This window comes from Oryctolagus cuniculus, chromosome 10 (genome assembly GCF_051225735.1).
Source record: "Oryctolagus cuniculus isolate XC-2025 breed Fujian yellow rabbit chromosome 10, ASM5122573v1, whole genome shotgun sequence".
Classification (NCBI taxonomy): Eukaryota; Metazoa; Chordata; class Mammalia; order Lagomorpha; family Leporidae; genus Oryctolagus; species Oryctolagus cuniculus.
In genome coordinates, this window is record NC_142876.1 from 636,492 (window position 1) to 1,206,919 (window position 570,428).

The window sequence follows — 570,428 nt, forward strand, 5'->3', positions numbered from 1 at the left end:
GGTTAAAAAAGCGGACTTTGAAACCAACAGCTTCTGGTGTCTCCTTCATGATACAAACCACAGGCCGGGATACCCAGGCAGGCAGCTCCAGCAGGGCCGGGGGTGGGGGTGCGGGACCTTCCTCTCATTCCGCCTGGGGTCGATGTCCCCGACGGGGTGCGGCCCGGACCAGACTGGGGCTGCACCAGTCTTCCTTACGCTCCAGCAGTGCAGACATTCTGAAAACGTGGACGCCCCGCCCCCAAACCTCCACGCGCAATCCCTTCCCAGCCCCTTGCCAGGCCCTGGCCGAGCCGTGCGGGCAGAGCTGCGCTGTTCTCTGCTGCTCGCACTCTGCCAGCCTCTCACAAGGAAACAGGGCCCGGTGCACGCTCTGGTCGGAGAGCAAAGCGCATCTCCGAGAGTCTTGAACTTGACACACTGGCTAGCAGCGTTTTCCCAGGAGACAGGGGTGCGGGCAGAAGGGCGGCGCAGGGAAGCGAGGGGGCCGGCACCCAGGCCAGCGTCTCCCGCCGCAGCGATGAGCAAAGTGCAGCGAGTATGTGTGTGGCCCACGCCTCACCCCGGACATTTCTGAGTGAAAATATTTGGCAGGAGCCAAAGTTCATCCCCACCTCGCCTGGTGGGCGTTTCTGAAGCTCTGCCTAGAGCGCCCGGGAATCGGGCCACGGCCCCACCGAGGCTGAGGGGTTCCCCCAGCTGAGCAGCGGGAAGGCGCTCGGCCAGAGCCACTCCCACGTCCCCGGGTCGTGGGCAGCACAGCTTTGCAGCCCTCACACGCGGCAGAAACACTGACGGACGACGTGGGACTTCCCACACCCAGAACGAACACTCGCAGACAGTCCAGCAAGAATACTGTTTTATTGGGTCTGTTCTAACTACAAAGACAGCTGAAACGCAAACCACACGTCTCCTTCCCATGTGACAGTCTACTGAGAAACGCTCATGCACGTCTTAGGACACCGGGAATGGGACAGGGCGGGCGGCCACGGCGCACACGCGTGGCCCACGCCAGCTCTCCAGGGTCCTGCGCGAACGCTACACTACAGCTTCAGCTTTAGTTTCTTTCTGTGAGCCAGAAACTGCAAGACAGAGCCACCCGAAAGACGTTTCGGAGGTCACTGGTCCTGGGGAGAGCTCTCCGCCCGCCCACCTGCAGGGACAGGGACGCCACCGCGGGTGCAGTTCAGGCTTGTTCCATAAGGGGGCATTAATTCCTAAGGCACAAGTATCAGTTAAACATGTTTTAACGAAACCATGCTTTTTGGTTATATGGAACAACAGGTCACTGCTAGTATTAGCGCGTAGTAAGCAGTTACTTGTACAAAACGCAGTAGTAAAACCTACACTAACCTACGCAGGACAGTAGCTAGTCTGAACTCACATGCATCTACGGACTGGAGCTCGTTTTTGGTTGCTGTTTTCTTGGGGGAAGCAGAGGGCTCTAAGGCTTCGTGGAACAACGTTACACTTGAACAAATATATTACACCCCTTGCGTCGTGCTATTTACAGTCACTTTCCAATTTTGCCGTTTGGCAGCCTGGGGCACCGGCTGTCTGCAGGGCTCCCGAACGTGCAGGAGCCCAGGCACGTGCCCGTCAGAGGGGTGGCGGTGGGGACAGACCCCCACTTTGGGTCTTAGCTCGCTTCCCAAGACGGATGCTGGTTATTGCTAACGCGGGCTCCCCACCTGGGCTACTCATCACTCATCCATAAATGCAAGCCTGTCTATGTACACACATGCAAATGCAAGGTCACCCTGGAGCACAGCGATTCCTTGTTTTGTCCAGTAACCTGTCTGTGCTATTCAGCTTCCTTGTGCTACGTTCGAAGCCAGATTAAAACAGAAGTCCTAGCATGCTGCTTGTAGCAACCCTGTGGCTTTGGGGACACGGAGGAGGAAGTACCTGTGACAGAGCAGAGGTGACAGCTTGGACGATCTCAACAGCACACGGGGTAAGGCAACCAGGTTGCATGCTACAGCCCAGGAGAAGCCGAGTCACGGGAGGGAACCCCCGCCAGGGCTCGCGCACAACCTCGAGCCCCCCTGTGTTCTCTTCACTGATGCGAAGGATCAAGCCTCACAACGCCATGTTTGATAACTGCTGCTCCTACAAACACTCTCGCGGTAGAATTCAGCGCTCAGTTCTGCTGCTGGAACGCGGCGGTCGGGGTAAATAAGGCACTTCCAGTGCTGAGTCCAGGGGCGCGGTGGGGCCAGGCGCCGCCGGCCCCCTCAGGGCGGCTGCACAGTCCTCCCTGGCTCGCCCTGCCGGCCCCGATGAGATGACTTCTGCAGGAGAGGCAGCAGCCACCGCCCGCCCGCCCGCCACGCCAGCAAGCGACTTCATTGTCCATACGACAAACGCCGCAGCTCCTAGCTTTCGGTAGGCTGGCAGTTCCGAGTGACACCAGCTGTGCTCAGTTCACTCAGGCAAGGACGCGGGAGCTGGGCTCAGCTGTCCCCACGAACCGGCACACAGCTGCTGCGTGACCTCCAACATGCGAGCTACGAGTGGGTGTTGGCGCTGGACAGGTCGTTCCGTATGATTTCATTTACTGTGAGAACAGAAACAGAGAAAGTGTCAGGGCAGCCGTCCCCACGCGGAGCCACGAGCAGACAAAAGGCACAAGGAGACGCTGGCGGCCAAGCTCGCCGTCGGCTGTGCTCGGCTCGGCTCGGCACGGCACAGGCCGGCGTTTGCTTGACCCCACCACAGCCGCGAGTGCCCGGGGCCTCCGAGCTCCTGCTCTGGCGGGGAGCGGGGTGGGAACGGCTCTCTGCCGGGACGGGCCCCCGCCCAGGACAGGCGCCAGGTGTGGACCTCGGTGCTCTGGTGCTGGGCGAGGGTGTCCCTGCCCGATGTGTTCACGGACTTGCAAAACAGGTGAGTCACCACGGAGGCCTCTGGGGCCTGCTCGGGCTGGGAGCAGGGTCCCAGTTGTGTCAGAGCCGGGACAAACACAGGGGCCCAGGCTTCCTTTTTCACTTCCCTCTAGGGGGTCAATCGCAGAGTCCCCGCACGCCCGCCACGCCCACTGCTGGCGTGTGATTTTTGGCAGATGGAGAGGAAATGACAGAAGCTGGCAAGAGCCTTAGTGAACGAGCGCACAACGTCCCCTCTGTCCACCGCGGCCACCTGATGGGCGCTGAGATAGGAAGTGTCACAGGCAGGCTGTCACCGGTCCCCTGTTCCCAGCAGCTCGCAGGGCGGGGGTGGGGGTTGTTGCTGGCGTCACGGAACTGCCCGGGCTTCCCTTGGCTGGGGCCCGGAGGCTGCGCCCAGATAAACCCCGTGTGCCTCTCGAGGGCCCAGGGCGGCTTCCTGGAGCCACCGGCAGGCGTGTGTTTCATCACCTCCCCTCCCCCAGCCGGCTTCTAACAATCACAACACTGACGCGCCCTTGGGGGAGCCAGGAGTCCTGTCAGGGCTGATGGCACAGCTCGCTCGCTGGCACCTGGGGCGGAGCCCTGGCTGCAAACACCCGGAGGGGAGTGTGTCCGCCCAGAGGGGCCCCCGCTGCAGCCCAGGCCTGCTGTCCCCGGGAGCGAGGGGCCTCTCAGACCCTGCCTGCCAACCATGCCAGCCTGAAGATGTACACCGGGCCCTGGACCACTGCACGCAAAGCCAGTCTCCAAGAGGGGCTCGGCCGCCAGCCCGGCAAACACGGACTCCTTCCATCCTGTGACTGCTCGGAGCTGCTAATGAGAAAGCAGGCCCAGGTGTGCCAGGTGCTCCCAGGAGCCAGCCTTCAGGACGCAACTTGTCCCCGAGTGCGCGGGCAGCTCCCGGGCTCCAGGCGCTTTCCATGACACAGAGTGCGCGGGGCCCACGAGGCCCTGGCGAGCGCGCAGCAGGCACAGGGGCAGGAGGCAGGCTCTTTCCTGTGCACACCCTGGCCTGGAAGCCACTTCCTGTGTTTGTCCCTCTTGCCCTCCTCGCTGGAGCCCTGACACCAGGGCTGGGGGCCTCATGATTCTCCCCCAGAGCTGGCTGGGCCTTTATTGAAGAGGCGCACATCTGATCTAACATGGCCACACCACAGCCGCATCAAAGAACATTTCAACAAAGAGAACTCACAAGTCTCAAGTTTGTTAGGGCACTTCCTTAGGAAAAAAGTCGGACAGGCAGCGGGGTTTCTCTGACAACTGCAGGAGGGCACAGAGCCCGGCGTGGGTGGGAGGCACCACACCAACACCCGCTGTGTGGCGTGGCACCCTACTCTTGGTGGATGGCTGACAAGCTCCTGTCCCAGGAAATGTCCCATTATCCAACCAGGCACAAAGACGGGGTCCTGAGGCCCCTCCCAGGGTTAGCTTTCCGTGGCAGGGCAGACAAGACAAGAAAAAGACGGGGTCCTGAGGCCCCTCCCAGGCTTAGCGTTCCGTGGCAGGGCAGACAAGACAAGAAAAAGACGGGGTCCTGAGGCCCCTCCCAGGGTTAGCGTTCCGTGGCAGGGCAGACAAGACAAGAAAAAGACGGGGTCCTGAGGCCCCTCCCAGGCTTAGCGTTCCGTGGCAGGGCAGACAAGACAAGAAAAAGACGGGGTCCTGAGGCCCCTCCCAGGCTTAGCGTTCCGTGGCAGGGCAGACAAGACAAGCAGCCCATGTTGAGTCCCGATCAGTGCTCTTGCACGGGCAGCAGGCAGGGAACCAGAAACTAAATGCCTGCAGCGCAGAACAACTGCTACGTGGGGCGAAGTCCACCCCCAAGGGCTACAGTTAGCTCTGAACTCGATCTCAGTGAGAGGAGAGGAGAGGGGAGGAGAGGAGAGGAGAGAGGAGGGGAGGGGAGGGGAGGGGAGGGGAGGGGAGGAGAGGGGGTCTAAACGCATGACACCAAGAGTCACCAAGGTTTCTCAAACCCAAGAACAAAGGAGCACCGGGCCCAAGCCAGTCTAGTGTAAACAGTGAGGGAGTGCGCGCGGGGACTCAGAAATAATATGATGTGAGGAAGGTCAATATCAACACCTATGGGAGGTGGGAGGGCCTGAGCGTAAAAATGAGGGAGGGAGGGAGGGCTGAGGGAGCCACGAGGGAGGACTGAGGGAGCCATGAGGGAGGACGGACTGAGGGAGCCATGAGGGAGGACGGACTGAGGGAGCCATGAGGGAGGGAGGACTGAGGGAGCCATGAGGGAGGGAGGACCGAGGAAGCCATGAGGGATGACTGAGGGAGCCATGAGGGAGGGAGGACTGAGGGAGCCATGAGGGAGGACTGAGGGAGCCATGAGGGAGGGAGGACTGAGGGAGCCATGAGGGAGGGAGGACCGAGGAAGCCATGAGGGAGGACAGACTGAGGAAGCCATGAGGGATGACTGAGGGAGCCATGAGGGAGGGAGGACTGAGGGAGCCATGAGGGAGGGATGACTGAGGGAGCCATGAGGGAGGGAGGACTGAGGGAGCCATGAGGGAGGGAGGACTGAGGAAGCCATGAGGGATGACTGAGGGAGCCATGAGGGAGGGAGGACTGAGGGAGCCATGAGGGAGGACGGACTGAGGGAGCCATGAGGGAGGGAGGACTGAGGAAGCCATGAGGGAGGACGGACTGAGGGAGCCATGAGGGAGGGAGGACTGAGGAAGCCATGAGGGAGGGAGGACTGAGGGAGCTACGAGGGAGGGAGGACTGAGGAAGCCATGAGGGAGGACGGACTGAGGGAGCTACGAGGGAGGGAGGACTGAGGGAATCATGAGGGAGGGAGGACTAAGGGAGCCATGAGGGAGGGAGGACTGAGGGAGTCATGAGGGAGGGAGGACTGAGGGAGTCATGAGGGAAGGAGGGAGGACTGAGGGAGCCATGAGGAATGGAGGACTGAGGAAATCATGATGGAGGGAGGACTGAGCGAGCCATGAGGGAGAGAGGGAGGACTGAGGGAGCTACAAGGGAGGGAGGACTGAGGGAGCCAGGAGGAGGGAGGACTGAGGGAACCATGAGGGAGGGAGGACTGCGGGAGCCAGGAGGAGGGAGGACTGAGGGATCCATGAGGGAGGATTGGGGGAGTCATGAGGAGGGAGGACTGAGGGAGCCAGGAGGAGGGAGGACTGAGGGAGCCATGAGGGAGGGAGGACTGCGGGAGCCAGGAGGAGGGAGGACTGAGGGATCCATGAGGGAGGACTTGGGGAGTCATGAGGAGGGAGGATTGAGGGAGCCATGAGGGAGGGAGGACTGGGGTAGTCATGAGGGAGGGAGGACTGAGGAAGCCATGTGGGAGGGAGGATTGAGGGAGCCATGAGGGAGGGAGGACTGAGGGAGCCATGAGGGAGGAGGGAGTACTGAGGGAGGGAGGGTAGTACTGAGGTAGGGAGGAAGGACTGAGGGTAGTACTGAGGTAGTGAGGAAGGACTGAGGGTAGTACTGAGGTAGTGAGGAAGGACTGAGGGTAGTACTGAGGTAGTGAGGGAGGACTAAGGGTAGTACTGAAGTAGTGAGGGAGGACTGAGGGTAGTACTGAGGTAGTGAGGAAGGACTGAGGGTAGTACTGAGGTAGTGAGGAAGGACTGAGGGTAGTACTGAGGTAGTGAGGGAGGACTAAGGGTAGTACTGAAGTAGTGAGGGAGGACTAAGGGTAGTACTGAAGTAGTGAGGGAGGACTGAGGGTAGTACTGAGGCAGTGAGGGAGTACTGGGGTAGTGGGGGAGGACTGAGAGTAGTACTGGGGTAGTGAGGGAGGTCTGAGGGTAGTACTGAGGCAGTGAGGGAGTACTGGGTAAGTGGGGGAGGACTGAGAGTAGTACTGGGGTAGTGAGGGAGGTCTGAGGGTAGTACTGAGGTAGTGAGGGAGGACTGAGGGAGGACTGAAGGTAGTAGAAATGGAGTTGAGAAGACGTAAAGGAATCAGTGTGCAGGTAGGGAGCCCTGAGGGCTGATAATGGCGTCGATTGGGGGCTTCTGAGGTGCAGTACTGAGGAGATTGGAGGTGGTCTGGACGGGGTGTGGCTTAGAGTGTGGTATGAGAGAGACTGGGAGGGAAGGCTGATAGGGACAGAAGCAGCTCTGAGGGTGACAGCTATAGGCATGTGGGCAGTCTGACAGATGAAAATGTTGGGAAAATGTGTGTGTGTGTGTGTGTGTGTGTGAGAGAGAGAGAGAGAGAGAGAGAGAGAAAGAGATCTCAGGCATCCCTCTAATGAGTTGACATGTGTCTGAGGGGTAATGTGTTGGGTGCAGGAGGGTCTCAGTGGTGGCACAGGAGAAGGGACTCAGGGTGACAGTGGTGACACAGGAAGGTCTCAGGGTGACAGTGGTGACACAGGAGGAGGGTCTCAGGGTGACAGTGGAGACACAGGAGAAGGGTCTCAGGGAGACAGTGGTGACACAGGAGGGTCTCAGGGTGACAGTGGTGATACAGGAGGAGGGTCTCAGGGTGACAGTGGTGGCACAGGAGGGTCTCAGGGTGACCGTGGTGATACAGGAGGAGGGTCTCAGGGTGACCGTGGTGATACAGGAGGAGGGTCTCAGGGTGACAGTGGTGGCACAGCAAGGTCTCAGGGAGACAGTGGTGACACAGGAGGAGGGTCTCAGGGTGACAGTGGTGGCACAGGAGGAGGGTCTCAGGGTGACAGTGGTGACACAGGAGGGTCTCAGGGTGACAGTGGTGGCACAGGAGGGTCTCAGGGTGACAGTGGTGACACAGGAGGAGGGTCTCAGGGTGACAGTGGTGACACAGGAGGAGGGTCTCAGGGTGACAGTGGTGGCACAGGAGGAGGGTCTCAGGGTGACAGTGGTGACACAGGAGAAGGGTCTCAGGTTGACAGTGGTGACACAGGAGGGTCTCAGCGTGACAGTGGTGACACAGGAGAAGGGTCTCAGGGTGACAGTGGAGACACAGGAGGGTCTCAGGGTGACACAGGAAGGACTCAGGGTGACAGTGGTGGCACAGGAAGGTCTCAGGGTGACAGTGGTGACACAGGAGGAGGGTCTCAGGGTGACAGTGGTGACACAGGAGGAGGGTCTCAGGGTGACAGTGGTGACACAGGAGGGTCTCAGGGTGACAGTGGTGACACAGGAGAAGGGTCTCAGGGAGACAGTGGTGACACAGGAGGAGGGTCTCAGGGTGACAGTGGTGGCACAGGAGGGTCTCAGGGTGACAGTGGTGACATAGGAGGAGGGTCTCAGGGTGACAGTGGTGGCACAGGAGGGTCTCAGGGTGACAGTGGTGACATAGGAGGAGGGTCTCAGGGTGACAGTGGTGGCACAGGAGGGTCTCAGGGTGACAGTGGTGACATAGGAGGAGGGTCTCAGGGTGACAGTGGTGACACAGGAGGAGGGTCTCAGGGTGACAGTGGTGGCACAGGAGGAGGGTCTCAGGGTGACAGTGGTGACACAGGAGGAGGGTCTCAGGGTGACAGTGGTGGCACAGGAGGGTCTCAGGGAGACAGTGGTGACACAGGAAGGTCTCAGGGTGACAGTGGTGGCACAGGAGGAAAGTCTCAGGGTGACAGTGGTGACACAGGAGGGTCTCAGGGTGACAGTGGTGACACAGGAGGAAAGTCTCAGGGTGACAGTGGTGACACAGGAGGAGGGTCTCAGGGTGACAGTGGTGACACAGGAGGATGGTCTCAGGGTGACAGTGGTGGCACAGGAGGAGGGTCTCAGGGTGACCGTGGTGACACAGGAGGGTCTCAGGGTGACAGCGGTGACACAGGAGGGTCTCAGGGTGACAGTGGAGACACAGGAGGGTCTCAGGGTGACAGTGGTGACACAGGAAGGTCTCAGGGTGACAGTGGTGGCACAGGAGGAGGGACTCAGGGTGACAGTGGTGACATGGAGGGTCTCAGGGTGACAGTAGTGACACAGGAGGAGGGTCTCAGGGTGACAGTGGTGGCACAGGAGGAGGGTCTCAGGGTGACAGTGGTGGCACAGGAAGGTCTCAGGGTGACAGTGTTGGCACAGGAGGGGCCTGGGGCACCAGCAGTCAGCTTGGTGTCCTGATTGGTGACTTCCATGGAGCAGGAGGGAAGCACCAAGCGACGCAGCTCAGTAGCTGAGACTCTCATAGCTCCTCAAGGTCACCCAGACCGCAGGAAAAACAACATCTGCTTGCAAAGGTAAAAGAGGAAGAGACCTGAGCAGTGGGCTTCCCCGTCTGCCCACTGGTGCACCTGATCGCCGAGGGAGAGCCTGGGGGGGGGGGTGGATGGGAAATCACTCAACGTGGCCCCCAGCTGTCCTGTTGGTGACAGGGGCCGTGAGCACTCTCACTCACTCTGCTTTCTCTGTCTGTGGGGTGAACCTGCCAAGCGAGCACCTGTTTCAGGTGGTTTCAGAAGAGCCAGCAGCCCCCCGCACCCCACACCACGCTGCGGGCTGCACACGAGGTGCCAGGAAGGAGGTGGATGGGGGATGGCGCTCTGGTCCCGGGCTCACGACGCTTCAGCATCAGCTGCCCCCCAGGACGGAAGCCGTGGGCCCCACAACCATGGACGGCACGACTCAGGCCGACTCAGCGCAACCCTGTGAGAAAAGGAGGGACCAAGACCCTCACTGAGCAGCAGGTGCGCTTGGGGCTGGCCCCCCCCTATCTCCCATGAGGTCATGGGTCAAAGTCCCCTGTGGGCTATTTCGGGGCGGCTTCTCCCTCGGCTGCGGTTGTGTCAGTGACACCCACGGGTTCCCACAGTGTCTTCTGCCCGCTGCTAATTTCCACCTCCTTATTCAGCTTTTCCACTGGTGCGCAGGGTTTTTTTCTTTATGGAAGGATTCTGAACTGCAGGTAACATGTGACCCGCACAACCTGTCAGAAACCTGAAAGAGGAAGTAGCGCGGGGCTGCAGCTTGGGCCCTGCAACAGGATGTGGGAGCTGCTACACCACAGCCGAATGTGATGGAGGGGCTTTCCCTTGCAGTCGACTTTTCTCTGAAACGCTCCCAGGGCGGAAACTGTTAATTTTTCTAAAACTGGTGTGCGACCATTTGGAGCCCTGCTGTCTCAGGGACACACGGAGGACAAGGGTACCCTTGCCCAGTCACTGAGCCTCTCACCCACACCGCCTGCACACACATCTTGAGGTATTTCAAATGCTTGACAGAAAAACAGGGTGGAAGGATGAGTTTATTTTGGTTCAAAAATCTTTGAAACCCATGCATTTTTAAAAAATACACATTTTTCATGAACTTCCTTAAGACCCCTTTTGTGCATGGATCTCAGATAATTTTGGAACCAAAATAAACCTATCTTTAAATTCCATTTTTCATAGACTATGTGAAGTATCTGGAATGGAATGGAATACTAAGCTAGTATTTAAAAAAAAATGTTTCCATTTTCTGGGAGAGACAGAGACAGATAGACAGTGAGACCTTCCATCTGCTGGTTCGCTTCCCAAATGTCCACACAGATGGGGCTGGGTCAGCCAAAGACAGGAGCCAGGAGCTCAATTCGGGCCCCTACAGAAGAGGCAGCGCCATCACCTGCTGCTTCCCAGGGCTCGCGTCAGCAGGAAGCAGGCTGGAGCCGGGACGGGAGCCCAGGCACAGCCGGGACAGGGCCTGTGGGTGTCCCCACGGCTGCTCCAGACACCCACCGCATTCAGTATTTGTAATACGAAAACTAAAACTACAGCTCTCACCAATGCTGCGCCTGGCTACCTGTCAGTATTGGATGTGTTCCTCCTCATGTGACACAAGAACCCCTCGCTGCTCACACGAGAGCTGCACAAAGCAGCCAGCAAGGGAGCTCCAAGGGAAACGCTCGGCCGCTCGTGCCATCAGCCTCTTCCTGGCCACCTCTCGGAAACAGGCTCACCAGGCCTGGCACCGAGGCACAACAGCTAAGCTACTGCCTGTGGTGCCAGCATCGCACGGGGCACCAGCTTCCTGCTATGGCCTGGGAAAGAAGAGGAAGATGGCCCAGGTTCTTAGGCCCCTGCCCCCACGTGGGAGACCTGGAGGAAGCTCCTGGCTTCTGCCTGGCCCAGCCCTGGCCGTTGTGGCCATCTGGGGAGTGAACCAGCAGATGGAAGACTCCCTCTCCGTCTCCCCCTCTTTCCCAGTAACTCTGACTCAAACAAGTAATTAAATCTTTTTTAAAAAATAAAATCTCACACTGCAGTGAAGCTTCCACAGTTCCCCTCTCTGGCTTCATCCGGGCTTTTGTGTGACTCCAGGACAGCGCGAGCTCAGCGGGACGGCAGGGGACGCTGCCCCCACATTCTGCCTGTCTCAATGCCTCGCTTTGCCCCCAGAGCTCCTGGTTCTGAAAGCAAGCGAGCTGCATCTCCAGGGACAAGTGGCAGCATCCATGCGCCCTTCGCCCTGCCGCCTGACAGCACTGCCACACACGCCACTTCCCATCCTGCAACAGTCCTGAGAGGACATACAGGTGGACGCCGTCTCTACCGCTTTGTCAACGGAGACCACCGAGAGCTCGGGACGTGGGAACGGCAGCCCGTGGCCCTTGAGCTGAGACCCTGGGTAGTGACTGAACCAGGGCAGCCCTCCCTGCCTTCACACACCACCAGCCTCTGGTCCTCGCAGGCTGTTGCCTCATAGGCCAATGTCCAACCCACTGGCTTTGATGCAAATTTTTACAAAACACTGACAAGGAAAGTCGAGGAAGCATGGGGAGACTGGGCCCCGGGTGGGTGCCTGGGAGCCCTGGTGGGTGCCGGGAGATGAGCATGGGCACACGTATGGAGGACCCCAGTGGCTGGGAGGTCCCCTCCTCCAAATCCACCGGCACTCTGAGGCCTCCGTGCTCAGGGGCCGGTGCCTCCAGACGTGGAGCTGGCTTGTGTCCCGCATTCTCTTTTCTGTGGCAGCAGACACGCGCATCCCCGCTGCCGCGGCTCACACACCACATCTGGGCTAAAAAGCCAGGCCTCTCAGTCATGTCTCCCACCCTAGCTTGGGGGGCAGTACCACGGGAGCCCCACGCAGCCTGAAACGCTGTGGGGTTTGTGGGCTGGGAGCTCAGAGGCCTCTGCTGAGCGCGCGGCGGAGGGTGGCGCCCCACCGTCTGCCCTGGGACCCGGCCTCGCTCTGGTCTGAGGAGAGTGGGGTGGTGGGGGGCCAGGGAGGCAGCGTGGCTCGGCACCCCCACTCCACCAGCTGCCTCGGTTTCCCCATGTGGCCTCCCAGCACCACCCGCCTCCCTCTCGGTTGGAGACCTCGCTCCATCCTGAGAGGGCCCAGTGCCACATATCGGCACGAAGGCATCGTCACCGGCCACCCAGCTTCTACTGGACACCCCGGAGTGACACGAAGGCACCGTCACCGGCCACCCAGCTTCTACTGGACACCCCGGAGTGACACGAAGGCATCGTCACCGGCCACCCAGCTTCTACTGGACACCCCGGAGTGACGGCGGGGCTCCTGCAGGACTCTGCGTTACGGGCTCCAAACACAGGGGTGCATGCCCTTCAACTGAACCAGCAGTGACCACGCGGGGGAAACCAGGCCCCTCAGTGAGCGCGCCCTAGGCCCGAGCACACCTCTGATCAGAACACAAGGAAGCCGAGAGGAAAAGCGGCTTCTAGAACACGGCACACTCATGCACACTCACAGCGCCACACGCACTCACTCACACACACACACGACCCAACACACGCCCACACACAGCGCCACACGCACCCACACATGACCCAACACACACACACAGCGCCACACGCACTCACACACGACCCAACACACACACAACCCAACACGCACCCACACACAGCGCCACACACACCCACACACAGCGCCACACACACGACCCAACACACGCCCACACACAGTGCCACACGCACTCACACACGACCCAACACACGCCCACACACAGCGTCACACGCACTCACACACAGCGCCACACGCACCCACACATGACCCAACACACACACACAGTGCCACACGCACTCACACACAGCGCCACACGCACACACACACGACCCAACACACGGCCGCAGGACACAGGGCGCACAAGCCCGTGTGCTCACACCGGACTACCACACGCTCATCCCTGGTACCAGCCCACCCTGCACACAACGGCGACGCAGGCGGGCCGCTGCAGCTCTTGCCGCCGCCTGCCCCCGCTGCGGCTCCCTGCAGCAAACGCCTGCCAACACCGGCTTCGGCTTCGTCTTTCCAGGGCCTGACAAGCGGGCTGGGCTCTCCTTCCTGCTTCCTCAGGAGCCGTGTTTGAGAATGAGGTCGGCTCAGGGTGCTCATCGCCGCGGTCCACGCACACAGCGGGCTGGGCGGGTGCGGGCGCGCCTCCTACACGCGTCTGTCCACGCGAGTACCGCTCACCACGCGGACCGTCTGCAAGCCTCCTCCTCACAGCGCAGACCGCTGCCGCCCGGCACGTGGCCGGCCGGGCGGGACCCGGACACCGCTCCCTTCCCGCGGTAGCACCCGCAGCCCTTCCGACCGCCCCGCCCCGCCCCGAGGGTGCCGTCGTCGTCAGCACCAGCAAGATGGACGCGGGGCCGGGATCCTGCGCACGCGCACAGCCGCCAGCGCGCCGCGCGCATGCTCACAGGCGCCGCCCGCCCGCCTCCTCCTCGCCGCCGTCCCGCGTGTCGGGGAGGCCGAAGGGCCAGGCTGGGCTGTGGAGCGGCCCGGGCGCGCCTGCCAGCTGCCGGGACACACGCCTGTGGCTGCCGTGGTATCGCGGACGCCCGGGGCCCGCACCCCGCGCGCCTGTGGCGGCGGCCGACGCGGGAGACCTCGGCCCCCGGTGGGAGCCGGACGCCCGGGCCTCTCGCACACGGAGGGGGCCTGGCCGGTTCTCGTCGGCGGTGCTGTGGTGGGATGAGCTCGTATGTGACCACACCGCGAGTGACGCCACAGACCGGACGCGGAAGCGGCCCCGCGCGGTCGCAGGCGTGGGAGTGGGTGCAGGGCGAGCCCCCCCCCCCCGACTCCACGGCATGACCCCCAGGCAGCCCCGCGTGGTCGCAGGCGTGGGAGTGGGCGTGGGGCGAGCCCCCCCCCCCGACTCCACGGCATGACCCCCAGGCAGCCCCGCGTGGTCGCAGGCGTGGGGCGAGCCCCCCCCCCGACTCCACGGCATGACCCCCAGGCAGCCCCGCGCGGTCGCAGGCGTGGGAGTGGGTGCGGGGCGAGCCCCCCGCCCCGACTCCACGGCATGACCCCCAGGCAGCCCTGCGCGGTCGCAGGCGTGGGAGTGGGTGCGGGGCGAGCCCCCCGCCCCGACTCCACGGCATGACCCCCCCAGGCAGCCCCGCGCGGTGGCAGGAGTGGGAGTGGGTGTGCGGACCCTGCCCACGTGGGAGCAGGGTCTGCCCAGCCCCACCGGAACGTGGCCTGCCTCAGCCCCTTATTTTTATCCCTCTCATCGGAATAAGCCAGCGCCACGGGGCCTGCTATTTTTAGAAGCAGAGAATGGGACAGTGGAGGGGCTGAGTGACAACAGTCACAGTTTAATAAAACATGACCCTGCTGTCACGCGGGACCGTCAGCCATTAAAACAGAATAATTTCCCTGCCGTAGCGCCTGCTTCCTTATTTAGCCCGAATACTCCGAATGATGCCAGCGCGCTGTGGGGAGACTCCCGCGGCCACAGTGGCCTGGGCTGGCTGGCCGCGAGTCCAACAGGTTTGTCCCTCCGGCCGCCAGCCACGCGTGCCTGGGGGTGTGAGCTTTCAGGGCCACTGGGTCCAGGTCAGCAGTCGGCACTGGTATCGTTACAACCCTGGCACGCGTCTCACCTGGCTCGCACAGGAAGATGCCCCCCGATTCATAAAACTGCATTCCAACAGAATCAGCCGCTGAGAAACCGAAAACGGAGGAAGTGGACCCGAGTGTGGGTCCTGTGGCTCGCAGCAGAGAAGCAGAGCTCTCCCCGCAGCTGCCTGCGTGGGAGCCCGGCGTCCCTGACAGAGGACAGCCAGCGGCCAGTGCTGCTGTCAGGGCTGAGCCCGTGGGGTCACTGGCGCCCCACAGGACACAGAGGCCCAGCTCCGACCAGGCTCCAGCCCAGGGTCCCACCACTGGGTGCCTGTTTCACTCACAGGTGTGGACGGCACCAGACACTGGGTTTCAGGCAAGATGCTGGCCATCCAGGAGGCCACAGCAATGCCAGAGACCACGGTTCTGTGTGCACGGGACATGAAGCTGCTTCTGCTTAGGGGCTCCTGGGGCTGGGACCTAGGGCTCCTGGGGCTGGGACCTAGGGCTCCTGGGGCTGGGACCTAGGGCTCCTGGGGCTGGGACTGACCAGCACTGCCTCAGGTGTGTCCACCCTGAAGCGTGAGAGTGAGAAAATGCAGGGGTGAGAGGGCGTGGGGTCACACAGCTCGGCAGCAGCCACACAGGGAGAGACCAGTGAGGCTGAGAGGGCAGAGTGCCTGGGCCCTGCACCCGTGTGGGAGACCCAGAGGAAGCTCCTGGCTCCTGGCTTCAGTCCAGCCCAGCCCCAGCCACTGCAGACATTCGGGGAGTGAACCAGTGAATGGAAGATACTCTTTCTCTCTGCTTTTCAAATGTAAATAAATCTTTAATAAACACTTGCAGAGGTATTTGTTGTCAGCAAGTGACACAGGCAGAGTTAGTGAGAGAGAGAGACAGAGGGGAAGGTCTTCCTTCCGTTGGTTCACTCCCCAAATGGCCGCTACAGCTGGCACTGTGCCGATCCGAAGCCAGGAGCCAGGTGCTTCTCCTGGTCTCCCATGGGGTGCAGGGCCCAAGCACTTGGGCCGTCCTCCACTGCCCTCCCGGGCCACAGCAGAGAGCTGGCCTGGAAGAGGAGCGACCGGGACAGAATCCAGCGCCCCAACTGGGACTAGAACCCGGGAGTGACACAGTTTTTTAAGTGCTCCAAAAAATTAGTGTAAAATGGAATTGGGCACAGCGCCGGCTTCCCATATGGGCGCAGGTTCTTGCCCCGGCTGCTCCACTTCCAATCCAGCTCTGTGCTATGGCCTGAGAAAGCAGCAGCAGATGGCCCTGCACCTGCATGGAGACCCTCCCCACACTCTCAGGAGGCCCCGTCCCCCCCTCGTCCCTGGTGCTGCTCCCCTCAAGCCCCTCCCCCGCCCCGGCCCGAGCCTGCTCGCTCGGCCAGGCCACCTCTCGCACCTGGTGCAGCCTCGCTCCCACTGTGCAGCTCAAGTGGTCCTGGCTGTGCCCCCAGCCCTGGGCTGAGGCCGCCCCGAGGTGCACACACTGACGGGCGGCAGAGCCTGCTGCTGTCCTCCACGGCGTCTGAGCACAGAGTCCCAGGAGGCCTGAAGCAAGTGCGTGCCTCGGCCTCTAAGTTATTGTCAGAAATTCCTGACTCGGGAAACAAAAGGACGGAGAGCGAGGCAGGGCTGGAGGAACGCAGGCCCCTGAGACAGGGCCGTACTGACCCTGGAGTGGAAAACAAACCCAGATTGAATTTTTTATTGATTATCCAATTATTAATCTACACGGAGGCTATTCCAACACCGCACATAATGAGCGATTCATCACAGTGTATTAGGGTGCCATGGAGGTTGCATTCGGTATAAATGGCCATTAAGTTCCTTGTAATTGCACATTACTGGAGCTTTCCTTAGTTCTAAATCAAATCACGGGGCCCAGCATGTGCGCGTGCTAACTGGCTTCACGTAATGACGACGGCCCCTGGTGACTGCCCAGCGAGGCCCGCGCAGCGACCCGGCCTCACAGATGCCGCCCCCAGCTGGCCACGGGGCAGCTGCTCCTGGCCACAGCGTCCCGGGCAGGGGGCACCACATGTGAAGGGGCCTCCAGTCTCACAAGCTCCTTCCTGGGGAAAATTCTCCCACCCACGGCTGCTCCCAAGCTGCAGGCAGGGAGGCCAGGCAGCAGGGGCACCCGTAGGTTGCCATGCAGAAACAGACGAGAAGGGAGTGGCCCGGAAGTTGTGTCGGGGACAAGCCGGGCTCCCTCGGGAGGACCACTTCCCCAGGCCACTGCTCAGCCCTCATCATTCACACTGAGGGGCCGGGGATCGGCTGTGTCTCGGGTTGCACAGGCCTCCCTCGCCCAGGACAAAGGAATCCTGAGTGTTAGCAGGCTTCTTGAGTCAGCACTAATAAAGATGCATATTTGGGGGGCACAGGGTCAGGGTAATCGGGGAGCCATCTTCCCTCCACCTCTCCCACGAGTTTCAACAGGACCTGGAGGCTGGGCACTGTCTGGGTCTCATGGGACGCCCTCCTGGGCGGCCCTGCACTCTCCGTTTGGAAAACGGGTTGCTAGTTCCTTCTCTGAAGAAGGCGTCAGGAAAGTCCCAGGTGCAGGGAACGCGGTGCTTAGTGACCGGTGTCCAGGGGAGAACACGGTGCTTAGTGACCGGTGTCCAGGGGAGAACACAGAGCTTAGTGACCGGTGTCCAGGGGAGAACACAGTGCTTAGTGACCGGTGTCCAGGGGAGAACACGGTGCTTAGTGACCGGTGTCCAGGGGAGAACATGGTGCTTAGTGACCAGTACCCAGGGGAGAACACGGTGCTTAGTGACCGGTGTCCAGGGGAGAACACAGAGCTTAGTGACCGGTGCCCAGGGGAGAAGGTGGTGCTTAGTGACCGGTGTCCAGGAGAGAACACAGAGTTTAGTGACCGGTGTCCAGAGGAGAAGGTGGTACTTAGTGACCGGTGCCCAGGGGAGAACATGGTGCTTAGTGACCAGTGTCCAGGGGAGAACACGGAGCTTAGTGACCGGTGTCCATGGAGAAGGCGGTGCTTAGTGACCGGTGTCCAGCGCAGGGGCCACTGCAGACTGAGGGCCGAGGCTGACCTCGGAGGGAAGCAGCGCAGGTCAGTGTTGTGGGGGTGCAGAGGGCTCCTTCCCTGCCCAGCTTCACACGGGGAAGAAAGGCGCCCTGGCCGGCGTTCTGGTGCCGTGGCTAAGCCACCCCCTGCAGCCCCCAGCAGCCCGTCTGGGCGTTGGGTGGGTCCCTGATGGCTGGGAAAGCAGTGGAAGATGGCACACGTGCTGGGGCCCCCGCACCCGTGTGGAGACCTGGATGAAGCTCCGGGCTCCTGGCTTTGGCCTGGCCCAGCCCCAGCCATCGTACCATGAGGAGTGAACCAGCAGATGGAAGACCCCTCCCTCCCTCTCTCTCTCTCTCTCTCTCTCTCTGCCGTTCGAATAAATACATATTTTATAAAATCAAGGGGAAAGTGCTCGCATGTGTGATGAAGACTGGACGTTGACGAGATTGTTCTGTGAACGCAGCTGCTGGGCCACCGGCACTGAGACCCCAGGATCGCTGAGGGCGGTGTCTGGGCCACAGAGGGAGACAGAGGCCCCTGTCCCTGCACCCCGGCAGGGAGGAGCCAGGTGCACCACGGGTCTCCGTGAACCGCGCCATCTCCGAGGGTTTGCGGGCAGCAACGCCCAGTCCCAAAGGTCGCAGAGAGAATGTGGGAGCTGGGGTCAAGTTACGATGTGTGGTGGACTCTGGCATATTCAGGAGCCAAAGGCCATGACCCCGCTGCCAGCCTGGCCTGACGGAGAATGAGGAACAGGAAGTGGCCTGTCCAGGCATCGAGCCCCGCGCACCCGTGGCATCAGTGAACCACGGTTTCCACGCGCCCCTGCTGCCCTCGGATCCTGCTGCTCGTGACAGGAAGCTGCGCCAGGACGGAGCTGGCCGAGCACAAAGGACACGCCCCTTGCATCCCAGTGAGAAGCATCGGAGCTGACATGCTGATGGGAGACAGCAAGGAGAGGGGAAACAGCGAGGCAGAGAGCGAGCAGCTCAGTACCACACCGGCGTCTGCACGCTGACACGATGGCAGGTTTGTGCTGGTAGCCTGGGCTGGCTGGCCGGCATTTCGGAGCTCTTTTCTTAACTAGAATGCACGAGCCCCCCCACCCCCCACCGGCCACCCTGTCCTTCCAGTGGGGCCTGTAGACGGCGGGCGAGGCCCTGCAGAACCCCAGGGACCCCGCTGCTTCCTCGCCGGCCGTGCCGGGTCTGCGTCTCGCTCCCTCCTACCACCAGCACCTCCTCTGCCAAGACGAAGTGACTGCCCCGCCGGGCGTCTGGGACTCCCTGGAGACAACCTGAAACCCACCAGAACCACGGACGCTCGCTTGCACGGAGCCGCTTACTACAGTGTCAACAGCAGTGCCATCTTGTACAGCCGAGCTTCCTAATCCGAGTGACACACGGCCGCCTACAGCTGCTGGCAGCGCTGCCGTGGACACAGAGGAAAGGGGGCAGAACTGCGGGGCAGAACGCCGAGAAAGCAGGGAGGCAGCCAAGAGCAGCAGACACGGCACAGCCGCCTCGCCACGCTCAGCCGGGCCGGTACCGAGGGCCTGGGCCAGAGTGTGTCCTCCCACCCTGACGCTCACTGGCTGGCTAGGCTGTGGGGAAGGAGAGTGCCCCGAGACGTCCTGTCCCTTGTCACTGGGGGAGCAGGCACCCGGTGGGGGCGGCGGCTCAGAGCTGAGCAGCTTCCCTGCCAGCACCTGGCACAGGATGCCCTCAGGCCCTAGGCTGCCACCAGCCTCCGACATGGCCGTGCTGGGGCAGCTCCCAGCTTCGTGAACCTCGCCTGACGTCACCCAGGCTAAGCTGAAACCAATCCTCTTAACCGGTGGGCACGGGGAGCAAGAGCCTCCGGCACACACCGGCCGTACCTGTAGGACGTCCACCCTGAGGTCGGCCCGGTCCCTCCAGGGCTGTGAGCCTTGCTGTTCTCCAGGCCCTGCGAATCTGGGAGGGCTGATAGGCCCGGCTGGGCGTGGGGACGGGCAGGGTCCCTGGGCACAGTGACCAGTGACGCATCCTGCTCTGCGGGGGCCCCGGGTTCCGGCAGATAACCCCGGGGAGGGGGCCTGGCAGCCTGGCCCATTGTCCTGCAAATCGGGCTGTGATTAGTTAGGGTCCCCAGGGCCTGATAAGGTTGAGTTCAAGGGAGGAATACAGCCCTTGGTCCCTTAATTCGTGTGAACCTCGAGGCTTTGATCTGGACGGAAGGAAGAGCCCTGCTCCAGAGTCAGTGCAGAGAGAAGGGGGCGGCGCTGCTCCCAGCTGAACAGGAACAGCCGGGCTGTGCAGACGTTACTCCCTTGGTTCTGCGCACAAATGCAATCAGAATTTTCTCCCGATGCCCATGCAGCAGCTGGCCCAAGGTGGGTGGACCACGCCCTGGCCTTGGAAGCCGCCCTCTCTGCTGACGTCCGTCCCCAGCGTGCGTCTGTGCAACTGCCAGCCGCCCTGCGCAGAGGCAAGATGGACGGTGACGGAGTGGTTCCCTCCGGCTGGGTGGGACCAGACCAGCGCCGTGTCCCTGGGGACCAGGGAGAGGTCTGCGCAGGAGACCTCGTGGACTTAGGTCTCTGCCGAGGGCCACGGCCGGTGTGGCTTCAAGCCTGGCTATGTTTACAGAAAGGGCCCAAAGCGTCCCACTGCTGACACATGTGCCCCAAAGCTGCCGCTCCTCCTGTAACTCAGCCCCCTGGAGGCGCGGCACACGACACAGGACCCACCACTCCCGGGCACGATCTAGGGACGCGCTGATAAGTTCCCCACCTGTGCAGCCACCACCAGACGGTTCCAGAACATTCTGGCACCTGGAAGCGCCCTGGTGCCCACTCGCAGCCGACGGTGCCCCTGCGTTCCACGTAAATGAGACACAGCGTCCGTGGCCCGTCTGCCCACACCGTGGGGCCCCAGTGCCCAGCCGTCGTGAGGCACGCACTCGCTGCTCCTGGGGAGGTGTCTGGGAGGGGAACTGACCGCTCGGGCAGCAAATCGGCGCGAGCTCGAGAGGCTGCGGAGGTGGTTGTGCCCGTGCCCGGCGCTGCCGGCCGCTGCCAGGGCCTCCGGGGCCTCCGGGGTCTCCCAGAGGCTGCCCCAGGGCACCGTGATTTCTTCTCGCAGTGCTGAGCGCCTCTCCACTGACTTTTCTTCCACTCAGGTTTTCTTTGGAGTTTTCTATTAAATCTTCTGCCTGTTTTTACACAAAAGTCAGGTTTGGAGTATGCTTCTTTATCTATTACTGAACGGCAAATGTTCTTTTTAAGAATGTATTCTGGGGGCCGGCGCTGTGGTGTAGCGGGTAAAGCCGCCGCCTACGGTGCCGGCATCCCACAGGGCGCCAGTACGAGTCCCGGCTGCCCCTCTTCCAGCCCAGCTCCCTGCTGTGGCCCGGGAGGGCAGTGGAGGATGGCCCAGAGCTTAGCCCTGCACCACGTGGGAGACCAGGAGAAGCTCCTGGCTTTGGATTGGTGCAGCTCTGGCCGTTGTAGCCATTTGGGGAGTGAACCAGCGGATGGAAGACCTTTCTCTCTCTGCCTCTATAACTCCGCCTTTCAAATAAATAAATAAATCTTAAAAAAAAGAGATTATGTTCTGGATACGCGCCCGTCATCAGATAGCTGTTCTACAATACACTCCTTCAGGTACTGTTTGCTGTTTCATTTTCTTAAAGGTATCTTTTGAAGCACAAAAAACTGAATTTTGATGATATTCAGTTTATCAAATTTTTATTTCATGGACTGTTTTCTTGGTGTCATATCTAAGAAATCTTTGTCTAGTCCAAGGTTTGATGATTTTCTCATTTACTGTAAAAAGTTTTATTAACTTTTACATTTAAGCCCGTGCTCAGTTGTGTGTGTCTGTACTGCTTCTGCTCCTGGATATACGCCGTCGTCTCAGCATCAGCTGTTAAATGGGCTATTCTGTACTTTGGTCAAGTGGCTTAGTACCTTTGTCAAAAATCAATTCACCGGGCAGGCGCTGTGGCGTAGTGGGTAAAGCCGCCACCTGCAGTGCTGGCATCCCATATGGGCGATGCTTCAAGACCCAGCTGCTCCAGTTCCAGTCCAGCTCTCTGCTGTGGCCTGGGAAGGCAGTGGAGGATGGCCCAAGTCCTTGCTCCCTGCACCCGTGTGGGAGACCAGGAAGAAGCCCCTGGCTCCTGGCTTCGGATCGGCGCAGCTCTGGCTGTGGCAGCCATTTGGGGAGTGAACCAGCAGATGGAAGATCTCTCTCTCTCTGTCTCTCCCTCTCTCTGTAGCTCTGTCTCTCAAATATTTTTTAAAAATCAGTTCACCATAAGCCCGGGGGTTTTCCTGGACTCTCCGGTGAGCTGCGTGTACTGTGCTGATTCCACACGGTGCTCCACGTAGCTTTCCCGTCGGGGAGTGCGAGTCCTCCAACTCTGTTCTTTGGTGGCAGGAACACTGTGGCTACTCTGGTCTTTGAATCTCCACGCCAAAGCCTGCTGGGGTTGCGCGGGGGCTGCAGTGACTGTAGACGAGGCTGGTGAAAATGAGCCGTGTGGCCTGGCTGATGCCTCTGTCCCCAACTGGGCCACTCCCCGGTGCTGAGTCCCGCACTTCTCAGTGACGTTCATTCGTATTTTACTCCTTTTAATGCTACGGAAATAGGATTTTTTCTTGACTTCATTTTTGGGTTATCCGTTGTACACAGAAAGACAGTTGGCTTCTATACTGAGCTCCTATCTCACAGCCTTGCTATACTTGTTGGTCTGTTGGTCTGTTTTAATAGTTTTTTTTTTTAACGTTTCCTGGGATTTTTTTAGGATTTTTGCGGCAAGCTCAGGCCGTGGGTCAACGAAAACAACGTTGCTCCTTCCTTTCCAACCCGGACACCTCTTTCTTGTGCCTGGCTGCGCTGGCCGGGGTGGAAGTGGACACCCCGCCCCGTGAGTGACCTGGGGAGGCCACAGGGCGACGCTCACGCCGTTCTGGTCACTGAGGAAGACGGCCTCCTCTGCCGAGATGCCCGCCAGAGGTGAGCGCGGCCCTGCAGGGCTGGGCTAAAGCCAACGGCTCTACGTCGGCTCAGCGCTGCCATTCCTTGCTGGGCTTCACGTGCAGTTTCCTGTTTTGTGCGTTTTCTGACTTCGCTGCCAGGGTCATGTGACCTCATGGGATTAGGCAGGGGGGCTCCTCTTCCTTGGCGCTCTCGGGGGCTTTGTGCAGCGCTCGGCGTGGCTCTTCTCCTTGCACTGGGTCAAGAGTCCAGAGAGCAGCTCTGCACCTGGGCTTTTCCCTTTGGGGAGACTTTAAATTATCCATCCACGGCATTGGCCTTGTGGCATAGCTGCAGCGCCGGCACCCCATATGGGGGCTGGTTCGAGTCCTGGCTGCTCCACTCCCCATCCGGCTTCCTGCTAATGGTCCAGGAAGGCAGTAGATGGTCCAAGTGCTTGGGCCCCTGCCACCCATGTGGGAGACCGGGAAGAAGCTCCTGGCTCCTGGCTGCACCCGGCCCAGCCCTAGCTGCTATGGCCACTTGTGGAGTGAAGCAGATGGAAGATCTCTCTCTCTCTCTGTCTCTCCCTGTCTCTAACTCTGCCTTTCAAATAAATGAATCTTTTAAAAAATTATAAATCCGGGCCGGCGCTGCGGCTCAATAGGCTAATCCTCCACCTGCGGTGCCAGCACCCTGGGTTCTAGTCCCGGTCACTCCTCTTCCTGTCCAGTTCTCTGCTGTGGCCTGGGAGTGCAGTGGAGGATGGCCCAAGTGCTTGGGCCCTGCACCCGCATGGGAGACCAGGAGAAGCACCTGGCTCCTGGCTTCGGATCAGCACGGTGCACCGGCCGCAGCAGCCGTTGGGGGTGGTGAACCAACGGCAAAGGAAGACCCTTCTCTCTCTCTCACTGTCTACTATGCCTGTCAAAAATAAATTAAAAAAATAAAAAATTATAAATTCTTCTCTCTGCTTGCTATGGGCCAGCGGTCCTTGTCACTCTCAGGTCAGTTTCGGTAAATGGCTCCTTCTAAGAACTTCCCGCTCTACTCTGCGTTGTCAGATCTTCCTTTCTAATCTCTTACGTTCTCTAGGAGTCCCTGTAATTCTCCTTTTCATGCCTTCTGTTGATCAAACTAATGAGAATTTTTAAGACTTGTTATTTGAAAGGCAGAACAGAAGAAAAGGAGAGACAGAGAGACAGAGGTCTCCTAGCTGCCGGCTCACTCCCCAGATGGCTGCCACAGGCCGACCTGAGCCTCGCGAAGCCGGGAGCGCCATGCTGGTCTCCCAGGGGGTGCAGGGCCCAAAGGTTCGGGCTGTCTCCTGCCGCTCTCCCAGCAGCAGTGGCAGGGAGCCGGGTCGGAAGTGGAGCAGCTGGGACTGTAACAGGCACTAGACGTTGGCTGCACCTGCCGCACCACACCACAGCCGGCGGCAGCTCTGCTGTTCCTTTCCAAGAATAATCTGCTGTTCACGGATTTTCTGCTGTTCAACTGCGTTGACTTCTGCTCTCGCCTCCTGCTTGGGTCTAGCTTCCTCCTCTTTTTCATCGTTTCTGGGGAAAACGTTGAGACGACTGATTCGAGCTTGCCCTCGTTTCTTGACAGAGAACTACGAATGCCCTAAAGCAGGGTCCTGCCCGCGCTGACCGGCCGCCGCCTCAGCTGCTTTCGGCTGGAACCTCTTGCCGCCTTCGTACGTTAAGCCATGGCTTATTTAAGAACACGGCGTTTAACTTCCAAATGTTTGTAAGTATCCTAATTTCTGTTGTTGACTCCCAATTTAATTCCATGTGATCAGAGTTGAAGTTCGCAAGCATTAAGGCCAGCTCTAGGGCAAAGCAGGAAGCGGGCCCTGGCCTCCACCCGCAAGGCCCCGCCCGTGCCCTGCCCTGCGCCCGGGATCCTCTGGGGGAGTGGGTGCTCCTCGCCCTTGCGGACTCCAGTTCTGCCCGCGCTGCGTGGTGCCTCGGGGATCCGCTATCTGCCAATCATTAGCTTTGGTTTCCCTGCCTCGCCTGAGCCGGCCACCTGGGGCCAGCACGCTCTGCTCTGCACCCCCGGCCCCGCCAGGCTCGTCCTCTGCCCGCAACAGCCCCTGCCTTTTCCTGCAGTCTCTCGTCCGCTTACACTTGGTGGATGACCGGGCTCACGCCGGGCACTCGGCTGTGTGTCGCCCACGTCCTGTGAGATTTTGTGCTGTTGCCACGCTGCCTTTGCTGCTGCATCCCTTGTGTTTCACGTACGTATTTTCTAATATAAATGCCTTATCCTTGTAGTGTCTTTACACGTTTCAGTTACACAGTATAAGTGCATACACGTGTATATGATTAATTTGAAAGTCAGAGAAAGAAAAACCTTGCATCTACTGACTCACTCCCCAGATGTCCCCAGTACCCCAGTTAGGGCTGGGTTGAAGCTTGGAGCCAGGAACTCAATCCAGGTTTCCCGCGTGGGTGACAGGAAGCTGAGCCGTCGCCTGCTGTTCCCCGGTCTGCATTGGCAGGAAGTGGGTGAGGAGCGAGAGCTGGGCTCAGCCCAGGCACTCTGCTGTGAACACAGGCAGCCCGAGGAGCACTGTGGCGGTCATGCCAGATGCCTGCTCCGCACACGCACACGCACAGATATGCTGTTTACGTTATTCCTGAAGGTTAACACACGCATCTTCCTCCGAATGATCTGTTTCATGTTGACCCTTCCCCTACCGGTGCCTGGGAGCACGGCTCTGACGCCCCCGCCCCCTCGGCGCTGCCCTCTTCGTGGGCAGTGAAGCTGGCAGCAGAGTTCTGTGGTCTTGTGCAGGTCTGGGCCTCCCTGCTGCGCTGCCTGGTCCCGCGGGGCTCCCGGGGTCTCTGGGCCAGCCCAGTAGCCCACTGTGCACCGGCCCGTCACACACGGGCTTTGTTTCTTCATCTCTCAAGGCCACCTCTGTTGGAGCCAGAACTCCGGTGCCGCCCCCAGCCCCCAGCATCGGCTTCCGACAAGAACGCAGCCACTGCGCTCACCCAGCCGTCGGGGCCGGGGTGCTTCTGCTGCTTCAACACGTGCCTGTCTGGGGTGACAGACACCTCTTCGAACTCATGCTGCCTGGAACTGGCTGACCTTTGTGTGTGCAGAGAATCATGGTTTCCACCAAATCTGCGAAGTTTTCCGACCACTATTTCTTCCAATATTCTCCTCCCTTTCTCCCCTCTCTCTAGGACTCTCCTTAATTATAGATTTTTTTTTTTTTGACAGGCAGAGTGGACAGTGAGAGAGAGAGACAGAGAGAAAGGTCTTCCTTTTGCCGTTGGTTCACCCTCCAATGGCCGCTGCGGCCGGCGTGCTGTGGCCAGCACACTGCGCTGATCTGATGGCAGGATCCAGGTGCTCCTCCTGGTCTCCCATGGGGTGCAGGGCCCAAGCACTTGGGCCATCCTCCACTGCAGTCCCGGGCCACAGCAGAGAGCTGGCCTGGAAGAGGGGCAACCGGGACAGAATCCGGTGCCCCAACCAGGACTAGAACCCGGTGTGCTGGCGCCGCAGGCGGAGGATTAGCCTAGTGAGCCGTGGCGCCGGCCTAAGTATAGATTTTTAAAAAAGATTTATTATTTGAAAGGCAGAGTTCGGGGGGGACAGGCAGAGAGGAGAGAGAGAGAGAGGGAATCTTCCATCTGCTGGTTCACTCCCCAGGTGCCTGCAATGGCAGGGGCTGAGCCAGATCAAAGCCCGGAGCCTGGAGCTTCCTCTGGGTCTCCTATGTGCGTGCAGGGGCCCAAGCACCTGAGCCATCCTCCTGTTTCCCGGGAGTATCAGCAGGGAGCTGGGCTGGAAGAGGGGCAGCCGGGGCTCGCGCTGGCGCCCGCGTGGATGCCGGCTCTGCAGGCGGCACCAGCCTCCCTACGCACTCACTCTTGTGCTCGAGACGGCGTCCCTGCTGTCCCCGCGGCTCTACTGTTTCTCTTCGCCCCCCGTTCCTCCTGTCCCACGGACTGCGTGACCCACTGAACGTCCTCTCCCCGTTCCTCCTGTCCCACGGGCTGCGTGACCCACTGAACGTCCTCTCCCTGTTCCTCCTGTCCCACGGGCTGCGTGACCCACTGAACGTCCTCTCCCCGTTCTTCTGTCCCACGGACTGCGTGACCCACTGAGCGTCCGCTCCCTGTTCCTCCTGTCCCACGGACTGCGTGACCCACTGAGCGTCCGCTCCCCGTTCCTCCTGTCCCACGGACTGCGTGACCCACTGAACGTCCGCTCCCCGTTCCTCCTGTCCCACGGACTGCGTGACCCACTGAGCGTCCTCTCCCCGTTCCTCCTGTCCCATGGACTGCGTGACCCACTGAACGTCCGCTCCCCGTTCCTCCTGTCCCACGGACTGCGTGACCCACTGAACGTCCTCTCCCCGTTCCTCCTGTCCCACGGACTGCGTGACCCACTGAACGTCCTCTCCCCGTTCCTCCTGTCCCACGGACTGCGTGACCCACTGAACGTCCGCTCCCTGTTCCTCCTGTCCCACGGACTGCGTGACCCACTGAACGTCCTCTCCCCGTTCCTCCTGTCCCACGGACTGCGTGACCCACTGAACGTCCTCTCCCCGTTCCTCCTGTCCCACGGACTGCGTGACCCACTGAACGTCCGCTCCCTGTTCCTCCTGTCCCACGGACTGCGTGACCCACTGAACGTCCTCTCCCCGTTCCTCCTGTCCCACGGACTGCGTGACCCACTGAACGTCCGCTCCCTGTTCCTCCTGTCCCACGGACTGCGTGACCCACTGAACGTCCGCTCCCCGTTCCTCCTGTCCCATGGACTGCGTGACCCACTGAGCGTCCTCTCCCCGTTCCTCCTGTCCCATGGACTGCGTGACCCACTGAACGTCCGCTCCCCGTTCCTCCTGTCCCACGGACTGCGTGACCCACTGAACGTCCTCTCCCCGTTCCTCCTGTCCCACGGACTGCGTGACCCACTGAACGTCCTCTCCCCGTTCCTCCTGTCCCACGGACTGCGTGACCCACTGAACGTCCGCTCCCTGTTCCTCCTGTCCCACGGACTGCGTGACCCACTGAACGTCCTCTCCCCGTTCCTCCTGTCCCACGGACTGCGTGACCCACTGAGCGTCCGCTCCCTGTTCCTCCTGTCCCACGGACTGCGTGACCCACTGAGCGTCCGCTCCCCGTTCCTCCTGTCCCACGGACTGCGTGACCCACTGAGCGTCCGCTCCCCGTTCTTCTGTCCCACGGACTGCGTGACCCACTGAACGTCCTCTCCCCGTTCTTCCTGTCCCAGGGGCTGCGTGACCCACTGAGCGTCCTTCAAGGCACCTGGCTCTCCTCCGCCAACTCTACTGCGCAGGCACACTTTCTGGCTGCAGAACTTCTATCTGGCTCTTCAAAAACACAGATTTCTACTTCTTCATGACGTTCTCCCTGGCGAGGGGTACGAGCTCTTTGGACGAGTGATGGCCGCTCTCAGGGACGCCTGTGTGGGGCCTTCTCACAGCTTGTTCAGAACGGGACAGCACACGCGGCGTCTGCACTGGGACCGACCCTCCTCAGCAGACAGCCGCCGCCGCCGCTGGTCTCCTGGCTCCCGGCTCCCCGCAGGGTGTGACCACCACGCTCCTCTTGCTGGGGCTCACCCTGGCTGGTCGGGCTTCGTGGCCCCTAATTACCAGCCGAAGGCTGCCTTACCTGCTGGAGCTGGGCGGGGAGCCCCCACGTTCCTTCAGGGAAGCCCGTGTGTCCCGGCCCGCTGGCCCTCGGCTGGTGTTGTAGGGTCTCAAGGTCAGCCAGAGGTGACTGACAGGGCCTCTTGTCCAGTCCTCAGCGGGAGCACTGCGTGTGGCCCAATCCCAGCTGCACTGAGGGCGGGGTCTTGGTGGAGCGGCTGCAGGGGCGTGGCGGGCAGGGGGCTGGGTCCACTGCGCGTCACAGAGCAGCTCCCCTCTGCCTGCCGTCCGTCTGGTCACTCTCCACATTCCAACTGGGCTGGTTTGGTGATTTCCCTGTGTTTCTGCTGCTTTCTGGGTGGTTCTCCCCCACAGTGGGCCCCAGAGTGCCCCTGGGGGGAGAACTGTTCATCAGCGGAGCCGCGACGCGGCTGCCACGGCACTGTGGAATGGAGCCGCAGGCCAGGCGGGGGTCCTGGCTGACCTTGGCATCAACGTCCTTCTGTGGAAGCCGATGCTGTGCGGGCAGATTGGCCTGGCCACGGGATTTTCCAGGGGTTGAATGTGGAAACGAGACATCGCACGTCAAAGCCACTTTGGGAAGCGGCCGCGTCAGCTGCTAACTGCTGCTCCCACTGGGTTCTCGGCTGCCGGCACGGATGTGTCAGGCTGCACTGGGCACAGCTTTCCCACCACTTCCAGCTGCCCCTGTCCCCGCCTGGGCACCACGTGCATCCACGAGTCAGGCACTCTGCTCCTCGGGACCCAGAGCCCCTGGAAGGGTCCATGCTCGGCACCGGGGCGGGCCGGCCGAGTGCTGGGTGGTGCCCAGGCCCTGGCTGCCCCTGTGGACAGAGCCCTCGCCATGTGGCCCCTCGCTGCAGGCGCCAGGCACGGAGGGCGGCCAGCAGTGGACCTGGTTTCCCACTTTCTGTCCAGGACACAGCTCAGGGAGGCGCTCCCGCGAGTGCGCATTCTCCAAGAGCAGAAGTGGGGGCGGAGGGCACAGAGCAAGCCTGCTCGCCGAGCTCCGGGAGGGAGCTGTGCCAGCCGCCGTGCAGCAGGCGAGCAGTGCTCACGGCACCCGGAGACGCAGGGCGCCGCGTGCCGCCACCTTCCACGCCTGCTCACAGGCAGCAGCAGACACGCCGCAGACCTCCACAGCAGCGCCTCTGCCGGGCCACGGAGCCCCAGCGCCTCCTCTCCAGCGCCTCTGCCAGGCCGCGGAGCCCCAGCGCCTCCTCTCCAGCGCCCGCGAGGGAGGGGACAGCTGAGGTGGCAGGCAGGTCAGCAGAGCTGAAGGCGACGCCACTGGATCCCCTTCCTTTTTTTTAAGATTTATTTATTTATTTGAAACAGAGTTACAGAGAGGCAGAGGCAGAGAGAGAGAGAGTCTTCCATCTATGGTTCACTCCCCACATGGCTGCAACGGCTGGAGCTGTGCTAATCCACAGCCAGGAGCCAGGAGCTTCTTCCGGGTCTCCCACGTGGGTGCAGGGCCCAAGGACCCGGGCCATCCTCCACAGCTTTCCCGGGCCACAGCAGAGAGCTGCACCGGAAGTGGAGCAGCCGGGACTTGAACTGGCGCCCACATGGGCTACCGGTGCTGGAATGCTCCTTCTGAATACACAAGGTTCTTGCACTCAGGGTGGGATCTGGATTAGAAATGCGAGGGCAGTTCAAGTTCATGGGGACACAGAACTAAACAGGTGAACCCAGGGCCAGCACTGCAGCCGCTAAGCTGCCGTCCGCGTGGTCGCTCTCCACGTTCCGGCTGCTCCACGCCCCGTGCCGCCCCCTGCAGGCCCAGCACCCACACTGGGCTGGATCCCAGAATCCTAGTCTTGGCCTGGCCCAGCCCCGGCCGCTGCAGCCATCTGGGGAGTGAACCAGCAGATGCAGAATCTGTCTCTCTCAATCTGTCTTTCCTTCTTTCTCTGTAATTTTTTCAAATAAAAATAAATACATCTTTTTAAACAAAGCAAGATAAGTTCATGTTGGTGCCCCTCAAAAACGAAATCCGTGCAGTTTCTTTCCTGACAGTTTCCCTTCCTCCTTGAAGGCCACTCGTGAGCGTGGACTTGGAAACCTTCTGCCCCAAAGCCGTCTTCTCTCCTTTCCCACGAGCTCCGCTAAGTGCTCGAAGCCGGTGCAGCTCCGATCACAGCTGCCGGTACTGACGACGGCCACGTGCGTGGCAGGGGCTCCGCACAGGAGCAGGGCGCTCCTGGCACACAGCCTTGCTCAGCGCCGCCTCCCAGCCCGCCCCGGCCACGATGCTCCTCTCGGGGACAGCCCCATGACTGCCGCTTGCCCTGGAGCCAGAGCCCTGCACGGGCTTTCAGCAGGTGCCCTGAGTGAGACCCTCGTGGGACCGCGTGTGGCTTTCCCACCAACACCCTCCCTGCACGGGGCCCACCCGACAGACAGCTACACAGGAGCTGGGCTGTGGCGGCCGGCGTGTGCCCGGGTGTCCCAGGGACGGGTCTGCAGCCTGCTGGTCTCCCTCGCCCACAGCCCCCCGCGTCCAGGCGGCACGCGTGGGATTTCAGGCTGATTCCCGGCCAGCCGTCGCAGCGCGGCCCTGAGGAACCACTGCACGGCTGAGCCGCCCGCCTCCCCGTCACTCGCAGCCTGTGTCGGCTACGTGAGGGCGCAGCCGCGCGTCGGCGGGGAGGCCCCGGCGTGGCGCCCTGCCAGCTCCCTAAGACTTTCCATGAGGAAACCCTTTTGTTCTCTCCCAGCGGCCTGGGCTCAGGAAAGCAGGGGCGGGCGGGAGAGCCGCGCACAGCACAGCCCAGACTGCAGCAGACGCTGCCCCCACCGCGTCTACCTGCTTGTTGTTTTAATGACATCAAAGACTGAGGGGTGCGGGGTGCTGGAGGGATCTGAAAGGCCCGATTGTGGCAGAGGCGGCGGGGGCGGGGAGGCGCCCGGGCCACGTCAGCAGCTGTGGCCATTCCCAGCACGTGCACACGGACGGGAGCCGAGCGCGCGCACGCGTGTGCGGGCTGCCAGGCCCACTGCACCCAAGTCAAGGAGCACAGTGGGCGCCCGGTCTGGTGCCCTCAGTGCGCGGCGCCTGGAAGTACCAGGGTCTTGGAAAAGAGTTCCCGCACAGCTTCCGGGCCCAGCTTCTAAAAAATCTACATTTCAAACAACCTGAGGTCCATTACACCAATGTGCTAAAAAGGTGCCTTTGTGGCTACTTCACGCTCGAGAACTCTACACGCTACCTTAGAAAGCCTACCTCTCACGAAGCAAAGCAGAGATTTTCATCCTTAAATGCATTTACAGACCAAACACTTTTTTTGAGACAGAGGGGGAGAGAGAGAGGGAGAGAGAGGGAGAGAGGGAGGGAGAGACCCAGCGAGAGAGAGGGAGGGAGGAAGAGAGAGAAAGAGGGAAGGAGAGAGGGAGGGAGGGAGGGAGAGAGGGAGAAAGGGAGGGAGTGAGAGAGGGAGAGAGGGGGAGAGAGAGGGAGAGAGTGAGAGAGGGAGAGAGGGAGGGAGAGAGGGAGGAGGGAAGGAGAGAGGGAGGGAGAGAGAGGGAGAGGGGGAGAGAGGGGGAGAGAGAGGGAGAGAGGGGGAGAGAGGGGGAGAGAGAGGGAGAGAGAGGGAGAGAGAGGGAGAGAGGGGGAGAGAGGGAGGGAGGGAGGGAGGGAGAGAGAGAGGGAGAGAGGGAAGGAGAGAGGGAGGGAGGGAGAAAGAGGGAGAGAGAGAGGGAGAGACAGGGAGAGAGAGAGAGGGAGAGAGGGAGGGAGAGAGGGAAGGAGAGAGGGAGGGAGGGAGAAAGAGGGAGAGAGGGAGGGAGAGAGGGAGAGACAGGGAGAGAGAGAGAGAGGGAGAGAGGGAGGGAGAGAGGGAAGGAGAGAGGGAGGGATAGAGAGGGAGAGAGGGAGAAAGGGAGGGAGGGAAGGAGAGAGGGAGGGAGAGAGAGGGAGAGAGAGAGAAAGGGAGGGAGAGAGCGAGACAGAGGGAGATAGAGAGATAGAGAGATAAGAGAGAGAGAGGGAGAGAGAGAGAGAGAGGGAGGGAGGGAGGGAGGGAGGGAGGGAGAGGGAGAGGGAGAGGTGCTAGAGACCCACCCACTGGCTGCCTCCCCAAATGCCCACAGCAGCCAGGCTGGGCCGGCTGGTGCTGGGAGCCGGGAGCTCCGCCCACGTGACTGACAGGGGCCCAGGCACTGGAGCCCCCTGCGCCTCCCGGCTCCGTGTCCGCAGGAGGCTGGAGTCAGGAGCCAGAGAGGAGGACGGCGCCGGGCGCTGGTGCTGGTGCGGGTGCGGGCACCTTAACCTGGGCAGGCCAGCCTGCAGACCCGGTGCTTCTGAAACCAAACCCGAGAGCACGCGTAACTGAGGAAACCAGGACATCTGAAAGCTGCCGGCGTGGGTTTTGAGATAACGGGAGTGTGGCTCAGTGCCCAGCAGCCGGAGGCAGCCTGTGGGCAGCCTGAGAGTGCACCCCACCGCGGGGGCGCCCGAGGCCGGCTGTGCGGAGCAGGACTAACCCCCTCCACCTGACTCCCAAAGCAGCACCCCCACGAGGGCCCTCAGACGCTCCTGGAACACGCGTGTGAGGAGACTGCACGGGGCAGCGGAAACCGAACTTTTCATAAGGTTTTCTGAAGAACTTTTCAAAGTTCTCTCGTGCAAACAAGTTCTTTCTCACTCCTGCTGGGCCTGGCTTTGCCCCCAAGCCCACCTCGCCGCCTGGGCCACAGGGGCAGGCCTGGCTGTCCACCTCAGCAGGCACGGCTGAGGGGCCGGGTAGGCTGCAGCACCGCCACCCTGTGTGCACCAGTCTGAGCCCCGCCCATTTCCGACCCAGCTCCCCGCTAATGCGCCTGGGACAGCAGTGGAACACGGCCAAATGCCTGGGCGCCTGCACCCCCGTGGGAGACCTGTTGGGGCTCCAGGCTCCTGCTTCAGCCTGGCCCAGCCCCGGGCGTTTGGAGAGAGAACCAGCAGATGGTGACTCTTTCAAATAAATAATTTTTAACAAAGAAAAGAAAGCACAGCTGGGAGCCACAGGGCGAGGCCAGCCGTCCACAGGGGCGCCGAGCCGCTTCTGGTCCCCGTGCACCCCCGCCTGTGGCTCTGCAGACCCCCGGTCCTGGCCAGCACCGCAGTGGGAGCGTGCAGGAGACGGCAGTGCGGTGGCGGGAGCGAGGCCCACGTTGCATCCGAGGCGCAGGGTCCGGGCCTGCACTGTCCAGGGGTGAATAAAGTCTGCCCTCCCAACGGGCACCTCGCTCCCTGCAGTGAAGGCCGGTGAGGGCGCTGACCTCGTCCCGTCTGATCCACTTGGAATGGACGCGTTTCCGGCTCCGCCTGCTGCTCCGCTTCTCTCTGGGCTCCCTCCCTGGGAGGCTGTAGCCTGGGTTCCCCGGAGCTCAGGATCTGCCCCCACCCCCCCACTGAGCTGCACCTCAGGCTACATCAATAAACAACCAGGGAGCCTGTGCGGTGGGTGGGGGTGCAGGAGGCCCCCACGGCCTCCACCTGCGTCCCGGCCGCCCTGGCCTCACCGGGACCCAGGCTGCCGAGTCATGGGCCATGGGCTTCTTGGCCACTTCTGCTCTGAGGGCGCGGGGCACACCTTACTTATTTGTGAGATGGGTGGGGCTATGGAGAGAGAGAGAGAGACACAGAGACAGAGAGAGCTCACTGGCTCCCTCCCCAAACTCCTGCCGCAGCTGGGCCCAGTGCCGGGTCTCCAGTGGCCCGGTGCCACGCGGAGTGCACAGCACAGCCAGTCTGGAGCTGGGGACTCCGCTGTGGGCTGCAGGCTTCCACGGGGTCCCACCCGGGGCTCTGTCCGGTGAATTTAAATCAACGGCAGCCACGCACAGCGCTGAAACTGGGCGCCAGCAGAGGACTGGCCACCCTTGGGCTCCTTGCCCGCCCCTCCCCCGTCAGACCTGGGTCCCCTGCCCGCAGTGCAGGTCTGTGTTCCATGCTGGGCCCTCAGGGACAGACCGGGGACCCACCTGCCCAGACGTGAGGATGGGCTCTGAGACCCGAGGACCCAGGGAGCCCAAGGTGGTCTGCAGGTGGAGGCTGCCCCCGACAAGTGCCCCCCGCAGCTCCTGCCCCTGCCCACCCCAGCAAGCCCTGCAGAGGCAGCGGCAAGGTTCACGAGCAGGGTCTCCTGCCACACGGCCCGGACGGAGCAAGAGCCAGCGGGGCTGCTGCTCGGGGGCCGGGAGGTGCACCCCACCCCTGCGGCCCGGACCCCGCGTCCCTCAGCCTCAGGTGCGCGCCCAGGAGGAGGTGGCTGCACACGGGTTTCAGCAGGCGCCCTTGTCCCCAGCCCAGCAGCGCCGAGGGTTGGGACCCCCTCAGGAACCGTCTGCCCCCGCCAGACCCGGGGAGCCCCACATCCACACGGAACTGTCAGCTGCTGCCAAGGGCCTCCACCACGACCCCAGCCCTCCACTCTGAGCGGGTGGCACAGCATTGTGACAGGAGAGCAGACGCGCAGAGGACGGCACAGACGGGTCGTTGGTCTGCCTGAGGGTCCCCAGGACCCAGCTGTGGCCCGAGGGGCCTGCGGGGCACGTGGGGCTGGGCCGAGGCTGGCCTCTCTGACCAGGGGTGTGGTGGAGCCCAGGCGGCGAGGGGTGCCGCCAGCTGAGGAGCGAAAAGCTACCCAGGAAGGGCCACCCGGTCAGCGGGGGCTCGGGCGGGGCCAGGGCGGGGTCCTGAAGGCCCCTACACTTGGGAGAGGAGCTTGCTCGTGGCAGGTGGCTCCAGGTGCCCAGGGCCTGAGGCAGTCGGGCTGCCACTGGGCCGGGCCTCAGCATTCCCGTGCACATGGACACTCCCCCACACACACCCCAGGGCACACATCTGTGCTCTCAGCCCCCGGGGACTGGCAGGCCTCGAGGCCAGCTCTCTCGCCCAGCCCTGACCTGTGGAACAAGGCCAGGTCCCTCCTTCAGCCACGTACCCACGACACTCCTGCTAGGACCGTGCCAGCGCCGCATTTACCACGTGGAACAGGCCCGCCCACACCGCACCTGTGACAACGCTGCGTCTGGCCTCCGCTGCCCAGGGTGGGAGTCCAGGGCCAGCTGCACGGCGCCTCTGCAAAGCTGTCCTGCCTCGGCACTGCCAAGGCCTGGGCAGGGGTGGACAGAGAGGACGTGCCCTGTCCTCTGCACCCCCAGCTGCAGCACGGTGACACCAGCATTTCTGGGGACAGCAGAGCCGCGGCCCTGGAGGCGCACGCACCGGTATCCTCCCCAAACCGAGAGCGCGCCCGGGCAGAGCGTCCGGCTGGGCAGACGCAGGATCTGTGTGTGCTAAGGAAGCTGCGCAGCATGACTGACAGGGTGGCTGTGGCCCAGTCTCCCGCTGGGCGGACACGTCCCATGAGAAGGGCACTCAGTGCGCCTGCACGCACAGGTTATGCCGCTGGCACTGCCCTGCGGTCACGGTGAGCCTGCCAAATGCTGCCGAGGCCATCAAGGGAGGCGCAGGCCTGGGACGGCCGGGGGTGGACAGAGGCGCGCTCACTCAAGGCCGGCACTGGGCGCTGGGCTCAGGGCTGAGCGGTTTCTGACACAAGCAATGCAGGAGCCCTGCTAGAAGCTGACAGCCTCACGTCGGGGTGCAGGCGCGGAGTGACCGGCGCTGAAGCAGATGGGAACGGAGACCGCGGTGCACGGGAGCCCCTGCCCACCCCGGCGCCAGGGCTCCTGCTGCCCGACCATGCAGGCTGGAGACGCTCGCCTGCTCCCAGGGGAGGCGCCTGTCGGGGAGTGGGCGGTGCTGAGCTCCCGTGGGGCCAGGGGCTCCTGCACACTCTTCCCTCTACGAGCCCTTGGAACAGTGGGAGCCGGGGGGGCACTGGACCTGGGCCCACAGCTCCCGCAGACCAGCCGCAGGGAGGGGGCTGGAGCCCCCACCTCAGAAGCTGGCAGGCCACGTGCATGGGCGTCCCGACACTGCCCCAGGCCCCCTGCTCCAGGCGTGCACCCTGGTCTGGTGCTCGTATCTGGGAAAACCGCCGGAGCCCCTGCAGACGCCCCCAACCTCGCACACGCATTCTGAGCAGGCCCCGGGAACACGGCACTGACTCCTACAGGACAGACGGCCCCGGCTGTGGGTCAGCTGCCAATCAGCACGGCACACGGGCCATGTGCGCGTCACAGTGCCTGCTTCCCTGGGCCACAGTGTGCCAGGACACGAGGGGAGTGACTCTAAAGTATGTGCACACACATGCACATGCAGACACACATGTACACAGGCGCACACACACGTGCATACTCACATATACACACACAGGCACACACATGTCGACACACACGCACACACAGATACAAACACATACACACAGGCACACACATGGAGACACATACACACAGAGATACACACACACACACGCACACACACATACACAGATACACACATACACAGGCACACACATGGAAACATACACACATACATGCAGCACACACACAGGCACACACAGGCACACACAGATACATACAGGCACACATACACAAAGACACACACAAACACACACGCACACAAGACACATAGACACACACATACACACAGGCACACACTTGGAGACACATACACACAGAGATACATGCACACACAGGCACACACACATACACACAGATACACACAGGCACACACATGGAGACACACACACATACATGCAACACACACAGGCACACACAGATACATACAGGCACACATACACAAAGGCACACATATGGAGACACACATACACAGAGGCACACACACAGACACAGACATACACACACACAGGCACAGGCACACACACAGACACACATATACACACATACACAGACACACATGGAGACACATACACACAGGCACACACACACACACAGGCACACATGGAGACACACATACACACAGGCACACATACACACACACACACACAACGCAAGGAGCAGGACGAGCCTGTGCTCATCAGCACTGCAGGACGCGGTGCTCACAGATCTCACTCACAGCCTGGCCTGGCCGTGGCAGGGGCTCCAGGCCCCGCCCTTCCCAGCAGTGTCCCCTGTGCGGTCAGCAGAGCTCTGTCGCTGTCCCCACCCACCAAGCTCCAGGCCCCTCGCAGTGAGGCCATCACGTAACGACGGATCACCGGGCACGGGCGCCCTCACGATGCCACGACCCAGGGCACCTGGCGGGAGCCACGTCCGGCAGGGGCCCCTCCCTCCAGCTCGAACGTCCTGGGCCGGCACCCATGGCCTCTGCTCTGCCCACCCCACCGCCGGTTCACCAGACGGAGCTGACGCGGCACAGCACCGAGCGCACGCGCTGGGGCCCACGCCGGTGTGGCCACGGCACTTACCATCGTCCAGGTACAACTGGTCCAACTCCTCAGGTTCACGCTTGACCGTTACAGGAATAGGGGCCAAATTACTACTGTCCTCACGCACCTCTGGCAGTGGCCGTGGCCCAGCGGCTGCAAACTCACGTCCTTGAACCTTCGGCAGGCGGTGCTGTGGGTGGCCGGTCACCGGAGGGAGGGCCTGGCCGTGGGGCTCGTGGGTGGCGGGCGGAGGTTGACAAGAGGGGCTGTTGGGACAGAGTGAGTGCTGGTGACCAAGGGAGCGGCTACTGCTTGGAGGAGGACTCACCTGCGGCTGCAGGACGGGGGCCGGCTGCTCGGGTGGCCCAGGGTGCACGGCCAGCGCTCCCGGCACCTCCTGGACGGGGGGCACCTCTCCGGCCGGCTGCTGCAGTCCCAGGTGGCCGAGGCCCTTGGTGTAGGCAGCGGAGGACAGGTCGTGGAGCTTCGGGCTGGTGAGGGGCGGCGCTGGCATCAGGGAGCCCCGCGGAGGGCAGGCGGGGAAGCCGGCCAGCAGGCAGGAGCCGGGGTCGGGCGGCGCGGGGAGCTGCTGGCTGTAGCAGGGCCTCGGGAGCGGGCTCAGGCCCTGGCTCGTTGGTCCACAGGTCAGCGCAGGCTCGTAGTCATCGGTGGGCTCCGTCTTTATAATGGGAACTGCTAGGACGAGAAAAAGTCCACTCAGCGCAGGCTGCAGACGGCTCACGGGACAAAGCGAACCCCGAAGGGGCCTCCGCCCCCAACAGTGCTGAGTCATGGGCCGTGGAGCCCGCACGGGAGCCACCCCGGGCCGACTGCGGCCGAAGCCCACACGGCACACGGCGGCAGACGTGGGGACCCGGAGGCACTGCTACTGCTGCTGCTGCCAGAGCCCAGTGACCCCGAGCACGCCACGGACGGCCGCCGGCCACCAGCGAGGCACACGGAGCCGGCCGTCATCACTAAGCAGGCCCCTCCCGTGCCGGGAGCGCCTCCTAGCCCTGTCTGCTCCTGGCAGCTCTGCCCCACAGCACCTGCCCCAGGGCCCTAATGAGCTCCGCCAGGCTGGGGCCTGGCACAGCCGCCCCAGGCTCCTGGCTCAGGGCCGGGGCCCTTGCACCCGGGGGTGTGACCACATGTGGCCCAGGTGCCCCACGTCCAGAGAAGAGAAGCCTCCCACGGAGCGCTCTGGCCAGCATGCCGACACATCTGTTCCCCATCAGGCTGGGTGCCTTGCGTCACCCACAGCTGTGAACAATACACACGGCGTCTTCCAGAAGCTCGGGTGCAGTGGGAAGGCCTGTGCTAACCAGAGACGCCCCTCACCGGGAAGTGCCGATGGGTCCCGGCGACAGAGGCTGCCGGGCACACCCGGCAGTAATGGCTGGGGCCCCGCCATGCTGTCCCCCGCACCCGCCTCCTGGTCCCTGCTCACCGGCCCTGCACTTGGACAGTGGGCAGCAGTGAGGCAGCAAGCGCTGGCCCCGGGCTGGGGGGGGGGGGCTTCCTGTGCCCCCAGGGACACGTGGAGCCACAGCTGGAGTGAGGATTGCCCATCAGCCTTGCTCACTGCTCAGAGGCTGTGGTGCTGTGGCCCACGGCCAGGCTGCCCTGTGTGCCAAGGCCCTGAAGACAGGCAGTGGTGCTGCGTCCAACCAGTGAGCCACTGGCCGCTCCCAGTGGGACCCTCAACTGGGGCCCCTCCCCATTCAGTCAGGGGAGCGGGCCGGCCCGCAGAGGCTGGACCTGGCGGACGGGGTGCCCGTGTGCTGGATGACGGCCTGTGTGCTGGCTCTGACACAGGTGGGAGGGTGTATCCTCAGTGGCCTGCGCCCCTGGACGCCTGCAGAGCCAGCTCTGGCTAGCAGAGGAGGGGTGGGGCGTGCTGGCCACACAGGGCAGGCAGGGGCTGCTCATGGCCGGGCCAGGCCGCCGCCCGTCGTGGAGACCCCCGTGGAGTCCCTGCTCCAGCCGTGCCCTCCAGGAGGCCTGATCGGTGGGGCCTCCACGGCTTCCCTCAGCCCAGCCTGGCCACGGGGCGGCGGGTGCCCCTCCTGGGCTGGGTCTCTTGCCAGGCAGACAGGGAGGGGCCGGCTCCCCGCGAGGCTCGCCAGACCGCTGTGCGAGGGGAGGGGCGGGGACGGCTGCCAAGAGCGAGATGGACGTCCTCACACTTAACAGGAAACAGCGTCGTAACCCAATTCATCTCCCAGCATGGGTAGGCGGCCGGCGCCCAGCCCTGGCTGGGGCCTCCCCTTCCCCAAGCAGGGCCTGTGAGCACTGGAAGGCCCTCTGTCTGGAACTCAGGGCTGCGTCGGCGGCGAGCCCGCCCCCAGCTCTGCGGCTCTGCAGGGGGCGCCCCAGGAGCCGCCCTGCGTCCAGGCTGGCGAGGCCTGCACGTGGTCAGCTAGCTGGTCACTGTGGGCACAGCTGTCGCTGAAAACAGCCCCAGGGACGTGAATACGGCAAAGGCCAGGCTCTAAGTACGGGATCGCCCTCCCGCTGGATTCCCAGCCGGGCCCAGACTCCGGCGCGCGACCACCGTCCCATCACAGGCAGTGAGGCCGGTCCAGGCCACCGACGCCGGAAGCCACAGAGGCTGGGCACCGCGCGGACCAGGCGCGTCCGCCTCGCAGTGAGAGCGGTCGCTTTGCCGCCTGTTCAAGGCCACCTGGCGCCCACGGCACTGGTGACGCAGAGGGTCCAGGGTGCCGGGGCACCAGCGACTCTTTCCACAGGAACAGCGCGTCCTGCGGTGCTGCCGGAGCCTGGCTTCCTACCTACAGGTGCAGAGCAAACCCAGGACCGGCACGCTGGGCTGCGCCCCGCGGTGGGCAGGGGCCCTGCGGCACAAGCACTGCCCCTCCCTGCCCGTCTCCAGGGCCTGTGCTGCCAGCCCTGGGGGGCGCCGTGTGACAGGAAGCCCCTGGGGCTGAGGCGGGGCAGCAGTGAGACCCTAGCCACACCCCTGCCCTGTCCTCTGGGACGGGCATCAGGCATGTGGTTACGGACGGAACACGCCCTGGGCTCTGAACGGCCAGTCCAGGGCTGGGCCCGGAGACAGTGCTGGCCCCCTGGGAGACACCTGGGGGCAGCACCCTGGGCTCCCGGGCCAGGTGCACACAGCATGACCCAGAGCCTGCAGCCAGAGCTTCCTGGGCACCCGACACCCCAAGCCTGGTCCTGTCCCCCACAGGGCAAGGGTGGGCACGGCGAGGCAGGCCAGCTGCCTCTCCCAGCCGTCGCCCCAGGCAATGCACCTCTCCCCGGGGCCTTCGTGGTGCACAGACGTAGGTCACGGCAAGTGCCCCACGCAGGTGTCAGCCCCCGCCTGTCCACGCCACGCCCGCCTCAGGCCCTTCTGAAACCTCCTGTGTGGCCACAGGCAGCTGGGGTTTCACAAACCATTGCTGAGGCCCCCAGCGCCGCAGGGCCACACCGCTGAGGCTGCCAGAGGGCAGGGCCAGCCCTCAGCGCTGCAGGGCCAGCCCCCAGCACCCCAGGGCCACAAGCGGAGCCTTCAGCTCCGCGGCTCGCCCAGCGGACGTCACAGACGGGCTCCTAGTGCCAGGCCCCTAGCGGAGACCAGGCGCCCGCCCTGTGCGAAAGGACAGCTGTCCCCACGTCTCCCTCAACCTCCCTGGGCCGCGTGGTGCAGAGGCAGCCGGCGCCTGGGCCCCTCTCGCCTACCCCCTCCCCAGCCCCAGGCCCTTGTTCCTGTGCACCGAGGACCCGGCTTGGCCGCAAGACCCTGGTCTGTGACCCGACGAGGAGGGGCCTGGGGCAATCCTGCGTCCATATGCGGTGGCCATGCGTGAGCCAGGCTCTGTCCATGGAGAAAGCAGGAAGGCTGCAGGTCAGCTCTCCCAGCAAACCTCGCTGGCCTGTGTCCCCGTCTGGGTCTGGCGGAGCCCCCAGGGCCGCCCCCAAAAGACTCAACAGGGACAGAAGAGCCCCAGGCCCCCGGCACACACGCAGCAGACGCCTCCCTGAGGGCACAGCCGCAGCTCAGGGCAGGGCAGCCGCAGGGCGCTGTCTGCCAGGCCATCTCCCTGGACATGAGACAGGCAGCTGGCCCCGCCCACCACGGACACAGCAGTGAGGCGTGTGGCACCCAGCAGCTCCCCGCTCCCGACCTGCGTGGTGTGGGCGGGGTCAGGCGAGCAGCAGCGCCGTGTCCTTCGGAAGCCTGGAGGCGCGGGGGCCCAGGTCTCAGGGTGCCAAGCGTGGTGGCGGGAGGCTGGGCCGGGCCTGCGACCTCCCTGCTCACCGCGCCGCTGAGCGACCCCAAACGCCTCAGCTTGAATTACTTCACCAGGTGCGTCCTGCGCGGGAACAAAAGCCGTCTGTTCCAGGCGGGGCCTGGGAAACAAAGGCGGGATTGTCCCGGCTCCCTGCCCGCACTGCGTCAGCGTCCACAGCCAGAGCCGTGACTGCAGCCTGGGGCTGTCCAAGGGCGGAGGGGCTGCAGCCACAGGCCGGGGCGCGGGGGACCCCGGCCCAGGGTGATCAGGCCAGAGGCGGGGCTGCGCGCTCCATCCGTCCTTGCGGGCACCTGCTCTAGGGTTCCTGGGGTCAGAGACTCAGGGCTGACTTCCCTAAGGCCCACACGGCCGACCCCGCCCCTCCTAGGAGCCTGACACCGGGCGGGAGCCAGGCCCCCACCCAGACGCCGGCCACGAACGAGGGGGCCGGTCTTGCTGTCTGTGGGGCACCAGCCCACGGCTCTCCTCCAGGGGACAGCTTCGGAGACTCCGCCGCTGACCCGGGCAGCTGGTGCAGAGCTGGTCAGCACAGGCCACACGGCCAGAACCGCACGACAGGGTCGCTCCCAGCAGCTGTCAGGCTGCCCATGGAGAGCAGTGTCCTTGCGAGCAGCTGCGTGTCCAGGGCTCACGCCTCTGGTAGCCCCCAAGGTGGGACACAGGGGTCGCCTCTCCCCGGGGTCTTTTTTTTTTTTTTTTTTACAGACGAGTACACAGTGAGAGACAGAGAGAAAGGTCTTCCTTTGCCGTTGGTTCACCCTCCAATGGCCGCCGCGGCCGGCCCGGTGCACCATGCTGGTCCGATGGCAGGAGCCAGGTGCTTCTCCAGGTCTCCCATGGGGTACAGGGCCCAAGCACCTGGGCCGTCCTCCACTGCACTCCCTGGCCACAGCAGAGAGCTGGCCTGGAAGAGGGGCAACCGGGACAGAATCCGGTGCCCCGACCGGGACTAGAACCTGGTGTGCCGGTGCCGCAAGGCAGAGGATTAGCCTAGTGAGCCACGGCGCCGGCCCCCGGGGTCTTCTGACCGCAGCTGCTTCAGAGCTGGGCGGCCCCCGACCCGCAGGTCCCCAGGCAGAGCCCCCAGCCCGCGTCCCGCTCGGCTGCAGCGTGCATGGTCCTTCCTGCCCTGGCTGACCACACCCCCGCTGTGGCTCCCAGACCCCTGCAGGACAACACGCCCAGCTCAGGGTCTGTCCTCGGGTCACACGGTGCACACGCCGGCGCCTGTCCCCTTGCTGTGCCCGCCCTCATATCCGAAGTCTGTGGGGCCATTTCCCCCTCACATCCTGTCCTGTGTCTGCACACGCAGGGCCCAAGGAAGCTCATGGTGAGTGTGCACACGTGTCCACACGGATGTGTGTGCATGTGTGCTAGTGTACACATGTACACACGTATGTGCCTGTGTGCTAGTGTGTGCATGTCCATGTGTCCACACATATGTGTGCTAGCATACGTGTCCAAGTGTATGTATGTCCACACATACACACATGTGTGTGCTAGTATGTGCACGTCCATGTGTCCACACATGTGTGCTAGTGTGTGCATGTCCACGTGTGCTAGCATATGCGTGTCCATGTGTATGTATGTATGTCCATGCGCACACACGTGTGTGCCTGTGTGCTAGTATGTGCATGTCCATGTGTCCACACATGTGTGTGCTAGTGTGTGCATGTCCATGTGTCCATACATATGTGTGCTAGCATATGTGTGTCCATGTGTATGTATGTCCACGCGTACACACATGTGTGTGCTAGTGTATGTGCATGTGTCCACACGTGTGCACATGTGTATGTCAGTGTGTCCGCATGTACGCACATGTATGTGCCTGTGTGCTAGTGTGTGCATGCCCATGTGTCCATACATGTGTGCTAGCATATGTGTGTCCGTGTGTATGTCCACGCGTACACACGTGTGCTAGTGTATGTGCATGTATCCACACGTGTGTGCATGTGTATGTCAGTGTGTCCGCATGTACACACATGTATGTGCCTGTGTGCTAGTGTGTGCATGTCCATGTGTCCATACATGTGTGCTAGCATATGCGTGTCCATGTGTATGTATGTCCACACGCACACACGTGTGTGGTGTGTGCATGTCCATGTGTCCACATGTAAACATGTGTGTGCACGTGTGTGCGTTTCCTGTGAGGTGGCTAGGATGCCTGCATTATCACTTAGCATTAGGGGTCCATGCCTCTCTGGTCATCTCAGTCTGAGTCCTTCTACCACAGGGACACCTGCTGGGAGCCGGGCTCCAGGCAGTGACCTGTGGCCTCTGCAGCGGGACCCTCACCGGTGAGCGCTGGTTCTCAGCGCCTCTGCAGCGTGAGGTTTAATATGTGGGAGCAGAACATGAAATACAGCCCAGTGGGCTGAGCCACTACTCGATACGCTGGCACCCCACAGCAGAGCTCTGGTTCGAGCCCCAGCTGCTCCACTTCCGATCCAATTCCTACTAATGCACCTGGGAAAGCAGCCAGTGACGGCTCAAGTGCTTGGGCCCTGCACCCACGCGGGAGACCCCGATGGAGTTCCTGGCTCCTGGCTTCAGTCCGGCCCAGCCCCAGCCGCTGTGGGTATTTGGGGAGTGAATCAGCGGACGGAAGATCTCTCTCCCTCTTGGTCACTCTGCCTTTCAAATAAATATGTAAAACTAAAAGAAAAGAGAAAATGGGCTCCTTACTTTCTGGCTGGAATGGCGCGCGCCCGGGGACCTGGGAGACCACAGCAGGAGCCTCGCCGGCCCAGCCAGGCCTGCAGGGGACGTGGGGCGCCAGGTCCCCTGCACACAGCAACGCGGCTGTCCTGTGGTCAGGTTGGCTTGGAAGAATGTCCACACGTCCAGAGGGCCAGCCACACTGCTGAGCGCAGGAGACGCCAGCAGCTGGAGTGGCCGGCTCACCTCTGAGCTGACCCAAGGCCACCATGGGCCCACTGCCCACTGTTTCCCACCATCACCACGGACTCAGTTTCTCATCAGAAGAGACCCTGGCTGGGAGCAGTGCCAGTCCCCTGCGGCGCCCTGGGCACTGACGGTGGGGCTGTGGGGGGAGCGGGCTGGAGGTCCCCCCACAGAAGTGAAGGCTTCTGTCTCCGAGAAGAGGTCAGGGAGGGCGGGATGTGGAGGTGGAGCGCAGGCCCCACTGCTCTCTCCGGGCACAGCCCCTCGGCCGCAGGCCGGTTCCACCAGACGGGGCTGGTTCGCTCCAAGCACAAACCGTCCCCTGGGAAGGTGGCAGCCGAGAGGCTGTGCCCAGCACACACAGAGAGATGTGCAAACCAGAGAACGGGTGCAGGCTCTGGGCTGAGCCAGCAGAAGCTGAGTGTGGGTCGGCGCTAGGCATCCGGAGGACTGCGGCTGGCCGGGCAGTGCACGCGCAGGCTGCTGGCCACAGTGCATCCACAGGACACTGCTGTTGCGGCCTTGGGCACACACACGCCAGCCAGGCCTCCTGAGATCAGAGCCTCAATCGACAAGCTGCCCGTTGGGGCTCAGGCCTGGGCCCCTGGCCTGGCTGCAGGCCCGCGGTGTCACCAGCACGCCCCCAGCAGCCCTGTGCTCCATCGAGCCTGAGCCCAGCACCCCTTCTGTGGGCCTCCCCTCTGGCACTATGATTTCCGGACCCAACGGCATGAACCACACTGAAACCCAGGCCCCTGCCTGCCCCTCCAGGTGGAGGCGGATTCCAGGCGCGGGGCTCACCGGCAGCCGCCGGGGGTGGAGTTGGCTCCTCTCCGTGAAGTTCGACTCCTGCCTCACTGCTGTTCAACCTGAGGGATCTGCAGGCCAGCACCCGCCTCTCTCCTGGCCCCTCAGGCACAGGTGGGTCTCATCACAGCAGGGCAGTGTGTCCTGCGGAGGGTCTGGCCATGCAGGGGACCTCCCAACACAGGCCACGCTCGCTCACACAGGGGCCAGGAGATACAGCGGCAGCACCCGAGCCCGCAGGGGGATGCAGCCCTTGCAGGCGGGCGACTGGCACCAGTCAGACAACAGAGCTGAGCCTGGCGGACCCAAGAGCATGCGGCACCCACGGCTCCGTCCTACGACCCAAGAGCATGCGGCACCCACTGCTCTGTCCTACGACCCAAGAGCGTGCGGCACCCACTGCTCCGTCCTGGGACCCAGAGCAAGCAGTACCCACGGCTCCGTCCTAGGACACAAAGCAAACAGCACCCACTGCTCCGTCCTGGGACCCAAGAGCGTGCAGCACCCACTGCTCTGTCCTACGACCCAAGAGCATGCGGCACCCACTGCTCTGTCCTATGACCCAAGAGCGTGCAGCACCCACTGCTCCGTCCTGGGACCCAAGAGCATGCGGCACCCACTGCTCTGTCCTACGACCCAAGAGCGTGCAGCACCCACAGCTCCGTCCTAGGACACAAAGCAAACAGCACCCACTGCTCCGTCCTGGGACCCAAGAGCGTGCAGCACCCACTGCTCTGTCCTACGACCCAAGAGCGTGCAGCACCCACGGCTCCGTCCTGGGACCCAAGAGCAAGCAGTACCCACGGCTCCGTCCTAGGACACAAAGCAAACAGCACCCACTGCTCCGTCCTAGGACCCAAGAGCAGGGCCGGTGCCGCGGCTCACTAGGCTAATCCTCCGCCTTGTGGCACCGGCACACCGGGTTCTAGTCCCGGTCGGGGCGCCAGAGTCTGTCCTGGTTGCCCCTCTTCCTGTCCAGCTCTCTGCTGTGGCCCGGGAGTGCAGTGGAGGATGGCCCAAGTGCTTGGGCCCTGCACCCCATGGGAGACCAGGAGAAGCACCTGGCTCCTGCCATTGGATCAGCGCAGTGAGCCGGCCGCGGTGGCCATTGGAGGGTGAACCAATGGCAAAAAGGAAGACCTTTCTCTCTGTCTCTCTCTCTCTCTCACTGTCCACTCTGCCTGTCAAAAAAAAAAAAAAAAAAAAAGACCCAAGAGCATGCGGCACCCACTGCTCCGTCCTGGGGAGCACTGGCTGCACGCCAAGCTCTGATCACAGCTGGGCTGCTTCTGTAAAGAGCCCCAGGCCCTGCCCGACTTGAGCCAGGGAGCAGCTGCCTCCAGGGGCCCCAGGCCACGTGGATGCCATCACCTAACCCAATGAGACTGGCGCACCCGAATCCTGACGCAGAGCCGGGCCTGGCTCTGGAGATCCTTACTTCAAGACAGGGCTCCTGGCCCCACACCACGGCCACACAGCTCCTTCTTCCTCCCAAGGACAATGCAGGCACAGGCACAAGGCATCCACCACCGAGAAGCCTAGACAGCTCTGGGGGGAGGAAGACACCCCTCCATGGCTGTGACCTGGGGCGCTGGGGGGGGTGGAGAGACCCCCCCACAGCTGTGCACCTGGGGCTCTGGGGGGAGAGGGAATCCCTTCCACAGCTGTGACCTGAGGCTCTGGTGGGGGTGGAGAGACCCCCCCACAGCTGTGCACCTGGGGCTCTGGGGGGAGAGGGAATCCCCCCCACAGCTGTGCACCTGAGGCTCTGGTGGGGGTGGAGAGACCCCCCCCACAGCTGTGCACCTGGGGCTCTGGGGGGGTGACTCCCCCACAGCTGTGTACCTGGGGCTCTGGGGGGTGACTCCCCCACAGCTGTGCACCTGGGGCTCTGGGGGGGTGACTCCCCCACAGCTGTGCACCTGGGACTCTGGGGGGGTAACTCCCCCACAGCTGTGCACCTGGGGCTCTGGGGGGGTGACTCCCCCACAGCTGTGCACCTGGGGCTCTCGGGGGGAGACTCCCCCACAGCTGTGCACCTGGGACTCTGGGGGGGTGATTCCCCCACAGCTGTGCACCTGGGGCTCTGGGGGGGTGACCCCCCACAGCTGTGCACCTGGAGCTCTGGGGGGGTGACTCCCCCACAGCTGTGCACCTGGGGCTCTGGGGGGGTGACCCCCCACAGCTGTGCACCTGGGACTCTGGGGGGGTGACCCCCCACAGCTGTGCACCTGGGACTCTGGGGGGGGAGACTCCCCCACAGCTGTGCACCGGTGCTCACCTCCACAGGTGCAGGGGCTGCACACACGCGTTTCTCTGGCCGCACATGCTCCCTGTAGGGGTCCCAGCAGCAGGGGTAGCTGCTCCCACTGAGCACCGGGCCCCTGGGACAGGCTGAATGGAAGCCCACTGACCTTCCAGGCCCATCACAGACCCCAGGCCACACAGCCTGCCCCGGGGAGTGTGCTGCCTTCAGAAGGAGGGGCTGGGCAGGGGCCCCGTGTCCCGGGGCGGGCTCCCTGCAGCCTCTGGCCTGGCCTTCAGTCACGCAGGTGCGAGAAGCTGCAGGCCAGCGCTGTCCCTGCCCCACGAGCAACCCAAGGCCGCCTGGTTTACGTGAGACGGGCAGGGAAGCTTCCTCACCCGGTCCCAAAGGAAAGCCTGAAGGAGACTTGATCGTGCCCGATGCTGAACCCCATGGGGGTTCGGGCGGGTTTGCCCCCCCCCCACTGCTGCCCTGGGCCGCCTGAGCCGTGGGAAGGGGCACAGGGGTGGCGCCCGCAGTGAGCAGACCCTGCAGCTGCCACAGGCTGGCCCCCTACAGAAGAGGGGTGCAGGTGCGTGCAGGTAAACTGTGCTGCCCCACGCCAAGGTCTGCGGAGAAGAACCACGCAGAACGCAGCAACGCTCTCCCAGCAAGCGTGGTCGGCTGTCCCGGCACAGCAGTCAGCTCTACCAAGGGCACAGCCAAGGGTCACCTCACCAGGGGCAGTGCCAAGCCCAGGCGCAAACGCTCCATTGGCAGTGCCCGGCCCTCGGCCCAGGCTGTGGGTGCACACCTCGGGTCCACTTGCCGGCCATTCCTGTATCCTCAAGATCACACTCGGACAGCCTGCAGGCAGTAGTGGGACGCAGTCCCACGAGGCCTGGGGTCACTGCCGGAGGAGCTCAGTGTCGTGAGGCAGGAAGGGGATCGCGGCTCCCGGGACCAAGCTGAGGCGGGGGACGTGCTGCTGTGTGGAGCAGGCTGGGGCCATGGGCAGCAGTGTGCCGGGGTACACGGGGCCTCGGGCCCTGGGCGTGCAACAGAGGGAGGGCGTGCTGGGGCAGACACAGGGGCGCTGAGCTGGCTCCCTGATCTGGGGCACCCCGGCCTCCTGCCTGCAAAGGGCACGCACGGGACATGCACAGGCCACGCCCGCCTCTGACGCTAAGGTTCAGTGCTGCGTAAAGCAGCGGCAGGGCAGGGGCCACAGAGTGCGAGCAGACGAGGACAACCATCGTCCGCGCTGCTCTCGGTGCTGCTTCACAAAATGCTTTTTCTTTAGAAAGTCTACGTTTTCCCTAAAATAGTCAATTCTTGGTCAACCACACTCCAAGTTTCATTAGGACACAACTATTCTATTTCCAAAACCTTGTTAGCTGCTCTGTTCCTCATTCCAAGAACCTCGGGGGTTCCTGAGACCACACGGCTGATGCCGCCGCGCCTCCCCCGGCAGCAGGTCCCTGCCCTGCACTCCTGCAACTCTGCAACAGAACCCGGCACGCGCCTAATTGGACAGTTAATCCTCAGAGTCTCATGCCAGCGTGGATATTCCAAGACGTTCTTATTAACTGGTCTACAGTAAATGAAAACTGAAACCTTCAAAATACAATCTTGATTTTATTGACATAACAACGTAGCTGATTTTGCAGTTAGCTTTGGTATAAAATTTCCCTCTTGACATGACACAGGTTGGGTTCTAGGACAGGCACGAGAACGGAGGAAGCACAGGAAACTAAGGATGGCGCCGACGCCTGTGCTCCGTACCTCCCCGGAAGCCAGGACCCTAGGGCCCCCCTTCCGTCTGAGCGAAAAGGACCTGCCCCGAGAGACGTGTGGCGGGCAGGGCAGGGAGGAGGGTGCTCAGCCCAACAGCACAGGGTCACGCTGATGGCACTGCAGAGGCCACGGCTGCCTGCCGTCCCCCCTTACCCTACAGACTCTACACCTGCACCAGGTCTCGGCCTCTGACAGTGCGACGGACAGGGCGCACCCCTGCGACCACGGCCCAGCAGGGGAGTGGAGGCCAGGGCAGGCCTCACAAGCTGGCCTCTCCCGAGGAGGCGGTCTTCCTCTCGGGACAACGTGCACCACACCCGTGCTGCCCACGGCCACACCACCCCGCAGAGCAAGCCCGCGCCTGGCTCACAGCCAGAAAGACGGAGTTACCCGAGGCGGGAAGGTAGGTGAAGTGCTGGAACTGGCTTCTCTTCCGCTTGCCGTTGCACACGTAGAAGCTGACCTGCACCGGGCTGGTGATTCTCTGGTTGCGGAAGGGCGGGATCTCCACCACCAAGGAGTGCTGGGGAGACACGGCAGACAGGAGGCAGTGAGCCCCCACCATCCCGGCCACAGCTGCGGCGGCCCCTGAAGGCGCTCGGGGCAGCCACCAGGCCACTGAGAAGGGCTGGGCCCCGCTGCCCTGAGCCCCGGAGACTCTGGGACCGAAGGCCGGGCTGCCTGGCGCCCCGGGGCGGGCTTTCACAGCAGACGGCTGCTGCCCTGGCACGAGGCTGGCTGTGCCGTCCACCGCGGCTCGGTGGCCAGCAGGAAATGCATGGAAAGCACGGCCGTGTGCTGGAGCACCTGTGAGGCCCCAGGGCAGCTGGGTACTGACACTGGCTCTAGCACGGGGGCTGTGACCTTGGCCCAACAGCCAGCGCAGACCCCAGCTCCACCGCAGCAGTGGCACCACACTCAGGCTGGGAGCGCGGGACGCGTGCGGCGGCCGCTGTGGCCTCATCGCATTGTAAAAGTGAAACCCCGCAGCGTTTTCACAGCAACCTTGCTCTCCCAAGTGCTCATCTGTGCCGGGCTGGCACCGCACGTGAAGATTGCGGGCGGGGGCGGGGCCGGGGGCGCCCAGGCCCCAGCTGCCTGTCTGCTCGAACCAGGCGCGAGGGGCGGGGCAGGTGTCCCTCACATGCCTGCAACCCGTGTGATTTCAGCCTAACAAGCAGGGAAAACATGTGAAGAGAATCCATTGTCTCACTTCTTTGTTAGTGTGATTAGCTGTAGCTTATTTCCCAGTTTCACAGTGAAATTGACTGAACGTGGTAATGAAATTTTAGAACATCAGACACAGATAACTGGAGAGAACTTTAGGTCCAAGCCGGTTCAGGAGGGGGAGGCACAGCTGGGCACCCACAGACCCCTGGACCCAGCACAAGCTCCACCCCCGGGGCCGCACCTGCTCCTGGCAAACTATTCTGTCATTAACCTCACTTCCTCTGGCGCCCTCCTCAGTGTCTCAGAAAGATCGGGGTGATCCGGAAGATTCAGAGCCAACGCACACATGGACACTGGAGGCCACAGTGCAGGACAGCCGGCCCCACGAAGGGGGGGGGCGGTGTCACTGGAGCTGCGTGCGTCTGACCCAGAGCACTGGCACCCTCTGAGCCAGTTCCACGGAAGGAGACGTGGCAGGCGGCGCTGGCCCCTGGCCGCCACTGTGGAGTTGGTCTTCACAGAGGAAATGAAGAGAGCAAGGACCTTGCTCAGGCTGACTGTGAACGTGAGTGAGTTAGGAAGGACAGCGGTGTGCGGTCGGGCCCCTGGGGCCAGGCTTGTGAATGCCAGGGACCCGAGGGCCACGCCCCGTGTGGGCACAGGCCGGGGCACATCAGCCTTCTCAGCACACAAAGGACACAAGTTCCGTCTCCGCTGGAGCCTGCTTCTCAGACACGCAGGGGAGGAAGGGCTACGGAAGGAGTGTGGCAGGAAATACAGGAAATGCTGGCCACAGAGCAGCGAGCTCCCAGGTGCACTGGCACAGCCCTGCAACACACCTCAGTGTCACTGTGAGAAAGTCCATTGTCTTAATTAAGCTCACACACTTAGTTACAGACCATTCGTAAGCTGCCTGCACACACAACCATCTTGTTTAAAAGCGTCTCCGGGGTGAGCACTGCGGGCAGCGGGCTGAGCCGCTGTTGCGACGCCAGCATGCCTCGTCAGAGCACTGGTTCGAACCCGATCCAGCTCCCTGCTACTGCTCCTGGGAAGGCAGTGGCGGGCCCACGCGGGAGTCCCACATGGCTTTCCTGGATCCAGGTTTCAGCCTGGCCCAGCCCTGGCCATTTAGGGAGTGAACCAGTGGATGAAGATCTCTCCCTTCCTTCCCCATCACTCTTTCAAGTAAATAAGTCAATCCTATTTAAAAAGAAAAAAATGACATCTGCAACATGGTGCACTTGTACCCACGTGTGTATCCTGCCCTGGGGCCACTCAGGGGGGGCAAGAAAGTCAGCTGAGTGGAAGCTGGGGGCTGCAGAGGACCCTGGGGGCAGGCAGGGGCTTGTGCACCTGCTGCTGTGGGGTGTGCATCACACAGCAGAGGACTCTGAGACAGAGCTGCAGCGAGAACAGGGAGGGTGGCAGGCCCGAGACCAGCGGGCAGATGCTGGGATGCCCGGAGAGCCTCCCCCACCAGGACACACAGACCGAGACGGCTCGGCAAGGCCAGCTCCCTGCCCTGTTCTGATGCCCCTCCCGCTGCGGAAGGGCAAGGTAAGAGCCCAGCCCTCTGTCCTTAGGAAGTCTTGGAACCACAGCACCTCCGCTTACGCTGTGTGGTGGCACGTGCAGACGATGTGACAGGCCACCCAGACACCTCCATGGTCGGCAGAGTGAGCATGGAGCTTGGGGAATTCTGAATTTCTTAAAACACCACTTGCTAGCCCTGATGTTATATTAACCTAAAGTTCCTATCACTTTTCTGAGACTCAAAGAATTAAACAGTGGATGGAAATGCGACTGTGACGACCCTTCACCCATCAGTGCTCTGAGCACAGCAAACACAGACAGAGACCCCGCTGTCGGCTGACTCCTGGAGACAGGAGGATACACCTCTGCGATGCCAGCTGGGGCGGCGGAGAGGCGACACTGACTTCAGACAAGCAGTCTCCAGGCCAGGCCTCCGGCTCGGCATCTCATGAGAGTGCCTGGTCAAGCCCCGGCTCTGGCTCCAGACTCCAGCCCTGGGAGGAAACAGGTGACGACCAGGGTGCTTGGGCCCCGGCATGGGGCCCAAAGAACATGTATGAGGATGTAGATGATTTAAACAGGCGCTATATGCTGTCCTGGTATGGGCACAGGTGCTTGTGAAACGGCAAGAAGATCTCCATAAAGAAGTAAATTTTGACCTGAAATCTGGAATATTTTTACTTTTTTTTTTTTTTTGACAGGCAGAGTTAGACAGTGAGAGAGAGAGAGAGACATAGAGAAAGGTCTTCCTTCCGTTGGTTCACCCCCCAAATGGCTGCTATGGTGGGCGCGCTGCGCCGATCCAAAGCCAGGAGCCAGGCTGGGAGACCAGGCGGAGTTCCTGGCTCCTGGCTTTGGCCTGGCCCAGCCCTGGTTGTGGCGGGCATCTGGGGAGTGGACCAGCGGATGGAAGAGCTCTGCCTGCACTGCTGTCTCTCCACCTTTCAGATAAAGATCTAAAAATAGTCTGTAAAATCAGCCAATGGTAGAAACGGTCATCACTGTCAGGCACTGGGATGCTGTGTGACGCGGCGTGTGCAGCACACCTTGTGACACACGCCACGTGCACACACGGAGCCGCAGCGCCTCAGCCTCTGGCTTCAGCGGCTCCAGTGGCCTCCCTGCCCTCGGCCCCGGGCTCCTGTAGGGGTGACGCTCGCTCACTGCCGGCCTCTCCAGCTGAAGTCTGCTCGTGGGCGGCCAGTGCTGGGCACCCATGTGGGAGGCTGGGAACACGTGGCCTCTGTGGGCAGCCACCATGGGGGACCAGGGATGGGAGCACAGCCGGCGCCACGTGCTCCCTGGCAGCAGAGGCTGAGGCCCTGCCCAGCATCCTCTCTGTCCTGAGTGCACAGTGCTCGGCTTCCCTGACCTCTGACCGGGGCCCGTGCACCATGGAGGGCAGGCAGGGTACTCACCGGCTGGCACAGGTCTCTGTCGGTTTTGGCTTCCATCTCCCAGACATGGTGGCCATCTGGAAGGCAGGGCAGGGCGAGGCTGTTACTTTGTGAGTGGAGGGCACCCCGACTCCTCCTCCGTGACCCAGGCCCAGGGCCCCAGACAGTGGGGAGGGGATGAACTCTCTCCGGAAAGACGGCTGGCCCTCCAGGCTGGGACAGCCACGGGCCCAGCCTGCAATGCTGGGCACTGCAAACCTGGTAGGGCCCAAAGACCTGTGCCGGGGGCTCCTTCCACCCCAACCCCACACACAGCGGGAGGTGTGCGGCCTCCGAGTGCAGCCCTGGCTCTAGGTCCCGTCCCCAGGATATGACAGAAGCAGCCAGAGCGACCCTAATAGGCCTCACTCAAGGCCCGGCCCCGGCCCCGCTCAGGGGAATGGCCTGGGGCACGAGGAAAGCCTTTCTTGACCACTCACTGCCGCATCAGGACCCAGAAGTGCAAAACTTGAGGGATTTTTAACCCTAGCCCAGTGGGCTCCCAGATGAAAGGCTGCCGCGGGCTCTGCGCCTTCGAGGCCCTCCCCGGCCAGCCGGCTCCTCGGGACTCGGGGACTCATCTGGGGGCCTCTTCCCTCCTCCAGCGTGCAGGAAGTGCCCAGGCGCAGCTGCGGGCCGCGCACGCGGGTCTGCATGCTCAGCCTGACTGCTGAGCCCGGCAGGACCCCCCTTCCTCTCCCTGCGCTGGGCGGGCAGCAGCCGGGGGTCACATGGGGGCTCCCAGTCTCAGCCGCACCAGACAAACCCACTTGGGGACAAAGCACGTCTCGACCAGAGGGGTGGCCCCGTCCCTCTTCCATGGAAAACAGCCGCTCACTCACGAGGCAGCACGCTTTCGGGCTCTGGGGAAGGAGCATGGGGAGTCCCGGGGCTCCCTTGTGCCTGCGGCCCCGCGGTGCAATCCGGACAGGTCCACACCACCGCCGGGCCCCTCCCTGCCCGTGTTTACAGACGTCAAACTGCCCTTCACATGACCAAGTCTCTATTTTCTTTCAAAGCAACTTGTGAGTTTTCCTAGGACAAGGCCTGACTCTGCCCCACCCCTGCGTGACCGGCTGTGGTGTCGCCACCTGCCTGGCCGGGCCCCGCCTGGCTGCAGTCACACTAGAGTCTCACTAAGAAAGCGACTGAGAAGGGGGGCCTCGGCCAGCACCCGGAAGCAGCTCACTTGCGAGTCACACGCTCCGGCAGGGGGCGCTGCTGTGTCCAGGTGCGGACTGGGGCTGGACAACAAGGCACGGAGCAGAGTGCGGGGCCCGGGGGAGGAGCTGCGAGCGCCGCCAGTCCTGGAGAGCCCACCGCCGCAGCCTGGCGTGGCGACCACAAAGCACACGGGCCTCTCGTGCCTGAGAAGCACAGAGAAGCGACAGAGACGTGAGGCAGAGGCGACCACGCAGCTCCCTGGACCCAGGGCACCTGCCAGCCGGGCGACGGGCGCCCTCGGACACCGGCCCTGTCCCCGCACACAGCCCAGGGCACAGGCCTTTCGCTCTTCCATTTCTGCTCAAGACCACGAACCAGCTGCTGTCCTTTACGTCAGAAACACATGGGGCGGGCACTGTGGCGTAGTGTGCGACGCCCCGGCCTGCTGCGTCGGCATCCCGTGTGGGTGCCGGCTTGAGCCCCGGGTGTTCCACTTCCGACCCAGCTCCCTGCTAACACGCCTAGGAAGGAAGTAGATGAAGGCCCAAGTCCTTGGGCTCCTGCACCTGTGTGGGAGACCTGGAAGAAGCTCCAGGCTCCTGGCTTCAGTCTGGCCCAGCCCCGGCCATTGTGGCCATTTGGGGAGTGAACCAGCGGATGGACGACTCCTGTCTCTCTGTGTCTGTATTTCTGCCTTTCAAACAGATAGTAAGAGAAGGAAGGGAGGAAGGCAGGCAGGCACAGCGGCTGCTCGCGCTCCTTGTTTTAGAAGTTGCAGGTGGTCCCCTGCCCTCGGGCGACCCTGGGGAGCAGCAACGCGCAGGCAGGCCGAGGCCTCTCCCCAGCGGAGCCCACGCGCAGGCCGAGGCCTCCAGCAGGAGGGAGCGGTCAGCGCTGAAAGGGCCTTTGTGCCTCAGCCTTATCAGCAGCTCCCAGGTTCTCAGTCCGGAGTAAAATGTTCCAAACCATCAGGGGATTCCCTGCGGCTGAGTCATCGGAAAGGCTTCCCCGCCACGCCCGCTGCCTGGCCCGCAGGCCCCGCAGGCGCGCTGGGCTGACACATTGTTTCCGAGCAGGAAGCAAGAGCCACCTCGGAGCCGCCAGCTTTCCTGAGACTGCTTCTAGTCCTGCTGGGGCCGGCCGCCAGGGCTCAGGGCTCAGCCCTCCCGGGTGCCTGAGTCCCTGTCGGGCTCTCCCACCGGGGGAGGGGCGGGCCCAGGCCCGCGAGGTCACTGGGTTAACGAGCGGGAGCTGCAGGGGCGGCACAGTCACACAGAGGGCACAGGGGACTGGGGGCCTGGCCCAGGCCCAGAGGCATGGCAGCCTTTGGGGCACGTTGTCCGCTGTGACCAGGAGGGCAGACGTGCAGGCACTGCGGAGCTGCCTGTCTGCGGTGCAGTGACCAGGGAGACCCTCAGGGTGTCAGCGAGGGAGGCTCCGCAGCGGGTGAGCAGGAGGCGGCAGCCCCTCGTTCGGGACAGCGAGCGGCCCTGTCCTCTCCGACTCCCGCACGGTGCTGCACTGCAAGGGAACCGGCCCTCTGGGATTAGCCCGGCTGGCACTTGGACACTGACACTGTGCCACCCCCTCCTGAACATGCCCACCAGAGATGGATCGAGGTGGCCGGCGCTATGGTGGAGCGGGGACACTGCTGCCTGCAGTGCCGGCATCCCATATGGGCACCGGTTCAAGTCCCGGCTGCTCCACTTCCAGTCCAGCTCTCTGCTATGGCCTGGAAAAGCAGTAGAAGATGGCCCAAGTGCTTGGACCCCCGTACCCACGTGGGAGACCCAGAAAGAAGCTCCAGGCTCCTGGCTTCAGATTGGTGCAGCTCCATCCACTGTAGCCATTTAGGGAGCAAAACAGCAGATGGAAGACCTCCCCTCACCCCCACCTGTAGGTAACTCTGCCTTTCAAATAAATAAATAAATCTTAAAAAAAAAAAAGAGAGATAGAATGGCCACCACATTGTTAAGGCAGCTAGGTGGAGATGAGACAAAGCGCTCCACCCAGCACTATCCCAAATAAGGGTGCCAGGAGAGGAGCGACAGAGGGACATGTGCAAGACACCACGACCACCCTGGGGGGCAGCAGCTCCCCTCCCGGCATGTGCCCACCAGAGGTGGACACTAATCCACCCAGAAACCCGTCAGGAGTGCCCACGGCAGTTGCACACACGACAGCAGCACCGGGGAGCTGCCCACGCCCAGCGCTGTCCAGTGGACAAAGGAATGTGGCCGGCACACAAGGGGACACTGCTCAGCTGTGGAAAGGACAGACACCTGCTCACAGAGGAACCTTGAGGAGGCTGTGTGAGGGACGGGCATGGCACACAGGGGCCAGTGCCCAGACCACAGCACGGGCTCGGCGGGCTGGGGAGGGGCTGCTCGCGGTGCAGGCTTCTGTGCGGAGGGGGTCCACGGCGCAGACACAGGGTGGTGGGCCACGTGCCTGCCGGGACTGTGGGTCAGCACTCAGTGCAGCTGCCGTGGGCCTAGCACACCTGTGGGGCAGGGGCACATGCCTGTGGGGCAGGGCCTAGCACGCCTGTGGGGCAGGGCCTAGCACGCCTGTGGGGCAGGGCCTAGCACGCCTGTGGGGCAGGGGCGCACGCCTAGCTCCTCTGTGCAGGAAGCCACTGCTGCTCCACCTAGAAGGGAGGCTGGTGTGTGCACGATGCCTTCGGCACGCCCACTCCTCAGCCCCAGGGCTGAGCTGGGAGGAGCTGGACCATCGCAGAGCGGCTCACAGGTGACACCTCTCTGGCCCTGGCCCCTGCCACACGTTGGGCCACTCCCCCTACGCAGGGGAAAGGCAAAGGCAACCCGGCAGGCCCTGCCTTGCTCCCACCCCACAGGTCCCCACGCCAGCGGAGAAGAGCTTCCAAGGGTCGCGGGGTCAATGTGCTCCCCCCACCCCAACACCTGACCAGCAGCTACAACCTGCGCTCTCTGCGGTGGGCTCTGAGTCCAGAGGCCAGTCCTCAGCCAGTCAGCACTGAGTTCCCCAGCACCTGGCTGTGGCCACGGCCCTGGGCGGCTCTGAGTCCAGAGGCCAGTCCTTAGCCAGTCAGCACTGAGTTCCCCAGCACCTGGCTGTGGCCACGGCCCTGGGCGGCTCTGAGTCCAGAGGCCAGTCCTCAGCCAGTCAGCACTGAGTTCCCCAGCACCTGGCTGTGGCCACGGCCCTGGGCACCGGGAGGTGTCAGGGTGGCACCTGCTGGCTCCGAGCCCTGTGCTGGCTGGGCAGCACCAGGGAAGGTCCCATGGGATGGGCTCCATCACAGCTAAAACTCCAAGTTCATCTCCTCCTGAGACACGTGCAACTTATAGTCTAAGCTGGGGACTGCGCACCAGTCCTTCACCCGGGGCCATTAAGAACACGGCCCCCTTGCCCACGGCTGTCCCCACACCAGAGTGAGCAGAGCTCCATCCAGCCCCACAGCCACGCGCTGCTGGCCCGGCCTGAGCCCCGCCTGACCAGATCAGCACCGTGGTATTTTTATTCCATGACGAATGCTGCCGTGTGTGAGCGAGGCTCATGGCACTGCAGCCCTGCTGAGCACCAGGGAAATGCAAGGAGGATGCTTTCCGACACACTAAGCCGTAGTTTCTGGCTGAGTGGCTCCACGTCCGTGGCACTGACACCTGGTGAGTGCACAGGAAGCGTCCAGAAACCCTCGAGGGAGCAGGTGACTGCGTGCAGGCCCCCCACGTGAGTGGCAGTCCCCCAGCAGAGCAGGTGAAACACAGCCCACTCTGGCTGCCTGGCCCCTGCTGGGACCGCCACGACAGTGGGAAGATCTCAGGGGACGCGAGAGCTCTGGTCACTGCTGGCACAGCACGGAGGGGCAGCAGGTGCCCTCTGCAAGGTCTCCAGAGGGTGCAAGCACACACACGCCCAGGACACACGTGTGCAAGCACACAGAAGCACTCGCACCCCCCACACTCCCACTCCCACGTGTGAACGTGTCTGTGCACAGCACACCGACCTCCCCTCCCAGCCGTCATGCTCTCTGGAGCCTGGGGACAGAGCTGCTCCCACAGGAGCTCTGGAGAGCTCCTGCCTACAAGGGACCGCCACTTGACGCCTGTGGGGTGTGGGGAGAGGCCCGGCGTGGCGGCACCCTCATCCCTGACAGCTCTGACATTGGGCGCTCTAGCAGCAGCGACAGCCACTCTGTTGGCCTCTGGGAGCCCTGCCGTGGGCACCCCGTTCTGTCAGACTGAAATGGGGTGAGCGCCTGGTGCCTTGGCTAAAATCCCTTCCAGCTCCTCTGCTTCCGACCCGGCGTCCTGGTAGCATGCACCCTGGGAGGCAGCAGGTGCTGGCTCAAGGACTCGGGCCCCTGCCGCCCACACGGGAGACTCACTGTGTGTTCCTGGTCCTGGCTTCTGCCTGGCCCAGTCCTGGCTCCCAAAGGCATTTGGAGATGGAAGCAGCAGATAGAAGATTTGTCTGTCTTTCAGATAAATCAAACTTAACGACTGACTTTCAAAACACAGGCTGAGTTCACAGTGAGCCCTCAGCCTGTCCTCAGGCCACACGCAGAACTCTCTTCAGTGCGGAAGGCTCTAGAACCTCCGGGGAAAGCCCTCGGTCAGCCATGCTTCCAGGAGCACCTGCATCAGTGCCCATCCTGCCCACCCTGCCCCTTCTTCTCCCCTGCAGCTTTGCCTCAGCTGTGCCCGCTGTGGCAGGGGCAGAGTGCGGCCTGTGTGCAGGGTTGAGGGCGGGGTCTGTTGTCTTGGGTTGGGCTCTGATCTGGTTTTGCCATTGGCTGTTGGACCCTCACCTGCACGCCCACCCTGCATGGCCTGACCCTGGGGTGGGGCTGGGGGGACACTTGCTGAGCCTGCAGAGGCCCGCACCTCCTGCTCTGGCTGCCCTGGTGGACATCGCAAAGCCTCGAGGAGCCCTTGTGGAGAAGGGGACCCCTGAGAGGCAGAAGCCATCCTGGCCCTGTCACACCGATGACCTCGCAGGACCGTCGGGAACCACTGAGTCCCCCAGCCTTGGACTTGGCAGTGAGTATGGCAGGGGCACCTTGGGGTTTCTTGCCCGGCAGAACCCACAACAGGCCTCCTTCACCTGTCCTGGACACCCCCACAGCCTGGCTCCTCCCTTCGGTTTCGTCTGGGCCTAGTCTCCAAGCAAGAGGGAGTTCACACCTCACGCGGTGTCCCCTCCCTGTCCACACTCACACTGGGCAGCCGAAAGGACACACACACCCCCGCCAGACTCACAGATCCGGGCGACTCAGCAACCACGTGGAGGGAAGGGAAGGGGGTGCTGCTTGTCGCTTCCTGCAGCTGACCACCCCCCGGCCCCAAGCCGGGGCCCCAGGAGGCCACAGAGCTCGCCTGGCCTGGGCCCTCAGGCCTGACTGTCCCCAGGTCTCACACTTCCCTGGGAACCCTCGGAAGCTGCGTCTGACATGGAGACCCCTGGGCCGAGGCTGGCAGAGAAAGGCTTAGCTCAACCGAGCGCTCTGGCGCGACACAGCGAGAGAAGCAAGAGACCCAGGAAGAGCCACGGGCTGCCGTGCGCGCTCCGTCGTGGGGTGGCCAGAGCCCTGTGCTGCCTGCTGGAGGCTCCCCAGAGGACTGGCCACATGCAGATGGGCCAGCATCCGGGACCCCGAGGGCGATGGGCCCGACTTGCCCAGTGCTGGCACCAAGGGCCAAGCACTCTCCCCGGCAAGGCCAGCGCCACCCTGCCCCCGACGCCCACCTGAGTCACTTCAGGGAGGAGGTGCCCGCCGAGGGCACAGCGCCCACTCCTGCCGGCCCGCCGGGGCAGAGGAGCTGCTGTCAGCAGCTTAAGCCCTGGAGGCCAAGCGCTGGGGCCAGGGGCGACTGAGAGAGCCCAGAGCGCCCAGCACAGTGGGGCTCACAGCAGGTAAAGAGCCGGGAGCCGCGGCACAGTCCCTCCGGCCCAGCTCACGCTGCCTCCCCCAGTGCTCGGCTCCGCCTGCAGGCAGCAGTTCAGAGAACCGGAACTGACAGTGCACCAGGCAACCTCACCAGGAGAGGAGAGGGCAGCTGTGGTCTTAATTTAACCCAAAGTCTCTACACACACATCTCCACACACACATCTCCACACACACACGCACACGCACACGCACATGGCTAGGAAAAGCTCAAGACCAGACCAAGGTGTCCAGGCTACCATGTGGAGGGTCACAGCTGACGGCTCTGCCTAAGAAGCCAGACGAGAAGGGAGAAACCACGCGGACGCTGGGTCTGCTCTGAGTGCGTGCTCTGCATACGCATACACCCGCGTGTCGACGCCCAAGTTCATCTAAACACGGAAGCACAGTGACCAGCGCTGGGCACCGCGCTGTGTGCCCGCCCCCAGTGCACTGTCTACACAGTATCTAGCGGTGTGCCTGCCTGCCCCCAGTGCACTGTGTCTACACAGCATCTACTCCTGTGCCCGCCCATCCCAGTGCACTGTGTCTACACAGCATCTACTCCTGTGCCTGCCCGCCCCAGTGCACTGTGTCTACACAGCATCTACTCCTGTGCCTGCCCGCCCCAGTGCACTGTGTCTACACAGCATCTACTCCTGTGCCCGCCCCAGTGCACTGTGTCTACACAGCATCTACCCGTGTGCCTGCCCCCAGTGCACTGTGTCTACACAGCATCTACCCGTGTGCCTGCCCCCAGTGTACTGTGTCTACACAGCATCTATCCGTGTGCCTGCCCGCCCCAGTGCACTGTCTACACAGCATCTACTCCTGTGCCTGCCCGCCCCAGTGCACTATCTACACAGCATCTACCCGTATGCCTGCCTGCCCCCAGTGCACTGTGTCTACACAGCATCTACTCCTGTGCCCGCCCCAGTGCACTGTGTCTACACAGCATCTACCCGTGTGCCTGCCCCCAGTGCACTGTGTCTACACAGCATCTACCCGTGTGCCTGCCCCCAGTGTACTGTGTCTACACAGCATCTATCCGTGTGCCTGCCCGCCCCAGTGCACTGTCTACACAGCATCTACTCCTGTGCCTGCCCGCCCCAGTGCACTATCTACACAGCATCTACCCGTATGCCTGCCTGCCCCCAGTGCACTGTGTCTACACAGCATCTACTCCTGTGCCCGCCCCCAGTGCACTGTGTCTACACAGCATCTACCCGTGTGCCTGCCCGCCCCAGTGCACTGTGTCTACACAGCATCTACTCCTGTGCCTGCCCGCCCCAGTGCACTGTGTCTACACAGCATCTACCCGTATGCCTGCCTGCCCCCAGTGCACTGTGTCTACACAGCATCTACTCCTGTGCCCGCCCCCAGTGCACTGTGTCTACACAGCATCTACCCGTGTGCCTGCCCGCCCCCAGTGCACTGTGTCTACACCGCATCTACCCGTGTGCCTGCCTGCCCCAGTGCACTGTGTCTACACAGCATCTACTCCTGTGCCTGCCCCCAGTGCACTGTGTCTACACAGCATCTACTCCTGTGCCTGCCCACCCCAGTGCACTGTGTCTACACAGCATCTACTCCTGTGCCCGCCCCAGTGCACTGTGTCTACACAGCATCTACCCGTGTGCCTGCCCCCAGTGCACTGTGTCTACACAGCATCTACTCGTGTGCCTGCCCGCCCCAGTGCACTGTCTACACAGCACCTACTCAGCACTTGCCCTCGGGCAGTTAAAGCCCTGACCTCCGGGGCAGGCGGGAAGAGGCTCGGGGCCGTGGTGGGGGTGTGTGTGTGTGTGGCTCTGGCGGGTCGGATCACAGAGACGGGCTGGGAGCAGAGCACGGGGAGGTGCTGCCCCCGAGCACGTGCACACGGGAACGCGCCTCCCTTCAGGGAGCAGTGGGACTCTGTCTCTGCCCACAAGGTCGGACACATTTTCCAATTACACACATGATTACACAGGCAGGCCCAGCTCTACGTGAGCCTGAACCACTCCAACTGAAGCACGTGAGCTTCCTGCAAGCCGCACAGAATCAAGCCGCGTTGTGAAGGCAGCGGCCTCTGCGGCCTCGCTGATTAGAGGGGCACTACACCGGCTGCCCACTGGGAAATGTGCACAGGGAAAATTCCACCCGATGCAGCCCTGGGTGGGAGGGGACGCGGCGCCCCACAGCGAGGAGCGAGCGGCGCCTGCGGGGAGGGGCGAGGCAGGAGCGAGGAGGGAGGGTACCCTTCTCGCCCACTCAAGACAGCCGTGCTCACCCACCTGCATGTGGAGCCGTGAGTCCGTGGCAGGCTCACCCTCTCCAGCCTGCAGGCTGAGTCCTGCTCCTGTCTGCCCAGGCCCTCTCCCTGGAGTCCACAGGGTCCCCACGTCCCTGGGGCTACTGTCTGCATGGGGCCACTGTCCTGGGGTGCACAGCTCACCCAGGCGCTGTGCTCCGTGCATAGGGCCCAGAGCCACAGACATGACGGCACCAGGAACTAATGGTTTAGGACACCCCCACCCCCAAACTCACAACAGCACCAGAGCCTTCCCGGCTGGCCCTACGTGAGCACAAGACCTTGGCTGAGACCCTGGGGCCCCTGGGGGAGCCAAGCCTACGGGCAGGAAGGTCCTTCCTCCTGTCTCAAACAGCCTGGCCTTAAAGGCCACCAACGACACAGAGAACAGCAGCACACCTGGCCTGTGGCATCCATGTCGTGGGCACCAAGGACAGACTAAAACCACAGGCAGGGGCTACAAAAGCTGCCAGGTGGGGGTGCACGTGCCCACTCACCTCCTGAAGGAGGGGTGTGGAGGGACCCCCCCGCACGCAGGGGCTCAGCAGAGCCGGCATAGGACCCCCAGTGGGAAAAACAAATGTCTCTCAGACCTTCCCTAAACACGGAGGGTAAGAGGTGTGAGGACAGCCCCGGTGACTCCACCGGGGAGCTCCGGTTCTTCCTCCCAGCAGCACATGGTCCACCCGCACGAGACGCAAACAGACGCACAGAGCCGCCCCCGAGACCAGCACACCGAGGCCAGAATGGGCAACGACGGCACCGAGGCTCTGCAGCCGGGAGCCAGCTCCACTGGCACCCCAACCAGCGGACCCTCGGGCGGTCTGTTTGAAGAACACACCTGGGGCTTTCTCCACAAAGATGACCTTGGAGTCCTGCAGGAAGTTGTGGCCGGACAGAACCATCTTCTTCCCGCCGCTGACTGGGTAGCTGTCCATGCTCTGCTTCTCCACAAGGGGCAGTTCCTGTGCTGAGCGCTGGGCTGCGGCAGATGGGAGAGGACGGTGACTGTGACCTCCCGGGCCTGCCTGCCCCACCCCGCACCTCTGAGGGCACGCGCATGCACCAGGAGATCCTGGCCAGCACGTCCATCCCTCGCGAGCAAGCGCAGTGAGATGAGGGCTTGTGTGTGCCCGTGCAGCGAGCGCTATGGCTGTGCCGCTCGTGTGAGGACAGGAAGTGCGGCCACACTCTGTCCTGATGGCCCCCAGCACCACGCGAAGACAGCCACGGCCTTCCACTGGACATGACTAGCCAGGCCACAGTGCTCACGCAAACAAGCGGGACCTGTCTGTGTTGGCGTCCAGTTCTCCGTGCACAGGCATGCGTCTCAGAGCAAACAGACTTGGAGAAGACTCAACCCACTGCCACTCGAGTGGGTGCGCACAGAGTGCGGGGCCCTGTGGGGACACCAGCAGAGGCCACCCCTGGGGCTGGGTCAGGGGTGGGGAAGGCAGGAGACCAAGGAGGATGACCGTCCGAGGGGAGGAGGAGGGGCCTGGCCGAGCTATGTGTGTTCCTTCCTGGGGGTCAGCTGGCGCCTTGGCTGTGCCCGACTCAGGGTGGCTACGAGGTGCCAAGTGCAGGGCCCGGACAGGGACCGAGGCGCTGCACAGGGCCTGACGTGCCAGCAGGGGATCCGTGAACTCGCACTGCTCCGGGAAGGTGTCGGCCAAGCCGTGGTGGCAGCACAGGGCCAGGCAGCCTCCACCGTGCTTGGTGGCCCACACGCTAATGAGAGAAACAGAACCGAGGCCACCGGGGAGGCTTTGGGAGTCCGGGCTTGTTCTGCGCACGCCCTGCAGCTGCACACACCCTCCTCCCAGCTCCCTGATCCACGCAAACAGCCCCGGCATCCAGCTCTTCCCGGGGGCTCCTGCAGGTGCTGAGAGCTGGGCGTGCCGGCTGGGGCAGGCTGGTCACCCACGCAGTGTGAACTGAAACCCGTGCACAGCCGCCCTCATCCTGACAAGCACACACCTCCCAGTCCTGACGCAAGTCCCATGTGCACCCAGGCAAGGTGTGGCCTGGGCGGCCCCTGCTGCCCAGGAGGGCGAGCTGCGTCTACTTACAGCACTCGATGGGGTTCGAGGCGACCTGGAGGGACAGCGTGCGGCCACTGGGCTGCGGGACGTGCACGCGGAACACCAGCCGCACCCGGGTGTTCTTCCTGCCGATGTCTGTCTCCCCCTTCCGCAGCTCGATGTCGGAGTTTCTGAGCTTTAAAATCCCGGCACAGTCAATGCTGCCGAAACAGAAGCCACAGCTCGTATTTAGCTGCTGATGTGAGAACGTGGAGCAGGTCCCGCCTCCCACACACGCCAGGCTCAGCCTGCGGACAAACCACGCACGGCGAGTGCCAGCAAGCCCTGGGCTCCCCACACAGCAGCCCTGAGCAGACGCAGCTCGGGGACGCCTGTGTCCTCCACCCCCGGCCTGAACAGCCCAGACACTGGCCCCGTGACCCCGGCCCCGCGCTGGCCTGGGGGACGTCCCAGAGCAGCTCGGGCAGCAGGGGTGGCCAGGGCTGCACCTCCTCTGTCCCGCAGCAGCTCCAGGAAAGCCCGGTTTATGGAAATAGCCGTCACTATTTCCATTACTCAGGTCAAGGTCGCTCACTTTCTCAGGAAGCCTTTTCTTCTGCAGTTCATGTAACTTCATCTAACTTAACAACTTCGGCTTCATGCAGGACAGGCTCCAGGAAAACGAGCCACGGGTCGGTTCTCCGTGCAACAAACACCCGCTTTTTCGTCTCTCTCAAGCTCGGCGGGAGCAGAGGCGCAGGGTGACCGCAGCAGCCCGGCTCTCCCCAGCCTCTGCTCACAGCCTGCTCCTCGGAAAACACAGCTCCCGAAGACAGCCCAGGCTCTGGATGGCGCCGGCTGGGCCTGAAGTCCACCAAGCTCACAAGCGCCAACAGAGGTGCTTCCCTTTGCTTTCCACTTACAGGGATTAAAAGTTGTCAACGACTTTTAAAACCCCATGCGGTTCCCACACACTGTGGCTCCCACCTGCCTTGTGTCCTGTGCTCTCTCCCTCAAATACTGGCAGCCGACAAACGCCCCAGGGCCTCTGCACCTGCAGCCCGAGGGCGGGCCCCTCCCGCACACCCTCTCTGCTGAACGTCTCCTTCCCAGAGACAGCTTCCTTGACGTCCAGCGGGGCAGCCCATGCACTCCCAGCCCACTCTGACCACACGTTTTCATGACTGCATCTCGGGGCTCACGCATCTGTGTGCCAGACCTGCCGCTGCCACACACACAGGGACAAAGAGCTCTCTCTTCTGCCGCATTCACAGTTTGGGGTGGACGGGCACATCACATAATAGCTGCTCAAGGGGGCCCGCATTGTGGCACAGTGCTGGCATCCTATATGGGTACCGATTCAAGTCCTGGATGCTCCACTTCCAACCCAGCTCCCTGCTAATGTGGCTGGGAAAGCTGCAGAAGATGGCCCAAGTCCTTGGGCCCCTGCTACCCGCATGGAAGACCAGGAAGAAGCTCCTGGCTTCAGCCTGGCCCTGGCCCTGCTGTTGCGGCCATTTGGGGATCTCTCTCTCTCTCCCCATCTCTCTGTAACTCCGCCTTTTAATCGATGCCCTGTGTTGTTAGCAGCCTGTTGATAAATCCACTTTTTAAGCTGATTGCAGTGGACTCCTGGGCTGACGGCAGTGCCAGATGTCAGGGTGGACTCTGCAAACCAGAACCGGCCACGTGGGTAACACTGAGGATGACCATTCTAGCCAGACATACGACCCGCTTAATTTGCTCAACGTTTGCATTTTAACCCTTCTCCTAATCTGCACTGCTGAATTCCGACACAAACAGATGTCCTGTTTAGAAGCCAGGCGCTCACAGCTGTGTGGCTGAGACCCTGGAAAGCAACAAGCCCGTCACGGTCGTTGTATCTGCTAAGTTTATTCAGGTGTCGGGCCTGGGGAGCCCCAGGAAGTCAGAACACAGAGAGCAAAGCCAGGAGCCCCCTGCCCGCCCGGGGCCCTGCCCAGGCTTACACGGCTCGCATGTTGTTCTCGGGCAGCAGCGGGATCTCCAGGACCTTGGTGTTGGAGAGAACGGCCTCGTGGCTGGTGGTGGAGACGGTCTTGCCCGTGATCCGGTGGACCTGGTAGAAGGCGTGGGGCCGCAGCAGGCGGTCGTCTGCCGTCCCGATGAACAGCTGTAGCGTGAGAGGCTCATCTTCTAAGTAGCCATGCAGCTGGAAGAGAACAACAAACGCCCACTAAGCACCATGCGCACAGACTGCTGGGAATCAGTTAAACTTCTACGAGAGCGATTCAACAGGAAACACGCACGGCCCTGTGAAGTGCCCGCCCCTGCCCCTGCACTGCTCGGTAACAGAACGCTGGTGCCTGCTTTAACAGCACACGTAGAGAGGGTCCCGAACACTGGGGTGAGGCTTCGAACGCGCCTGCAGCCCACACGGGACTCCCACCTACAGGTGCGCACACACGTGCAGGCAGACGTGTGCACTACACGCCCCTCCCGCAGGACCTGCACATGCACTGTGCACCCACGCACACACACACGCACGCACACGTATGCATGCACTCCCGCCTGGACGAGGAGCTGGTGAGAAAGAAAACACACTCCTGTCCCCGGGCATGGGAATGGGGCACTGTGTGGCCTCCTCTCCACGTGGCACAGGCCACAGCTGTGCTGTGCACTCGCAGGGCTCACTTCCCTGAGACCCAGAGGGGTCCTGCCACACTGACCCCATGCTCCCATTGCAGGTAAACCCAAGCCAAGCACAGCAACGCCCAATCCCAACTGGTAATACTACACACACTGCCCAATAAATACCAACTAGTGCCCCTCCTGCCATTTCTGCAGCCGCGTCCCCCAGGCTAGCTTTGAAACCTCTGTCACAGACAGCAACACCTGCCTGAGTGCGATAGGTGTCGCAAACGCTGCTTTCAAGGCCAGTGGCCCCAGTGTCACCTGTTCCAAGCCTGCACGGCCCACGGCAAACCCAGGAGCCAAACCCCAGGAGCCCTGTCCTTGACTCAGAGGGGCTGGCACCCCCCACTCCTCCCCAGGGAGGATTTGCAAAACTGCATCCAGGGAGTGAGACCTGCTGAGGCAGGGAGGGTGGGCCCTGCAGGTGTGGCCCAGGCCCCTCTGCTGGTTCCCAGCCCCTAGACTCCCACAAGTCACGCCCAGCCACGCCCCCAGGGCTCCACGGCTCAGCCTCTGCCTCCTCAGGTCACCACAGCCACAGAGGACAGACGGCCGAGAGGCAAGCGATGGCTGCTGTCGTCCTGAGGCCATGGGAACTGCTGAGATGGTGGGAGGTGACCTTGGGGCCCAAGGGCTGTTGGCGTCAGAAACGCTGACCAGGAGGCAGAAGGCTGGGGGGGGATACCCCAAGTCTTGGCGTAGAGAAGGGAACGCCCAGCCCTGAAAACGTGCTACAGGGGAGGGAGCTGAGCAAGGAGAGGGGGGCCGGGGCGCTGGGAGCCACAGCACAGCAGCTCGCGCGCTCCCAGCTCGCGGCGCTCCTTTTAACACGCCAATTTGGAAACGACAGGGACATGTTAACAAGGGAAGCAGAAAATCACACACTCAATTAGCGGCCGCTGGGTCTGATGTGGGCAGTGGACACCGCTTTTACAAGGCTGCTGGCCCCACACGTCCCTCGCGGGAAGATCGGCGGCCGGGACTCCGGTTTGATGCAGGCCCGGCCGCGGCACCGTGACGCTCATTAACTCCGCAGAGCCGCTGGCACCTGGCGGGCGGCCAGCAAGGACCCGCAAGATGAAAGGCCGCCGGCTGTGAGCCCACTTCAAACAGGCACTGCCCCACGACCACGGCGGCAGCCAAAGTGTGGAAGGCAACCCCAGCCACGCAGGAAGCAGTGCACGTGGGAGTGAGCACGCGGCTTTCCTCCCCCACGCAGGCGCGGGAGGCCCGGCGTCAACATTCAGTCGCAGCAGGGACCATCAAGTCCCAGCAGCTCTCAGTCCTGCCTGCCCGTGTCCACAAGAAACCAGTGCCAGACACTAGAAGCTGCAGCCGAGAGGCCAACACAGTGCCCGGCGCAGCCTCTGGTCATGGCGTGAACTGACAGGGCACGCAGGGCCCCCACGAACGCACCACACAGCCTGTGCTTGCGAGCTCTCTGCCAGGCTCACGGCAGGGGACACCAGTGTCACCTTCTGCCGGTGACGTGGTCCCAGACACCTGCAGACTCGACCACCTTGAAACTGACAGGCCGATTCCCGCAACCAGAGCAGAGTGTCCTCCCCGGCACACAGGAGTCTGACACCAGACGGGAAGGGTGCCGAGCCTGAGGGTGCGCGGCGGCCACACAGCCATCCCCGCAGACACCGGCAAGTCTGCCTGCGGCGAGGCCCCGCCCCCGAGGACGGCTGCTGATCACTCAGCTGCGGGAAGGCGCCATTCTCCTGTGAGCTGAGAGCAGGTGCCCCCACGGGGGTGTCCCCCACGGAAACACCACACAGGCAAGGGCATCTGCAACAGAGCCTCGGGGACCCCAGCCGTGGGGCCCTCTGGACTCCCTCGGAAACCCTCGCTCCGGCTGGGACTCAGGGTCCACTCGGTGAAACTGAGCGCAGGGACAGGCCAACGAGCCTCGGGCCAAGCCCCCCAGGAAACAGGAGGTGGCCTGTGGGAGCCGGCAGGGCCTGGCCAGGGCGGATGACTGTAAAATGGCAACTGAGTCCCCGAGGCCTCCCCTTGCCACCCCTGCCCCCCACACCAGCTCGGATGTGTGTGAACTGTGAATAGGAGGCAGAACTTTAGCCTTTAAAAAACATGCCGTTTCAGTGAAAATGGGATATTTAAGGCCTAACCTGGGAGGTAAACATCTATTATTTAAAACGCGAAGCTCATTTCAAGAAAAGAAATGTAAGATACCTCACGTGACCAGCACACGGGTTTTCTGCCTCCGGCACACACAGTGCCTGTCACGACGGCATCAGTACAGTCACCTGTCACAGCAACAACTTCTCTGCTCCCCCTAAGCTAAACAAAACGCATCACTCCCTCCACGGCCGGCGCTGGCCTCCTCACATTAGAATCACTCCCGGCCGGCGCCGCGGCTCACTAGGCTAATCCTCCACCTTGCAGCGCTGGCACACTGGGTTCTAGTCCCAGTCGGGGCGCCGGGTTCTGTCCCGGTTGCCCCTCTTCCAGGCCAGCTCTCTGCTGTGGCCAGGGAGTGCAGTGGAGGATGGCCCAGGTGCTTGGGCCCTGCACCCCACGGGAGACCAGGAAAAGCACCTGGCTCCTGGCTCCTGCCATCGGATCAGCGCGGTGCGCCGGCCGCGGCGGCCATTGGAGGGTGAACCATCGGCAAAGGAAGACCTTTCTCTCTGTCTCTCTCACTGTTCACTCTGCCTGTCAAAAAAAAAAAAAAAGAATCACTCCCCTCCACGGCCCGGCGCTGGCCTCCTCACATTAGAATCACTCCCCTCCACGGCCCGGCGCTGGCCTCCTCACATTAGAATGTTTGTTTTTAGCTCCTGTGCCGACCTCAGCACGTACACGGTGGATGACAGGCCGGGGACTGACTGGGCTGGAACGCAGGCAGGGGCCGCAGGGTGGAAGCAGTGCAGGGTTAGAGCCCGCTAATCGCCCACCTTTCAATGAGCACACACGAGAGCCTTCCCAGAACTCAGAGCAGAGCCGCAAGCACCGAGAGAAACGACTTGGTGCGGGCCCAGAAAGAGCGGTGTTCTCGACACCGCAAGAGGGGGCTCGGGGAGGCAGGAGCCCAGCCGGTTAACCGGCTTCTCTCCACTCTAACCGGCTCCACGCCCGCCAGGCCCGCTGCAGGGATGTGCGTGCTGCCCTGGGCCTCCGTCACGTCACGTCACGGCCGTGCCTCGGTCCCCTCATAACCAACCGCAGCAACGAGGGGTGCCCGGGGTGGCCCTGGGCTGCGGCCCGTCATGGTCTCCCTTCTACTTCAAAGGCACCATCCTAGAGTGGACTCCTACAGAGCAAGAGTGGGACCCTGGAGTCCCATGTGCCAGCTCTGTCCCACGTTCTGGACTTCTGTGCCATACACACACCAAGGGGTCCCTTTAAGCCTGGGCCAAGTGAATGCAACCTAAACACTAAGGCAGGCTGTCCTATGCACATCCTATTAAGAGAGCGCAAAGACTAAAAACACAAGCCAAACAGAGAAATCAGGGGAACAGCGAAAACACAAGTGACCCTCAGGCCCCCAGGACTGAGCACAGCACCCACTTGACCCCCAGGAACCACAGCATAGCACCTACCTAATCCCCAGGACTGAGCACAGCACCTACTTCATCCCCAGGACTGAGCACAGCACCTACCTCATCCCCAGGACTGAGCACTGCCCCCACCTGACCCCCAGGAACCACAGCATAGCACCTACCTAATCCCCAGGACTGAGCACAGCACCCACCTGAATCCCAGGACTGAGCACAGCACCCACCTAATCCCCAGGACTGAGCACAGCACCTACCTAATCCCCAGGACTGAGCACAGCACCTACCTCATCCCCAGGACTGAGCACTGCCCCCACCTGACTCCCAGGACTGGCAGCACAGCATGTACCTAATCCCCAGGACTGAGCACAGCACCCACCTGACCCCCAGGACTGAGCACAGCACCCACCTGACCCCTAGGAACCACAGCATAGCACCTACCTAATCCCCAGGACTGAGCACAGCACCCACCTAATCCCCAGGACTGAGCACAGCACCCACCTGACTCCCAGGACTGGCAGCACAGCACTCACCCGTGTCTCACTTCCCCCTCAGCCAGACCACCTCTGGCATTGCTGGTTGGGGGGTACCTTCCCTGGGGGGTGTGGAGGAGCCCCTGGCTGTCCTGGAACCTGCTGTTTGGGGGGTGCCTTCCCTGGGGGGTGTGGAGGAGCCCCTGGCTGTCCTGGCACCGGGAGCCTGAGCAGAGCAGGGCGTACCTGAGCCACTGTGGCCTCACCTCCGTGCAACGTCAGAGGACAAGGGAGGCCTGGGGTGGTGTCTGGAACTGCCACTTGGCCCAACACTGTCTCAGAGCAGAGAGAAAACGCCTGGGGTTCCCACTCTCCCGGCCACGGGCAGAGCCGGGCAAGCAGCTGTGACGGTGTCCCTGGCGCCGTGAAATGTGCCCACTTTCCACAGACAGCTGGAGGCCAGGAGTCTGCCTTATAGTTGTGAGAGTAAGCTTCCTTCCAGGTGGCCGTTAGTCCCCATATCACAAATCATTTCTGTGACATTTGTGTACCTGTCCCATGCTCACCACGGGGTGAGAGGAAACGTGGCAGCCACGCCCCCCAGCCTCCAATGCCCACCTCTGGCCTGCTCTCCCTGCCACACCCACCCGGGGCCAAACCCCAAAGTAGCCTGCTCAAGGGTGACTGGGGGCTAGGTCCCTTAGCTGAAGTCCCAGCCCGGTGGCCTGAGCAGCCCCACCACTTGGGGACAGCCCCGTGTCAGGTGACTGACAACAGCTGCCACCTGGCCTCCTTGGGGCAATGAGACCACTGGACGCTGAAAACCCCTCAGCCAGTGGGACCCTCAGACAGCCCACAGCTGGACAGACTGGACCCAAATTATGGGCAGAGCAGGCCTGGCCTCAGACCCCAAATGTAAAACCAAAGCAGGCGGCCGGTGTCGCGGCTCACCTGGCTAATCCTCCACCTGCGTTCTAGTCCCGGTTGGGGTGCCGGGTTCTGTCCTGGTTGCCCCTCTTCCAGGCCAGCTCTCTGCTGTGGCCCGGGAGGGCAGTGGAGGATAGCCCAAGTGCTTGGGCCCTGCACCCCATGGGAGACCAGGGGGAAGCACCTGGCTCCTGGCTTTGGATCAGCGCAGCGCGCAGGCCACAGCGGCCATTTCGGGGGGTGAACCAAGAGAAGGAAGACCTTTCTCTCTGTCTCTCTCACTGTCTAACTCTGCCTGTCAAAACAAACAAACAAAAAAACCAAAGCGGGCAACACAACTCCACCAGAAAGTGAGGCAGAACTGTGGTGGAGTCGGGGTACACAGCAGCCACCCCGGCCCCAGGAGAGAAGACCCCAGCCTGGAGGGCCAGCGCAGAGGGCAGGCCAGCTCTGCCCGCCCGCTGCGCCCCTGTCTGTCTCGGCTCTGCTGGGCTCCTGGACCAGAGGCAGCCGTGTGGCCGCGATCCAGAGCCAGCTGCCGGCCCTCCTCGCAGGGTGGGGGTGGGGGTGTCTGTGTGCTTCCCTCCCTCGCTCAGGAGACAGCCCCGGGAAGTGTGGACTGCAGAGCGCATCTGGAAGCTCCTGGGGCCCAGGGGAGAGCGCGCGGCAGCACGGCCACACCCCCACCCAAGGACACTCTGAACAGGCAAGGCCCAGCCAGCCGCCCTCCACCTGGGAGCCCCTGCGTGGTACCCTTGGGGCGGCGCGGGCAGGAGTCACACGGGTCCCTGGAGGAGGAGGCTTCCCGCAGCCCTGGAGGGCACGGCTCCTGACACGTGCAGGGCACCAGCTCCGAACTCGTGTGCAGCGTCCGTGTCCTCACACAGGCACCTCCGTGAGAATCCTGACTCACGGGCCCCAGCTACTGTTCTCTGCAGGACCAGAGGACACATTTTTATTTATTTATTTATTTATTTATTTTTATTTTTATTTTTTTGACAGGTAGAGTTATAGACAGAGAGAGAAAGACAGAGAGAAAGGTCTTCCTGGACTGGACTGGAAGAGGAGCAACCAGGACTAGAACCGGCGCCCCTGTGGGATGCCGGCGCCGCAGGTGGAGGATTAACCTAGTGCACCACGGTGCCGGCCCCACGTTTTTGTTTTAGTTCAAGTTTTATTTCCACCTTTTCCAGCAGTGGCAACACACTGGCCTCCTATAGACACAGAGACCCAGGCAGTCCCCAAGCCCTCGGGGCAGGGCCTGGCCTGACCCACCTTCCTGACCCTATTAGCTGCTGGAGCCCCCTGGGTGGGAGGAGGCCAAGTGTGCCAGGCAAGACAGTTCCAGACGGGGGACGCTCACACCACAAAGCTTTTACCGAGGACCCTGAACTTCACAGAGTGGACGCTTCTCAGCGAGGCCGGCAGACCAGATATGCCAGACTGGGGCTGGGACCAGCGTCTGCAGCTGGTCTCTGCCTCGGACGCCACGGGGTGTCTGTGGAGGGAAGAGAGCCAGGCAGGGGACAACACCTTCCACAAGCGCCTCACTGGAGGGCAGAAGGAGCGCCGCCACGAGGCAGGCAGACATCGGCTCCTGCTGTGTCTCGCTCTCACTCCGCCCTGTGGGTCAGGCTCTGTGCCCACCAAGCGAATCCTGCCAGCCCAGGCAGACCCCAGGTCCTGTAAGCAGTCTCTAGGTGGCAGGAGGCTCCAGGCACTGGGCTAAGGCACAGCAGTGAGGACAGGGCTCCCTGCACGTGGGGCCTCCTGCCACAGCAAGGCACCTGGGGCAAAGGACACCTGCAGGTCTTCCCTCATCTGTGCGTGTGAGGACACATCTGTGCGTGTGCATGTGTGGGAGTGCATGTGTGTGAGGACACATCTGTGTATGTGTGGGACTGTGTGTGTGTGAGGGCACATCTGTGCATATGTGTGTACACACCTGTGTATGTGTGGGACTGTGTGTGTGTGTGCATGAGGACACATCTGTGCATGTGTGTGTACACACCTGTGCATGTGTGGGACTGTGTGTGTGTACACACCTGTGCATGTGTGGGACTGTGTGTGTGCGTGAGGACACATCTGTGCATGTGTGTGTACACACCTGTGCATGTGTGGGAGTGTGTGTGCTTGTACACACCTGTGCATGTGTGGGACTGTGCGTGTGTGTGTGTGCATCTGTACACTTATGCTGAGCCTGCAGCACTGAGTGTCACCTAACCCGGAGGGTTCTCCGACGAGTAAAACTCTCACAGTGATTTATGCCGTGTTTATTCTCGCAGAGAGCAGCAGCTCACGGCTGGAGGCCGGTTCTCCAGTGGTGTCCCCGGCCGTGATTTAAAGCTGCCCTCGCTGCAGGCCTGCCAGGAGGGGCGTGCTCTCACGGTTGTGTGGGCGGGGCTTGTCCACCTCTCTGAGGAAGCAGGAAATAAAGACCGTGAGGACCGAGAGGAGCGCTGGTGCGGGGGGGGGGGGGGGTCCAAAAGTCTGTGCAAAATGCCTGTGAAGAAAAAACTGTGTGGATTTCAAAAACCTTCTGCACTACAAAACTGATCTTTCCATTCCACTTGCAAGGGTTTTCTGCAGTCTGCTAGCCTAAGCATTGCGCATGCACTGAGTGCCCAGGTGTGGAGCCACACGCGGGATCCTGCTCCTGGGGCGTGACTGCGTGGCCACTTCCTGCTGGGCCATTGGGCCACTGTGCTTACTACATCCGTGAGGCCTCCCAAGGCCTCTAACCATCAGCAGCTCCTCCACAGCAGGGGCAAAGGCGCCAGACGTGTTCTGCGTGAGGAGGGGCCGTGAGCAGTCCCCCACCCCGCCCCGTCCCCGCCCGTCCTCTGTGGCCACCTTCAGGACCAGGCCAGCGGGCTGCGTGAGGAGGGGCCGTGAGCACAGTCCCCCACCCCGCCCCGTCCCCGCCTGGCCTCTGCGGCCACCTTCAGGACCAGGCCAGCGGGCTGCGGGAGGAGGGGCCGTGAGCACAGTCCCCCACCCCGCCCTGTCCCCGCCCGGCCTCTGCGGCCACCTTCAGGACCAGGCCAGCGGGCTGCGTGAGGAGGGGCCGTGAGCAGTCCCCCAGCCCGCCCCGTCCCCGCCCGGCCTCTGCGGCCACCTTCAGGACCAGGCCAGCGGGCTGCGGAGCGGGAAGCATGCTGTGTCTCGGGAGTGCTCCCCTCCCAGCACCAGGCCGGGGCTGGCCCGCGTCTGCACGCGTGGGACAGGACCGCAGTCGGGTCTGTGGGAGGCGGCAGGCTGTGCAGTTTCCAGAAGGGACGGGGCGGGCTCACGGCTCTGCACCTTCACGGCGCTACTGCAGACGCCGCGTGGTCAGGGTTCGAGAGTCCGGGCTGACCTGCTCGCAGGTGCCGGCCACTCCGATCTGGCAGCTGCCCCAAGACGCAGGTTACCTGGCACTCCTGGTGCCCTGCGGTGTGGGCACTGAAGTAAGAGGTGGCCGAGGTGCGTGGGCAGGCAGGAGCTGGGGAAAACCCAGCCCTCCCGAGCCTGCCACGGAGGCCAGCAGGGGGACGGCGCCGCTGCCAGCAGCAGCAGGGCTGACAGGAGCGGCAGGCGCAGGAACACGGCCGGGCGGGAGCTGCCCTCGCGCACCGCGCCCAGCGGCAGCCTGCCAGCTCTGCGCCTCCATGCTCTCTCCCCGCAGAGAGCCCCAGAACAAGGAGCCCCGGAACCGCCGGGGGGTGGTGTGGATGGCGGCCCCTCCTGGGACGAGGGCATGGGGCGCACCCTGAACCCTGCCGCCAGCCCCACCTCACCACCCACGCGCAGCCCGAGTGACAGAGCAGTCACAACTGCCTGGAGAGCCCATGGGGGCTGCAGACACCCCACGAGCACGGGCCCCGCTCACCTCCGAAGCGCCGCGTTTGGCATTTCCAATTACAACATGCTGAGAAGCCCGACCGCGCTCAGCGAGAACACAGCTAGGAACGCAGCCCCAGAGCCCCACGGTCCTCACGACCTGTCGGGGCTCATTAACCGCACGTGACAGACATGGCTCAGGGGAGCTGGGCCTGGAGCGTGCTAAAACCCGCGCGCCTGCCCCCAGAAGACACCGCAGCCTTCCGGAAGCAGCGTGTTTCTAAGAGCCTCGCTGTCCGACACCAGGTGCTGGGAGGGGTCAGGGCCGTGGAGGGCAGCGGCCCCACCAGCACACCCCGCCAGGGAGCCTGCAGGAGGAAGGCCACTGTCGGGGAGCACCGCGCCCACCTGTGCCCAACCGGGAAGCCCACCAGGCTCTGAGTGACGCAGCGGGGGAGGGGCGGCTGGGCTCACACGGGGAGCTGCCGGAGGAGTGCCTGGCCCACGCAGCACTCTTCCCCACAACTCAGTCCACTCAGCACGACCGGCCTGCACCCTGCCGAGCAGGCGCCTTGCCCCGGGCACGGCCCCTCTCAGAGCTCTCGGGGGGCATCTGGTCAATGCAACTGTGCGCTGTGCTGAGCGCACTATGGGGAGGACCAAGGAGAACCTTCTGGAAGTCGCACCTTGGCACTGGATCATTAGCGACCCAAGCATGGCTGAGGCAAGGCCAGAACAAGGTATGGAGGCTGTGGGATCTGCGACTCGGAGAGGCCCTCCCAGCAACCCCACCCCACACCAGGCGCCCGCACCACGGACACGCCCACCTCCAGGTTGCCCCCTCCAGCCCCCCAGTGCTCCAAGGCGACTGCATGTCCACCTGGGCAGGGCGCTCTGACCACACACAGGAGCCGGGGAGCACGCCCTGCGTGTTAGGTGGTTCTCGTGAAAGGCGCCTGTCTCAGCTGACAGGTAAACCGTGCCCATGCCCTTCCTGCATCACCGGGTTTTGAGGGTGAGGGAGCCACAGCAGGTGTTCCTGCGTGCACAGAGGCCCGGGGCCTGCTCGGCCTCTGGGGGCACTGGGAGCCTCCTGAGGCAGCGAGGAGACGCGGCGTGAGTGACCCTGACCGCAGGCTGCTCCTGCTGAGAGGGTGTCCCCTGCCCGGCACCCACAGACTGCTCTGGGTGGACAGATGAGCCACGAGGAAGCGGCCTCCGTCTCTTGTGCTGACGAAAAAAGCTCTGAATGGCGCTGAGACCAGCGAGAGCCGGCCGCAGGGTACTGCGTCCACCGCACGGGGCAGACCTCAGCCAAACTCCCCCGCTTCCCCAGCTGGGAGCAGCTCCTGGTGGCCAGCCCCCAACCCTGGCAGGAAACCGACCCTGGGGCACCTGTTCCCCCGCACCTTCCTGCAGCCCGTGCGTCGCCCTGCACCACCTGAGGGAGGACAGTGCACGGCAGACCCGCGTCTGCATGAAACCTGACCCTGACACGCATCCCAGGGACCCGGCCCCTGCTGGCCACCCGCTGGTCACTCTGTGACTGTCCGTGTGTGTCCGGGCAGGCCTGGCTTGTGTGTGCCGAGGGGAGAGGGCCCAGCACCTGTGCCTGTAGCTGGGGAAAGCGTGCCGATTTGCCTGGACGTGGCGCTGAAAGGGGAGAGGGCGCTTGTCGTGCCGCTGAGGCAGAGCCATAAAAAACGAACCTACAGCTTGTGCAGGGCAGCCAGCACCTGGCGGCAGGGCCGCGGGGCATCCGGCTGGGGGTCAGGCCGCCTTTTAGTTCCCACCTCGTGCGGCTTCGGTTCCATCTCCCGGCGCTGCACGGGCTCCTGGCTTCTCATGGGGCCCACGCCATTTCTCCCAAGCACTAATTTATTCCAGGAGCACCTCCGGCCTGCTACGGCGTGGCACACACGGCAGAGGGAGTGCCCTGGGAAGAACACGCAGCCTGCCCTTGCCAGCCTGGACTGCAAAGGGGCTGCAGCCCCTCGGGACGGCGTTCAGGGAGCCTGGTCCGCAGCAGTCACTCTGCTCACGAGATGCAAACGGTGCTGGCGGTGCCTGCGGGCAAGGTCAACCTACAAGCCAGGTCGTCCACGGAGCGCCCCGCAGTGGCCTCGAGGCCCCTCACACCCTCCCCTGGGCCCCGGCCTCTGCCCCAGCTCCCTGCTGATCCAGGCGGCGGCCTCACAGAGCCACCACAAACCTCCAAGCTGCTGGGGTTGGGCAGGGCTCCTTGGGCTCACGTTTCTGTGGCCGTTAATTATTCACGTGGACCCGGCTGAGAGATGGGCCAGATGCTATCAGGCGCGTTGTTTTGGTGACTCAGTAAACGGAGCTGAATTCTCTGACCCCTGGGTCAGAGGTCAGGCTACACCCTCAGGAGCTCCTGTGCTCCTGGATGTCCCAGAGGCCACAGGGAAATTGTCGACGCCCTGAGGCCGGCACCTCACACCTGCGGGCCCTGCGGACCAGGCGCTGGGACGCAGGGCTGTACAGCAGGCAGGGACAGCTGCGACTGGAGCAAGGCCTGGGCCCCGGGAGCCGCAGGCGCCCACAGGCGTGTGGGGCTGGAGCTCCAGCTCTCCTCCAGGCACAACATCCCGGATGGCGCAAGAAGACACCAGGATGGGAAAGCCTTCCCGCACCCAGAAAAGGCAACCCTGCAGCTGAGGCCTCTGGGCTGCCCCTCTCCCCCAGACCATTCTGGTAGGAACCGGCCAAAGCTGGCTGTGGCCTCACTGATGAGGTCTGTGGGGCACAGGGGCAGACCAGTGAGTGAGCGGGGAGCGAGATGGGAAAGGAGGCAGCAGTGCCCAGAACCCAAGAACCCTGGGAACCCCCAGTCCTGACCCATGCCGGGAGCAGGACCCATCCACAGACTCACCAGGGGCAGAGAACAACTGGGAGGGTGGCCATGCCACCTGCCAGGGACGTCCCTTCTGAAGAGACCTGGGTGGACTGGGAGCACAGGGACCAACGCTGTCCCCCCGGGTCCTTGCGCGTAACCGAGCAAGACTGCTGCCAACGCCCAGACCCAGAACAGGCTCTGCGTCTCCTACCTCCTCGGCCCCTCTGCCAATTGCAGGCCCACACACAGAGCTGTGGCCTGGCTGGGCCAGGCAGAAGCTCTGCCCTTGAGTGGACTCGGGGGCATCCGTGCCACTGAGAAGGTCAAGTCCAGGTGACCCACAATCCTTTGTCTTTGCTTCAACTACATAAAGGAAGCGAGGCCAGCCCCCCACCCTAGAGACGGACACAAGAGCCCTGTTTCTCACTAAGTCATGGAGTGGGTGCTTGTGGGGGGCACCCCTCGGTGGGCTGGGGCCCGCATAGCCCACATGCGCCTGGAGCGTGGCCAGGCCTGTGCGGGGTCACTTGCCAGATCTCACAGCTGAGAACCTCCCGTGGCCGTGCCACACTGGCTCATTCTCTGCACGCTCGCATCTGCAGAACTGTGGCAGAGCAGGAGGCACCAGTCTCCACGCGTGGGAGGACACGGCCTCGGGACGAGCAGGCGTGTGAGAAGGGTCAGGTCCTGGAGGGAGGGAGGGACCCCAGGCCTGCACCCACCACGGCAGGTGAGTGACGCTCAGCCAGCCCCCAAGAGTCTTTACCCCCATGAGGCTGGGCCAGGGTGAGGCTCAAGTACTGTCCCGAGTTCGAGTCCCACTGCTCCACTTCCCATCCAGCTCCCCGTTCCTGTGTCTGGGAAGGCAGCGGAGAATGGCCCAAGTGCTTCTGGGCCTGCACCCATGTTGGAGTTCCAGGCTCCTGGCTCCAGTCTGGTCCAGCCTGGCTATTGAGGCTATTTGGGGAGTGAACCAGTGAATGGACTATATCTGCCTGCCCCTCTCTGTCACTCTACCTTCCAAATAAAATAATAATAAATCTTTAAAGAAATAAAACTGTGTGTACTGGAGAGAGGGTGGCGGCTCTGGTTCTGGGGTCTCGGGGCCCAGGCTGCGTTGCACTGCAGGCCGCCCGCGGCAGAGCCCGGCCCTCCTCCCGCCGCCTTCCCTCTGGGGCACTGCTGTGGCTTTGCCACTCTGCGCAAGGTCCTGGCTCTGGTCTCATGGAGACTTGTGGGAATGTGGAGGAAAGTGGGCCCAGCTGCAGAGCAGCACAGTCTGCACACAGGAGAAACCACGCGCCTACAGACGGGGCTTTGAAGCCAAGGCCCAGCGGCAGGTCCACCGCGAGACGGCTCCCGCACAGGTAGACTCTGTGGCCTGCCTCATACCCCCCAGGCGCCATAGAAGGGAGCCCAGGCTCAGGTGCCGGGGCTGCGGCAGCCACGGCCGGCACAGACGTGGGAGTGGTGGCACTGCGCTGACGGTGGCTGTGGGATCCTCCTGTTTCCCTTCGTTCTGCAAGAGCGAGCGTACCGACGTGTGCTCAGTCTGCCCTCCATCAGCCGACAGCCAGATGGACTCCCACACCCCTCCTGCAACTGCTCACGTCATACCTGCACCGCCACGCATCCCAGCAGATCAGCAAAAGACCGTGCAAACGGTTAATTCCCCCACACGAGAATGCTACGGGTTCCGTAGGGACCAAGCCCCCCCCCCCCCCCCCAGCACCCACCAGTTAGTACAGTTCTCCTCGGCATCCTACAGATGTCTGAGTTGTAAAATTCCTCCCGAAGCCTCTGCTCTCTCTGTGTGGACAGACAGCACTGCTGTGCCCACAGTGTCAGGACTCTCAGTGTAAACAGACAGCACTGCTGTGCCCACAGTGTGAGGACTCTCAGTGTAGACAGACCAGCACTGCTGTGCCCACAATGTCAGGACTCTCAGTGTAGACAGACCAGCATTGCTGTGCCCATGGTGTCAGGACTCTCAGTGTAGACAGACAGCACTGCTGTGCCCACAGTGTCAGGACTCTCAGTGTAGACAGACAGCACTGCTGTGCCCACAGTGTCAGGACTCTCAGTGTAAACAGACAGCACTGCTGTGCCCACAGTGTGAGGACTCTCAGTGTAGACAGACCAGCACTGCTGTGCCCACAGTGTCAGGACACTCAGTGTAGACAGACCAGCATTGCTGTGCCCATGGTGTCAGGACTCTCAGTGTAGACAGACAGCACTGCTGTGCCCACAGTGTCAGGACTCTCAGTGTAGACAGACCAGCATTGCTGTGCCCATGGTGTCAGGACTCTCAGTGTAGACAGACAGCACTGCTGTGCCCACAGTGTCAGGACTCTCAGTGTAGACAGACAGCACTACTGTGCCCACAGTGTCAGGACTCTCAGTGTAGACAGACAGCACTGCTGTGCCCATGGTGTCAGGACTCTCAGTGTAGACAGACCAGCACCGCTGTGCCCACGGTGTCAGGACTCTCAGTGTAGACAGACAGCACTGCTGTGCCCACGGTGTCAGGACTCTCAGTGTAGACAGACAGCACTGCTGTGCCCACAGTGTCAGGACACTCAGTGTAGACAGACAGCACTGCTGTGCCCACAGTGTCAGGACACTCAGTGTAGACAGACAGCACTGCTGTGCCCACACGTGCAGACACAGACAGAGACGACCAGAGGAGCTGCGGCAGCCTCGAGCAGCTGCTGCGTGGCCGTGGCTGTGACACACTCTCTGCTGTAATTCTCACCACCCCCCCCCATCAGCACCAGGAAGATTCAGACCCAGCCCAGCCTGCGGCCCCGCCCCGGCTGTTATGGACGTGGGGAGGGGCTGCAGCCCTCACTGCCCGCTGCTCCCCTCTGGCTGCTCTGCGCTGGCCTGCCTCCTCATCGCAATAATGCACTTCCACTCTCAGAACCCCAGCAAGAAGGGCAGGTAATGACTGTGGTTACCGAGGGCCACGGAACGCGGGCTCGGCCTGACCTTTTCCACCTGGGCAGGCAGAGACTTGAAATGGCCAACTGCCCTCCCACCTGGCAGGGCTCTCGACCCAGGTCATAATTAGCATCAAACACAGGGCCACAAGCACCACCTTAACATTCCCACAAGTGCTGCTGAAGTGTGCCGCCGGCTGCTTGCCATCTGCGTCCAGGCCCTGCCCACACAGCCCTTCATGTCCCCAAACAGTCAAACACAAGTCCAGGCCCCTGCTGCGTGCCCCTTCCAGCTGGCACCATTATCTAAACAACAGGGCTGTGGGCCCGGGTCGCCACACTGGGGGTACACGGAGGAGAGTCTGTCTCCCCTCCCGGCAGGGGCCCGCCCCCACACCCTGACGGCATGGCCCGCTCACCTCCCAGAGATGCAGACTGAGCAGGCCTGGAATGGGCCTGGAGATCTGCCTTTCTGATGACCTCGGAGTGGGTGGTGAGGGACCACACGTGGGAAGCAGCGCCACAAACGTGCAAGGCCGTGAGTGAAGAATGTAATCTAACAGGAAGCGCTCACAGCACCCCAGTCACCCCTGCACATGGCCTCTATGACAGACACCATACGCGCCCTCTCCTCGCCTGCTCAATCGAGCACAGAACCAGGACCCGTCTAGCTAAACCGGCTGGGGGAGGCGGCGTGGGAGGCAGAAGACGAGCCCCCAGGCCGCCCAAGGACTGAGAGCACCAGCTCCTGCTGGAGGCAGCAAGTGGTGGCAGTGCGATACCTGCACGATGGGGTGTCCTCCGGCCGACGCCTTCACGGCCCCCCGGCTGCCCTCCGTCTCGTAGTGAGCTCTGTGGTGGGACTTGGGCTGTACCTCGATGCGAAGCTCATACGGGCCCGAGTGGGACGGCAGCTGCCAGTCGAGGGCTGGCAGAGACGGGCTGGAATGGAACAGACGGGCATTAGAGACGCATGAGGACCCCAGCACAGCACAGCCCTGGTCCTCTCGCTGGCCCTCACCATCTTAGATAATGTCCTTACTGAAGTGGCTTAAAAAAATCTCAGCACGTGGGGCCGGTGCTGTGGTGAGGTGGGCTAAGCCTCCACCTGCAGCACCGGCATCCCATATGGGCGCCAGTTCACAACCCAGATGCTCCTCTTCTGATCCAGCTCTCTGCCATGTCCTGGGAAAGCAGTGGAAAATGGCCCAGGTGCTTGGGCCCCTGCACCCGCATGGGAGACCAGGAAGAAGCTCCTGGCTTCGGATCGGCACAGCTCCAGCCATTGTAGCATTTGGGGAGTGAACCAGTGGATGGAAGATCTCTCTCTGTCAAACAAATAAGTAAATCCTTTAAAAAAAAAAAAAAAAAAAAAAAAAAAAGGTCTGGGCATAGCCAATGGCTGTCTTGTCGCTGTGTGGTCATGGGCCTGCCGGTACTTCTGGAGTGGCGTGGAGGCCCTCTCCAGTGTGGTCCCATGCCACCGTCACTGGCAGATGGACTGCTGTAAGCCACGCGCTCTCCCCAGAGAGGCCCCAGGACTCACTGGCAAGCTCTTGCCCATCAAACAGCCACGGTCCTGGGTGAAGTGCTGGGAGCCCAGTTCTCGGCCCCTCCCCATCCTAGAGTGCATGACTCCCGCAGCACACACCCAAGGGCGGAGAAGAAACGGGAACACCACGCTGACCCTGGCTTGTCCCTGGACACTAAGGGGCTGCATGACCAGCTCCTGGCAGCCAAGGCTCCCAGACGCCAGGGCTCTGTCCTTTACACCAGCACAGCCTCCGGGGAAAAGCGGCCGTGAGACCCTGCGCAGCCCGGGCTCCCTCCGTGGAGGGCCGGGCCTGGCTCTCTGCAGCATTTCAGGCACCCTGAGCTCTCTGTGGCTCCTCTGGCCTGGGGAGATGGCTGTGCTCAGTGGGGGGCGCTGGTCCCTGCAGCCTGGAAGTCCCGGCCACCTGCTGTGCAGTGACCAGGGCACACAGCACCAGCCTTCCTGCCAGCAGGCCCACATCTCTGCGGCCAGAGGTCCCTTCAGTCTGCGCCCCACAGCTCCGCACAGCAACTCGGCAGGCAGTAGACAATGTGCGGGGCTCCGCTGGGCCCTGCTGGTCAGATGCAGCTAACGGCCCCAGGCGTGCAGAGCCTGTGGACGTCCCTTCAGTCTGCGCCCCACAGCTCCGCACAGCAACTCGGCAGGCAGTGGACAATGTGCGGGGCTCCGCTGGGCCCTGCCGGTCAGATGCAGCTAACGGCCCCAGGCGTGCAGAGCCTGTGGACCCCCAGGCCCACCGACACGCGCGGCGCACAGCAGCTGCCAAGGACATATTAGCAGGTACCCAAGCTCAAGACAGCCACGAGGGCCAGCGTCTCTCCTTCCTTGTGGCCCTGTGCACCTCTCCATTTGCACTCGGCACTGCCCCATGGAGGCCCTGCCGTCCGGCACCTGGCAGCTTCCCACCCACTCCCACTCCAGGTTCAGTCTCAGGTCCACTCAGCAGCAGCTGGGGGTGGAGGGTGGGGCGGTGACCTTTTGTGGGGGCACCAGGGATCCACAGGCTCATGGCATCGCCAACGCCGAGGGATCCCATCCCTGCTTCTCCAGACCTGCCTTAGCCCCAAGGCAATTTGAAAACCAAGATGGGTGAGAATAAAGGTTTGTTTAAAAAGACCCAGCCCGGGGCCAGCGCCGTGGCACCAGCACCCACATCAGAGCAGCCGCGTGAGTCTCGGCTACTCTCTCCCCATCCATTTTCCTGCTGTGTGCCTGGGAAGGCAGCGATGAGATTCCAAGCGTTTGACCCCTGCGACCCCTGTGGAAGACGCAGATGAAGTTCCTGCTCCTGGCTTTGGCCTGGCCCAGCCCTGGCTGTTGCAGCCTTTTGGGGAGTGAACCAGCAGATGGAAGAGTCTCTTTGTTTCTCTCTGTGTGGCCCTGCCTTTCAAATAAATCAATCTTAAGGAAAAAAAAGCAGAAATCAGCCCATGGATCAATCTGAATTGGAATCAAATGTGATTTCTAACAATGCACAATATCTGAGATGCCCTTTGAAAGGACAACCTACTTCACGACCCTCACACACATGGATGCAAAGGCTGCCTGTGTATACGGACCCTTCAAGAGGGGCCAGGGGCTCTGGCCTGTGGCAGGGGACCCAAGATGGGCAGGCAAGGGCTGAGGGGGTGGGAGCAACTGTCCACTGGATGGCCGTGTGGCCCCTGGCTCAGGTCAGAGCACCTCCCGGCTCCGGGGCCATGGTGTATGAAGGTCGCACCTAGGACGTCCAATGAGACACCTGCCAGGGAGGGGCCAGGGGCAAGGCCCTGTTTGCATGGCCACAGCCTTGGGACACAGCTCCCTGAGTGCCCCTCATGCTAGCCCTGGGGTGGGGGTTCCTGAGGCTCGCCACACGGAGCGGATTTCTCCAGCAGGTAGGGGAGCGCCGGGCACTGCTCCCAAGCCCCCGCCCTGTTGGCCTTGGAAGCCCGCATCTCTGTGAACCTGCCTGCCCAGAACAAAGAGCCATGCGGACGCCCCATAGCCCGCAGAGGTCAGCAGGGTGGGGGAGCCCCCGCGGCTTTGGGGCCACATGAAATAGCAATCAGGTGACAGTTTTCCTGAGAGGAAGCGCGCCATGCGGCTAGCAGTTCCAGAGCTGCTTCCTATGTGAGGTTATCAGCACCGCTGGCCGGCTTCCGGCAGCACTGCCGGGCACAGAAAACAACTGTGCAGGGGCCAGGCCGCAAGAGTGCCGGGAGGGGCCCGTGCGGGGCTCAGCGCAGACGGTGGGTCTGGGACGAGCTGGCGAAGTCCGCGGAGGCACCCACGGCCCCACGCCCAGCCCCAAGCAGGCTCGGCCCCCCTCTGCCCTGTGATCTCACACAGGGCTGAGCCAGGAGGAAGACCACCAGATAAACACCAAGTACGCAACGAAAGGTGGGCTCATCCACCTCCCGGAACACTGAGGGAGAGAGAGAAAGAGAAAGCGACCTGAGCGAGGCAGACGGACGGAGAGCGCAAGGCCGCCCGTGCGACAAAGGCACACACGCCTCCCAAGGCAGAGGCGCCCCCCCGGCGAGGCCTTTCCCGCGCTCCGCAGCCGCTCAGACAACGCACAGGGAGAACAGTCACGCAGTGGACGCGGTCACACAGACCTGGGAGGACGTCCGGGCTGCAAGTTTTCAGTGGGAACGTGGCAGCGCCGCAAGCAGCTCAGCCGGAGGACGTGGGACGGCGCAGCACTGCCCTGTGCCCACAGCCCTCCCTGGCCGACTCCTCTGGGAAGCCCGATCTACCTGCTGAAATCCTGCGCTCAGAGCTGGCACAGCTGTACTGCTCAAACTCACCTCCAGCTTCTTCCTACCTAAAAACAAGTGCAAAGAGACCCAGGAAGTCGGACACACGGAAGCATCCAGAGACAGGGCCTCAACACCCGGGGTCTGGCAGAGGCTGCACCTATCGAGACGCCAGACGGGACCTGCTGCCCCTCCTCGCCTCAAGGGAAAGGTCACGCTGCGTGCGTCTCAGCGCCTGGCTGACAAGTGGCTCAGGCACTGCCTCTCCCGCCCTCTGCTGTGGACGGAGGAGCGGGTCCCAGCCCCGTGCTGGGACGAGCACAGGGCTGAGTGCCGAGCTGAGACTGGCCGCTCCTCACACGGGCCGTCGTGAGCCCTGGTGTGCTGCTAGCGTCTGCCGGCACCACGCCCCCGCGCGTTTCCTGTGCTGCCTGCTTCTTCACACGGCACTGGAACAGTGAGGCTGGAAACCACACGCTGCGTGAAGAACAAACAGCTCACAGCGTCACCGGAGCCACTGCGGCACCTCGGCCTCTGCCCGAACTCTGTCCTTTGCTGTCTCGCTGAACACACCCTGGGAGCCGGCCACCTCTGGGAGAGGCCACCCCGTGCTGCCCACTCCGTAACACCGTGCGGCACGGGAGGCATCTGCCCGGGACGGTCACTCACAGAGCACAATCTAGAGACTGCACAGGCCTCGGGCCAAGCACGGCCCCATTCCCGTCCCAGTGTGGGGCACACGGCAGCTAGACACTCCAGACGGAGAAGGGGGACACCTTTCCTCCCAGGCAGCCTCTGTGCTGAGCTCGGCCCGGGCTGCCCCCTGAGCTTGGGTGGCTTCAAAATTCCCGTGCAGCGGGGCCTGCCCAGTGCGGAGCTGCCTGGGATCACGGAGGCAGGGGAAGCGGGCGCGAGCAGGGAGGAGTCTTGTCTCTGCAGAATGCCCGCAGTCCACGTCTGGCTGTAGTGAACCGCAGTGGGACATGGAGCTCTTGGAGGCCTTCTGTGACTGTCACTATCACAAAATAAACAATAAACCTTCTGAGATGCCCGTTCCGGTGCTGGAACACAGACGCCAAATCCTGTGACCAGCACAGCCCCGGCGCCTGCTGGCGGCTTCATCGGGGTGAACTCTCGGGGAGGTGGCTCAGGGGGGCACCTGGGTGCCTACTGGGACCATGATGGGATACAGGTCACAGAGCAGGGGGCTTCAGGAACCTGAGCACACCTGCAGCGCGTGGCCAACGCCGTCCTCCCCATGGGGTGGGGGAGGGGCACCGCGTCCTCCTGCGAGAGGGCGGTGCGTGGGCACTGTGCAGGAAGAGGCCTCCCTGTTTGAATCACCATGTTCTCAGCCACCACCGGCTGTTTCCCGTGAGAAAAACCCCACTCCCTGTCAAACCTGTGTCCCCTCACACGGAGGGTGTGAGGGGTTTTCAGAGTGTTGCTCCCTGCGGGGAGACCACCCACACACTGGATCCAAAGCCAGGGGACTGCAGCTGCGCTGCCCTTCTGTCCACCCACGTGTGGGTGCAGCTGCTGCGTGGGTGAGCACAGGAGACCCTGCCGACCGGCAGCACGCACCTCACAGAGGCGCCCTGCACAAGCCATGGAGAAGCCGGAGCGGGGAGGGCTGGAGTGACAGCCCAGCCTCCACCCAGGTCCCCGCAGGGCCAAAGCCTCCCCCGCCAGGAGCAGCGCCCATCTGGGTCCCACTCAGACGCCCGACAGTGCGGTGGGAGAGGACATGTGGCCTTCAGCCTGCTCCCTGAGCTCTGCTCCAGGAGGCCCAGGACACACCCACGCCATCCAGATGAGAGCCAGCCTTAAAGAGGTGTGGCCGGTGCCTTAGCGAGGCTCCGAGGAGGGACGGAGCCGTCACGGCACCCTGAGGACCCCACGAAACCCCCGGCACTCGTTGCTCGGTGGAGAGACAGCTCGGCGGAACCCGAGCTCATTACAGGCCTGCTTTGTCAGTGACCACCCGTGCCGAGAGGGACACTGATATCCGCTGCCCACGGGCCCATGGGAGCCAGTGTCCCCGTGAGGCCCCAGGGGCCGTGCCAATGCAAGGAAGAAGCAAGGGCTGCTGGAGAGAAAGGCGGCAAATGACACCACGAGGAAGGGGCGTTCCCACACCAAGGCCACACGGGAGGAAGAGGGAGGCACAGCGGAGAGCCGGCCGTGACCGTCGGCACAGTCTAGGGAAATGATGGGTCAGGGAGCTCCGAACACTGCCCACATGATATTAAGGGATTACTTTAAATTATTTATTTGATGAGTTAACCGTATCATAACTGACTTCTGAAAACGAGCTCCTACCTTTGCAAAAAGCACATGGAAGCATTTAGAGAAAATTATCTGAAGCCAGGGATTGGGCAGAGTGACGGGGTTACCCAGTGGACAGGCGGGGACCCACGGGCTGCAGTCCCTGGACGAGGGCTGCACAGGACTCAGGCACGCACCTCTCTCAGTCTGCGGGCTTAAAACTGTCTGCAGAGGAGGACGGTGCTGTGACAGAGCTACCACCTGCAGCGCCGGCACCCATATGGGCGCAGGCTTGACTCTTGGCTGCTCTACTTCCGATCCAGCTTCCTGCTAATGTGCCTGGGAGAGCAGTGGAAAATGGCCCAAGTGCTTGGGCCCTGCACCCACGTGGGAGACCCAGAGGAAGCTCCTGGCTCCACACCAGTCCAGCTATGACTGTTGTGGCCGTTTGAGGTGTGAACCAGCTGATGGAAGCTCGCCCTCTTTCTGTAACTCTGCCTTTCAGATAAATAAATACATCTTAAAAAAAAAAAAAACAAAAACTTGTGCAGTAAAAGTAAAAGACCAAACATTTTCCTGATCAATTTTACAAAGTACTGAAACCATCACTGTGATATTCCAAGTCAGGAGTATCAAGGATTCACTCCCCCTTTAAAAACACGGCACAGCAGGTACAGATGTTGTGCACGGCAGGGTAAGCCAAGTTTACAACAGCAGTATCCCATATGCGAATGCCAGTCTGAGTCCCAGCTGCTCTGCTTCCCATCCAGCTTCCTGCTAATGTGCCTGGGAAAGCAGCGGAAGATGATCCAAGTGCATGGGTCCCTGCACCCACGTGGGAGACTGGATGGAGCTCCGGGGTCCTGGCCTCAGCCTGGCTCAGCCCTGACTACGGTGGGCATTTGGGGGAGAACCAGATGATGGAAGGCTGTCTCCTTCTTTCTCTTTCTCTCTCTATCCCTCTCCTCATCTCTCCCTCTGTCACTCCGCACTCTGCCTTTTAGGTGAGTACATAGAATCTTTTTAAAAATTCCACAGTAAAGATACTATTTTTATAACCAAAAAAATCCACCAAACTTCCTTTTAAGTTTCAAGTTTAACCTCTGCCATTTCCCTGTGGGGGGTGTAGCACCTCCCCCCACCCTGGGGCTTCTGCCCACCAGGAGCACCTCCGAGCGGCTGGTGGCAAGTCTCGGGCCATGCTCAGCACCGGTGCTCCTGGCAGACACGCAAGCCCTTCCACGCTGAACTTCCCGGGAGTTAAACTTTGTGTGCCTGCCCCTTGAAAGAAAGGTGTGAAGTCTATGTATGATCTCTGACTCTGAGACAGATGAAGAAACAGGTCAGCTCGCAGGAGTGACATCTGCCCGAAGGAGAGACAGTGACAGCACACTTCAGCAAGCTAAGGCACATTTTCTCAAGGTCAGCCACCAGAGGCATCCTAACTGTTGTCTGTGGGCCCCTCCCCCAACTTAAAAAAGGATGAGGGAGGAGGAGGAGGGTGAGGCAGAAAGGGGGGAAGGGAGGAAGTGGGGGTGGGGAAGGGGGTGTCAGCCCTGGCAGCCTCCAGTCCAGGCTGAGCCCAGGATCACACAGCAGGTCCCACACAGGCCCAAGGAGTCAGGCAGCCTCTGGCCCCGTCAGCTCCTCCCACCCAGAGAGGTCGGCCTTCCTGGGGATGGCCCAGCACTGGGTCAAAGCCTCATTCCTGGCAGAGCCTGATGGGTGTAGGGTGTGGACGACGCCTTGCCCACTCTGCCCATCTCTGTGATCAGCCTGGGACGTGACACCCAACTGTGCAGGGTCCCAGTGCCTCACCCCACCAAGCCTTGCCTCTCACCTTCCAGAGACCCCAGGCAGACTCACAGATGGCCCAGCTGTGATCCATGACCCAAGAACAGACCGTTCACAAAACCCTTAAGTGTGCCTCTCGTTGCCACCACGAGCAGGGTAGTGCCAAGTTGGGGAGAGGTCTCGATGCCCTGGGAACCTACAGACCTCTGCGCCTGCGCCGGGAGAAGCTGCCTGGCACCTGCCTGCCGCAGTCCACTCTCAGAGCCTGGAAGCATCCAGGCTGAGCCTCGTCCTCCGCAGACCAGGGCGGAGGACGCTCCACCCACGGGGGGACGGGTGCTGCGACTGACACACAGGGACACCAGCCAGCCAGGAGCTGGACAGTGGAAGACCAGGTGTCTGTGGAGGGACTGAGGACAGAGGAGCTGCCCCCACCCCAGCTGTCACTGACTCTAGTCCTGGGCGGCACAGCTGGCCCCAGCAGGAACTCTGCCTCTCTCCCCAGCATATGCTGTGCCCTGTGCTGGGGAGAGCCCAGATGACCTTCACAGGAGAGCGGCCAGGAAACCTGACCCAGGCGGGCAGCCTCCGTCCCCAGCCCCAGCGGGCAGTTTTATGCAGGTCAGGCGCACCTGGCTCAGGAATTCAAAGCCAGCTGCAAATCTGAACCCTGTAACACAGGCCATGCGGCACCTGCAGGGGGCGTCTGCTCCAAGTGGCGCAGTCAGGACTTTCTGGGGAAAGCTTCCAAGGACACAGACTTCCTCCCGGTCACTCCTGCTCTACACACCCCAGCCCTACCCCCAGGAAACTCCACAAGCTGTGGGCAGCAGGGCCCTGCCACCCACCTCTGCCCTCCCTCTCCGGCTGCAGGTCCTGGGCCAGGGGAGCCTCAGAGCTGCAGCAGATCTGCCCCTCCTCCCAGCCCAGAGCTGACAGCTCCCTGGGGCGTCTCCTCCACTCAGGTCAGCCCAGTCTCCTGCCTCCCAGGGGAGGACAGAACCAGCCTCCGAATGCTACAACTCACGGTAGGGAGCGGTGGGGGGGGGGGGTCCTTCAGGGCTGCACCCCTGAGCAGAGACCACAGGACAGGGGCACCTGTGCCTCCCAACCCCAGTGACAGGAAAGCGGGGGCAGAGGGGGACTTTCTCCCACTGCAGAATAGCGAGGGATACAGAAAGAGGAAGGCCCAACTGAATGGAGGTGGATGGACGGACAGTGGGGCGACAGGAATGTCTCCTGGGGGGACTTCCCATGGAAGACTGCCATTCCGTGTCCTGGAAGTCACTGCACAGGGAGGCTCTGCCCAGGCCCCATGCACCTTCCTAGCCGTGTCCACAGTCACAGCTAACCTGCTGTGACTTAGGTTAAGCTTTAGTAATGAGACCTGGAACACATCAGACCACACCTGTCCGGGTTGCTCGTAGTAACTAAAAAATCAAAAACGGAAGTGCGGCGTCACATGGGTTCTCGCGGAAGTCGGGAGCAGACTGCACCAACAGCGAAGCGGCACAGGCCGGCTTCGCGCTCTCGGCGCTCCCTGCACGGACCAGCTTTGGGTGCGATCGACAGAAACCTGGGGTTTTGCTAAAGAGCAGCGATTGCTGCTAAAGACGAGTTTACAGCAAATTCTCCCAGATGTGCTGGCAGGCTTTGCACTGCGGTGAGGACAACTGCTTCTGGAATCATCCACAGGGGTGTATCAAAGAAGCACGTTACTCCCCCAGCACCAGAGAGACTAGAAAGCTAAGAGTGCTGGGTGTTGCTAAGGCACAGGGTGCCCCCGTCTGGCCTCGACACCCCCAGGAACCCCAGGATCTGGAAACACTGGCCCCAATCACCTGAGGGAAAACTACTCCAAGTGACCACACGCTCCCACGGGCCACGTGCAGGCACTGCCCTGGGGCTGGGGCAGGCCACCCCACTCCAGAAACAGCAGCCCATGCGGCCAGGAGCAGGGTGGCCCTTCCAGCCGGTGAGCCTCAGAAGCAGAGCAGGGTGGCAGGGACCAGGATCCCAGCCGCTGCTACCTTGGACACGTGGACTCTGTTCTCCGTGTGCCTCGTGGCTTCTGGAGTGTGGCCTGCACGTCCCTCCAGCGAGACTGGACACTGTGCCTGGGTGGAGCCACATGTCAGGCAGGCAGGGCTGCCGGCAGCTCTGATGCAGGAGCCCAGGCAGAGCGCAACCTTGGCTGACGAAGCCTGGGGGCCCGGCGCTCCCGCCTCCTCTCTGCAGCGTCCTCGCCCAGGAGACGGGTCAACAGCAGGGCTCAGGGACAGGCAGCAACCGTGCTGTGAGGAAGCTCAGGCGGAGCACGCCACACGCAGCGGAGGCCCCCCGCCGCTCCCTCTGAGACTGCGTGACGCCTGTCACTCAGGGCAAGCCCTCAGCACGTGAGACGCTGCTGCTCCAGGACCCAGGAAACACTGGCAGCTGAACTCCCTGGTGGCACTGAGAGTCGGGAGCGGCTGTCACCCTAGCCCAGGACACGCAGGCTGCTGTGCCGCTCCCAGCCCCAGGGGCCCGGCCGGTCCCACCTCGCAGCCACGACAGCCCCATTCCATCCGTGGGCACGGGAGCCACCCGCACAAGGGCCCAATGTGTGCAGGGCCAGGCAGGAGCCCACTGCCCTCCCCAGGGCGCCAGCCAGCATTCCAGCCCCAGGGGTGCGACTTTAGAATCCACCATAAAGCTACCAGACTCCGCCATCCTCGCCAGGAACACGGAAGCACCCAAGTTCCCTTTCTCCCTTCCTGGCTAATAATCAACGTTCACAGGAAAACGCAAGGGGAGCAAGCAGGAACCAGAGCCACGTTCTTCCACACACGCCTCGGGAGAGCGCGGCGGCGCAGGCGGAACCCATCGGGCCCAGCTCTCAGGGCGGGAACCGGGACTGCCGGCGCACCCTCCAAGTGCCAGCTGTGAACTCCATGTAAACACAGACAACCAGGCAACGCGGCTCGGCTCGGAAAGCCGTGAGCTGCCCGGACACTCCCAGCTCAGAGGGTGGCTCAGCAAGGAAGCACCGTCCTCTCCACGTCCCTGGCACACGGCGGCTCCTCTGGGTCCCCGTCTTCAGCTCTGAGCTCCTTCCCAGGGGAGCCTGGAGAGGCTGGGCGGGCAGCCCCTCTCCACAGGAGCTGTGGCCACTGGCAGGTCTCCCTCTCCTGTCCCACCCAGAGGGACGCTCCAGCGCTGGTGACAGGAAACAAAGCTCAGGCCAGGGCTGCAGCCCCCACTACCTGCTGCGACTTGCCCGGGACTCGGGATGACGGTGCTGAGCCTGCCAGGGCTTCTGCAGGCAGGGGTGAGGAAGGGGCTGGGTGCCAGCTGGGGCTGTGCTTGTCACAGCCTGAATCCCAGCGCCACTCGATGCTGCCCAAGTCTGACAGCGTCCCTGTCCACACAGCACCAGTCGGCGAGGCACGGACTGGAGGATGTGAGGACTGTTCCCTGCTGGCCAGGGCCACAGGGGCTGCTTGCAAAACCAGGAGGCAGCACCGGGCTGGGGGCTTCCCAGGAGCGCAGTGAGAAACGCACATGCACAGAGCCCAGCTTCACGGCCCACCTCCCCCGGCTGGTCAGGACTCCACTGCACCTTCCTCTGGGGTCCCAGCGAACAAAACGACACAGCCACCGTCACGGCCGTGAACACACGGGACCCCTGGGCGGGAGCACTCTGACAGGAGCTGAGGGAGAGCGACGAGGACCCAGCCTCCACGCCCGGAGCCAGGCGGTGTGACTGGCAGGGCCTGTCCTAGGCCTCGCCCTGGGAGCAGCCGCCCGCCGGCAGTGGGAGACCAGGGCTGGGCAGCGGCAGTCTGAGGCTGAGCCTGGGGCTGGCTCCCCCTCGGGTGGGAGGGCTCACAGGGACCGCGAGCAAAGCAAGCACAGCTTCTGGAGATGCCTCGGGCCCAGCCCGTGAAAGTGTCCTCTCCTCCCCACCCCCCTCAACTCCGTAGCCATCACAGCCAAACTCCTGCAGCAGAAGCTGGACACGGGCAAGGTCCTCATCGTGGACTGGGTAGGCCGTGGGCCGGGACCAGGGTCGGCCTCAGGAGTCCCTCCCGCATCCCGGTGACTGACTAACCCGGCACCCCTCCTCTGGGGTCATCAGTCCAGTCCTGGCCTCCGGGAGGCCTGCCTCCTCACCACGCAGACCCCCGAGTCCTGCCAGCCCTGTGCCACCTCGCCCCCTCCACCTTGACTCTCCCAGGATGCAACGCACACGCTCAGTGCGCAGCAGGAAGCCCCTCGCCTGCGCTTACCTGGCCTGCTCTGCTGGGCTCGCCTACAGCACCCAGGGACACCCCTAGGGCTGCAGCCCTCACAGGCCACAGAGCCCCAAGGGCCGAGCTGAGTGGGAGAGAAACCTCACAGTCCTTCAGGCTGCCAGGGAGCGGGGGACTCAGGAATACCTCCTGGGCCCTCAGCCTCTGTCCTGCATGACACAAAGCAGCGCCCCAAATCCAGAAGAGGCACAGACAGCCTCATTCCAACTGAGAGCCTGGCACGTGCAGGCAACTGCAGAACACGGCGGAGGTCACCAGAACTCCCGCAGCTACCGCCGACTGACAGAGCATCAGAGCCACCGTGTCTGCAATGCTCAACGCAGCCCAACCCTGAAACACCGCGCAATGCATGGCTCCTGGTCCCCGATCCCAGCAGACGCCGAGGCGAAGCTCCAGGAAAGCCCACACCCCAGACATTCTCCTTCTTCAGGCAGCCATTGCAGCACAGTGGATGCCGGTTCGAGTCCCCGCTGCTCCACTTCCAATGCAGCTCCTTGCAAAGTGCCGGGAAAGCAGAGGAAGTCAGCCCAAGTGTCTGGGCCCCTGCAGCCATGTCGGGGAACCAGATGGAGTTCCTGGTTGCTGGATTTCACCTGGCCTAGCTGTGGCCATTCCAGCTATTTGGGGAGCAAACCAGCGATGGAGGATCTCTCTCTCTCTCTCTGCCTTTCAAATACACCAAAACAAAAAAAGAAATTCTACTTCTTTCTACAAACTCAATTCACAACAGCAATGTGTCCTGTAATGAATTCAACTCATCAACACAGCAATCAATGTTGCAAGCAGACTCGATCAAAATCCTCCTGCCTCTCCAAAACTACTGTCCCTTTTTAAGTACAAATCCTCGTGTAACTACCCCTTAAAGGCAACCTCCAGAGTACTGGGTGCAGACATCAAAAGTTGGAACTTTCCATTAAAAAGGACTCCCCCACACACACACACAGACAGCTGCTGGACACTGGTGAGCTCTGTCCCTCACAGGACCTGAGGACACTGGTGTGCTCCGTCCTCACAGGACCTGAGGACACTGGTGTGCTCTGTCCTCACAGGACCTGAGGACACTGGTGTGCTCTGTCCCTCACAGGCCTGGTGGACACTGGTGTGCTCTGTCCTCACAGGACCTGAGGACACTGGTGTGCTCCGTCCTCACAGGACCTGAGGACACTGGTGTGCTCTGTCCCTCACAGGACCTGAGGACACTGGTGTGCTCCGTTCCTCACAGGACCTGAGGACACTGGTGTGCTCTGTCCCTCACAGGACCTCAGGACACTGGTGTGCTCCGTCCTCACAGGACCTGAGGACACTGGTGTGCTCCGTCCTCACAGGACCTGAGGACACTGGTGTGCTCCGTCCTCACAGGACCTGAGGACACTGGTGTGCTCCGTCCTCACAGGACCTGAGGACACTGGTGTGCTCTGTCCCTCACAGGACCTGAGGACACTGGTGTGCTCTGTCCTCACAGGACCTGAGGACACTGGTGTGCTCTGTCCCTCACAGGACCTGAGGACACTGGTGTGCTCCGTCCTCACAGGCCTGGTGGACACTGGTGTGCTCTGTCCCTCACAGGCCTGGTGGACACTGGTGTGCTCTGTCCTCACAGGACCTGAGGACACTGGTGTGCTCTGTCCTCACAGGCCAGCTGGACACTGGTGTGCTCTGTCCTCACAGGACCTGAGGACACTGGTGTGCTCCGTCCCTCACAGGACCTGAGGACACTGGTGTGCTCTGTCCCTCACAGGACCTGAGGACACTGGTGTGCTCTGTCCCTCACAGGACCTGAGGACACTGGTGTGCTCCGTCCTCACAGGACCTGAGGACACTGGTGTGCTCCGTCCTCACAGGACCTGAGGACACTGGTGTGCTCCGTCCTCACAGGACCTGAGGACACTGGTGTACTCTGTCCCCACAGGCCTGGTGGACACTGGTGTGCTCTGTCCTCACAGGACCTGAGGACACTGGTGTGCTCCGTCCCTCACAGGACCTGAGGACACTGGTGTGCTCTGTCCTCACAGGCCTGGTGGACACTGGTGTGCTCCGTCCTCACAGGACCTGAGGACACTGGTGTGCTCCGTCCTCACAGGACCTGAGGACACTGGTGTGCTCCGTCCTCACAGGACCTGAGGACACTGGTGTGCTCCGTCCCCACAGGCCTGGCGGACACTGGTGTGCTCTGTCCTCACAGGACCTGAGGACACTGGTGTGCTCTGTCCCTCACAGGACCTGATGACACTGGTGTGCTCTGTCCTCACAGGACCTGAGGACACTGGTGTGCTCCGTCCTCACAGGACCTGAGGACACTGGTGTGCTCTGTCCTCACAGGACCTGAGGACACTGGTGTGCTCCGTCCTCACAGGACCTGAGGACACTGGTGTGCTCCGTCCTCACAGGACCTGAGGACACTGGTGTGCTCTGTCCTCACAGGCCTGCTGGACACTGGTGTGCTCTGTCCCTCACAGGACCTGAGGACACTGGTGTGCTCCGTCCCTCACAGGACCTGAGGACACTGGTGTGCTCCGTCCTCACAGGACCTGAGGACACTGGTGTGCTCCGTCCTCACAGGACCTGAGGACACTGGTGTGCTCCGTCCTCACAGGACCTGAGGACACTGGTGTGCTCCGTTCTCACAGGACCTGAGGACACTGGTGTGCTCTGTCCCTCACAAGACCTGAGGACACTGGTGTGCTCTGTCCCCACAGGCCTGCTGGACACTGGTGTGCTCTGTCCCTCACAGGCCTGCTGGACACTGGTGTGCTCCGTCCTCACAGGACCTGAGGACACTGGTGTGCTCTGTCCTCACAGGCCTGGTGGACACTGGTGTGCTCTGTCCCTCACAGGACCTGATGACACTGGTGTGCTCCGTCCTCACAGGCCTGGTGGACACTGGTGTGCTCTGTCCTCACAGGACCTGAGGACACTGGTGTGCTCCGTCCTCACAGGACCTGAGGACACTGGTGTGCTCTGTCCCTCACAGGACCTGAGGACACTGGTGTGCTCCGTCCTCACAGGACCTGAGGACACTGGTGTGCTCTGTCCCTCACAGGACCTGAGGACACTGGTGTGCTCCGTCCTCACAGGACCTGAGGACACTGGTGTGCTCTGTCCCTCACAGGACCTGAGGACACTGGTGTGCTCCGTCCTCACAGGACCTGAGGACACTGGTGTGCTCCGTCCTCACAGGACCTGAGGACACTGGTGTGCTCTGTCCTCACAGGCCTGGTGGACACTGGTGTGCTCTGTCCCTCACAGGACCTGAGGACACTGGTGTGCTCCGTCCTCACAGGACCTGAGGACACTGGTGTGCTCCATCCTCACAGGACCTGAGGACACTGGTGTGCTCCGTCCTCACAGGACCTGAGGACACTGGTGTGCTCCGTCCTCACAGGACCTGAGGACACTGGTGTGCTCTGTCCTCACAGGCCTGCTGGACACTGGTGTGCTCTGTCCCTCACAGGACCTGAGGACACTGGTGTGCTCTGTCCTCACAGGACCTGAGGACACTGGTGTGCTCTGTCCTCACAGGACCTGAGGACACTGGTGTGCTCCGTCCTCACAGGACCTGAGGACACTGGTGTGCTCTGTCCCTCACAGGACCTGAGGACACTGGTGTGCTCCGTCCTCACAGGACCTGAGGACACTGGTGTGCTCTGTCCCTCACAGGACCTGAGGACACTGGTGTGCTCTGTCCCTTACAGGCCTGGTGGACACTGGTGTGCTCTGTCCTCACAGGACCTGAGGACACTGGTGTGCTCCGTCCTCACAGGACCTGAGGACACTGGTGTGCTCCGTCCTCACAGGACCTGAGGACACTGGTGTGCTCCGTCCTCACAGGACCTGAGGACACTGGTGTGCTCCATCCTCACAGGACCTGAGGACACTGGTGTGCTCCTTCCTCACAGGACCTGAGGACACCGGTGTGCTCCGTCCCTCACAGGACCTGAGGACACTGGTGTGCTCCGTCCTCACAGGACCTCAGGACACCGGTGTGCTCCGTCCCTCACAGAACCTCAGGACACCGGTGTGCTCCGTCATTCACAGGATCCGGGTGAACTCTGGCTGGCTGGAGTGGGGGGCGCTCCCTGAAGCTGGTGCCTGGCATTCACACAACATATAAGCTGTCATGTGGGCAAGACTCCCATCAAGCTGGCCCAAGGGGCGCTCAGACACACTTCCCATGGACACAGGGCTCGCGCGGCACACACAGCCCTGACCACATCGAGAGCTGTTTGCAGGAAGAAGTGAGTCACTATAAAGTGGCCACACGGGGGCTACTGCTGTGGCCCGGCAGGTTAAGCTGCCACCTGCAGTGCTGGCCTCCCCTGTGGCTGCTTGTTCAAGTCCCGGCTGCTCCACTTCCCATCCAGCTCCCTGCTAAGGCACCTGGGAGAGCAGTGGAGATGGCCCAGGGCCTGGGCTCTTGCCCCAACATGGGAGACCTGGAAGAAGCTCCGGCTCCTGGCTTTGGCCTGGTCCAGCCCTGGCTGTTGCAGCCATTTGGAGAATGAACCAGCAGATGAAGTTTTTTTTTTCTATTTCTCTATGTAATTCTGCCTTTCAAATAAAATAAATCTTAGAGAGAGAGTGCACAGCCACAGGTTGGTACTAGAAGAGGGAACCAAAAAGTCTGGTATTTGGAGCGGAATCCAGCAGGTCAGGAACCCAAGCCTGAGGGACAGAAGTAACCAAAATTGAAGTCCTGGCAGGTGCTCACCCAGTTCACAAACCATCACCTCCCCAACCGCGGCAAGAGCGCCGTGTCGTCCCCTGAGCCCCCGTGGGCCTGCCAACACGCCAGGCGTGGACAGGGCGCCACGGACGCTGCACGGCACGCCTTCACTACAGAGCGCCTTTCGGCACCAGGACACGAGCGACAGGGTAGCGGCACTGCGCCCAGGAAAGGGGAAGACGGGCGAGCTGGGACAAACCGTCCAGTCCAAACTTTGGAGATAATTGGAAATACAGCAGTTCATCGCGCTGTCCAAGATCCTGCTGACGTCAACCAGCGCCTGGCCGCGAGGCCTGCTGCTCACCCGCTGAGCACGGCCAGGGAAGGAAGTGTGGTCACTCCATCTCGCCGGCAGAGCGACCCGGGGCCCCGGGCCTGAGGTCACCTGGAAACACATCGCCAGCCGCCAGGAAACACCTTTTGATGTGGAATCAAAACAGTGGGAAAAGGTGACCCTGCGCCCCTTCACGTGTGTGTGTGCATTAACACACAGGAACCCCACGGGCTCACATCTGACGAGGAGCCCTGTGGCCGTGAGATAAAGAGAACAGACCCCTGGCCTACGACTGCTGCCAATACCCCAAAGCCAAGGAAAAAACCAGCAGCCCAGGCCTGCCAGCCACCCAGCGACGAGGGCAGTCCTACATGGGGGCTCCCGAGGACGCCCCGCCCGCCGCTGAGCACACAGCGAAAGCCAGGGACCAGCTCATTCTTTTCTTTGTGTTTTTAAGATTTATTTATTTGAAAGACCGTTAGAGAGAGAGAGAGAGACAGAGAGAGAGAGAGATCTTCCAACTGCTGGCTTAACCCCCCAGGTGGCTGCAATGGCCGGATCTGGGCCAGGCTGAGCCAGGAGCCTCAACCAGGTCTCCGACGAGGGCGACAGGGCCTAAGCACATGGGCCACCTTCCACTGCTTTCCCAGGCCATCAGCAAGGAGCTGGACAGGACACTAAGCAGAGCCCATGGGATGCTGGCATTGTAGGCAGCGGGTTTACCTGCTACACAACACACACCGCCCCCAGCTCATTCCCCCACTACTGCTGGGATGGGCTGGGCTGTGGGGGTACTCTGTCCCTATCCCACACTGTCGGGGAGGGCTCAATTACATGCCATTAAGATGGGGTCACAAGAGTGGGTCCCAGTCCTCTGGATGAGGGCCATCTGGACACTGCACAATTTGCCCCACAAAGGACAGGCTGCGCAACCCTCCCTCTCTCCCTCCCACGCCTCAGGCCTCCAGAGAGTCCTGGGGAAGCCACTTGTCTCTGACGCTTTGCAACAGAAGCCGGGGGACAGTAACCAGGGTGACCTGAATCCTCACCAGCTCTCCGAGGCTCCTCAGGGTGCAGTCACTGCCACGCACACCGACAGCTGGGCTCTACGTGACGAAGGTGCGAGGGCACAGGTGCCAGGTGTGTGACTGCTGGGGAGCACTGGTGCTGGCCGGTGTGGTGGCTCCTACACAGCAGCCACGCCACAGACACGAGGAGTTTTTCACTTTTAAATGCCTTCAAATGTGATTTTTAAATTCCCACACTTAAGGCCGGCGCCACGGCTCACTAGGCTAATCCTCCGCCTGCGGCGCCGGCACACCGGGTTCTAGTCCCAGTCGGGGCGCCGGATTCGGTCCCGGTTACCCCTCTTCCAGGCCAGCTCTCTGCTGTGGCCAGGGAGTGCAGTGGAGGATGGCCCAAGTGCTTGGGCCCTGCACCCCATGGGAGACCAGGAGAAGTACCTGGCTCCTGCCATCGGATCAGCGCGGTGCACTGGCCACAGCATGCCGGTCGCGGCGGGCCATTGGAGGGTGAACCAACGGCAAAAGGAAGACCTTTCTCTCTCTCTCTCTCTCTCTCTCACTGTCCACTCTGCCTGTCGAAAAAAAAAATTCCCACATTTATGCATGAAACACAGTTTCCAAGGTACACTTCCTGTGATGCCAACGCTAAGCACACCAGCCTTTTAAACCTCACGGTATGGAGGCAAGACCATGGCACAGCGGTGTTGCCTGCAACGCTGGCGTATCATACTGGAGTGTGGATTTGAGTCCCAGCTGCTCCACTTCCGATCCAGCTCCCTGCTAATGTACCTCAGAAAGCAGTGGAAGACGGCCCAAGCGCTTGGGTCCCTGCATCTGCATGGGAGACCAGGAGGGAGTCGCGGGCTCCCAGCTTCAGCCTGGGCTGTTGTAGGCATTTTGGAAGTGAACCAGCAGATGGAAAATTCTCCCCCTCTGTCACTCTGCCTTTCAAATACACTGAAAACAAATAAACAAGTAAACCTCACAGCACTGAGAGGAAACCGGGGAGGGCAGGAGGAGCCTACCCCATGATCTGAACTGACTCCAACCCTCGACGGCAGGCCAGCCGGCGGGTGGAGTGAGCCTGCTGCAGGATGGGAGTGGCACCGTCCCCTCCCCAGAGAGGACTCAGCTGGGCGCATTCCTGTCTGGAACCCACGGAGCCACAGGCAGCTCCAGCCGCAAATCCCCCAGGAGCGGAGATGGCGCCCGTGTGCAGCAGCCTTGCCACGTGCCTGCTTCAGCCGTCCCGGCCTGGTCTCCCACCCCGCCTGGAACGTGGCCGGCTGCGTGCAGAGCCGGGTGCCTGTCTCAAGGGCTCCTGGGGACGAGGTCAGAGCCTGCGGACGTCTTTGCCTCCAATAAAACCCTGAAGCAGAAGGCGCTGCCAGTGTCATCGAGGCCCACCTGTTGGGGAAGCCGTTTAGTTAAAAATAAAAACACTGGGCAGGGCAAGGAGGCCCCAAGGAGCACGAGCAGCCCTCGCCCCATTAACAAGAGAAACCAACAACCCGAGACCTGCGCCTGCAGCAGACGGCCAGCGAGCAGGCGCCGTCTCCAGGGACGGAGGCCGTGTTGCTCTCCGAGCGCTGTGGGCCCAGCGGCAGCTCTGGGGACTTGTGGAGCCGAGGCCCCATCTGCACCAGGAGGCACACGAGGGCTGGCTGTGCGCAGGCAGCCCTCGCCTGCAAACGTGACCTCCAAGAGGAGGCGAGCGGGTGGCCCCTCGGCCACAGGTCTCACTCACAGACCCCCGGGGCCCATCCTCGGCCACTGCTCCCTCGGGTAGGGCGTGGGCACTCACCTCATGTAGGGTGTGGGCGACAGGGACTTGGGCCTGGCCCACTGGTAGGGGTGCTGCGGCACAGACAGGTACTGGTCGCAGAAGGCGCCCTTCCGGAGGTGCTGGAAGGGGAACTCGTCGGGCGGGAAGTCGGACGCGGGTGGGGTGCTCCCCAGGTCCTCCCCAGCCGGCTCCACCTTGAGCGCCAACGAGGGGGAGTGCTCCAGGGCGGTCTTGCGGGCTTTGACGGGGATGCCCTCGGCCAGGTCCAGGCTGCTGTCCGTCGTCAGCGCGTTGATGGCCGCCACGATGGCCGAACTGGTGTACTGGGTGGTGTTCCCGAGCCAGCTGTCGTCTGTCACGCTGACCCGCGGGGAGCCGTGCGGGGACGGCGTGGGCGAGTGGTGGGGCGAGCAGGAGGGCTGGCGGCCGTTGAGGCTGTACTTGCGCTTGTTGCAGGGCGAGGCGGGCCTGGAGCCACGCGCCCCCAGCCAGCTCTCCTCGGTGACACTGGCACGGGGCGAGGTGCAGGGCGAGTGCCGGGGGGAGCCCAGGTTGCAGGCCCCCAGGCCCCGGGGAAAGCCTTCCTCGGGGTCCGTGGTCTTGGGGGACACGCAGGGAGACTGCCATGGCGACGTCTGAGGGGACGCGTATGGGAACGAGTAGTTGGACTCGTAGGAGGAGGCCTCCGAGTTGCAGCTCCGCGAGGACAGGCTGCTGGCCGGGCTCAGGCACGAGGGGTCTCGGTAGGCCTCCAGGTTGGGCAGGTTCAGCGTGGCCGTGGAAGGGGGCCGTTTGGAGCTGGGGATGACGTCTTCCACCTCCACGTCGTGGAAAAACTGGCTGTTGTTGTGGTGCAGGCCCAGGTACGAGGTGATCTCAATCCGCGGGCTCTCGAGGGCCGGGGCACCGTTGGGCCTGACGGTGCTGGAAGACAGAAAGTAGCCCGGGGGCCCACTGTCCACGGCTCCTCCGTACCCCGAGGGGTGAGTCCCGGAGGGGACGGCGGAGACGCCTGGGGTGGGGGTCTGCAGGTCATGGCACGGGGCCGGCACCGAGGCATGGGCCGCGGGCAGAGGCAAGCCGGAGCCGACGGTGGAGGATGCGTAGCCGTAGTGTTCTGGAAGGGAGACAAGAAAGAGCGGCATGAAGTAGGTCCCCAAGAAGCACACACCCGCCCGAGCCAGCAAGCCCAGGCCGCCCAGCCGCCAGCAGGCCAGGCCCGAGCCCCAGAGCCCCTGAGGTCAGCCGGCGGCAGCGGCCGCACCTGACCCAGCGCGAAGCCTGGGTCCGCTCTGGCCAAGGGCCCCGCCCCTCCTCTCTGCCCGGTGTGGCTGCCCCCAGCACCCTGCGTGGACCTCAGGCCCCCGACCACACACTCGCACACTGTGTCTGGCTTACGTTCTGACGCACATCACACGCGACGTCACTTTCTCACCCCTCGCCTCCCCGCCACCTCTGACAGGGTGGTTTCCGCTGCACGGCGCCCTCAGCGGGGGCCTCTGGGTTCGCCCCACGGCTCCAGTGCGGCAGGGAAGCGGGGAAGGGGCGAAGGCAGCGCGAGCTCTACAGCCCGAGCGCCCTCACGGCAGCCCGATGACGCCATGGAGCTCTAGTCGCGTCCCACGCCCTAACCCTCATCACGCCGCAGAGCCCTCGTCTCGTCATGGCGCCCGAGCCGCGTCCTGGCGCGGTAATGACGTCACAGCGCCCTAGACCCAATCACGTGGCGGCACCCGAGCCGCGTCCCGGCGCGGTAATGACGTCACAGCGCCCTAGACCCAATCACGTGGCGGCACCTGAGCCGCGTCCCGGCGCGGTAATGACGTCACAGCGCCCTAGACCCAGTCACGTGGCGGCACCCGAGTCACGGCCTGGTGCCCTAACCGCTGGCTGCGAACAGCGCGGGCGCCTCCGGCGTGGGATAAAACAGACTCCGAGTCCTCTCACGGAGGCTCTGGGACTGGCTTCGGCCCAGGGACGCACCTTGTGTAAGGGCTGACTGGGCCAAAGGGCGGACTGAAGGAGGCAGGGAGCGTGGGAGACGGCCCTCCCGCCGTCCACTCCCGGAGAGAGACGGCCCTCCCGCCGTCCACTCCCCAGAGAGACGGCCTTAACACCGTCCACTCCCTGGAGAGAGACGGCCCTCCCGCCGTCCACTCCCGGAGAGAGAAAGATGGCCCTCCCGCCGTCCACTCCCCAGAGAGAGATGGCCCTCCCGCCATCCACTCCCGGAGAGACGGCCCTCCCGCCGTCCACTCCCGTAGAGACGCCCCTCCCACCGTCCACTCCCGGAGAGAGACGGCCCTAACACCGTCCACTCCCCGGAGAGAGAGACGGCCCTCCCGCCGTCCACTCCCCAGAGAGACGGCCTTAACACCGTCCACTCCCCAGAGAGAGAGACGGCCCTCCCGCCGTCCACTCCCCAGAGAGAGATGGCCCTCCCGCCGTCCACTCCCGGAGAGACGCCCCTCCCACCGTCCACTCCCGGAGAGAGACGGCCCTAACACCGTCCACTCCCGGAGAGATGGCCCTTCCGCCGTCCACTCCCCGGATGCCCTCAATAGGCAGGGCTGGAGCCCGGAGCCTGAGCAGGGGCCACCGCCCTCCCAGATGCAGTAGCGGGGAGCTGGATGGCCAGGGCTGGAACCCAGGCAATGGGGTACGAGGTGCGGGGGTCCCCAGTGCCGGCGACTCCCCCAGGAGCGCATCTCCTGGACGCTAGGATTCTGTGCACGGCTGCGCCTCGGACTCCCCGGGGGCTGGCTGTGCCTCGGTGCCACAGCTCCGAAGCCATGACTGCTGCCCACGGAATTCCACAGACGCCGTGCTGGGGGCGGGGGGGGGCCGACCTGGGGGCCTTTCTGTGACACTGCAGCAGACGCACGCCTGGCTCTCTCAGCCACGGAAACTGCACCACGGGAAGCCCGGGGTGGGGCCTGCACAGGGCTGATCCAGGGCGCCTTCCATGGAGCCCCGGTTCAGAGCCAGCACTTGCGGGCCACCCCCCCCCACCCGCAGGCCTCCATGACTGCCTGCCCCAAACCTGGGCCCACTGTCCCCGGTTTCCAGAAGGGGCACCCGGACAGCCAGTCTGGAAGCCAGTCTGTGACTCTTACCAGCTAAGAGCTCCCTGGCCAAAAGCACCCTTCACGGTCCCCAAACGGCACGGCACTGCGCCCTCACCCCTCAGCCTCCCAGAAGTCCAGGCACGCTGGGCAGAACCCCTGCAGGTGGTAGAGCCGCACCCGCACAGGACACCTGCGCCCTGCCGGCCCCGCCCGCCAGGCCTGGAGACCTGGGTTCAGCGCTGGCCATTCCTGGACAAGCCACAGCCACACCTGCTGGGGCCAGGGAGATGGCCAGAGCCCGGCCTGACTCTGATACCTGCTTGCAGCCTGCCTCCTGGTTGGGACCCGAAATCACACACTCACTGGGTACTGTACACGGAACACCGTGATCTAGCGCTAAACACAAATTGCACTCTTACTAAAAACTGCCTGGTGGCTGACTGCGTCTGGAGGCTCCGGCCAGGCTGGGAGCCCCTTGAAGTCTGTACAAAGCACGTCTGGTCACCACTCGACATCAGCTCCAGCCCTCCCTGGGGGCCTCAGTGGGTCAAACCAGCCCCCTCCTCCATCAAACCCATGGCCCCTGGGCACCCCTGAGCCCCGCCAACAGGGCGCCCAGGGCTTCCACGGAGCTGCATGAGGTTGACCGAGGGTGCAAGACGGGGTGGGGGGCACTGTGATGGGGCACGGGGAGGGAAGGTGCTGAGGGGCCTCTCCCTGCTCAGGCGGCCCCCCCATGCACCGTGGCTGCAGCAGGGCCTTGGGGGCTGCCCAGCACTGCATCGGCTCCTCAGCGCCACTCCTTGTTGACCAATGACACACCCAGGAGGCCGCGCAGTGGTGTAGCAGGTAGTGGGGGCGGGGGGAGGAGAGAACCCGCAGGCACTGTGCCTGGCAGACCCACGGTGGGCAGCAGTGGCTGGGGCGGGGGGAGGTGGAGAGAACCCGCAGGCGCTGTGCCTGGCAGACCCACGGTGGGCAACAGTGGCTGGGGTGGGGGAAGGTGGAGACCCACGGTGGGCAGCAGTGGCTGGGGCGGGGGGAGGCGGAGAGAACCCGCAGGTGCTGCGCCCCACACAGGCTCCCTGCCCCCCCCCCCGGGATGCAGGGACAGAGCCCAGGTGCAGGAGACGCTGGCTGCAGTGGGGGCACGGGGAGGAGGGCCCCGCAGGTTTCAGGGTAGCAGTACCGACTGTCCCCAGGTGTGGGAAGGGGCTGGGAGACGAGGGGCCCAGCCAAGGAGAACGGAAGTGCCTGGGGCCGGCCACGGGCCCCCAACATCCCAAGAGGGGCCTTTATTTAAACCAAAGTATTTCAGCGAGGAAAAGGGGAAAAGCATAAAGCCCCTATTTAAAAAGATTCACCTACGCCTGGGCTTTCCTTCATTAAGCAAATTGCAAAATGAAAGCTTACATGCCCAGACCTCATTAGGAGCCCAGAGCCCTGGGAGGCAGGGGCCGCTCCGCCAGTCGGGGCCCACCCCCCTGGGAGGCAGAGGCAGGCCCCACCCCCACCGACTTGGGTTTTATTTTCCACCTAAACCGGATGCAAATCTGACTATTTCGCTGTTCAAAGGGACCGCGCCTGCATGGAACAAAACTATTCCCAGCGACTTTCCTACAACCCTGGGGCCGGGGCGGGCTGCTGTCACACCAGGTGACACCACGAGTGAGGCGGCGCGGCCAGGGCGGGCTGCTGTCACACCAGGTGACACCACGAGTGAGGCGGCGCGGCCAGGGCCGCAGTGCAGGTGAGCAGCCAGTGGAGCGCACAGGGCACACGGGGCGATGTAACACAGACCAGGGAGGGTGCGGCCTGCCCTCCCGATACGGCTCTGTCCCTGCTGGGCACGTGACGGTCTGGGGGTGCGGGAGTGGACGCCAGCGCGCGGGGCGGCGGGTCTTCAGCCAGCTCCCACCGAGTCTGTCTGTAGCCTGGCCTCGTCATTTCATCAGGAGGGAAGACTGCCACACCGGCCACCCCTGGGCTCAGAGGGTACTGCCCTCCACTCGCTCTGTCCAGGGACCGGCCGCCCACGCCTGCCACGGGTGCCCCCGCAGTGCCCCCCACAGCCCCTGCCACCACCCCTCGCCCGTCCCACACGCCGAGCCAGGGCTCTCACGCTCAGCTTTTACTTTTCACTTTAAGGAACACCCCCTTGAGCCTCCGCACGGCTGAGCTGCCGGACACCAGGCTAGAAATAGAACAGGGGCCGCCGGCAGCCAGGGCCTTCCTCCAGCTGCCCACACCGCCTCTGGCCGCAGCAGTGGAGGCCGTGACGGGCACAAGTGCGCTGATGGTCGGGCAGGTGTTGGAAACGCAACGGGAGGGGCTCGCTCAGCTCCCAGCACGGCACCTGGCTCTCGGTGCCCAGGGCACCTGGCAGGCCACGCCCCACGGCAGGAGAGGCTCACGAAAGCAGGAGCACACCCTGCCACAGCAAACCAGGCGCAGGGGAGCAGGCTGTCACCTGCAGAGGCCTCCGTCCAGCCCGGGCCCGCAGCCCTCGGGCGGCAGCTCCGGCTCTCTGTTGTCGGGAGCTGTGTGAGTGCAAGCTAGCCCTCGCCTCCTGTGGCCCCGGGAAGTCTCCCGGTCACACAGCCAAGCCCGCCCCTTACCCAAACTCGGTGCTCCCCCTCGGCCCGGCCTGCCCCACGCTCAGCAGCCGTGGGCTCCCCGGCATTTGCTGCAAATAAAGCTGCCAGCCCCTCCCTGCAGGCGCCCACCGCTGACCCCACAGCCACCAGCAGCGCCTGGAGGGCGGTGCCACCGCTGTCCCTGCAGAGCCAGGGAGGTGCCGGCCGCCCGGAGGCTCCAGCCCGAGGCCCAGAGGCCCTGGCCAGTTTCCTCCTGAGTTGCCACGGAGACACAGTGCTGGCAGCCTTCAGGCCAAAATAACTTAGAAAACAGGAGCCCCGGGGCGGGCGTCAGGACACACCCGCCTCCCAGCTGGCGGCCGAGCAGCCACACGCATTTCCTGAGCCTCGGAGGGAGCGGGGCCTCCTCCCGCGGGAGCCCACGGCCCTGCCTTCTGCTCGCCTGTCCTGCCCGGGGCAGGCTGTTTTTACAGCTCTGCCCTGCTCCCAGCACAGGGTGACTGAGACTCCATCACCGGCACGAGTACTGGAGACCCTCGTGCCCAGTGCAATGTGGAGGGCGGGGGTCCTGACCGCCCCACCCCGCCGAGCCCACCGCCTGCAAGGCAGCACGTGGCCAGCAGGCAGCCCCGGGCGCAGGGATTTCAGTGCTTAGTGCAAACCCTCAAAGCATCCTGCTTTGCTGTCCATCTCAGAACTATTCCCCCACTCACTGATTTATGTCCAGGCTCAATCCAGAAGCAGTTTCTATCACCCATTAGGGGCTGGAGACCTTCAGGTCTTAATTTAATATCAGAGCGTGATGTGAATAACCGGCGTAATTGAATCATTAATGACCAAAATGTAACTCGGGGATGCTAACACGGAGAAAAACACCCGCACCCTCACACCATCTGCGCCCAAGGGTCTAGCAGCTTCCTCCAACACCACAAAGCGGAAGGGCTCTTCCCGGCCCTGGCTGCCCCCGCCCCAGCCGCTCCACTCCGCTCAGGCACCCTGGCCCCACAGCGGGGACACTGGGCCCTGCCTGGCGCCGCCTCCTGGAGTTCTCGCGTGCGTGGCGTGGCCCAGACACCGCCAACGCTGCCGGGGAACCGCCCAGCCCCGCAAAAGGAGGCTCTGAACAGGGCACCGCGGCCATCCAGGTGGTCTGACTCCTGGTTCTACCAGGGCACCTGGCATGTGCCGGGAGGACTGTCCTGAGACCCTGTGGCCCGGCTCGGGAGGCCACCCCACCCCAGGGTGTCGGAGTGACAACCCCCTCAGAGTGGGCCGTAGTCTGGGGCAGCCCCCAGAGCTGTCACCCCACTGATGCCCAGCGTTTCTGCTCTGAGAAGCCCACACGACCCCTCCCTGAGCACCCCAAGGCCCAGCCCTGCTGGGGGACCACCGCCCTCCCTCGGGGAGGCCAAGCTGAGATCACAGCTGTGCCCCTGGGGCAGCCCTGAGCCCTCGCTGGGCGCCTGGGCCATACACAGGCCACGCATGGACGTCACCCAGACAGGGCAAGGCCCGACCACTGCGGACCACCACAGAAGCGCCAGGAGCTGTGCCCAGGCTTCATCCCTCGGGACAGGCTCTGCCCACGGCCCGCAGAAGGGCGGGGGTTCCCAGTGCGGGACCTGCTGGGACCAACTCGCACAGCAGGGGAGGTCAGGCTGCCGCTGAGGGGATGGAAAGAGGCGGAAGTGGAGGCGGAACTGGCTCAGGAAACCAGCACCCTCCACTGCCCAGGCACGGGGTCCACGCCAGCCCCACGTCGGCCCGCAGCTGCCGCCCTGTCCCTCCACGGCTCCTGCCGGGCACCCGCAGCCGCGGGACAAGATGCCAGAGAGGCTGCCCGGGGACCGGCAGGGAACAAACCACCGCCAGCCCGCTCGGAACAGTTCTCTAAAGGAACACGACGCTGGAAGTTTGTAAGGAGGCCACTGGGTGACAAGTGAGCGGACCAGTGTCCCCGGCCACCCGGGACCAAGGGAAACCTGAGGAAGGTGAGGAAAGCGCCCAGGGCGCGGTGTGTGCGGGGCGGCCAGGGGGTGTTTGCTTAACCAGAGTCTTTAGTTTCCACAGGGACCGGAGCAATGGAAGGAAGGGGCGGGTCCCGAGTGGGCGGCTGGGGAGAAGCAGGGCGCTGGCACCGGCGCCTCAGGCTCCGGACAGCGCAGGTGCGCGGGCCTTCCCGGGCCTGTGCGCCCACGGCCCGCAGGGCAGGGCCAGGCGCTCGGAAGGCGGCGTCCCGCTGCCCTCTGGCAGCGCCACTGACCATCTGTCCCCGGCCCGCAACGTCCAAGTCCTGCGCCGCACGCAGGCCACCCGGGAAGGGGGCGCCCTCCGCCGCCGCGCGGCCCCGCGGCGGCCGGAGCCAGGAAGTCCGCGGAGGGGGGCCGGGCCACCACCTGCGCGCTGGCGCAGCTCGCCCCGCGCGCGGCCTCCGAGCCCACCCCGCGCTCGCCACCGACGTCCGGGCCTGCGCCTGTGCTGCGGCGCCCGGGAGCAGGGGCGCGGGCCCCGGGCCCTCGCGCGGGAGGGGGTGCGCCACCGGGGCCCCCAGGTCTCCGCCCCGGCTCCTTCCCGGCCCGACCCACCTGCGGCTGCGGCGCGCTCGGCGCTCTGGTCGAACTCGAATAGGAACTCGAAGTCGAACTCCGGCTCCTCCAGCCCCGTCATGTCGGCCCCGCGGCTCCGCGCCCGCCCGGCCTCGCGTCCTGCGCGCGCCGTGACCCCCGCCGGGCCCTCCGCGTCCCCTCCCCGTCCCCTCCCTGGTCCCTCCCCGTCCCCTCCCCGGGCCTCCTGTCCCCGCCCCGCCGAGTTTCCGGGTTTACATAAACAAGCGGCTCACGGCCGCCTGCTCCGAGTTTTAAATAAACTGCCCGCGCGCGAGCGCACGCCTCGGCCTCGTGCCCGGCTGCGGGCGGGGAACCCCCCGGGCGGGGACCCCCCCCAGGCCGCCCCTCGGGCCAGCCCTGGCGGCTGGGAGGGGGCTTGGGCGGGCCTCGCCTGCACCCGGCTCCCCGGGCCGCTTGGAGCGCCCGATGTGACGTCCCTCCCCCGGGGGGACCGGAGCGCGGCGACCAAATGCACCGCGTGTTTCTAAAAAGTTCCCAGAAAAGCCGCGGGGGCCCTCGAGCCCCCTGTTCCGAGCGAGCCTGGCGGCCTCCGACGATGACCTCGGGGGCGGCGGTCCCAGGACCCTCGCCCAGGTTTTCCCTGAAGGTGCCCTGGACACGAAGGCGCTCCGAAGCGGCTCCCTGCGCCCGGATCCGGCTCCCAGTGCCCGCCGAGCAGCGGCTACCCGGCCATGTGGCTGCCCGGCCGCGAGGGGCCTGCGGCACAAGCAGTCACAGGGGGCAGCGGGCAGTCAGGAAGCCCTGGGCCCCTTCTGACCCTGCCGCCCTGGGCCTGCGCCTCCGGGGCTCCTCCTTCCGCCTCTGCCGCCGCACCAGGAAAGCCAGCACCCAGAGGGGGTCCCCTTCCAGCACCGGCTGGGCCCAGACCCCCTCCCGTGACCGGCGCTCCCCTGTCACAGGCTAAGGCGCTAGGTGCGGCCTAATTCGGTTTCTAATTCAGTCCTCACTTTGAGACCGGCCGCAGGGCCGGTTGGGTCTGGAGCGCTGTTTTTGCTGACCCTGGGCAAAGTCAAGTTCTGGCCGCAGCCGAGACGCCCCAGCTTCGTTTTCCTTTCTCCGTCCTTTTTAATAACTCCAGCCACCTTGTCACTGCTACACCCAGACACTTTTGCTGCACTGCGAATCACACCCAAACAGCAGCCTTCCGTCCTGTCCAGATGACGACTTCCGGCTCACCTGCCCGGCCAGCGCGGGCTCCCAGGTTCCCTGTGCACCCGGCCCCCAGGTCCGGGGCGGGGGTGAGGGCCTGGCCGGGCCCCCTCCTTACCGGGGGCAGCCACAGGATACTCGCCCTGCACCTCTGCCCCCCACCGGCGCCTGGCTGTGGCTGAGGCTGCTTTACTGGTCTGGACTTCCACCCAGCTCCCGGCTCCCCCCGGGGCTGCTCCCGCGGGGCTGCGGCGGGCTCGTGGGCCCCGAGCTCCAGCCCTGGGCATGGCAGAGCAGGCTGCAAACTATCCCGGTCTTCCGATCCAGACTAGGGAACAATGCCTCCAAGCTGAGAGGCTGGGCCCAGGGCAGCTTCTTTCCACTCTGCGGGGCCATGGGCTTCTGGTCCAGGCTGGGTGGCGACCTGCGGGCCTGCCATGCTCTGTGTCCCTCTGGGAGGAGAGGCAGAGGTATGGGAAAGGGCACCCAGCGAGCTTCCGGAGCGCTGGAACATCTGGCGGGCAGTGCGGGGGTGCTGAGGCCCTCCGCGGGCAGAGCCGCCGGGCCTGCTCGCAATGGAGGGGGCTTCGCGCTTCCTCCCAACCACCGCCCCCTGCGCATCCTGCGTGGTCCAGCTCCGCACTCCTGTGAAGCTAGGGACACTGAGCAGTCCTCGGCGCCACCCGTTAGCAGCAGCGTTTCAAACTCGCTTTTCTAGGGTAGCAACCATGAAAAAGGCCACCGCCTGCGCCAGGGGCCTTCCCGCTGGTGCGAGAGCAGCCCCCTCGCTAGAGGGCGGAGCGCAGACGCCCCAGAGGCTGGGCTCCAGGAGACCCGCAACTTGCACGCGGTGGCGGGTCTGCATCTGCGGGCATTGAAAACCAGGCCCCCAGCAGTGCGGGCCGGCAGAGCCGGTCCTAAGACGGACATGAGACGGTCCGGCCCGAGGCCGCCCCTCCCGCCCTTGCTCCCAAGCGCACGGTGGGACGGCGCGGGGGACCGTGCGGGGTCTGAGTGAGCGGGTCTGGGGGCCTCCAGACCCGGGAGCCGCCGCACGTGTGCCGGCGCCGGGCAGGAAACCACAGCGCCTGTCGGAGGCTGGCGGCCTGTCTCCGACTCCAGAGCGCTCGCCACGCGTTGGCACGCTTGCCAGCTTTAAAAAAGTTAACTTCAGCGAAACGCTCCCGGCCGGACGGGATTCCGAGCAGGGTCTCTCGCCTGGACCCCCCCCCACCCCCACACACACACCGGGAGCCACCCGCGGGCGCACGGGGCCAGGGCTGCAAGGCTGCTCCGCAGCGGGGCGCCGAGCGCAGGTCGCCACCGCCGAGTCTTCTCGCGCCAAGCCGGCAGCTCGGCACCGGCGGTCCGCTTTCAAACTTTCGGAGACGTTCCGACCTCGGCCGCACGCCCTGATCCGGCCCAGGCCCGGAGGCTGGAATCGGGGGTCGTGTTCGGACCCCGGGCGCCCGGCGGCTGCGCCCGGAGCTGCGCAAGAGCGCGGGGGCGCGGGACGCCAGGACCCCGGCCGCGCGGCTGCTCGAAGCAGCGGGGCAGCCTTCCCATCCTAGGAAGCCCCCCCCCCCCCGCGCGCGCGCGGCTTCCCCTGCGGTGCTGACGGCGCTAACCTCGCCCCGTCCCCAAGTCGCTCGCGCTGCAGCTGGGTTTCCGCCGCCGGGATCCGCGGCGAGGTCGCCCCAGAGGAGGCCAAGTCGGCGCACTCAGAGCCAGCCAGAGGAGACAAGAAGGCGCGCTCCGGGAAACACCAGGGGACCCGGCCTCCGGCCCGGGCAACTCCACGGGAGCTCAACGCCGCCGGCCCGGCTGCCCCGGGGGCCGGGACCCGCGCAGCGGGCGGGCGGGGCGCGGGGGCCCGGGGAGCTGCGACGGGGGCGGGGGCCCGGCTCGAGGGGAGTCCCGGGGCGCGCAGGGGGCGGCGGCCGCGCGGGGCTTACCTTCCTCTGCCGACTTCATGGTGCCGCGGGCGGGCAGCGCGAGCCCCAAAGTTTCCCCGCTGCCGCAGACCGCAGCCGGAGGGCCGAGTGGAAACTTGGAAGGCACTGGGAAGCTGGTACTTGGCATCCACGCGGCGGCGGCGAGAGCGGCCGAGGGGAGCAGGGGCGGGCGCCCCGCGCCCCCCGGGCCGGCGCCGGGGAAGCGGGACCTGGGCCCCGGCGGACGCGCGCGAGGGCGCCCCGCACCGCGCGCCACGGAAAGACGTGGCGGTTTGCGCGCGGCAGGCCGGCCGCGGCCGGGGAACCCGAGCGCGGTGGCGGGGCTCGGAGGCGTGCGCCGCGCCCGGTGCGCGCTCGGCGGGTGCAGCGCCCGCGAGTCCGAGGCTGGGAGGCTCCTCTGACGCAGGGCCGCGCTCTGCCTCCTGCCTTTTTAAAGCTGGAAAACACCTCCCCCGCCTCCCCGCCGCTCCCGCGCCCCCTCCCTGCCGTGACATCACGCCCCTGCCCGCCCGAGCCGGCGCGGGGCCCGGGGGACGAGTCGCCAGCGCCGCCCTCCCCGCGCGGCGGCCGCAGCTCGCCGGCCCGCGACGGGGGCGCCCGGGAGAGGCCAGGGGCGCGCGACTGGGGGCTCCGGGGGGCGGCGGGCGGGCGAGCGCCGAGCCGCGCGGTGGAGCGAGCGCGGGGGCAGGGGTGCCCCGGCGGCGGAGGGGAGCGAGGGGAACCCGGGCCGCGCCGGACGCCGGGGTCCTCTCCGGGGACCTGGGAGAGCCACGCTGGGCTCCCGGGAGGGGGCGGGGGCGGGGCGGGCGGGAGCGAGCCCCGCATGCTGAAGTCATTATGTAAAATCGCAGGCTTCCCCCGCTGTGGAAATTTGGAAAAGCGCTTCCCCTGGCAGGCTCGGGAAGGAAATTCCCGTCCCGCTAAATTACTAACAGATTGCGCGGCGTCCCGGGACGTGGGGCGGTGTCGCCGCGTCCTGAGCGCCGGCCGCGTTTCGGGGGAGGTCGAGGCAGCGGCGTCCCCGGCCGCGGCCCCCAGGCTGCCCTCGCCTCCCCGGGGGCCGAGGGGTGTCTGGGCAGCGGCCGGCGGGCGGGCGGAGCCCGGAGACCTCCGCGCGCGCCTCCCGTTGCGCTCTGCGCTCTGCGCGCCGCTGCCTGGCGGCCAGGACGGGGCCGCGGTCTCTCGCCGGCCGGAGGAGGGCGGGCGGCGGGGTGGGGGCGGGTGGGTGAGAGTCGCGGCGGCTGCGACGTCGGGATCCCGGGGTCATAAATCTGCCGCCCCACACCCGTGTGCGATAAAAATAACCCCCAAGCGGACCGAGTGTGCGCCGCGGGGCCCTGGAACTGCAGAAGGCGCGCGGGGGTCTTGTGCCCGGGGACGCCCCCAGGCTCCGCTCCCCGGACCTCGGGAAATGCGAAAGGCGACCGGCGCGACGTTCAGCCCCAGCGGTGGCGGCGCTCGCCGACCGGGTGCGGACCCGAGTGACACCAGGGTACACGGAGCTGCGGGTCAGAGCTGGCGCCTGTCCGGCAGTGCGGGCCCCCGGCGGAACCACGGCCGCTTCTTTTCCAACCGGGTCGCAGCCCAGTTGCGGCGGGCAACCCGCCGCCCCGGGGACCGCCGAGCCTGGGCCGTGCCGGGCGCTCTCCGGGCGCCGTCACCTGCAGACCCTGCGCGTCCCCTGGAGAGGAGGGTGCGTGGGGAGGGGGGAGGACCCGGGGGTGCACAGGTGGGGGGTGGGGGCAGGCTGAGGTGCGGAGGGGGCAGGACCCCCGAGGGCGCATGGGTGGGAGGGGAGGCACGGGACCGCCGAGGTGTGCGTGGGGGGGCAGGACCCCCATGGGTGCCGAGGTGCGGGAGGGGGCAGGACCCCCATGGGTACCGAGGTGCGGGGGGGGCAGGACTCCCGAGGGTGCATGGGTGGGAGTGGAGGCACGGGACCGCCGAGGTGTGCGTGGGGGGGGCAGGACCCCCGAGGGTGCACGAGTAGAGGGTGGGCGGGCGGGATCCCCGAGAATGCCGAGGTTTGCGGGGTGGGGGACGAGACCCCCGAGGGTGCCGAGGCCCCGAGGGGGGGGAGTTCCGGGCCCCCGAGGGGGCGGAGGCCGCGGGCTGCTGCCAGCCCGAGAGGCCGCCGCTAGGGGGGGCCAGGGCCGCGTCGGCCGCGCCCCTCGCTGCTCGCGGAGGACCCTCCTCTCGCCCGGCGCCGGCTTCCCCGCCCAGGCTGCCAGGACGCCGCCCGCAGCTTCCGTCCGCCCCGCCCCGCCCCGCCGACGGGGCCAGCGCGGCCCAGGGACGCGCGCGGGAGGGGGCTCCGGGCGAGCGTCCGGGGCACCGGGGAGGCGGAGTGGGGTCCGGGCGAGTCTCCGGGGACAGCTCCGCCCGGTGCCTGCGCCTTCACGCGAGCCACGCCCGGCCCGGCACTACCGTGAGCGCGCGGGACAGCGTGGGCCGCGGTGCCCTTGGCCTGGGCGGGGCCGGAGTGGGGCGGGGGGGGCAGCTGCTGCTCCTCCCCCTGCTGCCCCCTCCCCTCCCCTTCTCCCTCCCCCTCCGCCTTCTCTCCCTCCCCTTCCTCCTCCTCCCGCCCTCCCTCCACTCCACTCCCCCCATAAATAATTTTTCGCCCCGGCCAGAAAAGCTCTTTTCCTGCCGGTCTGCATGCCCTGCTGTCCCGCCGGGTGACGGAATCCCGGGTCTGTTTCCCTCTGTTTAATGCCGTTGCCGGGGCCACGGTGGCCGCTCGCCAGGGCGCAGGGCGCTCGGGAGGCGGCGGCGCGCGGGGCCCGAGCCGGCGGCGGCGCCCGGGCCGCGCTCCCCGCGCTGCCGCGCGCCGCGGTCCGCCGGCTCCTCCGGGGTTTGTTTATCGCCGCTACCAGGAGAGACGCTGCGCGGGTTTTATTTTAGGAGTCGGTGATGACTAACGAAGTTAAAAGGAGCGGAGGACAGAAAACAAGGCTATTTTTAGGCCCCCGTTGTTTCTGGGGACTGCTGGGGCGCGCACACCCCGACGCTGACCGTTTCGAAGGCTCTGTGGACGCGGAACCTTCGCGCGGGGCGCACTGGGCAGCTCGTCCGCCCGTCCGAAACACTCGCGCGGGGCATCGGCCTGGCCACGCTGCCTCCCCAGCCCCGCCCCGCACTGGGGCCTGGGGCGGAGAGGGCCGCGGGTGCGCCGGTGGCGGGGCTGGAGGACAGGGGCCCACCCGCGCTGCCTGCGCCCGGTGGGCATGCCTTCCTTGCCCGGCGGCCTCAGCCAAGGCGCCCGCGGTGCCATGGCGGTGTCTGTCCCAGGAGAGCCACGTCTGCCGGACAGGCGCCCCGCGTGGCAGGAGCGTGTCCACCGTGGGAGCCTCGGAAGTTGCTTGGGGCGCAGCGTGCAGCCAGAGCTGGAGATGAGGGTCGAAGAAGCGGCCACAGAGGGGACAGGGCTGTCCACTTACTGGTCCGCAAGCTTGAGGCGCACAGCGGGGGTCAGCGTCTGGGGACTCTTCTGTCGCTGTTCTTGGCGATGCATGGAGAAGGCATGGGGAGACCCCGCACGCAGCCCGCCCTTGCCGAACACCCCTGCAGTTTGCCTCCTGTCTGGCTCTGCCCGAACCCCGCCCAGCTGCTGGTCAGATCCCCACGCTGCAGCACAGGTCAGGGCCCATCAGGCTGCTCACAAGGCCCCTGCTGTCCCGGGCTCTCCCCAGCCCTGCCAGGAAGGACCCCAAGAGCCGCTCGCCCCAGGCCTTCCCTCACACCTGCCTGGAGGCTCGCCCTGTCCCAGCTCTCTGCTGTCCACCTGCTCTCGGGGAGCCTCGGCCTGCCTCCCCGTCTCCGCCTGCCGGCTGTGGTGGCCAACACCGGCCCGGTCCCCGAAGAAGACCAGGGCTGTAGAGCTGTAGGATCCGGCAGGGCTCCGGGGTTCACAGCGCAGCCGCCTGCTGGAGTCTGCGGTTTGCTGGCTGTGCGTCCACGCGCGCCCTGGGGAAGAACTCGGTGTTGCTTCGCGGGTGTTGGGGCTGTGCTGTGAGGTGCGCACCTGTTCACGATCGCTGTCTTCCTGGAGCCGCCCTCGGATGGCGACGGGCATGCCCCGTGTCTGGCAGCGGCTCCCTGCGCTGCGGCCCTCCGATGGCGACGGGCATGCCCCGTGTCTGGCAGCGGCTCCCTGCACTGCGCCGCCTGGCACTAGGAGCGGTCCCTTCCATCCCCCGCTCTGCGCACCTCCCACGGGCTCCGTGGAGCTGACCCAGTCTGACGGGCTCTGCCTTTTGATTCAAGGGTCCAGTCCGCCTGCCCTGGTGTGTGTGGCCGCAGTGGGGACAGGGCTGTCCACTTGGAGCAAGTTTGCCTGACGCGCCTGTGCCAGCGCAATCCCAGGGCACGAGGTGGCATCCCCCGTGCCTCCGTTCCCTCCCCCACAACCCACAGCAGGGATCACCGCTCTGCCATCTGCAGTCGGTTCCCGTGGCTCCTACACTCCGCTCCCGCCCGTTTCCTTTGTGTTCGTACTGGCAGACATCACACACATACGTGTCACGTGTCCACAATTCCCGGCCTAACGCTGCATCGTTTGCATGCTGCTTTGCGTAATCACTTCTAACGTGGGTTACGAGAAGGACACACGCGTGTATGCTCCTAGAAAATCACCCGACAGGAGCCCACGCCATCGGTGTGTCTGCCTGCACCTGGAACCTTTGCCTCCACCACGACTTGCAGGGTGGACCTGCCAGCAACCAGTGCTGCTGAGAAAATACTTCTCCTCCACTCTGCTTTCCAGAATTCTTAAATTTGTAAAGAAGATTTTTGTTTATGTATTTGAAAGGCAGAGTTACAGAGAGGCAGAGAGGGAGGGAGGGAGAGAGAGAGAGAGAGAGAGGGAGAGATCCTCCATCCGCTGGTTCACTCCCCAAATGGTCACAAAGGCTGGAGCTGGCTCAATCTGAAGCCAGGAGCCAGGAGCTTCTTCCGGGTCTCCCACGTGGGTGCAGGGCCCAAGCACTTGGGCCATCTTCCACTGCCTTCCCAGGCCACAGCAGAGAGCGGGACAGGAAGTGGAGCAGCCGGGTCTCGAACCGGCGCCCACATGGGATGCCAGCACTGCAGCCCAGGGCGTTAACCCGCTGTGCCACAGCGCCAGTCCCTCTCCGCTCTTGGAAGGACGCGTCTTCTCTGAGCACTGGGACATCGTCCCACTGCCTTCTGGCCGCTGTAGTTACGCGCAGGAGTCAGGTGTGAGCCTTGGGGAGACGCCCGTGCGAGGGACACATTGTTTTTCTGCCTTGGAAACTGCCGTGACTTTCCACGCTTGTTCTGGGAGTCTCCCTCGCGGTCTCACCGGGAGTTGGGCCGGCTTCCTGGGTGTGCGCATCACGGATTCCAGGGGATCTGCACCGTTTCCCGCCGCCCGCTCGGGTCGGGTCTCACCCTCTCCCCTGGTGCCGTCCGGTGAGCTTGCTGGCGCCCTTCCCGGCGCCCGCGTTCTCGGCAGTCTGCCTGCTCTCTGTCCCGGGCCCCGGCACCCCGCACCCCTACTGCTGCGTCTTCAGGCTGCTGGTTCTTGTGCTGCCGATCAACCAAGCCAGCTGTCTGCTTGTGCCTCCGACGCCGAGGGTCTCCTCGGCTCCCTTCGCAGGCACTGGCTCTGCTGACGGTCTTCCCTCGGCGTGAGCAGCCTCCACGCGTTCAGGCCAGCTTTGCTTCTCTGGGTTGGAAGCGGCGCTTTGAGGTCCGGCCTGCGTCACGCTCACAGGCAGGCCCTGTTGTGCACGTGTGTCCGTGAATGGAGCACACCCTCTGTTCTCCACGAGCCCCGGGCTGTTCTCTGGACACTGGCCCCTTCGGTGAGCAGGTGTGTGGTGGCCGCTCTGGGCTCCTGTTCCGCCGGGTGGGGCTGCCACTGCCACCTGCTTCCCTGTTTGTTTAGTGGAGCTCAGGCCCTGCGAGGCGCGGGGAGGGCCGGGCTGCTCCCCTACCCTGGCCACACCCAGCTGTCCACTGCACGCGGAGCCGCCGGCGCTCGGGTGGTTTCGGCAGTGTCCCGGGCCTTGGGTTTCTCTACAAACCGGCTGTGGAGTGGCTCCGCCTCCGTGGTTTCAGGGTCTGTGCCTGAGGCCTGTCCCCCAGCTCCGAGTCCCAGGCTGCCTGTGGCCGGGGCAGGGCTGCGTCAGCTCCACAGGTGGCCCGTTCCCTGCGCTGCCTGAGTGGCCTGCTGTCAGCTCTCCTGCCCTGCTGCAGCGGAGTCTGTCCCCGCGGAGAGCTCGTTCGCTCTCTCTTGCTCGCTCTCGCTCACTCGCTCGCTCTCTGCTTGTTCTCTCACTTCTTGTCCCCCGCACCAGAGCACAGGCTCTGAGACAGTGGCAGCATCACTCTGACTGCCCCCTGCCCCCGGGGACTGCTGGGCATGGGGTGACAGCCCCTGAGACCCCAGGGCCTGGCCCCTCCTGGCCCGAATCACTCAGCACCCATCTTCTCCCTGTCCTGCCCAGGAGTGGGGCTGGGCGGGAGAGGGCCCCACGCCGGGGTCGCCGGGGCGGCCTCAGTGCTGGCGTCGGCCCTTGCTGCAGGCCAGAGCCCTGGAAGGGAGCTGTGGCTGGGGGGGGGGCGCTCTGATGGACGGACGGACCTGCCCTGGCTGCCCGCCCTCACGGCCGTGGCCGCAGGCTTCCATGGTGGGGCTAGCACAGTCGCCAGGAGCAGGTCCGCTGAGCACATCAGCTCTCGTGCTGGAAGCCGGTGCCGACAGCCTGAGCGTGAAGTCCAGTGTCCCCCGCCCCCCCGCTGGGGCTGTCGTGGGGTCAGGGACGTGGGCCGACTCTTGCCCTCCCTCCCAACACCTGTGAGGTGGCCGCAGATGCAGCCGCGATTCTACGGTTGTGTCGCCCCCAGCGGAGGAGGGGGGGGAGGGGAGGCCGTGGCCTGCGGTGCCTGCGCCCTTCCTCTGGGGCCCCGCGCCTCTCCTGCCACACCGGCAGCAGCCGCGGCCGGTGGAGGCCCGGTGTTGTGCACCGATGTCCCCTCCAGGACCACACCCCCGCCCTTCCTCCCCTGGCAGCCCTCACCCTGGTGGGGGGCACCACAGAGCTGCCTGTGCCCCCCACCGCCCCTGGGAACTCAGCGCCCAGCTTTGGAGACAGTAACCTGAGTGACCCTGGGCCCTCTCTGGAGGCAGCAGCGGGGCTGAGCCAGCGGGCACGGGGCTGCGGCCTCTGTGCGCCCAGCAGGCTGCCCTGGGGGCCCCGCGACCTGACCGCCCTGTGCCCGCTGTGCCCTCACGAGAGGCCCAGAACTCGTTCGCCTTGAGTCAGCTCTGCCAAGCACAGGAGGTGGCCGTGAGCGTGCAGCCCACTCCCCATACCGCACCCCCACCTCCAGGCCCCCAGAGCCCCCACCCCTGAAAGACCCAGCTCCCCGCACGCTGCCGCGCCCCACACGCCTCCTCACTCGAACCCCTGCACCTCCCCAGCCACCCATGTGCCCTGGAGCCCCAGCCCAGCAGGTTGGGAAGGGCCAGGCGCCAAGGCTGGCCCAGGCGCGGCGAGCAGTGAGTCTGCCCGTCTCACGGCAGTCAGAGCCACGGTGGCCTCTCGTGGGCCCTGGGCACCTGCAGCAGCCGGACGCAGGGCCGCGGGGGCATCATCCACGGTGCCTGGGGTCTCTGCTTCCCCGGCTCTTTTTCAAGTGTTCTGCTTCAATAAAGCACTGGGCAGGCTTGCCAGGCCCTTTTCCATTAATTTTACACGGGAGTGACCTTCGAGGGATTTAATCCATGTGTTTCAGACTCGTTTCCATTCAACTGCAGGAGACGCCCTTTGATGTCCCAGAAGATGGGGGGGGGGCTCTGCAGGGGCCTGGCTCTCAGAGTTGGGGTCGGGGTCCTCCCAGAGTGGGAAGGCTCCACATCCCAGACCTACCCCAGCTGCCTCCGCACCTGTGGGCGCCTTTCTGAGGGGGTGACCGGGTCTGGGTGGGGGTGCCCAGTGCGCCCTTACCTGTGGCTGCACCTGCTCCACACTCAGTTCTGTGGGGGTTTCCTCTCTCTCTCTCGCTCTCTTTTTAAAGATTTTTTATTTATTTGAAAGACAGAGTGAGAGATAGAGGCAGAGAGAGAGGTCTTCCATCCCCTGGTTCACTCCCCAAATGGCCCCAATGACCAGAGCTGAGCTGATCTGAAGCCAGGAGCCAGGAGCTTCTTCTGAGCCTCCCGCAGGGGTGCAGGGGCCCAAGCACTTGGCCCATCTTCCATGGCTTTCCCAGGCCATAGCAGAGAGCCAGATTGGAAGTGGAGCAGGTGGGACTCGAACCAGTGTCCATATGGGATGCCGGCACTGCAGGCCGGGGCTTTAACCCACCGCGCCATAGCGTGGGCCCCAAGGGGTTTTCTTTTCTTGAAGCTGTGGTCAGACATCTTAGTCCTGCCCCGTGCACAGTCCAGGGCCACTAGGCACAGGTGCAGTGCCCCACAGCCGTCACCACCATCCGCCTCCAGCCAAAACTTGGTCTCCATTCAGCAGTGCCCCGGGCGTTTGGCTCTGTGAGGGCCGGGCTGGTCCCTCGCGGCAAGGCCTCCCCGGGCTCCTGCTCGTGGCAGCAGGGGGCAGTGACCCCCCCCCCCGTGACGCTGGGATGGTCTGCCGCAGGCACAGCCACGCCGGCGCAGCTCTCGCCTGCCCCTGGGCGTGCAGCGGCTGCGGGGGCTCCTGCTCTCGCACCCTCGGTGTCTGCCTGTTCTCCAGGCTCCGGGGACAGCGCTGCGCCGGGGCCTGGGGGTGAGCCCTGCCACCGAGATGCCCAATGCCGCTCCCCTCCCAGGGCCATCAGGTGCGGTGCACCGGCCAGGTCGGGATGCAGGGTGACCGGGGTGCGCGGGTGGCCGCTGGGCCTGGGTTCCTGACCGAGGGCCTGCTCCCGGGCACCTCCTGAGGACCCACGTGGTGCCGTGAGCTGCGAGGGGGCCAGGGCCGTCCTGAAGCCCACAGGGCAGCAGGGGGTGGACACGCACGCGGCTGGGCGGCAGTCACCCCGTGGGACGGGGTTCTCAGGCAGGGCTTCAATGCTGGCCGTGTCAGTCCCCCGCTCGCCGCGGCCCTATCCCCTCCCACTCGGGGTCCCTCAAGTGTGCGTGACGGGGTTCTAAGGCACCGCCCGTTTCCTAGCCGAGGACTCTGGTCAGCCGCCTCCTCCCACCGTGGCCTGTGACGTGGCTCTGGGCCCAGGCCAGGGAGAATGGCGGAGTGAGCTGTGTTCTCTTGCCACCCCCACCCCCGCTGCCTCTCTGTTTTTGGCCACGTCCCTGTCCTCGTCCCATGGGCTATGCTTCTGTGTCACAGACCCCTCACTCCCACCTGGACAGCCCCACCCAGAGCGTCTCTGTTGGCCCAGGACGCAGGCCAGTTGGGGCAGGTGGGGCGCTGGCCCTCAGACTGGTCACCTCCTGGCCCAGGTCCTCACCCTGAGCTGACCCGGCTGCCTGCTCTTCCCGCCAGGCCTGTCGGGGGGCGAGGGCCACAGCACTGAGCCCTGCAGACCTCCACTGGCCTGCAGAGCTGGGCGCGGGGACGGGGGTGGCCCCGGTCTCCAGAAACTGTCCTGGCTGAGCCCCGCGCTGCGGTGCAGTCAGGGAGCTGGGGCGGCCTCAGGGGAGGGCCCCTGGCCGCAAGTGGACATTTCGGAGCCAGAAAGGCCGTCGGAGCACAGCTGCAGGACAGAGGTGATGGCCACGCCCGCCACAGCCCCAGGTTCACGTCACGGACGCCTGGGCAGGCCGCCGGGCGCCCTGGAAGGCTGTCCCTGGGGTCTGCCCAGGAGAGCCCGGCCCAGCTGCAGTAGGAGTCAGGGTGCTGTTCCCCGGGACGAGCCCACAGCTGGCCCCGAGGACAGCCACCGCAGGTGCTGAGCTGTCTGCTCAGGGGGAACCGAGTCAGGGCGAGGCTGCGCCACGAGGGGTGGCAGGGACAGGCGGCTGCGCCAGGCCCCGTCAGGGGTACAGGTGCTGAGACGGGCGGGAGGCCGACTGGCCCTGGGCTGCCCTGGAGCCCCAGCGGCAGAATTTCCCCAGCCAGGGGCCTGGGCTGCACGTGCCCGGCTTCCCTTCCAGGCCTAAAAGCACCCTCCGGTGCGTTCTGGAAGACCCTGTCCACAGGGAGGGCTTGTGTCGCCCCCACCAAGACCTGGGGGATCCCCGAGGCCTTTGTGAGGGGTGGCCGTGCCCGCCCCGGGGCTCTGCAGTGATGGATGCTGTCGGCACACAGGTGCGTTCAGGGACCCTTGTGTCTCTGGGGCGGCCAGGTGGCTTCGAGGGCGCGGTTTCTGGGCCTGCAGCGCCGCCTTCTGGAAACTCCTGAGACTGCAGCCGTTTTGCTGCCAGCGTGGCGAGAACACCACTGCCAGGGAATGAGCCGTGCATGGGTGGGCGCGGGGCATGCGCCGACTCCCAGCGTGCCCCACGCTGCAGACTCCCGGGGACGCAGCGTCAGGCCCCGCCCACGGCACTCGGCAGCATCCTGTGAGGGGCCCGGGGTTCCCGCCCCGGCCGGGGCTGGGGGTGACGGTGGGCACAGGGGGTGGGCCTTGCGCCTCACGCACCCCTGGGCTGTTGTCCCAGGGCAGCACAGCCCGCTGGTGGCCACATTGAGATGGGTGGGGGACGGCGACACCGGGGAGCAGTGCCTCCCTCAGGTGCTCCCTGGGGTGCCGGGTGCAGCAGGGACAGTGACTGTCAGGGGAGCTCCCCCAGGACCTCGCCTCTGTCCCCCTCCGGCCAGCCCTTTGTCCTCACTGTCACTGTGCAGGGAGCGTCTCCTGAGAGCCGTGGGGGGGGGGGGTGCCAGGGAGCACAGCTGTGTGGCTTTGGTGCTGCTACGGGCCCCTGGGCTGGCTGTGTGGGCATCGCCAACAGCCAGGCCCTGCCCGTGCCTCTCCCGGCCAGGGTGAGAGTCTTGGCCAGCAGCCGGGGGTGCTGGGTCCCGAGCCCAGGACCCTGGGGGCAGCCGTCAGCCCCTTGCCAATGGCCCTGGGAGGACCCAGGGTGCAGAGCCAGAGGGGTCCCTCAGGTCACCGGGAGCACAACACAGGGCAGGTGCCCCCTGCTCCAGGCGGGAGTGACAGGGACAGGCAGCCCAAGGCAGAGCTGGGGCACGAGCGTCCTCCTGGCCTCAGCCTGCCCAGCAGGTTCATGAAGCACCTGGACCCTGGGTGTGTGCCAGATCACCAGTCAACACCAGGACATGTGACGCGGCCTGCAGCGCCCCGAATCCCTGCGGGCGGCTCTCCCTGAGGTCCTCAAGGCTCAGGGGGGCTCCCCAGGGGCTTGGGACTGTGCACAGCCCACGTGCCCCACGCTGAGGGCCCAGAGGAAGCCAGCCCAGGTGCCCGCCCTGCCGCCTGGTGGTCCACCCCCGTCTTGGTGTGCTGCCCGGGTCTGCAGTGACTGCCCGGGTCTGCAGTGACTGTGGCCCAGGGGCTGTGCCTCCCCCACCCCCCGCCCCCCTGGCCATGTCCCTTCTGCCCTGCCCTCGGCGTGCAGACTGCCGTGTCCACAGGAAGTTGTGTGGGGTCCTCAGACCTGGGCTGCCCTCCCCACTGGTGTCCCCAGTCGCGGCCGGGAGCCGGACCTGTGGACGGCCCTGTGCACGGCGGTGCAAGGGACACCAGGCTGGCCTGCAGGGCGGCCCCCGCTCTGCACGGCCCCGGGGCCCGCGGCGGGTTGCACAGCGCGGCGCGGCCTGCGTTTGGCTGCGCTGTGTGCGGCTTTGCTGACTGCCCTGCTCACTGGAGTTTCTGCGGGGCGTCCCTGGACCTCAGTGCGCTGTCCCTTGGGCGGCAGCCACTCGATGGCCCAGGCCTTTGCCCCAGGACCACCTTCACTGGCCCCCGGGGGGCCCACCCTGCGGACCACCGCACTGCACCGTGCCCTGGCTTCTGCGTAGCTGCTGCCAACCACGGCGGACGCGCGTTGGAACACCGCGGGGACGGGGCCGTAGCCGGTCTGTCTCCCCGACGCCTCGTCCCTCCCGTTACCACCCATGCTCCTCCGGGCTCCTCCGGGCTCCCCCAGCCACCGGCAGAGCAGCTGAGTCCCGGCTGGGCTGCTTCCAACCCAGCTTCCTGCTCAGGCACCCGGGAAGGCCGAAGACGACCCACGTGCTTGGGCCCTGCACCCAGGTGGGAGACCAGGACGGGGCTCGGGGCTCCTGGCTCCAGCCTGGCTCAGCCCTGGCTGTTGGGGCATTTGGGGAGTGATCAGCACATCTCGGTCACTCTGCCTTTCAAATAACTGTCTCTTATCAAAGCATCAGAAAAGCCCTCCATCCACCCACCGGGTGCCCACTCACCCTTCCATGCACCTGTCCATCCACCCGCCCACCGCACCCCCCCTGCATCCGCCCACCCACCGCCCCTGCCTCCCCAGCGGCTGCGCCTGCACCTCCACCCTCACTGTCCCCTCAGGTCACTAGGCCCCACCTCAGGGCCACCCCAGCACTGCTGGTCACGGAGCCCCCCCTCAGTGCTCCTGGTCATGGAGCTCCCCCCGCCCTAGTGCTGGTCATGGAGCCCCCCCTCAGTGCTCCTGGTCATGGAGCCCCCCCCGCAGTGCTCCTGGTCACGGAATCCTCCCCCCTGTTCCTGGTCATGGAGCCCCCCCCAATGCTCCTGGTCATGGACCCCCCAGTGCTCCTGGTCATGGAGCCCCCCCCAATGCTCCTGGTCACGGAGCCCCCTCCCAGTGCTCCTGGTCACGGAGCCCCCTCCCAGTGCTCCTGGTCATGGAGCCCCCCCTGCAGTGCTCCTGGTCATGGACCCCCCTGCCCCGTGCTCCTGGTCACGGAATCCTCCCCCATGTTCCTGGAGCCCCCCCCCCAATGCTCCTGGTCATGGACCCCCCAGTGCTCCTGGTCATGGAGCCCCCCCCAATGCTCCTGGTCACGGAGCCCCCCCAACCCTGTGCTCCTGGTCACAGACCCCCTCCCCCGTGCTCTTGGTCATGGAGCCCCCCACTGTGCTTCTGGTCATGGAGCTCCCCCCCTGCAGTGCTCCTGGTCATGGAGCCCCCCCAACCCCGTGCTCCTGGTCACTGACCCCCCCCAGTGCTCCTGGTCACGGAGCCCCCTCCCAGTGCTCCTGGTCATGGAGCCCCCCCTGCAGTGCTCCTGGTCATGGACCCCCCTGCCCCGTGCTCCTGGTCACGGAATCCTCCCCCATGTTCCTGGAGCCCCCCCCAATGCTCCTGGTCATGGACCCCCCAGTGCTCCTGGTCACGGAGCCCCCCCAACCCTGTGCTCCTGGTCACAGACCCCCTCCCCCGTGCTCTTGGTCATGGAGCCCCCCCACTGTGCTTCTGGTCATGGAGCTCCCCCCCTGCAGTGCTCCTGGTCATGGAGCCCCCCCAACCCCGTGCTCCTGGTCACGGACCCCCCTCCCCTGTGCTCCTGGTCATGGAGCTCCCCCCCTGCAGTGTTCCTGGTCACGGACCCCCCCTCCCCCGTGCTCCTGGTCACGGAACCCTCCCCCATGTTCCTGGTCACAGAGCCCCCCCTCTCCGTGGTCTTGGTCACTGACCCCCCCCAGTGCTCCTGGTCACTGACCCCCCCCCAGTGCTCCTGGTCACGGAGCCCCCCCAACCCCGTGCTCCTGGTCACTGACCCCCCTCCCCTGTGCTCTTGGTCACGGAGCCCCCCACTGTGCTCCTGGTCATGGAGCTCCCCCCCCTGCAGTGTTCCTGGTCACGGACCCCCCTCCCCCGTGCTCCTGGTCACGGAACCCTCCCCCATGTTCCTGGTCACAGAGCCCCCCCTCTCCGTGGTCTTGGTCATGGACCCTCCGCAATGGCCGCCCGCTGGCTCTGGCTCTGCTCAGCTTCCTCACCCCTCTGAGGAGTGTCCGCGGGTCGCTCGGCCCCGGGTTCTAGCTCCTCAGAGCACCCATCTCCGGGTCACTTAGCTGCTCTCCAAGGGTGCTGCCCACGTGGCAGACGCTTGCAAACCACGTGCCCAGTGGAACAGTAGCTCCCGGTCCTGCAGCTCCCAGCAGACGGAGACCCAGGCCGGCCCACCCGGTCACTTCCCTGCACGTGGGCAGCGAGGCCGCCCTGCCGAAGCCCGGCCCTGGCTGCACGGCCTCCCCAGGCAGGCAGCCGGGACAGACGTCCGAGCCCACGCTGCGCGCGCCGCGGCAGCCCTGCTCCCCACCTGACTTCAGGGAGCCCCAGGCCCGGCCTGCAGCCAGTGTCACAGCCCCTCCCTCCGCAGCCGTCTCTGGTCACAGCCAGCGTCCCCGACGCCCACGCCCGTCCTGCCCGGGGTCGCCTCGCTCCCGCACAGGGACGCGGGCCCCAAACGCGCTCCTGGGACCTGCACGGCCACCTCTGCCGGCTCGTGCCTCTCGGGCGCGGTGTCCAGTGTGGCTCACGACGTCCGCTGCCGAGCTCGCCCACCCCGTGCTGTGGCCGTGCCTGCCAACAGCACAGCCCGCTCGTTCCTGTGCAGAGCGAAAGGCAGGGAACCGGGCCCACACCCGAGGCCTGGCTGCAGAGGGCCCCAGAGCTCTAGAACCCAGGCCCTAATTCAAGTGATGCTGCAGAAAGAGAACAAAGAGGAGGAGAGTGTGAAGTCCAGAGCAGTCGGTCAGCGGCTTTGGGGCTCCAGAGGGACTACCGAGCACGCAGCGACCCCTGGTGGTGGACGCGAGGAACGGCGTCCTCTCAGACCGCGTCTCACAGTGGTAGGGGCCAGGTTCCTGCACAGCTGCCGCAGGCGGCCCGGGGCGGGTGGGGCAGCTCCACTCGCAGCCGGGCCCTCCCCAGCGACGTCGGGGTGGTGGGGGCCCACAGTCACGGGAAAATCACGTGGAAGACCCCCAACACACCGGAACAGTGGGCACACAGATGCCCACGACGCCCGGCTCCAGAAAACCCCAGCAGGCTGGGGCTGGACACGCTGACTCGCTCCTGAAACAGCCGCAGCTGACACAGGCACAGGGTCAGGGGGCACACAGAGACAGACACAGACACACACAGACACAGACACACACACACAGACACAGGCACACAGGCCGGCTCGCTCCTGAAACAGCCGCAGCTGACACAGGCACAGGGTCAGGGGGCACACAGAGACAGACACAGACACAGACACACACAGAGACACATACACACACACACAGGCACACACAGACACAGGCACACAGGCCGGCTCGCTCCTGAAACAGCCGCAGCTGACACAGGCACAGGGTCAGGGGGCACACAGAGACAGACACAGACACAGACACACACAGAGACACATACACACACACACAGGCACACACAGACACAGGCACACAGGCCGGCTCGCTCCTGAAACAACCACAGCTGACACAGGCACAGGGTCAGGGGGCACACAGAGACAGACACAGACACACACAGACACAGAGACACACACACACAGGCACACACAGACACACACAGACACAGGCACACAGGCCAGCTCGCTCCTGAAACAGCCGCAGCTGACACAGGCACAGGGTCAGGGGGCACACAGAGACAGACACAGAGACAGACACACACAGAGACACATACACACACACACAGGCACACACAGATATAGACACAGGCAGACACACACACAGACACACACAGACACACATACACATACACACACAGATACAGGCACAGGCAGAGAGACACACACAGACACAGGCACAGACACAGACACAGAGAGACACACACACACAGGCACAGACACAGAGACAGACACACACAGATACAGACACAGGCACAGGGTCAGGGGGCACACAGAGACAGACACAGAGACAGACACACACAGAGACACATACACACACACACAGGCACACACAGATATAGACACAGGCAGACACACACACAGACACACACAGACACACATACACATACACACACAGATACAGGCACAGGCAGAGAGACACACACAGACACAGGCACAGACACAGACACAGAGAGACACACACACACAGGCACAGACACAGAGACAGACACACACAGATACAGACACAGGCACAGGGTCAGGGGGCACACAGAGACAGACACAGACACAGACACACAGACACAGAGACACGCACACACAGGCACACACAGACACAGACACACAGACACAGACACACACAGACACAGGCACATAGGCTGGCTCGCTCCTGAAACAGCCACAGCTGACACAGGCACAGGGTCAGGGGCCTACACACACAGACAGACACACAGACACAGAGACACACAGACACACAGGCACACACACAGGTGCACACACACACACAGGTACAGGGTCAGGGGCAGAGGCAGGCACACACACAGACACACAGACACAGGGTCCACGGTGTGCACCGGGGCGCACCGGCTGGCAGAGCTCAGACACCGCCCCCGACACCTGATGGGCGGGCGGCACCGACGCTGGCCTCCACGGGTCTGGGTTTTATTTCTCTCAGGCAGGAGTGACTCTGTATTGTAACATCGAAGAAGGAATTCGTTAGCAAGTCGTGGGTTCGGCTTCAGTTCGCCCGGGGAGAAGCCCTCTGCGGAGCGCAGCGGCGGGGCTCCCTGCGCACTGAGCAGCTCCCGTGGAGTTCAATGTCGGCCACGCGAGGAAGGCAGAGCTGCCGCGCGGCCGCAGGGGCCCTGCCCCTCCCGGCAAGGGCTCCCCGCGCCCTCAGGAGGTGAGCTTGGAGTAGCGCGGCGGCGACAGCTTGCGCCTCAGGTACTTGAGGACGTAGAGCGGGAGGCAGCTGACCACGGTGACGGCCGACACTTTCCACAGGAAGGTGGCGCTGGTGATGAAGGCCACATCTGTAGGGAGAGGCAGGCGGGCGTGAGAGAGCCCCAGCCCTGGGATCCCCCCAGGCAGCCCCGGGCCTCCCAGGCTTCCCTCTGGGGCTCCACGCCCACCGCACGCATTGCCGGGGCACCCACACAGCCCGAGTGTCTTCCCTGGGCCGGCGCCAGCCTCTCCTTGTGCTAGGAGGGACGAGAGCAGCGTAGGAGAAACTGCACACCAGCAGCACTGGCAAACGCCTCGTCCCCGACACGAGGGGCCTCGCAGCGTCAGTCTCGGCGGCGGCAGGAACCAGGGCTGCCGGGTGACTGCCCATTCTGCCTCCAGACCGGCCGCTCCCTTCTTTACCAACAACGAGATTTTCAGGCTTGGAGGGCAGCTGGCAGCACCTTTTCTGGACTTGGGTGCAAACACTGTCCTCCCCGGGTGCACACACTGTCCTCCCCGGGTACACACACTGCCTGCCCCGGGGTACACACACTGCCCGCCCCGGGTACACACTGCCCGCCCCGGGTACACACACTGCCCGCCCCGGGGTACACACACTGTCCTCCCCGGGTACACACACTGTCCTCCCCGGGTACACACACTGCCTGCCCCGGGGTACACACACTGTCCTCCCCGGGTACACACACTGTCCTCCCCGGGTACACACTGCCCGCCCCGGGTACACACTGTCCTCCCCGGGTACACACACTGCCCGCCCCGGGTACACACACTGTCCTCCCCGGGTGCACACACTGTCCTCCCCGGGTACACACACTGCCCGCCCCGGGTACACACACTGTCCTCCCCGGGTACACACTGCCCGCCCCGGGTGTACACACTGTCCTCCCCGGGTACACACACTGTCCTCCCCGGGTACACACACTGCCCGCCCCGGGTACACACACTGTCCTCCCCGGGTACACACACTGCCCGCCCCGGGTACACACACTGTCCTCCCCGGGTGTACACACTGTCCTCCCCGGGTGCACACACTGCCCGCCCCGGGTACACACACTGCCCGCCCTGGGGTGTACACACTGTCCTCCCCGGGTACACACTGCCCACCCCGGGTACACACGCTGTCCTCCCCGGGTGCACACACTGTCCTCCCCGGGTGCACACGCTGTCCTCCCCGGGTGCACGCACTGTCCTCCCCGGGTGCACACGCTGTCCTCCCCGGGTGCACACACTGTCCTCTCCGGGTGCACACGCTGTCCTCCCCGGGTGCACACGCTGTCCTCCCCGGGTACACACACTGTCCTCCCCGGGTGCACACACTGTCCTCCCCGGGTGCACGCACTGTCCTCCCCGGGTGCACACGCTGTCCTCCCCGGGTGCACACACTGTCCTCTCCGGGTGCACACGCTGTCCTCCCCGGGTACACACGCTGCCCGCCCCGGGGTGCACACGCTGTCCTCCCCGGGGTACACACACTGTCCTCCCCGGGTGTACACGCTGTCCTCCCCGGGTGCACACACTGTCCTCTCCGGGTGCACACACTGTCCTCCCCGGGTGTACACACTGTCCTCCCCGGGGTACACACACTGTCCTCCCCGGGTGTACACGCTGTCCTCCCCGGGGTACACACACTGTCCTCCCCGGGTGTACACACTGTCCTCCCCGGGTGCACACGCTGTCCTCTCCGGGTGCACACACTGTCCTCCCCGGGTGCACACGCTGTCCTCCCCGGGTGCACACACTGTCCTCTCCGGGTGCACACGCTGTCCTCCCCGGGTACACACGCTGCCCGCCCCGGGGTGCACACGCTGTCCTCCCCGGGGTACACACACTGTCCTCCCCGGGTGTACACGCTGTCCTCCCCGGGTGCACACACTGTCCTCTCCGGGTGCACACACTGTCCTCCCCGGGTGTACACACTGTCCTCCCCGGGGTACACACACTGTCCTCCCCGGGTGTACACGCTGTCCTCCCCGGGGTACACACACTGTCCTCCCCGGGTGTACACACTGTCCTCCCCGGGTGCACACGCTGTCCTCTCCGGGTGCACACACTGTCCTCCCCGGGTGCACACGCTGTCCTCCCCGGGTGCACACACTGTCCTCCCCGGGTGCACACGCTGTCCTCTCCGGGTGCACACGCTGTCCTCCCCGGGTGCACACGCTGTCCTCCCCGGGTGCACACGCTGTCCTCTCCGGGTACACACACTGTCCTCTCTGGGTGCACACGCTGTCCTCCCCGGGTACACACACTGTCCTCCCCGGGTACACACACTGTCCTCCCCGGGTGTACACGCTGTCCTCTCCGGGTGCACACACTGCCCGACCTCAGATGCTCTCGGCCGCCACCCTGGCTCCACCCTGGCTCCCGGGGCAAAACCGGCAGAAAGCGCTAGGTCATTCTTCACGGGAAAGGCCTGTGAACCCTGCTACGGATGCAGCTCAGCTGGGCAGGGAGGCAGGGGCCCTCAGACCGAAGTCGGGATGGGGGACAAGATGTGGGGGCCACATCCTCCGTGTCCCTCACAGAGCACCCAGCCTTTGAGAGTCCCAGAGCTTGCCCACCAACCCCTCAAAGGCAACTGAGGCCCAGGGCGGGCTAACAGTCGGGATGCACTCCTAAGCACGCTGTGGAATGTTCCGGAAGTGAGAGGCAAGCCGGCGGCCGCCTCGGCCTGTGCCCACGCAGGGCAGCACGTGCTTCCGGCGTCAGCGTTCGTGAGAGGCAGCACTGAGCAGGATTTTCTCTCCATCAGTGAAGAATCTTCATCACTCAGCTTCGCTAAGTTGCTCACACCCTTGAGACAGACGGCACCTTCCCTGTGAGGGCCCCGGAATCTGGGTACCACAAAGTCTGCCTACCGCTGGCCCGAGACAGAACTGGAACGAAACCAAGGACACAGCAGAGACGCCGGCCTTCACGCGGCTGCCGCACAGACCCGCTGCAAACGAGAAGGCAAACAGAGCCCCCGCAGAAAAGCGAAAGCGACTGCAGCACACCCATCGCCGTGGTTCCAACGCCGCTGCCACGCGGCTCTTCAGACACCTGACGGGGCGACTGCCTCACGGAACCACTCGGCGGCGGCCCAGGCTGTCTCGGCACGTACACACCTCGGCGCCCTGCCAGCCTGGTTCTCGGAGAGGCCCGGGACCACAGAGCCTAGGTGCCCTGGTCGTGGTGACGACTCCCGGTACAGAGTGGCACGTGAGCTGGCTTTTCCAGCGTCCGTGTCTTGCTTTGTGTTCTGCACCTGTGTTTCGCCAGGATGGGAGACCTGGTACCCAAAGCAGTGGCGATCCACGGGAAACGTGTCGAGGGCTCCTTCCTGACACACAAGGCCGCAGGATGACTGAGCAGCCGTAGCTGGTGGGGCACGTGCACTGCCTGGCAGCGTCTGGACCCGTCCGATGTGGCTCAGTCCCTGAGGTCGGAGATGCAGATTCCAGCGCCCGGGAGCCCTGCCTGGCGGGGCCTCCTCACACGGTCCCATGCTTCCCTGTCACCACCACACGGGGCCCGGAGCTGCTGCTGAACGTGGCTGGTGCCAGCAGGGTGTGCTGGGGTCTCCTCTGTGAACACCAGACCAGCAGTGGCACGGACGCAGTCCTGGGCAGCTCGGGACGACGTTCCTGAAGTGTGAGGCGACGCAGGGACCCCGCCTGCCCCCATGACCCTGGCGCGGACGCCCGAGGGCCCTGAAGGCCACCTTCCCCCAGGCCCGCCCAAACATCCCTCTCCTCTCAGCGCAGACTGTAAAACCTAAAGGCAGGCGTGAAGACGGGGCCATCGGGGCCACCTTGGGTAGGGGTGTGGGCAACGTACCCAGGACTGAGGCCACAGGCCCGGGGGGTGCGTGAGGGCCGCCCCAGCGCCACCCTGATGCTCTGTCAACCCTTGAGCCAGGGAGGAGGGAGGGGCGTGGCCTCCCACAGCACAAGCTCTGCCCAGCATTAGGGACAAGGGGTGGACTCCTGGAAGCAGACACAACGCCTGACCACTTAGAAGCCGACATGGTGAAAATCCTAACCACTGAATATTGCAAAGAACTTTATCTTTTCACAAAAATAAGCTTTTGGGTTGTGAAACTTTTTGATGCAGGTTTTATTGGGACCTGCAATTTAAGACAATATATCAAGAAGTAACAATAAAAAACATAAGATGCCACATCGCTAGCAATGATTCAGGAAGGGACTTACCGAAGTACTCGTTGAGAAAGGCCAGGGAGGCCACGTAGCAGCCCAGGCTGAGGAGCTCGGCCACGACCATGAGCCAGTGCCACGTCCTGACGGTCAGCGCCACCATCAGCAGCTCGGTCAGGATCAGCGCCGTGAAGGAGATGGCCACCACGTGGACGAACTCGGACTCGAAGAGGACCAGCGCCCCGTACATGAGGATGGCACCTGGGACACGGCAAGGCAGGGCACGAGGCCGCATCAGGACAACCCACACGTGCCCCAGAGCGGCCACCCACTGACGGCCACAGGGTCAAATGTCTGTGCTGCCCACGCCCCGTGTCAGAGTGGAGTGAGTCCCAGCTCTGCTCCTGACCCAGCCTCCCGCCAATGCACACCCTGGGAGGCAGCACTGGCGGCCAAGTCCTTGGGTCCCGGCCACCCGCGTGGGAGACCTGGGCGGAGGTCCTGGCTCCCAGCGCTCTCGGGTTCAGTCCCGGATGCCGCGGGAGGAACGCCCTTCCTGTCTCCGCCTCCCACACACCAAGGCCGAGGACGGGGTCGGGCACACCTCGTCCTCACGCTGAGGAGCGACTTCTTTAAACTCTGGGTTGCGGACAGAGTAAGACGTGGCTCTGGTCAGACCACTCAGGGCACAGAGAGGCCTCTGCAGCCTAGCACCACACGGCGCGGCCACCGGCCAGCGGGACCCTCAGCCTCTCTCCCTGCTCCGGGGCGCTGGGCACCCACAGGCTGCTGACTTCTCAGGACAGAATTCCGACTTCAAATCTTGGAAGAAAACCATCGTGCAGGGAGTTCCACTGGGATAAATGCTCATTAAAGCTATTCTGAATTAACTCTTAACTAGTTTTTAAGTGACACACAGCATGGTTTCCTGTGCAATGACAATCCTGTTTCTGAGGGTGATGTGGGAGGGGCAGACTGAGGGACCTGGGTCCTTGGTCTCACGTCTGACCACACTCCCAGGCACTGGGGTCAGCCACGTTGCTGGAACGTTGATTGCAGACAAACAGGAAGCAATGTTTGCCCCAGGAAGCAGTCTGCAGCTGCTGACGCTGCCCTGGGCGTGGAGCACCCGGCTCCCGGGCCGGCTCACCTTGGTAGATGCTGATGAGAACCCAGATGAGGAAGGTCTTGAAAGACAGGGCTCTTCCCTAGGACACACAGAGGAGTTGGGTCAGCGCAGAGAGCAACAGGCCCGGCACGCGTGCGCTCGAACTGTTGCAGGCCCCAGGCGCCCAGGCCCCGCCCCTCCGAGCTGCTGCCTGCCTGGCCGGTGGGAGCAAGCGAGGGGCGTGGCGGGCTCTCCCTCTGGTCCCTGGTTTCTTAGTGACTGAGAGCTGACGTCAGGCACCTATAGGAACCAGGGGACAGACGACTTTCCCTAACTCGTTTATCTCGTGGGAACAAATACTCCTATATGTATTTTAGTTTCTTTAGTTGAAAAAAACAGAAAAGGAAAAAGCTCTTCCGTAAGAAAAAGTCCCAAAGTACAAATTTACATCCTTTAAATCCCTGCCGGGAACGACGCTCGGTTAGTACCCCCTCCCCCAGCCCCCGCACGGTTTCCTGTGCGATGACATCCCTGTTTCTGAGGGTGATATGGGAGGGGCAGAGACGGGGTCATGGGCTCTTGGTCTCTCGTCTGACCACACTCCCAGGCACTGGGGTCAGCCACGGGCTCCCTGAGGGCGATGCGTGTGGGAAGTCGCGCTCGTGGGGGCGTGGGACACGCTCAGGTTTCTTGGCACCCGCCCATCTGTTCTCTCAGCCGCGCAGCCCCGTGTAGGCCTGGCGATGCCGCAGGCTCCTGCCGCAGGACAGGCGTCCAGAGCTCCTGTAGGGACCGTGGGCTCGCACTCGGCCTCAGGACAGGGGCACGGCGCCCAGCAGTCTGGATGGGCCCTGGCTGTCTGAGGAGGACCTGCCAAGACAGACCGCGCCATCCTAACAGCAGACGCCAGTGCGACGGGAGCCGTGCCGGAGCCCTGGCAGAGACGGCGCCACGGGAGCCGCCTGGTGCTCTCCTCGCTGTCGGCACCGCCTGCGCCCACTGCACGAGCGTGGGCAGGAAGCTCAGCACCCCAAGGCTTATGGAGACGCAGGTTCTAAGTTTTTGGTACCTATCTCCCGAGTCCGTTTCTCTGGCCTCCCCGTAGGTGAGTTCGTGCCTTTTTTATCGAAGGACTGGAAACACAGGACATGCTTTGAGTTTTGGGAGGACGAGGCTCCCTCTGGCGGGGTGCGCGGATCACCAGCCCGCAGGAGGAGCGTGGGGCGCTGGCGCCCCTCCCTCACCTGGTCACGTGAGCAAGCCCCTGCTCCTCAACCTGGACTCTCACAGGCACCGCATTCCCGGAAGCAGCCGACGTCCCACGCCTTGTGTGTGCTAACTCGCTCTGCCAGGGCCCACGCACCTTTCCCTTGGTTTTCCGTGGAGGCAGGTGTCACTGATTGACAGACCTGATCACTCACTCTTTGATGCAGTAAACACTGATTCAACAGGGACCTCTGCCCAGGCGTGGCGTGTGCACAGCAGGGCTGCCTGGGGTCACGCCAGCCGCCACACCCCTCCTCCGCGTCTCCACGCTCCTAATGAACCCGGCTGACTCAGGTCCCACTTCTGGGAACCAGAAAGGAGAACGGTGCGCACTTCGCAGATTTCAGTACTTGGAAACGTGTACTTGGTACACGTCTGAACAGGATCCAGTCGGGACTGCGGGCGGTGAGCAATGTGAGTCCTGCTGAAGTGGACGTGACAGGTGGGTCCCGGGGAGACCGCTGATGCTGTCCAAGGCCCAGGGGGACGGGGACCCAAGGACACCAGCACTCCCCAAGTGCACACTTGTGTGGAGGAGGGGTGGGTTGTGGTGGAATGAGAAGGCCATGCCAAGACGGCTGGAGTGGTGGGGCAGCGCGTTAAGCCGCTGTTTGTGATGCCGGCATCCCGAGGGTGCTGGTTCTAGTCATGGCCGCTCCCTTCCAATCCAGCTCCCTGCTAACGTGCCTGGGGAGGCAGCAGTTGGACCAAATACTTGGGCCACTGCCACTCATGTGGGAGATCTGGAAGGAGCTCCTGGCTCTGGCTTGGGCCTGGCCGGCGCTGGCTGTCGTGACCATCTGAGGAGTGAGTCTGGGAGAGCTCTCCTCCTTTCAGACAGTAAACCTTTAGAAGTAAGAATCGTGAGAGGATGTGGAAGATCAAACCCCATCAGTTCTGAGGGACAAATCAAGCTTGTGTGTGCTGACCAGGGGGACGGATGCCAGCGGCAGACGACAGCCGACCCCACGGGCAGCTCAGCCGGCTCAGCACACACAGTTCTGAGGGCACGGAAATCAAAGCGGAGCACACTCTGCTCTGTGGGTGCGTTCACACTGTCACAGCTTCAGGGAGGGCGCAGTCATCCGCGGGGACGCAGGGAAGTGTCTTGGGAGAACAGGAACAAAAGATGGAGCAGGGTTTCCCCAGTACCACCCCAAAGACCAGGCACCATCCACGCAAAGGGGGTGTGGTCCAGGCACAGCTGGGACGCTGGCGGGCTGTGGGAGCCAAAGACCACAACATGCGCCTATCAGAACGTTTCCAGAAAGTCAGCCGAAGTTGCACCGGACGCACACCCCGGGAAGCGCCCACAGAGCCCCATCCCCCCAGCAACGCTGTCCCTCTTGTCAGCTGGCCGATGGGGGCAGTGTGGCTGGGGAACACTAGGCACCCACCCTACAGTGCTGAATGTCTCTTCCTTTTTGTCTCCTAATCTTGGGGAATCTTTAAAGGGCACCCATTTGTCTTTAACAGAACACAGACGTCATGGACAAGGCTACATTGCAGGACCCCCAGGGCCATAGAGAAGGGCCACATGGTGGTGTCATGACTTCTAAAAGGGTCTTAACTTGATGGAGCTCCTGATGACAAAATGTTAATACTTTTATGTTTTAACTTCATTTTCCATAAAATTATTTGAAAGGCAGATGACAGAGGGAGGGAGAGACAGAGATGTCATGCGTCTGCTGGATCATTCCCCAAATGCCCGCCACAGCCAGGGCTGGCCTGGGCTGGAGCCAGGAAGCCCACCCAGGTCCACCCTAGGGGTGCAGGGGCCCGAGCCCTTGGGCTGTCCTCTGCTGCCTCCCCAGGTGCATGAGCAGGGAGCTGAGCCTCGAGCTCCTACTCCCATACGGCATGTGGGCGTCCTGTGTGGCAGCTCAACCTGCTGTCCCTCTGTGCTTTCCCAGGTCTCCCCTGGGCCACACGAGCTGTGCGGGCAAGGCTGTGAGGCCCCCGTCCACGCCTCGCCCCCTTAGCAGAGAGCACGGAGGGATGAGCAGAGGGCTCCGGGCGTCCGCTCCCTGCGGCCCACTCCACTGGCACTTACATCTCTCCACTAATGGTGACTTCCTAAAGGTCTCATTGCTCGTTCTTCAGCAATGGGTTCAATTTCACAATGTCACACAGTTAAATGCAGCTCAGAGCACACAGGGCCTGGGAATGTTCAGCACAAACTGGAGGAGAGCTGGGGCCCGGACAAACTGAGGTCTGCCACAGGAGCTTCCTGCCCCGAGTGGATCTGCACCCAGGTCGGCCAGGGGAGACACCTGCTGCGTATGAAGGACACAACAGCAGTTCTGCAAGTGGGTTCTAGTCATCTCTCCAGGGAGACTGCAACGGCCTCCTTGCCTCTGACTACTCGTGGAATCCTACTGTTCGGGGCCACTGCAGATCCGCGGGATCGGGAGCAGAGCAGGCTGTCCACACAGACCCAGCACCGGCCTTGCCTCAGCTGAGCAGTCAACATGGCCACAATGCGACTCAGCTACCTGGATGTGACCACTTCCCACAATGCCCTTTTCTGTCCTGGGACCCCACCAGGCCCATCTGGTCAGTTCCTGGCTCTTGCCTGCTCTTTTATGATCAGTGGCTTCATACAAAGACCCTCAGTTGAGGTCTGATGTCTCCTGATGCCTAGACAGCCAGGAAGGCCACTGCTGAGGGCATGCCTGCCCACAAAGGGTTCCACACCAACAGGCCACGTGTTCACTTTTCACAACCGTGAGGTCAAGGTGGCACCTGATGGGTGTGTGAGGGTACACTCGGTCCAGCCACCACTTGGGACGCCTGCATTGCCTATCGGAGCGCCTGGTTCTAGTCTCGGCTACTCCACCTCTGATCTAGCTTCTTGCTGATGCACATCTCGGGAGGCACAGATGATGGCCCTAGTATGTGCAGGGGCCCTACCACCCATGTGGGAGCCCCAGATGGAGCTCCAGGCTCCTGGCTTCCGCCTGGTCCAGCCCCAGCTGTGGGGGGCATTTGCGGAGTGAACCAGTGGACGGAAGACCTCCCTCCGTTTCTCTTAAAAAAAAAAAAAAAAAAAAGATGGTACCTACTGGGTGTCTGCACTTTCACTTGTTTGTCCCTCTGTAATTAACCGATTTCTTGAAGAAGATACTGTTGTTGTTTTTTTTAATATTTATTTATTTATATGAAAGTCTGAGTTACAGAGAGGAGAGGCAGAGAGAGAGAAAAACAGAGGTCTTCCATTCACTGGTTCACTCCCCAATTGGCCACAATGGCCAGAGCTGCGCCATCTGAAGCCAGGAGCCAAGAGCTTCTTCCAGGTCTCCCATGTGGTTGCAGGAGCCCAAGCACTTGGGCTATCTTCTACTGCTCTCCCAGGCCATAGCAGAGAGCTGGATTGGAAGTGGGGCAGCCAGGACTTGAACTGGCGCCCACACGGGATGCCGGCGCTGCAGGTGACAGCTTTACCCACTACACCACAGCGCCGGCCCCCAGAAGACACTTTCAGACAGCACGAACGTCCTGCTTCTTCAACACTCTGCCCACCAAGTGCAGACTCTCGCCAACAGCACTGCAGGGGCGGAGCTGGGCTGGCACCTTCCTGCCCCCTGGGTCCTTCACGTCCATCGCTGGGATTCTCCCCAAAGGGGCTTTCCCTCTGTGTGTCAGTACAGACTGGGTGGACAGTTCCTTTATTCTTTAGTTATAACATGATTGTTAGGTGTTTTGCTCAATTTCTGTCAATTCTGGCCACTGGGAGCTCGCTCAGGATGATTCCCGGTTCATCTTATGTAGGAGCCCCTGATTTCCTCGCCTCGCCAGGGCTCCAGACACATCCGGGGAGGGAGGAGATGGCCACCCTCTCCATCCCCAGCCTTTCACAGCAGCTGACCTGTTCCCCGCCCTGTGGGTTCATGGCTCCCAGCTCTCAGGTAAGCAGAATCAGGGAGCCCCTGAGCTGGCCTCTGCACAGCCAGGTGCACTTCTACCTCCCCCAGCTCCCTGGGGTACGTGTGCTGGAAGCCAACCCAATTCCCGCAGAAGGACACTGGCTGTTTCTGGTTTGCGGCAGTACGACAGGGATGCCATAAACATCTGTGGGCAGGCATCTGGTTAGCTTTGTGAGAAACGGCCATGCTGCGCTCTGTGTGACGTCTGCACCGGGTTTCTGCATGGCCGTGTTCTGGACGTGGGCCACTGAACAGGCATGTCGGGAGTGTCACCGTGGCTGCCGCTGCAGTCCCCTAAGGAAGAGGGTGTCTTCATACGCTTCCGTGACAGCTGCACGTCTCTGGTGCTGTCAGTTCAGAAGCTGGGTTGTTTTCCTGCTGGATTTGAGGGGTGCTCAGGCATCACGGAAACCAGTCCTACAGCTGCGGTGTGACCTGCAAATTTCTTCTCCCAGTGGCTGGCCTTCCAATGTCTTTGCAGCATTTTTCACAGAGCAAACCTTCAGAGACTGTTAACTCCCAATGGCCGCTTCCTGTCCTCACGGATCATGCCTTTGACCCCTGGTCCACCCAACCCAAGGCCACGCATGCTCCCTCCCGCGCCCTGCTCTACGAGGCCACGCGTGCTCCCTCCCGCGCCCTGCTCTACGAGGCCACATGTGCTCCCTCCCGCGCCCTGCTCTACGAGGCCACGCGTGCTCCCTCCCGCGCCCTGCTCTACGAGGCCACGCGTGCTCCCTCCCGCGTCCTGCTCTACGAGGCCACGCGTGCTCCCTCCCGCGCCCTGCTCTACGAGGCCACGCGTGCTCCCTCCCGCGCCCTGCTCTACAAGGCCACGCGTGCTCCCTCCCGCGTCCTGCTCTACAAGGCCACACGTGCTCCCTCCCGCGCCCTGCTCTACGAGGCCACGCGTGCTCCCTCCCGCGCCCTGCTCTACGAGGCCACGCGTGCTCCCTCCCGCGCCCTGCTCTACGAGGCCACGCGTGCTCCCTCCCGCGCCCTGCTCTACGAGGCCACGCGTGCTCCCTCCCGCGCCCTGCTCTACGAGGCCACGCGTGCTCCCTCCCGCGTCCTGCTCTACGAGGCCACGCGTGCTCCCTCCCGCGTCCTGCTCTACGAGGCCACGCGTGCTCCCTCCCGCGCCCTGCTCTACGAGGCCACGCGTGCTCCCTCCCGCGTCCTGCTCTACGAGGCCACACGTGCTCCCTCCTGCGCCCTGCTCTACGAGGCCACGTGTGCTCCTTCCCATGTTTGACTTGCTTTACAAGCTGACAGTTCTCCATGCAGGTTGATGACTGGTCTTTACAAGCGGTGAGGGCTGAGCTGCTGCTGCTGCTGCTGGGTGCCCCGTTGTAGGACCTCCCTGGAAAAGGCGGGGGCCCTGTGGCTCCTGTTCTGGGCTCCGTGTCCGCCTTTGACAACGACACACGTCACAGTTATTGTTTTACTCTAAGAAGTCTTGAAATTGGCAATGTGCTTTTCAACTTTGTTTTTTTCGAAACTGCTGTCAGTTCTAGTTCCCTTGCCTCCTTACGTAAGCTTTAGGATCAGCTTCTCACTGTTCAGCACCACCACGTCTCTCCGTCTGTTACCCGTTTGTGTCTTCAAGTTTCTCCATGAGCGCCCCCCACTTCCCAGCACACAGACTCTGCGTCTATCTTTCCTCAGAGGCATACTCAAGTATTTCACTCTTCCTGGTTATTGTGAGTGGTGTTTCACATCTTTTCGTATCCAATTATTCAGTGCTAGTGTATTGGATTAGAAGTGACTTGGACCTTTTTCCCCTTTTAATAAGGTTTTATTAAACCTTCTTGAACTTACCAGAGGAGGGTTTTGTTTTGTTTTGGTGGACTCCTTGTGGATTTTCTGTATGCACAATTATGTCACCTGCCGAGATATTTCTATCTCCTCCTAATTTCCAAGGCTTTAATTTCCATTTCTTGCCTTAATAACTGTTGTTTTTAAAGTTATACAGACACACATTTCAAAAGATAACATAATTTTGAGAACATTCTAGAGAAAACAGAAGATGCTACAGTAGTCCTGGAAGTCCGTGCCCACCAGTCCCAAGGCTGCGTGAATGATCTGACATCCCAGAGACGTGCTCTCTTCAAGCAGCAGAGCCACAGCCACTGCCTCTGTAACCACAGCACAGTCAAGCCTATGGACCGGAAACCAATTCCTGCCACGGTCTACGACACGCCAGGACCATGTGTGCTGCTGGCCAGGCCAGCCCGGAGCGCAGACACACAGTGCTGTAAGGCCAGGGAGACACCTGCAGCCAGGAGAGGTGAGTGTGTTGGCTCCGCCCCACGTGACTGAGCTCATCGTGGGCCGGGGACAGTGACTCAGAGCAGAAGCTGAGCTCCCGACGAGGAACGTCAACACAGCTGCCGACGCACAGCTTTCCGTGAGAAGAAGGAAATGCCGCTTCGGAAATGGATCACTCCCTCCTCGTCCTTCTGTCCAACACTGACCCGACACAGGCTGTGTGCAGGCGCGGTGTGTTAGAGTACTGAACAGTGGTGTGAGCTCAGGATGGCTGACCCCAGGCATGACGTCCACAAGGACTCGCGGACCACACAGACGCATGGCAAGACGCACACTGAAGACGGGACACTACATGCCACGTGCTCCCTGCCATTCAGAGCCTCCGGCACACAGCAGCAGTGCAGTTCTGACCACGTCCGTGCCGTGTGCTCTACCACGGCCAGTCACCACGAAGGCCATGGTTTCTTCTCCTGCCCAGAAGGCAGACTTGCTGAGAGCAGCTAAACTTCTGCCTTTACTCGCCTGGACAGAACCTTCCAGAGACAGATGAGGGTCTCGGCACCCGAGCCTGGGCTGAGCCTAGGCAGGACGCACAGGGCTGGGTCCCCAGGGCCTTGGCCCAGTGCTCAGCGGGACGGCAGAGCTTCACTCAGTGAAGACAACTCCACTCTATCAGCTTTAGAGTCTGAGTACGTCACAGCTCCTTTGTTTTCAAAGGGCCTGAAGCATGCTGGACTTTTTATAAAAGAGATACTAAAAAGGTACAAGGCATAGGGTTTGGGGTATTGAAGAGGAACTTAGAGAAAATGAGCTACTGAGTTCTTGTCAAAAAATTGAGAAACAGTGTCCCGCCCTCAGGCGGCTGAGTCTCCACCGTCACCCCTTCAACGGAGACAGCAACTCGGTGGCTCTGACGAGGGGCCGGGCCCGCCTGCCTTGCTGCCTCTGTGGCCACAAACACCTGCTCATTGCTACAGTAACTCAGACAGGCGGGAAGATGAGTACAACCTAAACCCTTAACCCCCACACCCACCGTCTGTGTCTGCCGTGTGGCTGCTGCTGCGCCAGCCCTAACACCTGCGTCCGTCCCCTGGGCCAGGACAGCTCGTCTGGTCTCACGTTCCTATAGGAGAACGGATCCCCCGCAGTGGCGATGCGGCCTTCGAGAGCGCTTGTCTCTGGATGTGAGGTGTGTGCGAGCTGTCACGACGGTGCCTCGCTTTGGGTGTCTGGTGCACTCTGCTTCACGCTATCACAATGGTTTAGCACCGAAGGCTATTAAACGGAAAAGCCTGTTTTCCTCTTGTAATACATGTAATGTATGGTGACTTCTCCTGGTAGTCATAGGATATTATCACCATGACAACAATGTTTATGTCTTATTTTATACTACAAGGTAAAACAGATTAAAAGGCAGTATGGCTTTCTGCATTTTCTCCAGGAACTTTGACATCTGTATTCCACCAGGCCCCGAAGTCATCGAGTGGTGACTGTCAGGGGACTTCAACGCCTGAGCCCTCTCTTCCCGGTGCCACACTGGGCGGCTCTGGGCATGGAGCCGACACCCTCCGAGCAGCAGGCGTGACCCTAACTGCAGCGGAGGTGGTGGGGTTTGTGCTCCGAGTGGGCTCGGGAACGCTGGCCTGTGCGAAGTCCCACAGTCTGCCTCTGGACACATGACCTCTCGTCCGCTTGTGGTCTTGTACTTCCTGTCCCAAAATAGGCTTCCATAGAGACGGTGATAAACCAAGGCCTCCTTCAGGAACACTTCAGTCTTCAGAGTTTCATGCTGACCGACTGAATCTTCTGCAGGTCTGGGTTCATGGGACTCCCTGGGGCAGGTGTTCTCAGGGCTCTCAGGAACAGAAATGCACTGTCCACTGAGCGAAGACCCCGGCAGTGGGTCCTCAGGTCCTGCTGCGGGGCGTGCTGGGCATGCAGCCCAGGCACCAGGGGTCCCTCTACGTAGTTCACTGAAGCCCACCGACGCCTGCAGCCCACTTTATTCTGATCTGAGCACAGCACCAGGGCGTCACTGCTGGCGCTAGAGAGCCGTTTTTCTCCCGGGGGGAAGGCCCTTTAGAAATTTAACGCGAAAGGAAATCGCCAAAAGTAATGAGGATAAACAGAAAGCATCTGGATGCAGACAATAATTGTCCAAAAACCCACCAAAGCCCAGCACGCGCAGGGTGCTCCCCGCCGGCGGCTGTGGCAGAACACGGCGCCTGCTGGGTGCCTACCTTGGTGAGGTCCTTGTACAGCTCCGGGTACAGCATGGCCATTTCCGGCTTCACGTCCTGGTCCAGCACCAAGGAGAACACGGGGAACATGGTGTACACAGTGGCGTACCTTACAGACCAGGCAGAAAGTACGTGAGTCAGCAGCGCACAGCGAGGGTGACGCCCCTCCAGAAGTGCAGGTCAGAGCGTCAGAACCAGAGCAGAACGGAACCGCTGTCAATCGAGCACGGCCTCCCTCGAAGCCAGCACGCCGGGGCCTCCACAGGACAGACCCTGCACCGCACCCACGAGCCCCTCTACAGCCTGCTCCATGGATGTGTCCCACGGCCCAGCAACAGAGAAGCACAAACACTCCCAGGTGAAAACGTTTTTGAAGACTCACACAGAACGAGGCCCTGGCCCCTGCCCCAGTCCTGAGGGACGCACCCTGCAGCCTCTCAGGGCACCCGAGCCCCTGTCCCTTTGCTCCCTCCCACCTGCACTCTTTCTCTGCCATCTTGAGTCAGCCACCTGTACCTTTCGGGGCAGGCTGCTTCCACCCTGTTCTGCTGTCCTCCCGCAGGGGCCGCTCTGTGGGGCTGGGAAACTGCGGCCTGCTGGGCCATGTGTTCACCCTGACGGACATCTGGGCTGCCCGCGGGTTTTAGTTATTTCAAATAAAACTGCTGCGGAGCATGCACTGCCCATATTTTTGGGTGAACACAAGTATTCATTTCCTTTGCATAGTAGTGCCAACCGGGACGACACCCGGGTTATGACTGCCGGCTGACACGGGAGAGACGCGTCAGCACCGGTGACGGTGGAGCCCCTGCTCGGCACCTGGCAGACTGCTCCCGTGCCACACCTCAGCTCTGTCCTCGGGTCCCACCGCCTGCCACCCCAGCACCAGGGGACAGTGAAGGCAGGACATGGGCGGATGTGCACGGGTCTCAGGGGAGTCCTCCCTAGGCGGTGGAGATGGCTGTGGAGGAGTGGCCACGGAGACACCGGCTGTCTTGTCCTCTGCTTCGCTGAGTCCCTCCAGGGTCGCCTCCCGTCCACTGCACTCTGTTTCCTCCACTCCTGCCGGCTCTGCTCCAGTCCGAGTGCGCCCCACCCGTGTCCTGTGCATCCCACGTGGCTGCCTGAGGACTTCCATCAGAGGACGCCACCCCTGCCCTAGGGCGGCCTCGGAGGCCTGTCCTTTGCTTCCACGTGTAGAGCTCCCTGGCTCTTGGCTCGCTGGGATTTCTGGGTTGAACCTGGCGCATTCTGAGCACTGCGTCCACACCTCTCGCTCCACTGCTGCTGCAGCGGGAAGGTGGGCTCATGCTGCCGGGCGCTCCTTGTTGGTGCTGCCTACTCGCCATCGACCACCCCAGGGTGCCAGGGCTTCTCCTGTCTCATCAGGTGGGAGTCTGGGCTCCTGAGGAGGTGAGGAGGTTGGCTGTAGCAGAGCACTCGCTGCTCAAACGCTGTTGGCTGAGGCCTGGGATTGTGCTGGGATCACGCCTGCCGGTGTTCCCAGGTCGCTGGCTCCAGGAGCTGAGTGTGCCAGAGCCCAGCAGGCTCCTGGTGGCCCTGGCGATGCTGCTTCCCCCTGCCCTCTGCAGCTCACTCTGTGTGCAGTGTGCCCCCTAGAGGACCAGGGAGAAGCACATCCATGCCTTCTTCCTAGAAGTGCAACTGGGCTTTAAAAATCTCATTTTCACGCACCCAGTGCAGAGAACCAGGACAGATCAACCGTGACGTCGGGTTGTCCTCCAGCCCTGGGACACCTGGAAACCAAAGGCCACACTGCAGTGGAGAAGTCCACGGTCACAATGTAGACACTCTCTACTTCGTGTCAGTGTAACTCCTGCAGGGTTATTACTGGCCAGAAATCTTAAACGAAACATGTTTGCTTCTGAGTGCTTTATAAATTCAGCCTTTATCTTCTTCATTAGGTTAAACTTATATAAAACTTTCAAAGTTTCCTCCAAATCTTTAGTTGCTTTTTTTCTCCCTGAGAATTTAGGAACTTAACAAGGCCAAGCAATTCAAGAAGTACCCAGCTACTGGGAAGTCAGCAAGGCCATCCCTCGTGACGCTGCTGGAGCCTTGCGCCCCACGGGAGGGCACCCACTCACCCGGCTGGTCACTCGAGGTCACCAGGAGGGATCACGTGGCACCACTGTTCTGCAGAATGCAGAACTCTCTTTATCTGTGCAAGAAATCCCTCCAGGTTTTCGGGCTCCGAGAAACACGGCTGCACGAAGACAGCCTCCAGGGTGCAGCCTGCTGAGCTCTGCCAAATGCTCTGTGGCCTCCTGCAGCACCAGGACACAGAGTGCCGCCGTCGCCCAGAAGGCCCCGTGGGGCTCCGCGGTCTCTCCTACTGCTACTGGGACCATATAAATGGGGTCCCATAGCACGAACTCCAGACGCCCGGCTCTCGGGGCGTGGGGTTTCCAAGTGGCATTTTGCAGTAGATGTAAGCAGCTTGCTCTTTGTCCACTCACTGGTGGTCATTTGGGTTTTCCTAGTTTTTGGTTATCAGAAACACAGCTACGACACTGATGTACGGCTCTGTACAGATGTCAGTGTCTTCACATCCGGGTAAACACTGGATCCAGGCTGGTTTCTGAAGAATTCCAGCACTCGGCACTCCTGCAGCAGCACAGAGCCAGGCTCCACACTGTTGCTGTGGATTCGTTCTGAGAGAAGGAGCGTAGTGGGGGTAAGAAGCACAGAGTGACCACATAGACCCTGGAGTTGGGGGAAAGTGGGCCTGAGGTGAGCAGCCTGCAGACTCTTTTATTTCAGTTGGTACAGCAGCTTATATAGCCAAGGCAGCCAATCCGGTCAAGGGGCGGTTTATGCCGTAACCCATCACTGCTTGTTGCCAGGCAGGCTCCGTTGCCAGGTGGGTTCCGAAGCCATTCCTGAGTAACTGACGCTTGCCAGCGGCCATCTTGGTATGGCCTTCTCATTCCACCACATTTCCCCCTTTTTGTTTGTTTTTGAGCAAAGGGAGGCAGGATCCTTGGCCACACCTGCCTGGCAACACACACCCCACCAACACCTGCACACTGGCAGTGTGGCTTCTGCAGTGGCCTGCAGCTGCGTCACGCTGACATCTCCTGATGACTGATGACATCGTACTCTCTAGCCATCCGCTTATCTTCTGCGTGATGTGTTCAGACTTTTAACCTTTTAAAAAAAATTGAGCTGTCTTATCACTGACTTGAAGGTCATTAAAATTTCCAGATAGAAGCGAAGCCTTTTGTCAGATATTTGCACTTTGAATATTACCTATCTGTATGCTTTTAAAATCATATACTGGGGCTGGTGCTGTGATGTAGCAGATAAAGCTTCTGCCTGCAGTACCAGTATCCCATGTGGACGCCGGTTCAAGACCTGGCTGCTCCACTTCTAATCCATCTCTCTTTATGGCCTGGGAAAGCAGTGGAGGATGGCCCAAGTCCTTGGGTTCCTGCACTCATGTGGGAGACCTGGAAGAAGCTCCTGGCTCCTGGTTTTGGATGGGCACAGCTTTGGCAATTGCAGCCAATTGGGGAGTGAACCAGTGGATGCAGGACCTCTCTCTCTCTCTCTCTCTCTCTCTGCCTCTGCCTCTGCCTCTCTGTAACTCTGCCTTTCAAATCAATCAATCTTTAAAAAATCGTATTTGTTTATTTGGGAGGCAGAGAGACAGACAGGAAGAGAGAACTTCCAACCACTGGTTCACTTGTAGGGCTTGGCCAGGGTGGATGCCAGGAGTCAGGAGCTCAATCCAGGTCTCCCACATGGTTGGCAGGGAGCTGCTACCAGAGCCATCACCGGTTGCCTGGGACTTGAACCCAGGCACCCTGAACGTGGGCATCCTACGTGGCAGCCTGGCCACTGTGCCAATTGCCGGTCGCTGGTCTTTAGGACAAAATCTTTAATTCTGATGAAGTTCACGTTGCCAATTTTTCTTTCATCTTTCATGCTTTCGGTGCCTAAGAAACCTTGTCTTCCCAGGGCTCCCGGATCTCTGCTGTTTCTGCCAGCAGTTCTAGAATCACTTCTCTTCTCTGAGGCATCGCATCCTTGCAGCCGCGGCCACTCATTCCCACACTGGATCACATTCTCCAGCTGAGTGGGCTGGAAGTCTACAGCCGTCCCCTCTGCTCCACGCACACTGGAAGCAGGAGCCCCCACAGCTCTGTTCAGCTGTGGAGCTCAGGCCTCCCGTAGGCCACAAGGGGGCTGGCATTCTGAAGCCACCCATCTCCATGGGCTCCAGGAAGAAACCATCTAGCAATGCTAACTCACAGTCACGGGCTCCTTGTGTCACTAGCAAGGATATACGGCCTGCACACACCAGGGCAGCTGTTGCCGTGGCCATGATTCGTGTCTCCCAGCGACATCACCTGCACAGCCTCCAACTGCCTGAGATGGGTGATTCCCAAGCACACTGGACAGGGTGTGAGCTACGGCAGGTGGAGCCCTAGTGTGTTATGTAGTGTGGCCATGGCATGTGGCCCCTGACTGAGGCATGAGCCAGAGAGTGTGGCCCCTGACTGAGGTGTGACCACGGCGTGTGGCCCGACTGAGGTGTGAGCCAGGGAGTGTGGCCCCTGACTGAGGTGTGAGCCACAGTGTGTGGTCCCTGACTGAGGTGTGACCATGGCATGTGGCCCCTGACTGAGGTGTGACCACGGTGTGTGGTCCCTGACTGAGGTGTGACTATGGCGTGTGGTCCCTGACTGAGGTGTGACCACAGCGTGTGGTCCCTGACTGAGGTGTGACAATAGCGTGTGGCCCCTGACTGAGGCATGACCATGGTGTGTGGCCCCTGACTGAGGCGTGACCACGGTGTGTGGTCCCTGACTGATGTGTGAGTCATGGCGTGTGGTCCCTGACTGAGGTGTAACCACGGCAGGCAGTCCTTGAACATGTCACATGGGACATGAGCAGTGGCAGGAAGTCCCTGAGCTTTCATGAACTGCAGCTCTGACACAGTTCCTGAAAACAAAACCTTGTGAGAAACCTAACGGCACGGTCACCAAGGGGAGCAAGTGTCCGGAGTTGTCCTGAAAGCCCAAGCGGAACAGCAGTTCTCCTATCTGTGCCACCCACTCCCAACATGGACCGCGGGAGGACTGCCCAGAAAACTCGGTACCGTACACACAACTTTCAGTATAAAAGCTGCTTCATGAATGATTTCACGGGTACAGTAAATACTGAACGTAACTCACCCGACCATGAGGAACCCCTGGTACAACGGCACCGACGCGAAGTAGAAGACGGAAGAAAACACAGCCTTAAAGAGAGAACACCGGGAATTAGGACGGCAGCCGTCAGGGCCACGGGTCCCCATCAGCCTCGCTAACACCGGGAATCAGGACAGCAGTTGTCAGGGCCACGGGTCCCCGTCAGCCTTGCTAACACCGGGAACCAGGGTGGTCCCCGGTCAGCCTCGCTAACACCGGGAATCAGGATGGCAGTCGTCAGGGCCATGGGTCCCAGTCAGTCTCGCTAACACCGGGAACCAGGGTGGTCCCTGGTCACCCCTGCTAACACTGGGAACCAGGACAACAGTCGTCAGGCCCACGGGTCCCAGTCAGCCTCGCTAACACCGGGAACCAGGGTGGTCCCTGGTCAGCCTCGGTAAGACCAGGAACCAGGGTGGTCCCCGGTCAGCCTCGGTAACACCGGGAACCAGGACGGCAGCCGTCAGGGCCACAGGTCCCAGTCAGCCTCGCTAACACCGGGAACCAGGGTGGTCCCTGGTCAGCCTCGGTAAGACCAGGAACCAGGGTGGTCCCCAGTCAGCCTCGGTAACACCAGGAATCAGGACAGCAGCCGTCAGAGTCACGGGTCCCCGTTCAGCCTCGCTATGCGCATCCCCCCAAGCATAAGCCCCGCAGCCCCACGGAACCCAGGAGCGGACGCACCTGCATGGTGGAGATAATGAGGCCCCGGTGCATGACGAACTGGCCGAGTGCGGCGGACCTCTTGTAGCTGTTCCTCCCGTGCACCACGAGCAGCCTGCCGATGTGCCTGAACTGAGTGATGGAGAAGTCTGCCGCCAGCGAGGCCTGCCTGCCTTCCTGCAGAGAGAGTGGAGAGCATGCGGGCATCAGGGCGCACGCCCCATCCACTGCAGGCCACGTGAGCTCTCTGCACAGCTGTGACAGCACAGGGCCCACGGCCCTAGGGTGGATGCACTGAAGAGGTGCTTCACACGAATTTGGTGTAAGGAATCTCTTGGTAGCACAGAAATCAGGCAGAGGCAGGCATGGCACCAGGGACAGGCACAGCACCCCCGTCCTGGGCCTCCTCAGCCAGCTGCCCAAACCTCAGTTATCTCAAATTTTAAAAAACGATCTCGCCCACTGCAGCCTCCTCCCTGCCGATCGGGACACGCCCACTGCACGCCTCCTCCCTGCCGACCGGGACACGCCCACTGCATGCCTCCTCCCTGCTGACCGGGACGCGCTGACCACGTGCTGACCACGTGCTGCGTCCTGACCGTGAGCTGTGAGTCCGTGCCGGGAAAGAGCAGACCCACCTTTCCTTCTATTCCAATCCCGCAGTCCGCCGCCTGGATCATGCTCACGTCGTTCCCGCCATCACCTGAGGAGCACAGAAGCGCCTGTCCATCATCACATCTTCCTTGTAGGACTTATTGTTTGAAAGACAGAATGCCAGACAGATAGACAGAGATCTTCCACCTGCTGATTCACTTCCCAAATGCTTCAGTAGCTGGGGCTGGGCCAGGCTGAAGCCAGGAGCCATGAACTCCATCCGGGTCTCCCACAGGGCTGGCAGGGGCCCAAGCACTGGGCCCTCTGCTGCTACCTTCCCAGCTGCACTAGCAGGAAGCTGGATCACCAGGACTTGCCCCGGCCTCCAGTACCGAGTGTGGGCATCCCACCTGCGGCTTAACCTCTTAGCCTGCTACACAGCACTGGACCCCATGTCTTCCGCTGTAGCACCAGAAGCCGTTTTAAACGTTGCCAGGAACGCAGATGACATCAATCTAGTTTCAGAGCTGGCACACAATTTTGCCCGTCAACGCTAGAGCATCAGCCTTTGCGTGTCACTCACGCAGGCTCTCCTGTTGCGTGCGCCGACCCCCGGGGCTGAGCCTGCTCACCGACCGCGCACGTGCGCCTCCCGGTGTGCTGCTGCAGCAGCTTCACGACGTGGGCCTTCTGGGTGGGCGAGCAGCGGCAGCAGACCACGGCGGGGCACTGGCAGGCCAGCTCCACGAGCTCGTGCTGGTAGTACTTCAGGCACACCTGCAACACCGACCGCGTCAGCTCTGCCCGCATGTGGCTGCTGACCACCCCACTGCTGGGCATGGCCTGGCCCAGCAGTTCAAACCGCGTGCCGGTGACTGACACGCACGCACACACGCACAGGAGCACACTGACCACAGCTGCACACGCACACGCATGTGCACACACACACTGACCACGGCTGCACATGCACACGCATGTGCACATGCACACACTGACCATGGCTGCGCATGCACATCATGGCACATGCACACACACAGGAGCACACTAACCACGGCTGCAAGTGCATGTGGCACATGCACACGCACCTGTACACGCTCACATTAACCACGGCTGCACATGCACACACACACGCACAGGAGCACACTAACCACGGCTGCACATGCACATGCACACGCACACGCTGACCACGGCTGCACACGGCACACGCACATGCACACGCACACACTGACCACAGCGGTACATGCACACGGCACAGTGCCCTTCACCCAGGGAAGACCCCACGGCTGACGGGGAGTTGGCAGGGCCACGCGACCTGGCTCCACGCAGAGACTGGGGAGACGGCAGGGCCACGCGACCTGGCTCCACGCAGAGACCAGGACTGCTGCAAAGGGAGCAGGCGTCCCCACTGCCCTCCGTGGAAGGTGAGGATGGTGAGCACCTCTCCAAGCCCTGGTGCAGGTGCCGCTGTCCACCTTCCTACTGTGAGGACGTAATTCACCAGACACGGACAGGCGGGAAAACAAAACCATCTCGGCACAGAATTCAGTGACGTGGACCCAGCCTGCCCCTGCCGAGGCAGCTCACTTCCTCCCGGCAGACTGCGCCATGGCCCGAGCCGGGCTGCGAACCCCAGGACCACAGGGCTTAAGGAGAGCACTGACAACTCTGCTACTTCACCTCCCTTGACCCCCACCAGGCCTTGTGGACCTGCAGGACAGCCTGCTGCCGGGCAGGAAAGGCCTGGAGTGACCAGCCGCCTCTGCCCAGGCCAGACCCACAAAGGAAACAGGGAGCACAGGGTGGACGTGGCCATCTGCTGTGCAGTCTCCTGGGGCCCTCAGGACCTTCTCCCACTTGAAGTGCCCGCCCCCTATACCCCACGGGCACACATGCACATGCTGGCTTCACAGACGGAGGCCATGAACCTGGGTCCCACAGGCAAGACGGCGAGGTGGGTGGGGCGGGGAGCAAGGAGCACGAGGCCCACCACCTGACAGGCTCTGCAATCGGCCTGCACCAGCCCACCTCGAACCCCGGGGATGCGGCCCGGAGCGGGAGGGCGGGGCAGCGGGCCAGTCTCACCTCCAGCGAGTCCCCTGAGATGACCAGCGCGCAGTCATGCTTCCTCCTGAGCGCGTTCAGCTCCAGATGCGCCTCTCCCCGACTGGAGACCTTTCCAGGGAAGCAGTGCCGGTTAACGTGCTACCTGGATTAGCACTGACAAATACAGGGCACTCCAGAGTCTCAGAACGGGGTAAACGGTGAGCTGGTTTGGGAGGGGCCCTCATAAAGCTCATGGAAAACTTGCATTATGAAGAACTGTGTGTAGATTTCAAAATGTTTTTCCATCACGCAATTTTTCTTTTGGAGAGGCAGAGAGTTCCATCTATTGATAGAGATCGCCCACCTGCCAGCTCCCTCTGCAAATGGCTGCAACGACCAGAACTGGGCCAGGCTGGAGCCAGGAGCTGGGCACTGAGTCCAGGTGACGGGCCGGCGTGGGGGTGGGGATGAGCTGACTTTCCCAAGTCTGAAGGATGCGTTTCAACAAATCAGGCCCCAGCAAGGTGGCCTCCTCATCGCTAGATATCAGGTCAGAGACAGGATTATCTAAATCAAGCTTTTGTTGAAAGACGTCTCTTTGTAACATGCTGAGGATGCTAGGTATATTTAAACACTGTTTCTGTTACCTCTGCTGTGAGTTTCAAGCTATTCCACTAATTCTTGGTTGCTGTCTGATGGATTAAATAATCTGAAAGAGTAAAATTGGGGCTGGCGTTGTCCCGCAGAGCCATGGCTGCAACACTGGCACCCTGTATCCGAGTGCCAGTTTCAGTCTCAGCTGCTGCACGTCTGATCCAGCTCCCTGACACTGCACCTGGGAAGGCAGCAGGTGATGGCCCAGTACTTGGGCCCCTGCACCCACATGGGAACCCTGAATGGAGTCCCAGGCTCCTGGCTTCGACCTGGCCCAGCCCCAGCTATGACCAGTTCCCGCAGTCATTTGGGAAGTGAACCAGTGAATGGAAGATCGCTCGCTCTCTCTCTCTCTCTCTCTCTCTGTCTTTCAAACAAATAAATAAATCTTAAAGAAAGAGTAAGCCATACTCCTGAGCTATCACTCCATTTGGAATGTAGACGTTTCAGAACCACAGGTGCGGCCTGGACGTCCTCTCCAGGTGGGAACAAACACAAATCCCAGGTGGCCCGCATTTATCTAGACCCATCTCTGACCAGGTAGGTTATACTGTGAAAAAATAACTTCAACTGTGTTTTTTTTTAAAGATTGATTATTTATTTGGATTGCAGAGTCACAGAGAGAGGGAGAGACAAGAGAGAGCTCTTCCATCCACTGGTTCACTCCTAGAAGGCCATGGCAGAGAGCCAGGAGCTTCATCTGCATCTCCCACGTGGGTGCAGGCGCCTAAATACTCAGGCCATCTTCACTGCTTTCCCAAGCGCGTCAGCAGGGAGCTGGGTCAGAAGTGGAGCAGCTGCGACCCCAGCTGGTGTCACCTGGAAGGCTGGCCCTGCAGGAGGCAGCTCGGCCCACTGCTCCACGCCGGCCCTGTGGTGCTGTCACACTGAAAGGTCAACCACAACGGGTCTGAGGTTTCACCAGAAGCATTCGCAGTTCAGCCGTCAGCTGCAGCCTGCGATTCTGGTGCTGCAGCACGAACCACGCTCACACGCGAATGGCAGGCAAAGCTTTCCGCAGCCGCAGGGGCTTCCTAGACTCCGCACGGACCACGGACTCGCCGGCGGTCAGCACCGTGCATCTTTGTCTGAATTAAGTTTAGTCCTATGATGCAGGCAGCAAATGTGGGAGCTGAGCTGAGGGAGATGTGTCACGGCACTGGCAGCCGCTGGGCCAGCGGTCCTGGACACCCCGCTGACACCCACGGTGTCCTGCACACCTGTGTCCACAAGTCGGACAGAGCAGCACTGCGTGCGCACAGTGATAGACACACAACAGCACTCGTCAGTCCAGAGCTCTCTTGGCCTGTGGATCAAACTGACTGTCCCTCGCTACAAGAAATCCATCTTTAACATGTTTTTAGAAGCTGAGTAAGGGGGCTGGTACTGTGGCATAGGGGGCTAAGCCTCTACCTGAGGCGCTGGCATCCCTTATGGGTGCTGGATCGCGTCCTGCCTGCTCCACTTCCGATCCAGCTCTCTGCTGTGGCCTGGGAAAGCAGTGGAGGATGGCCCGAGTGCTTGGGCCTCTGCACTCGCGTGGGAGACCCGGAAGAAGCTCCTGGCTCCTGGCTTTGGAAAGGTGCAGTTCTGGCCGTCGCGGCCATTTGGGGAGTGAACCAGCAGATAGAAGACCTCGCTCTCTCTGCCTCTCTGTAATTCTGCCTTTCAAATACATACACTGATCTTAAAAACAAAAACAAAGTGGTTTAGATACAAACTTACTGGTCTGAAAACATGAATGTCTTGTGTTCTAGACACCAAATGTGAACTTTTGGCAATACAGGTCGCGGTCTCAAGTTTATCGCCGGTGAGCATCCATATCTGTGAGCGACACAATTCACACAGGTGAACTTCAACAACATAGCCCCACGTGCAGCCCTCCACACACGGTCACAGCATCACTCACACCAGCCCAGACGTGGACGCAACGTGAGTGTCCACGCGTGACACGGCTCCCTTCAGCTCTCTCTACCCGAGTGTCAGAGTTTTTCTTTTAAAGCCAGCTGACACTTTGCAGCCTCAAAAGCTGAGCCCCAAGTCCCGGAGGCTGAGCGGAAAGCTTGTCCTCAGCACAGACGAGCCCAGCCGTCGGTGGTGTGACACTTACACCACAGAGTGCCATCCCGCCTCCTCCCCCGGCCACTGAGCATCACCGCGAGAAAGGCAATGGCACAGCTGGTGGCCGGCACACAAGCATGGGCCCACCATTCCCAGGAAAAACCACCAGCTGCAAGAGCAACGTCGGTGGCACGACAACGTGCTCCAGTTGCCCAAAACACCCGAGCCGGATGCGGGTGGGGGGCAGGCGTGGCAGCCTCCGGTTTGCAAGCAGCCGGGGTGGGGGCAGGGCCAGTGCTCCGCACGCTCGTGCTCCGACGGTCAGACTGCTGACTGGGGGGTGCAGGGTGGGCAGGAGAGGGTGTGGGGCTCTGGGCCTGCTGACTGGGGGGTGCAGGGTGCGCAGGAGAGGGTGTGGGGCTCTGGGCCTGCTGACTGGGGGGTGCAGGGTGGGCAGGAGAGGGTGTGGGGCTCTGGGCCTGCTGACTGGGGGGTGCAGGGTGCGCAGGAGAGGGTGTGGGGCTCTGGGCCTGTGTGCCGCTCGCACTCCTCGGAAGCACTCAACAGGCGGGCTTGTGACAACCCCAAGCCCCAACACCCAGCTTCTGTCAACGCGAGGTGCCGAGAACCCAGAGCCAGCCCAAGACCTGGATTCCCACACTAACACCCAACGAGCACGGCCTGCTACGAGCTTCACCCTGGCTGTGTGCAGACACTGAATGGAGGGGGTGGGGGGAGCACACGGCTCCGGCAGGAAGCACACGGACGCTCGGCCTGGGATGACACAGCAAGGGATGCGTGAGGAGCCCCAGGGGTGGCTGGCAGCACGTGTGGCTCGGCTGGGGGCAGCTGACACGTGTGTTGCTGGGAAACACAGGAGAGGGGGAGGGATTCCAGCAGTGAGCTGGCAGCCACGTCCCAGGCATGAGGGGCGGGGTGTGGCCCGTGCACCAAAGACTCCCACCCCCGCTGCTCTGCAAGGCTTGCCTGAGCTCCGACAGCCAGAGGCGCGTGCCGTACCTTGATGCCCGCGTTCCGCAACATCTCCAGGGTGGGCCGCACGTCGGCCTGCAGCTGGTCCTCCACGCCGGTCAGGCACAGCAGCTCCATTTCCCGCTCCAGGCTCTCCACTACCGCAGCCACCTTCAGCGTCCTGTCATGGACGCTCAGCTTGGCCTGGCTGTATCTGCTCTGTGGACAGACGCACACATACTCTGAACATCTCGCAGAGCCGCGGACACGCGGAGACACACGCGTGCACAGTTGACGGGGACGTGATGAACCCAGCTTCAGAGACAGCCACGGGCCATGGAGGCCAGTGATGGGCTCACCTCAAAGTCCTGGTACTGCTCCTCCGTTAGCGCCCTCCTCGCCACCACCAGGGTGCGCAGCCCTTCGCGCGCCATGTTCCCGCACTGCAGAGAGACCACAGTCACTGGCAGCCTCTCGGCCCCTCTGGCAAAGCTGGGTCCTGCCCTGCTTTCCCTGACAGTGCACCTGTGGCTCGCCCCGGGGTGGGAGGGGGTGGAGGGCCCGGATGTCACAGCTGCACCTTTGACCTTTGCTCCAGGAAGAGACCGGCCACACTTGCACAAAAGAGGCACAGCTCTCTTTTCTGTCTTAAGATTGATTTATCTCTTTGAAAGACAGTGACATGGTGCATGAGCAGGAAGCTGGATCAGAACCAGAGCATCTGGGACTGGAACCGACACTCTGATATGAGATGCCTGTGGCGCAGAGATTAACCCACCATGCCATAATGCTGGCTCCAGAAGAGTGCTCATTTACCTAAGTGACCATTTCTGCTCCCCACCTACGTGACACCCACACTCCGGCTGCTCCCGGGAGATGGCAGGTCAAGAGATGGACACCTCGGGGCACCCTGAGCTCAGCAGAATTCCTCACAGTCACAGCAGGGGTTCTCTGCATGCTGGACATTGGCACCAGGCTGTCTGCAGCCAGCAGAGGAGGAGGTGACAGCGGTGGGATGGGGACACACCTGGTGGGGAGGCCTCACGTGGTGCAGCAGCTGAGACCTGGGGTCTGGGTCTGAAAGCTGTTTCTGCCCCGTGCTATGATGCCCTATGCCGACTCTCCCTGCGGCTCTGCTGTAACGCCTCCTCACTGGCCTTGCTGGCCACCCCAACTGCAGACACAGGCAAAGGCAGTGTCACCAGCTGAGCCTGGCGGGATAAGGGCCAGAATCCAGAGCTACAGGGCCTCCCTTCCTTCTGTGCAGAGGGGAGCATGGGACCTGACACATGTCATGGACAAGAAGCCTCTAGAAGCACAGAGCACCAGACAAAAAACCCAGCACTTCCCCTCTTAGATGCACAAATTCAAGACACAGGCTGGAGGTGAGCATGCCGACAGTCAACTGCACGTTCAGGGAGAGAAACCCACTGCTGGCACGTCACACACGCTCCCTGCACGCCACACACACTCCCCACATGTTACATGCTCCTTGCACGCCACCCACTCTCCACGTCACACACTCCCTGCATGCCACTCACACTCCCAACATGTTACACGCTCCTTGCACGCCACCCACATGCCCTGCATGCCACACATGCTTCCTGCACACCACCCACACTCCGAACACGTCACACACTCCCTGCATGCCACTCACACTCCCACCATGTAACACATGCTCCCTGCGCGCCACCCATATTCCCAATAGTCACACACGCTCCCTGCACGCCACCCACTCTCAAAATGTCACACACACTTCCTGCACGCCACCCACACGCCCTGCACACCGCCCATACTCCCAACACGTCACATATACTCCCTGCACATCACCCACCTCTTGACATGCTACCCACACCCCCAACCTAACCCACCGTCCCTGCACGTCCCTCAAACCCCCCACACGTCCCCCACACTCCCCACATCTGACCCATGCTCCTGGCACATTGCCTGCACTTCCAAGTGTGCACCTGGCTGATGGCTGTGTGGACAGGGGCCGGGTCTCAATCTCCAGGTAGCACACGCCAGGAACACCACCTTCCTAACTCCTGTGGGCCCAGCCCTGCCTCCTGGCCAGGGAAACCCCGAGCAGCCCTGCTCAGAGAGGTGCTGGGACTCACCAGGGCTGCCACCGCCCCCTGGGCATGAGGCAGTGCTGGCCATCTTGGGGGTGGGGCCTGGCCTGGGATGGAGGCCAGAGCCTGGGGAGCAGGACCGCTGCACCCCTTCAGGGACAGGGGCCCTCTTCCACCAGGAAGACACCAGTGAGCGCTCATGACTGAGGGCCACCTGAGCTATGCAGGCCTAAGCTTTAAACCTCAAAGCTAGCATTTCATGGAGGGAAGTTTGCTTTATAAAAACTAAATTTACCAGCACCGCGGCTCACTAGGCTAGTCTTCCACCTGCAGAGCTGGTACCCCAAGTTCTAGTCCTGGTCAGGGGGCTGGATTCTGTCCTGGTTGCTCCTCTTCCAGTCCAGCTCTCTGCTGTGGCCCAGGAGTGCAGTGCAGGATGGCCCAAGTCCTTGGGCCCTGCACCCGCATGGGAGACCAGGAGAAGCAGCTGGCTCCTGGCTTCGGATCAGCGCAGTGTCACCTGTAGCGGCCACTTTGGGGGTGAACCAATGGAAGGAAGACCTTTCTCTCTCTCTCTCTCACTGTCTAATTCTGCTTGTTAAAAAAAGAAAAGTCATTTATTAAAAAAAACAAAACAAAACTAAATTTAAAGAAGAAGGGCAGGGTCAGGTGCTGTGGCATAGTGGGTTCAGCTGCCACATGCAGTGCCTGGCTTCAGCGTGACCCAGCCCTGGCCACTGCAGCCATCTGTGGAGTGACCCGGCAGGTGGAAGAAGATCTCTCTCTCTCTCTCTCTCTGTCTGTCTCTCCCTTTCCCTCTGTAACTCTGCCTTTCAAACAAATGAATAAATCTTTATAAAAAAGAAACAGGCAGCACAATGAACTCCATGCTCTCGGAGCGCCTGGACCGCTGATACTGTGGCTGGCCGAGTCTCCCCAGCCAGAGCGAGTGCCCGGGCACTGGGGTGGGGACAGCACCCGCACACGGCGCACCTGCTCATCCCCTGTGCTGGGCACCCTCTCAAATTTCAGCTTTGAGGACGCATTTCAAGTTATGACGATGCTTTCAAAGCCCTACCCCCAGCACACGTCGCGAGCTTTGGGCATGTGTTGCTAACGTACAGAATAGCAGGTTCTCCACAGCACATGAAGCGGCCACTTTTTGAGATGGGGCAACTTTTGCAGCCCAGGCTGGTGGACGCAGCTCAGGCCCTCAGGCCGTGTGATGGATGGGACTGGCGGAGGCGGGACCAGGAGGCAACATGCTACTGGGGACAATCCCCTCCAACCCGAGGAGCTAAGAGGAGCCGAGTGACAACATCCACATGAAAATGAGCGTGAACAATGTGAGCATGCACGTCGACAAACACGTCCCCAAGAAATGAACCCACGACACCGTTCTGAACGAGAAGGAAAGCAAACGCCAGCAGCCCGGCCACGAGACTGCACGGCGGGAGGAGCAAAAGCACAGCCTGATAAAGCTCACGGCAACCCGTGACCTCGTCACACACGTGTGCGGGGGCCTGGCGGCGGGTCTGGGGCAGCAACGGGAAGTGACGGTGAAGCGTGGGAACGGCCTCTGACCTTCGTGCGCTCGGCACTGGGGACAGGAGCACTGCTCCGGGAGCACGCACGCTGGCCCCCCGACCACAGCGGTCACTCGTCACCTCCGACACGCGTGTTCCCAAGGCCACTTTCAGTGGTCAGATGTCAGTCGGTAAACAGAAGCCTGCAGCTACTCAGGGGTGTCTGGCGATTCCCTGTGAAGCCGGCCAGCTCTGAGGGTCTGCTGAGCACTGTGAGATCGGGCACAGCAGTCCCTCCTGGGCCGCGCACCAGCCGAGACCCCCACCCTGCTCATGGATGGCCGAGGCCCCGGGCAGACGACCCGGCGCCCTGGCGAGGCGGGGCCGTGCTGTCTCCCGTCAGGGCTGGGGGAAGCAGGCCCATCGCAGCGACCCCTCAGCCGACCCAGGGCAACCTCGTGGCAAGCCTGCTGCAGGCTTTCGAAAGCTGGCCTGGCTGAGACGCAGAGCACAGGTGCGGGGGCAGAGCCTCTGTGCATGCAGGCTCCGAGGGCTGCTCAGCTTTGTCTTCTCACAAAGCCACGGCCTGCCAGACCCCAGTGCTTTCATGACAGACACTGATGAAGGTCATGAGATCTTTGGAAGGAAAATGCAAGTTGAAAAAAATGAACGTACAGAGTGTTTTTAATAAAGTTATCTTTGTGAAAATCAATCTGACATTATCTGTCTGTTGCAAGACATTTATTGATTTGACCTCATAAAGCTAAATAAATTAAACAAGTATTTTACAATTAATTGCACGTCATTATGACCAAAAGTAATTTTTATGGCATTTTACTAGGTCTTCAGGGAGCTTAATGTATTCACGTCCCTGATTAAATCAAAGCGCCCTGAAGGAGGTATTGATTCGTGCTGCCAATACCACTGCGAACATCGGGGCGTGGCAGGTGTATCGACAGGTCATCTGTGAGGGCTGACAGCGGGACACAGCTACGTGAGCACCTGCACAGCTGCGCGCGTGGCACAAAGGGTCCTGTTGACAACAGCGATGGCTCTCGTCCCCTCTGAAACCCAGCCCCTGGTTCACACATGCACTTCACAGCAAGGGATGCAACCACATGGGGCCGCCTGCAAGTCACAGCTGTTTAGGGCAAATCTAATGCCCTGTGGGATAGTATCTGAAACTAATTTTCTATTTTTAGGTAAATCCTATACACAAATTAGCACTAGATTAAAATTCCAATTAAAGTCTCCTTGCAAATATTTAGCTTACAAAATAAATGTATAAAAATATAACCTTGGTTACATACACAATGTTACGAGTATTCAGAACTCTGCAGTGAGCGTCTGTTTCTGCTATCGTAAATAAATTTGCTTCCTGGAGGATGTACTTGAACACACCCGCGGTGTTTACCCACACAAGAAAGCACTGCTTATTTATATGGACACAAACACAAAATTCACAGGTGCGTATGGCTTCTACCCTGCATGCTTTATGCAACTGAGAACTCGAAGTATTTAAAATAATTTAGCGGAAACGTGATACTATCTTGGGCAACCTATTGTGTGTGGTTTGAGATTTCAGTGCCTGATTTATTACAGCGGTACCAGTGTCTGCTGGTTGGGATACACATTTTCTGCCCCTGCTCACTGACCGTGCTAAAACACTCACCTCCTCTTCCAGCCAGTCGTTGTACTGGACGATGGCCGCCATGGCCGTGTCGGCGCCTTTCATGTAGAACGTGATTTCCGCTGTCGACTCGTCCTGCAACACAGTGAGCACAGGCACGCCTGGGTGGCGCTGGTTCTTGCAGGTAATGCTGGTCTCACAGAAAAGGCACCAGAAAAATAATCCTTGGTGAAGGTGCTCCTTTGTGGGGAGCCGTCCATGTATTTTTCCACGCAGAGCACAATGACCAGAGAACGTAACCTCGCTCTCTGTGAGGCAGCGTTGGAAGCTTTTGAATTGTAATTTGTTAGCATATAAACTAGGGTTGCAATGCAAGCATTAATTCTCTAAAAATTTTGATTTGACTGAATGCTTCACAGATTAGCCAAAGTCCAAAATAAGTTTTTGCTATTTGTTAAAAAAAAAACCAGTTTAGTAGCAGTATATTGTAGCAATTTCATGGTCATAAATCACTCAGTGAAACTTTCTGGACTGCTACTTCAGTTGAAAATGAAACAAAACATTTTCAGTTGATCAGAAGTTGGTAACAACACAATTTACTTGCTCTTCCTGCAGAAGTCTTAGGAGAGTTACTTTCTATCACTAGGTGTCTACCTTAGCTTCTCAGTTATGAGTTACTGGATTTTCCTTTAAAACAAAATATAAGCATATTGCATTTATGAAGATATTTAACTGTTATTTTGGGAAAATTTTGGATCTTAAAATACTGAAAAATGGCTCACATACTGCCACCCATGTAGGAGACCCAGATGGAGTTCCTGGCTCCAGGCTTTGGCCAGGTCTGGCCCCAGATGTTGCAGACATGCTGGGAGTGAATCAGCAGATGGAAGCTCTCTGTCTCTCTCTCTCTCCCTCTCTCTGTCTCTCTCTCTCTCCCTCTCTCTGTCTCTCTCTCTCTGTCTCTGTCTCTGTCTCTCTGTCACTTAGCCTTTCAAACAAACTGGGGCTGGCATTGTGGTACAGAGGAAAAGCTGCTGCCTGCAAACCTGGCAGCACATGGGCGCTGGTTCAAGTCTCTGCTGCTCCTCTTCCTATCCAGCTCCCTGTTAATGGTCTGGGGAAGCAGTGGAGGATGACCCAAGTGCTTGGGCCCCTGCACCCACGTGGGAGACCTGGAAGGAAGTGCAGGTTCCTGGCTTCAGCCTGACAGCTGTGGCTATCTAAGGAGTCAATCAGCAGATAGAAGATCTCTGTCTCTCCCTTTCTCTGTAACGTTCAAATAAAATAAATCTTTATTTTAAACAATAAACAAACGTTCAAAAGGCGTGGCTGAAAGAATGGATGTGGCACGCTCCAGCCATCCCCGTGAGTGACGTCAGCAAGCCATGCCTACCCTGACGATGACTCCCATGCGCTTGCTCTCCGACGTGAAAGGGAACATTTGCAGGACGCAGAAGGTCAGGATCTGGCCGCCTGGCGTCCTCAGCTGCATGGAGGTGAGATCCCTGCTGACCAGAGTGAGCCCCACGCTCTCTGTCCACTGCACCAGCGCAACCTGTGGGAACAGCAAGATAGCAGGCCACTGAGTTTCGTGGAAGCCACACCAGCAAGCGGGAGCCCCTTGTGAGACACGGCAAAGTCAGGTCTGGTTCTGCAGCCACCTCAGGCTGTACCTTGGACAGTGTTTCACAGGCGAGCAGCAGGACACAAGGTCCCTTGGTCTTACTTCTCACGAGGCCTCCAAGGTCACAAAGACGCACTTGCAGTGCTGGTCTTGCAGCTCTGGAGAGCCAGACGGTTTCGAAATCTGGAGGGGGCCCCGGCCACTTAGTCCTGGAGTGTGAGCTGCTGAGGCCCCTGCCTCTGGTTCTCAGGGGACTCCAGGAAAAGGCAGTCCCTCACGTGCTCGGCAGTGCCGACACCTGCCAACAACCCTCGCTTGCATCCTGGGGCCCAGGCCGGTCTCTTCTGACGCTGCTCGCCACCTAAGCAGGAGGAGCTTGTTCCGGCCTTAGGCTTTGAACACTCAAATCCCATCAAGAACATTCTAAATCCTGTCCTGTGTCAGTGTATTCCTGACCCCATGTCTGTCCTCTGGGCTCTCACACTGATTCTGCAGGAAAATGATAAGACTGCTCTGGTCTGGGGCAGCTGTGTAGCTCAGGATTCAGGACTCTGAGCAGAGCCCAGCACTCTCTCAATCCCAGTTTCCTCATCAATAATGTGGCTGCGACGGAGGCCGCCCACGGGGTCCCCGAGGGCTGGTTCTGGGTGCTCATGTCATCAGCAAAACGTGAGGATTTTGCACTCAACTCTTGCTCACAGAAGCCATCTACACGCGGGCAGACGGAACTGCAAGCCTCTGCAGAACAACGTAGGAAGGTCTTCCCGCGTCGGAGGGCTCACGGCTGGCTCTACTGCTGTTAGTGCTGAGTCCACGGTGCAGAGAGGGGGCGCCTGGGCCGGAGCAGCAGAGGCACGTGGGACTCAACACGTCCCTGCCTGCAGAGCTGCAGCAGGGCTGTGTGGGCAGCGTGGTGGGCCGCTCCCCGCCCCTCAGGCAGGCAGCCGGGGCTGCAGGCAGACAGACACAGACACACCAGTGTGGATAAGCAATTTTTGGATACTTTAAGTGGAACAGGACAGTCCCAGGAAAGCAGGCGGTGAAATACTAAGGGAGGTCTGGCACTCTCGTTCTCAGTTACTGATTTTCCCTGTATTTTACTAAAAAGGTCTTTTTTATTTTTTATTTATTTTATTTTTATTTTTATTTTTTTGACAGGCAGAGTGGACAGTGAGAGAGAGAGAGACAGAGAGAAAGGTCTTCCTTTTGCCGTTGGTTCACCCTCCAATGGCTGCCGCGGTCGGCGCACCATGCTGATCCGATGGCAGGAGCCAGGTACTTATCCTGGTCTCCCATGGGGTGCAGGGCCCAAGCACTTGGGCCATCCTCCACTGCACTCCCTGGCCACAGCAGAGAGCTGGCCTGGAAGAGGGGCAACCGGGACAGAATCCGGCGCCCCGACCGGGACTAGAACCCGGTGTGCTGGCACCGCAAGGCGGAGGATTAGCCTAGTGAGCCGCGGTGCCGGCCAAAAAGGTCTCAAAATGAACACAAAATTGTGCATATTTATGGGATACTATGAGGTCCTTTTACAGGTATACACTGTGAACATCCAATCAAGGCAAATATATTTTAGCTGTCCAAGCATGTAACACGTGTGCACAGTGAAAACATCCCCAGTCCTAGCTTCTGTTTTTTTAAATGGACATGTACGTGGCACATTGACATTATGGTCACCCCACTGTGCCACAGAACCCGAAAACTTCCTGCTCCTCTCTAGCTGTAGCCCCACAGCCGCGAATCAACCTTTACATCAGAAACACATTCTATCAAGGAGGCACATAAGAGCGGAAGCAAACCTCCCTCCCTCATCCGCACCCCAGAAGGCAACTGGAGGTGCCTTTTCTCCTCCAGCACAGTCCACAACCAGTGCCCGCCACACCAACAGAGGGCAATGCACTGCACACCACGCTGCACACTGCACACCGACTGCCCCTTCGAGCCTCAGGACTCCTCCCCGGCCCTGCCCAGGGGTAGCTCAGACACCCTGGGCTCCAGCCTCTCGTCTGGCCATTCCCATGGCTCATTCCACAGCTCCAGCCGCTGGACACAACTCCACAACCTGCTTTCTGCAGTAGGAATAGCTACACACGTCTGAATTTCTCCTTGGCCCAAACTTATCATTTAGAAATACACATTTCATTTAAATTAATAGAATCATACAGTCAGCTCACCATTCAGGGACAGCAAAATGTTAGATATTAGCTTGCCAAGGAGAGACTTAACTGCAGAATTACTGCTATTATCAGGCTATGACAACACTATGCAGTTAATGAGTTTTCCCATGGAGGAGAAACACAGCATCCAGTCTCCAGGGCAACCCGCCAGGGTCCTACCCAGCCCCGCACAGATGCGCCAGGCCCAGGGAGGCGGGCGTCACCTGCCCCTGCCCACAGCCCTGGCCGGGAGGGACACGCAAGGAACAAGCCTGGCCTGGCCCGTTCTGCTTAATGTGGTGGCTGTGAATGGCTGTGGCCGTGCCTACACGGCATCAAGGGAGAAACGCACCACAGCAGGAGCACCCACGTTCTGGAGACAAACCCGAAACACGAGCTGGTGACACCCCGGGTCTCAGGTGGCATCTGGGGGACAGCGTCTGTTCCAGCAGACGCCCGATGTCACCCTGACAAGCCCGAGGCTCCCCGCTCCTGATACGAAGCTGGTGCTCTTTCCTTAAAGGAGCGAAAGAGACACTAGCGGATTCTGACTCTGGTCTAAGTACGATCCCTGTCTTGGCCTCCTAGAAGATAATTCACAAAGAGCAACACGCTGGGTGTTTAATGCTCGTCAAATGCCACAGAAATGCTGCCGAGCGTCCTTCCTCGTCTCCGTGGGTCTTAGAAAGATGGTGACTCCCACCCCCGATGACTCCGCCAGGCTGCAGGCCTCTCTCCTGACTCCCCAGAAGGCTTCACCAGGAGAAGCCAAAATGGCTTCTGCTCCCCAGGTTTCGGGAGGGCTGTCACCCAACGGCAGCTGCAGCAGCATGGGCCGTGTCACAGGGCGAGAGCGGGGCTGGCCCGCCCCTGCCTCCCAGGCACAGCTGTGCTGAGCCGCCGGCTCCCGACCTCCCGGCGCGTTACCAGGACACAGGGGCCCAGGGCGCAGGACTGTAATTCACAGCATGGCAACGTGCCCTGACTCACAGTGCTAAAAAAAGGCACGTGGGCGACGACAGGAACCACAGCACCTCCAGAGCGGGGGCGCGGCCGCCACCCTGCAGCACCACTGCAAACGTAAAATCAACGTGGTACTGCACGTTTTTTTCCCAACAAAATTCTTCTATAAGCTGTTAACGACCCAATACTCTCAAGGTTAATTTTCAGTTTACATGGCAAAAGGTGACGCCGCCCTTGTGACCCACAAGCCGCACCCTTCCGAGAGCACCTGCACACCTCACGGTGTCCCGCCGCATTTGGTGACTGTTCACTGTGTAAGCTCGGCTTCACAACCCCCCTGAGGCAGCAGCTTGCAACAGAAACCACGCAGCTGCTTCTACCCAGCCCGCGCTCCAAGGGTCGGTCAGCACTCAGCCTGGGGGCAACTCTAATACCAACCCAGGAAAAACGAACGCTGGACTTTTTCCTAAGATGTCGGTTCTTTAATCACTGCCCCTGGTGCAGGGCAGCGTTCTTTGGAGAACATAAATTAGCCACTTCTGGATTAGGCCTACAGGCGAATGCCAGCGAAGGAAACCACTCTGGATGAGGGTATGCGGAACCTCCAGCTCATCTGCTGCAGAGCCCACACCATGTGCTCAGCCCCCCAGAGACGCTCACTGCCCTGGACACCGGCAGACGCTCCAGCCTGACGGGGCTGTGGCCCGGAAACGGGGACCACCCTCACGTGTTCTTCCCACAGGGGCGGGGTGCTTAGACAGAAACCTAAAACCTGGTGACACTGAATGCAGACATGAAAGCAAACTGGACACACAGCACATCCTTGCCTGAGAGAAGCTGAGTCAGCGATTCCACGGCGTGCCAGGCCCTGTGCATCCTGAAACGGCACACTGTTTGCCTTTGCATTTTATCTCCACTTAACAGAACACCACACCAGTGCACCAAATCCATAACCAACTTAATATCCAAATAACTCACACCTAACGCTGGCAACACAGCAAACTGAAGGGCTGTCCCCAGTCTAGGCACGCTCTCTCCCACTCTCGGAGTGGCCTGGGTGTCAGAACAGAGGGCAAGGGTCAGGTGGGGGGGGGTGGGGAGTCGGTTTGTCTTTTACTTCTGCAAGGGAGGGAGCTGCAGCAAGACACAGTGTCCCGCAGCGTCAAGTGGCCACTACCTGCATCGTGGGCCTCAGCACTGAGAGAAGAGCAACCACGCTTTTTCTGAAGAGGAAAAGACACGTGTTGGGTGGAACTCAACAGCAGTGGAAGGTGCACCTGGCTGCTGCCCCTCTCCACTGGGTGCTGCGTCGCCCCACAGAGACGAGACCCCGCCTCCAGGCCATCAGCGCCTTGGGTCTGTGGTAACTACGAGCAGCCACGTCTGACCCCTCCCCTTCCACCTTCTAGTCTCCGACACTAATCTTCGTCTTTCCTGGAAGCAAACCAAAACGGTTCTCCCCTGGCCCTTTGCAGAGCGGCCATGGGACCTGGGGAACAGGCTGGGCAGGGGCAGGGCAGCTGTGCCCTGAGAGGTGCTGTCCTCTCCCCTAACACATCTCAGTCTCACAAGACCAGGTACAGGGGTCAGCGGGAACCTGCCCCTCACGCGTCAGAGACCAGTGAGGTCAGAAGCCACACGCCCGTCGGCAGCCTCCCTGGTGTCTTCCACGGAAGCCAATCGCAAGAAAACTCTAAATTAAATGCCAAAGATGAAGAGGAATTTTTAATCAATTACTGTAAAATATCATGAAAAAGGCCAAAGAACTTTTTTAAAAGTTTGAAATCTGGTGGTTTTCTCTAAGGTGTACATGGAGGAGGGGGCTCCTGTAGCATTTGCAAGCCAACAGTGATGTGCCAGCACACAGGCCATGCCTCCTGAGCGTGCACCCACCCCAACTCAGAAGGTCATGGGCCACACCTCCTCAGCATGCACCCACCCTGACTCAGAAGGTCATGGGCCACACCTCCTGCGTGTGCACCCACCCTGACCAGGACACCGTCACATACCTCCTGACCCTGCACTTGACACTGTCACACACCTCCTGAGCATGCACTCACCCCAACTCAGGTCACAGGCCACACCTCCTGAACGTCTGTATCCTCCACACATGCACTGATCCAGCGGTATCTGTATTGCCCACACGTGCACTGGCTCAGCCGTGTCTGTATCGCCCACACCGCACTGGCTCAGCTGTGTCTGTATCGTCCACACATGCACTGACCCAGCCGTGTCTGTATCGTCCACACGTGCACTGGCCCAGCCGTGTCTGTATCACCCATGCTGCACTGGCTCAGCTGTGTCTGTATCGTCCACACGTGCACTGGCTCAGCCGTGTCTGTATCGTCCACGCGTGCACCGACCCAGCCATGTCTATATCGTCCACGCGTGCACCGGCCCAGCTGTGTCTGTATCGCCCACACGTGCACCGGCCCAGCCGTGTCTGTATCGCCCACGCGTGCACCGGCCCAGCCGTGTCTGTATCGTCCATGCGTGCACTGACCCAGTTGTGTGCCTGTGCCATGTGGACTGCCGCACCTCAGTTCACACTCTGGACCGTAACCCACTCTGCTCTATTCACCCTGCTGCTGGAGCAGTGCGGGCTCCGGTGCCCCCTGCCGTGTCTCCATCAACGCGCTGGGTCCTGACCTCCTGCCGTCACAAGATGCTGGCGGCTGTGTCTGACTCCTCACAACCTATCAGAAACAGGCCCTTTGCTCCCCCAGGGCACACAACTCCACCTACCATGATTGTTGTGTCTGGATCCCTGCACGTGGTTGCCTTGGATCTCACACTTTTACATAAACCCCATCAGTTGTTTTTATAGCACTATACAGTCAAGGTTCACATCTCTTTTTGGTGAAATAATTCTTCAAACCCTTTGCCAAGGTTTAAATTGGGCTCTTCTTTTCTTGAGCTTTGAGAATTCTTTATATATTTGGTCCATCATTTGTCAGATGTACATTTTGCATGAATTTCCCACGAGTCTGTGGCCTGCTGCCATGTTCTTATCCATGTCTTTTCAAGAACACAGTATTTTTACTCGTCATCAATGTTTTTTATTTGTGCTTTTTGTGTGTCAAGAAAACGTTCCCTAACTCAAGGCTACCAAGATTTCTCCTGTGTTTTTTGATAGAAATGGTCTAACTTCAGGCTTCCCACCTGGGTACAGCCTGGTTGGAGTCACTTTTCACGTGTGGTGAGGCCCCCGAGCAGGGCCCTTAGCCTGCAGCAAGCCCCTGGCATCTCACAAACACACCTGTGAAGTCTCCCGGCCTGTGAGCACGACACACTCCACTCTTCTTCCTGCTGTTTCCAGTATTTGAATACTGCACATTTTGTTAGAGCTTATAAATACTTCATGACGTTTTGGTGCTTTGTAAATGATATATTATAAATTTTCAATTTCCAGTTGCTTGTTGCTACTACATAAAAACATGAGTAACTTTTGTATAAGGACATCATAATGCGCAATTTTGCTAAAGTTCACTGTTAGATTTTAGTGGCTTTTTGGCAAAGTCTTTGGCGATAATCATGAGGAACAAGACAGTCTTCTCTGTCCCGCCTCGCCTTCCTGCTCTGGGAATGCCGTGGTGCGGTCCTGAGTGGCTGTGGGGTGACAGGAGGCCTAGGCTCTTGGCGGGTTCCTCACTGACGCTCTCTGGGACACAGAAGACGCTGTCTTCTATCCCCAGTCCACTGAGGGCTTCGTTGGGGCAGGTGCCTGATTGCCTAAGCGCTTCCCTGTCCTCTGCATCTACGACACGATCCATGACTCCTCTCTGCTGCTCTACTGGTGAAGTGCACACACTGAGGGACTGGGGCTGGGAGCCAAGCCTGCGTTCCTCGGAGAAGATGCACGCCAGGGACTGTGACCGCTCTCCTGCGTTGCTGGCCTCGATCCTTGTATATTCTGTCATAGATTTTTGCAACCTTCTTAGGTGATACTGGTCTGACTGTGGGGTCGAGTTAACAGGCACCAGAAAACAAACTGAGAAGTGCTCTTTCCCATTTTATTTTTTGGAAGAGTCTAGAGAAAGCATCATTTTTCATTACATGTTTTGGTAGAGGTTACCACAGCCACCTCAGCTCTTACTTTAAAATAAAATTTCTGTAGTTGACACAGAACCTGAGACACCTCTGGGGTATTTCAGAGAGGACTACAGGCTGCCTGGGGTGGGGGGAGCCGAGGTCACTGGCTCCTCTGATGGGAAAACTGACCCACCACACAAAGTGGCTGCTCTTGGATCCAGGCCAGGCCAGGAGGAGAGTTTGGTTATGTTCTTAGAATTGTATCTATGAAATACAGGAAACTGGTTCTCTATCAACAATTTTTTTTTTAGAGTGGCTTCTCTAAAATCACCTGCAATTAGAGATTCCTGCTCACTGGCCAGGCTCTCAGCACGGTGTGCAGATTCCCAGGATGTCCCAATGTGAAGATCTTGGATTAATATCCTAATATAGAGACAGATTACTGGGGCTGCTATTGTGGTGTGGTGGGTAAAGCAGCTGCCTGCTGTGCCAGCATCCCATGTGGGTGCCGGTTCGAGTCCTGGCTGCTCCACTCCTGATCCAGCTCTCTGCTGTGGCCTGGGAAAGCAGAAGATGGCCCAAGTGCTTGGGCCCCTGCACCCACGTGGGAGACCCAGAAAAAGCTCCTGGCTTCAGCCTGACCTGGTTGTTGTGGCCATTTGGGGAGTGAACCAGCGGATGCAATCTCAGTCTCCCACTTTCTCTGTAACTTAAAAAAAAACAACAAAACACCTTTTTTTAAAAAAGATAAAGAGCCTCCCTCCGTGTCAAGTTTTGACTCAAAATCTCTACAGTGCAGATGAGCAATACTCTATAATGTAAAAGTGTGCATCTACTTCTTGATTTATTAAGCAATGCTCAGTAGACTTGAGGAAGACCCACAGACCAGCAGTCTAAAAACTCGCCAGCGTTTCTGCTGGGGAGCCAGGATTGACACTCAACACAATCATCCTGGGATTTAAATGAAACCAAACTGTCCCTGTCCTCTGTTATTCAATAGGACGAAGGTGCCTCTCTCAGCAGCTGTTCGAAGACTTAGTGTGGGAGCAGAAGTGCACCCGTGGCTCTGCGGCTGGGCGCCGTGGTGGACACAGCAGGCTGGCTCCAGCGTGACTGTGGGCCTGCAGATGGCGCCCTGCGTAGGTGGTGATAGTTGTTACTGCTCCAGGACAGTGCTGCACGGTGCCGGTGACAACAGACACCCTTGTCTTACTCTGTGCCCTCATGACGATGGCTGACGGCTTCACCTGGTGTGAGGGTGAGGCCGGGATCCTGGGTCACGCAAAGTGTCTTGCATTCTGCATGTGTATGATCAGGTATTTTGCAACAGCTTGCTTGTTTTGGTCAGGAATGTGTCGTGAATTTTAACTCAAATGCCTTTTTTCCCCAAAGTCTACCAGAGTCAAAAGTCTCATCAGTGTGTGTTTTATATTGAATTATTTACATTATTAATATATTTATATTTTATTATATTTTTTGGTATTGAGTCATCTTTGTATCCTAGCATAAAGGCTACTTGGGCATGGCATATTATTCTTTTAGGAGACTGTAAAGTTTGACACTATTTTTTAGGATTTCTGTATCTCCATTCATAAAACTTGTCTGAAAATCCCTTTTTTCTTGCGTAAGTGGTTACGGTATCTTTTGTCAGAGTTGGGATTCAGATGAAACTGCCTTCGGAGGGTGAAGCAGAGGGTTTTAAAGTTTTTCCTTGCTCTAGAAAAGTTTTCATAGTGTGGGACTTATTTGTGGCTGTCACTGAACTATAAAAGTGTTCTTGGTGATTATTTTTAAAGATTTATTTACTTACTTGAAAGGAAGAAATAGAGAGAAGGGAGGAGGGGGGGGAGAGAGAGAGAGAGAGGAGAGAGGAGAGAGAGAGAGAGAGAGAGAGAGAGAGAGAGGGAGAGGTCTTCAATCCACTGGTTCACTCCCCAGGTGGCTGCAATGGCCAGCGCTAGGCCAATCTGAAGCCAGGAGCCAGGAGCCAGGAGCCAGGAGCTTTTTCTGGTTCTCCCACATGGGTGCAGGGGCCCAAGGACTTGGTCCATCTTCTACCGTGTTCTCAAGTGCGTCAGCATGGAGATGGATCAGGAGTGGAGAAGCTGGGACTTAAAACGGTGCCCGTGTGGGATGCCGGCACTGCAGGCAGAGGCTTAACCTTCTATGCCACAGCGCCAGCCTCTGTTTTGTTTTTTTAAAAATTATTTTCTGGCCAATTAAAGTTTCATTATACTTAATTTTGCTTATTTATATTTTTCCAGGACACAGTTATTTTACTGAGATCTTCAAAAAATATTAGCCTTGAGGCTATGTTTAACACTGTCTTAAACATTTGAGTCTATTTATTACATATTTTTTCACATGCATAATTTCACATGTATTCACTATTTTGCAGACTATTTCTTACCAGTAACATAACCACTCAATAGAATCTCAAAAAATGGGCTTCTGAATGTACTGCTTTTGCAATATTACGTTTATGTTTTCACCTTTCTTCCCATTTCTCTCAGGACGTTTTTAGTCTAATGCCACACTCCCGGCTTCACTCTTCATTCTGACACACGGGCCTGAGCGCAGTGCGCCGTGGCACACCTGCCCCAAGCTCGCCTGGGGGTGGGGCCTGTGAAGCAGCTGCTGTGCCTCTTCCCACAGTGTCTTTCAGGTGTCCACAGCACACCCAAGGGCCCTTCAAAAGTTCAAGAAAAAAAGGGGATTAAAAGGTATGTGTATTCTGATGCAAAAAAATTGGAAAGCCATGCAGCTTCTTCAGCTTGCACCTTACAACACACATTTCCTAGCACCTCTGGAGATGCCCAGCAGGAAATGCATGCGAAAGCTGAGGGTGCAGCGCCCCGTTCCTGAGGGTGAGGGTGAGCAGGTGCGAATGCCCTTCTCTGTTTCCTCTGGATGCTCTCAAGGACAGCCAGGCAGCCAAACGTGGCGCTGGCCACACTGTCAGGTCGTATTCACAGCTCTCCAAGAGGACCGGGCACTTTCCTCGGTCTCCAAGGAAAAACAGATTGGGAGAGCGCGTGCTTCTGTTAATACGGTGTTAGCTGCTGCCCATCACCACAGGAAATGGCCCCAGAGAAGTTCCCACAACCTGCGGAAAGACAGGCCGGGACTCAACGCCGGGGTGCATTTCACATGACTGCTTCTGATTACTGAGCTCTCAGGATTTCAAATATGCAATGTGGTATCAGTAAAAAATACAAACGTACAAAATAATTAAAATGTGCAATGCAAAAAGCATGTTCAAGTGGGAGCCTGAGCCGAATCTCCTCCACAGGCCACTCGGCAGCTCACCTAAGCCATCTCTGTCGTAGGTAATCTGCTTACCCAGCTGTGCCTCTCCAGGCCGAGCGCCCGGGACGGCAGGGTTCAGCCAGCCCCACCGCAGGAGGAGACGCAGTGTGGTGCAAGGTGCTACAGCTGCTTTTTCTCTTCAGTTCTGTTACCCAGAAATTTCTGTGCTATTATTCTTGGAAAACTTGGGAGAAATTTCCTTCTTTCATATTAGCAATAACATGCATGTAGCCGCCAGCTAAACGCCAAGCATACATTTTTACTAGGTACTTTATAAATTATAATTAAATTATTGACATTTTGCCATTTTTGATCATGGTTATTACAGTGATTGTTATAATTTAATAGAATTATTAATGTAAAATGCAGTTTGATCATTTGGAAAAACTGCTGATCAATAGTCACCGACAGGCTACGCAGTATTTACTCTCCATTGGTCCTGAAGGTCACCGAGTGAAGGCTTCGTGTCACTGGCAATGACTTGCCCTCGCACATGTATTGACAAACACCACAATTAGTCTTGCTTCGATAGGCACACACAATAAAATGAATTTACAAACAGAGCACACCACATACACCCGCGCTTCCCTCTGTGAGCCCGTGAGCAAGGCTATTAGGGATGCACTGCCCCTCTGCTTCTGAATAACCCACTTGTGGCTTGTGATTCATTCTTACTGATTTTTGCACAGAAAGCTAGGAGTGAGGTCATGGCAGCTGCACCTTGAAATAACATTTACCTATGGAACTCAGGACGTGAGAGAAGGCAGCCATGGGGGCAGAGAATTCTAACAGGCAGCTCCTTCACAGGAGAAGGCAGTCTCTAGAAATCACAGCCAACCAACCATTCAGGACCAGAACACAGGTCTTTACAGAACCTGTCCCCCACGTCCTGATCCCCGTGCTGCTGACCGCTGAGGCCCAGGGCCTGCTCCTGAGCTCACCACGCCTGCCCAGGACTTCTGGCCACTGCAGCAGAGCAGGTGAGAACAGCCGAGGAGGGGGCGGTGGAGCTGTGAAGGAATCCCAGGGAGCACCGAGTCTGCCGGTGCAGTGACAAGGGAGGCAGCTCTCTGGGAGAAAATGGGATATTGATCCCCAGCATAAGAAAATCACCAGGACACAGGCAGGCTCCCCACGCTGAACACAGATCAGGTGCACACGCTTGGACTCCAGCACTGTCCAGACCTCCTGCGCCTGATCCCACCCAGGAAGACACGTGCCGCAAGCACTCGGCACCTCTGCCGCCCGGGACCCTCTGTAGAGGGAGTTCCCCCGGGACTCCATCACTTGTGTCATCAAAACGCAGCTGTGCACCTTTCTTTCAGACAAAGGCCCTTTCTGACTCCAGCAATGAAAATGAAGACAGCGTCTCTTGTGAGGAACCGTGCGCGCGCGTGGTCTGCCAGACTTGAGGACCAGGGCCCGGCGAATAGATGGCACGGTTCTGAGATTCACCGCAGAGCAGAGCCCCCGCACCGGGGTCCCAGGGCGTGTGCCTGCGCGAGGCCTCGGAAGAGGCAAGGCTGCTCGCTAACCGCATAGTTGTGGCAGGTCAGAGCCGAGCTTCCAGGGAAAGCACCCACCGACCCAGCCCCTAGACAGAGCTCCAGGCTGCAAGGTTCTGAGCACTCCACTCAATAAACAACGCGCCCAGAGCGGCGCTGTGGCGGCTGGGAAGCGTGGCTACCACCCGTCGGCCTGACCACAGCGGAGCTCAGGAAGCGGAATGATGGCCCGTTTAGATGATTCCCTGGGCCTTCAGGGACCAAACACTGCATCGATGGAGCTCTTTAAAAATCAGGATGGGCCCTGTTTCCATTTTCAGACTCAAAATATGTGTGAGGCATTTTCCCAGGTTATTTAAGGCTCTGCTACTTTTAATCACTGTCCAGTTTTCAAAGTGCAAAGAAATTTTAAACAAGTAACAAATTTAAATGTAAAATGAGCAGTTTTGTATATCTCTCTAAATTCTTAGTAATCTTGGAATCAATGGATTGCTCTATACTGTGAATTCTGAATTTAAGATTTTAAAAATGTAAAGACACATAAAAACTCAAAGATAAAAGAATCTCATGAGGCCGGCACTGTGGTGTAGCAGGTAAAGCTGCCGCCTGCAGTGCTGGCATCCCATGTGGGTGCCAGTTCAAGACCTGGCTGCTCCACTTCTGGTCCAGCTCTCGGCTCTGGCCTGACAAAGCAGTAGAGGATGGCCCAAGGCCTTGGGCCCCTGCACCTGTGTGGGAGACGCAGAAAAATCTCCTGGCTCCTGGCTTTGGATTGGTGTAGCTCTGGCCATTGTAGCCAAATGAGGAGTGAACCAGCAGATGAAAGGCCTCTCTCTCTCTGCTTCTCTTTTATTTGACTTTCAAATAAATATTTTTGTTTTAAAAAGAATCTCATGCCTTTTTTTTTAAACAGAATCTGTATTTTGTGGTAGGTAAATAAGGTAAATACATAGTACAGTTAAAAAAAAAAAGATTTAAGCCGGCGCCGTGGCTCAATAGGCTAATCCTCCACCTTGCGGCGCCGGCACACCGGGTTCTAGTCCCGGTTGGGGCGCCGGATTCTGTCCCGGTTGCCCCTCTTCCAGGCCAGCTCTCTGCTATGGCCAGGGAGTGCAGTGGAGGATGGCCCAGGTGCTTGGGCCCTGCACCCCATGGGAGACCAGGAAAAAGCACCTGGCTCCTGGCTCCTGCCAGGATCAGTGCGGTGCGCCGGCTGCAGCGGCGGCCATTGGAGGGTGAACCAGCGGCAAAGGAAGACCTTTCTCTCTCTGTCTCTCTCTCTCACTGTCCACTCTGCCTGTCAAAAAAAAAAAAAAAAAAAAAAAAAAAGATTTATTTTATTTACTTGAAAGACAGAGTTACAGAGAGAGGTAGAGACAGAGAGAGAGAGGTCTTTTATCCGCTGGTTCACTCCCCAGATGGTCGCAATGGCCAAAGCTATGCTGATCCGAAGCCAGAGCCAGGGGCTTCTTCTGGGTCTCCCACGTGGGTGCAGGAGCCCAAGGACTTGGCCCATCTTCTACTGCTTTTCCAGGCCATGGCAGAGAGCTGGATCTGAAGAGGAGCAGCTGGGACTAGAACCGGCACCCATATGGGATGTTGGTGCTTCAGACCAGGGCTTTAACCCGCTGTGCCACAGCGCTGGCCCCAATACAGTACTCTTTATACTTTCAATGAGATATTCCCTGTGAAAAACAATTGTGTTTGCCATGCTTCTGGCTTGGAATAATTTATTTTCAGTTCAATCACATGAAATTCCTGGGAATGCCTCTAGAATGCTATAACAAAGCCGAGTGTTCGGCCCTGCTTGGTGAGAAGGTGGCTCGCTGCTTTCAGAGCGGTGACCACAGCCTGCCCTGGGGTGCCAGAGGATGACATTCATGAACCTTAAACGTGCTGAGACCTGCCCGGATGGATTTTCTTAGGTTTCCTATGGTCCAGCGTAAACACGGAGACACACAGACTCCAGATGTCAGACGGAGGATGGTGAGAAGAGAACTGTGCGCGTGCGCTGGCTGACAGGATCTGAAGACAGAACCTGGGGGAGGACCAGGCAACGCTGAAAGGACTCAGGACGCAGACACTGGTGACCGCTGCGGGACAGCGTGGGGCTCTCATCTCCCCGCATGAAACTTACAACATCCAACTCATCCCCATCCACAAACTACGCACCTCTGAGGGAGAGAGCCAGCAGTGGGCCTCCCAAGAGGGAGCCCAAGTTCTTACCATCATTCCATTCCACCCCCGAAGGCAAACTGCTCCGCAGCTCTGGGCCACAGCATGCTGCTACAGGCACTTCTGCTAACTTGGTCTGAAGGCCCACTGTGCGCTAAACAAGACTGCTTCCAGAGAGCCACTGCCCTCATGTCCCTCAGTCAGCTAACGCTTGTGGACCCTCGCCAGGAAGATGAGCATGACACAACACGGCATGAGAGTGTGCGCCTCTTCTCAAAGGACTTGTGACATGAATGGAGAGAGAAGCCCTACACAGAGCACAACTGGACAGCCACGTGCCCCAAGGACATCTGAGGACAGAGCGGAGACAAGCCCAAGAATCCCAGGACAGAACGGCCACCATCAAGGACCACAGCACCACACCTACCCACTGCATCCATCCTTCTCTGCTGAATACAACAACTCCGGGGGTTGGATGTTTGGCCCAGCAGTTAAGAAGCTACTGACTATGCACATGTCCCCCCCTGGAGCATGTGGGTTCAATACCAGCTCCAGCTCCTGCAGACCTGGGGAGGCAGCGCCGGTGGCTGCCATCCTCACAGGAGGCCTGAACGCAGTGCCCGGTTCCCAGCTGTGGCCTTGGGAGCAGCAGGGGAGTCAGTCAGCAGATGCAAGATTCTCTCTCTCTCCTCTCTCTCCTCTCTCTCTCCCTCTCCTCTCTCCCCCTCTCCTCTCCCTCTCCTCTCTCTCTCTATCCTCTCTGTCTACTCTCTGTCTCCTCTCCTCTCCCTCTCCCTCTCCTCTCTCTCCCCTCTCCTCTCTCTCTCCTCTCTCTCTTCCCTCTCTCCTCTCCTCTCTCTCCCCTCTCTCTCTCTCTCTCCCTCTCCTCTTTCTCTCGCTGTCTCTTCCTCTTTCTCTATAACTCTGCCTTTCAAATGAATGAACACATTTTGTTTTATTAAAAGTGCTTAAAAAACCCCACTTCATCTTTTTGACTGTTTTCCCACCTCCATATAAAAACCTCTTAGCTGGCTGATGACACTGCCATCATTTCTAAACTGTATTAGCTACACAGAGGAAGATAATACCTTGACTAAGCAACAAAACAGGAAACGTCCAGGTAGCTAAAGCTTTAAAAATAAACATTTTTTTCAACAATCCTGCCCTGCACTTGGTGAAATGTGCGGCTACGTTCAGGACGCCCTTCCCTGCTCCTTCTCACTGCAACTCTCGACGTCCCCTCGGTCACCGCTTCCAAGAGTGCAGATGCGAGGGGCTTGGGGGTCCTCAGCGCAGTGTTGCTTTGGCCTACCCCAGACCTGCGACCCTGGGCTTCGAGAAGACACCCCCCGGTGGCGACCTCCAGAACCATGCCCAGTTCCCCAGCTTCAGGTCTCCAACTGCAGTGACAGCCACAGACTGCAAAGGCTTCTGCTTCCCAACATTCTCAACTCACAGCTCCCACAGGTGAGGACGGCTCACCTGCACGTCCACACCTGGACGGCCAGGGTGCTGTTCTCCACTGCAGAGTCTGTGACCAGCACGCAGGTCAGCCCTGTGTTAGACGACAGGATACCTGGGCAAGTGGCCCAGCAAAGAAAGAGAGGTGCAGAGGCTGAGGGTGCACTCTGGGGGCGCCATGGCGGGTCTGGGGCTGAGGGTGCACTCTGGGGGGGGGGGCCACGGCGGGTGCTGGGGCAGGTGCAGAGGAAGGCTCACACGCCTGGCAGGAAGCAGAGTCGGGGGTCCAAACTCAGGCTTCCAAGGTAACCCATTGGGAGAATTCCCCTCCAGGGACTCCCCAGATTGGCTTGAGCAACTCCCACTAGGCCCCACCTCCCAAGAGTGCCACCTGGAGGCACGCACAGTGGAGCACAGGGACGAGGGCTCCCCCGCCCCTCTGCCTCTGTTCCTCTCAGCCCGTGTGCCCTATGTGCTCATCAGGAGTGCAGGGGTTTGTGCCTGGATTCCCACTGTGGGAGGCATCAGAAGTTAGTAGCTGAGCAACTCAGCTAGCACAGTCAGCTTTTTAATCTGAGAATTTGTTTAATCTTTGTCATGCATCTTAACATTTCTACTCTTTCTACGTTCAAACAATCTAAACTCACTTTACACCTTCTCTTAAAATAGTCTTAATATACCTTTTTCTTTTTTTTGACCAAGAGAGAGAGACAGAGAGAAAGGTCTTCCTTTACCATTGGTTCACCCTCCAATGGCTGTGGCGGCCGGCGCATCGCACTGATCTGAAGCCAGGAGCCAGGTGCTTCTCCTGGTCTCCCATGCAGGTGCAGGGCCCAAGCACTTGGGCCATCCTCCACTGCACTCCCGGGCCACAGCAGAGAGCTAGACTGGAAAAGGGGCAACCGGGACAGAATCCGGTGCCCCAACTGGGACTAGAACCCGTGTGCCCGCGCCGGGAGGATTAGCCTAGTGAGCCGCAGCGCCAGCCAATATACCTTTCGTGTAGCATAACATGAGCACTTGTAGTGTACAACATGGTGGATTTCAGTATACCCACAGTGTGTGTAACCAACACGCCACCAACTGAAACACTCTCACCTCCCCAGAAAGAAACCCCTGGCAACCACAATGCACTTCCTGTCCCAGGGATGCGTGTGCCCTGGGTACCTGATACGCAGGTGTGTGACAGCCTGTGTGGGAAACACGCCATGGCTGGCATCCTTTCTCCAAGGTCCACCCACACCGTCCTGTGTGATACTGCTTCATTCCTTTTCATGACTGGGAGGGACGAGTTTTGTCTACCCACGTATCGAGTGCCTGCTGGCTGTCCTGCTATGATGGTAGTGTGCACAGATGTTCTCCCGTCTCTGGGTACACATCTGGGAGCTGCTGGGTCACCTGCTATCTCCACGTTTCTTTGTTTGAGGACCTTCCAAATGGTTGTCCAAAGTGGCTGGGCGTGCAGGTTCCAGTTCTTCAGCCTCTCCTCACAGGCTCCTGCCTGGCTCTGCATACTGCCACGCTGGTGGGCGTGGGCTGCACCAGCTTCTCACCTGCACTGCCGTCTTGGGGAAGCGGTCTATCCTCCAACAAACCGCTCGGCAGAGCGCCAGACTCCTCCCTTTGAAACACTAGGTGCCTTTGCTTAAATTGACTGAAATGACACCGTTCACAAAGTCTACGAGAAGCCAGTTTGCACTGCTTCATGGCAGGTCTGGCTCCTTCGCAGAGGGCAGAGTGAGCGTGAAACTGCGCGAAGGATTCTGCACACACATGGATCAAGACTGCAGCAGCCGGCCAGGTGGGCAGTGGGCACTCCACCGAGCAGTAACACGCCTGGGGTCCCTCTGAGTGCCTGGCTGATTCTGCACACACGTAGACCAAGACTGCAGCAGCCGGCCAGGTGGGCAGTGGGCACTTCACCGAGCAGTAACATGCCTGGGGTCCCTCTCAGAGTGCCTGCTTGAGTGCTGGTTCCGGTCTTGATTTTATCTTCCTGCTAATGCAGACCCTGGGAGCCAGCAGTGAGGACCCGGTACGGGGCTATTGCCACCCACGTGGGAGACCTGCATTGAGTCCCTGGTTCCTGGCTTCAGCCCTGGCCAACCCCAACTGTTACAGGCATTCTCTTAAAAATAAATAAATAAAAGACTAATTTTCCATAGCTAAGACTTTACAAATTTCTGTACATTTTTGAAAGCATTTACAACCCATTTCTCTTTTGGAAGAGGCTTGCTGCATGCAAACTCTGGCAAAATACCTGGAAATCTAAGATGCTTCACTTGGAGTGAGACGCAGCCTGAGTAACAGCGGCTGTGTCAGGCCCGGCCTTGTACAAGCACCTGGAAAGCTCCCTGACTGTCCTCAGCTTATTTCCTGTAACCAAGCTGCAGGTGCTCGGAGAGGTGTTTGTGCGGGCCGTGTCGAGGTGGCCCACAGACAGCTGGCGGTCTCAGCGCCATGGCTACAGCATGCCCCTGGCTGCTCCCCACTCCAAACCAGACCAGTTCCTGTGCCTCTGCAGTGGCCGTGGGAGGGCTCGGGGCAGGGGTACTCTGTGGGTAGGGTTCCCTGAGACACGCAGACTGACCTCGTCGGGGCTGGAGGCCTGGTAGGTGCGGTTCTCGTCGCTGAAGTCTTGGTCCGCCTCGGCAAACTCGGTCTCCCCAGTGACGCCAGCCCGAGACTCGTACACAGGGGTCACGTTGTGACACAGGGCGAGGGCTTTCACCGCCTCGTGGATCCGACTGCTGACGCTTTTCCTGATCTTGGGGGCGGAAGACGGCGCTCTCCTCAGCGGAGCTGACCCGGGCGTGTTCCCAGCAGCCTGAGAATGCACCTGTAAGACACGGGCGCCCACAAGAGCCGCTGCGTGATTCTCCTGCACTATTTCTGCACGCGGAGGGCTGATTTTATTCTGACCTCTCCTACACCGTGTCGATTCATGAGTCATCTCCTTACCTTAGCACTGCCCAGCACTTCGACATTCCAAGCTGTCAGATGTGCCGAAGTATCTGCTGCAATACTGCAGCTCGCATCATTTCCTTTGTTTTATTCACTCTCCCCACACTCGCTCACAATTACTTCTAAACACAGAGCTACAAAGAACGAGCTGCAGTGGATACTCGTACTTTTCAGTTTTCTGTAAAAAATGCTGTTCAAGGGGCCGGTGTTGTGGCGTGGCAGGCAGAGCCACTGCCTGCCACGCCGGGATCCCATCCGGGCGCAGGTTAGGTCCCAGCTGCTCTACTTCCAGTTCCCTGTGGAAGCTCTGGGAAAGCATGAGGAGATGGTCTAAGTGCTTGGGTCCTTGCCACCCACATGGGGGACCGGCATGAAGCTCCTGGCTCCTGGCTTTGGTCTGGCTCAGCGCTGGCCGCTACAGCCACGTGGGGAGTGGACAGTGGATGGAAGGTCCACTTCTGTCTCTCCCTATTTCAAAAATAAATAAATAAATTTTAAAAAAATGCTGTACAAAAACAGTATAAAGCTGAAGCAGGCAAAGCATCCCCGCGTGGCCCCTCACCACCATCCGCCACCCTGTGAATCCGCATGGCCCGCTCTGTAAGGGACAGTCCCACCCGAAGGGAAGGGGTCCCGGGTCTTGTCTCCGTGCTGGTGAGCACCAGGGCCCGTCAGGTGCCGCCTGCTCTGGCGAGGCATGACTGTCACCACCTTCTCCTTGGTGACGGTGTGGGAGGACGCTCCCTGACCCAACAGTGAACTTCAGAGTGGTACCCAACATCCTCCTTAGACACCAGGGTGCTGGCGCCTGGCCTGGGTGTGCAGAGTCACTGAACCGCAAGCTTCTGCTATCAAATTACAGAGCTGTCGAGTGAGGGGCTGGCTTGGCACCCGGCCGCATCACCTCACAGCGAGCCCCCTTTCCCCACCGCACCTGCTCCCTGCTCACGGCATGTCTCTGCAGCACACACCCAGCTCGCCACCTCCCTCTGAACTATGCCATGCCTGCTGGTGCTGGTGTCACTGAATTCCACAAATTCCATGAAAGACTATGTCCTCTCCCACACCAAGGGCTTCCAGCGGGAGTAGAGACCAGGCTACAAAAGATTGGTGTTATGTTACAGTGGACCTACTAGACTACTGCCATCTTTCTAAAAAAGCTTGTATTTATTGTTAATTTAAAGCATAGAAAGGGAGAGTAAAACAGAGACACAGAAATTGAGACAGACAGACATCTTCCAACCCCTGGTTTACTCCAAGACGCCCACAACAGGCAGGGTTGGGTCAGTCCAAAACCAGGAGGGTGGCCCTCGGTCCAGGTCTCCCCCACGGGTGGCAGGGGCTCAAGTACATGAGCCATCCACCTGCTGCCTCTCAGGGTGCTCATTACCGGAAACCTGGATTGGAAGCGGAGCCAGGGCTCCGACATGGGACGAGGGTACCCTGAACTGCCTCAGTGCTGTGCCAATGCCCACCCTTGTCATCTTCATAGCAAAACAGCACAGAAAAAAGAAACAGGATCGGTGTTACAGAGAAAGCACTGTGTAACTATCTAACAGACTGCTTTTATTAGTAAAAATGATTTTTAAAAGTCCTCTTACAAATAAACAGCAAAAAAATTAAAAAGTAAATGTTGATTGCTTCTGCCATCAATGTTGATTATAATGTTTCTTCTTCTTTCCTGCTTTTAATTTTTTTCCTAATAAAATACTTATTGAGAGCTATTAAAATAACATTCACAGGTAATATAAATTAATTTTTTAAAAAACAGATGTTACATGGTACCATTTTAATCTAGACATAGATTCCTGGGAGAAGGCCGGTTCAAGCGTCTGCGTGAATCAGAGCTAGACGACAAAGTGCGTGGCTGTGTGTGCAGCATCACACCTAAGAGTGCGCCTCATCCGGCCACATCTCGGGGTAAAGTGTGCGCCAGTCTGGCAGCTATCTCAGGGGAGAGACGGCTTTCAGAAGCCTGAACACAGGCCTCACGACTCAATTTCCACTCCTGAATTCTGTCAAAGGGACAAAAACTGCAAGGGGAAAGTATCATTAGCCCATGCTACCCAAAATTAAGCCTGACACAAATTACTGGCCATGTGACGATCTACAGACCAGGCAGCTTACGACATGCGTGGCGCCCTCAGAGTCGGGCAGCAGCACTGGGCTGTGATGGCCCGGGGAGGCTCTCCACGCGTGTGACCAGGGAGGCCTGGGCACACTGTCGTGGACCCCTGTGTTCAAACTTAGCCGCAGACAGGCTGACCAGAAGCCCGAGAGTGCTGGTTCCTGACACAGACCACATTTTAAGTAGGTTCCCTAGAATCCTGACTTCCACTTGTGACAGAACCCCCAATGAATGGGCCAGAACACGACGTGGGGCCAGGCCTACACTCACCCTCAGTGATCTAAGTGTGACCGAGGCTCACACAAGAGCCACTTGGCCAGGGACTGGGCCAGGGACACTGTTTCGCAAACCTCTGGCAGGGGTGTGACCTCCAGGCTAATTCCTGTTCTTGTAACCTTGGACAGCTCCTGCAAAGCCCCATGAAAAGATCAGATTTAGGAAAAGAGTCCTTATCAGTTCTGATGCAGTTGAGTGTCACCTTTTCAAAATGATTTGGTGAGTCAGACCCCACCCTACACCCAGGGCTGAGGAGCTGAGACGCGCATGCTCAGAGCACTCTGAGGTCGGCCTCAGACGGAAAGACGCAGAGGGCTGGCCAGGAGACGAGCTGCCAGGGCAGTCTCTCGAACGCTGTGCAGGGCAGCACGTTTGTGGAGCGGCTCTGGCCAGAAGATTCACCAAGAAAACTTACTCTGGGCAAATGACTCCAGCCCGCATGTCCTCTATGCTTACCCTAAGGGGGAGCCTCCACTTGCTGGGACTGACGAGGAAAGATCACAGTAATAAAAAACCCAACCATCACGAAGCTTCCTAATGTGCAGGTTAGCACGCCCCAGGCTCAGCCTAACAGCCGTGCGCCCTTTCGAGGGCACGTGGCACGCAGAAGTCACTCACCTGTGAGTAGGAGTTCATGAGGTGGCTCTGGATCTCGTCCATCGTGTCCGTGCCGTAGGATACCGTGCCCAGGTGCAGCCGCTTAAACACCATTTCATTCTGGGTGAGGGTTCCTGTGACAAAGGTGACCGCAATGGACATTAACAGAGGCAGGCCCCAGAGGAGGCCGGGACCACACCCACACTCTTCCCTCCATGAGAGCATCCATGCCCGCCTGGGACTGGAGAGCGCTCTCTGCGGCCACTCTGATCCCAGCAGCGAGGGGAGAAGTTTCTTCCTAGTGTGTCCAACTTGGAATAACGGAAAGGGCCTAGATGTGAGGCACCTGGTCATTGCCAGTCTGTGAAGATCTATTTGGCACAAATGCAATTTTTGTCTCCTGAAAGAGACAGGCATGAAACTGGAAAACGGAGTCACTGTCTTTCTAATTGCAACACAGAGCACTGCCTGCAAAGGACATCAAGTAGCCCCAAATTAAAGTGTCTGTCACTTGTAAAAAGACCTATTTTGAAAAACCCAGTACTTTTAGTTGAAAGGAGTCAGACACTCGAGACGTGTTTCACCCTCACCATCTGTTTCTTCTCTCAGGCTCCTGAGAGAAGCCGGGCCAGGCAGGAGGACGGAGGAGAAGCAGGCCACATGTTCAGGGAGAAGCGTGACTGCATCTCACCTGCTGGAAACACACACACACTGGGCAGGAAGACGCGTGGGCTTGACTGGCTCCAGAGCCCAACTCCAAAAGCAGCAGTGATGGTACCAGGAACCCAGTTTCCATGAGCCAGCTGGGAGACCTGCCTTGAACTCCTGGATCCCAGCTTTAGCCCCTCAGCTGTTGTGGGCATTAGGGAAGGCAGCCTGGGGATGGAGCTTGCTCTCTCACCCTGTCTCTAAAATATCAGACATACATGCAAAAACACATATAACATGGGCATGTGCAGGAGGCGCAGAGGAAGCCAGAGTTCAGGCACAGTTCCTGCAGCACAGCCTGCACGTGCTCATAGTGGAAAGTGTTAGGAAAACGGCACAGTCTTACCTGTGGCGCGATCTGTACCCTGACACCATCCTAGGCCCTAGCCCCCGCCGCGACTGCTGGAAGCCAGGTGGCCACATGGCCCAACCACTGGTGCCAAGCTCCACCCCCATCCTAATGGGATTCACTGCTCCTGCTTCCCTGCCCGCCCTCCGGCAAAGTTTTAAAAGGACCTGTTCCTGAACACGTGGCTCAAGCTCTCTCTGTGTCTCCTGATCTCTGTCTGTCTCTGTGTCTCTCTCTTATGCTCTCCTTCTCCCTCTCTTCCTTCTTTGCCCTTCCCCTTCAGTCTGTCGAGTTTCCCCCAATAAACTCTTTCCCTTACTCCGGCGTTTGGTGTGTTTTGTGGCGGCCTTACAGAAAGGAGGGGTCATCAAAGAAGGATGTACTTTTCTCCAGAGAGGAAAGAACTTCCACTTTGTTTATGGCCTTGCCTGAATACTGACCGAGTCTATGGATTCAAAAGGCTTCCACAGCCTTGGCAGCTCATGTCAAGAGCCTCGGGAGATCACTGACACCACACAGAAGCGTGTTAATTGTTAAATTAACAAACAGGAGTCACTGTGTACTAACTTCCCATGCAGTTCTCAAACAGCTACAGTATTAGCATTAATGGTAAAACTTGATCCCAAAGATTTACCTTGTTCTAGTGTGTGATATTCTTATGCATCATAAGTTCTAGTTATGTCGAAGTGTCACACTCCATTGCCTGTATTCTCAGGTGTTTGTTTAAAGTTAATTGTCTCAAACGTGGAATCTTGGATACACGTCTCTGTGAGACCCCTATCTCGTATGTTTTAACATAAGGTCAGATATTTAGAAGGCAGCTGAGGCGATTTCTGGGAACAGCAAAACTCTGTGGAATTTGGGTTCCAAGCTTTGATACAGCTTTGAAAGGCCCTGTTGCAGACTCTGTACTGAAAAGGGTGGCTCCAAAAGCTGTTCCAGAGAACTAAGGAGCTTCTAACTAAAGCTCCAACATTGGGAATTGCTGCTGACAGCAATCCACGAATATGGGTTCTAGGATTTGGATTCTAAGCCCTATATTTGCTTAAAAAGCCCCTGATGCAGACACACTGTGCTGAACAGGGAGCTTCAGAAGGTGTTCCAAGGAATTAAGGAGTTCTGACAGAAACTCCAACGTTAGGAGTTCCTGAGCAAGCCATTCATAAGACGATCCTCTTCAGAGCAGCTGCAGCTTAAATGAAAGGGGCCTCACCAGGTGCTACTGCGCACGACCCCCTCCGTGCAACTGGGACTAAACGTCGACCTCTCAGGTCTTCACAGGTGAACGCGAAAGGCAGGCCTGGCTGTTCTGCAAGCCAGCGAGACCTCGTCAAAGTCAAGGATAAGCAAAGCTCTTGCCTTTGCTCCTTGAGGCAAGCATGCTGCTCCTGCCTCTCTCGATTCTCTCTGGGAACTGTTACTGATGACAAAGCTACCTAATGGGTTCTTCTATTCTAAGTCTCTATGTTCAAACTAAATGGGTTTAGAATCTACTTAAGGGTAGCCTATCACCACCCACTATCTGGGAGTCTGTAAGGTAAGCTCTTCCCATCTTTTGGGATATTCTACTTGCAACTGGTTTTGTTCCAGTTCTGCATTTGCTAATTCACAAACTTGTACATTTCAAAACTCCACTTCTGGGAGTAGCTGACCATGCAGGGGACACAGACATTGACAGTGACCGAGACTGCTCCAGCTCACAAAGCAAGTTTGTTAGATGAGACAGACAGAGACTTCCAGACCCTGGACAGGCAGGGCCTGCACTGTGCCCCTCATAAGCAGGAAGCAGCTACAGCAGAGATGATGATTCAACATCCCTCAACATCCCTTAGGATTAAGGGAACGGAGTCTCTGAGGGGAGAATGATGTAGGCAGGCATACAGGATAAAACTGATTAGGTTTGTGAGCTGGAAGACCTCAGCTGTGTAACCCCATGCCCTGACCTGGCCACACCTGTGCACCCACTGGCCAATCAGGTTAATTAACCACTCCCCTTTGAAAGTGGATAAAAAGCCCAGGACACGGTGTGCCCGCCCCTTCCTTCCTTCGGCCTTTTGCCAGCGTGGACCAGTGTGGCCCTGTGCCTCAGGGTATGTGGCCTTTGGGCAACCCGCCCCATGCTTCCTGGCCTAGATGCTCCTCCATGTGGCTGGTTCCTGGTACTGGGTGTGAACCAATTTACCTCTCTCCTATAGACAGGGGTCTCACTCTCCCATGTATTTCTCTCAATGAATGAAAGCTTAAAAATATATTTAAAAAAAAAAAGAAAAAAGAGATTAGCTATTTCTAGAAAGATCTTTTGGGACCATGTCCAATATATGTTATTTTATATTTCAGAAAGTTTTAAAATAATCACAGTATGGAAGCTGTTTGCATTAAAAATAAATGTTAACAATATGGCACTGGTCATTCCAAAGCTAAACTTTGAAGACACTTTACTTGTGAGACAGGAGTGAAGTAAACCACCGCCAGCCCAGCCAAGGCAGCACAGGCGAGGTCTGGGACGCACGGTGCTGCTGCACTCACTACACAGCTCACGTACCCCAGCCTGGGCAGGATCGCGTGTCTCACCTGCCCAGTGTGGGTGGGTGCCTGAATGACCACACACTTCCAGCTATGGCATTCTATAAACTGTCATGTAGTCCTAAGAACTGGCACGCTGGTGTGCGTATCTACTTTAGCCATTAAGACACCAGTTGAGACCGCTGCATCCAGGTCTGATTCTCAGCTCTGGTATCTGACTCTGGCTTCCTGCTATGCAGACCACGGAAAGCAAGGACAGTGACACAAAGAACTGAGTTCCTGCCAGCCATGTGGGAGACCCGTGCTGAGCTCCCAGGCTCAGCTGCAAGAAGTGGGCATTTGAGGCGTGAGCGATTGGGAGGGTTCTCTGGGGCAGATAAAAGAGTAAAGATTAAAGTTAGCATGCTTACAATGAAGGCTGTTATCAGCTGTTTTCACATAGATTATCTCCCTTCCTGGCTGGGTACTGCACCTGGGGCCAGGACTCAGGCCCGTGAGGGCACCTGCTTGGACCTCGCTCTGTGGTAGCGGGCAGCTGGGAGGGGACGTACATGTGTTCTCAGAGGATATGACAGGATGCAGAATCATGTAATTACAGTTCTCTGGTTTAAACAATAACTATCAGACATATTGGTGAAACCATGGCCAAAAGTTAAATGGGGTTTTATGTGAGCCTTGTTCTAGTTAAGAGAAGATACTGCAATGAATAGAAATTTGAGTACTTTCCCTTTAACCAGAACTGCTACCCAAGTCCTTTTTCATAATTTTCTATTTGAGAGCAGTCTTTAGATTCACAGAAAGTAACCAAGTCAGCAAACAGCCCTCTTAGGTTCTCTCTCCCCAGCTTCTCCCAGCGGTTACTGTAACTGTAGCTAAGCTGACACTGGTATTTTACCACAGGTGTAGACTAGTGTCTCCACCTCTGCCATCAAAACACAGCCATTCCATCTCCGCCAAGGTCTCCCTGGGTTGCCCTCTGTGGTCATATCCACACCCTTCCCTGACCCAGAAACCGGCAATCATTCTCTGGTTCTCCATCTGAGCAATTTTCACATCCTGAGTGTTCTGGGACAGGCATCGTGGCATGGTGGGTTTAAGCTGCTACCTGCTAACATCCCATATTAGGGAGCCGGTTCACGTCTCAGCTCTCTTCTGATCCAGCTCTCTCCAAATGTACCTGGGAAGGCAGTGGAAGATGGCCCAGGTGCTTGGGCCCCTGCCACCCACGTGGGAGACCCGGCTGGAATTCTGGGGTCCTGGCTTTGGCCTGGCCCAGCCCTGGCCATTGTGGCCATTTGTGGAATAAACCAGCAGATGGAAGATCTCTCTGTCTCTCCCTATTACTCTGCCTTTCAAATAAACAAATAAATAAAAGAATCATCAGCCTGGTTGATTTTTAAAAAGTGTTTTCTATAACTGAAGTCACTCACAACACGACCCTTGGAGGTTGTTTTCTTTTTTTCCATTGAGTTTCACACCTTTGACATCTACCCAAGTACTTGTGAGTTTCACTCATTCTTTCCTTTCCATTGCATAGTAGTATTCCACAGTACAGTCAAGTATAATTTGTTTAACCATCACTCATTAAGTAACACTGTAGTATCTAGGTTTTGGTTGTTGCAAATAATGCTACATAAATTATCATGTATAGGTATTTGTGGACCTAAGGTTTTTTTTTTTTATTTAAAGATTTATTTTATTTGAAAGTCAGAGTTACGGGGAGGGGGATGGAGGGGGGGTGAGAGAGGGTGAGAGAGGGTGAGAGGGTGAGAGGGTGAGAGAGAGAGAGAGAGAGAGGTCTTACATCCACTGGATCACTCCCCAAAAGGCTGCAATGGCTGGAGCTGGGCAGGTTGAAGCCAAGGGCTTCCTCCAGGTCTCCCATGCAGGTGCAAGGGCCCAGTCACTTGGGCTCATTGTCTATTGCTTTCCCCGGTGTTAGCAGGGAGCTGGATCAGAAGTGGAGTAGCCAGGACATGAATCAGTGCCCCCATGGGATAGCGCTAGCTTGGACCCAAGCTTTTACATCCCTGGGGTAAGTTCCTGGAGTGTGAATGTGGGGACATGCAGCCACTTCATGTCCCCACAAGAAAAGCACAAGACATCCTGAGTCGCCCCATTTCTACGTCAACATTTGGCACTGTCCTGTTTTCACTTCTTAAAAAAATTACTTTATTCATAGAGTTAGAAAGGGAGGGAGGGAGACAGGTCTTCCATCAGCTCACTCCCCAGTGGCTGCAATGGCCGGGGATTACCAGGTTGAAGCCAGGAGCCTGGCACCCTGGGCGAGTCTCTCACATGGGTGGCAAAGGCCCAAGAACTTGGGCCACCTTCCGCTGCTTTTCTAGGTGCCTTGGCAGGGAACTGGATTGGAAGTGGAGCAGCTGGGACTCACAGGATGCTGGCGTGGCAGGCAGTGGTGTCACCTGCAGTGCTGCACAACGCCCCCGGCCTGTCACTGTAACTGTTCCAGTGGTGCAGAGGCATCTGCTGGGTCTTCATGTGAGTCCCCCACTGGTCAGTGACGGGCAGGGTCTTCTCCCTGTCCAGTGTTCTCTCGAGCTGCACAGTCCAAGAGCAGCAGCCCCAGAGATCTGGTGGAGGCTGGCCATGGAGGGGGGAGGGGCCTTTGCAGAGGACCCGGCACGAGCCTGGCAGCAGAGGGCCACAGGGAAAAGTTCCTGCCCACCGTCTGCCTCTCCTGTTAACACCACTGTGACTCCACGGCAAGGCAGCTCCACACCTGCTCACTGGATCAAACCCTCATCCGATCTATCGGCCGTGAGCATCAACCCATTAGGTGTTGGTGAGCCAAATCCTATTCAATCACAATAGGAATCTCCTCTACTCATTTACATCGACTTTGACCTCTTTCATGAATTTTGTAGTTTCAACATGCAAGTCCTGTGCATTTTCTATCAGACTAATGAGCATTTTTCCTCAATAGTGTGTACTTCCGTTTCCCCATATTCATTGCATGAAGGGTAAACAGTTACCTTTCTTGGGGTTGGCGCTGTGGTGCAGGTTAATCTTCCGCCATATGGGCGTGGTTCTAGTCCCAGCTGCCCCTCTTCCAACCCAGCTCTCTGCTGTGGCCTGGGAAGCAGTGGCGGATGGCCCAGGTGCTTGGGCCCTGCACCCGCGTGGGGGACAAACACACAAAAAAGCTGAGCAGTGTGGGCTCTAACTTTACCCAGCTGCTCCCAAACTTATCTCTACGCTCTCACACCAGATTCTAAGAACTATACTTATCAGTGGTATCAGTATATTCATTTTTCCACTTATGTAGGAAATAAAGGGCAAAAGAACTGAAATACATGGATGCTGTTACCAAAGCACGTGAACAAATATGTTTGACCAGCAGGTGATTCAAAGTAACACAAAGTAATAAAAGCAACAGCTCAGCATGTCCTTCAGATGATATGAACATCCTGACTTTATACAACTCAGGCAAACAGCTGTGCAGAAATATACCCACGTTTTTACCACACCTACATATACAATTTACATAACTTAAACATTAAAGACTGTGCTTAAAAGTAAATAATGGGGCCAGAGTTGTGGCACAGTGGGGAAATCTTAGCCTGTGATGCTGGCATTCCACATGGGTCCTGATTCAGGTCCCAGCTGCTCCAATCCAGCTAGCTCCCTGCTAACCCACCGAGGAAAGCAGTGGAAGACGGCTCAAGGGATTGGACCCCTGCACCCACGTGGGAGACCAGATGGAAATCTACACTCCTGGCTTTGGGCTGGGCCAATCCTGGCCACTGAGGCTATTTGGAGAGTGAACCCGTGGATGGAAGATCTCTTCCTCTGTCTTTCTCCCTCTTTCTCTTTGTAACTCGGCCTTTCAAATAAACAAATCTTTTTAAAAAATTATGAGAAGACGATCAAAATCTCTTGAGGTACATAAATACCACATGCAGCATACCTTGGAGTCCTAGTTTATTTTGAATGCCCAACACACATGACCAGAAATACACGGGAGGACTCAGTCAATAGGAGTGAGACTCGGAAGGCCACGGCAAAGGAACCAGGCACAAGGCTGCCGTGGCTGTCCTCTGTCCGACGGGGTGGGAAGCTTTTCCTGCCAAGGGCCATGTGCACACTGATGACATCATTCTCAGGCCACACAGAATGACCTCCACAGACTTACTGGGTTTCAAGTCCCACCTGTGGCTGCCTAGGCAGGGCCAGACCAGAGATTTCATGGGCCTCGTCTGGCCCGTGCGTGAGCTGGACATCCACCACCCTGGCAGGTGTTCTTCCTCTCACTAAATGTTTTAAAAAGCAGTGTTGTGGGAGATGACTGACTCATTCAAGGGCAATGTTGAGAAGCCATTTTACGCCACTCCCATTCTGTCAAGGCCATCAAGATTAGGTTAAGATTAGACACAGTTACTACAAGAGAGCTTGCAGAGTCTCTTAAGGTAATACATGAAACCCTACGTCAGGTTAGCCACACTTTGTCTTCTTAAAAATAAGTATAATACAACATGCTTTAAAGTATAACAAACTGTTCTCTTAAGAGCAATTACAGAGGGTGGCATTGTGATGTAGGAGGTATAGCCACTGCCTATGATGCTGGCATCCCATGGGTGCCAGTCTGTGTTCCAGCTGCTGCACTTCCAATCCAGCTCCCTGCTAATGACCTGGGAAAAGCACTGGAAGATGGCCCAAGTTCTTGGGCCCCGGCTACCCACGCAGGAGACCTGAATGAAGCTCCTGGCTCCTGACTTTGGCTTGAGTCAGCCCTGGCTGTTGCAGCTATCTGAGGAGTGAACCAGTGGATGGAAGATCTGTCTCTCCCTCTCTCTCTCTGTAACCCTCTCAGATATTAAACTCATAACACTTGCTCTTAGCCAAAACGCTGAGAAGTGATTACACTCTCAGATAAATAACTCTTTTTCAAAAAAAGAACAATTACAATGCTATGAAAAATTAAATGAAGAAAATTTCTGACTGGCAGAGCCAAATTCCTAGTTATAGATGATGAAATTGATGTTCAATTAAGTAGCTAAGGTCCCAATAAAGGCACAGGAAGCTATGTGTAAGATTCCATACACTATTTATCTCATTACAAAGTCTGTGCTCACAACACACCCACATGCACATGCACACACATACACACATGCACTTGCACACACACACACGCACACACATATGACAGGATGCCAGTACAAGGCGCTGCAGGGCAGAACCACACTCTGCTGGACACTGTGGCATTCCCATCCTTGTCTCTGTACAGGGCCACCCTGCCTGTGCCACCTCTCTGTTGGTCTCCTTGTGGGACCAGAACCTTCATGAGCCGGTGTCCATTTTATCGCCAACTCTATCACCAGAAGCTGACTCACACACAGGAGCCATAAAGTAGTGATTAAAAGAATAAAGAATGAAAAGACGTGTAATTAAGGGGAAAAAGGATGGCAGAAGGCACATATGATGTTGTTGTAGACAGCCAGCCACTGGGTCACAACCTGATGAAGCCACTGTCATGCGACTCCACGGCTGGCAAGACCGTGCCAAAACAGCAGAAGGACTTTCTACACAAAATCATTTGCTACCATGAAAAGTCATTCAGATTTGTTACAAAATCTGTATTTTGTTACTGTGTAATGTTAACATAGACTTAGCAACATACAAATATTTTCAAAAGCAACACAGCATCTTCAGAGAAAACACACGGGTATTTGTGCCAGGACGTCCTTCGGAGCTGTCCTCACAGGCAGGGCACAGGCAGCCAACACTGCTTCTGACAGCCCTGGAGGCTGCGTGTGCTGAGGGCCCACTCCTGACGGAGTCTGCAGGGGCACACAGGGCCCCTGGCTCCCCCGAGCGCTGTTACAAGTGCACTGGCCCCGTTCTTGAGGCCTCCGCCCTATCAGGGGTCACCTCCCGGAGGGCTCACCTCTTCGCCAGCGCCATCGCTCTCGGTGAATACACACTGAGACCCCAGAGCTGAGAGTGACCACCTGCTCTCAGAAACACAGCAGACTCCGCGCACTGCCAGCAGAGCTGTGCTAAGGACGTGCACATTTAAAAAGGAATGAGGAGGGGCAGGAGGGACAGCTGCTCTCTGTGTGTTTAGACCCCGCCCCTGGATGTGACATTCCCTTCATATTCCACTGGGCCTAAAAGGAGTAAGAAAAACTTCAGAAAACAAAAGCTTACATTTTTTTTTGGATGGGAAATTTTACAGACTTAGTATACAACTATCTTGCAAGAAATGAATGGGCAAGATGGTCATAAGCATACTTATGTGCCAATTCCACGCTGCAGGCCAACATATTCATGAGGCTTTAGTAAGAGAACATGTTGAAAGAGAAAAATGTGGATTTTGGGGTGTCCAATGGTCAAATTTCCCACTTTCCCGGTTAAAAACAACTGGAATACACACTGGAAATAGCCCATGGCATGCAGGTGTCAGTCTCATGTTTGTGTCTGTCTACAGATGGAATAAACAAATCAAACAGGAAATCGCATCTCAGTGTGTCTGTGAGAACTGCCAAAAAGCAAGAGCTGACGACAGGAGCAAATGCGTGTTCACTCCACCCCTTCCATCCTTCAGAGAGGTTGACGGCCCAACAGGAGCAAACGCGTGCTCACTCCACCTTCCACCTTCAGAGAGGCTGATGGCCCAGACTGGGCAGAACATCACCCTGAGAGCCCGGGTCCACCAGTGCCCTTGGGCAAGGACCGCGGGGTGGGGGCCTCTCCCCTGAGCCTGGGCCCTGCTGCCCTGAGACGTCTGTTCACCCACAAGCACGACAGGATCATTACCACAGGACAGGCTCTTTAACGTAAAGAGAACCCCAATATTATCACACCCAAACAACCAACAACTACCCTCCAGATCAAACAGCAAGTCAGACTTCCAATTTCCAACCATCTCACACACGTCCGAAGTTTTTATACTGTTTGTGTGGCTTTGGGCCCAGGTAAGGTTTGTTGGCCTTGTTTCCCTACTCTACAACTCCCTCCTTGACCACTTTTTACCCTGTAACTGCCTCAATACAAATCCTGGCCCCAAAGCAAAGCCGCACCATTGTAACTGCTGCATTCTATCTCTAGGTAGACGATACTGGGTTTTAAAGTGACCTCTATTTTATCACATCACTTTGGTGAGCTGTCCTTTGTTCAGCTTGTGACACAGTTCCAAGCTCAGTGACGCTGGAGTACTTTGCTCCTTAACCATGCTGTGCAGCCATTTGGAGAGTAATTCTACACAGGCACAAAGGTCCCCTAAAAACACAGGAGACCACAGAGTTACTATGGTTACATACAGATGCCAAAATATTGATAAATGGAACTGTTTTCTTAGTTCTATTTTTGGATACTTCATTGCTAGTACAATTTTACAGAAATAAAATTCATTTTTACATATTGATCTTGTATCCTACAACCTGACTAAATTTTTTATTAACAGATTCTTGAGGATTTCTTAAGACCCTGGATGCGAGCCCATGGCACATACAAACTGATGGCTCTGCTCTCCCTTACAGCACCGATGCCTCTTCCTCTCGCCTAATTGCCTTGGCAAAAAGAGGCAACAACCAAAATGCCCATCAGTTGATGAATGAATGAACAACAAAGAAGAGTGGAGCACTGACACATGCGGCAACATGATGAACCTTGGATCCTCACACTCAGGGAGACGCCAGCCACGGGGCACTGCATATTGTGTGGCTTCATTTGCAGAAAATGCTCATGTCAGGCAAGTGCCCAGAGACAGAAAGTAGATGAGGGGTTCCCTGGGCTGTGGGACAGGGGCTTGCGAATGGAGAGTGGCTGCGAATGTGCGAGGGGCTGCCTTCTGAGGTGATAAGAATGTTTTAAACTCAAGAGTGGGACGAGAGTTTTATAGTGGTCATGCCATGTACTGTCTAGCACAGCAACAGATCCTAAGGGTTTCTCGTGAAGCAAACAAGTTTGTAACAATAACTCTGCATTTTCTAAAATTTCGAAGTTGCTAATAAATCATGTTGTAAGTAGCTTAAAACTGATATATCCAAACAAATCACTAGCACTTCTCATTGAATCAACAGTGAAGTTCTCAAACTTTTCCATTTGAATAAATACATCTACAACATGCTGGGTTAAAGGAACGGGGATATGCGTGCAGAGATTCCCATGGGGAGTGGGGCTCACTTCCATAATCTCCTCACATATTAACAGGAGTCTTGGAAGCCCTTTACACTTTTCATAATTTCAACACCTTCGTCCTCTTAATACACAAGAAATTACGGGCCCCACACCGGGACCTCTGAGAAAGGAGGAATGGACTCAGCCGCCAGAAGCCGAGCCCACCAGCACGGCACAGGGGGCTGGGGCTGTGCTGCGCACATCTGTGCACAGAGGTTTGTGGGTGATTTCTGAAAGCCCTTTAACCAGGCTGAGAGTCGCGCTGTTCCGTGGGTGGCAGCAGCCGCCAGCCACAGCTGGGAAGAGACAGGGCTCGAGAGGCAGATCAGTGCTGCGGGTGGTGCTGTGGCCTCACGCCCAAACCCTGCCAGGTCACAACAAGAGACAGGGGGTGCCCGCCTGCAGTTCAGAGACACTGGCTACAGGAGCAACAGGACGCCTGTGAAGATCTGGGGAAGTCAAGGGATCGAAGCACAAACCTCCTGAGATCCTACCAGGAAGGAACGTGAGGAGACCGATGCCTCAAACCTCAGTTAGCGCTCATTTCTGAAATTATTTGCCATGACTGTGATACACGCGGTGCGTCAGGGCTCCTGAGGACTCCCAGGACTGGACGCCTGTGTTGCATGGCTGCACGTGCTAAGTTGTCCAAGCAGCCCCAGCAGGCCCCACGCAGCACACACAGCAGTGCGCTGCTCCACTGACCACCACAGTGAGCTTCGTCACACAGGGAGCGGCAGCTGTCCTGACACACAGGAGATTAAGACACATTCCTAAACCTTCCTTGTGACTCTGGCAAGCACGCAGGCCCTTACCAACTGTGAGAGTGGAACCTCCCCTTCATGACGACACACCCCTGACACTGAAACGGGATTCAAGTCTGAAAAACATGGCATTCTGGGTAATGGATGCTATAATTAAAATGTGAATCCCCCCAAAACCTGTTGTTTTAGTGGGTGTTTCTAGTAATGGCTTTATTCTACATGAAGATAAAAACTCCCTAACAAAGGAATTAATGTATTGCTTTAACAGGCTGCAGCCTGAGTTAAGCTTTAAAATTTATGAGTTCTCTGCAGCATTGTTCTTTAAACAACGGCACTGTCAAATACAACCGTGGGAAGATTAAAGTTCTCCCAGCAGATTAAGAGCAAACCGCCCGTCCTCCCGCTACAGCATCGTTTGTTCATTTACTGCCTTCCGCCTAGGTTCTGGTCAGTGTCCACACACTGTGCAGCGTGCGGCTAACAGCTGTCTGCTCTCATCCAGTGAATTACTTTATGTTTCACGCACTGGTGGCCGCAGATGTGTCACTATAGCAACATCATTAATTTCAGATCTTACCGGAAACGTGCACTCCAATCAAACCTAATTATACCGCACTGCTTTCTTGTCCACAAGAAGGAAACTATAATGCAATTATTGGGATACTTCATTTTCTATTCTGTTGCAGCAGATGAGAGAGCCAGGGTGATAGACGCTTCCTGTCAAAAAGCTTATTGACAAAGCACAAACCCAGTTTACAATCACACGGAGGACCACCTTACAATTATGCTGGCAATGGGTGGCTCTTAGGAAAACAACTCGCGCCGAAGCCTCTCAGTTAAGCTCAGGCCACTCAGAAGGCATCCACAGCCTGCCTCAGGTCCTCCACTCGGCCTCTGACGCCCAACTTCCCGTTCCTCCTGCACACTGCCAGAACCTCTGCAGTGAGCAGCAAGACCTGACCTACGCCAAACCCCGGGCACAAGGGGACAGTGACCAACGCCGAACCCCGGGCACGAGAGGACGGTGACCTACGCCGAGCCCCGGGCATGAGAGGACGGTGACCTACGCCGAGCCCCGGGCACGAGGGGACGGTGACCTACGCCGAGCCCCGGGCACGAGAGGACGGTGACCAACGCCAAACCCCGGGCACGAGGGGACGGTGACCTACGCCGAGCCCCGGGCACGAGAGGACGGTGACCTACGCCGAGCCCCGGGCACGAGGGGACGGTGACCTACGCCGAGCCCCGGGCACGAGGGGACGGTGACCTACGCCGAGCCCCGGGCACGAGGGGACGGTGACCTACGCCGAGCCCCGGGCACGAGAGGACGGTGACCTACGCCGAGCCCCGGGCACGAGGGGACGGTGACCTACGCCGAGCCCCGGGCACGAGGGGACGGTGACCTACGCCGAGCCCCGGGCACGAGGGGACGGTGACCAACGCCGAAACCCCGGGCACGAGGGGAGAGCAGAGGACAGGACCTGCTCAGGAAACCAAAAGAAGGCATAAGAGAAAGAACCTAATTATCCATGCTCCTGGAACCAAATAGCCGAGCAGTCCATACAGACGGGTGCCGGTCTCACCAGACGCAGCAACCTTCATGTAGGCAAGGTGGGGCAGCCATTCTGGGTTCACTCTGATATGCATTTCAGAGGCCCTGGCAACAATGAACCCTCCACACACTCCTGGGACCTGGGGAAGGATGCGGGGCCACTTGACGGGGACTGGCAAGAGTGACAGTGATGGGAGTGGCAGGTGTGGCTGAAGTGTCAGGGCCACACCCAGGCCAGGCCATGGATCAGGAGTCTCCAGAGACGCTGTAACTGCTGAGGTGGCCGGTACAGAGATAAAACTTGTAATTTACTGAGAAAGGTTAGAAAAAAATTCCAGATTTGAATATTTAAGCCGCTTGCAGCTTCAGTCCTTCACCGAATTCTGGTATGAAAAGGCCTTTTTAGAAAAGCAACAAAATGCCTGGGAGTCTCTCTGATTAATATAAAACCTAGTGAGCTGAGATGATTATCAGGCTACAGTCTGCGAAGCAGCATGGGGAGAACAAGATGGGAGCAGAGCTCGGCACCAACACTGATCCTGACACGACTCCAACTCACACTGCAACAGGGGAGCCAAACCCCGGTCCCTGTCACTGCTCCTGCTGCAAAGCGGCACCCCCAGCCCTCCACGCAGAACCCCGACTTCCAGCAGGCGCGGGGGGAGCCGGCGCTCCGCAGCTGCGGCGTGCTCTCAGGCGTAGGCTGCCCGTGTGCAAACTGAGGCAGAACGGAGGGCTGCTGGGAAACACCTCTCGCTGACCTGAGGGATCAAGGGACCGCAGGCCCTGCCCCCAGGTCCAGAGAGGCAGCACCAGCGACCAGGAAGTGCTGCAAGAGGGGCCCACGGCGGGGCCCGGGGCGAGGAGGGCGCCTGAGGGACCCTGGGTCCCCACCAGCAGAGCACGGCCCTGACCCTGTGCTCCCGCGACACTCAGGGTAGGTCTGGCCTCATCGGAACTGCCAGGAGTCATCAGAAAGCTGCTCTACAATCAACCCCAGAAACTGCCGGCAACCAAGCAAGGGATACAGAAAAGAAGCAGGTAGACAGACAGCCCTGAAAATACAAGCACACAGACCGCACCGCACCGCCCAAGCTCAGCCAAGGATCACACAGGACACGTGGGCACCTGACGCAGTTCTCAGAGCAGAGCGAGGAGACGGAACCGGGAGCGGGGAGAAGGTGGGGTCTGAGGCGGGAAGATGGCGGAGCTGCAAGAAGTCAAGCCTAAGCGCACTCAGCAGAGGTGACTCCACCGGCAGACCCAGCACTCTGTGCTTCCTGCAAACAGCACAAAGCCCGAGGGCCATGCCAAGCTCAGCACAGTCACATTCTGGAACCAAACATCAAGAAAAACTCCTGAAGCCACCAGAAAGAAACGGGGCAGCAACCAGAAAGGCAACGTGTTCTCAGTAGAATGAGCATCGCACACACAGGAGCCCGGGTGGGCACAGGAATGCGGGCCAGGGGACGGTGGACAGCCCAGGTGGGCATGGGGAGCGTGGGCCAGGGGAGGGTGGACAGCCTGGGCAGGCACAGGGAGCGCGGGCCAGGGGATGGTGGACAGCCTGCGTGGGCATGGGGAATACGGACAGCCTGGGTGGGCACAGGAAGAGAGGGCCAGGGGACGGTGGACAGCCCGGGTGGGCATGGGGAATGCGGACAGCCCGGGTGGGCACAGGGAGAGGGCCAGGGGACGGTGGACAGCCCGGGTGGGCATCGGGAGAGAGGGCCAGGGGACAGTGGACAGCCCGGGTGGGCACGGGAAATGCGGACAGCCCGGGTGGGCACAGGGAGAGAGGGCCAGGGGATGGTGGACAGCCTGGGTGGGCGTGGGGAGCGTGGGCCAGGGGAGGGTGGACAGCCCGGGTGGGCATGGGGAATGCAGACAGCCCAGGTGGGCACAGGGAGAGGGCCAGGGGACGGTGGACATCCCGGGTGGGCACAGGGAGTGTGGACAGCCTGGGTGGGCATAGGGAGAGTGGGCCAGGGAACAGTGGACAGCCTGGGCAGGCACGGGGAGTGCAGGCCAGGGGAGGGTGGACAGCCTGGGTGGGATAATCCATAGTTTTCTGTGTGGGTCTTGCTAAACTGGCTTAACTAATTCTAACAATACTTATATGTCCACTTACGCAGGTTTTGTATAAATACGTCTGCTAACAGGTGTTCCCTCCCTTTCTAAACCTTCTACCATTTTCTTACTTTATGGCGTGCACTGGTGAGTCAAATCCTCCACTATTCTAACTGCATTCAATACTCCAACTTCCCTAGAACCTGCACCCTGGAAGGCAGCAGGTAACAGCTCAAGTGCTTGGGTTCCTGCCTCCTAAGTGGGAGACCCAGGTTGGTTCTGGGTCCCCAGCTTTGGCCTGGCTTGGCCTGGCCCGGTCCTGGCCACTGTGGGCATCTGGGGAGTAAACCAATGGATGGAAGATCGATCTCCGTCTCTCCCTTCCTCTCCCTCTCTTTCACTGCCTTTAAAAAAAGAAAAAGAAAAAAAGAAAGAAAGAAGTTGAATTTTTAAAGACAACATTTTCTTCAGCATGTTATAAGTTTTACTTCTAATTCACTAAGAATTACCTGAAATTTAAATCATGACTCAAGGAGGAATTTTAACTCTCAGATAAAGCTTTTATTATAGTTCTAGGTTCTATCTGTTTGCCTCTTATTTAGTACAGTATGGATTGACAAGAGTTCTTTGGGGCCTGCACTGTGGTGCAGCGGGTTAACGCCCTGGCCTGAAGTGCTGGCATCCCATATGGGCACCGGTTCGAGACCCAGCTGCTCCACTTCCAATCCAGCTCTCTGCTATGGCCTGGGAAAGCAGGAGATGGCCCAAGTCCTTGGGCCCTTGCACCCACGTGAGACCTGGAAGAGGCTCCTGGCTTCGGATCGGTGCAGCTCCAGCCATTGTGGCCAATTGGGGAGTGAACCACTGGATGGAAAACCTCTCTCTCTCTCTCCTCTGTGTAATTCTTTCAAATAAAATAAATAAATCTCAGAGTTCTTGGATGTAAAAAGGAAAAAACAACAAAATAAGGACAAACAGAGCATGAGGCCTAGAGCTGTGAGGTGTACTTTTTGGTAAAGTTCTGCCGGAGAACTGTGTTGCCGAAATACCAAATTCACATATTCGAACATTATTTTCTTACTACAGCTCACACACATTAATTCTAGGATACAGAAATGTGTGGTGTTTGCTCTTAAGACGCCACTAAAAAGGTATCCCAAAGGCAGTTAAAGCCGGCATGACTGTGGAAAGTTCTAGATGCAGGAATGTGTCAGTTAAAACTCCATAATTTTGACATTTTGGTAATCTGATAACACTATGTAAACTAGAAGATGAAACTCTATGACAGTCTTCAAAGGCAAAGTGTGAGTGAGAACTCCTTATGCTGTCACAAGGTGAGCGCACATGTGCACACACATGTGCGCACAGACTGCAGGAGTCTCGTTCATTCCAAGGTGGACAGTGAGCACGAGCGGTACCTGTTTTGTCTGTCAGTAAATACACCAGGCGCCCTAGCTCCTCGGGGATGGTGCTGGTCCGAACGACTGTCCCGGGAATGTTCTCGTCTTTCATCATCATCCATCCGTATGCTGCTTTGCCCATGTCCAAGTTCACACGCAAACTGCCAAGGAGAAGTGGTGGCAATCATAAGAGGGACTCAGGGCTTCACATCACACTTATTCATACGCATCATCTCTGATCTTTGTGGGGACCCAGGTGACCTAAACAACCCTGCTCCGTCCTTCCACAAGGGCTCCCACAGACACAGCAGGAAGAGGGAGCCGATACAAAGGCCCCAGCAAGACTCTGACACGGAGATTCCCACGCTGCCAGACAGCATCCGTGTCTGAAGGCCTATCTGCTCCTTCTGTGAACATTAATTGAAGGACTCCTATGTTTCAGGTGCTAACCAAGAAACTCAAGAACAGGTACGATGCAGGAAATGCAAAGACACTGGTCACTCTGCTCTGGACTGTTTGTAACACTGTCATTTAAGGCTGTCTGGGGAGACTGCCGCCTGAGACGCCTGCTGCACTGTCGCCCTGTCTGGGACCACTCGGCTGTCACGGTCCTGCAGAGATGGCTGTCCAGGCCTGCGACTCCACAAAGTGACCATGGAAGAATGTCCACTAAGGCTGCTCCACCGTGGGCATAGTGGCTCTTTGCAGCGCAGGTCTCCCTACATGTCACTCAGTAGCAAGGGTGCACTTACGCTGTGGGGTCAGAGACCGGGTATTCTACCCAGATGGCTCAACCAGCCAGTGCACCCACACTTGGAAATCATCTTGAGTTGTAGCCTGTGTCACTGAAGACTACCTAGGTCAAAGAGTGCTAAATGATCGCAAGTCAGCGTAGCTGTGCCCGTTGTGGGCTGTTCATGACCCTGTTAGGAGAACAAACCGAGGGAAAACCCCGCTCAGAACTGCTCTGCGGGACGACGCTCCAGGCAGCACACAGGCAGCCCGGAGGGGCTGGCGTGCAAGGTGGCGAACTAGGTCCCACGCACAGCTGGAACGCGTGAAACCTGCCCCTCGGCCGCGGGGAAGGGGGAACGAGGGGCTTCCCAGGTGGAGTCTGGAGGGCGCCCGATGTGGGGCAAGGCTTGAGGAACACGAGGGACATCCTTGCCAGCCAGTACCTGAGAGCAGAACTGCTCAGCCTGGGTTTGGAGTGACCACAAGTTTTGAGGACAGGAAAGGAGAGCCAATTCTACAGGAACTCTGATTTGGGTTTGGAGAAGGATTCTCTATGAATGAGACACACAAAGTGACAGGCACAGGACACCTGGCTAAAGTAAACACAGACGGAAGCTGGGAGGCAGCCAGGCTGCCAAGGTGCTCGGTGCTCGGTGTGCGGCCGTGCTCGGCACGGCACAGGGTAAGGAGTTTGGCATGGAAAGGGCTGTGGGCCCCTCGACAAACTTCCCACAGCTCAACTGCCCAGACCAGAGGTCTGCACTCTGGAAAAGCAAGACTTTCTGCTGTGTGTGGTGCTCTTTTGGGTTCTGGTTAAGTGAATTTGGAAGGGTCGGCCTGACTTAGCTGTTCTAACAAGTGGGCTTTTGTCTTTAGCTGGGCCACATTTCTGAAGAGCTTCATCAGCCAATGGGCTAGAGCAGCAGAAACCAAAGCAGCACCTTCAAGGCTCTTCTGGGACTTGTTTTCTTCAAATCACAATTGACTGGTAGTTTAATAAAATAACTCCTGGGGCCGGCGCCATGGCTCACTTGGTTAATCCTCCGTGTGCGGCGCCGGCATCCCACATGGGCGCAGGGTTCTAGTCCCGTTTCTTCCTCTTCCAGGCCAGCTCTCTGCTGTGGCCCGGAAGGGCAGTGGAGGATGGCCCAAGTGCTTGGGCCCTGCACCCCATGGGAGACCAGGAGGAAGTACCTGGCTCCTGGCTTCGGATGGGCGCAGCACCAGCCGTGGAGGCCATTTGGGGGGTGAACCAACGGATGGAAAACCTTTCTCTCTGTCTCTCTCACTGTCTAACTCTGTCAAATAAAATGAAATAATTCCTGTTGTTGCAGCAGAGTTGTAAACACTTATTATTTCATGGAGTATCATATGAGGGGGTTTGCAAACTTCATGGAAAATCTGTACTATTTTTGAATTCTGCTTTCTCAGAAAGTGTGAAGGCTTGCCATCTCACAACAGTCACCGCTGGGACATTCAGGATGAGCAGACGCCTTTCAAGGCTGTGTGCAGCAGCAGTCACTCGTGAAGAAAAGGGTGGAGATCATCTTGGGGTGATGAAAGTTAAGTAGACTCTGCATGACGCCTGGCCTACGGCTTAGATGTGCACTGAGACAACTGCGCCCCATAAGAGAGTTCCTGGGTTTGAACCTTGGCTCTGGCCCCCGGCTCCAGCTTCCTGCGAATGCAGGCCCCGGGAGGCAGGGTGCGGCTCAGTGGCTGGGCTCCTGCACAGAGGTGGTAGACCCGGGCGGAGTTCCTGGACTTGTGAGGAGGAATCAGCAGGGGTGCCCGTCTTCCCCCCACACCCTGCCCACCTTTCAAATAAATAAATATTTTAAAAAGTAAAACAACCACAGAATGCAAGTTTATGGTTTACTAGCAAAAACTACTAAGTAAAATGTATCTTTCTTCCATTAAGGCAGTAGTATTGTACAGGGGGCACTATGATTCTTGTATATTTTGATCAAATGCTAATTTGCTTTTTTTAGATAACTAGTCATTCATAATTTCTTTCAATGAAATACAATCAATGACAATGTAACATCTGATTTCCCGTGTGGTTAGAAAATAATAATTAAGTTCATTTAGACTTTACACCATTTCCTCTCAATAGTTTATGCACAATAATTTTATGCAGATTGCAATGCAAATAATTATACATTACATTTTTAATGTACTCTATAAGTTACCACAGATCAGGGAAAACATACGGTATTTGTCCTTTTGGGACAGTCAGATTGAAAAAGAGAAATTAGAAAAATTAAAAACAGTGTTTGAGATTTATGGGATACTATCCAACAACCCAATACATGGCTCTTAGGAGTTCCTGAGGGTATGGAAAGAGAGAATGGACTAGAAGGCCTAGTTAGTGAAATAATTACAGAAACTTCCCTAATCTGGAGAAAGAAATGGACGTCCAGGTACAGAAGGCACACAGAACTCCTAATAGACATGACCAGAAAAGATCTTCACCACGACACACTGTAGTCAAACTCTCCACAGTAAAACATAAAGAAAAGATTCTAAACTGCATGAGAGAAATGTCAGATTACCTTCAGAGAGGACCTCCAATTAGACTGATGGCTGATTTCCTATCAGAAACCCTACAGGCTAAGAGAGAATGAAGAGACATAGTCCAAGTCTTAAAAGAAAGAAAGAAAGAAAAGAAACAAAAAAAGGTCAGCCCAGAACACTGAACCCTGCAAAGCTCTCACTTATGAATGAAGGTAAAATAAAAATCTTCCATAACAAACAGAAACGCAAAGAATTTGTCACCACTCATCTAGTCTTACAAATGATGCTTAAGGATGTGCTACCACAGAAACACGGTCACCGTTAGGAAAGAAGGTGAAGGCAGAAAATCTAGTAAAAGGACAAAGGAAATCCAAAGCAGACGATACGAGTATTTACAGAAAAACGGCAGGGCCAAGCAGGCTGTTACTTATCAAGGAACCCTGAATGCAACGGCATAAACTCTCTAACAAAAGACGCAGCCTGGCTGAATGGATTAAAATCACGACCCATCTAGTTGCTGCCTACAAGAGACACACCTCACCAACAAAGACACGTGCAGACTCAAAGTGAGAGGACGGGAAAAGGTATTCCACGCTAACGCAAGATCTGACTGTAATAAATGTATGTGCACTCAATTACAGGTGATTGCTTATTTAAAAGAAATGTTAATGGATCTAAAGGGAGATACAGACTCCAGTACAATAGTACTGAGGGATTTCAAATGGACAGATCAATTAGAATATCTACACAGAAACAACAGAGCTGATCTACAGTATGGACCAAATGGATCTAACTGATATCTACAGAACATTTCACCCCACAGCAGAAGAATACACACTCTCTTCATCAGTGCATAGGACTTTCTCTAGGACAGACCATATGGTAGGCCACAGAGCAAGACTCAGCAAATTCAAAAAAACTGAAATCATGCCATGCCCACAGTGGAATACAGCTGGAAATGAACAACTCAAGAATCTCTAGAACAACTCAAGAATCTCTGGAAAACAGGCAAACACATGGAAACTGAACAGCCTGCTCCTGAATCAACAGTGACTCATGGAAGAAATCGAATGGGAAATAAAAAAATTCCTGGAAGCAAATGAAGACGGTAACATAACCTATCAAAACTTAGGAGGGCGGCGCTGTAGCACAGCAGGTTAACACCCTGGTCAGAAGCGCTGGCATCCCATATGGGCGCTGGTTTGAGTCCTGGCTGCTCCTCTTCAGATCCAGCTCTCTGCTATGGCCTGGGAAAGCAGTGGAGGATGGCCCAAGTCCTTGGGCCCCTGCACCTGTGTGGGAGACCCAGAAGTTCCTGGCTCCTGGCTTCGGATCAGCGCAGCTCTGGCCATTGCGGCCAACTGGGGAGTGAACTATTGGATGAAGACCTCTCTCACTCTGCCTCTCCTCTCTCTGTATAACTCTGATTTTAAAATAAATAAATAAATAAATCTTTAAAAAAACTTACAGGATACAGCAAAAGCAGTGTTTAGAGGGAAGTTTATAGTAATTGGTGCCTATATCAAGAAATTGGAAAGGCATCAAATAAATGAGCTAGAAAAATAAAGGACCTAGAAAAATAACAGCAAACTAAATCCAAAATTAGTAAGAGTAAAGAAATAATTGCAGAATAAACAAAATTGAAACAAAAAATGTAAAAGATCAGAGAAATGGAGAGCTGTCTTTTTGAAAAAATAAACAAAACTGATACACCATTGGCCCAATTAACCAAAAAGAAAAAAAAAAAAAAAAAAGAAGAGGGAGATGACCCAAATCAGTAAAATCAGAGATGAAAAAGGAGATGTAACAACAGATATCATAGAAATAAAAAATCATCAGGAATTACTACAAACAGCTATATGCCAAGAAATTGGGAAATCTAGAAGGAATTCCAGATTCCAGGAAATCCAGATTCCTGGATACATACCAACTACCAAAATTGAGGCACAAAGACAATGAAAACCTAAACAGACCAATCACCAAGACAGAGATTGAATCAGTAATAAAGACCCTCCTAACAAAAAAAAGCCCAGGACCAGATGGCTTCACTGCTGAATTCCACCAGATTTTTAAAGAACTAATTCCAATTCTTCTCAAACTACTCAAACAATTGAAAGGGAGGGAATCCTCCCAAACTCTTTCTATGAGGCCAGCATCACCTTAATTCCCAAATCTAAAAAAGATACAACAAAAAAAGAGAACTATAGATCAATATCATTGATAAACACAGATGCAAAAATCCTTAACAAAATACCAGCTAATCAAATGTGACAACACAACATAAATCTATGAACTGATACCATCAGATTACTTAGACCAAGTGGGATTTATCCCTGGTATGCAGGGATGATTCAACATATGCAAATCAATAACTGTGACATATCACATTAACAAACTTAAGAATAAAAACCATATTATTATCACAATAGATGCATAGAAAGCATTTGATAAAATACAACATCATTTCATGATAAAAACCTTAAGCAGATTTGGTATAGAAGGAACATTTCTGAACACAATCAAGGCAATATACAATAAACCAACAGCCAGCATCATATTAAATGGGGAAAAGTGGAAGGCAGTGTCACTAAGATCTGGAACCAGGTAAGGAAGCCCACTCTACCACTGTTATTCAGTACAGTCCTGGAAGTTTTAGCCAGAGCCATTAGGCAAGGAAAAGAAATCAAAGGGATAAAAAATGTAAAGGAGGAAGTCAAATTATCTCTGTTGGCAGATGACAAGATCCTATATAAAGGGAAACCAAACGACTCCACTAAGAGATTACTGAAACTCCAAAAAAAGTTTGGTAAAGATGTAGGATATAAAATTAACACACAAAAATCACTAGCTTTGGGGCAGCAGGTTAAGCCGCAAACTGCAGTGCCGGCATCCCATATGGGTACCAGTTTGAGTCCCTACTGCCCCACTTTTGATCCAGCTCCCTGCTAATGTATCTGGGAAAGAAACGGAGGATGGCCCAGGGTCTTGGGCCCCTGCACCCACATGGAAGACTAGGATGAAGTGCCTGGCTCCTGGTTTAGGTCTGGCCCAACCCTGCCCATCTGCAGCCATTTGGGGAGTGAGCCTGCAGATGGAAGACTTTTCTCTCTCTCTCTCTCTCTCTCTCTGCCTCTATCTGTAACTCTACCTTTCAAATAAATAAATAAATCGTATAAAAAGTCAATAGCTTTTGTATTCACAGACAATGCCATGGCTGAGAAAGAACTTGTAAGATCAATCCCCTACACAATAGCTACAAAAACATTTTAAATACCTTGAAATAAATTTTACCAAGGAGGTAGAAGATCTCTATGATGAAAATTTTTTTAAAAAATTAAATAAAGAAATAGAAGACGACATAAAAAATGGAAAAATCTTCCATGTTCATGGATTGGAAGAACAATATCATCAAAATGTCCACACTATTGAAATCAATTTAGAGATTGAATGTGATCCCAATCAAAACACCAACAACATTCTTCTCAGATGTAGAAGAAAAATGATGCCAAAATTCATATGGAAACACAAGAGACCCCGAATAGCTAAGGCAATCTTAAACAAGAACAAAAGAAGCTGAAGGCATCGTAACACCAGATTTCAAGACTTACACAGGACAGTTGTAATAGAGAAAGTCTGGTACTGGCACAAAACAATCACAAAAACAGAATGTAGACCAACGGAACGAAACAGAATCCCCAGAAACCAATCTACACATCTACAACCAACGAATCTTTGACAAGGAGCACAAAGCAATCCCTGGAGTGAGGATGGTCTCTTCAACAAAAAGTTGAAAACTGGATCTGGGAAAACTGGATCTCTGCTTGCAGAAGCACGAAACTAGATCCCTACCTTACACTTCACACAAACATCAACTCCAAATGGATCAAGGACCTAAATCTATGAACTCATACCATCAGATTACTAGAGGTGAACTCTACAAGACATTGGCATAAGCAAAGACTTCTTGGAAAGACCCCAGAAACACAAGAAATCAAAGTAAAATAGACAAACGAGATTCCATGAGGCTAAGAAGCTCCTGCACTGCAAAGGAAACACCAATTTGCCTTCTGATGTTAAAAACCTCAAAGAATGCTCAAACTTCAGGCATGACGCTGGCAGAGCAAATACCCTCACTGCACGTACTCTGAGTTCTAATTTCGCAGAATGTTTAAGCCCAGACCTTTGTCCAGCTGTGACACACTGCAGGTGACAGGATGTGGGACCCCTTCAGATGCACACGGCATGCTATTTTGGAAAGAATCACGGAAACAGACTGCAAGGTCAAAGATACCAGATGTACTCTGAGCTCCTTGGAAGGGACACCAAGAGACCGTTCTGGAGGAGCCTGAGCCTGAGCTGCCTGAGCCTGCAGGTGGCTGGCTGAGGGGCAGGCATGACCTGGACTGTTGCAGTCAGAAGGGTGAAATGAAGCAGCTCGAGGGAACAGTATCCAGGGAGAGCAGGAACGGGAACAGGAATGCGCGTGTTCTGTGCCACAGCGAGAAAGCACAGGCCATGTTTGGGGAATGAGATCACCCTACGAGTTCTCCAGGCCTTTCCCTCCCGAAGGACGCACGAGCTCCTGCTCCATGGGAGGCGGCATGGGCACCCAGGCCTCTCAGGTTCCTGTCAGGCGTGGGCAGTACACATCTCTCATGACCACGCCCACTAGTTCCAGGATCCTAGCCCAGTGACGGACGTGCTGCTTCTGAGCTCAGCGATAGCATCCATAAAATGCCACGCACTGCAGGGACCCCGTGAGCAACTAGAGTAATGGCCAGGTCTCAGAAGGACCAGAAAAGGTGGACCTGGAGCTGCATGGGCGGGGAGCAGGCCCCTGCAGCTGTGGCCAGGTGCATTACCCATACCTGCATTCCTGCCAGGACTGCATGCTAAGACCATCCATGGCCACAGACACAGGGCTAATCCAGTGTGGTCTCAGCACAGGAGATCCCGGGCCATGAAGAACAGGTTCAGAAGGAATGAGGAGGACCCTCACCTGCCTCAGGACACCCCTGAGTGGGTGTGGGAGACCTAGGTCCCAGGGTTCCTGATGATGAAGATGAGAGGAGTGGAGGTGACAGGAGGCACGCAAGGCCCTGCACACAGTGACCTGTGCCAAGGACGGCCAGGACATGGTCTCCAGGCAGCCCCTCTGGCCCTCTGCTTGGATGGATGCCAACCTATGCTCTCAGGACCCAGGCGCCAACTCTCGACGACCACATTGCTAAAAGAACCTAAGGGCACACACCAAGATGTGCAGAACCAGACTGGGCAGACACATGCAGGACCACCCGGGGAAGGAGCCAGCATGAAACTCTTGGCAGCCCTTGGTCTGCAGACACATCACTCCAGTCTCTGCCTGTCCTCACACCGCCTCCCTGGAGAGCTCCTGCGCCTCCCAAGAGGACACTGAGCACTGAACTCAGGGCTCACTCTGATCCTGAAATACACCTGCAAAGACTACTTCCAGGTAAGGTCACATCTGGATCTCAGGTGGGCACTGCCCACGGGGGACATCACTGAGCCCACTAGAGTCACCTGACCTTCCCCAGATTTCCACAACACGTTCACCCCATCCAAATAACCCAGTAAAAATCCTATCAGTTCCGATGCCTCGCATCTCCTAATAGAAACATCTGTATCAGATGTGGGCAAGTCCTGGGGGACGGCCTGTCCTGAGCAAAGCTGCTCTCCACCTGTGGATCGGTCAAAGTAGAAAGGACGTCATCTGCTTCCAAAACCCAACAGTGGGGTAAGCAGAGACTGGCAGGCACGCAGGCGCCACCGGGACCAAGCTCGTGTCGCACCAGAATAACCCCTGTGGCTCACTGCGCTGCCCTCTGAGAAGCCCACAGCCCTGCAAACTGCCCCGGCCAACGCTGCCCTAGAGCCATTCCTCCCTTTTCCCGAGAAGCTGTCTCCTGCCTATCGACTCCTGAGAGTCTCACAGGCTTCTCTCGCCTTGCTTCTGTTCTGTGCAGTCCAATCTCTGCCTGCACACGTCCTGGACTGATGAAGTGAGCCCTCCTCCAGGGAGCCCATCTGTGTCCCTGGCTTCCGCCCAGAGGCTGAGGTGCTCCTGCACTGCCACCGCATCCATCCCTTCAGCAGAGGCATCCAGACACACCCCTGGCCTTCTCTTCAGTGCATCCTTTCCAAACACCGAATCCCCCCACACGAGCATCTTTACAACCCGAAACGTGCAAATTCCCCAGATCACCAATGCTGAATGTCACACCTGGGTCTCTTCCCACTAGGCGTCCTACCTAGAAAATGAGGTCTTACTAAAGATGCCTGTCAGAGTGGCAGAGACCTAGGAACTGTCTCACAAGGGAACCTAAACTGACAGAGCTCCCCAACTGCAGAAGTCTGTCAACTTCAGGCTTTGCAGGAAGACGCTGTATCTATCGGGTTCTCGAGTGTTTTCTTGGAGGGGCCTCCTTCCTACTCCAGCCAGCACCGTCCATCTGTCACTCACAGCTCTGGAACACGGCTGTGTTCCCAACATCACAGAGCACCTTGCAGCACACACAGAGAGGTAAGGACTAAGTGACCAGGAGCTGTGGGCCCACCCACGTACCGAACTCTGACGGCTCTTGGTCATGGAAGGTACACGGGGCTAAGGCAGCACCTGCTCACTTCAGAACTGCAGAAGTAAAAGTGAAACCTGGTAATATTTTCCTTTGAAAGGCAATGTAAGTAATATTCAGTAACTGCACATATTTTATTCTATTCAGAGGAATTTCAATAAGGTTTAAACTTCTTAAATCTAAAAGCCCCTTAAGATATCAGGACTTGGGCCGGCACTGTGGCACAGCAGCACAAGGGATACAAACCGTGGCCTGTGAGGCCAGCATCCCCTATGGGTCACGGTTTGTGTCCTGACTGCAGCTCCCTGCTGATGTGCCTGAGATAGCAGCAGACAACGGCCAGGGTCCTTGGGCTCCTGCCCATATGTGGGAAACCAGGAGGAGGCTCCTGGCTCCTGGCTTTGGCCTGGCTCAGCCCCAGTCACTGTGGCCATTTAGGGACTGAACCAATGGATGGAAGATCTGCCCCCCGCCCTGCCTCTCTGTAACTCTGCCTTTCAAATAAATAAATCTTAAAAAAAAAAACAAAAAACAAAAACCAAAAACCAAAAAAAAAAACCGTGAGCCCTAACGCTCTGACTCAGGACCCTGTGTGAGGTAGCTTCAGCGAGTTCACGGGAGGATGGGAGTCAAGCACCGCATAAGTAGTGCTGCACTGAGCATGGAGACACAGGTGCCCTTTCTCCTCCCGACCTGCACCCACAGGGCGGGCGGCTGGGCCATGGTGTCAGCCTCAGCTGTGGGAGGAGCCTCCACCAGCGCTGCGCTGACATGCATTCCTGCCAGAGGTGTGAAGCCTCCTCTTCCCCACACCCTTGCCAGCGTCTGCTCTTTCTTCTTTTTGACCGCAGCACTCGGACTGGAGTGAGACGACACCGCCTTGCAGTTGTGACCTGTATTTCTGATACTGAGCACTCCGGTGATAGTGCGGGTTTTTTCTTCAAAAATGTCTATCCAGATCCTTCACCCATTTTTTTTTTTTTTTTTTGGACAGGCAGAGTTAGAGAGAGAGAGAGAGAGATAGAGAGAGAAAGATCTTCTTTTTTTCTGTTGGTTCACCACCCAAGTGGCCATTATGGCCAGCACGTTGTGGCTGGTGCGCTGCGCAGATCCGAAGCCAGGAGCCAGGTGCTTCTCCTGGTCTCCCATGCGGGTGCAGGACCCAAGCACTTGGGCCATTCTCCACTGCACTCCCTGGCCACAGCAGAGAGCTGGCCTGGAAGAGGGGCAACCGGGACAGAATCCGGCGCCCCCCCGACCGGGACTAGAACCCGGGGTGCCGGCGCCGCAAGGCAGAGGATTAGCCTAGTGAGCCGCGGCGCCGGCCCTCGCCCATTTCTTAATAGGATTGTTAGCTTTGAGCTTTCTGAGTTGCTTGTATATTCTGGATGTTAATCCTTCGTCAGATGCACACTCGACAGCTTCTCCCATTCTGTCGTCTCCTCCCTCTGCTGACTGATTTGCCTTTGCAGAGCAGAAGCTTGGTTCGATGAACGCCGTTTGTTCAGTTTTGCTTCTGCTGCTGAAACAGACCCATATGTCCATCAATGCGCGAATGGATAAAGAAAAGGTGGTGTGCTTATACAATGGAATAGTATTCAATCACGCCAAAGAACGAAATCCTGACATCTGCAGCAAACAGGATCTGGGTGACATGAACTAAGCCAGACCCAGAACAATGAATACTGCACGCTCGCTCTCGTGTGTGGAAGTTAACTTGGACAGTGAGCTAGAGGTTGGGAAGGGTGAGGAAGGGGGGATAGAGGGAGGCTGGGTGAAGGACACCCAAACACAGTCAGATGGAAGTACGAGCCCAAGAGCTGCACAGCCTGGCGCAGGGTGGGGGCACACCTGGCAGTGATGGGTGCTGTGCTGCTGGGTCAAGGACTCGGAGGGGCCGGTCGGCTCCAATCATGAACTCGTGGGTGCTGTGCTGGGATTTGCACTGTACTGTGTGTTTGCTTCACCCGCCTTACAGTTTACAGTCGTCCTCGCCTGTAAAATCTGTGTCGCTGCATTCTCGGGCTGTGAAAGGGAAGGGACCGTGTCATGTTGAAGAAGCAGGCGTGAGACACTGGGGAGCTAGAGGTGAGCTCAGAGTTCTGTCTAGGAAGTCTCTCCACGCGTGCGGGAAGACTGGGACTTCTGCGCTCTGCATGGATGTAAAAAAGGACACACAGACTCACATAGGCACTGCCCTCACTGGTGCACACGCTCACAGCTACAGACGCACACAGGCGCTGCCCCTCACTGGTGCACACGCTCACAGCTACAGACGCACACAGGCGCCGCCCTCACTGGTGCACACGCTCACAGCTACAGACGCACACAGGCGCCACCCCTCACTGGTGCACACGCTCACAGCTACAGACGCACACAGGCGCCGCCCTCACTGGTGCACACGCTCACAGCTACAGAAGCACACAGGCGCCACCCCTCACTGGTGCACACGCTCACAGCTACAGACGCACACAGGCGCCGCCCCTCACTGGTGCACACGCTCACAGCTACAGACGCACACAGGCGCCGCCCTCACTGGTGCACACGCTCACAGCTACAGACGCACACAGGCGCCGCCCTCACTGGTGCACACGCTCACAGCTACAGACGCACACAGGCGCCGCCCTCACTGGTGCACACGCTCACAGCTACAGACGCACACAGGCGCCGCCCCTCACTGGTGCACACGCTCACACAGCCGCCTCGAAAGCTGGCGCACACATACCTGAGGTTTCACAGAATTCATCCAGAGACAGTTCACTAATAGTATATCTTTTCTTTTCTTACTATAATGTGTTTTCTATATTTTACTACAAATACATGTATTTATTTAAATTTGAAAATTAGCTTTAGTTCCAACATGCTTACAGCACGTACACACTCTTGAACTGTAACTCGTTTTCCCTGTTGACTGGTTAAAGGAAGATCTTGTCTCACGTATACTGCTGCTGTACTAAAGGAAGAAAGAGAGTTCAGAGAAATAAAACTCCTATTAGAAACCTGCAACAGAAACCTCAGTGCTGTTCAACGGTTTCTGTCAATCAACGACAGAGGTGCTCTAGCCATAAGAAGGGAGCTCTCATTCGGCCTTCCATGGCCTAAAACAGGAGTCTTGGAGCTCGCATGAGGTTCCAGAACTGTGAAACGCGGAAATACATCGTAAACGTAGTGGGAGCAAAGAAGACACACTCAGGAATGCTCGACAGCATCCCGTGTTTGCCTCAGAGATGGGAGCTGTGGTGAAGTCTGCAGCGCAGGCGGGCGCTGTCTCGGGCGCTCGCTCGCCCTCCTTCTGCTCTGAACACGGCCCTGCGCCTTCCCAACAGCCACAGCTCACGGTCACCAGGCTGCACGGTGCCCTCTGTCCCCACGCCCTGCTTCACTCCACGGCAGTGGCCATTGCTACGCCATGTGTCCGCCTCTCACCCCACGGCAGCAGTGTCTGCTCTGCTACCGGCTGGGCCCCAAACACGGCACTCGCCACCGCTGCCTTGAGTTGTGTCTCCTCTTTTTAGATGTGAGTGAAAAGCAGAGATCAATGGAAACAGTAAGAATTATATTTTTCAGGTTTTATTTCAAACACCATCACTAAGGTGGTTGCTGTATAAATGATTTTACATTGGTTAAAGCCACATGAAGTCAGAGACCAGGGCAGTGCACACAGGGACTCAGGGGAGGGCAGTGTTGGTGTGCACAAGGTGAAGAGGGCCCTGGGACACACACAGGGCCCTGCGGTCCACATTGATGTAGACGACCTGGGAACTGCATGGAGGACCCCTATCTGAACACACAGCCTCTGAAGTGCTGGCCTGTCACAGAAACAGACCTGGTGTTCTGTAGCCACACTTTGCTCGTCGCCACACATCCAAGGCTTCTTTTGGGCACAGAGGTACTGTCCCCAGAGCCGACTGTGGCACTCAGGACACCTCTGGTGATCTACACAGGCTCGGACCCTGAGGGCAGCACAGGACCCTGGAATGGGTTCCCTCAACCATCACTGAAGGAGTTCCCACCAACACCACACACTGTTCTGGCCACAGGACTCAGCCAAATGAAGCCCCTGGTGCCTGGAGCTCAGCGGATGGAGAGGGGCCGTCAACAGCAAGAGCAACAGCAGAACAAAACAGAGGAAGGTGTGTGCAGTGGGGTCTGAGTGACAAGAAGGGGCCGGCCAGTGGACGGTACAGCTACAACTGGAACAGCCTGACGTACACGACGGCTGCAGTGTCCTGGAGAGGAGACAGCAGCGAGGCTGCCCCTACTGTGCAAAAGGCGACGCTGCAGCTACTCAGCCCAGCACCCTCTGCTGCTTTGTTCCATTCTGGTACAAAAAGTGGCCACTGTGGACTCATACTTTACCCTAAGTGTTTGGTTTAATTATCTTTTAAAAAATACCATTTCTTTAAACACTTTAAAATGCACTTACTAACATTTATATTGTAAATATCAGTCTTTAAATTAGAGACATCTGATATTAACTATTTATATGCCAGTCTCTGGATACACGGGTTATCATTTTGAAAAATTATTCATATTAAAAGACTGCCTTACTCAAGACATTATCAAACTTGACAGATATATTAGACGCTTTTTAAAATATAGATAACTCTGCAGTGTCAGCCACGGCCGCAGCTCCAAGGGCACTGAGACGAGAAAGCCGACGAGCAGCCAACAAAATTATTTTGTCAGATTCAGATTTATGTTTTATCAAGAAAAACCTCCCAATTTTGAAGCTTCCATCACCAACAGGCTCCTAAAGAGCAGAGTGTCAGATCCCCAGATTATTCTAACAAAAAAGTATTTCCACGGAAAGGCCCCTCAAGGCTCGGGAGCGTTCCCGGCCCCTTCCTCTTTAGCCTGCCTGGGTAATTTACTTTTTCACTCAGAAAGATAAATTTCATTTCAGTAACATCATGTTCATGTGAAGCCAGACATTTAATCCTTTAAACCTACCTTATGGGAATGATGTAGGAAAAGAGAAGAAGGAACCGAAAAAGATTGCGGTACCAAGGGCCCACGAAGCCTTGCAGGGTTACCATGACAACGGACAGGGCCACCAGAGCCAAGAACAGTGCCTTTGTCAGCTGGTTGAGTTCCAGGTCCAACAAGCCAACCTGAAAGAGAACCACAGGAGTCATGCACCACTGTGATTGAGAGGACGCGAGAACGGTGATGTGCGGGTATTGGCCTTCATCGTCACGAAACACAAAACGCACCCACTTCCCTTTTCTCCAGGGGAACCTCTTACAGACTCGGGCAGGATCTCTGAAGCGGAGTCGTGACGCTCAGAGCACTGCTGACAGAGCCCAAGGCCAGAGAAGGCGCCACAGCACACTCAGACGCGCTCTCCCTAATGGAGGACGGGGGCCCTGCACCCAGCACGGCAGGTGCACGCTCTCCAGGTGAGGTTCCACTGAGGGGAGGCCCTGTCTGTGGGCCCGACCTGACCACTGGCTCTCTGATGCAGCAGAGCCGTCAGCCTGCGATGAGACCGTCTTCACGCCAACCAGGTACAGGAAGCTCAGGTTCACTCTGTGCACCATTTATTCGCTGAGCCAAACGCGAGCGGGAAGGCTGTTGGCTGTGTTGTGTTCTGTACGGTTCTTGGACACAGTGAGAACCAGCAGCCCAACAGCTCACGTTCTACAAGCTACAGAGAATGCCACTTCTGGGAGGCGTGCAACAGTAATTTCAAGCTCTAGCAATCTGTGCCAACAGTTTTTTCTTGCTTAGTTCCACCCCTGAAAGACCATGACACACACTGGGGGGTGGGCCCAGCAAGGCGTGAGTGCTGCAGGATGGCTTCAGAATCAGAGTGAGCAGAAGTGCCACGGCACAGCCTCGAAGATTCCTCACCATGGGGCAGGTGCCACGGCACAGCCTCGAAGATTCCTCACCGTGGGGCAGGCGCCACGGCACAGCCACGAAGATTCCTCACCGTGGGGCAGGCGCCACGGCACAGCCTCGAAGATTCCTCACCGTGGGGCAGGCGCCACGGCACAGCCACGAAGATTCCTCACCGTGGGGCAGGCGCCACGGCACAGCCACGAAGATTCCTCACCGTGGGGCAGGCGCCACGGCACAGCAGTTTGAACTCCTGCGTCCCATATGCGAGTGCTGGTTTAAGTCCCAGCTGCTCTGCTTCCAAACCAGCTCCCTGCTAATGACCTGAGAAGCACTGGATGATGGCTCAAGTACTTGGGTCCCTGCCGCCCATGTGAGAGCCCAGATGGAGTTCCAGGCTCCTGGCTTCAGCCTGAGCCAGGCCTGGCTGTTGCAGCCATTTGGGTAGTGAACCAGCAGATAGAAGATCTCTCTCTCTCACCCCATTCAAATAAGTAAATTAAAAAAAATACATTTTTTTAAAAAAAGATTCCTCATGACGCAGAACTTAGGCCAGTACAAACGATGGATGTGCCACTGAGCTACAGTTTTCTGTAACACAGGAAAGACACCTGTGTCCTCCTACAGGGTTCAGGATGGCAGGAGATAAAGCATGGGTCCCAGGGCACAGCAGGCCCCACCCACTTCCTGTTCCTACAAGAACTTGGATTTGAACCCAGCTTCTCAGCCTCCTAACAGTGTGAATGTGGGAAACCTCCTTCAACATTTCAGCCTCACTGTTGTCTTCTGTATGTGGTTCCACCAGGTGGCACGGGTGCCTGGGAGGCGACCAGGGTGAGGTACTGCTGTGGTCAGGAAAGTGTGCCTTTAACTTAACTACTGATTTGCAGGACAGTATGGAAGACTAAACCCCACAGGTGAGGCGTCTCGCTGCCACCTGAACTTCTCTACCTGGTACAACTTCTGAGAAAGAGTAAATAAAACAACGTGCTTGCAAAAGCCTAGGAAACAGCAGCAGGATGCTGAGGATCGCTGAGCCCACGAAGAACTTACTTTTCAGTGCCTTGTGAGAGCGTGTAACTCTAGCGACAAAGCCAGCCTTTCCCACAGCCACTTTGGTTTTCATGAATACATGCCATGAACTCTCACCACTCCACTGGAATCCGGTAGAAAGAAAACCAAAACCAAAACTTTTGTCAGGAGGTCCCTTAAGTGCAGCTGTGAGAAAAACTCAGGAGAGAGGTAAGTTCTGTGCCCAACTCCAGCGTCATGAACACCAGATAACTGTGACACTTCATCGGCAAGCAGCAGCCAGCATCACAGGCGACACAAGACGGAGCCAGCAACGCACGTCACGACGGGGAACTGACACAGAAGGCGTGCTCCTCCCACCAGGCCCCCGCCACCTCTTCACGCCGCACTTGGCGGGCACGGAAGCCAGGCGCAGCACGACTGACCGGTCTGGAGCCTGGGCTGGGTCGGAATCTAGAGTGGTGGGTACCGACGGCCTGACAAGGTGGGCTGTGCGTCCGGCCATCCGTCCCGGCGCTTTCCCACTTCCCCAGCTGCGGAGTCTAGGAAAAGGCGGTCTCATCTCCACCTGAGACTCCCAAGGAAACGCTAAACTAAGACTGTTAGCCATTTTGTATCGGATGCATCTGCTCCACTGCAGTGGGCCTTGAACCAGGGGCTCGGCCGCCCCCAGAAACCCCTCTCTGCGCTGCCAGCAACACAGGCAGCGGTCAGCTCGCCGCGCACCCCGGGAAGCCTGCGGCCTCTGGCTCACAGCAGGGCAGCACCCTGCCGCCCAGTAAAGTGGCCGGGGCGCCGCGCCCGCAGCAGCGCCCAGCCTCCTCCATCTCGAGCTCTCGCACCAAACCAGTAAGACACACATTTTGCCAGCGGCCGGCCAGTCTGGACAGGGCCCCGCTCTGCCAGGTTCCGAGCATTCCCAGTGCCGTCCCCGCGCCTGAGAAGGCGCCGCGGGGGACCAGGGCGCTGATTTATCAGCTCCATTTAGAAAGCAGACCAACGAGGACAAATATCGTGCAATTTCCGCTACCCCAACTACTACATAGTTTATGCTTGAATTATTGAGAAAAATAGGTTTTTGGATTAAAATGAAGAAAAATTAAGCCAGGGAAGTAGAGCATGTTTCAAAGCCCGGATCCTTTCGCTGTGACAAAGGCGGCCTAAGTTTCAGGCCTCGCTGGGGATCAGATGAAGTCATTATTCATTCAGTCAGGGAAAAAAGGCTCAATTACCTCAACCTAAAGATGCTATCAATGAATGCAAAGTGCATATTTTACTCTATTCATCCAAATCCCATTAAAAAGTGAAAGGAATGATTTAATCTGGCCTTCCAGAGTTGGTCTTTTTTTGTAATAAAATAAAGAATCACTGTCTTGCAAAATGCATAACCACCACCTCACACTTTCCCCGGCATCATGGCCGTGAAAGACTAAAAGCCCGGACAAAACACTCTGAAATGAATACAAAGTTTCCTTTGAACAAGCCAGCATATAGGATGGAAACAGTGAGAGCAGCCCACTGCAGCTGACGGGGCGATGTCCAGCCTTAATACCTTTCTAATTGACGGAGACAGATGTGGGCAACGCCGCACCAGTGAGCGTAACAGTTTTAAAGCCAACTGTATGTTGTCTTCCCGTTAACTTAAAGAAAAGCCGTCCCCACTGCGGCTGAGGAAAATACGACTTTTCTACCGTGGGCGCTGCTGGCGCTCAGGTAGCCTTCGCATGGCGCACGCCTCCTCCTCGAACACAGCTGCAGCAGGGCTCTCCTGTGGCCGCACCGTGGGGGAAACGCACCCCTCAACCCGGCCGCCTCACGGAACGCACCCCCAACACGGCCACCTCACAGAAACGCACCCCTCAACCCGGCCGCCTCATGGAACGCACCCCCAACACGGCCAACTCACAGAAACGCACCCCTCAACCTGGCCGCCTCACAAAATGCACCCCTGAACACGGCCACCTCACAGAAACGCACCCCTAAACCTGGCCGCCTCACAAAATGCACCCCTCAACACGGCCGCCTCACGGAACGCACCCCTCAACACGGCCGCCTCACGGAACGCACCCCTCAACACACTACCTCACGGAACGCACCCCTCAACACGGCCACCTCACGGAACGCACCCCTCAACACACTACCTCACGGAACGCACCCCCAACACGGCCGCCTCACGGAACGCACCCCTCAACACGGCTGCCTCACGGAACGCACCCCTCAACACACTACCTCACGGAACGCACCCCTCAACACGGCCACCTCACGGAACGCACCCCTCAACACGGCCGCCTCACGGAACGCACCCCTCAACACAGCCGCCTCATGGAACGCACCCCTCAACACACTACCTCACGGAACGCACCCCTCAACACGGCCGCCTCACGGAACGCACCCCTCAACACACTACCTCACAGAACACACTCCTCAACACGGCCGCCTCATGGAATGCACCCCTCAACACACTACCTCACAGAACGCACCCCTCAACACACACCTCACGGAACGCACCCCTCAACACGGCCACCTCACGGAACGCACCCCCCAACATGGCTGTGTCACAGAAAAGGAACCCACTTCCAGTTAATCTCTCCATACTCAGTTGCTCTGAAATATCCTTAAAAGTATCTCCAGCTCATCTAAAACTAACTCAAGTTATTTACAAACAAAAACTGGTTAACTTACAAAGCATGAATCCTATGAAGAAGATGGTACCTAGAGTCTGGGTGTAAATTTCTTCTTCTTTAGAGAATTTCTTAGATACATGAACAGAACAAATACCTTTCGCCATGACTGCAAAACCTTTTCACCTATAAAATATATTATTAATCACTTGAAGTAATTATGACAGCGTAAGAAAAGGTAAATTAAAAAAAGGAAAAAAAGTAAATTAGGTATAGCAGGAGGCAATTTTCAAGATTTATTGTAATTTCCCATATTAGTAAAGCAAATTTTCTTCTACTTGTCATAATATTTGTTTTATTTGAATCAACTGTGATAACAAAATTAAATACGCGACTGGAAATTTTAATCTCCAAGGGAAAATTTGTACGTAATGTCTAAGACAACCACGACGGCAGTGCAAAGGGGCCGCTGTAGGATAATGAACACAATAATTGCCTGCATAATCTAAAAGGCTCCTAATGGCAACGATCACAAACCCATTTAGCGCCTCTTTAATTTATGTACCAAGTTTTAAATAGCTAATGGTTCTCAGTAAAATAATGGTTTATACCAACAACAGAGGGTAAGACGGTATTCTGTTTAATCAAGAAAAGATCAGTCAGGTTATTTTCTTTTAAGGGAATGCGTGGACAAATGAGAACCCAACCTTATCTCCGTAACACAGCACCACTCCAATCCATCTCAAAGTTAAAACTCCTACCACAGCAGAGTTCCTGAGAAGCCCATGTACACCCACACAGGAACAAAAGTCTGCTGTCACAAAACCACAGACCCCATCAGTGACTGAAGGAGTGCCAGACACACCACCAACTGACGGTGACCTCAGCCCTGGGTTTGCAGGATGTGAACACTGAAGTCGTACTCCTATCACTCTGACACGCGTGTGAACTTATTCATTACACAGCAGTGGTTTAGAACAGCACAATAAAAAGCAGAATTTCAAAGAGCCAAGTTAAACCTTTACAGGAGACGAAATATTATTTCAATTTGTCCAATATTTTCCATGTGAATACAGCAAAATTTGACAAAGAGGAAACCCCCAGTCTATGGCCCAATTCATTCAAGACAACTCTACATGAGCAGAAGTAGAGTTTTATACATGAAAGACTCCATAAGGAAGAAAACTGTCAATGGCATTCATCTTCTACGGGCTAAACCATTCACTGGACAACCTATCAGTTCTTTATCATTCAGAATGTGGCTTGTGAACCAAAATCGAGACAGGGCTAAGCTCTGACCTAATTAAAATTGTTATAAAGAGTGCACTACTTTTAATTCTCTTTGAAACAAACCAGCCCCGTATTTTCCACTTCTAGTACAATCTTAAGAAGAAAAAAATAAGTAATTTTCTGACCTCCATTTATATTTCTGTGTTTCAAATAAATGAAATGCACATACTAAATCTAACCACTGAATCTTACAGAAGTAGCTTTTTCCTTATGGAGTGTAAATGAAAAGTATCTGTTTTTAAGAAGTGATGCTACATAGCCTTTTTTCCTCCTGTCCTTAGGCTTGTTTTATTTATCCGTCTTTCACAGGAACTGAGTCTTCAGCGCAGCACACGCAGGCTGCCACGCACCACAGCCGCGCCTGAGCTGTGCTGTTTATCGCCCCAGTGAGCTGCGAAATAGGAAGCGTTTCTCTCGGCCATTCTAGCCTCGTGGCTCGATACTCTGCGCTTCAAAATTCCTGAAAACAGCAGCAGTAAGACAATTTCTCATGGTACAATATTTTGATTAATTCTTCAGGATCAAAATCTGTATTTACACAAGACTTCTTAAAGCCTCTGTAAGAGAACATTTCATAACCTACATTTTCACTAACATCTTTTGCTTGACTATTCCTTACACTGAATTCAAGTTTCTCTCTTGTTCACTATACAGTACTTACACAGAATGCTTTTCCTTGAGTATTTAAGAACCAATCAGGTCATTGTATTTTTCATATATAAACAAGAAATATTGTGTGAGGATAATTACCAAACAAGGAAATAAAACCACTTTCAATACCAGCATAAAAAATACAGTCAGGAGATGACGGGATGCAAACTGAGACCCTCTGCAGACATCACACACGCTGGGGCCGCACACTGCACAGCACACTGCCAGGCCCCAGTGTCAGCTGGCTACAATCCGCACGCCACGCAGCACATCTGCGAGCCCAGTCCTCTCAAGGTGGGCCTTGCAGACCACGTGGCCCTCGCACTGCCTGCGTCACAGCCCACTCACCAGGTCATGCTAGAAAGCAGCACACTCACAGCCCCAAGGCTCAGATGCACTCTGCAAGCTCATGCTCTCCTCACGGGTTCATGCGGGACAGCTACGTCCCGTCGGGAGCCACCTGACAGCTGTTACTGACACCAGAATCTTCATGAAAGTACAATCAATACAGCAAGTCAGTCAGGTGGAAAGCAATATCATGGCTTAAAAATAAACGGTAAATTAAAATTTTTAATTATTATAAATTGTTTCAAATATTCTCAACTTGCGACACATCAAAACCATACTTAAAACAAATATGAGTCTGTGAAAACCATCTAGAAACTATTTGGAAATTTAACTTCTACTCTACATACTACATACACAAAGGACAGAACCCATGACTCCAAGTCAAGACACACCTGTACATTTTTTTTTTTTTATTTTTTGACAGGCAGAGTGGACAGAGAGAGAGAGAGACAGAGAGAAAGGTCTTCCTTTGCTGTTGGTTCGCCCTCCAATGGCCGCCGCGGCTGGTGCACTGCAGCCGGTGCACCGCGCTGATCCGAAGGCAGGAGCCAGGTGCTTCTCCTGGTCTCCCATGGGGTGCAGGGCCCAAGCACTTGGGCCATCCTCCACTGCACTCCCTGGCCATAGCAGAGCTGGCCTGGAAGAGGGGCAACCGGGACAGAATCAGGCGCCCCGACCGGGACTAGAACCCGGGGTGCCGGCGCCACAGGCAGAGGATTAGTGAGCCGCGGCGCTGGCACACCTGTACATTTTCCAAAGGACGTGGCTCCTGCTCTTATTTCACAGTAATGTCCATGGTTTGTCTGAGAACCTGGGGCACGAGGAAACTCTCTCAACCTCATTCTCAGTCCAGCACTACTCTGAAAACAGTTTGCGTGGGCTGCTGCAAGATGCCTTCCAGGGGCACTCCTGGCTGCCTCTGCAAACGTCAAGATGGCCAGCAGGGGGCGCTCAAGGCCGACATGTGTTCTCCCTGAACGCTGAAGGCCTGCTCTGGGGGTAGGCCTAGTAAGTCTAATTGCATCTCTAATTCAACCAACTCCACACGTTACCAGCGTTTGGTGTACTCTTGACAAAGCATTACCCTCTGTAACTCCAGGTTCTGCCTAATTCAGGGCAGATGTCATCAACTTTAACATCCTGATGGCAGAGGGGCTGGATCCCTGAATAAAAATCTGGGTGCGTGCCCCCAGTACCGCTTACATGGCTGCAGACTCGGCTCAGGGACTGTAAAGCGCTCTGAAGATTTACGCTTGCAAACTGATGACGCATCATGTATTACTTTATTTTTTTGGACAAGGTAGAAAGCTATCAGTTTTAAGTGGTTTTGCCAAGACCACCCAGTAATTTGAAATAATCAGTTCAATAACTGAGGCTATCCACTGACACCAGAGACCGAGACAATTCAACATCATTCACATAAGTGCAATCTGAGGTCAGGCATTTGGTTTCCAACTTAGTCTAATTAAACAGGCAGTTTACTTTGGTAATTTTATATTTACTGTAACAGATATTCAATAAATAGTATTAAGCTACTCTCAAGTCCTCCCTGTTATAAGTGGGGTGGGGCATGCTGGACAAACCCGGGACAGGCGACACAGCCACCTGGGCCACTGGACCTCAGTGCGCCTGGACAGGGATCTCTGCTGAGTTCTTTACGACATGATGAGGCCACACAGCATGGGAGTGCCCCATCTTGCCCCACCCCCAACCCCACCCCAACCCAAGAGGTACAAAATAGATTTTTCTAGTAACAACACTGATAGCAACAACATAAAAGAAAGGCTCTTACCCGCAGTTTGAAACTGACAGCAAGGAAGGGAAGACCAGGACTTCCCGCACAGCCTAAGGAGCTGACACTGTTCAGCACAAAGTCCCTTCTGGGAAGCGTGCCCAAGGGAGGCTTTTTCCTCTCAGGGTGAGGGTGGGGCTGGGTGGGAGGGCAGAAAACACTTAAATATTTGCTTAATTTACACAATTTATTACTGAATAGAGAGCAGATTAATGTTAAAAGGTTGGGCTCCACTTAAAACTGTGAAGGAGGGGCTGGTGCTGTGGCATAACAGGTAAAGCCACGGCCTTCAGTGCTGGCATCCCATATATGGATGCTGGTTCGTACCCGGGCTGCTCCACTTCCGATCCAACTCTCTGCTGTGGCCTGGGAAAGCAGTAGAAGATGACCCAAGTCCTTGAGCCCCTGCAACCGCATGGGAGACCCATAAGAAGCTCCTGGCTCCTGGCTTCGGATTGGCACAGCTCTAGCCGTTGCGGCCAATTGGGGAATGAACCAGTGGATGGAAGACCTCTCCTTCTCTCTGTGTGTAACTCTGACTTTCAAGTAAATCAACAAATCTTTAAAAAAAAAAAAAACAAAAACAAACAAAAAAAAACACACACACACACAACTGTGAAGGAAATTTCCAAATCATATATAATAAGTGAATGGCCAGGGCTTCCGCTCTCATGCCTTCTGAAATTCCCAAGCACAGTGAACTCTTCAAAAAGCTAAAAACAATTATTCAATGCCTTTTTGGCATTCAGCATGCGAGGTGCCAAAGGCATGACTCCTGCACGTGGCTTGGAAATGCTGCACCAGAGAGGAGAGGGACCGATCGGATCACTTCTCCTCCAAAGTTCTCTGGCAATCTGCACGCAGAGAGCGAGTGACAGCTAAGCAGCCCCACTGTGCAGAAGCACCCAGGGCACAGCTTCCCACCTGCTTATCTTTCTTAAGAAATTTCAGGAGGCCGGCGCCGCGGCTCAATAGGCTAATCCTCCGCCTAGCGGCGCCGGCACACCAGGTTCTAGTCCCGGTCGGGGCGCCGGATTCTGTCCCGGTTGCCCCTCTTCCAGGCCAGCCCTCTGCTGTGGCCAGGGAGTGCAGTGGAGGATGGCCCAGGTGCTTGGGCCCTGCACCCCATGGGAGACCAGGAAAAGCACCTGGCTCCTGGCTCCTGCCATCGGATCAGCGCGGTGCGCCGGCCGCAGCGCGCCGGCCGCGGCGGCCATTGGAGGGTGAACCAACGGCAAAGGAAGACCTTTCTCTCTGTCTCTCTCTCTCACTGTCCACTCTGCCTGTCAAAAAAAAAAAAAAAAAAAAAAAAAAAAGAAATTTCAGGAAAGCGAATGGTTAAATTTCTATGAGTCAACGAAGTCATTGATTTACCAGTGAAACTTTAATCTCTGGCCCCAGCATTTCTTCCTAAGAGGTAATGGGACATGGGTTTCTGTAATAAAGCCAGACATTTGCACAGTGATTAATTTCAGAGTGTTGTCATCTAAATCTGCTCTTTGGCACATCACTAAGTATAAGACACTTGGTGCAAGAGCATTCATGAAACACCGTTAGTTTAAAATTTTTGTTGACAGTGAGATTCTGTGCAGCCCTGTCCACTGAGGACTAGAGAGACTAGCCAACAGCATTTGACGTTGCTAATTCAAGGTACCAGCATCTGTGGAGCAGCAACAAAAAATGCCAATGAATGGGAAAATTCCTCAATTTCTATCTGCTCAATTCTTGTGGAGTTCCGTTTAGCCTGTCTGAAACATCCTGGTAGCACGCGTAGCACTGTACCACAAAGCGTGGCACAGGACACAAAAGCTGCATTTGTCTCGGGATGGTGCCCCTGCCTCCAGCACCCTTGGCTTACTGTGTACACACGCAGGACCCAGCAGCCATTCTCCAGCTCTCTGGCACCTGTCACTGCATAAAACCACTCCTGAGTATTTTTCAATTGAGAGTCATTTTCCAACTCGATATGTGACTGAGGTATTTGCTGGAAACCAAACTGTGGTTACTGTTTCATTTACTTCATTAGATTCCCTGGTAATGAAATCCTATCACCTACTTACATTAAAAACATAGGTGAAGATATAAAAATGCCAACCAGTGTTCCAACGCGAGAATTACAACATCTCCAGGTCCTGCACCTTTTGCACCCCACGCACACATCTGCCTAACTAGCTATTAACCACCCGCGAGTGTGGGTGATGTGAGGTTCCTACGGCAGCACAGCACACGCAGACGCAACCGCAAAGAGAGTGAACACACATGAGGGGAGCCTCACTGGGTCTTACCTGACCCCGAGTCACCGACTTAGTCCTTAAAAGCCACAGAGCTCATCACTTGCATTCTTTTTCTGTTTTGTAGAGAAGATGGAATTTCACAGATTTGCTGAAAATTTTTATCGTAAGGGTGAAATGGTTAAATAAACTTTTCACATTGCCTCGTCACCCTTTTATTACTGGAACTGTCTATTAAGAGGTTTATTGCTGGTATCCTGGCAAAATGTAATGCTATTTCAAACCACCTAAAATTTTTGTGCTACTTTATGTCTTCAGAGACATTGTATGAGCCATTTCATACTTAATGGCTTGTAAGCAACCCCGAGAGTTGGGAATTGTCTGAAAAGTTGCTCAGATTGACAGATAAAGTGAAAAGGTCTGTATTAATTTCCAAATAAAGAAATGCATGGCGTGGTATCTCACGATGATTATACTCTAAAGTACCAATTAGAACGCATCAGAAACTAGAGCAAGTTGACACTCTACAATAAAGCAAATAATTTCCAGTTGGAGGGGCAGAAAATGTTAATATGCAACGTTCAAGACTACAAGAATCTCTGTAAAGGAAGTGGCTAATAAGGTTTAATGATGCATGTCAGGAAGCCCGGGGTGTAGGGAAACACAGCTGCTGCATCTTGCAAACTGTTTGATACACACATCTTCCTCGCACAGGACGTCAGCTGTGCGGGTGCCACAGGGGACAGTGTAGACTGCAGACCAGGACAAGCAAAATACATTAATATAATACGGTGCTACAGGCTCGCACCCTGAGTAAGCTCAGCTCAGGCAAGAGGGTTACAGCATTTTCCCTAAGACGTCCTGGAAACAGTCTCGCAAGCCTAAGCACCAGGACCATTAAAACCATCATAAAACAGACAAAGCTCTTGGATTTAGGGAGTTGATAACCTTCACAAAATGTCACCCTTCTAGCTACCTGAGGTGCTGGAGCACAAACGAGCCTGGAGCGCCTCTGCTGCAGGCCTGTCCAGGGCGCACGGAGGAGCCGCGGCAGGCTGAGCCCTGCTCACAGAGCCTGGTTACAAGGGATGGTGGCATGCAGGTGCCAGCAGACAAGCGGACGGCAGCAAACTCGCAACTGCACCAGATGGTAGCCAGGGTCACTGGAAACAGCAGACCTTCCACAAGGAGGCCCTTGTGCGAGGCCCCATCAGACTCAAAAGCTCTCAGGAGCAAGTTAATTATTCAGCCACCAGAAGACAACTGCTAGGTCACAACACCGATATCAAGATGCTGTGGAAGCACTTGGAGCGCACTCATTTTAAATGTAATTACACATGTTAGCTGTGAAAAACAAGCACGCCACACAGTGACAAAAAGGTGGCCCTGAGCTGAAAGACCTAAAATCCAAGTAATCAGTGAATCGTCTTATGGCAAAACAGAGTCAACAAGTGCCAGCTCTGGGCAAACATGGCTTATAGGAAGGCCTCCCACAGCCACCTTCCCAGGGAGGGACTGGGAGGCTGGAGGAGGACAGACAGCGACAGGGACGCTGTTGGGGCTGGAGCAGCACAGGGCAGGCAGCTGCCACGGTGCAGGCCTTGGGGATCCAAGCTCAGCCTTCGCTCTCACGGCCCCTCACAGCAAAGCGACCGGGACAGGAGTGCACAGGCATCCTGGACCGCAGCTTCCGCTGGGGCAGGCCGGCCGGGCGCGGTGGGGGGTTCACTTTTCATTTGTCTATGTTCTGTGTGCAGAGAAATGCAGGCAGAAATGCTCAAGATGAACAGAAAATAAATGCATTCATGGCTATACTTTGAGGAGATTACTCCCATACTAATAATTAACACACAAAATGGCCTACTTTTTGATCCAAATTTTCAGCAAATTAATTGATAATGGATTGATTTCTTTCCCCAATGACCACAGTGAGTTGGGGCCCGCGGCCCTCCATGGCGAGCTCCTGCCCCAAGCACCGCCCTCGGCATTTCACTCCTAAGGCAAGGTGCTGGCCGACAAGCACGCAGTGTGTGCACCCCCCAAACAGCTTTTCCGTGGGTTCTGCCTCCTTGGCCTGACACTGCCAACTGCTGTGGTTTGATGAGCCCGCTGGTCCAAAATGGAAATGAAACCATTTTCATTTCTTAGTGTGATGTCTTTGGTTGGACTGTCTATTAACTACTCAAGCTTCCATCCGGCTCATGCAATAAACACTGCTCAAATGTGCTTCATCAAAACGCTTTCTTTTGCTCTCTTTATTTAAATGTGAAACTTGCTGAACTGACATCAATGACTACATTTCAAGAAAAGAACAGACTAAATAAAATGATTAAATGTTGTAACCCACATGGCCCACCGCGAGGCCAGCACTTCACCGGGGACATCCTGCAAAGCAGCTGAAGGGCAGATGCCCTGGTCTCCCTCCAGGCTGGCCCGCAGGCCCGTGCGTGGCACAGCCCTGAGGATGTAGCTGGCTGTAGGAACCCTCCAGGAGCGTGGCCCCGTGGTGCTGAAAGCGTGATGGGCCACCCTCCCCTGCACCACCCTCAAGAGCACGCAGAGGTGGGAGAGTGTCCCTCAGGGAATCACACTGCTTCCAGACTGCAACAGGGGTGCACTGCAGGGGGCTCACGTGTCTCCCACTTCCTCTCAGCTTACACATGACAAGACAGTAGAATTTAAAGGAACTCATTCTTCAAAGAGGATGTTAAATCCCTATTAACAGCCAGAAGCACACCCCATCTTCCTGTTTGCCAATAATGGCCTGAGCAGTGTGCACAGAGTCTGGGCCAGCATAGGGGGTAAAGCCGCCGCCTGCAGTGCCAGCATTCCATATGGGCACCAGTTCAAGACAGTCCCAGCTGCTCCACTTCTGATCCAGCTCTCTGCTATGGCCTGAAAAAGCAGTGGAAGATGGCCCAAGCCCTTGGGCCCTTGCACCCTCATGGGAGACCCAGAAGAACATCCTGTCTCCTGGCCTCGCATCGGCACAGCTCTGGCCGTTGCAGCTACCTGGGGAGTGAACCAGGGGATGGAAGACCTCTCTCCCTCCCTCTCTCTCTGCCTCTCCTCTCTCTAACTTTCAAGTAAATAAATAAATCCTTAAAAAAAAAAAAAACAAAACAGTAGAGCAGCCTAGACTTGAACCAGTGCCCACACGGGACACCAGCATCACAGTGGAGGCTTAACCTGCTGTGCCACAAAGCCAGTCCCCAGGAGACTTGATCTTTTAGAAATTTCTCTCTCCAGAGACATGCAGAGATTAAATGTAGTCCTAATCTAAAACAGCATTAGCACAGAGAGAAACCGTGGTGCACAAACTGTGGCTCCCAGGTTAACTACAACTGCAGGGCAACGGTCAAACTGTCCACGATTAGCGGGAGTGAGCTGCACACAGACACAGGAAAAATGGAAACCTAGTCATCATGTCACACCATCCACAAAAAACGAACCCAGGTGTTCAAAGGCTGAGAAAGGCAAACACTACGATTCAGAACATAATGCAGTATCTTCACAACCTAAGTTAGAAAAGAATTCTTTCACCAAAAGAGAAAGAACTGGTAAATTAGATTACACAAGAACTAAGAATTGCTATTTATCAAAACACCACAAAGAGAGAAGGTAAGCAACAGAGTAGGGGACAAGAGCATACACACAACCAGCAAGGACTCCCACCCATCAGCCACATACAGCAACCACCCATCAGGAGAAAGTAACACACACACAACCAGCAAGGACTCCCACCCATCAGCTACATACAGCAACCACCCATCAGGAGAAAGTAACACACACACAACCAGCAAGGGCTCCCACCCATCAGCCACATACAGCAACCACCCAAAAAGACAGACAGACACACACAACCAGCAAGCACTCCTGCCCAACAGGCTGACAGGAAACCCCCTAGCAGTACAGGTAAGAACTGGCCTGGGGATTCTCATACCAAGATGCTGGACAACTATGCCAACATTTGCACCAAGGAAACTCAACCTCCTCAGACATCACTGAATGAAAACTGAACACTGCACACACGGGGAGGGCAGTCACTTGGCAGAGCAGTTAGGACGCTGGCTGGGAAACCCTCGTCCTGCTGCAGCTCCTGGTCGGAGTCCTGGATCTGCGCTGACGAGCACACCAGGGAAGCAGCAGGTGATGGACTCCTGACACCAGCTTGGGAGACTCAGACTGAATTCTGGACTCCCGGTTTTAGCCTGACTCAGTCCCAGCTGGGGAGGGCATTTGGGGAAGTGAACTAGCAGACAGAAGATCCATCTGTCTCCATCCCTCTTTCTGAGTCTTTCCGCCTTTCACATATACAAAAATGAAAATACATTTTAGAAACCACTAAGTATCCACTAGAATGCTAAAATCTAACAGTAGAATAAAGCAGGCACTGTGCACACGGCTGAAGAGAAACTTTGCTCTCCAGCTCAGCTGAGAAGAGAAAAACCTTCTGCAATCACCCTGGGAAACTGGAGCTGTGCGAAACATATATGGACACGTGACGTGATCCAGCGACACTACTCCCCAGAGCGTGCAGGAACATGAGGAGACACAGTACACAGTGCTGGAGCAGAGCAGCTCCTAACAGCAGATCGGAGCAGTGACGGGTTATTCACACATGGTGCACAGCCCCTGGGGAATGTCTCACCTGCATACCACCACACAAGAAATCAAACAGGAAGGATGCACGTTGCTTAATTCCATGAAATGGAATTCCACTTCTAAATGATTTGAACGTGTTAAACCTAGAAGTGTTGAAATTTAAACTCCCATTTTTTTTTGAAGACTTATTTACTTATTTACTTGAAAGGCAAACTGACAGAGAGGAAGGGAGGGACAGAGAGAGTCCACTTCCCCAGCGGCCACACCAGGCAGACCTGAAGCAGGAGCTCCATTAGGGTCTCCCACACGTGTGGCAGGGACCGAGTACGTGAGCCTCATCTGCTGCCCTCCCAGGCACATCAGCAGGAAGCCGGATGGCAAGAAGAGCAGCCAGGACCCAAGCGGGTGCTCCAACATGGCTGCAGTAGCGTGTCACACGCCGTGGCTTAAGCGGCTATGCTGCAATGCCACGCCGCAGCCCTCAGGTTTTAAAAAACTAGCCCATTAACTTCTGGATTCTGGACTCCGCCAGCCTGGTCCGATCAGAACCTCCCCTGTGCTCCCCTTCACTCCCCAGCACCCCTCCCGCTCCAAGATGATCTCAGCCTCCTGTGTGCACTACGGCTTCAGGTGGTCAACAACCGTTCTCCCCCTCCCGGCACTGGAGAGCCACAGCCAGCCTGTGGCCAGCACACCACGTCACGTGGCGCCAGGCGCCTTCTGCAGGCCCCTGCTCTTACTTCCTCTGGCTTCCTTCAAGATTCCTCCTCCTGATGTTTTCTCAAGTCTGCGGGCCACACGTGTGCAGACAGGCTCTGGTGTCTCCCGAGCTTCCTCTGCCTGTGGATGGTGTCCGTCACACTCATCACTCCAAGGACTGCCCGCACTCCTCTCCCTTCCTGCCCCCGCCCTGCTCGGACTGCACCTGCAGCGCACGCCTTTCAGAGCTGGCGCTCTCGACAGCCTGCTCGTCCCTTCCCTGCCCTGCCTCCAGCTCCGTTTTCTTTCTGCTTTTCAGTTTGGGAAGTTTCTAGTATCTTCTAGCTCATGGTTCTGGTCTAGCAGTAAGCCCATCAAGGGCCTTTCTCATTTCTGCTCCGTGCTGCTGAATTCCAGCACCTCCTCATGCTCTTACAGTCTGCAATGCCTGTCTGTTCTTGCAGGATCTCTACTTGAAAGGCAAAGTTACAGAGAGAGGGAGGGGAAGAGGCAGAGGGAGAGGGAGAGGGATCCCATCTGCTAGGTCACTCCCCAGATGGCCACGATGGCTGGGTGTCTCACGTGGGTGCAGGATCCCAAGCACTTGGGCCATCATCTGCTGCCTTCTCAGGCCACTAGCAGGGAGCTGGATCGCAGGCAGAGCAGCCAAGACTGGCGCCAGCGCTCTGGCACAGCATGCCAGCATCACTTGCAGCAACGGAACACGCTGCACCTCAGCACCAGGCCCAGAACGTTTTTAACAAACTATTCAGAAACTCAAAAGCTGAGTATCAGACTACACAGTTTCCTTGCAATAACAATTTAAACACAGAAATTCAGATTCAACAGTAAGTCAAAGAAGTCTGAACCACTGACAAATGAAGGCTCCAACCCTCAAATGGTGACAAAAGAGCAAGTGTGGCACAGCAGGTCACATGCCGCAGGGACACCCACACCCGCATCGGAGTGCCAGCTTCAAGAACCGGCTTCTCTGCACTTCCCGCTAATGTGTCTGCAAAGGTGGCCCAAGGACTTAGGTTCCTGCCCCCGCCCCCCCATAAAACCTGAATGGAATTCCTGTCTCCAGGACACGTGGGGAGGGAACCAGCAAACTGAAGATCTTTCTCTCCCCTCTCACTCTCTCTGTCGCTCTGCCTTTCAAGTAAATATTTTCTTTAAATGACAAAACACTGGCCAAGGAAAATTTATCAACTAATATTGTAGCATTAATCAAACATCAAATCGACACATTTTATACTCAGACTACTTACATTCATTTTAATGGGGAAAACAAACTACTCTTAAAACTTACAGGCCGGCGCCGCAGCTCACTAGGCTAATCCTCCACCTAGCGGCGCTGGCACACCGGGTTCTAGTCCCGGTCGGGGCGCCAGATTCTGTCCCGGTTGCCCCTCTTCCAGTCTAGCTCTCTGCTGTGGCCCGGGAGTGCAGTGGAGGATGGCCCTGCACCCCATGGGAGACCAGGATAAGCACCTGGCTCCTGCCATTGGATCAGTGTGGTGCACCGGCTGCAGCATGCTGGCTGCGGCGGCCATTGGAGGGTGAACCAACGGCAAAGGAAGACCTTTCTCTCTGTCTCTCTCTGTCCACTCTGCCTGTCAAAAAAAAAAAAAACCAAAAAGAAAAAAAAAAAAACACAAAAAACAAAAAAACAAAAACAAAAAAAAACAACCCTTACAATACTACACAGATATATCTCGCCTGTACAATGCAAAATGTACTTTATATATAAAATATATTCAGATCTTGAGGTTTTTTTAGTCATTAATATGCTAAACTTGGTCTTAAAATAAAAATGGGACATATATTACAATATGGCATGTTATATACCTTAAAATGATTTAAAGTAAGGAAAATTAAATCATGAAAATAACACAAATAGCATGGACATTTAACAATGTCAGGGAATTCATTCATTTTTCAGTGGGCTAGCACCCATAAAGTACCCTTAAGAAGGCTACAACCCTTTATCCAGAACACAGTTTCAGAAAATGTCTCCCAACAGGAAACTGCTGCCTGCTTTCTCCTTGCGTCTGAGCCCACACTCCGCCCACGTGATGCGGTGCCAGCCTCCTCCGGAGGATGGGCAACCGCATCATCACAGGATGCAACTGAGCCTTGGAACTAGTAATTTTTCTTTATACTGTTTGAAATTAAAAACATATTAAATTGATCCATTATGAAAATTCTGCTCTCTAAATTGCACATTTCAGACCATGTCTGTATCTTAAGGCGATGAAACAATTTTTGTAACAAAACAAATTATTGACTTTAACTTAAGGAAATTGATGCTTGAATGACTAAATATTCAATGAAAACAAATCTCTCAATTATAACACGCAGAACTTGCTCATTTTCACAGGTTAATGAACTTTATGTTTTCCATTTCTAATCTCTGTGTATTTATTTTGTGGGGGTGGAAAAGTGTCCACGACACACACAATTCTGCAATCACGTGACTCCGTGCCGCACAGCACGAGCCGGCATGACGAGCGCAGCGAAGAAACACTGCACCACCAGAGTCAACAGGAATCTGCCTGTGCGCTTCAGAATTAGAAACTCGAGTTCTAGGCCAAACTTCTCAATCTTTTCACTGTGAGGCTGTTTACCTTGAAACATTAATTAAAAAAAATCTAGTATCAGCATAGCTAAAATAAGTCATTTTATTAAGTGTTTACTCTAGGGGCCAGCACTGTGGTGTGGTGGGCTAAAGCCTTGGCCAGCAGTGTTGGCAACCCATAGGGACACCAGTTCGAGTCCCAGCTGCTCCACTTCCAATCCAGCTCTCTGCTATAGCCTGGGAAAGCAGTGGAAGTTGGCCTAACTGCTTGGGCCCTGCACTCATATGGGAGACCCAGAAGCAGCTCCTGGCTCCTGGCTTCAGATCGGCCCAGATCCGCCCATCGCAGCCATTTGGAGAATGAACCAGCAGATGGAAGACCTTTCTCTCTGTCTCTCCCTCTTTCTAACTATATCTCAAATAAATAATTTAAAAATCTTAAAAAAAAGAGTTTATGAAAAACACTGAGGTAATTCACAGGATGAATTCCCTCTTGACTATAAATATCTTCAGGACAGATCTGTCTCTGATGCAGACAAGGACAGATAGCACAGATGTTGCCACTTAGAAAGGGGATAGGAAAAGCTTTCAGTAAGCTCCTTGCTAGGAACCCGCGGTCTGGAGGCTGTGGTAGACCAGGGATGGAGTCCACAGTTACAATCTCCCAGCGCCTGCATGCAGCCAGGGTTTCTCTGGAAAGCAAAGGGTCTCTGATGGTGAATCATGGATCCAAACCTTCCAGGGGAGGGTAGCCTGTGAGACTGGCAGACACCTGCCAAACACAGGGTAAAATAATACTGCTCATCAAGCAATTGTATTAGAACACAAGGTGAGAATGCTATACACATTGATGCTTTAAGTCAATTGAGGACAAATAATATTCCACACCTTCTGAAAGGTTATCTTCAGAGCTGAGGATTCCAGCAGCTCGAATATGTCCTCCTTTGATTCACTCAATGGTGAATTTATTCGTTCAGCCAATCAGCAGTTACTGAACACCCAACATGTTTGCCTGAACATACTGCAAGGTCTGTTAAAGCATACCAAGTGAACAAAGAAGTGGTTTAGCTCTCAAGAAGTGAAGCAGAGACAACACTGCTAGAACAGGTGTAAGAACACTCCTTCCGAAACACAGCTCCCCTGCACGTGCCGTGGCAGGAAGGTCCAGGGAGTGCTGAGAAGGCACAGCCCCAGGTGGGTGCCGGAGCCCGCACAAATGGACGAAGGAGGAACGGCAAGTGGGGGTCTGGGGAAGGATGCTGGAGCCCAGACAGAGAAAGGAGAGACACCCGCTAGTCCCAGAGAAGGGAGTGCTCCTAGGGAGAGACACCTGCTAGTCCCAGAGAAGGGGGTGCTCCTAGAGAGAGACACCCGCTAGTCCCAGAGAAGGGGGTGCTCCTAGGGAGAGACACCTGCTAGTCCCAGAGAAGGGGGTGCTCCTAGGGAGAGAGCCCGCTAGTCCCGGAGAAGGGGGTGCTCCTAGGGAGAGAGCCCGCTAGTCCCGGAGAAGGGGTGCTCAGGTAACAACACGCTAGCCCACCAAGGACTGACACACGGTTCTCACTGTCAGGGAAAGGAGCTGCAACGTGGGAAGAGAACTACACAAAAGCACGTGAACCTGAATTGGAACTGAAGTGTCTGAACTCCTGGTGCTCAACATCACAATTAAAATAAGTACAGCTTTAAATCTCTGTATGCACATTCATCCATCCACCTGCTCACACACTCACCTATCCGCCCGGCCCACCCACCCATATCCCCACCCATAAACCTTGCCTGCCACTCACCCACACGCCCCACTGCCCGTGTGTCCATGTGTCCCATTGCATATGCACTGCGAGGGCAGGACGACCACACGCTCACATCAACGAGCATGCCCAGCTCCCAGAACCCCACTCCTGAATACCATTCTTGGCCAAAAGGAGCCCTGGGCTGATCCCAGGACAAGGGCAAAAAAGGACCAAATGAGCCTGACATATCTTTCTGGGGAAAGAGAGCACACACACAGAATGATGAGTACATAACAGCTCACAGAAAACCAGCTCAAAGGGGCTCCCAGAGGCCAACGAGGGAACAGCATGAGCATCAACTGAAGAAAGTAACCGACTTGAACCCCTGGACAGAGACGATGCAGGAGAGATGCCCAGAAAACAGCGGACGTCGGCTCAGCAGCGGGCACTCCCTGCCCTCTCTACACACTGCAGCGCTCACATCGCTCTGCAGAGCACTTCTAACTGTCACCTCCTCCACACACCATATCCACGTCTCCTGCTCCTCCTCTGGGCTGGCCTACACTCACTCTGTGTGAGGGGCCTGTGACACAGGACCAGGGAGCTAAAACCTCGCAGGAGCAGAGACGGACACCCAGCCATCCTGAGCTGACTCAGCTTGTCCCCCAGGGTTCACTGAGCACCACTCAGAACAGGAGTCCAGACTCAAGAACTGGGAGCACAGTGGGAGAGGCAGGAGGAAGACTCCCAAAGATAGGCAAGGGTCCTCACTGACCACACATGTCTCAGGCCAAGCAGAGCAAGCCGAGCAGCATGATGGATGCAGGACAGAGAGAGGGCCTGGTGGGGTGCAGGGAGGATACTGGGGCCCATGTAAGAGCAGCAGACGGGGCCGGCATTGTGGCACAGCAGGGAAAGCACTGTCTACGACAGTGGCATCCCACAAGGGTGCCGGTTCGAGTACCAGCTCTCTACCAATGGCCTGTGAAAAGCAGCAGAAGACAGCCCAAGTGCTAGGGTCCCTTCACCCACATAAGAACTGGATGAAGCTTCTAGCCCTTGTGGCCATCTGGGAAGTGAACCAGTGAATGGAAGATCTCTGTCTTTGCCTCTAACGCTTTCAAAATGAATCTCTCTCTCTCTCTCTCTCTCTCTCTCTATATATATATATATATATTTTTTTTTTTTTTTTAAAAGAGCAGCACAGTTCCTTCGACCAGTGTCTGTACCAATTGCACACTGCATAAGCAAGACTCTGTGTGGCTGGGTGTGGTGGGATCTGGGAGAGCAGCTGCTGAGCTATCTGGTGGAGAGTCGGGGGCAGCCTGAATCTACAACTTGACCCTTGACAGAAGCAGAAGAAAAGGACGCGGGTGAATGGGAGACCTGGGAGGATTTCTGTTGCCACCACAGGAAACACTGGTTACCATGATGGACTGAAGGTAGCGGGCCAGAGTGTGTGACGCTCAGGCACAGAGTTCTGGTGGTGACAACACCCAGGAAGGGGTCTCATGGGGCTCAGGGCTGGGTAGGAGCAATGAAGGGACACAGATTATTGCATTTTGTTCCACATTTCAAGGCTGGTAGGAGGGAGGAAGGAGCTAGCAGCCCCCAGCACGGGGTGGGGCAGCTCACTGCAGTGACATCGTGGAGAGATCTTCTCCTGGGTGTGAGGTGTGGTGGGAGGACAGACACACACCAGCCTGCTCTCCTGGTGTGAGGTGTGGTGGGGGCAGACACACATCAGCCTGCTCTCCTGGGTGTGAGGTGTGGTGGGAGGACAGACACACACCAGCCTGCTCTCCTGGGTGTGAGGTGTGGTGGGGACAGACACACACCAGCCTGCTCTCCTGGTATGAGGTGTGGTCAGGGAGACACACACCAGCCTGCTCTCCTGGTGTGAGGTGTGGTGGGGGCAGACACACACCAGCCTGCTCTCCTGGGTGTGAGGTGTGGTGGGAGGACAGACACACACCAGCCTGCTCTCCTGGGTGTGAGGTGTGGTGGGGACAGACACACACCAGCCTGCTCTCCTGGTGTGAGGTGTGGTGGGAGGACAGACACACACCAGCCTGCTCTCCTGGTGTGAGGTGTGGTGGGAGGACAGACACACACCAGCCTGCTCTCCTGGGTGTGAGGTGTGGTGGGGACAGACACACACCAGCCTGCTCTCCTGGTGTGAGGTGTGGTGGGGGCAGACACACACCAGCCTGCTCTCCTGGTGTGAGGTGTGGTGGGAGGACAGACACACACCAGCCTGCTCTCCTGGTGTGAGGTGTGGTGGGAGGACAGACACACACCAGCCTGCTCTCCTGGTGTGAGGTGTGGTGGGGGCAGACACACACCAGCCTGCTCTCCTGGGTGTGAGGTGTGGTGGGAGGACAGACACACACCAGCCTGCTCTCCTGGGTGTGAGGTGTGGTGGGGACAGACACACACCAGCCTGCTCTCCTGGTGTGAGGTGTGGTGGGGGCAGACACACACCAGCCTGCTCTCCTGGTGTGAGGTGTGGTGGGGGCAGACACACACCAGCCTGCTCTCCTGGTGTGAGGTGTGGTGGGAGGACAGACACACACCAGCCTGCTCTCCTGGTGTGAGGTGTAGTGGGAGGACAGACACACACCAGCCTGCTCTCCTGGTGTGAGGTGTGGTGGGAGGACAGACACACACCAGCCTGCTCTCCTGGTGTGAGGTGTGGTGGGGACAGACACACACCAGCCTGCTCTCCTGGTGTGAGGTGTGGTGGGGACAGACACACACCAGCCTGCTCTCCTGGTGTGAGGTGTGGTGGGAGGACAGACACACACCAGCCTGCTCTCCTGGTGTGAGGTGTGGTGGGGACAGACACACACCAGCCTGCTCTCCTGGTGTGAGGTGTGGTGGGAGGACAGACACACACCAGCCTGCTCTCCTGGTGTGAGGTGTGGTGGGAGGACAGACACACACCAGCCTGCTCTCCTGGTGTGAGGTGTGGTGGGAGGACAGACACACACCAGCCTGCTCTCCTGGTGTGAGGTGTGGTGGGAGGACAGACACACACCAGCCTGCTCTCCTGGGTGTGAGGTGTGGTGGGGACAGACACACACCAGCCTGCTCTCCTGGTGTGAGGTGTGGTGGGAGGACAGACACACACCAGCCTGCTCTCCTGGTGTGAGGTGTGGTGGGAGGACAGACACACACCAGCCTGCTCTCCTGGGTGTGAGGTGTGGTGGGAGGACAGACACACACCAGCCTGCTCTCCTGGTGTGAGGTGTGGTGGGAGGACAGACACACACCAGCCTGCTCTCCTGGTGTGAGGTGTGGTGGGAGGACAGACACACACCAGCCTGCTCTCCTGGTGTGAGGTGTGGTGGGAGGACAGACACACACCAGCCTGCTCTCCTGGTGTGAGGTGTGGTAGGGGCAGACACACACCAGCCTGCTCTCCTGGGTGTGAGGTGTGGTGGGAGGACAGACACACACCAGCCTGCTCTCCTGGGTGTGAGGTGTGGTGGGAGGACAGACACACACCAGCCTGCTCTCCTGGGTGTGAGGTGTGGTGGGGACAGACACACACCAGCCTGCTCTCCTGGTGTGAGGTGTGGTGGGGACGGATGGGAATGAGGAGTTCCAAGTCAACAGGTACCAGGTATGTGGGGCATTTTCGAGATGCACGCATTTAGAAAGAGGTAAGCTGGCATGTAAATTTACCTAAGTTTTTAACATTCTACCTCTCACCAAAGAAACCATTACCAAAAAGGAGTGAAAAGACATATTTGCATTGTCAAAGTTCTATAAACAACAATAAAAAAAGTTATATGAACAAGTATCTGTGTATCTATATACCTAAATCATTTTAAATTCTTCAAGTGTTAGGGGGAAAACTTTTTATACAAATTTGTTAGCTTTCTTTTAAAGTTTTATTCATCTATTCAAAAGACAAAAGAGATATCTTCCATCTGCTGGCTCATTCCCCAAATACCTCCAACAGTCAGCTTTGGACTAGGCTGAAGCCAGGAGCCAGGCAGACTCCCAGGTCTCCCACACGCACGGCAGGAACCAAAGCACTCGGGCCATCACTCACTGCCACCCCAGGTGCACCAGCGGGCATCCAGACGAGAAGCGGAGCGGCCAGGACTCCAGCTGGCCCTCCCATACGGCATGCCAGTGTGCGGACTTACCTCACTGAATGACAATGCCAACCCCAGCGCCATTAACTTGTACTTTATTTCTTTTTTAAAGATCTATTTATTTCAAAGGCTGAGTGACAGAGAAAGACATAAGAAAAAAATCTTCCATCTGCTGGTTCGCTCTCCACATTGCCACCAACTGACAGGGCTGGGCCAGGACAAAGACAAGAGCCAGGAACGCCATCTTGGTCCCCCACAGAGGTGACAGGGGTCATGCACTTTGGCCACCGTCTGCTGCCTTCCTACGAGCATTAGTAGGGAGCTGGATGGGAAGTGGATCAGTCAGAACTCAAGCCAGATATGGGATGTGACCATGATGCCCACCCGTTATTAACTGTTAATGTCACTTGTTTCAAAATTATGGTTTTTTCTGTACTATATTAGCTTCAAAAAATAAGAACTAAAAAAGAATATTCCCAAACTGTCTGTAACAGCACTTCAGAAACCAGAGCCGATTCACACAAGTGCCTTGGTCACCCCACTGTGCAGACCTCACTCTCACCAGCACTCAGGCCTCGTCCAGGAGTAGGAAACAGCTCGGCGAGTCTTCACTGAGGGTCGTCACCTGCCAGCATTCTGATAAGCACTCTCGACCTCTGCCTCATCAACCAAACAGGCCACTGGCTCCAGCCTGCTGACCCAACCAGCCCACCCCCGGTAAGACACCTGACACTACCACTCAGCTACACTGCCTCCCTGGGTAGGCTGCAGCTGTCAAGAACCAGCGACACCTGCAGCAGTTCTGCAGCACCTGCCGTCCTGAATTCCTCACACTCACCTGCAGCACCACCGTGGCCCAGCTGCAGCAGGCGCCTGACGGCAGAGGCTCAGGACCAGACAGCTGCGCAGTGGGCGGGGCCAGACTTGGGGCTTTCCATGATGCCAACACACATGAAGGTTTCAAGGATATTAAGCAGTTGATATTTCAACTAACACTCGCCAACACTTTTGGGACTGGGAGGGTCTGTGCCCTGGAGGAGGCACTGGTGGGCCCCCACTCACATGCCCTGTGTTCTTTAACCTTCTCTGTTGCCTTCTGAAAATCTTAGAAAAAAATATACCAGCCAGACCATCAACTCCAACTTACACTGCAGTTCTAACAGAGGAATGTCTAACCCTTGATAGTTTTTGTGTTCTAATTTGTTCAAACAGCAGAGTTCCAAGAATTTCATTCTAACATACATGCCTCAAAAACGTCATTTCAATTTGATGAGGGTGTTCAGCAGTTTAAACACAGACCTCTCAGAAACATTTCGGGTGCAGCACTGGCCCTTAACATCTCACTACAGGGGAAACCCAGACCCCAGGATCTGCTTCACAGTTTTACAACAAGTAATTATTAGCTATCAACAACGCTGACTGCACAGAACAACTGATTTAACTCATGCCAAGTTTATCATACACGTTTTAATTTGGTATAGTTGCTACTCAAATGTCAAAAAAAATCAAAGTAAACAAAACTCTAGAATCTAGAATCTACTTTCAGATATATGAATGAGTAAGCGGAAACCAGATGCAAGATTTGTTTTTGAGGAATATTTTAAAAATATATTGCAGTGCCAGGACCACGTTGCCTGCTCCTGTGTGCTCCCCTCAGTCCTGAGTTCCTCGTGCACCTCTCCCCGCAGGCTGCACACAACCATGACAGGGGCGCAGGGGGCAGCACGTGCCATCCTGCTCCACAGACCTTGCAGGGCCGTAAGGGAACCACAGGGCCTTCTTCCCCACCCACAGCGCACAAGGCGGCTGGTACCGCGAGACCACCAGGACCCATCTGCACAACCATGTGGCGCATCTCTGATGGGGGTCCTTCCAAGGTTGCTGGCCCTGACCCTGACCCTAATGCTCCCGGGCAGGGCACCGACTCAGGACTGAAAAGTGACAGCGAAGCTCACAGCCTCCCTCTCTATCCTCACTTTGCCCAAAGGAGCCTGGCTTTCCTGTTCACCGGGGTTCTCAGTGTTTCAGAAACACTGCCCGATGACTGAGGAAGATGTCAGGATACGTAAGCCATTAGCACAGGCACAAAGCTCCATAAATCTTTAAGTGTTTATGGTCTTAGGGTAAGGGATCATGGAGTCCAAAAAGTAGTTATCAAAACACTCACCTGCGCTGACCGTTGTGGCCATTTGGGGAGTGAACCAACAGAAGGAAGAGCTTGCTCTCTCTGTCTCTGTCTCTCTCTCACTGTCTAACTCTATCCGTCAAATACAAAAAAAAAAAAAAAAAAAAAAAAAAACCTCACCTGCTTATTGAATGTATCATACTTTTTGTTAAGAATTTTGATTATACAGAGCTTAGCTGCAGTGCTTAGAAGTGAGGAACAATGTCAAATATAATTATTTAACATGCAACAAATTATTAGTAAGCTCTTCTTATTTAGGACTTTATGTAAAACTAAGTCTTATTGGGGCTGGCACTGTGGTGTAGCAGGTTAAAGCCCTGGCGTGCAGTGCTGACATCCCATATGGGCACCGGTTCGAGTCCTGGTGGCTCCACTTCTGATCCAGCTCTCTGCTATGGCCTGGGAAAGCAGTGGAAGATGTCCCAAGTGCTAGGGGTCCTGCACCCACATGGGAGACCCGGAAGAAGCTCCTGGCTCCTGGCTTTGGATCAGCGTACTCCGGCCATCGTGGCCATCTGGGGAGTGAACCAGCAGATGGAGGACCTCTCTGTCTCTACCTCTCTCTGTAACTTTTTCAAATAAAGAAAATAAATCTTAAAAAAAAAAGTCTTACTAGTGATACAAAGTTCTTACAGTAAACCATAAATATGCTTGTGCTTCCAACTGAGAATTCCTGCTTTTTAAACAAATTCATATTTAAAAGGCTTTTCCAGACAGAATTCCCAGTTTTCTAGTCCAGATACCTGCTGTATATGGATAGAGCATTATGGCCCAGATGCTATCATCAGGCTTGCTTTCTCAACATTTACCATTTTGCTTCTTTACTGCTTCCTTGAAATTACAAGTTTATTTATGCTCGCACTGCCGATGAAGACATACAGCCTTGAATTGTGAGCAGCTACAATAGCAAAGTGGGCTGGCTAGCAAGTGGGGGGTGAGGCTCGCGTCCCCACTGCCGAGGCCACGCACGCAGGCTGGCCCTCCTCTCGTCTTACACCATCGTCTGTCCAGTCATGGCAGCTGCCTAAAAAGGCATCCCAGGAGTATTTTTAACTCTGTGGATTGACTGTAACACTATATTCTACAGCACATAGCTCTGTGGAAAGCCTACGAGCCCATCTTTAAACAAGTATTTAAACCCAAAATATTTTTATTATTCAAGAAGTCAACTGTTAGAGAAATTTCATGGGTGTGCAATCATAAGAGGAAAGTATTTAGTTCTTCTATTGTAATATTTTAATACCAACCATCAGAACTTTTAAAATATTAATAAACTGTCCCTTTTATAAATAAGAAAGCTATTCTCCAAAACTGCCTTGATATTTCAACTTGCAAAGAACACTAGAGTGGATTCTATTTTGTTCTATTATCTGGAAATGCCTCTGCAACAATTCAGACGACGACAAGTGGCTCTAATTCACGTAATGGCACCTGTCACCTGTCTCCCTGTCAATGAGACATTTGAAAGCACACAAATCAATACACCCAAGGGATCACAATAACCACTGGGAGCAGTCTGCATTATCATCCTATCCTTGATGTTCTGGTGCTAAGCAGCTTATTATTATGAATGGCGTGAAAATGGCAACCTGTCATGATTGATTTTTCTTAACCTGCAAGAAATTTTTCCCTCTTAAATGTAATCAAGTATCATCTTATTCAATATGTCTCAGGCTAGGTTTTATAAAGCAGTCCATTACTCAAGTTGTAGTCCTTGTCATTTAAACTTTCGCCAAATATTATTATAAAAGTAACTGCTGAGAAATTAGAACTTTTGGTCAGTTTTAAAACACAAACTTCAATCTAGGAGTAGAGCTTATCTCCTTTTAGATCCACCCTCAGCAAGCACTGTCAGGAGGAATACTCTTCATCTGGCTTTAGAATTTGTTTACTGGGACTGGCACTGCGGTGCAGGCTAAGACTCAGCCTGGGCACCGCCATCCCACATGGGCACTGGTTCATGTCCCGGCTGCTTCTCTTCTGATCCAGCTCTCTGCTAATGGCCTAGGAAAGCAGTGGAGGATGGCCCAAGAGCTTGGGCCTCTGCATCCATGTGGGGGGCCTGGAAAAAGCTCCTGGCTCCTGATTTTGGATCAGTCCAGCTCTAGCCATTGTGGCCATCTGGGAACTGAACCAGCAGGTGCAAGACCTTTCTTTTTTGCCCTTTTTTTTTTTTAAAGATTTATGTATTTATTTGAAAGTCAGAGTTACAAGGAGAAGAGAGGCAGAGAGAGAGGTCAGTCTTCCATCCACTGATTCACTCCCCAATTGGCCACAATTCCCAGGCCATAGCAGAGAGCTGGATTGGAAGTGGAGCAGTCAGGACTCAAACTGGTGCCTGCATGGGATGCTGGTACTGCAGGCAGTGGCTTTACCTGCTATGCCACAGTGCCGGCCCCTCGAAGACCTTTCTCTCTGTCTCTCCCTCTCTGTGTAACTCTACCTCTCAAGGAAATAAATTGTTTAAAAAATAAAGATTTTGATTATCTTTGAAATTTCCTCCATTTCACAAAATTACAGGATTTATTCTTAATCTCCATTTTGGCAAAAAAACATGTTTTATATACACACAAACATCTAATACGTTTCTACAACAGACACAAAGCTGTACGTTCCAGCTATTTAAACTTGATAATTGGATTTCAAGCGCCAATGTCATGGCCAAATCCAAAATGAATTAAGGCATTTTTCAGAGTCTTTGAATTTAATTAAATCTTGATTTACATAAATTTATTTTTAAATATTCATTTATTTATTTGAAAGGCAGTTTTAGAGAACAGAAGAAGAAAGAGAAAGAGAGAAAGAGAGAAAGAGAAAGAGAGAAAGAGAGAGAGAGAAAGAGAGAGAGAGAGAGAGAGAGAGAAGGAGAGATCTTCCATCCGCTGGTTCACCCCTCAAATGGCTGCAATGGCCAGAGCTGGGCCGATCTGAAGCCAGGAGCCAAGAGCTTCTTCTGGGTCTCCCACATTGGTGCAGAGGCCCAGGGACTTGCCCCATCTTCTGCTAGTTTCCCAGGTCATAGCAGAGGGCTGGATTGAAATAGAACAGCCAGGACTCGAACCAGCATCCATATGGGATGCTGGCACTGCAGGTGGCAACTTTACCTGCCATGCCACAGCACCAGCCCCCGTAAGATTCATTTTTTTTTTTTTTTAATTTTTGCAGAGTTAGACAGTGAGAGAGAAAGACAGAGAGAAAGGTCTTCCTTTTTCCGTTGGTTCACCCCCCAAATGGCCACTACAGCGGGCGCTGCACCGATCCGAAGCCAGGAGCCAGGTACTTCCTCCTGGTCTCCCATGCGGGTGCTGGGCCCAAGGACCTGGGCCATTCTCCACTGCACTCCTGGGCCACAGCAGAGAGCTGGACTGGAAGAAGAGCAACCGGGACAGAATCCGGCGCCCCGACCAGGACTAGAACCCGGGGTGCCGGTGCCGCAGGTGGAGGATTAGCCTAGTGAGCCACAGCGCCGGCCAAGATTTATTTTTAATCTCTGATTTTAGTGACTGCTAGGGAAACAATAGAATTGGAGACAAGAGACATCCTCATCTTGCAGGAGGGGGTTTGGGGATCAAGCGTCTGCATGTGCAGGTCCTGCTCCAGGGCGGAGCAGCGCAGGGAGATGGCATGCTGGCGTGGCCGACTCTGGGGCCTCACTTCACACCTCCACTAGCTGCAGCATGGTGACAGCCCAGTGCCACAGAAAGAATGAAGCATGTCAGAGCAGCAGCTAATCAAAGTCCCCTAATTGTTTTTGTTTTTAGAACCTACTCAGGGACACAGTGGCATGCCATCTGAGCAGAAGAGAGGGTGAATGTGCACAGGTCTGTCAGACTGAGGCCCTGGGCGGGCGGACGAAGGGGTCACACCACCTCCCCAGTGTTCTGTATGTCTGAGATCTTTCATGAGGTTTTTTTTTCTTTTTAAGAAGTAGCTAGAACAGAACACACAAGGTCAAAACAAAGATAAAAAGGAGAATCAGCCAAAAGACTTCTGAGGCTATAAGCCAAGGCAGACAGCAAGTTGAACACAAATGTTGTGGGGTATGCGTTTGGCCTAGCCATTATGACTCAGGCCACCTGCAAACCCCGTTGGAAAGTCTGGGTTCAACACCCAGCTCCAGCTCCCAACTGCAGCCTCCTGCTAGCGCTGATCCTGGGAGGCAGTGGTGATGGCTGAAGTGACTAACTGGGTCCCTGCCACCCACACGGGACACCTGCACTGGCCTGCGCTCTGGCTACTGCAGGCATTCGGGGAATGAACCTGCAGCTGGAAGCTATGGAAGTTCACTATATCTGGTTATCTCTGAGACAGGAATTTTTTAAAAAATTAAAGATAGGCCGGCGCCGCGGCTCACTAGGCTAATCCTCCGCCTGCGGCACCGGCACACCGGGTTCTAGTCCCGGTCGGGGCGCCGGATTCTGTCCCGGTTGCCCCTCTTCCAGGCCAGCCCTCTGCTGTGGCCAGGGAGTGCAGTGGAGGATGGCCCAGGTGCTTGGGCCCTGCACCCCATGGGAGACCAGGAAAAGCACCTGGCTCCTGGCTCCTGCCATCGGATCAGCGCGGTGCGCCGGCCGCAGCGCGCTGGCCGCGGCGGCCATTGGAGGGTGAACCAACGGCAAAGGAAGACCTTTCTCTCTGTCTCTCTCTCTCACTGTCCACTCTGCCTGTCAAAAAAAAAAAAAAAAAATTAAAGATATACATTATGAAGTAGATAACAAAACTGATTAAGTAGCTACCACCTGCTCAATTGTGGGAGGCTATTTCTCAAAGTACAAGCATTGTTCCTCAAGGAAGTCTAGCCTGATGGGGAGACCACCCCAAGGCCTAGAACAGTGGGAGTGGCAGTGAGGGGCCTGGGGGGCTCTTCCAGGGGAAAAGAGGATGGGCTGAGGCAGCCTCACTGCAGACACGAACCTCTGCTGGCGCTAAGATGTGTGGTTGGGGTCTGCTGGTAAGGTGTGAGCTCAGGGGTCCAGCAGGAGCCCCCAGGGGCTGACAGACAGGGAGCAGGTGCTCTGCCAGGGCTGTCCTGTGGTGGACAGGGAGCAGGGGCTGTGCCGGGGCTGTCCTGTGGGGGACAGGGAGCAGGGGCTGTGCCGGGGCTGTCCTGTGGGGGACAGGGAGCAGGGGCTGTGCCGGGGCTGTCCTGTGGTGGACAGGGAGCAGGTGCTCTGCTGGGGCTGTCCTGTGGGGGACAGGGAGCAGGGGCTGTGCCGGGGCTGTCCTGTGGGGGACAGGGAGCAGGGGCTGTGCCGGGGCTGTCCTGTGGTGGACAGGGAGCAGGTGCTGTGCTGGGGCTGTCCTGTGGGGGACAGGGAGCAGGTGCTGTGCTGGGCTGTCCTGTGGGGGACAGGGTGTGGTATGGACCTGACTTGGTGACAGTCGCTGTGCACCAGGACTGGGGCCGGGCAGAAATATCTACCTTGTTTTATGTCTCTGCCAGAGTCTCAGCAGCCCCTTATGAAGGTTTTAATTTTTATTTTTTAAAAATTGATTTATTTTATTTGAAAGCCAGAGTTACAGAGACAGAGGGAGAAATCTTCAATCCATTAGTTCACCTCCCCAGATGGCCACAATGGCCAGGACTGAGTCAGGCTGAAGCCAGGAGCTTCATCTGTGTCTCTCATGTGGATTAGGGGCCCAAGGACTTGGGCCATCTTCTGCTGCTTTACCAGGCCAGTAGCAGGGAGTTGGATTGGAAGTGGAGTAGCCAGGACTCGAACCGGCGCCCACGTAGGATGCCGGTATCCAGGTGGCAGCTTTACCCGCGACACCATAGCGCTGGCCCCTCAATCAGCCTTTCTATGTGGCAGGGATTATTTAGATAATTTCGTTTTACTTCTAAGGCAAAGACACCCAGGACCACGCCTTCAGGGAGGGGCAATATGTGAGGAAGCAGCAGAGGCGGCTCAGAGTAAGAGCTCCAGGGCAGATTTCCCGTCCTCACGGCTGCACCTGCGCTGGGGAGCAGGAAGTCAACGTCCGGCCACAGCACTTGGGAAGGTGAACTCACACCAGCTGAGCCCCACAGCAACAGCGGGCTCTAAGGCCCTCAACACGGCTCCTGGAACGACAACACTGTGGGAGCCGGGGCTGTGGTGCCTGCAGCGCCTGCATCCCGCGTGCTCCCTGGACTGCCTCTCAGCTGCTCCCCTTCTGATCCAGCTCTCTGCTGTGGCCTGGGATGCGCTTGGGCCCCTGCATCCTGTGGGAAGACCCAGAGGACGCTCCTGGCTCCTGATCGGCTCAACTCTGGCCATTTAGGGAATGAACTAGCGGATGGAAGACTTTTCTGTCTTTGCCTCTGTCTGTAACTGTGCCTCATAAATAAATTAAATCTTAAAAAAAAAAAAAAAAAGACACAGTGCTGGGAAGACTAGGACATGTGGGATCACACTCAATCTGCCTTCCTACCTGCTCTGTAGTGTGGCCAAGAGAAGCAACGGCCACCCTCCCCAGCAGCACGCGTGGTATCTAAGGGAGGGCCACCCTCCCCAGCAGCACACGTGATATCTAAGGGAGGGCCACCCTCCCAGCAGCACGCGTGGTATCTAAGGGAGGGCCACCCTCCCCAGCAGCACGCGTGGTATCTAAGGGAGGGCCACCCTCCCCAGCAGCACGCGTGGTATCTAAGGGAGGGCCACCCTCCCCAGCAGCACATGTGGTATCTAAGGGAGGGCCACCCTCCCCAGCAGCACACGTGATATCTAAGGGAGGGCCACCCTCCCAGCAGCACGCGTGGTATCTAAGGGAGGGCCACCCTCCCCAGCAGCACGTGTGGTATCTGTAAGGGAGGGCCACCCTCCCAGCAGCACGCGTGGTATCTGTAAGGGAGGGCCACCCTCCCAGCAGCACGCATGGTATCTGGAAGGGAAGGCCACTCTCCCAGCAGCACATGTGGAATCTGTGAACCCGTAGGCTCGGCACGCAGCCATCCAGCTGCTCATTCTCACTGCCACACTCGACAAAGTCACTGGCCAGCGTCCCCCGGTCTCCTCACAAGCTCCAGCGCTCCCTCTAGCTCAGACTGGCTCTGTGGTCACTTTGATGTGGTGGTCATGTGGGCCAGGCCTGCACTGCTCTCCAGCCTCATCTCCCGATGCAACCCTGCCAACCTGGGCCCACCGCTGGGCTGCTTCCCTGTGGCTCAGCAACAGCCTGAGGACAGCCATCCTCGTGACCCCACAGCAGCTGGCCAGCCTGGACTGGCGCTGGAATCCTCACTGGTGCTTTCAGCACCTGCCTCACACCCAGACCTGCAGTCTGCAAATCGATTTCACTCCCTCAGCTGTTATCAGGACTTTTTCTAAAGTCAGCATTGACTTTACTGCAGCATCTTTTAATCTTAAGAACTTAAAGCACTTTGCACAGGCCTTTTCTCACACTCTAATGGAGGCAGATATTAAGTATAAGAGAGGAGGAAGGAGGGAAGTAAAGAAAAGAGATGAGGCAGGGCTAGTGCTGTGGCGTAGTGGGCTAAGCCTCAGACTGCGCTGCAGGCATCCCTTATGGACACCAGTTCGAATCCTAGCTGCTCTTCTTCCGATCTAGATCTCTGTTATGGCTGGGAAAGCAGTAGAAGATGGCCCAAGTGTTTGGGACCCTGTACCCGTGTGGGAGACGCGGAGGAAGCTCCTGGCTTCAGATCAGCCCAGCTCTGGTCATTTTGGCCCTGTGAGGAGTGAACTAGAAGATGGGAGACTTCTCCCCTTCTCCCTCTCTCTGTGTGTAGCTCTACCTCTCAAATAAACAAAATCTTAAAAAAAAAAAAAAGAGGGAGGGGAGAGGGAGACACAGATGTAAATTGACTATAAATATTTTCTACAAATCAAAGAAGTCATGTGGGCAGTATTTTTTTTTTTTTTTATTTGACAGAGTTAGACAGTAAGAGAGAGAGAGAGACAGAGAGAAAGGTCTTCCTTTTTCTGTTGGTTCACCCCCAAGTGGCTGCTACGGTCGGTGCGTGTGGCCTGTGTGCTGCGCCGATCCGAAGCCAGAAGCCAGGTGCTTCCTCCTGGTCTCCCATGTGGGTGCAGGGCCCAAGCACTTGGGGCATTCTCCACTGCACTCCCGGGCCACAGCAGAGAGCTGGACTGGAAGAGGAGCAGCCGGTTCTAGAACCCAGTGCCCATATGGGATGCTGGCGCCGCAGGTGGAGGATTAGCCAAGTGAGCCATGGCGCCAGCCCCATGTAGCATTTTATTTTTGTAAAGACTTATTTATTTCTCCTTCATTTTTCTGGAAAAAAAAAAGTATTTATTTATTTAGTTGAAAAGCAGAGCACAAAGAGAAAAGTAGAGAAAGAGAGAGAGAGACACATATAGATATAGATCTCCCATCCTCTGGTTCATTCCCCAAATGCCCGCCAAAAATGGCTGGAACTGGGCCACACCAAAGCCAGGAGCCTGGAACTCCATCCACGAAAGTGGCAGAGACCAAGACCTTGGGATATCTGCTCTTTCCAGGCACATTACTAGGAAGCTGGATCAGAAGTAGAGCGACTGGGACCTGAACTGGCACTCGGATATGGGACGCTTGACCCACTGTGCCATGACGGCCCACCAGGTAAGCCACATAAGGCTCCGTCATCTCCTCTGAGATAACCTCACCTTCACAGGGTGTGGTAGGATTGGACAGCCATTAAACGTTTTCTTCTACAGAACCAACACTTTTCTTCCTTATAAAGCAAGACCATCTATTCTTTTTAATGAAAGCAGTACGAGCTGTGTGATACTGATTGTCCCCCGTGGCTGGGGCAATCTGCCCACAGAAACACTTCCATACGCCCTTCCCTGGCCCGTGACCCCAGCTCTCACCTCCTCACTCTCTCTGCCTCCGAACTCCTTACACAGTCTCCACTGCTACCCTGCACCTCAATTCCACCCTAAAAACCCACTGCAAAGGCTTTTATTTTATGAGTATTTTCCTTTTGGCCGAATGTACCAATGGCACTTCTTCTCCCACTGCAATAGCCCCCACTGTGCCTGCACACTGCTCACCAACTACCTCCCGAGACACCCCTCCACCCCCTGCCTCTCCCTGCGCTTCTGCTGCTGCACTCCTCACACGCTGGCTCTCGTCTTCACACTGCAGAAGACCCCGGAGACCAAGTGCTCACGGAGGCTGCTCATTAACTATGTCCAATTCTCCCTCCTCCAGTGCCAGGCGCGGGGCTGTACCCTGATTCCTTGAGCTTGGCTTTAGTCAATGGAATGTTCCCAGTATCTTGCTGGCTGGCAGAAGCCATGCATCAGTCTATGTACTCTTCCAAGCCAGTCTCCCTACGTCAGGGGTCCACAGGGGGCCAGGCAGGGGCAGTACAAGCCAGCCCGTGTCTCCCCTGGGCAAAAGGCAAAGACTGCTGTCGCGAACTCCACTGTGGTTCAGAGCAGTTCATCACCACACCACGGCCCAGCTTCTCCTGAATGGGCGCCAGTACTCACTCTGAAGTATGCATTTCCATGTCAAACCACACGGTGGACTCCGAAACAGAACTGCAGCCGGCTGCAGTAGGATAGTGCCCCCCCCAATAGTCTATGTACCAGCTGTCCACGCCAAGTGCTAGGAACATTTGCGTCACCCCGAAGAAAGCCAATGAAATGCAGGTCAATAATTAGATTTCCCTTTAAATACTGGCTGCACAGCACTCCAGAGCATGCTGGGACACGCAGCTGCCGGAGAGCCCTGAGACACGACTCACAGCAAGCAGCGCCGTCCCCCTCAGCGGGAGGCACACGCCACGGCCTCTCTGGTCACCACGGGGCCAAATCGGTGTTGTCCTGGATGCTGTCTGCCCATCGCAGCTCGCCTCAAACCTTGTTCAAAGTTTATTCTTATAAAACTAGCATTCAGCACTCTTAAACATTTAATGAGATATGCACATTTATCTATCAGTTCTCTCAGATCACTCCTTCATTTGCAGCAATATCTGGTCACCGAGGGTAAGAAAAATGGCCATGGAGCTGCCCGGCAGCAGGGCTGTCACGGACACTCACGCCCCAGGCCGGCTCTTCTGGACGAGCTCAGCCCCACAACCACGCCTTGCCCGTGCTGCAGGCAGGGCTGCAGTGCTCCCGCTGGGGCCGGGGTACAGACTCACAGCGTAACCTCCAGCGACCACGGCTGCCACGAGTACACAGGAAGGGGAGCCCCACACGCAGATGACGGGCAGCACGTCAGCTGTAGTAAAGCCTTGTATGCCAGGCCCGGAAGCTGGCGAGAGCACAGCAGGGTTCAAATGCAACCCAGTAAGTCCAGCGATGGTCTCTTTACTGCAAGACACACTGTGCTGCGCTAACGCCGAGGAATCTAGACATCTATCACACACTCTCTCACACACACACACACACACACACACACTCGAGCAGACAGCAAGAGGAAGGGAAGGACACAGCGCCACCCAGAGTCCGTCTGGCTATGCAGGAGCACCCACAGAACTTCGTCCACACTCGGTATGCAGCAAGGATTCTCAACTGGCCACGAGGGATGCATGAGGTGAAAATCCGTGGCACTGAAAACATTTCATTTTATAGAAAAGAATCATGCTAACAGCTATGAAGAATCTGCCACGCGGCAAGGTCTTTTCTAAGAGCAATGCATGTGTAATGGCACCGCCAACAGTCACATACGGGCATCATTCCCATTCACACAAGAGGAGACTAAGGTGCAGAACGGAACCACCTGCCCAAGGCCAAGCAGCCTCAGTCAAACAGTGGCAAAGCCTGGGTGCCCACCCAGCAAGCAGAACTCCAGCATCAGAATCCTTACCTGTGGTCCCACACGCCACAAGTCGCTCAAATAACTCAAAATGAAAACTGTGTCGGGCATTGTGGCGTAACAGGTACAGCTATCACCTGCGGTGCCAGCACCCTATACGGGTGCGGGTTTGAGTGCTGACTGCTCCACTTCTGATCCAGCTCCTTTCTAAGCAGCTGGGAAAGCAGCAGAAGATGGCCCAAGTGCTTGGGCCTCTGCACCCATGTGGGAGACCTGGAAGAAGCTCCTGGCTTCAGCCAGGCCCAGTGCTGGCCATTGCAACCATCTGGGGGAAGTGAACCAGTGGATAGAAGATGTCTCTGTCTCTGTCTCTCTCTGTAATTCTTTCAAATAAAATAAATCTTGGAAAAAAAAAAAAAAAGCAAAACCCTATGTAAAGAGTGCAGTGAGCCAAGATGTAAGGAAGCAGAAAGAAAAGTGAGAAGGCAAAGAATGAATCAAAGAAAAAAAAGAAGAAATTGAAGTGAAAAATAAGATGAAATAAAAAAGAGCCACATTAAAAGTCAGTATGCATTTCTCTCTCTCTCCGCCTGTCTCTCTGTACCTCTACCTTTCAAATAAATAAATAACTCTATAAAAAAAAAAAAAGAGAAACAAAAAAACAGGGCTAGCGCCATGGTGTTGCAGCAGGTAAAGCTGCCACCTGCAGGGCCGGCCCCCTTATGGCTGCCGGTTCCAGTCCCGGCTGTTCCACTTCAGATCCAGCTCCCTGCTGTGGCCTCGGAAAGCAGTGGAGGATGGCCCAATCCTTTAGCCCCTGCACCTGCACGGGAGACCCGGAAGAAGCTCCAGGCTCCTGGCTTTAGATCGGCCCAGCTCCAGCTGTTGCAGCCATTTGGGGAGTGAACCAGCGGATGGAAGAAGTTTCTCTCTTTCTCTGCCTCTTTGTAACTCTGCCTTTCAAATAAATAAATCTTTAAAAAAAAAAAAAAAGCCTCAGTATTAGTTTTTAATATTTTAAATTTAATACTTAAAATTAAATTTATTCACAAATATAACATAATTGTAAATATAAAAAGATCAAGAAAAAACACTTAGAACTTGTACATTCTGTAGAACATTCTAGTTTGCTCGCTTAAGGGAAAAAAAGGTCACTGTACTTCTGAGAAAACATACATTAATACAGATAAGATTCTAACTAGGTTAATACTCAGTATTAGTTCAATAATTTCCCTATAATAATTTTAACTTTAGTGACAGGTACAGCTGATATTCAAGCAAGAGGAAGGTACAACAGCATTCTAGAGACAGGTCTCCCCATGAGTGCAATCAGTATTTGTACCGAGGTGACAAGAGCATTTTCCCCTGGGTGTAGCGAACACGGGTCACACACGGACATGCACAGGGAGCTGTGCTGAGCACAGGACTCACCGGTGGCCCCGTGTGCGGCAGCACCCTCCGCCGAGCCCACGCCTGCGGGAAGGCGGGCCAGAGGCCCAGGCAGGGGCTCACCCGCTGCAGATGCTTTCCCAACTGTGAAGATTAACTGTTTTCAAATGGTATTCAGCCTAACAAAGAATGGGTACATCTTGTCCTAGATGTAACTTCTTGAAGAATTAGTTCACTCCTGCTTTGTAGTAAAATTTCCAGCCAAAGGCAACCCTTACTATCAATCATTCACAGAGTCAGGGCGTGAATCCGCACGAGGATTTTTGTTCTGCTTAAATACACATAAATTATATTTCAAATAAAAATGAGGAAAATTAATGGTCAAGAGAAGCACACTGGCACATACTGAGCTTCATCATGTGAAATGTGCCATTGAACAGTGACTCTGGAGAACACCCAGTGGCTTTCTGCTGACTCAGGTTACAGACACACACACTGACTGCGTCAGTAACCATCGCAGGGGTATAAAAAAGCCATCTTTAAAACTAAAACTTGGTTTTTAATATGCTTCTTCTGAAATGGAAATAAATAAAGCTGGTTTAACATTATAACTAACATCCAATTAAATACTATAAAACACTAATAATGATTACTTTATTTTAAAAATGAACCATCAACATAAAAATAAAGAGTGCAAATTGTAAAATAAGTAGATTGAAGATAAGAAATCAGAGACCCACAATTAACTGTCAAATTATGTATCTAACAATGCAAATTTAAGACACATAAAACTCTGATTAGACAAGACAATTAGGAGAATGTTGCTGTATAAATACAGAGAATCCCCATCTTACATCACATTATGTTTGAAAGTCACTTTATTTTACGTTTGTGTTATGCCAGAGTGGGAGAGCTAGTCAGGGCTACATGGACTTTCTTTCAGGAAGGAAAAGCAGTTCATCGGAGCAGTCACCCCTTCATCTAGCCTACCTTATTTTTTGGATTGGATGTGTTCATTACACTTCGAGTCTCTTTTCCAGTATAAATGACAACACCTATTACAGTACCTGCAAAGATACGAAAGTGGTCCTTATAGAAATACTTTAAAAGTAAGCAAAGAGATAACACTTTCCAGTTAACTGTTTTATGGAAAATATTATACTATCTGATTTTACATAAATTTACCCAACAGTGTATTCAATTTAGCTACTTCAAGAAAATCTAATGATTTACTAAGCAAATACAAAACTACCAACACAGAACTTCACAACCTGTGCTAGTATCCTTTACGCTGAGAACACAGCAGTGACGGGGCACTCCTTGATGTCTCCTGAAACGGTGACCTCACCACTGACGGTGACTTAAGAGACCACGTTATCATGTGACCTTCACCCAAGGCAGCAGCAAGTGCATCAGTCATGTGCACAGGTGTCCACTTCCTCCGTGAGGACCCAGGTGTCCCTCGGGATCCTAAGGTTGCTGGCACTTCAGGATGTATGCAAGAAAACCAGTAATAAAGATACTAAAAAATACCTGATTTTGCATCTAAGAGTGTTAATCTCTTTCATGTGTGCCTGTGAAAGATGGGTTTTCTAGCCATACATGCTAACAAGGCAGACTATGAAGTGCAGAAAGTTCATAGAAAATCTGTATTCTGTAAAAACTGAGCATGTTCCAAAAAACATTACACCAAAATTAACTTATCTTTTAGTTCCATTTTTCATGAACTTTTTAAAAACTTGAGACAGCAAGAGAGAGGGAGTGTGTTAGGTGTGTGTGCGTGTGCGTGCGTGAAAAAGTGTTCTGTCTTCTAGTTCACTTTCCTAATGGCCACAATGGCTGGGATTGGGCCAGGAACTCAACCCAGGTGTGCCAGATGGGTGGAAGAAACCTAATCACTGGCTGCCTCCCAGGGCCACACTGGCAGTGAGCTGGAGCTGGGAGTCAGCACCAGGCACCAAACCTCACCACTCCATTACTGGACGTGGGCTTGCTACGTGGCATCTTCACCACCAGGCCAAGTGCCCACCCCACCGTGAGCTTTCTGAAGCGTGCCTGGTATCTCCCGGCTTCCTGTGGAGACCACCTGCACACACTGTGTATGTCACGTGACATACAGCTTCCTCTCTAGAAAGCTGAGGAAGATGGAAGCAGCTCAGGTGCTAGTGAAATCTAGAGGATCCATGTTTTTCTTCTCAACCCGCCCTGGCAGAGGCTGTGAGCTTTGGTTTACCACATTCTTGAGAGGTGTGGTCAGCCCACATTTGGCATATAAGCACATCGAAGTGCATGAACACTGCCTTTATGTATTATCATCCACAGACACTTGCTACATGGGATCACTACCCTTAGCATTCAAAACTAGTACAAAAAGCAGTCATACTATAAAGGTTTCAAAAAGCTCAGATTGTAAAATTCTTTTACATCCATGCAGCAAAATTTTAAATATGTACTGATCAACAGTTTCTTCCTATTTTTCCAAGGGAGTTTAACTTAGTCAAACACAAAACCACCATGAATGCTGAACCATCCCAGTAACATAACAAGGCGGACTGGAAAATAAATTCATGTTTTAATATCAGCAGAATGAACAAGTCTCAGAGAAGCCTTCACAGTGATGCATCAGGCTGCAGACCGTCGTCCTCAACGCTGAGGCAGACTGCAGTCAGCAGGGTCCAAGCTGCCATTTCCAGCACCCACACAGCCAGCAGGAGACGCAGCACACGGGAGGGGCACTGAGCAGAGCTCCTGAGGCCCAGGACGCGAAGGCTCCCACACACTCTCTCCCGCTGGCTCTTGCTGGCGGCGAGCACGGCAGGCACTGAGCGCACAGGCGCGCTCTTCCACAGCCCGCAAGGGCAGTGCAGGGACACCTGGGGCACTCTGCCCTCCCGGACAAAGACTACGTGCTTGTGGGCGAGCAGGGGCTGGAGGACTGCCCCACAGAGTAGCCAGGGCAGAAACAGGAGAGGAGCACCTGTTGATTCTGAGCCATAGGAGGGAACAAGACGTAACACCCTCTAGTGTGCACCAGTTCAGAAGGCAGCACAGGACAAACATGGGTGTTACTAAATATTTCCCAGCAAATGAAATACTTGAATGGGATAATTAGAAACTTTATCTATATTTTAAATATAAAACTAAGCTCCCCTCCCACTAGGTCCAACATGGGAAGCTTCCGTATCGGGAAAGACACAAATTCTGGAATATGTTTGTGTATTAAAACCACAAGCACAGACAGACAGATACCCTTTCACAGAATCCCCAAGGATGATGGGGACCTAATATTCCTAATTAAATAAGCACTTTAGTTCACTTTATACCAAGACAACATTGTGAGTTTTGTGAGCACTGGATCTGTACAGTCAGTCACTTCGCCTGACCCGCACGCGCATGTCACACTGGCTAAAAACCAAAAGCAATAGTCAGACGCTTCATGTCCACAACAGGGGGCCTGGACAGGATCTGATCTGCCCACAGCTCTGCTGATTCCAGCTCATGAACCTGAGGCCCGCACACTCTGAGCAGAGCAGTGGGATAGGTGCAGTGGGACACTCATGCCTTTGCCCAATTCAAAGTCAGCATTTGTCCATTTCTGCACTTCCAACTCCCTTTCGATCACAATTTTGCTCTTGTGAAAGACTAATCTGTTAGCTACTGTGACTTCCTACTACCAAATCCTATCAACACCTAACAAACAGTATGGCTGCATTTTAAGCAAACGATGATCCTAATGCAAAATAGCAAAAAAATGCAAATAAGGTCAAATTCAGAGGACAAAGGTATTCTCCGTTCTCTTTTATATAAATATTTCGGACTTAGAAAGCATAACAGAGCAAGGCAGACTAAGCTCACATAGTTCAAATGAGCCACACAGGGCAACACTTTCCAACCCTCTTTAATCAATGAGATGTCTCGTTTAATTGCAGATTATCAACCAGTTTCCACAAATTCAAAATAATTAAAATGATTCCTCCAAAATTATACACACACACAAAATACAAAACCTATAACATTTTACCAAAATCATTAATGTCTTTAAGCTATTAAATCAAAGAGACAATGAAATGCTGATTTAAAATTAACTAAAATAAATAAATACATAGTCTACATGTATATGCGACAGACGAGAAGCCAAACAAAATACTTAACAACTACAAGTTCTGCACCCAGAACCCACGAGACCACGGGACAGAAAGATGCTAGTGGCCCACGCATACCAGCCTGGGAACCGACACAACTCCCAGCTCAGCAAACCTCAGTGTATACGCCGCACCCACGTTGCCAGAGCACATCCTGGGCCCAGGAGTAAAACACACAGGCAGCACAGAGACAAGGCAGAGTACCACACGCTAACCACCAACCCAGTACCAGGCCTACAACAGTCTGATGAAGACGGAAAGTCAACAACTAGATGAGACCAGAGACACAGGGAGAGATGGGAGCCCTGCAGCCAGTCTGCACTGCACACGAGGGGCACACGAGGGGCACGGGGGGTCTGCGCCCAGCTCTGGGCCCACTAAGTGCTCATATCAAAGTCGTCACGAGGCGAACAGCAGGTCTGGAGTGAGCTCCTATCTGTTCCTCCTGCCCAGCCCCAGGGCCTCTCTGGGAGTCGAGGTGTTGGAGGAGACCCCCACCCAGGCTGACTGGGACGCTGCTCCAAGACTCTGTCCTGGACTCTAACTTTCTCAGCACTGCCTGTCTGCCCAGCCCCCGACTGCACTGCCCGTTCCTAAGCCCGGCGTGGCTGGCAGTGACCCCTCAGGTGACCACCAGACCGAATGCTTTCTGACCTCTGTCCAGAGGGGAGCTCCTCAGACGGAGCACCTGGACAAGGGCTTGCTCCCACTGCTGTATTGCCCAGGAGCAGGCTCAGCTCCGGGCTCTCCGCAGCGACCTGCGCTGAGCCAGGCACCGCAGGGGCTCTCCCCTTGCCTGAATGTCCCCTGGGTTTAGCTCAAGTCCTCACTCCGGAAGGAAGGCCCGAGTTCATGCTACCCGGGCAGCCAATCTGACTTCAGCTGAGGTCACTTTCAAACCACAAAAGAAAGATCTCAACTTATCCGCAGAGACGTCGGCAGCCTGTGCTGCCCCGGGACACCTCAGAGGTCTCTCAGGCCTCACAGGACACGACAGCCTGGAAGTGTGCTCGCTCGCAACAGTGTCTTCAAATCAAGACAGACACAACTGAAAAGGTCTGAAGACAGAGAACAGTCTGCATTGAAGACACCTGACATTTCACAGCCGCGCTGGCTACCCTCCAGAGCAGATGCCCTGAGGCACTCCCAGCGTGCATGGCAGCGCCCAGGCCCTCGCACCCCAGAAGTCCCGTGGCATTAAGACGGAGCAAGGGCCACCACACGGCACACGGCTGTTAGGAGGCCAGGAGCGGATCTGTGCATCGCCAACAGACACAAGCAGCAGCTTCCACAGAATGGAAGTCAGGACGTCCAGGAAGCCTTCGGCTCAGCTGCTTCTGTGTCCTTCGAGAGAAAGGCCACAGAATGAGTGCTACTGGGGACAGAGGCCAATATGCTCATGGGCTTCAAAGATCCCAGGAACAGAAAAAAAGTAGTTAAAACACAGCATCCTCCAGTATCTTAGTCACGGGTCATCAGTTAGAAACACTAAATATCAATAGTTAGAAACAAAACAGAACACAAGGCCGACAGAAAAACATCAGCTTTCTAATGGGAGATGAACCACGCACCCCAGAGTGCAGGCACCGCCGGGCTCTGCCATCGCCCACGGACACGAGCATCTGAGTGCATCCTTCATGGGGGCAGGGCTGGCCACTGCCCATCTCCCTGACCGGCTGTCGGGCTGGATGCTCCACGGCCTCCGGGGTGGGAAGAGAAGGGGGCCTGAGTCTGAGGCTTCCTGGGCACGATGAGCCCCCTCGAGGGTGTGAGTGGGAAGACTTTCCCCCAGAACCCTGAACCAAGGACCTGGCCTGCCCACCTCTGAGGACACAGAGCTGTCAACTAACTTCCAGCAGGCATCTTGCTCAGTATCAGACCAGGCTCAGCCAAATTCCGCTGACGGTCTATCCTACTGTCAGGCTGGCATTGGCCTACTTCTCCCAAAGCCCTTCCTAGTGTCATCACCAGCAGGGGATACCCACCAGGTGTCACTCCTGTCTCACCAGCGCCAACCAACTTCCACCAAGAACCCGTCCTAGTGTCATCAACAGCATCGAGTAATCTCCGATAAGGTGGTAACCACCAGAGAAATTTACCTCTGAATCTGCCAGTTTAAGAGACCTTCCTTTTGAACTGCTGGGTCACTCCAGCGTCTTCCAGTAACACTCCCCTAACCTTCAGGATGCCCATCCTTGCCCCGGCTGGACGTGACCTCTCAATCCTGCCGGCCTGCTCTTCCCCTGGTCACCCCAAACACACTGTCCTCTTTCAGTCCCTCCGGGGGTATGAACAGGGGAGAAAAGCCATCGTAGTTACCACCGGATTCCCCAGTGCTGCTGTGCCACATCTCATTAAGGTACACAGACAAGCCTGTCAAAGAATCAGCCAAATGCACCCGTGTCCATCGGAGGCTCCACCATCCCTGCCTGCTCCCAACGCCAGCAAGTGACCCGCAGCACAGCCTCTCTGCTGTCCCTCTCTGCTGAATGGCAGTCTGGTTTAACGAGGTCCTTAAGGAAGTGATTCAGGGCACTCTGAGAAACACCAAGTGTTGCGTACGTAGGAGAATCCACTCACGGGAGAAACTCTTACCTGAGGCTACGACAGTGCTTGCCCACAATGTATTTTCTATGCTGAGACTTTCATGAATAGGTGGGTCACAGTCTTCCTGTTCAGAGAAAAAAAAAACTTCAAATCAGCTATTTTTAAAATTATATACACTTAAGATACCTACAGTGTTAGAGACATGGCCACAAATTAGATCCAACTGAACAGCAATGAAAATGCAATGCAAAATCAGAGCTTAAGAGGGAAGGATGAAAAACACACTGCTGACGTCGGGCACAGCGGTGGAGCCGCCCCTTGTGATGGCAGCACCTCACGTGGGCACCAGTGTGCATCCTGGCTGCCTGCTACTGCGCCTGCGGAGGCAGCAGATGATGGCTCAGGCACCTGGGCCCCTGCCACCCATGTGAAAGACCATGATGGAGTTCTTGGCCTCTGCCTTCAGCTTGACCCCGCCCAAGCTGTGGCAACCATTTGGGAAGTGAACCAGCAGAAGGAAGATACCTTTCTCTCTGTGTCTCTCTCTCCCTGTCACTAGGTCTTTCAAATAAATAAATACATCTTTAAATTTTTTTAAAAAAGTAAAGATATTATAAGTATGAACATGTTCTTACTCAGCTGTTTCAGTATTTAACTTTAATGATTTTCAAATTTTCATAAAAGCACTCCTGGCAAAGTGGAAAACACCAGTACAGCTGAGGCTGAACCAGTGCCTCACACTGCATCCCAGGCATGGTGGACTCTCCTCCTGGCCCTTGGTTTAGGACACGCTGTGCTCTCGAAACAAAGGAACATGCTAGTGTAGTTAGCACTACAAAACACACACACACACATGCATTAAGTATGTCAAGAGAGATGTAATTCTTCTCAAATTCCTGTTACGAAATGTTATTTGGGGCTGGCATTGTGGCATAGCGAGTTAAGCTGCCACCTGTGATGCGGGCATCCCTTATGGGCACCAATTCAAGTCCTGGCTGCTCCACTTCTGGGCCAGCTTCCTGCTCATGTCCCTGGGAAAGCAGTGGAAGACGGCCCCAGTGTCTGCGTCCCTGTCACCCAGGTGGGAGACGCAGATGAAGCTCCTCACTCCTGGCTTCAGCCTGGCCCAGTCCCAGCTGTTGTGGCCACTTGGGGAGTGAACCAGCAGATGGAAGATCTCTCTCTTCTCTCTCCCTCTCTCTTGCTCTTTGTATCCCTAACTCCACCTTTCAAATAAAATAAATCAATCTTTTGTAAAAAGTATTGCTTTGAATACTATCCACTAAGCAAAATGCAAATACAAACTGCATGTTGCTCATTACATGCACAGACAAAACACACACACATTTTTAATGTTCAAATTCAGGTACAAAAATTGTCATGTAAAATCCGAGAATTTTTGATGTCTCTACTTTGGCTCTGGAAATCTTGGTAGAATGAAGATACCAGCTGGCGCCGCGGCTCACTAGGCTAATCCTCTGCCTTGTGGCGCCAGCACACCGGGTTCTAGTCCTGGTCGGGGCGCCGGATTCTGTCCCGGTTGCCCCTCTTCCAGGCCAGCTCTCTGCTGTGGCCAGGGAGTGCAGTGGAGGATGGCCCAAGTGCTTGGGCCCTGCACCCCATAGGAAACCAGGAGAAGCACCTGGCTCCTGCCATCGGATCAGCGCCGTGCGCCGGCCGCGGCGGCCACTGGAGAGTGAACCAACGGCAAAGGAAGACCTTTCTCTCTCTCTCTCTGTCCACTCTGCCTGTCAAAAAAAAGAGAAGATACCACAGATCATGACCTTGCATACAAAAGCACCACTAAAAAGAGGGACAGCAACGTGGCAAACAACTGCTCTGTCTGTGAGAAAGAGCTGTGTGTCATCACTAACCAGCAGTTCACTACCCAGGGTAACAGCTCTGTGTCATCACTAACCAGCAGTTCACTACCCAGGGTAACAGCTCTGTGTCATCACTAACCAGCAGTTCACTACCCAGGGTAAGAGCTGTGTGTCATCACTAACCAGCAGTTCACTACCCAGGGAAAGAGCTCTGTGTCATCACTAACCAGCAGTTCACTACCCAGGGTAACAGCTCTGTGTCATCACTAACCAGCAGTTCACTACCCAGGGTAACAGCTCTGTGTCATCACTAACCAGCAGTTCACTACCCAGGGTAACAGCTCTGTGTCATCACTAACCAGCAGTTCACTACCCAGGGTAAGAGCTGTGTGTCATCACTAACCAGCAGTCACTACCCAGGGTAAGAGCTGTGTGTCATCACTAACCAGCAGTTCACTACCCAGGGTAACAGCTCTGTGTCATCACTAACTGGTAGTTCACTACCCAGATGTATCCTAAGATAATAAAGAAATCAAATTTGGGAAGGAAAGGACAGAAGACCCTAAAAACGCATTTTCCACAGTAACCTGCGTGTCAGAAACAGCGGTTCATGTCCCTCACTCCTTACGCCATCTGCAAAAGATCTGAGTCCAGTGCAAGCTGCTAACTACTAGGAAGACACCTGCTGACACTGAGTCCTGACTCACCTTGAGGCACAGAATCTAAACCAATTCCAACAGCTTTCAACCTCTCTCTACTGCGACTGCCAAGAATTATGAAGGTCATGGTTTCCGAAAGGGGTGCGGTGCACAGCCGCCCTGTCTGCAGCAGTCACTCTACGGCCCAGGGACCGTACTCAGATCAGTCACTTAGCACTGCAGAGATCCTAACCCCTGTGCAAAGACAGCAGGACCAGCGGCCACGAGAAGCCCCGGGGACTCTGTTCAGATCACTCAGCCCTGCAGAGATCCCTACCTTGCCACAGCATCACCTGAGCTTCCCGGAACTGGTGGGCATGAAGACTGGGACGCCAGCTAGTGTTTGAGATGCGGGTGGAGTACTGCTGCTTTTACAAACAAAAACAAAAGAATCCTTTCAAGAACCTACACTAGATGTAATTTCACAATGCCCGGGTCCTATTACCTGGGAACAAGGGAGTTCATTCAACTCATCAAACACGTGTTCAGGACCTTGACTGACAGCCCACCCTACGCTAGAAACCGTGGTGATAAAGAGTTAAGACACAGGTTCCAGGTGGGAGCTCGGTGTGTACGGAAGCCAGCACAGCAGGGCACTGACGGTGCACGTCAAGGCAGGCAGAAGTGCAGGGAGCCCACAAGCAATTCAAACAAGTGTTCTGTACGAGGGAAGTGGACCGAGGCCAGAGAAGGTAGGAACGGTGTACACACAGCGTGATTAGCACAGCTCGCCCTCCGGCACGCTGAACCCAGGGTGCGAGCAGCGTCAGTGTCTGCAGATTCACAACACTTTCAACCAAATCGTCCCTTTGGAATCACTCTGTTCAGTTACATGTTACATACTTTCATGCATTTCAGTCGTTTTAGTTTTCTAAATCTATTGAAAATTAACAGCCTATCAATATGAAAAATTCTAAAGGAAATATACTTTTATGTGGAAAAAAAAAACTGAGGCTTACAGATCCCAACACAAATGTCTGTTTATGAGGAAAAACACTTGAATAGGAAATGCAAAAGAAAAATAGGGACCGGTGCTGTGGCATAGTGAATAAAACTGCCCTGTGACGCCAGCATCCCATATGGGTGCCAGTTTGAGTCCTGGCTGCTCCAGGACTCCGATCCAGCTTCCTGCTAATCAGCCTGGGAAAACAGCAGAAGAGGGCCAAATACTTGGGCCCCTGCACCCATGTAGGAGACCCAGAAGAGGCTCCTGGCTCCTGGCTCCAGCCTGGTTCAGCCCTGGCCGTTGCAGCCATCTGGAGAGTGACCCAGCAGATGGAGGAAATCTCTCTCTCTCTCGGTTGCTCTGCCTTTCAAATCATAATAATAATAGTGTTTATATTAGGATGACGGAGCTCTAACCACTTTATTTTTATATAATTTTATACTTAGGGTGATAACGTATCTACAAATTTCTAAGTCTGTCTGAATCCAATGAAGCTCAGACACAGCAGCTGCCTTTATAAACACACAAGCATCTGTGCGTACTCTTGAGAAAAAACTGCCTAATCCAGAAAAAGTAATCCAGAAAAAGCAGGCGTTCTCCTTGACTTCTGTGGTTCACAGGACAAAAACATCAGCTATTAGCAGAGAGAAACGAGCAGCTTCTGTGGCTTAGATGCCGGTGTGCTTGGATGGCAGGACCCAGTGGAAGCATCGAAGTCGGATGCTTTCACACAGATGGCCTTAGAGTCTAATTCTGACAACTGCTGGCCAGAAAACTCTACACAACCTCACTCCTGCTTCCCAGACACAGTGCTTCTGCCCCTTGGCCTGGTCAGTGTAGCACAGTGTGAAGCACCTGGGCACGACGCACAGGTGTTTGTGTGTTTGAAGACAGCTACCGTGCCAGAGCGTCAATGGATTCCAGATAGACCTAGAGAACTATGATGCATCCTATGTTGTCTGGAAGTTCCAGCCAACTGCATACACCAGGGGCCCAGATAGGCTAACCGCTGACTCGGGCATGTAAGGTGTGAGGTATGGAGCACGCGGAATTCTTGTCCACAACGTGCTCTGAGTTACTTGCGCTGTATCTCAGCAGTTTCTGTACTCTTCAACCCCTAAGATCATAAGCTATGTACTCAGGGGACTGACTTTACCTTCTAGTACCCAGCACAGAACAGGCATGCAGATTTGCCCAGTAAATCAAGAAATAAAGGAACAAGCTTGCAACTCTGCCTCCACCTACCACAGGCGCCCCGCTGAGTCGCAGTGCCCAGGGCAGAGGCCAGGCCCTTTCGAGAACTCTGCCTGAGGTTCAGGGTCTGCTGTTCTGGGGAGCCAGCCCGTGACCCGCGTGCCTCCTCTAGTTCTCTCTGTAGCCCTACCTGCGGCCGCCCGCTACCAGGTTACCACAGAGGCACACATGGTAGCATCTTACTAGTTCCACACCTTTCCTGTGGTTCCCCTTAAAAACTGATGAGCACGTCCATCCTTGATTCTAGGATTTCCCCCTTGTCGAGCCGCAAGCAACCTCCAACTGAAATCGAGGCATTAGCAATACAAGCACTGCGTACCACTCTAGAACTGCCCGAACAGATTCCCACAACTCAGCTTCAGAGATGCAAGCCGGTTCCCGTCGCCTTGCTGCGGCTGCTGAATCCTGGGAACGTGTTCGCGCCGCACACGGAGCTTGAAGAATGCACTGCACGCATGCTTTTCCTGCTCAGTTCTGCAGTGGCCACGGCAGAGTAACCACGCGACATTCTTCCAGTGTTGACAGCTACCCAGAAAGGTAGCCCTTTACCAACCCAGGGCGTACAGAATAGGAAGTCTCTAAATAACTTCCTCTTTGGGCTTCCTTCTCCCTTGAACAGAGAAAATCAGGATAAGTTGCTGTCTGTGATGCCAGCATCCCATAAAGGTGCCAGTTTGGGTCCCTGCTGCTCCACTTCTGATCCAGCCCCCTGCTAACGTCCCTGGGAAAGCAGTGGAAGATGGCCCAAGTGCTAGGGGCCCTGCACCCCCATGGGAGACCTGGAGGAAGCTCCTGGCTCCTGGCTTCAGCCTGGCCCAGCCCCAGCTGTGGTAGCTATCTGGGGATTGAACCAACAGGTGGACAATCAATCAATTTCTCTCTCTCTCTCTGCCTTTCAAATAAATTAAAAAGAAAGAAAAGATAAAATCTGCTTTGTAGGGAGAACACAAAATGTCACAACTTCAAGTTGTTTTCTTGAAAGTGTATACTTTTATAAATAAAGTTTAATAAATAAGAGTTGTACTTTAAGAGAATTTTGATTGGAAACTCATGAACAATGAGGCGTGTCCTACGATTTGCAAAAGCAATCACAGCAGAAAACACACAACAGCGAGTGGGATGTGATGAAGACTACCAACACCACCAAGTGTCAAACCTGCTACAGCCTCAGACTCCAGACGCCCAGAGAGCACCGGCTGAGGTCTTCAACAGTGAGTTTAACAAGAATAGGAATCTTCACAACGCTGAACCATGAGACAGTCAGTACCTGGGATTGCCCCGACCTCAGGAGGCAAACAAGAGCAGACATCACCCCTGGTGCGTGTGTCTGTACTGGATTCTGCACACTGCCATAGGAACTTTGAATTCATTTCCTGAGTTTTATTTAGTATTTAAGCTGACATGAAAAGATATACTTTCTCTTTTCCCTATTATAACATAAAAACGGAAAATAAAGATACCATTTTGGGGGCTGGTGCTACAGCGTAGGAGGTAAAGCTGCTGCCTGCAGTGCTGGCATCCCATATGGTGTCTGTTCGAGTCCTGGCTGCGGCACTTCTGATTTGGCTCCCTGCTAATGCACCTGGGAAAGCAGAAGACGGCCCAAGTCCTTAGGCCCCTGAACCCATATCGGAGACCCAGATGAAGCTTCTGGCTCTTGGCTGCAGATTGGACCATCTCTAGCCATTGCAGTTATTTGGGGACTGAACCAGCAAATGGAAGGTTCTCTCTCTGTAACTCTACCTTTCAAATAAACAAATAAATCTTAAAAAATAAAGATACCATTTTATAAGAAAGTTGTTGATAAATTTTAATAACTGAGTTCCATTTCCTAGTTATGAAACTAACTATTTAACATGTCTTTTTCTCCCTTTTTCATAAATGCACAAAGATGAAGATTTTGCATCTTAAATAATCCAGACCTACAGACTGACTTATTTAAGAAAACAAAAACAAAACTGTAACAAGCCATCAAATGAAGGCAACAAAAGGCTATTCATTTGAATTTCAGTCATTAAGAACTTGCAGTAACTCCTAGTGTTATTAAACTAAGAGCCCGAAGCAAGTCTCTCTCCCCGTTCCAGTTACCAAATCCCCACCACCAGGCAGGCCTAGTGTCTGCACCCCGCAGGTCAGGTCAGTGCAGGAGCCGCTGCTGCTCCCAGGGTTGCATCGGGAGCAGGGGGCACCACGCCTCCCCGAGATTCCTTCTACACTGGGGCCTGGGAGGTCACTGCGCACCCTCCCCCGCATCTCGCTTCTGATGCAGAGGCTCCCCTCTGTGGAAACAGCGCAGCCATGCCCTAGGTTAAGGCGCCACCTTCTCCCTCTGTGGCAAGATTCGGGCCTGCGTGGCCACCATATGAGGGAACCCTTGCTTCAGCCTGAAGCAGCCAGTGCCTAGCACTCAAAAGTAGAAGCCTGCTCATCCTCAGGGGATGCTCACACACTCTAAAGCACGGGAAAAGGAAAAATCAGACACGCAGGTAGGCGCAAAAGTAAAACTACAAGATGAGCTTGGGTTTCTGGCTTTTTTGAGCTGGGAAAAGACAAATGAAAGGACCAGCCACGGAAGGCTGCCCACTGTGTGTGGGTGGTACCCTACCCTGGGAGGGGCTGCGAGAGCTCCTCACAGACCTCAACCCACCCTGGGCCGGTGCCAGTCCCACTCACAGCCAGTTACGCCTGCACACCTCGCCCAAGCCTCACAGCGGGCCCACATATGAAAAAGGGAAGCACAAGCAATACGGGGCACTGGGTGACCCCTGACGAGCAAGGTCGAGGGGAGGCGGCACTGCACCTGACTCCCCTGAAGAGCAAGGCTGAGGAGGAGGCTGCACTGCACCAGGGCCACCCACCCAACGGACCGTGAGGCTGTCATTCAAATCCCGAGTGAAGGCGGCTGCGCGTGCGGTGCTCCCGCCTGCTGGTGCCACTGAACACAAGCGCTGCAGCTAAGTCCAGGATCAAGGGGCAAACCCAGTTGAGGGTCCAAACATGGCAGAAAGCGTCACAGGGTGGGAACTCAGGAGAGGGGAGAAGCGGTGAGGACCAAAGTCACCGTTATCAGGAACCCACTCTCACAAGGACAGACCCCTGCCGGTCCGTGTGCCACCTCCCAACACTGCAGCCTCAGGATCAAGTTCCCACACACGGACCCCAGGGGACACAGTCACACCCCAGCACCAAGGGAACTACATGTGGCCAGGGCCCAGCAGTTCCCACGCCCACTGAGGAACACAGCAGGGCTCGCCAGAGCACCCTCCACTCAGAGGAGATGCGGAGTGCACACAGTCTGGGGCTCCCACAGAGACTGAGCAGTCCTCCTCCTCGCGAGGATGATCAGGTCAGAAAGCTGGCCGAGACCCAGGCGACTGTGCCCACTGTGCAAAATCACAATGCACACACCCAGCCCTCGTACCTATACCACCCAAGCCAGAAACGTTCAGAAAAACACATTCCAGGAAGCTCCAGAAAGCCAAACTGGCGTTTACCTGTGCTGCCCCTGCCCTCTGACTCCACCCCCAGGGTTCCTGCTGCAGCCCCTGCCCTCTGACTCCACCCCCAGGGCTCCTGCTGCAGTACCACTGCCACAGCACCGTCACCTCCTGTCTCCTTCAAAGGCTATGGTTACGGCGGTACTGAACCTATGCAGTTTATTTTCTTGACGTTATTCCCTAAACAACAGACTATTTGTCCAGAATTTACTTTGTTAGCCATTACACGCAATCCAGAGACGAACGATCCCAACATGCAGGCATAAGCAAACAGGACGCCGTCTCACAGGGCCTGGAGCGTGTGCAGACTCTGATGTCTCCAGGCCCCACACGCACCAAGGGGCGGCTGCACAGTAAGGGGCTCCCCTCCCTCCCCTGCCAAGACAAGCACAGGGATGGCAACGGCTTCGCAGGTTTATCTCGGCACTTCTGCAACTTTCCAGGAAATGGCATGGTTACCATCACCTTCAAGAAAGCCTCACAGAAGTCCACTTGTTCGTGGAGTTGAGGTGGTCACAGGGGTGCGTATGTGAGAGAATACCGGGCCATCACACGCTGAGGGACCACCACTGGGGACACAATGCCAAAGGCCGTGGGGAGGATGCCTTGGAAGACTCAGCCCTGGCCCTAGAAAGCCAGCGGCACAGCTGACACCCTTCCAAAACCCACCAACCGAGGGGCCGGCACTGTGGCATGTGGGTGGAGCCACCACCTGCAGGGACAGCACCCACTATGGGTGCTCTAGCTCTGACCCAGCTCCCTACCCATGGCCTGGGAAAGCAGAGGATGGCACACGTGTGGGCCCTGCACCCACATGGGAGACCCAGAAGCTCTTGGCTCTGGCCTGGCCCAGACCAGCTACTGCGGCCATGTGGGGAGTGAACCAGAGATGGAAGATCTCAATCTCTCTCTCTCCTTCTCTCCATACTCTCTCAGATAAATAAATATTTAGGAAAAAAAAAAAAAAGGGCCGGCGCCACGGCTCACTAGGCTAATCCTCTGCCTTGCAGCGCTGGCACACTGGGTTCTAGTCCCGGTCGGGGCGCCGGATTCTGTCCCAGTTGCCCCTCTTCCAGGCCAGCTCTCTGCTGTGGCCAGGGAGTGCAGTGGAGGATGGCCCAAGTGCTTGGGCCCTGCACACCATGGGAGACCAGGAGAAGCACCTGACTCCTGCCATCGGATCAGCGCGGTGCGCCGGCCGTAGCAGCCATTGGAGGGTGAACCAACGGCAAAGGAAGACCTTTCTCTCTGTCTCTCTCTCTCACTGTCCACTCTGCCTGTCAAAAAATAAAATTAAAAAGAAAAAAAAAATGGACCTTCAGCAACCACTCCAGACACAGTATGAAAACGGCTTTAGAGACAACATGGCTCAAATATCTTTATGAGATAATAAGTAGCTTCAGTAATAAATAAATGCAGTTTCAGTAAAGTTAAAAAAAGAGAGCAAAGAAAGGCAGAACAGAGTAGAAGAGAGTGGAAGCAGGAAAAGCAGACAGAAGCTCTAGGAACAGAGGCCTGTTGCAGCAGGGAGAGCCGCAGCGCCAGTGAGCACCCCCATGCTCTCCTGCGTACGAGCAGGCGGACTCAACCGTGCAGCCTTTGCTTTCCTGGTTGTGCTGCATCGCTGTCCAGAGTGCGGTGCTGCTTGCACATGGAATCCGTGGCTTTCTGAGTACACAGCGCACAATCCATGTTTTCTGGTGTCCCATTCACACCGAGAAACGAACGTCAACAGAAGTTGAAAGAAAAAAGCAATTTCCTGACTGCGGCTCAGATCCACCCGCACCTTCCTCAGCAGATCGGCAGATCCACCCGCACCTTCCTCAGCTTGTCTGCCTACCTGACCACTTCCAACCAACAGATTTTCAAGTCTCCTTCTAACGGCTCTCATTTCCACAGCATCTCTGTCTCATTCCAAATTCCACCGAGATTCTGTTCTGTTAAATACCAAGGCTGTAACTCGTGTTTTCTCTCTGCTTTTTCTTGTGGTATCTCTGCCTTTCTTTAATTTAGCTTTCTGAGAGAATTAGTTTTAGATACAATGGAGACTACGTGAAAACATTTCTTAAACGCAGAAACAACTGCGTGTGCTGCCGCTCTCACTGCACACGCTGATCAGCTTGAACTGAGGGCTGGAAAGTTCACTTTGGGGCTTGCGTTGTGGCAGTCAGTTAAGTCGCCACCTACAATGCCGACATCCCATATGGGGGCTGGTTCGTGTCCCGGCTGCTCTACTTGCAATCCAGCTCCCTAATGGCCTGGGAAGGCAGTGGAAGATGGCCCAAGTGCTTAGACCCCTGTGCCCAAGTGGAGACTCAGTAGAAGCTCCTGGCTCCAGCCTGGTCCAGGCCTGGTCACTGGGGCCCTTGGGGAGTGAACCAGCTGATGGAAGACCTCTCTCTGACTCTACCTTTCAAATAAATAAAATAAATCTCTTTTTTAAAAAGTTCATTTTGGTTCCTAGTAAGGTCTGTACATGTTACTGCCAGCACTGGGGTCTCCTGGCCTGCCCCCACCTTCTTTCCGCTCCCACCACTGAACTCATCAGATGTGGACCAAGGCTCTGACTACCCTGAACCAAGCCAACAGCCGGTGAGGTGCTTCTGTTGCTTCTTGGACATTCAGGCACTGCCTTCGATGCAGTCTCCTACCTCTGCCAACTCTCAGACTAGATGACCACTTGCAGTGCTGGCCAGGAAACCTCCCTGGAAGTCCCATCTTGTCTGCTGGCCAAGCACAGCCGCCCTGAACTGTGTGTGTTGAAAACCATTCTCTGTTGACCTGCAGAAGCAGCTTCCGTGGAGGCTGAGGGTTTCTTCCCTTGCAGCGCCCGAGAACATGGCCTTGTTCTCTTCTTGCTGCTTGTGCTGAGTGTGAGCGTCTGCTGCCAACTGACTTCCTCCCAACAGCGAGGGGGTCAGCCCTCAAGTGCCAGTTTGAGTCTCAGATGCCTCGCCTCTGATGTGCTTCCTGCTGATGTTGTCTACAAAGACAGTGGATAATGGCCCAAGTACATGGGTGCCTGCCACCCATGGAAGACCAAGATGGAGCTCCTGGCTCCTGGCTTTGATGTGGCCCAACCTCAGCTATTTACAGCATTTGGGGAGTGAACCACCAGAGGGAAGATCCGTTTCTCCCTATCGTTCTGCCTTTCAGATAAATACAGCTTTAAAAAGAAAGATTCCGGGGCCAATGCTGTAGCGCACCAGGTTAAGCCGTGGCCTGTAATGCCAGCATCCCATATGGGTGTCAGTTCCAGTCCCAGCTGCTCTACTTCAGATCCAGCTCTCTGCTTATGTCCCTGGAAAAGCAGTGGAAGACGGCCTGAGTACTTGGGTCCTTGCACCCACGAGGGAGATATGGATGAAGCTCCTAGCTCCTGGCTTCGGTTGGCCCAGCCCCAGCTCCAGGTGTCACGTGCATTTGGGGAGTGAAGCAGTAGATGGAAGATGGTTCTCTCTGTTTCCCTCTCATTATACTTTTCAAATGAAATAAATAAATCTCTTAAAATTAAAAAAAATTAAGCAGCTTCTGACTGCATCACTCTTACTGTCTCCAGAGCAGGCGGGGAGACAGGCATTGGGCCCGAAGGGCCTTCTGTGATGCCTGCACCCCATTTGGGGTGCCTGGGTTCAAGCCCTGGCTCTGAACCAGCTTCCTGCGAGTGTGCACCCTGGAGAGCAGTAGGTGGTGATGGTACTTGGATCCCTGATGCCCACAAGGGAGAACTGAGTGAGCTCCTGGCTCGGCCCTGGCCCAGCCCTGGTGGTTGCAGGTATTTAAGGAGTGAATCGGCAGATGGGGTATCACTTTTTCTCTTTTCTGTTCTCTACCTTGTGAGTAAAATAAAAATAAATTAATAAAAAAAAGGTTCAGTAATTTCAACTTATACATACAGCAAATGTGTTTGCAGCGCACAACAGCTGTGACTTACCCTGGTAAAAGTCCCTTCAAAGCTGTGAATGTCCAGTTGTGGCTTCTGGGCATAAACGTAAGCACTGATAGAAAAAAGGTCCTGCAATACAGAACGCTGGAGTTAATCACAACGTCACCACACATTACACTTCCAGTTGCAAATTAATGTTAATTAATATTTCTCGGCTGGCGCCGCAGCTCACTAGGCTAATCCTCCGCCTGTGGCGCTGGCACCCCAGGTTCTAGTCCCAGTTGGGGCGCTGGATTCTGTCCCGGTTGCTCCTCTTCCAGTCCAGCTCTCTGCTGTGGCCCAGGAGTGCAGTGGAGGATGACCCAGGTCCTTGGGCCCTGCACCCCATGGGAGACCAGGAGAAGCACCTGGCTCCTGGCTTCGGATCAGCACGGTGCGCCAGCTGCAGCGCGCCGGCTGCAGTGGCCATTGGGGGTGAACCAACGGAAAAAGGAAGACCTTTCTCTCTGTGTCTCTCTCTCACTATCCACTTGACTGTCAAAAAAAAATATTTCTCATACCCATATAACATTTACCAAAAGTGACCCCTGATTTTCTTAGATTTTGTGTGCCAACACTCTGACTTAGGCCAGAAGATAACTAAAGAAAGCGTTTTTTAGTTCAGCAGAGTGTGGCGCCTTCTCCTGGTTCTGGCAGCGCCTTGCACCAACCACTGGGGAGGTGCTCTGCAAGCGCCCGTTACCGGGCTTCCACGTGGTTCTCACTCTGGAGGTGCAACCAAGACAGACGAGGCTGGAGTCATGTGCACACCAAGTGCTCAGTGACCTGATTCAGGGGGGGTCTTGTCTGCCAGAGGCCGTCTCAGTCTTGGCTTGTGGTGGCCACGCTGAGAGCAGACAGATTCCCACGCATGGCTCAGAGAGCAGGGTGGCTGTAGTGTCAGACCCCTGAGCAGCCAGGAACCAGAACATACCACAGACACAGGGCTTTTCTCTGCGGGGCCAGGCACCTGAAACTGAGCTGTTGTCAGTCACAGAGCCCAGGGTCCTAACTGCGGCCCTGGCCAAAGCAGCCAGCTGAGAAGGCACATGGCAGGGATGGGAGCCCCACATGTCCCAGGGGAGTCTCAGTGCTGGGAACGGGGTGCATGGCCACCCAGAGCAGCTGCAGTTGGCAGCAGCAGTGGCCAAACTTCCACCTTCACTTCCCAGAGAGGCAGCCTGAGGGCTGGGTGCTAGGACCCAGAAAGCAGAGGGCCTTTCCCAGGAAAAACCATTAGGACGAAAGGGGTGGAGATTATATAGGCATTTTGAAAATGTTTGAACATTCAGAATTTCTTCTTGAATGATTCTTAAACATGATGTGTCAGTGCTGGTTAAGGTGTATAAAAAATGTTTTCCTTTAAAAAAGAAAAAAGAAATTTTGTACTTCCTGCATACAGAATCCTTTCAGATGAAAGAAACATCTGGGGAAAGAAGGGGTGTGAAGGCACATGGCTGCCAAGCAGAGCAGCAGATTCTGTCACACAGAGAAGAAACGGACCCGACACTTGGTCACAGACGCGGGGCATGTGGGGTTAAGCTACAGTGTGGGATCCCACGTTCCGTCCTGGGGGCCTGGGTGGAGCTCTACCTCTGCTTCCGATTCAGCTCCCTGTTCCTGGGCCTGCGCTACCCATGGGAGAGACCTGGACAGAGTCCCTGGCTCCTGGCTTCAGCCCAACCAAGCCCAAGCCCTGGCTGCTGGGGGCACCTGAGCAGTGAGTGACTCAGTATACAGGAGACTTATCTATCCACGTCACTTTACCTTTCCAATAATTTTTTTTTTAAAACATTTTGGGGCCAGCACTGTGGCGCAGTGGGTTAACGCCCTGGCATCCCATATGGGTACTGGTTCTAGTCCCGGCTGCTCTTCTTCCAATCCAGCTCTCTGCTATGGCCTGGGAAAGCAGTAGAAGATGGCCCAAGTCCTTGGGCCCCTGCACCCGTGTGGGAGACCCGGAAGAAGCTCCTGGCTTCGGATTGGCGCAGTTCCGGCCGTTGTGGCCATCTGGGGAGTGAGCCAGCGGATGGAAGACCTCTCTCTCTGCCTCTCCTCTCTGTGTAACTCTGACTTTCAAAAAATAAATAAATCTTTAAAAAAAAATTTTGATACAGGGCAGTTTGAAGAAGGGAGCCTAAATGACTTTTGTCCCTCAGAACTGTTCTAGAAGCTCCCCTTGCTGCCACTGTGCGCACATCCACTCAGACGGGCAGCGGGCTCTCTGTGCTCGCACGCCACAGCACCAGTCTCAGTGAACTGCTGGTGCACGGGCCCTGCTCCACCTGCCAGTCGGGTGCTCCTGAGACCAGCACTACAGGGCAGGCTCGCTCGGTGCCGTGAGGTCCCACAAGCAACAATACCACTCACAACTGGGCTGCAGACACACAGGCCAGCGTGACAGGCCACGCAGAGACAACTTCCCGCCGCAGGTCCAGGGCCCTGGCCTTCAGAAGGGCCTGCACAAGGTGGCCCTTGAGGAGGAGGCTCGGTAATGGGGGTTCAGGAAGGGCTCCCAGCCTTCTGAGAGGAGGCAGGCTCACTGTGCTACAGCCGTGCACAGCAATGTGGTTCATCCTCAAAGCTGCTTTCCTCCTGGGATCCTGAAATCTTGGTTGGTGCTTTTGTGACCAGCCCCCAGCAACGCTCCCAAGGGATAAAGCTCTAAGTAGTTCCCCCAGCAGAAGGAGAAAATGTCACCCACTGGTCTTGACCTGGCGCCTCTGTGACTCCACTGGAGAGCAGCCCTGGACACTGGCGCTGGCTTCCTCTGGACTCCACACCCAGCCCTTCTGCTGTGACACATCACAGCCCAGAGGAGGGACTCTGAGACCTGCACGTCCTAGGACAAGTCCTCACATCTGGACCACAGCCACAGCGGCTTGCCACCTGCAGGGTCACGGCTCCCTTTCTGTGGGGAAGCATGTGGGAATGTGCCAGTGTGACTGCCGCGCTTCAGGTGGAAACCCACAGATCCCAGACATGAAGAAGCAGAGGTCAGAGGTTAGGGTGGCCTCAGGAGCAGGAACGCGAGAATGGAACTGAACTCTCTGAAGGCCGGCACCGGACAAGGGCCTTCCCCTGCGAGTGTAATCTCAGTCTGAGCATGAAGCACTCCTGGTCAGGGCGGATTTCAGGCAGCACAGCTCAGCTACATCAACAAAGTTTCCATCCAAGTAACAACCTGTTACAACAAAGTCAAACGCACAAAAAGCCAACATTCTTCAAAAAACCTAACAGAATCCAGTATCCATGCGTCATTAATAAAGTTGAAGATAAAATCCAAATTTAAGTTCCAGCTGCTCCACTTCCAATCCAGCTCCCTACTAAGGTGCCTGTGAGGGCAGCAAATGATGGCCCAAGTGTGTCCCTGCCACCCACGTGAGAACCTGGTTTCAACCTGGCCCAGACTTGCTGTTGTAACCACCTGGTGAGTGAAACAGCAGGTGAAAAGCCGTATCTCTGTCTCTGTTTTGGTTTCACTCTTTCTTTCTCTCTCCTTCCTCAGTACCCCTCCATCCTCTATGTCGTTCAGTCTTTCAATCAATCAATCAAACCACAAGTTCCAAAGTCTAGAAATAAAGTCAATGAAACCAGTCATGAGAGGATCAGAGATCCAAGGTAAGGGATGAGAATGTCAAAGCAGCTTCATGACACCCTGAAGACTGAAATTCTCAAAAATATGCCCTGAAAGTATGAACAAGAAATCACAGCAGAGAAGGAGAAAGTACGCTTAAAAGAAAAAAAAACAAAAGAATCACATGCAAATTGTAGACTTGCAAAAGCTAAGTATGTGAAATGAATCGTGCAGATGGATCCAACAGCAGAGTGGAGCCAGCAGAGTAGAGGTGGTGAACCGAAGACAGGTGCAGAGGGGGTTTGCCAGAGCACAGGAAGAACGATCTCTAGATGGACATGGAGGCAGAGCCAGGGAGGGAATCTCAAGACACCCAGCAGGCTCATAATTGGGCTTAAAAGGGGGTGGGAGAGTAGGAAAGGGGAGCTCTCTGGGGTTGGTGCGGTGGCCTGGCAGGGAGACCAACGCCTACGATGCCAGCATCCCAAATGGGCATTGTTGGTTCAAGTCTCCATTGCTCCACTACAGATCCAGCTCCCTGCTATGGCCTGGGAAAGGAACAGAAGATGGCCCAAGTGCTTGGGCCCCTGCACCCATGTGGGAGACCTGGATGGAGCTCCAGGCTCCTGGTGTTAACGGGGCCCCGCCCCAGCAGCCATTTGGGCAGTGAACCAGAGGATGGAAGGTCTCTTTCTCTGCTTCCTTCTCTTTCTGTGATTCTTCCTGCAGGCGGGAAGGTAGGCTACCTGAAGAAATAGTGACTGGAAATACGCCAACTCTGCAGACAGCCAAAAATGCACAGACTCAGGCAGCTCAGAAAAACCTCAGACAGAGTAAGATTTTGAAAACTCCAGAAATACCTAGAGAAAAATGACAGGTTACATACAGCAGAGCAACTATCAAAATACCACTAACTTCTCATGAAAAGAAGCAGGAAACAGTAGAATAAACATTTTTTTAAAGATTTATTTATTAACTTGAAAGAGCCACACAGAGAAGGAGAGGCAGAGAGAGGCGGGGGGGGGGGGGGGGTCCTTCCATCCACTGGCTCATTCCCCAGATGGCTGCAATGGCCAGAGCTGTGCCAATCCCAAGCCAGGAGCCAGGAGTCTCCCCGGGCTCTCCCACATGGCCACAGGGGCCCAAGGACCTGGGCCATCCTCCACTACCCTCCCAGGCCACAGCAGAGAGCTGGATCGGAAGTGGAGCAGCTGGGACTCGAACCGGTGCCCACATGGGATACCGGCACCGAAAGAGGTGGCCCCACCTGCTATGCCACAGCACTAGCCCCAGAATAAACATTTAAAGTGTTACAGAGGCAGAGAAAGCTTGGCCATAAAGAAGTCAATGTTGAGCAAAACTATCCTTGAGAACACAGGCGAGACGCGGTCTCACTTCCAGCAGACATGCATGACGCAGATGCTCAGGGACGTGCTGGGCTAAGGGAGAAGCAGCTCAGCTCTTCAAAAAGCAATGAGGGGAACAGAAATGGGTAAATATCAGGAGGGAAATTAAAATTCTATTTTTCCTCTGATTTCTTTAAAATGCAGATGAACCTGTGATGCAGCACTTTATAACACAGACAAATACAGGAGATATTTAGAAGTATAGCACATAGGAGATGCAGGATACAGTAGATCTATTCAGTGACAAGGTTCTTACACTGTATGTGAAGTGATACAATTTTAACTTTTCACAAAACACTTAAAATTGAAAGCAAATTACAACCTGTGGAAACTACAGAAAAAGGTAGAGCTACAAAGTCAACAGCTAAATTAAAACAGAACTCCAAAAATATTCAGTTAAGCCAAAGCTGAAGTAACAGCTAGCTGAAGGAAGACTTGAGGAACGCAGTAGGCTCCAAGCCTTAGGGGACGACGGGAAGCGACCAGGTGGAAGAGAAGGTCAGGGAAGGGGGAGGGACTGAAGAGCTATCAGGGTCTCCGGAAAGCTCGGAGGGACAGGACCAGCCCAGGCTTTGGAAGAAAAAGTGGAAAGCAGTCACTAGTAGAGGTGGTGGGAAATGGAAGGGCTTTCCATTTGCTACAATCTCTCCAGCGTAAGTGTCCGGAACACACAAATGTATCCAGAGCTCAGTGTCCTGAAGAACTAGCCTAGAGTAAATGACGTCACCAGAACGGAAACCCCGAGGGCAACCGCCAGGAGAGCCACGTATTCTCAGGGCAAGAAGACCCAGCAGCTTCAGTGCAGCCTGCTCAGTAGGCAATGTAGGAGGCAGGGCAACGGAGGGCCTGCTGGGGCACAGTCCACCTGTCTCCCCGGCTCCCCGCCAATGAGAACTTCTAAGCTGCAGACGGGCAGGGGTCTTCACACCAGAACACCTTCTTCAACATGTACCACAGCTGGCCACAACCACATGACCAACTAGGGAAAACGGAGTGGACGGGCTTGGGGGGAGGCCACACCTGGCTGCAGCACTCACTGTGTCCTCCTCCCCCTCTGCTGCTGGCCAGCACAGAGGCAGAGCAGCCACTGGGCCTGCTGTGCAAAGTCACACACTGAAGAGGACATGTCTGGGACATCCACCTCTGGCTGACGAGCGGAGGAGGAAAACTTCTGCTTGACTTGGGGTGTATCAATCAAGTTTCAGTAAAGAGGATCACTCTAGTCTTTATTCAACTCCATTTTATTTGAAATGCAAACACACACACACACACACACAGATCTTCCATCTACTGGTTTATTTCCAAATGCCCACAACAGCCAGGGCTGGGCCAACCTGAAGCCAGCAGCTAGGAACACAATTTGGGTTTCCTGCTCTTCCCAGTGTGCACATTAGCAGGAAGTTGGATTCAAAGAGAGTAGCCATGGCTGGCGCTGTAGCGTAGCGGGTAAAGCCGCTGCCTGCGGTGCCAGCATCCCATATAGGTGCCAGTTCAAGTCCTGGCTGCTCCACTTCTGATCCAGCTCTCTGCTATAGCCTGGGAAAGCAGTAGAAGATGGCACAAGTCCTTGGGCTCCTGCACCCATGTGGGAGACCAAGAAGAAGCTCCTGGCTCCTGGCTTCGGATCAGCACAGTTTCGGCCATTGCAGCCAATTGGGGAGTGAACCAGCAGATGGAAGACCTCTCTCTGTGTAACTTTGACTTTCAAATAAAAAAGAGAGTAGCCACAACTCAAACCAGGCACTCCAATACACAATGCTGGTCACCCAGGGGTGACTCAACTGCTACGCCACGCAATCCCTCCCATTCTAGTCTTTGACAGTAAAGAGAAAAAACATAGAACATGATGCTTCCAACATCAGAGGAAGGAACGAGGTGCAGTGCTGAGTCCCCCCAGATTACTCTCGTCCACGGAAGATGCTGATGCAAGATGGAGCTCAAGACGCCGGCGGAGCTGTCCTGTGGGTGTAGAGACCACTGTTCGTGAGATTCTCGCTCAAGCCTCCTCAAAGACCCTGCTGCTGGGAAGGAAACTCCCCTGCCCCTGCCCCACCACCTGCCAGAGGACCCGTGCTTAAGAAAGCTAAGCCACACCCCCCAAGAACAGGGCAGGGAGCACACTAGCCCCTCCCTGGCACTGGTGCTGCTCAGACTCGGGAGGAGGCCACAACCACGGACTTCCAAGTTAACTGAGTCAGGCTCATTTACACCAGTGGAGATACGTCTGAGACTTACGAAAATACTGTTAGCACGTTATTAAGGAGCCAAAGGGACCCCACGGACAAGGCACGTTTGAGAATCACCTAGCAAGTACGCACTTCACTGCCACAGTGATTTTCAAAGCAAGAAAGTTTCACCTAGCAGCTGCCTTTTGACACATGCAAATGAAGCAAAGCCAGCAAGCCCTCAGGTCTGCGCACAGGGGCACTGAGAGGGAAACATTTCATCTAGCATATTAGACATCAAATGCCAGAATAATGGCACAATAATGAGAATGTCATTCGGAGCTTTTCATGATAATTTAGAAATCATTCTGAAGTTTTCAATAAGGCAGAAAAGCTTGTGCTATTAGGTCAAGGGCAACATTTGTTTGCATTACTTAAAGGTCATTAAAATACACCCTTAATCATAACATGTGGTTCATTACCAATAAAATGGCCTTTCGTTCAATAAAACTAATTAAATGTAAATGGTATTGTTTACTGCTATATGGATCTTTTGAAATAAATCAGCAAGTCATGATTTATTGAAAATTACTGTGGCCTCCTGGTTGTTAATAAATTTGCTTGATCACAAAAGACAGAAACCCGTTTCCCAAACGTCCACATGCTCTCGCCAGCAGCAAAGCAGCAAGAAGACAACTCTTCCTTCTCTGACCACCAAGTGCCAAGAGTGGTGACCTCACAGCTTCAGGATGCCTTCTGGAGGCACAAGGCCACAACTGAATGGACCACGCTGTGACGACACATAGTGCTGGACACAGAACATGCTCCGCATCTATCACATCAAGACACAGAAGAAAAAGGAGGGACAACTACACAACTTCAGGCACATGGCTGAAACAGGACAAACCAAACAGTAAAACTAGTTTCCTGTCTATGAAAAAAAGATCAATATCAAATAAACAAAATGATATAAAGTCACAAATTTGAATTGAGTAATGAATCAGAATACTTTTAAATTTCCTTTTTTTTCTAGGATACACTGCTTTTTGATTTTATGCTCATATAAAAATTAAAGTGCTAAATAAATATACTGGATTACAATGTCAGAGTAGGGAGACAGCGTACCACTCTAGTCTAGGAAAAGATAGTTTAAAAAAGTGGAGAGAGTACAGTCCCAGGGAAGAGTTGGGGGAAAACGGCAGAGGAAAGTCCATGCAGGTTGGAGGGACACAGTAGACCTACGTGGAGGGTGTGGACACGCACAATCAGGATCCCAGTAGCTGAGAGCCTCCGCACCAGCTTAGGAGAGTGAGGTGAGACCACACTGCAGCAGCCCAGGCCACTGGCGATAAAGCTGCAGTAAATGCCAGGAGGAAATCTGCCTTGGAGCCCTGTGGGGGATACTGTACCTGACAAACTAGAGGAGAAGGGGGAGGGCGTTTCTCTCTCTCTGATCACCCTGCAACAGTGTCCTGTAACAAGCCGAGAGAGTGGGAGCCGTTGCTGACATACGAACATCCGCACCAGCTGCTTGCGTCCATGCTCAGCAACCAGCCAGGCAGAGGCTCCGAGTCTGGCAGGGAGAACAGACGGGGGCTGGGTGCTTGTGATGTGGGAGGCTCGTGTGCCTGACCTGGGTGCTTGTGATGTGGGAGGCTCGTGTGCCTGACCTGTGAGAATGCCGAGACTGTAAGAGCACTGAGGCTGTGTGGGAAGGCTCAGGCTGTGGCTAGACTTTGGGCAGTCACTGTGGAGGCTCGACAAGCTCAGGGCTCCCTGATTTCCTGGTGAGGGACGCTGCTGGGGAACGACAGCATGGAGTCCCTCAGAAATCTGAATATAGACCTACCATTCGACCCAGCCATCCCACTCCTGGGAATCTACCCACGAGAAACGAAATCAGCATATGAAAGAGTTATCTGCACCCCCATGTTTACAGCAGCTCAACTCACAACAGCTAGGACATGGGATCAACCCAAATGCTCATCAACTGAAAACTAGATAAAGAAATTATGGGATATGTACATTATGGAATACTACACAGTGGTTAAAAAAATGAAATCTGGTCATTTGCAACAAAATGCATGAAACTGGAAAATATTATACTTAGTGAAATAAGCCATTCCCAAAGGGACAAATACCACATGTTCTCCCTGACCTGTGATAACAGAGCACCTAAAAGGTGATCTGTAGTCTTGGAACGGACTTTGAGAAGCAATGACTTGAACAGCCCTTGTCTCTACTGTCGAGGAACAGCATTGTTATATATATAGTCTATTTGCTGAATTATTAACATAGAGCCAAACATATGTATATAAAGTTAATTGAAAATAGATCTCAGTAAAAAAAAAAAAAATACTAAGAGTGGGAAGGAGGAAAAGTGGTAGGAGTATGATTGGGAGGGCAGGCATGGTGGGAAGAATCACCATGTCCCTAAAGTTGTAATTATGAAGTGTATAAAGCCTGTAACTGTGAAGCTGTACAGTTCTGCATACATTCCTATGGATTTACTTCTAAGGGTACAGTTTAAAAACTTGCCATGGGACCCCAAATCCCCTTAAGCTAGGTTGTAAAAATACCATCTTAAGTGTTAAAGTGACCATCTGGCTAGAATTAAAGGTCTGGTAATAGTAATAGATAGAATCAAAAATGATTGAATGCACCAACATGGAAGCAGTCCACACAGTGGACTCATAGAATGACAATCACTTTAAGTAGCATTCTGACCTAAGAATCAGCCTTTAAGGCATTCTGGTCTGGCTGAAAAGCCCACAAGAACATTTTAGACATGGAAAGCCAAGACACTGTGGCAAAAAATGTCCTACATGAAAGACCTCAGTGGGTGAGACACCAGTGGAAAAAAGTGGTCATCAAAGAAGGATATATTTTTGTCTGAAGGGAGAGGAGAGAACTTCCACTTTGCTTATGGCCTTGTCTAAACACTGAGGGAATTTGTGGATTCAAAGGGCTTCCATAGCTTAAGCAGCTCATGCCAAGTGCCTCTGGTGATCACTGACATCATACATAAGAGTGTTAATTGTTAATTAACAACAAGAATTATTGTGCGTTAACTTTCCATGCAGGACCTCTGTCCTCAAAGAGTTGTACTATAATTATGTCTAAGTAACTGCAAAAGTTCTTGAGTGCTTCCTTAATTAAGATTCTAAAAAAAAAAAAAAATGAAGAAGTGAAATTAACTTCAAGATGCAATGACTTTGAACAGCCCTTGTCTCGACTGTTGAGCAACAGTTTTTTGTTTTGTTTTGTTTTCCATGCAAATTGTTGGACCTTCCACTTGGTATAGAGTTGGACTTCTGTGTATAAAGTTAATTAAAATGGATCTTAATGGAAAATCGGACTGAGAATGGGAGAGGGAGGAGAAGGAGAGGTGTGAGAGTGGATGGGAGGGTGGGTATGCTGGGAAGAATCACTGTTTTCCTAAAGTAGTACTTATGAAATGCAAATAAATAAATAAATCTTATAAAAATTAAAAGGCTTAGGGCCGGCGCTGTGTCGCAGCGGATTAACACCCTGGTCTGAAGCACCAGCATTCCATGTGGGCACCAGTTCTAGCCCTGGCTGCTCCTCTTCCCTTCCAGCTCTCTGCTATGGCCTGGGATAGCAAGTCCTTAGGCCCCTGCAACCACATGGGAGACCCAGAAGAAGCTCCTGGCTTTGGATCGGCACAGCTCCAGCCGTTGCGGCCATCTGGGGAGTGAACCAGCAGATGGAAAACCTCTCTCTCTGTCTCTACCTCTCTCTGTAACTCTTTCAAATAAATAAAATAAATCTTGAAAAAAAATTAAAATGTTTTCATTAAGCATAGTTATTTTACTCAAATGGTTAGTCATATTTCATAACAAAGTGTACCAGCCAGTGGTGGGAGTCGTGGTGTGCTGCGCTGGATTCGCTTGCCAGCGGCCATCTTGGCATGACCTTCTCATTCCACCACAGTAGTGCAGCGGGTTAGGTTGCCACTTATGACACTGGCATCCCAATGCCCACAGGAGTGCTAATTTGAGCCCCAGCTGCTCCACTTCCAATCCAGATCTCTGCTAATGCACCTGGGAAAGTAAAAGACAGTTCAAGTACTTGGGCCCCTGTCACCTATGTGGGAGATCTGGATAGAGTTCCTGGCTCCTACCTTTGGGTTGGCCTTGTACTGGCTGCTGTGGCCATTTGTGGAGTGAACCAACAGATGGAAGACCTTTTACTCTGTCTCTATCAGTCCGTCTTTCAAATAAATAATTAAATCTTTAACAAAACCCAGGTGGTTAAAGGTGAATCTGTCCAACATAAAACAGAAATAACAACAATCTTAGGCCAACTATTTAAAAAATACAAGAGGCAAAAAGATCTTCCACTCCTTTTATGAGGGAAACACAACCCTGGGTATCACACCAAGACACAAACAAAAGCCACACCACACCCATAACACCTTTCATGGACATCAGCCTAAAACATGCTTAATGGAACAACAGCAAACTCAATCCTGAGTACGACATGAAAACATGGGGCTCGTCCCGAGAACATGAGGTGGGTGTAACACTGCATCAGTCCCCATAGCACGTCGCACACTCAGAGATATGGGGGGAACAACAGGGTCCTCTCAGTGAATGCAGAAAACATCTGAAACCCATTACCCAGGCATGACCAACGCACTCCTCGATGCAGTGCCAGAAAAGCCTTCCTCAACTTGTGCAGGGGACTGTGAAAGGCCACCACTGCTGGCCTACAGGAACACTGAGTGCTTCCCTGATGTAAACCAGAGAGTGTCACTTCCATTCCAACTGCATCAGAGGTGTCAGCCAGTGCAGCACTGCAGGTGAGAAACAGACAGGGCCCACGCAAACTGCAGCTTCACAGCCCAAGCGTGTTCTCAGCTCACGACATTAGCATGGGGATCCTACCTGGCAGCCACCAAGAAGACACGAGCAAACCTTTTGGCCCAGAGGTCATGCAGGTGGCAGATGAGCACACAAAACAGTATTCAGCATTAGCAGACATTACAGAAACTCAAAACCACAACTGTCAGAATGACAATGGCAACAGTGAATGTCGGCCAGGATAGACAGCATGAAGCACTTTTTCATGGCTGAGGGATTGTTTCACAGCTCTGCCATCCTGGAAAACTGCCCTGTGGTTCAGCAGCGGCCGCCTGCACCCGCCCCATGTGCCCCAAGGTGGGCGAGCGCTGCACCAGGCTCACAACACCACGATTTAGGAGCTGCCCATTATCCCCATCATGGGCACGAGTGAGGCCACTGTCAACAAGGAGTCAACACCACGCCCGATTCTCCTTGTCCCACATCGGCTGATCCAGGAAAACCTGCCTTTCTGCACTTGCCAACCACTCAAATGTTACAGCAACACAGAGCATATAAACCATACGGAGCATCCTACAGATTTTTAATGAACAGTCAGAAGACATGAAGACATAATAGACCAAGAGAACAAAGAAACTGGCTGGGACGCTACGTGCTACATGCCTTGATGAGAAACCCTGCTCCACAACGGCAGTCTGCCTGCTTAAGAAAAAAACCACTTCTGGCCGGGGACTGAAGGAGACCGCATGGTGTACAGAGTAGAAGTGGAAGAAAGAACAAGGAAGGAAAAGCTGCAAACACACACAGGCTTGCAAGGTCAGGTTCTACTGACTTGGAAGACACCACGGTCATGCACGTGGCACCTCCAGCCGGCGAGCTCCCGTACACAGGTGAAGTGAATGGTGAGCTGCAGGGCAGGAGTCCCGCCTCTCCGCCTCTGCCTGACCATGTGGTGGGGACCGCAACCCCACCAGCAGTCAGAGGACAGCAAAGCAGACCAGCACGGCGCACTGCTCCTCTAAATGAGGGCATGTCCTTTTTTTTTTTTTTTAAGATATATTTATTTATGTGAAAGTCAGAGTTACACAGAGAGAGGAGAGGCAGAGAGAGAGAGAGAGAGAGAGAGAGTTCTTTCATCCACTGGTTCACTCCCCAATTGGCTGCAACACCCAGAGCTGTGCCAATCCGAAGCCAGGAGCCAGGAGCTTCCTCGGGGTCTCCCACGTAGATGCAGGGGCCAAGGAGTTGGGCCATCTTCTACTGCTTTCCCAGGCCATGGCAGAGAGCTGGATCGGAAGTGGAGCAGCCAGGTCTCGAACCAATGCCCATACGGGATGCCAGTGCTTCAGGGCAGGGGGTTAACGTGATGAACCACAGCGCCAACCCCAACTGGGGGTATGTTCTTCAGTATCTATACCAAATATTTTACACGACAAGGGTTAGCAATCATACACTGCTAGTGATAAAATATTTGTCACAACTCCTCCCTGAAACTGTGGCATCCAGTTACCGAACAACGGCACTTCCGAGAAGCTGTGTGAAGGAAGACATCGTGCTACATCCTCTGTCGACCAAGGAGAACCTGCTTGCTGTCCCCCCATAAAAGGGGCTGGAGGGGGCTGGTGGCCTCAGAGGAGTCACTCTCTAGCTCAGGTTAGAGAACTGTGACATGTGGTCCAAAGCCTGTACTCATTTTGCACAATCTGAGAGGCAAGAACTTTACTTTTTTTTTGGTCAAAGTTAGACAGTGAGAGAAAGAAGAGACACAGAAAGAAAGGTCTTCCTTCTGTTGGTTCACCCCCGAAATGGCCGCCACTGCACTGATCCGAAGCCAGGAGCCAGGTGCTTCTCCTGGTCTCCCATGGGGTGCAGGGCCCAAGCACTTGGGCCATCCTCCACTGCCCTCCCGGGCCACAGCAGAGAGCTGGACTGGAAGAGGGGCAACCGGGACAGAATCTGGCGCCCCAACTGGGACTAGAACCTGGTGTGCCAGCGCCACAGGCGGAGGATTAGCCTAGTGAACCAAGGCACCGGCCAGAACTTTACATTTTTAAAGGGTTCCAAAAACCAGGAGGAAGAGAAGAGGACACTGACTGCATGACAGCACCCACATGGCCCATGCTGCGTGTGAGGATGAATAAGTGGACAAGTAAAGACCGAAGTCTCATTAGTCTCCAATGGGCTTTAGAAAAGGTGCACACTGGGCCAGCGCTGTGGCGAAGTGGATAAGCCGCCGCCAGGCGCCGCTTCAAATCCCGGCTGCTCCACTTCCAATCCAGCTCTCTGCTATGGCTTCGGAAAGCAGTAGAACATGGCCCAAGTCCTTGGGATCCTGCAAGCACGTGTGAGACTCGGAAGAAGCTCCTGACTCCTGGCTTCAGGTCAGCGCAGCTCTGGCCGTTGCGGCCAATTGGGGAGTGAACCAGGGGATGGAAGACCTCTCCCTCTCTCCCTCTCTCCCTCTGTCTCTCTCTCTCTCTGCCTCTCCTTCTCTGTGTAACTCTTTCAAATAAATAAATAAATCTTCAAAAAAAAAAAAAAAAGGTACACATTGGGCCGGCGCTATGGTGAAGTGGGTAAAGCCACAACATGTAGTGCCAGCATCCTATCTGGGCGCTGGTTTGAGTCCGGGCTGCTCCACTTCCAATCCAGCTCTCTGCTACGCCTGGGAAAGCAGTGGAAGATGACCCAGTCCTTGGGTCCCTGCATGCATCTGAGAGACCTGGAGGAAGCTCCTGGCTCCTGGCTTTAGATGGGCATAGCTCCGGCTGTTATGGCCATTTGGGGAGTGAACCAGTGGATGGAAGACCTCCCTCAACTCCTCTCTCTGCCTCTGCCTCTCTGTAACTCTGCCTTTCAAATAAATAAGTAAATCTTAAAAAAAAAACCAGAAAAGGTACATACAACACATAAAAGAATGAATTAGACCTATAGATATACAAGCATCGCTGAAATGCATGAATAATCAAAATATGTCTGAGTCTTACACATGAACAAGGAGGCTCCTGCTGTGACGGCAGTTAATCGTCTGCTATATGCACACAGGAGGCCATGTCTACCAATTCAACCAAACTAAAGAGAGTAACTTAGTCTAGAGAACCAATTTCCCTTTCCTTGACCAACAACTGCTTGGATCCAAGTGCCTAATCTCAGTGTTTCTTTTCTCTCCATTAAATATGCAAGACAAAGCTCTCACATTCAGAGCAGTGCTATGTATGAACTAACACAAGATAACACCAAATGGCTTCAACTATGGCTTTCTTAAAAAAAAAAAAAAAAAAACATGTCCCAGTTGAGGGGATTCTATCACTGGGGAGAGATTCTCGAGAGCCCTGTAAGTTCAGGAACCGTCAGCCTCTCCTTCCTCCCCAGCTCAGAGGCTTGGTGACACATTCCTCCCTATCCTGCCCAAGAGAACGCAGTGAACGTCCCAGGCCAGGCTGAGCCAGTGTCGATTCTACAGCCTCCACGGTAACATCCCATCTCAGTCACCAGATCCCCACCCAAAATTCTCCATTTAAACGTTACTCATCAGTGGGAGAGAGGGTGGAAGGAGAGGAAGGGAAGGAAAGAAACCCAAGTATCAAGCCAACAGGAACATTCAGAGCCACCTACCACGGGCTGTGTACTCAGGCACCTTGGAAATGACTTTGGCACCATCTGTGACGATGCTCACTAGGAATCAAGAAATCACAAAGCAAATTCTCCAGGTCTCACTGGTGGGCACAAACCGCGCTGCGCTCACCGCCTAGGAGCCACCACCGAGAGGGCAGATGGGTACCAGAGAGCTGCTCACCCCCAGCGCAGGCAGCCGCTGCGTGCAGCTCACTGCCACCTTCAGCTTCCAGTCGGTCTCGCCATCCAGTTGATCAGTCCGAATAAAGCACGAACCTTGGGGGCAGAAAAGAAGAAGTGACCATTTTGCTCTGTCACAGAGGCTCTTCCTGAGCCACAGGCACCCCCAAAGCACAAGCAGGACACAGTGAGACACGGAATGAAACCCTGGAAGTCTTTATTTTAGGTGATATTAGTCACTCACAGAACAATTAGCTGAAAAGAAAAAGGTCATGTGATTTTTAAGTTGATCACTTATTTCTTATTTGGTGTTCTTGTCTATTAAAATTTAATATCAACTCATAGTTTATTTTACAATGACTAAATAGGCGATTTTCACCTCTAATATGTATGTTGGTAAAGTTAAAAAGTATACACATAAAATATCCACGAGCACATGATATTAGCTTGCTAATCATGAATTAGTCTTTCCACTACACACCACACATTCCAGGACAAAAGTTCAGCCCTACTCACACCCCTATCAAGTTTAAAACAGGTGAAAATGTTAAATTAAAAGATTCCATCTACCCTGTGTCCACACTGTCTCCCCCTGCTTCTCAGCGCCCATCTGAAGGACAAGAGTAAAGCACACGGGGACATGGTGCCAGACACTCACGGCAGCACTAAAGAACCAGCGAGGAAAACATGGCACAGGCAGCAGCCTTCTAAAAAGGAAATCGAGGAAACCAGAGCGATCCCAGCGCACTACAGTGGGACAGTCTCCGGGACACACACTGTTCAAGGGAGAAATTCAGGTGAGCAGTATTATGTGCAGCATGATACCTAACCATTACAGAGGATGCATGTGTGTGCACGCACGTGTGTGACTGCATATCTCTGGGTCTGTGTGTGCATGTTTATCTGTGTATGGGTGTGTACGTGTACGGGTGTACGTGCATCTGTATGCATGTGCATCCGCATGTCTGTACTGTGTATCTGCATGTACATGTGTTTCCACGGGCACATATCTCTGTATATGTGTGGGTGTGTGCATCTGGGTGCACGTGTACAGAGCTACGCACGTGCATAACACCTACAGAGAAAACACTGGAAGCAGAGGGATAGGAATAGAAGCTAGATATTTCTGAATATAACTTATTTTATATTGTTCACTTGGAAATCACACTTATTTCACAACATTTAGAAAGCCAAATTATAACAATTTTAAAAAAAGCAATTCCTAAAAAACAAAAGGAGTGATTAGAGCATAAAAAATTCAAAGTTTAAACATAGAGAGAACTCATTCAACCTACTTTGGTGTTTTTGAAAAAAGTTTAATTGTAAAATAAAATAGGTACAGGGTTGATGCTGTGATGTAGTGAGTAAAGCTGCCGCCTGCAGTGCCAGCATCCCATACGGGCACCGGTTCAAGTCCCGGCTGCTCCACTTCCAATCCAGCTCTGCCATGACCTGGGAAAACAGCAGAAGATGGCCCAAGCCCTTGAGCCGCTGCACCCATGTGGGAGACATGGAGGAAGCTCCTGGCTCCTGGCTTTGGATCGGCGCAGCTCTGGCCATTGTGGCCACTTGGGGAGTGAACCAGCTGATAGAAGAGCTCTCTCTCTCTGTCTCTACTGCTCTGTAACTCTTTCAAATAAATAAAATAATCTTTAAAAAATAAAACAGGTACAAAAAGCCACACGAACACACACTCACAACATGAATTATCCCAAGGCAGACACTGTGAATGACTGGGATTCCTTACACACCCACACGGTCACGGCCTCTTCCTGACCAACGCCAGGGCACCACCACCGCCGGCTAGGCTTCAGCTGATCGCCCATGCCCTACACTACCTCTCTGCACCGTCCACCTGCAGGACTCCTGCACCCCCGACCCTGCCACTGTCTGCACGGAGGCCCGGCTCTGCGCCTCAGACTGCGGCTCCTGGAGCCCAGCGTCCCCAAGTGGCGCCTGGGCAGGTTCTGCTCTCCTGGAGAGCCATGTGTACACATGTGTACAGCAGTTCCTGGACCTGTCGTTTCACAGAGGGTGCAGAGGGTGGTCGCTCAGCTTTCTGCCCACCTTCAGCTGGGATAAAACATAAGCAGAGAACCATCTCCCCTCTGGCCTGGTGGAAAAGCTCCTGAGAGAGAGAGAGAGAAAAAAAAAAAAAAAACCCACTTGGACATTTACAAAATTACGATCTTGCTTCTCTGAAGGTGCTGGCAGAAGACAGAATGGTCAGTGACAAAGCTCAAATCAGAAAAGCATTTGCAGGTCGTGTATCTGACTAAGGACTCATGCAGAACTCTTGTAACTCAACAGTGAAAAAACAAAAAACAATCCAATTAGAAAATGGGCAAAACACACAGAGAGACATTTCATGAAAGAGAAATACACACATAAAACACTCAACAACACTAGCCATGAGGGCAACACAGACTTGCTGAAATATTCACACAGCATTCCAGAAATGACAGTGTTACAGAGATGGACAATAAATTAATAGTGGCCAAGGACAAGAGACAAGGGATGGACAAGACCCTCGGGCTTAACACAGGGCAGTTGCTGTGTTACCAGCGACTGAGCCAGGCAGGGCACGTGGGGCCAGGGCCAGGCCATTCTATTGTGGGCCTTGGGGGAGGGCACACACATGTCCACACACAATCTGTGCAGATTCCAAGAAGTCAATAATTATTTCAAAATAAGAGCATTTTTAAAAGCTATTGTTCAATCTTTTTTTAATATTTTATTTATTTGGGAGGTAGAGTTATAGACAGAGGGAGGGAGAGAAAAGGCCTTTCACCCGCTGGTTCTCTCCCCAAATGGCTACCAAAGCCAGAGCAGGCCCATCTGAAGCCAGGAGCCAGGAGCCAGGAGCTTCCACCAGGCCTCCCACGCAGGTGCAGGGGCTCAAGCACTGGAGCGCCTCCCACTGCCTTCCCAGGCCATAGCAGAGCTGGATTAGAAGAGGAGCAGGGGCCAGCACTGTGGCCTAGTTGGTAAAGCTGTGGTGCAGGACTCCCATATGGGCACCAGTTCAAGTTCCAGCTGGTCCACGTCCGATCCAACTCCCTGCTATGGCCTGGGAAAGCAGCAGAAGATGGCCCAAGTCCTTGGGCCCTGCACCCACGTGGGAGACCCAGAAGAAGCTCCTGGCTCCTGGTTTTGGATCAGCCCAGCTCTGGCCATTACAGTCATTTGGGGAGTGAACCAGAACACCTTTCGCTCTGTCTCTCCCTCTGTCTGTAACTCTACCTCTCAATCAAATACATAAAATAATAATAATAAAAAAAAGTAAATGAAGACTTGAGGAAGATTTTACAAGAATTATGGGAGACATTCAGTAAGAACTCTGGGAATATGCACTTCAGACAGATGGCTGTGCTCTGTAGCACACTTACACTAGCACTGCTTCTGCACGTGTGTCAGTGCGTACTGAACACCTTGGAACCTTCCAGGTTCCAAGGCTCCTGCTAATCTTAATGGGGTAACTGAATACACAGAGAGAGAACAATAAATGGGGAAAAGAGGTTCTGGAAGAAGCGTGGAGAATGGAGCTGATTATCCCATTCACCCATAACCCTTATATGTAACTCTATGTCACTGGGAGCATTCCAGAGAGGGCAGAGACGCATCCTGACATCCTGATGGAGGACTACGTGAGAAACACCAATAACACAGACAAAGAGCGCACCATCTCCCAGGTCTCCTGGGCAAGGCCGAGGACCGCCTCCGCGACCTCCTCGCTCTCACCTGCCCTTGAACCTCCAGGGCAGGGCCCAGGGGAAACAGATGAGGGAGAGAAGGACTGGGATAAGTGACAAGGAGAAGCCTGAGGGACAAGGAGGAATTTAACACACGGGTACTTCCTGGGAGCCTGGCCCATTCAGAAAGAAACCCTAGAAGTCCCAGAAGGAGAAACCAACATCAGACTCCACATCCGGGAAGTGGTCATCACAGACTCAGCATGCAAACGCTTGCCCAGAGAGTTACTGCTGCTCCTGAGCACCTTCTACCCGAGGGCCAGTCACAGTCTACCCAGGAGACACCAGGTCCCTGGAGGTGCTAACGTCCTAGCACACGCTCTGCAGCTGGAACACCATGACGAAGTCCACTGCACTGCAAAGCCATGTGCTTGACAGCAACAACTCAGGTCTGCCTCTGCCTGACTGTCAGGGTGGACTGAGGAGCTGGAATTACAATACAAAAATGTTGCAAAGTGGGGGTAGCAGAAGCCTTTTAAGACTCATTTATGGGGCAGGCACTGTGGCGTAAGTGAGTAAAGCCGCAGCCTGCAGTGCTGGCATCCCATATGGGCGATGGTTCGAGTCCTGCCTACTCCACTTCTGATCCAGTTCTCTGCTGTGGCCTGGGAAAGCAGTAGAAGATGGCCCAGGTCCTTGGGCCCCTGCACCTGCATGGGAGATCTAGAAGAAGCTCCTGGCTCCTGGCTTCAGATCGGCTCAGCTCTGGCCGCTGCGGCCAAAAGGGGAGTGAATCAGTGGATGGAAGACTTTCTCTCTCTCTCTCTCTGCCTCTCTGTAACTCTGTCTTCAAGTAAATAAATAAATCTTAAAAAAAAAAAAAAAAGTCCTCTCCTGGTTTTCAACCAGGAACAATTCACACTTGACAACTTCCGGAGTCACTGTTGGTTTTCCCAAGAGGAAGGACGGGGATGCTTCTGTTGTACAGCTGGGTGAGGACAAGGCCAGAGCTCACAGGGGGCTCACCTGCAAAGGGGCTAAGTGAGGACCCTGCCCCACAATGAGCTCGCAGTTCTGCACACTGCGGAGTGTTCCCTCGCTCTCACTCTCCCAGAACAGAACACGAATCATTTCTCTCCTGACTGATGCACTGTCAGCAAATTGCCATCAGCAATTCAGTGCCCAAAATGTGGCCTACCCACATAATCTAACCTTACCAATTCTTGCAATTTATCTTAGACATGAGCATTACCACTACAAAAACAGGCCTGGGAAATTCAGAAAGATGAACTAATAGTAACAGGGAGAACTATGAAGACTTTTTAATCATCTGCATTATCAATTAAAGATACATCCGAAAGACTTTTGTCTGGTTACACACACTATGAAAAACACACCTAATTACAGCTAAACAAATAGCTCTGTATTATTTGTCAAAAGAATGGGAATGAGTGGGGCCAGCACTGTGGCGTAGTGGGTAAAGCCACAGCCTGCAGAGCCAGCATCTCATATGGGCACCGGTTCATATCCCAGCTGCTCCAATTCTAATCCAGCTCTCTGCTCTGGCCTGGAGAAGCAGTAGAGGATGGCCCCAGTCCTTGGGCCCCTGCACCCACATGGGAGACCTGGAAGAACTTCCAGGCTCCTAGCTTTGGATTGGCACAGCTTTGGCTGTTGCAGCCAATTGGGGAGTGAGCCAGTGGATGGAAGACCCCTCACCCCGCCCCACCTCTCCTTCTCTCTCTGTGTGTAACTCAGACTTTCAATTAAATAAATAAATCTTTAAAAGAAAAAAAAGAATGGGAATGTGAACAATCTGCAAGGGCTGATGGTGTAAGAAGCAGCACGAGACAATCTGCAGCACACACTCATTTAAAGGTGAATCTTCTTTTTTTTTTTTTTTTTTTGGACAGGCAGAGTAGTCAGTGAGAGAGAGAGACAGAGAGAAAGGTCTTCCTTTCCTTTGCTGTTGGTTCACCCTCCAATGGCTGCCGCGGCCGGCACGCAGCGGCCGGCGCACCGCGCTGATCCGATGGCAGGAGCCAGGTGCTTCTCCTGGTCTCCCATGGGGTGCAGGGCCCAAGCACTTGGGCCATCCTCCACTGCACTCCCTGGCCACAGCAGAGAGCTGGCCTGGAAGAGGGGCAACCGGGACAGAATCCGGCGCCCCGACCGGGACTAGAACTCGGTGTGCCGGCGCCGCAAGGCGGAGGATTAGCCTAGTGAGCCGCGGCGCCAGCCCTGAATCTTCTTTCAAGACTGACTTTTTCACTTAAGTACGTGTGCATGTACAGGCCAGTGCTGTGTGTGCAGAGTAAGTGACCGCCTGTGATGCCAGCATTCCATGAGTGCTGGTTGCAGTCCTGGCTGCTCCCCTTCTAGTCCAGCCCCCTGCTAATGGCCTGGGAAAGCAGAAGATGGCCCAAGTGCTCAAGCCCCTGCACCCACGTGGGAGACGCAGAGTTCTAGGCTCCTGGCTTCAGCCTAGCTGGCTGTTGTGGTCAGTTGGGGAGTAAACCAGTGGATGGAAGATTTCTCTGTCTTTCCTTCTCTCTAATTCTGCCTTTCAAATAAATAAATCTTTTGGAAAAAAAAATGTGTGTATGTATTCTAACAGAGAATACAAAGGGAGCTGAAAACGGGCTAGTCTGCAGTTTCTGCATGCTGCATGCTGACACGCCCAGGGCCTGGCTTGCCGCTACCTACTCGGGAACACACAAGATAGCAACAGGTGAGACCTCACAGTGTCTCAGAAGGGTCAGACTAACTAGCTCTGGAAACAATGAAGTTTATTTCCTTTACCAAAAAAAGACATGCTTCAGGTTAAATAATTATATGCTACTTTGACACATGGGGGAATGATCCGGTATTATTTTTCCTCAAGCACAGTTAAAATTACTACCTTCACTTTAACCAGTATAGAGAGGAAAGACGACTGCAGCAACATCAGGCTGGCAAACCTGACCGTCGGATGGGACTCTGGTGATCCGTAACAGAGCGCCGCTACAACCGATGCCAGTCATTCTCGCCAAGAGTGAATTATTCAATGGCCTGCTCAGATCCCATTACAGACTTCTTATGAATATTTCATCTTATTTTGTGTAACTGACAAGAGTTTGTGGGGAAGGACAGGTTTATGGCGGGTAAATGAAGATCAGCCAGTGTCTACACCACGCCGGCAGTGCTGAAGACGGGGCGGACGCCACCAGGGGACAGCGCCCCGCCCGCCTGCACTGTCAGCCCCAACAGCACTGGAAGATGGGCCACAGCGCACGCTCCAGAAACATCGACTTGGCCTCAATCATACCACATCATTTCCTGTTAAACTCAATTTTTAAAGCATTTATATGACTTAGTAACTTCTTCATGAAATTTTTAAGCTGGCGGCAAGATGAACAGTGCAACAGAGATGATGTGGATGAGATGAGCAGAATGCCATTTACCTACGGTTCATCCCACTAACCAGTGACAGCTACGCTACTATAAAATGTCCCAACACTTAAACCTTTATGTCATCACTTAGCAGACAAGCGAAAAAGATATTGGCATTTATAAAAGATTGATGAAAATTAGTTCCAAAGCATTAATTTCTCTTAATACCTCTAAAAGAACTGTGTGCACTCAGGAAATATTTGATCTGAATTAAGAAACTGATGAAGAAATTGATTAATTGGAATTTAAGCCATCAGTCACCAGAGTCTTCAGCAGCTTCATTTACATTCTAAACAGTCAGCTCCTGGCCCAGAACACTCTGTATGGATGCAGTCAATACGATGCCGCAGACCAACCACTCCAACACAGCCGGCCACGGCCCGCACGCGAACACTGCACGCACTTAGGACTTCCACGCTGCCTACAGTGTGAAGATTTCCATGATGATAAACACGGTACTGTGAGGTTTTTAAACCTGACAGTGGAAAGCAATCCACAACAGTCAGAGTGCCAGTCGAGAACACCCACAGATGCTGAACACGGTGCAGCACTCTGGAAAACACAAAGCTAGGCAGTAAGAAAATCTGAAATCATTAAATCACAAAAAAACAGTTTTGAAAGCTAACAAACCTTGACTGAAAGTAATATTATGACGCATCATGTACAGCTTGGGTGCTACTTAGAGCATTTCTTAAAGAGAAGAGAAACAGGGACCAATGTTTTGGCACAGTAGGCTAAGTTGTCGCCAGCAAAGCCAGCAGCCACAATGGAACTCCGACTGAGCCCTCGCTGCTCCCCTTCCAATCCAGGCCCTGAATGCACTGGGAAGGCAGTGGGGGATGGCCCAGCACTCGTCTCCCTGCCACGCACGTGGGGCACCAGCATGGAGCTCTTGGCTCCCGGCCTCAGCCTGGCCCAGCCCCAGCCGTTGCAGCCATTTGAGGAGTGAACCAGTAGATGAAAGATCTCTCTCTGCCTTTCAAGTAATAAATAAATGAATAAATCTTTTTTAAAAAAGATGAAGAATGGTATGAAATAGTAATCTGATTTCATAATATCTAATATGATCAATTAGTAATTACTTTAACAACTTAAATTTGATAGAAAAAATAATACGAAGGACTATAAGAGAACTATAAGTTAAAACAGACAATTAAGCCCACAATCCATAAATTACTTTCTAGAATATTAAAACAATCCACAATTGAGCATATGTGCATTTAAAGTCCATTTTTCTGGGGAACAAGGTGGTAATTCTTATGACTCTCAAAGGAATCCATGACCCTCAAAATAGTGAATGACCATTACTCTCACTACAGAGAGTAATTCTCACTATTAAGTGGACTGCAAGGCATAATTAGAGATTATTTACGACATGCTCAACTGGGATATTATCTTAATTATCTGAGGTTAGCACCATGGAGAGCATCCCACTGGCCTACTGCGCTAATATTCCATTTATGCTGTGCTGTCCCACTCTTCCACAGCAAGGACACAGTGAGAAGACTACTGAGCAGACAAGTTTCCAAAACGGCTGTCAGTCATAAAATCGTACACCAGGCCACTGAGCTCACCAATGCGCAGACTGCTCCCTGTAAAATGCACACTTCTCAGCATCTCCACCTGCGGCAGGCTGGGCCCTGTCCATAACTCACCTCTAACACACCATATAGAAGGTTGTCCATTTAAGCCAGTTACCCAAAACCATTTCCATGTTTGGAATAGTGATTGTAATCTCACATATATTTCTCCCAAAATCATTAAAAGGGCACTTCTCAAATGCAAATATTTTGTTGTAAAGACAGCACAAACAAGCAAACAGCTGACGTCAGCAGGGAGGGTGGAACAAAGCCTCTGAAAATCCACTTCCCCACGACTGCAGGAGAAGACCACCAGAACCCCAGCAAATATGAAAATCCACTTCTCCACAACTGCACGAGAAGACCACCAGAACCCCAGCAAATATGAAAATCCACTTCCCCACAACTGCACGAGAAGATCACCAGAACCCCAGCAAATATGAAAATCCACTTCTCCACGACTGCAGGAGAAGATCACCAGAACCCCAGCAAATATGAAAATCCACTTCCCCACAACTGCACGAGAAGATCACCAGAACCCCAGCAAATATGAAAATCCACTTCTCCACGACTGCAGGAGAAGATCACCAGAACCCCAGCAAATATGAAAATCCACTTCTCCACAACTGCAGGAGAAGATCACCAGAACCCCAGCAAATATGAAAATCCACTTCCCCACGACTGCAGGAGATCACCAGAACCCCAGCAAATATGAAAATCCACTTCCCCACAACTGCACGAGAAGATCACCAGAACCCCAGCAAATATGAAAATCCACTTCCCCACAACTGCAGGAGAAGATCACCAGAACCCCAGCAAATATGAAAATCCACTTCCCCACGACTGCAGGAGAAGATCACCAGAACCCCAGCAAACAACCACAGAACTCTAGCAGTCTCTGGAGCACGTACTCAAGAAAAACATTAAATTTAGCTAAGAATAGGCTGTGTTATTTATAATCCTGGGGGCAACTATAACTATATATAGTGATAAAACGATGAGAATTAAAACAGTACCTTAGAAAGTATTTATTTAAAACAAAATAAGGCAGTGCTGAAGTAACAAGAGAAAACACAACAGGGGCCACGGCTGTGCGTAGTGTAAAGCCGGCGCCTGTGACACTGGCTTCCCATACGGGCACTGGCCCATGTCCCAGCTGCTCCACTTCCAATCCAGTTCTCTGCTAATGAGCTGGAAAAAGCAGAAGATGGCCCAAGTGTTTGCACCCACGTGGGAGACCCAAATGAAGCTCCTGGCTTCTGGCTTTGGCCTGGCTGAGTCCTGGCCGTTGCAGCTATCTGGGGAATGAGTCAGCGAATGGAAGATTCTGTGTGTGTGTGTGTGTGCGCACACGTGTGCATGTGTGTGTCTGTCTCTGTCTTTCCCTCTCTATAACTTACTATAACAGTGAGAGAGAGAGACAGAGAGAAAGGTCTTCCTTTGCCGTTGGTTCACTTTCCAGTGGCCGCCGCGGCCGGTGCGCTGCGGCCGGTGCACCACACTGATCCGAAGCCAGGAGCCAGGGGCTTCTCCTGGTCTCCCATGGGGTGCAGGGCCCAAGGACTTGGGCCATCCTCTACTGCACTCCTGGGCCACAGCAGAGAGCTGGCCTGGAAGAGGAGCAACAGGGACAGAATCTGGTGCCCCGACTGGGACTAGAACCCAGTGTGCCGGCGCCGCAGAGAGAGGATTAGCCTAGTGAGCCGCGGCGCCGGCCCCTCTCTGTAACTTTCAAATAAATAAATGAATCTTTAAAAAAATATATTCTAAGATATGTAGAAAACAAAGAGAGATAAATCCCATTCACACTGATTATGTTAAGTAGAAATGGATTAAAGACTCCAATAAAAGGCAGCAACTGAACTGCTGAGTGTGCCACAGATCCCCAGCAGGTCCCAAAGGATGATTAGCACACAATGACAACGAAAGCCAAGACCATTCAAATTTCACACCGACCGACACAGAGGACTATGGTGAAATCACGGACAAACCACTTGTTCTAGAGGGGTGGGATGGCAGCCAGAGAGCTGCAAGGAGTCCCCAGGGGTGGGGAGGGTGGTGTGTAAACGCCTCTAGCCAGACGACAATGGAGCTGGAGGAGCTGGGGCCCCCTCAGCGGCACAGGCTCTGGGGGCAGAAAGGACGCTCTCTGTCTGAGGGAAGCCATTCAAGTATACTGCTTAAAAACGGAGAAACAGTAAAGCAATGTCCCATAGATCTCACGCACAACTCTCCAGGGTCTTCATACTAGAAATAACCATGTACCAGCGCAGGCTAGCTTCCTGTAGAACATGGCTCATCTACTCGTCAAAGCCGGAGCTGCGGTGGGCAGGGAGCTGCGGCCACGCCTCGGCTTGCAGCCTTCCTCTCAGCAGCGTCGCCCGCCCGGGGCCTGAGACCTGTGCAGACCTGATCCGAGGGCTCCGGCTTCCCAGCACAGCTCCGCCAGACCGCACGGGATTCCAGCTCGGCACTCCCTTCTGGAGCCCCGCGACTCTGGGGAGCTCACAGAAGCGTCGTTTTCCTATGAAGCTCTCAGCAGTCGCCCCTCCCACGGGGCCCTGACATTTCTCCTTACTATAGAACCTATGTACTCTAAAAGTGGCAACCAAGTCTCCCTCCCTCTTGCAGCCCAGCAACCCCAGGTGGATGCAGAGAGAGCAAATGGTGAGCCACACTGCTACTTATTTGGTCATGTGTCACTGTTAATATTGAGTGGATGCTCTCACCGGATGGACAGGTTGACAGGATTATTTTTAAGTACACATTATATGGTAAAGTCATCTTTTCAAATATCAGCGATTAAAAGTCATTTAGAAACCAATACTTCAATGAAAGAAATTTCAGTAAGTTTAAATTTTACTTTTACCTTTTAAAATGAAAATTAAATTGTCAAATTACTAAATCATCAGCAATGTAAAATAGTAAATAAGTAAAAAAATACCTGCTTTTTCTGAAGTTCTAAGAAACACCATATCTGATGGAATTCTCTGGTTCTGCAAACAACAATATAAAATGTTAATTATGTGCAGGCCTACATATTAACTCTATTCCATTCCAGAGTAGAAATAGCTAGCAAAAACTAAGGTTACAATAAAACTTTTAATGAAATAACTACAATTTATAATTTATATATAAAAATTAGTATACTAAATCACACTTTAATGGAAATCCTATGAATTTTCCCATATATAAGCCATGTAAATAGCACTCACTTATGACTTTAAGAATACTTCCTGGGGGAGTGCAGTGGAAGATGGCACAAGTCCTTGGGCCTCTGCACCTGCATGGGAGACCAGGAAGAAACTCCTGGCTCCTGGCTTCAGATTGGCTCAGCTCCTGCCACTGCAGCCAAAACTGGGGAGTGAACCAGCAGATAGAAGACCTCTCTCTCTGCCTCTTTATAACTCTTTCAAATAAATAAATATATTTAAAAAAAAAAAAAGACTAAAGAATACTCAAACCAAGGAAGAAACCACCAAGGAAGTTAGTGAACATTTCATTGAATGGTAATACAGATGTGACATACAAAAATGAGTGGAACAGCCAAAGTCAGGAAAACACACACAATTCAATGCATACAACAGGACAGAACAGATACACAAACATTTGAACACAAAAGGAAAAAAGCCACTGAACCCACCAGAAAGTACACTATGGAAGCAGATGTGAAGGCAGAACTAAATGACACAGAAAACACACACGCACGTATGTACACAATACACAACAAAACACACACGCAAAGACGCACACAATCACGTGCATATATATATATACATACATATACATATATATATATATACATACATATACATATATATATATACACACCAGAAACAAAAAGCAATACAATAAGTCTCTTCTTGAATATGCCTATTTCAGGGGCTAGCACTGTGGTGTAACATGCTAGTCACCACCTGCAGCACAGGCATCCCATATGGGCACCAGTTCAAGTCCCCGCTACTTCACTTCCAATTCAGCTCCCCACTAATGTGCCTGGGAAGGCAGCAGCAGATGGCCCGAATACTTGGGTCCCTGTACCCACATGGGAAACACAGATGGAGCTCCTGGCTCCTGGCTTCCGTCTGGCCCAGCCCTGGCTATTGTGGCCATTTGGGGAGTGAGGCAGCAGATGGAAGGTTTCCATCACTCCCTTTCGTTCTCTGTAACTCTGCCTTTCATAGAAAATAAATCTTTAAAAAATAAGTAAATAAATAACTATGCCTATTTCAGTAAACAGAAAAAAGTAACATTGGAATAAGCCTAACAAAAGATGTGCATCATCTCTATTTTAAAAAATACATCAGGTGCCAACATTGTTGTGTAGCAGATAAAGCTGCTACCTGTGATGCCAACTTCCCATATGGGATCCAGTTCACGTCCTGGCCTCTCTACTTCTGATCCAGCTCCTGCTGATGGCCTGGGAAAAGCAGCGGAAGATGGCCCAAGTGCTTGGGCCCCTGCTACCCACGTGGGAGACCCGGGTGAAGCTCTTGGCTCTTAGCTTTGGCCTGGCTTAGCCCTGGCCATTGTGAATCAGCAGATGGAAGACCTCTTTCTCTCCGTCTAACTCTTTCAAATAGTAAAATAAATATTTAAAAGAATACATACTACATAAAACATTGCTGGCAAATAAAACTTAAATAGAACACATTTACAGTTCAGGAATTAGAATGTGCAGTATAGTGATGTCAAATGCCCATAAATTAATCAATATATTTAACTCTTGGCATGTGTTTTGACGGAAAGGACAAAGTTTTCCTCATGCATATAGGGAAACACAAAGGCTAAGAATGACCAAGATTGACCTCACAACCTATCAGAACTGTTAGACTAAACGAGTGTGATTTAGACACGATAGGCTGATAACAATGCAAAGCTAGAGAATCTAATCATAGGCCCACAGGTATACGGACACAGATTTGTGGGAAGACGGCTCTGCAGATCAGTGAGATGAAGGTCTTTGTAATAAACACTGCTAAGAAAATGGGGTCCACGGAGGCCTAGATCTACTCAATCGAAAGATGAAAACCATCTGAATTACAGCTCCAAGTGTAAATCTTAAAACAACAACTGCCTGACAGGTAATACGGACCTTTTCTTATTCAAGGACTTGTCCTGTCACTCATCAAACACTGTAAGAATATTTTTAGACTTTTGAGTAGGGACAAATTTTTGAACCAACACCAACAACTGAAAAAAAACAAAATTAACCATAAACAAGAAGGTGAATGAAGCAGATTCCATCAAAATTCATTTCTGCTCAACAGAGCCTCCCAGGAAGCAAGGGGAAAGACAACTGCAACACACAAAAAGCTACCAATTAACAAGAAGAAAAACAGGCTCCACACACACACAATCATGTGGTAAATGCCCCAATTATTGGAATTTATAGAAATATACACCGAAGGGCTGGCGCTGTGGCATAGTGGGTAAAGATGCCACCTGCAGTGCTGGCATCTCATATGGGTGCCAGTTCGAATCCTGGCTGCTCAACTTCCAATCCAGCTCTCTGCTATGGCCTGGGAAAGCAGTAGAAGATGGCTCAAATCCTTGGGCCCTGCACTCATGTGGGAGACCCAGAGGAGGGTCCAGGCTCCTGGCTCCCAGCTCCAGATTGGCACAGCTCTGGCTGCTACGGCCAATTAGGGTGTGAACCAGCGGATGGAAGTCCTCTCTCTGTCTCTCCTCTGTGTAACTCAGACTTTCCAATAAATAAATGTCTTATAAAAAGAAATATTCACTGAAATTGCACTTACTACATACACACTAGAAATGCCACATTGAAACGACAGAGAACGCAGTGTGTGGCAAACATGTGAAGGTAGGTACTGCTACATACGGCACAGTGTGCACTACAGTGACATGTGCTCCTACACCCCGCATCCAACAGTCACTGTGTGCAAAGGGCACAGTCAGTGACACCCAGAGATCCTTCCGAAGAGGCAAGGGTCAGACCAACCCAAATCACATCGACAGCGGGATGGGTCAAAGGCAGAAAACCAGCAGCAAGAGGGATGAACCTCAGAAACAGTATCTGGCCAGGTGTCTAGGCATTCTTATCAAAACGCCATTAACCCTAGATTTCTGGCTTCATTCAGGGACCCTCAGCTGGCCCCAGCTCCACGCCATCCTGACGGCTGCATCTCTGCACTGCGGTCTGAGACGCAGGCACCTGTGTATTCGCAGACCTGCTCTGGCTGTTCTGGGTCCTTCCGTCTGGGTAGGAGGCTCCTGCTCAGCCCATCAGTGGCTGCAGGCCCCAGCTGCCCGGGCTGCCTTGCCGGGGAAGAGCCTCTGATGTCCTCAGCTACTCAGGCCTCCCAGGGGCCCACAGCGTGCTCACAGCATCCAGAGGACAAGGGTCACTCTTCTTTTGCTAAATTTACTCAAATATTTTTTTCTTCCTGATGAGGTTATACATGGGATTTTTTCCTGGGTTTCACTGTAAGACCATATTCGTTATTCTCTTACTCCGCCTGATCTTCCATGAGGCAGTCCCACGTGAACAAGAGAATTTCTATTAGTACTGGCTACTCTCCGTTCTTCCTTCCTTGAGGTGGCACGGAGCAGCCTGCGCTGTCCTGCTGGTACCACGGCATGGATATACAGCAGTTCCGTTGTCACCCACTCAGGGAATCTGCACTGCTTCTGGCTTCTGGGAATAATGCAGAGGTACCAAAACAAATGAACATGTCCGCAGTAAGCAGGCAGGAGCACACTGATGGGCCATGTGACAGCTACACACTTACTTTCTTTGAGAAACGTAGCAAGGGGCTGGCCTTGTGGTGCAGCAGGTGAAGCACCTGCAACACTGACAGCCCACACTGGAGCACTGGTTCCAGTGCCAGCTGCTCCACTTCTGATCCAGCTCCCTGCTAATGCCCTGGGAAATCAGAAGAGGATGGCTCAAATGCTTGGGCCCCTGGCACCAATGTGGGAGACCTGGAGAGAGTTCCTGGATCCTGGCTTCAGCCCAGCCATCTGGGGGCAAACCAGCGGGTGGAAGACCTTGATCTCTCTTTCTCTCACTCTTTCTTTCAAATAAACATAAAAAATGTTTTTTTAAAAAAAGTGTCAAATACTTATCTGGAATAACTACACCAACTGATCTTCCCACAAGAAATGCGCTGCAAACACTGGATGTTGGCCCCATTTTTAAACATTCTGATACATGTGTAATGATACTTCAGGGTTTTAATCTGCATTTCCATGATGAACAATGATGATTTTCTTCTCTTGTGTTTATTTTCTATCTATACATTTCTGTGGCAAAAAGTCTTTTTGAAATCTTGTGCCCATTTTCTAATTTTCTTCAACTGTTGAGTTCTGATAAGTTACATACTCTCAGTAGGCATCTGACAGATACATAGCTTGCAAATGCTTTCTCCCAATCTGTAGCTTGCTTTTTCATCATTTTACATGGTTTTCCACAAAGTACACATTTTTATTTTAATGAGATGAAATGCATCAATTTTTCTTGTATGTGTTATTCTCTGTATCAAGTCTAAGAACTATTTTCCTAGACCTATGCTCTGAATATCCATTCTTTTTTTCTTCACCAAACTGGTTAGGGTTTCACATTTTTCATTAATTCCATGATTTTTTTTTTAACCTATGGATCCTCCAGCCCCATTTGTGGAAAAAATAAATACATAAATAAATCTTTTCTCCGAGAAGAACTTTGCAACTTTGTCAAAAGTCATGCGTGTATACTTGGGGGGGTCAACTTCTGGGTTCTGTGGCGCTGAGTCCTTGCTCCTCTTTTTCCATGCACACTATGCTGTCGGGAAGGACCGACGGGTCGCGTGCCCTTCCAGCCACACTGCCTTGATGGGAAGTGGGGATGTGTGAGAGCTTCAGCACAGCAGGGGGAACCCTTTTTATTTAACTGTCAAGCTCACCTCAGCTGTTCTACAGCCTGTATCTTTCAAATTAGCTTTAGAAAAAAAACTATCTGTCTTTAAAAAAAAATACTTGCTGAGACTTTACAGAAATTTAGTTAAGCCTAGGATCAACTGTTGGAGAACTGTGGACTATGGGTCATCTACCAGGATTAGATTCTTTCCCTCCACACACTGCAACTACAGCCCCCAGAAGATCCCATGTCCACAGGAAGACTGAGCACTGTACGCCTACCTTACACCTCCACACGCACTGCTCTCAGACACAGCGCAGTCACTACCCAGGGAGGGGGAGGGCGAGGAGGAGGGAGGTCTTCCATCTGATGGTTCACTCTCCAAATGTCTGCAATGGCTGGACCCAAGATGTCTGTACACAAGCGGGAAGCTAACTCTGATGTTTTAAAAAATAAAAGAGGTGTAATTATTGTTACCTCTCGTCAGAATCACACCTACAGCAAGTGTGCAGAGATCTGTGTCGAGGCATGCTAACCGTGTGTCCTGTGACAGTAACAGGAAGGAGCCACCAGAAACCTGATGGTGAAAGGGTTACTGACTTCTGGTCCCCATACATGGGAACACTATGTACACGAGTGGAAAAACTGTTCCCATCCAGCTCTCTGATGTGGCCTGGGAAAGCAGTAGAAGATGGCCCAGGTCCTTGGGCCCCTGCACCCACATGAGAGACCTGGAAGAAGCTCCTGGCTCCTGGCTTTGGATCAGCACAGCTCTGGCAGATGCAGCCAATTAGGGAGTGAACCAGTGGATGATAAACCTCTTTCTCTCGCTCTACATAACTCAAACTTTCAAATAAATAAATAAATCTTAAAAAAAAAAAAAAAAAAAAAGCTCTGACCATTGTGGTCACAGAGGGAGTGAACCAACAGATGGAAGACCCCTCACTCTCTCTGGCTTCACCTCTCTCTGTAATTCTGTCTTTCAAATAAATAATGTAACACTTAAAAAAAAGACATTAAATAGTACACAAATAAGGTCATTTCAGGAAGAGATATCAACAGCACATACACTCAAGAAAAGCACACGTGCATTAGAATGACCGTCTCACCCACAGACACACGTGCAGTGTGCACAGCACTCACATCACTCACAGGGGGAGGCAGAAGAGCACACATTAGAGTGCATTCTCTCCGTGCAGGCGTGTGTGCAGCACGTATGATGGTCTCATGTCACAACAGGTGGAGGAGCTCACATTAGAAGAAAGCCTCTCAGCCGGCGCCGCGGCTCAATAGGCTAATCCTCTGCCTGCAGCGCCAGAACCCCGGGTTCTAGTCCTGGTCGGGGCGCCGGATTCTGTCCCGTTGCTCCTCTTCCAGTCCAGCTCTCTGCTGTGGCCTGGGAAGGCAGTGGAGGATGGCCCAAGTGCTTGGGCACTGCACCCGCATGGGAGACCAGGAGAAGCACCTGGCTCCTGGCTTCGGATCAGCGTAGCGCGCCGGCCGCAACGCACCGGCCGTAGCGGCCATTTGGGGGGGGTTTGTGAATCAACGGAAAAAGGAAGACCTTTCTCTCAGTCTCTCTCTCACTGTCTAACTCTGCCTGTCAAAAAAAAAAAAAAAAAAAAAAAAGAAGAAGAAGAAAGCCTCTCCTGCGTCCACAGGCGTGCGGCGTGCACAGCACTGGTCATCAGCGGTAGGAGGCGGCAGGCGCTCGCACACATCCAGTGGCCGCAGCCCTGGAGCACCCAGCCCACCCCTGCCCTGCTGTTTCCTCAGTGGCCTCCCAGGCTGACTTGAACTCCTTTCTTGTTCTCTAGAACTCCTTTCCTTCCATCCACCTTCCCATCTTTAAATGTAAGCTCTAAGAATCACATCCAAGAACTACGCCCAGTAAAACTATCTGTAAACAAAATTCTGAACACTGTAGCAGTATAAATAGGTTCTAACCCAACCGCTTGGTCAAACGAAGCAATGCTGACGTGGCACCATTAGGCAGTCACCAAGTCCTTTGTCAGACAACACTGGGCTTTACCTGCGTGCACCGAAACAGGCGCCAGCAACAGAGAGGACACGCACAACTCTGGTTTTCTTCATGTGCATCAAGTCTTACATGAGGACATTAGGATTTCAAATACCTTCTCAATTTCCTTCAGATTCAAGGTACTTGCATTCAGGCTAAATGTGAGTAACTGGTATATAAAGGTCTAAAATATATTAAAAATGCATCAACCTTTTCCACTATGATGAGGTCTCCAACTTGTATGTCTGAACTCTTAACTTGCACTTTACCTTAAAAAGAAGAAGAAGGATAATCAACAACAACAAACAACAGCACAGCAGATTTCAACTTTCACAGGCAAATACTGACTTTAAAAACAACTTTCAGGAAAAAAATCAGAAATTTCTCTACACATATGATTTCAAGTAGATACAGTCACTAATAATTAATTTCTTTAGTAAACTACCAAACACAAGTAATCTATTCTCCCCTGGTGGAACCTCAGAGAGAATGTCTTCATGGAAGTTAGAAGGGGACCCTCATTTGGAGCCCCTGCTTTCTCAAAATTCCAGTTTTCAATAAATTAGCAGTAATCAGAAATATCAGGTATAAGAATCTAATAACTGAATAACTTGAAGATGTAACAATACATGCATTACTATTTCTGAATGGCACTGACTGGCACATAACTCACAGAAAACAGCAATTAAGAAAATTATAAACTCATGTAAAAATCACCCTCCACTGGTAGCATTACCAACACAGAATAGGACTAAAAACTAAAGCTTTACTACTGAAAGTAATTCTTCAATTATTATACTGAGAAAAAACTTAAGTTATGCACACCTAGCATCTAATGTAGAACAGTAACTTATAATATACTAAATCTATGAAACGCAGAGTAAGTAGATGAGTTTTAGGATACAACCTGAGACCTCGGCCTCAGAGAGTGAAAGGGCCCACAGTTCACCCAGCCCCTCTGTCTCTGCCCCTCTCCTCCAGGGCTCGCTCCCGGCCCCCTACTCCCTCTCAGGACCGGCTGCTTCACATTCCTGTAACTCCTGTTCTAACAAGGGGAAAGGTTCATCTGTTTTACATTCAGATTACTCTGACAGCTAACACAGAAGAGTTCAAATCACTTTATCAAAACCCTACACTACCAGTCATCATACTGACTTTTATACCCATATTCAACTGATTATAAAACCTTTCCAAAATACCTCTTGAAGTTGAGTTGCAGTGGTATCATATTGCTCATAAAGTTACGTTCTGAGGATTCCAAACTTTTGTATGTTATGTTATTTTCTGTGTTCCCCAAACACAAGCCTATAAGGGCTGGAATCTTTTTATTCAGAAAATCACACAGCCCTCCTCTTTAGAGCCAAGTTTGTGGTACTAAATATACATCTACATTCAGCCACACAGGGAACTGACAAAAGGATATCTTTCAATTACCTGTCACTTCTAGCTGTGCGCCTACACTGTCCCTATCATGAGGCTGGTACCTAAGCCCCAACAGTAGAGATACGCCACTGATCAGATCCCTGCTCTATCACTACTCTCTCTCCTAGCTATCTGATAATGCTTCCTTTACATTCTTTGTTATAGAACAGCTGACAAAGAGAAGAAAAACACCTACTGTCATACGATGTAATGTGGTTAGAAGTGTTTAAATATTTTGCAATACAGAAAACCAATCTTCTTTCTCTGATTCCTGTATCAAGAATTAGATTCCTAAGAGAGTTACTATTCTGTCACATGGTACAGACATAATGTACCTGAGGGTACTTAAAAGAGTTCATAGAAAATGTGTGTCATGGAAAAACTGCATGAATTTCAAAAGCTTTTGTGCCAAAATGAACTTTTCTTTTCGTTTATTTTTATTTATTTGAAAGGGAAGGACAGACAGAGCTCTCCCATCTGCTAGTTCACTCCACCAACGCTGGCAACAGGCAGGCCAGGTGAGGCCAAAAGCTGAAGCTGGGATTCAATTCACGTCCTGTACATGGGCAGGGACCCAGCTGCGTGAGCAGTCACCTGCCGCCCCCTAGGGCGCACAGCAGCAGGAAGCTGCAGTGAGCAGCAGAGCTGGGATCAGCACTCAGACGCTCTGCCACGGGACGCGGTGTCCTGAGTGGCATCCTGAATGAACACTAGATGCCTACCCCTACGCTCATCTTCAATTCCATTCTTTTTTGAAGCACCCTCATGTAGTGATCGCTAATTCCATTTTTATAGAACTTACTTGTGTTTAAGAAAAGAAGATTTATGGTAAAATGCAGGAGCAAAAGTTCTCAAAACTTTAATATCATGCTACAAACGAGACTAAACACAGTATGGTAACAAGGCAGTGAGACCACGGGCCTCACGCATGTGAGCAGGACAGCACACGTTTTTAAATGCTGAGGACTTGGTCGAACGTTCCACAGCGCCTGACTTCTTGAGCAAGCTCAGCACTGCACGCAGGACGCTGCTGTTCCTCCTCGGCCCAAGCACCTGCAGGGCAGCAAGCAGAGAAGACAGAGAAGCCCTGCCCCCACAAACCTGACTTCTGGGAAGGCTCCCATCCAGCGACCTTCTCCTCACGTGAACAGCCTAAGCCTAAACCAAAAGATGGATCTGGGCTGAGAGCCAACCCAAGGTGCACACTGCAGGCAGAGCTGTGAGACCACAGAAAGACACAACAGAGCCACTCTGCAAGTCACAGCACACAACCAACACACCATGCCACCTGCCCTCACAAAAGACAGAGCTCAGCAACACGCATGTGGGGTGACACTGCAACAGTGAGAAAGACGCAGGACATGCATTTGATGCCATCCTTCTCTTGCAACATTCGGCAGCCGGCCTGTGGGACAGCACGTGACGCTTCCCGTATCAGAGCGTGGCTGGAGTCTCGGCTATTCCACTTCTGATTCACGCCCCAGGAGGCAGCAGATGATGGCCCAAATACTTGGGCTCCTGCCACCCATGTCAGAGACCACGAGGAGTTCCGGGTAACTGCCGTGGCCATTTGGGGCCTAAACCAGCAGCTGAAAGACCTTTTTCTCTCTCTGTGTATTGTCTGTATGTGTCACTCTATCTTTCAAGTAGACGAAAATAAACTTAAAAACAAAACCCATTCCATTTGCTGTCAGGTACTCACTCAGAATCATATATTGGCATTTTACTTTTTAAAAAAAATTATTTATTTATCTGAAAGGTACAGCAACGAGAGTGGATGGAGAGAGGGAGAGAGGGAGAGAGGGAGAGAGAGAGGGAGAGAGGGAGAGAGGGAGAGAGGGAGAGAGAGAGGGAGAGAGAGAGGGAGAGAGGGAGAGAGGGAGAGAGGGAGAGAGGGAGAGAGGGAGAGAGGGAGAAAAGGAGAGAGGGAGAGAGGGAGAGAGATCCATCTAGCCACTGGTTCACTCCCCAGATGGCCACAGTGGCCAGGACTGGGCCAGGCTGAAGCCAGGACCCCGTAACTCCATGTAGGCCTCCCACATGGGTGGCAGGAGCCCAGGTGTCTGGACAGCCTCAGCTGCTTTCCTAGGCACGTCGGCAAAGAGCTGGGTCAGAAGCAGAGCGCTGGGACTCAAACCAGTGCTCTGACAGGGATGCTGGTGTCCATGTGGTTGTTACACAACCACGGCCCCAGCTTTTTCCTTTCTAACGAAATAGTGAATATTACCAAGTAAGGGAACAACAGTACTTACCGCTAAGCTACTCCAATTAAATCTTTCCCTTATGCCCTTCTTCTGGCAATAAATAACCCTTGGCTCAAATGCATAAGAACACGGGTGTTTCCCCTCTCAGTGAAAGAAAGCAAGCACTGATGTGTTCTCCTGAGCTCTCCTGAAGTCATCCACAAGCAACTCACAGCATCTCACACACACTCCTGCCCACCAACCCAGCTGCCACTCTCCTCTCCACTGAATCTGTGACGATCATGTCCCTCATTCAATCCAAATGAACTAACAGGGGAAAAAAAGAACCAAGGATCATTGCTCATCCCCATCCAAAACTCTCCATTATTTGATAATTACTTGGGAAATAATTCAGGGCCTGCATTGTGGCACAGAGGGTTAAGCCCCCCCCCCACCCCCGCAATGCTGGCTTCCCATGAGTGCTGGTCAGAGTCAGCTGCTCCACTTCCCACCTCTGCCACCCACATGGGAGACACAGATGGAGTTGCAGCCTCCTGACCTCAGGCTGGCCCGCCACAGGCACTGCAGCCACTTGGGGAATGAACGAGTGGACAGAACATCAATCTCTCTCCCTTCCTCTCTTTCCCTGTCTCTGTAACTCTGCCTTTCAAATAAATAAATAAATCTAAAACAAAATAGGATAACTCAAATCTGTATCATACACAAGTTCTTCAGCACTGACCCCGAACTGCCTGCCAGGCATCCTCTCGTGCCCACCATTCCCCGATCTGCCCTACCCCTACCAGCTCACAACACCCCACACCTGCAGGACACCCTGGCTGCTCAGGAGCTCTAACGAAACCCTCCCTTTGAAGACCTCCTTGACTACACATGGAAGCAGCCTCCAGCCGCTTACAACACTAAAATATTCAAGTATCCAAATCTGAGTATCTTCTAAATATCAGATCCCATGACACGTTCAAAGCATAACTGAAATAGCTTTCATGACACTTAGTGTGTACTCTGAAAAACACCTAAAATTAACCCATGTCACGACACACAGGGAATGCACGCCTGCCACTCTAATCAGTTAGAATGAGACAGCATCACAGTGGTTTAAAGAGTACAAGCACAGAAGACACACCCACGAGCACAGACATTACCAGCTAGGGATAGAGATGTGGTCGCTACTTACATCCCAACCGAGCACACAGAGTGTAAGAGGAGGAAGCAGGTAAGCCGTGGTGCAAAGGAAGTGAGCACCTCTGGAGGGCCCACTGAACGCACGGGCTCTGGGCTGCGGCACGGGACCTGCTGTCGCTTCTCACTGGCATGAAGTGAGCTTAGCGGGGAGAGGCGAGCGTGTCCTCCCCACCAGAATACGCTGTGGGAGTAGTCTCCAGCCCACTGGAGAGCTGAGCACAAAGAAGACTCATGACCTGAACCCCAAAAGCAGGGCAGGCCTCCCCAGAGATGACAAGGGGAAACGAAGACAGCCGGACGCAGGCCTTGACGAGAAGATCTGCACTGGCCCAGCGGCTCTTCCCCCAACAGCCTTCAGCAGGGGCTCAAACTCTAGGTTCCAGGCAGGGAAGCGCACAGGCCTGGGGTCACTTCTCAGCCGGGCAGGGCCGTGCCTCTCAACAGCACTGCATCGGAAGCCTCACTCCCGCCTGCAATGCAAGACTTAATCACCTACAGAGAAACTGGTGAAGATCTATCAAGAAACTACATACCTGAGTAAAAAACATGGTTTTGGAATGTCACAGGAAACAAAGATGACCATGACAATCAAATGCAGCTGTGTGAACAAACTTCAAAAACTTCACAGATGGGGCCGGCACTATAGCACCATTGGTTAATGCCCTGGCCTGAAGCGCCGGCATCCCATATGAGTACTGGTTCGAGACCCAGCTGCTCCACTTCTGATCCAGCTCTCTGCTATGGCCTGGGAAAGCAGTAGAAGATGGCCCAACTCCTTGGCCCCTGCATCTACGTGGGAGACCCTGAGGAAGCTCCTGGCTCCTGGCTTCGGATTGGCACAGCTCTGGGTGTTGCAGCCAATTGGGGAGTGAACCAGTGGATTAAAGACCTCTCTCTCTCTCTGCCTCTCCTCTCTTTGTGTAACTCTGACTTTCAACTAAATAAATACATCTTTAAAAAAAAGTTCATGTAAAATGCAATTAAAAGATAAGTTTATTTAGGCGCATAAATTTTTGAAATTCATGGAGCTTTTCATAACATACCTTTTCCATGGACTTTCTGTGAACTCCTTGCATGCATGAGCTTCAGATTTTTGCACCAAAATAAACTCATAATTTCATTTTCCACAAACTTTTGGATATACCCTCATACTAGCAATGAACAGCCAGAAAGTGTAACTAATACACAATACCAGTTAAAATATCATTAGAAAATATTACTTAGGAGGAATGCACCGAAAAACATGAAATATTTTTATGCAGAAAAATATAAAACACTGCAGAAATTAAGGAATATTCTCCCAAAACTGATCCACAAATTCAATAAAATCTCCATCAAAATCCAAGCAGGATTTCTTGTAGAAACTGACATGCTGATTCAAACATTTACAGAAATATGAAGGACTTCACATAACCAAAATATTAAACTCAAGGTGGAGAATCGAAGACGTACTATAAAAGTTCAAGGAGTCCAGACAGTGTGGCGTTGGTGAACACAGAAAACAGATCAGCAGACAGAATACGCCAACACATCTGACAAGGGACTTGCGCCTAGAACATGTAATGTGAAGTCTCATAGCACAGTATGAAAGCAGCAAAACACAATTAAGACGGGAACACAGTGCATTTAAACACGCACTCCACGTGCAGTGGAAGATGGCCCAAGTGCTTGGGCCCTGCACCCCATGGGAGACCAGGAAAAGCACCTGGCTCCTGCCATCGGATCAGCGTGGTGCGCCGGCCGCAGCGCGCCGGCCGTAGCGGCCATTGGAGGGTGAACCAACGGCAAAGGAAGACCTTTCTCTCTGTCTCTCTCTCTCACTGTCCACTCTGCCTGTCAAAAAACAAACAAACAAACAAACAAAAAAAAAAACACGCACTCCACAGAGTTAAAGCACACTCCACTAAGCCATGAGGGCATATACTATGTCTTTCCACAGAGATTTTTAAATATTACTATGAGGGTTTTCTTTTATCATGAATTAAAAAAGCTCAGAACTCTTCAACTATTACAGATTTACATTTATCTCACTATTCCTGTTCAAGATGTTTTGGAGAACTGTTAAATACAAAATCACCTTAGCCAAGAATTTTGAATGGGTAGTATTATCTCATGTCGGCAAGATCTGCCTGTTGACATTACAAAGACACTGTATACTTTTCTGAGGTTATAAAAGTGTACCCTCAGTAGCTCTCAATGGGAAATTACCATTTCTTGAAAAGTTCTGAATGTCATGATAGTAAGTAGTTAAGCAAAAATTCCCAAAACCCCACTTACAGAAGACAATTGCAACAGAAGACCTTTACATGCCCGATATACTAAACAAAAACAAGTTCACAGATACTCACACTGTCTGTCTTTCCTATCTGTAACATAGCTTAACCACAGCAAGAGTAACAATAGCCAATAAAGAAAAAGTTCACTGTGCTAGTATCCAGCATTCAGCTTCCATCATGCCTCACAGTTTTCGAGGGCATACTCACACATGCTCTGAGGGCAGCATGACAGCTCCCGTCTCAGCGAGGACCAGACGTGGGAGACACAACAGTCACCGTGACCCACTGCTGCAGCGGTCAGAGTGCTGGGACCACTCAGGAAGCTCTCAAGAAATTAACTGTCGGCCGGCACTGCGGCTCACTAGGCTAATCTTCCACCTAGCGGCGCCGGCACACCAGGTTCTAGTCCCGGTCGGGGCGCCAGATTCTTTCCCGGTTGCCCCTCTTCCAGGCCAGCTCTCTGCTGTGGCCCGGGAAGGCAGTGGAGGATGGCCCAAGTGCTTGGGCCCTGCACCCCATGGGAGACCAGGAGAAACACCTGGCTCCTGCCTTTGGATCAGCACGGTGCGCTGGCCACAGCACGCCAGCCGTGGTGGCCATTGAAGGGTGAACCAACAGCAAAAGGAAGACCTTTCTCTGTCTCTCTCTCCCACTATCCACTCTGCCTGTCAAAAAAAAAAAAAAAAAAAAAAAAAAAGAAAAAGAAAAAAGAAAAGACATTAACTGTCACCCTGCCTGGGACCAGGCAGTTCCATCTCTAGGCATTTGTCCAACAGAAATAAAAACCTGGGGCAGGTGTATGATGCTGTAACTCGAGCTGCCACGTGGGAACACACCCATCCCACACTGGGGTGATGGTTTGAGTCCTGGCCATCTATTTCAATCCAGCTTCCTGCAAATGCATTCTGGGAGGAGGCAGCAGTGACTGCCCAATTACTTGGGTTCCTGCCACCCATGTGGGAGACCCAGACAGAGTTCTGGGTTCCTGGCTTTGGCGAGGCGCAGCCCTAGTTGTTGCAGCCAACTGGGAAGTTGCTGCAACCAGTAGAAGGAAATTTCTCTCTCTCACTCTCTCTCACGCTCTCACGCGCATTCTCTCTCTCTCTCTCTCTCAACCTTTCAAGAAAATGGGGGAAAAAACTTCCTAAAAAGAATCCCTTATGTCTACAAAAGACCATGGATGACAAATTCCAAGCAGCTGAGCTCCCATCGCCAGGAGCAGAGGGAACCGAGGACACTGGAATCAAGAGTGCAACAGAAGCCACCCGGCACCAAAGCAGAGGCGCCTGGGTGTGAAGCCCGAGCGTGCTGAAGGAAGAGTGCACACTCCCCTGGCAAAGCATGGCCGCTGCTGTGGTACAGCATCTCATATGGGTACAAGTTCGAGTCCTGACTGTCCACTTCCTATCCAGCTCCCTGCTAACGTGCCTGGGAAGCTTGGGCCCTTGCACCCACATTTGAGACCCAGAAGAAGCTCCTGGCTCCTGGCAGCTGTTGTGGCCATTTGGGTAGTGAGCCAATGGACGGAATACCTCTCTCTTTCTCTTTCTCTCTCCCTCCCTCTCTGTAACTCTTTCAAATAAATAAATAAATTTATGGGGGGAAAAAGCATAGCCAATCTGCAGTGAAGAAGTCAAAGCAGCAAGGGCTCAGATACGGGGAGGAGCCTGAGAAAGGGAGGCAGAGCAGCCCCGGGAAGACGCAAGCGCTCCCCACCTTGTCTGGTGCAAGCGCATCACAGGAGGCATGTGCTTAGACACACTGATTAGACTGTAACTTTAAACAACGCACTCCACTATCTGAAAACTACACCCTTGAAAATAAGGAAAAACTGAATTCCTCAAGAGAAACACTGTCCCTCTCTAGTTAATAATATCTCAACAAAAAATCCCTTTACAGCTAAAGTTTCTACATTACCTGCTGATCCACCACATGTGGAAATGTGATAATGATTAGAATAATCTCAACCTACTTAAAAAAAAATACATTACACATGGCCAGCGCCGCGGCTCACTAGGCTAATCCTCCGCCTGCAGCGCTGGCACACCGGGTTCTAGTCCCGGTCGGGGCGCTGGATTCTGTCCCGGTTGCCCCCCTTCCAGGCCAGCTCTCTGCTATGGCCCGGGAGTGCAGTGGAGGATGGCCCAAGTGCTTGGGCAGTGCACCCCATGGGAGACCAGGAGAAGCACCTGGCTCCTGCCTTTGGATCAGCGCGGTGCGCTGGCCACAACACGCCGGCCGCGGCGGCCATTGGAGGGTGAACCAATGGCAAAAGGAAGACCTTTCTCTCTGTCTCTCTCTCTCACTGTCCAGTCTGCCTGTCCAAAAAAAAAAAAAAAATTTACACACAAAACAGCTTTTTGTTATTCTCTGTATTATACATGAAATAAACTCAGAGATGTTAATTTCTCCTAACTCACACATTACAAAACTCCAGGGGCCAAACAAATGATAAATGAATAAACAAACTATGGTCTACCCATACAACAGAATGTTATTCAGACAAAAAAGCAAACCAAGCATAATGTATGCCATAACAGGAAGGAATCCAGGAACAAAAATACTATACTAAGACACAAAAAACCTTATATTGTGTGATCCCACATAAATAAAATGTCCAAAAAAGGCACCTCCACAGAGATAAGAGCTGTGGCTGCCTGGACAGAGGGAAAAGTAGGAAAGAACAAACAAGGATTCAGTACTCACGGCATGCAGGATCCCATTCATCTACAGTGATGACTGCACAACTATGCATTTCTTTTTAATTTCAATGAATTATACACTCTTAGGGGTGAATTCTGAGGGTGGGTGTTTGGCATATAGTTACGATGCCAGTTGCGGGGGGAGGAGATGAAACTGTGGAGTAGCAAGTGAAGCCACTGCCGGTGGCACTGGCATCCCATACGGGCTCCAGGTCAAGTCCTGATTGCTCCACTTCTAATCCAGCCCCTGCTAATGAGCAAGCGAATGCAGCAGATGATGGCTCAAATACTTGGGCCCCTGCACCCACATGGGAGACCAGGAAGAAGCTCCTGGCTTCGGATTAGCTCAGCTCCGACCATTACAGCCATTTGGGACATGAACCAGCAGACGGAAGATCTCTCTCTCCCCCCTCCTCCCTTTCTCTCTCTATTCTGCCTTTCAAATAAAAAAATAAATCTTAAAAAAAGAAATGCTGTTTAGGACACCTCAACCCTACCTGGGGCACGTGGGTCTGAGTCCCAGCCCTGACCGATTCCAGTTCCCTGCCAATCCACATGCTCAGAGGCTGCGGGTGGTGGACGGCTAACGTGCCTGCATCCCTGCCACCCACTGGGAGCACACACTGGGGCCCTGGCTCCTGGCTGCCCCAGAGCCAGCAGGTGCAGGCACCTGAGGAATAAACCAGCTGGTAACTGACTAAGCAACCACCTCTTCCTCTGGCACCATGCATACATACATATGTATCTGTCTCCTGGCCTCTCAAATAAATTTTAAAATAATTAAGAGCAGAATCGAAACTATTTTTTAAACACCAAGCATGCAAAGAAGCAGGGATGCAGGACCCCTCTGAGGAGAACCATGGTTCAAGTGAACCTGACACAAATGCTACAATTAGTAAACAAAGATGAGAACAGGCATACAAACTACAGTGCTCCGAAAGTCACAAGTGGAGTCAACAGACCAGAAGGAAAGAACAGGGGAGCTCACACAGGAGCAACAGACCAGAATTGGAAAGAAAAATGAAAAAATATTAGTAAGCTGTGTGACAACCACAAGCAGCCCAGTAGCTGCTATAACTGAAACCCCTAAAATTGGAGAGGGCAGAAAACTATTGGAATAAATAAAAGCTAAAAAATTTCCATATTTAATAAAATTAGAACCCAAAGGTTCAAGATGTAAAATTGATTCCAACTATTAGAAATATGAATAAAATTATACTAAGCTAAGGCATGTGATAATCAAATTGTTTAAAACCATTGATAGGCCGGCGCCGTGGCTCACTAGGCTAATCCTCCGCCTTGCGGCGCTGGCACACGGGGTTCTGGTCCCGGTCGGGGCACCGGATTCTGTCCCGGTTGCCCCTCTTCCAGGCCAGCTCTCTGCTGTGGCCAGGGAGTGCAGTGGAGGATGGCCCAAGTGCTTGGGCCCTGCACCCCATGGGAGACCAGGAGAAGCACCTGGTTCCTGCCATCGGATCAGCGTGGTTTGCTGGTCGTGGCAACCATTGGAGAGTGAACCAACGGCAAAAGGAAGACCTTTCCCTCTCTCTCTCTCACTGTCCACTCTGCCTGTCAAAAAAAAAAAAAAACATTGACAAAAAGAAAATCTTAAAAGCAGACATAAAGAAGGCAGCTAACGCTGAAAGAGTAGCGAAGTGTGCCAAATAAAGAAATTTTATAAGACCTTTAAAAAAAGAGCTCCACATGGCTCGTTGGAGGACTGAAAGCTATGAAGATGTCAGGATGCCCCAGACGGGCACCTGGGCTCAGCACAACCCTATCAAGATCTCATGAGGCTTTTTGTAGTAACTGACAAGCTGATTCGACAGCCACACAGAAATACCCTTAACCTGGTCAAAACAATCCTAGAAGTGAAGAACGCAGCTGGAATGTGGATACTACCTGATGTCCAGAATGTTATACAGCAACAGTCACCAGGAAAGCATGGCATTATCTTCAAGGTACATGAGCAGACTGAATGGAGAGGAAGCAGACTCCAGAGAGGAACACACATGGGACAAAGGCAGCGAACCAGCAAGCGAGCGTTTTCTCAAGCCACGTGCTGAGAGCAGCTCCACATCCACACGCAGGAGAGGGACTCACACCCTCATCTTGTACCAAACTCACAATGGAACATGTAAGTGCAAAACCTAAAACTGCGCAACCTCGAGGAAGCAGCATGGGAGAAGCAGCAGAAGAGCCTGTGCACTTGGGTCGGGCAGAGTCTTCACAGCACCAAAAGCACAAAAAAACAAAAACTGAAACCGGACTTCATCAAATTGAAGATCAGCAGGACAAGGGACAGCCCAATGACTGGACGTGGAAAAGCAGTTGACGGAGCAGATGCAGAAGGGAACAGGCCGTAGGAACAGCCACGGCAGGTGCACTGGCACCACGGCAACGGGAGTAAAGAGGCTGTGGAGGACGGGCACCTGCAAGAGCCACGTTCAAGGGAAGCAAGGAGTCTGCAGACACAAAGGCAACCAGTTCTGCAGACCCGGGAACAAAGCGAGGGGCAGGCACAAGACGCCTCCTTCCGTCACCGACACATGGACTCTGAGGCTGGGGCTTTGCACGTGAGGCGACATGAGCACAGAGCAACGTCACCGTGAGACTTGTCAGGCTGACGCTGTGCTCATGGAGCCTGAGAGGGCTCAGAAGTCACGTACTAGATTACAACTCACAGCTAACACCACACCAGCGAGAAAAACACTGCGAGGTCTTCCTCGAAGAAGTGGAATAAGAGCCGGCGCCACGGCTCACTAGGCTAATCCTCCGCCTAGCGGCGCCGGCACACCGGGTTCTAGTCCCGGTCGGGGCGCCGGATTCTGTCCCGGTTGCCCCTCTTCCAGGCCAGCTCTCTGCTGTGGCCCGGGAGTGCAGTGGAGGATGGCCCAAGTGCTTGGGCCCTGCACCCCATGGGAGACCAGGAGAAGCACCTGGCTCCTGCCATCGGATCAGCGCGGTGCACCAGCTGCAGCGCGCCAGCCGCGGCGGCCATTGGAGGGTGAACCAACGGCAAAGGAAGACCTTTCTCTCTGTCTCTCTCTCTCACTGTCCACTCTGCCTGTCAAAAAAAAAAAAAAAAAAAAAAGAAGTGGAATAAGACAAGGAAGTCCATTCTCATCACCTCCATCGAATATAAGGCCAGAAGCCCATGCCAGAGCAATCAGGCAGCAAACAAAAATAAAAGACCTCCAAACTGGAAAAGCAGCGGAGTTGTTCCTGCTTACAGGTGACATGGTTTGGTATGTGGAAAACCCTCAAGAGTCCACTAAAAACTGTCAGAACTAAGAAATCAGTAAAACTGCAGGATACAAAATCAACACACAAAACTCCATAGCATTTCCATGTACTAATAACACACTAGCTGAAAAGAAATCAACAAAACAAGTGCATTCACAATAGCTACAAACTAAACCACCAGGGAGATGAGAGGTTACTACCCTGAAAATGTAGAAACACTGATGAAAGGAACTGAACACGGCACACTGACTGGCAGGGTGTTGTGTGTCCATGGCAACACGTGCTGCCGGTGGGCAGAGGCACAGGTGGAGCTCCAGCCCCGGCTCCCTCTGGACTGCTGGTGACAGCTGAAGAAGTCTGGAATGCAGGATTTGCTCAGAGGGTGTGAGCTAACACATGCTGGGAGATGGAAGTGGGCACAAAACCTACAGGACCCCGACACTCACGAAACTCACCTTCTAGTGACATCAATGAGACAGAATGAAACAGTATCAACAAACTGATTGTAAAAAATAAGAGAAACACTGAAACCTGGGGGAGTGGGAGGTTATAAAGCAACTGCCAGAAAATACGAAATTTTATGCCTTAAACATTCAGTAGCACCAACCACAATAATTTACAATACTCAAATCAAACACAATCAATTCTTCTAAACCCTATCAGGAAAAATGAATTAGAGGGGCTGGCACTGTGGCGCAGATTAAGCCACCACCTGCAGTGCTGACACCTCATACGGACGCCTGTTCTAGTCCTGCCTGCTCCACTTCCGATCCAGCTCTCTGCTATGGCCTGGGAAAGCAGTAGAAGATGGCCCAAGTGCTTGGGCCCCTGCACCCACATGGGAGACCTGGAAGAAACTCCTGGCTCCTGGCTTTGGATCAGCGAAGCTCCGGCCATTGCAGTCACCTGGGAAGTGAACCAGTGGATGGAAGACCTCCCCCCTCTGTGTAACAATTTCAAATAAATAAATAAATCTTTTAAAAAAAAAAAAAAAAAAAAAGGAAGATAGCCTAAGTCCTTGGGCCCCTGCACCCACATGAGAGACCCAGAAGAAACTCCTGGTTCCTGGCTTTGGATCAGCTCAGCTCTGGCCATTGTGGCCACCTGGAGAGTGAACCAGCAGATGGAAGACTCTCTCTCTGCCTCTGCCTCTGTGTAGCTCTGCCTTTCAAATAAATAAATCAATCTTTTAAAGAAAATGAACTAGACAGTTTTAAAAGAACACTGAAATAATGAAATATTACACCATGATAAGAAACAATTAAAGATAAAATACAGCAATGTTATTCACTGGATAAATTATATTATCAACTAACAGATACAAATGAAAAGCAGTGTTACAAGAGACAGGTGACACTTCAAAGATTTGGTTAAGTCTCTTGTAGTACCATATAAATTTCAGTAACTTTTCTCTCTAGTTCTGTTAAAAAAAAAAAAAAAAAAAAAAGAGGAGAGGAGAGGAGAGGAGGGGAGGGGAGGAGAGGAGAGAAGAGGGGAAGGGAGTGGAGGGGAGTGGAGCAGAAGAGAGGACTGGAGAGGGGAGAGGACAGGAAAGGGAAGGGGAGAGGAGGGGAGGGGAGGGGAGGGGAGGGGAGGAGAGGGGAGGGGAGGGGAGGAGAGGGGAGGGGAGGGGAGGAGAGGGGAGGGGAGCAGGAGAGACAGAGAAACAGGTGTCCAGGTCCGGGATGAAGGCCCCTCAGGCGCATGTGTCAGCTGCCACACTGGGTCAAGGCATGCACTTTCAATGCTCAAACATCACCCCCACTTTACTAAATACTTATTTATTTGAAAGGCAGAGTTACAGAGATAGAGGAGAGAGACAGAGAGAGATTTTCCATCTGCTGGTTCACTCCCCAAATGGCCAGAACTTGGGCCAGGCCCAAGCCAGGAGACAGGAGCTTCATCTGTGTCTCCCATGTGGGTGCAGGGCCCAAACAACAGGGCCATCCTCTACTGCTTTCCCAGGCCATTAGCAGGGAGCTGGGTTAGAAGTGGAGCCCACATGAGATGCTGGCATTGCAGGTGGCAGCTTAGCCCACTGCACCACAATGCTGGCCCCAAAGATCTCTTTATGTAGGTACGGTAAGTCATGGTGCAGGACTGTGACATCAAGAATGTGTTTGACATAAAGCACTACTCTGCCTCACAGAAAATGTGGAGCCATCAGTGAGGGTCCACAGGTCTCTAAGCAGTGTAACAGTGTGTGTTAGTTGTTAATATCGATTCATATTCAGGTGTGTCCCTGTGTATGCATGTGGATAAAAAGATATACATGCATAACTATATAAATGTGAGTATTCACACACATATATCCAAGTATCTAGAGAATGAATAAAAATCTACCCTGAGGGCCAGTCCACTGCAGTGGCTTTCCACACTGAAAGCCACATTGGGCTTCAGCAGAAGTCAGCTTATGAAGAGCCCTGGCAGCTCTGCCACCAAAAGTTGGGTCACTGGAAATGGACCTGCCCTGGAGTCAAAGGACGCTCAGGTCAGAGCCACAGAGCTTGTTTGCTCTAAGCTGAAAAGCCCTTCATCTGGCCCAGTTTCCAAAGACGGCCACGTAGGGTCAGCAACATCGCAGGCAGAACTGTGAGTTTCCTGTTAGAAATGCCACCTGCCTTTACCTGGCCAGCTCTCCTCCCAGGCCAGGTAGGTAACGGAAGTCAACCAGGTGCCTTCCCAAGGAGGTTCACACCTCCCTTATGTACCCCATGTGAAAAGAGAAACAGGTCTGGGCCTCGTAACTGGCAAGGCCTTAAAGCCCCCTGATAATTATCAAGCCTCTCTGTCTGTTTCTATTTGCCTCTCAACTGGAAAACTTATTCGTCGTCTAGACAGCAGCTTTCTTAGGTCCTCAATAATGACTCTGTCCTCTGTTCTAGACCCTGTCTAGCCCACTCAGGGCCTCATTCCTTTGTAATCATAGCCTTTACTCTCACATCAATGGCTTGCTCCCGACACCTGTGTACTGATGGTCCTCTCCCCCACTTACCACTGTGGGACTGCTCAGAATTTTGCTGCAGACCAACCCCTCTGCGCACAGGACGCGCGCGGCCTTTCTCCCAGTCTTGGCTGGGACCAGCTCTGCAGCTTCGGTCTCCTCAGTGGCGATCTCAGGAACAGCTCTGGGCCTCAATGTTCTCTCAACCAACTCCAAAACAACTCAACAGTTCAAGAGGAGGTCACTAGGTCCCCTGAGACCCCAGCTGATGCCATCTGAGTTCTCCAAAACCATATCACCTCACTAAGAGGCGTGGTACTATGGGATAGATGGCCCTTAACAGTGTTGTTATGTTAACCAATCAGGCCATCAGACAGTCTTCACTTCCTCTCCTCCATGAACTCCTCTCCTCACTTGGTTAATGACACTCCTAGGACCACTGGCTGCTATTCTCACCCTGGCCTTTACACTACCTTGTCTGTTTAAGTGTTTACAGGAGGTGATAACGGAACAATCCAGAGCCTTCACCAACCAGGCAGTCAACCAAATGCTGCTCCAGGGATACACGCAGCTCCCCACCCAGGAGATCGCAGCTTGAGACATCGCCCCGTGGCAGCAGAGAGTAACTCGTCGCCCCATGGCAGCAGGAAGTAGCTCTAAAGACAGATCATCGTCCTGCCGCCCCTCCTGGACTTTTGGGCCAATGTAATCCTATACAACGCCTGCTTCATAAAAACACAAAAAGGGGAATGTTGGTACCATGGCTCAGTCTTATCAGTGGCACCATCTGTGGCCTATTGCCACTGCTACAAGTCAGGTGACCAGATGGCCCAACCACAGGTGCCAGCTCTACCCCCACCCTAATGAGATTCGCTGCTCCTGTTTCCCTGCCCCTGCAAAGGTATAACAGGACCTGCTTCCCAAACGTGTCCTCATTCCTCTCTCTCTTATTACTCTTTCGCCCCCCACCCCACTCGGGCTTTCCCCACCCGACAATAAACCTTTCCCTTAAAAAAGAAAACAACCTGAATTGCATGCATATGCTGCTGCATAGTGTTTTCATAACAGGATTCTGATGTTCACCTGTTAACTCTAAAACGACCATCGCATTAAGCAGGGCTGCAAAGGCGTGCTAACCTCTCACTGTAAGCTTGCTGTAGAGCTGGGAATTCACGTCCTTGTCACGCTGAAAACGGCGGAATTCATCAATGGCTTCCCGCACGACAGTGACAGCCAAGACAAATCCCTGCAAAACAAACAAGGGATTTTAGAAAACCACAAGGAAATTTCTGTTACTTAGCTTTACTCTGTTCTTTCAAATTGTATTACTATCTAAAACAAAATGAAAAAAAGAGTAACAATTAAAGATTACAAAAGGAATATGATACATTGTGAAAGATTTACAACTCTTAGTTACCTAAGAAAACTTTGTGAGTTCACACCAAAATATGTACATCAAGGGACCTATCAGAAGATACTTAGTAACCCAAAGAAAAGGAAATTAACAGTCTTCAATAAACCCTGAATTATATTTAGAACACTGAGGCACTCAAGTATCAAATTAGCCATGACTGACATAAAAATATTACACTTAATTGCTCCATTTAAATCCGATAGAATAAAAGCACTCAGGAACAGAACAATCCGCAGGTACGATCCTCGCTCACAAACCGCTAGGAGGGACAGCTGAGTGCAGAGCGCTCCATCTCACTTTCAAGTCAAAATCTTCACAACTTGATGCTTTCTTCTGCGCATCTGCAATCTACTGTGAAGCCAGTGACAGCACTCACGCCTGGCTAACGCCCATGTCTCTCAGGGTACGCGTGTATTTCCTGACATGTCCCAGCAATGTGCCACGACCCATCACAATGGCCTGCTCCATCCAGTCTGCTTCCAGGGAAACGATGACCACCTTTTATCTCAGCCCCTTTTCTGGAATTCAGTGGGCCAGTGGAGAGGGCGTGTCACGTTTTACTAGAACAGTATTCTCACTAATTAAAAGCCCCTTGAATGCTATCTCATCCATTCCGCGGTCTCAGAGGGTACAGTTCCTTTTCCCATCCAAGATCAGCCTCACAGCCTGTGTCATCGTCCCGACCCGGCCCCGGACGTCTCCTCAGCCCCAAGCCCTCATGAACGGCCCCCCATTACTGTGACTGCCCTCACTACACCGCCCAGCTCTCCTCAGCACCCCCCACCTCCTCCTGGCTCTGCAGCACTGCTCACCTCCCTCTTCTGCTCAATGCTCTGCCCCGAGGCCTCCAGGATCACCCCTTCTGGCTGCTTCCTTTTCTCTAGTCATCCCCAGACTGCCAGGATGGGGCTCAAACCTCGGGCCTGTGGCCCAGGTCCCCACACATCCCACTGCTACTGCCATCATGGCAATGCCCGAGGCAGCAGCTCCTTCCCACAGCCTCCAGGATGCAGGCCCGCCTCAGCTCTCCCATCACCACTGTGCCAGCATGCTACACTCCAACCTCAGTCCTCCAGGGATCGGTGTCCTCCCCCAGGGAGTCCTCCAGGGATCGGTATCCTCCCCCGAGGCCCCCTGGGTTACACTCTTTATTGAGGCACAATGCTACCGGACCCTCAGCAGACAAACGGGGCTGTGCCTCCCACTCCAGCAGTCTCCTTAACCACCAGGGTGCAGCTGATCTGAATTTAACCCATGGATTCCTGTGTTTCCTGGAAGCATGGCTGTAAGAAGGACCCTAAGCCATTCTTGGGCTCACTAAGAAGCCTAGAAATGGGTGATGTGCCCCATTATTTGCCAGAGGCCCTTTGGAAGGTAACCAATCGCTCACGGGCAGAGTCTGACGCTCACTTAGATCCTTGGGCACACATTTTGTTTTTCCAACGGATGCTTTACTGATAGATAAGGCACTAGCCACAGAATTAACCCTTTGAATGTGCACAATTCCGGTTCTGCAGTCTTTCACACAGCTGTACAACTGGCACCACATGCAATTCCGGAATATTTTCACACTCAAAAGGAAATTTCCATGCTCACTGGCAGTCACTGTGCATTCCCTCCCCTCCCAGGACCCAGCAATGAGGGACCCACTTTCTGTGTCTGGGTTTGCTCTGTGTTTAACACTTTGAGGAACTGCCACATGGGGTTCCCCAAAATGGTTGTACCACTTTACAATCCCATCAGCAACCCATGAAGGTTCTAATTTACCCACAACCTTGCCAACACTTGAATGTGCTCTCTCTATTAAAGCAGCCTAGTGGGTGTGATGTAGTATCTGGTGGTTTTAATTTGCATTTCCCTAATGACAAGCAAGGCTGAGCATCTTCTCACGTGCTTGTGGGTCATCTGTCCATCTTCATTCAGAGCCTCCACCCACATTTTACTGGGCTTTTTTGACACTGAGACAGGAAAGCTATTTATTCTGGAACAAACAGCTTGTTAGCTATGTGAATTTTAAGTACAACATTACAAATATTTTCTCCCATTTGGTTCTCTTTTTACTTTCTTGATGGTGTCCTCAGACGCATAAGTTTTTTATTTTATAAAATCTCATTTACTTATTTTTTCTTTTCTCACTGGGCTTTTGACGTTCAAGGTCAGGAAGATCTGTCTCCCAGGCCTTCCCCAGCTGCAGTCCTCAGAGGAGCGTGTACAGTCCACTCTGTTACTCCGTATGCATGTGTGTAGGAAGCTCCAACGCTGTTCTTTTCTAAGTGGGTTTCCAGTTGTTCAGTATCATGAATTGAAAAGACTGTTCTTTTGTCACCTTGATGTCCTCATCAAAAATCTATCTGCCAGGGGCTGGTGCTGTGGCATAGTTGGTTAAGCCTCCTGCTGTGAAACCAGCATCCCATATGGCCGCCAGTTTGTGTCCCGGCTGCTCCTCTTCCAATCCAGCTCTCTGCTAATGGCCTCGGAAAGCAGTGGAGGATGGCCCACGGGTTTGGGCCCCTGCATCCAGAAGAAGCTCCTGGCTTTGGACTGGCCCAGCTCCAACCATTGCAGTCATTTGGGGAGTAACCAGCAGTTGGAAAACCTCTCTGTCTTTCCCTCTCCCTCTCCGTAACTTTGTCTCTCAAAGTTTCTAAAGAAAAATCTATTTGCCATAAAACTTTATTTTATTTTTATTTATTTATTTGACAGAGTTAGACAGTGAAAGACAGAGAAAAAGGTCTTCTTTCTGTTGGTTCACCCCTCAAATGGCCGCTATGGCCAGAGCTACGCCAATCTGAAGCCAGGAGCCGGGTGCTTCCTCTTGGTCTCCCATGTGGGCGCAGCGGCCCAAACACTTGGTCCATCTTCTACTGCCCTCCCAGGCCGCAGCAGGGAGCTGGACTGGAAGAGGAGCAACCGGGACAGAATCCAGTGCCCATATAGGATGCCGGCGCCGCAGGCGGAGGATTAACCAAGTGAGCCACAGCGCCGGCACCAGTTTTTTTTAAAGACTCTTTCATTATATTCCACTGGTCTACATCTTCTTCTTTGTGTCATTATTGTGCTGTCTTGATTACTACAGTAAGTATGTGTATTAGAACTTTGATTTATTTTTTCTGGATGTATTTACTACTCTGGGTACCTTTTATTTTCATATCAATTTTGGGATCAGCTTGTCCATTTCCGGGGGGACAAAAAGCCTGCTGACACTTGATAAGGATTAGACTGAGCCACACATCAGCCTGGAGAGCCCTGCCATCCTAACAATACTGTCTTTCCACTCATGAGTATGGGATGATTTTCCATTTCTTCAGATTTCATTTTTCAAAACATTCTGTGTTTCCAGTCTATAACTATGCAGTTTAGCTATTATATCCCTACGTATTTTTTTCTTTCTGATGCATCTGTAAATGGACTGCTGTCCTAACTTCACTTTCAGAGGGTCACTGCAAGTGTACAAAACACAAATAACCATGTAAGATTTATCTTGTGTCCCACATACTTGCTAACCCAGTTTTCAGCCTGTCTATCGGGGGGCGTGGCGGGGAACTCCTTGGGTTTTCCTGTGTACAGGGCCTACATATCTTCTGCTTCTCTTGCTTGCCTTACTGTCCTATTTATTTTGTCTTGAGTTCAACATTGAATACAAATGGCGGGAGCAGCCCGTCGGTTCCTGGTGTTGGGGGAAGGCATCGCCAGGAAGGGTGATGAGAGTTGAGAGAAGCACACAACTTTAAGGACAAAGCAAATCTCTGCACTATGACCAGGACACAGGGAAGAGCACACTCTGGGGAATCATGGGGGCTCCCCCACTGGGAGACCGCTGAGACACAAAGAAACTACTGGAGATAAGGAAGACCCTGAGCATGTCTCATCACTCTATCACAACTAGAGCTAGTGCAAGAGAAACAAACAAAATCAATGTTAAAAGACGAAGTAACAGATACTCCAAAAACAGCTTTAAGAAATTCAGTATTCTCCGAACACTTAAAATTCACACACATTTAATCAAGCAGCTTGAAATATCCTAAAGGAAAAGAATCAAAGATCCCAGCATAAATATGAAGAACTAGGAACTGTGTTCCCTTGACTCAATAGCCCACTGGTTTTCAAGATGCTCCATTATTTTATATTACTGTAATGGTCTTGGGTCGGCAGACAACACCACTGTGTATATACAAATTGTTTATAAATCACAAGTCCACTTCAGCCACATGAAAAACACGCATCTTCACATCCAGAAAACACAGCCATTCCCATGGATTAGAATATTACAGACTATGTTCATGAAGAGGAAGTAATCACCAGCTCACCTAGCAACAAGAGAATGAGTACAACGGCCAAGACTATTTTATCTATATATCGTACATAGTACATTAAATGAGCTTTTAATCAGTTAAGTATATCATAACCAGTTGGGAAGATTTGCTACAACCCAGATCTGCTCAGGTCTTACCTGGAATGTATACCTTTATCCCTAATCTCCAGAGAACAGGCCACAGATATAAATGTTATTTAAACTCTCTAGGTGAGTCAAGTTTTCACCCCTTCAAGCCAATGACTTAAAGATAGCAAGTGTTAAACTCTGCATTCATTAATTACAAAGCACAAAAATGTGCTATTTTGTAGTGTTTCTTGGAACTCAAAGAGTCCATGAAAATAAGCTCCTGCTTCTAAAAGAGTATTATCATCGAAGACGGAATTCAGGGGCAGGTGTCAACTTCTGAACACCAGAGTGAAACACTCTGCACTCGTGCACTCGGCATGGTCAAGGACTGCTGGAGTGGAGGAGCTGTTTTAGCACACAGTTCCAAGTCCAAGGTTTATCTGAATAAGTAACTCACACGTAGGATCAACAGCAGCCAAGAGATGTCACTACCATCACACCCATTCCCAGCTCATGTACCCCCAGGAACAACCTACAGGCAACCTCTGAGCACAAGAGACTGGAGGGGAAGGAAGCTGATGTCACATTTCCTTGCTCACCCCCAGAGTCCACAATGAGGGTCTCCTCCTCAGGTGTCTGCAACTCCTGAATCCTTCATGGGATCACAGCAGCTCTTAGGCAGAGGCAGTTACCGCCAGTTACCGGTTGCCATGGATACCTCAGTACCAACAAGGTTAGAGATCTAAGCAAGCGGTAGCACTGCTCCCTAGAAAAACCAACTCTGGAAACAAAAGGCCACAGTGAAACACGGCTACCCTGAGGCTGCTGGTCAGACTGGCTGGTCCGGGCTGTGCCACAGCCGTTCTCCAGGGTCTGCACACACCCCAGCAGCCACGTGGGGCAAGTGCCAAAGCCATACACATTTCTGTGAAAGGAGAAGAAAGCCTATCGGTACGCTATCAGTTCATCTTTGAGTGTGTATCATACACTGCACACTGTCCCAAGCACTTTAAACAAGTTACTTCCCCTAAACATCACAAAAACCTGAGGAGATGCAGGCCTGCCCCTCTCCCTGAGGAATGAGGAAGCTCTGCACAGCCGCGGACAGCACTGGCTCTGGACAGCAGGCTCAAGTAATCGGACTCACTTGTCCTTTCACACCTTACCCACTCCCCTCCCCCAAAGCAGAGACACCCACAAAACGGGTGGTTATAGGGAAGATTTCACCATCAGATTGGAAATCTGAGAGTGTTTATGTGCCAACTGTGTATGAACAAAGTCTCACGCTCTGTATGGAAGACAGTGTTAAAAAAACCACAATCAGATTTTCCTTTATGTAAAAATCTTCTGCATGGATAGATCTATTCCACCTTATTAATGTTGAGAAAGCATTAGACCTGTAATTCCAAATACAACTGCCTTTCTTGCAAGAACTGTTCTGAAAGCTGAACAATATGAAAAGTAATCTTCATTCAGACATGATGACAATGTGAAGAAACACTTCCTTTTCAATTTTTCTATTATGAGAAAGTTTAACAGAAGTTAGTTGAGAGCTAAGGGTAGTCAACAATATTGCCCAGAGGAACAGAGATTAAATAAACCATTGTTTTTTAAAAAAAAAAATCTCAATTTTAGTTAACAGAATAAGTTTGAAGTAACCTTGAAAAAATTAACAGACAACAGACATGATTTTACATCAGCTGTAAGGTGGGGTTTTTTGTGTTTTTTTTTTTTTCTTTTGCTTCAATGGCAGGTTTTTGGCTAAAATACATCTGGAAATGTCAACTGATCCCTTTTTCATGAACAACTTTATAGACTCGAAGAAGCAGCAAAGAAAAGATGTCAAAAACATAACCGCATGTAGCAACATTGCACGCTGTTACATAACTGTGCTTCAGAACCACTACAGGCCAGCACTGTGGTGCAGCAGGTTAACGCCCTGGCCTGAAGCGCCAGCCTCCTATATGGGCACCGGTTCTAGTCCCAGCTGCTCCACTTCCGATGCAGTCTCTGCTATAGCCTGGGAAAGCAGCAAAAGATGGCCCAAGTCCTTGGGCCCCTGCACCCATGTGGGAGACGTGGAAGAAGCTCCTGGCTCCTGATCGGCACAGCTCTGGCCATTGCAGCCATCTGGGGAGTGAACCATCAGATGGAAGGCCTCTCTCTCTCTTTCTGCCTCTCCTTTCTCTGTGTAACTCTTTCAAATAAATATTAAAAAATAAAGAAAAAAGAGCCACAACAGAGAGCAAGAACTCAAGAGCTTGTGAAAAAAGAAATCCTTGAAAAATATTTCCTTCCATTAACAGACTTAAACACAGATTCTAAAACTGTTTAAGTTTTAGATTCTGCATCCTTTTAAATAGTCTTCCTTAAAGACATTTCTTCAGACTCAATGTATGTGGAGAAGTCCTTTCACTGTGCCTAGATTAATAAAAACATCTTCTGTACTAGATGCCTGTAGGTTTGTGAAGCTTAAAAATACCCTGGATCAAAGGGCCAAATAACCTAAGCTTGGTTCTGGGATGTGAAGGCAAGTTTGATGCGCACACCAACTTTTTAACAGTGTTGTTCAATCCAACGTTTAAAGGCTTATTAACAGTGCAAGCATACAGACTAACAACACTCAGCATTTGTTATCTGAGAGAAGGCATAAATTGGGGGCTGTTTTTAAACCAAGGAACAAAAGAAAATTCTTCTTAAAAGTAAACCAGTTCTGAAATCTAACAGGATGACACGTGGTGTATGAGAACTCAGCCTTGTAAGTCACAAGGCACCAGGAGGCACTCTAAAATGGTAAGAGGAGAGAGGATCTTTCACTTGTCTTAGTAACAATAACAGTATTCTTTATGTGAATACTGAAATAGTTTCTTATTGAGGTGCTTAAGCAAAAAATACAATAAGAGCAATTCTTACATTTAAAAAACAAAAAATGATCAAATACTTCCAAAAAATCTGACACATGGGGTGAACATTTGATGTGGTAGTTAAGATACCACTTCAGATGCTGGCAACCTCATTATCAGAGTGCCTGGGCTTCAGTCCCAGCCCAGGTGCCAATTCCAGCTTCCTGGGATGTGGCTGGCGATGGCATGGGTCCTTGTCACCCAGGTGGAAGACCTGGACGGCAATCCTGGCTCCTGGCTTTGGCCTAGCTTAGCTCCTGCTGCTGAAGCACTTGGAGAATGAATCAGCGGAAAGGAATTCTGCGTGTGCGTGTGTGCATGTGTGTGTGTATGCATGCCATGTGTGTACCTGCCCTTCAGATACACAAATAATTTTTGTTTTCAATTTTGAGGTTGGGGCCACCCAAATGCCACAATGAGGTAAGCCGCCACCTACATCCTGGTTCAAGTCCTGGCTGTCCCACTTTTGATTCAGCTCCCTGCTAATACGTCTGGGAGAGCAGCAAAGATGCCAGCCACGTGGGAGACTCGGACAGAGTTCTGGGTTCCTGGCTTCAGCCTGGCCCAGCCCAGCCACTGCAGACATTTGGGGAGTGAAACAGAGGATGCAAATTCTCTCTTGTGCTCTCTCTTCCCCCTCCCTCTCTGTTAACCCTGTCCTTCAAATAAGTAAGTACATCTTTAAAAATAAAATCTGAGGTTGAAAACTTAAGCTAAAGAACGTAAAACTGAAGCTAGAGCTGGAAATGTGTGCTCATATGAAAATGGAGAAAGCAGAGAAATGTTTTATTGCCTTGGTGTAAAGACCTTGTGTGTGACTGCATACATGAACAGAGACACTCACACTTCAATCCAAGTATAGCCAGATAATTCATCTGGTAAGCAAATCAAATAAAATTCATGAAGACTCCATCTGAAGTACTCTTTGGTCAAAAGCTAGTTAAATCAGAACTAATGAGGACAAAAGACAAAATCAAAAGGCAAATGAAATTAATTTTCCTTTAGATTTTTAAGAATCTGTTCTCAGACTATCAGTAAGTTAAATTTTAATGCAATTTGCAGATAATATTTAAGTGGTAAGTAACAACTGGGTGAAGCTATGGATATAAAAAAGGGGCTAAAATATGCACATAAAAATCAAATATAGTTGTATTTTTAGTACAAGTAAATATCGTCTTGTTCTATAATTTCTTTTTTCCCTCTTTGGGATAGGCTTTTACCCTTCCTTCTTTTTTCTCCCCCAGAAACCTTCTATTTAAGGTATACAAACTTCATGTATTTCATAAATATAACTTTAGGAACATAGTGATTCTTCCCACCCACATTCTCACCCTTCTTCCTTTGTTCTACAATTTCTACAAACTAAAAATCAACACTTTTTAAATTTTTTAAACACTTTTTATTTATTTTATTTATTTGAAAGGCAGAGAGACAGATTCCCACCTGCTAGCTTGTTTCCCAAATGCCCACAGCAGCCAGGACATGGCTAGGCTAAATCCAGGAGCTGGGAACTCAACCCAGGTCTTCCCCATGGGTAACAAGGACACAAGTATTTGAGCCACCATGGTTGTCGCCCAAAGGTGCATGTCATTAGGAACGTGGAAGCTGGAGCAGAGCCTGGACCCAATCCCAGGCTCTCTGATATGGGACGAAGCTGTCTCTAGCAACGTCTTAACCCTACACATAGCACTTTGCAAATCAGACTTCCATGGAGGATACAACATGCAGAATTTCTTCCACACAGGCGAAGGAATCATCTACAAGCAAATTATTCTTTACAAGAAGTTTGTAATAGTGAAAAATTAGAAACAATTTAAATGTCCGCTTTCCCAGGATGAGGAAAAATCGGTTGTGAACATTCATACAACAGAATACTGGAGCAAAGCGAAAAATGAACAAAGTAGATCATGTGTCAACATGGATCAATTTAAAAGCCAAAACGCATGCTGCAATAGGACACACAGAGCACTTTAACTACTGGAAAAATTTTCAAACGTGTAAGACAATATTGCATATTGTTTTAATGGCACATAAATAACTAGTAAAATTATTGACCGATAGACAGCAATTATCATCTCACATTCAGCAGAGAAGTAACCTTTAGCAGGCTGGAACGTGAGAGAGAAGACAGCCTATCTCCATACTGACCCAGCTGTAACAGCAATTGCAAGCTCTGCTGTCTACACTGCAAGGTATCTTTATCTGTGTCAACACAAACACACGGCTTCCTATCCCAACCAGAATAAAGTCCAAGAGCCTTCCAGGGACCGATCCCCGATCCCCTGACCTCCTTCCAACCAAAGCTCCTGTACCCAGCACCCCAGAGGGACAACGCCAGCTCTCCTGGAACACGCCAACATGCTTTCCCCGTGCTGAACCTGCCAGCTCTGTCTCATTCAGACGTCCTTCAACATCACCCCCATGGAGAGCTTTTCTTGATCACCCCCTACACCCCGACCCCATTTTACCCACTTTCTAAGTTCTTCAAGGCCACAGTGGGCTCCTCCGCATGTGACTCTGTTTATTGACTGTCTTCTCCCTCAGAACACAAATCCGAGCGTCCTGGTCTCTGTCCACTAACACTGGCAGGCCACAGAGTGCGTGTTTCATTCCACACTTATTTTAACCCACTTGTTTCACTGACTCTAGTATAAAAGTCTTTAGTATTAATACTTTTTCTAAATATTTATAAAGATACAGATTTCCACCATGTGCATCAAACACAGCAGAGCTTAAAAAAATGTGTTGTTAGACATTTGACTTTTTAAATAATTTCATCATCAAAAGACATAATGGACATTCTTTGTCCTTTTGATCAGTCCCTATTTTGAAATAAATCCCTCAAAGAAAAATGTTGACTCTGCTTTGAAGGACCTGGAATGCATCGCCAAAGACCCTCCAGATCTGTGCTGGGACACGTTCTCCCAGACTCAGCAACAGCGTCTCCTTCCGTCTCACAGACTTAGTGACACACACACTCATTTATTCAGTAACTCTGTACTGAAATTACACATACAGTTATCTTCATTCCTCAAATGTACCCTCTGAAGTGAGAAGTCACGAGACAGTCCTCAGCATGGCCTGTTTTCCTGTTTATCTGGGAAAGCAATGGGCATGCAGAGGACACACAGCGAGGCCAGCAGCTCAGAGCCAGTTCTGAGGGGGACCCTGAGCACTGCACTCAGAGTTGCCTCAGCCACTATTTCCCACCCAGACTCTTCAGTACATTTTCTACAGTCTAGACAAGCTGAAAATCAATGAAAACCACCAACACACAGCATAAAACCATCAATGGAGGGTGTTTTAAATGGAAACACTCATCCGTCAGAATCACTGGCCTTTCAGAGAGAAATTTTCTGAACTGCATTCCAATACTTTCAGGTTTACATCTCCATGCACGGCGGTCTAGAGCCCATCCCAACAGACCCTTCGACCCCCGCACCACCCCCAAACAGCTCCGTCAATACAAAAGGGAGCTGGCCAGTGTGGATGACCTGGGACCCTAGGACAGGGACAAGATGGCCAATGATGACTGTCCTCCCTAGCCAGCACACCTGCAGCCTCTTGGGCAAAGGAGACCCCCAGATCCTAGAGGCACACAAGGCAGCAGCTGCCCGCTGCAGGGCTCACGGGCACTCGGCAGAATGCAGCCACAAGGTCCAGTGACCTACAGCTACAACACCACATATTGGTCAATTCACCCTTTAACCATTTCAAAGCTTAAAATCATATTCTACATACTTAAAACATTTAATTTAATTTTAAGTCTTGTCTTTTACCAGAGGAGCCCAGTAGGTGTAGAGATAGCCTATTTTCAATGCTGGTACAAACTGGGAGCAGGATACTACCAGAAAATAGAGATTCAAGAAAAACTTGAATTGTTCATATAAAACCTAAAAAGAAAAAAGAGAAAATCAACATGAGCCTTTCAATCAAAAAATTAGCATCACAATAATTAGAATCAGCACAGTATACAACTACATTTCCATCAGACAGGGGGGGATATGCTCTGACCAGTTTTGAAGGTGGCTTTCCAGCAGCTATCCCACATAGAAAGAAAAGTAAGGCACTCCCCAATGGTATTCAAAATAAACTGAACTATGTCAAACATGTTCTCCTGGGCCAGCACTGTGGCACAGTGGGCTGAGCCTCTGCCTGTGGCACCGGCACCCGGTATAGGAGCTGGCTTGAGTCCCAGCTGCTCCTCTTCCAATCCAGCTCCCTGCTAATGCACCTGGGAGAGCAGCACAGGATGGCACAAGTGCTTGGGCCCCTGCACCCACGTGGGAGACCTCGAGAAAGCTCCTGGTTCCTGGCTTCAGATCAGCTCAGCTCTGGCTGTTGCAGCTATTTGGGGAATGAACCAGCGGATCAAAGACCTTTCTCTCTGTTTCTCCCTCTCTGTCTGTAAGTCTACCTCTCAAATAAATAAATGAAAATCTTTTAAAACTCTTTTAAAGTCTTTTAAAGAAAAAAAAGTGTCCTCTTGTAAAACTATTTTTCTTTAATGACATTTTCATAAATTTCAGCTATAAATCATTACATGCACATCAAAGCCACTAACAGCAAAACCTTCCCAAGGTTAGCAAGTCAGTAAGTACACAAACATCTTCATAACTTAGAAAAATCTGACAATCAAAAAGTCATATAAATCATATTTACATTACATATATGAAATGGTAAAAAAAAAAAAAGTCAGCTATACTAGTCACATTTTTAAGATGGATGCCCAGGTTTTACAAAGCCTGAGTGTGCAAGCCAAATACACAGATGTGCTATCACAGGACAAGCTGCTTTAACCTCCTGAGAGTGTGTATCTACCTGGAAACATGTAAAATGGTAAGATAAAAACATGTAAAGTCACAGACCAACATCCAGGAAGACAGCTACCTATCAGGTTCTTTAGTCTTCTGGCAGCTGTCTTCAAAGTATTTTCAAGTCTCATCATTCAATAAAAATCTTACGAATACCAACACTGAAAGTTTTTCTTTGACTTTTAATTCAAAGAGTCATCTTTAAAGACTAAAACCCAAAATCTAGTATATTAACAGACTTCTACTTACAAATGCCTCAAATTAGGAAATTTTAATTGAAAACCAAGGGAATAAACTCATGTTTACAGACATCAATAATTCAAACAGCACACTGCAATCATAATCAGACCTGCAAACCTGCAGCCTGAAATCAGAATCCCCTTGGACGGCCTATCGATGTGCTTGGCAAGCACGGAGGTCCTACAGAGCATGGGGATTTACTGCTGACTGAGAGTCTGGAACCAGTTTTTTCCATAACAAAGTTATACACACCATCATATAGTTACGTGTGAAGCTAAAAAATCAGTTACGTTGATAACATGTTTATATTCATAAACATGTTCAATTGCTGTCTAAAAATGTTTTGTATTATTTCATAAATTAATCTCAGCAGGAAAGAAGGCTCCCTTTTTCCTCAGTGATTTCTTTAAAATCTCAGCATAAATTATATCTATTAGCAATTCAGAAACTGCCATTCGTGCTAAAAATGGCTAGAATTCCTACTGTGTAATTACCAAATGTTTCTAAAATACTACATTTTAGATGAAAAGACTAATTTCAGAGACAATCTAAGGAAAAAAATGTGCACACGGGGATCAGTGCACAGAAACATCAACAGGTATTTCCAAGGCGCAGCTGGTCTGCAGGCTGTGTGGATTTATGCTGACCAAAGTTAAGCTGCACTTCTGGCTTTAAACTATGTAATCAATACTCTACTATCTACTGAACGAACCCGGCGACCTTCATGAAACTGTATACTGCTTAGCCAACCTGTGAGTATTTAATAATTTAAACCAAAGGAGAAAACAGGGACTTCATTCAACAGAGAGGAGAATATTTATCTGCCTTGAAAGACAGTTTACATCTTTATTATCCTGACAAAAGATCTGTCTTTTAATTATGGGGCTGTTAGTTTTCTGTGTTTTAATAAAAAAGCACATTAGATACCAAGCATTTGCCAACCAATGAATGGGCAGGGATTAGGGGTAGGGAGAACAGGACCAATGCCCAATATAAAGTCAGCATGATGCTTAAATTAAAATATGCAAGATAAAAACCACCCCATTCCACATAACCAGAAGTTTTTCCTGCACAACAGAATAAAAGTCAACACCTAGAACACAGAAAAAAAACCTGATATAGAAATAGCAGTATGAGCTTTCTTGCCTTCAGCAAGAGAAATAAATGTATTAAAACAGCTGACATACAGAATGCAAAACTATTCAACTATTCCAAACATATAAAAGGTCAATTTTATAATCTGAGCCAGAACCATCAGTAATAACAAAAAGGCAATAAAATATTTAAACTTCAGTATTCAAACTTTGCCTAACATCTAACTAAAGTTAACTAGTGATCTAATTTATAATGTGAAGTAACACAGACATCTATATTTAAATACTTATATGATAAATACTTAATTACTGTGTTATTTTAAAAAACAATTATTTAACTTTCTTTGTGAACTTGATTAGAAGGCCCTAACATTACATTCCACTTTTCCCTCTAAATAAATTCCCAGCCAGACAAAATTTATGCCTTATTTTCTGATGGCTTCATTTGGCTTTTCTTCATGAGCTCTATAGGATTATACTCATGCTTCAATAATATAAACGATGCTCATCAAGAACTGAAGGCAGTAGCTTAACTGCAGGTTTTCCCGAGTCAGGCTCTATGCCCCAGCCATTCAAAGCAGCAACGGTGGGAAAGCAAGGACACTGAGGTGGACACAGGTGGGGTCTGCCCAGGACACAGGAACCCAGCAACCTCTGATATAAAACCCGTCAAGAACAGGATGGTCTTACCCCAGGGATAAAGGTAAATACATTGTATTTTTGATTTTTTATAGAATTCCTGGGATGTTTCTCTTCACACTTTTCAGGACATCCAAGCCACACTGTGCGAGCTTTCAGTTCTTTCTTTCTTTGACAAATATTTATCAGCCAATCACAGCAACTGCATAAAACAAAAGATACATATTGGGTATGCTTTCTCAAAAAGTTTAAAACAATTCCACTATTGATTACTTACCAGAAACTAGCAGTATCTGATGCTAATCATTAGAGGCTCTCTGTAGACAGATCAGTTACACAAACCTCATAACATAATTGTGCTGACAGAGCGCTGTGTAAACATGCAATGGCTTTGGAAGGCCAGAGCACTATCTTCCCAGGTGAGAAACGCACACCTGGGGGTGACGGGTGATTCTCCACACACCACCCAGGGACGCGTGGACAAGGTCTGCAGACGTCAGGTCATCTAGGCAGTGGCTCTCTCTCTCTCCTTTAAGAATCATTTTTCTCCACTCTTAAGATTAACGTCTCTTCTGGAGCATTACCTATGGCGATTAAGACTCGTGGCTCAATTCCGTGTTGAACAAGGACACTGGTGTCCAGTGGCCATGAGAGCTGCGCCCCGTTTCCACACAGCAGTGCTCATCTAGTCCACAAATGTGCCGGTTCTAAGTCTGCTTGGTTCCAACAGTGCCAGGGTCAGAAGCAGACTCTTCCCTCTGCTGGCCGTGCAGCTCTTTATTCTGGGGTGGTGAATATAAAGGTTCTGGTGGGAAACTTCTTAAAAAAATCTCAGAAAATAATGAAAAGGTAAAAAATTCATCTACATTAGCCACAAAATAACCATCAACTAAACTTCAGAATTAGGAATCTGGATTAATTCAAATTCCCAAAATGCAGAGAAAGACTCAGAGTGGTTTACAAGGGAAGCTGGTGACCCTGCTCTACCAGTGCATGCAGTCCAGCCAGCTCTGGAAGACAGAAATCCTCCACCTTTGTGACAAGGCAAGCTGAAAAGTCAACATGCAAGCAAGTGACAGCAGAGAGCTCTGGCTGGAAGACGGGGCTGCCATGCAGGAACTCCCACCCGCAACGCTGCCTTCCATGCTGATGTCATTCTGCACAAGTGACTTCACAGGCACGAAAAACAGCATCCCCACAAGAGCACTCCCAACGGGCAGCGAGTGTGTGAAGGGACACCAGGACTGTCACCACAGCGTACCCACCTGACTCCTAGCTACGCTCCAATCCCATCTGAGAAACTGGGCAGGGGGCAGCCCGTCTGCACACTGTCACAAGACTAGCCTGAGAGACCTTCCTTGGGATGGCATGAAAGACAGCTACAGGGACAGCCCAGCGAGCCGGTGACACCCCTACCCACACCACCTCCCTGACATAATTGGGGTAGACAAAGACGACCAAACTCTGTAAGAATGGAACTTCCTCAGCACTGCCTACCATCGCTTGTTAAGCCACAAACCCAAACACTTCTCACTAAAGTGCTTTCAAGGACCCAACAGCTGCAAGCCAGGGAGGGCATGGATGAAGTTAGTGGAGACGGCCAGAGAATCTCCATCATGGCTGCTCTTGGTGGGGGAGGGGAGCAGAGTGGTCAAACACATACCAATGAAGACTGAACATTGATCTTGCTTATGCTTAAATGGAGCAAACATTAAATAAGGCTTCAAACAAACAGGACAAGATGCCCAGCTTCCCTTGCTGTTGCTCCCACTGTGAAACCTGGACCTCCACACAAGCCCTCTCCCTCCTGTGCCCATGCAGACTGTAGCTGAGGGCTCTCCTGGGCTCCTCCGTGCCGTACCCCTCACCACACACCTCAGCCCTAAATTATCAACCCTTATCTGCTTACAGCATACACTCCTAGTGTCATGTGCTACAAGTATCTGGGGATTCTTTAAAAAAAAAAAAAAAAAAAAGATTTTTTTTTTTTTTTTTTTTTTATTTGAAAGACAGAGTTACAGAGAGAGGGGTCTTCCACCCAATGGTTCACTCCCCAGATGGCTGCAATGGCTGGAGCTATGCCACTCTGAAGCCAGGAGCTTCTTCCAGGTCTCCCACATGGGTGCCAGGGACCAAGGATTTTGGGCCATCTAGCACTGCTATCCCAGGCCATAGCAGAGAGCTGGATCGGAAGTGGAGCAGCCGGGACTCAAACCGACGCCCATAGGGGATGCCGGCACTTCAGGCCAAGGCATTTAACCCACTGCACCACAGTGCCGGCCCCCCAGGGTATTCGTTCTTAAACTTCAGACTTAATCACCATCTCAGACACCCCCAACTGCACCATCCCCACGCCAACCCCCACATGTGATAGAGAAAACTGGAGGCCAGACAAGAAAGGGACTTTTCTAAGACTGAACAACTTAACTGTCCATGGCACAGTTCGGTGTAGAGCCTGGATCCTGGGTGCCACGGCACTCCTCCGGCCACATTAGCAGTGGCCAGCTCTCGCTGTGTGCAAGGCCTTTGTCAGCCGTGTGCACAGCACAGTGCCTGGCCATCTAACAGCTCATGCAGATACACAATTTATCAGCAGGCAACATGACTCCATGGGAAACACACGGACTTGACGTCCTTTCCAGACATAAGTGCAGGGAGGTGGCCTTTGTTGCCACTTCTGTGCACAGCGTGAGAGCCAGCATGGCACCTGGCACAGAGCAGGCCTTCCCTGCTCCCAGCATCCCATCCTACCCACTCAGCACTCAGCACCACTCGGCACACAGCAGCCACTCCCAGACATCGCACAGAGCAGCCGCTGCACCCGTGGCTATGAACTTTCAGCAATTAAGATGACTGGAGTCCTGGCTCCTCCACCACACTAGTGCATCTCAGGCTCCGAGGCAGGCTATTCCCATCACTCGTAGCTGGCTCGGAACAGCCCTGCCACATGCAGAACTCACCACGAGCAGGTCCCACAGGGGAAACCCCTGCTCCCTGTGTACACACCCCTCCTCAGCATACCAAAGACAGCAACGACTCCTCAGGGATGTACCCAGACATGAACTGTGGTTTTGTGATATGTACTTATCTAACCTGATGTTTTAATTCACAAAAGTCAAACAAGTTTAAGACACAATAGTGGACAGGCGAGGCTAAGTATCTGAAAAAAACAAAAACAAAAACAAAAACAAAAACACATAAAATCCAGGACATGGGGAACTTAGAGTGTACCTGACAGCAACACGTACTTTCACAGCAAGACACTGTAAGTGCAGCACCACTGCACCGGCGGGGCCCGGGCACCGCGATCACAGCGCAACACGCCCGAGCAGCACTCAGCAGCTGCAGGGACCCAGGCCTCCCTGGGATCAGCCTCACGCCAACGAAATACTAACACTCTGCATCTTGTTCCTGCTTTCTCCAGAGCCTTACACACACATCAATGAGAGTCTTAGACTTTCAAGGTATAATAAAGCTATTCACATTACTTTGATACCAACACCTTTTAACAAATGAGAGTTTTCTGGCTACAGACAGAGTCAAGCGGCAGTGAGGGAGCCACCAACAAGCCGCAGGCAGCTTCCCAAGTGAGTGGATGGAGACACTCACGACGGGCTGGAGGTCTGAAAGGCTGGGGCTCCCCTGGATCTGGCACTGGATTATGCAGACATGGAATCCTGTGAGAGGGGAACAGAGACAGCTTTCATGCTAACATTGAAGGACAGAAAACCCAGAGATAAAAAAATACTGCAGGGGCCCCAGAATTGTGGCGCAGGGGGTTAAGCCTCTGCCAGTGATAAGACATCCCAAATGAGCACCGATCCAAGTCCCAGCTGCTCCATATGGATCCAGCTCCCTGCTAACGCACCTAGGAAAGCAGTGGGAGATAGCCCAAGTGCCTGGGCCCCTGGCACTCATGTGGGAGACGTGGATGGAGTTCCAGACTCCTGGTTTTGTCCGGCACAGTCCCAGTCCCTGTGGCCATTTGGGGAGTGAACCAGCAGATGGAGGATCTCTTCGTCTCTCTGTAATACTGTCTTTCAAATAAAATAAAATAAACCTTAAAAGGAAGGAAGGGAGAGAGGGAGGGAGGGAGCTGGGAGTGAGGGGGGATGGATGGATGGATGGATGGATGGAAAGATGGAAGGATGGAAGGATGGAAGGAAGGAAGGAAGGGAGAAAACACTGTAACATAAGAAGCATGCATATTCCTGATTGAAGTAGCGCTAATGAGGAAAACAGAAGGAGTTGTTGAGAGCAAAGTAACCTGTAAAACACTGGCAAAACTGAAAAACCAGAGCGGGAACCAAAGGAAGGTCCTTGGAAGAAAATAACAAAGTTCTATTTTTTTTTTTTTTTTTTGACAGGCAGAGTGGACAATGAGAGAGAGACAGAAAGAAAGGTCTTCCTTCTGTAGGTTCACCCCCCAAGATGACCACCGTCTCACTCCCAAGATGGCTGCCTCCCGGGCCACAGCAGAGTTAGACAGTGAGAGAGAGAGAGGGAAAGGTCTTCCTTTTTTTTCCGTTGGTTTGCCCCGCAATGGTTGCCGCGGCCAGCGCGCTGCGCTGATCCGAAGCCAGGAGCCAGGTGCTTCTCCTGGTCTCCCATGGGGTGCAGGGCCCAAGCACTTGGGCCATCCTCCACTGCCTTCTCTGGCCACAGCAGAGAGCTGGCCTGGAAGAGGAGCAACCGGGACAGAATCCAGTGCCCCGACCGGGACTAGAACCCAGGGTGCCGGCGCCGCAGGTGGAGGATTAGCCTATTGAGGCGTAGTGCCAGCTAACAAAGTTTTACTTAATAACACTTTCATGTGTGCTGAACATTTTCTAAACTAATGATTGTTCAGAAAACCACATCCCTTCTCTTCTTACATATAAATTGTCTGACACTGTCAGGTTCAACTGAAACTAAATCCAATCGTGCACAAATTATCCTTTTTCTCAAAATGTTTTAGATTAGTAGCTTTTCACAAATGTCTGTATAAGCAAAGTAGTACTCTGAAGTAAATAAAGCATTTTCCTATGTCAAGATCCTGTCTTCTAAAATTTTAACCAGCCTTAATTAATAGCTCCTAAAATTTAGATAGCCTCCTTCTCCTGCCTCCCAAAACTAGACAATTTTTCTACCACATAATCGTGTCTCTGCTTCCTCCTGCTGCCACCCCCCAGTGCTCTAAAGGACCCTGTTACAAGCACAGGGCAAGGGGCACGAGGGACAATCCCATCTGATCTCGCATATGGAAGTGCTATGCTAAGCTTCCACCTTCCTGGAGACAAAATGCCTTTTGATAAGAAGTAACATGAGCCCAGATCAGAGAATTACACACCAATGTGACTCACAACTTACAGAAAGGTAGATTCGGCTCTGTATGAAAGGGGCTAAAAGTTTAAAAAGATACATTCCAGAACATTTTTCCAAAGTGCCCAAGCTGGAGCTGGCGCTATGGCCTAGCAGGTAAAGCTGCCGCCTGCAGTGCTGACATCCCATATGTGTGCTGGTTCGAGTCCCGGCTGCTCCACTTCCAATCCAGCTCTCTGCTATGGCCTGGGAAAGCTGTAAAAGATGGCCCAAGTGCTTGGGCCCCTGCACCCACGTGGGAGACCCAGAAGAAGTTCCTGGCTTTGAATTGGCTTAGCTCTGGCCATTGCGACCATCTATGGTGTAAACCAGTGGATGGAGACCCTTTCTCTCTCTCTCTGTCTCTCTGCCTCTGCCTCTCTGTAACTCTGCCATTCAAATAAGGGGAAAAAAAAAAAAGTGCCCAAGCTGGAACTTTTACCAAGTAATAAAAATTAGAAAGTCTTAAGGTATAAAGAAATTAAAGCCTATTCAGTCTACGAAGTTCCGCACAGTGACACTGGAGGCGGGCTCTGGCACAGCAGTCAGGACACACTGGGACACTCACATCCTGTCTCAGTGCCCAGGTGTGCGTCCCCTGTCTGCTTCAGATCCCAGCTTCCTGATTACGTGCACCCTGGGAGGCAGCACAGGCTGACTCAAGCAGCTGGGCCCCTGCCACTCCCATGGGAGACCTGGATTAGGCTCTGGGCTCCTGGCTTTGGCCTGACCCACGGCCAGCGCTTGCACACATTCTAGGACTGAATCAGCAGGTGGAAGATCTGTCAGTCTCTTCCATCTCTGTCTTTCAAGAAGATAACAATATTTTTTGGCAAAAATAATTTTCAAATAACTCTTACCACTCACAGAATCTACAAACAGAAATGCATCGAAATCTTTACAACTCAGTTACAATCGACACTTACTGCAACATTCACAAACACTTCCTTCCTATAATTAAACTATTTTTACGTATTTTCTAATCTTTCAACTACCATCCAATGTCATTAACACAGAATTTTATAATGATTGGTATTTAGGAAATAAAAAAGTGGCAAACCTCAAAACTGAAAATTCATAAACACAGACCGATCTAGCTGCTAAATAGATAGTGCGATTCCCTAAGGTGCACTGTTTAAACTCTGCAACAACGTCCCCCTGTCTCAGACACCACCTGAATGAGGAGAGTGAAAGGTGTGGCAGGAAGTCATTCACAGACTGACCAAGGCCTGCCAGGCACAGCTCGCGCAGATGAAGACAAGGACACACCCAGGTGTGCCCCATGAGCTTCACCAATGTCCCCAAACACAGAGGTTGTGCTAACAGGTAAAGAAACACTACCCAAAAAGCCTCTGCCCACCACAATCTTGTTAACTCACCCTCAACCATGACTCCCCACCCACATGTCTGCTCAGGCTCTTCCCTGGGGTAAGAGTCGTAAGGCTATGCCAAGTTCACTACAAATTCAGGACTGTCGAGCAGTCTTTGCTGATCATGGATGATCTTTACCAAGAAAGACCAAATTTCCCCATTTTCTTCCGTCCACCTCTGTGTGCTAACCACGTCTTCACTCGAATGACCCACGTTCTCATAAGAGGCAAAGTCGTCTTCTTGATCACTATTCCACACTTCCTCCACTAAAAAGAATGCTACTTTTTCTCCCCAAAACCATTCTCTTTCAAAGGCTTTCTTTTAATATCTTCACAGTCCTGCACACACACCTCCTGACAGAGCTGACACACCATCCTCTATGAGTGTTCACAGACCTGCACACACACCTCCTGACAGAGCTGACACACCATCCTCTATGAGCGTTCACAGACCTGCACTCGCACCTCCTGACAGAGCTGACACACCATCCTGAGTCTTCAGTTATAGCAGCGTCGTTGTTATCTCACCAACCCTACCACCAACGTCTTTTGAATACAAGATACATTCAGATGCGGAACCCCACATGCCGCAGTGAAATATCAAGAGCTTTCCTACCGGAAGACAGACAAGGGGAGGTACCCGTCACTCCTTTTTCCACACAGCACTGTGTTCCAGACAGCTCCATGAGGCCAGAGGAGAAAAGGCAGGCAAAGCAAAAAGGAGGATTTGAAACCACCGCTGCTTGCAGGGGACATGATTGTGCAGCAAATGCCAAAGAATCTATAAAACACTCAGCACTGAGGCCAGACCTGTGGCACAGCAGGCTAAGCTGCCACCTGCAATGATGCCATCCCAATCTGAGTGCCAGTTCAAGCCTTGGCTGCTCCACTTCCAATCCAGTCCCTGCTAATCTGCCTAGGAAAGCAATGAAAGATGGCCCAAGTACATTGGCCCCTGTCACTTACATGGGAGACCCAGTTGGGAGTTCCAGGTTCCTGACTTCAGCCTGGCCCAGCCTCAGCTGTTGAAGTCATTTGAGGGAATGAAACAGAGGATGGAAGATCTCTGTCTTTCCCTGTCTATCATGCTGCCTTTCAAACACCTAAAATAAGTCTTTAAAAAAAGAAAACAGAACTTGAGTTCACAAAATTACAGGATAAAAGATACACAAAAACTAACAGTATTTTTATGCACTGGACAAAAACTGAAAATGTCATACTACCTACAACCACTCAAAACAATGAAATACTTAGAAGCAGAAAGAACATTTGCATACGGACACCTACAAAATGCTGATAAAAGAGATCAAAACTTATCTAAAAGGAGGAGGAGGCCCTAGATCATGATGAAGACGACAACTTAACCTCGTAAAGAACCAATTCCCACACACAGTAACAGACAGTATCAACAATTCCAGTGAAAATCTCACCAGGAATCTGGTGGATATGGACAAAATTATTCTAAACTTTCTATGGAAAGGCAAAGGAACTAGAATGGCTAAGGCAATTTTGGAAAAGAAGAGTAAGTAGGAGAGCTCAGTCCACCCCATTTAAGACTTACGATGAAGACACAACAGCCCAGGCTGTGTGGTACTGGCAGGGAAGAGACACACAGACCACAAGGAGAGGACAGAAAGGAGACCCAGAGAGGTTCCGCTCACATACAGCCCACGGCTGGCACAGGCACAGAACAATTCAGTGGCGGAAGGAGTCTTCACAAAAAACAGGCCTGGAACATTTGGACACACATTGTCAAAAATGAACCTCAACCTCAACCTCCTACCTTATATAAAAATTAATCTTTAAAAATCCTAATGTAACATTTACAACTGTAAAACTTTTTGAAGAAATCTTTGATACTTTGAACTTAGTAAAATTCTTAGAGGTGGGGCTGGTGTTATGGCAAGGCGGGCTGAGCTGCTGCTGCGACACCAGCATTCCATATGGGCACCAGTGCGAATACCATTGCTCTACTTACAATCCAGCTCCCTGCTAACGGCCTGGAAATGCAAAAGAAAACAGCCAAGTACATGGGATCCTGCATCCACATGGGAGACCAGGATGCAGCTCTTGGCTCCTGGCTTTGGCCATTTGGGGAGTGAATCAGTGGATGGAAGAGCTCTCTCTTTCTCTTTTTTCTCTCTCTGTCACTCTGCCTTTTAAATAAACAAATAAAAAAATCTTCAATAAAAAAGGAAAAAGGAATGTATAGATTTTTAAAAAATTCTTAGATGTGACACCATAAGCATAATCCTCAAATGTAGCCACAAATTGCACCTCACAATTTAAAACCTTTGGATCTACCATGGACACTTTCAAAGGACGAAAGGCAAGTGACAGAAGAGAACAACTGCAAACCACACACAGGAAACATTCTATGGCATGTTGTCAATAATGTGGCTTTACAAAGTGAAGGTTCGTGGCAACGAAGTTACGATTGCAACAGACAAGTTCTTGAAGGAAAGTAAAAGTGCTACTCCAGCACATGCAAGAATGATCAGAAAACAGCCTTCGTGCACATAGGAAGAAAGTCTAGTGGTCCGGACAAAAGACCAAACCAGCCACAAGAGTCCCTCAAGCCAAAGCCTAACCCAGGACAGGACCCTACCTGTCTTCAGTTCTCTGCAGCTGAGAAAGGAGAGGAAGCTGTAGAAGTCTGTGGAGGCAGCAGAGGCTGCTTCATGCGTTTTAAGGAAAGAAGCCATCTCCGTGATTCACAGTGCAAGGGAGACGCAGCGAGTACTGACACAGAAGCTACCGGAAGCTCTGCGGAAGGTCCTGCTAGGATAACGGGTGAAGAGGCAACACAACACAACAACAGACTTTCAGTGTACACACAACAGCTCTCCGCTGGAAGAAAACCATCTAGGGCTCTCCTAGCTAAAGGGAGACACAATGGCTGCCTTCCATGCTGCGAAGGACAGCCTGGCCCTCATCAGGGCTAACGCAGCGGGCGACTGAGGAGACGCCAGTGCTCACTCACCACTTCAGAAGCTCAGGGCACTGAAGAACTCAACCAGACCTGCCCCGCCTGCACGCACAGTGGCACCCAAAGCCTGACGACAGCACACGTCTGCACCACGAGGTCTGCCGGAGCGGTGAAGCTCGCTGTTGAGACCACTGCTCACAAAACGAGCTGCCTCTCACAACACCACTGCCCTCCAGAAGGCAGGAGATGCCGAAGGCAGGGTCATGCCTGCTAGCACACCTGCTCCATAGTGTGGGCATCCAAGAGTGGTTTTGACTTTCAAGTCTCAGTATTTAAGAAGAGACTGTGTAACACAAAGATGGTGATTTCTCTATAGGATCCAGGCAAAGGAAGCTGCAACACCTGGAGAGGACGCGCCATCATAGATACCATTAAGAACTTCATGATTCATGGGAGGCCGTCAACATCAACAGGAGTTTCAAAGAAACTGACTCCAGTCCTCACATGGACTCTGAGGGACTCAAGACTTGAGAGGAGGAAGTCACACAAACGTAGCGTGAATACCAAGACAACAAGAACGAGAAGTGGAGCTTGAAGATGTGACTGGTTTGCTGCAATCTCACAATAAAACTTAAAACAGATGAAGAGCACAGGTGAGCAAGAAAGGGGTCTCTCTGAGATGGGGATGTTTCCTGGTGAAAATGACGTAAACACTGCTCAAACAACCGTCAAGGATTCAGGATATTATCTAAACTTAGTTGACAAAGCACGGTAGCATTTGAGAGAACTGATTCCAACTCTGAGAGAAGTTCTGCTGGAGGTAAAATGAGATCAAACAATATGGCAGGCCACAGAGAAATCTTTCCTAAAAGGAGGAGTCAGCTGATGTGGTGAGCTTCACTGCTGTCTTCGTTTTAGAAATTGCCACAGCCACCCCAACCTTCAGCAACCAGCACCCTAACCAGTCAGCAGCCATCAACCAAGGCAAGACCTTCCAACAAGCAACATTATGACATTCTGTTGGCCTCTTTTAGCTATCAAGTATTTTTAAATTAAGGCATGTACTGCATACCTAGTAGCCAACATGTACTATAAGCATAACTTTTATATGCACGGGAAAAAAATTCATGTGTTTATTATAATATGTGCTTTCAACAATGGTCTCACACAAAGACATTTAGTGATAAGGATCTCTGAATAGCAAGTTAGGATGTTCATCCTCACCCGTCATTAGGAAAATGCAAATTATAAATAAAATGGACTATTACTACACATGTATTAAAATAGCTAAAATAAAAAATTGTCCCATAAACATGTAAAATTATTGCTAATAAAAATTTTTTTTAAAGAGAACATGTAGGAAACCTGGATGGAGCTCTGGGCTCCTGGTTTTGCCCTGGCCCAGGTCCAGCTGTTGCAAGCATTTAAAGAATGAACCAGTAGATGAAAGATAGCTCGATCAATTCTCTCTCTGCCTTTCAAATAAAGTGAAAATTAATTTTAAATATATACATACATCTCTTGAAAACTGACAAAATCAAAGAAAGTAGACACATTCATAATGATGCTCAGAAATGAACCCAAATCTGGTAAACAAGCAAACTATGAATATAATTAACAAATGTGACTTCAGTAACATGCTGGGCAATGCACTCAACAATCAAAAACCCCAATTATTTTTAGATGTGGAAAATTTTCTGCAAGTTGTCCATAAAGCAAACCTTAACACACTACAAAGATGAAAGAAAATTTTTCTCTTAAGTTGTAAGTACAGTCATCTTTCAGTATCCACAGGGGATAGGTTCCAGCACACACACATTCGACACTCCTTCCATCCCTGGGGATACAAAAATAGGCAGGTCAAGTCCCCCACACAAAGCACTGTATGTGCCATAACCTACATACATCCTCTTATAGACTTTAAGTCATCTCTGCATTACCTACAATCCTCATACAATGAATACACTATGCAAATAGTTGTTAACACTATATTGCTTTAGAAATAAGGGCAAGAAAAATCTGTACTTTTTTCCTGAATATTTTCAATCCACATTGGTAGAATCTGGACAGAGAGGGCCAATTGTGTTGTCCGGCCATAATAGAATTAAAACAGAAATCAACTGTAAAAAGGTAACTAAAAAATCAAAACTGGAAACTAAGCAATATAATGGTAAGTTGAACATGTTGAAGCAGGATGTCATGTAAATTAGAAAATATTTTTAACTGAATGATAATAAAATACTGTTTGAAGAGTTTCAAAAGTTCATGGAGGTAACTACATGAAAAAATGCATGGATTCCCAATTATTTTGTACCAAAATAAATGTATCTTTTAACTCCATTTTCCACAAACGTTTTGACATACGCTCATTTGTTGAAACTTAATTACATCGTTACTTATTTGAGAGGCAGAATAAAAGACAGAGATAAACAGAGAGAGTTCACATCTGGTGGTTCACTGTGCAAATGCCTACAGCAGCCAGAACTGAGCCAAGATGAGGCTGGGAGGAACTCGGCCAACTCAGCAATCCCATGCAGACGTCAGTGACTCAAGTATTTCACCCATCACTGCTGCTTCCCAGGGTCTGCATTAGCAGGAAGCTGGAATTGGGAGCCAGAGCTGAGTACCAAACATAGGTACTCCAATACGGGAAGCAGGCAGCTTAACCAGTAAGCTAAATGCCCACCCCTGTTTTTTTTTTTTTTTTTTTTTTTTAGCTGTTTTTAGAAAAGAAAATGGGAGAAAAGTTGGTATATTAATCACTTCTTGTACGTTAACTAAAATACCCAACAAATACTTCTTGAGAAAGAAAAGCTTTTTTGAGTTTACAGTTCAGAGGTCACAGTTCAGGATCCAACAGCTCGAGTCCTAAGGTCTCGCGGAGACTGGTCATGGCAGGTGCAAAGGACCTAGTCCAAACTTGAACTCCAAAGATCAACTTCTTGCAGGAACCACCCCCAGTGACCTCCACTGGCCCTCCCTCCCAGACGTATGGTTAGATCAAGTCTCCAACCTTAGTCTACCAGCTGTTAATATCAAGGCATCAGAGTTTTTTTTTTTTTAAAGATCTATTTATTTATTTTAAAGTCAGAGTTACACAGAGAGGAGAGGCAGAGAAAGAGAGAAAGTGGTCTTCCATCTGATGGTTCACTCCCCAGATGGCCACAACGGCCGGAGCTGCACCAATCCAAAGCCAGGAGCCAGGAGCTTCTTCCGAGTCTCCCACGTGGGTACAGGGGCCCAAGGACTTGGGCCATCTTCTACTGCTTTCCCAGGCCACAGCAGAGAGCTGGATCGGAAGAAGAGCAGCCGGGACTAGAACCGGCGTCCATATGGGATGAAAGCACTTCAGGCCAGGGCGTTAACCCGTTGCACCACAGTGCCAGCCCCAAGGCATCAGTTTCAACGTCCACTTGAGCTGGAGGCAAACAAGCCCTACTAAACCTCTAACAACTGGTGATCTTAACATTCACCTCAGCAAGCTACAAAAAGCACTGGAAATTAAACTCAAAGGAAATATGAGTAAGAAAATAAAGGTAAGATCAGAAGTTAGAGCCAGAGTGCTATGGCAGGGCGGGTAACACCACCGCCTGTGACACCAGCACCCCTGGTAGGCACTGGTTCATGATCTGGCTGCTCCACTTCTAACCCAGTTCCTTGCCGATGGCCCAAGTGTTTGGGCCCCTGCCACCCACATGGAAGCTCCCGGCTTCTGCCTGGCCCAGCTGTGGCTGTTGCAGCCATCTGGGCAGTGAACCAGTGGATGGAAGACCCGTCTCTCTCTCTGTCTTTCCCTCTCTCTCAGTAACTCTGCCTTTCAAACAAATAAATAAATCTTTCAAAAAAATTTCCTAGAAAGAACACTCTGGGTATTTTGGCTACGTAACCTAGAAAATCCTTTCAATAAATCAAAACACTTAGCAATTAATATCACTATCAGAAATTTCTCAGACATTGCTTAGCCATGAAACGTTTGCTTCATATGAAGCTTACACCAGATAAAGGTTGCTATTTGATTAAAAGCTGAGCAGGACAAGAACTCAACCTTGCTCAGTCTCAGCCCCTTATTCCTGTGCAGCCAGTTTCCACCTGATTCCTCAGAACTCCTCCAGTTCCACAGACGGCTTGAATGCCCCGCTGTGAGAGGACCAGAAATCAGATCAGGTATAAGGCCATCTTTTTGTAGCTTCTAAACTGATAACGCAAAGGATGATGGAGAAGCTACTTTTCTGTAGGTATTTACTTTGCTTATATGGACAAAGGGATATAAATTCACATTAGCAACAAAGGTACGACCATCAGTCTCGAGACATTGTTTCGATATCCTCTGCCCAAGTCCGCGGCCTGGCTCCACTGCCTGTCTCCATGCCTGTCACTGGGGAGGCACCTAGGGGCACAATGAGCCTTCTTGGGCAGAATGGAATCAAAGCAGACCACACCAGTGTACCTCAACCGCCAGAGAATTTGTCTCAAGCATGAGGAATTCTTACCTTGATATCCAGCTAGTTACATTAACAGAAGAGGCTTATTCCATGTCACATACACATAATTACAGTGTTATTAAACTGCATCTTATAGGTCCAAAATCTACCATTTTGAGTAACAAGGGAACATCATCTGTAAATATTGAAACAGTGGCCAGAATTCTACTAGGCACTAACTAGAAAATCACTAATTTTCTCCAGCTTTTTACCACTTAAAACTTCCCATAAAATAAAGACTCTGGCTTCCCCTTCCTCTTGGACTAGCACCGTCTGATTCTGACTAACCACTTAATGCCCTCCGTGACATCGTTTACGGCCTCCTTGGCTTTACACCAGCCTTGCTGACAAACGCCCTGGGAACTAAGCTGTGTAGGAAATGGGGTAGCAACGGTGACCAACCTGCTACAGAGGAACTTCCATCCGCCACAGACAAACCACTCCAGGCCTCCTCTTCTCCGCGTCAGCCTAGCTCGTGGTAACGTGTGGTAATCACCTTCCTCGTTCTCGAAGCCTTCTTCAGACATCATTAGAGGCATTTCGTCCAAGTGGGCAGACTCATCTTCGAGCTGGTACCTAGTCAGAGGCAGAAACAGCACTGAGACAGGTCAGCCAGTCTTGTGTCACAGTAGATGTTTCATTGAGAACATAGCAGGTCTAATTTTACTAATTACATATTTTTTTTCCTCAAACTAAGCTGCCTGAATTCAGCTGAAGCAAACAACTATGAATAACACTTCAGAGTGACCACACTGCAGTTAGCTCAGGTAAATAGTTGGGAAATGCTGCCAAAGAAAGCCTGCATTACAAGTGCTGTGAACATAATCCTGGAGGCAGCTCTGGGACGCAGGCCCAGACGGCAAAACACCGTGCACCGTATTCAACAACAGAAACAAACAACCACCTTGCTGTGGTCTGGATGTGGCTTTGAGTCCCCCGGCGTTCATGTGTTGGGACCCTGAAGGTGGGGTCTGGGGGAACTCATCAGGTCACCGAGGGCACTGCCCCTAGGAGGAACCGTGAGCTCTTCTGGCCCCCTGCCTCCCAGGTGAGCTCTCCCGCAAACGCTCCTGCCAGGATGCCTGCGACTGGGATGCGACAGCCCGGCGCCCTCGCCACAGCCAGCACCATGGCATTTGCAGCTTCAGCCTCTGAAACTGTGAACTAAACAAATCTCTTTATAAATCCCCCAGCCCTGGACAACAGGCCAGTATACAACTGGAATTTAATACTAGAAAAAAGTAACACCTTCAAGTAACATCTAAATGCCCTGCGATATACAACTTTACAGTTATCAGTCAAAATGCACAAGGGACTTTGATAAAACACAGTTGAATTTATACTGAAAAGTATGAACCTGTCCTGTGGTTTGTATTCAGAGTTGATATAATGATTCATATAGGAAATGATCTTAAGTTCTGTTAATTGTCTGTTACTCCCTTACTTTCTATTCAGTGAAAAACTTCTCAAAAACCACCATACCATTCAGAGTTCAACAATCCTCTTGTAATTCCAAGAAACAGGCAGCCCACCAACAACACTGCTTCCAAAGGAACAGGCAGCCCACCACCAACACAGCTTCCAAGGAACAGGCATCACCATCCACACTGCTTCCAAGGAACAGGCATCACCAACAACACTGCTTCAAAGGAACAGGCAGCCCACCAACAACACTGCTTCCAAGGAACAGGCATCACCATCCACACTGCTTCCAAGGAACAGGCATCACCATCCACACTGCTTCCAAGGAACAGGCAGCCCACCAACAACACTGCTTCCAAGGAACAGGCATCACCATCCACACAGCTTCCAAGGAACAGGCAGCCCACCAACAACACTGCTTCCAAGGAACAGGCATCACCATCCACACAGCTTCCAAGGAACAGGCATCACCATCCACACAGCTTCCAAGGAACAGGCAGCCCACCAACAACAGTGCTTCCAAAGGAACAGGCATCACCATCCACACAGCTTCCAAGGAACAGGCATCACCATCCACACTGCTTCCAAGGAACAGGCAGCCCACCAACAACACTGCTTCCAAAGGAACAGGCAGCCCACCAACAACACTGCTTCCAAGGAACAGGCATCACCATCCACACTGCTTCCAAGGAACAGGCATCACCAACAACACTGCTTCCAAGGAACAGGCAGCCCACCAACAACACTGCTTCCAAGGAACAGGCATCACCATCCACACAGCTTCCAAGGAACAGGCATCACCAACAAAACTGCTTCAAAGGAACAGGCAGCCCACCAACAACACTGCTTCCAAGGAACAGGCATCACCATCCACACAGCTTCCAAGGAACAGGCAGCCCACCAACAACACTGCTTCCAAGAAACAGGCATCACCATCCACACTGCTTCCAAAGGAACAGGCATCACCATCCACACTGCTTCCAAGGAACAGGCATCACCATCCACACAGCTTCCAAGGAACAGGCATACCATCCACACTGCTTCCAAGGAACAGGCATCACCAACAACACTGCTTCCAAGGAACAGGCAGCCCACCAACAACACTGCTTCCAAAGGAACAGGCATCACCATCCACACAGCTTCCAAGGAACAGGCATCACCATCCACACAGCTTCCAAGGAACAGGCATCACCATCCACACTGCTTCCAAGGAACAGGTGTCATCATCTACACTGCTTCTAAGAAACAGGCATCACCATCTTCACTGTTTCCAACAAACGCAGTCACCATCAATCCTGCTTCCCAAGAAACAGGTGGCAAGGCACCACCAATATTTTGCCATATAATTCCTTTATTTTGGGGGGCGGGGGATTCGCACTATGCATGGAAAATTCTCCTCAGCATCTGTAGCCTCTACCCACCTGATGACAGCAGCTTGTTTTACTATCAAAAATGTCTCCACTGGAATATAAAAATCACTCTCTAACTATCATGGCACATAATACTAAAGATTAAAAGTAAAAGCATAGAAAAAGAATGCAAACTTAATAAAAAGAAAACTTAGTAGTTTAAGACAAAGGTAACATTAAAAAATAATTTCTTAGGATAAAAGACACTAAATAATAATAATAAATAAATTATGAGTAAGATCTCAAAGCCCTCAGTGTGTCTGTACCTACTACCAGAGCTTCTAAAACTGACACAAATGGAAGGAAAAATACACAAATCCACAATAGTGCTTGAATACTTCAAAACTCTCCCCTGAATAACCGATAGAAAAAAGACAAAAACTGAAAGATATAAACCAACACTGTCAGCTAACTTAAACTTCTTGAGATCCACAGAACATTCTATTCAACAACACCAGAAAATACTCTTCAAGTACACCCCACAGACCACATCATGGACCACAGTGCTACCCTAACAAATATACAAGAACTACAACCACAGGAAGTGTGGATTAAAAAAAAAAAAAAAAAAAAAAAGGAGCAGTAACAAAAGGATTTCTTGAAAATCCACAAATACTTTGGGTAAAGAAATCTCACTTTTAAATAATCTGAGCACCAAAGAGGAAGTCTCAGGGAAACCTGAAACTATTTCTAAGTGAATTAAAATAAAAATAGCACATATCAAACTTGGATGGATTAAGTTAAAAAAGAGTACCTGCCGGGAGAACTGCTCTGCCTCTCAAATACACATTTTTTAAAAAACCATACATAACTGGATAAACATACAAAGGAATATTATTTTGCCTTAAAAATGAAAATCGGACAGTCTACATCCCGCAACATAACCCTTTAAAACATCATGCTGAGTGAAATTAGACACAACATAGAAAGACACAGATAACTGCTGGATGGATCCACCTGTGTGAGGTGCCCAAAACGCCAAACCCACGGAGAGCAGAGGAGGTACCAGGCGCTGGATGGGGCGGATAGTGGGGAGTCTGCAGATGGACGGCAGTGTTTGTCGGTTCAGTGTAAACTCATTTAATGCTGTTGAACTTCACACTGACACGTGCTAAGTGCTGTTACGTATACTTTACCACAATCTTTTGAATAAAAAAATGGAAAACACGGAGTAAAGGCTGTTTATATTCCGCTCCCTGGTGTGCACCTGGAGGAATCACGACCGCTTCCGTTCCCCCTGACTCTGACCCACCAGGCAACTCCAGGAGTGCTGTCACCATGCGAGTCCCCGCCCCTCCTCCCACTGGCTGCAAGCGATGGGACAAGCTCGGTATCGTTCAGGGGACATACCTGTCACTAGGACCAAAGCCAGAACAAGAGCTGCTGAGGAAGCCTCCACTTGGAGACCACGGGGAAGGACGCCGTGGAAGGGATGCTGAGACAGACAGAGCCTGCCCTCTGATGCCTGCATGCTGGGCACCGTCCAGAAAGAGTGAAGAGAAACACACACAGCAGGACAGGAAAGCACATCAATAAACAAGCGCTTTTGGTTCATTTCTTTCACAAATGAGCAAAGATAATTTACAATGAAGAAATAAAAATTGCATGATCTATGAAGTAACATGCCTAAAAACAAATATTTTCCCTTAAAAAGTTATTTTTCCTTATATCTCTGTATAAAATCACTTTTAAAATAGCCAGTGAGAAAATGAATATTTACAGAAGACACAATTAAAATTCAAAATATATTCTAATATAATAAACAAGATGAGATTCGTAGTCCTTCTCATTAGGCTGGCGACAGTGTCACACTTTAGCAGAAGTCACATTCTCATCAAGCTCCAGGCTGGACGAGCACACAATGAGCTCTGGAAGATAATGAGAGCAGCAGCACCATGTTTAGTCACCTCCACTTCAGAAACGCAGCCTTTCAACTGGCAAGCAATTTATTCCATTCCCAAAGCAATTTTCCTATTGTATTGAAAATTTTACCTCAGTATTTAAAAACAATAAGATGATGAATAATGGATTTTTCAGAGACAGGATAAGCACAGAATCCTAAGTGTCTTTGTTGCCTGGTGTCACATACACTTAATTGGTTTGTCACTCAAGAAAAATCAACGTTTCCAGCAATTAAGTATAATTCTGGAAACATATTTCTGAACCGAGTAAAAACAATGTGAACAAAGACGACAGAACAGATGATACCAAAGCCAGGAGTGCCATCTTGAGAGGAGCAGGGACAGCCAGCTACCTGCCTGCTGCCAGAGACTCCGAACACCAGCAACTTCCCACAGCACACTCAAGTTCCAGCAGCCCTGTGATTCACTTGTATCTAAGGAAGAGGAGGTCAATACAGCAGCTAGCTTAAATTCACACTTTGTCTTAAGTATCCAACAGCTACATTGTTTCCATTCTGATGAGAGACATTTCTGAGCAGCCACTGATTTTAAAGAGAGAAATAAGTTTAAAATATGCCTAATACTCAAACCTTAAGAAAATAAAAACATTTCCCCTTTGCCTGCATATTAATAAAATAAAAAATAAAGCAACAGGAAGAAGTGCTATAAACAAACCTGCACACCCCTCATCAAACACACCTTGCCCTTCTGCCTTCTGCCATGTGAGCACTTGCAAACAAGGCCTCCCAGACACTAGCACCTGTATCTTGGAATTCCAACATCCACAAAGTTAGTCTGTTCCTTTTAAATTACCAACTCTCAGGTAATGTGCCAGCAGGACAAAACAAACAATAAAACAGTAAAGAAAAACAAAGCAACTAAATTACAGAAATGTTGCCTGCATAACATGCCTTGCCCAGAGTTGCAAAAACAAGCAAAAGGCACAAGGAGGAGTCCGTCCTTGGGCTGAGAAGTGATTTCCTCTATGTGAACTATGCATACTGTAAGGTTGGAGCTAGATGTTTCTAAAATGTTCTATAAAATACATCAATTGATGAAACAAGAAGTCACACCAATGCCACATATAAACTGAGAAATTTTTAAATCAGAGTTCAGGGTACAACAGTCAACACCACGTTAGCACAAATCCAGGAATCTGAAGCTGCTCCGCTAGTTAGCTCAGGACACACTCTCAAGTTGCCTAAAATTGAGATTCCTTATTAACAACTCTCTTCATGCTCATACTGTTAGCTGCAGAAATCTGAAGTAAAACATTTCCATTCTTGCAAGTGTACAGAATTTCTTACACTCAAATGGCTACAGATTCCTTTTAAAGGAAATGCTTATAGATCCCTCAGAAAATGTCTGATTTCAAGAAATTGTGGGCCTGAGCATTCAGATGAATCTCGAAGGATCATAACGTTGTGAGCTGCACTGTGGTGCAGCAGGTTGTGAGCGCCACCTGTGACACTGGCATCCTGTATCCGAGTGCTGGTTACGAGTCCTGGAAGCTCCACTTCTCAGCCAGCTCCCTGCTTATGTTTCTGGAAGGACAGAAGATGATGGCCCAAGTGCTTGGATTCCTATTATCCATTTGGGAGACCCAGACGGAGTTCCTGGCTCCCGCCTTCAGCCTGCCCCAGCCCTGGCTGTTGTGGCCATTTGAGGAGTCAACCAGTCAACAGAGCTCTCTCTCCCCCTGCCGCCCCTCCCCACCGATTCTCTGTCACTCCGCCTTTCAAATAAATAAATAAGACTTTTTCTTTTTAAAGATTCATTTTATTTGAAATGCAGAGTCACAAAGAGGAGAGGAGACAGAATAAGAGATATTCCATCTGGCCAGGAGCCAGTAGCTTCATCCAGGTCTCCTACATAGGGCTCAGGGACCCAAGCATTTGGGCCATCCTCTGCTGCTTCCCTAGGCACATTAGCAGGGCGCTGGATCGCAAGTGGAACAGCCAAGACTCAAACTGGCACGTACATGGGATGCCAGCATCACAGGTGGCAGCTATGCCACAGTGCCAACGCCATAAATAAAGCTTATTGTTTTAAAAAGGCTTCAAGCATCATTTACTCCTTCAACAGGTATGTAATTAATATGTATTAGTTCTTTAGTGCTTTTATTTTTAAGATTTATTTATTTGAAAGGCAGCATTACAGAGAGGCAGAAGCAGAGAGAAGTCTTCCATCCACTGGTTCATTCCCCAAATGGTTGCAATGGCCGGTGCTAGGCGGATCCAAAGCCAAGAGCCAGGAGCTTCTTCTGGGTCTCCCACATGGGTGCAGGGGCACAAGCACTTGAACCATCTTCTACTGCTTTCCCAAGCCATAGCAGAGAGCTGGATCAGAAGTGGAGCAGCTGAGACTCAAACCAGCGACCATATGGAATTCCGGCACTGCGGGTGGTGGATTTACCCACTTTGCCACAGCTCTGGTCCCATAAATAAAGCTTTTTAAAAACCATTTCTAGGGGGCCAGCACTGTGGAATAGCAGGTTAAGCAGCTGCCCGTGGCACCAGCATCCTGTAAGGGTACCAGTTTGAGTCCCAGCTGCTCCACTTCCAATCCAGCTCCCTGCTAATGCACCTGGGAAAGCAGCAGAAGATGGCCCAAGAACTTGGACCCCTGCATCCACGTGGGAGAACCGGAAGAAGCCCCTGGCTCCTGGCTTCAGATCGGCCCATCTCCAGCCGTTGCTGCCATATGATCCAGTGTGTGGGATGAACGATATCTCTTTATCTTTAAAAAAAAATTTAAACCTTTAAAAAATAAAAAGCTTTTCAGGCCAAATGTTTGAGAAGCCACATTTATAGAAAGTGCCTGGGTTCAAGTCCTAGCTATGCTCCTAATTTCAGCTTCTGGTTAATGCACACCTTGGGAAGTGGACTCAGTCAGATGGGTCCCTGCCACCCATGTGGGAGACTTAAGAGTTGAGTTCTTGGCTCCAATTTCAGCCTCACCCAGCCCTAGCTGATGCAGCCATCTGGGGAGTTAACCTGAAGAGCTGGTTAACGCCTGGGAGCTAACTCTCCATCTCTCCCTCTCAAATAAAAAAAAATTAAAATAAATTAAAAAATAAAAATTTAATCAATTGTGAACCATCACAGCAAAGAGAAAGCTGCATTTTTACAACTAATAAAGTATTGTTAGGTCGTCACTATAATTGTAAATGTTTAAGAATCAGAGAAAACTGTGTATAGACTCTCAGAGCGAACAAACTAGCATTTAAAAAATTTGTGTTGCTTCTACTAAGAAACACTAATATTTTACAGATAATGAGACAATAGCCATCTGCTCTCAGCATGAGTGGCTTTTTAAACACTATAGTTTAACTAATGATAACACTGAAAATGGCTCCAGGCAGGGCCAACAGCCACACTGCTGGAAAAAGGAAAGAAAAGGCAGGGACATGGATAAACACAGTGAGATGGCCAATGGCTCTCATCCTTCATTCATCTGCAAAGGTAATGTTAAACGCAGAAATGAAGCATGCCACACTAACAAATACTTTCATACAGCTATCCACATGTGAAATAGCAATCAATGTCACGCGACTTTGGGAAACCAGTCCCACTGAGCGTGAACTGCCAGGGAGCTGTGAGCTGTGTGTATGCACAACTCACTCACCTTCGGACAAATGACAACACAACACTCCTCCCTGGCCATACTCAAGCCACATCTAATTTTTCTCTTGTAAACTTCCACACAATACAAACTCAGTGATGAAAACTTTTATGCAACTAGTAATAATTTACCAAAACTATCTTCAAGTATTTTGTATCCTAAACTGGTACAATTATAAAGAAATAAAAATATTTTCACTTCAAGGAAAACCTAAGAACCTTCCAAATACATCACTGCAGGGGCTAGCACTGCAGGTAAAGCCACCACCTGCCATGCTGGAATCCCACTAAAGTGCCGGTTCGAGTCCTGGTAGCTCCACTTCTGATCTAGCTCCCCACTAATACACCTGGGAGATCAGTGGAAGATGGCCCAGGTCCTTGGCCCCCTGCACCCACGTGGGAGACCTGGAAAAAGCTCCTGGTTTCAGCCTGGGCCAACCTTGGTCATTGTGGCTATCTGGGGAGTGAAGCAGCTAGATAGAAGATGTTCATTCTCTTTCTCTCCCTCTCCCTCTCTCAGCTGGACAGAAGATCTCTCTTGCTCTCCCTTTCCCCCCATACACACACACACACACACACACACACCCCTCTTTCAAATAAATAAATAAATAAATGTTTCTTTAAAAAATACATCACTACAATTCCTCGTACACAAGAACAAAATGTCACTTCACATGACCAAGGAAAGCTGCTTCTGAAGCTCACCAGACAAAGCCCAGCCCTGATGAAAGCTACTTCTCTAATTACAGACATTCAGCTTCAACTGCCACTGTGCACCGGTAGGCTGCATCAGTTATATCATATAGCATGCACTTCCCAAAACAGAAATATTAGAAAAATCATAATTTGTATGTAAAACTTTATTCACTTTAGAATTTCAAAGTACAAAAAGGAGTGTGTGTCATATATTAAGACAAAAGTACACTCACAAGTAGTTAAAATGGTAAATCCCATGTTAGGTGTATTCTACCACAAATCTTTAAAATCTAGATGCTGGGGCTTGGAGAAGTGCTAGGGAGCGAGGCAGCGGCGAGCCCTAGTGCCTCCTCCTGCCTCGAGCAGCCCACACTGCACTACAGAATCCATGAGCAGGAGAAAGTATGGGTGCAGCAGACAGGGGACACCCCACCAGGACAGAAAACTTACGCGCCCCTTGGGCTCCCTCACCCCGGCTCTGAGGGAGGGACAGCCCTCCTCATCAGGGCCCAGAGGAGCCTGAGGGAGCAGGACCTCCAGCCAACACAGGCACAAGGATGCTACAGCCTCACTCCTATTCCACACAAAACAAACAAAACAGCACTGTCAGTGACTCCGGTGAGGAGGGTTGAGAAGGCTGCCCTGAGGGGCCTCACAGGCACCAAGCTGCAGGAGCAGAGCCAGAGGAGCAGACCAACTCCATTTCTCAACCTGCCCCGTGCCGCGCCGGCGCAGGCTGACCTGGGGAACGGGTCTTCCCATTCAGCTCGATGGCACGGCACCAAGCATTAGTGACTCTACTGTATGACTCACACCTGGTCTGCTGGGCCGTGTGCAGGCGCTCTGTCTAAAGCAATGGCCTCTGGTAAAAAGTTACTAACACCCTGAACCAGGGATGGGGAACCTCTTTTCGCCAAGGACCATCTAGATATTTCTAACAGCATTCACAGGCTATACAAAATTACTGACATAAAAATTAGCCTGCTGTTAAATTTTGAGTCCCACCTGTGGTTGCCTTGGCCAGACCAAATGATTTTATGGGTCTCATACGACTCAAGGGCCAGATGTTCCCTGCCCCCACCCAAATCCAAGGAACTAAGGCCCATTCCTACCAGTGTCACAGGAGCCCAAGCAAGCAGCAGAAACTCCCTCCCGAGGTAACAACCCCCACATGAGGCCAGTGCAGTCTAAGGAGTGTGACTGCCACGCACGCCTGCCCTCCCAGCCAGAGGGCAGCAGAAACCAGCGTGGCCCCAACTCCACCTCCGCCCCCAGCGCCCAAGGGGCTCTGAAGAGCACCTGGCCCTTCATTCAGCTCTGGCAAGTCACAAGGCAGCGTCCCCCAGCATGGTATCAGAGGAGGGCTAATAAAACACAAGATTTAAATAATGTTAGAGCCTCATAATACTCAAAACATAGAGAACACAAAAGATTCAGTAGAGCAAAACCCAGAAACATTTCAACCAATAAGAAAAGAGAAGCAACAGATGCCAAATTCAAAAGTACTCAGAACCCTAAATTATCTGACAAAGATCTAAGAACACAACTGTAACAACTGAAGCAGAGTCTCAGTAAAGGCACAGCTAATATGAAGAATCAGCTGGAGATTTTGAAATTAAAATACATAATAGGAGTCAGCATTAAGGCACAGTGAGTCAGGCTGCTGCCTGTGCCACCAGCATCCCATATGAGCACTGGTGCAAGTCTCATCTGCTCCACTTTCAATCCAGCTCCCTGCTAGTGTACCTGGGAAAGCAGTGAAAGATGGCCCAAGTACTTGAACCCCTGCCACCCACTTGGGAGACTAAAATGGAGTCCCAGGGTCCTGGCTTAAGCCTGACTCAGATCTGGCTGTTGTAGCCATCAAGGGAGTGAACCAATGGATGAAGACCTTTCTGTTTCTCGTTTGCTCTGTCTCTCTGCCTTTCAAATAAATAAATTTTTAAAAGAATAAACATATATAAAGGATGGGCCCAACAACAGAACAAAAGGGGGGAAAAATCAGTGACCTGAAGACAGAGCAGCAGAAATTGCCTAATCTGAGAGGAAATGAATCTGAAACAACTAAGCAGAAACTAAGGACCCCATAGGACTACAGGAAAGACTTCACAGGGTGTATCAGGGTGACAGGAGAGACAAGAGAGGGTGAAGCTCAGTAAGTATTCAAACAATGGCTGAAAACATCTCAAATGTGACAAGACCAACTTAGAGATTCAAGAAGCTGTGTAAGCCACAAACAAAATAAATCTAAAGAAATCCACATCATGATCCATAATCAAACGACTGAAGGTCACAGACAAGAAGCCTGAAAGCGCTGAGAGAAGCCACAGCTCATCTCAGGAAGAGAACAGCTCAGTGGGAGTGGACTTCCCAGAGAAACCACGGAAGCCAGAAAATAAGGGCCATTACATTTTTTCAAGTGCGGAAAGAACTTTCATCCCCAAATCCTAGACAGCAGTCCCTTAATTCATGCAGGACACACTCCAAGAGCCCCCAACGAATACCTGAAACCACAGATAAACCAAACCCTATGTACACCATCTTTCTTATACGTAGACAAGGTTTAATTCATAAATTAGGCACAGTAAGAGATCAGCAACAACTAACAATAAAAGAGAACTCTAACAAGACATTGTAATGAAACTGCCAGCATCCTTACTCTTGAGCTTTGGGACCACGATTAAGACGCAAGCTACCTGAACACCACCTTGAACACTGTGAGACCGCGACAGTCAATACCAGAACAGGGTGACGAACACAGCAGCCAGGGTCCCAGACAGCGTGACTGTCACCACACTACCCATCTAACACTTAGGAACTGCTGACCTGTGCAATTCCCCATAACAAGTGAACTGTGTCTGAAACTCCCCACGTAACATTTCCTAATGCAGGGGACAGACGCTGAGGAGAGCAACCCACAGGGAGAGGGGCTGCTGTGTGACGTTCCCCTTCATGAAGGGGCCCAGAGGCAGCCTCGAATGAAGGGAAACCAAGACCGTGTGCTTCTTCTGAGTCACCCAACAGAAGAGAAATCAGGCGGTGGACAGCAGGAAACGAGAAAACAGGACAAAATGTGAGTCCATACGACAGCCTTCGTGTGAGGGACAAAGCGAAAATCTGGTGGCTCTAATTGCACATAAGAGAGACAGTTAGAGGCCTCTACGCATGCCCAGTTTATATAATTTTACAAGAGAATTATATTACCAACAAAGGGGATGAAGGGATGTAAAGAAGTGAAGATATTACGCTTTACTCAAACTGTGAAAATATCAACAGTATACTGTGATGAATTTTATATATATGTATATTTTATGTATATATGTAACTACATATATGTATATATATCACACATATATGCATATATTATATATATTATACATATACATACAGTAATTCCCAGAGCTATTACACAATGGTACCTAAACAAAGAAATACAACAATTAGCATACAAATGAATCAAAAATAGAATTAAAAAAAATGTTCAAGTAACTCATAAAGGGACAGGAAAAAGAAACAGAACCAAGCAAGCAAAACCCACAACACAGCAATAAAAGGACAGACATGAGGCCCGATACATCAAGCGCTTAGAGGGGCCGGCACTGTGGCGCAGCGGCTTAAGCTGCTGCCTGCAATGCTGGCACTCTCTGAGCAGTGGTCTGAGTGCCGCTACTCCTCTTCCAATCCAGCTCTCTGAGAATGCACCTGAGAAAGCAGCAGACAAGGGCCAACCAACCCGGCCACCCACTGCGAGATCAGAGGGAATTCCAGGCTTCCAGCTTCAGCCTGATTCAGCATGAGCCATTATGACCCTTAGGGGTGTGAACCAGCGGACAGAAGACCTCTAACACTGCCTTTCAAATAAATAAATCTTAAAAATTAAAATTAAAAATAGCACAATGAACGAAGTATTTTAAATACCGCAGGCAAGAGGCAGACACTGGAGCAACCACATGGCAACTACAAGAAATCACTTCACATGTAAGTGAACTGAAAGCAGAAGAACGGGAAGTCAGTGCTCAAAGAGTAACCAAAGGGAAGCAGTAGTGGCCGCATGCTCCAACAAAACAGACTGCAGAGTTAAAATGCCAGCAGAGACAGCCAGGGGACCACAGAAGGACGAAAGCACCAATCTGTCAGGAACACACAGGAATTCCAAACAGACCTGCACAATCCACAAAGAACAGATTCAACGACAAGAGGGCATCAACAAATCACAATTAGAGCTGAAGGCTTTAAACAACCCACTCAACTGACAGGACAACCAGACAGGAAACCAGTACGGACAGGGGAATTCAACAAGACCATCAGCCAACGGGATCTAAGCACCATTTCAGAACACCCCCCCAACAGCAGAAGCCACTCTGTTTTCAAGAGCCAAGGAATGCTGACCAGCATACACCAGCATACACCATGTCCTTGCCACACGTAAACCACCACCAAACAGAAAATAACTGAAAGCACACAGTGTGTTCCCTGATCACAACTGCTTCAGCTTAGAACTCAGTGACAGAAAGATAGTGGTAATTTTTCACTTAAAAACTAAACAACACTCTAAATAATCCACGGATCAATAAGGAAACCAAAATGTCAAAAGCTGGAGGTCTTTAGCCTAGCAGCTCCTGACTGCAGTTTCTTGCTAATGGCAGACCCTAGGAGGTAGTGGGAACAGCTCAGGTAATTATGTTCCTGACACCATATAGGAGACCTGGATTGTGTGCAGACTCCTGGCCTTGTCCTTGGCCAAGACCTGGCCATTGTGGGCAACTAGGGGATGAACCAGTGGATGGGAACTCTGTCTCCTTACCTTTCAAATGAAAAAAGAAACGTAAAGGAAAAAGTAAAATTTGTAGAACACAGTTAAATTAATGTTGAGAAAGAAATTTACAGCGCTAAACACATTAGAAAATAAGTCTCCAATCAATAATGTAAGCTCCCACTGAGAAAAAGGGCAAACTTAAAGTAAGCAAAAGGCAGGAAAAAAATAAATAACAGAAATTAATAAATCACAAACAGGGGCCGGCGCTGTGGCACAAGGGTTAACGCCCTGGCCTGAAGTGCCAGCATCCCATATGGGCGCTGGTTCTAGTCCTGGCTGCTCCACTTCTGCTCCAGCTCTCTGTTATGGCCCGGGATAGCAGCAGAGGATGGCCCAGGTCCTTGGGCCCCTGCACCCACGTGGGAGACTGGGAAGAGGCTCCTGGCTCCTGGCTTTTGGATTGACGCAGCTCCGGCTGTTGCGGCCACCTGGGGAGTGAACCATCAGATGGAAGACCTCTCTCTCTCTCTGCCTCTCCTCTCTCTGTGTAACTCTGACTTTCAAATAAATAAATCTTTAAAAAAAAAATCACAAAATATAAGCAAATAAAAGATGGCTCTTTGAAAAGATGACACATTTACCAAGATTGATCAACAGAGGACACAAATCATCAACTTCTGAATGAAGTAACTTCAAAGGGATACGAAAGGAATACTAAGAATAGATCAATTCCTCAAAGAACACAAACTACCACAACACACCCAGCAGAAAGTACCTGAAAAGCCCAGTGACGATTAAGAATCTGATTTTGCGAATTTCAAACACTCAAAAAAGGAATCTGGAGACCCAGGTGGTTATACTGGGAAACTCTGTCAACATGGATAGGACATTCACACCAACTCCATACATCCATACAGCTGTCTTCCAGAAAAGCAGGAGAGGAGAGCATACTTCCCAACCCACCTCCAGGGGCCAAGGACCAGGCACAAAATCTGATCCTCACTGCCACATGTTCTCGGAATGCAACGTTCAGCAGGAACACAGCCTCGACAGGAGGCGAGCAGCCAGGAAGGCTTCCCACGCACAGCGCTCGGGACGTCAGTGAACCAGCAACGCAGTCCCTGAAACGTGGAGGCTGAGCGCCAGGATGAACTGGGAGGTCCCATGACGGCGTCTGGCCTGAAAGGCTGGGGCGGAGAATGAGCGCGGGGGACAGTCACAGCGTCTCATCAGGAGCCTGTCACCACCTTTTAGCTTTGTAGCTATGTATGTACGTGTGCTACCCTGACAAAAATAAAACTCAATTTCAAAGAATAACATAGAAGCACAACTTCTGGTCATATTTTTTTACAGAAAAGATGGCAGAGACCCATTACTCCCTGCTCCTCCCCAGTAAGTCCAACTAAGAACTCTGGAAACACAGCAAGAGCTAAACAAAGGAAGTACTCACTGGGGGTAAGAAGGCAACAGCAGCAGGAAGGCGGGTCAGCTTGGGGCCCAGCACAGCTCACAGCAGGCAGCCACCTGGGCCCAAAGGTCCCTAATCCCCGCCCTAGCAATGGAAGTCCCATCCCCGCCCCCAGATGGGACAGAAGCAGCACTACTTGCAAGAGAAGCAGAGGAGCCTCCAGGAGCAACTGCCTTCCCCGGCAGGAGACGACCCTCTCCCCCCAGGGATGGGAAGGGCTGCACACAGGCAGCACTGGTAAGGGGAATCCTGCCACAACACAGCCAGCCCAGCAGGCCTGTGTACCCGCAAACCCGAGCTCATCTCTCCAGCCAGGAGACATGCGAGAGACCTCACTTCATCCACACTCTGAGACTCCTCTCCTACCCAGACACCAGGAGCCAAAGGCACACGGCACAGGGAACACAGCCACAGCCAGTGCCCAACCGAGGAAGCCTCCTCATCCCCAGGGCCTGCTTCCATCTCTTGCCAAGAGACACCAAGCTGGGAAAGCCCGCCATCTCACTCCTGCAGAACGAGGACACAGACTGAGCACCTGAGATAACAGTGCACTGTCACTGGAACACGCCCGCAACTACAGGCCAGGGTCTACTGGCTAAGCATCAACAGGTGGTCACCAGCTAAAGTCGGACATAAGTCAATCCAGGGTCCCCCAACAAAATATGTGAAATGCCAAGAACACAATCAGAAACAACCAGAACAGTCACCAACACTGTAATAACTCAGACACCGGGATTAATGACACCCATTTTAAAGCAGCTGACAAAAAAAAAAAATGCTTCAGCCATCAATTATAAATTATCTTGAAACAAATTATATAAAACTAAAAAAAAAAAAAAAAAGAGAGAGAGAGAGAGAGAGAGAGAAAACACTGAGAAATAAAAGCCCACTGGATGGATGCACATGCAGAATCAGGGAACCTGAAAGTGGACACACTGGACACAGGGAAAAGGGCCTGGGCAGAAGGCACCTGGGGGAGTTAGGTGCCAGCTTGAGAGCCAACTTTCACATCACCCAGAAATCCAGACGGAGAAGAGAGAATGGGAACAGAGTTTAGAAATTACAGCAAGGCCGGCGCCGCGGCTCACTAGGCTAATCCTCCACCTGCGGAGCCGGCACCCCGGGTTCTAGTCCCGGTTGGGGCACCGGATCTGTCCCGGTTGCTTCCAATCCAGCTCTCTGCTGTGGCCTGGGAAGGCAGTGGAGGATGGCCCAAGTGCTTGGGCCCTGCACCCCATGGGAGACCAGAAGTACCTGGCTCCTGGCTTTGTATCGGCACAGTGCCGGCCACAGCGGCCATTTAGGGGGTGAACCAACAGAAGGAAGACCTTTCTCTCTGTCTCTCTCTCTCACTGGCTAACTTTGCCTGTCAAAAAAAAAAAAAAAAAATTATAGCAAAAAAACCCCCTGAAGTGGTGAACCACAAAACATCCAAAGAGTCAGAGAGTCAGGAAGCTTACTGAACACAACAGAAGACAAAAATCCAAAACGTCCAACAAGACACACCAAATTAAATTCTGAAAACCAAAAGAAGCAAAAGTTTGAAAGCAGAGACAGAAATGATACGTTAGTGACAGAAACAAAAACTGAAAACTGCACAGGAAGAAAGCGGTAAGACTTTTCAAGTGTTAACACTTGTCAATCAGGAACTCTATATACAAGGAAACTATCCCTCAGAAACTAAGCGGAAATAAATCCATTCTCAGGTGAAACAAACTTAAATATTGGTTACAGGAAGTTCTTTTAACAGAGAAAAAATCATAAAGAGTTCTGAAACACCAGAAGAACGGTACAAGCAACAGAGCACTCTCCTCCTCCTCGGCTTCCCCGGGACAGCGGATGACTGACACACAGGCTGTGACACACCCGAGAACCAATACCTCACAGTGGCCTGCTGTGATACAGAGCAAACCCCTGAAAACACCACACACACACACACACACCCCGCACGGACACCAAGAAGGCAACCAAGTAACGCAAAGAGGAGCACAGGAGTATCAGGAGAAACAAACGCACAAGAAGTTCTAACACTTTAGTAACCCCCATAAATACACATGGCCCAGACGCAACCATCAGAAGATGCTGGCAGTGCATACAAACACAAACCAGCAAACTTCTTCACTTGGATTTCAACATGGGTGAGCTCAAAGCTCACATCACACAAACGCTGATCCAAAGAAGCGTGAGAGGCTACACTAACATCCAATAACATCCAATAAACATTTCAGAGAAGAGTGTCAGAGACAGAGAGGATATTACACCGCAATGCAAGGAACAAGTCCCAGAAGCCAAAGCGCCCTAAACGTGTGCACACATGAGCTTCAAGTACATAAAGCAAAAACAGGTGAATTCAGACTGCGATGGAAACCTGTGTTGGAATGGGTTCCTTGTTTCCAAATAACCACCCCCTGCAGGTAGCCACTGAGAGAACTACCAGTGCAGCTGCTCCTACGGGGAGCCCTGGGAACCACCACAGGTGACCCCCACAGCACCCACCACGCACATGAGGGACCCCACAGCACCCACCACGCACAGGTGAGGACCCCACAGCACCCACCACACACAGGTGAGGGACCCCACAGCACCCACCACACACAGGTGAGGGACCCCACAGCACCCACCACGCACAGATGAGGACCCCACAGCACCCACCACGCACAGGTGAGGGACCCCACAGCACCCTCCACGCACAGGTGAGGACCCCACAGCACCCACCACACACAGGTGAGGGACCCCACAGCACCCTCCACACACAGGTGAGGGACCCCACAGCACCCACCACACACAGGTGAGGGACCCCACAGCACCCACCACACACAGGTGAGGGACCCCACAGCACCCACCTCACACAGGTGAGGGACCCCACAGCACCCACCACGCACAGATGAGGACCCCACAGCACCCTCCACGCACAGGTGAGGACCCCACAGCACCCACCACACACAGGTGAGGGACACACAGCACCCACCACACACAGGTGAGGGACCCCACAGCACCCACCACGCACAGGTGAGGGACCCCACAGCACCCACCTCACACAGGTGAGGGACCCCCCCACAGCACCCACCACACACAGGTGAGGACCCCAAAGCACCCACCTCACACAGGTGAGGGACACACAGCACCCACCACACATAGGTGAGGGACACACAGCACCCACCACACATAGGTGAGGGACCCCACAGCACCCTCCACACATAGGTGAGGGACCCCCCCCACAGCACCCACCACACACAGGTGAGGACCCCAAAGCACCCACCTCACACAGGTGAGGGACACACAGCACCCACCACACATAGGTGAGGGACCCCCACAGCACCCACCACGCACAGGTGAGGGACCCCACAGCACCCACCACACACAGGTGAGGACCCCACAGCACCCACCACACACAGGTGAGGACCCCCACAGCACCCACCACGCACAGGTGAGGACCCCCACAGCACCCACCTCACACAGGTGAGGGACCCCACAGCACCCACCACGCACAGGTGAGGGACCCCACAGCACCCACCACACACAGGTGAGGGACCCCACAGCACCCACCACACACAGGTGAGGGACACACAGCACCCACCACACACAGGTGAGGGACCCCACAGCACCCACCACACACAGGTGAGGGACCCCCCCACAGCACCCACCACGCACAGGTGAGGGACCCCACAGCACCCACACGCACAGGTGAGGGACCCCACAGCACCCACCACACACAGGTGAGGGACCCCACAGCACCCACCACGCACAGGTGAGGGACCCCACAGCACCCACCACGCACAGGTGAGGGACCCCACAGCACCCACCTCACACAGGTGAGGGACCCCACAGCACCCACCACGCACAGGTGAGGGACCCCACAGCACCCACACGCACAGGTGAGGGACCCCACAGCACCCACCACGCACAGGTGAGGGACCCCACAGCACCCACCACGCACAGATGAGGGATCCCACAGCACCCACCACGCACAGGTGAGGGACCCCACAGCACCCACCTCACACAGGTGAGGGACCCCACAGCACCCACCACGCACAGGTGAGGGACCCCACAGCACCCACCACACACAGGTGAGGGATCCCACAGCACCCACCACGCACAGGTGAGGGACCCCACAGCACCCACACGCACAGGTGAGGGACCCCACAGCACCCTCCACACACAGGTGAGGGACCCCACAGCACCCACCACGCACAGGTGAGGGACCCCCCCGCACAGCACCTCTGGCCCCAGAGGTGAGGGACCCCCCCGCACAGCACCCACTGGCCCCAGAGGTGAGGGACCCCACAGCACCCACTGGCCCCGCCGTGAGGGACCCCACAGCACCCACTGGCCCGCGGTGAGCCGTCGGGGCTCCGGGCAGCTAGGCCAGGCGGCTGTGGAGCACGAGCCCGCTTCCCTCCCACACGCCGGGTGGATGTGCCGTTGCCCTCCCCGTCGGGTCTTCCAGTTACGCGGGGGCAGAGCGCAGCTTTCCTGCCAACGCCGAGAGGCGATGCTCCAGGTGTGAGAGCGCTCCCCGTGAACCACTCCACTGCCGCCGCCCCGTTCACTGCCCAGCCTCTCCGCGCCTCCCTCCCGGGGCGCCGCCGTTACCTGCCGCGCCGGTCGGCCCCCGGCCCGGGCCCCGCCGCGCTGTAGTAGGCCGCGCGTTTGCGGTTGGGGGCCGCCGCCCCCGCGGCGTTGCGCACCGGGTACAGAGGAATCTGGTCTGCCATGTTGGGCCGCCCCCTCGTACCCGCCGCGTCCTCCCCTACTCTCCCCTCAACTCCGGCCGGGCCAAGGAGCCGCCCGCGCTCCTGCCCCACCCCCTGCGCGTCGCCACCCGATGACGCCAGCGAGCGGCGAAGGCGCGGCGCCGAGGGCGTGGCGTTACGAGGCCACGCCCTCGGCGCCGCGCGTCGGTGCTCGGTGTCGTCTCCGGGGGCGAGAGCCCGGCGTGGGAGGTGTGGCGCTGGGGGCCCCGCCCCGAGCGTTGGGCGTGGCTCCGATTGTCCCCGCCCCCGGCGCGGGCGGAGCGCGCGCGTCGACGGCTGACTTCCGGGAGCCGTGCGTCGGGCGCGCTGGACGCGGGGAGCGGTGGTTCTGCGGGCTCCAGGCTCTGCAGGCCGTGCCCCGGCCTCCTCGGGCGTGGACTCGCCCCCGGCCTGCGGGCGCGGGCTTCTCGGGCCTTCCTGGCGTGGCCCGCGCCCCCGGGCCGGTTCCTCTCCCGCGTCCAGGCTGCAGCCTTGCGCCCCCATTCTTGCATTTCGAACGTTTTCCGTTCCCGCGTCCTGGCCTGTTTCGTAGATGTGAACGTAATCAGGTTGTCCTGTTCTAGACAGGGCGTTCCCTCCGCCAGGGCACCTCCGGAGGCTCCAGTTGCGCCTCCGGGGGTTCGGGCTCCGCTGTTTGGTTGGTTTACTGCTAACGTTCAGTGTGTACACTAATGATGTAAGTTATGAATTTGCAGCTTCAAACTTCCTGGCCAACCCTGCGTTGGTCGCTCCCAGATGGCCACAATGACCAGGGCTGGGCCAGGCCACAGCCAGGAGCTTCACCGGGGCCTCCCGCGTGGGCGCTCTTGGGCCGTCTTCGTCAGCTGTTAGCAGGGAGCTGGCTGGGAAGTGCAGCAGCCGGGACACGTGTTCAGATTTTTATAAGAAGCTCGTGGGTGCTGTCCTAACATGGGACTGACCGCTCCTCCCCACCGCCTGCCTCGGGGCAGCAGACCCACAGCCCGGGTCGGGGTGGCCTCCAGAGAAAACCAACAGACGAGGGCGCTCCGAAAAGTCCGTGGGAATGCAATTAAAAGTTCATTTTCGTGCAAGAGAAATCTGAACTCCGTGCAAAGCCGTTGTCACAGTACACGTTTTCCGTGAACCTTCTGAAGCTCCCTGGGGTGAAGGCGTTGTGAGGCCTGGCTGACCTGCTTGTGAGGGCTGAGACCATCTGCTGACCCCGGTGACCGTCAGACCCCGCCTGCCCACTGTGGTGGTGTCATTCCTAGGCCCGAGGCTAGAGCCAGTGGTGTAGATTCGCATCTTGGTCTCAGGGCCGCAGAAACCACGGAGCTCAGGGCCCAGCACAAGCAGCCAGGCAGACTGTGGCTTTGTCCAGCTCCTTGTGTGCTGGGTGTCCACACAACCTTGGTGAGGGCCATCTGCTGGCCCAGCCCACTGACTCACAGCCACACAGAGAAAGGAGGTTTACAGGCTATGTGGGCATCCCACGGTCAAACTGTCACATGAAACTGACCATCACAGGACTCCCTTTGCCCCAGAACACCTGCGGTCCCAATGCCCAGCCCTCCTGCCTGGAGGTCCCGGGAGGCTCACCTGCCCCTCAGCCAGCTGCTGGCTGCCAGAGATCCCTCCCAGCAGCCAGGACGCCTCCCCCCTTCCTCCACACAACTTAGCATTGCTTTCGAACCCCCTTGAGCTCCTGCGTGTGGGTTCGCTTGCTCCAACTTGGGAATAAGCGGCGGGAGCGATAGTGCCCTGGTTTGTCTTTGAGGTTCCTCCCCAGTGCCTTCTTACCCATCCCCATCTGTTCTTTGATTTCTCTGCAGTAGAAAGATTTGATTGCTGAGTTTGTTAGTCGTCTTTCTTAGCTTTAGGATTTAGGCTGGCAGGAAGGGTTTAGTTGGGAGAGAGATAAGGGGTGCCGGTGCTCCCCTGCCTTCATCACCATCTTCTTACCTCAACAGTGCAGTTGCCGCTTCCACCTGCCACCAGAACCCAGGCTTCCTGGGCATCTCAGGCCCTCAGAGGGGGCCTGGCAGGCCCAGAATCTGCAGGCAGCTGGCTTCATTCTTGGTTCTACACCCCTGCCTCTGGGCCCACAGCCTGCTGAAGGGCTCAGGCAGCTGTCAGCACAGGGTCTTGGGGCTGGCGTTGTGGGATAGTGGGTTAAGCTGCTGCCTGTGGTGCTGGCATCCCCTGTGGGCACCAGTTCCGGTCCTAGCTGCTCCGCCTCTGATCCAGCTCCCTCCTAAAGCAGGAAGACGGCCCAAGTATCTTCCCATGTGGAGGACCGGGAAGAAGTTCCTGGTTCCTGGCATAAGCATGGCCCAGCCCTGGCTGTGGTGGCCATTTGGGGAGTGAATCAGCGGATTGACGTTCTCTGCACCTTCCTCCCTCTATGTAAACACCACCTTTTAAATAAATGAATGAATAAATAAATATATTTTTAAAGAATTTGCAGGGTTTTTTTTTTTAATCACCAAGAGGGTCTTTGTTAGCTGTTAGTGTCTTGGTTAGCTGGTTGATTTGATTGGTTGCTTGACTGGTTTTATGGGTTGGTTTGGTTGGTTAGTAGTCTGTTGCTGACAGACCGAAATACCAGACTTCCAACATCATGTCTGCTCCTTGAATAGAAGTACATTCAAAAGAGGAAGACAGTTCCCTCTAGGTTTATGTTGCCTGGATTGTTAAGGAAGAAAAACTTAACTACAGCCGGCGCCGTGGCTCAATAGGCTAATCCTCCACCTTGCGGCGCCGGCACACCGGGTTCTAGTCCCGGTTGGGGCACCGGATTCTGTCCCGGTTGCCCCTCTTCCAGGCCAGCTCTCTGCTATGGCCAGGGAGTGCAGTGGAGGATGGCCCAGGTGCTTGGGCCCTGCACCCCATGGGAGACCAGGAAAAGCACCTGGATCCTGGCTCCTGCCATCGGATCAGCGCGGTGCGCCGGCTGCAGCGGCGGCCATTGGAGGGTGAACCAACGGCAAAGGAAGACCTTTCCCTCTCTGTCTCTCTCTCTCACTGTCCACTCTGCCTGTCAAAAATAAGAAAAAAAAAAAAAAAAAAAAAAAAGAAAAACTTAACTACAATAGGACAAGAGTTTAATTTACCGCATAATGATCACACATTAATTATAGCTCGTTCATAATCTAAAATCAAATTATTTTTAGCCAGTGATCCTATTCTAGTGTCTCGTTTTTCTGAAGGAGGGATTTAAGTGAAATACAGTCTATGTGTGCAGGTGGCACTGATGGAACTTCCTTCATATCCCACAATACCCAAGGGCTTGAGAAAGAGCCTTCCTGTTGTTTGGGTCTAGATGAGGTACATTCTAAAAAAAGATTCTTCTGTATTTGAAAAGCAGAGTGATAGAGTCAGAGATCTTCCATGTGGTGGTTCAATTCCCAAGTGACCACAACGGCCAGGGCTTGGCCAGGCTAAAGCCAGGAGCCAGGCATTAGCAGGGAGCCAGATTGGAAGTAGAGCAGCTGGGACTTGAACTGGTGCTTATATGAGATGCCGGTGCTGGGAGTGGCTGCTTAACCCCCTGAACCACAGTGCCAGGCCGGTGAAGTGCATTTAGTAGAATTTCCCAGAGGGCTCATAATTTCCTTTAAACAGCTCCATCATTTCTTCGTTGTAATGTGCCACAGGGGCCGACACACCAGGCCATGGCACACTAGGTTCATCCTCCACCTGCGGCGCTGGCATCCCATATGGGCGCCGGTTCTAGTCCCAGTTGCTCCTCTTCCAGTCCAGCTCTCTGCTGTGGCCCGGGATAGCAGTGGAGGATGGCCCAAGTGCTTGGACACCTGCACCCGCATGCGAGACCAGGAAGAGGCACCTGGCCCCTGGCTTCGGATCGGCGCAGCCCAGCCATTGTGGCCATTTGGGGAGTGAACCAACAGAAGGAAGACCTTTCTGTCTCTCTCACTGTCTGTAACTCTGCCTGTCAAATAAATAAATAAAATCTATAATGTGCCATAGATGATTCAACTTTCCTCTCAAAGTGAACGAACGTAATTAATAGCTTGCCGTGGCGCTCTGATGGCTAAATGAACTGGATCCCACTTTCCTGTGTACATGTGCTGTGTTTGGGGCTTGGGGTCACTCGGCCAATCAGGGTCACAAAGTTGTGGTCAGCAGGAGGTTCTGCCTTTGAGATCAGCACGTCAGAGTCTCTTTTAGGCACAACTCACAACCTTGGCAATGACAAGAACAGGAAATCTCTCAGAATAGCTCTAAAAGGGGGACATGCTTAGGTTACTGTTTAATTTTTGCCTCTGCTGCACCAAGCGGAGCAAGCTAATCACTTCAAAATGCTCAGAATCACTCACTGCTGCCAAGCTGAGTTTTTGCAAACTGTGGAGCCCACAGACCCTGCACAGGACACTCCACAGTGAAGCGTTCCTGAAGAGTTCCAGAGAGAGGGAACCGGCACTGCCATGTTGTATGTTGAGGTGTGTGCAAAACACTGCATTTGGGAAAACCAGAAGTCACCTGTTTGCTTTGTGAGCATAGCATTTCTTCTCAGAGTATCATATAAGTGAGATTTTAGTTTATATGGGGAGAGAGAACACACACGCGCTACTAAAGCATAAGTAACTTGAAGATCTTTCTGGACAAATGCAAGCGGCAAAGGCCAGGAGTGGGTCCACGGAGCTCCAGCTTGCAGCAGGGCTGGGGTTGCTACTGTGGGTTCTTCCGCAAGTGGGAGTTGGAGGAGAGGAAGATAACATCTGCCTCTCATCACTGAAGTGCAAACCCACCAGACACCCAAGAACGAGCACAAATGTCGTGGCACCGCAACATCCACCCATCAGCCGGCAGCACTAGAACTGCACGTGGTATCCCCGGCCTCCTTCTGCACCTTAGCACAGCCTCTGACCTGAGTGTGAGGCCAACAGTTCCACTCCAGCCCATGTCCAAGCATGTTACTTACAGCATCAGAAACAACTCCCAGGTTAGCCATTTGTTATGTAGCTCAGCCACTGAAAACCTCCAGAGAAACAGATAGTCATATGTGTATGTGTATGTGTATGTATATGTATATATGGGGGGGAGGAGATCTCCCGTTGCTTGCTTGTTCATGCCCACAAATGCCTGCCACAGCTGGGGCTGGACCAGCCTGAAGCCTGGAGCTCTGTTTGGGTCTCCCCTATGTGGGTGGCAGGAATCCAAGTGCTTGAGCCACCACCTGCTGCCTCCCAGGGTCCACATTAGCAGGAAGCTGGAACTGGAAGTAGGGGTAAGAACTGAACCCAGGCCCTCCACAGGGATGTGGGTGTCCCAAGAAACATCTTTTTTTTTTTTTTTTTAAGATTTTATTTGTTTATTTGAGAGGTAGAGTTACAGAGAGAGAGGGGCAGAGACAGAAAGGTCTTCCATCCGCTGGTTTACTCCCCAGCTGGCCTCAGCAGCCCAAGCTGCGCCGATCCGAAGCTAGGAGCCAGGAGCTTTTTCCAGGTCTCCCACATGGGTGCAGGGGCCCAAGCACTTGGGGCATCTTCTACTGCCTTCCCAGGCCGTAGCAGAGAGCTAGATCGGAAGAAGAGCAGCCGAGACTAGAACCAGCACCCATATGGGATGCCAGCGCCACAGGTGGAGGATTAACCTACTGCGCCACAGCGCCGGCCCCCAGGCAGCGTCTTAATCATTGCACCAAATGCCCACCTCTGTGTGATTATTTCATAGAGACAAAAATACCCGGGTGCATGAATATCTTGTGAAGAAAATAACATGCCAGGCAGAGAGGAAGTGTAGGGAAAACAGGACAAGCACACCGTGTCCATACGGTTACAGTCACTCTAGTTGCAGCCGTAGCAGGTTGTGGACATGCCTGACACATCTATGGTCTGGGGGGAATGGGCCACAAGTCTATTTGCAAGAGCACTGGGTAAGACAGTGCAGCCACTGTAAACAGTCGCAGGGCTCCCCAGAAAACCACGCGTGGAGCGACCGTCTGACCCAGCAATCCACATACGAACGCCTGCGCATCAGCGTCTCCAGCAGCACGTGGACCACGGCTGAAAGGTAGTGCTCGCCAGCTGGCAAATGGTAACCAAACGGTGATGTCCACATGAGGAATCCTCTTGGGGAACAAGAGGAAAGAAGCGCACCTGGGTACACAGCATGGGCGAACGTTGAAAGCCTGATGCCAGGTCAAAGAGGCAGTCGCAAAAGGCCACATCATGTATGCTGGTGTCTTTGTTTATCAATGTTTATTTGCTTATTTTCATCTACTTGAGAGAACAGCAGAGAGATGTGAGCGAGAGCGGTATCTTCTCTCTGCTGGGTCACTCCCCAAATGCCTGCAACAGCAGAACCAGATCAAATCCAGGAGCCTGAACTCCACTTGGGCCTTTCATGGGGGTGGCAGGGACCCCAGTATTTGAGCTATCACCCACTGCTCCCTGGGTGCATTGGCAGGAAGCTGGATTGGAAGCAGAGGCGCTGGGACTCAAATGGACGCCCTCACCTGCCATGCATGCACGTCCCAAGTGGTGTTTAACCTGCTGCCCCACAGCGCCAACCCTATGATTCTACTTTTGCGAAGTGTCCAGAACGGACAGATCCTTAGAGCCAGAAGTATATTGGTGGGGGCCAGCACTGTGACGTAGAGGTAAAGCTGTCACCTGCATTGCCGGCATCCCATAAGGGCTCTGGTTCGAGTCCCAGCTGATCCTCTTCTGATCCAGCTCTATGCTATGGCATGGGAAAGCAATAGAAAATGGCTCAAGTCCTTGGGCCCCTGCACCTGCATGAGAGACCTGGGAAAAGCTCCTGGCTGCTGGCTTCGTATTGGCACAGCCCCGCCTGCTGCGGCCATTTGGGGAGTGAAACAGCAGATGGAAGACTTTCTCTCTCTCTCTCTCTCTCTCTCTCTCTCTCCTTTCTCCTTTCTCCTTTCTCCTTTCTCCTCTCCCTCTCTCTGCCTCAACCTTTCTGTAATCCTGCCTTTTAAATAAATAAATAAATAAATAAGAAAGTATAGGGGCCAGCGCTGTGGCACAGCGAGTTAAAGCCCTGGCCTGAAGCACCGGCATCCCATATGGGCGCTGGTTCTAGTCCCGGCCGTTCCACTTCCAATCCAGCTCTCTGCTGTGGCCTGGGAAAGCAGTAGAAGATGCCAAAAGTGCTTGTGCCCTGCACCCACGTGGGAGACCCGGAGGAAGCTCTTGACTCCTGGCTTCAGAACGGCACAGCTCTGGCCGTTACAGCCATCTGGGGAGTGAACCAGGGAATGGAAGACCTCTCTCTCTGTCTCTACCTCTCTCTGTAACTCTGTCTTTCAAATAAATAAAATAAAATATTAAAAAAATAAAAAGTATATTAGTGGTTGCCTCGATGTTATGGCTTGGATAATAGTTCAAATATCCCTCACAGGCTCATGTACGGGGGTTTGTCCCCCAAAGTCTGATGCTTGTGGTTAAGGGGTTATGGATGGAACTTATTCCAGTTGCAGGGTCTGAAGGTAGTGCTTTGGCATGGGATTGCATGAGATTGGCCAAGGGTGCTGGGCCAGAGCCCATGATGGACCCGCAATGGCGTTCCCAGGAGAGGTCTCTTACAGAGTAGAGGAAGAGGGTTCTTCCTGCTTCTCTCAGCTCCTTGGCCCCTGTGGGGTCCTCCTTCTGGTTCTTCCCTCACCAGATGCCAGACTAATGGTTCACCCGATACTGGACTCTGTCCCCACAATGGGGAGCCCAGGGACACCTTCCTCCTTCCTGAGAAGCCCCTCCTGGGTCTCTTAGTGATGAGACCCCGACTTAATGCACAGGCGTGAGGGAAGGGAGCTGGGAGGGGGTCGGGCTTGGGGGTGGTGCAGGGTCCTAAGGGTTAGTGTGGTGGTGGTTACACAACAGGTTGAATAAACAGAGCCACCAAATACCACGTAAGTGGACTGTGCAGCACGCACATTGTGTTTCAGGAAAGGTGTAGAACGGAGAAGACCCGAGGGGGCCCTGGGTGAGGAGGCAAGGGGGTCCAGCCCAGGAGGAGGAGTGGGCTCTGTCGGGGAGGCCTGGCAGCTCAGCATGCTGCATGTGGATGTGGTCCACGGCCCAGCCCTTGTCAGACCCAGGGCTAAATCCCGAAGGGGTACGGAGATTGGAGGTCAAAACCAAAGCAAGAGCTTTTGCCTCAAGCCACAACAGAACATCGTAGCTGCCTGGCCCCCACTGGCCATGCACAGCTGGACAGAGACTACAACTGGGGCTGCCATGCTTTCCTGGTGGGCCTCGGAGACCAGGGAGTGGGTAGGGCAAGGGGGCGCCAGGCCTGAGTGAAGCTCCCTCAGGGTTCTGGGAGACTCCTGTCTCCCTGCCCAGGCCAATGCGGTGTCCCCATAGGGCACGACTGCGATGCTTCCTTGCTGTCCCGAGGACCCACATCCCTGACTGTGTCGGCAGATGGACGTGGCTCTGAAGGCCAGGGGTCGGATGCAGCGTGTGGGGTGCCTGGGCCTGTCCAGCTTCACCTGGGACTGAGTGTGGCTCCATCCGTGGCCCAGATCACCACAGCCAACCCAGCGGTGAACCTTCTTCTAAGATGTTCCTTGAAGCTGGCAAGGAAACCAAGAGAAGAATAAAGGAAACTACCCTAGCAACCACGGAGACCATCAGGGTCGTGGTCACCGATGCCAGCAACCTCAGAGAACATCAAGGTCGTGGCCACCGGTGCCAGCAGCAGCAGAGCAGTGACGGGCGCTCCGGTGGCCACCCTGGCTGCAGCCGCTGAATCCACCACTGTCACGCACCCTGCGTCTGCCAGCAGGGACCCCTGCCCATGCCCAGCCACACCGTGTCATCCACCAACATCTAAGTCTAAGGCTGGCCTAACCACAGCAGAGGCATCAGCCAGCAGGGCCCAGCCCAGACACAACAGGCACTGTGGGGGCCGAGGTCCTGCCCTCTCCCACCTCCACCCCAGCCCGCCATCCCGGCCTCCTTTGGCTTCTCTTCACCTTCACGGTGAGGATGTGATGGCGAATCCCCGACAACCTCCAGGGTTTGTAAACGGTCAGCAAAGGCTGCTGTGCCCTGCAGGCATGCCGGTCCTCAGACGTCTTCTGTGTGCATTCTCCCTGTTGTGGGTGTCTCGTGACACCACCACCCCAAGCCCAGGACAAGCTCAGATACGTCTGTCCTGAGCCTGTCGCTGGGGGCCTCAGAGTTAACGGATGAGGCGACTGCCCACCAGCTGCGGAAGGGTGCAGGCTGCCCGGCTGATGGAGTTCACACATGCTCAGTCTGCTTCCCGCTTTTGCTTTAAATCTTGCTGCACATGGCACCCATGCCTGATCGTTTGGGTCATGCACAGAAATGTAAAATGTTACGGCCAAATTCTGGCTTGTTTGACTCGATGAACTCTCACCCAGTCGGCAGTGAGGGCCTGAGATGCCACTGGCAGGCTGAGTCCAAGCACAGCACCACGCACAGCCCTGGCAAAAACCAGGGGGTGGGAGTCCAGCCTGGGCGAAGACACGAAGCACAGACGTACCCACTTAGGGACGCAAGGCACACTGCTGTGTCAGATTTCCAGATCGGCTTCCCCTTGCACACTGACACTCTACACCCACTGGAGGAGGTGTCTGCCCACTCCCTGAGCCTGGCCCCCGGCCACCCTGCTCCTTCAAACTCCTGGGCTGGAGTCTCCTCCAGTCTAGCCGCCTGCGGGCCAGTCGCTGACTAGGTTTCAGCCTCCCCATCTGGCTGTCAGGCTGTGCATGCTTACAGATGGGCGCGCTGCGTCACTGCTCCCCCAGCTGGACATGGCGAGCCAGCTGCCAAGCCTGCGCTCTGTGTACCCTGCTCTTTCCACAGCTCCCTGTGCCCTGCAGGTATGCTCATCCTACTCCCAGGCTCACCTGCAGTGAGAGGGCCCCAGGACGAAAGCGCGATGGCCTGGCTTCACGGCCTGGCCCTGCTCTGTGCCCTGAGTGAAGCCTTTGAGATTTGGCACTGCAGGCTCTCAGAGCTGCCCTCCGCACAACCTGGCCAGCGGGGTTCTAGGTTCTTGCTGGGCAACCCTCCTGGGAGACCCACAGGCCCCGAGCCCAGCGCACTGTGCTCCAGGCACTGTCGGTGTTCCTGCCATCCTGCCTATTGGCGCCTGGCAGAACCTCCCCCAGGTAACTCCCTGCACTGGGCTCTCCAACGCTGCTGCAGTGGACGAGCCGCCCGCTCACTCCTCCAGCAGGTGCGTTCAGAAAACCGCTGGCCCCTTCTTAAGACCTGAGCCGGCTCCTGTTTCTTGGCCATTAATCTATGAAAACCAAACGCCTCATTTGCCTCTCCTTTGAGACCCCCGTGAATCCACAAGGATGGTGTGAGAATCCCACAGAGTATTGAATGCTGCGTTTCTCACTCCCGCCTGCGAAAGCTCAGAGTCAATCAACCCTGGATTTCATAGCTGCTATTACTAATCTTTGAAAATACATTTCCAGCTTCAGTGGGCATCCGACTGCCCTGATTCATAATTCACAGGCATCTCATTCACCTCTGCCTCTCCTCCCATTCCAAGTCACTGAATACGCAGGAGACGAGAAGCAGCAATTATTGATAATAACTTTATTGGGTATAATTTGCATCTGTCTTCTGAAAGGAGCCGCATATTAAGCACAAGCACGGGTACTTGACCCTGCCCAGATCCGTTCCCTGCACAGCAGTGTCCCTTTCTTCCCAGGAAGGATAGGGACGAGTTGTCACCACACAAATTACATGTACTCGCTGTGGACAGTCTTTTAGCCGAAGAATCACATGCACTTATTATGCCCGAGGCAGTGTCTGTGAGGATTCATATTGTGCAAACCTTAGTTTGAGTTGAGACTGAAAGGACCGGACACCTGTCCACAGAGGGCAGAGAGACAATTCTGACTGCACGTGGCCATAGCTGCACTCCACGATAAAGGCTGGACTCTGTGTGCAACCAGTTGGCACCTGTTGCATTATGGGCAGGGTGGGGTGGGGGTAGGTAGTGTGTGTAGAAACCTGAGCTCCAGGTCTCCCTTGCTCTTCTTGGTAGCCCCCAGGGCAGAGGTGGGCACAGCAGGAGGCCTGGAGCCTGACCACCCCAGGACAGAGGTGGGCACAGCGGGAGGCCTGGAGCCTGACCATCCCAGGGCAGAGGTGGGCACAGCGGGAGGCCTGGAGCCTGGTGACAAAGAGCTTTGGAAGAGTCACCACCAGCATGGCAGGGTCACCTCTGAGAACCACACTTGCAGGGCGAAGGAAGCCACATCTGGGGGTGGACAGAAGCAGCACTTTCCATGTTATTTTTTATTTTTATTTTTTTGACAGGCAGAGTGGACAGTGAGAGAGAGACAGAGAGAAAGGTCTTCCTTTGCCGTTGGTTCACCCCGCAATGGCCGCTGAGGCCGGCACACTGCGCTGATCGGAAGCCAGGAGCCAGGTGCTTCTCCTGGTCTCCCATGCGGGTGCTGGGCCCAAGCACTTGGGCCATCCTCCACTGCACTCCCGGGCCACAGCAGAGAGCTGGCCTGGAAGAGGGGCAACCGGGACAGAATCCGGCGCCCCGACCGGGACTAGAACCGGGAGTACCGGCGCCGCAGGTGGAGGATTAGCCTAGTGAGCCACGGCGCCGGCCACGTTATTTTAAAAAGAACTTTCCACACAAGAATAATATGCATATTGTAGAAAAGCATAAAGCAGAAGTAAAATGATAAGACTGAAACTGCAGACGTCCTTTGCTCGCAGACGTGGGATCCTTCTCTTTGTCTACACAGAGTGTGCTTTTTATAATAAAGTGGGATGATGGACATTTTTATTCTTAAAAGGTGTGAAACTTCTAACATAAAAATCTTCATTCTTCTCTATGAAATGCGCATTCCAGAATTGTACTCGGCACCTTTGCCTGTGTGTGTGTGTGTGAACACTAGCGCTGGGCTGTCAGTGTCCACAGACCCGCTTCCTGTGAAGAGCATTTCCGCCGCCTTGTGTGTGAGCCGCCCCTCCAGGGCTTTCTCACCGCTTGGATTACACTTGAAGCGTTTAGCACCTTTTCAGCGCCTGGTTCTGTCAGCAAGCGGATGGGTGGGCCAGTGGACAGGTTGTGTCAAGGGCCGCTGGCCCTCTCCAGCCCACACCTCACCTCTGCTGACTCAGCCAGCAAGGGCCGCACTGGAGCGGAAGGCAGGCGGCTCTGCGCTCGCTCGGCTCCGCAGCGGAGGGGAAGGGCGGGAGCCGCTGCCTGGGCGCTCCTCGGCTTGCACGTCTGCCTCGCCAGCCTGTCCGAGGTTCAGTGCCTTCAGTCCCACGCCTGGTACAGTCTTTGCTGACAGTGGACGGCTAGTCCCTTTTTGTAATTAGGCAAAAGCCAAAAGCACCGCTGCTCCCCGAAGCACTGGGAGACCTGGCGGTGTCAGAGGCCGGCTCTTCCGCCCTGATGAATGAGTGCGAGCAGCTCAGCCGCCCATGAGGGCGGCGCTAAGAGGAAACGCAGCACATTTCCCGCCTTTTACAGGACGAAGAGCGGGAAAGGCCGGGGAGAGGTCCGTGCAGCCCCGGCACCGGCTGCTCCACAGGAGCGTCCCTTCTGCTTCCATGCGGACGCAGCCACGCGGGCCACGTGGCAGCCATTCTGCTGTCATCCCCCATCATTTCACTGTGTACTCAGTACCACACATTGGGCTCATTCAACAGACGTCAACACTGTTCCACTGAGATGCAGACATCATTTCTTCTTTGGTTTTAAAAAAGGAAAAGCTCTTTCCAAATTGGATGAATGAAAAGTTAGTATGTTTTTTTAAATATGTACTTATTTATTTGAAAGGCCGAACGACAGAGAGGGAGGACAGGGTCAGTATGTTCTCCACACTCCCGAGAGTAGTTAGGGGGTTAGAGCTGCAGTGGAAGCATAGGACAAAGGAGTGCCTGTGGCAATCAGCTGTTGCCATGACGCGCGGCCTTTGCCTGGGCTGATAAATTGATCGTGTGTAAGACTGCCTTACGGGAAATTTCTGATCTGTCTTTACTGGGAGAAAAGGAAACGCTGAATGGTCAGTGGTCCCAGTCTCACCAGCTGATGGGCGAGGGCCAGCCAGTGGCCTGGAAGAGCAAGATGCAACCACAGCACACACGGAAGAGGTCTGTCGTCAGAATTCAGCTGGTGGGAAAACGGGCTATTTTCCTGAGTTTCCCCCAAGGCTGAGTAAAATTTCCCAGACTTTAAGATGCATGTAATGAGAGACAGAATATCCTTGCAATGAGGCCAATGCAGTACCTTGCATGTAGGTATGGGGGTCACCAGAGGCGGCAACCAGACATTCAAACTGGTGTGTTTGGGTGTGTGTGCGTCCATAGACACATCTTAAATCAAAACAGCGTGCCAGTCTTCAGAAAATCAGCAGCATGTGTCGAGGAACGCGTGACTGCTGAGTCAGGGGAGGCTACATGAGATCCCAGCATGCCCTTGGGGCATGGGCACACAGCTCCCCCGCCCCCTCTGAAGCTCTGGACGGGTGGTAGACAGGGGCCTCCTGAGATCTCGCCCAGGCATCTGACATCTGATGGGGCTCCTAGCCACTGCTTCTCGTTAAGAACACACTTGATGTTGCTAACCTGTTTCTTACCATGGGTATGCAGCTATTGAAATTACAGTGGAAACCCTTCTGTCTCAGAACACGTGTTGGAGGACTCCAGTTAGGTAGAAGTGAATCTGCGGGGGCAGAATGCAGCTGAGTTGCAGCCAGGGGCTGGGGCCTTGCTGGGGAGGGAGGCAGAAGCTCTGATGCTGGACTGTGGGGGCCGCACAGCTCCCTAAATATGTTCCAGCCACGGCATCGTACACTTTAAATGGATGACTTCTACGGTATGTAATTTATATCTCAATAAAGATGCAAAAGGCCGTCCTCCTCTCCAACATCTGCGGGCTCTGATTTGCCCTGATGTCATTATTTACTTTAGCGCGCAGTCAATGCGCTTCGTATTTGATCTAATCTCCATGATGGCTTGTTTGTTTACAGCTGAGCAAGTTTACATGAGGCAAAATTAAATTTTCCTATTAATTGTGTACAAGGACATACAGCTGCATTAGCAGTTTCCTTTGTGTCAGAATGCAAAAATGCTTCTCCTGGCTTCATGGTTTTTTAAAAAAACTAAAAGGTTTGGTATGTTGTTTTTAGATATTTCATGACAGAAAGCGCAGTGTTTACTTAGGCCAGATGCTGCGTGCTGCGATGTGACTGCGAGGGAGAAAGGGCGACAGCCGACAGCGTAGGCTGTGCTGTCTGTGTCGGTGTAGCCGGGTTACAGTGTAGCCCTGAGAGCTGCCGCGTGTCAGACCCCAGGCTGCACCGCGGCCTCTTCAGTACTCTCAGGCGCGCCCCGGCGCTGGCGCTCTGGGTGAGACCCGGCACCACCCGGCTGCACCGCGTCCTGCTTCAGTACTCTCAGCTGCCCCCGGCGCTGGTGCTCTGGGTGAGACCCGGCATCACCCGGCTGTGCTGCGGCCTGCTTCAGTACTCTCAGCCGTGCCCCGGCGCTGGCGCTCTGGGTGAGACCCGGCATCACCCGGCTGCACCGCGGCCTGCTTCAGTACTCTCAGCCGTGCCCCGGCACTGGCGCTCTGGGTGAGACACCCGGCTGTGCTGCGGCCTGCTTCAGTACTCTCAGCTGCCCCCGGCGCTGGCGCTCTGGGTGAGACCCGGCATCACCCGGCTGCACCGCGGCCTGCTTCAGTACTCTCAGCTGCCCCCGGCGCTGGCGCTCTGGGTGAGACCCGGCATCACCCGGCTGCACCGCGGCCTGCTTCAGTACTCTCAGCTGCCCCCGGTGCTGGCGCTCTGGGTGAGACCCGGCATCACCCGGCTGCGCCGCGGCCTGCTTCAGTACTCTCAGCTGCCCCCGGCGCTGGCGCTCTGGGTGAGACCCGGCATCACCCGGCTGTGCTGCGGCCTGCTTCAGTACTCTCAGCCGTGCCCCGGCACTGGCGCTCTGGGTGAGACCCGGCATCACCCGGCTGCACCGCGGCCTGCTTCAGTACTCTCAGCCGTGCCCCGGCACTGGCGCTCTGGGTGAGACCCGGCATCACCCGGCTGCACCGCGGCCTGCTTCAGTACTCTCAGCTGCCCCCGGCGCTGGCGCTCTGGGTGAGACCCGGCATCACCCGGCTGTGCCGCGGCCTGCTTCAGTACTCTCAGCTGCCCCGGCGCTGGCGCTCTGGGTGAGACACCCGGCTGCACCCGGCTGTGCTGCGGCCTGCTTCAGTACTCTCAGCTGCCCCCGGCGCTGGCGCTCTGGGTGAGACCCGGCATCACCCGGCTGCACCGCGGCCTGCTTCAGTACTCTCAGCTGCCCCGGCGCTGGCGCTCTGGGTGAGACCCGGCATCACCCGGCTGCGCCGCGGCCTGCTTCAGTACTCTCAGCTGCCCCCGGCGCTGGCGCTCTGGGTGAGACCCGGCATCACCCGGCTGTGCCGCGGCCTGCTTCAGTACTCTCAGCTGCCCCCGGCGCTGGCGCTCTGGGTGAGACCCGGCACCACCCGGCTGTGCTGCGGCCTGCTTCAGTACTCTCAGCTGCCCCCGGCGCTGGCGCTCTGGGTGAGACCCGGCATCACCCGGCTGTGCTGCGGCCTGCTTCAGTACTCTCAGCTGCCCCCGGCGCTGGCGCTCTGGGTGAGACACGGCACCACCCGGCTGTGCCGCGGCCTGCTTCAGTACTCTCAGCTGCCCCGGCGCTGGCGCTCTGGGTGAGACCCGGCACCACCCGGCTGTGCCGCGGCCTGCTTCAGTACTCTCAGCTGCCCCGGCGCTGGCGCTCTGGGTGAGACACCCGGCTGTGCCGCGGCCTGCTTCAGTACTCTCAGCTGCCCCGGGCGCTGGCGCTCTGGGTGAGACCCGGCATCACCCGGCTGTGCCGCGGCCTGCTTCAGTACTCTCAGCTGCCCCCGGCGCTGGCGCTCTGGGTGAGACCCGGCACCACCCGGCTGTGCTGCGGCCTGCTTCAGTACTCTCAGCTGCCCCCGGCGCTGGCGCTCTGGGTGAGACCCGGCATCACCCGGCTGCGCCGCGGCCTGGGCCCAGAGCTGTGGCGGGACGAGCCTTCACTCCACTCCTGTCTCCCTGGCGGGCTCGGGTGCCAGTCACAGGCCAAGGTGGGCTTTCCCAAGAGGAGTCCGGCAACCCGGCCCACCTCCCAATCCTGCGGGGGCTCCGGCGGGCGGGGCTGCTGCGCGGGTTCCGCCCTCTCTCCCGGACGACCCCAGCCCTGAGCCCCCGCACAGGCCGGGCTCCGTCCGCCCAGTCAGCGCCTCTCCGACCACGCGCCCAGCGAGAGTGGCTGCGGCCGTGGGGCTGCGAGGGGCGCGGGGCCCTCGGCACTGCCCCAGACTCGGCCGCCCGCCCTGTCCACTCCGCGCCCCCACTCCTCTCGGTGGCCGCGGAAATCGCGACTCCAGCCCCTCACTGCTTCCGGGGCCTCTCCCTTAGGCATCCCTTCCTGCCCCTTCGTGGGGCGCCGCGCCCTGAGGTCCCGTGGGCGTTTCGGGGTGCGCGTGGCCTCACCACGGTGCACAGCCGTCTCCTCACAGTGCGGGCACGTCGGAGTTTCGGGGTGCTCTCTGCCCGCTCTGGTGACGCCTCTGCTGGCCAGCCCGCGGGACGCGCCATGGACGCGTGTTGGCGGGAAGCGCGCGACGCCAGCTGTGCGCTCCAGGCTCCCCCGCGGCGGCACGGGCCGGTCCGCGGGACGCTCCCAGGCTCCCCCGCGGCGGCACGGGCCGGTCCGCGGGACGCTCCCAGGCTCCCCCGCGGCGGCACGGGCCGGCTCGCGGGACGCTCCCAGGCTCCCCCGCGGCGGCACGGGCCGGCTCGCGGGACGCTCCCAGGCTCCCCCGCGGCGGCACGGGCCGGCTCGCGGGACGCTCCCAGGCTCCCCCGCGGCGGCACGGGCCGGCCCGCGGGTGTTGGCGGGAAGCGCGCGACGCCGGCTGTGCGCTCCCAGGCTGCCCCGCGCGTGCTGGCTGCGAGGCGGCGGGCGCTGCTGCTGCTTCGCCCGGGCGTCTCCCGCCTGAGCCGTCAGGATGGCCTCCAGGGTGAGTGGGAGACTTCTGTTCTTAATACTCCGCTGGAGGAAACCAGACGCTCAGCAGTCTTCCCTCTGGGCTGCTGCAAAGGGCAATTTGCTGCCCTTGGAGTGTCCAGAGGTGTGTGGTCGTCTGTGGCCCTCGAAGCCGTCCGCAGACCCAGGCACCCACCCCTGTCCCCTCCGGACGCACGGCCGGTGTCCCGGCCCGCGGCCTTGCCGGACCTGAGAACAGCTGGCCGGCTGCGTGCCCCGCCCCCGTGCCCTTCCTTAGGAGAGAGCTGGCGATTCTAATTTCCCAGACATGTTGAATTGCTTTCTGAGAGCAGGCCACACAGATGTGCAGCAGTATTTTAACATCTTTGGTTTTTAAAACGAACAACTCCACTGTACTGCGAAGTTTTGCCAAACAATACACAGCAGAGAATACGGCAGGTTGACTTTCAGCTGTATTTAAGGAGATGAAACCTCACGAAGTTCGGGGAGCCGACATCACCTGGTATTCAGGAGTTAATGATGGGGCGGCGCTGTGGCGTAGTGTGCTCGGCCTCTGCCTCTGCTGCCAGCAGCCCAGGTTCGAGTCCCGGCTGCTCCACTTCCCATCCAGCTCTCTGCTATGGCCTGGGAAAGCAGTGGGAGATGGCCCAGGTCCTTGCCCCCTGCACCCACATGGGAGACCTGGAAGAGGCTCCTGGCTTCGAATCAGCACAGCCGCAGCCATTTCGGCCATTTGGGGAGTGAAGCAGTGGATGGAAGACCTCTCTCTGTAACTATACCTCTCAAATAAATAAATAAAATCCTTTTTTAAAAAAAAGTTCACGCTGTGCAGCGGGATACCTGAGCACCACTCACTGTCCGCTCCCCAGCTCTAGGATATTTTTTTTAATTGAATATTTTAAGAACAAAGAGCCAGCATGATTTTCCATGGTGATGACATCTTGGTCAGTCCCTCCTCCAAGGGAAACCAGGCCGTCCAACATGACGGAGCCGAGGTCCTTCATGCACCGACAGACGCTGGTGCTGCACGTGAGGCCGTGTTTCCAGAGCGGACCGCGTGAGTCTGAGCAGACACAGTGAGAGTGGGGACCCTGGCTGCCTTCCAGGGCGACTCCAGTAGAGCCGTGGTAACCCATGGTGCTCTCGGGAGTGCCACGAGGCTGAAGGCAGCTTCAAATGCCGAGTGTTCATCTCCTAACCTGAAGAAGGGGTAGTGACGGTACTGACTTCACAAGGTGTGTGGGAGAGACACATCCTGCACCGAGCTCAGAGCAGACACCGCCCTGTCACGATGCGTGGCTCCCTCCGCATGGGCGTTGGAATACCGGGGCCCCGTCACACAGCAGGGCTGGCCTGCACGGGACGACAGACCAGAGGCCATCCCGGTCACTGGGCTGGGCTGGCGGCCCTGCGACCCTCAGAGCTCCACCGTCCTGAGAACATGCACACGCCCCCTCACCCTCGTCCCTTTACAGGAAGTTGCTCACGCGCTGTGTGCGTTACGACCTGGAGTGAGCTGTTCACGGCTGCTGGGCGCTCCAGGAAAGAAGGGAGGGTGAGCACCCTCCTAACAGCAGATCTCAAAATAAAAAAAATCCTCGTTAGAGAATATTAATACTCTTGGATTAAGAAAAACAACAGGAGAAATTGCCTGGAATAAACGCAGATCACCCTTTGATTCTGTCCACTGAGACGTACAAATGATTGCTCCATTAAGCAGAAGCTGCGCGGCTAGGAATAGGGGTTCCAGCCTGGCCGGGCCCTTCCCAGGAAGCCACACGCACCGAAGCAGGGAAGGGTGGGCCCGACGGGGCCGACTCCAAGCCCGTCTGCAGCATCAGTCACGGGAGATCCGCTGCTAACAGCCCTCTCCTCCTCAAGAGGAAAGAAAGGATGGTGTCAGGAGATGGCGTGTGCAGAATAACACTGCAGACCCGGGGAAAGCTGGATTCATGTCTAGTTGCAAGAGGCCTTACAATTTAAAGTGACAACAAAGAACCAAATCCTGCCATTTGCAGGGAAATGGGTGGACTTGGAGGATAGTCTGTTGAGTGACAGCCAGACAGAAAGACAAATCCTGCATGTTCTCCCTTGCACGGGGGAGCGCAGGGTGAACAGAGGGTTGACTGCCACAGGCCGTGAGGGTGGCAGAGATAAAATGAGTTCAGGGAAGACCGGGGGAAGCGTGGTGAGAGACTGAGTCAGGAAGTTAATGGGGGAGACGCACCGAGGGCCTCACAGGAACTCGGGTGCTACTGCCTCACAAGGTCTGTCTTGTGAATTTAAAATCAATAATAAAAAAGAAAAATAATAATTAAACGTGGAAATTCTAACACACGCTTGCTAGGACTGAGTCGCCCCACGTGGGCCTGGCTGCACTGTCCTGGGCCCCATGCTCGAGGTGTGAATCCCAGCTTCTGTCCCCAGAGGCGGCACAGTCTTCCAGAGCATGCTGGGTCACTGCTGCCCTGCTCCCCCGCCTCACCGGTGCGAGCCGCGTGAGCGTATTTCTAACTCCGTGAGTGCAGTCAGTTCCCAGGGAGCCCCACAGGGTGGGCGCATCCTGCTCCCATCGCCTGTGCCGCAAAGGACCCCGCAGGAGCCGTTAACGTTAGCATGACTGTCGCCGGGGCATCATGGAGCACGCATCCCTTCGCATCTGCTGGGTAGAATATGATTTTCTCCAGCATGTCTGTGCTGTTACAGCCACATCTGACCGTGTTAGGCTTCCTGGGCTGTCAGATGTAATTTGGTCAACCTGAGAGAAACATGAAAGCCCCGTGCATTCTCTCACGCGCTGTCCTGTCCTTCCTCCTCCTCAGCGTTTCGAGATCCCTTCTCTTGTTTCACTTCGGCAGCGCGTGTACAACAGACTGGAACAATGCAGAGAGATTAGCACGGCCCCTGTGCCCAGGATGGCACACAAATTCGGGAACTGTTCCATGTTTTTCGGTTAAGGAACATTTTTTTTTCTTCATACTGTTTGTTGAACTCTTTACTTAGTGTAGGGTTAATAACGTGTATAAAGCTGATTGAAAATAGATCTTAGTAAAAAATGAGTTGGAATAGGAGAGGGAGGAGGAAGAAGAGTGGGAGGGAGGGAGGGATGGGGGAATCGCTGTGTCCTGAAGTTGTGTGTGTGACATGCATGAAGTTGGTGTACCTTCAATAAAAGGTTTCTAGAAATCTCTCCTGGGATTTCCCTCCTGGGAGGACTGCGCCAAGCCCCCCCTCACAGCACGTGGGCCGGCAGCTGGCACGAGCTCCCTGCGGGCCTGGGGGCCACTTCTGTGACGTTGTGTTCTCTCTGCGCCTGGGAAATATCCTGCGGCTTTCCCCAGCCTGCGTGGGTTTTGATGGCACCTGTCGTCGTTTTCCCCTGCAGGTAAGGTGTCATTTTTCTTCTCTGTCTGTATTTTTCGGGAGTTTAATTATGACATGGCTTCGTATGGATCTGAGTTTATCCTGTTTGGGATTTGCTTAACTTCTTGACTCTATCAGGTCGTCTCTTGGTAAATTTGTTTAAGTTTTCAGCTGTTACTTCTTTGAGTGTTTCTATAGCCTCTTCCTCTTTCTCCTCTCTCCTGGTAAACACTGGATCTTTGGTTACACTTCCGCAGGTCTCTGGGGCTCCTTTTTTTTTTTAGTGAATGTTTCTGTTTCCTCTCTGTTTTTCAGATTTGGTAATTTCTATTTTCCATTTCCAGCATGCTGATTTATTATTCTGTGTCATCCATTCCTCCACTGAGACCATTGACTGAGCTCTTTATTTTGATTTTCATAGTTTTCAATTTTAAGCTTTCCATCTGGTTCTTCATTATATCTTCTGTTTCCATTACTTCATTTGTTTCAAGCGTATTTGTAATCACCCATTAAAGCATTTTTGTCACGGATGCTTTAACATCTTTTTTTTTAAAGATTATTTATGTGAAAGGCAGAGTTACAGAGAGAGAGGGAGAGGCAGAGAGAGAGGGAGAGGCAGAGAGAGAGAGAGAGAGAAAGAAAATCTCCCATCCTGTGGTTCACTCCCTAAATGGCGCAGTGACCAGGGCTGGGCCAGGACAAAGTCAGGAGCCAGAAGCTCCATCCTGGTCTCGCGTGTGGGTGGCGGGGGCCCAACTGTTCGGACCATCTTCCGCAGCCTTGCCAGGCGCATTCGGATGCTTTAAAATCTGGGTCAGGTGATTCCGTGAACTTTTTCATCTTGGGGTTGACACCTCCTGGAGTCCTTTTCTCATGGTTTGAGAGCTTCCTGGTTCTCGGTGTGACTCGTGATTCGGATTGAAACCACGAGCTCCTGGGTCTTATCTAGAACTGACCGGCACGGCTGCAGCAGCAGTGTGGGCGTAGACATCCAGGTCCCTCACCTGGCCTCCGTGGACCTCTGAGACTGGGTTGGGAGGAGGACCTGTCACTGGCACTGCTGGGTAGCTGTGGGGGTCCCAGCTTCCTTCATGGCCACAGCAGATGCTACTGCAGGAATGGCCATGTTGCCACTGGGGGACGATGGCTGTCCTGAGTCCCCCACTGGGGGCGACCTTGCTGCAGAGGGCCTCAGTGAGAGCAGCTGCCGGGTGGGAGGGGCAGGGACGCCATTCTGTGGGGAGTGGCTAAAGCATATCCTGTGTGCTGCCGCCCCTCTGCTGTGGGTGGGCTCACTGCCTCGCCCCGGGGACACCAGGTGCCGGCGTCCCAGCTGGCCTGGCTGTCTTCTCCTGGCCTTGCAGAGTGCCCGTGTTTGTCTCCTGTGGGACAGCCAGGGCTTCAGCTGTCTGAGCAGGAAGGGGAAGGGCAAGCGCGTCTCCTCATCGCCCTGGGGGCAGAGTCCTGGCAGGTGCTGTGGCCTCATCCCCAGTCTGTCCTGGGGACCTCCACTGGCCAGCACGGGTGGGTACGTGACCACTCCCAACCCGCTGCTCTGCAACCTGACCTGGTCGTAAGTGAGCTGTGTGCTGGCCTCGCTGCTCCATCGTCCCACTGGGACGGCGCCGTCCTCATCAGCTTCACACTGTGTCTTGATATTCAGTGACACAGCATCAAACTCAGACATTCTTCACAACTGTCTTGCTGGTCTTGACCGTGCTTCCCTGTGGACTCTGTGCACACATACGGATGCTCACATGTTCCCGGGATCTTTCATGTGTGTGCGCATGTATTCATGTGCTCACACGTGTTGATATTTACATGTGTGTATATGTTTGTATATATAGTCAGGAGGAGATATGTGTAGATGTTACATGTGAGTGTGTATATATGTAGCATCTGTAAGTCTCGTGTACGTATCTTTAGCTATGTGTGATGCAGGTATGTCTGTGCATGGACAGGTTTTATCTGTGAATGTGGTTGTACATGTATACACACACCCTAACAGGTTTTATCTGTGAATGTGGTTGTACATACACACATCCTAACAGGTTTTATCTGTGAATGTGGTTGTACATATATACACATCCTCACAGGTTTTATCTGTGAATGTGGTTGTACATGTATACACATCCTAACAGGTTTTTTGTGTGAATGTGGTTGTACATACACACATCCTCACAGGTTTTATCTGTGAATGTGGTTGTACATATATACACATCCTCACAGGTTTTATCTGTGAATGTGGTTGTACATGTATACACATCCTAACAGGTTTTATCTGTGAATGTGGTTGTACATACACACATCCTCACAGGTTTTATCTGTGAATGTGGTTGTACATATACACACATCCTAACAGGTTTTATCTGTGAATGTGGTTGTACATGTACACACACCCTAACAGGTTTTATCTGCGAATGTGGTTGTACAGATACACACATCCTAACAGGTTTTATCTGAGAATGTGGTTGTACATGTATACATCCTAACAGGGTTTATCTGTGAATGTGGTTGTACATATATACACACATCCTAACAGGCTTTATCTGTGAATGTGGTTGTACATATACACACATCCTAACAGGTTTTATCTGTGAATGTGGTTGTACAGATACATACATCCTAACAGGTTTTATCTGTGAATGTGGTTGTACATATATACACATCCTAACAGGTTTTATCTGTGAATGTGGTTGTACAGATACATACATCCTAACAGGTTTTATCTGTGAATGTGGTTGTACATATATACACATCCTAACAGGTTTTATCTGTGAATGTGGTTGTACAGATACATACATCCTAACAGGTTTTATCTGAGAATGTGGTTGTACATGTATACATCCTAACAGGGTTTATCTGTGAATGTGGTTGTACATATATACACATCCTAACAGGTTTTATCTGTGAATGTGGTTGTACATATACACACATCCTAACAGGTTTTATCTGTGAATGTGGTTGTACATACACACATCCTAACAGGTTTTATCTGAGAATGTGGTTGTACATATACACACATCCGAACAGGTTTTATCTGTGAATGTGGTTGTACATATATACATCCTAACCTGTTTTATCTGTGAATGTGGTTGTACATATATACATCCTAACAGGTTTTATCTGTGAATGTGGTTGTACATATATACATCCTAACAGGGTTTATCTGTGAATGTGGTTGTACATATATACACACATCCTAACAGGCTTTATCTGTGAATGTGGTTGTACATATACACATCCTCACAGGTTTTATCTGTGAATGTGGTTGTACATATACACACATCCTAACAGGTTTTATCTGTGAATGTGGTTGTACATATATACATCCTAACCTGTTTTATCTGTGAATGTGGTTGTACATATATACATCCTAACAGGTTTTATCTGTGAATGTGGTTGTACATATATACATCCTAACAGGTTTTATCTGTGAATGTGGTTGTACATATATACACACATCCTAACAGGTTTTATCTGTGAATGTGGTTGTACATATATACATCCTCACAGGTTTTATCTGTGAATGTGGTTGTACAGATACATACATCCTAACAGGTTTTATCTGTGAATGTGGTTGTACATATATACACATCCTAACAGGTTTTATCTGTGAATGTGGTTGTACATGTGCACACATCCTAACAGGTTTTATCTGTGAATGTGGTTGTACATATATATATACATCCTAAATTTCTTAAGGACAATGTGTTGTAGACCTGCTCTAGGACAGCTCTGTGCTTTTGCTTCTGCGATCTGAGGTGACAAAGTTGCAATGTACAAGGTATATGCTGTGGGGTCACCTTGCTGGAGGCAGCTGCCCTCCTCTGCACTGCCTGCCCCTTGTTCCAGGGGCACTGCCTCCTGCCAGGATCCTGAGGGGATCCCTGTGGCCACACCCTTGCAGGCCACTGGCTGACCCGGCCCTGGACTTCATGGTGTTTCCTGCCGAACACTGCTCATGTCACATAAACAGAAACAGCACAATTTGCAGATAACCCGGTGGGAAGCGTGGCAACTGAATTAAAAGCAGCTCTGTTTTCACAGTGGCAGTTCTGCAAACCAGCAGCCTCGGAGCAAGGGGGAGACGGCAGCTCTAGTTGCAGCAGAACTGCTCTGGGAAAGCAGGGGAATTACGCTGGACAATGATTTTTACCCTGATCCACAGTCGCCTTCAGTGAGAACTTGGTGTGGTCAGCGACCTCGCGGAGCTGAGCCCCTGGAGGTGACGCCAGCGGCCTGCGGGTGTACAGAGAGCCCCGTCTGCTTTCTCCCGAGCTCGCAGGCCCCCCTGGCTCTGCCTCTGTCTTTGGTCATGAGAGGAATGTTGCTAAGCGAATGGCCCTCTTCTTAAACTTGTTCAAGACGGCCAGGAACTAGCAGGCATCGGCCGTCTGTGCGCAGATCTCTTCCCGTGTCAGTTCCCTTGCAAGGACAGTCTTCCTCTGTCTGCGTCCTGTGTTAGAATCCTGCTGCCTGCTGGCCCCAGCACACCAGGCTGCCCTGCTGCTGGGGGCTCTGGGAGGAGACCGGGGGGCCGGGACTGAGCCTCCTCCACCTGCACGCACAGCGGGAGTCGAGTTTTGACTGAAGTTGACTTAACGTACCCAGTGCCTCCGCAGACATGTATCACTTAACATACCCACAGTGCCTCCGCAGACACGTATCACTTAACGTACCCACAGTGCCTCCGCAGACACGTATCTATTGGTATCTATTGGTAAAAATGGTTCCACGCTGAATGATGAAGTCAATGGGACTGTGACAATGGTCACTGTGCTGGGTGGGAGATTGTGACGAGAGGTAACTTCATGTGGCAGAAAGCGCTGACACAAACGTGCCCGCATTGTCACGGCTGCCGTACAGCTTGCAGCAGCTCTGAGGGGCCTTGGGGTCCTCCCAGTGGGCAGGAGTCAGGTGGGAGCTGGGTGGGCAGGAGGGAGCCGTGCTCTGGACCGCAGGGTGCCTGGACCTGCACCTGCCCTAGCTGGCCGCACAGCCCCTCCCACTCCACGCATGGCGGCCCCAGGGCAGGGCGTCCCTGTGGGAGGTGGATTTGGCTAGCCCAGCTGGTTTCTCTTTCGATTTCTGCGCTCACCACAGCTCACCAGGAGCGCGTCTTTGGGGATATTTCCCCTCACACCGGGAGGGAGAGTGGTGGCGTGGGAACGCATCAGGCTTCGCTGCTTTTCCTCACTAAGCTGACGGATTCAGTCCACCTGGAAGGAATCTCCCACCAGTGTCGTTCAGAGGCGGTGGGTTCGGCAGTGACGATCGTGAGAGACTCCAATGCCGTTATTACGGCAGCTGGGGCCGTCATCCGCAGGGTTCAGGGGTGGCATCGTTTTTGGTTTACTTTCCACGTCCGTCTCACCAGGGAAGGGTTGGGCCCTGCACCTTATTCAGGGTGTTGGATGGAAGGCCTTGTCTTTGCAGCTAGTAGGAGTGAGAGTTGATTTTCTACAAAACTAAATACCTGACAGCATTAGAAATGCATTTACCACCCCGCCCCCAACTGCTGAACGAGCTAAATACCTGACAGCGCTAGAAATGCATTTACCCCACGCCCCTGGCTGAACGAGCTGTGCCTGTGTGGAGGAGGGCATTGTGCATGGGGGCTGCTGGCTCCCATGGGCCGCGGGCTCCCTTCTCACTCACCCTCTGCTCAAGAAGGTGGGCCTGGCAGGGGGCATGGCAGGTGGAGACAGTGCCTCCCTCAGGGCAGTGGGCACCCTGCGGCCAGCCGTTGTCCTCTCTGGGGCCAGGCAGGCTGGCTCACCGATCACTGTCCCTAAGCTCAGGGCTCCTCCCCTGCCACGTGACTGTGACCTGGCCACACCTGGCCTTGCCCTGCCATGCGACAGTGCCCTGGCCACACCTGGCCCTCTTGCATTGCCCTGTTGGAACTGGTGTAAAACGCTGAGACTCAGGCTACCTTCAGTCGATGCCAGTAGCAGACTGCTTTGTCTGTGACCTGAGTCTCCCGTCTTTGCCAGCATCCACGAACCTGGGGGCCAACCTGTCAGCATGGGCCACGGCAGGGATCCTACTGTGTCCCAGACACTAGCAAGACCCCCGACGTCATTGCCAAGACAGTAACAGTAGACTGGCAGTCACTGCTCCTCCTGCACCCAGGGGAAAACCAGCGGAGGAGGACTGGGTGGCCCCCCAAGGGCTGCACGGGGACAGGGAGAGCTGACCGCCCTGACTGCTCAACCCTGGGCATCCTGAGCAGGGGCGCCTGCTCCATGGCGTGGTTGGGGACAGAAGCACTAACGAGAGAGGGTCAGGCACGGCGGGCCATCAGAGAGGAGTGTCTGTGTCAGGCTCAGCTGCTCACAACCTCAGGACAGCAGGGCTGCAAGAGGATCTGGACCTGCTGGGATGCCTGGCCCAGGGGCCTCTGCAGGTCCTAAGCCAGGAAGGGCCAGAGGCCCCGCGTTGCTGCTGCACAGCTTCGGCCCGGTCAGCGCCCTGCAGGCCAGTCTCGTCCTGGTTTCCCGGGGCTGTCGTGTGCTGTGGGTGGGAGCCGCAATGCTGAAGGGAGGGGGGCCTCCCTGGGAGCTCAGGTTCAGGTCTGTTTTGGTACCACAGGCGCTTCTTCCGTTGCTGCCTATGAAGTCAGTGTGCAGGTAGAACAATGAACCCAGGCATGAGGGGAACAGTGGGCTTTCTAACCCCGCTACACCCAGGAGAGGTGGGGTGAGGGTGGGGGATCGCGGGCAGGCCGACGTCCACAGCGCGGGGAGCTCTCAGAGGGAGCCCCAGCAAGAAGGCTGCGTGGCCGCAGCCAGGCCCGTGCGCTGGGCGTGCGTGGGTCACAGATGCTGCTATGGAACTTGCGAGCACCTGAGCACCGTGTCCCAGGCCCCCGGCTGCTACAGCCACGAGCCCGGGGCTGGGCAAGTCCAAACCAGTGAGGTCATTCTCCCGGTTTCAGAGATCACAAGGCCGAGGCTCCCGCAGACCCAGTGTCCGCCGGGGCCTTCCTCGTGGCGCCTTCTTCCCGTGTGCTCACCTGGCAGAAGGGCGAGCGGGCACCACAGGCCTCTTCCATGTGTGCACAGGCCCCTCGATGAGGCACCCCAGCTGGCTCCATCACAGTGGGACCCAGCTTTCGGGAGACACAAATGCTCAGACCGGCACACAGCCTCAAGGATTCGTGGGGGTCCAGGGTGTCATAGGAGCTAGGAGTCTAGGTCTGGGGGTGACAAACCACAGCCAACCTAAGTCCAAAGAACAACTGACAAAGGCGCCTGTGTGCCTGCGAGCCATCAGTTCCCAGCTCTGCCCCAGAGGTCGACGCTGGAGCTGCCCTTCTTGGCACAGATCTGCAACCTGCTCTTGTTGCGCTCGGGGCCCTGGGTAGCTGCCCGCCGGGGATGCCCTCTGAGCCGGCCAGCAGACAGACAGCTGGGCGGAGGAGAGGCTGGGGACGCGTTTCCTCAGCCACTCTGCCAGGTGTGGTCTGGGCACTGTCCACGTCCACGGCTCCTGCCGGTCCTCCCTCCTGCTACAGCTCTCCTGGGGCTCCACGGAGGCTGGCCACCGCCCTGCTTGGACTCTGAACACAGTCGCTTCTCTGAGACTCCTCAAGGGTTCCATCTGCTGCCCACCAGGACCTGGGCAGAGATGTGGCCAGCTGTGTTCCCCATAAGGCAGAAATGCTAACCTCTGGGGTCTTGCAGATGTGAGAATGAGCAGGGGCCCTCAACCCAGTGCCTGGTGATGACGAGATGAGAGGGGGGCACACAGACACACCAGGGAGCAGAGGGTCTGGGGAAGATGCAGGCAGGAGTGGGAGGGGTCAGCCACAAGCCGGCCAACACCTCGGGAGCTACAGGAGGCAAGGGAGGGTCCTCTCAGAGCCTCGAGGGGGCGTGGTCTGGAGGTAACTTGGTCTCGAACTTCTGGCCTCTGGGTGCTGCTGCCTCAGCCCCCAGAGTGTGGGGTTTTGCGACCCAGTCCCAGGGTGCTCGCACAGGCCAGTCTGAGCGTGGCCCGTGAATGGAGCACACGGAGGTGACTCAGAGCAGGATTCTGCCCACCCACCTGTCCGCGTGTGGCCTCGCCTGGGGCAGCCAGACAGCACCGGCCTGGCCAAGTGGGGTTCCAGGTGCGGCTCTGTGAACATGCAGCTGCAATGCTGTCTCTGGGGACTGCGGGCGCCGCTTTGCTCAGGCTCCGAGACGTTCTGCAGCAGAGAATCAGCATGGTGCTTGTCTTCCACGCTGTCCTGGGTCACTGGGTCCCCGCCCGAGGTCCTGCACGCGGCGTGCTTCCCCCTGCACCACACACTTTTTCAAAGACTTATTTGAAAGGCAGGGTTATGGGGGTGGCGGGGTTGGGGAGAGAGCGAGCCAGCGAGCGAGCTATCTTCCATCCTCTGGTTTACTCCCCAAATGGCTGCAATGGCTGGGGCTGGGCCAGGCCCAAGCTAGAAGCCTGGAACTGCATCTGGCTCTCCCAGGTGGTTCAGAGGCCCACGTACTTGGGCCATCTTCCGCTGCTTTCCCAGGCTCCTCAGCAGGGAGCAGTCAGGATGTGGACTAGTGTTCACGTGGGATGCTGGGGTTCCAGGTGGCAGCTCCACCCATGGCTCCACCACGCCGTAAATAGACACCAACCACACTTACGTGGGGTGCAGCCATTTTGGCATGAGGGGTCTTTACACGAGGGCTGAAAAAGACTAAAGCAGACAAGGCCAATATTGAAATTCAGAGTTGAGAGAAGGATTGCTTTGATTCAAGGGTCATCTGATCTAATCCAACGTCAGCTGAGCCCTGTCTGGGGGAGGAGGGCAGGTGCAGCCCTGGTGTGGACTAGATCCAGGCTTCCCCGAGGCAGGGAGGCCCTGTGCGGAAGCACCCGGGGAAGGTCCTCCCCACACAGCGTGGCCGGTGCCAGTAGCACTCGCAGCCTCCTTGAGAGTGAGAGACCCTGAGATGCGCTTTTCCTGGGCAGCCAGAGACCCCTGACTCCCAACAACTGGAAAAGCAGCAGCTAGGGGAGTCACACACAGCTGGCAGTGCTTCCATGGCAAGGCGGGGCTCCCCGTCAGTAGTCACAGAGTAGGGAGGCAGCTCACCGACATCTACTGCTTTAGTTGTTTTGAGCCCTGCAAGGTCAATGTGGCTGCTTCATGTCTTTGGTAAGCACAAGAAATATCTGTGAATGCAAATACCATTACCATTAGAAAAGATTTATTTTATTTAGAAGTCAGAATTACAGAGCGGGAGAGACAGAGATCTTCCATTCACTGGTTCACTCTCCAGATGGCTGCAACTGCCAGGGCTGGGTCAGGCTGAAGTCAGGAGCCAGGAGCTTGATCTGGGTCCCCAGCGTGGGTGCAGGGACCAAGCCCTTGTGGCATCCTCTGCTGCTTTCCCAGGCCATTAGCAGGGAGCTTGATGGGAAGTGGAGCAGCTGGGACTCGACCTGGTGCCCACATGGGATGTGGCATTGCAAGCGGAGGCTTAATCTGCTACAGCACAGCGCCAGCCCCACGTCGTCATCGTTGATCCAACCTCTTACGCTGCAGTCGTTAATACTTTCAGCGTTCTTGCATCTGTATGTTTAGAAAAGTCATCCATTTCTGAAGTGGTTGCAGGCGTGGTCCTGCCACCAGCCACCCCAGGAGAGCGCCGGGTGCTTGTCCTGGTGCCTCTGAGGCCACGGCCAGGGCAGAAATCCGTCCTCTCGGGGGCCTCAGAGATGCATCCCTCCTGTTGCAGGGTCCCGGGTGCAGCGTCACTCCTGCTGGGCTGGGAGCCCGGGCGGCATCACTGTCACTGCCTGAGGGAACCACAGTAGCTGAGTCAGGGGCAGCGGTTTTGTTCTGCTATGGCTTCTGCTCCTCAGAGCACTCCTAAGTGCTTCAGTCACGCAAACCTTCGCAAAACCCCGTATGTAATTTTCTGCCCGTGCTGCTGAGAGAGGCATTGCACCACTGTGCAGGTGGGTCCTCCTCCTGGGCGGAGTGCACGGAGAGAGCACGCACGCCTCCTGCCCCGCCTCTCCCAGGAGGTCGGGCCTCTCCTGGGGCCTCAGAAAGTGCGAACTTGCCCAGGAGCTCCGGTCTGCAGCGCTGCCGTGTGTGCTAAGGCGATTGCTCCGTGTTGGGTCCTTAAACTTTGGAGTTTTCTAGAACGTGCCTCCCTCCTTCCTTCAGGCCCGGGTTTAGAAGTCACAGCCGTCCTTTCCGGGCAGGTCACGGTCCTCCCCGCTGCGGGCTGGGCGAGACCCGCAACAGTAAGACCCCGACGGTTTTCACCTACTTGGAGCTTACACTCCGACAGATGCTGCAAATAACATCACTCTCCTCCATTTTCGCCTTCTTAGAATCTGTGATTGTTTCAGAATCTTGTGCTGCCTCCGGCTGGACAGAGCATCATGCCTTTGTATTTCTCTGGTGTAGCTACTCCAGCTCTTTAAATTCCCTGTGTCAATTACAGATCACTTCAAAAAGTCAAGAAGGATCCACTGCTCGCTCTTCCATGTCTCACCTTAGAAGTGACTGATCTCATCATCTCGCTGCCAAGGAGCTTACGGCCTTTCTCCACGTAGATTCATAGCCCAGCTAACACGTGAAAGCCCCTGCCACTATTTCAACAATGCATGCACTCAGTGAACGACTCCGCAGCTGAAAATCTCATTACATTGATGTTAATATATTTCAATCCAAATGAGAATGACTCCTCTTCATACCTTATAAAGCTTCTATCTCAAGAATTGCAAAATGTTTTCATTAGTGCACAAACGATTCTAATATCAAGGAATACAGGTTTTCCTCTAGAAACAAACTCCAAACACAATGCTAAAAAAATGAGACATAATTAATGGATGAAGCAAATAGTAATGAAAATTTTTAAAAGGTGGAAAAAATAACTAAGCAAATACTGGAGCAATAGATCACTTGAGAAGTGACTAGGGGCCAACCGCTCATGCTCCTGTGGTACTGCACGCCTGCTCTGGCCTCCGTCATGTAGTCCTCACGAGGAGGCTGTCCAGGATGTGCCAGTGTTGTGCCCACTTTATAGATGAGGAAATTGAGGCAGAAACGTTGGTTCGTTGGGGATTGCACAGCTTGTAAGTGATGGAGCCCAAATCTGCCGTTGGCTCCATATCTGCAGCCTCTTAGCCCTTACTACACAAACTAGCGACTGCAACAAAACCACAGAGCCGAGGAAGCAAGTGAGAGGCAGCAGACCGTCCACACAAGCGCTCCAGATGGGACCCCGATCCACGTGCACGCGTGTGTGATGTGAAGGGACCCACAGCTCAACCTACCCTGCAATCCAGGATTTTCTGCTCACTTTCCTGTCATTAACAGGAAAAAGTGACTTCAGAGCCACTAAATTGGTCCACAAATGGGTTATGACCTGTTCTGGGGAAGGAAGGAGTCCACAGCCTCAGTTAAAGAGAGGGAGGGGGCATCTGTGCGAACTGCTTATTCCTAAGATGATCGGCACGTTTCAGGGTAGGGTATCCCAGCTTTAAAGTCAGTACGAAGAATGTCTGGGTGAAGGACTCGATGGGAATCTGAGAGATTCCTGACACGTCAACAAAATAGCTCTGTTACTAAACACATGTCTTAGGAGCAAGTGAGGTGCGGTGCACTGAGCCTCCACTGGGACACCTGTGTCCCGCATCACAGTGCCTGGGACTGAGCCCTGCTGTTTCCTGTAGCTGTGCACTCCGGGAGGCAGCAGGTGGTGGTTCAAGTGCGTGGGTCCCTGCCACATCCACGTGGGACACGACTCAGTTCCTGCCTCCTGGCGTCGGCCTAGCCCCGCCCCAGCTGCTGTGGGCATTTTGGGACTGAACCAGAGGATGACAGAGCTCTCTCTTTCTGTGTCTCTGCCTTTCAAATAAATAAAAATAAGTAGATATGCTTAATGCTTTAAAATTCTATTTTTATTTGAGAGGCAGAGCAACACACACACGGAGTAGGGAAGGGAGAGACAGAAGCAGATCTCCCATGGTGGGTTCACTCCCACAGTGGTCTCAGTGATCGGGCCTGGGCCAGGCCAAAGCCAGGAGCCAGGGCTCCACTGGGGTCTCCTCTACGGGTGGCAGGGATCCATGTCCCGAGTCGTCATCTGCGGCCTCTCGGGAGACTGGGTCAGGACCAGAGCCAGGAATCAAGTCCAGGGATCTGACGTGGGCTGCGGGCGTCCCAGCCAGCACACCAACCACTGAGCCAAATGCCTGCCCTGCCCCAGCCCGCCGCCGATTCTCACACGGCAACAAATGAACAAAAGGCAAAAATGCACAATTTGGAATTGATTATTTGTCAAGTTATTTCCCATATACACTGTGATCAACCTAGTCTTATAAATACTTATCTGTATTTCACTTAAGAACATTTCCAGGAGGAGAAAAATATTTTACACCCAGTTTCTGGAACGGACTAACTAGTCTCCCATGTCCTTGGCAAGAAACTCGTGTTTCAGGCCAGTTAGCTCCTGCCCCCAGGCTGCCACACAGCGCCACCATGGAGGCACACACAGGCTGGGCAGGACAGGTGGACAGCTGTGACAAGGGCGAGGGCCGCCTACACAACCCAAAGCATATGACGGTCCACCCATACGATGGTCCATCTGTACAACAGTCCACCCGTATGATGGTTCACCTGTGTGACGGTCCACCCGTACGATGGTCCACCTGTACAATGGTCCACCCATATGATGGTCCACCTGTGTGACGGTCCACCCATACAATGGTCCATCTGTACAACGGTCCACCCGTATGATGGTTCACCTGTGTGACGGTCCACCCGTACGATGGTCCATCTGTACAATGGTCCACCCATACAATGGTCCATCTGTACAATGGTCCACCCGTATGATGGTTCACCTGCGTGACAGTCTACCCATACAATGGTCCACCTGTGTGACGGTCCACCTGTACAACAGTCCAGCTGTACGATGGTCCACCACCAGCACCACCAGCAGCAGGCTTGGCTCCAGATCACAATAGCTCCCAGTGACGAATTCGAGTTCAGATTTGACACAGACTAAAGCCTAATATCAAAGTCAAGATCCTAATAACCAAGAGTGATTTAAAACATATACAGCATTTATTCAAAATTTTAGGTTTATATGAAAATGATCCAGGACACCTCCACAATTCAATGCAAGTGCCTAGACTTCAGTTCTTGACAGCCGAATTCCAGCGATGGTTACAAAGTATCTGGATCTTAGCTCTGAGCAAACCATCCAGGGCCGTGGGAACAGCACTCTATGATTCCAGTGGAGGCGAGATGCAATGTAAGATTAATAAATGGAAACACACCATCTACTTGGGGCTGTTTATCCATTCTAGGACCAAAACCGCTACTGAAATTTCTGAGTTTCTAATTTAGAAAATCTTAAATAGGGAGAGAATGGTTTGGACAAGCCTGGCTAACAGTTTTCAAAAACTCATTAGTCCTGTAAAATTTCAATTTATCCTCTCAAATTTGCAAGGCTTCCAGCGCATTTACCAGTAATACCCTTTTCTTTTCAAGTTATCCTCACCTCCACCCGCAGTTCCCCTACCGTTAGACCAGGCACAGAGATGTGACGCAGCTCGCCACTCCACTCCCTGCAGGAAGGGCAGCGGGAGGAAGGGACGGGCGCAAGCGGTTCCTCCGCAGACCCGGCCAGCAGAGGCCCCCTCGGCCCGCGTATCTAACCTGCTGTGAGTGCATCGGCAGTGATCGCACTTGCTCCACGCAGGGTGGGGCTGGCTCAGGATGGGGAGAGAAGCGAGGCCGCCCTGTGCATGCAGGACTCTCACTGGGGTTTAGCATCTCCCACGGGCACTTCAGCTGCCCGCGGGCCTGCGCTGTCAGCACCTCCTAGGACCTCACGTGGCTCGACACTCAGCAGGCGCCTGGCTCAGCAGCAGCCGTGGGCCACGCGGGTGTCCCTTTCATGGAGAAACCAGAACGCACAGACCATGAGCAGACGCAGGCCTGAAGCCAGCTGCAGGTGACACCCCGGCCGTTGGTGCCGGGGTCTCCTGGATCCAGAGCTGCTCGGTGCCAGAGGCGAGGCTGTGGGGAGGCCACCTTGATTGGCATCCTCTGGTCCTGACTGACAGCACCTGTGTTGGGGCTGAGTGTGGGGACCCCTGGCTCCACACCCACATTTTAGGGTTAATCCTCCTCAAAGACTCCAACATTCCCTGTCCCACTCAGAGGGCCGAGCCCGCCTGACCCCTGGGTGTGCAGGTGCTTGAACCTGGGGGGCAGTGTGCAGGGCCCCGCGCCCTCACGCTCAGCTCACCCTGCTAGGAATCACGAGGAAACTGACCAGCTGCTGTGCCTGGCGACCTCCAGCCCGTCACCGGGCTGCTGGAGAAGCGTGTCCAGGCTGCACACCAGACCTCAGGGCTCTGCAGACGCCATGGGAGACCTCAGCGGGGCGATACGGTGCTGCCAAGGGGCCCGCGGCCACTGCGGCCATCCCTACAGGCCCAGTGAGGGGGTGCCCTGGGCCCTGTTCCCAAACCCTGATCTTCAGGTGCACAGACCACGAGTCACGCCTGTGGCCACACAGTCCCACATGTAGGAAGGACACGGGATTCAAGCCCCAGACTCTCACACAGCTGTGCTCCTCGGGGGTCGGCGTGGCGCCCACTACCCGCTCAGGGCGGGGCGGAGGCAGCGGGGGTGGGGGTGGGGATCCTGCTGGCCAGGGACCAGCGAGACCTGCCCAGCACAGCAGGCAGACGCGTGGAGGAGCTGCTGGTCCCCAAACCATCACCCCCGTCACTCCCCCGGGGCAGCCTAGAGACCTGGGCAGAGTCTGCAGAGGGGAATTCTCAGACAGCCTTGACTGTGTGACCGAGATGGCGGGGTGGGGAGGCAGGGCTCCAGGCTCCGTGCCCTCCCCTCCTTTCCCGCGTGGAGCATGTGTGTGACACCTGGGACTGCCGCAGCCACCTGGGGTCACGAGGGAGCAGTGTGAGGACAAGCCACCAAGTCTTCCCCAGCAGCCACGAGCTCTGGACTGCAGGTCGCGGGGGACAGTAGAACCCATGTAAGTGTTCACTGGGGTTTCCGTGATCCACAGCCCAGTGCCAACTTCCATGCTAGAACAAGGGCCTGGGGAAGGGGCCCCGGGGCAGTGGAGGCCGGAGGTGGTGCTGAAGACAGACTGTCAGTCTTGAAGCAGTGCTCAAGGCTGCCTTCCCCTCCCCAACGCCTGACACTGCAGGGCAGTCCCCGTGCAGGCCCTGTGAGGCAGGACCTGTGCTCCAACAGGCTCTCCAGGTGGCCGCCGGCACCCGGGCTCCGCCCTTGGGCATCTGATCCCACCTGTTGGAGTGGCCGGCCGAGCCTCTGAGAGCGAATGTGCAGCTCCCCGGGCCAGTGTGGCTTAACCAGGGCCCAGGGGGTTCCAGTGCCGTCCTGTAGGACAGAACACCCCAGGCCCCGGTGAGGGCTGTCACTTGGCTAAACGCAGCTTCTCTGAGGGTGGGCACCCGGCTCATCTGTCGCCTCCTACCTGGCATGTGCTCCGGGGAGAGGCCTGGAAGAGCTAGCAGCATCAGCCAATCAATCCTCGACCTCTCGTTCCACCATCTGTTCACCCAGTCACGGGCTGGGCAGGATGGGATGGTGTGGGAATCAGCGGTGGTCCTCTCTGGTCCTCCCTGGGTGTCCCCGCTGCAGACTCTCCCTGTGCACGGGAGGCGGCGGTGCTGCTGGCTTTCACGTTGGTCCTGTACTAAGCTCTCCAGGTGTGCTCAGCAGGCAGCACTAGCTCTGGCTGGCGGCAAGCTGGTTCTCGGGACTCGAGCTCCCTGTGACCGTGGCCGGTACCCTGGGCCGCAGTGTCCCGAGCCTGACAAGGAGCACGGGAGACAACAGTGGGGCTACGCAGGAAACCGCGGTCCTCACTTCCCAAGGATGACGGCGGCTGGGGTGGCACACGGGCTGGGGACACCCACTTCCATGTGGGACAAGGGAGACCACACAGATGGACCAGGTGCACCTGCCACTTGCTCTGGCCTGACTAGGCAACAGGCCCACCCAGGGCCTGCATCTGCAGATGCCCCCATACGCTGCCCCAGCATGGCTGTCTGCCTCTAGTCCAGGGTAAGCCATCGTGCCCACCCTAGGACCCTCTCTGCGGGTGACAGAGGCCGCGCTGTGGGCCATCAGTCCCCGGGCCCCTAGAAGGGGCCCTCCCTCTCAGAACAGGATCCTGCCTCCCAGGCTAGGTCTCCCCTCCTGGGCACCCACTCTGTCCCCTGCAGCTCTCATGGAGGTGGCAGAACCAGCTGGTGCATGGTTATACACCTTCAGTTCTGCTGCACTCGGCCACACACAGGGAACGGCTGAACTGCCCTCTCACATGCCAGGGGCTGAGACCCGGGACCCCAGAGGGCTGCTCTGCCGGGACCGATCCCCAGCAGCTGGTGGGGCACAGGGGCTGGCTGAGGGTCCTCGTGCTGCTCCACACGGCTCGAGCTACAGAATCTGGAACTCAGGCCTCTCCAGGGCACACGGCTGAGACCAGGACTCAGGAACGTCTGTGTGACCCCCGGCTGCCCTTCCTCCATCGGAGACCCGGGGTGCACAGCCCGGGACCTGTGCAAAGACACACGCACGTGAAAACCCCTTCACCAAGGATGTGGACGAGTTAAGGAAGCAAGGGGGGAGGGTTTACCTTCAGAAGCCGACTGGAATCTGCCATTGGCTCAGACCTTGGCCCCAGGAGGGCAGGGGCAGGGGCAGGGGACAGGGAGAAGCGGTGGTGCTCTGCACAATCCTCCCTGTGTCACCTGGGCGCTTGCTTTGCCACGTCCCCTCTTTTTCCTGGTTGGGGGAGTCCCCATCTAGAGAGCTGGGAACACTCTACATTTGGTTTCTAAATGATGCCAACTCCTGTTTAAAAATCAGAGGCACTGCCTGCAGCTCTCAGGAACAGGCCAGCAAGGGAGCTGTCGCATGGCAGGGACTCATCAGTGTCCCAGGGGTCACATCCACAGCAGGGAGCGCCTCGGACCACACTGACCACGAGTGCTCTGACCACGTGAGCGCCTCTGACCACACTCTGACCATGTGAATGACTCTGACCACACTCTGACCACGTGAATGACTGACCATGTGAGTGCCTCTGACCACACTGAACACGTGAATGACTCTGACCACACTGACCACGTGAGCACCACTGACCATGTGAGCGCTTCTGACCACACTCTGACCACGACCACACTGACCACGTGAATGCCTCTGACCACGTGAGCACCACTGACCATGTAAGCACCTCTGACCACACACTTATGACCACGTGAATGCCTATGACCACACAAATACTTCTGACCATGTGTCTGACCATGTGAACACCACTGGCCACAAGAGCTCCTCTAATCACATGAGCCCCTCTGACCACGTGAGTGCCTCTAACCACATGAGAACCACTGACCACAGGCTCCTCTGACCACGTGAGTGCCTCTGGCCACGTGTCTATGACCACGTGAGCCCCTGAGCTTGTGAGTGCCTGCTAACCGAACTCCAGCACAGAGCAAAAGCCCTCGACTAGCTAATTACAAAGGCATGGGAAGCAAACAACACTGAGGGTACGATCGTTTAAATCCTTGCGAAATACTGACAGTCCCCGATCCAACAGTTAGGCCAGATTTGTAAACGTACACCAATCGTTTTCTATCAAGTTTAGAAAAACTACCATTTTCTTATCTAAGGCAAAATGCATCAGGCTCTACCCAAGTGCAGCTGGACAGATCTTGCTGGACGGATACTCGCTGGCCTGAATCGAGTTTCGCCTTCTGGAGTTTCAGCTTCAGGTACATAAAGCTGTTATCAGGACGACGGAGATGTCTCCTAACCACGAGAATAAAGAGGAAGCCATTGGAACTGTTTCCTACCACGTGCAGGGGAAGACGGGCTCAGGTCTCCGGGAGTGAGCGCTCACCCCAGGCAGCAGGGCTCCTTCTGCAGGTCTCGCACCGTCCTCTGCTGCTCCCTCGTGCGTAGACCCTTCTTGACTGCAAACGCCGCAGTAATGTTTTGCAGAGACCACGTTGTTCACTGAATGCCCCCAAAGCCATGCTCGCTGCATCCACCACCCACGCCCTGAGTCCCTGGGAGCCCAGACTGTGGTCAGCTCAGACCTGCAGCAGCCCCGGACCGCCACGCAGGCCACACGTGTGGGCCGAGCCCTGGACCCTTCTCAGGCACACTGGCGGCCTCCGAAGGCAGCACGCTCGCGCCTGTGCCCCGCTGGGCTGACCACTGAGGGTGTGGGGACCGAGCCATACTCACACCGGCTGTCTCAGGCCGCGTCCGCTTGCTTCAGGGCTTGAGAAAAACTCCCGGGCTGTCTTCCATCGCATACCGAGTCCGGCCATGAAATGCACGTTTCTACAACGGGGGTGGGAGCGTAGCCTGAGGCCCTCCTTGGAAACAACAGAACCGTTACTGCAAGTCAGAACTGGTCCCCCCGCCTTGCGCAGGCAGGTGACAAAGGTGGCAGCAACGAGGCTGAAGCCTCACTGAAAACACGGGAGCCACATTCTGCTAAGGGCAGCGGCACACACGAGGACATGAGGGTCGCTGAGTGGCTCAGGGAGAACTGTGAATGCGCTGGGGACTCCCTGCTGACTCGGGGCGCTTGAGTCAGATCCTGCAGTGTTCTCAGAGTGTGAAAAATGTTTATTTAGCATTCTGCTAAGAAAGAAACTCTTCAGAAATATTTATGGATAAGGAGGTGGCGCTGTGGCGTAGCGGGTGAGGCTGCCGCCTGCAATGCCAGCATCCCATGTGGGCAACGGAACGAGGCCCAGCTGCTCCTCTTCTGACCCAGTGCTCTGCTGTGGCCTGGGAAAGCAGTGGAGGATGGCCTAAGTGCTTGGGCCCTGCACCCGTGTGGGAGACCCAGAAGAAGCTCCAGGCTCCTGGCTTTGGATCAGCGCAGCTCTGGCCATTGCAGCCATCTGGAGAATTAACCAGTGGATGGAAGACCTCTCTCTCTCTCTCTCTCTCTCTCTCTCTGCCCCTCTGTAACTCTGCCTTTCAAATAAATAAATCTTTTTAAAAAATTGTGGATAAAGTTCTTTTTCCTGAATCACACAGTTTGGGAGGTCAACACAGCTCTTTCCTTGCTATTAAAGATCTGGTAGCTTCTTGGGTGGGATCATAGCCTGGTTCAACGTATCATCCAGCCCAAGTGTCTGCAGACAGATGTCGCCTTCAGAACACAGGCCTCGGCAGGACCGGCTTCCTGTTACCAGGACAGTTCTGCGAGGTGCCACGTAGACGGCTGGGTCACTGCACTGCGCGCATCCCGAGCCCGCCTGCAGGAGTGGTACGGCGTGGGTCGGCACCTTGTTCGGGGACTTCCTGGCGGAATGGAACTCTGCCCCTGAAAGTCGCAAGCACATGCGCAGCCAGAAGGCACCGGGATGCGGGGGAGGGGGCGCCCGAACTTTGTGGAGAAATGGAAGGGAAAGATGAATTCATTTTGGTGCAAAACAATGTGAAATCCACGCAGGATTTCCCCATCGGAGGCTGTGCCAGGCGCGGCGCTCTCCCAGGCCGCGGGCTGCCCTGCAGCCGGCCAGGTGCAGCCCCACGCGAGCCTCCCCGGAAAGCGCAGGCCGCAGGCACTGCTCTGCACTCCTCCCCGGAACAGCCACGGGACGAGGCTGAGAGAACAGGGGGATGGACGAGGCTACAGAACAGGAGAGTTCCCCGTTCTCACAAATAACCGCATTTGGACCCCGGCGTAATCCGTTTATTCCCGTGTCTGACCCACGCACAGCGAGCCTGACCCTTGAACCGCTCGTTCTGTACTGACTGCTGGACACAAGCGCGCCTGCCTCCTCCTCTCGTCCCCTCACCGCATTCAGTGACAGCGGAGTCACACACGGGCGAGCCAGACACCTGTCCCAACGACAAGCGGTGACCCCTCCAGAGAACTCCAGTGAGATACAGGCCGGGTGTACATGGGGGCGCTCCCGCCGGCACCGTCACCACGGGAGCTTCTCCACGTGCACGGGGAGCAGGCAGACGCCTGCTGTGGGCTGCACGTTCTGCCGCCCACAGTCGTCTCGCCGAGCAGCAACACCGGGAAAACGCAACGCAGCCTCAAACGTCTCTTTTCTAACAGCAAGTGCAGCAAGCATAATATTCCAGAACTGGGTTTATTTTACCTTGAACACATCACATGCCAATGACTTCAGTGCTTTGTAATTTTTTTTATAAAGACAAAGCTACAAACACACTTTTCCTGGTCCAGAGATGACTCCACGTAGTGACTCTAGCAAGGTCACTTACAATATATTTTTCATTTCTGAGGAAGAATGTTCTCAGGCAATCACTCGTATTTCCTGTCTATAAATACCACCATCGGTCTGTCTAGTGGATTTCTACAAGGAAAGGAAAGGTGTGTATTAGTGGTAGTTTTTTTTCAATAGAATTTTAGAAAAGGAAAGAATTTGAGTATCATAAACTATGGATGAGGCAGGGTACAGGCGGGCTGGGGCTCTGGCCCTTGCACGCACAGCCAGGGTGACGAGCACCGGCTCACTCCAGTGGGCAGCCCTGGGCCCCGGGAGGACCTGTGGACCAGCGCTGACCGTCAGGAACATGCTGGAAGGAGAGCAGGAAGTGTCCTTCCCGGTGGGAGCACTGAGAACTCGCACCCACTACTCCTTTCCTACGTGAAGAGGGGGAGTTTAATTTTCCACCTGGATTAAAGAATATTTTGCCAGCCACATTTTCTCATGGTTACAAATCAGCCCCAGGCCCGCCCCCACATACCTCACGCCCGCTTTCTCAGTGGACGCCATGTCTGAGACTTCCCAAGGAATGAGCGAGCGCCGGTTCCCTCTCAGGACCCGCGGGGGCACATGCTCTGGACCTCCCTGGAGACACACGGACGAGGAGGGGAGGGTGGCGGGGACGGAGGACAGAGATGCCCACGTTGGCTGCGCTCGGTGCAGGCAGCATCCGGCAAAGCCGGTTCAACGTGGTCGGGGAGTCAGGAGCCATCAGACAGCAGCGACGTCATCATGTCCAGTGAACTTGGAGATGCGCCCAAATCGCAATTCTGAGGCCGTTTCTGGTTCCGTCATACACAGGCTCAGGAACCAAGTTGGTGTCAGAAAAACACCTTTGCAGGGGCCGGTGCTGCTGCCGGCATCCTGGGTGGGCACTGGTTTGTGTCCCGGCTGCTCCACTTCCCATCCAGCTCCCTGCTGATGGCCTGGGAGAACCGGTGAAGCTGCTGGCTCCTGGCTCCAGCCTTGCCCAGTCCTGGCTCCTGCGGCCATCTGGGTCAGTCCCCAGTGGATGGACACTCTCGCTCTCTTTCAAATACATACATTTTAAAAAGAAACACCAACATCTTCGACAGTCAAGAGGCGAAGGCCCCTCTCCTGCCTTCTCCTTGCCATCCATGTCAATGCTGTGGCGTCTTTGCTGTTTCCTTTCCACTCTTGAGTTAGCTGTTCCTGTGCCCCGATGGCTACGCCAGCTCTGAACGCGATGCGGGGACGGCGCGTGCCGCGGGGTGGAAACCTCCAGCCCTTCCCAGCAGAGGAAGGAGCCGCCGCGGCCTCTGGTCGTGGCACTTAATTAAAAGAATCATTTACAGTTTTCCACCTCCTCCGCATCACCCGTGAGGCGAAGCCCACCCCCTGCTGCCCTCCCCTGCGGGGCCGGCTCCTGCCTCACCTGTGCACTTTCTCACGTGACCAAGTCCCAGGTGTGCAGGCGCCGTCTGTGCCCTCTTCCTCCATGGCCCGGAGGCTCAGGCTCAGGCGCAGACCCGCTCAGACCCTGCTGCTTGCAGGCTGCCCAGGGCCCTCGGTGAGCAACGCCGCAAATGCCCTCTTCCATTGCGGAATGCGATTCAGAAATACCACGGCCTGCATTCATTCAATTCCATGACAAACACAGTAACCTGGACTGAGACACCCGTTTGCACCAGTGGGTGTGTGAAGCCACAGATTTAATAAATGCTGGACCCAGGTAACCATCCCCAGCTGTCCGTGGAGCCCCAGCCCCCAGCAGGCTGCAGTATGGAAACGAGGTCTCTCCCAGCCAGCGGCAGGGCCCCTGCAGCCCCCGCACAGGACGGGGCTGGCCTGGGGCGCCTGCGGGAGCTGGCTCGTTTGTAACACTTCACGCTGCTCTTTGCTTGCATCCCGTACGCGTCCCTGGGAGCCGAGAGGACTTCCATGTGCACTGAGATACTAACCAGAGGAAGGGCAAAACCCCTTCAGAGGGACGGGGCGACACGAGCAGCCGGGGCGCGGTGGGGAGCAGTAGGGGGTGGTGGGGGGCGGATGAGCAGCCAGGGAGCAGTGGGGGAGTCAGACAAGCAGCCGGGGCGCGGTGGGGAGCAGGGAGGGGCAGTAGGGGGTGGTAGGGGGTGGGGGGGCGGATGAGCAGTGGTGGGGCAAAACCCCTTCAGAGGGACGGGGCGACACGAGCAGCCGGGGCGCGGTGGGGAGCAGTGGGGGGCAGTAGGGGGTGGTAGGGGGTGGGGGGGCGACAAAAGCAGCAGGGGTGCGGTGAGCAGTGGGGGGCAGTAGGGAGTGGTGTGGGGCGGATGAGCAGCCAGGGAGTGGTGGGGGGGTCAGACGAGCAGCCGGGGAGCGGTGGGGAGTAGGGAGGGGCAGTAGGGGGTGGTAGGGGGTGGGGGTCGGGGGCAGTGGGGAGCAGTAGGGAGTGGTGGGGAGTGGAGGGGGCAGATGAGCGGCTGGGGAGCTGTGGGGGACAGTAGGGAGTGGTAAGGGGTGGGAAGGGGGCGGATGAGCAGCCCAGGAGCGGTGAGGAGCGGTGGGGAGCAGTAGGGAGTGGTAGGGGGTGGGAAGGGGGCGGATGAGAGCCCAGGAGTGGTGGGGAGTGGTGGGATGCAGACGACCAGCCCGGGAGCAGTCGGGAGCAGTGGGGGCCCTTCCTTCAGGGGCACACGGACAGAAACCGCCATCCTCCTGCAGTGCCTGGGCTGGCCTGGCTGCATGAGCCGGAGGCCGCTCTGCGCGTGCCTCAGAGGCGGCCCCCGCTGTGGAACGCCCTGCTGGGCACGCCGCCCCTCGCGCTGCCCCAGCTGCCCACGCTCTCTCTGGAGCAGTTCTGCCATCGGAAGTGCCTGGCGTCAGAGCCATGGGGTGGCACCCACGATGCCGCCCCCGGCACCGACTCCAGGCAGGCCTCGACTCCACGCAGGCAAAGCCGCGGTCAGCGTCGGGCCGGGTGGTGCACGACCACGAGACAGTGTGCTTGCTCTGGTTCCGTCTGAGAAGTCGACACGAGGCCGGAATGAAGACCCCCAAGTTGAGCCTGGCACGCGCCTAGCACAGACCCTCAGGTCCCCGGGCAACGCCCAGTGCCTCCTGGCGGTGGAGACAGAGGCATGGGACTCCAGGGAGACCAGGCCTACACCACATCTCCTGGCTTGTGCTGACGTCACAGCCCCAGGGTGCTCATGCTCCCCAGGGGTGGTCGCGGTTCTACTTGGGGCTCGTGGGAAACTGATGTGAAATCATCAAGGGACAGAGCGGCTGACAAGTGCCCTGCGAGTGGCAGATTTCCCAGCATCTGCCCTTAAGACAAAGCAGGAAACTACAAGGGTTTTTTCCCCACTTTCTTGAAACCAAAGTAAATACTTGACATCTTTTTAGATTTTGAGCTTACAGACAAACCTCCCTAATACAACATACTAACAGTGCAGTAGTGTAAATTAAGAGTTTGCAACCACATTATACAAACATTACCTTTTTATTGTACAGCTTTGATAATGTGAAATATTTACTCACAACGGCTCATAATGTTGTGAATAATTTACGGTGATGTTTGTGACTTGTTCCCCAGTCCCTGGGCTAAGACCACACTCGAGAACAACGGTCCACATAGCAGCTACAGACATTTAAGTTAAAAAAAAAAAAAAAAAAAAAAAAGGTTTGTTACTGACAGGTGCTTGCACACAAAAGGCATGCTATCTTTCCCAACGAAACTTCACAATTTTGCCTGCACTGAGATAATCCACTTATTTATAGTAAAACAAATCTTGCTTTAAAAAAAAAATCACATAGCCAGATGTATTCTGCAGTACAAAAGCGTCATTTCAGGTTGGGGCTGTTATACCGTCAGGTACCCGCGTAATCTTAACATCATAAATACTACGGACAAAGATACTGTCGCAACACGGGGCGTTGGAAGGACCCCCCGCCCCACCTACCCCCGCCGAGGGTGGAGGGTTCCCGCAGCACAGTCCCAGTCTCCAGCCCGCCAGCCGGACCCCCTTTCTGCCCTGCGGGGCTGTTAGGTTCTGGGGGATCCGGGCTGTGCACTCTGCTCCTACAGCGGTTTTCCGAGCACTTCTTTGACGGAAATTTACCTACGAGCCGGCACAGCTGTCCAGCACGGCCCAGCCCGGCCGGCCTCCTGGCAGCTGCCACGACACTGTTTTCTGCTATGAGGGCCCACGGCCTGCTGCTCAAATGTCAGGGTGCGGACGGGGGCGGGATGGTGGGGCGGGTCACGGCGCCTCCGGCTAGTTTATGCCAATCTCCTTGTTGTCCTCAATGAACCTCGTGAACGGGCGGCCGGCCCCCGTCTCTGAGCTCGCTTTGTCCAAACTGACAATGGGCGGGCTGCTGCCGGTGCGCGCCTTGTCCATGCCGCCGGCCATGCTGCCCAGCGGGGGAATGGCGCTCCCACCGAGACTTACTGGGAGCTGGGGGATGCCTCCGTTCTGGATCACGGAGATCTCGTTGTTCTTCATGGCCAGCCCGTTGGTGATGGCGGCAGCGTACTGGTTCCAAAAGCTGGGGTCCACGTTCATGGCTCGGGCTGCCAGGTCCTTCTGGAACATCTCCGAGAACTTGAGGGCATCGCCGCCCAGCAGGGCCATGGGGTTTTCCACGGACAGGCGGCGGCCACGCCTCGCGGGGGCGTTGTTCCACATGTGTGTCCCCATGTGCACCTGGTGACACAGAGATGGCCCACAGGTAAGCAAGTCCGGGCACGGTCCACAGGGCCGCCCCAGCCCAAGCTCTGTTTGTGGGCAACAAAACATGGGGTGTCTCCGCCCCTGAGGCACAACACTGCACTCCCCCGGACACAGAGGCCAGGGCGGCGCCCATGGTCAGTTGACAGGTGACCTGCCCAGTGACCAACTCAGCGGCAGAATGGTTCCGGCTGCAGAGAACCCTGCAGGGCTCCCCGGGGAGGCCTTGTCCGCTGGTTCTCCGCCTCCACCCCACCCTGAACATCACCCTAACGTGCTTCTCTCAAACCAGGAGGCCTCACAGCACAGGCCTGCTGGGGCCACTGTGGCCTGGCGACCGGACGGTGCCCGAGCCCAGGTCTCCAGAGCCCGCCCTGCAAGCCTGCACTTCCCTGGGCATGCTGGGCGGGGTGAGCCTACCGCCTCCCGGGGCAGGTGCGCGAGGACTGCACGCTGCGCAGCTGCCCACCGCGCGCCCCTGCCACGGGCTTCCAGAAGTTTCCGGGCAAGCCTCACCTCGCATCAGGTATTGCGCAGGGGGTCTAAAGGCGTGGTGCAGGTCAAGCCAGCCTCCTGCCGTGGCCTGTCAAGTGGCAGGCACACGTCCCTCACAGGCTGGGAGTCCCCGGGAGAGGGCGAGAGCCCCGTTCCTCTCCCTGACAGGTAACGGGGACGCGTGCCTCGTACGTGTGCACCTGCACACACACGCACATGGGCCACACACACAACACACGCATAGAGCACACTGCCGGCACGTGCGGCACAAGCATGGCAGCCATCGCAGCACGTGACACACACGCACCCTGACGTCTCGTCCCTGCCGCTGCGCGCACAGCCTGGGTGAGGAGCCGCGGTGGCTGCAGACCGCCGCCCTCTTACCTTGAGGTTGCCCTTGGTGGTGAAGGCCCTGCCGCAGATGGTGCAGCCGAACGGCTTCTCGCCGGTGTGGGTGCGCTCGTGGATCTGCAGGGCGCTGGCCGAGGAGAAGGTCTTCCCGCACGACTGGCAGTTGTGTTGCTTGGGCGTCCGGCGTGGCGGGGGGGCCAGCATGGGCGCCAGGCCCGGGCTCATCACGGCCTGGGGCCCGCTGGGGACCTGCACCCCGGCCGGCAGCGGCGGGCCCTCACCTAGCGGGGCGGCCTTGCCGTGGCCGTGGCCGTTGACTTCCATTTTGACCATGGCGGGTGTGGCGCTGGCGACCAGGCCGGGACCTAGAGCAAAGTTGGGGTCAAAGGCCTGCGCAGGCAGCTCGCGCAGCCTGTGCGTCAGCAAGTGCTGCTTGAGGTTCCCCAGCGTGGAGCACCCGCGCCTGCAGAGCGCGCAGACGAACGGGCGCTCCTTGGTGTGGCTGCGCCGGTGGATCTCCAACGCGCTGTTGCAAGCAAAGGGCTTGCCGCAGATCCCGCACGCGGCGCCGGCACACTTACCCCGCTCGCGGCTCAGGAACAGCAGGCCGAAGGGGGGCTCCTCCTTGATGGGCGGCCGGCCGGGGTGGCCCGTCAGGTCCAGGGCGCCGCCGTTCCCGGGGCCCGATGGTGGCGGCGGCGGAGGCGGCGGTGGCGGGCTGTCTGGCCGCTCCGTCTTGAGCGGGATGTCGGGCGGCTCCTCCTGGCTGCCCAGGCCCGGGGACTTGGAGCAGAAGCTCTCGCCGTTGCTGTTGGCCGGGGACAGCGCCTGGGAGGACGAGGACTCGGACGGGGCCGGGCTGCCCGCGCTGCGGCTCTCCAGGTCGCCCACGGCCGACGAGGAGTCGTTGCTCAGGTGGTCACTCTCCCCGGAGCCGTTCTCCACGGCCTTCAGGCCGGGCAGCGGCGGGCAGCTCATGACCGAGTCGATCATCTTCATCTGATTCTCCAGGGCGGCGATGCTGGAGATGACGGAGGGCGGCGAGGGCGGGCAGGAGCCCGCGAAGGCCAGCAGCGGCCTGGCCGCGTCCTTCAGCTCGGCGTCCTCCTCCATGGAGTTGTCGTCCAGCTCGTCCTCGCAGCCGCTCAGCGCCTCGGCGCCCCGCTCCTCGGCGTCCATGGCGTCCGGGAGGCCGTCGGGCGGCGGCGTGTTGGGGATCTGCCCGCCCATGTGCATGCGGATGTGCTGCTGCAGCACCACGGCGTTGGTGAACTTCTTCTGGCAGATGGGGCAGGAGTGCTGCACCCGCAGCGGCGGCTTGGCCCGGTGCACCCCGAAGTGCGTCTTGAGGTTGCCCTTGGTGGTGAAGGCGCGGCCGCAGATCTTGCACTTGAAGGGCCGCTCGCCCGTGTGCGTCCGGTAGTGCATCTTCAGGGCGCTCTGGCAGCTCAGCACGCGGTGGCAGATGACGCACTGGTTGGGGTCGGTCATCTTCTTGTCGATGTTCTCCACCAGCTGCTGCAGCTTTGAGGTCTCGGACGTTTGCATAGAGTCGAGCAGGCCTCCGAAAGGGAACTGCGCCTTGAACGGGTCGGAGACGCCCGGGAGGCCGGGGCTGCCCAGGCTGGCGGCTGCGCCGTCTGCGCCGGCCGCGGAGGGGGACGCGGCCGCGGGGTCCCCGGCCCTGGCGCTGGTGCAGGGCAGGCCCAGGCTGGCGGGCTCGCTCTTGCTCAGGGAGGCCCCGCTGAGGAGCGGCTGCGGGGACTCGGCGGCCACCACCGCCGCCGCCGTCCCGGGGACGCCCGGCTCGGGGTGGCTCGGCCCCGGGGACAGAGAGGTGCATTCGCTGGGGGCGGGGGAGGGCCTCTGCGGGGAGCGGCTGCCGGGGGTGACGCTGGGGGACTCGGCATAGCCGTGGGCGCCGGGGACCGTGGGCGGGAGCTGCAGCCCCACGGACGTGGGCACCGTGGGCAGCACGGGCTTGCTGTCCAGCCAGGTGGTCACGGGCTTCTCGGGGGGCAGCGACATGCCGTAGGGGATGCCCGAGCAGGTGGGCACGTTGTCGAGGTACTCGGGCACGGGGTAGGGGTTCATCTGGATGTGGGGGTACTTCTCCTTGTGCCGCTGGAAGTGCACCTTCAGGTTGCCTTTGGTGGAGAAGCGGTTCCCGCAGACGTTGCACTTGAAGGGCCGCTCGCCCGTGTGGGAGCGCAGGTGGATCTGCAGCGCGCTGTCGCTGCCGAAGACCTTGGCGCAGAACCTGCACTTGTGCTTGAAGAAGGGGTCCTCGGCGCTGGCCTTGGGCTCGAACACGGACACGTTGGGCGGCTTGCCCTTGCGGTGCTTCATGAGGGCCGCCAGCGGGTCCAGGGCGTTGGCGGTGGCCGCGATGCTGACCAGCGGGTTGGGGAAGATGACGCTGCCCGAGGAGGTCTGAGGTAGAAGCGCGCTTGGCAGCGAGGCTGCACCTGCCAGGGGCGCGGGGCCCAGGGCCGGCGGTGTGCAGGCATTCTGTGGCTGCGAGGCGCTGGCCGCCGTGCTGGACACCGGGGTGGGCGTGGCTGAGGCGGGCGCAGGCCCGGAGGCCGAAGGCCCGACCGACTCGGTGGGCGCCCCAGAGCCAGCGGCCGCACACGTGGGCTGCGGCAGGTGCGCGGCGGCCTCGAGGGCCGAGGGTGGAGCAGCAGGCGCGGGGCCTACAGCAGCCGCCAGCTGCAGGGCCGGGGGCGCCGCCAGCCCTGGCAGCGGGCCAGGCGCCGGTGTGGACGTGGGGGCGGCCGGGGCCGCCGTGGGGTTCAGCGCGGGCCGCGGGGGCTGGCGGTGCATCAGGGCCACCTGGCTGCGGATCTGCTCGATGAGCTGCAGCTGGTGGATCTGCTGCTGCTGCAGGGCCACGAGCTGCTCCAGGATCATGGGGATGGCCACGGCGCCCACGCCCGCGCCCGCGCCCGCGCCGCCGCCAGCTGTGCGCGCGCCCTGCGAGAACTGCGCCACGGCCACCTTGGTGCTCAGCAGGGTCTCCAGGGTCACGTTGGTGTTGGGGAAGCCGTAAGCGGCGGCGGGGGCAGGCTCGGGGGCTGGCGGCAGGGGCACCTTGGGGGCGTCCCCCGAGGGCGCGGCGTCCATGGGCTCATCCCCGTCCTCCGGGGCCGCAGCCTTCACGTCGGCGCCATCCCCGCCCTCGGCGGCCACCTCGTCGGCGGCCTCGCTGTCGGTGCGGTCTCCGGGTGAGCTGGCGGGTGAGGGCGCGGGGCCGTCGGCGGCAGGCGGCGCGGGCGCATCCCCGGGCACGATGAGCACGGGCGGGCTGCGGGTGCAGGCCTTCCTGTGCGCCAGGAAGTCGGCCCACTGGAAGAAGGCGGCGCAGCACTTGGCGCACACGTTGCTGTCCTCGCCGCCGCCGCCACCGCCGCCACCGCCGCCGCCGCGGCTCTCGGTCCCGCTGTCCGCGCCCTCGGCGCCGTCCCCCGCGGCTGCAAAAGGAGAGACTGCGTCAGTGCCCGTCTGCTTCCCGCAAAGCCTCCCGCATGGCCCCTGCTTCTCTCAGCGCCCTGGATGGGACCTCGAGGCCCTGCCCACCGCGAAATGCCACAACGCCACGGCTTGCAGATGTCGCCATAGCATCGGCAGCCACACTGCCTGTGACTCCCACAAAGCCAGGGGCCTGCACGGGGCCGCGCAGGCCCTGGGCCAGCCCTCGCCCAGCCACGCCGGTCTGGGAGGCATTCAGTGGCCCAGCAAACTTGAGCTGAAGGCTCTGGTTGCAAAGGCGGCACAGAACCCAGCGCGCCTCACCGCCTGCTCAGGAAAGCAGCCTTGGGCCCTCGGTGCAGGATCCACCCAGCAGCCTCAGGCCCCCGCCCCGGGGGGGGGGGGGGGGAGGCTGTGCCAAGGGAACAGCAGTGTGGCCTTGGGCTTAAAATTAATCACGTTTAATAAATGAATCGGCTCCGTCAGATGCAATATTTCTTGGCAAAATGAACTAAAATTACACGCTATTGTTATTAGCCAATCGAGTTCAGCGGTTTGTTAGCAAACTAGAAATTAAACATTTAAAGTTCATTTATGTTGACATGTTTAACATGAGCACTGTTGCAGTCAGACACACTTTCTGTACCTGTTTTCACCCGTTCCCATAGAGAGACGCAGCAAATTACACGGGGTGGGGGTTGGGGGGCGGACAGCCTTCCGACTGGGAGCCCCTGCCCCTGCCGCTGCCCCCACACCTGCTCCCGGATGACCCACACCTGCCCAGATAAAGTCAACGCACAGCAGCACCTCGAGCCCCAGTGTCTGGGCTGCTGGGGTGAAACGCAGGGCCCACCACCACTCTGAGTATCCCGGAGCCTCTGCACCTGCTGGGGTACCGCCGACTCAGGTGCGAGGACAGCACTGAATCAGTTCAAACAGAAGCGAGCGACAGCCGGAAATCAGCGCTTTGGCGCAGGGTGCGTGGCCGAGGGTGAGAATAAAGCTGCCTCACCCGCACCCCCGTCACCACCCCGTTGTCACAGCAGCGGACGGCTTTTCTCCGGGGCTCTGGGGCAGGCACTGGGCACCGGGTTCAGTAAAGATGTGTGATTTCCTGTGAAGGCACCAGCGTCTCCCTACTGGAAAAGAGCAGAGGGATCCGGGGCCAGGCTGCTGCCGTCCTGAGGACGTCACCAGTGACACACATGCATGCCTTCGGCCATCAGCAGTGCTGTTAGCGCTCCCTTCCCCGGCTGCGGCCCTGGAAGGGGACAGCTGTCAGATCTTGCAGCCCGAGTTGGCCGTGAAGGCCCAGGCTGGGGCCAGCGGTCTGAGGCCTGGGTGGAAGGCGGGCGGCAGGGCGCTGCCCGGGAGCAAGGGCACCGCTGGTTTAGACTGACGGGCGCACTAACAAAATAAACGAGCAGAGTCCTGCAGGCTGCCCCCTGCGCCGAGTCTCATCGCAAAGGTGCTAAGGTCAGGGGACAGGGCGAAGACCAAAAGCAAAGCCTGCGCAAACCCAAGAGGCTAAACCTTCATGCAGACGGTCAGTGCCTGCTGAGGACGCAGGGCTTCGGCGTGGCCACGCTTGTCCGTCACAGCGACACGCTCCCCGGGCCTCCACACCATGCAGTCCCCAGAGCCACTGGAAGGCCCTGTGGCATGCATGAGCCACTGCCGCGGCCCCCGAGGAGGAGGTGAAGAGGCGTCCTCCGCTGGTTCCCAGCGTGACTTTTAAAAGCCTGTTTGCAGTGCCTTTTTGAAGGAGGACATCCTGACAAATACCGCTCACGTCCCGAGCTTCCACACAGAGCCACTTAAAGAGGCACAGCCTACGTGGTACACAAAACCACTTGCATGTAAACGTACATTCTTACAGCTCATCAAGAGAATGCCATTCACTGCACGGAGGGCGCGGAGGGCCAGCGCCCTGGGAAGGCTGGCTTCTGGGTCACCGTGGGCGGGGCGCTGGCCGGAGCAGACCGCCGGTGCACACGGCACCTTCCCCAGGTTCTCTGTGCTGCATGGACAGAGACAGGCTGCTGTCTTCCCAGAGGCCCGGACCCAAACACACTGGTTCCCATGCACGTTCAAGGGTTACATTTCCCATCCCCTTGTTAGGTCCTAGGGATTTTTTTTTTTTTTTTACAAAAGCATTTATTGGGAAGGCCCTCCCACAGGTAATCTCATTTGTTCCCATTGGTGGGTTTTCTAGGTCATAACTGTTTCTCACTTTGCCTAGAAGACTTAGGCACTTGCTGCTGAATAATAAAAATCATTTTGTTTAACGCGATCATGAGTGACAATCACCTCAATTCAAAGGAGGTGATCTTGTCCAAGTGCAGTCCTCCTCCATGCATGCTCCGCCAAAGCTAGAGGAGGAAATTCTGCAAGGAAAGGCGTCCCGTTCCGACCACCCGGACTCTTCCGGTCCACGGTGTGAATGAACTTGGGCGAGACAAGTGTTGGGTTCCATAAGCAAAGCTTCATAATTTGACTTTTGACTGAAGCAAGTCTCAGGAACTGCAGTAGTGAGGGAACGGTTCAATACAGTCCATATTTCCAAACACAAATTAGGACCAGTGCCGTCTCTGCTGCCACCGGGTTTCTGCAAAACGCCAATACCACGTCCACGATCGATCCCTGCCGCCGTGGCCTCCCAAGGTCAGGATGTCACAAGCAGCCCCAAGTCACACAGCAGCACGACTCCGCCAGACAGCCTGGAAACGCGGGGAACGCAGCGTCTCACGGGCGGAGCGGAGAACCGAGAACTCCGCCTGGCCATGAGGACGAGCACCGTGGAACCGCCCGGCGGCCAGTCTCCACGCTGCGGTCGGCACGGCCGACACCGCGCTGGACTTCATGCCTTCTGCGACTCGGAGAAGGGACCACACCCCCGCTGGCCCCGGCTTCACGGGGCTCTGGACGCCTTCCACACCAGGAAGCCCCCCGCCCCCGGAGCCTCCGCATTTTGTCACAGGGCCTGCCCGGCCCTTTAATCCTGCCATCTTGGAAGCCAATATTGTGTCGGATTCAAAAGATCCAACCATCTGTTCATTAAACTGAGGGACCAGCTCAAAACCTGAGCTACCACACCCAGTCCAAGACAAAGCGAGTCTGGGGAGAGGCACCCTAAGGACTCGAGCAAGTTCGGGAAATGCATTTCTAACGCGGTTCTCATCTTCCCTCGGGTTCCGCGGGAGAATCAGAGCACCGCAAACACCATCGTTAAGCCAGGGGGTTCTTTTTCTGCACTGACTATTCAACAACGGAGCTACCTGAACCTGCACATAAAAAATAGGCCAGGGCTTGGGGAGGAATCTTAGCACCCATGAGGTCACATTAGAACAAGACGAGAAATGTGCCAACCCATCCACCAGGTGACACTGCTCAGCACCCACGCCGCCCTCCTGGTCTCCCCCAGAGCGGCCCCGCGTGTGTGCCACGCTTGGCAGGAGCCCACGCGAGCCTCGCTGTCCCGACGGCCACCTGCACTGCAGAGGCTAACGCACTATTTCTGCTTAACCTGCAGGACTCCAAATCTGTGGTTTGTACTTGGGATTCTCAGGGCTCCTGACTCCACCAGCGCTCACAGCTCCCGAGCGAGGGCTCCGTGGGCTCAGGCTGGGGGCGGGGGCCAGGTGCAGGGAAGGGCTCCTGAGGAAGGGGCGGCTCTCAGAAACAGGTGCACTTTCTGTCTGTGGGCTCCGACTGCTCGGGAAAACACTCCCCTCCCCCAAGGGGAGGCTCTCCCGCCCTGGGACCCCAGCCTGTGCGCTCAGCCTCAGCTCCCGGGGGCGGGCTGACGGGTACACCTGTCCCTACAGCAATGCCGGCCGTGACAGGGACAGGCAGTGCTTCCAGCTGCGGCGATCTTGGCACAGCCACAGCCACACGGGTCCCGGCGAAGGCCTCTCCTCCTCCTCTTTCCTGGAGCCTTGCAGGGACGCCGACGAGTCACAAGGACATCGCAAGGCAGGAGGCGGGGGCCCTCTGACTGCGCTCCCCCCCTCAGAGCTCCTACGGCTTCACTTTCGTTGCTAATCTTTAATTCATGGCAACTGACACACGAGGGGAACCTTGTTTCCAGGCGATGGGGCCGGTTAACTTCTCCACCTGATCAGCAACTCGGCGCCACGTGGGTCTTTGGGAACGGGACTTCGGCTTCCTCTCTCGCCTTTCCGGCTCTCAAAAATCTAGGGAGCATTTTTAGGTTTTGCTAGATCCTTAGGAGACACTTTTTTTTCTTGCAAATTAATTCTTTTTAACTCCTTATGATAGCTCTGAATCCCATAAAGAAAGATGAATTATCACATACTGAGCCCAAGCTGTGAAGCAGGAGGAGACAAATAGAGACCCCTACTGTGTTTAACAATGTAGAAGAAATTCCAGACGCAATAGAAAAATGTTCTGTCCCTGTCCCCAGCCCTCGGAGCCTGTGTGCAGCGAGCTGAACGGTGGAGGGCACTCTTGCCTTGCTCAGCCAGCGCCGGCCCCCACATCCTCCCTCTCCTCTCCTCAGTGGTCCACATCTCAAATTTGTTAAGTCAGGACCACCTGTGGCACAGGCACCGACTGTCTTCTGTTTCAAACATTTGCAGCCTTTAATCTGTGGGTGAAGTATGGAGGGGGAGGGGGCACTGTTTCCTTTATGGGCATCCGCGGGCGCGGGCGGGGCGGGGGCAGGGGCGGCTCAGCTAAGCTTTGCTGTCCGCCCTCCCAGGCATCCCCGCAGGAGGATGTGCGGCTGTCCCCTCTCCGACCCCGGCGGCTGCGGCAGCGGCCACGCTCACACGGAGCACACAGGTCCCCCATCCGCGCCTAACGAGAGCCACACAGACCGCACCCAGTCCGCCGAGTTCGGCAGAAGAAGGTTTTGCAGAGTCACTTTAGTTCAGCTGTGACAGTTTAAATTCAGAGGACGCGGGTGCAGAGATGAGAATGTGAAATTAAATGTGTTGTTTTGTGACTGGCTGTTCTTCAAATCCACTATGCACAGAAATAAATACCTGAGCAAAACCATGTAGACACGCAAAGGCCTGTGTGCACCATGCGTGTCCAGACACAGGCAGGCCAGAAGCAAGGCTCACGCGGGGTCGGCTGGCCAGGCCACTTCCAGCATCTGCCAGCACGTCACGCAGGCACTGCTTCATTGCTATGGGCGAAGTTTGCACACCTGCAAAATACTGTCCTGCCACTGCTCTGGGTCACGGGGGCCAGACTGCGGAGACAGCGCAGCAAGGGTCACCCCAGAAGACTGGGACTGCCGACGGACTGAGACAGGTGCCGGCACCTGCAGGGTTAATTACACGGGTCAGGCTGCGGCGAGGACAGGAGAAGCGGCTCTCTCAGCCCCTTTCCAGCACTATCCAGGCTGCTGCCAGCCTCCAAAGGCATCTGATCGGCTGGGCGGCCCCGCACAGTCTGTGGCTGACCTCGCAGAGCGGTGGCCAGTCCGGTGGCCCAGGTCAGCGACAGAGGCGCGACCACACTCGGAGCCTGACATGCAGCGGCCGCCGCTGGCAGGACTAAGCGCGGGAGGTCAGGTCAGCAAGGCTGGCCCGAGCCTCGGAACCACCCACCTTCAGGGAGAGCCGGCCGGAAGCTGGCAACACTACCTTTTCAGAGTCAGACAAAAAGGCTTTCTGTGCCACACCGAGCCTGCCTGGCTGCCCGCGCTCACTGCCGCCATGGCGCCCGCGGATGGACGCTGTCTCCGCCCGGAGAAGGCTTCCCTTTAATTCATTAAAGCAAAAACAGTCTGACTGTCCAAGGAGAGCCCACTCCGTTCTGTGCCGGCAGCGACAGCCTCTCTCCTCTGCCAGGAAATCGCATCTTGACTCAGCTCCGTCTGGGTTCACACTTGTGATGGATTCCGAGAGAAGAACCTAAGCTCGAACTTCCCAAAAAGTTTATTTCAGGTGATAGCAAAGCCTCCAGTTCTACGTAGCTTTTTACCTGTTTGATTCCGTGTGAAATGTGTGAGAACTTAACACTGGCCCCAGCTGCAGAACCACGAGATTCAAAGAGCCCCCGACTTCATCCTGGCAACCAGTCAAGAACTCACGGAGGAAAAATCAAAAGCCAGCAACGACGAAAACCTCCCCGCCATCACACTGCTTTAGGAAATCATGCTTCCTGAAATTATTCTGCGGCACGAAAGATGCTGCATAACCTCACTGGCAGTTAGAAGGGTCCTCGCCAGCGCAATGTTCACATTTAAGTGCTGGGTTCCAACACGGCAAGCTGCAGAGACGCCGCCGCTCCGCGGGCACCCACGCTGAGGCGAGGCGCATGCTCTCCAGCTACCTGGAGGTAGAAGAAAGCTGCTTACGGGTTGCAGCTGAAAATGAAATCTGACCCACTTCTGCCTGCGTTGGCCATCATCTTGTATACAAAAAATAATCAGCTTGCTAAGTAATTCCTGCTGTTAATGCCATACCTTCTTCTGGCTCTGAGCACATCTAAAAATACTGGATTATCCACGTGCTGCGGAAGTTTAAAATGTACATAAAAATCCCCTAACTCTGTTACATAATCTGCTCTCTCTCTGAGGTGGGAAAGAACTGGCACGCCGTTTTGTTGAGCACCGAGGTGCATTTTTAAGTAACTTAAGTTTCTAAATATTATTTTAGAAAGGGCGTTTGCAAGTTCTTTTTTCCTCCCCCCACCCTGCCCCCACGACTCACTCTTTACCTTTCGCGTTTCCCAGAAAACAATGCGCCTGTGAGAGCTGGAAAGTGGCTCCTTGCATTGTTCCCTTTGGTATGCTGAATTGCCCATGTGTGTGGAGCAGTGAGGGCAAACCATGCATAGACAGATAAAAAGAACAGCCCTCTTCCCCAGCACGGGTGGCCTCCTTCCCCTTAATTCAAACACAGTCTGTGAACTCCACTGGCAAATTCCTCAATCGCTCGCTCGCCACGTTTAAAAGGATTTTTTAAAGATAGCCAAGTACTGTAAACTGGCAGAAAATAAAAACTCTTTGATGCAGTTCCTGCCAACAAAATCTAGGATGGTAAATTGCTTTAAATCATAATATGCTTTTGTTTTTCCTCAGAGGCACAGTTTCTTTCTAAGAACAGGGCAGCTTAAACGGGATTCTATCTGCTGGGGAGAGCAACGCATCCCCCAAGTTCTTAGCGGGGCTGTGAAGCACTGCACTCTCACCGGAAGTTTTAATTAATTTTTTTTCCTCTGGACAAAAATATTCAGCTGGCTCCAGGGATTTCATCACTGGGGACACACATTTAAGTGAATCCCTAAAACTGTATCACATTTACTGCTAAGATTAAGAATGAAATAACCTGCGAATAATTTTGAAAGACAGTTTCGGTGGGGGAAGCCTTGAAGTGAATTTTTACCAGGAGGGTAACTTCAGCACTTCCCGTGAATCACCGGTTCTGGGTCTGGATGGCCCTCAAGCTAGCTGCGTCCAGCGCCTTTCCATCGCGAGCCTGCAACAGAAACAGGTCGCGATGCTGTCTGAAGGGCAGGCTTCCCTGGGAACTGGCGGGGTGTGCGCCTCGGCCCCCCAAGAGCGCGCCGCCTGGCTTCCCGTGTGCATGCACAGGGTGTCTCCCACAGCCGGCGACCTGCTGCTCCCAGCGAGGCCAAGGATTTGCTCTGCCTCTGGAGCAGGGTGCGCTACCTCCGCTCACTTCCAGCTGGCTTCCTGGGGGAGCCGCTGATTCCCACCGCACTTCACAACACAACTTTGGGGGAGATCGCATTGCTGCTGGGCTGACTTCGTGGCCACCACCATCCGTCTTGCAAGAACGGGTACTCAGTGGGTCTGGTGAGCTGAGACTCAGGACCAGCCCCAGGCACACAGCCCACCCCGACTCAACAGAAGCAGAGCCTCCAGCCGCCGAACCAGAAAGAACTTGGAATCGCAGCTCCACCAGCCCGCCCTGGACACGAGCCCACAGCTGAGCTGCACGCGGGGCTGTGCCTGGCCTGTCGCAAGACACCATCAGCGACTGAGGCAGAGTCCCGAGAAACACAGCTTGACAAAAACTCGGCTCCTCCAGCGAGGAGCCATAATTGAATAACTAAACAGCCTGCCCGTGCCGCGCCGCTCCGCAAACCCGAGCAGCGAGCAGGGGCCTCCCCGGCGCGGCGCGCGCAGGTGAACCCGGCCCGCCCAGGCCGCGCGTCCTCCGCCTGCGCGCAGCTCGCACTCCTGGGCTGCGGTCCACGAGGAGCCGCGAGCCTCGCCCGCCCGCCCGCCCGCCAGGAGATACGGGGGTCCGCGCTATTAATTAAAATATGTGCTAATAGGAGGAGGCATCGCACATTCGATCGCGACCCCACAAAGCCGAGAAGTATTTACATTGTTGCATTTTGGGGCGGCTGTGAAAGCCGATTTTCAGCCATTCAGGAGCCACAATAATGCAGCTTTAAAATTCCTCGCTGGGATGCAATGTCCCTCTTTTGAAGGGGAGACTGTGTTTCTCATTCGGCAGAAATAAATCCATTCATTTGATCGTGTAGTCATTGAGGGCGATACAAAACAAACCAAGTGTGAGAAATTCTGTGTGATGAAGTAAACAAAACAGAAAAAATCCATTTCCATGACAAAAAGGCTCTTTCTCGTAATCCACCCACCATATGCAAGCGCTGCTTTTCAGCGCGCCCGCGGCCGGCCTCGGCCGCGCCGGCCCCGCGACCCCGCGGCCCGCGAGCCTCCTCCCGCCGGCGCCCGGGCGCGGGCGCGACCCCGCGCCGCCACCGCACGAGCCCGCAACTTTCGCTCTCGCAGGGCCCGACTCCCCGCGGGACAAAGACCCGGGCGGGCCTGGGAACAACTTGCGGGGGCTCCGACCTCGCGACCCGGCCATTGTTTCTAGGGGCCGCGTCGCTCGCTCCCCTTCCCCGCGCACCCCGCGGACGCTGCCCACTTGGAGGGGGGCGCTCGGCCACAGCCGCCCCCTCCCCAGCCCTGCGGGTCTGACTTGCGCCTTCCCCTGCGTGTCCGACGTGTGCGGGCGTCGCTACGAGCGAAACCACGGCCCGGGAGCCGCCGGAGCCCGATTTCGGTGCATCTGGGAAGGCAGGCGAGACTGAGAAACAACCTTGGAACCCACTAAAAAAACAAGAACAAAACTAAGCAAAAACAAACAAGGGAACGCGAGAGCCGCACTGCGCGGCGGGGCCGGCCTCGGCGGAACTCTCCAGTCGGCCACGAGGCAAAGGCCAAGGCACGCTGCGTTCCGCCCGCGGAGGATCTGTCACCGCGGCGCGTGGCACGCGGGTCCCCCGGGCGCCCTGCCGGCCGCACGATGGACCGGGGCTCCGGGGTCGCGAGGCCGCGTAGGCCCCGGGCCGGCTCCGGCCGTGCACCGCCCGGGGCGCCAGGGCGCGCGGCGCAGAACAAAGCTTGGCAGGCGGCAGCGTCCGGCCCGCGCGCGGCGGAAGGCGAGTCCGGGATGCGTCCCCCGGTGCTGCGCCTCCCCGGGGCGGAGGGGGGGCGCCCGGCCCTCAGCCCGGCCAGGGTGCGCTAGCGCCCTGGGGGCTCCACGGTCCAGCCCCGCGTCAGGGCGCAGGGGCCCGGGGCGACACGGGGACGGCCGCTCGGACCCTCCACCCCGGCCCGCGGGCTCCAAGCGGTCCCCACGCCCGCGCTCAGCTCCCCAACTCCGAGGAGCCGAGCAAGTTTACTTAGCCCGAACTCTTCCCGCGGCCGCGCGCGCTCGGCAGCGGACCCAGGTCCCCGAGGCTGCCTGGCCCGGGCCCCGCGCGGCGCGGGCACCTGGGAACTTTCTCCCACGCGGCGACGCGCGCAGCCGCTCCCGCGCCCCCCACCCCGCCCCCAGCCCGGATGGGCGCCCCGGGCCTCACCGTGCTCCGGAGCCCCGTCCGGCAGCGGCAGCTCCTCGTCCGACTTGAGGTGCTGGGGCTTGGCCTGCTTGCGCCGAGACATGCTGCTAGCGGCGCTCGGACCCCGCGCGGGGCAGCGGCATCAGCGGGGACGGCGCGGGGCGGGCGCGGGGCGGCCGGGCGGGCGCGGGGCGCGGGGCGCGGGGCGGCGGCGGCGGCGGCTGCGCGGGCCGCGCATGGGGCTGAGCAATTAGGCTGGTGAATAATGCATGGCCATTAGCCGAGGGCCGCGCCGATTGGCCGGCCTCCAGCGGACTCGGGCGGCCTATGCAAATGAGGCCGCGCTCGCAATTAGCGGCCGCGCCGGCAAGGAGGGGCCGCGGCGCCTGCGGGACCCGGGCGCGCGCTGCCCGGCGCCGCGTCACATCGCGGGCCCCGCAGCCCGCGCCCCGGCGCCGCGCGGCTCGGCAGCCCAGGTGCGGCTCCGGCGGGCGCGGCTGCGGCGCGGGGCCGCCCCTCCGCAGGGCGCAGGCAGCAAACTTTGGCGGCGTCCGCGCGGCGCCGTCTCCGCCGGCGCGCGGGGCTCGCCCCTTTATAGAGCGTCTGCGCCGCCGCCCGCGCCCCGCGCCGCCCCCCCGCCGCCGCCGCCGCCGGCCCCTCCCGGAGCGAGCGGCCGCGGGCAGGGCTCCGGCCCGGCGCCTTTGTCTCGCCCGGGCCGCTCGGGCGCCGCGCCGCCTGCGCTCCGGGCGCAGGGGGAGACTGGCCGCCTTCGCTCCTCGGCGGCGGGCCGCGGCGTCGCTCGGCTGGCCGCCCGGTCGGGCTCGGGTGCCCGCGCTCTCGGGACCTGCTCTCCGGGCTCGTGTTTCCGGCGCGGGCTGCCCCGGCGGCCTGCCGGGCTCGGAGGCTCACGGCCGGAGCGGAGCGGAGTGAGCACGCCGAGCCGGCGGGACTTCGGCAAGACCAACTTTCCGGTTCGGAAGCGGCGCGGGCCGCGCGGCTCCTCCCCTCCCCTCCCCGCCGCTACCCCCTCTCTCCCCGCCCCCCGGGCCCCGCCGACTCCGGAGCGCCCGCCCCGCCCGCCGCCGCCACCAGGGCCGCTCGGGCCCCCGCGCGCGCCCGCCGGGGTCTGCAGCTGAAATCCGGGGAAGGGCGGGGACGGCGGGGCCCTGGGGTCCCCCTCCCCCAGTTCCCCTTCGCGACGGGCTTGGTAACCGCGGCGCGCGCAGCCCGGGAGCCTGCGGAGTGAGCAGCGAGCGCCACAAAGTTCTCCGAGCCCGCACAAAAGTCCCGCGCGCGGCCCACCGTGTGCTGGGGTTTTCCCGGGTTGCGTGGGGGGGGGGGGGAGGTGAGGGAGTCGCGCGCCTCTGGAGCAGCCCCGCACACTCAGGCAGATGACGCGGCACGCGCCCCGCACACGCACCCGCCCCCTCGCGCGCGCCCCCGCGCGCCCTTCCACCCGCAGCCGCGCACACGCGCCCGCGCGTGTCCTCCAACCGCGAGCAGCCGCCAGGATGTGCCTCGGGCCTCGCCGCCGCCGCCGCGCCCGAGCCGGTGCCCCTGGCCCCAGTCTGCCTTTTCTGCTTTCCTAAATTTCTTATTTTTTCCTTGCGCGCTGTGCTGTCTGGGGCGAAGCTCCGGCACTGGCGGCCTCCCCCGGCGTCGCTGGCCTTGGGAGGCCAGCAGTGACCAGTGGGCCGCGAAGCCTCCTGCACGGCCGTGCGGTCCAACGGGCGGGTGAAGACCCCCCCGACCCCCTGGGGACCCGGGCCAGCGCCGGCCTCTAGCTAGCTGCCCAGCCCGCGGCCTCCCGCCCGCTCCCGAGTGAGTCCCGCGAAGCCGCAGCCGGGGCTTCGGGAAAAGCTCAGACAGCCCGGAGCGGAAGGAAGCGCACAGGTTGGAGTCGCCTCGGGGAAGTCCCCAGCGCCACTTCTGGAAAAAAAAAAAAAAAAAGAAAACAAAAACAAAAAAACTCCTGCAGGTTGGTTTTGCTGTGCCTTTGCGGCGGGCGTATTCATGGAGACGCTTGCTCTTTTTAAAGAAAGGCCAAAAAAAGCCGTTCGGATCTGGAGCTGTCCCACACGCAGCGCAGTGCCTCCAGAGTGGCTGGACGTGAGCGTCCGTCCCAGGCGCGCCGCGAACTTGGAGGACGCCGCGCGCGGCCGAGGCAGAGCGGGCGCCGGGGCCGTGGGGCCGGGGCCCCTTGCAGGGCCGACGGGGCCGACAGTTTGGGGAAGTGGCCGCGAGCGGCGGAAGGGCCATCTGGAAGGGAAGGCGCTTGGGGCGGGCGGCTGCTGCTGAATGCCATCGTCAGGACGACCCGGCTAACTCTCCCTCTCTCTCTTCCTCTCTCTCTTTGCCGACACACTTCGGGGAGCAGCAGCCCACGCGGGTTCCCACGGCGCCGAAGCCTGCGGCGTCCGCAGCGGCCTGGCCCCGCGGCCCCAGCGCCTCCAGGGTCGCTCTGCGCGCGCTGCTGCCCGGCTCCCCGCGGCTCGGGGCAGGCCCGGCCGCACCCCGCCCCTCCCTGCGGCAGGCCGGCGCGAGGTGCCTGGGGCCTCCCGGTGAACGCTCGGATTCGTGGACTTGCTCTGCATTTCCTACGGCGGTGTGGTCGAGGGCGGATCTGTTATGCCCCTCCAGTGCAGACAAACCGGAGACCCGGGCCCTGTGTTTGCAAGAAGCAAGCAAGGTTGCAGAGGCGCCGCGGGAGCGGTGGCGAGGGTCAGGGTCCTGCCGGCTCCACTGGGCGCTGCGTGGACGTCGTGGACCGCGGGGCGCGCCGCGTGGGCCCGGCCGGCCGTGCGGCTCCGTCCCAGGTTCACGAGGGGCGGGCTCCGCGTCTCCCCAGGCACAGGCAGCGCCGGGGTTGCGTGAAGAAGATGGAGAGGAGACTCGGAGCCAGGGGCTGGGAAGGCCGCAGGAGCGGCGGGAGCCTGCGTGCGTCTCTCGGGCCGAGCTGCGCGCCTTTTAAAAGGCGGGCTTGGCTGAACGGGCTGTCTTTTAAAAACAAAGGTGGGAAACCGAGGCTGTCCGTTCGCCTCCCGCACCCACGGCCGAAACTTTGTCGTTCTGGAAGAAACGAAAAGTTCTGCGGGAAGCGTCCGCGCGTCCTGCGAAGGGACGCCGCGCCGGCCGCACGCGTCCACGCACCACGCGGGCCGCGGCTCGGGCGCCCCGAGGCAGGGGCACTGGGCGCACGGCGCACGAGCCATCACCACGTGACCTCTGCCGAGGCGACGACCGTGGTACCTTGTCTCCGGCGCCCAGCAATTTCATCCAATTTGTTTGTCATCTTCCCTCTCCCAGCGCCGGTTCCTTCTTAACAGGCGACATGTTATCATTTTGCCTGCTTAATAATATTCTTTACCGATTAATACTGTATGCTTTACATTAGTGGAACGTGTAATTAGGTTTGATTTAATCCGTATCATTCATTCAGATACATCAGAAATCAAGATCGCCTGGACCAGAGGCGGCGGCAGAGCGCGCGGAGCTCGCTACCTGGCTGCGGCCGCGAGCGGCTCACGCCGGTGCAGTGGCTTCTCAGCGCCGGGCGTGCGTTTCCCTGGCTCCTGATGCAAAAAGTGCCCAAATGTTAGGGCTTCCTGCGCCTCCCCTCCCCCTCCCTCCCGTCCCTTTCTTCCATTCAATGGCGCGCTCTCTCTCTGTTCCTCCCCGCCCCTAACTTTTGTTTCAGATCCTTAGGGTTAAGTCCAGCGTGTTTTTTGTGTCTTTAATGCCGTGACAAGTGACCGCTAATTGGTTCTCACTGGAGCAAAGATATTACCATACTAATATTATTATTGGTAAGAAGAGGTAATTGATAACACCACCTGCCACTCCGGGGCAGTCACGATGATAAATGTTTCCATCAGCCGGAAATCTGTGCCTGGTGTCCCACGGCCCGACGCAAACAGCATGCCAAGTGACAATTACAAAGATGCTGCTCTTCCACGCGGGGGCGGGGGCGGGGGCGGCTGGGAAACATGCAGCCAAAAATTGCAGGTACGGGTTTCTGAAAATGCCTTTTCCCAGCTTCGGTGGTTCCTCTTGACCACCACGCTCTCCAGAAAAATGAAGTGCCCTGCTGAGGACCCTAACGCTCCGAACCACCCTGCCCAAGCGGTGCAACGCCTGCCCTGGCTCCCGCAAAGCCATAAACACGCCCAAGTGTTTTCTGCGGGTGCAGCCGTCGTCGCGCGCGGCCTCCAGCGCTGGTGCCCGCGGCGCTCGGCGGGGGCGCCGCGCCTCCCGGGATGCCACGAGTGACGCCGGCCCCGAGCGCCACAGGGAGGCTCAAACGATTATTATTAGCTTGCATTAATAGATGCAGGCCTCAAAAGGCGAAATCAGCTATTGATAATTGCAAGAAGTATACAGCAGCTACTGTATCGATCCGCTTGTCCCTGATTCCCCTGGTAGGTGAGAGATAAGAAGCCTCTCTGTTTAGTGCAATATAATTTCTTTTGACCTATCTGCTTGCTACAGACTTATGATGAATAGCCGCAGTGGTTAAAGTCCTTTATCACGAAAGTTACCCCTTGATATAATATTGATTCTTTATAACTAGCTCCAAACACAAAAATCAAACTGTCCACTTGACCATCATCATCATCAATATCATCACAAAGCCTGTGGAATAAAGATCAGCGCCGGCCCGAAAACGCTCTCCATAATCTTCCGGCTAATCTTTATTTGCTGATGATGGAAAGCAGAAAGGCGGGTGGGGGCGGGGAGCGGACTGTCCCCGCGGTGCGGACGCACGCCTGGCCGGGCGAGGCCGCCTCTGCCGGGACAGGCCTCGGCGCGGGAGCCGCAGGAGGGCCTCCTGCTCGCCGGAGATGCGCGCTGCCCTGGGCGCTCGCCGGGTGGGCCGGCCGGCGCCGAGGGGCCGTGCCGACCGCCGGCACACTTCAAAGGCGGCCCGTGCAATTCGTGTGCATTTCCCCCAATTAAAGGCGCTTCCTGCCCTCGCGGCTGCCCCGCCCCCGCGCCGCGCGGTGCCGGGCGCGAGTGTGACTGCGCGGGCGGCCGCGCGCGGGCGCCTCTGCTCATGCGGCCAGGCCCAGCGCCAGGATTCGGGTGCGCTCTGGCCCAGGGGGCTTCGGGGCAAGCGGAGGACCCCAACCTGCGCCTCCTCGAACCTTCCCCAGTGCCTGCACCTGCTAGCGTCGCCTCTGTCCTCCATGGGCAGCCTGCGTGCAGGGAGCTCCCGGGCCTTCGAAGTAACGACCCAATGGCTCCTGCCCATGAGGAGCAATGGATGGGGCCTTGGTGTCCCAGTGAGCTCGGCTGCAGGGTGGGGGCGGCAGGGGCCCTTGGTCGCCCCTGCTCTCTTGTGTCCGGAGGAAGCCACCTCGTCCACCCTCATCGGTCCAGTCCCGGGGTGCTGTCCAGGTTCTAGGGCAGACTCTCGGGCACCCTGGGGCCAGCGTCCAGCTTGTTCCCCGTCACGCCCTCTCTCCCTCCCTCCAGGGCTGGACCTCGGTGGAGGCCTCCAGGGCTTCGCAGCCCTGCTAGGCCTGGCAAGGACCCAGACGGCCACCGGGTCCTTGTGAGGCTGGGGTCGTGGGTGTGGGTGTGGGAGGTGAATGTGACTGCAGAAAGGGTCTCGGCCCTGCGCACACTGCGGCGAGGCCGGCAGACTGGGCACCCCCTCTCCATTGCCATGGCTGGAGAGCAACCCGGACTCCTAACCTGTTCGGTCTTCAGAAAAGTGGGCACAACTTGGACGCAGCCTTGTCTTGATGACGAGGTCTCTGGATTTGGCGCCAGGCTCTGCAGAAGGCCAGGGTTTCAGGAGAGGCCTGGAAGGGGGCGCAAGACCCTGGAGCGCTAGGGGTGGGGGTGAGCGTCTTGGCGGGACCCTGCTGGGAGTTCTTACCCAGCAGACCAGGAGAGGAGCCGCAAAAGCCAAAGGGATTAGAATCAGGTCACCTACCTCACGGTGGCCCAAGGAAAGTGTGCACACGCATGCACACACAGGAATTCTTTATAACTCTTTACAAAGATTTATTTATTTAGCATTACAGAGAGAGAGAGAGAGAGAGAGAGAGGAAGAGACTGTGGTCTTCCATCTGCTGGTTCACTCCCCAGATGGCTGCAATGGCTGAGGCTGGGCCAGGCCAAGGCCAGGAGCCAGAAGCTTCTTCCAGGTCTCCCACGTGGGTGCAGGGGCCCAAGCACTTGGGGCATCTTCCACTGCTTTCCCAGGCTATCAGCAGGGAGCTGGATGGGAAGTGGAGCAGCCAGGACTTGAACCATCGCTGGTCTGGGATGCCGGTGCTAACCTGCTGTGCCAAATGCAGGCCCTCTTTGTAAACATTTGGACTCCTGGGTAGAATGTGGATTCTTCTGACGTCTGACACATTCAGAGGTGTGCTCTGCCTTAAGAACTGAGAGAGTCAGGGCCAGCGCCGGGGCTCACTTGGTTCATCCTCTACCTGCGGCGCCGGCATCCCATATGGGCGCTGGTTCTGTCCCGGTTGCCCCTCTTCCAGGCCAGCTCTCTGCTGTGGCCAGGGAGTGCAGTGGAGGATGGCCCAAACCCGCATGGGAGATCAGAAGGAACACCTGGCTCCTGGCTTTGGATCAGTGTAGCACCGGCCATAGCGGCCCTTTGAGGGGTGAACCAACAGAAGGAAGACCTTTCTCTCTGTCTCTCCCTCTCTGTCTAATCTATCTGTCAAATAAATAAATGAGAAAGTCAGAATTCGTCCATGGAACGCTTTGGGCTGTCGCTGGCCTCAGAGAGGATCCTTGCACTTTTCAGGGCAGTAAGTGCAGGTCTCCCGTGAGCGGCCGATTCTGCCGCCGTTGCAAGGCCACACGCTGTCTCACAGCCAGGCTCAAGAGGTCTCCAGGGGCACGGGGGCTCGGCGTCCTCGGTGAGTGCCGCCAGGCTGTGGCTGTGCTTCTCCTGCCACCAGGGAGGGAGCCCTAGCCAGTGGCCCTGGGAGGCAGGACGTGTGTGTGCCTTCCTGGTAGCCCAGTTGGTGAAGTGCCGGCATCCTGGGCATGGCTGTTGTGTGTGTGTGTGTGTGGGTGTGTGTGTGTGGTGTGTCTGTGTGGGTGTGTTTGTGTGGGTGTGTTTGTGTGGGTGTGGGTGTAGGGAGATCATTGGTGTCCTGATGGCACAGCTGGTGAAGGTGTCCTTAGGGCGGTGGATGTGTCCATGGCTGTTGTGGCCAAGGACAGATTGTTCCCTGCAAATCAGATCCACCAGGATGGAAAATAGACCAGAGAGAGGGGGGTGGGGGGACGGAAGCTGAGAGGCGGCTCGGGTGTGGTAGGCGAGAGGGAGAGCGAGGGGATGGAGGCCATGGACACTTGTGGGCAGGTGTGAGAATTGGAGAAGAGAGACCGAGGGCTGGAGGCAGGCAAGCACCAGGTGAGCCAAACCCAAACTTTCTCCGGGAGGTTCCAGGGCTACCGGGAGGTTCCCAGGGCTACCAGGAGATCCCCAGGGCTACCGGGAGGTTCCCAGGGCTACCGGGAGATCGGAGGCTGGAGTGGCATCAGGGCTGTGAGTGACAGAGGTCCCCGGAGCCCAGTGGCCAGAGCCCTGTCTGCTGTGAAGCTGTCCACCGTGCGTCGAAGGTTGAAGGAGTCTGTCCCTCTCTCCTTCCTCTTCCTTTTTCTAGATTTATTTATTTATGAGAAAGGCAGAACATCAGAGAAAGAGAGATATAGAGATAGAAGTCTTCCATCTGCTGGTTCACTCCCCAAATGGCCACAACAGCCAGGGCTGGGCCAGGATCCTGGAACTCTATGAGGTCTCCCACGTGGGTGCAGGGGCCCATGCACTTGGACCGTCTTCTGCTGCCTCTCAGGTGCATCAGCAGGGAGCTGGATGGGAAGTGGAGCTGCCAGGACACAAAGCTGCACACTGCGGCCTCACCTGCTGCGCCCTGGCACTGCCTGTGTCTCGGGGCAGCCAGCCTTGAGGGAAGACCTCAGCACGGCTCTGAGCTCGCACCCCCACATTGGTCCTGTGAACCCTGAAGCGGCAGCTGGTGCGCCCCTTGAGCCCAGCCCCAGCCAGGCCACATGGCTGTGCTCTCACCGCCTGGGGTGCATGTGGCGCAGTGGGCTGAGCCCAGCTTCGGACACCCTCATCCCATATCGGGCGCCTGGTTGGAGCCCTGGCTACTCCCCACATCTGATCCAGCTCCCTGTCAAGGGGCACAAGGGCCTGGGCACCTGCACCCAGTGGGAGACGGAGAGGAACCTCCTGCTCCTGGGTTTGGCCTGGCCCAGCTCTGGCTGTTGCAGGCATTTGGGGGAGTGAACCAAGGCATGAAAGAAAATCTCGCTCGCTCTCTGTCATTCTGCCTTCCGAAACAGAAATAGATTTTAAAAAGAAACGTTCATTTCCTAACTAGCTTCAAACACGCAGGTCAGGAAGCACGGTGGAGGCCCCAGAGCTGCAGTGGACACCAGGGAGGCGGCTCCGAGCACCCCCGTGTAGGATGGGGTGCGGGGCGGGCGGGCCAGCTGCACACAGCTGCACACGACCCTCTAGCGTCTGCTCAGTTCCCGGGGGTACCCAGGGTGGTGGTGCCGAGGGCCCTCCAGGTGTTCTGGTTCCTGGTTCCTGCCCACCCCGTGGCAGGCACTGCCCCGTGCCTTCTCCTCTCTCCCACTCTGGCCGTTCTCTTGCTAACCTGTGTTACAGACGCAGCAGCATAGCTTCGGTGGTGGCATTGGAGTGCCCAGGGTGTGTCAGCTCGGGGCTGTGTGCCCGCTGTAACAGGTGCATCACCAGGAGCAGGGCCCAGCCCTGGGGCTGCAGCTCTCCAGGGCTCTGCTCCACATTTTCCCTCGGCCCCTCCACCCCCGGTCCCCCCCTGCACAGGAGCTCCGAGCAGCAGGGCCGGGGCTCCATGCCTCCTGCAGGGTTCCCGTGGCTTGGCTTCCTAGCAGAAGCGGCTTTCTTCTGCAGCCGAGTTTGTGCCGGCGATGCCATTCCTTGCCCTGGGTGCCGTGGGAGCCACCCGGCCCCCTGCTCCTTGCTGAGAACCCAGCTCACCGGGCTCCACTCTGCTTTCTTTCTCTCCTGCTCGCAGGGGGAGCTCTCTGGCTGTCATCCCCACGGCTCCTCTCTCTGCGTTTTTTAGAACGGTTAATCCCAAGGGAGAATCTTAGCTCTCTGTGATTTGTCACCAAATGGTTCTTCACCCCGACCCGTGGCCCTGACTGCTGTCCGTGGCCCTGTGCTGTGTCCCCTTGGACCCTCAAGGACCCCCTCAGCCCCTGATGGAGGAGGAAATGGAAGCCACGGGAGTCCCAGCCTCATGCACGGCCACGGGGGCTGTACGTGGACACCCTGGGTGGCCGTGGGAAGAGCTGCATCTGGGCTCACGGGGGCCACGCTCAGGCTCTGCACAAAGCACCTCTGGTTGTCTCCCAGCCTTTCAGGGGTCCTCCGGTAAGAACGCCGTGTTTGGAACCAGCCACCTGTGGGCAGACTGAACGTGCCACGTGAGGGTGTGGGGCGGGAAGATGGCCCTGGGCCAGGCCCAGAGGAGCCAAAGAGAAGAGGGAGCCAGCAGGTTCTCGGAGTGCCTGAAGGGGCCAGCTGTGCACAGCCAGGGCCACCCGCTGACCCGGGACCCCATGTGGCCACACTGGACATGGTCAGGACCTCGCTCCGAGGGGCGCTGAGACCTGGGGATACTGCACAAATGTGAGGACAGCCACTGGTGCCTAAGTGGGCGGGTCGGGGAGGGGTGGGTTGTGCTGGGGAGACCGCCCAGTGCCAGGGTGGACGCGGCCTCCTCGCAGCCCTGGTGCCACCCCGGGCCCTGGTGTTTCCCCCGGGACCCGTGGACAGTCTGCCTCACAGGATGTGTGTCTGCTGCCTCTGCAGTGCGTGTGCCACAGTGAGGATCGGCCCGAGGCATCAGCCCCTGTGTGTCCAGAGAGGGGACAAAATGGCGGGAAGGCTGTGGCTCTGCCCCACAGAGGCTCACGGCGTCAGCAGCCACAGTTTTGTGCCACGTGCTTCTTGCATGGTGTTCCGTGTGGTTGCACGATTGTGGGTGTTTGTGGGAATCACAGGTGCTCGTTCCAGCAGCCGCAGGTGCACAGAGCGGGTGGACAGCAGCAGCCGAGACCCCGAGTGCCCAGCCCCGCACAGGCACCCGTGCTCCTGCGCAGATACCGAGGGCCCAGCTCCCTGCGGGTCTTCGGGACCTGTGTGCTGCGCTTGCCTTCCGGCTCAAGCAGGAGCTCTCAGCTCTCACCGGAAGGAGGTGCCTCCCGCTGCTCTTTGGTGTGTCCAGGTCGCCGGCAGTGCTGTCTTGTGCTGGGGACTTTTTTTTTTTTTTTTTTTTTTTTTTTTTTTTTAAGATTTACCTTTATTTGAAAGACAGAGTTACAGAGAGAGGTAGAGGCAGAGAGAGAGATCTTCCACCCACTGGTTCACTCCCCAGATGGCTGCAATGGCTGGAGCTGCGCCGATCTGAAGCCAGGAGCCAGGAGCTCCTTCCAGGTCTCCCACATGGGTGCAGGGGCCCAAGGACCTGGGCCATCTTCTACTGCTTTCCCAGGCCACAGCAGAGAGCTGGATCGGAAGAGGAGCAGCTGGGACTAGACGGTGCCCATATGGGATGCTGGCACCTCAGGCCAGGGCATCAACCCTCTGCACCACAGCGCTGGCCCCTCGGGGCCATTTTTAAGTAGAATAAAGCTCACTTGAACCCAAGCACTGGGGTACTGGGACAGCTGATCTGAGCACCCACAGGCCACAGAGTGGCTCATTGGTGGGTGGGGCCTGCGGCCGGTGTACACTGCGCCAAGGGATGAGTTCTGACCTGCACAGGACAGGCCAGGTGTTGTGAGGTTTCAGCGCGTTGTCAGCATGGTGTGCAGTGTACAGCAGAGGAACTGTTTCTGGAATATTCCGGAATATCCCACCCTTAATGTTTGCACGCCATCATTGCCCCTGGAGGCTGGAGGCCAGGGCAAAGGAGCTGAAGACCAGGAGGGTCACCGGGCGAGACCAGGTTTCTGTGCTGAGGAATCACTTTCCTCAGGAAACAGACTCAGGACACAGATACCTATTTGTGTAAAGGTGTGTGCACTCATATATAAATATGCATTTAATTTTAAAATGTTTATGTATTTGAAAGAGAGAGAGAGGTCTTCCATCTGCTGGTTCACCCCCCAGATGGCCACAACAGCCAGGAGCTCCATCCCCGTCTCCCACGTGGGCGCAGGACCCCAAGGACTTGGGCCACCTTCTGCTGCTTTCCCAGGCCACAGCAGGCAGCTGGATCAGGAGTGGAGCAGCCAGGACTCGAATCCACAGTCACATATGGGAGTGGGGGCTTAATCACCTGTGCCACAGTGCCGGTCCCTGGGATTTTAATGTGCCGTTGAGGGACTGGCGCTGTGGCGTAGTGGGTAAAGCCTCCACCTGCAGTGCCAGCATCCCATATGGGCGCCGGTTGGAGACCCGGCTGCTCCACTTCCAATCCAGCTCTCTGCTGTGGCCTGGGAAAGCAGTGGAGGATGGCCCAGGTCCTTGGGCCCCTGCACCCACGTGGGAGACCTGGAAGAAGCTCCTGGCTCCTGGCTCAGCTCCGGCCGTTGTGGCCATTTGGGAAGTGAACCAGCAGACAGAAGACCTCTCTCTCTCTCTCTCTGCCTCTCTCTCCCTCTCTCTGTGTAACTCTGACTTTCAAATAAATAAATAAATCTTTAAAACAAAACAAAAAAACCCACATTGTTTAAAACAAAAGTGCCATCAAAGGCAGGCGAGGGTGGTCATCCGAGTTAGGAAAATCACACATGCTGGTGTCAGGATGCCCTGGAGGCACTGCCGGGCGCCCTGGCCGAGGTCACCCTCTGAGGTTTTGTCGCACTGTGCTCAGCAGAGAGGGGACGTGGTGCCCTCTGACGGCAGGCGGGTGCAGAGGCTGACGGTGGGCGTGGAAGCCTGTTTTCCCTCTCCCCGTCTCGGGCGAAATGCACAGCATGAAGCTGACCAAGTTGGAGCGCACCCTCGGTGCTCCCAAAGGGTGCTCCCGCGCCCTGCGCCCCGTCGTGGACGCAGCCTCGTGGGTTCCAGTTGGCTGCACTGGTCTGTGTGTGTGGCTTACGTGGGTCACCCTGGTGCTGTTGTTGCTGACGGAGCTCTCAGAAGCCAACCAAGCAGCTGACGGGCAGCAGCCCCAGTGCGCTGGGTGGCAGAGGCGTTCCTCGGGGTGCAGAGGTACAGGCTGGCCCGGTGTCCGGTGTAGCCGATGGCCGAGACACCTTGTCTGGGCTTGTCTCATGCGTATTCACCTACTGAAGGGCCTGGAACTTCCTGCGGTCCCACAAGCCTGTGGTCAGTGTGAGGCGGCATTTCCCACAGCCACATGGCTGCAAGAACTGTCCCCGGGCAGCGTCTGTGTCCAGCGCGCTGGTGCTGGCCAGAGTGCCTGGGGTCCGGGGGGGGGGGTCACTGCTGTAGTGCAGAGTGCTCGGCGCCTGTCTGCAGAGACCCTGCCTGCCCCCAAGCCTCCTGTGCTCTGGGTGGAGTACGGGGAGGCGTCTCTGCCCCCACAGAGGGGAGCTCTGGGCGGTGGGGGCTGTGCTTGCTCTCTGGGCCGCCGCAGCACCCCCCGTCTGCCCACGTCGCCAAGTGCCCTTTCGTGGCAGTGGGGGTGGTGGCCCCATGCTGGAATGCGGGCAGAGGGGCTGCTCAGACAGGCAGGGCAGCCACATGGTGGTGGGGGCGGGGGTGCAGCAGGTGCAGGATCTGCCGGCCGGCCGTGCTGGCTCAGAACTGCGAGGCGGATGGAGACTGGGGCTTCAATTCAGGGGGAGCGGAGTGTGAGGCTGCTTGGCTTCCGGTGCGTGGAGGCAGGTCACGGGGGACCCCAGCCCCAGGGAAGCGGGTCGAGAGCGCAAACAAGTGTGGATGAGGCAGGGCACAGGCCTGTTTGCTTGGTCAGCACCCGGTGGGGGAGGAAGGGGGAGGGTGCCGGGGAGGGCGGCTGTGGCACCTGCTGCCGGTATAGGACACTTGGGTTTCACACTGGGGAGGCCTCAGGCCCCACCGCGCCCTCTGAGTCCTGAACTTTGCTCTCGTGTGAGGGTGGGATTCTCAAGAAATCTTCCCTGTGGAGTGAGCGGAGCCACGATCGGCTGTGCACCCCTTCGTCACCAAGCGCAGGGGGCTTTGCAGGCTGCTGGCTGCACTGGGTGTGTCCAGGAGGGGGAGGGGAACTGGCTGCAGCCTCTGGCTTGAGCCACTCAGGGCAGAGAGGGACAGAGGGGGACAGCTGTGCGCTCAGGCCTTGCCCTGGTGGGAGGACCCTGGTTCCGGCCAGGCTGCTGAGGGCGGCACAAGACATGTAGGTGGTGCCGGGGGGGTCAGCCTGGCCTGCAGGCCGTTCCCTCGCTGGCCTGAGCCCTGCTGGGCACTGATGGGGGTCCCAGGCAGGGGAAGTCTGGCTTTCTCTCTGCTCCATGGACCCCCCTCCCGAGGGGAAGACTGTCCCCACCCCACCACGACCGGGCAGCTTCTGCCTAAACGGAACTTGCTCTGTGGCCAGGCTCCTTGGTAAGAGTTTGTTTCTCAGGTCCAGAGCCACAGAACGGCAGCTGCAAATCACCCAAGAAATCCCACCAAGCGTTCACTTGTACGTCCGTCTCAGGATGGACGCCAGTGTTTGAGGGCGGAAACAGCAAGAAGGCCTCGAAGTGTCTGTGCAGGGGGGAGAGGGGCCAGAGTAGGTGCTTGCAGCCTGTGGGGCCCAGGGTCGCGGTGGTTGTGATGGACTTGGGGGAGAACTGGCTCGCGGAACCGACTCGGAATGCCGAGGGTGTGGTGCTGGTGTCTGGCCAGCGGTTAAGACACCTGTGTCCCATCTCGGACTGCTTGGGGTCCTGGCTCCGCTTCCCATCCAGCCTCCTGCCGCTGCACACCCCGGGAGGCAGCAGGCGAGGGCTCCAGTTCTTGCTTCCTGCCCCGACGTGGAGACCTGGTTCCTGTCTGGCCTGGCCCAGCCCTGGCTGCTGTGGGTGTTTGGGCAGTGACCAGAGGTGGAAGAGGTTTCCCTCCCTCTGTGTCTGACTCTGTCGCTCTTTCAAATACATTTAAAAAAATACAGTTGACAAATGTCATGGGAAGACCAACAACAGCAAAACTTCTGTCAAAGGGGCCAGCGCCGCGGCTCACTAGGCTAATCCTCCGCCTGCTGCGCCAGCACACCGGGTTCTAGTCCTGGTCAGGGCGCCGGATTCTGTCCCGGTTGCTCCTCTTCCAGGCCAGCTCTCTGCTGTGGCCAGGGAGTGCAGTGGAGGATGGCCCAAGTGCTTGAGCCCTGCACCCCATGGGAGACCAGGAGAAGCACCTGGCTCCTGCCATCGGATCAGCACAGTGCACTGGCCCAGTGCACCGGCAGTGGCGGCCATTGGAGGGTGAACCAACGGCAAAAGGAAGACCTTTCTCTCTGTCTCTCTCTCTCACTGTCCACTCTGCCTGTCAACAAACAAACAAACAAACAAAAAAAACTTCCGTCAAAGGAACTTATGTCCCTTTCATTAGAATCTAAACAGCACTTTTTGTTTTCTTCGAAACTCACTTTAGGGTTACAGTCTGGTGGAGATTCAGTTTAGTATTTTCAAAATTTTATTACTTATTTATTTTTATTTGGAAGTCAGAGTTACACAGAGAGAAGGTAGGCAGAGAGAGAGAGAGAGGTCTGCCATCCGATGGATCACTGCCCAACTGGTCGCAACGGCTGGAGCTGCGCCGATCCGAAGCCAGGAGCCAGGAGCTTTTCTGGGTCTCCCACGTGGGTGCAGGGGCTCAAGCATTTAGACCGTCTTCTACTGCTTTCCCAGGCCATAGCAGAGAGCTGAATCAGAAGAGGAGCAGCCGGGACTAGAACCGGTACCCATATGGGATGCCGGCACTGGAGCCACAGCGCTGGCCCCAGTTTAACATTTTTTAAGAACAATAGAAAATTCATATATTATTAAAAGTGTACTTATATTTCTAGAGGAAACTTTTTTTAAAGATTTATTTCTTTATTTGAGAGGCAGAGTTACAGACACAGAGAAAGAGAGAGAGAGAGAGAGAGCTTCCATCCACTGGTTCGCTTAAATAGCCGCGACAGCCACAGCTGGGCTGATCTGAAGCCAGGAGCCCAGAGTTTTTTCTGGGTCTCTCATGTGGATGCAGGGGCCAAAGCACTTGGGCCATCTTCCACTGCTTTCCCAGGCCACAGCAGAGAGCTGGATTGGAAGTGGAGCAGCTGGGGCTTGAACCAGTGCCCACATGGGGGCCAGCACTGCAGGCGGTGGCTTTACCGTCTACGCCACAGCACCGGCCTCCAAGAGGAAACTATATAAAATGAACTCTACTGATGGATGAAAAATCATTGTCTGATTAACACAAAGGAGTAGGTATGAGTGTGAGTGTGAGAATGAGTGTGAGTTTTGGTGAGTGTAGGTGTGTGCGTGCAAATGTGTGAGCAGCGTGTGCATGAGTATATGTGCATGTGTACGTTTGTGGGTGAGAATATGTGTGTAAGAATGTAAAAGGGATGTGTGAGTGTGACATGTGAATGTAGGTGACCAGGTGTGTGAGTGAATGCATGAGCGTGAGTGTACATGTGTGTGAGTGTATGTGTGTACATGAGTGTGTGAGTGTACGTGAATGTGTGTGACTGTGAGTGTATATGAGTGTGTGTATGAAGATGTGTGGACATGAGTGTGTGAAGGCGTGAGTGTGAGTTAGTATGAGTGTATGTGTGGATGGTGTGTGCGTGTGAGTGTGGGTGCATGCGAGTGGATGTGAGAGTGACAGCGTGTGTGCCACTGTGTGAGTGAACGAGGTGCCTGTGTCACGTGAGTGCGAGTTGGGCAGCGTGAAGGTGGGAGGAGCAGATGAAAGTTCTGGGGCTGCAGACCCAGAGTTAATGAGATAATGAGACGAATGTCCGAGTTCACGGTTAGATTACTGGGTTTGTATGGATTTTGTGTTTTAAATTTCGGTCTTGGGGGAATTACGTAAATGGAAATGGAGAGTTTTAATTTCCATCCTCGCCCGTGAAACTTGCGTTTGTGACTCGAAGCGGAAACGGGTGGCGCCCAGGAGCCACCCCGGCTTCCAGGCCGTCTTGTGCTGCAGAGGACCGTGAGGGTGGAGAACGGGGCTCTGCCCAAGCGAGTCTCCTGTCGCTGCGGCCAGGGTCCCCCGTAATCACCTTTCACCGACCTGTCTCTGCTGTTTGCTGTCCCTCAGAAAGACGGGAGCCCCAGGGAGCAGCAGTGCTATCGTGGGGTCACTTCTGTCGGACGTGGCGCGCCTGCCTGCCCTGTTTCAGCGGAACCCCAGCTACGACTCCGCGGCTCCAGGTCGAGCTGCGGGGCGCAGCCCAGGGAGTGCGAGCTGTCCGCGTGCTTGGGAGACGGAAAGGCACTGAACCAGGACACTCGAGGGGGTGCCCATGTGGACAGCTGTCGCTGGACAGGAAATGATTCTTGTTCGTTACCAAGTGGACACACACACGCAGGCTGGCGTAGGTGGACATGTGCCCTCTGTGTCGTGCAGGGGTGAGCGGTGCTGCCCGTGGCAGAGTTTCCAGTTCCTAAGTCGGGGGCGGGACCTGGCCGCTTCGTGTCCACATTAAGACTCCGTGTTTGGAGCCCGTGTCAGAGTTTCTTGTCAGGTGGAACTGTGCCTTTGCCCATCTGTAGTCACATGTGAAATCCTTTTTTCCCGATTGGAAAATAGATACAGGTTGCTTAACCTTGTTCCGAGCTAGTGCGGTCCTGGTTCCAGGTGCGACATTTTTCCTGTAATATTAGGACACCAGTGTTTTAAGCTGAGGGTGCTAATTCCCATAACATTTGGAATAAATGGTTATTGACTGTCAGCAACACACAGGAAACAGTGGTACTGTTAGCGAGGGCTATGTACCCAGGACCACAGCAATGGAGAGCGAACTTGGAATTACAGGACAAAAGCAAGCTGTCATTGGTGATTGTGGAAACACAGCAAACCAACACAGGAAACCATCACAGAAAAACAACACAACACAGCAAACCAACACAACAATGCAGCAAAACAATGCAGCAAAACAACACAGGAAACAAACACAGCAAAGCAACATAGGAAACCAACACAACAACGCAGCAAACCAACACAGGAAACACCAGAGCAAACGTACTCTGGTGGGTGCAGGCGGGCAGCAGCAGGCTAGGAAGGCGTGCAGGCGGGCAGGAGCAGGCTAGGAAGGGGTGCAGGACACACCAGGAGAGGGAGCACGGAACAGGCGAGGAGGAAGTAGCAGCGCAGTGGAACGCACGGACGGACAGACGGCTGACTCCCCAGGCATCCCGCAAGCATCCTGTGGCAGCTGGTCTGCTCACTCTTGTAGTCCACGGGTATTTTTTAAAAGGGCTGATTCGGCATGTTTTTGTGAAAAGCACATTTCATTGACTAATATTTTCTGTAGAGTATAGACCCTTGTAATTCACTTTTTGGTCGATTTCTTTAGTCTTTGAACTTTTGGAAGGCAAGTAATTAGTCTTTTACCCAAGGGAGGCCGCTGGATGAGATGGATAAATGAAGAATTGTTAATTGACTTATATACCCCAATATTCCCTAATCCCAATCCTTGCTTCCATAGTAATCTTTCAAAAAATTGGGTGGCACCTGTGTGTGCAAAATATTAAACTGTCTTATACTGAGGCACACATCCTTCATATCTTTGAAAAGTAAAAATGCAAAATTTATTTTGCTGTGTTTCCCACTTTATTGTTTGGTTTTGCTCACACTGTTGATTTCATTTTGAAAAAGCAGATTTTGGTCAAAAAATGTAGAGACAGAATTTATGATGTGAAATGCACGCGGTGTAGATGTGGTAAGACAGGAACGCCGTGTAGACGCTCTCACGTGTTTGCACTGAGCTGGTTGTACTTCTGTGCTGGGGCACTGACGCCCAAGGCGGCTGGAGTGCTTGTGGAGTTCAAGGCCGTGCTGGGCCGGGTCAGGGAGGCCCCTGCTTGGTGTCTACGCCAGCACGGCCTGCCGAGAACCGTGCTTACGACTGGCACGGGAACCAGCCGGAGGTGCTCCTGCCTCCTCACGTGGCACGGAATCTTGGCCTCCATAGATGCCTCCCAGCCCACGGGGTATCGGCGCAGAGGGATCGTAGTTGCTGTTATTTTGTCACAAGGCACCCGTTTTAAAGAGAATTAAAATGAAACCATGTGGACCGGTGCTGTGGCACAGTAGGTTCAGCCTCTACCTGTGGTGCTGGCATCCATATGGGTGCTGGTTTGTGTTCTGGCTGCTCTACTTTCAATCCAGCTCTCTGCTGTGGCCTGGGAAAGCAGTAGAAGATGGCCCAAGTGCTTGGGCCCCTGCACCCAAGTGGGAGGCCTGGAAGAAGCTCCTGGCTCCTGGTTTCAGATCAGCCAGGTTCCGGTCACTGTGGCCATTTGGGGAGTGACCCAGTGGATGGAAGACCTCTCTCTCTCCCTCTCTCTGTCCCTCCCTCTGTCTGTAACTCTGCCTCTCCAATAAATAAAGGAATCTTTAAAGAACGAAATCACAGGACCTTGATTTTTTTTATTCCACCAAACCTCACGTGTGTTTGCACCAAGCGTCAGTGATGAGTTTTTGAGCCTGGTTGCAGCTGCTGCGCTTGGCTACCTCGTGGCTCCGCTCCCAGCTCCATGCCCATCCCGTCCTCCCAGGCCGTGTGTGCCGCCCTCCTGGCCACGGGGCTGGAGCTGGGCAGCTGTCTTGTCTACAACTGCAGGGTCCAGCGACAGGAACTGGGAAAAGCTGCTGTGTTTCTCAGAGTGGCTCTGGCCCTGGGCCGGCAGCTTGGGCTGGCCTGGCGGGGTGGGCAGGTGTGCAGTCCTGGGTCTCAGTGCTGGCCTGGGGGGGGGGGTAGGTGTGCAGTCCTGGGTCTCAGTGCTGGCCTCGGGGGGGGGGGGCAGGCGTGCAGTCCTGGGTCTCAGTGCTGGCCTGGGGGGGGTAGGTGTGCAGTCCTGGGTCTCAGTGCTGGCCTGGGGGGGGGGCAGGTGTGATGTCCTGGGTCTCAGCGCTGGCCTGGGGGGACAGGCGTGCAGTCCTGGGTCTCAGCGCTGGCCTGGGGGGGGCAGGTGTGCAGTCCTGGGTCTCAGCGCTGGCCTGGGGGGGGGGCAGGTGTGCAGTCCTGGGTCTCAGTGCTGGCCTGGGGGGGGCAGGTGTGCAGTCCTGGGTCTCAGTGCTGGCCTGAGGGGGGGGGGGCAGGTGTGCAGTCCTGGGTCTCAGTGCTGGCCTGAGGGGGGGGGGTAGGTGTGCAGTCCTGGGTCTCAGTGCTGGCCTGGGGGGGGCAGGTGTGCAGTCCTGGGTCTCAGTGCTGGCCTGGGGGGGGCAGGTGTGCAGTCCTGGGTCTCAGTGCTGGCCTGGGGGGGGCAGGTGTGCAGTCCTGGGTCTCAGTGCTGGCCTGAGGGGAGGGGGCAGGTGTGCAGTCCTGGGTCTCAGTGCTGGCCTGAGGGGAGGGGGCAGGTGTGCAGTCCTGGGTCTCAGTGCTGGCCTGGGGGGGGCAGGTGTGCAGTCCTGGGTCTCAGTGCTGGCCTGGGGGGGGCAGGTGTGCAGTCCTGGGTCTCAGTGCTGGCCTGAGGGGGGGGGTAGGTGTGCAGTCCTGGGTCTCAGTGCTGGCCTGAGGGGCGGGTAGGTGTGCAGTCCTGGGTCTCAGTGCTGGCCTGGGGGGGGGCAGGTGTGCAGTCCTGGGTCTCAGTGCTGGCCTGGGGGGGGCAGGTGTGCAGTCCTGGGTCTCAGTGCTGGCCTGGGGGGGGGGCAGGTGTGCAGTCCTGGGTCTCAGTGCTGGCCTGAGGGGAGGGGGCAGGTGTGCAGTCCTGGGTCTCAGTGCTGGCCTTGGGGGGCAGGTGTGCAGTCCTGGGTCTCAGTGCTGGCCTGAGGGGGGGGTAGGTGTGCAGTCCTGGGTCTCAGTGCTGGCCTGGGGGGGGCAGGTGTGCAGTCCTGGGTCTCAGCGCTGGCCTGGGGGGGGCAGGCTCCCTCCCACCTGGATCGCCAGCTCTCCCCAGCCTCGGTTCAGCTTTTCTTTTGGTTGCTGAGAAAACCTCTGGGTTTCTGCCCCTTTTTATTTTTACTTCTTAAAGAGTTATTTATTTATTTGAAAGGCATAGTTAGAGAGAGGGAGAGAGAGAGAGAGAGACAGAGAGAGAGAGAGGGAGAGGGAGATCTTTCATCACTGGTTTGCTCTCCAAATGGCTTCAGTGGCCACGGCTGGGCCAGACTGAAGCCAGGAGCCTGGAGGTGCATCCGGGTCTCCCGGGTGGTGCAGGACAAGCAGAACGCCCCTCCCGGGCCTGGGCCGTGGCGCGGTGGGTTAAGTTTCCTCCTGCAGAGCCGGCTCCCGTGTGGGCGCCAGTCCGAGTCCCAGCTGCTCTGCTTCTGCTGCAGCTCCCTGCTCACGGCTGGGAAAGAGCTTGAATAAGCCCCGGTGTGGCGGTGCTCGCTGGGTAGGTCGAGGACGAGGCCGTCTCGGCCCAGAGCGGGCTAACAGCACGAGCTCCGCCGCGGGCACAGGCGCCGAGAGGGCTGGGCACCCCAGCGGCAGCAGTGGATTCTGTGTTTCTGAAAACATGGTTTCGTCTCAAGCTCTCTTTTCCCCTTAAGCTTGTAAATCTTCTCTATGTGTCAGGGTGAGAACGGAGGCCACGTGTTCACCCGGTCCACCGGGCAGCGCTCCGGCCAACCCGGAGGAGGAGAGGCCGTCCCCCTCCTCCGATGTGGCTGCGAGGGCCGTGGCTGGGCCAGGACGGCCTTGTCCAGCGTCTCCACCCGGACACCGGGATGGTCTTTGGTGTTTAAGGCTGAGATCTTGGGGGCGGTTATTTCTGCTCTGATCAGCTTGCCCTCGCCCACCAGGAAGCCGGACCATGGAGGTGTGTGACAGGACTGTCCACGGTCCTGCTCTGCAAGTGCTCCCATGGACGGGGCGGAAGCTGGCGCCGGGGGCTCCCTGCAGGGTGGAGCAGCAGCCGGCGGCAGGTTGGCACTGTGTGCCCGCGTCCCCTAGCCACAGCACTGGGCTGTGGGCGTGTCCACGGCAGCACGGCCCCGGGCCTAGCAGAGTCCTCTGCTCCAGGCTTCAGCGGGGCCGTGTCCCGCGGGAAAGCATGTGCACGCCCGAGGGTCTGTTTCCATGGAGGGCCCGGGTTGCTGGTCCGCGACTTCCGGCTGGGGGCCCGGAGCGCTGAGGGTCCTCGTCGCCCAACGGCGACTTTGGTTAGGGACGTGGAGAGCTCCAGCTGGGGCAGGCGCTGTGCTGCGGTGTCCCCACGTGGGTGATCTGGACGCTGAGCGGACGTCGGTCTCGCCCACGCCCACGCCCGAGGGGCCGTGGGCAAAGGCATGGTTTCGGTGGACACAGCCCCGGGGCGCAGGAGTGGCCGCGGCTGCCCCTCGCCGCCCGACGTGCAGCTCCCCAGCAGCGTGCTTAACCTGGTGTCCTGGCTGCAGTGGCTACACCGCAGGGCCAGGCAGACCGCGGCTTCTCCCGAGCCCGGAGCCCGAAGATCGGGTTCTGGTGAGGGCCCTCTGATGGTGGGAAAGGGGTGAGGGGCTCCCTGGGGTTCACCAGGCGCTGACCCCTGAGGGCTGTTCCCTCCTGACCTCATCACCCCACAGCGCCCCCCCCCCCCCACCGATTCCATCTCCTTGGGCTGAGGATTTATTTTATTATTATTTTTAAATTTTTTATTTTTTGACAGGCAGAGTTAGACAGTGAGAGAAAGAGAGAGACAGAGAGAAAGGTCTTCCTTTTCCATTGGTTTATCCTCAACATGGCTGCTATAGCTGGCACGCTGCGGCCGGGGTGCTGCACCAATCCAAAGCCAGGAACTTTATTTGAAAGGCAGAGTTGGAGAGAAAGAGAGAGAGAGAGAAAGAGAGAGACAGAGAGAGAGAGGTCTTCTACCTGCTGATTCACTCCGCAAATGGCTGCAATGGCAATAAATGAGCCAGGCCAAAGCCAGGAGCCAGGGGCTTGTTCCAGGTCTCCCATGTGGGTGCAGGACCCCTAGCACTTGGGCCATCTTCCACTGCTTTCCTAGGCCATCAGCAGAGAGCTGGACCGGAAGTGGAGTAGCCGGAACTCGAACTGGTGCCCATATGGGATGCGGGAACTGTAGGTAGTGGCTTTACCCACTACGCCAGAGTGTTGGCCCCAAGGGTGAGAATTTCAATAGGTGAACACATTGGGGACAAACACTTAGCCCGCTTTGGCTGGGAAGCAGCACAGAGCCACCAGGCACCAGGCAGGCTCTGGTGCCAAACAGAAGACTGAACCATGGACCCGGCAGCCAGAACTCGCTCACACGGGTGGGACTGCGGGTGAGGATGAGAGGGAACCGGCCCGGTGAGGGGCAAGCCAGTCCTCAAACCCCGCTCAGGGTCCACCAGAGACAGGAGGGCAAATGCTGCTCTCCCAGTGAGTGACAGGGCTGCCCCTGCCTTCTCGCATTCTGTGAACATCGCCACACACCCTCTGCAGGAGTCACCATCAACTCACCACGGCTGCGCAGTGGGAGGTGGGGCCCCGGGAGGGCTCATGGGAGCACACCTGCGTTTTGGCCAGGTTAATTTTTCTCCATGGCTGTTTTGCAACAGGGGATCGGGTTACATGCACAGGTGTGAGCTGGGCTCCCTGGGTACATGCACGGGTGTGAGGGGGACTCCCTGGGTACATGACAGGTGTGAGGGGGACTCCCTGGGTACATGACGGGTGTGAGGGGGACTCCCTGGGTACATGACAGGTGTGAGGGGACTCCCTGGGTACATGCACGGGTGTGAGGGGACTCCCTGGGTACATGACAGGTGTGAGGGGGGCTCCCTGGGTACATGACGGGTGTGAGGGGGCTCCCTGGGTACATGACGGGTGTGAGGGGGACTCCCTGGGTACATGACGGGTGTGAGGGGACTCCCTGGGTACATGCACAGGTGTGAGGGGGGCTCCCTGGGTACATGACGGGTGTGAGGGGGACTCCCTGGGTACATGACGGGTGTGAGGGGACTCCCTGGGTACATGCATGGGTGTGAGGGGGACTCCCTGGGTACATGACGGGTGTGAGGGGACTCCCTGGGTACATGACGGGTGTGAGGGGACTCCCTGGGTACATGACGGGTGTGAGGGGGACTCCCTGGGTACATGACGGGTGTGAGGGGGGCTCCCTGGGTACATGACGGGTGTGAGGGGGGCTCCCTGGGTACATGACGGGTGTGAGGGGGCTCCCTGGGTACATGACGGGTGTGAGGGGGCTCCCTGGGTACATGACGGGTGTGAGGGGGACTCCCTGGGTACATGACGGGTGTGAGGGGGACTCCCTGGGTACATGACGGGTGTGAGGGGACTCCCTGGGTACATGCATGGGTGTGAGGGGGGCTCCCTGGGTACATGCACAGGTGTGAGGGGACTCCCTGGGTACATGCACGGGTGTGAGGGGGGCTCCCTGGATACATGACGGGTGTGAGGGGGGCTCCCTGGGTACATGACGGGTGTGAGGGGACTCCCTGGGTACATGACGGGTGTGAGGGGGCTCCCTGGGTACATGCACAGGTGTGAGGGGACTCCCTGGGTACATGACGGGTGTGAGGGGGACTCCCTGGGTACATGACGGGTGTGAGGGGGACTCCCTGGGTACATGACGGGTGTGAGGGGACTCCCTGGGTACATGACGGGTGTGAGGGGGCTCCCTGGGTACATGCACGGGTGTGAGGGGGACTCCCTGGGTACATGACGGGTGTGAGGGGGACTCCCTGGGTACATGACGGGTGTGAGGGGACTCCCTGGGTACATGACGGGTGTGAGGGGACTCCCTGGGTACATGACGGGTGTGAGGGGGCTCCCTGGGTACATGCACGGGTGTGAGGGGGGCTCCCTGGATACATGACGGGTATGAGGGGGGCTCCCTGGGTACATGCACGGGTGTGAGGGGGGCTCCCTGGGTACATGACGGGTGTGAGGGGGCTCCCTGGGTACATGCACGGGTGTGAGGGGACTCCCTGGGTACATGACGGGTGTGAGGGGGACTCCCTGGGTACATGACGGGTGTGAGGGGGACTCCCTGGGTACATGACGGGTGTGAGGGGACTCCCTGGGTACATGACGGGTGTGAGGGGGCTCCCTGGGTACATGCATGGGTGTGAGGGGACTCCCTGGGTACATGACGGGTGTGAGGGGGACTCCCTGGGTACATGACGGGTGTGAGGGGACTCCCTGGGTACATGACGGGTGTGAGGGGGACTCCCTGGGTACATGACGGGTGTGAGGGGGACTCCCTGGGTACATGACGGGTGTGAGGGGACTCCCTGGGTACATGACGGGTGTGAGGGGGCTCCCTGGGTACATGCACGGGTGTGAGGGGGACTCCCTGGGTACATGACGGGTGTGAGGGGGACTCCCTGGGTACATGACGGGTGTGAGGGGACTCCCTGGGTACATGACGGGTGTGAGGGGACTCCCTGGGTACATGACGGGTGTGAGGGGGCTCCCTGGGTACATGCACGGGTGTGAGGGGGGCTCCCTGGATACATGACGGGTATGAGGGGGGCTCCCTGGGTACATGCACGGGTGTGAGGGGGGCTCCCTGGGTACATGACGGGTGTGAGGGGGCTCCCTGGGTACATGCACGGGTGTGAGGGGACTCCCTGGGTACATGACGGGTGTGAGGGGGCTCCCTGGGTACATGCATGGGTGTGAGGGGACTCCCTGGGTACATGACGGGTGTGAGGGGGGCTCCCTGGGTACATGCACGGGTGTGAGGGGGGCTCCCTGGGTACATGACGGGTGTGAGGGGGCTCCCTGGGTACATGCACGGGTGTGAGGGGACTCCCTGGGTACATGACGGGTGTGAGGGGGCTCCCTGGGTACATGCACGGGTGTGAGGGGGACTCCCTGGGTACATGACGGGTGTGAGGGGGACTCCCTGGGTACATGACGGGTGTGAGGGGACTCCCTGGGTACATGACGGGTGTGAGGGGACTCCCTGGGTACATGACGGGTGTGAGGGGGCTCCCTGGGTACATGCACGGGTGTGAGGGGGGCTCCCTGGATACATGACGGGTATGAGGGGGGCTCCCTGGGTACATGCACGGGTGTGAGGGGGGCTCCCTGGGTACATGACGGGTGTGAGGGGGCTCCCTGGGTACATGCACGGGTGTGAGGGGACTCCCTGGGTACATGACGGGTGTGAGGGGGACTCCCTGGGTACATGACGGGTGTGAGGGGGACTCCCTGGGTACATGACGGGTGTGAGGGGACTCCCTGGGTACATGACGGGTGTGAGGGGGCTCCCTGGGTACATGCATGGGTGTGAGGGGACTCCCTGGGTACATGACGGGTGTGAGGGGGACTCCCTGGGTACATGACGGGTGTGAGGGGACTCCCTGGGTACATGCACGGGTGTGAGGGGGGCTCCCTGGGTACATGCATGGGTGTGAGGGGGGCTCCCTGGGTACATGACGGGTGTGAGGGGACTCCCTGGGTACATGCATGGGTGTGAGGGGACTCCCTGGGTACATGACGGGTGTGAGGGGGACTCCCTGGGTACATGACGGGTGTGAGGGGACTCCCTGGGTACATGACGGGTGTGAGGGGGACTCCCTGGGTACATGACGGGTGTGAGGGGACTCCCTGGGTACATGCACGGGTGTGAGGGGGGCTCCCTGGGTACATGCATGGGTGTGAGGGGACTCCCTGGGTACATGCATGGGTGTGAGGGGGACTCCTGTAGAAGCAGTGATCCCTGGGTATGATAGGTCCCATCCATGGCCATTCAGTATCCTTTGCCCACCTGGGCTCTGTGCATGTGAGATGTATCCAGGAGCTGTCTGTTTGTATACCCCAGGTTCCTGATCCAGTCTCATGGTACAGGGGACACAAGCAGCTTTTTTTAAAACATTTATTTATTTATTTGAAAGTCGGAGTTATACAGAGAGAGAATGAGAGGGAGAGGGAGAGGGAGAGAGAGAGAGAGAGAGAGAGGTGGGAGAGAGAGAGAGAGAGAGAGGTCTTCCATCCAGTGGTTCTCTCCCTAGTTGGTTGCAATGCCTGAAGCTGAGCCGATCTGAAGCTAAGAGCCAGGAGATTCTTCTCAGTCTCCTACGTGGGTGCAGCGGCCCAAAGACTTGGGCCATCTTCTATTGCTTTCCCAGGCCATAGCAGAGAGCTGGACTGGAAGTGGAGCTGCTGGGACTCGAACCAGTGCCCATATGGGATGCTGGCACTGCAGGTGGCGACTTTACCTGCTACACCACAGCGCCAGCCCCAACAAGCAGCTCTTATAGGTGGGCTGAGGTTAGTGCTTTTCCAATGGAAGAATCCCACAAGTTAGCTTCAGGCTCCTGTTGTCTGATACAGGAGGCCTGACTCGAATGCATTGTGGGGGACATGTATGAAGTGCACAGTCCCTGTGACTGACATGAACCTCCCACCTCTTCTGGCCCTGCTGCCCGCTGCCTCCCTCCAGGCCCTTGCCTGCTACCTGCCTTCTCTGCCCACCTGCCTCCTCCACACCTGTGCTCTGCCTGGGAGACCAGGCCCCGCCCTCTGGCCTGCCGGGTGCGGCTCTGCTCGTCCCTTCAGCAGGTGTGTGCTCCCCAGCCCTGCTGCCGCCAGGGGGTTGGCACCTTAGCCGCCACCCTTGGCTCCCAGCACTTCAGGTGGCATTGGATTCACCTCTGGATCCTCCCCTGTTGTGTTCAGGAAGCGTTTTGATGGGCACAATGCCCGCCTGGTGGGTGCATTCACTGGGAGCAGCCGTGCCTCCCCTCCCGCCGTCATTCTCAGTCTTTCATTCTTCTGGATGCAAGCTATGCATGTGCAAGATTAGTGCACTTGAAAGTTTTCCCAAGTTGTCTTTGATGCTGTTAACGTCTACTTGCTGGACACCCAGGGAATTGGAGAGAAATTCGGACGGCGCAGGGTGGATTCAGTGTGGTGGTGATGTGCTGCCCTGACGGTGGTCCTTTTCCCCTGTTCCCCTCCAGCTCCCTGGTGTTGGTTTCATGACCCCGTTAGGGACCTGCGACAAGCCTGGTGCTTGGATCTGGCAGCCTGGCAGCAGAGCATCCCGTAACGGCAGCAGCACTGGGGCGGCACAGGGGGCCGGGCAGGAGCTCAGGCCCCCAGCACCCGAGAGAGCCTCTGCAGCGCCAGTGGTCGGGGATGAGGGAGGTTTTGCTGCTGAAACAGAGAGTTGGCAGCTGCGGAAAACCAGTCTCGGGTGACCACAGGCTGCAGGTGGTGTGTCTCCTTCTCCTTCTCCTTCTCCTTCTCCTTCTCCTTCTCCTTCTCCTTCTCCTTCTCCTTCTCCTTCTCCTTCTCCTTCTCCTTCTCCTTCTCCTTCTCCTTCTCCTTCTCCTTCTCCTTCTCCTTCTCCTTCTCCTTCTCCTTCTCCTTCTCCTTCTCCTTCTCCTTCTCCTTCTCCTTCTCCTTCTCCTTCTCCTTCTCCTTCTCCTTCTCCTTCTCCTTCTCCTTCTCCTTCTCCTTCTCCTTCTCCTTCTCCTCCTCCTCCTCCTCCTCCTCCTCCTCCTCCTCCTCCTCCTCCTCCTCCTCCTCCTCCTCCTCCTTCTTCTTCTTCTTCATTTGGGTAGAAAGAGAAGGTGATGGGTGGGAGACATTTGGGGAGCAAGGAAAGATAAAAGTGAACTTTGTCACCACGGAGTGTGCAAATGAGAGGGGAGAGACGGAGCGGAAGGTCCCAGGGACTCCGGAGCGGCTGTCGGGCTCGTGCTGTGCTCTGGATCCGCACGGACAAGCGTTCTCCGGCACCCGAGGTCGCCTCTCTCCCAGAAGCCGCCGGGGGTGATGTGAACGGCAGCGTCCGAAGCAACCACAGACCTTCCTCTCTGGATGGCAACTGTTGTTCAGGAATGAACCACTCCACACACCTGGTGCACATGTGACCATGCCCCGTGCCCACGTGTTCATGTGTGACCCACTCCATACACATGTGTTCACATTCATGTATGATCCATAAACCCAGGCACCCATGTGACCACACCCAGTGCTGGTATGTTTATGTATATGTATGATCCACTCCATAAACCCAGGTGTGTACATGGCCACATCAGTGCCAGTATGTTTATGTTCATGTATGAACCACTCCATGTACTCCTGTGCACATGTGACCCGCCCAGTGCCCACGTGTTCATGTTCATGTATGAGCCACTCCATAAACCCAGGTGTACACATGATGACACCCAGGGCTTGTGTGTTCATGTTCATGTATGATCCACTCCATACACATGTGTTCATGTATGATCCAACCCATATGTCCAGGTGCACACGTGACCACATCCAGTGCCTATATGTTTGTGTTCACGTATGATTTACTCTATACATTCGAGTGCACACGTGACCACGCCAGTGCCAGCATGTTTATGTTCAGGTATGATTCCATGTGCTCAGATGCACACATGACCACGCCCAGTGCCCGTGTGTTTATGTTCACGTATGATTCACCCCACATGCCCAGGTGCCCTGTGACCACGCCCAGCTCCTGTGTTCACACAGACGTGTGCCTCTGTTCCCCACCGCCCTGGCTTTGACCCTTGCCAGGCAAGGAGGACTGGCTGACGATGGCCGCACCCCGGCTGGCCGGGCGTTGTGCCGGGTCCGGTCGCGACAGGAGCCTGCCGCACCGTTATTAATGTGATAACAGGCAACGCTGGTTAATAACTAGATGATTTTCCGAACTTGGGCTCATCCGTCTGTTAATCTCCGCGGTGATTAAGGAGGTAATCCTCGTGCCCATTCTTCCTAATGACAAGACCAAGCAGGCTTAACGCATTAGCGTGGAGGCCTCGCTGCTATCAGCCATCTCGGCCACGCTGAGGAATTGGCCCGTCCTCCACACAACAGGAGTGATACAAAAGAATTACACCCTCCCTGAAGTCCATTTCCTCGTATAATCACACAAAATGATTTTTCTTAAATATGATAATAAATCACAGCAAAAAATCAATGTGGCAGGACCCAACTGCTATGGCCTGATAACGCATCAATCAATATTTAGTATTTAGATTTTAATTAATACATAGCCGTGCAGAGGCTTTTTAAGAGAGAAATATTATCTCAGATAAAAAATCCGGCACTGTTAGCATGCAAAAGTTGTTGCTCATATCTGTCATTGATCAGTCTGCAGGAGTTGTGATTAAAAGCCCCTGAAACAACCAGACAAGAGGGTGAAACGGACTGCACCAAAAACAGAGCGTGGTGGGCCTGCTGGCAGGGAAGCGGCTCCCCCGGGTGCAGGAGAGGGAGGGCAGGGGCCCCGGGCAGGGGTGAGGCAGGGGAGGTGCAGGCCGGATCCTGGGGCACCGAGTGCTGTGTTGCAGGATCAGAGTCAGGGGCTCCCGTGAGGGCCCCTCACCACGCAGTCACGCCCCCCGTTCTTGTTGATGGCAGGTTTGGATGAAAGTCTTCCCTTGATGAGAAAGTACTGATGACAGTGCCGGGGTGGGGCTCCGCGCTGGAGGCAGCGATGCTTTCAATTTCCTTCTGTTTCCTTGACGTGTGAGTGACATGCTTATTACAGCTGATATTGGAAGTGGATGGTAGAGATTCCCTCTCTCATCTCGAGGGGAGTGGCTTGCTTCTGAGATCCTGGCTGCACACCGGCAACCCCAGCTCGGCCGTGGCTGCCCCCCCAGCGCCCGACACCTCGAATCCAACGGCCGTCACGGCGAGGCCGCGGGAGTGACTGTGCTCTTGGTGCCGCAGCCATCGGCATCCCCGTGCGCTCGCCCTCTCAGGCCACAGCGAAGGGACAAAGACAAGTGAGGAAGTGAGCGCTGGAGACCGTGACCTGCCCTGGAGGGCGAATCCATTGCAGAGGCAGCGATTCACTTTCGGAAAGATTTATTTGTCTGTTTTGCAAGACAGTTACAGAGAGCGAGAGAGCTTCCATCTGCTGGTTCACCCCCCGCGATGGCCACAACAGCCAGGGCTGGGCCAGGCCAAAGCCAGGAGCCGGGAGCCAGGAGCCAGGAGCCAGGAGCCAGGAGCCAGGAGCCAGGAGCCAGGAGCTCTGGCACAGTGCTGGCCTCATGCCGTTCTTTCAACTCAGTTCCTTGTTGCGCCTCCTCTTCCTCTGCCTTCCTCTGCGTGTTTCCCCACCGCACGCGCCCTCATGCACATGGCTCAGAGGGAGGCGAGGTGTGGTCGTTCTTGAGGTTCCTTTGACGGAGCCCCTCGCCTGCAGGCCACACGTGTGGGCCCTGTGGCAGGGGTGTCGTCAGTGCACCTGGGAGCAGAGCCGGCTCTGCAGCTGCCCTGCCCCCTGGCCTGCCTCACGGCGCCTGCCCCAGGCCTGGGGTTGGGCTCCCTGGAGAGTTTGACAGCCAGATCTGCAGCAGAGGGAAGGCTGTGAGGATGAGGACGAGGACAGGAGCAAGGAACGGTGGGGGAAGGGCGGTGGTGCTGTGGTTAAGCCTCCGCCTGCAGTGCCCACATCCCACACGGGCGCTGGTTCCTGTCCCAGTTGTCCCACTTCCGATCCGGCTCTCTGCAATGGCCTGGGAAAGCAGTGGAAGACGGCCCAGGTCCTTGGGCCCCTGCACCTGCCTGGGAGACCCGGAAGAAGCTCCTGGCTTTGGATCGGCGCAGCTCTGCTATTGCAGCCATCTGGGGAGTGAACCAGCAGATGGAAGACCTCTCTCTCTCTCTCTCTCTCTCTCTGCCTCTGCCTCTCTGTAACTCTGCTTCTCAAATAAATAAATCTTAAAAAAAGGGGGGGGCAGAGAGGGAGCAAGCAGGGAAGCTCGGCTGAGCCCTGCCGATGTTCTGGGGGAGTCTGCTTTCTGGGAAGCAGAGTTGAGAACAGAGCTCACAGGCGGCAGAGGCGTGTGCTACGTCAGGGCCCTGTGTCTGCCTGGGACAGTCCCAGGAAGGCATGGCCAGTCCCTGCCCTGTCTTCTCCCCCCAGCTGTGAAGGGCCGGCTGCGGGAGTGACGTCTCCCACATGGCCCAGGGTTCTGGGTCTCAGGAGCCGTTCGCAGCGGGGAATTGTGCAGGCCTGGAGTCTGCCGGCACCCACACCCAGGCGGTAGGTGTTCCCCAGCTGTGTGCGGAGAAGCCCAGGGCTCCTGGGGACTGGGAGGCGTCCACGGCCGAGAGGGCGCAGCTCAGCTCAGGCTGCTCGGGCCCCAGGCCCTGGGGGGCGCTGCTGCCACCCGGGTTAACCCACGACACAATGGCATTTATGGGGTGGCGCTGGCTGGCGGTGAGGGTGGCCACGCCCACCTCACAGGGCTCGGGGTTGATGCTGGCTCCGGCCCCGGCCTCTGGCTCCAGCCTGCAGTGCAGACCCCGAGAGGCAGTGACGAAGGCTCTGGTGGGTGACGCCCTACCTCCCCCGGGGGCTCCTGGTGAGTGGTGTAGTGCTATCTGTGGTGTGAGTGGCGTGTGTGATGCGTGTGTAGTATGTGTGTGATGCATTTGTGGTGCGTGTGTGCTGTGTTTGGTGCATGTACAGTGCATGTGTGGTGTGTGTGGTCCATGTGATGCATATGTGGTCCACGTGTGTTGTGCCCGCCCTTGCCCGCTGGTAGAGGGAAGGAGTGACCCCTGCTAACAGCGCCCAGCGGGGCCGTTCAGACGGGAGCTCTCCGTGCGGCATGGGTGCGGGGGCTGTGGTCGGCTCCCCAGGAGGGCAGAGTGGGCCCAGGGCTGCTGTCCATGCCCTGGCGCCGACCTTGGCATCTCTGCTCCCGCGCCGGCCCCTTTCCCGGCGGTGCGCCCCTGCAGACCGCGAGGCCGGGGCGCGGGCATGGCTGCGTGTTCCTCCCCCAGATGATGGGGCACAGATAGGATAAAGCGCGCCCTGATGGACGCCCGGCAGACAGCGCTGTTAGTTTTCGTAGGCTGCAGGCAGACTTGGCTGGAAAATTTTGATGCCTTTAATTTACTATATCCAGCGCGCCTGCTGTCCGCGGCCCGCGCTTTTATCAAGCCTGTGAGGGGTATTGATTTTTTTATTTTCTATGTAGGATAAGAAGACAGAGAGTTAGGCGCGGGAGTGAATGGAGAACTCTCCTGGATTGCTGCTGCCCCTGGCTTATTGCATCCTGTCGTTTGCAGTTTCAGACGACGTCCAGTGTGTCAGGGGTGCTGGGAGCAGTGAGCAGAGTGAATAACAATGGGAGGGCGCGATGAGGAAGATTGAAGTGGGGAGAGAGGCAGCCCTGGAGCGGGGGTGCGCAGGGGTGGAGGGAGGCGAGCGTGGCGGGGCAGCCCCCGCGTCGGGTCTGCGAAGTCACGGAGCTGCTGCCGGGTGTGTGCGGTGGCCGGAGAGGGTCGCCTGCGTGTTATTTTCTTCTGGAAACCGACAAAGGACGCTCCCACCCCCCACAGGAGGCACACGCCAGCAGCCCCAGGAGCTGCGCAGCCAGTGTGAGGCCGCGGTGTGGGTGGGTGTGCACGCGCCCACGCGTGCCCTTCTGAGCGTGTCTGTGGTGGGTCGGCCCCAGCCGCGCTGTCCACCCTGGGAGCAGACGCGGAGTCTCCAGGGAGGCCGAGTGCACGCTGCCCCCAGGGTCGGCCTGGCGGGCAGAGGCGGATGCAGGCTATTTAATAACAGGGTGGGGACGGCGAAAGCAGCAGGCGCGAGCCCGGGAGCTCAGCTCTGTGTTCCCCACACTCCTCCTCGCCACTTTGCTTCACCGAAAGCTGAGCTGAGCTGGCTTCCCCACTGCCCACCCGGACTCCGCCCGTGTCAGGACCCCCGGAGTGGATTGGGCCTCAGACAGAAGATCCAAGCCAGGTCCCTCGGGCCTGTGGCCATCTCACACTCTCTGCTGGGTTTGCCGCACACGGAAAACCAAGGTGCCGGGGATGCCACCACGCCTGCGCGACACACGTGGTGGTAGCACTGCCAGTTGAGCCGCTGCCTGGGATGCTGGCGGCCCACCCACACCCTGCTGCTCCCTGGGAAAGCAGCAGGAAACAGCCCAAGTGCCGGGGCTCTGCCCCTCCCGCCCCAGGGGAGACTGAATGAAGCTCCTGGTTGGGCCTGGCCCAGCCCCAGTCAATGCAGCCATCTGGGGCGTGACGAGTGGATGGAGGTTCTCTCTCTCTCTCTCTCTCTCTCTCTCTCTCTCTCTGTAACTCTGCCTCTCAATCAACAAGTCTTAGAAAGCAGAAGCAGCTGCTCAGTGTCCAGTGCACGCGTGGGCTGGTGGGCTTCCGGGCAGGCAAGGTCCTCAGCACACACGTCACGGAGCCCCAGCTTTCCACGTCAGGGGCGGGTCTGGCCCCGTCCTCCGGGCACACAGCCTGCTGGCGGCACAGGGTGTGTGCACCGAGACACGGGCTGGCACGGGTTCTAAAATGAGGAAATATTCGTGCAGTAGAGACCCGGCTCCGGCACGTCCTGGAGGTCACAGAACAGAGCGACAGGCTTGCGAGGCCCCGAAGAACTGGGCAGTGGAGAGAGGGACCAGCTCAGAGACACTCTGAGAGCAGCCGCACACAACTCCCATGTGCAATGTTTAGCTTGAGAGCCACCCGAGTCCTCCCCAAAAAGCCGGAGTGGTGGTCGGAGGCTGTTCGTAACCATGGTGACCCAGGTGCTGGTCTTCAGGGCCAGGTGACAGAAGCGCGCAGGTTGGCAGCAGGACGCCTGGAACGCGGCAGTGCGACGCCTGGCGCTGCGCACCCGCGTGGTGGCTGGATGCGGTCTGGCTTTTGGTCGTCTGATTTCTTCAGTTCTTAAGTTCCCAGGAGGAGCGCGCTCAGGTTCGCTCTGCCGCCATCGTCCTAACAGTCGCGTGGCCGTCCCAGAGCTGCCGTCTGGCAGACGTGGCTGCACGCTGTGAGGGCGTTTTGTAAAGGTGAGAACTTGAGTCAGACCGGTGGAGCACAGGCTTTCCACCAGAACTTTGCTTCAAATCCTCAGGGCCGGCCTGTGCCTGCGGAGAGGGGGTGGCTGGCGACGCTGCCCGCACACCTCCGACCCTGATCTGAGCGTGCCCTCCGAGGCTTTTGCCAGCTCCATCGGCTCTGATGCGATGCAGCAAAGGGCTGTTGTTGGCCAAGCAGCTCTGGATGGCGGCTCTGGGGAGGTGCGTGCATTTGTAACGTGTGACTTTGAAACGGGTGGCTTGCCAAAGCTGTCTGTTTATTTTGCAAAGAAATTGCGTCCTAGCATCAGTGACGTTGAGTGGCTCCCACCCCAACCCCACAGGAGAGCGGGGCGGGCTCCCACGTGCTCTCCCCTCAGTTCAGGGCTTATTTAACCTCGGAACACGTGCGGGGGGAGGGGGGCTGGCAGAGCCCGCCATCTGTCTTGGTTGTTTCGGCTGAATCAGTCGGAGGCGGCCGGGCGTGGCGGCCTCTCGAGGCCCCGTCCATTGTCCCCTCTGCATTTCCCTGGGTGCTCCTGGGGAAGTGGGTGCCTGGACCCTGCCCCCGAGGAGGCAGAGGGCACCAGCTGACTTCCAGTGACTGTCTCCGTGGCTGTCCTCCGTAAGACCACACACTTAAAAATTAGGGGCCGCGGAGGAAAAGGCAAACTCGTGGTGCGGTGGGAAATAGAATCAGATTCGCTCTTTGCGCTGTGCAGTGGAAACCCCACGCTTGCAGCCGGATGTGTCCAGGGGAGCGTGGGAACGGTCGGAGATGGTTTGTGACACCCGGAGGGGTTTTGTCTCACAGGAAGGAGTCGGAAATCGCCCCTGGAGGTAGAGCGTGGTGCTTCCAGGCCTGGTGCAGGACTGAGCTCTGAGCACTGGGGTAGGACTGAGCACAGTGCAGTACTGAGTATTGGGGCCTGGGGCAGGACTGAGCACTGGGGCAGGACTGAGCACTGAGCACTTGTGCAGGACTGAGCACTGGGGCCTGTGCAGTACTGAGCACAGTGCAGTACTGAGTACTGGGGCCTGGTGCAGGACTGAGCTCTGGTGCAGGACTGAGCACTGAGCACTGGGGCAGGACTGAGCACTGGGGCAGTACTGAGCACAGTGCAGTACTGAGTACTGGAGCCTGGTGCAGGACTGAGCACTGCACTTTCTTTTCCTGGCAGAAGCTGTTGTCACGGCTGAAGCCAGGGCTCCGCCCACAGCCCATGCGTCGCTCGGCGGAAGACACGAGCTGTGCCGGAGCGCGTGTCCCTGCTCAGGCTGCGGCCGCTCACACGCTGGAAGCCTGGACGCCCCAGACGTGCTTTCAGGCCATATGGCTGCTACCTGCCTGGTGCATTTGCCTAGAAATCGATTGCATTTGAAAGCGGAAATGCCTCATCAAATGAATATATTAACGTTCCCTCCCCACATGTTCCCGCCACAAAAGGCGAAGTTAACCAGATACCCTGGAGGAGGGGATTGGCTCTGCGGTGTCCCGGGTGCCGGCCTGCAGCCGTGAGCCGCCGTCCCAGCCCCAGATGCCGGCACAGTCCACGGCCTGCGTTCCAGGACGTGCGGCGCTCTGCGGGCGGGGGCTTCCCGCTTGGGTTTGCTTCTCCTTTTGGGTCTGTGATGGAAATGGGGCATTTTCACTTACTAATTGGCTCTCGGTAAGATGCATAAACACGACGTTTCTTCAGGAAGGAGATTAATATGTAGCTGTGGATTCCAGAATCATTTAAAGTGCTGTTTGCAAACGTGACCCTTCGTGACAGTCAGATGCTCTCGGAAAATGATAACAATGGAAATAATAACAATAATGACAACAATAAATGTTAAAAATGGAAATAGGCACATTACAATTATAGCTGAACATTAGCTGCTGTTAAAGGGAGGAAGATTTTCTTAAAAAGACATTTTTTCCACTCAAAATATAGACCTGAGCATTTAGCTGGAGTGAACCGGGGAAAAACAACTGGGAATGGAATAAATGGCTCTGGTTTACCCAGGTTGTTTCTAAACAGTGGTGCAGAGGCACAGCAGAAATAATTTAGACATATGGATAAGAGCCTTCAAGATCAATAGCGCTCGAAGTGCTATGAAACATATGCTGATGCAATCAGACGGAATTGAATTTCATACAAATGTCGGCAAATCTATATCAGATTATCACAGCAAAAACTTCATTTTCATTGATTTATAATGTATTATTATTGTTTCCACCAAACTGCCACAGACAGCCATTCAGCAGCTGCCAAGCGCCTCGAGGGTGAATGGCGTGCACCCTGGCTGGCCGGCGGCTCGGGCTCGGGCTCGGGCTCGGGCGGTCACTCAGCCGGCGCCGCCCCGCGTGCCTCTTGATCCTGCTTGAGAATTCGGTGAGACCTTGGGTGAGTGTGGGGGTGCCACATAGGAATCGCCTAACAAGGAAGGAAAATGCTGTGTAGGAGACAGACATTAGCAAAAACAAGGTTTAACGGAATCATTACACAGACTCATGTCTGTCTATATCCATATCCATACCTGTAGCTGTATATAATCATATCAATATCTGTATCTACACATCTACTCTCTATCAAAATCCGTGTCTATAATCTATTCAGTATCTACATCTGTCCTAACCTATATCAACATCTGCATCTGTATCTGTATCAAATATCAGTAGGCTGTATCTATACCTAAGCCATATCAATATCTCTGTCTATATAATCAGTATCAATATCTTATCTACGTCTAATCCATATCAATATTCTGAATCTATACCTGGTCTGTGTCAGTCTTTCTGGCTGAACTGTATCTTTATCCATAGCTGTCATCTCCATGTCTCTCAATCTTTGCATCTATGTAGCGGGAAAGTCATTCCGCCCGCTGTAACGTCCAGGCGGCCTGTGTCCCTGCGGCCCCCCCTGCCGAGTGGCCTGTGGCCATGCGAGCCCTGGGTGCGGCATCAGTCATGGTCTGTTCTGCAGGCGAGGGGCGTGCTCAGTTACCGCCATCTCGGGCGTCCTGACCACGGGACAATGTTCCAGCCCATCTATGGGAAGTTACTCTACCTAGAACTTGAAGAAAACCAGAGGTGAGATTAATAGCAACAATTAGGTTATTATGTTACATTTGTAGCTTCTAGCTCTAAGAAACAAGCTGGGAATTTGGCTGTTAATTGTATTCCTTCATTGAAGGTGAAGTTTTTAGCCAAAAATAAAATGTTATTGTGCCTGGCTGTCTCAAAATGCAATCTCCTGGGGCTGGTGCTGTGGTTCAATGGGTAAAGCCACCACCTGCAGTGCTGGCATCTGATATGGGCACTGGTTCTAGTCCCGGCTGCTCCTCTTCTAATACAGCTCTGCTATGGCCTGGGAATGCAGTAGAAAATGGCCCAAGTCCTTGAGCCCCTGCACCCACGTGGGAGACCCACAAGAAGCTCCTGGCTCTGGATCGGCTCAGTTCCGGCCGTTGTGGCCATTTGAGGAGTGATCCAGCAGGTGGAAGACCTATCTCTCTCTCTTTCTCTCTCTCTCTTCCTCTGTCTCTCAAATAAATAAATAAATAAATAAAATGCCCTCTCCTTCCCTGTGACTTCCACTCCACAGACCCATGTTGCCTGTCCTCAGCTGTCACACCTGGTGTCACCCACGATGTTTCTCCTGCCTGGCTTCTTCCATACCACATGCTCTCTTTTCTCTTCTCTTCTCTTCTCTTCTCTTCTCTTCTCTTCTCTTCTCTTCTCTTCTCTTCTCTTCTCTTCTCCCCTCCCCTCCCCTCCCCTCCCCTCCCCTCCCCTCCCCTCCCCTCCCCTCCCCTCCCCTCCCCTCCCTTCCCTTCCCTTCCCTTCCCTTCCCTTCCCTTCCCTTCCCTTCCCTTCCCTTCCCTTCCCTCCACAGGGTCCCTCTCCACACGTGACGCCTGCTCTGTCATGGAGCCTTGGGAAAGGCTGTTTCTTGGGAGCCAAGCTAAACACGTGTGTGAGCTGGCCTTTGTGGCCTCAGAGCGCCAGCCACCGTCCGGGTCAGACGAGTGCCTGGGTGGGCGGTGGCGACGGCAGAGGGTGCCTGCGGGCTTGCCCTGCTGTGCTGAGGGCTTCCTGGGCCGCGCGTGGCAGTCGGGGCCGCCGAGCACAGGAGCTCAGAGCTAGGGCTCCGTTCGCCCTCCAGCAGGTCCCCGGGGACTGCAGGCAGGGGTTGGCACCCAGCACTGCTCTGCCGCCTGGCAGGGACCTCATCTGAGAGAAGCTGCATCGCGGGGAGCGCGAGCCCCCGACAGGGCCCCGGATCCTTTTACTCAAGGGCGGGGCTTTCCCACACAGCACCTGCCCTCACCACGCCTTGGCCCAGACAGCAGAGCAGCGGGTCCCTGGCTAGGGAGGAGAGCACCCCGGGCAGGGCCAGAGTTTCAGAAGTGACACAATCAGCAGGGCTCCTGCCAGGTGCCCCGACAGAGCCACGGCCCCACGGGGTCATCCGATGCTCTCGGGAGGCCGTCCACCGAGGGCAGGGCCAGGTGGAGCCTCAGACTGGACATGGACAGACGGAGCTGGCGGAGCTCCAGGATACGTCTCTGCAGGGTGCAGGGTTCAGAGAGCTACAACTGAAGTACTTTCTCGTTGTTAATCGAGAACAGCAGCATTGGGTGAGTGGGGCGGTGCTGTGTCTGCCACACCCAGAGCTGGGGACTGTCCAGGAGGCGGGCCTCCAGGGCCCCTCCAAGCTCAGGTACAGAAGTACCGCCGCCTGTCACAGGTACAGGAAGTACCACCGCCTGTCACAGGTACAGGAAGTACCGCCGCCTGTCACAGCGGCCTCCAGGGAGCAGGTGCAAAGCAAAGATGCAGGTGGAGGTGGCAGCCACAGCGCTGCTGGGCGCCAGCCGGCCGAGACACGGGGCCCACAGTGCCAAGCAGCAGACAGCCGGGGGCGCCAGCCGACGACGGGTGCCCCACGTGGCCCGTGCCTGCGTGGACGTGGCTCAGCCACGGAAGCAGTGACGCTCACTCAGGGCGCTCTGCAGCTCGCAGGCCTCGGGACGTCACGCTCGGCCTCGGGGGCCAAGCAGCCAGGAAACACCCAGAACAGGCGAATGTCCACACAGTCACGGCCAGCGGTTCCCAGGGTTTCCTCTGGGGTCGGAGGGCAGCGGTGGCCGAGGCCGGGAGAGGGGGCTCAGCCGTCCCTGCTGCTGCCGCTGTGCCTGGGGGCGGGAGGAGCCCAGCTCCCGGCCACGCGGGCAGCGCAGGTCGTGAGGACCCAACAGCAGCCCCAGAGCAGGAAAGGCGTGCGTTTCTTCCCTTGGTGCCACCCGCACTGCAGAACTCGGTCTGCTTAGGGCCTAGGAGCCGCGCCCCCGGAGGACGCGGCTTCCCTGAACCTGAACTTCCTGGTGGTCAGATACATAGGAGGGCTGGCACCGGTGCGCCCCTCTGTAAAACCGCCCAGCCCCAGGCCGTGCTACCCCCCTCCCCCGCCGTGCTACCCCCCTTCTCTCTCCCCCGCCATGCTAACCCCCCCTTCTCTCTCCCCCGCCGTGCTACCCCCCTCTCTCCCCCGCCGTGCTAACCCCCCCTTCTCTCTCCCCCGCCGTGCTACCCCCCTTCTCTCTCCCCCGCCATGCTAACCCCCCTTCTCTCTCCCCTGCTGTGCTACCCCCCTTCTCTCTCCCCCGCCATGCTAACCCCCCCTTCTCTCTCCCCCGCCGTGCTACCCCCCCCTCCCCCGCCGTGCTAACCCCCCCTCTCTCTCCCCCGCTGTGCTACCCCCCCTTCTCTCTCCCCCGCCATGCTAACCCCCCCTTCTCTCTCCCCCGCCGTGCTACCCTCCCTTCTTTCCCCCGCCATGCTAACCCCCCTTCTCTCTCCCCTGCTGTGCTACCCCCCTTCTCTCTCCCCCGCCATGCTAACCCCCCTTCTCTCTCCCCCGCCGTGCTACCCTCCCTTCTTTCCCCCGCCATGCTAACCCCCCTTCTCTCTCCCCCGCCGTGCTACCCTCCCTTCTCTCTCCCCCGCCATGCTAACCCCCCTTCTCTCTCCCCCGCCGTGCTACCCTCCCTTCTCTCTCCCCCGCTGTGCTACCCCCCTTCTCTCTCCCCCGCTGTGCTACCCCCCCTTCTCTCTCCCCCGCCATGCTAACCCCCCTTCTCTCTCCCCCGCTGTGCTACCCCCCTTCTCTCCCCCACGCCGTGCTACCCCCTCTTCTCTCTCCCCCACGCCGTGCTACCCCCCCCACCCCGCCCTCACTGGCTCCCAGGGCACTTTAGGTCAAGTTCACGTTCCTGGGTTCTGAGCTCAGATGCTGCTCTCACGCGGACCCTGTGGTGCTGGTCCTGGGTGCGTTGGGCGCGTCTCCTGGCTGCTCCCTTGAAGGCCCCACCGGACAGTGCATAAGGCCTCCTTGCTCTCTGCCCCTGTGTCTCGACTCCTGGCTCCTGGCTTTGGATCGGCTCAGCTCTGGCTGCTGCGGCCACCTGGGGAGTGAACCAGCCGATGGAAGACTCTCTCTCTCTCTCTCTCTCTCTCTTTCTCAGCCTCTGCTTCTCTGTAACTCTGCCTTTCAGATGAATAAATAGATCTTTTAAAAAATATATATCTGTTTAAAAAAGGCTCTGATATTTTGGCTTTATCCTTGTGATGGCCACAGTGCGAGTTGACCCCATGGTTGCATGCTATGATGCTATGAGCAGTGATCAATGATCTTAGTAGGGCCTGGTGGGAAGGAGGCCCCTCCTAGGGCCGTGGACCCCCGCCTGCAGCGTGTCCGTCTTCAGCGCCGTCCGGTTTTCTTCTGCCGCTGATGTGAACACCGAGAAACTTCCTCCTGGAAGCGAACAGATGGGAGGGACTTGTGTGGTATCGAAGACGTCGCTATCTCGAACTCCTCGGAGTTTGTGCCAGTTACTGCGTGGCGATCAATCGCTGCAGAAATTGCTGTTAAAGATCTGGGGGCCCAGGGCTCCGCCCCCGCCCTGGGGAAGCGCCGGATGCCGGATGGCTGCACGCGGCCTCAGTCTCCCCAGGGCGCTGCTCCCCAGCCAGCTGTCACCTCCGCCCCTCTGTGGCCTCCAGGCACCCTCACGCCCGTGCTGGGCAGGTGCGAAGCCTCGTGTCCCTCTCAGGGCAGCTCAGCGGAGGCCTGGAAGCCACCCCCAGGACCTGGTGAAGCGCAGAGCTCCCAGGCCACCCTCACCGCAGAGCAGCTGGCGCTCGGCGAGCCCTGGGCAGGGCCTGGGACAAACTGCTGCCTTTATCCAGGGCAGAGCTGTCAGCCAAGCTCCTGAACTCGGCTGATTGTCTCAGGGGTGCGGAGACCCCTCCCCTAATGAGGCAGCCCTAAAGGGGAAGCCCCCCACCATCCAGAAAAGAGCTGTAGCCATCCCCTCCACTCACCCTTCAGCCAAAACAGCCGTCCACCTACTCAGTCTCTCTGCTGCTTTATTCCAGAAACGTCCCTCAGTGATGACTGAGTGCCAGGCGCACGCGCGGCTCTTCTCTGAGCGCAGCAGGGAGACCGGTGCCCCAGCTCAGCGTGGGGGGAGGGAGGAGACACCTGCTGAGTGGCCAGAGAAAGGTGTGCACACTCAGTGGGGAGGGGGAGGTCGGGGTCCCCAGCCACCGGCCAGCCCAGCAGCTGCCTTGGCTGGACACCAAGGTCCAGGAGCAGAGTGTCCAGGCCGGGGAGGGAGCACTCAGTGTCCCAGCCAGGGAGGGAGTGCTCAGTGTCAGGGTGCCAGCTGGGGAGGAGGAGGGAGTGCTCAGTGTCAGGGTCCCAGCTGGGGAGGAGGAGGGAGTGCTCAGAGTCAGGGTCCCAGCCAGGGAGGGAGCACTCAGGGTCCCAGCTGGGGAGGGAGCACTCAGTGTCCCAGCCAGGGAGTGCTCAGTGTCAGGGTTCCAGCTGGGGAGGGGGAGGGAGTGCTCAGTGTCAGGGTGCCAGCTGGGGAGGAGGAGGGAGTGCTCAGTGTCAGGGTCCCAGCCAGGGAGGGAGCACTCAGGGTCCCAGCTGGGGAGGGAGCACTCAGGGTTCCAGCTGGGGAGGGGAGGGAGCACTCAGGGTCCCAGCTGGGGAGGGGAAGGAGCGCTCAGGGTTCCAGCTGGGGAGAGGGAGGGAGCACTCAGGGTCCCAGCTGGGGAGGGAGCACTCAGTGTCAGTGTCCCAGCCGGGGAGGGAGCACTCTGGGCTGTGCTTGGGTTTGCAGTGTTTCCTGAGGGAGGAGTGGAGGGGAGCGGTGTGGTCAGGCTCGTCTCTCTGTGGCTGCCAACAGACCAAGCGTTTCGCTGGGAGGACGCTGACGGAACATTCAGACCGAAGGGGAAGCGAATGAGAGTCAGGGGTCAGAGCCGGCGAGTGGGGGAGGTCGGGGCAGGGAGCCACCGGGAGGGCCCCAGATTCCAGCGTGGCAACCCCCCTCCGGACACTCAGGGACAGGACGGCTGTCGGGGGCGCCTGGTTTCCTGCCCCTGCGCACGTCAGGCAGAGCTGCTCGGCAAACAGGTGAGAGATTGGCCCACCCCTGGCAGAGCTGCGGCCTTCGGAGAGGGGGAAGCTGGGCCGAGGCTCAGATCCGGGCTTTCCAATCCGCAGAGGGGTCACGGGGTCATGAGGCAGCAGGGCAGCCTGGGAAGTCCAGCAGAGCCACAGGCCCACAGAACCGGCGCCCAGAGAAGCCCACGGCAGCCTGGGGAGGAGGCAAGACTCTGGAGATCTCTGGAGGAGAAGCAGGAAGCCAGTGGTGAGAACCGTGGCGGCCAAGGCCGGGGAGAGGGGCACGTGGCGGGGCGAGAGGGCTCTGTGGCAGGGAGGCTGAGGAGCCAGCCGCTTTAAAGATTTATGTATTCACGTATGGGAAAGGCAGAGAGGCAGGGCTGGGGCAGGTCGTCCCTGGGCTGGTTCAGTCTCCATGGGGACCACATGGGGCCGGGCCAGGTTGAAGGTAGGACCCTGGCGCTCCATCCTGGCCTCCGTGTGGGCGGCAGGGCCCCGGGCAGGCAGGCATCCGTCCTCTGCTGCTGCCCGGGAGCACCAGCAGGGAGCTGGCCCGGCAGGGCTCCTGACAGCGCTGTGGCAGCCACACCTGCTCCCCACGAGCCCGCCTTTTCTGGGGTTGTTTTGGTTTATTTCTGCATGGGTGGTGACTGCCATGTTTATTCACTGAGAGGGACTTGGTGGAAAGGTGGCTGCCCCTACACAGGAGGGGACGGTGGCCGGGCGTGGCAGAGTGGACGTGATGTGCAACTCCTGGGACAAGCAGGGCTCGCAGCAGAGGGCCTGGGACCGAGGCAGAGGCACCTGCTGTTCCCAAGGCTGAAGAATTGGAGGGAGGGAGTCTGGGGGGGACCTGGCCAAGTTTTGGCTCAGGGAATCGCTGTGGTCAGAATGGGCAAAGCTGGTGAGTGAGCGGACTGTGGACCTGGGCGATTTCTGGGCAAGAACCTGAAGAAGCCCGCCTGCCCTCTACCTGCTTCCCTTCTGGTGAGGAATTCAGCTCGCCGAGTGCTATCTGCCAGCTCCACTTAGCCAAGCGCTTGGGAAGTTTGAACAGGGAAAGTGGCCGGCGGAACAGCTACTGTTGAACCAGAATCACTCATTACCCAGGGTCATTGATTGACAGGGCAGAGTCTGGTTTTCCCCTCCACGGTTAAGCTACACCCACTGGAGGGGGCTCCGCCTCGCTTTGGTTTGGCTCCCATGGACCCTCACCCGCGCCGGGCAGGAGGAGGACCACTTGGTGACTTATTACCCTGCAAATGCACCTCCCTCATCGCCACCGGCATCGCCGGCCGGCTGATGTCCCACGGACGGCTTCAGGGGTCCCTGGCAGAAGCCCCGGTGATGCTCTCGGGGGACATTTGGTTGTCGCTTGTTAGCCAGCGGCTGGGAGAGCGAGCGTGGGGTGCTCTCCCCTGACAGGATGCAGGGAGGGGTGGGTGCAGGTCTGAAGTGTACCCCGTTATCTCCTGCCTTCTCCCCTCTCCAGGGGCGACTGGGCATTGCCTGTCCCGTGGTCTGGTGAGGCTCAGGGGCTTGTAGGTGATCGGCTTGAGCTGAACCGGAGCATTTGCTCCTTCGCACGAAGATCGAAAGAAAGCAAAGAGTGCCGGGACGCCTGGCATCCCTCCCACCACTCAAGGCGGGAGGAAGTGGCCGTTTGTTGGCAGGTTCAGACGGAACACCTGTTCTGTGTGCGTTCTTGTTGTATGAAATTAATCCCAGTCAAGCCAAAGCCGTGAGTGCTCTGGGGTTTGGAAGTGGTTTCGTTGTAAGATTTGGTAACAGCCGTGTGCGGTGTCGCAGGTGGCCTGGTTGTCACACGAGAGGCCGTGTTTGGAGACGGGATTTAGGTTTCATTCCCAGTGGTGTATTTCCATCCACACTGGGCCGAGGGAGACGGAGCAGGTGACTGGAAGCGTGTCTACCTGGACGATTCCTGCTCGGTTTCTTCCTGGGCCACCGACCTGCTGCTCCTCCGTGTTCCAGGGCAGCTGAGACAGGCGGCCGCGCCTGCGATCCCCAGGGCAAGTCTGAGTGTTCTTAAGTCTCCGAAGAAGCGCTGTGTTGCGCTTGTGGGTGGGAGGTGTCTCCCTCGCTCCTGGGAAAATCGCGTGCTTTTGGGGTGACGTCGGCTCCCTGGGCTGCGTGCTGGCCAGCGGCAGAATGACCAGCAGCATGGTTCTCTGCAGGCAGACTCCTCCTTTGCTCTGAAGAAACCGAAAATGAGAATCCCTGCAAGTGCTCGTGGCCTGCGGGTTGTGCAAACGGTGGCGCCACCACTCCTCATTCTGCAGAGAAGGTTTCGGCCACATGGCAGCAAGCTGGTGTGCGGAACACAAGCCACCACTGAAGCAAGCACAAATGGAGACTGATAAAATGGAATTTTTGCTTATCTGCCATCTGACGAGCTCCCATCATCCGTCTATCTCTTATCTAGCCACCTGTCATATTCCTTCCATCTACCTACCTACCTACCACCCATCATCCATCACTGGTCTAAGTCTGTCTCTATCCATCCATCTACCTACCTTCCTGTCACATATCTAAGCATCTGTCATCTGTGCAGCATCCATCGACCTATTCACCATCTATCTGCTACCCGCCTACCCACGTATCACCTGCTGTCTATCCATCCATCCATCACTTATCTGGCCATCATGTACCTTTCCTCCTGCCTGTCTATCCATCATCTCTCTAACTGTCCATGTATCATTTATTGAACCATCTGCCGTGTACCCTTCCCTCTGTCCACCCCTCTACGTACTTATCTAGCCACCCATCATCCATCACTTATATGCATTTGTCATCTATCCATCCACCTACCTATCTACCTTATCTATCTACTATCTATCACTCATCTAAGTCCGTCCTATATCCATCCACCTACCTGTCTATCCATACATCTCTCATCCACCTACCTGTCTATCCATACATCTCTCATCCACCTACCTTTCTATACACCATCCGTCTACTATCTATTTGTCCATGATTTATCTTACCATCTGTCATCATCCATCGACCTGTTCATCATCTATCTACTACCTATCTATCCATGTATCATCGGCCGTCTGTCCATCCATCCATTCGTCTATCATTTTTGTAACCATCTGTCATCTAACTGCCCATCTACCCATCTACCATCATCTGACCATCTATCCATCATCTACCTGCTGTCTACCCTTCTATCATTTCACCTGTCATCTATTCATCTACCCACCCCTCCATCCGTCCGTCTACCCTTGCAGCCCCTAGCATGTAACTGAGTGACCACCTGCGCTGACCGATGCTCTCCACTCTCCAGCTCAGCTGACCCTGCCCAGCCTTCGTTGGTCTCCACAGTGCGGCGCTGAATGGCAGGGGAGATCAGGAGGCAGACCTGGGCCCAGACGTGACCCCCTCAGGCCTAGAGCTGGCAAGACCAGGGCAGTTCCTGCACCTCTTCGGGCTGTATTCCTCCTTTATAAAATGCAGATAGCAATTCCTGGTTTGCAGTGTTTTGAATGGTGATAATTTCCTAACTGGCCACAGAGGATTAAACCAGGCTCAGGCTCCCTCGCTGGAGCTGCTATGGAGATCCGTTCAGGCCGAGACGTCTTTGGTTCCAGCACCCGTGGGACGCCCTGGGAGAAGCAGGATGGAGCACCCGTGGGACGCCCTGGGGAGGAGCGAGGGAGAACAGGATGGAGCACCCGTGGGATGCCCTGGGGAGGAGCGAGGGAGAAGCAGGATGGAGCACCCGTGGGACGCCCTGGGGAGGAGCGAGGGAGAAGCAGGACGGAGCAGCCCCGTGGGCGTGGAGGCACGGGAGTCCCCGATGAGAGGGAATGAACACTGAGCCCCGCCCATGGCTTTGTGTGGAGTCCTGGTTCTTTCCTTGCAGGAGAGCGAGAAGTCTGGACTCCGTTTCTCAGGATAGGAGAGGCAGAGCCACAGTGCACTCATCTGGAATGAAAAGGACAAAGGACCTGGGCAGCTGCTGCAGGCCAGCGGCCTGTAGTGGTCAGAGCTCTGTGTGGGACGTGGCTCACGGGGTGGGATATGGCTCATGGTGTGGGGGGCATGACTCATGGGGTGGTGGCGTGGCTCACAGAGTGGGGGTGTGGCTCATGGGATGGGGGCGTGGCTCACGGGGTGGGACGTGGCTCACGGGTGGGGCGTGGCTCATGGTGTGGGGGGCATGACTCATGGGTGGGGCATGGCTCATGGGGTGGGGGCGTGGCTCATGGGGTGGGGCATGGCTCACTGGGTGGGGGACTTGGCTCTTGAGAGACCACAGGCATGCACCTCTCCCTGAAGAATCAGAGGCCCCGTGGGAGCTGTGCTTGGCCTAGCAGTTAAGACGCCCTCATCCCACATCGAACTGCCTGGGTTCAATTCCCAGCTCTGGCTCCCGACTCCAGCTTCCTGCCGGTGCAGACCCTGGGAGGCAGCAGCATCGACTCTGACAACCGCGTTGCTGCCGGCCACGTGGGAGAGCTGGGTTGAGTTCCTGGCTCCTGGCTCCGGCCCCGCCAGGTGCCAGTGTATGCATCTGAGTAGTGAGCCGGCAGATAAGAGCTCTGTCTGTCTGCGTATCTGCTGCTCAAATAAACAAAATAAAATTTAGTGCAAAGGCAAGAGTCTGTCTTCCCTGTACTGGAAGGAATACCAGGACACGGGACTCGGGTGCTGTGCGCTGTGGGTGTGCCCTCAGTGTGCCTGGGTGTGCCCTGTGTGCTGTGGGTGTGCCCTCAGTGTGCTGAGTGTGCCCTCAGTGTGCCCGGCTGTGCATCAGTGTGCCGTGGCTGTGTCAGGGTAGGTCCGTGGGTGTCTTGATGCCATGCATGACAGGGAGGCCGTGTCTATAGGGCCCCCAGGTGTGTGTCTGGACTCCAGTGCCCACCGGAGAAGAGGGGCTTCACCATGCAGTGTCTGGAGCAGTGGGGCTACCGAGCCAGCGAGCAGCACTGGGCGCTCTGCGGGCCACGTGTGGTCTGCACGCTGGCTGGCCACGGGAGACTTCGCCGTGCCTTTGGGCGGGGCTGCAGCGGGAAGGGCTGAGACTGCATTTGGCTCCTGTGGGTCGCTGTGGGGGTGGGCTGCTCTGGCAAGCCCATGGGCACTGACCACCACCCTGGGTTCTCAGAGACAGCTTGGCCCTCATGTGGCACTGCCAGGTCCCCCCCGCCCTGTGGTCGCACTGTCTCTGCCATCCGTGGTTTGTGGGGACGTAAGGCAGTCGGTGTCCGTGGCAGATTCCGTGGCTCGGGGCCCAGCTCTGCCAGAGACTGTGGGTTCCAAAGCAAGGGCCCCAGAGCTGTGAGCTGGGACTCACCAGTGGCCGTGGAGGGCCTCCCGGTGCCCTGGTGAGGGCTGCCCCAGCTGTGTCTGGACGCGGCGCCCCCTCTGGCAGGGGCAGGGCGACCCCGACTGCACTCCGCAGGAGCGCCCGCCCCTCCGGCTCTGCTCTCCCTCACACAGAGGGTGGAGGCCACTTAGCCACTTCGTCCCTAGCTACAAAGCCCAGAAAAGCTGGCTGAGCATGTCGGAGGACATTTTCCTGGCCAGCTTTGTCGCCGCCTGTTTATAACTGTGGGGTTGCTGTGGGAAATGTGTCTTCACTGTTTAAAACATATTTTGAGCGAGATTCAGTCTTCATCCCCGGAGCCAACTGTTGATAACTGAATTCAGCTCCAAGCCCAGCTGTAGCCTAGAGGCCTGGAGCAGTCCCTGGAGCACCTGAGGCAGTACCTGGAGGCCTGGGGCAGTACCTGGAGGACTGGGGGAGTATCGGGGTACCTGGGACAGTACCCAGAGCACCCGAGGCAGTACCTGGGGGCCTGGGGGAGTATCAGGGGTACCTGGGACAGTACCCAGAGCATCTGAGGTAGTACCTGGGGGCCTCAGGGAGTACCAGGAGCAGCTGAGACAGTACCTGGAGGCCTGGGGCAGTATCAGGGATACCTGGGACAGAACCAGGAACACCTGAGACAGTACATGGAGGCCTGGGGCAGTACCTGGAGGCCTGGGGGAGTATCAGGGGTACCTGGGGCAGTACCCAGAGCACACGAGGCAGGACCTGGGGGCCTGGGGAGGGGTACCTGGGACAGTACCCAGAGCACCTGAGGCAGTACCTGGAGGCCTTGGGGAGTACCAGGAGGCCAGGGACAGTACCCAGAGCACCTGAGACAGTACCTGGAGGCCTGGTCCAGTACCTGGAGGACTGGGGGAGTATCAGGGGTACCTGGGACAGTACCAGGAGTACCTGAGACAGTACCTGGAGGCCTGGGCCAGTACTGGGGGTACCTGGGGCAGTACCCAGAGCACCTGAGACAGTACCTGGAGGTCTGGGGCAGTACTGGGGGTACCTGGGACAGTACCCAGAGCACCCGAGGCAGCACCTGGAGGCCTGGGGCAGTACTGGGGGCACCTGAGGCAGTACCCAGAGCACCCAAGGCAGCACCTGGAGGCCTGGGACAGTACCTGGAGGACTGGGGGAGTATCAGGGGTACCTGGGGCAGTACCCAGAGCACACGAGGCAGGACCTGGGGGCCTGGGGGAGTACCAGGGGTACCTGGGACAGTACCCAGAGCACCCGAGGCAGTACCTGGAGGCCTGGGGCAGTACTGGGGGTACCTGGGGCAGTAATCAGAGCACCTGAGACAGTACCTGGAGGCCTGGGGCAGTACTGGGGGCACCTGAGGCAGTACCCAGAGCACCCGAGGCAGCACCTGGAGCCCTGGGACAGTACTGGGGGCACCTGAGGCAGTACCCAGAGCACCCGAGGCAGCACCTGGAGGCCTGGGACAGTACTGGGGGCACCTGAGGCAGTACCCAGAGCACCTGAGGCAGCACCTGGAGGCCTGGGACAGTACTGGGGGCACCTGAGGCAGTACCCAGAGCACCCGAGGCAGTACCTGGAGGCCTGGGACAGTACTGGGGGCACCTGAGGCAGTACCCAGAGCACCCGAGGCAGCACCTGGAGCCCTGGGACAGTACTGGGGGCACCTGAGGCAGTACCCAGAGCACCCGAGGCAGCACCTGGAGGCCTGGGGCAGTACTGGGGGCACCTGAGGCAGTACCCAGAGCACCCGAGGCAGCACCTGGGGGCCTGGGGCAGCCCCAGGAGAGGCTGCTGCAGTGCTGGGGGTACCCGGGGCGACACTAGGAGACCTCGGTTGCAGGCAGAGGCAGGGTAGTATGGAAGGTGCGTCCACATCGCCTTCCTGGCGTGTAAATATTTTATGCCCTGATTTGCTGGTGTCGCCAGTGTCACATTTCTCTCTTCTTTGGCTTGTTCTCCAGTGTCATGTTCTGGTTTCTAGAAATAATGAAGTATAACTTTCCAGTACCTGAGGGGAGCTCTTCTCGATTGTAACTGGCTCGTGTTCCTGGGCGTGGAAATGTCCAGCCAGTGGACAAGCTCTTCTCCAAAGCAAAGGACATTCCACCAACAGCCCAGTGAGCAATTAGACATGCAACGACCCTGTGTTTGTGTGCACATATATGTACACTTAACACTATGTTTTATAGGCATCCTTGTCAACATTTGCTAATTTTGATTTTGTACTTTCTGAGGGATGGAAACACCAGCTCATCGCGTTCATAAGAAACTCAGCAGATCCGCAAGTCTGCAGGTCTAGTATGCGTGCTTGAGATGATGAGGTGATGATCACTGCAGCTTCTGCACCTCATTTACATATATGGCATACACAAATACATATTTAGCGCATGGCTTGTTCCAAAAAGTTTTGAGGTTGTAGGTAAAATAACGGAACATAGGAAAAAGAGAATATCAGTGTGGGGGTGGGGAGGTAGAGTGTGGGGTGAGGGTGTGGGGAGGCAGAGTGTGGGGTGGGGGGGTGGGAGGTCAGAGTATGGGGAGGATGGGAGTGGGGGGTGGGGAGGCAGAGTGTGGGGCTGTGGGCAGGGTGGGGAGGCAGAGTGGGGTGGGGGTGTGGGGGTGGGGAGGCAGAGTGGGGCGGGGGTGTGGGGTGGGGAAGCAGAGTGTGGGGTGGGGGGTGGAGGTCAGAGTATGGGGAGGATGGGGGTGGGGAGGCAGAGTGTGGGGCTGTGGGCAGGGTGGGGTGGGGCAGGGGGACTGGGGGGACGAGGAGGCAGAGTGGGGGGGTCAGAGTATGAGGAGGAGGGGGTGCAGGGAGGTGGAGTGGGGTGGGGAGGCGTGGGGGGAGCAGTGGGGAGGGGGTGGGGAGGGCCACACAGATGGGGCGCGAGGAGCTGGGAGCTCTCTACAGGTCGTTTACCTGGGTTCCCAGCAGAGCCTGCGGGGGTCACGCGGTCTTGTCCGTGGTCCACGTGCCCAGAGGATGACCTTACACTCTTTACCTCTTCAGAGACTGGGCTGAGCTCATGCTTCTCACAGCTCCGTGGACAAGGTCATGCCGTCACGTGGTGGTGGTGAGGTCGGGTGCAGGGCGCACGGGGACTGCGTGTGTCCTGGAAGGCGCCTTCCCTCCCTGGTCTCCGAGGCCGTGTGCAGCTTGGTCCTGGTGCCCGGAGGCTTTGCCCTAGACCTCTCGCCGGTTTGCTCAGGGCCCTGAGCCTTCGGGCCTCACCTGTGTGGGGTGTCTCCCTGGAAATGACGAGGACATGGCACGGTGGGGATTCTTAGATCACAAAAGCCTTGTCAGTCTCTCGCTGAAGGTGTGCTGTTTAGGACGGCAGAACACAGTCTTACTTTCTCATTTAAACCTGCGATTTGAATGAAATTGAACACTAGATTGTAGTTTTGGCTTTTCGGCCCGAAGGTAGCAGTCATGAAATCCAGGTGCCCGGTGCGGGAAAAGTGGCCTCAGATTTTGCACACATTTTCAGTCTGACTGCCCTCCGTGTTCTGTCCTGAAGAAACATTCATTGAAGATACGCCTTTTGAAAGTTTTAATATTTGTGTGTGAAGAACGGAAGTATTCTTCAACACCTGATTGGAAACAGGAAGTTAGGAACCACCAGATATGTGTTTAGGAAGTCCGGCACTTTCTTGACAACCGTTCTCTTAGGTTGTGTTGTATACCGGAATTGTAAGAATATCTGAATTAAAATTTAAATCTCCAGCACTGGTGTGAGACTGGGGATGACACAGGGCCTGGATTAGTACCCACAATGATGAAGTAACAACGCCACAGCCCGCTCCCTGTGGTCCACCACATGGTGTCTCCTGGAGGGTGCTCCCTCCCTCGCGGCATCTCCTTGAGGGTGCTCCTTCCCTCACGGTGTCTCCTTGAGGGTGCTCCCTCCCTCGTGGTATCTCTGGGAAGGTGCTCCCTCCCTCACGGTGTCTCCTGGAGGGTGCTCCCTCCCTCACGGTGTCTCCTGGAGGGTGCTCCCTCCCTCACAGCGTCTCCAGGAAGGTGCTCCCTTCCTCACGGCGTCTCCCAGAGGGTGCTCCCTCCCTCGCAGTGTCTCCTGGAGGGTGCTCCCTCCCTCGCAGCATCTCCAGGAAGGTGCTCCCTCCCTCACGGTGTCTCCGGGAAGGTGCTCCCTCCCTCACGGTGTTTCCTGGAGGGTGCTCCCTCCCACACGGTGTCTCCCGGAAGGTGCTCCCTCCCTCGCAGCATTCCGGGAAGGTGCTCCCTCCCTCACAGTGTCTCCTGGAGAGTGCTCCCTCCCTCGCGGTGTCTCCTGGAGGGTGCTCCCTCCCTCGCGGCGTCTCCTGGAGGGTGCTCTCTCCCTCATGGTGTCTCCTGGAGGGTGCTCTCTCCCTTGCGGCATCTCCCGGAGGGTGCTCCCTCCCTCGCGGCGTCTCCGGGAAGGTGCTCCCTCCCTCGCGGCATCTCCGGAAAGGTGCTCTCTTCCTCGAGGTGTCTCCTGGAAGATGCTACCTCTCTCGTGGTGTCTCCCAGAGGGTGCTCCCTCCCTCGCGGCGTCTCCTGGAAGGTGCTCCCTCCCTCGCGGCGTCTCCTGGAGGGTGGTCCCTCCCTCGTGGCATCTCCTGGAGGGTGCTCCCTCCCTCGCGGCGTCTCTGACATCCTCACCTTGCCCTTGCACTGAGGCCTCATTTCAGCGGCCGACAGCTCCTCTCCGTGTTGCGGTCACTCTGTTTTGTGTTTGCCTGCTCCCTCCGTCCTGCAGCGTCCTGCGTGGTTCTCTGACGGCGGAGACGGTGCCTGCTTTAGGGTCCCGCCGCCCTGCCCCACTCCACCGCTCCTCCCCACGTGGCTTTGCCGTCTTCCCTCCCTGTCTCGGGCGTCTCACACATCTGGGGACTTTCTCCTGGGAGCTCGTTTTCTGCGCTCTTGGAGTGGACGCTGCTCTAGGCGGTCACGGGGCGCCTGGGCAGGGGGATCCAGGGTGGAGAGGTTCTAGGCCCCCGCCTGGCCCCAGCCGCACTTCCTGGGACTGCCACTCTTGGATGGGGCAGCTCAGCGTGTGGGGCAGTGCAGGGGTTCGAGGGCTCTGCCCCCACCCAGCGCTGTTCAGTCCCAGGGAGCCGCTGTCTGAGCCCATTTGATTTTGTGGCTTTTGCCCTTCCCTGCTCCCAGCCACCACCATGCCTGCACGGGTCCCAGCCACATTCTGTCTCCCAGGGGAGACTGACAGCGGTTAGTGCTGCTGGGGGCGGGGTCCCCGAGTCATCTGCCTGTGGCCTGTCCCAGGCAGGGCCCAGGGCCCATCCTGCGGCACCCTGGCCTAGGACACGCGGGGGTTTCCTAAGCCATGGCCTGGCTTTGTGTGCTTGCGGCAGTAGCTAACCAGATTAGCAGTCATATTCAGTTAACTTACCAGACATCTGTGATGTGCAAGGTGCAACGTGGGGCGGGGGGTGGCAGGTGGGCTCGGTCCTTGCTCCCGCTCCCCTGGGGCGTGCGGGGTTGATGCCCAGCTGGGCCTCCTGCAGGGAGAGCAGAGCCGCTGCTGTGGGTCACTGACACTGCATTCTCACGGCTGCAGGACGTGGGGCGGCCGGCAGGAGTCTCCAAGGGAACCCGCGGGGCCGGCGCTGTGGCTTGCTGGGTAAAGCCAAGGCCTGCGCCTCTGGCATCCAACTGGCACCAGTTCGAGTCCCAGCTGCTCCACTACTGACCCAGATCCCTTCTATGGCCTGAAGAAGCAGTGAAGATGGCCCAAGTGCTAGGGCTCCTGCAGCCATGTGGGAGACCTGGAGGAAGCTCCTGGCTCCTGGCTTCAGATCAACACAGCTCCAGCCGTTGCAGCCTTCTGGGGAGTGAACCAGCGGATGGAAGACCTCTCTCTCTCTCTCTCTCTCTCTCTCCCCCCTTCACTCTCTGTAATTCTGACTTTAAAATAAAATAAATGAATTTTTTTAAAGAGGGAACCAGCCCTGTTCTGGAGGGGATGTTGGGTGTTTGTGAAGAGTGGGTTGACTTGATTCTCAGGGTCTTGCCTGTGAGTCGACTTTTGACTTCGCCGTTTGCAAAACGTTGAATTCGTACAGAAAAGTACCAAGAGCAGATGCAGGGAGATGCTGCTGGCTCTGAGGCGGCAGCGCTGTGCTATATTTCAGGTGCAAGTTTAAATGAAGAAGCGTCTATTATGTAACACTGTTTTGTTTCTTGAAACAGCCATTTTTAAGCTCACAGACTTCTTTACGTCAATGCACGTAGACCTTTAATATGACCGTGAAGCAAATTCAGTGCCCCAGCTTTTCGTTCATGTCTTTTTAAAATTTAAAACTCTGATCTAAAAACGTTGCCGTATAAAGCACACGAAGAGCAGCTTTTTCGGTCACGCATGCTGCAAGCGCCTTCCCTGGACTATCGCCATCTTCCAACTGCTTCACGTTTTACGTTCTCACAGAGGATTTGACCCGAGCATCCTCTGCTCGGTTTCAGAACAGCGTCGCCAGCTGGGCTAGAGCGGCCGTGACAGGCGAGGCGGGCACTGGCCTGCAAACCCAGGGGCTCACCGTGCTCTGGCCCATGGGGTGGGGAAAGAAGGGCACAAAACTCCACTCGGGAGAAGCGGCCCTGGGCAGGGTGGGCACGGGGGCAGCCAGCAGCCAGTGGTCGGGAGAGGACCTCAAAGTCCAGTCTGTCTGCTTTTGTATTTTTCAATTAAAAGAAAGTTTACTTATTTATTTGAAAGGTAGAGCGACACACACACACACACACGTCTTCCATTAGGTGGTTCACTTCCCAAATGCCCACAACAGCCAGGGCTGGGCCAGGCTGAAGCCTGGAGTCGGGAGTTCTACCCGGGCTCTCGCGTGGGGGCAGGGGCCCGGGCACTCGGGTTTTATCCATTGTGTTCCAGGCTGCGCGTTAGCAGGAAGCTGGACCAGAAGTGCAGTAGCTGAGAGCAACCAGGACTCTGATGTGGGATGCTGCTGTCCCTGACCCTGTTTTTACATTTAAACACCTGACCCTGTTTTTACATTTAAATAAAAAAAAACTTCTCTGAAAACAGGCAGAGGCAGATCCTCCATGTGCTGGCTCACTCCTCAAATGCCCGCAACAGCTGGGCCCAGGCCAGTCTGGAGCCAAGGCCCAGAACTGGATCCAGGTGTCCCACGTGCTGACGGGAAGCCGTGTGTGAGCCAGGAACAGAGCACAGGCGCTGTGACGTGGCGTGTGGATCAAACACCTGCTGGAACAATGACTTTTAAACCTTAGACCTCACATGCACTATAGGTGTTCTGGGTATGGTTTTTTTTTTTTTTTTTTTTTTTTTTTTTTTTTTGACAGGCAGGGTGGACAATGAGAGAGAGAGAGACAGAGAGAAAAGTCTTCCTTTGCCGTTGGTTCACCCTCCAATGGCCACCGCGGCTAGCGCGCTGCGGCCAGTGCACCATGCTGATCCGATGGCAGGAGCCAGGTACTTATCCTGGTCTCTGGGTATGTTTTCATCTTATAAGTTACGTTGTATCAGAAAACCATAAAATTTCGGTTTTATAATATATAGCTAACGACGCCACAGCTTACTAGGCTAATCCTCCGCCTTGCGGTGCCGGCACACCGGGTTCTAGTCCTGGTCGGGGCACTGGATTCTGTCCCTGTTTCCCCTCTTCCAGTCCAGCTCTCTGCTGTGGCCCAGGAGTGCAGTGGAGGATGGCCCAAGTGCTTGGGCCCTGCACCCCATGGGAGACCAGGAGAAGCACCTGGCTCCTGGCTTCGGATCAGAGCGGTGCGCCAGCCGCAGCACACCGGCCACGGCAGCCATTGGAGGGTGAACCAACAGCAAAGGAAGACCTTTCTCTCTGTCTCTCTCTCTCTCTCACTGTCCACTCTGCCTGTCAAATATATATATATATATATAGCTAAGTAACATTGAAATCGTGAAACAATTGGGCACATTATCACAATGTATTTCTGTTACTTTTTTTAAAAGATTTATTTATTTATTTGAAAGGCAGTATTGCAGAGAGGTGGCGGTGAGGGGGGAGAGAAAGAGGGGGATCTTCCATCTGCTGGTTCACTCCCCAGTTGGCCACAACAGCTGGAGCTGCACTGAAGCCAGGAGCCAGGAGCTTCTTCCAGGTCTCCCATGCGGGTGCAGGGCCCAAGCACTTGGGCCATCTTCTACTGCTTTCCCAGGCCACAGCAGAGAGCTGGATCGGAAGTGGAGCAGCCGGGTCTTCAACTAGTGCCTGTATGGGATGCTGGCACTGCAGATGGTGGCTTTACCCGCTATGCACAGACCTCTATTTCTGTTACTTTCTTAGTGTGGAAAACATGCTCTCAACTCTTTAATATCATCAAAACCCAACAGTCAGTAGAAAAGGCTAGCAGTGTGGCAGGAATAATGGGAAACGTTGATCTGAGAAGAGCAGGTTAGAGTTTGTATTGCTTTACAAAATTCCTCATTCCCTGAGCGTCCAGTCTTGGGTCAGCTACAGCAGTGCTTGCTGCATGTCTTTCTATCGTCCGGGGAGGGGAGAATGCCCTGGAACAAACGCAGGCCCTGGGATGCTGCTCTGTGCCCGCCCGGCCCCAGGCTGGGGCGTCTGGACCCTCAGGGGGAGGGGCTGCTCACACAGTCACAGGACAGGCAGCGCGAGGAGGGGTGGGGAGGAACAGGCAGGCACTTGTGTGCACGCTCCGGATGCTTCCAGAGTGCTTTTCTTTTTTTTTTTTTAAATTTTATTTTGGGTCTGGCGATGTGGTGTAGCATAAAGCAGCTGCCTGTGATGCCGGCCTCCCATGAGGGTGCCGGTTTGAGTCCCGGCTGCTCCACTTCCTATCCAGCTCCCTGCTAATGTGCCTGGGAGAGCAGTGGAAGATGACCCAAGTGCTTGGGCCCTGCACCCACATGGGAGACCTGGAAGAAGCTCCTGGCTCCTGGCTTCAGCCTGGCCCAGTCCTGGCTATTGCAGCCGTTGTGGGGAATGAACCAGCGGAAGGAGGACCTCTCTCTGTCTTTCCCTCTCTCTCCACAACTCTGTGTTTCAAATACATAATAAATACATCTTTTTTTATTTGACAGGTAGAGTTACACACAGTGAGAGAGAGACAGAGAGAAAGGTCTTCCTTCCGTTGGTTCACTCCCCAAATGGCCACCATGGCCGGTGTTGCACTGATCCGAAGCCATGAGCCAGGTGCTTCCTCCAGGTCTCCCACATGGGTGCAGAGGCCAAGCACGTGGGCCATCCTCCATTGCCTTCCCAGGCCACAGCAGAGAGCTGGACTGGAAGAGGGGCAACTGGAACTAGAACTGGTGCCCGTATGGGATGCCGGCGCCACAGGCGGAGGATTAACCAAGTGAGCCATGGCGTCAGTCAATAAATAAATCTTTTAAGAAATATTTACTTTATATATTTGAAAGGCAGATTTAGAGAGAGGGAGAGACAGAAAGAGATGGAGAGCGAGCTTCCACCCTCGGGTTCATCTGTCAGGGCGCCCAGGCTCTGCCCAGGGCTGGTCCCTCCGACTCTGGGGTTTCCAGGACTGTGGGGAGTGAGGTCACAGCGGCCGGACGGGGACAGGCTGGGCCTGATTTGCTGGTCAGTCCCCAGTGACTGCAATGACCAGGCTGGGCCAGACTGAAGCCCGGAACTCTGTCTGGGTCTTCCATGAGGGTGCAGGGACCCAAGCACTTGGGCCGTCTTCCCTTGCTTTCCTAGGCCACAGCAGAGAGCCGGCGCTCAAGCTGGTGCTCCTTCCGGATGCCAGCCTTGCGGGCCATGGCTCACCCCTGCATCATAGCCCCTGCCCCAGCACAAGACCCTGAACACAGGTCCCAAAGTGTTGGGTGCCCCGAGGGATTCCTTCTTTGGGAGAACCTGACTCTAACTGAGCTCAGAGCTGGTGCAGGGACAATTCTCGCCATCTGGAGGACTAAGCCCTCAGGCCAGGCGTAAACGGAAGGGGAGGACAGAGACGGCCAGCCGTGGTCCCTGATGCTGCCCCACCTAGGGCTTCCTGCAGTCGCAGGTCTCCCGCGGCCAACGCAGAGGGGAAAAACCTGCTTCGATGGCCAGAGACACAGACGCTGAGTGTGTGTCACTCAAATGTTGGGTTTGCGCTCTCACAGCGACGGGCGCTCCCGTGCACACGCGTGAAGGTAAAGGCCGCGAGGCAACCAGGGTCTCGGGTGCACTGTGGCCGGCCCAAGGGCTGCAAGGAACCCTGGGTGCCTGAATTCTGGGGCTCGGGGTGCAGTGGTGCCCAGGGTCTGTCCCGACCCTCAGGGCTGGGTGGACGCTGAGTGCTGCCCTGTGCTGGCCGAACTGTGCCAAAGGTAGCTCAGTTCACAGAGCAAATTGCACATGCGCACTGGCGAGGCGGCAGTTGTTTTCAAGTCGGAACGTGGTGAGTCTGGTGCTCTGGCGCCTGGCAGGAAGTCCCGCCCCACCAAGCCTTGCCTTTTCCCTTTGTCACTGGCTGTCAGCGCCGGCCAGCCTGCAGCCTGGAGCCGCTCTGGACCCGAGCTCGCTCCGGGTCCTCGGCTCCACTCCACTCCATGCCCCCGGACTTCCGCCGTTCACGCCGCGTTCCCCTGCCAGCGCTCGGATGATCACCCGTGTATCTGGAAACACGTTCTAAGCTGCTGCTGGGGACAATGGCAGCCGTGCGAATTCAGCAAAATGGAGCAGTAGCTCCCTGGGCCCGGGTGGCTCCCTCCTGGCTGTGACTGAGATGCCGGGTGGGCGTCCGTGGCAGAAATTCAGGCTGAACAAGTGACGTGTGTGGACTGGGTGCTGTGACGCGTCATTCAGAGTTCTCTCCCAGGTCTCTGGAGCCCCTGTGGGTCTGTGTCCTTGACAAACGTGTGAGCCGAGCCTCAGCACCGCACCGCAGAGCGGCGCCGGCTCGGCTCCTGGTTGGGGACCAGCAACACTTTCGGCTCTTGCCTTCTGACTTCTTTACGCATATCCACGGGTACGCTTTGCGGACCCTCTGGCCGAGTTCCCGGATGAATCACGGAGGGGACTCTTGCTGCCCGTGTCCTGTGCGCGCCAGGGGGCAGTGGGGTGGGACTGTCTCCTGCCACGGCAGCTTGGGCAAACACGGTTTTCCCATGCTAACAACGAGCTTTGTCAAAAATAAGAGTGAGCCCTCGTTAGTTCTCGTGGTGCGCTGTAACTTTCATGGCCCCCGTGGAATGTAGCGACTGCACAAGCTGGAGTTATTTTGTTAAGTTCCATATTGGACTATGTTTCCATTGAATACAACTACAAAAGAACATAATATCTCAAAATTTTGAGTTACAATCTTAGGCTTATTACTGTCAAAAAGCAATTACAAGCTATTTTTATGCAGAGCTCAAACATAAAATTAAAGACGCAGAAATGAAAGCGAACCATTTTTACCCGTGCCATCCGCGCGCACAGCAACGTCTACGGGGCCAAATGTGGAGCAGAGAAATATGCATGATGTGCACTGGGGCGGGGCTTGCGAGAGGAACGGAGGGAACTCAGAGCAGCTGCTTCAAGAACTTTCCCTGCTGGCTATGCCTTAGACTGCAGAAAAGTAAGGTGGGGGGACCTCGGAAGAAGCCAGCTTGTTTAGAACGGGTGTCTCAAGACCAGAGACTCCACGTGGCTTGGTCTGCAACCTGGGTGAGCCTGGCAAGTGGACAGTGGCACCTGCAAGGGCCAGAGGGGGCCAGTCAGGGACAGCACCTGCCTCGTTCATGTCCCGGAAGGAGGCTCTGTTGGGGAAGCTGACGGCCAAGCTGCCCTCCAGAGGCTGGGGCCTCTCCAGCAGGGGCAGCTGGGGGTGCTGCAGGAGGCCAGCGAGCAGGGGCTGGGTCCTGGTCAGGGTGGGGTCCTGGCCGTGACTGCTTCAGTGGGCTTGCTTTGCCGTTGCTGCTGCCCAGTGCTGAAGCTCCAAGCGCCTGGTGGCAGCATGGCTGGCAGCAGGGGCCCAGGTCCCCGGGCTGCTGTTTGATGAGGGGACCCTGGTGGCTGGGAGGACTGTGCTCTGTGGCACCCACTGTCACCCCTTCCCTTGGGAGATGGGGCAGGCAGCGGCTGACGGTCCCTGCTGGCTGTCGCCAGCTCTCCGGCACGCAGCACCTGGACACGCGTTCAGAGATGGCTGAGAATGGAGAAAGCCCTGGTGGAGATGGTGGCAGCCTCCACCCCGTGTAGACGGGCGCTGCCCACGGCTGGGCTCAGCAGGGAGGCGGGCGGAGTTGGTGGAGGACGAGGATGTGTTTGCCTCCCGGCCATCACCGTGCTGCCGTCACGGAGAAGCCGTGTCTGCGGGAACTGGGCTCAGAGACGCTCTTTCCGATAGAAGCTAATGGTGCACGTCTCTCAAATATGTGATTGATTTATTTGGTTGGCAGAGAGACCGAGGCAGGGAGAGAAAACTCCCATGCATCGCGTCACTCCCCAGATGCCTGCGCCCTCGATGGCCAAGGCTGAGCTGCAGCCAAAGCTGAGCGTTTGGAACTCGATTCAGGTCTCCCACACGGGTTACCTGACCTGGCCAGGTCTGCCTGCTCTCAAGCTGGAGCCAGGAGCTGGAGCAGAGCCGAACCAGGTACTGCCATGAGGGGTCCAGGGGCTGGGTCAAATGCCGGCTCCTGCATGTTCCTAAAACGCCAGACTCTGCATAAAGCAGCCTTTCAATTCCGTCAGCTTCTCACAGAACTGGCGTTATTACCGCTCCTGGTCACAGAGACGCTGGGTAGGTGTTGTTCCTGGTCACAGCCAGACACTGGTGTTGTTCCTGGTCATAGACAGACACTGGTGTTGTTCCTGGTCATAGACAGACACTGGTGTTGTTCCTGGTCACAGAGACGCTGGGGTAGGTGTTGTTCTCGGTCACAGCCAGACGCTGGTGTTGTTCCTGGTCACAGCCAGACGCTGGTGTTGTCCCTGGTCACAGACAGACGCTGGTGTTGTTCCTGGTCACAGCCAGACGCCGGGGTAGGTGTTATTCCTGGTCACAGACAGATGCTGGTGTTGGTGTCGTCCCTGGTCACAGACGCTGGTATTGTTCCTGGTCACAGCCAGATGCTGGTGTTGGTGTTGTTCCTGGTCACAGACAGACGCTGGTGTTGGTGTTGTCTCTGGTCACAGACAGACACTGGGGTAAGTGTTATTCCTGGTCACAGACAGACACTGGGGTAAGTGTTATTCCTGGTCACAGACAGACGCTGGTGTTGGTGTTGTTCCCGGTCACAGCCAGACGCTGGTGTTGGTGTTATCTCTGGTCACAGACAGACACTGGGGTAAGTGTTGTTCCTGGTCACAGACAGATGCTGTGTTGGTGTTGTCCCTGGTCACAGACACTGGTGTTGGTGTCGTCCCTGGTCACAGACAGACGCTGGTGTTGGTGTTGTCCCTGGTCACAGACGCTGGTGTTGGTGTCGTCCCTGGTCACAGACAGACGCTGGTGTTGGTGTTGTTCCTGGTCACAGACAGACGCTGGTGTTGGTGTCGTCCCTGGCCACAGACGCTGGTGTTGGTGTCGTCCCTGGTCACAGACACTGGTGTTGGTGTTGTCCCTGGCCACAGACGCTGGTGTTGGTGTCGTCCCTGGCTACAGACGCTGGTGTTGGTGTTGTGCCTAGTCAGCTGTGGCCATGACCTCAGGGCCGAGCTGGAATTCACGCTGGCTGCCGAGGATGCCCTAGCCTTGGCCTTGGCGCTGTCTTCCTCCTGGGTGGAGGCGGGGCCTCACCCTGTGCAGGCTGGCCAGGCACCTATAGGGTAGAAGCACCCAAGGCCGTGTGCATTAGCAGCTCAGCCTGTGGTCGCGTCACTGCTGGCACCGCCCTTGTCGCCGCTCCTAGCTGTGCCCTCGGGGCTCTGCCGCGGTGGCCTCAGGGTCACCTCGCTGGGCCTTGCGTCCTTCTGCCAGCGACTTGAGTGAGAGCAGCAGACTGGCGTTTCCAGAACGTGGTGGTGAATCTATCACTTTTTGTTCGTACTTGACAAAGCTAAAGGCTCATTTACCAATGTATCCTTTCCTATAGAGACCAAAAGCAAATAGAATTAAGTGTGTTCTTTAAATCGTGAAATGACTGATTTTTAACTCTGGCCACAAGAGGGTTTGGAGGCATTCACAACCCCGTGAACCAGGACGGAGGACTCTGATGAGCATGGCCTGGCAGAGGGCAGGGGTCAGGGGTCAAGGGTCAGGGGGCAGGGTCAGGGGGCAGAGGTAGAGGTAGAGGGCAGGGCTTGTCTCGTCTACACTGGAAACCAGGGTGTGGATGCTAGGAGCGGCTCAGGCTGTGCATCTCTCTCTGGCTTCTCTGTGTCATGGCCGCTTCTGGGAAAAGGTGATTTGTTTCCCAGGTCCTGGGGCCCAGGCAGGATGGGGCCCAGGCAGATGGGGCCCGACCCTGGAAGCTGCAGGCGAGAGCTGTGGTCAGGTCTAGGGGAGAGGGACGTCCCGATAGACGGAGACTTCAAGCCCGGGGCTCTGGCCTTGCCTGCGCCCACAGGTGCGCCCAGGTTAGGCTCCCATCAGACGGAGCTCCTGGCAGTCTCTGCACTCCCCGAGCACAGGCTGCTGCCCCGAGCCCCTCACAAGCTCCGCCGAGCTGCCAGCCTGGGCAGCTGAGCGAGGAGCTCTTCTGAGAAAGCCTCCCTGTGGGGAAGATCCCACAAGACCAGCACAAACCTCTGGGTTCCAGGATGGAGTCCCGACACGCAAACCGCTCGCTCTCACGTCCCGTCGGCTCCACAGGTGCTCGGCCCAGCCCCCCACAGGGGTTCCTCAGACGTTCCTGCCCTGCACGCTGTTCAGGGTGAAAGCACGCGAGGCGTGGAGCTGGCTGCAGGGGCACTTGGGGACACAATAGCCCGGACAGACACACGTGGGCAATGCAGGGACACAGCCTGTGCCCGCCGTACTCGCCTGGACAGACACACGTGTGGTGCCTGACCGGTGTCCCCATGCAGCCTCTGCCTTCTGACACAGCTGTGCTTGTGTGGACAGACATGTGTGGGCGTGCACATGCGTGTGGTGCCTGACAGGTGTCCCCTGCAGCCTCTGCCCTCTGACACACTTGCAGGCGACCGATGCCTGCCTCTCGGCGTGCGTTCGAGCCGTAGGCTTCTCCCCCGCAGTTTGCCGCTGTCTTCAGAGCGCCTAAAGTGCCCTCATTGTCGCTAAGCTGGCAGGGACCTGGGCGCGTCCTCGTGTCTGCCGGCGAGCCGTCCTGTGGTCACGGTGCCGTCTCCTCCCCGGGCGATGTGCGTGCAGCCCTCTGCCCAGCACCCGGTGCTCTTACTGAGCTCCGACATGTGACGCGGGAGGGAAACTTGTCAGCCAGCATCCCAGGCAGGCCTTGTGGATTCTGGATCTGTGGACAGCAGTGACACGGACAGGCCTGCGAGGGGAGAGAGCTGTGACTGAGCCAGCAGGCACACAGCACCCAGGACACCCCCTGGGAGTACACAGTTCAGTGGTGTCAGTTCACCGCAGATCTGTGCAGTCTGTCACTGGAGTCGCTTCTAGAACATTCTCTCCACCCAAAGAAACCGCACCCGCAGCAGGCGCCGCGTTTCCCCAGCCCTGGCAGCAGGCGCCGGAGCTTCTGCTCTGAGCGGGGGGTTTCCGAGGCTCCGGAGAGCTGCAGGGTGAGCCCCGGCCTCCCTGGGCAGGCCGACTGCCTGTCCCCCTTCCTGAGTGCATGGCCGCCGTGACCAGTGTTGCTATCTGAAAAGTTTTAAAGTGACGTGGACATGGGTACAGCGACATGAAGACCTGGGAGCTGGAGGAGCCCCTCCGCTCGGCGAGGCGCTGGCATGGCCGCGTCCCCGGGGACCCCCGCGGAAGACATCGCTGTGTGCTTTCTTCCCGGGGCCTCGTTTCTGGGGGTGGCACTCTGGTCAAGCCATGTGCCGGGACCTGTCCTCGGTGCCCAGGGCAGGTGACCGGGAGAGAGCGGCCGGTGGTGCCGGACGCTGCGGTGTTGACTGAAGCGTGAGTGTTTGTTTTGACAAAGTTACAGACACATCACACACTGACAAAGCTGGGAAAGAGGGTGCAGGGAGATCTGGTGTGTGGGAGGGAAGGCCAGCCCTCAGGCCTGTGTCCGCCCTCTGAGCCCGGCCCAGCACTGCACACAACGACCCCACCTGGCCATGTGGAGCCCCTGCCCCAGCACTGCACACGACGACCCCAAATCCCCCCAACCTGGTCATGTACGGGTGCTCCCCGCCCCGCCCCGGCACTGCACACGCCGACTCTGAATCCCCAGACCTGGCCATGTGGAGCCCCCGCTCCTGCACTGCACACGCCGACCCTGAGTCCCCAGACCTGGCCATGTGGAGCCCCCGCTCCTGCACTGCACACGCCGACCCTGAGCCCCCCCTCCCCCAACCTGGCCACGTGCAGTGCTCCCGTGCCCCCACTGGGGCACACATGCATAGGAAGTGGGAGGGATGTGCACTCCCAGCCCAGGGAAGGGCCCAGACGTGGACGCTGTGCAGTGACCCCTCACACAGGAGCCGGGCAAGTGGTCTCCGCGCCACTGTGTTCTGCCTTCTCCTTGGAGGTGCGCGTCCCGGGCAGCCCACGGTGTCCCCCGCCCCTCGTGGGACTTCCGGCCTGCTGGCTTCTCTCCCTGGCGTTGTTCCGGCGCTGTGACAAGCTGCAGCTGTGCTGCAGAGCAGGGCCCACGGCAGAGCGGGGGCCTCACGCGTCCTGCCCGGCGGGCGTCTGGTGCAGCCCCAGCTTCTGACCCTCAAGGAAACACGTGGATGAGTCAGGGTCCAGAGAGCCGGGGGTTTGATGTGTGCCGCGGGTGACTTTGGAGGGGAACTGGCCTCTGGCAAGCCTGCAGCTGATGCAATGGCTACAGCTTCTGTGCCGGGTGCCAGAGCCGGAGACGACCAGGTGGGCAGGAACCGGAGACAGGGCCAGGCGGGGTGTGTGCACATGCCGGGGATGGGCCGGGGCGACCTCGACCTCACGTTGGGTTCTCCTGCCTGTGGACCCACAGCTTTGATACTGCTGAGCTGCAGGAGAAGCAGGGACCCCTGTGGTGGGCTCACCCCACCTGGCTGTGGGCCCTCAGATGGAGGAGGGCGGCAGGAGCAGACGTGCTGCTGCTATGGCATCTGGGTGGGCCCAGCGCCGCAGGGGCTTCTGGGCCTGTGCTGCCTTTAGTGCAGAAGTGGCGGTGGAGTGGGGGAGGGGCGCTGTGGCCTGGCAGGTTAAGGAACCAGCCTGCAGCACCTGCATCCCGCATGGGCGTGGGTTTGAGTCCTGGCTGCTCCTCTTCCGATCCTGCTCTCTGCTAATGCTCCTGGGAAAGCAGTGGAGGATGGCCCAAGTCCTTGGGCCCCTGCACCCACATGGGGGACCTGGAGGAAGCTCCTGGCTCCTGGCTTCGGATCAGCCCAGCTCTGGCTGTTGCAGCCATTTGGGGAGTGAACCGGCAGATGGAAGACCTTTGTCTCTCTCTGCCTCTGCGTCTCTGTAACTCTTTCAAGTAAAATAAATGTTTTAAAAAAGCTATAAACAGATTTCAAATTTCTTTTTCACCAAAATAAACTTGTCTTTTAATTCCATTTCTGTAAATTTTTGGAAGCATGCACACATTCATGAACATCCACACTGCACACACACACACATATACACACACACATGAATCCACATGAACACACATCCACACCAACACCCACGTACATTCACACATGCACACACGTGTGTCCACATGCACACACCCCGACACTCCACACTCACATCCACACATGCACACACATGCACACACATGTGTCCACATGCACACACCCCGACACCCCACACTCACATCCACACATGCACACACATGCACACATGCACACACATCCACACCCACACCAATACACATGCACACACATGCACACATGCACACACATGCACACCCACACCAATACACATCCACACATGCACACACATGTATCCACGTGCACACACATCCACACCCACACACCTGCACACATGCGCACACATCCCCATATATACACACACACACACACACACGTATCCGTGTGCACACATATACACACCCCCATGCACACACAGGTATCCACATGCACACGCATGCACACACACACCCACACACGCACGCACACACACACATATCTCCCAGGCATACGGGGACTCGTCTGCAGCTTGCCGTCTTGCTGCTGTCCCTGGCTTGGTTGTGCTCAGGGGAGAGAAAACTGCGAACCGGTGCCAGGCCTTCAGGTCTGTTGAGAACTGCTCTGTGCCAGCACAGGCGAGAGTCTGCGGATCGTGGGCCTGGACCCAGAGGCGCTGTACAGTCACACGGGTGGAGTGTGGTGTCTCGTCCCGAGCTCAATGCCCCGTGCAGGCCCTGTGTCCTCGGAGCCGCTGAGAGGAGCCGTCTCCTGCCTGTGTGGCCCCTGCGAGTTGGCTGTGTGGTGGCTCCAGACCAGTTCTGCTTTCACTTATTTGCAGACGACTTTGCGTGTCCTCCTTCTCCAAAGGCTTTGCTCTGGGTACGGACCCCCGGGCTGCCCGAGACTTCGGTTCCGAAAACGGGAACTGCCATTTGCTTGTCTTCCGGCTTTGTTTTTTTTTTTTTTTTGAGGCATCAGGTGCCAGTCTAATGTTTTTTCCTGGAATATAATCTTTTTTCTTTGTGTAGATGTGTGTGTGTTGTTTGTTTTAAAGCAGTCACACTATAATGCGCCCAGTGTGTTTTCTTCGGCTGTTCTGAAATGGTGTTCACAGGACTTCTCGGCTGTGGCTTAACGTCACTCAAGTACAGTCTCTGGGCCGTTTTCACTGTCACCTGTCACTCAGACCCGACTGCTCCTGTGTTGGACCCGTGACTCCCGCGTGCTCTCAGAGCTTCTCCCCTAGTTTCTGTTGTTTTGTCTCTCCAAGCTTCACTCTGCTGATTTTCTTCCGACCAGACCTTCCCTTCACTAAGTCTCTCCCCAGCCGTGTCTTAGCCACTCGTCCTCAGCCGTGTCAGTGCTGTGCCACGGTGCTGTGCCACAGTGCCGGCCCCTGCCCTCATTCATTCACTCTTGCGGCTTCTCACCTCTTCCTCCCGATGGCTGCGTTTTCCTGTGACGTTGCTGTAGCCTGTGTCAACACTGGTGGAAGTCAGGGCGAGGTGTGGCTGCTTTGCTGTGGCCCCTGGAACGGTGTGGGGCCGGGGTGGGGCTGAGGAAGCTCCTGGGACTCTGGCCCGTGCCCAGCCACTCCGCGCTCCACGAGTCCCCTCGGCTTCCAGGCCTGGCTCCCAGAGTCAGCCCACTTGCTGACCTGCTGTGTTTCCCAGGGGGCTCGACTCCGTGGCCTCTGAGTGAGACATCTGGTTTCCTCTCGTGCACCCCCGTCTCACGCTGCCCCCCACGCAGGGATCGGAAGCCCCTGAGGGTGGAAGACACTTGTCTTGCTCACCTGATCTCCTCCTGCACTCAGAGCCGCTACCTCGGCACCATCATGGTGGTTTCCTCCCAGCCTCACCCCTGTCCCAGGTCAGCTCTCGGCAACGAGAACCGTGTTTGGGTCTCTGTGGAACCCCAGCCTGAGAGCAGCGCCACGTGCGTGGTTGGTACTCAGAGTGTTCAGACGACGGAAGGGACGAGCAGGACGCCCCTCCCCTCCCCCCGGGGCCACGCCCCCCAGGCTGGAAAAGCACGAACCCACCTTCTGTGCCCACGTCCCCAGGTCTGGGCTGGAGCGGCCGCTCTCTCGGGTCGACCTCGGGGCTCCCTGGGAGCTGTGGCAGCTGCGGCCCAGCACCAGGAAAGCTACAATTCCAGGGCGCATTTGCACTGCCGTGAAGTCCGCGGGGACTGTGCCAGGGATGGCGTGCAGGTTCAGGGTCAGGGACTTCAGCCGGGGTGGGCGTGCGGTGCAGCGGGAAAGCTACATGGGGGATGCCCAACCCCACTCGCGCTGCCCCGCAGACTCCTGGCCGCCGCTCCGCTTCCAACCCGGCTCCCTGCTGACGGCTCCTGGGAGGTCGCAGGGGACGGCTCAGGTGCCTGGTCCCTGCCTCTCAGGCGGGAGACGTGATGGAGTCCCTGCCTCCTGACTTTGGCCTGGTCAGCCCCTATCTGGGTAGCGAGCCAGGGGCGGGAGATCAATCTCTGCCTCTCTGCTGCTTTGCCTCTCACATAAAATAAATGTTTTGAAAAAGAGAAGGCAGCCCCGCCCCAGGACTAGGATCAGTGCCATCGTGGGCGAGACTGTGCATCGCTCTGCTCTTCGCTTGTCACTGGACAATGGGATGACGGGAGTCCCGTGTCACTGGACTGCTGCAAAGATAAAGAAAGTTAATTCAGGCAGAACACTTAGCCCGTACTAGTAGATATTGGCTTATTTTCATTATTATTAAGAAAGCCTTAGGAAGGCTTTGTTTACAGCAGACGTCACTCAAATGTTGAAATTACAGTGGCAGGAAACATCTCTCGCATGCGCGCTCTCTGGGGTGAGACAGCGCGGACTCTAACACCCACGCGCATAAAGCCTCTGAGAGAAGCCGCTGGAGCCCATCTGTGCCTCCGGGCGAAAGGAACTGCTGGGGCTCAGACACACTCAGCGCTTCCTGGCCTGCCGCCCCCATGCCCGGCTGTGCTGTCCCGGACCCTGATGGCGCAGGCGCTCGGCCCGAGGAGGGAATGAGGAACGGAAGCACCGAGGTTCCTCTGGAGTCAAGAGCGGTGGCTGTGTAGGACTCGGGATGTCAGGGTGTGAGTGCAGCATCGTCAGGGGCCTGTGCACTGGGCCTGGGACAGCTCCCGGACAGGACCCTCCCTTGGGAAAACCTCGGTTAGGACGAGACAGGGGTGGGGAGGTGAGAGGGGAGGAGGGAGAGAGGGACAGAGGGAGACAGGGAGAGGGAGAGGAGGGAGAGGGAGAGAGGGGGAGAGGGGGAGAGGAGAGGGGGAGAGGGAGAGGGGGGAAGAGGGAGAGAGGGGGAGAGGGAGGGGGGGAGAGGGAGAGAGGGGGAGAGGGAGAGGGGAAGAGGGAGAGAGAGAGAGGAGGAGAGGGGGAAAGGGAGAGAGGGGGAGAGGGGGAGACAGGAGGAGAGGGGGAAAGGGAGAGAGGGGGAGAGGGAGAGAGAGGGGAGAGAGGGAGATGGGGGAGAGGGAGGGGGGGAGAGGGAGATAGGGGGAGAGGGAGAGAGGAGGAGAGGGAGAGGGGAAGAGGGAGAGAGAGAGGAGCAGAGGGAGAGAGGGGGAGAGGGAGAGAGGGGAGAGGGAGGGGGAGAGGGAGGGAGAAAGGGGGAGAGAAAGAGGGGGGAGAGGGAGAGAGGGGAGGGGGGAGAGGGAGAGGAGGAGAGGGGGAGAGGGAGAGAGGGGGAGAGGGGGAGGGGGAGAGATGGAGAGAGAAACAGATGCCCAGCTGCCCACCCACCAGGCTGCTGTACACCTGTGCTAATTTGCATATGCAAATCAGGGCACAGTGCACCTGTTTAAACCAGCCAGTCTCATCACTTCATGATCATACCTTATATATCATATAAAATACAGCAATTAAAAATATGTCTCTGATAACATACATTAAGCAATTAATGTTTATTAACATTTAGAAAATTGGTTTCTGTCTATTGATGTTCTAGTTCTCGACCCAATGGTTTCTTATTTGACTTTCATTATTAGGAGTGCTTAGCACATCAAAACGTTGTTAATTATTAGCTCCAGGCGGAAGATCACGAACACGGACAGCGAAGTTGCGATTCTGTGAGGTGCAGGCCTGTCCTTGCTAAACCTTCTGGAGCTGAGAACGGTGTGAGCGTCGGTCACTGCTGACCACACGGCCCAGGAAACGCCCACCTGCTCACACGCACAGATCTCTCATGTTGTTCCACGTGGTGGAAGTTTCCAGAACTTCCAGCCCTCCGTCCTGTCCTCTGTGACAGCTGTTTCAGCCCCACTGCGCTCAGCAAGTGTGAACTTTTATTTATAGGAGAAGCCCCGCAGAATACCCCGTGGCTCTGTCACGCTGTCTCGCAAGCCACACCTGCTGCAGCCCCGGGGGAGCCTGGAGTGGGGATTCTCCGCCCCCGCACAGCACAGCCTGCTGCTCCTGGAACGGTCACAAACCTGAAGACAGTCTTTGAAAAGATGCTAGGTGCAAAAAACAGCTGAAAAACCAAACCAAACGTGCGTGGGAAAACCAGCCAAGAGCCATCTGGCCCTTCTCCCGCCGCGGCAAGACTTCTCACAGCGGAGGACTCCACGCACGGCACCTGAGTGCGTGACGCTCGTCTCCCGCTGAGTCAGGGTGCTCTGGTCTCCCCTGCGCAGAGCTCGGGGCTCGGGGCAGGTGCCGGCGGCCAGGAGACCAGGTACTCTGCTCAGTACCGACATCGCTCCTGACTCCCGCACTATTCAGGACAAGCAAGCCGTGGTCTGGCATTAGCCGCTGGGGTCGGAGGGAGCGGGCAGGGAGGCGTGGAGGGGAATGGGCACGGGAGCCTCAGGGCAGAATCCCCACGGCGTGGCGGTGGCCTCTGCCTGGGAGTCCCGGGCGCTGTGCTGCTGCCGCTGGACGCGCACGCGGGCAGCCGGTTCCTGCAGCGCTCGGTGGCAAGCCACCAAGTGGTCGCCTCACCGCCGCAGCAAAGGGTGCTTTTGTTTTCTCTTCCGTTTGGCACATGGGAAAGCCTCCTCCCCTTTCCTGCCTCGCCTGCACAAAGGACCCAGTATCCTTACAGTGTGGCCGCCGAGAAAAGGACATTGAGCGTCCCAAAGCAGCTTCGCTGACGATGCTCTGGTCACTTGTGAGGGACTGAGCAGCGCCCGTTCTCCAGGAAGTCCCCGCCTCCCCCAGCCTGACGTAATTCAGGGCCACGTATCGCTCTGCTCCAGCTCGAAGCAGCACACCCGCCAGCCAAGCCTTTCAGCTCGGCACCGTTCCCACCCAGCGCTCCGCACCAGCAATGCCGCTCGGTCGTAGGTGGCAAAAAGGACTGTCGCAGGAGGGGCGCGGGCTTCAGTTCTGTAGGCGCGCGTGTGTGGTTTGGGCTCTGAGGGTGTCAGGTGCCTGCCGGGAGGAAGGGCGTGGCCGTGTCTCCCCCGAAACTGAACTGGGAAGGAGGAGTCCACTTGTCGGAATTTTCTGTTCCTTTAAAATACTAACAAGGAGGCTGACTGTGGCCATGCGGTTGTGGTTTGTGTGATGTGGACACCCACCCACAAAGGACTCCCTGCGGCCGCTGACGGGGTGACTGGCGGGTGACTGGGTCAGCCACCCAGCGCCGACGCCGGCCGTCAGCTCCTGCCGGCTGCTCAGCCCCTCTGAAAGCTGGATGGAGGGTCACGGACCGCGAGGCTGCGGCACCTGGAACGATCCTTCCACCTTCCCGTTATCTACAGAGCATGTATGTGTTGGAGAAGAAATGCACACACACACACGCACACACACACACACACGCACACACATGCACACACACGCACACACACGCACACACACGCACAGGCAGAGGGATCCAGAGCTCCCATCCACACCTGGTCCACTGCCCAGCTGCCCAGAATGGCCCGGTGGTGGTGGTGCTGGGGTGTCAAAGCCAGGAGGCGGGACCTCAGTCCAGGTCTCCCTGGAGGCGGCAGGAATCCCATCACCGGCCTCCCACGGCGAGCTGAGCCCAGGCACTCCCCCGGGGGACGGGCATCCCGACTGGCATCTCCTCGCCTCTCTCTTCTGTACTGTAGGCGGGTGGGGCAGTCAGGTCCAGGTCGCGTCCTCTCGCCTCCCCCCAGCACAGCCTGGGCTCTTTGTCGTCGGGGAGCCCCTCGCCCTGCCACAAGGGAGCGCTGAGTCTAAAGGTTGCAGGAGCCGGGGGCGGCCACGCAGCCAGCCTCTGCCGATTCCAGCACTTTCTTTCTCCGGGGCTCTTGCTTCGTTTGATGGGACGCTTAGGTCCTCCGCTCTTGTCCCCTCCTCCTTCCCTCTGCCCATCCGGGGCCTGACCCGCCCCTGAGACGCCACTGACCACTGCAGAGGGAACAGGAAGGGAGCTGAAGCCGCCCACATCCCGCAGCCCTGGCTGCGCACAGGCGAGGGCAGTCCTGGTGGGAGGCGTGGAGGCCGAGTAGGTCACAGCAGTGAGGGCGGTGCCACTGGCTGTGAGCAGAAGCACCAAGACCGGCCTTGGCTGGGTCCCTCGCCGGGGCCTCGCTCCCCCTCCTTTCCTCCAGGATGTGTAACTCATCAGGACCCAGTGAAGGCCAAACCAGCTCCTGCGGAGCGCCAGGCAGAGCGGCCGGCTCCCCAGGGCTGCGCTACACACACAGGCTGTGCCTACTGTTTGCAGTGCGGACTGCTGCGTAGGCTCTAAACCTGCAGCAGGCACGGGCATGCGTCACCGTGAACTACAGAAGTGGTCTGGAAAAGGGTAGTTGAAACACCAAGCACCGGGGTTGGCGTCGTGGAGCTGTGGGCACGCCACCACTTGCAGCACTGGCACCCCATACTGGGCTACCCACCCGTGCCCCGGCTGCTCCACTTCCCACCCAGCTTCCTGCTAACGCACCGCGAAGGCAGCAGATGGTGATCCAAGCATTTGAGTCCCTGCCACCCACTCGGCCGCCCCGCATGGAGCTCCTGGCTCCGGCCTTTGGCCTGGTGCAGACCCGGCTCTTGTGGCCTTTTGGGCAGTGAACCAGCAGTGGAAGATTCCTCTGTCTTTCCTTCTCTCCCTGTCGCTCCCCCTTTCAGATAAACAAATGCCTCTTTAAAGACAATGGTAAGAACCGCACGGTGTCAGAATGGGCAAAGCCACAGAAGGAAGACTGGAAGGAGACATCGCTTGCCCCTGGGTGCTGGATTGCGGGCGGTCTCGGTGGACACTGGCGTGCCCTCCCTGGCATCGGCAATAATGCCATCTTACTTTCCCATCGGTGAAGGGGCCTCCTCGGAGCCCCAGAAGTGAAGCGCATTCCGCCCGCGCGAGCTTCATTGAGAGGACTCGCGGGGTTGGAAGCTGGGCAGGTGTGGTGAGGCGATGCAGGCAGGCGGCTTTCTCTGGGCCACCCTTTAGAGCGCTGCGGGGGAAATCATGTCGATGAGGACGACAGTGCAGGGCCGGGGAGGAGGGAGCTGGCTGCTCCAGAGAGGCCAGGGCCCGGGGGCCGTCTGGGCAGTGGCTCCGCCGCACGAGGCACTGGGGCCCGGGAGGGGGCGGGGGTGCGCGGCGGCCCCCACAGAGACGCCAGCGAGCCGGCGTGCAGAAGGAATTCTGCTGCGCGAGTGCTGCGCGGCCTGCAGTTGCACATTAACTCGCCTTGTGACCGCGTGAGAATGCAATCGCTTTTATTCTGCTGCTTTTTAGCCAGAGGACTTTCCTCTCTATCGATAAACATTACATCTATTTTCCATTTTTCTGGTTAGCCCTAAGATACTGTGGGTCAAATTGAAGTCTCATTAATCCCACTGGAAAAATCCCAAAATAAGCAAAAAGAAAAAAAGCCTCCCAAAGTCTAATCAAGCGGTGAGGTCAGTGGCCGAGGCTGCTTCCCAACGTGTGTTTTCCTTGCCGCTGCCCCTGCGCGTTCCCAGGCCTCAGCTCCCTGGGGACGCCTCGCAGCTTTGAGGCTGTCGGTGTCGCCAGCTGGTGACCCACACAGAGACGAGAGCAGGAAGGAGGGCGGCGAGCCATGGCCGGGACCCTGGGGATCGTCACCGTCGGGGCCGGGACGCTGGCCTCGCGTGCAGGGAAGAGGTTTCTCTGCTACGTGGCTGTCTCGCGGGCTGTCCCCCAGACCGGAGCTAGTGGCCACTCCGCTGCGGGCCTGGTGACAGGGGACACAAGTGCAGGGCTCTTACAGCCCCGATAAACGCCGGCTGTCCCCAGCGGGAGCCCTTTGAAGTCTCAGACAGTCTCATGATAATTGATAATCTAATCTCAGCCCCGCCTGATGGTGCTTTTGCTTTTCTTTCCAGGCTGTTCCGCAGGCCAGGGAATTATTACAGCATCCGTATTGATTGCCCTGCAAGAGGCCGCCGCGCCGGAACCGCCCTGCGAGGGCCAGGTTCTTGTGAAGGGGGAAATCCTGGAAGGCCCAAACAGCAGCCCGCGAGGTGGCGGCGGGAGGGGCCCGAGCCCGTGCTCCCCGCCGCAGGCCGCTGGCGCGCAGGGCAACGACTTTGGCTGGGCGCGACAAGTTGTTAATTACAGGTTTGTACCCTTGCTGCCCAAAGGTTACAAAGTGGTGCTTGAAAAAAAGTCTAGGTGATCCTTGTTCCTCGTTTCAGTGAACAACTTAATTAACAGTCAGGGTTGGGGCACGATGACGACGGGGCCTCAGAGACATCTCATTAGAATAATTAGATTTGTCGATACTCTCCAATTTGCTTCTCGCAACTGGCCATTCCGTTTTTGTTTTCCCTAATTATCTCTTGACGTCTTTCAGATGTGGGTGACGTATCAGATGTGCCCCCTGGAGGGCGGCGTGGGAGGGGAGTGCCACTGTCACTCGCTCTGCCCACCTTGTAGACCCGCGGTCCCGGCCCGGCCTGATGGAACCCCCTGTTGGGGGAGGCAAATCCACGCCCTTGGGCCCTCGAGAGCCACTGTGCTGGGCTGGGCTCTGGTCTTTTTTTTTTTTTTTTTTTTTTAATTTTTTTTGACAGGCAGAGTGGACAGTGAGAGAGAGACAGAGAGAAAGGTCTTCCTTTGCCGTTGGTTCACCCTCCAGTGGCCGCTGCGGCCGGTGCACCACGCTGATCCGATGGCAGGAGCCAGGTGCTTCTCCTGGTCTCCCATGCAGGTGCAGGGCCCAAGCACCTGGGCCATCCTCCACTGCACTCCCTGGCCACAGCAGAGAGCTGGCCTGGAAGAGGGGCAACTGGGACAGAATCTGGCGCCCCGACCGGGACTAGAACCCGGTGTGCTGGCGTTGCAGGAGGAGGATTAGCCTAGTGAGCCGCGGCACTGGCCTGGGCTCTGGTCCTGAGGAAGGGACGCCTGGCAGCCGCCTGAGTGTGCCACTCCAAGCGTGAGCAGGGCAGCCGCTCCCGGTGTGGGCACCACCTCAGCACAAGGACCACGCTGCGTCCATCTTGGCCCTTGAAGCTCCTGCTCACAGATGTGTGCAGTCAGTCCCTCCTGGGGCCACCCTGTCTTTGTCACCTTTGCGGCCCCAGTCCCCAGCACAGCGGTGACACCCGGCAGGTGCTCACCCGAGCTTGGTGGAACACACAGCACCTCTCCCACCAGACACAGAACATCCACGCCCCCACCCACCCCCGCCCACACCGCGCTGCGTGACTGACACACGGCGTCACTCAGGACGGACGCTGTTAAACACACGGGCTGGCACCCGAGCTAGACGAACGTCCCGGAGCGGTGTTGCGTTCTGCCTGCCGACCCTGGCAAGGTGAAGCCGGCAGCTCTCTGATGGACGTGGGGGCCGCAGGGGCTGTGGGCGGGACCAGGAAGGAGCCTGGAGTCTGGGACACGGACTCCTGGTTTGGGAAATGGTGGCAGTGGTGGGATTTGGCGTCATCTTTGAGCTGGAGCTTGTTCTTGGCGGGGAGGAGAGCAGAGCCACTGTGCGCTGTGCGGAGAGTTGGGTGTTTCCGGGACAGGGGAGCACGGGCTAGGCCGTGCGAGGGAGACTTGGAGGCAGAGGACAATGCTGCCGCTGTTTCTGCAGGATTCTTGGGTCTGTGCTAGCTGCTTCTTAGCGTCACTGTCGTCTCCACCAGGGAGCCGGGGGCCTCTGCAGGGGCCTGGCCCCCACGTCACCCACCGCACATGCCCGTACCCTTTCACCCCGGCCTCTCCCACTCCTCCCTGGCGCCACGTCCGTGTCTTCTCTCAGCCATGATCTCTATGGGCACATCTGGTCCCAGGTGTTCAGTGTGGGCAGCAGCAGCCGGGCCACCCTCCTCACTGCGCCCGGGCCCCGGGATCGTGGCTCAAGATGGGCACGGAAGAAGCGCCACCCTCAGGCCGGGCACCCCGTGGGCAGAGCAGAGGGTCTGAGAGCAGCGTCTGTTCAATCCGCACGCCAGGCAGGTCTGAGGGAGGCGGGTGGAACACGGGCCATGGCGCTCTTTTCCCGGAAGGCGCTCTCCGCTTTGCTATTGTGCCGAAAGCCGCCTTTCCCCCACGCGTGGCAGGGAGGGTGCTGTCCGCGTGGCCGCTCGCCCCGCAGGCCACCTCTCCACGCTCGGCTGCCAGATGCCCTCTTCCTTCACTCGCGATCACATCAGCGCGACCTCAGTGCACGCAGACTTGGATCTCGCTTGATGACATCACACTGAAGAACTTTTAAAGATTAGCTATATTTTCTTTTAAAAAGTTATCTTCCTGGGGCCTGTGCTGTGGCACAGCCGGTTAAGCTGCCATTGTCTGCAGCCCCACATCCCTTATGGGAGCTGGTTTGAGTCCCAGCTGCTCCACTTCTGATCCAGCTCCCTGCTAATGTGCCTGGGAAAGCAGTGGAGGATGGCCCGAGTGCCTGGGCCCCGCAACCCTGTGGGAGACCCGGGGGAGGCTCCCGGCTCCTGGTTTTGGCCTGGCCCAGGCCCTGTTGCTGTGGCAGTCTGGGGAGTGAACCAGCGCAGAAGCTCTCCTCTCATGGTCTCTGTCTCTCCCTCTCACACTGTAACTCTGGCTTTCAAATAAATAAATAAACAAATCTAAAACAATTATCTTCCCATGTTTGCCTATCACATAGGATGTTATTGAATTTTGTTTTTATCTGTAATTGTTATATATATATATATTTTTTTTTTTTGACAGGCAGAGTGGACAGTGAGAGAGAGAGACAGAGAGAAAGGTCTTCCTTTGCCGTTGGTTCACCCTCCAATGGCCGCCGCGGCCGGCGCGCTGCGGCCGGCACACCGCGCTGATCCGATGGCAGGAGCCAGGAGCCAGGTGCTTTTCCTGGTCTCCCATGGGGTGCAGGGCCCAAGCACCTGGGCCATCCTCCACTGCACTCCCTGGCCACAGCAGAGGGCTGGCCTGGAAGAGGGGCAACCGGGACAGAATCCGGTGCCCCAGCCGGGACTAGAACCCGGTGTGCCGGCGCCGCAAGGCGGAGGATTAGCCTAGTGAGCCACGGCGCCGGCCCTGTAATTGTTATATATTAAGGATATCATTATTTGTTCAAAATGTTGCTCAAGTTTGCGTTTCAAGTTTCGTGATTTGTTTTCTTATGAGAAATTATGTCTCTCCCCCACAAGAACACAGTGCCTCCCAAGACACACACCATGTGCTCACAGAAGTCCTGACCACAGGCCCGAGGCCCACGTGGCCCTGCAGGCCCTGTGTCCAGTGCAGGGGCAGCAGGTGCCCCGTGGGCACCGCCTGCTGATGCTTCCGGTGGCTCTGTGGGCTTGCCTGCCTCTTTCTGCTGTGGACAACTGGCAAATCCTGAGGTCGTCACGTCTCAAACACACAACGCCTCTCGGTCCCAGCTGGGCCACTCTGGGCAGCACCCTCTGACCACAGCTTCAGTTCATTGTTCACATTCATCGACCCAGCCTGCGAGTCACGGGCACGTTGCAGTCCTCAGACGCGCCATCATCCTGCCTGGGGAGTGTTGAACGTATCGGGCGTCTCTGGCGGGGTAGAGGGGTCCGGCGCCACGCAGGCTGCCTGGCTGTGTCTCAGTAGGAGGCAGAATCTCGGGAGAGTGACTTGGACCACTCGCAATCTCGTCTCTGATTGGTTGGATGTGGGAGAGTGGCTTGGACCACTCGCAATCTCGTCTCTCATCGGTTGGGTGGGAGAGTGACTTGGACCACTCGCAATCTCGTCTCTCATCGGTTGGGTGGGAGAGTGACTTGGACCACTCGCAATCTCGTCTCTCATCGGTTGGGTGGGAGAGTGACTTGGACCACTCGCAATCTCGTCTCTCATTGGTTGGGTGGGAGAGTGACTTGGACCACTCGCAATCTCGTCTCTCATGGTTGGATGTGGGAGAGTGACTTGGACCACTCGCAATCTCGTCTCTCATTGGTTGGGTGGGAGAGTGACTTGGACCACTCGCAATCTCGTCTCTCATTGGTTGGGTGGGAGAGTGACTTGGACCACTCGCAATCTCGTCTCTGATTGGTTGGATGTGGGAAGTGGCTCCCCGTTTTGTTCTTGCAAGTTCCAGAGCTTCTGGGCCCGGCACCTGCTCCGATTCTGCTGGCAAACGGGGCGTTCTCCGAGTTTGGTCTTCACGGTGCTCTCTCGCCCTTGGCCGGCAGTGATCTCAGTGGCCCGTGTCCGCTCTCTGGCCTGCCTGGGCGGCTGCGTTCTAGCTGTAGCACCTGGAGTCCCAACAGTTTCCAAACTGTCAGAGGCCCCGTCTCCAAGCAGCGCCCGCTCAGACTTCCTTCACAGCCTCTGTTAGAGTCAGGGTTTTCGCCGTCATAATTCTGCGTGACAAACACACGCCAGCTTCCCACAGTGGTCACCATCAAGCCTTTTGAGGGGTGCAGGGAGGCTCTGTCCCAGGCTTCAGATGTGGGCTGCTCCTTGCCCAGGGATCTCGGGCCGGGGCCAGGCCACAGGGAACCACTGGTCACTGCAGATGCAGGCACAGCCAGACCAGCCAGGCGTGTGCATTTGATGTGCGTATCTTTTAACAGCCATTTAAATATGCTGTGCAGGGGCTGGCGCTGAGGCGTGGTGGGTGAAGCTGCTGCCTGCCGTGCTGGCATCTCATATGGGTGCCAGTTCGAGTCCCGGTTGCTCCACTTCCGATCCAGCTCTCTGCTGTGGCCTGGGAAAGCAGTAGAAGATGGCCCAAGGCCTTGGGACCCTGCACTGGTGTGGGAGACCAGGAGGAAGCTCCTGGCTCCGGCCTTCGGATCGGCACAGCTCCGACCATTGAGGCCATTTGGGGAGTGAACCAGCAGATGGAAGACCTCTCTCTCTCTCTCTCTCTCTGCCTAAATATTAAAAACGTTCTGTGCAGTCTGGCAGGGTGTAGGCGGGAGGCTGGACGGACAGACGAGCTGCTGCACCATTTCTGGCAGCTGTACATTGCAGTTTCCAAATTCTTTGAACTCATCAGTTCCGAGTTTTTCATTTGCCTTCCTGTTGTTTCTGCAAAGACAGATTCGCAGTTCTGATTTGCTGTTAGGCTCCCCTCACTGGCTGCTCCTTCAGTGTCTGTGGCAGGACTCACTGCAACGCTGAGGACTTCGGGGGGGGGGTAGCAGCAGTGCAGGGATCACAGTGGGCGTCTGTCTGTCCAGGGAGACGGGGGGCCCTCCCCGCTCAGGCCTTGCCCTAACCATGGAGCACCTGCCCACCCCAACCTCACGCTGGCCTCAACTTCGACTCTGGGCAGAACGAGACAGGCCAGTGTCCCCTTCAGGGGCCAGCATGTCAGATGGCACGTCCCCAGTCCTGCCTGGCCGTGCCAGACGACGGTGCTCATCCCCGGGCTGCCCTCTGCCGCCTGCACGCTCTGCCTGGCTCCTTGCCCCTTGCAGAGCTGCCTGGATGCCTGTGGTCCCCGCCTGTCACCCCTCGGTGGCTCTGTCACACAGGGTAGACTGGCAGGGCAGAGGGCAGGGTCCTCACCACCACGCTGAGAGTCTCGCCTGGCTCTCCCTCACATGTGCTCCACGGGAGCGTGTGGCTGCCTCGCCAGGTGGGTTGTCTTGTCTGTCTTCCTCTCTTCCCAGACGCAGGAGGTCTTTGTGACCTTGGTTCATTCACTCCATCAGATCCTTGTTGTGCGTGGGAGCGGGAGCTCAAGTCAGCAATGAGGGCCACGCAGGAGCCCTGGGCAGCCTGGGCACTGAGAGGACGCCCCGCCTGCTGCACAGGGACTGCGGGGTGACCAGGTGTGCGGCTGCTCCCAGAGCAGGTGGCAGTGCCGAGGGAGGCAGCCTTGCAGCCAGAAGTGAACGCGCCGCGAGGGCCAGGTCACCGGTGCTCTCCAAACGGGGCTCCTTGCCGTGCAGGCTTGCCCAGGTGCTGCCTCCCGCCTGCCCTGGCCTTTCCCAGCTTTTCGGTTCACCTGCACGCACCTGGGCTCATCACCACGCAGCTGCTCAGGGGAGCCCCGGGCCCCCTCAGGGCGGGGCCCCTGCGCTCCCTGGCGCCCGACTGCTGCGCTCTGGGACTCTCAGGACCGCGCACCACCCCTGCAGGCAGGAAGGGCTGTGGTGAAGTCCCAGCCGGGGCCCCCGGAAGGCAGAGGAGCCGTCTCACAGGGCCAAGGCTGGGAAGAAGCTACATGCCAGCCTCTCTCATCAGACTTCTCGCTTCCCTGAGCGCACCTGGGCCCTTTAGCCGTGCGCATGCAGCACCATCGTGGTGGAGGCAGGGCCCCTGGGCTGTGGGTGCACGGCAGGTGTGGGATCTCCCCCTCCCTTGTGGCAGGTGCAAACCTTCTGCACAGAAACACAGTGCGGGGGTGAGCAGCCCGCGCTTAGGGCCTCCTAGAGACGGCTGGGGCCCCGCAGGCTGTTGGGTGCCCTGGGCCCATGCGAGGACGAGCCCAGCAGGGCAAGTGCAAACCACGCGGAAACTGCACTTGCGCCTCAGCCACCCTCTGCCAAGGCAGGGGCGGGGAGTGGGCACACACAGGGGTAACAGCCGCAGGCCCGGCAGACCCCACCCTCCGGCTCTGACAGAGCATAGGACCCCCTTCCACACACTCTGCCACGGAGTTCACCCCACGCCCTTGGCTGAGACATTTCCTGCCCCCTGTGGGGTGGCAAGGCTGTGTGAGTCGGGGGTCTCTGGCTCCTCCCGGTCTCTGCTCCCCTCTGGGAAGTGCTGGGGCTTGGGCTGAAGGGCCCTGCCTGGGGAAGCAGGGGTGCACCTGCTGCCGTCAGTGTGCCCGATGCCCACATCCAGAGCAGAAGCTCGTGGGCAGCCCACAGCCGTCCTGGGCACCCACAGCACACACTTCAGGAAATCCCTCGGTAAAATCCCCAGGTCATGGGTGAAAGTCCCGATCTGTATTCACGACTGTGTTTGCCCAGAAACCAAATGCAATGACTTCCGTGACTACCAAGAGCTTCCAGGCCAGGGGACGAGCTGACTGGCCGGTGAACAAAGGCCGCACGGCAGATTTCTTCCACCCCTCTACAGCACTCCGGGGTTCCCCACCAAGAGCCCCCAGAGATCGCTGGCTCTGATTCACCCGTCAGCATCCGGGGTCCCATGAAGCTTTAGTGGCTGTTTAGGACCACACCTTGGCCCCTGTCCAGCAGGGATCATCGGACATTCTCCCGGAGGCCTCTGGGCCTCAGAGGGCCTCCTCTAAGGTCAGCGCACCCCTCACTCCCCTTCCTAATGAAAACTCAATCACAGGTACTTGCTGATTTCTAGAAGTGGACTCATCCTACGGGAGATGCTCGCAACAAAGTTAAACTCCGTTCAGAGCTGAGACTTGATCCGCCCTCACCCAGGGCTGCATCCCATGGGTGGCAGCTGTCACATCCCACAGGTGTGCTGCTGCCATCAGCCCCCACAGGTGTTCTGAGGAGTTGACGATGATGGGAAACTGGCACCTCTCATGTGTTTTCACATAAAAATGTATTGTTGAGACTGATTTAATGTCTCACGCTTGTATTTGGGGTTATCAGGTCTCCCGTGGGGTTTTCTCTCTCTGGCTTCTTTAACTCTGCTTCCTCTGGATCTGACGGCCGCTGCCCCTGTCCCACCGTGGGGGCTCCGGGCACATCCTAACAGAGCTCACCTCCCCTGCCAGGTAAAGCTGTTCCATTAATCATCCTGCAAATGCCAGAGTGGATGTTCCTCGTGCCGTCCAGTACTTGGGTAAGACCTGTCCGGTCTACAGCCTGCCGCGACTGCGCTGGGAACATGCTGGTTCCCACTGCTGTGGGTGGCCAGCCGTTCTGGGTGAAGCTAAGTCACGAGAGAGTCCCACTCAGAAAAACAGCTGGAGAGAGGCCTCCAGCCTCCGAGCCGCATTTTCTCAGCTTCTGCTTGGTTTCCAAGGAACACACCTGGTTTCCAGAGACAAAAGTTACCTTTGTTTGTTCTTGATCATGCCAAGTGATTGCAGATTTCTCGACTTGAGTTGGCAGCAAGACCGTGGCTGGTAAATTGAGTGCCAATATGGGGGCCGCTTTGTGGCTCGGATCTCTTCAAAGAAATTCTCCCAACACAGAGAGGTTGTCACAGGCAATGCATTTGCTCGCTGCTAATCTGCTGCGTTTGGCTGAATGGCTCCGAATCCTCTTAAGAGCTGACTGGTCGCCCAGGAAGGCAGAGAGCAGCATTTCTGAGGCCTGCATTTCTGTCCTCTGGAATCCACTGGCAATTAGGAATTGAGGATGATAGGGGTTTTTAACTGTGAAAAATACTATGTGACAGTAAGGAATGGCGACTCTCTCTCCCGGTCCTGGTGGTGAGCTGTGAGGCTCTGTGGGCGGCGCGGTGCGGCTGGGGGTCCCAGGCCCCCGACCCGCAGGTGGAAGGGTTCTGAGGGAAGCAGCTCTCGTCTTGCTCTGTGAAGGAAAACAGCAAAGCCTGGCTTCCGCAGCGCAAGCCTGCAACACCGCACAGCCACTGAGAGGGGCCAGGCTCTGCTCGCCACTCCCAGAATGCACGCAGGGCTGCACCTTGGAGGGGCCGTAATCCCGCGGCCGCGGCGCTGAGCCTCTGTGCTTTCCTTTGGGGCTTCTCGAGCCACGGCCGCCTCCGGGACGCTGCAGGGACCCTGTCCACGGAGCAGACGGAGGCACAGTGGGGGCCGTGATGCCGGGAGGGAAGGGGCCCCTTGATCAGGCCGGCAGAGTGCAGTGTGGGGGAGCTGCCCCGACGGCAAGGGCCTTTCGCCTCCGTCCTCAGGTGTGTCCGCATGGCAAGGCCACGGGCTGAGTACACGGAAGTGGACACTTGCAGGAGCAGCTGGCTGAGCCAGGGACGCTGACCGCAGGCCCGCCTGCCGCAGGGGCGGCTCAGGAAGTGTGCGGGACCCGGCCCTCGGGCTCTGCATGCGGGCCCCGCGCCGGGACCCCAGGAGGCTCGGGTCTGCTGTCGCAGGGCCGCACCGCTGGAGGCCTGCACCCTCACACTGAGAAACAACCCTGCAGCTTGTGGCTGGTGAGGGGAGCCGCCTGCTTTAGGGTGGGGAGCCCTCGCGGGGAGGGGGGTTGCTACTACTGTGTTGAGAGGAGAGGGCCCTGCAGGGGAGCGGCGTGAGTGCGGCGGGTTAACGCTGCGTCCTGAGAGGTTCCCCTCTGGAAACTCTGGGGCACGGCGGCTGGGGACAGGCAGTGCCGCCTCAGGGAGGTTCCGGAAGAGCAGGACCCGGAGGCCCGCTGAGGTGCAGGGGTGGCCCCTGGCGCTTGGCTGCTCACCGCAGCAACTGGCCGGACCGGGGGTTTGAGACAGAGGGGCTGGAGGACGTGGTGAGGGCAGAGGGGAAGCCAGGCCGCCTTCCTGGTGCATTGCAGCTCCTTGCCTGTGTGGCCTTGGCGGACCTCTCCTGGCCGTTCCTGGAGGGCGGTGGCTGTGGGGAGGGCACAGGCATCCCCCCCGTCCTCCCCCTGCAGCACACCTGCTGCACAGGCTTCCCCCCCGTCCTCCCCTGCAGCACACCTGCTGCACAGGCACCCCCCCCGTCCTCCCCTGCAGCACACCTGCTGCACAGGCACCCCCCCGTCCTCCCCTGCAGCACACCTGCTGCACAGGCATCCCCCCCGTCCTCCCCTGCAGCACACCTGCACAGGCATCCCCCCCGTCCTCCCCTGCAGCACACCTGCACAGGCATCCCCCCGTCCTCCCCTGCAGCACACCTGCACAGGCATCCCCCCCGTCCTCCCCTGCAGCACACCTGCACAGGCATCCCCCCCGTCCTCCCCTGCAGCACACCTGCTGCACAGGCATCCCCCCCGTCCTCCCCTGCAGCACACCTGCACAGGCATCCCCCCCGTCCTCCCCTGCAGCACACCTGCACAGGCATCCCCCCCGTCCTCCCCTGCAGCACACCTGCACAGGCATCCCCCCGTCCTCCCCTGCAGCACACCTGCACAGGCATCACCCCCGTCCTCCCCTGCAGCACACCTGCACAGGCATCCCCCCCGTCCTCCCCCTGCAGCACACCTGCTGCACAGGCATCCCCCCGTCCTCCCCTGCAGCACACCTGCACAGGCATCCCCTCTGTCCTCCCCTGCAGCACACCTGCTGCACAGGCATCCCCTCTGTCCTCCCCTGCAGCACACCTGCACAGGCACCCCCCCCGTCCTCCCCTGCAGCACACCTGCTGCACAGGCATCCCCCCCGTCCTCCCCCTGCAGCACACCGTCTACACAGGCATCCCCCCGTCCTCCCCCTGCAGCACACCTGCTGCACAGGCATCCCCCCGTCCTCCCCTGCAGCACACCGTCTACACAGGCATCCCCCCGTCCTCCCCTGCAGCACACCTGCTGCACAGGCATCCCCCCGTCCTCCCCCTGCAGCACACCGTCTACACAGGCATCCCCCCATCCTCCCCCTGCAGCACACCTGCTGCACAGGCATCCCCCCGTCCTCCCCCTGCAGCACACCTGCACAGGCATCCCCCCGTCCTCCCCTGCAGCACACCGTCTGCACAGGCATCCCCCCGTCCTCCCCTGCAGCACACCTGCTGCACAGGCATCCCCCCGTCCTCCCCTGCAGCACACCTGCTGCACAGGCATCCCCCCGTCCTCCCCCTGCAGCACACCTGCACAGGCATCCCCCCGTCCTCCCCTGCAGCACACCTGCACAGGCATCCCCCCGTCCTCCCCCTGCAGCACACCGTCTGCACAGGCATCCCCTCTGTCCTCCCCTGCAGCACACCTGCTGCACAGGCACCCCCCCGTCCTCCCCTGCAGCACACCTGCACAGGCATCCCCCCCGTCCTCCCCTGCAGCACACCGTCTGCACAGGCACCCCCCCCGTCCTCCCCTGCAGCACACCTGCTGCACAGGCATCCCCCCCGTCCTCCCCTGCAGCACACCGTCTGCACAGGCACCCCCCCCGTCCTCCCCTGCAGCACACCTGCTGCACAGGCATCCCCCCCGTCCTCCCCCTGCAGCACACCGTCTGCACAGGCTTCCCCCCCGTCCTCCCCCTGCAGCACACCTGCTGCACAGGCTTCCCCCCCGTCCTCCCCCTGCAGCACACCGTCTGCACAGGCATCCCCCCCGTCCTCCCCCTGCAGCACACCTGCACAGGCATCCCCCCCGTCCTCCCCTGCAGCACACCGTCTGCACAGGCACCCCCCCTGTCCTCCCCTGCAGCACACTGGCTTAGTTTTCCTAATTCCTAGTTCCATGCCATGTTTTTTAGAACTTGTTTTTAAAATTTATTATATCAATAGCTAATTTAATCTCTAGACACTAATAAAATCCATACGTGAAAAGCCCACAGCAAACATCATACTTGATAGTAACAGCCTGAAACCTTTCCCCCTAAGATCAGGAACGAGGAAGGAGGCCTGATTGCATCACTGGTTTTCTGTACAAACCTGGAAGCCCTGGCCAGAGCAATCAGGCAAGAAAAAGCATTGGAAGACGTTCCCACTGGGTGGGAAGAAGTAAAAATCACTCAGTTCGTAGATGAGGTGATCTTGTATGTAGGACACCCTGAAGGCGCCGCAAAAATGTCAGAATTAATAAATTCAGCAAATAGGCAAATACTAAGCCAATGAACAAAACTCAGCTGCATTTCTTTTTAAAGACATTTTATTTATTTGAAAGGCTGAATTAGAGAGAGAGAGAGAGAGAGAGAGAGAGGGAAAGATACAAGAAGAGACCGTCCCTCTGCTGGGTCACTGCCCAGTGGCTGCAATGGCTGGGTCTGGGCCAGGCCGAAGCCAAGAGTCAGGAGCTTCATCTGGGTCTCCCATGTGGGTGCAGGGGCCCAAGGACGTGGCTATCATCTCTTGCTTGTCCAGGCGCATTAGCAGGGAGCTGGACCGGAAGGAGGGCAGCTGGACTCAGCCGCAGCTTTGGATGCTGGTGTTGTAGGTGGCGACCCAGCCCATTACACCACGACCCTGGCTATCCAGTTGCATTTCTCTACACTAACAATGACAACACAAAATCAAAATTAATACAAGAATCTCTGACAGCAGCATAGCACAGAATAAAATTATGAGAAATTAAGTTTAACCAAGGAGATGAAAGACTGACCTGATGAAGAGGAGAAAGCATTGCTGCAGGAAATCAAGCATGAGTAAATGGAGGGCACCCATGCGGATGGGCTGGAAGACGGTACTGTGCAACGCGGTCCCTCCCGCCGAGCCTGCGGCTCAGTGCGTCAGTGCTAGCGCCGGACCTTCCCGCACGCGTGACTGCACTGAACTCTCACCTAACACCCAACACGGCAAACTCAAGAGGGCGACGGGGCTAAGTGCAAAACCTGGAACACTTCGGGGAAAACATAAGGCGAAAGCTTCGCGGCACTGAGTACGGCAGTGATTGTTTGGGAACAAACCAAAGGCACCGGCCACAAAAGAAGAAACAAATTGGGCTTCATGAAGATTACAAACTTCTGTGCGTCCCGGGCCTGTCAGCACAATGAAAAGGCAACTCGGGGATGCGAGCAGCACTTGCAAATCACATACTCAGAACGCATGGAGAACTCCCGAATCACAGCATCAAAGGAAACTTTGACTGCTTGCTCAGAAAACAGACGAAGGGCTTGAGTAGACATTTACTCAAGCAAGATGAACAAATGGCCAATGAGCACGTGATGTTCAAACGCCGGTGAGAGCCAGCCTCACCCTGGTTAGGACGACTGCCGTCTAGAAACGAGCGAAGTGAGGACAGAGTGACCGGATCTGTGCGCTGCGGGTGGGAATGCAAAATCCTGCAGCTGCCGTGGGAGAACGGACCGACTGCGGGACCGGATGGCGCTTCCTGGGCACCTGGACAATGGGTGCGGGGGCTCACAGAGACGTTGGCACCCCCGTGCGGTGGTCTGCTGTCCCCTCTAAAACTCACTCTGAAGCCTCACTGCCATGTGACAGTCTCGGAGTGCGTCAGTGCTGTCGTCACGGAGCAGGTTCCCCAGGAAACGGACACCTTTGGCCGGGTCCTGCCTCAGTCTTGCACACGACCACTTGCCTGCCCTTCTGCCAGGGATGATGCACCAAAGGACCGTCTTCAGATGTGGCCCCTCGATCTGGGTCTGTGAGCCGAATAGCTGCCGTTGTCTACGATTTCCCAGCGGGCGACGTCCTGTTAGAGCAACACTGTTCACCAAAACACGGAGGCCGTCCTGTCCACTGCTCAGTGAGTCTACACCGGCAGTGGGATAGTATTCAGCCTAAAGAAGATGTGAGTTCTGATGCCACTGCGAGCCATGTGAGCCTGAGGTTCCTGCTGTGTGAAATAAACCTCACATGTGACCAACGCCGTCCAAGTGCTCTTCTATGAGGCCCCTGAGGCAGTGAGAGTCACGAAAACAGGTGGAACGGTGACTGCCAGGGGCCGGGGCACGAGGCGATGGGGAGTTCCTGCTCAGTGGGTGTCAGGTGGACATTGATGGGGGTGACGGATGCCAGACGATGCGACTACTTCCTGCTGAATGGTACGTTGTATGCTGTACGTGCGTTGTGTTGTTAGCGACACTGTAATGGAGTGTCATGTGCCAAATGGCAGCCATATCCAGAATGAGGTTGCGGGGAGTTTAAGAAGTTGGGCAGACGTATACCAGACAAATATGAGCTAAGGGAAGTCGTCGGATGCAATACCAGAATAGACAAAAGCACTAAGTGAAAAAGATGAAGGATTTATTTTAAGCAGCATGTATAGCCCATAGCAAATCAGCAGCACTGCAAAATGTGTGTCCATTAAAGCAGCGTCAAAATCCTCGTGTGCTGAGTGATGGGGTGTTTACTCTGATTGAACAGTAGGCAACACACGCGTATCACAAGGTCACACAGCATTGCATAAATATGCAGTTACTATGTATCAGTCAAAATGAAAAATTGACAGGAAGCACAGAGCTAGGCAGATGAAATGAGTGAGACTTTCATGGACTTCTTGCCATCAGGCTGATTAAGCAAAAGATAAATATATGGGGGTAATAAAGTTAAATGTTTATGCGTGTGCTCGCATGCGTGTGTGTGTGCGTGTGTGTGTGCGAGGAAACAAGAAGGAGTCAGAAGGAGCCAAATCAGGATTGTGGAGTGGATGCTAATCACCTCTCATCAGAATGCTCCCGTAACTGCCCTGGTTTGCGGAGAGGCTAAGGGGAAGCGTTGCAGTGGGCAGGGCTCCTGGCTGTCTCGGAGCACCCTGCCTGTGATGACGCCCTCCACACGGCCACACAGTCAGCACGCGGAGCGCCTGGGGCTTCCCAAACAACAGCGGCTGTGACCTTGCTCCTATGTGGACCGTGGGCCCCGTGACCTTGCTCCTGAGTGGACCACGGGCCCCGTGACCTTGCTCCTGAGTGGACCACGGGCCCCGTGACCTTGCTCCTGAGTGGACCACGGGCCCCGTGACCTTGCTCCTGAGTGGACCACGGGCCCCGTGACCTTGCTCCTGTGTGGACCACGGGCCCCGTGACCTTGCTCCTGTGTGGACCATGGGCCCCGTGACCTTGTTCCTGTGTGGACCACAGGCCCCCTGGGTAGCCCTTGCTCGGACTGTGCCTTGCATCCGGGGTTGCACCTGCTCTGTGGAAACGCTTCCGCATCTCGCTCACCCTCGTTTGGAATTTCCACGGGAGGCTCTGCTCTGTCCACAGCTGATCTGAGTGACACCGTTTTGGCACCATTGAGCAGAAACTCGCTCTGCTTTGGTTTTCTGGTCAGACCTGTGTGAGCTGCACCCGCTGAGTGTCCACGCGTGGCTGGCCTTTCTGCTGCTGACCCCAGTGCTCCTCAGTTAAGGCACGAGCAAGTCCATTTCCTCCTCACGCGTGGCCGTGGCTTGGTCCTCAGCCTCGCCTCGCTCCTTCCTAAAGCTGCGGATTTCCTGGGGACACTGTAAGCGTTTGACGACACGTCACTGGTTTCACCGTTCTTGCACCCTTGCTGCATACCAGTTCCACCTTTGCTTTGCTCCCAATGAGGCGGGATTCGTGTTGTTCTGATGGGGGCTTTACAAAAGCTGTCAGCCTTCTCAGCGCCTCCGCCAGATCCTGTTGGACACGTTGTAACAAATTAGCACTACTTTAATCCTGGTGCAAAAACGTTGAAATCCATGCATAGTCTTTTCATAATACACATTTTCCATGAACTGTTGAAGGCCTCTTATAAATACTAATCACATAGAAGAAACAAAAACAACATTAAAAATTCCTCAAGACCATGATTTTATACATCACATTGTCTGGCCATAATACAATAAAATTACTTTGAAAAATTTACGAAATATGGGGCCGGTGCTGTGGTGCAGTGGGTTAACGCCCTGGCCTGAAGTGCTGGCATCCCATATGGGCGCTGGTTCAAGACCCAGCTTCTCCTCTTCCAATCCAGCTCTCTGCTATGGCCTGGGAAAGCAGTGGAAGATGGCAAAATATATATAATATTTAGGTCCAAGAGAACAAAAAAAATCTCAATTTTGTCTCATTTGAGAAGCAGTAACCATGTGCACATTCCAAATCTAAAATCCACTTTCAGGCGATTCAGACTCCAAACTGCTTCAGTTTTAAACAGGAAAAGATAAAAATAAAGCAATATTCAAATAAAGAAACTGGAAACTGCAAAAAGGAAATAAGGTGATTTAAAAAGCAAGCAGCAGAAACATACAATGTAATTGACAAATAAATCTGAGTTCTGGTTTGTTGTCTTGATAAAAAACCCTGTGGCAACTCTCATCAAGAAAAAATGGAAAAGACAAATACATATATTTCAGTGGTACATAAAGTAGCTGTGTGAGAAACTCGTGCACACAAAATTATGCTGGCGTTAGACTTTCCTTAGTAAATCTATCATCTGTGCAAACTCTTACATTACACACATTAGCACATTATACACACGTGCTCACACACTTATACACATGTCAACACATCATACATACATGGTCACACATGTGCTCTCACACACGGACACATCACACTTGATCACACACATACACATGTTGACACATCATACATGCTCACACCCACATACACATGTTGACACATCATACACACATGCTAGCATACTTGTACATATGTCAACACATACACATGTGCTCACATACGTGGACACATCACACTTGCTCACACACATACACATGTTGACACATACACGATCACACACATACATCAACACATCATACATACATACATACACATGTTTACACATCATACACACATGCTCACACACTCATACACACATCAACATATACACATGCTCACACACATACACACATTGACTCATCACACTTGCTCATACACATACACACTTTGACACATCACACTTGCTCATACACATGTCAACACATACACGATCACACACATATATCAATACATCATACACACATACGCATGTTTACACATCATACACACATGCTCACACACATACACACTTTGACACATCACACTTGCTCACACACATACACACTTTGACACGTCACGCTTGCTCACACACATACACACTTTGACACATCACACTTGCTCACACACATACACACTTTGACACATCACACTTGCTCACACACATACATGCACATGTTGACACATCATTACACTCGCTTACACACACATCAACATATTATACACATGCTCACACACATGCTGACACATCATCACACTCCCTTACACACCTGTGACACCCCGTGTTGACAGCAGGTGCCCATCCTGTGTGCCATGGGCTGCGTGGCAGGAAGCCCATCCCCCCATAAGGTGGACTTTCTCACCCTTGCAGCCCATGCCCCCAGAAAGCTTTTGCTTTTCCTGTTTACAAACCAACTCCCACTTGCCGTTCCCCCTTCTCAGGGCGTGGGTCTGCAGAACGCACACTGGGTCCTGTCACCCTCGACGTGAAGTCCTCTGCTCTCACCTGTCACCTTGTCACCCCTGAGCCTTTGACAGCGGGGCTCTGCCTGTGGCGTGGCCAGCCTGTGGTCTTCTAGCACCTTCCAGCACCTGCACTGGGAGATTTCTCAGACACTGAGATGCACGTCACGTGCTTGTGGCTTAGTCTGGCGATAGTAGCAGCAGGTGTGTTCTAGAGGAATTTCGCTTCCCCCTGGAGGAGAGCAGAGCTGCCTCATGGAATGGCTGGTCAGGCCCCCGGCCAGCATTGGGCTTGCGGAGCAGGTCCCTGCACCCCGCTTCCTGCACTGACTGCGTGATGCTTTCCAGCGCTGGCGGAGCCAGGCTGGCGATGGGGGCCGGGGGTGCCGCCGTCCCGGGCTGCGGCTCAGCTGGCGCAGCCCCCACCCCCAGCCATGGAGCTCTGGCACGTGAACAGAGCATTCCCAGGGAAGTCTGTGCTGGTGGTCGTTGATAATTGCCCATGGTTGTTCAGAGAGAAGCACCCCAGGGGCCTGGAGAGGATGAGCTGGTGGAACGGGGAGAGGCCAGCAGCTTGGCCCGGCCCCAGGAAACACCGTGCCCACCAGAGGGACAGGATGAGGCTGAGAGTGCGCATGAGCGGGGCCAGAGGGGCGCATGTGTCACCCCGCTGCCTGGGCCTCTGCCTCTGCCTCTGTCCCTGCAGGCACGGCCTGGCCTGGAGCATTCGCGCTGCCTGGGGATCAAGCTATCATCAGAGAACAAGTTGGTAAAAGGCCACCCAGGAGAGAAAAAGCCACTCCCACACGCAGAGACATGTAGACACACATGCGGAGATGTGAGCTGACACACATGTAGGCACACATGGAAACACGAGCTGACACACATGTAGACACACACGGAGATGTGCGTTGACACACATGTAGACACACATGCGGAGATGTGAACTGACACACATGTAGGCACACATGGAAACATGAGCTGACACACACGTAGACACACACAGAGATGTGAGCTGACACGCATGTAGACACACATGCGGAGATGTGAGCTGACACACATGTAGACACACACGGAGATGTGAGCTGACACACATGTAGACATACACGGAGCCATGAGCTGACATACATGTAGACATGTGGAGACAGCTGACACATGCAGACACATGTGGAGACATGAGCTGACACCCATGTAGATACACAGAGATGTGAGTTGACACACATGTAGAGATGTGAGCTGACACACATGTAGGCACACATGGAGATGTGAGCTGACACACAGGTAGATACACATGTGGAGACGTGAACTGACACACATGTAGACACACGTAGAGACATGAGCTGACACACATATGCAGACACATGTAGACACATGTGGAGATGCGAGCTGACACATACACACCTACACACACTTACGCTGACTCACATCTACAGAGATGCACACGCAGAGGAGCGTGGATTCCCAGCAGAGATGGACACACGTGCACACTCAGGGGCGGCCCTGACGGCTCAGGCCCCGGGGCGTAACTGACCCGAGCAAGGCACTTGTCGGCCTCGCCCCGTGTTGTGGGAGTTCTGCGGTTGGGCTGTGACCACCTGCCTGTGCTGCTGGGACAAACGCCACTAAGGGAGCGAGGGAGAGCCTTCCCACAGCCATGGCGGCAGCTTCCGGGTGTGGTGAGGGCGCCTCCTGCCCGTGTCCTCGTGCCGTGGGGCAGGGGCAGCTCCCAGGGGCACTGGGCCCATCCTCGTCAAGACCTCGCGCGGAGCTGTTGCCTCGGGAGTGGGGCTCTCGGCACAGGAATCTGGGGACACAAACAGCCCACAGCCATGAGCAGTCCATGACACGCATGTGGCGCCTGGAGGCCACGCTCACGGCTGTCGGACAGGGTGTCTCCCACGCCGCATGGCCGCTCATCCTGGCCTCCTCCCCACGCCTGCACCTTCTCTGCTTGGGCTCTGGACCCCGTTTCCCTTGCTTGTGTTTCGTGTCACGCTGATGTGCTGGGGCTCCTTTGTGCCTGCGCTTGGATAAGAGTGCTAGCAACCAAACAGCGCCCTGAGGTTTGCAGTGCTTGGGCTGCCGAGACGTTTGAAAATCCTGTTTCTCTAATCCGAGTCCCTGACTGCACCTCTGGAACGAGGGGTGTCCTGTAAAGAGCTCAGGCCTCCACTCAGGGTGGCGCCCGTGTCCCCCGCTGCACAGACTCAGGCCCAGCTTCTGGGGAGCTCACAGCTCTGCTCAGGGTGGTGCCCGTGCCCCCCACTGCACAGACTTGGGCTCAGCTTCTGGGGAGCTCACAGCTCTGCTCGGGGTGGTGCCCGTGCCCCCCGCAGACTCAGGCCCAGCTTCGGGGGGAACTCACAGCTCCGCCCCACACCGCCAGCTCCCAGCGACTCAAGATGGGTTCCGTCAGGAATCGTCCGCACTTCACCCTCTTCCTTAAAGGCCCAAGAGCAGAAACACTGAGGCAGTGGTTGGCAGGCATCACGTTTTTAACTGATTTATTTATTTGCCATTGATCTGCTTTCTTTCGGTTTAGATCTTACAGGTATGGTAATATTAGGGAATCTTTGTCTATGACTCTGTTTGAGCTCGGGTTCTCCAGACAGATGCTACAGGGCACAAATGTGTGGAGGGGGGAGGGAGGGAGAGAGAGAGAATTTAACCACTTGGTGTACACAGTTGTGGGGTGGCAGGTCTGGAATGCTGAGCCAGGAAGAAGCCGACGTTGGAGCCCAGGCCTGGGCCACCTGCAGCAGAACAGCCTCGCCCTGGGGGGTCTCTCCCCTAAGCACCCCCCACCCCAGTCAGGGCTGTGAGCTTCGCTTGCTCTGCAGACAGAGGGGGGCACCTGTGGTGGTGTTTGACCGCAGTCAGGTGCCACGGCCTTGCAAGGTGCCCCATGGAGTCGCCATCACAGAGGAGAGAAACCACAGACCTGACACGCCTTTCTAAAAAGATCTAGTTGTATAGAAAAGAAATTAATGTATTCGTTTATTTGAAAATCATAGAGGGAGAAACACACACACACACACACACACACACACACACACACCCCTTCCATCTGCTGGTTCACTCCCCGAATGTCTCAATAGAAAAGTCTTCTCCAGGATGAAGCCAAGAGCCAGGGACGCCCTCTGGGTCTCCCACACGGGTGGCAGGAGCCCAAGTACTGAGCCTTCACGTGCTACCTCCCAGGCTCCGTCGGCAGGAAGCCGGATGGGAACAGAGGGGCAGCCGGGACTCGAACCAGGTGCTCCAGCAGGGGATGTAGGTGTCCCGTGAGCAGCAGAGTGAGCGAGCAGGCATGCGTGCGTGGCAGTGTGTGCATGTGAGAGACACGGTGTGGACGAGAGAGCCTACCTGTGAGAGAGGGAGTGTGTGGGAGACTGTGTGGGAGACAGTGTGAGTGTGTAAGAGAGGGAGTGTGTGGGAGAGACAGTTGTGACAGGGTGTATGACAGTGTGTGTGACAGAGTGTGAGAGGGAGTGTGTGGGAGAGACAGTGTGAGAGAGGGTGTGAGGGTGTGTGACACTGTGTGTGAGTGTGTAAGAGAGGGAGTGTGTGAGAGAGACAGTGTGACAGTATGTGAGAGTGTGAGTATGTGTGACTGTGTGAGAGTGTGTGAGTCTGTGACAGTGTGTGTGACAGTGTGTGAGAGGGAGTGTGTGGGAGAGACAGTGTGAGAGAGGGTGTGAGGGTGTGTGACACTGTGTGTGAGTGTGTGTGAGTCTGTGAGAGAGTGTGTGACAGTGTGAGAGAGGGTGTGAGAGAGTGTGTGTGTGAGAGGGAGTGTGTGGGAGAGACAGTGTGAGAGAGGGTGTGAGGGTGTGTGACACTGTGTGTGAGTGTGTGTGAGTCTGTGAGAGAGTGTGTGACAGTGTGAGAGAGGGTGTGAGAGAGTGTGTGTGTGAGAGGGAGTGTGTGGGAGAGACAGTGTGAGAGAGGGTGTGAGGGTGTGTGACACTGTGTGTGAGTGTGTGTGAGTCTGTGAGAGAGTGTGTGACAGTGTGAGAGTGTGTGTGAGAGAGTGTATGAGACAGTGTGTGAGACTGTGTAAGAGAGGGAGTGTGTGGGAGAGACAGTGTGAGAGTATGACAGTGTGAGTGTATGACAGTGTGTGAGAGGGCGTGTGTGGGAGAGACAGTGTGTGACAGTGTGTGAGAGTGTGTGTGTGACTGTGTGAGAGTGTGTGAGTCTGTGACAGTGTGTGTGACAGTGTGAGAGAGTGTGTGTGTGAGGGAGGGTGTGTGAGACAGTGTGTGACAGAGTGTGTGACAGAGTGTGTGAGTGTGTGTGACACTGTGAGTGTGAGTGTGTGAGTCTGTGACAGAGTGTGTGTGTGAGGGAGGGTGTGTGACAGTGTGCGAGTGTTTGTGTGAGAGTGTGTGAGTCTGTGACAGAGTGTGTGTGTGGCAGTGAGAGTGTGTGTGAGGGAGGGTGTGTGAGAGTGTGAGACACAGTGTGTGAAGGTGTGTGTGTGAGACACAGTGTGTGCAGGTGTGTGTGTGGGAGAGGGAATCTGAGAATGTGTGTGTGAGGGGAGTGTGTGAGCATGCGTGTTTGGAAGGTGTGAGTGCCATGTGGGTGTGGGTGTGGGTGTGTGCAGGTGTGTGAGTGTGTGCACCCTGCCAGGAGCTGGGCTGCGTGGGGTGTGGCCTGATTTGGCGCTGAGGGACTGGGTTTGGCGGGGTTTGGCGATGACTTGGACATCATGCTGTGGTTGAGGATGAGGAGGATAAAGATAATAATGCGCCCCAAACGGACTTAAAGAATTAGAAGATAAAAATAGGCAAGAGGCAAAATCAGAGTGCGGAGGAGCTGAGAGCCAGGGGTAAACCCCTCAGAGAGCGCGGAGCACAGGGGCCCGAGGGAGACGAGGGGGAGGCACAGCGACCCCGCAGCGCAGCCGCGAGGGCACACCTGGGGCAGCCCGGAAGGAGGGAAAAGCAGCCAGTGAAAGCGAAAGGGGAGGACGTGCCGCTGCTGCCCACCCCGGCTGGGGCGCTGGACACCGCCCACGGCGCCCAGCACCCTCTCCCAGCCTGGCTCCCAGTGGGACTGAGGCGGCTCCTAGGTGCTCGGATCGGGCAGGCAGACGGGGGTGAGGGGCTGTGACCCGGGGTGAGGGCTGTGACCCGGGGTGAGGGGCTGTGACCTGGGGGTGAGGGCTGTGACCCGGGGGTGAGGGGCTGTGACCTGGGGGTGAGGGCTGTGACCGGGGGTGAGGGGCTGTGACCTGGGGGTGAGGGGCTGTGACCCGGGGGTGAGGGGCTGTGACCTGGGGGTGAGGGGCTGTGACCCAGGGGGTGAGGGCTGTGACCCGGGGGGTGAGGGGCTGTGACCTGGGGGTGAGGGGCTGTGACCCGGGGGGTGAGGGCTGTGACCCGGGGGTGAGGGGCTGTGACCCGGGGGGTGAGGGGCTGTGACCTGGGGGTGAGGGCTGTGACCTGGGGGGTGAGGGCTGTGACCCGGGGGTGAGGGACTGTGACCCGGGGGTGAGGGGCTGTGAGCTGGGGGTGAGGGGCTATGAGCTGGGGGTGAGGGGCTGTGACCTGGGAGTGAGGGCTGTGAGCTGGGGGTGGTGGGCTGTGAGCCAGGAGGTGAGGGGCTGTGACCTGGGGGTGAGGGCTGTGACCCGGGGTGAGGGGCTGTGACCTTGGGGTGAGGGTCTGTGAGCCGGGGGGTGAGGGGCTGTGACCCAGGGGGTGAGGGCTGTGACCCGGGGGGTGAGGGGCTGTGACCCGGGGTGAGGGGCTGTGAGCCGGGGGTGAGGGGCTGTGAGCCGGGGGGTGGGGGGCTGTGACCCGGGGTGAGGGGCTGTGAGCTGGGGGTGCGGGGCTGTGACCCGGGGGTGGGGGGCTGTGAGCTGGGGGTGCGGGGCTGTGAGCCGGGGGGTGGGGGGCTGTGACCCGGGGTGGGGGGCTGTGAGCTGGGGTGCGGGGCTGTGACAAAGGGGTGAGGGTCTGTGAGCCGGGGGCGAGGGGCGATCAGGGTCTGGGGAGTGCAGTGGGCCTGTGCCTGGCCACACCACAGCCACGCCCAGGCCTGCCCTAAGCAGGTGTCTAGGGTTACACAGTGGCCGTGGGCAGCCGGGCGCCCTGAGGCCCTGGACCCCGCCCCCTCCTCACCGGGGGTTCTCGGAGTCCCCGACTCTGCCAGGTTCCCCCGGAATCAAGTGCAAGGGACTCACGGGGACATCAGGGAGAGTTCTGAGACGATGTTTTCACAGGTGATTCACCGTTTGAGAGAAAGAGGAAGTCCTCACAAGGAAGGAAGGACAACGCATGCTCCATTCGCGCCCTGGGTCTGTGGGGCCTCTGACCCCACGCTCGGACAACACGCCTGCCACGGGGTCAGCGCCACGCCGATGCCTCCCAGGGCCACGCGTGCCACAGCTCAACAGCAGGCACCAGGGCTGCGTGGGGAAGGACACCCAGGCCGCTGCCCTCGGGGGGGCCGGCAGGCTGGCGCACATGTGTGCACACCACGCTTGAACGCCGCACGTACCCCCCGCCAGCAGTAGCCTTGCTGCGTCTCCCCGTCGTGGGAATGACTGCCCGGGACCCCGGTGCAGGGTGGGCGCCGGGCGGAGGCTCCGGTCAGGACTCGGCGGAAACTCTGAAAACTGCTCCTGCTCTTTGGAAGTGGGGCGGGGAGGAGCTGTTTTGCAAAGCTGTGGGTGAAAAGATGTATTTTCCAATCACTGCATTCTTAGACTTAAGTGACTCTACAGATTGTAACGTCAGGGCAGAGCTCTTGTGTTCCTTTTCTTTTGCTTGCTGAAAAATAATTTTTCTTCTTGGGCTGCAAACAAGAATTGCAAAACATCAATTCTTCCCATCGCTTTTTTCAGAAGAAAAGAATCTGCAAAAGCAGGTACCTTGTTAGGAAGAGATTATGCATAACAGGAAGGAACAAAGCCGGGGGACACAAAGCCGGTCATGTCATTGAGACGCTTCAAGTTGGCCTCCGGGACAAGTGCCTCTTAGGTCATTTCACGTTGGGGCCCATTCTTGGGACTGGCGGTGGATTAGGAAATAAAACAACACCCATTGTCCGGGCGCATTGTACCCACACTCGTGTTAACTCGGGTTAATTGAGACTTACTCTCCTATGCATTTGGAAACTTTGTGCAGCGCATAATTCATGTTGCTACAGCTTTTTAATGTGCAAACTAGGTAAAAGTTGCAGGTGGTGGCTTTGCTCTGAGAGAGAGAGAGAGAGAGAGAGAGAGAGAGAGAGAGAGAGGAGAGGAATTCTTAGACGTCTGGGAGTTTCACAGCTATGTGAGCCCACCTGAATTTCTCAGACTCCTCTGCTGAGTGGGGACAGTGTGCAGGCAGGGGTCTGGGCGCATGGGTGCTCCCGGCAGCTGTGCACCATAACCAAATAGCACCAGCCACCGTGGGGGGGCGGACAGACCACACCAGGGGACGGCAGTGAGGCACGGGTGAGCGCGTGGTGTGCGCGCACCTTGAAACCAGGCTGCTGAGGGACTGGCCCCTCGCGGGACCACGTGCTGGACGCAGCCTTTACACCGAGTGGAGCAGTGCGAGTGGACAGCGATGGCAGACGAGTGACTCCCCATAGAGGTCGTGGGGTGGGGTGGGGACAGCCACATGGGCAGCAGGCTTCCTCGTGGGCCGATGGAAGTGTCTGAGATGAGGCTGCGAGGTGGTCCCGAGCATCCCCAGAACCCTGGCGGTGCGCACTGTGCTGAACCTGGGTGTGCAGAGGCGATGTCTTTGAAAAGCTCTCTGCTTCCCGTGTCTGCCCCCTTGGAGGCCCCTGGTGCACTTGAACTCTCGCCCTTAAGCCGGCGTGTTTGGAAGCAAAGCAGGAGACATGGTGCCGGAGCAGCTCCCGCGGGCAGTCTCCAGGGCCCGCTGTTGGGAGAGGGGAACCCCGACCTTCTTGGCCTTCCCCACACGGGGAAAGCGCCAGTTGCGTTGAATGGGGCACTGTGTGCCCACAGCCCACTGGGCACCTTCCCTGGGGCGGCCAGTGCCGCTGTGACTGCCCTGGCATTGACACAGGGGAGAGGGCCCGGCCCTCGGCTAAGACTGCTGGGATGGAGTGCAATTTTTTTTCTTTGGCAGGAGCAAGATCCGGGCAGATTTGGTTGAAGTCACACAGGGAGCCTGGGCTGCTGCCCTGCTTGTGTGTTTGGGGGGGCTGGGTGCAAAGTTGGGGGGAAACTTGTGGGGCCCTGGAGTTCCTGAGAGCCTTGGCTCCCCCTTTCTTGTGTCCCGTGGGGGGCGTGAGAACCCTCACAATGTTTGCGTTGAGATGATTTTACAAGATCACTGTGCAAACACAGCTTAACTGGCTCAGAGTGAACCAGGGCAGCCAAGTCTGGCGACACCTGTGCGGCCAGTGATGAGCAGGGCAGTCGCTACTGCCGATCGGCCTGTGCTGGGGCTTATAGCAGAAGACGGGCCCAGGCGTGGACGCCCACAGAGACCCAGCACGAACGGGGCCTCAGCCTGCGTCCCTCCCTCTGCTGGGTGGACGCCCCGCCCCCACGGCTGGGGTGCAGGGGAGGAGGCTAGGGAGGACGGCACTGTGTCCTGACACCGCAGCCCCCTCTCTTGAGGCCTGGCCACAGCCAGGACGCTGCCCCAGTCACCCAGGCTCCCTCCCTTTGTCCTCAGCTTTCTCACAGTCTCTGTTCGGTGTCGGTAGCCGTTGGCTGTGGAAGGGACTGGGGTGTGGGGGGCAGGGCGCGCTCGGAGAGCCATACTCCCGTCTCCCGAAGGAACCTCCCGCGGGGCCGCCACTTCCCAGCCTCGGCCGTCCGCGTCTTGCCTGCTGCCTCCTGCTCTCCGGTGTGGGCCGTGTGTATCCCCTGAGACTCTGGCCCAGGTGGCAGGTTTGTGCGGTCGAGGGTGCGAGCGAGCCGGCTGCCCGGGGGCACCGGCCTCTTAGTGGGCATCGAAGCCCGTTCTCACGCGTGTTACCCACCCTGCCCCTCAAGCTCAAAGCAGGAAGGAGCCCTTGGAAAGCAGCTCAACAGTGTAGAAAATGGTGGCGAGAATGATGAGCTGAGCTGAGCTGAGGAGCCCCATGCGGGGGTCACAGTAGGACGCCGCCCGGCGTGGGGGCCTGGCTGGACTCCCGGCCCCTCCTCTTCTGGTCCAGCCTCCTGCTCATGCTCAGCTGGGAGGCAGCCGACGGGTCCCTGCCATGCGTGTGGGAGACCTGGATGGAGGTCCGGTCCAGCCCTGGCTGCTGCAGACATCTGGGGAGTGAGCCAGTAGGCGGAGGCTCTCTCTGTAGCTCTGCCTTTCACATGAAATGAAAATAAAATAAATATTTTTAAAAGGAAGCTGCACGTTCCGATTTCTCTGTTTTACGCCCCGCTCAGTCCGTTTGCCAGTCCTGGGCCAGGTGCTCCTGCCGTGGTCCCCCAGCCTGTGTGGCCCGTGGGCCTGTGTGGCTGGCATGGCGGTCACCTGCTGCTGTGTTGTCTCTTCAGGCTGCGCTGAGCGCAGGGTGGGAGGAGACGCCAGCCCCGCAGCCCACGCCCACTGCAGGAAGGAAGCGTCTGGACAGCCGCGGGCATCTTTGTCCCCGAGGATACAGCTGTGCCCCCGCAGTCTCCACCGCCAGCGCGAGCAGCCCCAGCCAAGCTGCCCCCCAGGTTTGGCTCCGCCCCTTCCGTGAACTGGGGCGGGGCTCAGGGACAGCCCACTTCCTATCCCTTTTTCTACAACCTGGAGTCAGGTGCATTATGGGAGGTGTGTCAGTTTGGTTGGAATGACCCTATAACTTGCTAAAGGTCATTGTTGGGGTGCACCCAGTGGCCATATTGGTTCTGGGTGTGGAGACCACAGAAGCAGGCCCGGGTGGGGGTGGGGCTGCAGCACAGGTGAGGTAGTGTGTGGGGGGGGGCCCGGCGGCCTCACTGTCCCTGCTGCATCCTCTCCCCCCCTCAGGGGGGTCGTCCCTTGAACTTCACGGGAGGCCAAAGGAAGCAGGTGCATCTTCCGTGACGGCTTCCTGCCGTGTCAGGGTGACCTCCCGAGAGGCCCACAGGTTCCCCTGGGGGGCTGGAGCTTCGCCACCTGTCGGGGTCCTTGCCGGGAGAGACCTCCGACCCCTTGCATGAGTGCACACAGGCCAGCGGGCGGGGTGAGAGCCATAGCGGAGAACGGAGCGAGACTGTCCACTTCCGGGGGTGGCAGCGAGGGACTGCCCTGGCCCGTGTCTCCTAGGTGTCCGTTCAGTTCACACAGGCAGAGGTGTTCCACTGTAGGCAGCCCAGTTCGTCTGACCGATAGCGGAAAAATCGATTAATCAATATGTGGTCAATATAAAGAGGCTCAAAATCAAGGCTCACCAGGCACAGAGGACTTCCTCTTCTACAACCCCTGCCTTCCACACTTGCATTTCCGGAGAGAACCCAGGGGAGAGCAGGATCTGCCTCGCTTCTGGCGGGAAAGACTCGGGAAGACGAGCGCTGGACGCCTGCGGGGACCGGGCTTCCGGTCCAGTCTGCTCTGCCCTAGTCGGCAGCAGATCCAGGCGCTCCTTCAGAAACAGAACTTGCCACAGACTCGACCGTTTCCAGATTCAAAACAGGCCCCAACAGCGGAGCTCCGGGATGGGTGACCCAGCCCGCCTCCGGCCGCCGTGCGGCTCTTCGCTCGTGGCACCGCGGCAAACGGAGAGGCGGTGAGCGCCAGGCAGACCTCTGTGGCTCAGGAGCGGGGCCTTCTCGGTCGGGCAGCTGAGTGGGTTCCAGGTGCTCCACGAGGAGCCCGTCCGGGCGCAGGTGTGGACTACGTGCGCATGCGCGCCGGTGGGCCGGCCAAAGCCCCCGTCTATTGTAAGTGGGCAGACAGCGGAGGGGGGCCCTGCCCGGATGTGCGTGTGGTGGCCACGAGAAAGGCTGCACCAAATTCTGTCAGCTCCCGAACACATGGCAGTGCCATCTTTCATCCCTTTTGCTACTCCTCTCACCAAGCAACACCTGATGTGGCAGCCGCGTCTGCTCCCAGGGGCTCCGTGACGATATGCTGGCCAAGACAGCAGTGGTCAGACAAACTCACACACCTCGGACGGGACAGCAAGGACCCGAGGCAGCGCTGAGAGGAGGAGTGAGCCCATCCTGCTCAGGCATCGGGATCCAGGCGCCTTGGCAGAGAAAGTGAGACGGTCCTCCAGGGCGTCCCCAGGCGCTGACAAGGACACAGCAGGTGCAACGTGGCGTCCCGGGGGCTGAGGTCTTTCCTGCGAGGTTCTGGGCGTTTAGAGTCCATGGGGCACAGCTCAGCCTGAGCGGAGTCCGCCCCGAGGCATAGAGTAAGGACACGCTTCTCCCGTGTTCCGCGGCCTCTTCCTGCTCTTCCGCAGCTACAAACGAGTGAAGCTCGAGATGAAATAAAAGTGTTGCTCTCACTCGTCCAGCAGGGAGCCCACAGGGCACCCGGGTGCCGCTCGCTCGCGGCTCAGGTCCCAAAGCCCAGGGGCACTGCTGAGGGGAGCCAGGTCCCTCTGCTCCGTCCCGGGAGAGTGTGGTGACAGCGGTGGGAGGAGGCTCACTCCTGCTACGGGAGGGGTCAGGGTGGAGGGAGTATCCACCTGGTCCCCATTCTCCTGCGGGTGCTGTGGCCAGACTCTGCTGCAAAATGAAACCAGCCTGCTCTTGTTTGAGACACCTCGTGGACACCTCGTCTGAAGGCCTCCCAACTCAGGGGTGGTCCGCGGGGATGGGTGTGTGGGGAGTTACCCAGGGATGACCTGAGGAGTGGGGAGAGGGGTCGGTGTGGGTCCCGGCTCTGTGAGGACGCTGACCCTGGGCTGGGAGGGGTCTGACCGTGGCACCCATGTCCCTCGCAGGCAGAGGATTCCCTAAGCAACCGGACGTGGAGAGATGCCCGGGGCGAGCAGAGAACAGTGTAGCGCAATGGTTTGTTCCAGAAAGAATCAACGCAGGAGAAGCAGAGGAGGGCGGCCGGGTGCCAGCACCTGATCCAGTCGAAGGGCGGGGCTTGCTCTGGGCCCGTCACATTCACAGCCCTGTCTTGGGGCTGAGAGCAACAGTGACAATAGTAGCAGTAGCCACCGCCTCTGTGTGCATCACACCCACGCGCAGCACCGCGCGTCAGTTTTGGTCCTCAGCAAGTCTGGGGGAAAGAGCCGTGTGCTGATCCACGTGCATCAGCCCCCTGCGCAGGAGGAAGCCGAGGCTCGGGCTTAGCAAATCGCTCAAAGCCATGGTCCCAGCTGGTGACCCCTGGGGACGTGCTGGTGGGCCGGGCAGTTGTCGCTCCCCCTCTTCGTGGAGGAACGACACAGGACCCTGCACTGTTCTTTCGTCTGCTCGGCCCTCCCTGGGTTTGCTGCTGGTTCTTCCCGGGTTGGCTACTATCCCTTCCACCTCCGTGGAAGGGCAGTTCCCCCTGGCCACACTCCCCACTTCCGCAGGGGAGCGGCACACCGCCGGCCGGCTCTCTCGGGGGCTGCACAGGTGTTCCCCTTAGATGTTCCTCTTAGATGTTCCTGGTGCATGCCGTCTCTCTCCTCCTTTATAGTCCTCCTCCGCCAATCCCAACTCGGCTGCCCACACGCCGAGTACGCTGCTCTCCTCCAATCAGGAGCGAGTCCTACAGTTTATTGGTTGAACTGGAGGCAGCTGTGTGGAAGCTGTTTACTTCTCTCCCAGCGCCATATTGTGGGAGAGCAGATGCATAGAATAAGTCTTAATTCCAGTAACTCAGTCTAGTCCGGGTTGCTCCCCACAGGCAGTCGTGGCTCAGGGCCGCGCGGGCCCAGACGCTGGGTGTCTTGGGCACTGAACTTGCCCAAGCTGAGTGAATTGAAGACCACTGCCTTCTCCCGAGCCCTCTGGGGGGCTGGCCCACCCACGCAGCAGAGGCCAGGGAGAGCCCTCTGAGTAGCCACGCACGGCCCAGTGGCCTGAGATCTCTGAGGGGTGCCTCTGGGCCTATGTACACCCACCTGCGAGGTTCAAATCCGGGGTTCATGCCGTGGGATGGGACGCGGCCGGCACTAAAGCAGAAGGAAGTTGGTGGGTGAGAGGAAATGTGTGGCGTGTGGCGTGTAGGGGCTGCGTGAGCAGAGCTCGCTCTCTGGCCGCACGCAGTGGGCCTTGCCGGCCTGGCTCTCAGCGCCCAGAATCGCAGTGCCCACTGCAGGAGCCACAGGGCACGAGCGCCTCGCCCTGCTCACCGCCTGCCTGGTGCCTGCCCCAGGGAGCCCCTCCCTCGCTGCTGCTCCTCCTGGACCAACCCAAGGAGCCGGGGACAGGGCCTGCAGGGGAGCGGTGGAGGGGTGCATGCCTGAGCCCTCGTCCAGGGTGCTGGGGGCACAGCCTGCCTCCTAGGGGCGCTCCCTGGAGCCTGCATAGCCCGCGGGCCACTACGCAGCCAGAATCGAGTTCCTCTGTTCCCTGGGGGTGTCCTCAAGCCCGGCCTTGGAGGCACTGGATCTGCTCGGGGAGCTGGGGCTATGTGGGACACCCTGACTCTGGTGAGTTCGCCCTGAAGTGTAGGGAGCTCGGGGGTGAATCCCGAGGCAGAGAGTGGATTTGTTGTTATTCTGGAATGTTCTCTCTGCTTTCCTTGTACCTGGTGATGTCGGATGAGCGTTTTAGGAGCTGTGTGACGGCACCTAAGTTCAGTCTGTGAGCTGTGGGGTAGGACTCTGCTGTTTCGTGCCGAGGCCCTGAGTCACACTGGCCTCCCGGCCTCCCCTCCTTGTCCCTTCATTTTCCTTGCAAATCTTCTCTTGACCTTAATCCCCGGAGCGTCCAGCCCACAGCGGTCCATGCTGCCGAGGGCGCTGCCTGGATCCCGAGCCGCTCAAGTGCACCGCGCGGCCAATCCGTCCCCATTCCTCGGGAAGACGCTCGCCGAGTGCCCACTGTGCGGCGGGCCCCTGCCTGCCCCCGGGACACAGAACGAGGTCCGCAGAGGAGGTGCAGTGAGGTGGGGGGCGGGAGGAGGGGCTTCTGCCCTGGTCCAGGGCCACGCTCGCCCGTCTCCAGGACTGCAGGGCAGCAGGTGTTCTGGGTGCTGTTGTGGGCAGTGGCTCCTGTCCTGGCCGTCTGCCCGGGTCACTGGGCACAGGAGTGGACACCATTTGGCCGTAGCCCCTGTTCACAGTGAACGGGATCTGCTAGCCGGAGTCGGGCCTGAAGCTTTCGGCTTGTGGATGTGGAGTTTGTGGGGTGCAGTCTGGGTCCGTACTTCTGCGGAAGTGGTCCCCTGGCGGCTCTGGGTCCAGGAGGCTCAGATGGCCACTCCCATCTGGAGGAGGGTCCAGCCACAAACAGGACACGGCTGAGTGGCTCCCTGGTCACGCCACGTTTGTGTGCTGCCTCTCCCTGAAGGCACATCTTTCACTCTTTCACTCGAGGAATTCTGCAGCCCTTGCGGACGTGTGAGGCTTTGAGCAGAGCAAGACCAAGTCCAGTCCCAGGCTGCCCACAGCCCAGCGCCGGCCACCCTGGGCAGCCAGCACCTCGGGGCCTGGGGCCCTGTTCAGTTGTTCACCTGCATGGTCCGGGGCTTTTGCCCGTGGAGCGTCTGCTGTCCCTTTGGGCTCCTGGGAAGGCCCCGGGCAGGCGTTGTTTGAGGACCAGCCCTAAGCAACCCAACGAGAGGGGACACAGTCGGCGAGCCTGGCTCTGAGCCTGCACTGCCTGGGCCTCCCTCGCCTTTAAAGACCACAGAGAGCACTCCTAACCACATGTGCTGTCTCGCCAGGCGTGCACACACACGTACCTGCACACACATGCACACACCTGTGTATTTTGAGTGTGAGTACATGTGTGTGCACATGCATGTGCACTATGAGCACATAGGTGACGGTGTGCGCACACATGTGTGGATGTGTGTGCTACTGCGTTGAGTTCCTGTAGCTCCATCTTATCAGGGCTGCTTTGCTCATTAACAAACTAAGTGCCGGATGGAAAGGCGTGGTGAAAAGCTGCCGAATGCCTGCTGACCGTCTTAGAATAGTGCAGGGCTCCCGCGGGGGCCTGGGGCGGCTGGGGCTCTGGGACCCAGTGAGACTCCGGATCCAGGGACGCTTACCATGGCATCCTGGGCTCCTCTGCTGGCGCTGTGGGGAGGCGTCCTGGGCTCCTCTGCCGGCGCTGTGGGGAGGCTTTGCTTCTGCGAGGCCCACACGCTCGGGAAGGAAGTACTGGGGACAGCAGGGAGACCGAGGCCCCTGTGGACGGCCGGCCTCCCAGCCAGGCGGGGTTGGGGCTCTTGCTCGGCCGCTGCAGTTCAGAGACGGTGGGGAGGGGGCTTCCTTGTTCGCCGTTCTGCTCCTCTTCCTCCCCCAGAGCGCCTCTGAGGGAGAGTGGGGCGGAAGTCCAGAGCTGGCTCCTGCAGGACGAAGAACGTTGCTTAAAGAGCTCACGACAAACGGTTCGGTCCCGGCTTCTTCCTCACGCCCGGCTGGTCCTCGTGTCCGAGACGCCCCATTTTCGCCATGGAACTGACTGTTGTTTCCAAAAACAGCTTGGATTGCCAAGTGTGGGATGACAAGGCACCTGCAAACCCTGGCGCTGGATGCTGGCTGGGTATTTTGGTGGATTCGACTGATAGAGCAAAGGCTGCGGTTTGCCCAGTGCTGTGTCAGGGGCACGCGGGCCGTAGGAGGCTCAGGGCTTCTCTCTGGTGTGCCGGAGACGGGCGTCCTGCCGGCCCCTGCTCCCCGCAGCTTGATGAGCCCGTGGAGCCCTCCTCCCTACCGTGTAACGTGCGTTTCTGCCCCGAGAGAACACACGCCGGGTCTTCAGCACCAGACCCACGGCCAGCAGCAGCCTGACTCACGCCCGCTGCTCTGTGGCTGTCCTGCTGTGGCTCACGTGGACCTGTGAGCGCCGGGCAGAAGAGGCGGGTGGCGTCTCAGCCCCTGCTCACGACACAGCGCTCCTCTGTGGGTTTGCTGTTCTTTGTCATTGCCGTCGTTAGCACCAAAGCCCACAGAGCCGTGTGTGGCCGAGGAAGGGCGGCTCGGCCTCCTCGCGGGGACTCCAGCTCTGGGGCGCGGCTGCCACTGTGTTTCCATTTCCCCCGCATTCGATCACGGGTTTGGCGCTCATGTCCCTGGGCGATGGCATAACTCTGATACTGACCTTCACGGACGTCCTTTGTTAGACATGCGTGCGTGTTGGCTTAATTTGTCCTGGCATGCCGCGTAAGCACCAGTGGTTTGTTTTCTCTGCTGTAAGCTGTGCTGTGGGGAGGAGTGAAGGAGTGTGGGAAATGGGCACAGTGATGGCCGTGCGGCCGGCCGGGGCTGCGGGGCCGCATGCGAGAGCCATCAGGATTCAACGCCTGCTTCTCAACTCCGTGTGCGTGGCGTCCGACGGCAGGGAGATCAGCAAAGTCAGGGACCCCTGAGAGCACCCCCGCCCCCCGAGCTGGGCACCCTCGGTGTCTGTGCTGCCCGGTGGCTCACTCGCAGGGCGGCGGTGCTGGGGATTGTGCCCCTGTGCCTGGGTCCCTGTAGGCACGTCCTTCGGCCTCCCTGGAGCCTCACGCGGTCGGCTGGGAGGGTCTGGCCGGCCGTGTGGTTTTGAGATGGTGTCACACACCAGACTTCAGGTGGCCACGGGTAGAGGCTCCACGAGTGTCATAAAGTGAAGGTGACAAGCTCCCTGGTCACCTGCGGGCGCGTCAGGACAGCGCCTGCCAGAGTAGCAGGAAGCCGCCCCTGCCCCATGCGCGGGACCTTATCCCGCCCGCCCACAGCCCCCGGGTCACCTTCCTCATCCTCAGAAGCTGGGGCCACCTCGGGGGACAGCCAGGAGGCCAGCGCTCCCCAGCGGGGCTCAGCAGAGTCCTCGAATGATTCGGCCTGTGATGTGTGCGCTCTGGGAACAGGATCCATAGCCCCAAAAGCCTGCCTTCCCGTGTGTGTTCCGCCCGCCTCCGGGCACAGGCGATCCTGACCCGGCGGCCTCGGCCCCACCGGCAGTGCCCCGTCTCCGTCCCTCCCGAAGCAGCCGGAGACACGGCCGCCAGGGACACTGTTGGCTCTGGCCTCACGTTTTATCACAAGTTCCACCGAGGGTGGGAATCAGTGGGACAGGCAGGGAGGGAGGGAGGGAGGGGGCCCCACTGCAGCCCCCTGCCTGAGAGAGGGAGGGAGGGGGCCCCAGCAGGGAGGGAGGGAGGGGGAGCCCCACTGCAGCCCCCTGCCCCAGAGAGGGAGGGAGGGAGGGAGCCCCCTGCAGCCCCCTGCCCTGGGGGAGAGAGGGAGGGAGGGAGCCCCCTGCAGCCCCCTGCTCTGGGGGAGAGAGGGAGGGAGGGAGCCCCCTGCAGGCCCCTACCCCGGGGGAGGGAGGGAGGGGGGAGCCCCATTATAGCCCCCTACCTGAGAGAGGGAGGGAGGGAGCCCCCTGCAGCCCCCTACCTGAGAGAGGGAGGGAGGGAGGGAGCCCCCTGCCTGAGGGAGGGAGGGAGGGAGCCCCAGCAGGGAGGGAGGGAGGGAGGGAGGGGGCCCCACAGCAGCCCCCTGCCCGAGGGGGGGGGAGCCCCACTGCAGCCCCCCACCCGGGTTCTTCTCGGAAGCACAGAAAAATGCCTCCCTTGGATTTTTCCTGCCTCCTTCCTCTCCCCAGCTGCTGAGCCGCTTCTGTTTGCAGTCACTGCAAACGTGTGCAGCTCTGTCACGCGCGAGGGTTCTGCCGCGTGGGCGCCCGGCTGCTGGGAAGGCCCTCCCGCGAGGCCTGGCCTGGGCGGCTCCCCGTGCCCTGTGCAGTGTGTCCATCACGTGCAGTCTGCTTTGTCCCCGGCTCACAGTGGGGTCCCGGGCTCCCGTGGGTCCGTGGCCTGCGTGGTGCATGTGGATGCTGTGTGATTCTCGAGGGCGGCTCCTCGTGCAGGGAGTTGTGGCATGGCTGGCTCCCCAGGCCTGGGGGGAGGGGAGGGTCTTTGTGGGGCAAGGTTCTGGGCAGGCCCACCTGTGCCCCTGCTGCTGTGCAGAGCCCGAGGCCAGCACTGGGGTGTCCCTAGGGACGTGTGACCTCCTGCCACGTCACCACCCACTGGCTGCCTGAGTTCCAAGCTGTCCCTGGGGTCTCTGCCCCACCAGCGCACAAAGAGCAGCCGTGGTCATGGCGACATTCAGGGGGGCATCAGCTTCTGCTTGCAGTGGGGTGGGCGTAGATGGAGCCACTGGGGACTCCACGCCCCTCCGCTGTGTCCAGGGACGGATCTGCCGCCCCAGGTTGGCCACTCTGAGGCCCCTCCAGACCCAGCTGGGGTCTGCTACACCCCCGATGCTGCCACCAAGCATCCTGCTTCCGTGGACACCTGGGCAGACACTGTGTTGGTGGGGCAGGCCTGGGGAACCCTGGCACTGTGCCCCATGATGCAGGAATTTGTGCTGGGGACAGGTCTTGTCTGAGACCCTGACAGGGCTGGTGGCCCCTGTGTCCACGGGTGGAGGGCCCTGGAGGGGGAGGCAGGCCCTCACAGGAGCCGTCCCAGCTCAGCGTGGGCAGCCTTGGTTCTGCTCACCAGTGGGTGGCGAGAGACTGAGCGTGGGCCCTGAACTCTGGTTCACTCGGCTCGGGGGCTACAGGTATGGGGGGGCAGTCACACCCCACCACGCATGACTGTGCTCCTAGCTCTGCAGGGCCACGGGGCCTCGGGCCGTGAGCCTGCAGGCACTGGAGCCGGCAGGGGCCGCATGCCACTCAGGCGGAGTGTGTGTGCTGGGCTTCAGTGCCCAGGGCAGTGGCTTGGGGGTGTAGCTGGGGCCACGGCTGGTTCCGTGGATGGACTTGGAGCTGGCAGCCCACCCCCGCCTCCCCAGAGCAGAACGTCGAAGCCAGGGCCCCAGAGGCAGGCACACCACTGCTTCTGCCCACGGGTGCAGGGGCCCCTGCCGCCCTGCCCACCCCCCGAACCTCCTGTTTGTACTTGACCCCCACCTCTTCCTCGCCTGCTGTCCCCAGTGACACACAGGTTGTCCCTGGAGCCCACTTTGACCTAACTAGTAGGAAAGCTGGCATCTGGCAGGTCCCAGGGCGGCCAGCGCACAGAGGCCAAGAAGGACCCGGCCTCTCCAGCTCTCCCGGGCTCTCCCTTCAGTGGCTGTGAGCCGGGCACCGATGCTGCTGACCCCCACGCCTCTAGGCCGCAGGCCACGACACGGCACCACAGCCTGGAGCCTCCCAGTACACTGGGACCTGCACTCAGTAGGTGCTCAATAATGGCCCTTGGTGCCCAGCACCGTGAGCTGTGTTAGCGGAGCTCCTGCGGGGGAGGGACCCTCACTGGTGTTTAATTCATCTTAAGAAGCAGTGATATTTCCCGAACTATGATTTACCCCACATTAGCTCCAACATTATGGGGTCTGTGTTCTGGACACGCATGTGTGACTCTCGCTAACGCTAATTAGAGACACGCGGGCGGCGGGAGCCCAGCGTCCGCCTGCCTCTCCCACAGCAAAAAGGCCGCTCTGCGTCTGGGGTCCCAGCCCCTGCGTACCGCTCTGCCCCTGAAAACAACCAAGGGGCCCCAGGGTGGAGGGCACGGCAAAGGGTAAGGCGGAGAAGCCTGTGCTGACTCAGCGTGGCCCTGCCCTGCTCCTGGGAGTCCATGCTGACTCAGCGTGGCCCCTGTCCTGTCCCTGCTCCTGGGAGTCCGTGCTGACTCGGCGTGGCCCCTGTCCTGTCCCTGCTCCTGGGAGTCCGTGCTGACTCGGCGTGGCCCTGTCCTGTCCCTGCTCCTGGGAGTCCGTGCTGACTCAGCGTGGCCCCTGTCCTGTCCCTGCTCCTGGGAGTCCGTGCTGACTCAGCGTGGCCCCTGTCCTGTCCCTGCTCCTGAGAGTCCGCGCTGACTCAGTGTGGCCCCTGTCCCTGCTCCTGGGAGTCCGTGCTGACTCAGCATGGCCCTGCCCTGCTCCTGGGAGTCCGTGCTGACTCAGCGTGGCCCCTGTCCCTGCTCCTGGGAGTCCGTGCTGACTCGGCGTGGCCCCTGTCCTGTCCCTGCTCCTGGGAGTCCGTGCTGACTCGGCGTGGCCCCTGTCCCTGCTCCTGGGAGTCCGTGCTGACTCAGCGTGGCCCCTGTCCCTGCTCCTGGGAGTCCGTGCTGACTCAGCGTGGCCCCTTCCCTGCCCTGCTCCTGGGAGTCCGTGCTGACTCAGCGTGGCCCCTGTCCCTGCTCCTGGGAGTCCGTGCTGACTCAGCGTGGCCCCTTCCCTGCCCTGCTCCTGGGAGTCCGTGCTGACTCGGCGTGGCCCCTGTCCCTGCTCCTGGGAGTCCATGCTGACTCGGCATGGCCCCTGTCCCTGCTCCTGGGAGTCCGTGCTGACTCGGCGTGGCCCCTGTCCTGTCCCTGCTCCTGGGAGTCCGTGCTGACTCGGCGTGGCCCCTGTCCCTGCTCCTGGGAGTCCATGCTGACTCGGCATGGCCCCTGTCCCTGCTCCTGGGAGTCCGTGCTGACTCGGCGTGGCCCCTGTCCTGTCCCTGCTCCTGGGAGTCCGTGCTGACTCGGCGTGGCCCCTGTCCCTGCTCCTGGGAGTCCGTGCTGACTCAGCATGGCCCCTTCCCTGCCCTGCTCCTGGGAGTCCGTGCTGACTCAGCGTGGCCCCTGTCCCTGCTCCTGGGAGTCCATGCTGACTCAGCGTGGCCCCTTCCCTGCCCTGCTCCTGGGAGTCCGTGCTGACTCGGCGTGGCCCCTGTCCCTGCTCCTGGGAGTCCATGCTGACTCGGCATGGCCCCTGTCCCTGCTCCTGGGAGTCCGTGCTGACTCGGCGTGGCCCCTGTCCCTGCTCCTGGGAGTCCGTGCTGACTCGGCGTGGCCCCTGTCCCTGCTCCTGGGAGTCCGTGCTGACTCGGCGTGGCCCCTGTCCCTGCTCCTGGGAGTCCGTGCTGACTCAGCGTGGCCCTGCCCTGCTCCTGGGGAGTCCGTGCTGACTCGGCGTGGCCCCTGTCCCTGCTCCTGGGAGTCCGTGCTGACTCGGCGTGGCCCCTGTCCTGTCCCTGCTCCTGGGAGTCCATGCTGACTCGGCGTGGCCCCTGTCCTGTCCCTGCTCCTGGGAGTCCGTGCTGACTCGGCGTGGCCCCTGTCCCTGCTCCTGGGAGTCCGTGCTGACTCAGCATGGCCCCTTCCCTGCCCTGCTCCTGGGAGTCCGTGCTGACTCAGCGTGGCCCCTGTCCCTGCTCCTGGGAGTCCGTGCTGACTCAGCGTGGCCCCTGTCCCTGCTCCTGGGAGTCCATGCTGACTCAGCGTGGCCCCTGTCCCTGCTCCTGGGAGTCCATGCTGACTCAGCGTGGCCCCTTCCCTGCCCTGCTCCTGGGAGTCCATGCTGACTCAGCGTGGCCCCTGTCCCTGCTCCTGGGAGTCCATGCTGACTCAGCGTGGCCCCTTCCCTGCCCTGCTCCTGGGAGTCCGTGCTGACTCGGCGTGGCCCCTGTCCCTGCTCCTGGGAGTCCATGCTGACTCGGCATGGCCCCTGTCCCTGCTCCTGGGAGTCCGTGCTGACTCGGCGTGGCCCCTGTCCCTGCTCCTGGGAGTCCGTGCTGACTCGGCGTGGCCCCTGTCCCTGCTCCTGGGAGTCCGTGCTGACTCAGCGTGGCCCTGCCCTGCTCCTGGGGAGTCCGTGCTGACTCGGCGTGGCCCCTGTCCCTGCTCCTGGGAGTCCGTGCTGACTCGGCGTGGCCCCACCCCACCCCTGCTCTGCTGTGAGAAGTCCATGAGGATGCGTTGTAACCCCCACGTCTCTGCTTTGCTCTTTTGTAAAACTACAAAACTCTTCTGGAGAGAAGAAATGTATTTTCTGAGAATTTCCAACAAATCGAGTGCGGTTTCCACATAACCGATCCCCTGCAAACAACCCCCAGGTAAAACGTGAGTCCTTCGCCTGCGCCTGTGGTTCACACGAAGAACGCCGGGCAGCACTCGCGGGAGCCCGGAGGCCTGGGCTCGTCCCCTGGGTCCGCAGCCTGTGAGATACCGAGGGCGGCCTCGGTGTCCTGGGCCCTACGTGCAGCAGGTGCAGTGATTAAGCCCCGCCTCCCGGTCGCGTGCCGTGTCAGGCCGGGAGCAGGCATTGCCCCTTCGCGCACCGGGGCCAGCTCCGGGGCTGGCTACGCCATCTCTCCCTCCGCTCTAGTCCACAGCTGCTGCCGGTGGAGGGGCGCCTGCGCCACCCCTGCTGCTGTGTCCCACCGCTGCCTGCGGCTTCGGCAGGGAAGGTGACGCGGGGGCTGCGGGTTCCGTCTCCCGGCTCCCGGGTGGGACCTGAATCTTCCTGGGAACGCTGGCTGTGAGCGGGGGAGTCCCTGGGCCAGGTCGGGAACTGTGGCTCCCGGGCAGGCATTTGCCGAGCGCAGGAACGGCCCGGGAAGATGTGAACGCCGGGGAGCTGCCACGGTCCACTCTGTGTCAGTCACGTGGGGGCTGCCGTGGACAGGGCCTGCCTGGGCCGGCTGCGGAGGCCTGGAGGCTGTGAGAGCTTTGGGGACGATTCGCTCCTGCCTTCATAGCCAAGGCTCCCCCGAGCCCCGGCTGCTCATCCTCAGACGGGACGCCAGCTCTGGCCCCTCCCAGGGGTGCTCGAGGCCGCTCTCAGCTCCCCTGACCCTTCTGCGCGTGAGTGACCACGGGCGTCTGTGGCTGGGTTAGCCTTGCCCCTCCTCTTATATGGCGGGACTTCTGGTTCCAGGCTTGCTGAACCTGAGATGAGGCGGACAGGAGCCTGGGCAGCGGGTGGGAACCGGGACAGTGGGGAGGCTGGGTGCTGGCGCGGCCCCACTGCTGCCTGATGCTTCCGCCCGTGTGCACGAGCGTGGCCTGCAGCCCACGTGGCCAGCAGCTCTGAGTGTGGGTGAGGACCAGGCCCCCGAAGTCCCTTGGCTTGTGGGCAGGGACCCGGTCACCAGGCACCGCAGAAGCCATGGAGATGACCAGGGCCACAGCTACACGTCCCTGGCTACTGTTATTTTTTTTAAGCATTGAACTAATTGTAATTGACAGACAAGTTGCAGAAACCGCGAGCTGGGAGTCGGAGGGTCACCCTCTGGCGTGGCCAGGGTCCCGCTGTTGACCTGGGGCGGGAGTGGGGCCACAGTGCCCTGGTCCGCTGCTTGCCGCCGGGGAGGGAGGCTGCTGCCTCGGTGATGTTCTGGTTCCTCTGCGTTCGTGACTGCAATCGTCCCATGAGGAGGCTGTGTCCCTCCTCCTAGTACTTTAACTCCACGCCGAGGGTTGCGAGGCTCCCACCACGTGGTACATCGGCCCCATGGACGAGGCTTGGCTACACGGGGCGGCTGAAATGGAGACTGCGCGTCCGTCACGAGGCGCACGGCGGGCCTTCCCGGCTTGCTGTCCTCCGGCTTTCTCCTTGAATTGCGGACTCTTGCTCACGTGCGTCTGTGCCACTGTCCTCACTGTTGCCCTGCTGGCCTCACAGGCACGCGGAGCTCTGCCAGGTGGGATTCAACTCGAATATTTAAATGAAGACAGAGGTAAAAGTGCAGAGTAAGCTGAAAAATTATCCATGCAGGAGCCCTGGGGCAGATGGTGGCTCACCTGCCACGCGCTCACAGCCCTCGGCACCACGCCCGCTGTGCACCGTGCCTGCCAGGCGCCCGCAGCCCTCGGTCTTTCTGCAGAGACGACACGCATGGGTGCAGGTTTGGCTTCGCAGGACTGGGCGATTCGGGGGTGTGCTCCTCTGCGTAGAAACGTCTACCGCCCCTCAGCCGCTGGTGCTGGCCAGCACGCCAAGACATTTCTTTCTGAGCTTTAAATCAGTTGTTTTATAGAGCATGGAGAATTTTTTATTATAACATAATCCTGTACATAAAATAGCACATCAGAAGGAGGAGGCAGGCTTGTGCTTCGTTCTCCATTAGCTCGACGGAGGCGATTCGCAGGCGACTCTAAGCCGCTGGGATCAGGGGCTGAGGAGCCAGCGGGACTGCGGCCCAGGAAGTGGGCACAATGGGGCCGAGCCGCCGGCGTGTTTTGGGAATCACGTAGAAGCCGCCGTCTGTGTGGAGGACGGAGGCAGCGGACGGTCACACAGGCGGGCGGCCACGCTGGGTGCCTGCATGTCCAGACCCGCAGGATGCGCCCCGTGTGCAGGCTCAGACGGCGGGAGCGAGGGAGAGAGAGTCGCCTGAGTGCCCTGCAGCATTTGGGGTTGGGCCAGGCTGAAGCCGGAGCCAAGGACTGCTCTGGGTCCCGCACATGGACGGCTCCCGGTCCATCATCTGATGCCTTCCAGGTACGTTAGCAGGAAGCTGCATGGGAAGTGGAGCAGCTGGGACTCGAACTGGTGCTGAAATCTGGGTCGTGGGTGTCTCCAGCGTGGCCTAACCCACCGGCACCAACACCGACGTCGGCCCAGGCCACCCCCAGCCCTGTCTCTCCTCAGAGTGCCCTTGGCCATGGACATGCTCAGCACAGGGCGATCCTGTGGCCTGCGCCCTCCCCACCATGGCCACTTCCCAGGGCGTGGGCCGTGCCTCGGCCGTGCTGGAGCTCCCACTGGCAGCTGCCCTCGCTGTCCTGAGAGGGCCCTTGGTCAGCGAGGATGCAGCGGCTGCGAGACGCCTGCCCACTGCCCCCGCCCAGGGTGGAGTCACCTGAGGATGTTCGCAGAGCCGGGTGTGAGCTGGCCCTGCCGCCGTTCCAGGGAGGCCGCGGGCACCCCCGGCAGCAGCGTCACTCTGCGCTGAGGCTCGGCTCCTGCAGGCTGGGTGCTGCTCCGGGCTGCACATGCGGGCATCGGCAGATGCGGCCACTTCCAAGGGCCAGGCCCCAGGGTGGACAGGGCGGCCCCTCGTCCACTGCACGTGGAGTCCCATGTGGTCTCCAGTGGGCCGAGGCTGCTGGAGCCGGTGCTGGAGCCCGGGACTGGAGCAGCCGGCGGGGCCGTTGGCGGCAGAAAGGCTTCCGGGTGGCCGGTGAGGTGTAGGGGCGCTGCGGGAGCAAGCCCAGAATGCAGTGCACGACCCCCCGTGGCCACCTGCCCGCCCGCGCGCCCACCAGAGCCCCTGCCCCCGGGGCCGGACCCGAGCCACAGCACTGTCAAAGCTTGGTGAGAGAAGCGACATCTTGTCCTCAGTTTACAGGAAAAACACATTCTGAAGTATGAGGGGTTCGTGGACTACTGATCGCGTTAAAGCCACGGAGCAGAACCGCGGGAATTCTGTCCTGAGAAAGTGGGCTTGGTTCTTGCGACAGGTGCGGCGGTTCCCGCGACAGGTGCGGCGGTTCCCGCGACAGGTGCGGCGCTCGGAGCAGCTGCCTCCCGGGCCGTCCTCAGGCAGCGGCAGCTTCTTCACCAGTCATGTCGCTGACGCCACACGCGGCCCAGGCCTGCTGGCCGACGGGGGACTGACGGTTACAGCTCTGGGGACAGCAGCAGCTCGGGCTCCTGGGACCCCCGGGGGCGAGCCAGGCCGCGCCCACGTCCTGTCCCTGTCCCTTGCATTTGAGAGGAACGTGGGTGAGGCCTCGCGTCCCCAGCGACCCAGTGCCCAGGAGGAAGGAGCAGCCCCCGTGCTGGGGTGTGTCCCGGGAGGTCCCGAGATGTGACCTGCACAGCCCATTTTCTGTGCAGCTTTGGTTTTTCTGTATCAGAAATGTAAAAAGCCGAGTCTCTCCTGTTGTTACATTTCCCTTGCTTAGGGAGCGCGTGAGCATCAAAGCTTTTTATTATTTATTTATTTATTTATTATCTCCAAACTGCCGCGGTGAGAGCTGAGAGCCGGGTGGGCAGGGTCTGGGCAGGCTGTGGGCCGGACGTGTGGCCAGAGCCGCCCCGCCAGGAGTTCAGGAAACCCCGGGGGGTGCGCCCTGCAGCACGGAGGAGCCAGGCCTCACGCATGTGCGGCAGAAGGCGGCATCTGGGCGTCTCCGTGGAGCCCGCCCGCCCCCAGGGCCCCTGCCCCTCTGCTCTCACTCCTTTCCTGCCTCCTTTCCCCCACCCCTGCAGGGCTTCGGGGAGCACAAAGGTTACCCACAGCCCGGAGCGCACCCCGGGGAGCTGCAGGGGCTTCCGCTCCTCCTGAGAGCTGGCTCTCGGTGGGAGGCCCGGTGGCTGGGCGGCCAGGGTGAGCTGTCCCGGGGCCGGCAGGGATGCCCATGCCGTCCGTCTGTGGGGTCCGGGCACCACGTCACAGAGAGGTTGCCATGAGACCTGTACTTGAAGGGCTCAGACAGCCCCGGGAGCCCGCCTAGGCCTGGGGCGTGGCCAGAACGTCAGGTGGGAGTGGGCACACCTGGGGGACGCACCGAGGACCCGGACTCTGCTGGGCCTGTGGGAGCTCTGGTCACTGCAGGGCGAGACCACAAGAGGAAGGGGGCACGGACGCAGCAGCTGCGGGGCTGGGGGTCGCCTTGGCAGACCCAGGGGCGGAGACGTCCAGGGGCAGTGGAGACCCCGCCCAGCCCACCACGCCCCGTGCCCTCCCCCCGCGTCCATGTGTCCGGACAACATCCTGCACATGCGTGTGTGAGATCTGCTTGAGCACAGCTGGGCGTGTCCACGGCTTCCACGTTTTTCTGAAGAACGGAGCCTGGAGTTTGTCTTTGGCAGCTTTTTCTTTCTTTTTAAAATATTTTATTTATTTATTTGAGAGGTAGAGTTACAGAGAGAGGCAGAGACAGAGAGAAAGGTCTTCTGTCCACTGGTTCACTCCCCAGATGGCCACAAGGGCTGGAACTGTGCCGATCTGAAGCCAGGAGTCAGGAGCCTCCTCCAGGTCTCCCACGCAGGTGCAGGGGTCCAAGGACCTGGGCCACCTTCTACTGCTTTCCCAGGCCACAGCAGAGAGCTGGATCAGAAGAGGAGCGCCGGGACTAGAACCAGCGCCCATACGGGATGCGGGCATCGTAGGTGGAGGGTTAACCTACTGCACCACAGCGCCGGCCCACGGAAGCTTTTTCTTTGCCATTCGAGTTTCTGGTCTGCACCTGAACCCGATGCGGGCCTCGTGCGATGCGTGGGGGTGGTGCTCCTGGTCTGCAGTGCGGGAGTGGGCGCTCCTGGTGCCCTCTTGGGTCAGGGTTTCTGTGGGTTGTGCGGTCTGGCCTGGTGGCAGGCGTCTGTTTCAGGGTTGACTTGTGGGGCGCAGCTGGGCGGGGCAGGGGTCGGGCGCCTGCACCACCGTGGCCCGGGCTCTCTGCCTGCCCACATCCGATGCCTCTCATGACACCGACAATCCACACACACTTGCTCTGCCGCAGCTGTGGGAGGGGCTGGTGGCACCGCAGACTCCGCGTGGCTCGTATCACCGTCTCCAGAGGGGCCGCGTGGGCACCAAAGCCCCAGGTCTCCGGCGCCGCCCCCAGCACATCTGTACCCAAGTACTGCCCGCGCTCGGAGAGACCGGTAAAGAACGTTCTTGCTATTTTTGCTAGACCCAAAGACACAGCCGTTAAAATTTGGGTGGTTTGCTCATGGATAGCCGCATCATCTGTCTCATCCATGTATCATCCATGTAGGATTTGTCACCTGTCGCCATCACCTATGTATCTATCGACCCATCGTCTATCATCTACGTACTCTGTAGTTACCTATGCTCTATTGTCATCTGTGTACCTGTATCTATGTAATGTTTGCTATCCATCACCTGTGTCCATGTGCTATCATCTACCTACGACCTCTGTCTATCTGCATCTATCTGTGTCTGCGTATCGATCATGCCTCTCTACCCTCTGTCATCTATTTTTCCACCTATCTCTTCCTATCTAAGACTGGGGATACGTCACATGTAACGTGTGTTATTCACACAGCAACACTTGGATTTTGAGTCATGGGGTATCGGGTCTTGCCTTTCTGTGCAACGTTGTATGTGAATACGTTCACGTGTCACCACATTCTCTTGGCACTGGGCACTTCGGTTACGTGAGGCTGCTTCTGGTGCAGGGCTGGAGCAGGGCTGTGCACACCTCTGCAGCCCTGCTCGTCAGCACGCCGTGGCCGCTGGCCGCCCTGGGAGAAATGGCAGTGGGCACAGACCCGTGTGTTTGCAGACGGCTGCTGCACACCGACCAGCCCAGCTCTCGTTCTGGACAATTCCTCAGAGCTCCGCTTTGCTGGCGTGTGGGGGAGGGTCTCCTTCAGGTGGGGGAGTTGCAGGCTCCCAGGCTCCCAGACAGCGCCTGCTGGGGCTGGCCCTGCTCAAGGGGCCCAGGAGGGCGGCTGGGCTCAGCCGTGGGGACTTGCGGTCTTAGAGACTCCAGCTCACCCCCGAGTCAGGGCTGGAGCTCCAGCAGAGCTGTCCAGGGCGGGGCAGGGGGTGCCCGCGTGGCCGCTCTGCAGGGGGGCAGCTGCCTCCTGGGGCAGAGGGGCACATCTGCTGGACACCGTCGGGCTCCACTCAGGTGGTCCAGGATGATGGGCAGACAGGCCCCACCCCCTTGCTGGTGAGTGAAGGTTCCTACAGGTGATGACAGGGTTCCAAGGGGGCTCTTCTGTCATCCGAGAGAGGAGGGGGCAGGGCGGCCCCAGGCACCTGCCAGGTCGCAGCTCCTGGAATCCTGAGCCGGCGGCAGCTCCAGGCCCGCGGTGGGCACTCCCTCCTGGAGGGCCTCCCTGCTCAGGACGGCCGCGTTTCTCCAGAGCGCCCGGATGCTGGTGCTCGTGAGCCCCCACCCCGCCCTCAGCACTGTAATGGCTCCCGGGCCTGCACCCCCGACCTTGCTGTGGCAGGTGGTTTCTAGGGAGCCGCTCTGGGGAGCCAAGGGGACCCCGTGAAGACAGCCCCGGGAGCAAGGCTGTCGGCGGGAAGTGGCCCTCGATGGGGGCGACCAGCAGAGCGGGGTCATTGTCCCCTGGACCCACACAGGGCCGGGAGGATCTTGGGGTCTCGTGGCGGATTTCACAGCTCAGACACGCTTCGTGCGTGTGAGTAAACAGGGCTGGAGGGATGAAGATCAAATCCAAAGGAATCCGTGATCATGGCGAAAAAGTCGTGGCGTGTGGCTGGCACGGGGTCTGGGACTTGGATCCGGCTCCAGCCAGCCCGAGATGGGCGTGCACTGCTCTTCCTGGGGCCGACGCAGCGTTGTTGCCGGCTCGTCCATGTGTGCCCCTTAGCCCTGAGCCTTTTGTGAAACTGCACTGGCAGTGCCCTCCAGGCCCGGGAGCAGCAGGCTTGGGGCAGAGAGGGGGCGTGACTCACCCGGGGCGTCTACACTGGCCTGGAGTTGCATTCAGATCTCACCCCTGCAAGAGAGGAGGAAGAGGAGCAGGTTTCTTTCAGGCTTCCCCGTACACGGGCTCACATGTAATTTAAATATTTACCCACTGGGAGAGGCTGCGTGTTCAGGCTCATGGCTGCCAGCGGGCACGGGTCCCAGGGTGCGCCCAGCCCCTGGCCGCCTGCAGCCTGCTTCGTGCCGGCGTGGGCTTCTCCTGAGAACACCCTGCTATGGTGGGAGCTAACGTCTAAGAGGAAGGAAGTGATCGCTCGTTCTGCGCCGCCCTGGGTCTGAAAAGCCTCTGATGGAGACTGGACCAGATGCAGGTGGTCAGGAGAACTCCTCTGACACCTGGCAGGTGCCGGCTGCTGCGTGCGGTGAGCTCCGTGCTGCCGGCCGCAGGGGCCGCTGCTCCCACCGTGGGCAGCTGACCTGAGCTCCGTGCTGCCGGCCGCAGGGGCCGCTGCTCCCACCGTGGGCAGCTGACCTGCAGGCACCACGTGCACCCAACAAGGCCCGGCTTGCACCCCGCCTCATGGGAGGGTGCCCGGGCAGGCAGGGCGGCCCCGTGGGAGCATTGAGTCAGTGCCGCCGCCCCCTTCTCCGCGTGGTACCGCAGGAGGCCGTCTGTGGCGGGCCTGGAGCCCTGAGATCCACCGCAGGGGGTGGCCCAGGTCCCGGCTCGAGGCCAACAGTGTCTGTTTCTGGCAACCAACAGGATAGGAGAACATGTTTGCCGACTATACAGCCCATAAAGGGTTAATATCCAGACCATGCAAGGAGCTCAGGAAACGCACCAGACAAGAACTGGGCGAAGGACACGAATGGGCACTTGTCAAGAGGAATGCAATGGCCAGCAGACACGTGACACGGCGCTCAGAGCCACTCGCCCTCAGGGGGATGCAAATAAAGCCCGCGTGAGGTTCCACCTCACCCCCGTCAGAGTGGCTGTCCCTCAGAACCAACAGACACCAAATGCCGGCGACGGTGTGGGAGATAAGTCCCTAGTGCACGGTTGGTGGGAATTGGACTGGGGCAGCCACTGTGGAAGACGGTATGGAGACACCCCAGAAATCTGAATAGACCTGCCACGTGACCCGGCCTTCCCGCTCCTGGAGCTTACCCAAGAGAAATGAAATCCGCGTAAGAAAGGGTGTTCTGCACCCCGTGTTCCTAGCAGCTCAGCGCACAACAGCTGAGACACGGAGCCTGCCCCGCTGTCCATCCCACACGGTGGGGGAAAGACGACGGGATGGAGCACTGCTCAGCCACAGAGAACGGAATCATGGCCTCTGTCACCGCGTGGGTGCAGCCGGAGAGCACCGTGCGGAGGGGAATGAGCTGGCCCCGACGACACACGGCGCGGGTTCTTTGCTCTGATGGACACACAGCGTCTAAGAGCTACGTGGATGCTGGATCCTCGGGATTTGGCTGTGTCCCTGAATCCCAGCACGTAAGTGGTAATCCACGCTCATTTCACACGTTAGAAAAAGAAATGGGGGGATAGTGAGGACCCTTGGGTACCAGTCATGCTTTGCTCTTAATCTGGGCGTTGGCTGGGAGCGTGGCTCCACCACAGGAAAACCTCGTTTATCCGTACACGCATGTGGACTTCCTTCGCATTTCCCTGAGTTGGGTGTGAGTTCTACATCCGTGTGCTCTCACATGTCGTCACGTGTGATTGCACAGGATAGACACTGGTCTCCAGGCGTTTCCAGTTAGCTTCCCTGTGACGTCAAGTCAGCCCTGCGGCTAGACACATGGCAGTTTCGTGAGTGAGACGCCGGGAGGAGGAATATTTGGTAAGAACGTTTGGAAGCTGCGTGTCAGCGGCATTTTGGTCACGGGCATGTGTGGACGTCACGTGTGTTGGAAACGGGAGGGCAGCACCTTCTGTTCCTGGCTCCTGACGGAGTAGAGGGCATCGGCCCTCGGGGACCGCCCAGCTCCCTGCAGTGCCAGGGCTCGGGCTGCCTGGGGGTGGCAGGGGCCTTGAGAAGGGGCTCCCGCATGTGGCATCCTGGCCTGTGCTCTGCTCTGGGGGCTGTCGCCCAGGGGAAGGGGTCCCCAGCCCCGCTGGGGGCTGTAAGAGGGAAGAGAGGCTCACGGGGAGGGCCGAAGTGACAACCGCGTGGGCAGCTCAACCCTCCAGCCGGTGCAGGGAGGGGCCCGCCACGTCCAGGGGAGTTTTCTTCTGTTGGCTGCAGGCCGACAGGACCCCCACGGCGGCTGTGGTGGAGACACACCGTGTGTTATGCACACGCGTGTCTTCCTCCCAGCTCTGTACTAGTAGGTGGAAGAATGGGGGCGTGTACTCCCAGGTCCTCCTGCAGGGGCTGCAGGCACCCTGAGCAGTCTCTCGTCTGCAGCGAAGTGGGCTTGGATGGGCTGTGACCCCAGGAGTGCACCTGTGCTCACCTTGACATCATATGAGTGTCTCAGTGGGTGTGGAGAAAATGCAATGAAAATACTCTTTATTTTCGTGAAAAAAATTGGAAATCCATGCAGTTTTCCTCAGACTTTGTGGTCTGGCCCAGAGAAGGGAGAAGGGTCTCCCTCAAAGCCAGTGCGTGCTCTGGGAGCAGTGAGTGGAGACCCCTGCCCCCAGCAGCTGCCTGTGGGCCACATGTTTCCCGGGAGCCACAGAAGCCTCTTGTTGGGCCACATGCAAGAGGTGCTTTGCAGAGGTGCCCAGCCCTTGATGCCACGTCCTGCCACGAAAGCCGCCGAGGCCAGAGGGTGGTGGGGGCCTGCCAGAGCGTCCTCCAGGCCCCGGGCCCAGTGTCCCCGTCTCCCTGATGTCCCTGTCTCCCTGGTGGTCCAGGTGCAGGCTGTGTCCCTGGGGGCAGCACCCAGGCACTGGAGCAGTCTCCGTTCCTGCTGGGCTGTGGGTCCTGGGACTCGTCTGTGCCCAGTAGAGGAAGTGGGGGGCCGGGGTGTGGACTCAGGTCCTGCAGACTCCTGCTCAGGGGTGACGATGGGCACGGCGACCCCAGGCTGGGCTGAGAGCAGGGCTGACAGATGGCCCGGCACAGCAGAGGCAGGGCCCAGGCCCGAGTCTGGGTTAGTGGTTCTCGGTGGAGCCTGAAGCCTGGGTCCCCCCACGCTGCCCCTGACTGTAGCTGAGGCCCTGGGAGGGCCCTGGGTGGAGCGCAGGACAGCCGGCTCTGGGACGCCGAGGCACAACAGCTCCGGCCCGAGCACCTCTTCGGCCTACGGAGAAGGGGCAAGGCCTGCGAGCAGCACAGCCTTTGGGAGCTCGTGGCTTAGGGGCCACACCCACGTCCCACCGAGAACTCTGAGCAGACGGCCGCCCGTCACCCAGATGGTGGTGCAAACCAAGAAGCGTTGTCCACAGAACTGCACTGGAAACTGTGGAATGGATTCTTGCCCCCATTAAGTCCCAATCCTAACAGCTAAGAGGGACCAGCCGGCTCGGCACGGACGCTGTCAACCCTGGAGAACACCCACTACACACGGGGACACTGAATAACCGTTGAATACTGTGCACACTGAGCACCCACTGCACACGGTGACACTGAATAACCGTTGAATACTGTGCACACTGAACACCCACTGCACACGGTGACACTGAATAACCGTTGAATACTGTGCACACTGAACACCCACTGCACACGGGGACACTGAATAACCGTTGAATACTGTGCACACTGAACACCCACTGCACACGGTGACACTGAATAACTGTTGAATACTGTGCACACTGAACACTCACTGCATACTGTGACACTGCACACTGTGACACTGCACACTCACTGCACACTGTGAAACTACACACACTGCACACTGTGACACTGCACACCCACTGCACACTGTGACACTGCACACACTGCACACTGTGACACTGCACCCACTGCACACTGTGACACTGCACCCACTGACACTGTGACACTGCACACACACTGCACACTGTGACACTGCGCACACACTGCACACTGTGACACTGCACACACTGCACACTGTGACACTGCACACACACTGCACACTGTAACACTGTACCCACTGCACACTGTGACACTGCACACACTGCACACTGTGACACTGCACACACACTGCACACTGTGACACTGCACCCACTGCACACTGTGACACTGCACACACTGCACACTGTGACACTGCATGCTCACTGCACACTGTGACACTGCACACACACTGCACACTGTGACACTGCACCCACTGCACACTGTGACACTGCACCCACTGACACTGTGACACTGCACACACACTGCACACTGTGACACTGCGCACACACTGCACACTGTGACACTGCACACACTGCACACTGTGACACTGCACACACACTGCACACTGTAACACTGTACCCACTGCACACTGTGACACTGCACACACTGCACACTGTGACACTGCACACACACTGCACACTGTGACACTGCACCCACTGCACACTGTGACACTGCACACACTGCACACTGTGACACTGCATGCTCACTGCACACTGTGACACTGCACACACACTGCACACTGTGACACTGCACACACTGCACACTGTGACACTGCACACACACTGCACACTGTAACACTGTACCCACTGCACACTGTGACACTGCACACACTGCACACTGTGACACTGCGCACAAACTGCACACTGTGACACTGTACCCACTGCACACTGTGACACTACACACACTGACACTGTGACACTGCACCCACTGACACTGAACAATCACCTTGTACGCTCCCTGTGGACACGGAGGTGCACCCATTGCCAGGACCTTGGAGACTAGCCATTCACTGGAGATGGGTGAGCGCAGGGCTCTGCCTCCTATGTTTAGATGTAGTGTTAGCATGGCCACAGGCATCTGTGGCTTGGAGCACTGACCCGTCGGGCTGGGGGACCCCTGCACCCCAGCCCTGAGCCACAGACCAAGGGAGCCAGGAGGTGCCTGTAGCTCAGAGCTGCTGCCCTGTGCCCCGGCACAGCCCGGGCCCGACAAGGTCAGGAAGGGACACGCACACATGTGTCTTCCAGGGAGCGGGGGGGCGGGGAGGATGGGCACGGTCCGGGGCCTCCCCGGTTGGGTCGGTTGGGAGCCCCCTGCCGAGTGCCGGAGCAGGCTCTGGCCCCACAGCCGGGCCCAGGAGGGGCGTTAGGAAGCCAGGGCCCACGCAGGAATTATTGATTCAATCACATAATCAGCAGCAAACACTTCAGGCTAAGATAGCAAATCCATAGCAGCCCGCGCGGCCACCCCGGCAGACGCGCCGGCAAGCCGCGCGCTCACTTAGCAAACAAGCGGCGCGGGGGTCACCTTCACTCGCGGCAGAGTATTGACATCCCGGGAGCTGAAATATGTTTTGAGTTAAGTGTTATCAATCAGCGATAAGGGCCGCACGTCTGTTAAACATAACTGCATTGGCAGGGGGATTATGGAATGCTTTCTTGCCATAATCTAGAAGCATCTCTCAGACAAAACTCTGCTTGAAATCAATTGTGTGCGCGGGGCTGCCTGCTGCGGCCATTCAGCGTGGTACAAAGGGGCGCGCCTCTGCCTGTGATCTTGCACCAGAACCGGTTTATCTAATGAGACCAGAGCTTTGATTCCCCTTCCCATCAAAGGCGAATCAATGCGCGGCTCCAACAGCGCCCACGAGGGCCACGGCCCGTCCCCCGACGGCCGCCACCCCAGGCACGGCCCCAGCGGCGAGTCTGCTTCTGCTCCAGGGCTCCCAGCCCACGCGACCCGGCCTCGACCGCGTGACCTGGAACCTGGACGAGCTTTGTTCTGTGTCCACGTCGGGGTCGGGCCCCGCCTTCCTCCATCACGGTCACCGTGCAGAGCAGTTGCTCCCTCCAGAAGGGGCTGGCAGGGTGAGAGTGACCCAGGGCCTCTGGGGAGCCAGGCGGCCTCTGGCTCACTCCTGGGGGCTCCATGGGGAGTAGCAGGAACCAGCACATCTAGTGGCATGGACCTGAAGGTCAGACGGCTCGGTGCACGCCCACCCAGCCACGGGAGCAGGGGTGAGGGCACGTGGGGCCTCCATCTGCACAGCTCGGTGCACGCCCACCCAGCCACGGGGAGAGAGGTGAGCGCACGTGGGGCCTCCATCTGCACAGCTCGGTGCACGCCCACCCAGCCACGGGAGCAGGGGTGAGGGCACGTGGGGCCTCCATCTGCACAGCTCGGTGCATGCCCACCCAGCCACGGGAGCAGGGGTGAGCGCATGTGGGGCCTCCATCTGCACAGCTCGGTGCACGCCCACCCAGCCACGGGAGCAGGGGTGAGGGCACCTGGAGCCCCAGAAGCAGGCCTAGGCATAGGTGAGGCTCCCCCCAGCCTGGGGTCCTCAGACCTGTTTGAGGCTCAGGTGAAGCCGGGTGTGGCAGTGCCTCCCGGCTGCTCTGCGTTGTGCTGGGCAGAAACACAGCCCGCACAGCCTGGGGGGCTGGGAAGAGGGTTGGGGTGATGGAGGGTGTCTGCCCTGCCCCCCTGGGAGTCGGGTGCTGGGCGTGGTCTCTTTCTCCCAGTGGACAGGGTGTGAGGGTGGGCTCAATGACAGGGGTCATGGGCTGCAGGTCCCCAGAGTGTAGGTGCCCAGGTCACAGGTCCTTACATGTCAGGTTCGTAGGTCATAGGCTCCTAAGTTTCAAGTTCGTAGGTCAGGTTCATAGGTCGGAGGGCCCTGGGGTGCTGGGTCCTGGTCCCAGGTCGCAGGTTCAGGGCTTATCGCCCCAGCATCTCTGTTGGTCTGCAGGCCCCTGTGGTCCTCCTGGAGAGGGAGAGGTGCAGCCACTCCCTGGGGGAGAGCGTGCAGGGGGCAGGCCGAGCGCCCCGCTCCATCCTCGGTGGGCCCCTGTGTGCGGAGGCTGCACAGGACTTCAGGAAGTCCTGCCCCACCTGGGCCCCTGGGCAGAGACGGGGCAAAGGCGGGAGTGAGCAGGGGTCTGAGAGGCTGGGGGAGCGCGCCCTAACTCCACCGCGGGGAGGGGAGCCGGAGCCCGAGTCTGGGGTGCAGACCGCAGGGACGACTCCCCCCGGAGCTTGTTGCACAGATGGGGGGACTCCCACAGACAGGTCTCGTGGAGGATGGAATTAGATTTCCACGGGTGTCGCCGAATTTCCAGCCGATGAACAATCGGCCTCGCCCCTGCCCAGCCCCACGGAACCCACCGGAGCCCCTGGAAGTGAGGCTGCTGCCTGGGGTGTGCCGAGTCTTCTCTGAGACCCGCGCGTGCCGACGGCGTCTCCACTTCCAGCCGTTTGAACTCCTACGTACCAGGGAGCAGAAAGACTGCCTTCCGTAGGGCCGAATTATTAACTTAAATCTTCAAAGCACAGGCTGAAGAAAACTCCCACCCGGTGTGAACCGGGGCTGAGCGGCGCTGGGCTCCCGCCATTGTTTGTGGGTTATTACGGCCGTTACAGCTAATTGATGCACTGGCAGTTAATTAATAGCCTTGGTTCCCCAAAATGTTTTGCAGGACAATTAGGCCGTGCTGCTTTCAAAGGCTCCGCGCGGAGGGCGATGTTTGGCCACCGCTGGTCCACGGTCCCGTGGCCGCCAGCTCGCGCTGAGGGATGGAAGGCGGGCCGAGGCCTCTGACAGACGGGGAAGGTCAGAGCCCTCCGCCCAGGCAAAGCACTGCGTGGCGTTGAGCTTATTTCAAGGTAGAGAGGAGACAGGCAGAGCGAGCAGGATGGGGTCAAGGCCAGCTGCGGTGTAAGAAGTGGCCGTGGCGTGGCGCCCTCGCCGGCCCGGGCCTTGTCCCTGACGCCACAGCCAAGGTCAGTGGGGTCACAGGCTGGAGCAGAAGCCCCCTGCAGGCTGCACGGCCCTGTGGGGACCCAGCGGTTTACATGCCCACCCCCCGGGCACAGGCAGCATCTCCCCGGGGCTCCTGCTGTGTCCGCGCCATCTCAACTCCCCTACACAGCCCAGACAGGGCAGTCCGCCGTGGCTCCCCCGCCAATGGCTTCCCCCAGGCCTCTTTGCACTTCTTGCTCTTTAATTTCTTTCTTTTTCATTTTTTTTTTTAAATTTGAAAGACAGAGTGGCAGCAAGAGAGGCAGAGAGAGCTCTTAGTCCACTGATTCACTCCCCAAATGCCTGCAGCAGCCGGGCCTGGGACGGGCTGAAGCCGGAGCCCAGAATTCAATCCAGGTCTCCCATGTGGGGGTGGGGACCGAAGTGCTCACCCTCACTGCTGCCTCCCTGGTGCGCCAGCAGGAAGCTGGAGTGGGAACAGAGCCAGGGCGTGAACCCAAGGCGTGTCCTCCAGCGTGGGATGCGGGTGCCCACGTGGCCTCCTCACCGGTGGGCCAGACCCCAGCCCTTTCCCCCTCTCCTGCCGTTTTTCAAAGCAGTGAGAATACCGCACGCGGAGAGTCTTTGGGTTCAAGCCCAGCTCCTGCTGAGCGAAGCCTTGAGTGGCTCCCACTGAGCTGTTGGCTGTGGATTCTCTGTGAGCTGGGCGCGCAGGCTCGGCGCCTGGCAGGGAACCAGAGACCCTGGCTCCCAGCAGCCCTGGACCGACACGTGGGCCTCAGGCAGGGCTGCCCGGACGTGAGCCCTGGACAACACCTGTGCCCCTGCAGCCTCTTCCCGTGCTCCCCTGGGCTGCCACACTGAGCACTGCTCCCGGAAGAATGAGCACGAGAAGTGGTGTGCCCAGGGCCCTGGCCTGGGGGTTTGCAGTGTGGGGAAGAGCAGAAACCCTGCCCGGTGACGGGATGGGTGAGTTTTGGGGGCTGGTTTGTGCTCTTGCGTCCGGGCACGGTGGTGTTCTGAGCTGTGCTGGCTCCAGGCCTGTCGTCTGCAGGTGCCCAGTATTTGCCGAATCGCGTTGTTAGGAAACGGAAAGCATCCTGCTTTGAGGGCCCTTACTGCCATCTACAAGGCGTGCTGATGACCTGGTAAGAGCGAGGAAGGTCAGGCTCCGTTTCTCCCACGCAGAAACCAAGGCTCCAGGGCGGCGTTTGGGCTCGCAGTGGAGATGCCACGCCAGACGCCTGCACCGGCCTCCCGGCTCCCAGGCTAGACGCCTGCGCCCGGCTCCCGGCTCCAGGCTCCCGCTCCCGGCTCCAGCTTCTTGCTAAAGCAGACTCTGGGATGCGCGGGTGATGACCCGAGCACTTGGGCCCTGCTACCCAGGGTACACCTGGACTGAGCCCCTGGCTCCCAGATTCTGGCTTTGGCCAGTCAAGTCCCAGCTGTTGTGCACATGTGAGGAGTAAGCCAGTGGGCGGAGCTTGGTCTCTCTCTGTAGCTCCCTGTTTACTATCTTCTCTTTATTCTCTGTCTGCCTCCTGTCTCTCTTTTCAAATAAATGAACCAAAGCGAAGGGAAGAGAAATGTGTGTACAGACGCTGGGGCAGCGAGGAGCGGCCAAAGTGCCGCTGGGCCACGGCTCCTGGCTCCTTGGGCTCCGTGCTAGGAATCCTCTGGCGGTCAGAGTGCGTTTTATATCCGTGACTAGTGACTGCATGTGCACACCGCGGCACTGAACGGCAGTGTGTCTGGGAGAGCAGTCTGGCCCTCTCTGAACCTCACGGACCCTGGGCAAGGGTTCCTGGGGGAGGCGCCCCTGCGCTCCGCTTTGCAGGGCAGCAGCTTGGTGACTACCTGGGGACGGCGTGCAGGCGTGGAGCGTGCTCAGCTGTGCTGGCCGGAGCGCGGTCTGAATGCAGGTGACCCAGCGGCGGCCAGTGCGGTCTGAATGCAGGTGACCCAGCGGCGGCCAGTGCGGTCTGAATGCAGGTGACCCAGCGGCGGCCAGTGGTCCCAGCAGAGGTCTTTGAGGCTAACTGAGGGGTTAACTTTGATCCAGCAGGACCTGCAAAACCTACATCTCAGCTGCTGAGTGCTGCAGAGGCAGGCGGGAGGGGCGCCGGGCAGCGCCGGCGTGGAGAGCAAGCGTGAGCGGCAAGACGCCGTCTCTGGCTGCTGAGCCGAGTCCTGCCGTGTGTGGGGACAACAGGCTCGGGCCCCCTTGGCCGCTGATGGGTGCCCAGGTGGCCTCCACATCTTGGGGACTCGGATTGTGCCGCCGTGAGCTGGGGATTGTGGGTATCTCAACACCCTGACCCTTTCCTTTGTAGGAACATCCAGTACTGCGAGTGCTGGGCTGAGTGGCAGCTGTGTTTTTAGTTTTTTGGAGAATGTCCATCCTGTTTTCCGTGGCTGTACCAATTCATATTCCCACCAAAAAAGTGCGAAGACTCCCTCTTCTCCGTCTGGCTCACCGTGGTGGCAGAAGCCGTCCCCACAGGTCCCAGGTGGCGCGGCGCCGTGGTTCTGCTTTGTTTCCCTGGTTATTGGTGATGCTGTGTCGGTTCCTGTGCCTGCAGGCTGCTTGTACGTCTTGGGAGAAATGTCCGTGTAGGCCCCTCACCCATCCGACAACCAGATTCTGTTTCCTTGCTACTGAGTTGCTTCAGTTCCTCATACGTTTTAAAATGAACCCCGATCAGATGTGCGGTTGGCAAATGTTTTCTCGTCCCTCGCTGGTCTCTGTTATTGACTCCTTTGCCGAGCAGCGCCTGGTCGGTTTGGAATGATCCCATCTCCATTTCTGCTTTTGCTGCTTGTGCTTTGGGGTTAAATCCAGAGACATCCCCACTGAGGCCAGCGCCGTGGCTCTCGCCCGCGCTCTCTCCCCGCTGAGGCCAGCGCCGTGGCTCTCGCCTGCGCTCTCTCCCCGCTGAGGCCAGCGCCGTGGCTCTCGCCCGCGCTCTCTCCCCGCTGAGGCCAGCGCCGTGGCTCTCGCCCGCGCTCTCTTCCGGGAGTTCTACAGTTCCTGTTTCATGTTGAAGCCTTTCATTCCCTCTGACCTTTGGTAGGTTGCTTTGGTATCCCTCAACTGTACAAATCCATTCATTACCCCTGACAGCTGTGTGTGCCTGTGTGTGTGCATGTGTGCACGTGTGTGCATGTGTGTACGCGTGTGTGCGTGTATGTGTGTGTGTGTGCATGCATGTGCGTGTGTTCATGTGTGTGTAGACTTCATGCCATTCAGCCTTTAGAGAGCAGGCTGTTTCATCCCTTCTGACTATATGGAAGAACCTGCGAAGTGAAACACGTCAGATGTGGAGGATGGAGACTTGTGATCTCATTTCTACGTGGAATCTGAAAAAGCCGAACTCACAGACACAGAGACCGCCGGTGGCCAGGGCTCACGGGCTTGCAGTGGCAGGGGCTGGACAGACGCTGCTCCAAGCATGGAGGACTTGATCCAGACAAGAGGGAGACGCTCGGGAGAGCTGCACAGCCCGCTGACCACCAGGGCTTCCAGCGGCTCCTGGCGGGGCGAGCACCTGGCCTGGTGGTGAGGACACCCGGTCCCGGGCCGCAGGCCTGGCTTCCGCCCCCGCTCTGGCTCTCGCCTGGGCTTCCTGCTCACGCGCACCTTGGGAGGCAGCAGGGCATGGCTTGTGCGATTAGGTCGCTGCCACTCAGCTGGGAGATGTGCACGGCACTCCCGGCTCCCAGCCTCACGCTGGCCCCTCCAGGCCATTGGAGGAGTTGAGGGTGAGCGGTGGATAGAACGTCTCCTGTCTCTCGGAAGTAGCTCTTGGAGAATTGGTATTATTTTTATTGATGCATTTGAGAAGGAGAGGAGAGGAGAGGGGAGGGGAGGAGAGGGGAGAGAACCATCTCCCATTGCTGGTCCACTCCCCAAACACATGCAGCAGCCAGGGCTGGGCCAGGCTGAAGCCAGGAGCTGGGAAACTCAATGCGGGATCCTGCCACGCGGGGCCCAACCACTCGAACCGTCGCCTGCTGCCCCCCGGGGCGCACACTGGCAGGAAACTGCACTGAGGGCGCGCAGCCTCAAAGCAGGCCCTCCGGTACGGGCCGCGGCGCCCCCGTGTGTCCTCGCTGCTGCGCCCATCAGCCATCCCAGGTGTGAACTCTCGGCAGTCCCTCTGTAGTTACTAACAAGGCGTTGTGCACGTGACAACTGTTAAGGGGTTAGGTCTTCACCACTAAATAAAAGCATGTGAGACGCTAGACCTGCTAAGTGGCCGGACAGGGCGCTCCGCGGGCGTACACAGCAGCGCCGCGTGGCACACCCTCGGTGCACACAGAGCTCATTCGTCAGCTGTACTTAATAAAGCTGCAAAGAGGAGGTGTGAGCGCAGTGATGGGGTGGGGACTGTGGGCCTGGCGCCAGGACCCGAGGTGTGGGCGCCCCCGGGCCCCTGCCCTGCGTGGCACAGGGGCCTCTCCTGCTCTCTGTGTCCCCACTGTCCCAGCCGATTCCCCGGTGCAGTGCCTCCCACCCACTCACATCCGGGTCAGGGGCTGCCCTCCAGGGCCGAGCCGTCCTTGTGTCTGAAGCCCGGCTGCACAGGGCCTGATGCCAGTGCGTGGTGAGGGGCGGCCCTCGGCCTGGCAAATCCCTGGTCACACCGGCAAAGCCTGCACGGGACCCCGATGTGCCGACAGCCCCGGGGGCGGGGCTGTGGGAAGATTCTGCTGAAGATACACCTAGCGAGATAATTCCATTTCATCTCTGGAAGGCTTCTCTATTCAGAAATTGTCAGTGATATGATACAGCTAATTAAGGCGTGCATGGTGGTAGCGGTTTCATTAGAGGAGATAATATTGCACAAGAAAAATAAGAAATCATTATGATGAATGTCCCGACATTACATTACATGTTAATGAAGTGTAAATGATCTAATTATTTTTGAAAGAATACAGATTCGATTAAACTGTCGGAATTAAATTGGAAAGGACAGCCTATTGTACTTTTTATGTACAGACAAGTTAGCGTTAATTAGGCACAATCTACAGGAACAAATGAGGCACGACCCTCGGTGAACAATCGGGGAGCCTCTGCTCAAGGCAGGTTCCATAAAGAATTATATTAGGGAGAAATTGTAAGTCAATTACGTACAGTGAGGCAGCATGGGAGGGGAGACGCGGTGGGGCCTCAGCCCCTGCTCCCCGTCGCCGCCGCCTTCACAGCAGAAGGACCCTGCCCGCTCGGCTCCACCGCCGCTCGTTCTCCCGCACGCGCTGAGCCAGCCTCGCGGGCCCGGCGTCTTCACCGCAGGACCAGGCCTTGCAAGACGCTTCTGTTCCCTGACCCCACAGGGGCTGCCACGGCGCACTTGGCGTGTCAGGAACGGTGGCCGCTGGAGCTGGGGCCTGGCTGGAAGTGGGAGTGCCGAGCTGGGGTCCTACGGTCTACCTGCTTCTGTTCCGTTGGCTCAGAGCAAGCAGGAAGGAAGAACCGCAGTGAAACCAGAGCCCGTAGCCATGCAGCGGCACCAGTTCTCCCTCACGGCGCACCTCTTTTTTCTCCCTTGGAGAACTGACCTTGAAGGACTTGGGCTTTGTGTGTCCGGCTTACACTCCGTGTTTTCTGTGTCTGTGGCATCCGCGTCTGAGATGCATCTGTTCTCTGAATGAACTAAGCTGCTGGAAACCGAGGTGGGTGACTTCTGGACCTCGGTGTAGCCGGGGTGCTGCCTGGTGCCGCTGCACCTGCCTGTGCAAGCCTCGGATGAGCAGCTGAGTCCGGCACAGACCGCCTACCCGCGTGGCCCCGGCCCGATCTGACCCCAGGCCGGGGGCAGGCTCCAGGGGCTCCTACATTGGAAGTTTGCAAAAGCATCCGCCTTGACTTCCAATCCCACGTCTCCACAATGCAACCATGCACCTGATGACATCATTCTTGCTTTGTCGTGGTCGCCCTTCTTTACTAAACCTGATGCATAAAAATATGACTGGAAAACCCTCCAGATGAGCGTGGCCGATTTACTGGAGGGCTTCTTGCTGGGTCTGACAAATTCTCCCGATTCATTACAAGCAAGGTCTAGCTGGCACAGAGCTCCGCCCACTCACTCACCGGCCCCTCCCCTTCCTTCCCTCGGGAGGGGCCGCCGGGGGTCGAGTGGGGAGGGGGCCGTGCCCTTCAGTGTGCAGGAACAGGAATACTTTCCTTTACACCCAGCTACAAAACTTCAGGGTAATTATTAATAATTAGAACTGAGGGAAAGAGCCGCTCCGAGTGAGTTATTCAGTGGCGCCTCAGGGGTCGGAACACGGGAGTCACACGCTCTCTTTGTTTTAATTTCTGGCAGCTGAAGGCATCGAGACTTAGAAAAGCCACACAGAGGAGACCACATGCTCAAGCATTACCGAGAATTAGGAAAAGCACACACATCAACAACAACACAAAGTGGTTTACAAAATGCATGGAATTCGGGGCTTACGAGATGCTTGGCCCTGCGCAGATGCAGCCCTCCCAAGCGGTGCCCACAGCGAGCCGGGCTTGTTTTTGAATTTCTGATCACACCAGCAAAGCCCTGTTCCGAAGAAACCCCGAGCAAAGGCTCCCAGGGAGCTGGGACCTCAGCTCCCCGGGCACTGACGACCACCGGAACCAGGTGCTGGCTGCGGGCACCAGGAGGGCACTGTGGGCACCAGGTGGGCACTGTGGGGACCAGGTGGGCACTGTGGACACCAGGTGGGGACCGTGGACACCAGATGGGGACCGTGGGCACCAAATGATGGCTGTGGGCACCAGGTGGGGACTGTGGGGACCAGGTGGGCTCTGTGGGCACCAGGTGGGGACTGTGGGGACCAGCTGGGCTCTGTGGGCACCAGGTGATGGCTATGGACACCAGGCAATGGCTGTGGACACCAGGTGGGCACTGTGGACACCAGGTGGGGACTATGGACACCAGGTGGGACCGTGGGCACCAGGTGGGACCGTGGGCACCAGGTGGGGACTGTGGACACCGGGTGGGGACCATGGGCACCAGGTGGGGACTATGGACACCAGGTGGGCACTGGGGGCACCAGGTGCTGGCTGTGGACACCAGGTG

The 570,428-nt window shown here is 56.6% G+C and overlaps 3 protein-coding genes, 1 long non-coding RNA gene and 1 other non-coding gene across 26 annotated transcripts; 2 read left to right on the top strand and 3 right to left on the bottom strand.

Moving 5' to 3' along the window:
- Positions 1–842: 842 nt before the first annotated feature.
- On the bottom strand, positions 843–114,641 carry NFATC1 (nuclear factor of activated T cells 1). Of its 9 annotated transcripts, none has more exons than XM_070049836.2 (10): positions 114,222–114,641; positions 102,844–103,942; positions 83,147–83,306; positions 67,135–67,337; positions 65,195–65,367; positions 63,964–64,104; positions 53,737–53,792; positions 50,003–50,135; positions 37,707–38,275; positions 843–2,560 (listed from the first exon to the last, which is right to left on the bottom strand). In XM_070049836.2, the coding sequence occupies exons 1-10, from the start codon at positions 114,346–114,348 to the stop codon at positions 2,558–2,560; spliced, it is 2,664 nt and encodes an 887-aa protein (XP_069905937.1). In that variant the 5' UTR covers positions 114,349–114,641; the 3' UTR covers positions 843–2,557. The 9 variants fall into 9 exon arrangements, with proteins under 9 accessions (XP_069905937.1, XP_069905935.1, XP_069905936.1 ...); XM_070049834.2 differs by having other exon boundaries at positions 37,619–38,275; XM_070049835.2 differs by having other exon boundaries at positions 37,619–38,272; positions 114,222–114,639.
- A 15,958-nt stretch (positions 114,642–130,599) lies between these two features.
- Positions 130,600–376,558, bottom strand: ATP9B (ATPase phospholipid transporting 9B). Of its 12 annotated transcripts, none has more exons than XM_051840449.3 (29): positions 376,301–376,558; positions 356,835–357,008; positions 342,364–342,514; positions 339,305–339,418; positions 327,965–328,073; positions 311,062–311,120; positions 303,918–303,969; positions 292,271–292,365; positions 276,510–276,590; positions 264,406–264,481; positions 258,659–258,735; positions 218,799–218,959; positions 204,019–204,161; positions 186,514–186,626; positions 183,118–183,366; positions 164,696–164,857; positions 163,345–163,437; positions 158,434–158,517; positions 158,123–158,293; positions 156,767–156,865; positions 154,427–154,516; positions 152,977–153,121; positions 152,389–152,453; positions 151,772–151,927; positions 151,073–151,137; positions 145,869–145,977; positions 136,208–136,265; positions 135,115–135,318; positions 130,600–130,986 (listed from the first exon to the last, which is right to left on the bottom strand). In XM_051840449.3, exons 1-29 carry the CDS (start codon positions 376,420–376,422, stop codon positions 130,850–130,852), a joined length of 3,414 nt encoding a protein of 1,137 aa, XP_051696409.3. In that variant the 5' UTR covers positions 376,423–376,558; the 3' UTR covers positions 130,600–130,849. The 12 variants fall into 12 exon arrangements, 11 of the variants coding, with proteins under 11 accessions (XP_051696409.3, XP_089161075.1, XP_069905943.2 ...); XM_089304949.1 differs by lacking the exon at positions 204,019–204,161 and adding an exon at positions 342,897–343,094 and having other exon boundaries at positions 376,301–376,434; XM_070049842.2 differs by lacking the exon at positions 276,510–276,590 and having other exon boundaries at positions 376,301–376,531.
- A 10,453-nt stretch (positions 376,559–387,011) lies between these two features.
- On the top strand, positions 387,012–407,521 carry LOC138843937 (uncharacterized). The gene is made up of 2 exons (XR_011379150.2): positions 387,012–393,477; positions 407,285–407,521. It is a non-coding gene; the product is annotated as an uncharacterized LOC138843937 (long non-coding RNA).
- On the top strand, positions 396,308–396,414 carry LOC127489266 (U6 spliceosomal RNA). Its single transcript, XR_007917237.2, has one exon. It is a non-coding gene; the product is annotated as a U6 spliceosomal RNA (small nuclear RNA).
- Positions 407,522–419,734: 12,213 nt separating the features above from the next.
- SALL3 (spalt like transcription factor 3) lies at positions 419,735–436,106 on the bottom strand. Of its 3 annotated transcripts, XM_070049846.2 has the most exons (5): positions 435,968–436,106; positions 423,235–426,126; positions 422,687–423,018; positions 421,529–421,783; positions 419,735–420,714 (listed from the first exon to the last, which is right to left on the bottom strand). In XM_070049846.2, the coding sequence occupies exons 1-5, from the start codon at positions 436,047–436,049 to the stop codon at positions 420,640–420,642; spliced, it is 3,636 nt and encodes a 1,211-aa protein (XP_069905947.2). In that variant the 5' UTR covers positions 436,050–436,106; the 3' UTR covers positions 419,735–420,639. The 3 variants fall into 3 exon arrangements, with proteins under 3 accessions (XP_069905947.2, XP_069905945.2, XP_069905946.2); XM_070049845.2 differs by having other exon boundaries at positions 419,739–421,783; XM_070049844.2 differs by having other exon boundaries at positions 419,737–421,783; positions 422,687–426,126.
- Positions 436,107–570,428: the final 134,322 nt, after the last annotated feature.

Excerpts from the sequence above, each read along its gene's own strand:
- NFATC1 (XM_070049834.2), bottom strand. The coding sequence starts at position 114,348 with ATGCCAAGTACCAGCTTCCCAGTGCCTTCCAAGTTTCCACTCGGCCCT. Across the intron at positions 67,338-83,146 it reads GAGGACACCCCATCGTGCAG|CTGCATGGCTACTTAGAAGA; the intron begins GTATCGCACTGC and ends GTTCTCTTCCAG. Across the intron at positions 50,136-53,736 it reads ACAGAGACCTGTGCCAGCCG|CACTCCTTGGTGGTGGAGAT; the intron begins GTGAGTACCCTG and ends GTGTCTCCCCAG.
- ATP9B (XM_051840449.3), bottom strand. The coding sequence starts at position 376,422 with ATGGCAGACCAGATTCCTCTGTACCCGGTGCGCAACGCCGCGGGGGCG. Across the intron at positions 303,970-311,061 it reads ACCTCATCATAGTGGAAAAG|AACCAGAGAATTCCATCAGA; the intron begins GTTGATGCATTT and ends TGTTGTTTGCAG. Across the intron at positions 276,591-292,270 it reads AGCGGCTGCCTGCGCTGGGG|GACCTTTTTTCTATCAGTGC; the intron begins GTGAGCAGCTCT and ends TCTGTATTGCAG.
- SALL3 (XM_070049844.2), bottom strand. The coding sequence starts at position 436,049 with ATGTCTCGGCGCAAGCAGGCCAAGCCCCAGCACCTCAAGTCGGACGAG. Across the intron at positions 426,127-435,967 it reads GGACGGGGCTCCGGAGCACG|CCGCGGGGGACGGCGCCGAG; the intron begins GTGAGGCCCGGG and ends CTCCTTTTGCAG. Across the intron at positions 421,784-422,686 it reads CCACCAAGGGCAACCTCAAG|GTGCACATGGGGACACACAT; the intron begins GTAAGAGGGCGG and ends CTGTGTCACCAG.